Genomic DNA, 576716 nt, shown 5'->3' on the forward strand with positions numbered 1-576716 from the left:
ATTTGTGGGAAAAACACTGCTGTGAATAATTCTTGTTCTGATGTAAATGGAACAGAAATGGTTTAAGTTGGAAAGATCTTCCACAAAGAATAGTTCGGGCACAGTGGACAGCGTGTTAAAAGGGTGCTCCATTAATTTCATGTATATGGAGCACTCAAACTGAGCAGGATGCCAATGAATACTTTAGAGAAAGAAATATTCTAGCTAAGCACTGGTGTAGACCAAGTGGACAGAAAAGCCTAGATAATAAAGTGTGAGGCTGGATGAACACAGCAGGCCAAGCAGCATCTCAGGAGCACAAAAACAGAAAAGCCTGCTTGCCTTCCGTAGAAGTTCATTGTCATGGGAAAGGAAAGTATCCCTTATCTGTGCTTAATTTTGCAAACTACTTGTCTGGTGCATGTGGGAATAGTTGAAACCTGGCTGGATGCCCAGTGTAGGTCCATGAGGAGCAAATCGAACTATGTCCACATTTTGTCAGTGCTAACAAGGCATGGGTCACAAACGTCACTTTGGTTTCAATTTTCCAATCATTCGTAACAGATACGTTTTTGGTTCAAAGGAGCCTGAAGGGTGCAATTCGTCATCATAACATTCAGGTTATGAGTCTAGTGGTGGAAAGTGAGACTAGTACAAGGTGGCACGGTGGCTCAGTGGTTAGCACTGCAGCCTCACAGCACCAGGGACCCGGGTTTGATTTCAGCCTCGGGTGATTTGTCTATATGGATTTTGTACATTCTCCCCGTGCCTGCACGGGTTACCTCCAGATGCTCCGGTTTCCTTCCACAGTCCAAAGATGTGCAAATTAGGTGGATTGGCCTTGCCAAATTGTTCATTATGTCCAGGAATGTGCAAGTTAGGTAGATTCACCATACCAAATTGCCCATAGTGTCCATGTGCGTGCAGGCTAGGTGAATTAGTCATGGGAAATATTGCTAACATTTTGGCTCTGAGTTCTGAGGAAGGGTCACTGGACCTGAAACATTAGCTCTGATTTTTCCTCCACAAATGCTGCCAGACCTACTGAGCTTTTCCAGCAGCTTCGGTTTTTGTTCTCTCTTCTTTAGTGGTGTTTTTTTGGATGAGATCTTCCTTGCCATCTCTCATACACCGTGCATCTCAACAATCAGTTGCATCAGAAGCAATTCAGACTGGTTTGGAGGAGAGGGAAATGCATTATGCTAATCTAAATCAATTCTTCAGTTGAACTGCATCTAATCAGAAGCTCGAAGTGGCCTTATCACAATTCCCCGTAACTAAAACGCATTAGCAAGATACAAACTCTGGTGACTGAAGTGCCTGTCTTCCTGGTGAAAGTGTTCCTGCAGGACGGAGATTTATATTGGGACACAGAGTGAATAGCTTCCAGCTTTAAATTGTCGTCTTCCACTGGCTGATGCCCTTTCTGGCACCAAAACAGAACCATATTGATGTTGGTTGCAAATTTTCTTGGGCAAAATGGAAACAACATGAGGTTCCAAACACGAGCAGGAAAACTGAACATCAGTGCAAAGGATAGAGATTATATTCAAATCTCAGATTGTACAGCACAACTTTAACAGATTCTGTCAGGCCTTTTACAGAAATTCTCTTTACTCACACATTTAATTTACACAATTTCAGCTCAACGTCAGAAGGGATGCTCCACATTCACGCGGAGTCCAAGTATTTTCACCAAAAATTTTGAACATGAATTAAACTGCACGGATATAAATTGAATTTTGATGACATTGCTGATTATCTCTAGCTTTAGCTGTACATTTCCTAACTGGGTGATATTCTCCTCTGACGATTTTTAGTCACAACACATACAGTGATGGAAATTATCAAGGTGACAATAATGACAGTAATACCAACAATAATTAGAATTTCTGAAATGTTAATGGTAAACTGAGGTTGATTTGATTGGGAAGTTTGGGAAGTTTGGGAAGTTTGGATTGGCTGGGTTGTTTGGATTGGCTGGGTTGTGGGAGCTGGGCTAGCCAAAATGACAGCAGCTTGCGCTATATTTGATAAGTCAGAAGACTTGTTTGTTTTATCAAATGCCTGAATTGCAAAGTAGATTACAGTCCCATTTTTTAACTCGATGTTCTCAGATACTGTGAGCGATTCCTCTGAGCTCGCCACCTTCGGCTTCAGGTCTTTGGTGTTTACACTTTGAGCAGTTGAAAAATTATCCTTCAGCTGTGAGAAGTCTTTGCTGAGCCTTATTTCGTAGAAGGAAACTACAAGAAAAGAAAAACAAGTGAATATATCTTTTAATCTCTTGGCTTTATTCTCTTATGCACTACCAGATTTGCTCAAGTAGTTGAGCGAGGAAAATGGTAGAAAGGAACTAAACTGAGAGCTTAAAAAATACCAAAGCAAGAGAAGGCCATTCAGCCCAACATTTGTTTTAATCTCATTTGGGGTCTACCTTATTTAAGAGAAGAGATTATTTTATTGGAGGAAGCTCAGAGAAGGTTCACCAGATGTTCCCTGATATGGAAGGATTGCCTTATGAGCAAAGTCTGAACTGGTTGGGACTCTACTCACTGGAGTTTCGAAGAATGAAAGGTAATCTCTTTGAAATGTAAAGAATTTTTAACGGACTTGTCAGCATTAATGTTGAGAGGATGTTTTCCCTCACGGGAGAGTCTAGGACCAGAAGGCATTGTGTCAGAATAAAGGCACATCAATTTAAGACTGAGGTAAAGAGTAATTCTTCTCTCTGAGGATTGGGGGTCTTTGGATCTCCTTGCCAAAGAGAGCTATGGAGGCAGGGTTCTTGTGTTTACTGAAAGCTTGATTAGGGTTATGGAGAAAATGCAGGAAAGGTGACATGAGGAATGCCAGATTAGCCATAATCCCATTGAATGTTGCGGCATGCCCCTTGGTGACATGCTGTTCCTATTATGGTCTCCCATTGTAACACGTATTTAATATTTGAATTACACTCATCGCCATTACAACTTTGGCTCTCGAATGTCTTCAGTATTCTCCAAAATATAATGGTACTGGTCACTCCTCAGACCACTCAGAGTGTTTCATGTTCAGGAATATGCCCTTTATAATATCAAATTGTACAGTATGGTGGCTTCGGGAACTAACAAAAACACATTCTTAAAAGTTAATATCATGGCTGCGATTTCCATGCGGGGTGGGTTTGGCACATGGGACCTGAATGAGTTGAGCCACAAGCTTGTCCCCTGAAAACATAGAACATAGATAGAACATAGAACAGTACAGCACAGAACAGGCCCTTCAGCCCACAATGTTGTGCCGACCATTGATCCTCATGTATGCACCCTCAAATTTCTGTGACCATATACATGTCCAGCAGTCTCTTAAATGACCCCAATGACCTTGCTTCCACAACTGCTGCTGGCAACGCATTCCATGCTCTCACAACTCTCTGCGTAAAGAACCTGCCTCTGACATCCCCTCTATACTTTCCACCAACCAGCTTAAAACTATGACCCCTCGTGCTAGCCATTTCTGCCCTGGGAAATAGTCTCTGGCTATCAACTCTATCTATGCCTCTCATTATCTTGTATACCTCAATTAGGTAAGTATGGAGATTGGAAGGAACTTGGTTGGGATGCCTGGCCAGCACACACGTCAGTGCTCATTATCAAGCCTTGCCCACTTTTGATAGTTACAAGGGTAAGGACGCAAAAGTGTGCCACTCATGTTCAAGCAAACCTTTAACAATGATTCAGTGTCTTTTGCAAATGTATAAGGATTAGGAGGAAATAGCTGAAAAGGAAAGATTGAAGCGACTTTCACTGGAGCTGTTAAAGTCAATACAACATTGCCAGGGGACACAGTAGCTTAGTGGTATGCACCGATGCCTCACAGTTGCAGGGTTCTAGGCTCAATTCCAGCTTTGGGCAACTATCTGTGTGGAGTTTTCACAGTCACCCCATGTCAGCGTGGGTTTCCTCTGGTTTCCTCCTACAGATCAAACTGTGTAGATTACGTGGATAGGACATGCTGGACTGTGTTGTCCAAGAATGTGCAGACTGCGTGGATGAGCCATGGTAAATATGGAGTAATGGGGATAGGGTAGGGGCTGAATCTGGGTAAGATTGCACTTCAGAGGGCTGAATGGTCTCTTTCTGCACTGCAGGAATTCTATGATAACTCCTTTTGAAACAAAGATGAGGACAGTTAAAGATTTCAGATTAAAGTACAGTCATTCACTTGTAACATAATGTTTAGTAAATGCTCAACAACAGAAATACACAAATGACAAAAGTAATACCGTATTCCTAGCTAAGCAATGAAAATGACTGACCAAAGCATTGCTTGATGATTTGATGGAGGCATCTGGACTTAAGATGGACTGACAACTCAGTGATGGAGTTGCTTACAATGTATGCATTTAAATATAAATTAAATTACCAGTTCCTTGATCTAAGTCATCGCCTGGTGCTGTCCAATTCAGTTGAATTGCATGCTCAACTATCGTTGCCCGGAGATCCATTATTTTACTCGGGGGAAACACGTCCGGGAGATGTCCGCTAGGAACCCGAGTTACTATACAAGCTCCTGCTGTTTTCACTCTATTGAAGCTCCCCAATTGTATCTGAGAGTCATTTTGGTCCACTGGAGGCTTTGGTGGGTTGGGTTGAATTTGACCTACAAGAAAAGCAAAGAAAGACACATTTCAGAAATGAGTAAAACATTTGAAAGTTGATTTTTAATGTTTATCCTCAGGATGTGATTGTCACAGGTGAGGCCATTACTTGTTGCTCATCCTTAATTGTCTAGAGAAAGTGATGGCCAGCTGTCTTTTCAAACTACCCAATCCACATAATGTGGTTACACCCACAAAACTGTTAAGAAGGAGTTGTCTATTTCAATGGACCAATGATTTGAACACTGGCAATTTCAGGGTCATTACCAGAACAAAATCTTGACCAATCAGTGTGTCTGCAAGTTGAGAACAATTGAAAGACTCTAGTGTGGTAGGTTTCTTATCCTTGAAGAGTCAGATCAAATGAGTTCAAGAATCTTCCCCAACTCAATGTGTCTTGGGGAAATGATTATATTAGATGCAAAGAATTCAATTGCTCTTATGTGCTTGCAGGTTGTGATTAAGTAATATGCTTATTGCCTGAACTAACTCACATTGTTTTGTAGCCCAAGTGATATAGCAGATTGCTTCACAGGACATTGGCTATTTGCATGATAGCATTCATGAAGCAGTTTTTTTTTGTTTACAATAAGAGGTCAGTAATTTACATGGCTATTTTTTCTATATTACTCAAAAATGACAGATTAATTAGATGGTTTATCTGTTTATCCTAACAGTACTTCAAAAAGTACTTGGAGGAGGATTTGAAATATCATAGCATTCAAGGCTTGTGTGGGCAAATGCAGGTAGTAGTATATTTTTAGTGGTACAGGCTTGATGGGCCAAAGGGCCTTTTGTTTGTACTGTATGATTTAATGATTATATGATGCTTGGTGCATTGCAACCACTTTTGGGTTATTGTCTATTTTTGTAGCTGTTATGACTGCAAAATCATGTGTTTAAACAATAAAACCAGAGAAAAACTACTCCTCAAAGACATAATCAAGAAATTCATATTGAGATGAAGAAGGCAGTGTTGGATGTGATGACCAAAAGTTTGCTCAATAGGCAGTCTTTAACAAAGCACTTAGAGGAGAAATGGTTAAAGAGGGAAGTCCAGGTCTTGGGCTGTTGGTATTTAACATACAAGATTTTTGAGAATGGGGCAAATAAAGACATTAAGGTGTTCAGTTGGCCATGATCATGTTGAATGGTGGGGCAGCCTCAACAGGCTGAATGGCCTACTCCTGCTCATATATTCCTATTTGAATGTATAATCACCAATGGCAGGGCAAAGGGAGTTGGGTGGAGCATGTAAGGGGGTCAGCAATGGAAGAATCAAAAGTTTGAAAAAGTTGCTTAGATGGCTCAGATGAGTCAAGCTTCCACATGTACATCAGGTACCCACACTAGCTTTGTCCGATCCGAATCCTACATATGGTCCATTGGAGATTGGTGCCTGGCTGTTGAGATGTTGGGTTAACAACAATGTGTTTACTTGGAGGTGTGCTTCTTGCCTAAGCCTCCCTCCAGGTTTCATCGGTATCATGGAGTTGGGATTTGATGCATTGTGGCAGTATGATCTGATATCAATTAAGCATAGAATCATAGAATTCCTACAGTGTGGAAGCAGGCCCTTCAGCCCAACAAGTCCACACCGAACCTCAGGGCATCCCACCCTGCTAAAACTCACCTAACCTACACCTCCCTGAACACTGGGCAATTTAGCATGGCCAGTCCACCTAGCCTGCACATCTTTGGACTGTGAGAGGAAACTGGACTGGAAGAAACTCATGCAGACACGTGGAGAATGTGCAAACTCCACACAGACCGGTGCCTGAGGATGGAATTGAACCCGTGTCCCAGGTGTTGAGGCTGCAGTGCTAACCACTGAGCCACCATGCCGCCAAATGGGGTTAAGGGTAATGCGTGAACACAACTTCATGGTTTAGCACTTTGGAAGGACTGTAATTTTGAACTTTTTAACTTTTATTTCTTTATTTTTCTACTTTTAATCTAAGCTTTTGTACCCATGTACCTTTAGAATTAGAATTAGGTTGTGTTGTCAAATGTATGGGAATGCAAAAGTACAGGAGTACAGTGAAAGGTGTCCAATGTTGTCACACGTGACATCATCTTAGGTACAAAGTACCAAGGCACAAATCTTAGGCAATAACATAGATTAGGTACAAAAATAAAGAAATACGGAGAAAAGTGAAAAGTTTTACATTACCGTTTCTCCCTGTATAAATTAGGGAAATGGCAATGTCACACACTTTTCACTGTACTTCTGTACCTTTGTACTTGAGTAAATGTGACAACAAAATCTAATTCTAATTCTAATTTATAAAGGGATGCAGTTTTTGGGTAAGTTGATGTTCAAGATTTCTTTTATTCATTCTTGCACAGGATGTGGGCTTTATTATCTGGGCCAGTGTTTTTGCCAGTGCCTTAATGCTTGAGAAGGTAGTACTGATGTGCCATTTCATACAATTATACATTACAGAAGAGGCCCTTCGTCCCATCGAGTCTGAACCGACAAAAACTATTCTAAATCTACACTAGTCCACTTTTCGGCACTTGACCCATAATCTTGGATTTATGACATTTCAAGTGCTCATTTGAGAACTTTGTTGAAGGTTGTGAAGTTTTCTGCCTCAACTCCCTTCCCAGGCAATGCATTCCACAGGCCCGCCACCCTCTAGAGTTATAAGGTATATAGGAAATCGTCCAAGGTAGCATTGGAATTGTCATTGGGTTGGGGGTTGATGAAATTTACAACATTAAATGGGCTGACTCAGGCAATATTATAATTCAATAACAAATATGTACATTTGTCTATTAATACATTACCGTTTTGCACATATCCTGGGATGTACATGGCATGGCTTTGTTTCCTGGTTGTCAACCTTACTATTCCATCTTTTCCTTGTACAGATACTTTAATGGTGTATCTCCCATTACCACTGTATTCAGTAAAATACCGAGAATAAACTCCATCATTTTTAACAATATCAGCACCTAAAGATAAAAAGACAAATCAGTTGTGAAGTGCAGAATTGTGTTTATACAATGTTAACTAATGATAAAGTTTTACTTTGATCACAATGAACGTAACCAAATGCCAATTGGTTTCCACAACAATGGATGTATTTACCTCCACCATTGTCCAATAGTTCAAGATTAACAGTGTGGCCATCAGCCGTCTCCACTGTGGCTGTCACAGTGGCACCAACAACAGGCAAGAAGCCTTGGCTGACTTCTGCAAAAATGACCAGTGGGTTTGGAAAATGTGCTGCGTCCTGATTGAGGTGCGCGTTGACTGTCACAGGTGGAATATTCTCATCTGCTGCCCGTGATGTTACTGTGATGGTTACAGTCTCAGTGTTTCCAGCTGCATTTTTGATGCTGTATGTCCAGGCTCCTGACTGATAGGAAAACATGCCATTGTAATTGAAAAGAAGGAAGCCTAAGATAAAGCAAAGAGAAAATTTAAACACAGTCTGATCAGAACCATACTTGTGCCAGGCCAGGAATTTGAAGGCGAGCTGTAACTAAGATTGGGTCCAAGTCAAAGTCTCCATCTTCGTAAAGATCTCCGTTGGGACCATGGATGAATATTTGTGGTCTGACATTCTGCCACGTAATCACAAAGGATGTGTTCTTCCCAACTGTTTTATCAATGAAAACTGTACCATTGAGCCAATCTTTACTTTTAATGGTCTTTCCGACACTTTCAAGCTGTAAGAAATCAAAACAGTGACCTTAAAACACTGAAATGCCTGTTAGCAGAACGCAGCAAAAACTCAAAGTCGTTCTCTGAAGGATAGTCAAACCTGGATTGACTGTTGACTCATGTTACCATTTCCCGATACTAATCCAGTGAAAGCGTCAACTAATCCATTTTCATCCAAGTTATCAGTAGCTGCATACTGTAAACCTCCTGAAGATTGAACGTGAGAAATAATAAGATCAATGTAGAGCTCACAGCTGATCAGGAAAAAAAGTTTTGCACGAGTTCAGTTCACAAAACCTAACCAGGAAACTGATGATAAACAGAATCGAAAGTAAAAGTGTTGACTGATGAAGTTATTGGGGTGTTATTAAGTCGCAGATTACAAGGTGATGGATAAGGTAGCTTTGTAACTAGATCCTGGTGATTAGCTGAGATCAAAGTTGGAAAACTTCACATGAAAGAATATTACCATGGATATTGGAAATTTAAAAGAAGAACAAAGAAAACTCAAGATCAGATGGGATGCTGGGCCAAGGAGTGAGAGATGGAGTTTAATCTAGGTAATTGTGAAGTGCTGCATTTTACACAGGTAAATTGGGGCAGGACTTATACACTTAATGGTAAGGTGCTGGGGAGTGTTGCTGAACAAGGGAGGCCTTGGAGAGCAGGCTCATAGTTCCTTGAGAGGGGAGTTGCAAACAGGCCTGAAAGTAAAGAAACTGTATGGTACACTAGCCTTTATTGGTCAGTGTATAGAGTAAAGGAGTTGAGTGTTCATGTTGTGGCTGCACAAGACATTGGTTAGGACACTTTTGGAAAACTGCATTCAATCCTGGGCCTCTGGCTATAGGAAGGATGTTGTGAGACTTGAAAGGATTCATAAAAGATTTACAAGAATGTTGCCAGGGTTGGAGGGTTTGAGCTATAGGGAGAGGCTGAATAGGCTGGGGCTATTTTCCCTGGAGTGTTGGAGGCTGAGGGGTGACCATATAGAAGTTTATAAAATCATGATGGGCATGGATAGGGTAAATAACCAAAATCTTTTCCCCAGGATAGGGAAATCCAAAACTACAGGGTATAGTGAAGGGGGAAAGACTTAAATAGGATCTAAAGGACAACTTTTTCACACAGAGGATGGTGCATATATGGGATAAGCTGCTAGAGGAAGTGATGAAGGTTGGTATAGTTATAGCATTTAAAAGGCATCTGGACAGGTATATAAATATATATATAATGGGATAGAGATATAATGGGAACTGCAGATGCTGGAGAATTCCAAGATAATAAAATGTGAGGCTGGATGAACACAGCAGGCCAAGTAGCATCTCAGGAGCACAAAAGCTGACGTTTCGGGCCCGAAACGTCAGCTTTTGTGCTCCTGAGATGCTGCTTGGCCTGCTGTGTTCATCCAGCCTCACATTTTATTATCCACCAATGCATCTGTTAGCTCTGCTGCTACTTGCTTTGACACACTGAACGATAGCTCACCCATCCAGGGGATTCATCAGTCTTTAATCCAGTTAACTGTTCAAGCACTACCCCTTTAATAATACTAATTTGTTTTATTTCTTCAGTTTCGCAACTCTTGGAGATTTCCTGTGTTTTTTCTGTATATGGGCAGCATGGTGGCATAGCGGTTAGCACTGCTGCCTCACAGCACCAAGGACCTGGGTTCAATTCCAGCCTTGGGTGACTGTCTTTGTCTTTGAGGAGTTTGCACATTCTCCCCATATCTGCGTGGGTTTCCTCCCACAGTCCAAAGATGTACAAGTCAGGTGAATTGGCCTTGCTAAATTGCCCATACTGTTCAGGGATGTGTAGATTAGGTGAGTTATAGGGAGATGGGCCTGGGTGGGATGTTCTGAGGTTTGGTGTGGACTTGTTGGGCCAAAGGGCCTGTTTCCACACTGTAAGGATTCTAATCTTTATTCCTCACTGCAAAGCAGCATTCATTGCCCATCCCTAATTGCCCAGAGGGCAGTTGAGAGTCAACCACATTGCTGTTGGTTTAGAGTCACATGTAGGCCAGATCAGGTAAGGAAGTTTCCTTCCCTAAAGGACATTAGTGAACCAGAAGGTTTTTTTCAACAATTGACAATAGATTCATGATCATCATTGGACTCTTAAATCCAGATTTTTATTGAATTCGAATTCCCCCATCTGCCATGGCGGGATTCAAACCCAGGTCCCCAGAATGTTATCTGAGTCTGTGGATTAACAGTCCAGCAATAATTCCACTAGGCATCACCTCCCCATGAAGACAGAAGCAAAGTTACAGTTCAATTTCCCCTTCTGAATCACATGATTTGCCCTCTTTTGCTGTATATTACTTCCAGTCCTCAATCCTACCACATTTTCTGGCACAAACATGAGTCATTTCCTTTGAGCTAATGACATTATTAACTTCTCTCAATTACCACGTCAATTTAATCTTTATTGTGGGTGTTGAAGTATTTAATTTATTTATTTAATGTATTGTCCCAATCCACAGTGGTCAACTTGTTCTTCACACCTTCATAATTTCCTTTTTTCAGATTTAAGACCTAAGTTTAAGAATGGGCCCTATCACATTCAAATTAGTGTAAAATTATATGTTAGTATGGCCACTATTTCTCAAAGTCACTTCTACAGCTAGTTTATTAATTAGGCCTTACTGATTACACAATACCTAATCCAAGAAGCCAGATTCCTTATTAAATCCTCAAATTGCTGCTTTGGAACCTATCTCATACACATTCCTCTCTTAACCTCTACAGTGTTAGTATTAATTTAGTTAAATCAGTCTGTGTGTAACCTGCAATAGCCCATTACAATTATATTTCTCACTTTACATGTATTTTTAAGTTTCTGCCTGCAATGCTCGCAAACAAACCTTTTCACTGTACTTAGGTACACATGACAATAAATCAAATCAATCAATCAATCAATCAATCCATTCAATATATTATGCCCGATTTTACCACTCCACTTTGGTACATGGAAATAAATTCTACCAATGTTTGCTGCAAATTACTGTGTTTAGCATCAACCAAACTGGTTTCACATGTTGACCCTTCAATCTCGAATCCTTCATTACTGATGTCACAAACAGAAGTGACAAGCAGAGGGACCGATAGTGAAAATTCTGGTCCACAGTCTTAACCTCTAGTTTAGAGGAGGTAATACTTCTCAAGATTGCTGGCTTAGCATTATCCAATTTTCTACATTGCAACAATGATTATGCTTTAAGAAAGAAAAATATCTATGGCTGCAACTCACCTTGGCAGCCCCTGAATTTACAAAAAGCTCTGCATAAATGGGGCTTCTTACAATCTTTCTATTGAGGCCAGGCCTGGAACATGCTAGACAAGATTCATACTGGATTTGAAACGTTAACTGTTTTTCTCTCTCCACAGATATTTGCAGACCTGCCGAGTTTCTCCAGCTTTCCAGTGGAAGTGGTATATTTGGACTTTCAGAAGGTTTTTGACAAGGTCGCACAGAGGAAGTTCATAAGTTTCAGGGGCATTGCTGGTTTGTAAGGCTCAGGTGCTCCCTGAATCTCCAAAGAAGTTTGTAGAAATGAACATTGTAACCGAGCACCCAAAAATACTTAATATTGCCTGTTAACCTCATCCCTGTATTTCATTTGCTCCCGAAGTTTAATTCTTGATCAGCAGAACAATTTAAATGTCACTTACCTGTCATATTCGACATCTGTTCCAGCTCTTTGGCTGCACTTGGTCCTAACGCTATTGTGTGGATAACTGCACCACTTTGTTCCACCTCTGAGAAGCAATTGCTTATTCCACTGTCCTCCCCATCAGTCAGCAAAACAATTTCATCACCATTGGTAGCACCGTCATCACCACGAAGTACCTGCAAAGCCACAAATTTGTTGTCAACATGGGAAAATAGTCAAAGTGATGTGGACAATAATGAATTACGAAATGTCTCACAGTACTTACGTTGAAACCAGCGCGAACCCCTGAACAAACATCTGTTCCGCCAGTAGCTACTTTAGGTAGAAGATCTTTAAGCTGTTTCCTTGTATCCTCATTCTCAATTAATGTCAATGCTTGAATCTGAGATGCAGAATGGCTAAACTGAACAATGCCAACGTATGATTGGTCTTCAATGATCTGGAGCAAAAATATCCCAGCTGCTTGTTGGAGCCTTTGAATTCGATTTTGCTGTAAACAATAAGAACTCAAGTCAAGTCCAAACTCAACCTCCTGAGCCCATTTGCCATTTTCATATTTTATAAAAACAAATAAAACTAAAGTAAAGAGAATGCTAGGGAAATAAAATGGAACCAGAAAATCCTAGAGAAATGCAGCAGGTCTGGCAGCATCTGTGGGAACAAATCAGAATTAAAGTTTCAGGTTCAATTCTGGAAATGTTAACTCTGGTTCCTCTTCACAGATGCTGCTAGACATGCTGAGTTTTTCCAGCAATTTCTGTTTTTGATCAAGAAGACATATTCCATTTGCCAATTGTACATTCATTATATAAATTAATTAACGTCATCCCGTATTTTGTCTCAGTCCTCCTCTGTATTAGCCACAAACTTCAAGTAAGATGTCATCTGTACATTTTGAAATTGTGTTTTTGATTCCTGAGGTTGGGTCATTGATGTATTTTAAGATGAAATATTATGGTCCCAGCACTAATCCTGGTGAAACACCACTTTCACCATTTGTCATTCCCACATTGCACACAAACAGGATCGTACACACATTGAAATAAGGGTTTGAGAGTATGGAGCAGGGTTTCAGAAATGCTCTGTTTAGAGGTCATCTTGACCTCAGCTGCCAAATCTGCTGAGTATTTCAGCACTTTTTGGTTTTTTTCAAATTTCAGAATTGTAGTTTGTTCTAGTTTGGCACAAGACAAAATGAAGCCTGTGTTGGCTTTCTGAAGCAATCTGTTAGAGACCTCTGGAACAAGTGGAACTTGAGCTGAGGTCTCCTATCCCAGAGGATGCTGTCACTACACTGAAATAGCCCTACAAAAAGCAGGTCTTGGATAAAAGTAAAGACTTCTTGTCTCCTCCATGATGAACAATGATCAGCAAAGGATGTTAAGCGATGGTTTTTTAAATAACATTAGCTTGAACCAACATCATATTGTCATACCCCACCCATGCTTCCAGACGTGTCAAGAACTAAACACAGCACTCGGTCTTTGGCATGCAGCAAAGTAAACTTTGGTTCAAGTGAAGGAATATGAGCTGGAGGGTTGTTCTTAAAATCTTCTGTCTTGCTGATCACGTCCCAAGTGCTCCTCCCATCGCACATTTTGTTTTGCATATTCGGGGCTTCGCGATTGTGGGTCTTATTGTCGCAGAAGTCAACCACCTGCAAAGCGAACATAAGGTCAGACGCAACAAGTGTCAGAGCCTTAAAAAAAAACAGTCAGGTGAGAGAAACAGATGCTTTCTGGGTCAAAATGAAAGGTATGTTTTTAATCGGAAAATCCCAGGTTCAACTTTTGAGCTCACTTGGCAGTATTTGCTTTCCTCAGTGTTAGGTAGTTATGAGCTTGATTTGCCTCTCCCTATCTCTTTGATCTATAGCATTGTTAAAGCCTTGCTTCCCTATAAGGTGATGATTGATGCTGCATTTGTTAAAAAGTGGAGAAATCATTTAAATACAATACAGTCACAAAGATTATTCAGGAATCTATGACCATGAACATACAGTACATCATACAATGAACTTTTTTAAGAATCGCAAACTCTACACAGTTAAACTTTGAGAAATATGAACAATTTTCATGGCACAGAATGAGCTCATTCAGTCAATCACATCCATGCTAGCTAAAAGAAAGGGAAATTTAGTCTAATCCTACCTTTCAACTCTTGGCCTGTATACTCTAGGTTATGGCCCTCAAATGCACAGCCAAGTGTTCTTTTAAGTTCTATGAGTATTTTGACTTTGCTGCTTTCCAGGCTATGAGCTAAAGATCGCACCATCCTCGGTGTGGAAAAATTACTCCACAACTCTCTTACTTCTCTAGGAATTACTTAAAATCTATGGCTCCTAGTTTTCTCTGAAAACAAAAATATGTCTTTCCCATTCACTGTATTTAGGCACCTCATAATTTCAGATACATCAGTTAAAACTCTTGCCTTTGTACCAAAGTATACAAAGCTAAATTATCCAGGGCTTTCCTCATTGCAATCATCCTTGTAAATCTCCTGTCTCTAGTGTGATCAAGTCCTTTCTGTAATGTGTGAATCAGTACTGTTAGTAATACTCTAGCAGCGGTCTGCCTACTGTTTCATACAGTTTTAGCATAACCTCTCTGTTCTGTGCACAAAAAAATTCTTTGTTTTATGCAGATAAAGAGAGGCCAATTTCTAATTAAATTACAACCTGATTTTCTATGCTTTAATGTCAAAGCTTCCTGACTTGGCAATATGAGAGACGGGCAGCCCAATATGTTGGAGCAAGTGAAACAAGCTTGAAATCTGTTTCGTGCTGTATTTGAGTCATGATTACCGGATACAGGAAAGTCCTACCATGTATATGATAACAAAGTGTGAAGCTAGATGAACACAGCAGGCCAAGCAGCATCTCAGGAGCACAAAAGCTGACGTTTTGGGCCTAAACCCTTCATCAGAGAGCTTGGCCTGCTGTGTTCATCCAGCTTCACACTTTGTTATCTTGGATTCTCCAGCATCTGCAGTTCCCATTATCTCCTACCATGTACATCTTCACTTTTGCAATTTACTGATTTTCATTAAGTATTCTCAACACCATTTTACCCACTGGGAATCAATTACTGTACACATTTCATCCAGTGTATATTCTTCTGTAATAATAAAGTGTGAAGCTGGAGGAACACAGCAGGCCAAGCAGCATCTCAGGATCACAAAAGCTGACGTTTCGGGCCTAGACCCTTCTTTAGGCCCGAAGCATCAGCTTTTGTGCTCCTGAGATGCTGCTTAGCCTGCTGTGTTCATCCAGCTTCACACTTTATTATCTTGAGTTCTCCAGCATCTGCAGTTCCCATTATCTCTATATTCTTCTGTACTCGTTTTCACCCACTGTACACCCTTCTGCACACCATTTCACTCAGTGTAGGTCAAATTACTGTACAGCTTTCTGTGTGCCATTTCACCCAGGGTGGGTCAGAATGCTGTACACCTTTCTGTGCACCATTTCACCCAGGGTGGGTCAGGTTTCAATTACCGGCAATTTTCAGGTGCAAAAAATTGAAGAAATGTGAAGTAGGCACATATAACAGAAGAAAACTCAAAACTTAAAATGTTCGGCAAACTGGGGTCATGATGACAGAAAACAGTATTGCTAGGACTGTAAAGCTTGCACTACATGCATGTCAGCTCCCATGATGCAACTGGGCCCACAACTTTATAACAACTTGCAGTGCAGGAGGCCTTATAGCAAGGGTCTGATGAGAAATTGACTATGTTCCACATTTTATTACACTATTTCTCACGTAGATCATTACATTTATTAAAAATTGTTTTTATTGCACTTTATGTTCCACTGGATGCTGTACGTATCATTATTTTTGGATATTTGGAAACTATCCAATCCACTCCCATTAGCCTTTGTGAAGTGGCCATTTGCAATGTTTCTAAGGAATGTAAACCCCATGAACAGCAGCCCTTTGTACGTTAAACATTTGCAGAAGTAGCTGTCTATAGTTTGCAAGGGAATGCCTCTTAATAATTCCACTTACCCCTGACAATCCTGTTGTGTACATTATTGAAGCTGCTGCCGCTTGGCTCTGTTCCAGAAAGAAGTTGCAGCCACTTCCTGGGAGCCCTTGGCCATGATCACAGGCTTGACAGGAACCCCCGAGACAAGAGAATGTCAATCCTTTAATTTCCTTTGAGCACCTAGCAATGGAAATGAAACATGGCGCGTAGTTAATCATTCTGATTTCTGGAAATGTAAAGTCGTCATAGTCTAACTGGGCCATAGGGCTGCTGTCTCAGTAGACAGACAGATGGGTCACCCCCGAGGGTCACCACACTTCAAGGTGAGGAGAAAGATTGGGAAGGAGAATCCTTCAGGGTAACTTTAGCTGGTGAGGGAAGAGAACCCAAGCTGCTGGCATCCCTTTTCCATACTATTATTCACAAAGGTGGAGACAGGGTGGGGCTTGGTTTGCTCAGAGGGCTGGATTCAATTCCTATGACAGATCTGATCACCATGAAAGGTCCTGCCTTCTGAATCTCATCACGGGCTTGGGCAGAGGTGACCTGTAGGTTAAACCTAGCTACAGCTGTGTTTCTCAGTCCAATGAGCAAGTGGGACTGTGGTGAATTTACCTATGAACAAAAACAATTTAGGATCTCCATGTTCTTCTGATTTTTTTTTAACTTTATTCAGTCACGGGATGTAGGCGTCGCTGGCCTGCAGCATTTACTGCCCATCCCTAATTGTCCAAGGGCAGTTAAGTGCCAACCACATTGCTATGGGTCTACAGTCACATGTAGGGCAGACCAGGTAAGGATGGCGGTTTCCTTCCTTAAGTAGAACATAGAACACTACAGCTCAGTACAGGCCCTTTGGCCCTTGATGTTGCACCGACCTGTGAAACCAATCTGAAGTCCATCTAACCTACACTATTCCATTATCATCCATATGTTTATCCAATGACCATTTAAATCCTCGTAAAGTAGGTGAGTCTACTCCTATTGCAGGCAAGGCATTCTAAGCCCTTACTACTCTCTGAGTAAAGAACCTATCTCTGACATCTGTCCTATATCTATCATCCCTCAATTTAAAGCTATGTCCCTTCGTGCTAGCCATCTCTATCCGAGGAAGAAGGGTCTCACTGTCCACCCTATCTAATCCTCTGATCATCTTGTATGTCTGTATTAAGTCGCCTCTTAACCTTCTTCTCTCTAATGAAAACAGCCTCAAGTCCCTCAGCCTTTCCTCATGAGACCTTCCCTCTATACCAGGCAACATCCTGGTAAATCTCCTCTGTACCCTTTCTAATGCTTCCACATCCAGCAGGACATTAATGAAGCAGATGTGTTTTTCCCAACAATCGACAATGGGCTCATGATCATCATTAGATTCTTAGTTCCAAATATTTTATTGAATTCACATTCCACCATCTGCCATGGCAGGATTCAAACCCATACTCATATGTCAGCAGTGTCATGTGGTTTCTGAGATTACTGGTAACTTAAGTTTAAAACTTCCAGATGCCTGAACGAGTAATTGTTATCAGGGGCTCTCCAGTCAGGGGCACAGACAGGAGATTCTGCAGCCATGGCCAAGAATTTGTGTTGCCTCCCTGATGCCAGGGTCAAGGACTTCTCAAAGCAGTTGGAAGGATAGGAAGAATGCGAGATCAGGGATCGTGGTACAGATTAGTACGAACAACATTGTTGGAGAAAAGTTTGCAGATTAAATTTTGGAAGCTAGGTAAGATGTTAGAAAGAACTTTAAAGGTAGTAATCTCTGGATTTACTTCCAATGCTACATGCTAGTGAGAGTAGGAATAAGATCATAGGCAGATAAATCAGTCGCCAAGGAGATGGCGCAGTGGGCAAAGATTCAGCATTTTGGATCTCTTCTGGGGCAGAAAAGACCTGTTCAAAAGGGACTGGTTTCACCTGAACTGGAGGGGGACCGGTATCCTGGTGGCGAGATTTGCTGGTGCTATTCGAGACAGTTTAAAGCAGTAGGGAGGGAGGTTGGATGATCCTAACTAGCAATGAGGATACAGAGACAGATGAAGATGGTTCCGCAGTTAAAGAGAGCAAGTTAATTAGACAAGGCAAGCAAGAACAAATCAGAGAATGAGGTAACTCTGAAGAATTACACTGCAATTACTTCAATGCATGGGATCTGGCAGCAAGGTGTGTGAATTCAGCACATGTATGGAAAAATGGAACTGAGGCATTGTAGTTTTATAAAAACATGGCTGAGGAAGGGACAGGACTGGCAGCTCAATGTTCCAGGATTTAGACTCTGTGGGAAGGATAGAAAGGCCGGGGGGGGGGGGGGGGTGGGGGGGGGTGGCGCGGTGCAGAGACAAGGAGATTGGTGTTTTTAATTAGGGAAAACATCACGGCAGTACTTAGAGAGGATGCTCCTCAGGGATCATCCAGTGAAGCTATATGGGTGGAAATCAAAAGTAAGAAGGGGGGTGATCACCTTGATTAGGATTGTACGAGAGGCCCCCCAGCAGCCAGTAGGAAACTGAAGAGCAAATATGTCGAGAGATCTCAGATGTATACGTAAGACTGATAGGGTTGTAATAGGATTTTAACTTTTCAGACATAGAACCTCGAACACTACAGCACAGGAACGGGCTCTTCGACCTATGATATTGTGCCAAACATGATGCCAGATTAAACGAATCCCTTCTGCCTGGTCTTAGTCAAAACACCTTGCATATTTATGTGCTTATCTAAAAGTCCCTTAGATGTCCTTTTTGTATTGCCTGCACCATCACCCCTGGCTGCGCATTCCAGACTCCTAACCCTCTCTGTGTAAAAAACCTGCTCCTCACGCCTCCGTTGAACCTATCCCCCTCTCATCTTAAATTCATGCTCTCTATTATTAGACATTTCAACTCTGGAAAAGATTCTGACCGTCAAACCTATCTATGTGTCTCATAATTTTATAAACTTCGAACAAATCTCCCCTCAACCTCTACCGCTCCAAAGGAAACAACTTGAGTTTTTCTAGCCTCTCCTTATGGCTCCTCTACTCCAGGCAGCATCCTGGTAAACCTCTTCTGCACCCTCTCCAAAGCTTCCACATCCCCCCTGTGATGTGGTGACCAGAATTGAGAGCAATATTCTAAGCGTGTCCAAGCCAATGTCTTACAAAACTGCCACATGACATCCTGACTCTTGTACTCAATTCTCTGACCAATAAAGGCAAGCATGCCATATGTCTTCTTTACCACCCTTTCTGCCTGCTCTGGGGAGCTATGGCTTGAACTCCAAGATTCCTAAGTACATCAATGCTGTCATTAACTGTATATTTTTCATTAATATTTGATTTCCCAACGTGCAGTACCTCACACTTACCCAGATTAAACTCCATCTGCCATTTCTCCACTTATATCTGCAACTGATGTATATCCAGCTGTACCATTTGACAACCTTCTACACTATCCACAACTCCATCGATCTTTGTGTCATCTGCAAATGTACTCACCCTCCCATCTACATTTTCAGCTAAGTCATTTATGTATATCACAAATAACACAGATCCCAGTATGGATCCCTGCAGAACACCAATAGTCACAGACATTCGGCCTGAAAAGCACCCTTCCCCCATTAGCAACTGTCATTCATGGGCAAGCTAATTCTGAATCTGAATAGACTGGGGTTATACTCATTGGAATTCAGAAGAATGAGGAGAGATCTTATAGAAACATATAAGACTATGAAGGAAATAGAGAAGGTGGAGGCAGGGAGGATGTTTCCACTAGCAGATGAAACTAGGACTAGAGGGCATTGCCCCAAAATAAAGGGAAGCAGATGTAGAACTGAGGTCAAAAGGAACTTCTTCACCCAAAGGGTTGTGAATCTGTGGAATTCCCTGCCCAGTGAAGCGGTTGAAGCTATCGCGCTGAATGTTTTCAAGGCAAGGCTAGATAAATTTTTGAACTGTAAAGGAATTAAGGGATATGGCGAGTGGGTGGGTAAGTGGAGCTGAATCTCAAAAAGATCAGCCATGACCTTATTAAATGGTGGGGCAGGCTCAAGGGGCCGGATGGCCTACGCCTGCTCCTAGTTCTTATGTTCTTATGAATCCATGCGGTCAAGAAACATTGGATCACATTTATATCAATCTTCTGGATGAGCCTATCATGATGGACCTTGTCAAAAGCCTTACTAAAATCCATGTAAACAACATCCACTGCTCTGCCCTCATTGATCGAATTTCGCTACCTGCTCGAAAAATTCAATCAAGTTAGTAAGACTAGGACTGCTTTAGTGTTAAGGGATTGGATGAGGAGTAATTTGTTAAATGTGATCAAGAGTATTTTCTTCATCAATATGTAGATATGCCTATTGGGGAAGGAGCAAAACTTGACCTTGTCTTGGGAGATAATGAAAGGTGAGTTACTAAGCTGTTGGTGGGAGAGAACTTTGAGACTAGTTATCATAATTCTATTAGTTTTAAAACAGATATGGAAAAGGATTGAGATGGACCCTTTTCTGAAGAAGGGTCCAGACCTGAAATGTCAACTTTCCTGCCACACTGATGCTGCTTGGCCTGCTGTGTTCATCTAGCTCTACACCTTGTTATCTCAGACTCCAGCATCGGCAGTTCCTACTATCTCATGGAAAAGGATTAGCCTTGTATAATATTTAAAGCTCTTACATGGAGCAAGACCAATTTTGACAGTGTGAGACAGGAGCTTTCAAAAATTGAGTGGAGTAGACTGTTCACAGGTAAAGGGACAACTGGCAAATGGGAGGCTTTCTGAATTCAGACAATGAGAGTTTAGAGGTAGTAAGTTCCTATTAGAGTGAAGGGTAAGGTTGGTAGGAGTAAGGAACAATGGATGAATGAAGATTTTGAAGCTCTAGTCAAGAATAATATGTCAGGTATAGGTAATAGGGATGAACTGATTCTCTTGAGGAGTATAAGGGGGTTCAGGGCATTCTTCAGAGAGAAATCAGAAGGGCTAAAAAGAGGTATGAGGTAGAAACCGAAAGAACCGTTGGTGCTGTAAATCAGGAACAAAAACAGAAGTTGCTGGAAAAGCTCAGCAGGTCTGGCAGCATCTGTGAAAGAAAAAACGGAGTTAATGTTTCAGGTCCGGTGACCCTTCCTCAGAACTCAAGGTATGAGATAACCTTGGCAGATAAGGCTAAAGGATACTCCAAAGAGATTCTACAAGTACAGGATGAACAAAACAGCAATGGACAGAGAGTAAGGCCCCTTAAAGACCAACAAGGTCATTCATGTGTTCAACCACAGGAGATAGGAGCAGTGCGTAAATGTATATTTCATATCAGTAGTTATTGTGGAAAAAGACATGGAGGCAAGGAAACCCAGGAAAATAAATGTCGATATCGTGAAAACAGCTCACAATTCAGAGGAGGTGGTGCTGGAATTCTTAAAAAACATACAAGTGGATAAATCTCCAGGACTAAATCAAGCATATCCCAAGACATCATGGGAAACTTGGGAAGAAATTGCAGGGCCCTGAGCAGAGATATGTGTATCATCTACAGCCACAGGTGAGGTGCTGGAGAACTGGAGGGTGACCAATGTTGTGTCTTAATTTAAGAATGTCTGTAAGGAGAAGACTGGCCACTCTAGACTGGTGAGTCTAACATCGGTGGTGGATAAGTTGTTGGAGGGGATTCTCAGAGATATCATTTACACACATTTGGAGACTGAAGGACTGATCAGAGATAGCATGACCTTGTGCATGGGAAATCGTGTCTCACAAACTTGATTGAGTTTTTTAAGGATGTGACCAAAAAGATAGATGAGGGCAGAGAGGTAGATGTTGACTACAGGGACTTCAGTAAAGCCTTTGAAAAGATTCCACATGATAACTGATCAGTAAAGTTTGATCACGTGGGATTGAGGGAGAGCCTACCAATTGGACATAAAATTGGCTTGATGATAGGAGACAGAGGGTGGTGGTGGAGGATTATTTTTCAGACTGGAGGCCCGTGACCAGCAGTGTTCCACAGGGATTGGTGTTGGGTCCACTGTTGCTCGTCATTTTTATGAGCGATTTGGAAGAGAATTTAGGAGGCAAGGTCAGTAAGTTTGCGGATGACATCAAAATTAGTAGGGGACAGCAAAGAGGGTTATCTAAGATGACAAAGGGATCTTCATCATTTGGGCTAGTGGGCTGAGGAGCGGCAGGTAGAGTTGAATTTGGATAAATGTGAAGTATTGTGTTTTAGTAAGACGAACAAGGGCCAGACTTATGCAGTTAATGGTGGGGTTTGCGGTAGTGCTGAGAAGAGAGACCTGGGAGTTCAGATATACAGTTCTTTGAAAGTGGCATCTCAGTGGACAGGGTTGTTAAGAAAATATTGAATTGAATTAGCTTTCTTGATATGTATCCAAATGAGTTCAGTGAAAAGTTAACAGCAGTCACTTAGAGTGCCACTTTAGGTACAAAGATACGGAGGTACAGATATTTAAGATCAAATATATAGGAAACAAAAAGAAGTGTAGAAACAAGAGGTATTATTGGTCAAAGGAATGAATTAGAAATATGAAGAAGTAAAAAGTTCAGAATATTAGTCTGAGTTTTGTTGTGAGGTTTGTGATTTGTTAAAGTCGGCTTGTGAGGATGAAGAGTGGAATGGACAGTGTGCATGCAGCATTCAGGGAAATGATGGTGGAGATGGAGTCTGCTAAAGGCCCAGCAAAGCAAGCAGTGAGCTGTTACTGGGGAATTGTTCCGGATTTCAGGTCAGGAATTGGTGTTGTCTAGATTCTCGGAGAAGGAGAGGAGAATTGGGAGTTGTGTAGAAATGTGGTCAGTTTGGCTAACACTGAGAGGCAAAAGCATGGAAATAAGTCAGTTGCACATGATTAGTGGGGTTCAGAACTCACCACTTAAACCCGAAAGAGAAAATGCAAAATGTATTTCCCCCCCTTTATCACTGTTGCCTACTTGACTCAAAGGAACAGAAGATTTGTAGACGGCTCAGTGATTAGCACTGTTTACTCAAAGTGCCAGGGTCCTGGGTTCAATCCCAGCTTTAGGTGACTGTGTGGAGTTTGAATGTTCTCCCTGTATCTGCATGTGTTTCCTCTGGGCACTCTGGTTTCCTCCCATGGTCCAAAGTTGTGCAGGTTAGGTGAATTGACTGTGCTAAATTGCCCTGTGGTGTCCACGGATGTGTAGACTAGGTGGATTAGCCAGGGTAAATGCAAGGTTGCTAGAGATAAGGTGAGGTATTCTTCGGAGGGTCGGTACAGTGTTGATGGGCCAAATGGCAATCTATGTGCATTGTAGGGGTTTGAAAATTCTGTCCACTAATGTATTAATGTTATCCTTTGCAACAATTTTCTCTACAACAGGCAGGAAGCACAAATTGATTTTTCTACTGCAAAACTGTTCTGCCATCAGATTGAAGAATAGCCTACCTGGTTGCTTCCGAATGACCACCATCCAAATAAAAGGGTGCCAGATCACTGTATTCATCAAACACTCCCCACCGAAGGTGAGCCCATTCATGGACTAATACTCTACCTGTAAAATAGAAATATTCATTAAAACACCTATCTCCCTCAAACATAAATGGTGCGTTTGGCCTATATTGGCGCTGTAAAGTGAAAGTCAAAGCTAAGTACAGTCTCTAATGTGAAGCAGGTCAGGGGCAAATATTTTGCTAAAAATAGAGGAAATGGAAGTGGAGTGAGTAGCAGAAGAAGTGCAGGGAAGGAAATAATGAATTAATACAAAACGTTAGCCCTTGTTTCTATCTTTACATTTACTGCAGACATTGTGGTTGTTAATACTCCTGGACTTCTATCTATTTTGGTGTCCATCAAATAGTTTACAAATAAAAATGAAGTATTGAGTTGAGTTTAATATGACCACATTGCAACAAAACCAATCAGCATTTCATTTATTCCTTGGTGCACTTTCTAAGAGAGGTTCAGACATTGGCTGTTATAGTAGGCTCTAGGCTTTCACAGAACATCATCATCATCATAGTTCCTTCAAAGTGGAGTCACAGGTATACAGGGTTGTGTTGAAGGCATTTAGTGTGCTTGCCTTTATTATTCAGTTCTTTGAGTATTGGAGTTGGCGGGGGTCACATTGAGGCTTTTCAGGACATTGGTTAGGCCACTTTTGGAACACCGTGCTCAATTATGATCTCCCTGCTGTAGGAAATGTGTTGCAAAGCCTAAAAGGGTTCAGCAAACGATTTACAACACTGTGGTCAGGGTTGGAGGGTTTGAGCTATAGGGAGAGGCTGAATAGGCTGGGGCTATGTTTCCTGGAGCATTGGATGCTGAGGGGTGACGTTTTTAAAGGTTTATAAAGCTGTGAAGGGCATTGATAGGGTGAATAGCCAAAGTCTTTTCTCCAAGGTAGAGGAGTCCAAAACCCGAGGAGACAGATTTTAGGTGAGAGTGGAAAGATTTAAAAGGGGCCTAGGGGGCAACTTTTCCACGCAGAAGGTGGTACGAGTATGGAGCGTGTATGAGCTGCCAGAGGAAGTGGTGGAGGCTGGTACAATTACAACATTTAAAAGGCATCTGGATGGGTGCATGAATAGGAGGAGCAAAATGCTGGCAAATGGGACTAAATTAATTTAGAATATCTGGTTAGCATGGATGAATTGGACCTAAGGCTCTGTTTCTATGCGGTACCTGTCTATGATTCGATGAGTGTATCTCTGTAAAGCAAGACTTTGTTCAATTTCATTGATGTAGAAACAAATGCGAGTGTATTTCCTATGAAAGGGGAAAGGATTATAGCCAGCTGCACAGCCGGAAGAAATATCCTGTAAGTTGTTACCTCTTTCACCATAAACCTGGATCAGGGCATCATTTAGCATGAATTTTTCAGTGAAGTGAATATATCGTCCCTTTTCACCACATTGGCCATACTGCAGAGTGTATGGATCATCTCCATATTTAGTATGTGGGTTAGCAATGATCACATCAGCCTAGGAAAAGACAAATGGAGGATAAAACATCAGGAAATAAGATCACCGCCCAAATTACTGTTAAATATAAACAGCAAAAACATGGATATAAACACAGCAAAGCAAAAAAAAACATAAATAAGAGAAAGCTGGAAAGTGTATGTTTCTTTTGAAATTATAAAGAAACAAAATATGTTTTTATTAAATTGTCCTGCTAATCCAATGTGCATTTGTGCAGGTCAGCAACATCCAAGATAGAGCAGAAAGTGTCTTCTAAACATTGTCTTGGGCTATTTGTTTAAATGAAGTAAATAATAGCTTATTAGTGATGCAAAGAGCAGGCATGGCGTGTTAACGTATATTTAAGAGTAGGTTAGTGTGGATGATTAAATACCCATGAGATGGCAGAAGAGTAATTTAGCAATACCATTATTTCAGCTTTTACCTTTTCATAGGACTGGGTTTTTGGTCTCTGATAATTGGACTGTGGACTCCAGGTGATAGGCAATAGGATTTTCACATCTCGAAAATATGCTCGTTGTTTAGTGGCATTGTACAAGAAGATTGAAGCTGACTTCACCATTTCCTAAAAGAAACACAGTGTTGCAAAACTTTTTAATCACTGTACTCTCATGCAAAACTGGCAACAATTTCTTCAACATGTAGAATATTATCAGTTTATTTCATGGACTTTAATATTGGACTTTGGGTAGGGGAAGAATGGAAGAATCTTATATGACAACATTACAACAAGAATTTGCATTCATATCTATCTCTCACATGGCAAAATGCCACGAGGCACTCTTCAGGGGATTGAAACAAAATTTGACCACGCAATGGATGTTAACAGATAATTATAGATTAGAAAAGTGGCTCTTAACATATGTCTTGAAGGAGGGCACAAAGCTGGAAAGGCTTAGAGAGGGAATTCCAGAATTAAGACCCAGTCAGCTGAAAGGAATGATGAAATTCAGATAATGTTTGATTATTGTTCCTCTACTTAGGTTGTTTAAAGAGGCTACATAAAAGAAGTCAGAAGTTGCACAACACCGGATTACAGCCGTCGAGACATTAACCGCCTCAACCTCTCCACCCCTCTCACCCACTCCAACCTCTCCCCCGCAGAACGGGCAGCCCTCCGCTCCCTCCGCTCCAACCCCAACCTCACCATCAAACCCGCAGACAAGGGTGGCGCAGTGGTAGTATGGCGTACTGACCTCTACATCGCCGAGGCCAGACGCCAACTCTCCGACACCACCTCCTACCGCCCCCTCGATCATGACCCCACACCCGAGCACCAAACCATCATCTCCAACACCATTCACGACCTCATCACCTCAGGGGACCTCCCACCCACAGCCTCCAACCTCATTGTTCCCCAACCCCGCACGGCCCGTTTCTATCTCCTTCCCAAAATCCACAAACCTGCCTGCCCTGGTCGACCCATCGTCTCAGCCTGCTCCTGCCCCACCGAACTCATCTCCACCTATCTGGACTCCATTTTCTCCCCTTTGGTCCAGGAACTCCCCACCTATGTCCGTGACACCACCCACGCCCTCCACCTCCTCCAGGACTTCCAATTCCCTGGCCCCCAACACCTCATCTTCACCATGGACGTCCAGTCCCTGTACACCTGCATTCCGCATGGAGATGGCCTCAAGGCCCTCCGCTTCTTCCTGTCCCGCAGGCCCGACCAGGCCCCCTCCACCGACACTCTCATCCGCCTAGCGGAACTCGTCCTCACACTCAACAACTTCTCTTTTGACTCCTCCCACTTCCTACAGACTAAGGGGGTGGCCATGGGCACCCGCATGGGCCCCAGCTATGCCTGCCTCTTTGTAGGTTACGTGGAACAGTCCATCTTCCGCACCTACACAGGCCCCAAACCCCACCTCTTCCTCCGGTACATTGATGACTGTATCGGCGCCGCCTCTTGCTCCCCAGAGGAGCTCGAACAGTTCATCCACTTCACCAACACCTTCCACCCCAACCTTCAGTTCACCTGGGCCATCTCCAGCACATCCCTCACCTTCCTGGACCTCTCAGTCTCCATCTCAGGCAACCAGCTTGTAACTGATGTCCATTTCAAGCCCACCGACTCCCACAGCTACCTAGAATACACCTCCTCCCACCCACCCTCCTGCAAAAATTCCATCCCCTATTCCCAATTCCTCCGCCTCCGCCGCATCTGCTCCCACGATAAGACATTCCACTCCCGCACATCCCAGATGTCCAAGTTCTTTAAGGACCGCAACTTCCCCCCCACGGTGATTGAGAACGCCCTTGACCGCGTCTCCCGCATTTCCCGCGACACATCCCTCACACCCCGCCCCCGCCACAACCGCCCCAAGAGGATCCCCCTCGTTCTCACACACCACCCTACCAACCTCTGGATACAACGCATTATCCTCCGACACTTCCGCCATTTACAATCCGACCCCACCACCCAAGACATTTTTCCATCCCCACCCCTGTCTGCTTTCCGGAGAGACCACTCTCTCCGTGACTCCCTTGTTCGCTCCACACTGCCCTCCAACCCCACCACACCCGGCACCTTCCCCTGCAACCGCAGGAAATGCTACACTTGTCCCCACACCTCCTCCCTCACCCCCATCCCAGGCCCCAAGATGACATTCCACATTAAGCAGAGGTTCACCTGCACATCTGCCAATGTGGTATACTGCATCCACTGTACCCGGTGCGGCTTTCTCTACATTGGGGAAACCAAGCGGAGGCTTGGGGACCGCTTTGCAGAACACCTCCGCTCAGTTCGCAACAAACAACTGCACCTCCCAGTCGCAAACCATTTCCACTCCCCCTCCCATTCTCTTGATGACATGTCCATCATGGGCCTCCTGCACTGCCACAATGATGCCACCCGAAGGTTGCAGGAACAGCAACTCATATTCCGCCTGGGAACCCTGCAGCCATATGGTATCAATGTGGACTTCACCAGTTTCAAAATCTCCCCTTCCCCCACTGCATCCCTCAACCAGCCCAGTTCATCCCCTCCCCCCACTGCACCACACAACCAGCCCAGCTCTTCCCCCCCACCCACTGCATCCCAAAACCAGTCCAACCTGTCTCTGCCTCCCTAACCGGTTCTTCCTCTCACCCATCCCTTCCTCCCACCCCAAGCCGCACCCCCAGCTACCTACTAACCTCATCCCACCTCCTTGACCTGTCCGTCTTCCCTGGACTGACCTATCCCCTCCCTACCTCCCCACCTACACCCTCTCCACCTATCTTCTTTACTCTCCATCTTCGGTCCGCCTCCCCCTCTCTCCCTATTTATTCCAGTTCCCTCCCCCCATCCCCCTCTCTGATGAAGGGTCTAGGCCCGAAACGTCAGCTTTTGTGCTCCTGAGATGCTGCTTGGCCTGCTGTGTTCATCCAGCCTCACATTTTATTATCACCGGATTACAGCCAGCAGGTTTATTTAAAATCACAATCTTTCGGAGCACCGCTCCATTGTCAAGTGAAATCACTCCACCTGATAAAGCAACAACGCTCTGAAAGCTTGTGGTTTTAAATAAACCTGTTGGATTACAACCTAGTGTTGTGTAACTTCTGACTTTGTCCACCCCAGTCCAACACCGGCACCTCCACGTCATCTGTAAGTGAAAGTTACTTTTCTTTTGCCTCATACTCACAATCACAATGTAAGCCCTGAGTGAAATCGGAAGGGGAACAAAATGATCTCCTTTCCCAATTTTAAAGGGTGACCAGCACAGTAGCATCAGTAAAAATTACTTGATTGACCCTTATTCCCAGTGTGGAAATTGTGGTAGATCATAATGGTGACATTAATATAAGTGTAGTACTTTGAGCTGATTTTGATCATTCCAGTGAAAAAAAATCATTCCTTCTCTCCCTATCTCACTACCTTCCACCATAATCTGATTGACGACTCTTTCATAAAGACTTCCATTATAAGCTAACACTTCCTCATAAGGTAGAGCACTCCCCAAACCTGCTTTACTAATGTTTTCATTTCACACCTTATTGATCTGAATGTGATCCCTTCTGAGCTGTTTCCTTTAATGATTGAAGACCTCTTGTTTATTAATGCCTTATCATCTTTGCTAAAAGCAAATTGCTCACCAAGAATAGTGAAGAAGGTGTTTGGTATGTTTGCCTTTGTTGGTTAGTGCACCGAAAAACGGAGTTGGGAAGTCATGTTGCAGGGCATTGGTTAGATCACTTTTGGAGTACTGCATGTAATTCTGGTCTCCCTGCTATAGGAAGGATGTTGTGAAACTTGAAAGGGTCCAGAAAAGATTTACAAGGGTGTTGCCAGGGTTGGAGGGTTTGAGCTACTGGGAGAGGCTGAATAGGCTGGGGCTATTTTCCCTGGAGCACCGGAGGCTGAGGTCTGACCTTATAGAAGTTTATAAAATCATGGGGGCATGGATAGGGTAAATAGACAAGGTCTAGTCCCCAGGGTGGGGAAATCCACAATTGGCGGGTGTAGATTTAAGGTGAGAGGAAAAAGATTTAAAAAGGACCTAAGGAGCAATGTTTTTGTGGAGAGGATTGTGCACGTATAGAATGAGCTGCCAGAGGAAGTGGTGGAGGCTGGTATAATTATAACATTTAAAAGGCATCTGGATAGGCATATGAATAGGAAGAGTTTAGAAGGATATGGGCCAAAAGTTGGCAAATGGGACTAAGTTTATTTTGGCTGTCTGGTTGGCATGGGCAAGTTGTCCTAAAGGGTCTGTTTCCATGCTGTACATCTCTGACTCAAAGATTCTAGGACAGCCTGTCCAATTGTGGCTAGTTAAAGGGACACAGCTGTCACTGGGGAATGAAAGATTCTTTCTGCTTGGCTCATGATAAGCTGCTTTCACAATCAATGTTATGTTGGTGGCTGACCAAGCAATAACAACACTGCAGTGCTCTTCTGATTGACTTGGGCTTTTAGATTATTACATTCCAGGAGCAAAAGTAAAAAGCAAAGTTGCCTTAGCCCCAGAGGACGATAGGGCTACTCTCTCATGAGAGAGGGACGACTCATGGTGAGTTTAACCTGAGGGTGACCATGCCACAGGTGAGGGGAGAGATTGAGAAAGTTGGACCTTCATGGTAATCTCAGCCAATATAGAATTTGAACTCATGGTGCTGTCCTTGAAACAATCATGTTCACATTTAAGGCAAGTTTTGCCAAAGTGTGACTTATCTGTGAGTTTAAGAGCTATCTCTCCCAAGGGGAAGAGTGTGTAACCCAAATTGGCTACACCGAAGGTCCACCCTGTGCTACTTGGAAAACCGTCAAGAGACTATGTTCTTCCCAAGTCACACACAATTAAAGGTTTTGATAGGGCAAATTCAGAGAAATCACTTTCTCTGGTGGAAGAATCTAGAACGAGAGGGCAGAAACTTCCAGAAAATTGGGAGTAAGGTGCTCGTGGGTTGATGGCACCCCTTGGCAAAGAGGAACGCTCCCTCTCTTCAAAAAGCTATTGACGGTGAGGGTCAATTCAAACTGTTAAAGCAGAGTCTGATAGATTTTTGTTTGACCAAGGTATTAATGGCTACAGGGTGGGTAAACTATGAAACCCAGCCATAGAGTAACTGGGTTTTACGACAGCATTGAGAAAGCTGAATGTTGGGCATCTTTCTAACACACAAGCCCATTGTTAGCCACAAAATAAAGCTTAGCAAATATGAGATTGTTAAAGAATTCCTTTTCAATAGCTTTATCTACAGCATCAATGCTTTAAAACAAAATCCAAGAAAAACAATGAACTATTGCAATAAGGATTCAGTTAATGCACCTACCTTAATTTTTGTAATGAGATTTGGATCCTCTTCTATTCCAGGGTTAATAGCAATGACGACATTATCATAACCATTATTCACCAGTTTCACTTTAGAACATCTTACAACATTGACACCGAGCAAGATTACAAAGGACAGGAGAAATATCTTGACAGATTTCATGTTTGAAATCAAATCAGAGACCTTTCTTGTCCCAAATGATCTGGTTATGAAGTTGCTGCAATTTATATTGATCTGTCTCAAGGCAGTTTATGTCAGCTATGCATTAATAACTGATATCTGATCCTGTATAATAAGGAAGTTGTCTTTAGCTGTTCTGTAACTGCTTAATACATTACATATTTCTAGATGAGTGATGTCAAAGATGTGGTCGAGATCTCTCATCTTCTGGAGTTTGGGATACAGGCACAGTTGGCCATATATGTGCATGATGTTATGGCTGTAATAGAGGTTTGGTTAAAAACAGGACAGGTCTAATTGCTAAATATTTCTAGGTATATGTTTCTTAGGAAAGCTGGGGAAAGAATAATAAAAAGTACTGATTAAAGATAATATTATAGTGCAGAGAAGAATATGGTCCAGCGTGTTCATGTACATGGGCCTGGATCTTCATCCTCAAGGTGGGTAGTGGGATTTTGCAGTGTTCTTGGATTTCTAAGCCTGGCTTGGGAGACAGTGGCTGTGAAATGTTATCTCTGAAGCCAGCCAGAAATGAGGCAGCCAGAGGTGCTTTCAGGTTTGGAGGCAACTATCTCAAGGCAGACCTAACCACCAAATCTTCTTACCTGCATCATATCAGACCATGGCCTTTCATGAACTTCATGTCAAGATACAGCACATCAAGCTCATTCAAATACAATTCACTGTGTAGAAGCAATTAACCCTTTTGTGACAAAAGGATGTGTAAGAAAAGCTTTCAAAAGTAAACTTTCGTCATTGCTTTCCATGAATCAAACTGTCAATCATCCAGCTGTGTTGAAATATCAATAGCAAAAACTGCAAAGCTCAAAACATCTAAGTTTTTATAAAGAAACATTATGCAATTGACAGAAAAGATCAGTGAGCTAGTAACTGAGTTTTATGACAGCATTGAGAAAGCTGAATGTTGGGCATCTTTCTAACACACAAGCCCATTGTTAGCCACAAAATAAAGCTTAGCAAATATGAGATTGTTAAAGAATTCCTTTTCAATAGCTTTATCTACAGCATCAATTAAACAATGTTTTCCCTGGGACTCAGTTGTACCGGCACTCTAATAAACATATGGGTTCTCAAGCAGGTGTACATGTATAGTGAGACTTCTGAGCTCATCAGCTTTGCAGCATGCCCACTCCAGCAAAGAGAAAGATTTGCCACAGTCTACAAAATTATTAATATCCCCAAAGTAGTGCATGTTGTCAATATAGCCAATATCCCACTGAAAGCAACCAATGATGCGGCTGTTATATCTATCAACAAGAAATGGTTCAGCTCATGATCCTGAATGTCAGTGCAGGTCATTGAAGATGTACCCATGGACCCTTCGTCCTTGGGCACTCAGATTTACATGGCTCCATCAGGAGATCACAGATAAATTGCAAGAAGACTCACTGTTAAATCTCTGCTGATGCACCTGATCCTGGTTCACCAGCACCACATCGTCAAAGGCAGCTTGGGGTGGGCAATAAATGCTGGCCAGCCAGCAACATCTCCGTCACACAGGTAAATGAAAAAGAGGGTCCCAATAGGTTTGTCTTTTCAGCCATGATCCTATTGAATGGCAGAGCAGGTTCAAGGTGCTGAAAATGGCCTGCCCCTGTTCCGACTTCATGTGGTTTTACATTTTGACAGAATAAAGGAAGACACAGCTGTAGGACGAAGAGCAAAGAGAGAGAGAGGGGAGTCTGGGGCTCAGGAATGAGTACAGTGATGAAGGTAACAAACTGCCTCCTCCCTCCACCTTCCCAAGAAGTGACACAAAAGTGTTGGAAAGAATGATTGGGAATCAGTGAACTATTAGTGAAGAAGGAAATATTCATTGCAAAACTTTAAGCGAAACTTTATCTAAACCTTGAGGTGAAACACTCAAAATACAATTTGAGTTAACTAGCTACTCACTACTTTGGAAACAATTGTAACATTAAATGGTTGATACTAGGAGAGAGAAAAAAACAAGTTTAAAATGATTCCAGATGAAGTCTAAGTATTAACAGCAAAATCAACTATAATTCATTACAAGGAGGATGAAGAAGTCGGTTGTGGGCAAGGAATGTGAATGAAGGAAAGCAATATGCTGACTATTGCATTCTTGGATGCTCATGTAACACAGAGTCTCTAATTTCCTTTGTAACAATGGCGTAAAACACGGACTAATGCCCTACAATTTTAACTGATTTTACCATATAATTTCATCTGATTTAATTCCTGGAAATCTCATGGACTGAAATGGATTTCAAACAGGAATCAAAAATATTGAATTAGGCTGCTGAGCCCTTGGTCAGGTTTTATGAACTAAACAGTTAGCATTTTATGTTCTAATATCTATGTTGAATACCTGAAGTTAATATTTTCCCCAAGTGCAATGAAATTAGCCAGAAGGCCCAACTTGGGAAGCTTAATATCATCTAACTGTTTGCACCATCATGAGAATCTTCATATGTTAGAGATGAAACAACATCTTTGGACAGAATAAGAAAAACACTGCTACATTAAGAGGCTCTGTCTATGGTAATAATGAGAGGAGGTGAATTTTGACAGCAGAGCTGAGACAGGCTAGCAAAGACATTCCTTTTCTCTTAAGAAGAAATACCAGTGACAACATTATTGGAAACAAACAATTAGAAAGCAAGAACTTGAAAATAGACTGAAATAATTTTACTGCTGATGGTCCCACAAATGAAATAACCAAACATGGTGTCAGATTAAAGCCTTATGCTGGAAGTTCTGTAAAACGTGCATTCTTCTATCTTCCTTTCCTATCACCTTTTAACTTTTGTACCTGTACAAGTGTGTGTGAGGCCCCAAGACACTAATGAAAAACCACATGCTCGATGTATTTTTATTCCCCTCAGGTGGTGCGGGTAATAAAATTTGCTTTTTCTTTAACACAAGGAAACCTTGCAATTAGCTGCTTACTACTCCAATAAAAATTTCTTAACTATATTTCAATTGGAGAAAGATATGGCTGCATGTTAAGAAAGAACGTAAACCTTTGCCATCAACCAGGGAAGTTAAAAAGCAGGGAACCAATTCATGTTTCCTCACCTGGTCCAACATCTTTAGTGTTCAATAGTATTCTGATTTCTAATAAATCTATGTTACCTTCAAGGAGCTCTTTAAACCAAAAATTAGGCCTCAAAAACATATGGTTTTGAGCCCTGATTCCCAGATGTTGATGATGGCTGAGACTGAGCAATAGCATTGTTGTTGAATATCAATGGGAAGTGGTCATGGCCTGCAACTTATGGTATGTAACATTTGTGCTACATTTTAAGCCAAACCTTTATGTGCTCATTTCATGCTTGATCCAGACACAGATGCAGTTGTTGTAAATAGTACTAATCATGGTGCAATCATTGGCGATTATTCTATTTTCAACATTGTGAGAGCAATTAGAGCGCTGATGAAGTAGCCGAAGAAGGTAAGGTTTAGCACATTTGACGAAAGCGATGATGTTGAATGGGGTCACTGTGTTTGTATCCTTCAGATGTTGGCCCATTTGCCATATGGAAATGACATTTGAGACAGCCATTTGAGTTTATGTACATTTGCAGAAAAGTACAATAACACCCATGCTACGTTGGCTTGTACCTTGGGTCAAATGCAGTCAGCAAATCAAATGTTATGGATGTGAGTTTGCTCGCTGAGCTGGAAGGCTCATTTTCAGACGTTTCGTCACCATTCTAGGTAACATCATCAGTGAGCCTCCGACGAAGCGCTGGTGTTATATCCCGCTTTCTATTTATCTGGTTAGGTTTCCTTGGGTTGGTGATGTCATTTCCTGTTCTTTTTCTCAGGGGATGGTAGATTGGCTCCAAATCAATGTGTTTGTTGATGGAGTTCCGGTTGGAATGCCATGCTTCTAGGAATTCTTGTGCGTGTCTCTGTTTGGCTTTTCCTAGGATGGATGTGTAACATCTGGACCCCCTGACCTGGGGCACGAGCACTTGCCGCAGCCATCGTTGCAGGTTGGCTGCTCCCCTGAACCAGCGTTAGGCCGATGCCAGCATTAAGATCCACTGGTTGCAAGGGTGCACAGGCAACCTGACGTCTTCCTTTCACCTCCAACACAGCGCTCTCCTCCTCTCGGTCCACAAGAGAGTGGGTCTTTATTTTGTTCCAGATGTAAGCTGGTTCACCGAGCTTGAAGGTGTGCTCCTAGAATTCCTAGAAGCATGGCATTCCAACTGGAACTCCACCAACAAACACATTGGCTCCAAATCAATCTACCATCCCCTGAGAAAAAGAACAGGAAATGACATCACCAACACAGGAAATGACATCACCAACCCAAGGAACCCTAACCAGATAAATAGAAAGCGGGACATAACACCAGCGCTTTGTCTTAGGCTCACTGTTGATGTTACCTAGAATAGTGACGAAACATCTGGGAACACACCTTCAAGCTCAGTGAACCAGCTTACATCTGGAACAAAGTAAAGGCCCACTCTCTTGTGGACCAAGAGGAGGAGAGCGCTGTGTTGGAGGTGAAAGGAAGACGTCGGGTTGGCTGTGCACCCTTGCAACCGGTGGATCTTAATGCTGGCTTCGGCCTAACGCTGGTTCAGGGGAGCAGCCAACCTGTAACAATAGCTGCAGCGAGGGCTCGTGGTCTGGAACACCATCCGCGTTTCCGTGGAGAAGGTGAATGAACGTGCACCTGTGGACCGCACCTTCCTCGTGAAGAGGGTCCTGTTGGACTGTTGTGGGTTCGCTGCTGCGGACATTTACTGCCTGCAGGATTTCCCCGGAGGGGGTTTTTAACGATGTGACCTTCCGGAGTGCCAAGCTTTACTAGCGCTTCCTGGAGGTTTTCAAGGAGAAAGGAGGTGAGGGCCCCCTCTCTGTATTGACCGCTGTCCCGCTGTTTGTGATGCCAGCGGGGAGGAGCCGTATGGTGACTGTACATATGTACAACCCGCATGTGCCAGCAGTTGATGTCCTGACCTTCCTCGGAAGGTATGTGAAGGTGGAAGGGGACCTAACTGACATCGTGGACCCCTTGGCATCTGGACCAGTAAGAGGCAGGTCAAGGTGACGCTGAGGGTGGGCGCAGACGGGAACGTCGTACACCCACCGTCCAGTTTCGCGATCGGCGGGAGCAAGGGCTACTTGACCTATGCAGGGCAACCTAAAGTCTGCCATGCCTGTGGTAGGTCAGGTCACATGGCGGCCGACTGCAAAGCCACCATCTGCAGGAACTGCAGGGAGGAGGGACACCTTGCAAAGGATTGCCCACAAGTGAAAAGCTGCAACCTTTGCGGGGAAGCGGGCCACCTCTATAGGGCATGCCCGCAGCGGGGGACCACCTATGCCCAGGTCGCCGGCAGGGGCAATGCGGGGCCAGCCCCCCCGGAAGAGAGGAAGGCACCAGGGCCCTGCAAGGACCCCACTGATGTGCAGGAGGGCCAGGTCATGCAGGAGGACCCAGCCCCGCAGGATGGGCCCGAGGCCAGCAAAGCGCCCCTCCAAGCTCCGATCCCCCCCGACAACCCGAAGTCGATGGAGGCGGCGACAGGCGACCCAGGGGAGTGGACGACGGTCCGGAAAGAGAGGAGGAAGGTGCATCGGCGGGCCCAGGAACCGCAACCATCAGGCAGGAAGAGGCAGCTACGGGGGGCGATAAGAGCTCCTCTGACGAGGGGGATTCGGAGAGGGCCCGCCCGAAGCAGAAGTTAAAGATCTCAAGGGGGAAGGAAAGCAGCACCACACTTCCAGGTGACGGGAGGCATCCTGAGGCTCCCTCCGACACCCAGTTACGTGCCACTGGGGCACTGGAGGGCCCCCCGGAACTTCCAGGCGGGAAGGAGGAAACAGCGCATCCCCAGCCTGACTCAGAGCCGGACTCTCCTGCCTCCATACCCCCAACGGGGGGATGCCACCCGGCAGGCAGCACGGACGGTTTCCTGAGCCCGGAGAGCGTCCAGCAGTTAGTCCGGGCAATGGGCATGAAGGGACAGATAGAGGGGCTGGACCTTGGACTTGGGGAGGGTACTGCGGTCACTGCCCACATGGGGGTATGAGTTGCGAGTATTAATGTGCACAGTGTCAAGTCAACCGCGAGATGTGTGTCCACGTTGGCCTACCTGACCACCATCAAGGCAGACCTTCTGTTTCTGCAGGAGTGCGAGATACCGCACCTCAGCAGGTACGGGAAATGGTCCGGCGCCTGGACCTGTGGGTCTTCGATCTGGTCGGGGGGTAATGACTGTCGCTCCTCGGGTCTGGCTATTCTGCTGCGGGGGCGCAACTTCACCATCCCTTAAGTTCAGGAGGTGGTGGGGGCGCCCCCTAGTGGCTGACGTCACCTACAGGAACGCTCCCCTGAGGCTGATCAACGTGTATGCCCCAGCGGTACGGAGTGGGCAGTTGGCCATCCTGCAGCGGCTTCCACCCCTGCTGGCTACGTCCAGGCCGGTCATCCTAGGCGGAGACTTCAACTGCATCATTGATGCAGATGGAAGATCCGGCGTGGGTCAGCGGGTGGGGGGAGTCAACTGGACGTCACGTCCAGATTCCTGGTGGGCATGGTGAAGGACGCCAGGCTGCTCGACGTCTTCAGCACCCCTGCAGATGGAGTGCAGCGGAGGCACACCTGGTCGCGGCCAGACGGGTCTATTCGCTCAAGGATAGACTTCCTGTTTGTGTCACGGGCGTTCTCGGTCAGGTCCACTGGCGTCGAGCCGGTGTTCATCTCTGACCACTGCCTCCTGCTGGCCGACTGTCACTTACAGGACGACCAGCCGGCCGGCAAGGGGACATGGAAGCTCAACACGACTCTGTTGACCCCAGAGAACGCCGAGGAGCTTAAGAGGGAGCACGCTGGTTGGAGAACCGTGAAACCCCTCTTTGAGTCTCCGGGCGACTGGTGGGAGTCGGTGAAGGAGAACATCAAGAGGTTCTTTGTCCTCAAGGGTGTCCGGAAGGCGAGAGAGAGGCGGGGAAAGCTGTCGCGACTCCAGAAAAGGGTGCAGAACCTGCTCCTTCTGCAGTTGATGGGGGTTGATGTCACGGAGGACCTCCGTGAGGCGAGGGGCCAGCAAGCCTCGCTCTTCACCACGGAGGCCTCCAGGATAATCTTCCGGCCCAGGGTCCGCTCCATGGAGCAGGACAAGACGTGCTCGCGTTTCTTCTTTCAGAAGGTGTACATAGAGAGCTCTGTGCTTAGCCGGCAGAAGGAGGATGACAGCTCGGTGACGACGTCTCGGCCCGACATTTTGAGGATCAGCAGATCCTTCTATGCCGGACTGTACAACACGAAGCCCACGGACAGCACGGCCTCCGAGTCGTTCCTGTCGTCTATCACGGAGGTCTTAGACGACGGCACGAGGGAGTGGCTGGACCGGCCGATATCCCTGGATGAGCTGAGCAGAGCCCTCAAGTCTTTGGAGAGGAATAGGACTCCTGGGAGCGACGGCTTACCAGTCAAGCTGTATTCTGCTCTGTGGGGCCTGTTCGGCCGGGGCCTGCTGGAGGTGTACGATAGTGCACTTCGGGTAGGGGAAATGTGCAAGTCCATGAGGAAGGGCATCATCACCCTCATTTACAAGAGGAAGGGGGAGAGGGAAGAAATTAAGAATTGGTGTCCCATTTCACTATTGAACGTGGACTACAAAATCCTGGCCAAGGTCATAGCCAACCGGGTCAGGTCTGTCCTGGAGTCGGTGATTCACCCTGACCAAACCTGTGCTGTGCCGGGCAGGAAGATCGCTGAGAGCCTCGCGCTCATCAGGGATACGATCGCCTACATACAGGACAGGCGGGTGGACACCTGCCTCGTCAGCCTGGACCAGGAGAAGGCCTTCGACAGGGTCTCTCATGCTTACATGAGGGACGTCCTCTCCAAATTGGGGTTAAGGGAGGGCATCCGCAATTGGATCCGGCTGCTCTACACCAACATCGTTAGCGCAGTCTCGATCAACGGGTGGGAATTGGACAGTTTTCCCGTCAGACCTGGAGCCAGGCAGGGCTGCCCGCTCTCTCCTGCCTTGTTCATGTGCTGTGTGGAGCCCTTCACCGCATCCATCAGGAAGGATGTGAGCCTGAAGGGCGTGACTATCCCAGGCAGCGGAGGCCTTCAGGTCAAGACCTCCCTGTACATGGACGATGTCGCCGTCTTCTGCACCGATCGTCGGTCGGTGAGTAGACTGTTGGACATCTGCGGCCAGTTTGAACTGGCCTCAGGTGCCAAAGTCAATAGGGGTAAGAGCGAGGTCATGTTCTTTGGGAACTGGGATGACTGCTCCTTCATCCCCTTCACCGTCAGAACAGACTACCTGAAGGTGCTGGGTGTTTGGTTTGGCGGAGCTGGGGCGTGCACTAAAACTTGGGAGGAGCGTATCACCAAATTGAAGCAGAAGCTGGGCAGGTGGACGCTCCGGTCCCTCTCCATCGCGGGTAAGAACCTGGTTGTCAGGTGCGAGGGGCTTTCGGTACTGTTGTATGTGGCGCAGGCCTGGCCTATTCCATTGGCCTGCGCCACTGCGGTCACCCGGGCCATCTTCCACTTCATTTGGTGGTCGAGGATGGACCGGGTCCGCAGAGACACCATGTACAAAGACCTGGGAAATGGGGGAAAGGGCGTACCGAACGCCACCCTTGCCCTGACGGCTACCTTTGTGTGTGGCTGCATCAAGCTGTGCGTAGATCCTCAGTACGCAAACACCAAGTGTCACTACTTACTGAGGTTCTACCTGTCCCCGGTGTTGCGAAGGATGGGCCTGGCCTCGTTGCCGCGGAACGCTCCGAGTAGTTGGACCGTTCCGTACCACCTGTCCTTCGTGGAGAAACTTTTTAAAGGACACACCTTTGACCACAAGGCCGTCAGGCAGTGGTCAGCACGTAGTATCCTCGAGACCCTTCGGGAAAAGGGGAGGGTGGATCCCGTCGTGTGGTTCCCCACGCAGACTGCCAAAGTCGTTTGGCAGAATGCCTCATCGCCAGAACTTTCAAACAAGCACAAGGACATTGCTTGGCTGGCGGTGAGAGGGGCTCTGCCAGTGAGATCCTTTATGCATGCCCGGAATCTCTGCACCACCGCACGCTGCCCTCAAGGTGGCTGCGGGGGGGACAAGACTGTCGATCACCTCCTTCTGGAGTGTGCCTATGCGCAGGAGGTCTGGAGGGGGATGCAGTGGTATTTGTCGAGGTTCGTCCCGAGCAGCTCCGTGACGCGGGACTCCGTGCTCTATGGACTGTTTCCCGGGACGCACACCGAGACCAACATCAACTGCGCCTGGAGGACCATCAATGCGGTGAAAGATGCTCTTTGGTCTGCCCGCAACTTGCTGGTCTGCCAGCTGAAAGAACTGACCCCGACCGAGTGTTGCAGACTGGCGCACTCCAAGGTCCAGGACTACGTGCTGAGGGACGCGCTAAAGCTTGGGGCAGCCACCGCCAAGGTGCGGTGGGGAAAGACCACTGTATGAAACCCCTCGTCCAGAATAGAAACAAGGGCCCTATCTGGTAACTGGGCCCAGCTGGCGCCTTCCACAACTGGTCAGGAGGCCAACCGGGACTGTGCGGGGAGACGACTGCCAGGGTATTTTCTTTGCTTTGTTTTTTTTCTTCTTTGTTTGGTTTTTTTCCTTTAGTTGGTGTACGTACCCCCTGGGTAACCCGGAGCGGCTTGCATGACTGGGTAGGTGTATAAATGTTTTTTTTTGTACATCTTATGAATAAAGTATATTTTTTCAAATAAAAAAAAGTGACAAAACGTCTGAAAACTAACCTTCCAGCTCAGCGAGCAAACTCACATCCAGAACCTCAACCTGAGCTACAAATCTTCTCAAAACTCGCTAGCAATCAAATGTTACCCCACTGTAGTTTGTGACAATCATGGGAATCAAGCATAACCATCCTTTGATGTATGCTATAACTCTCAGAGGCTTGGAGTCTCTCCAACGTTGACACTTTTTCACTGTAAATACAGAGGGAATAATTCTTCAACATCCGTTTGTGAAATATTCTGATTAGTGGAGGGTGAGATAATGTGACTATTACTTGAAATTACACTTCTGAAGCCCGACTAAATTGCAAAGTACACTGCTGTTTGAACATACAGGTAGCCAATCACCATTGAACTTTCCCCTTTACAACATGTTGCTCAAAGCACCTCTATGTGGTGCAGGTCAGTTCTGCACATTTTCCTCCACTCCTTTTCCTAGAATTGATTGGGAGATACAAAATCTTGTGAGTAATCATCTTTAAGGAACAATATTTTAAAAAATGACTTCGTGAACAAGCTTGGAAAATACGATCACACCTACATATTGCAATGAAAATCAACTGGTTTCTATAGAAAGCAACTCAACAATTTAGATCATTGTAACAAGTTTAAGAAATGTCTTCCTCAGGATTGAGTTCAGGGATGAGCAACAAATTAAAACACATTGTGAGGGAGAGATAATGGGAACTGCAGATGCTGGAGAATTCCAAGATAGTAAAATGCGAGGCTGGATGAACACAGCAGGCCAAGCAGCATCTCAGGAGCACAAAAGCTGACGTTTCGGGCCTAGACCCTTCATCAGTGTGAGGGAGCCTTTTTTTTAAACTGGACTGTAAATTGGGAAATGGAAGTTGCACGCAGCTGTACTGCTAAAATACCAAGAGAGATTTTACAACCCAAAGGTCAAGTGGAATTTTGTGGTGCACAACAGGATTTAGTTACTTTTGCAAACAGTGAGGTGGATACTTTACGAGATAGTGTGGCACCAAGAGTCTTTGAATAGAACATAGCCAGGGCATAGAATAATTAGGTCACAGTCAGAATACTGTAAGAGTATCACAGTTAGAATACTGTGTACAGTTCTTGTTGCCACACTATTGAAAAGATGTGATTGTACTGGAGGGGGTGCAGGAGATTCACCAGGATGCCAAGGAAGGGTCACCGGACCTGAAATGTTAACTTTGATTATTTTTTCACTCCACATACACTGCCAGACCTGCTGAGTTTTTCCAGCAGCTTCTGTTCTTGTTCACCAGGATGCTGCCTAGGGTGAAACTTCTCAGTTATGACGACAGGCTGGATTTGTTTTTGTTGGACAGAGGAGGCCTGGTTGGACGGGGAGGTGGGGTGGGGGGGGGGGGGGGGGGTGAAAATCAGGGGTGTCTGAATGATGTATGCAAAATAATGAAAGGCATAGCCAGAATCTTTTTCCCCATGGCAGACTTGTCTGAGACCAGAGGGCATAAGTTTAAAGGTAAGGAGAAAGTGGTTCAGAGACAATCAAAGCAAAGAACTAAAGAATGGTCTGCTTGAGGAATTTGTGGACGAAGATACTCTCACAATATTTAAGAAGCATCTGGATGATGCCAGGGCATAGTAGGCTACAGACCAAGTGCAGAAAAATGAAATTAATGTAGTTTAGTGTTTATTGGCCAGCATCGGCAAGGTGGGCCGAACAGCTTGTTTCTGCACTATACAACTGTATAACAAAATACAACAATAGCCTTTTGGATCAGCTTAAGATAAACGACCGTGCAGAGAAGTGCACTTTAGAGACAACCAGAACCCTGCAAACAACTAGTGTCTCTCCCCGCTCTTTCTGGAACCAGAGTAAAGGAAATCCCATGGACTCTAGAGAAGGAATTTAAAAACAAAAAAAAAGACCAGCGTCCACACAATCAGCTACCAATCAAAGATCGACCACTGCACGGCAACAATATCATGTCATCATTGCTAAGAATCAAAAGAACTGAGAGAAACAACATATACTGACTTTTTGATCTGGTGATGCACTATCCTTGCCTCTGAGCCAGGAGCCTCAGGAGGTCAAGTCCCACCTGCTCCAAAGGATGTGGTAATAATATCTCTGTACAGGTTGATTACAAAGTATCTTCCTTTGCAGTTTAGGGATTGATCTACTGAATTAATATTTCAGTCAAGCTGTTTGTCTTATTGATGAACGAGTGTATGGAGTTTGCAATTTAAAAGGGATATTAGTTTAAGCTGCAAACTAGATTTTTTTGTGGTCATTTGTTAAAGAATAAGTTTGTTTGCAATAAACAGTGATCTCCTTGTTAATGATAAAACTTGCCGTTACTTACTTATGGAGTTATGCAGTCATAGAGATGTACAGCATGGAAACAGACCCTTAGGTCCAACCCGTGCATAACGACCAGACATCCTAAATTAATCTAGTCCCATTTGTGAGCATTTGACCCATATCCCACTAAATCCTTCCTATTCATGGACCCTTCCAGATGCTGTTTAAATGTTATAATTGTACCAGCTTCCACCACTTCCTCTGGCAGCTCATTTCCATACATGCACCACCCTGTCCGTGACATTCCTTTTAAACCTTTCCCCTCTCATTGTTTGCCTGTGCTTTCTAGCTTTGGATCACCTTACCCTGTGAAAAAGGTCTTAGCTATTCACCCTATCCATGCCCCTCATGATTTTATAAACTCCTACAAGGCCAACCTCAGCCTCCGATGCTCCAGGGAAAATAGCCCCAGCCTATTCAACTTCTCCCTGTTCCTCAAACCCCCTAAACCTAGCAACAGCCTTGTAAATCTTTCCTGAACCCTCTCAAATTTCACAACATCCTTACTATAGCAGGGAGACCACAATTGTGCATAGTATTCCAAAAGTGACCTAACCAATGTCCTTTACAGCCACAACACAACCTCCCAACTCCTATGCTCATTGCACTGACCAATAAAGGCAAGTGTACCAATGCCTTCTTCACTATCCTGTCTACCTGCAACTCTACTTTCAAGGAACCATAAATCTGCACTTTAGCAGGTTCTGAAGCAAATTGATAATCTTGATAAATTGATTTGGTAGTTACCTATTTATTACAGTTTGTGTAGTAGCAGGGCTTCATTAGCAGTGCATTCTGCGCAACTGAGTCATGACAATATCTCAAAAAGCACTAAAGTCATCCAACAATGCCACGAACACAAAAATAAATATACACCCAGACTTTCCAGCAGCTCTGTGACAGGCAGACCTGGTAGAATTCTCATTACAATGTCCTGCTTTGCTTGTCAGATTATCCCGCATCCACTCACAGTTACACCTGGATATGCGTGTAAAGAAAAATTCAAAACATGTATTATAAAGCAGAATTAATATGTGGGAAAGTAGGCCTGTCACAGAAAGTCTCCTGTTTACTGCAACCCGCTGTCAGGAACTGGAGGGCTAGTGCTGCTGAAAGTTGCAGAATTTAAGAGTCCCTTGCAAAGTCTCACTTAGATTCAGAGCTGGACTCTGGACAAAACAGGAAAAGATTATTCGATAGTCAAAGTAGTGCGCAATCAACACTTTTATTAACAAATTAGTAACAATAAAATGATTACTCATTTTAAAGAATAACTTTTTCTGTACATATTGTATATACAGGCATATAAGCATACCCACAAAGGATGAAAGGCAACTTAATGATAGCACAAACGGTAAACCCAAATTGATCTGTTCAACACAGCTCCCAGATAATGTTGCCCTAGATACACACATTACTAAATCTGTGAACATCCATGCACAGGGTGGATCCTCTGGTTCATCCCTCCATTGATGTCCATTCCTCTACAGTCTTCAGTGGCTGACTATCCCACTCCAGTTACTGCACCGAATGGTGGATGCAGTGTCCCTTTAAGTCCAATTTCAGGCCCCAGGGTTCACCTTCCTCAAAGCTAAGAGGGAGTGACAATCATGAGTCCCCTGTCAAACCCCTCTCGCAGGTACTGCAACATTTGCAGACTCCACAGAACTCGGGCTTTTTACACATCCCTTTGATGACATCTCCTACCCTCTAATCAATTAAACTATGGGTTAATCAAACTCCACTCCCCGGCTCTACACTGTAGTTGACCACCCTGTATGCATTCATGGCCCTGACTTGTATTTCCAGGGTCATTAAATCGAAAACAGCTTTACTCTGGGAAATCTAGCAAGATGAGCTGAAAACAAAACAATTTCAGACAAAACAACAGCCACATAACAGCCCTTGGAGGGATAAACAAGTCTGTAGTTATTAAAATCACTACTAATTAACTCATGGAATAATAGTTCAACTTTGATGAAGTAACGTCAAAAAAAAATGCAGGTTACTTTAAAATCAAGAAGAAAGTAGATGAAATGCAAAGTGTTACACTGGAAATTAGTGACTGCAGGTTTCAGCCCGACAAAGTGAATACGGGGACAGAGATAGCGTCAGAAGCAGGAAGTAAGTCCAAGAACTCTCATGATGCTGGAGATGACACCATCAAACAGCAAGTCTCTATGTTTGTACTCTAACATAGTGCCCTCACGCTAAAAGACACCACATAAGATCATCTATTTCAGTCAATAATACCACTGTGAACTACCAGGGGAATCGCTGAGAATTCTTCACTGTCATCAAATTTTGGACAAAAGGCAGGAAACACTGGTGCCTTTAGTGTACAATAAAATGTGTACAAACACCGCACTGATTCTGAATCACAAAACGCAAGAATGCCACTGTCGCAGTCCAGATAGACTCCAATGTTTTCCAGTTTGTTTTCATAGTGGAAATACATCACCTCTGTGTCGTGTTGGGCACAATAAAGGCCTCTTTCTGAGCAAGAAAATGCCCACGAGTTTTCCTCAGTTCCCAGTTTGCTCCCTGGAAGCGTGCGTGGAATACTCTGGTAGGCTATCCCCACAGCCCAGGAAGGAATGTCTTTCACGTTCACCTCCCAGTAGTGGAGTCCAGTGATGTATCCTGCGGTGGCAAGTACATTGAGAGAAGTGCTGAAGCGTTCTACATGACACCAGTTACTTTGCTTCGCTTCAACAGATTCAACTGCTGTGCCGTTCCTGCTTATTTTCAGCTGGAGATGAGCACTATTCGCATCCAATTGAATAGCCTGACCTAGAAGGTGGCAGAAATGTAAACACAGATCTGTTAAAATCACACTGAAACGAGATGTGACTCAACCTTGACCAGAACCCTCAGAATTTTCAATACCTGTATGAGACCCCCCCTCAGTTCTATTTTCCAAGGAAAACAGCTCCAGCAGAAGGACCGCATGGGCTGTTTTATCAACAAAGGTCTAGGAATAGAGTTGAGTTGAACTCTAGAATCAACAGCAGACCAGCCTAAATTTGAGGTCCTCACAGAAGGACAATTATTAAAATTAAGTAGCTGAATGTGTTTGGCCCAATGCCACAGCACAAGGAACTCCATTGTTGACAAGTGGCCTGTAATAACCACAAGCATCTTTCTTTCTGCTTGTTGGCAGGTTTTCACTTTGACACATAGTAACTAGTTTTTCTAGGATTCCATAGTGTTGTACTCAGCTGATGTCAAAGTTGGTTTCTCTATATCTACCCTGCACACAGCTCTGATGCCAATGTTTGCATCAAATTCTGGAGCCAGGATAATCTTGCAAAACCTGAATTAAGCACATGAATTATGAATGAGTAGGTGTCACTTGAATACTGAAAAATCGCTTCTTCATCATACTAACACTGAAACAACTGCTTGATTAATATTAATGCAATGATTAAGCGAGTCGAGTTTGACAAACTGGACATTAGGGAGGCCAGGAAGGTGGCAGCTGGAAAGTACAGGTTAATACATGCATGTAAGTTTTTTCTTTATAAATAACACATATATAAATGACTGAAAATAAGACTAACTCATGTATGCAGGAGCCAAGGGACCTAAGATGAAACTTTTTTCACGCATGTATGGTATGAGCTGCCAGAAAATGGTGGAGGATGGTAAAATTAAAATGTTTAAAAGGCATCTGCATGGGTAAATGAACAGGAAAGGGTTTACAGGGATATGGGCCAAATGGTGACAAATGGGACTAGATTAATTCAGAATATCTGATCAGCATGGATGAGTTGGATCAAAGTGTCTATTTCCAAGCAGTACAACTCTGACTTCATGAGTCAAGTGCAGCATTCAAAGTTCTAATATAGTACAAGCTGATTTGTTTTAATTACATTAAAGTGCCTTTATCCATGTTACAAACTGCTCTTACAACAGTCAGACTGAAATGAAATGAAACATTACACATGTAGGTCGTTGGCAGAGACTTGGCAATCTTATCTGCTCTGTTCTCTTTGAGATGGTAGTTTTCTAAGTCTGGGGTGGATGGTGAAGTAAAAATCTGTCAATTATACTTGAGACAATTAGCACACAGCAGCATGTTCACTTCTACTGACACCACTGCATTTTGCACTAATGCACATGACACTGACTTACCTGAAAACAATTCACCCAAAGATGTTAAAATTCTCCGAGTATTTATGCTCTTTGTAAAACAAGCCTCTATATTTTGTAAGTTGTTTGTCACATCCAGGAGATCTTTTAAACCAAGGTCCTGTTCCTGAATCTCAGTGCTGTGAAAGCATAAACGTACTTCTTATTAGAAAATGCACCGTGCTTTCTTTTAAATCAGCTTTAAAAGATTATGAATCGAAGAGACAGGTTTTCAAGTTTTGAAAGGTGTTCTTAAATGTTTGTTCAAACACAATCACCAAAGGCCAGCCCCTTCCAACAAATCTTAGGCAAACAGTGGTCTAGGCAGAAACAAAATGCTATTTTGCCAGCATGCAACAAATCTTTCCATATATCAGAAACCGTACAGGCTTAACTTACTTATAAGTTAATTCCTGTTGGAGTCATATAGAGCGACAGATTTTATACCACCACTATATTACTGTGTAGCCTACTATTTTTCACCCAACAAATCACTGGTGCAAAAAGAGTTAATTAAATTGACTTTTACTTGTTTCTTCAGTTCCAACAGTAACAAGGGATCAAATACACGTCATTAGTTACAAAGTGCTTTGGGATGTCCTGAAATCTTAGAAAATGCTATACATAACATAAATCTTCCTTTGAAATAGGATAGAAATTGTATTTTACTTCTTCATTAGATAGCTCTGAAAGAGCATGCCAATCGTGCAACCTCAGAAGTGCAAGTTGGCAATTTCATCAGGCATCAAAGCCAAGGGATATGCCAACAGACATCTGATCTGAGGAACAATAATCAGTGAATGTTTAACAGTCATTACATGTGACAACTCTAAAAATCAGAAGATGTGTCTGCTGATAGCATGCTCTGCATTTGTTGCCATCCCATCCCTAACAGCTCACCATTTCAGAGGATGGTGAGCTGTGGGGCTAGTGCCACATGTAGGTCAGACTGGGTAGGAATGGCTGATATCCTTCCTTAAAGGACATCTGTGAACCAGATTGATTTAACAATGATCAGTGATAGTTGACAATGGCGACTATTACTGAGACTAGCTTTATTTCAGATTTATTAACAGAATTTAAATTCCATCAGTTGTCATAACTAAGAACATTAGCTGGGCTTCTGGATTACTCATCATATAACATCAGAGACAATGGCCTAGTGGTAATATCACTGGGCTGTTCATGCAGATACAAAGGTAACATTCTGGGGTTTGAATCCTGCCACAGCAGATGGTGGAATTTGAATTCAATGGAAATCTGAACCCTGGAAGAGTCAAATGATGATTGTGAATCCATTGTTGATTGTCAGGAAAACCCAGCTAGTTCACTAATGTCCTTTAGGGAAGGAAACTGCTGTCCTTACCTGGTTGGGCCTACGTATGAGCCAGATGGCAATCACAGAACCCCAAAAGGGTGGAAGCAGGCCACTCAGCCAATCTAGTCCACACTGACAACCCCCTGTCACCCTGCATTTCCCATGGCCAATCCATCTAATCTGCACATCGCTGGACTGTGGGAAGAAACCAGTCAGTAAATGCTTGCCTAACTAACAACGCCCACACACCATGAATGGATATTAAAAAACTCTATCCTGCCCTGTCCCCAGAATAAGAGGTTGTACACATAGCGTGGAGTATAATCTGCTCTAATTTTAAATCTTTTATTTGGAAGATGAAAACAGGAAATGCACTCAACCATTTCGCTGTTTGGCTGCCTGGCCTCCTCCCTTTAGTGCAGGGCTGCTCAAAATGCAGTGGGGTCCCAAGTAGGGCGACGCAAGCTCTGAAGCAGTCATGGAGATCTGCCCAGTCCCCACTCCTCAGCCTGTTCTCACAGGTTCCCCCTCTCCCTTTCCCAGGGGGCTCTCGCGGGTTTTTCCCTCTACTCCCAGAAACCCCAACTCAGTTTTCACTGAGGGATCGCAATGCATTTCAAGCCTTGAAGTGGAGTGATGGTAGAAATACTTTGTGAAGCACTGCTTCACTCATTAGTTTAATGTAATTTTGTTTCAGAGCAAAGAAAATCAAGTGGTTGGGATGATCAAATCAGTTTCACACATTTAATGCACAGCATGGTGCCTCAGTGGATGGCATTGTTGCCTCACAGCATCAGGACCCAGGTTTGACTCCACCCTCGGGTAACTGTCTGTGCGGAGTTTGCATGTTCTCCCCGTGTTTGCGTGGGTTTCCTCCCACAGTCCAAAGATGTGCAGATTAGGTGAACTGACCATGCTAAATTGCCCATAGAGTCCAGGGATGTGCAGGCTAGGTGGATTAGCCATGGGAAATGCAGGGTTGTGGGGATTGGAGACGGATGTGTACGGGTGGGATGCTCTTTGGAGGGTCAGTGTGGACTTGATGGGCTGAATGGGCTCTACGTTCACTGTAGGGATTCTATGGTTCTTGTCTGTGAACATCTACAAAAGTGGCACGTGCTCTTATTTTAACTGTATAAAATTAATGTGACAACAATATCTTCAGATTGCTGCAGCAGGATGGCACAATTGGGATTCCAAGTCAATAAATTCACTAATAGAGCAAAATCAAAGCCACAAATAAACAACTATCCAACAGACATACAGAAATTTTATTGACCTAGCTTAAGTATATCAACTAGAGACAAGCTTACCTTTTAACACTGTCCAGAATCTAAAATTAAAAAAAGGTTACTCTCGTTATCAACAAGTTCATTGTAGAAGATACTGAAACACGATTAAGGTAACTGGTTATTTTACTCGACAGGCTAGTTGACTTAATTTTATAAAATACGAAGGGATTCAGTCCCTCATGGTACATTTAGTCCACCTACTGGTTCATAAAGGAATTACAAGTGAACAGTTGTTATTTTTATTTAACCATACAATTCATAGGAGAACTGGGGGCTCTTGCGGCACAGCGGTACCGTCCCTACCTCTGGGCCAGACGGCCCAGATACAAGTCCCACCTATACAGGTTGATCAAAGCAACATGATATCAACACGAAATGTCAACTTTTAAATCTTCTAACGATTCTAGGCCTTGCAGGAGACAGCTGAACTGATTGAGTGTCTTTGTGGCATACTTGTAGTGTCCCTGACTCTGAGCCACAAGACCCAGATACAAGTTCTCCCTGCTCCAGAGGCATGTAACAACATCTTTGAACATGTTGATTGGAAAATATTGACAATTCATTTGAATTCAGGCAGGTGATAAGAAAATATCTACTTTAATACTGGTGTACCAAACGCAGCAGCTAATAGTAAAGCACACAAGGTATACTTCACTGATCAGTAACCAAATCACAAAGGTAATGGTCTACAGCTTAAATACAAATTATTGATCAAAAACATATCCATTTTAAAACAAAAATTTACCTGCAGCAATTGCACAGGGTTGTTTACACAAATTCCAATCTGCAAAGTATCTTTAGCTTGCTGTAGTTTTGCTCGTAATTGCTTCAGTTTTGATTTCTCACAGTCAACCATCAGGTTCAGTTGGGCAGTTGCAACTGAAAATCTTTTTTTCCATGCTTGGTCCTCAATGTCAAGAAAAAGCTGGACTTTCCTGAAGAATTTCAAATGTGTCTGCTGCCGTTTTTCTAACTTGTCCTAATTAAAAGAGACATGTAAAATGCTTAATGCAAAATATTGTTAACATCGCAATCACCAGATCACATCCAGACATAGGTGACACAGAATTCACCTCTGCATAAAACAGAACATACAAATAATTTCCAAATGAATTAAATCACATTGACAGCTCCTCAGGATGTCACAATGGGTTCATAGAAGACGGAAGAATAATATTGTTACAAAGGCGGCTATTTGGCCAGCAAATGTGCACAGGTTCTATAAATGAGCAATTCCTGGAATACATTTCTCCCCATAGCCCTACAAATTTTTTCCTTTTCAGTTTACTGTATAAATCCTTCTTCTGTGTCAGTTGAACTGACCTCTACCAGCAAATACATTCAACAGCCCAACAATGAGCTGCATGAAAACGATATTCCTTGCTTTCAGCTTCTTTTACTAATTACTTTAAATTTCTGCCCTTTTGTTCTGACAAACTCATTTATTCTTACATGTTGTTATGATCCCAGACCAGGCAAAGTTTTTTGCTAAAATCTGACTAAAAACCATTAACTCTTATTGCATACTTTAACAAAATCCTTCAAAAGATCTGGGGGCCACACTAAGAGATCAAAGCCTCAAGATTCCACAAGTTTGAACAAAGATTTCCTATCCAACATCAGAACAGTAACCCAAGTTAGACTGCATGTAAGCTAAGTTCAAACACAGAATTAACATGAGATGGAAATGGTTAACAGACCATGTTCAAACATCTTGCAGTGCATATCCAACAGCAAAGGTGATTGACACAGATTCCTCCCTTGGATTTCTCATCAGTTTTTTTTCCCTATTAATTTTGTGGGATGTGGGCATCTCTGGCTGGCCAGCATTTCTTGCCCATCCCTAGTTGCCCCTTGAGATGGTGGTATTGAGCTGTCTTCTTGAACTGATGCATTCCTCCTGCTGTGGACTGACCCACAATGCTATCAGGGAGGGAATTCCAGGATTTTGACCCAGTGACAGTGAAAGAACAGTGATCTGCTTCCAAGTCAGGATGGTGAATGACTTGGAGGGGAACTTGGAGGCGATGGTGTTCTCATATATCTGCTGCCCTTGTCCTTCGAGATGGAGGTGGTTGTGGGTTTGGAAAGTGCTGTCTGAGGGTCTTTGGAGAATTTCCTCAGTGCATTTTGTAGATATTACACGCTGCTGCTACTGAGCATCGGTGGTGAAGGGAGTGGATGCTTGTGGATGTAGGGCCAATCAAGTGGGCTGCTTAGTCCTGGATGGTGTCTAGCTTCTTGAGTGTTGTTGGGGCTGCAGGCAAGTGGGGAGTAGACCATCACACTCCTGACTTGTGCCTCACAGAGATGCAAAGGGTCATCAAATCACATTACTCTTCACAAGAGATCACAATTCTTCAGTTCTGGCCTTGAAACACTGTCACAAACCATCTCAACTCCTGGGGTCTGGACCAATCACTCTGCTTTGCACTCACAATACTCATTCGCAAGAATTTTTTCTAAAGTCTAGTATTTTTCTTGAATTTAGTAATTAACTAAGTATTACTCTTCACAACATATTTTATTGTAGCTTTAAAAGTCAGGGAAATGCACGCTTGGAGAAAAGCTTGTTAATTATAGGTTAGCTTAACACAGTTATTTGAAGCTTGAGTCAATTGTTTATAGAAAGCATAAAGCCTCCCCGGAGGTGCATTGTCTAAACTGAATGCTGCTTTGGCTATTCAAAGTGCAAAGTGGAGTTTTGAGAGAGGGAGGTGCTCCTTTCTTAGAATCATAGAATTTTACAGTAGAAAAGTTGGCCATTCAACCCATCATGTCTGTACCATCACCTGAAAGAGTTACTCAGCTGGTCCCATTCTCTAGCCTCAACCCTCTAAATTCATCACTTTCAAACATACATCCAGCTCACTTTTGAAACCTTCAATGCAATTCACCCCCATCACTCTCCCAGGCAGCCCATGCTGTGCAAGCTGCACTCACTCAGGCAACTGGGGAGTATTCCATCATTGTGCTCCTGAGATGCTGCTGGGCCTGCTGTGTTCATCCAGGCTCACACTTTATTATCTAGTATTCCATCACACTCCTGTTTTGTGCTTTATGGAAGGTGGAGAGGCCACGGGGAGTTACTCATAGCAGTATCCTTAACCCTTGAGCTACTCTTTGTAAACACGAGGACAAGTATTTAAACCAAAGAATCACAGAATTCCTTCAATGCGGAAGGAGGCCAGTCAGACCATCAAGTCCACACCGACCTCTGAAGGCCGTCCCATCAGACCAACCCCATTCCTCGTAACTCTGCATCTCACGTAACTAATCTACCTGACCTGCACATCTTTGTGGGCTTGAAGGAGGAAACTGAAGGATGCATAGGAAACAAAAGAAAATGTGCAAACTCCACACAGAGAGTCACCAAGGGATCGAACCTAGGTCCCTGGGGCTGTAAGGCAGCAGTGCTAACCACTGAGAGACTGTGCCATTCCAATGACTGGTTCAGTTCAACTTCCGGTCACTGGTAACCCCAAGATGTTTATAGTCACGTGTTTGGTGCATGTCAATGGGTGATGGCTAGATTCTCTCTTGTTGGAGATGGCACTTATGTGATGTTGATGTTACCTCCACCTTGCCAGCCTAAGCCTGGATATTGACTAGGTCTTGCTGCTTTTGGGCTTTGCTGCTTCAGTGTCTGTGGAATCACAAATATTTCCGAATACTGTGCAATCAGTGAATATCCCCACTTGTGACATTACATATGGAAATGGTCATTGATGAAGCAGTTGAAGATGGTTGAACCTAGGACTCTAACCTGAAGAACTCCTGCACAGATGTCCTGGAGCTCAGATAAATGACCTCAAAAACCACAACCATCTTCCTTTCATAGAACCCTACAGTGTGGGAGCAAGCCACAAGGGTCTAGCACAGCTTTAGAGGATTACAGGCTTGCTTGGAAGGAGCTCAAAGGTGGACTGAGGACAGCCAGGAGGGGGCACGAAAAAGGCTTGGCAGGAAGGATTAGGAAGAACCCAAAGGCACTTTACTCATACGTGAGGAATACAAGAATGATCAGGGAGAAGGTAGGGCCGATCAGGGATAGCAAAGGGAACTTGTGTGTGGAGTCTGAGCAGATAGGGGGAGCACTAAATGAGGTTTTTTGCTATGGTTTTCACTAAGGAAAGGGGCCTTGTTGTGAATGAGAACTTTGAGGAGCACGAAAACAGGCTTGAACAGATCAAGATTGAGGAAGTTGATGTGCTGGAAATTTTGACAAACATTAAGACTGACAAGTCCCCAGGGCCAGACCAGATTTATCCTAGGTTGCTCCGGGAAGCGAGAAAGGAGGTTGCTATGTCGCTGGCGAAGATCTTTGCTTCCACACTCTCCACAGGAGTTGTACCGAAAGATTGGAGGGAGGCAAATGTTGTTCCTCTTTTCAAGGAAGAGAATAGGGAAATCCCTGGAAATTATAGACCAGTCAGTCTTACGTCTGTGGTCAGCAAGGTTTTGGAAAGAATTCTGAGGGATAGGATTTATGACTATTTGGAAAAGCATAGCGTGATTAAAGGGAGTCAGCATGGCTTTGAGGGGGGCAGGTCATGCCTTACAAATCTTATTGAGTTCTTTGAGGAAGTCACGAGACAGGTTGACAAGGGTCGAGCAGTGGATGTGGTGTACGTGGACTTCAGCAAAGCATTTGATAAGGTTCCCCACAGCAGGCTCATTCATAAAGTCAGGAGGTATGGGATACAGGGTGATTTGGCTGTCTGGATTCAGAATTGGTTGGCTGACAGGAGGCAGAGAGTGGTTGTAGATGGTACGTATTCTGCCTGGAGGTCAGTGCTGAGTGGTGTCCCACAGGGCTCTGTTCTTGGGCCTCTGCTCTTTGTAGTTTTTATAAATGACTTGGATGAGGAGGTTGAGGGGTGGGTTAGTATGTTTGCTGATGACACAAAGGTTGCAGGTGCCATTGATAGTATCGAGGGCTATTGCAGGCTTCAGCGAGACATTGACAGAATGCAGAGCTGGGCTGAGAAATGGCAGATGGAGTTCAACCTGGATAAATGCGAAGTGATGCATTTTGGAAGGTCAAACTTAAATGCTGAATATAGGATTAAAGGCAGGATTCTCGGCAGTGTGGAGGAACAGCGGGATCTTGGTGTTCAAGTGCATAGCTTCCTCAAAGTTGCCTCCCACGTGGATAAGGTTGTTAAGAAAGCATATGGTGTTTAGGCTTTCATTAACAGGAGGATCGAGTTTAAGAGTCACGAAGTTATGCTGCAGCTCTATAAAACCCTGGTGAGACCACACTTGGAATATCGTGTCCAGTTCTGGTCGCCCTATTACGGGAAAGATGTGGAGGCTTTGGAAAGGGTGCAAAGGAGGTTTACCAGGATGCTGCCTGGACTGGAGGGCTTGTCTTACGAGGAGAGGTTGACTGAGCTTGGACTTTTCTCTCTGGAGAGAAGGAGGAAGAGAGGTGACCTGATTGAGGTGTACAAGGTAATGAGAGGCATGGATAGAGTTGATAGCCAGAGACTTTTCCCCAGGGCAGGATTGACTGCCACGAGGGGTCATAGTTTTAAGGTGTTAGGAGGAAAGTATAGAGGAGACGTCAGAGGGAGGTTCTTCACCCAGAGGGTTGTGAGCGCATGGAATACTTTGCCAGTGGTAGTCGTGGAAGCAGAGTCATTAGTGACATTTAAGTGACTGCTGGACATGCACTTGGACAGCAGTGAATTGAGGGGAATGTAGGTTAGGTTATTTTAATTTTGGATTAGGATTATTCCACGGCACAACATCATGGGCCGAAGAAAAGTACAGCACAGTACAGGCCCTATGTTCTATGTTCTAAGCCACTTGGCCCATCAGGTCCACACTGAACCTCTGAAGAGTATCCCGCCCAGACTTACACCCTTGCCCTAAAATGCTGTATTTTCCATGGCCAATCCATCGAACCTGCACATCTTTGGATTGTGGGAGGAAACCAGAGCACCCGGAGGCAGCTCACAAAGACACAAGGACAATGTGCAAACTCCATACAGTCGCCCGAGGCTGGAATTGAACCTGGGTCTCTGGTGCTGTGAGGCAGCAGTGCTAAATGCTCAGCCACCGTGCCATCCCATTGTGCCAGGTGCAACTCCAACTCGTGGAGAGTTTTTCTCTGATTCCCAGATTCCAGTTTTGCTCGGATTCTTGATGCCACACTTGGTCAAATACAGCCTTGCTACCAAAGCCAGTCTCGCTCATTTCTTCTGTGGAGTTCAGCTCTTTTGTCTGTATGTAGACAAAGGCTGTAATGAGGACAGGAGCTGAGTGGCCCAGGCAGAATCCAAACTGGGAGTCACAGAGCAGGTTGCTGTTCAATAGGTGCTGCTTAATAATGTTGGTGATTATCCCTTCCATCACTTTACTGATGATCAACAGTCCGCTGATGGTCAGTAAGTGGCTGCTTTTTGTGTACAGGGTATACCTAGGTTGCAGTGCAACAGCTAGGCTAGGGGCAAAGCAAGTTTTGGAGCACAAGTCTCCAGTACTTTTGCTGAAATGTTATCAGAGTCCAGAGCCTTTGCCTTTCTAGTACTGTCAGCTATTTCTTGGTAATACGTGGACTGAATCGAATTAGCTGAAGACTAGCATCTGTGATGACGTGAGGAGGCTAAAATGGATCATCCACTAGACACTTCTGGTTGAAGACTGTTGCAATTGCTTCTGTCTTATCTTTTGCCCTGATGAGTTAGGTTTCCTGTCACTAGCAACACAGTTACTTGTGGAGCCTCTGGCTCCAGTTAGTTGTTTCATTGCCTACTCATAACTGGGTATGGCAGGACTGCAGAGCTTAGATCTGACTTACTTGTTGTAGGATCATTTAGGCCTATCTGTCATTTGCAGTGTGGCACACAAGCAGTCTTCTTTTACAGCTCCACCGCAGTTTCAGGTACACCTGGTGCTGCATCTGGCAGATCTCTTGTCCTGCCTTCGGCAATGATTCAGGACTGATCGCCTGGCCTGACAGCACGGGTACAGTGGGACAGATTGCCGGGCCAGAAGGTTGCAGGTCATGGTTGAATATAACTCTGCTGCTGTCAATAGCACACATCTCATGGATGCACACAGTCTTAAATGGGATAGGTCTTGAACAGATCTAACAATTTGGTCCTCCACATAGCGCAATTGTAGGGTACGCCCAATGCAAAGGTGGGGCTGTCTCCACAAAGATGATGCAGTGGTTGCTCCTATTGATACTGTCACAGACAGATGCATCTATGGCAGGTTGATCGGTGAGTGTGAAATCAAGTACATTCTTCCCTCTTGTTGTTGTATATCTGCTGCAGGCCCAGGCCAACATCTACATCCTTTAGGGCTCATCCACAATTGCAATTGTATTGTTTTATTTAGAACGGAGGAGATCAATGGGTAATAACCCAGTTATACATTGCACTGACTGAAGAAGAGAGAGGTTCAAGGGGAATGACAAAAATTACTACGTACAATAACTTTAGAGACAAATGTGATAATTGTGCTGTAAAAGCAAGGAGCGAAAAGGTAACAATTTAGATTAGATTCCCTACAATGTGGAAACAGGCCCTTCAGCCCAACAAGTCCACACCGCCCTTTGCAGACCCATCCCCCTATAACCCACACACACCCCTGAACACTACGGGCAATTTAGTATGGCCAATCCACCTAGCCTGCACATCTTTGGACTGTGGAAGGAAACCGGAGCACCCGGAGGAAACCCACGCAGACACGGGGAGAATGTGCAAACTCCGCACCAACAGTTGCCCGAGGCTGGAATCGAACCCGGGTCCCTGGCACTGTGAGGCTGCAGTGCTAACCACTGAGCGACCGTGCTACCCGTGAAATGCTTTGCACAAGAAGTTACAAAATGGTTAACTCTGTCCCTCGATATCCAGCCTCATACCTTCTCAGCAGAGGCAGCTTCCTCCAACAGACGAAGGCCATTTTCCACAGCAGCCAGATTTTGCTCAACTTTCGAAAGTTTATATTTGCAGTCATTCTGGAGAATAGTAAACATTGATAGCATTAAAAACAGTCACCAAATGAACACAATACTAAACATTCTAAAACTTATACATTATTAATTTACCCAACAATTTAGACAAGATGGTACATTATCAAAAGTGAAAATTTGCAATGTAAACTAAACATGGAAATATGTTTGGTTATTTGGTGATACAGGACATGAATATCAAATCCCCACAATACAGAATGAGGGCATTTCAGTCTGCGCCGACCCTGTGAAGAGCATGCTACCCAAACACACCCACCTGCCCTATCCCCATAACCCCTCATCTACCATGGCTAATTCACCCCGTCTGCACATCCTGTACACTACATAGCAATTTAGCATGGAAAATCCACCTAGCTTGCACATCTTTGGTCCATGGGAGGAAACCGGCAGAGACCCACACAGACATGGGGAGATTGTGCCAACTCCACAGAGTCACCCAATGTTAGGATCAAACCCATATCCCTGGCACTGTAATGCTATTGTGCTAACCACAGAGCCACCTAAATATTGCTGTGAAAAACACATTCTGCTGAAACTCTTTGTCTTGCACTTAAGGCAATTGAGTCCATCATAGCACTATGTATAAGCTATCCACTTAGTTTAAAATTCCTGTAATTTGTTCTTTTCCCTTCAATATTCTAGCTCCATTTTGAAAGTCACTGTTGAGTCTACTTCCAATGTTCTTTCAGGTATCTCACAGTGCAAGAAGTATTCTTATCATCTGGTTCTTTTGCAAGTTCTTCAGATTTACATTGTGCCTGGTTCTCTAACCACTAGAAAGTTTCTCTTTATTTACTCCATCAAGAAATCCTACAATTGTGAACATTGAGCTTTTAATTAAGTGATCTGTGCAATGAGTACAGTCCAAGGAGACCAAGGCACTCCTTGCTACTAAACCAATTTGTAACATAAAAGCAAAATACAGAAATTCTGAAATAAAAACGGAAAATGCTGGAAATGTGCAGGTCTGGCAGCATTGGAGAAACAGAAAACTCTATTCCTGTGTCCACATGGTCAGAAATCACATGACACCAGGTTATAGTCCAAAAGGTTTATTTGAAATCACAAATTTTCAGAGTGCTGTTCCTTCATCAACTGATGAAGAAGCAGCGCCACAGAAGCATGTGATTTCAAATAAACCTGCTGGACTATAACACTGAGCCCTGCCGCATCTTCACCATCCCCCCAGACCTCCCACTGACTGAGGACGAACGGTCAGTCCTTAGGAACGGGCTCACCTTTGTCCCCCTACAACCACACATCAACGAATACCAGTCACGGTTGGACACAGAGCAGTTTTTCCGCCGTCATCGCCTCCATGCCTACTTCTTCAACCGGGAGCCTAACCTCCCTCCACTGACCCCTTCACCCGCTTCCAACACAAGTCCTCCTCCTGGACACCACCCCCAGGCCTCCTACCCTCCCTCGACCTCTTCATTTCCAACTGCCGTCGAGACATTAACCGCCTCAACCTCTCCACCCCTCTCACCCACTCCAACCTCTCCCCCGCAGAACGGGCAGCCCTCCGCTCCAACCCCAACCTCACCATCAAACCCGCAGACAAGGGTGGCGCAGTGGTAGTATGGCGCACTGACCTCTACATCGCCGAGGCCAGACGCCAACTCTCCGACACCACCTCCTACCGCCCACTCGATCATGACCCCACACCCGAGCACCAAACCATCATCTCCAACACCATTCACGACCTCATCACCTCAGGGAACCTCCCACCCACAGCCTCCAACTTCATTGTTCCCCAACCCCGCACGGCCCGTTTCTATCTCCTTCCCAAAATCTACAAACCTGCCTGCCCTGGTCGACCCATCGTCTCAGCCTGCTCCTGCCCCACCGAACTCATCTCCACCTATCTGGACTCCATTTTCTCCCCTTTGGTCCAGAAACTCCCCACCTACGTCCGTGACACCACCCACGCCCTCCACCTCCTCCAGGACTTCCAATTCCCTGGCCCCCAACACCTCATATTCACCATGGACGTCCAGTCCCTATACACCTGCATTCCGCACGCAGATGGCCTCAAGGCCCTCCGCTTCTTCCTGCCCCGCAGGCCCGACCAGGCCCCCTCCACCGACACTCTCATCCGCCTAGCTGAACTCGTCCTCACACTCAACAACTTCTCTTTTGACTCCTCCCACTTCCTACAGACTAAGGGGGTGGCCATGGGAACCCCCATGGGCCCCAGCTATGCCTGCCTCTTTGTAGGTTACGTGGAACAGTCCCTCTTCCGCACCTACACAGGCCCCAAACCCCACCTCTTCCTCCGGTGCATTGATGACTGTATCGGCGCCGCCTCTTGCTCCCCAGAGGACCTCGAACAGTTCATCCACTTCACCAATACCTTCCACCCCAACCTTCAGTTCACCTGGGCCATCTCCAGCACATCCCTCACCTTCCTGGACCTCTCAGTCTTCATCTCAGGCAACCAACTTGTAACTGATGTCCATTTCAAGCCCACCGACTCCCACAGCTACCTAGAATACACCTCCTCCCACCCACCCTCCTGCAAAAATTCCATCCCCTATTCCCAATTCCTCCGCATCCGCCGCATCTGCTCCCACGATAAGACATTCCACTCCCGCACATCCCAGATGTCCAAGTTCTTCAAGGACCGCAACTTTCCCCCCACAGTGATCGAGAACGCCCTTGACCGCGTCTCCCGTATTTCCCGCAACACATCCCTCATACCCCGCCCCCGCCACAACCGCCCTAAGAGGATCCCTCTCGTTCTCACACACCAGCCTACCAACCTCCGGATACAACGCATCATCCTCCGACACTTCCGCCATCTACAATCCGACCCCACCAACCAAGATATTTTTCCATCCCCACCCCTGTCTGCTTTCCGGAGAGACCACTCTCTCTGTGACTCCCTTGTTCGCTCCACACTGCCCTCCAACCCCACCACACCCGGCACCTTCCCCTGCAACCGCAGGAAATGCTACACTTGCCCCCACACCTCCTCCCTCACCCCTATCCCAGGCCCCAAGATGACATTCCACATTAAGCAGAGGTTCACCTGCACATCTGCCAATGTGGTATACTGCATCCACTGTACCCGGTGTGGCTTCCTCTACATTGGGGAAACCAAGCGGAGGCTTGGAGACCGCTTTGCAGAACACCTCCGCTCAGTTCGCAACAAACAACTGCACCTCCCAGTCGCAAACCATTTCCAATCCCCCTCCCATTCTCTAGATGACATGTCCATCATGGGCCTCCTGCAGTGCCACAATGATGCCACCCGAAGGTTGCAGGAACAGCAACTCATATTCCGCCTGGGAACCCTGCAGCCTAATGGTATCAATGTGGACTTCACTAGTTTCAAAATCTCCCCTTCCCCCACCGCATCCCTAAACCAGCCCAGTTCTTCCCCTCCCCCCACTGCACCACACAACCAGCCCAGCTCTTCCCCCCACCCACTGCATCACAAAACCAGTCCAACCTGTCTCTGCCTCCCTAACCTGTTCTTCCTCTCATCCATCCCTTCCTCCCACCCCAAGCCGCACCCCCATCTACCTACTAACCTCATCCCACCTCCTTGACCTGTCTGTCTTCCCTGGACTGACCTATCCCCTCCCTACCTCCCCACCTATACTCTCTCCACCTATCTTCTTTACTCTCCATCTTCGGTCCGCCTCCCCCTCTCTCCCTATTTATTCCAGTTCCCTCTCCCCATCCCCCTCTCTGATGAAGGGTCTAGGCCCGAAACGTCAGCTTTTGTGCTCCTGAGATGCTGCTTGGCCTGCTGTGTTCATCCAGCCTCACATTTTATTATCTTGGACTATAACCTGCTGTCATGTGACTTCTGACCATGCCCACCCCAATCCAGCACCAGCACCAGAACCTCCACATCATTTGTCCACATGATGAAACAATTTCTCTGTATCTATGCTTTGATGCTGCGAAGAATTTTACATCTATCAGCAAGGTCTCTTCTATTCTTCTTAACTCCAATGAGTACAAGCCCAACTCATTTCACCTCTTCTCTTCAAAAAATTCCTTCATGCCTGGAAACAATGAGTTAACTTTCTCTGAATCACCCCAAATGCCAATATATCTTTTCACAGGTGATGAGACCTAACTGTCTTATAGAATTTCAAAATATGCCTTGTGTAGTTTTAGGAAGACCCACAGTCTTCCACCCTTTATTTTTATATTAAATCCCTTTGAAATATAGGCCAAGAGTCCTTTTGCCTTCCCTATCACTTGCTGAGCCTATAAATTAGTTTTTTTTTGCAGTTCATGCATAAGTATCCCCCAATCCTGACATGGTTGGAGAAACTCAGCAGGTCTGGCAGTATCTGTGGAGAGCAAACAGAGTTATATTTTAATTTTAAAATTATATTTTATTCATAAAAAAATTCTCATTTTATGTACACATTGTCACAAAAGCAGTTCGGTTCTGCACAGTTGCATATCGAGTAAACAAATAAAACATTCGACCTTGATTCTATCCAAAAAACTAAAGACCTCTCTTACACATGCAATATTAATGCTTACATATATTTGAGGCACTAAGAAGGTTCAATAACTGAATAGAGCCCCATTTACATTCAGTATGAAGACTTCAGACTGTGGTCTTTCCCCACGGTGACTTGGCAGTAGCTCCCCAAAGGTTTAGTGGGTCCATCAGCACTTAACTTGGAATGTGCCAGTCTGCAACACCCATTTGCGGTCAATTTGTTGTACTGAAAGACCAAAGAGGGCCTTTCACTGAGTTGATGGTCTTCCACGTGCGGTTGACTTTTGTGTCGATGTGCATCCTGGGGAACAGACCATAGAGCGCAGAGTCCCGCATCGTGGAGCTGCTTGGGATGAACCTCGACATAAACTATGCATCTTCCTCCAGACTTGCTTTGCAAAGGCACATTCTAGGAGGAGGTGTATGATTGTCACAACACCCCCACAGCCACTTTGAGGGCAGCATGCGGTGGTGCAGACCGACCGGGGGTACACAAGGGATCTCACATAGTGGTGCCTTTCTCACCACCAGCCAAGCAATGTCTGGGAGCTTGTTAGAAAATTCTGGTGATGAGGCATTCTGCCAAATGACTGACAGTCTGCTCGGGGAACCATGCAACAGGATCCACCCTCTCCTTTGCCTGCAGGGTCTTGAGGATGCTGTGCGCTGACCATTTCCTGACAGACTGGAGGTCAAAGATAATGGGAACTGCAGATGCTGGAGAATCCAAGATAAGTGTGGGGCTGGATGAACACAGCAGGCCAAGCAGCATCTTAGGAGCACAAAAGCTGACGTTTCGGGACTAGACCCTTCATCAGAAAAGGGGGATGGGAGAGGGTTCTGAAATAGATAGGGGGCGAGGGGAGGTGGATCAAAGATGGATAGAGGAGAAGATAGGTGGAGAGGAGACAGACAAGTTAAAGAAGTGGGGATGGTGAAGATGGATAGAGAAGATTCTCCACCTACCTTCTCTATCCATCTTCGACTGCCTCCCCCTCTCTCCCTATTTATTTCAGAACCCTCTGCTCCTCCCCCTTTTCTAATGAAGGGCCTAGGCCCGAAACGTCAGCTTTTGTGCTCCTAAGATGCTGCATGGCCTGCTGTGTTCATACAGCTCCACACATTGTTACCGTTTCAGATTGAGTGACCCTTCCGGAGAACAATATCCTTCCTTTTACAGCAACCACATTCCTTTTGGTTTCCTTTATCACCCTTATTTGCTCTGGGTGTGATTCCAGACCCTGGAGAAACACGGGTTATTTCAGAGCTGGGTAGAAAGTTACTCAAGATAACAAAGTGTGGAGCTGGATGAACACAGCAGGCCAAGCAGCATCTCAGGAGCACAAAAGCTGACGTTTCGGGCCTAGACCTTTCATCAGAGAGGGGGATGGGGAGAGGGAACTGGAATAAATAGGGAGAGAGGGGGAGGCGGACCGAAGATGGAGAGAAAACAATATAGGTAGAGAGGAGAGTATAGGTGAGGAGGTAGGGAGGGGATAGGTCAGTCCAGGGAAGATGGACAGGTCAAGGAGGTGGGATGAGGTGGTAGGTAGGAAATGGAGGTGTGGCTTGAGGTGGGAGGAAGGGATGGGTGAGAGGAAGAACAGGTTAGGGAAGTAGAGACAGGCTGGGCTGGTTTTGTGATGCATTGGGGGAAGGGGAGATTTTGAACCTTGTGAAGTCCACATTGCTTTCACAAGCTTCAAAATCTCCCCTTCCCCCACTGCATCCCAAAACCAGCCCAGCTCATGCCCTCCCCCCACTGCATATCAAAACCAGCCCAGCCTGTCTCTGCTTCCCTAACCTGTTCTCTCACCCATCCCTTCCTCCCACCTCAAGCCGCACCTCCATTTCCTACCAACCACCTCATCCCGCATCCCTGACCTGTCCATCTTCCCTGGACTGACCTATCCCCTCCCTACCTCCTCACTTATACTCTCCTCTCTACCTATCTTGTTTTCTCTCCATCTTTGGTCCGCCTCTCCTTCTCTCCCTATTTATTCCAGTTCCCTCTCTCCATCCCCCTCTCTGATGAAGAGTCTTGGCCCAAAACACCAGCTTTTGTGCTCCTGAGATGCTGCTTGGCCTGCTGTGTTCATCCAGCTCCACACTTTGTTATCTTGGATTCTCCAGCATCTGCAGTTTCCATTATCTCTGAAATAACCCAGTCAGCTCCCCAGTCTGAGTGGAATTACAGGTGTGAGCTAACAGTGTTGCGATGGAGGAACGCAGCAGGCCAGGCAACAGCAGAGCAGCAGGAAAGTTGACGTTTCGGGTTGGGACCCTTCTTTAGACCCTAAACGTCAACTCTCCTGCTCCACTGATGCTGCCTGGCCTGCTGCGCACCTCTCCGACTCCAGCATCTGCAGTCCTTACTATCTCTGGAGGCTAACAGTGATGCTCATGGAAGACCACATGGAAAGCTCACCACTCACCTTGAAAACAGGGGCAGCGTCAGTCAGTTTGAGCACCTGGTGGTCCAGGTGGGAAGCCTTGCTTGGTAACATGCAGTAGGCACACAGGGGGCATTTGTCGGTCTGGCAGTACAGCTCCAGTTCTTTGCCATGCTGTTTGCACAGGCGGCTGCTGTGGCAGGTCGGCCTGACCAGGACGTGGTGGCGGAAAGCCGGGTTCTCCCGGTGGGGCAGGAGGTGCGAGGCACAGAAAGACCCCCCACAGCTGACACAGGTCTTGGCGGCCGAGGCTCGCTTCAGGCCCTTGCACAGATCACAGCTGGGCGTGCCAGCCGAGGCCTCCCCCCGCTGCCACAGCCGCTCGGTGATGTTGTGCAGAGCCACATTCCGCCTCAGCTCCAGGCTCATGTCGCAGCTCGCCAGGCACAGGGGGCACGCGTAGCTGGGCAACCCCCGGGGCGAGCTGGCATTGCCCCCGTCAGACGCGCACGCCGAGCGCTTGAGTTGCGCCACGCAGTCGCTGCAGAAGTTGTGGCCGCACGGCAGGGTGACCGGATCCACAAAGATATCCTGGCAAACAGCACAAACCAGCTCCTCACCCAGGGCTTCCATTGCCAGCAGTCTCCTCCCAGCCTTCAATTAAAAAACTCGGCAGCGGCCACAAGCAGGGTTACTGTTTCCAGTCCCACTCTCCCGGATACAATGTATCTCCGGAAAGCGGCTATCCACTCAAACAGGCTCTCACAAACTATATACAGCGACTGTCTCACTCGTGCGACTCCAGCAGATCGGATTTAGGGGCAGTCCCGGATCCACGCTAATTGGTGCCCCCTGTAGGACCTGATCTCTTCCGGTCATAGCAGGAACTGCAGATGCTGGAGAATCCGAGATAACAAGGTGTAGAGGTGGATGAGCACAGCAGGTCAAGCAGCATCAGAGGAGCAGGAAAGCCATTTCTGAGGAAAGGTCTAGGCCCGAAACGTCAGCCTTCCTGCTCCTCTGTTGCTGCTTGGCCTGCTGTGTTCATCCAGCTCCACACCGTGTTATCTCTTCCGGTCTTAGCCCGCTCCACTTGCTCGTCGTCGGCTCCCACTCCATCTGCTCCTGATTCTACCCGTTCCCGATCCGGACTAGGATCTACTCCCACTCCACCTGCTCCAGATCGCGACCAGGATCTGTTCCCACTGCACCTGCTCCACCAGGTGCCGACCAAGATCTGCTCCCACTCCACCTGCTCCACCAGGTCCCGACCAGGATCTACTCCCACTACTCCCACTCGTGGTCCAGACTTGGATCTGTTCCTGCTGCTTCCATTCCAAATTCTCCTTAGTTATACCTGGATCTGCTCCCACTCCACTTGCTGCTGGTCCCGATCTGGAACTGGATTCGCTCCAATGCGTCTGATCCTGATTTCCCTCCAGGACACCTTGGTCCACTCCTCCTTCACTCCCAATATCCCCCCACCCCCGCCATCCATCGCCCCATGGCACTTTCCCCTGCAATCACAGAAGAATGTAACTTCTGCCCATTTACCTCCTGCCTCCCCAGAATCCAAAGGCCCAAACTGACCTTCCAGGTGAAGCAACACTTCACCGGCACTTCCAAAAATCTAGTCCACTGCATCCGCTGCTCACAATGTGCTCTCCTCTACATTTGGGGGAAACGCAGCATAAACTGGGTGACCTCTTCGCTGAACATCTACGTTCTGTCCGCAAAAAAAAAGACCCTGAGCTTCCAATAACCTGCCAGTTCAAAACATCACCTCGTTCCCTGGCTAACATCTCTGGCTTGGGCTTGTTGCAGTGCTCCAGCAAAGCTCAGTGCAAGCTGATGAACAGCACCTCATCTTCCACATTGTATCAAGTTCGACAATTTTACGGCTTGAGGGTCCTTCTCCCATGTACTTCCCCAAGTCCTACTCACCAGGCCTTGTAATCTCATCGTTAGCCGCTAACTGTGTCCAAAACCAGTATTCACCCCCGCCCCATCGTTATCCACTGCGTTGTCTGTCCAACTGTTGTCTCCCTTTGGGCTGTATCCCTACCTATCGTTTATTCCTTATCTCTCTCCCCTCCCCACCCAGACCTGCATTAAAAAAAACCCTTTTCTGAGCTTTCTGAAGGAGGGTCCCGAGCTGAAACGTCAACATTCCTGCTCCTCGGCCACCTTGTTGATCCAGCTCCACGCAGTGTTAATCTCGTTTCCCCAGCTACCCTAATGTTCCGAGGAACGGTCACGATCCTAAACGTTAACCCTGACTTCTCCCCACAGATGCTGCTAGACCTGCTCAGCTTTTCCAGCAAATTCTGTTTTTGTTCCCCCTGCTCCTGCTCCTCGGTTGCATTTCCTCTCCCTGCCCTCCAGTCCGGATCCCCAACTCATTCTTCCTGGTCCGCTCCCGATGCTCCTACTCCGGAACAAGTCCGCTCCCGTTCCAGGTTCCGCTGCTCCCGTTCCCGCTCGGGAAGAGGCAGAACCCGCCGCCAATGGCGGAAAACCGGCTTCCAAAATGTGAAAGGAGCCAATCAGCAGCGGGCCCTGGTGCCCAGCAACAGCTGCTAGAGACGCGGCTTGGCCCGGGCTCCGGACAGTGACCGTGCCCGGGGCATTGGACGCTGAATGTGACCGGAACAAGCTCGGCGGTGAGCTGGACCCCTCTTCCCAAACATGTCTGCATTTATCTAGCAGTTGGAGAGAGAGAGAGAGGTGTGTCAGATTTAACGTCTTTTTGATAAAGGGACACATGTACGGCCTGTCAGTGAAGCTGAGCCTGAGCGAAAGGAAACACACAGTTTGTGGTGAACGGTTAATTCTGCTGGGGGCGGGGGGGTAGTGGTCTGGGCCATGGCTTACTCGCTTTTCATGATCTTACGAAGTCCAGGTAAAGTTCCCCGACCATGGGGCTGCTCGCTGCCTCAAGAGAAAATATGACTGACGTGGTTTACTCTGAGGGGCACCGCACCTTCCAGGGAAAGGGGAGAGAGACTGAATAGGACAGTCCCTCATTGCCACCTTAGCAAGTGCAGAGAATGGAACCCACACTGTGAGCATCGCAAACCACTTCCATGTCCAGTTGAGCTAACCACCTCCTCTCTACCCGGTCCCAGAAAACTTGAATGTGGAAATGTGAGGATGCTTGAGATCAGCTTGATGATGACAGGCAGTTTGTTGGCTATGTGGCTGTTCAGAATTAAGGGAGACAAGTGTGAAGGGGCTGGGGGGAGCATACAGATACATTTGGGAGCAGAAATAAGAAAAAAAGGGAATGTAAAGTGAATGATACTGTTGCAAAGTGTGTTGAGAGACCTAGGCATTTGTGCATAAATTATTGAAGATGGCAGGAAGCAATTAACTTTTTTTTAAAGAGCCATAGAGATATACGGTATGGAAATAGACCCTTCAGTTCAACTTGCCCATGCTCACAGATATACTAAATTAATACAATCCTATTTGCCAGCATTTGGTCTGTACCCCTCGAAACCCTGCCTAGGCATATACCCATCTTGATGCCTTTTAAATGTTGTAATTGTACCAGCCTCCAACACCTCCTCTGGCAGCTCATTCCATTCACACATCACCCTCTGTGTGAAAAGTTATGCCTTAGGTCCCTTTTAAATCTTTCCCCTCTCACCTTAAGCCTATACCCTCTAGTCTGCCCTATCCTGGTGGCGTGACCCTTGTCTATTCACTGTATATATGCCCCTGGTGATTTTATAAACTAATTGAGGCATAATGTGCGTAGTGCTAAGTCTCTATGAAACTGGTTTGGTCTCAGTTGGAATCTTGTTCCCAATTCTGGATGTTACACTTTAGAAAGTATTGGAGGGGTTGCAGGAAAGATGTAACAGAATAGGGTGGGGCTGGGACTGTCTTCAGTTCACTGCGTAAAATGAAGTAGATAGGTTTGTTCTCTTTAGAGACATTTTGGAAGGGATTTGATAGAGATGTTCAGAGGGTCAGACATTGGACAATGGTCATGATTCAATATTAGGTGATTGGTCTAAGAACTAAAGTAGTTAGAGTCTGGAAGGCAAGATTAAACCAGTCTCCATCACAGTAATGGTTTTTCAAAAAGGAATTCAAAAAGAAAAATGAATTTTAAAAGATAAAGTAATTGTAGGACAGCAGTTTGTCTGCAATCAACTGGCTTATTCTTGCAGAGAGAGGTAGAACAGACCTGATAGTCTGAATGGCCTCTTGTTCTGTATCTGCTCAATGATTCTATATCTTACTCATGTGAGCAACTGCAAGATCTATTTCCACTTTGAAGGCAAGATAAAAATAATGTAACAACTTAGCTCAAATTGGCGTGCATATTTTGCATTTGATGAGAATCCCAATAACGCCAAGACCTAATGTGTAAATGTAAAGAATGAATTCCTGTACCTTGCATGACCTTGCAATATCCCAAACCAATTTCCAGCCAATGAGATTTTTTTTAAGTGTAATCATTGTTTTCCTGTGAGAGGTGTTGCAGCCAATTTAGATACGTCATATGGCGAACACTTCATCATGCTTACACTCCTTCTCTGGATCCCCTCCAATGCCAGCACGTCCTTCCTTAGGTACAAGGCCCAAAGAGTCTCAATGCACAAGATGATTCTGTTTTTAGTCATAACTTTGCTTCAAGGTGTAAACAAGATTTCTGGATAAATATCTTGCCTTGGATGTACTCTTAGACTTGATTGCCTTGGAAAAATTCAAACAGAAACATGTTTCAGTGTGACCTGAAACCACTAATGTTAATGAAAATTTGTAATTAGTCCAAAATGTTTAGGCAATCTGTATTTGGTTTGAAAATATTTGGAAAGGATCTTCATGAATTTTCAGTGGTGAGTGGAGTTCCACAGGGCGCTGTCCTTGGGCCTCTACTGTTTGTAATTTTTATTAATGACTTGGACGAGGGAATTGAAGGATGGGTCAGCAAGTTTGCAGACGACACAAAGGTCGGAGGTGTCGTTGACAGTGTAGAGGGCTGTTGTAGGCTGCAGCGGGACATTGACAGGATGCAGAGATGGGCTGAGAGGTGGCAGATGGAGTTCAACCTGGATAAATGCGAGGTGATGCATTTTGGAAGGTCGAATTTGAAAGCTGAGTACAGGATTAAGGATAGGATTCTTGGCAGCGTGGAGGAACAGAGGGATCTTGGTGTGCAGATACTTAGATCCCTTAAAATGGCCACCCAAGTGGACAGGGTTGTTAAGAAAGCATATGGTGTTTTGGGTTTCATTAACAGGGGGATTGAGTTTAAGAGTCGTGAGATCTTGTTGCAGCTCTATAAAACTTTGGTTAGACCGCACTTGGAATACTGCGTCCAGTTCTGGGTGCCCAATTATAGGAAAGATGTGGATGCTTTGGAGAGGGTTCAGAGGAGGTTTACCAGGATGCTGCCTGGACTGGAGGGCTTATCTTATGAAGAGAGGTTGACTGAGCTCGGTCTCTTTTCATTGGAGAAAAGGAGGAGGAGAGGGGACCTAATTGAGGTATACAAGATAATGAGAGGCATAGATAGAGTTGATAGCCAGAGACTATTTCCCAGGGCAGAAATGGCTAGCACGAGGGGTCATAGTTTCAAGCTGGTTGGTGGAAAGTATAGAGGGGATGTCAGAGGCAGGTTCTTTATGCAGAGAGTTGTGAGAGCATGGAATGCGTTGCCAGCAGCAGTTGTGGAAGCAAGGTCATTGGGGACATTTAAGAGACTGCTGGACATGTATATGGTCACAGAAATTTGAGGGTGCATACATGAGGATCAATGGTCGGTACAACATTGTGGGCTGAAGGGCCTGTTCTGTGCTGTACTGTTCTATGTTCTATGTTCTATGAATGTGTATCATTCAGATAGTCAGAAATACTGGCCTATATGATTTGGAAGCTATGACATCAAGTTGGTTAAAGTATAGATGCTGTGTGGCAGATAGAAAGGCAGAGATTGGAGAGAGCAGGTCAGCCGGCTGTATTGGAAAGTGGGATTCTCAAGTGGTGAGAAAACGCATTTAGAACTGCAGTTTCTGTTTCTTGTCACCTCTGACAGAGTGAATGCCTAGAATTTGCCATAGTGTACAAAGATGGAAGCAGATTTCTACCAGCGCAGCTAGCTGGAGCTGAGAATTTGGAAGATTCAGAGAGAAGTGCATCATAAAGAGAACATTTCCAGGGAGTATTCCTGTTTATGTGGAAGCTGATGCCTGTGAAAAGTCCAAATCCTTGTAGGATAATAACTGGAATTGTCCTTGGAAGAACTGTGTAGTTAAAATTGGAGTGGACCGCCTCTGATAGTCTCTGTTATGTCCTATTTTGTGTGTAATTTATAGCTTGCACTAATCATGACCTGTCTATTACTTTGTTTAAGAACTGAAAGAACTGTGGATGCTTAAATCAGGAACAAAAACAAAGTTGGTGGAAAAGCTCAGTAGGTCTGGCAGCATCTGTGTAGGGAAAAACAGAGTTAACGTTTCAGGATAATGAAATGTGAGGCTGGATGAACACAGCAGGCCCGGCAGCATCTCAGGAGCACAAAAGCTGACGTTTCAGGCCTAGACCCTTCATCAGGATCACCAGACCCGAAACGTTAACTCTGTTTTTTCCTTCACAGATGCTGCCAGACCTGCTGAGCTTTTCCACCAACTTTGTTTTTATTACTTTGTTTAATCCATTTTGGTTCCAACTTTTATTTCGTTACTAAAAGTTAGGAATAGTGAAATCCTGCTTGGTAATTTCTTCATTTGATAGCATTCTTAGTGATATTTTAGTTATTTTAATTCATGGATCCCCATGAGGATTTGTAACATTTGAAAATAGGAGGTACTACTATTTCGTGCATTACTTTATAAACTGAGAGGAAGATTGTATAGGACTTCAGAAGGCCATAGAAAGTGGGCGAAGAACATGGATAGGTGGCAGATGGAATTCAAGAATAAGCAGAGTGAGAAAATAGAACATAGAGCAGTAACAGTACAGGAGCAAGCCCACCACATCTGTGCCAACTATGATGCTATTCTAAACTCAACCTGCCCCGAAGCAACTTCTCCAATAATTTTCCTATCACTGATGTTAGGCACACTGGCGTTAATTTCCCGAATTATTTCTGTTGTCCTAAAAAAAGGAACAACATTTACTATTCTCCAATCTACTGGGACCTCACCTGTGGCTAAAGAGGGTACAAAGATCTCTGTCAAGAGGTAACACAACTCGTTAGGAAGAACATGATGAGATGAAACATAATGAAAAGTAGAAGTTCTAAACAGGGTACAGGAGCATGAACTCTCCCATGTCCTTGCACACAACACCACATATCAGGCCTTGTTAACTCACAATCTGCCATTATACTCTACTTATTGTTAGTCACTAACAGACCCATTAACAGCTATTCACCCTTTTAGCCAGATCATTATCCTTTGTCTATCTTTGTCAACAACAAAGGAGCAGAGGTATGATGAGAATTGACTGCCTTTAACATCAAGGCTGCATTTGACTGAGTGTGGCATCAAGAACTCTGACCAAAGCTGGAGTCAATAGGAACTGGGAAAAAAAAACTCTCCACTGATTGGAGTCACACCAGGCACATAGGAGGATGCTTGTAATTATTGTTGTCTCAGCTCCAGGGCATATCTGCAGGAGCTCTTCAGGATAGTTTTCAAGGCCCAAGCGTCTGCAGTTGCTTCATCCATGACCTCTTCCATCATGAGGTCAGTCATGGGGATATTCACTGAATACTCCACAGTGTTCAACACCATTTGTGACTCCTTAGATACTGAAGCAGCCCAGGCTCAAATGCAACAAAATCTAGACAATATCCATGTTTGGGCTGACAAATGGCATGTCAATGGTATTACTGAATCCCCACTATCAACATCTTGGTTTTTTACCATTGATCAAAAACTATGGCTGCAGACTTCGCAGAAGCTAGGAATCTCACTTCCTGATTCCCAAAGCCTGTTCAGCACCTTCAAGACATAAGTCAGAGTTGTGATGGAATACTCCTCACTTGCTTGGATGAGTGCAGCTACAACAACATTCAAGAAGCTGAATATCATCTGGGACAAAGCTTTGCTCTTGATTGGCATCACATCCACAAACAGAGCAGCATGCTGGCTCGGTACTTAGCACTGCTGCATCACAGCATCAGGGACTCAGGTTTGATTCGAACCTTGGGTGACTGTCTGTGTGGACTTTGCACATTCTCCCCATGTCTATATGGGTTTCCTCTGGGCCCTCGGGTTTTCTCCCTCTGTCCAAAGACGTATGGGTTGGGTAGATAACCATGCTAAATTACTGCATGGTGTCTAGGGATGTGCAGGCTAGGGGGATTAACCGTAGCAAATGCGGGGTTACTGGAATAAAGTGGGATGCTCTTTGGAGGGTCATTGCAGATCCGATGGGCTGAATGGATTTTTCTGCACTGTGGTGAATCCATGATTCAGGCTCTCTATCACTGATGCTCAGTAGCAGCAGTACAGTCCTTTGTTAGGATGCACTGCAGGAATTCACCAGGCTGCTCAGATGGCACCTCTGAATGACAAGACCAATAATATCCATAAGGACAAGGGCAACAGGTAAATGGGAACACTCCCTGCAAGTTCCCCACCAAGCCACTTACCATCCTGTTTTAGAAATACATCGCTGTACCTTCAGTGTCACTGAGTCAAAATCTGGAAGCTCCTCCCCTCATGGCATTATGGGTCTACCTACACTAAATGGTTCAAGAAGGCAGCCCACCACCACATTCTCAAGGGCATCTAGGGATGGGCAACAAACGCTGGGCAGCCAGTGATGCCCATATCCTGTGAGTGAATTTAAAAGAAAATACAATTTTTTCAGAATCTGAAATGTGCCTCTTCGGGGAAATAAATGTGCCATTGTATTCTTCAATGTGAATAGAATAAATCCCTCGTTTAAAAAAAAAAAAAAATTCACCAGTTTCTCACCTATCTTCCAGAATCCTCAGGTGTACCTTTGGACGTGCTTTCAGTTTATTTTAACTGGTTTTTTTAAAAATTCACTCATGGGACAAGAACATCGCTGGCTGACCAACATTTTTTATTGCCCATCATTAGTTGCCCTTGGAGAGGGTGATGGAAAATGTTATTTATGAATAACACAAATGACGGTGAAGGTTATAATGGCATATATGGGTATAATGACTGCATGCTCATTTTTTCCAAGAATCCATGGTGACTAAAGTAATTCTTTATTCCAATTTCCTATTGCACTTGACAAACTTCTTGTTTTACTCCAAAAACTAACTGAACGAGCAGCTTTAAGATGATTGGCAAAGCATCAGAGGTGGCACAAGGAAGAGTACCTTAATGTAAAGAGTTGTTAAAGTTTGGAATATGCAGCCTGGTTGATTCAATTGATTTCCATCACTCATTTTCGAATTCCTAAATGAGAGAAGGTCCTTGCTTCATGGTCAGCTGACCAGGCTTCATCCTGGACTGCTATCCTTGGTAGCTGTAGACAGTTGTTTAGCTGTTGTCTCCCTGCCTTTGGGGAGAGAGAAGAGGTCAGCCCAAAGTCAGAATGGGCAATGAACCCAGGCCATTAACATTCCTTTTGCACCACACTCACAATCTAACCAACTGACCTCTCTGGTCCCTGATGATTTAGTGGTAGCTTTCAAAAGGGACTTGGAGAAGCATTTGAAGGAGAAAAACTTGAGGGAGAAATGGGAAGAGTTTGGGAGTGGGGTGAACTGATTACTGGGGCAGATTCAATTGAACATGTAGGTTTTCTGTGTTTTACTATTCCACGTATCTGCGATGTGGTTTTTGTTTGCAATTATTGAAACAAAAGTTTTGCCTTAAAAGGTGAAAATCATTTATTCTTAATTTTCTTTCCTGTTAGAATGAAGTCAAGATCATCTTCACCTCCCAACTATGCCCATCTTAAAAAATCTGCACCTGTTCATGTTCATCTTCAAAAGCCCAAGCTGTTGCCTTCTGTTGTGGAAGTAGGTATAAATAGTTACAATTGATTAATAAAAATAATCAAAACCAGAACATTAGTAGCACAGGGTTCAGAGTTGACATGAGGAAACCATTTTGCCAATCTGACAAGTTATTGTGATCTGGAAATCACTGCCTAAAAGGATAGTGCAGATAAAAAGACCTGGATAAACACTTCACCATTGGGAAAACAGAGGAAGAGGGGAATGGGGTTAATTGGCAGTTTCTATCAAAGCCTAAACACAAGCACATTGAGTCAAATAGCCTCTTTCTGAGCTATTTAACGTTATTGTTTAATTAACGAAACAGATTTGGGAAAATTATGGTTTTTGCATTGACTTTTTAAAAAGCCTTTAACAGAGTACTGGGCAGGATAAGAATTGGATTATGGACTAGGGGAAGAAGTAGCAAATTGTATTAAAAGATCTGAAACTTTGACCATTTGGAAGAGTACTGCCTCCAAACGTGGCATTGATTGAGAGACAGGAAAAGAGGAATAGCATGTAGAAAGAGTTTGAGATTTTTTTTCAATACCCTTTCGAAAGATGTGAACATTGCTGGCAAGTCCAGTATATATTACTTGTTCCTAATTGCCCTTGAAGATATTTCAAAGGGTAGTTAAAAGTCAGCTACATTGCTTTGGATCTGGAGTCACATGTAGGTCAGACCAGTTAAGGACATCAGTTTCCTTCCCCAATGGAAATCATGAAGCAGATGTTGTTTTTTATTTGCCACAGTCATCTCATGAACATTATTAGTTTTATTTACAGATTTATAAATTGAATTTAAATTTCATTATTCACCATGGTAGGATTCGAACCCACGTTCACAGAGCTTAGGGCTTGGGTAAGTGATGGCACAGCTAGCAGTAGAAGGGCAATTAAAATTGGGCATGTTGATGAGAGAAGAATTAGTGAAGCAGATATCCTGGATGGACTGGAGTAGATCACCAAGAGAAGAGGGACCAGGCCATTGAGGGATTTGCAAACAAGGACAAGAAACTTAGATTCAAAATATTGCTTAACCACAGGCTAGTGTAGAATAGCTAGCACTTTAATAATTTGCCTGCAAAACAGTAGGTGTTTAGTAAATCTGTGATACAGAGACTAAAATTTTCCAATCATTATTCTCAAGGTATGTTTCCTTCCAGTTATCTCGCGTGCAAAAAAGAAATCGCTCAACTCCTTCAACGAGAGCAAACAGAACTGTGAAGGGGAAAGCTAAGGGTTGTAGGGAGCCCCATACTTCAACCTTTAGCCAAAGTTACAAACAAGAGGTGGGTGCATCATGTCAGAATTGTAGTATTCTCATGATCGTGGACTTGCTAAATTATTTAACTGTGTATACAGGGTGTAAAATTATTTTAAAAAAGCAAATTAAACCATTATTATTTTTGCATTGAATAAAATAAAACTTTTAAGAGCAACTTTAAATATGTATGGGAGAATTTCATTTTCCCAAAGCCTATTTGCAGTGGCCTGTATATCTTTCAGTTTGTGGAGTGCAATGCCACTGTTGGTAATGGACTTAAGCAATGGTACCAATTGTGGGCATCCAGCTTCACTTTTCTGGAATATTAATGTACACAGCTTGCTTCTGTGGGGTATTTTGCAATGAAAGGTTCTGTATAATACAGTGCAATCTTTTGTCAAATGTGGAAGCTGACATAAGGATGAGGGGGTAGTTTTAAATAGTGAGAGCATAGCTGCGACTAGAGAAATATAAGGAGGAAGTTTCAGAAAAACAAAGTGCATGCAAAGAGGCTACTAGCAATTTGTAAGCTGCATCCTGGAATGGGGGAGGAGGAGTAAGCAGTATATTGTGGTAATTGCTCAGATCAGAGTCAGAAGCCCACGCTGACTTGTCAAAAAAAATACACACACTTGCATTTTGATCAGTCCTGCCTTGAAATTTCCTGGACAAGAGCCTTCTCCTGTGAACGAGCAATTACAGGGACACTTGCAGCCACAGGCAGAATGGAAACTGAAATCCTCTTTATCAGAGATAATGGGAACTGCAGATGCTGGAGAATCCAAGATAACAAAGTGTGGAGCTGGATGAACACAGCAGGCCAAGCAGCATCTCAGGAGCACAAAAGCTGACGTTTCGGGCCTAGACCCTTCATCAGAGAGGGGGATGGGGAGAGGGAACTGGAATAAATAGGGAGAGAGGAGGAGGCGGACCGAAGATGGAGAGAAAAGAAGATAGGTAGAGAGGCGAGTATAGGTGAGGAGCTAGGGAGGGGATTGGTCAGTCCAGGGAAGATTGACTGGTCAAGGAGGCCAGATGAGGTGGTAGGTGGGAAATGGAGGTGCGGCTTGAGGTGAGAGGAAGGCATGGGTGAGAGGAAGAACAGGTTCGGGACGCAGAGACAGGCTGGGCTGGTTTTGGGATGTTCTTCCCCTCTCTCCCTACTTATTCCAGTTCCCTCTCCCCATCCCCCTCGCTGATGAAGGGTCTAGGCCCGAAACGTCATCTTTTGTGTTCCTGAGATGCTGCTTGGCCTGCTGTGTTCATCCAGCTCCACACTTTGTTATCCTCTTTATCAGCTGTGTGTTTCTTACTGTGTAACACAAATGCCCTGCAGCCACTTTGACTGTTGTTCAGGAGCAGTCAATATGTTAGGGACATGTAGGGGAAGGCTGCTGTGTAAGCTTTTTGAAAAGCCAGGGTGGGTTGAGGTGGGCCTGGGCAGAAGGAGCAGGAGCTTGTTAGGTCCAGTCTGATTTACTTGTACTGGTGACTCAGGGTTTTTAATTAGTCACAAAAACAGAAGTTGCTGGAAAAGCTCAGCAAATCTGGCAGCATCTGTAAAGGAAAAAAGCAGAGTTAATGTTTCGGGTTTGGTGACCCTTCCTCAGAACTGACAGTGGCTGGGAAAACGTCAGTTTATATGCAGAAAAAAGAGAGGGGGTGGGGTAGGGAAGGGAGTAAATGATAGGATAGAGCCCAAAGAGAGAGAAGAGCAGTTGGACAGACAAAGAATTGATAACTATCTGGCTGGGAGGGTGAATAGTTAGTTGTTAATGGGGAGTATTAGTGACTAGCAACATGCCGTTTTGACGTATTTTTGGCGCATAGTGTGTGTCGTGCCTCCCCGTTGGCCCCGCCGGTAAGCTCAGCAGTCCTGGCTGCTGGGTGACCAAACGACCAGAAAAAGTACGAGACGGCCGTGGCCTATACAGACCAACACTCAAAAAACCAGTATGAGTCTCCAGTTCCACTGGAGCAGTCTGGTTGGGAAATGTCCCGGATAAACAACCTCCCCGCAGCATTGTCCACAACCGCGAGCTGTGATAAATCATTCGGTTGTACATGCGTAACATCCGCAACAAGGTCCATCTCGGTCCAGGTCCAGATCGAGACAGCAACATAGAGACATTACCTACTACCATACATGGAGCTGAGTTCGGTCTGACAGATGCCGGTTCAGCCTGTATCGGATGACATAGATAACGTTGAAGGCGGCACCGTAAAGGCAGCCCACCCTGCGGTTGAGATAAGCAGTACCACCCAAACCTTCTACAACAAAAGTTATCGACACGCTGGGCAGTGACAAAAATAACTGAGACTGGCGAGGAAACATCTGATGCAACTGCCTTCATGGAAGAAGTTGTTATCGAGCCAGTATATGACATTAAGACTCACTCTGTCACCGACACTTGACAGCTCTCCAGTGACAAGTGTGCAAAGCCAGGGCACGGGCCCCGCTGATAATGAAGATAACAACCAGCCTCATATAACACCAGTATCATCTGGTCCTTGGTCTGTGGTGATACTAGAGAGTAGTCAAACATCGACGAGTGATGTAAAGACTCGGAATAGGCACTCCCCGGAGTGTTCCAAAGTAGTGTGTAATGGCAGGCTATTGTGGTAACAAAGCCTGATGTGTGGGGTATGGGGCTGGAACATGGGAGAGTTAATGCCCTAAAATTTTTGAACCTAAAATTATTTAATTAGTTACTGCGGAGTCGGTTTTAAAATTCTCCATCGTTTCTTGGATAACTATTGCATGCAAGTGAGTTAGAATCTTCAAAATCCAATATGTTAACTCCAAATTGGGGACTTCATTGAGGGCTCCAAATGCCAGATTATTGTCCAAGGTAATTTCGCTTTTCCACACAATTCCTGAGGAGTCAGCTTCAAAGGGATTTCTGCTTGCAAAACTCCATCTGAACTTATTCCTGCACCTATGATGCTGCTTGGCCTGCTGTGTTTATCCAGCTCTAGACCTTGTTATCTCTTATTACAGTGCCAGGTATTTTTAATGCTGCATCCCAGTTACTGGAGTAAGAACACTGTAGAGATAATAAGCAGATGGTTCACTCTGAGGGTCACCCCACCTGAGGCAAGGGGAGAAATTGAGAAGGACAGTTCTTAAGTCAGTGCAGGAATTGAACCCACACAGTTAATGTAACTCTGCAGTGCAAACCAGCCATCCAGACAATGATAATGAAATGTGAGGCTGGATGAACACAGCAGGCCCAGCAGCATCTCAGGAGCACAAAAGCTGATGCATCGGGCCTAGACCCTTCAGCAGAGAGGGGGATGGGGTGAGGGTTCTGGAATAAATAGGGAGAGAGGGGGAGGCGGACCGAAGATGGAGAGAAAAGAAGATAGGTGGAGAGGAGAGTATAGGTGGGGAGGTAGGGAGGGGATAGGTCAGTCCAGGGAAGACGGACAGGTCAAGGAGGTGGGATGAGGTTAGTAGGTAGGAGATAGAGGTGCGGCTTGGGGTGGGAGGAAGGGATGGGTGAGAGGAAGAACAGGTTAGGGAGGCAGAGACAGGTTGGACTGGTTTTGGGATGCAGTGGGTGGAGGGGAAGAGCTGGGCTGGTTGTGTGGTGCAGTGGGGGGAGGGGACGAACTGGGCTGGTTTTGGGATGCGGTGGGGGAAGGGGAGATTTTGAAGCTGGTGAAGTCCACATTGATACCATTGGGCTGCAGGGTTCCCAAGCGGAATATGAGTTGCTGTTCCTGCAACCTTCGGGTGTCAACATTGTGGCACTGCAGGAGGCCCATGATGGACATGTCATCTAAAGAATGGGAGGGGGAGTTGAAATGGTTTGCGACTGGGAGGTGCAGTTGTTTATTGCGAACCGAGCGGAGGTGTTCTGCAAAGCGGTCCTATCCCCTCCCTACCTCCCCACCTATACTCTCTCCACCTATCTTCTTTTCTCTCCATCTTCGGTCCGCCTCCCCCTCTCTCCCCATTTATTCCAGAACCCTCACCCCATCCCCCTCTCTGATGAAGGGTCTAGGCCCGAAACGTCAGCTTTTGTGCTCCTGAGATGCTGCTTGGCCTGCTGTGTTCATCCAGCCTCACATTTTGTTATCTCACATTTCATTATCTTGGATTCTCCAGCATCTGCAGTTCCCATTATCACTCATCCAGACAATGAGCTAACTGACTCCCTCTAGCTGCTGCATTAAACAATTAAATGTTCCCTTTACAGAACAGATTCACTGTATAATTACATTCAGCGTAAATGTTCTATATTGCAAAATCTGAAGAACAGGGCTTGATAAATTTATTGTGGGCTCAGTATTAAAATTGCCTCTTAGGGAGTTTAGGATAAGTATATCACAAGACAGCACTCATTTTCTGGATGCAATAAAATGACTGATGATTCCACGGGGAGGCTATCTGGGGAATGATTTAAGAGACGAGGACACTACTTTTTCTAGAATGAAGAAGGCTGAGAAATGACCTGATAGATTATCAAAGTGTTTTATAGAGCTGATGTAAAGAATATATCCCCACTTATAATAAGAGCAAGGATTAGGGGCCATAAATATGAGATAATTACTAATAAATCCAATAGGTAGTTCAGACAAGCTCAGAGCATGGTTAGACTGTCATCTGGCCTGACTACTTGTGTGGCTCACTGTCATATTTTATTTTGTGATGGTCCTGTGCAGCACCTTATGATGTTTTATTACATTACCCAGATGGCACAGTGGCTCAGTGGTTAACACTGCTGCCTCACAATGATAGTGAATTGGGTTTGATTCTAACCTCGGGTGACTGTACGTGTGGAGTTTGCATGTTGTCCCTGTGTCTGTGTGGGTTTTCTCCAAGTGCTCTGATTTCCTCTCACTGTCCAAAGATGTGCAGGCTAGGTGGATTAACCATGGGAAATGGAGGGTCATAGGGATGGTTTGGGATAGGATAGGATGGGGAGTGGGTCTGGGTGGGATACTCCTTAGAGCATTGGTGGACTCCGTAGACTAAATGCCCTGCTCCCACATTGTAGGGGTTCGTGTCATTGAATTTCAGCATGTAATGAAAAGTGTGCTATTATTTTTATCTAGAAATTCTGTAAAATTGCCTGAATGTACTTTGGAAATGGCACATAACGCCATCTCCATTTAAGCTTCTCTTGTGTATAAAAGTTTTAAATATATGTGATATGTATGTATATAGTATGAAATGTTTAATCCTTTATGATACTAGGGCTAGCACAAAGGTTCTTGATCACCATCAGTAGGGAAGAAATTACCTGTGCGGAAATCCATTAATAAGGAATGCAACATTAATCAGCAAATGAGCTGGTCTAGATATCCAATCAGCAGCTCAACAGAAGACTTGGAAAGCGTGAGAATTGAAATAAGCTGTTTTTGTTGACAATATGGTTTTTCGATAACGTGATCTTATTGATGCCAGTACTCTGAGTTACTGAGTTGCTCTTTCCACATGAGTCTTTGAGTAGGGAACAGTCTGTTGCTGGGCATATCAAATTACTGGAGGGTTGAATCACAATGCAGTGATTATGGAGGCAGCTTATATATAGTTTGTGTGAATTTGCATCCATTATATGTAGAAGATATTCAAGATTGGTTTGGTGCTTTAATTGTTCATTGTACTTTCTAGACATTTGCTCTCACAAATTGTTAATGGGAATTGTTCAGTTTTCAGGGTATGCAGCAAACATAGAGTCCAAGGAGGAGCCAAATGCATCAAATTGGATAAGTGAAGACTGTGAAACTGACGCACAAGAACTTACTCAATCAACCAACAAAAATAGGACTTCTCAGGAGAGTTTTGAAAAGTTCCAGAAAGAGCTGGACTGGATAGGGTAACTAACTAACTCCATTTGGCTGCCTTTTCATACATGTCACCAAGTCTTAAAGCACAGACAGAGACCATTCAGCCCATCGTGCCTGCACTAGCGCTTCAAATGAGCACCATTACCTACCGCCAATCTCCTGCTTTTTTCACATACCCTTGCATGTTATTTTTATTAAAATAATTCATTACCCTCTCGAATGCCTTAATTGAACCTGCCTTCACTGCACTTTCAGACTATGCATTCTCTAACTACTCATGGAGTGAACAAAAGCATTTTGTCACATCACCACTGTTTCCTTTGCAAATTACTTTAAATGTATGACCTCTTTATTTTGTTCTTGTAATATGTGACAATATTATTGAGAATGTTACAAGGCATTCATTTGAAATTATATTGCTTATTGTCTTAATTGAAGTGTTGAATGTATTTTAATGCTGCAGTAATCGGGGTCAGTTAGTTCTGTTGACTGGACAGTTGGCTTTTGATGCAGAATGATGCCAATGAACGTGGGTTCAATTCCAGCATGACTGAATCTACTATGAAGAATTGTCCTTCTTAGCCTCTCCTTTCACCCTCAGGTTAAACCACTGTCAGTCGTCCTCTCTATAACTTACCTGCCTGCTCACCATAACCCTTAATTCCTTTACCGTTCAAAAATCTATCTATCTTTGCCTTAAAAACATTCAGCAAGAGAGCCTCAACTGCTTCGCTGTGCAGGGAATTCCACAGATTCACAATCCTTTGGATGAACAAGTTCCTCCCCAGCTCAGACCTAAATCTGCTCCTCCTTATTTTGGGGCTATGCCCCCTTGTTCCAGCTTCTGGAATGCTTTCATTACATAGAATTCTGTTTTACAGACTCAGAAGTCAAAGTCCAGAAAGGACTGTTTGGCAACCGTTAGCGCAGAGAACTCCTAGTCCTTTAGAAGCCAAGTTTTTTTTAGGGAATGAAGGCAGTAAACCTAGTCTCTAATTTTCTTCAAAGCCTTCCTTGATTGTTCCTCCTAAATTACCTGACTTCTTTGAGACAGCAGGTAAGCTACAGACCACATGAAAGTGTTTGCTTTATTTCCAATAAATCACATGGTTAAAAACCTTTTTAGAACATAGAACAGTACAGCACAGAACAGGCCCTTCAGCCCACGATGTTGTGCCGACCATTGATCCTCATGTATGCACCCTCAAATTTCTGTGACCATATGCTTGTCCAGCAGTCTCTTAAATGTCCCCAATGACCTTGCTTCCACAACTGCTGCTGGCAACGCATTCCATGCTCTCACAACTCTGTGTAAAGAACCCGCCTCTGACATCCCCTCTATACTTTCCACCAACCAGCTTAAAACTATAACCCCTCGTGTTAGCCTTTTCTGCCCTGGGAAATAGTCTCTGGCTATCAACTCTATCTATGCCTCTCATTATCTTGAATACCTCAATTAGGCCCCCTCTCCTCCTCCTTTTCTTCAATGAAAAGAGTCCGAGCTCAGTCAACCTCTCTTCATAAGATAAGCCCTCCAGTCCAGGCAGCATCCTGGTAAACCTCCTCTGAACCCTCTCCAAAGCATCCACATCTTTCCTATAATGGGGCGACCAGAACTGGACACAGTATTCCAAGTGCGGTCTAACCAAAGTTTTATAGAGCTGCAACAAGATCTTACGACTCTTAAACTCAATCCCCCTGTTAATGAAAGCCAAAACACCATATGCTTTCTTAACAACCCTGTCCACTTGGGTGGCCATTTTAAGGGATTTATGTATCTGCACACCAAGATCTCTCTGTTCCTCCACGCTGCCAAGAATCCTATCCTTAATCCTGTACTCAGCTTTCAAACTTGGCCTTCCAAAATGCATCACCTCGCATTTATCCAGGTTGAACTCCATCTGCCACCTCTCAGCCCATCTCTGCATCCTGTCAATGTCCCGCTGCAGCCTACAACAGCCCTCTGTACTGTCAACGACACCTCCAACCTTCGCGTCGTCTGCAAACTTGCCGACCCCATCCTTCAATCCCCTCATCCAAGTCATTAATAAAAATTACAAACAGTAGAGGCCCAAGGACAGAGCCCTGTGGAACACCACTCTCCACTGACTTCCAGGCAGAATATTTTCCTTCTACTACCACTCACTGTCTTCTGTTGGCCAGCCAATTCTGTATCCAGACAGCTAAGTTCCCCTGTATCCCATTCCTCCTGACCTTCTGAATGAGCCTACCATGGGGAACCTTATCAAATGCCTTACTGAAGTCCATATACACCACATCCACAGCTCGACCCTCATCAACTTTTCTAGTCACGTCCTCAAAGCAGAAAAAGTCCAAATAGTTCAAAATATTCCAGTTTCTTCCAGACAGTCCTGAAATATAAAATATGTAATTCCAGCAATTACAAAGAAATGTACAAGGTGGGTGTAAACACAATGCTATGGTGCAACATATAATCCTCTGTACTGGCAGACACATATCCTTTACCCAATATCAAGCTGGTAAATTGGAAATCCATCTTGTTTGCTGTTGGTTGATCATTACTGTGTCCTGAATTGGCTCTGAGATTTTCCTACATTAATGCAGAAACAATACTACAAAAGTAATTAACTGTCAACAAAGATCTTTGAGCTAGCTGGAGGTTGTAAATAAAATAACTGTACAGAGACTAATATCCAGCTATCACGTCACTCTGTATTTGCACATGGACAGTCGTTGACCATAGTGCTGCCTCCTATAGGATCAGGCACCAGTGTGTCAGTATCCCTGATTCTCAACCCTTTTATATCAGCCAGAGCTCCCTGATTGGACCAGACTAACAGCCACAGTCAGGGAACTCATCATCTATGATGTCCAGCTGGCTGCCCTCATTACAATCACTGCAGTAAACCTCTCCAGTTGATGGCCTTCCTCTTACTGGTTTATAAATTTGATGAATATTGTCAGTAACATTAAATATAAGAGCAGTAAGCCCTTCAAGCTTGCTTCATCAGTTATTCCACATGTAACCATTTTGGGTCGGTACAGTGAGGAGCTGAAGGAACTGTCCTGATGAAGGGTCCCGACCGCAAACGTCAACTTTTCTGCCCCTCTGATATTGCCTGACCTGCTGTGTTCCTCCAGTCCGTATTGACTTTAACTTACAGCATCTGCAGTTCTCGCTATCTCCTAACCTTTTTTGGTATTGCATTGGATGCCTCATTCTTCCTGAGGTCCAGTTCATTTCAAATCCTTTTTGATTGCTTCCAGTCCCAGTAGTTTGTTGCTGCTATCATATGGAGCTTGGCCAAGTACCATGAAACTGATAACATTTCTTTCAACGGTAGCTGCAAGTTTCAGAGTGAGACAGATAGAGTGCCTTCTTTTGTTATGGTTTTGTATATTGAGAGTAATTTGTTTTATGTAAAGTTCAGTTTATCAATCTCAAATCAAGATACAGTAGTTTAGCAGGAAGTCAGACAAATAGTCTAAAGGCACTGGAATTATGTTGTGGAAAACGTATTAAAATTCCACCCTGTTTTCTTGGAGCGGAATTTAACTGCCATAGTATTTTTAAAAACCAAACCAATGTAAGTGCAGGAAGCTTGCATTGTTCGGTCTTTTGTATAATAGAAAGGGCTACACTAATAAGTTACTTGAGACATTTCCTGCCATAACTTGGGAAGTTTTGTATAAGATATGCATTAAGTGGCGATACATTTCCTTGCTGGGAGGGTAAGGGGTAAGGGGGTGTGAAGAGGGAAGAAAACACATCTAATTGTGACTTAACTGCTGAAAAGTTCTAGGACATTCTGAATTTCCATTAATTTGTGAAAACCTCAAATTGTACAGCACAAAATGGATCTTGCTATCTTGATATGATATCAATTGAGTGCTAAGATGGACCCTTCCAATCCAACAGGTCCAGGAAATTTGAACAAGTCAGTCTTGAAGACAGACAGACAGAACATAAGTGCCTTGAATCTGTGTGCCAAATTATCATAGCTGTAGTTTGTAGTTTGGATATTGCTGATAGATGATCGAATCATCAAATCATACCATACAGAAGAGACCACTTAGCCCATCAAGCCTGTAAAACCAAAAATACACTGCTACCTACACTAGTACCACTTTTCTGCTCAAGACACTGGGGCGGCACGGTGGCTCGGTGGTTAGCACTGTAGACTCACAGCACTAAGGACCCAGGTTCAATTCTAGCCTTGGGTGACTGCCTGTGTGGAGTTTGCACATTCTCCCCGTGTCTGCGTGGGTTTCCTCCGGGTGCTCCGGTTTCCTCCCACAGTCCAAAGATGTGCAGGCCAGGTGGATTGGCCATGCTAAATTGCCCGTAGTGTTCAGGGGTGTGTGGGTTATAGGGGAATGGGTCTGGGTGGTATGTTCCAAGGGCGGTGTGGACTTGTTGGGCTGAAGGGCCTGTTTCCACACTGTAGGGAATCTAATCTATTCAAATGTTCATCCAAGTACTTTTTAAAGGCTCTGAGGTTTCTAGCCCCTACAACCCTCCCAGGCTGTGTATTTGAGATTCCCACAAACCTCTGATTGACAATCTTTTCCTCAAATCACCTCTAAACTTCCTGTCTTTAACTTAAAAAGTGTGCCGTCTTGTATTTGACCATTTGATTAGGAGGTGGAGCTGCTTCCTATTCACCCTGTCCATGTCCCTCATAATCTTATACACCTATCAGGTCCCCCTCAACATTCTCTGTTCCAAAGAAAACAACACTAGCTTACTCAGCCTCTTCCCATCACTGAAATGCTCTGTCCCAGGCAATATCCTGGTGAATCTCCTCTTCAGTGCAATCGTATCCTTCTTAGACTGACATGTACTAAATGGTGATACTTGAAGTAATTTCAGTCCTGAGGCTAGTTTCATCTTAAATCTGCAGCTATAACTCTGCTCTGATGCGGCTTTTGCTGTTATTCAGGCTGGAAAAGGAAAGCCTTGCTAAGGAGAACATGTTGTTGACTGCACTTAAAGAAGCTGAAATGACATCAATATCTGCAGCTGAGCAGGTGGCAAGACTTTGGAACTCTGTTGCCGAATTAATGCAGGTATGCACAAAGCACACCAATTACATAGTGAAGCCCTCAGTGATACTTAGCAATCTCAGCATGTGGCAGTTGATCCCCTGTGGTGAATGATACATGGAGTCAAAAATATAAGATGGAAAAACAAATCTCCACATTTCCCATTTTCTGAAGTGACTGTGTAGTAAACTTGCAGCAAATATTAATTATTGTTTTGGAACTATTGCAATTTTGATTCCTGATGCCCAATAATGGCATTTCAGTTGGTGTGTGGTAGTTGATTACCATTGAAGCCCTGGAAAGCAGTAATCCATACAAATCTATGAATTAACCACAAACTAGTGCTGTGTCCAGGGCACTTTTTAAAACATTTATTCATGGGAAGTGAACACCGCTGTCTGGGCCAGTATCTATTTCCCATACTTAGTTGCCTTTGAGAAGGTGGTGGCGGGCTGCCTTCTTGAACTGCTGCAATCCATATGCTGTGGGTAGACCCACAATGCTATTAGGGAGAGAATTCCAGGATTTAGACCCGGTGACAGTGAAAGAATAACGATATATATTCCAAGTCAGGATGGTGAGTGGCTTAGAGGGGAACCTGCAGGTGGTGGTGTTCCCATGTATCTGCTGCCCTTGTCCTTCTAGATAGAAGTGGTTGTGGGTTTGGAAGGTGCTGCCTAAGAATCTTTGGTGAATTTCTGCAGTGCATCTTAAAGATAGTACATACCGCTGCTACTGAGCATCAGTTACGGGGGGAGTAGATGTTGCGGATGTGGTGCCGGTTAAGCAGGCTGCTTTGTCCTGGATGATAACATCCTAAATGTTTAGTTTTAATTTTTTGATTTTAATTTGAACCAGAACTAATGGCTTATACCAATTGGAATGGTTTCAATAGGCTTGAGGTCTTGATTCCAGAAAAGAAAATGCTGAGACCTGCCTATTTTAAGTCTCCTAAGGTTAGGCAAGTGTTTGATAGGGGATAAATAGAAAAGTTGCTTTTCTTTGGGTGGAAATACAGAAGTAGAAGCCATAAATGTTAATGAATCCAACAGAAATTTGAGAGAAATGTCCCTTGGGTTTTTTTTTATTCATTCATGAGATGAGTGATGCTGGTTAGGCCAGAATTTATTGCCCAGAGGTACTCAAGAGTCAATCACATTGCTATTGGTCTGGAGTCACATGTAGGCCAGCAGTTTCCTTCCCTAAAGAATATAAGTGGACCAAACTGTTTCTAACCCACACCTGAACAGTTGGCCCCAGTTTCGTTGTCATCCTTAGTCCAGATTTTTATTGGATTCATCTGCCACAGCGGGATTTGAACGCAGATCTCCAGAAAACCCCCTGGGTCTCTGGATTAACAGTGTAGCAATAATTCCCCTAGGTCATCCCCTCCCCTCACAGTGTGAAATTTGGTACCACAAGGAAAAAATGAGATGAATAGTCCAGAAGCTGTTGAAAAGATGCATTGTGAGATGGATAGGGGATAAAAGTAAGAAGGTGTCACTGTAGCCATAGAAGGCACTGAGTACCATGCACAGTCTTGGTCTCTAAACGGAAATGCGTCCACAGGAAGCATTTCACACGGCCGGCTCCTGGGATGAAGGGGATGAGTTTTGAGGAAAGGTTCAGTAGGTTAGGCCTGATCTCATTGGCGGTCAGAAGAATGAGAGGTGATCATACCGAAGCATATCGGTTTCCGCCAGGTCTTGACAGTAGTTGTTGGAAGGATCAGAAATTGCTGGAAAAACTTGGCTGCTCTGTGGAGAAAAAGCATGTTAACATTTCAGGCCCTGGACCCTTCTTCAGAACTACTTGAGACTGGGTGACGGTCAGTATATATGCAAAGGTTGGGTGGAGAGTTGCGGGTGGTGGGTAGGAGTAGGGAGAGAGATACACAGTTGGGGCAGATAAAGGAATGGGTAAAGTGTGGGAGAATAAATGGCTGCTAATGGGTCCATTAGTGCAGACAATGGGTTGTTTGTGGTAGCGGTCTCTATGATACTGGTATGTGGGGGTTGGAGTAAGGCCATTGGAGAAGGCGCTGAGGTCCGAAAGTTATTGAATTTGAAGTTGAGTCCTTCAGGGTCTCGAGGAAATTAGATGTTGTTCTTGTAGTTTGCGCTGAGCTTCACTAGAGCAATGTAGCAAACCCGAGACATAGATGTTGGCCAGGGATCATGATGCTGTGTTGAAATGGCAGGCAACCAAAAGCTTAGGGTCAATTCAGCAGAGGGAACATAGGTGCTCTGCAAAGCATCCATTTCTGATTTCTACCATCTGCAGTTCTTGAGTTTTGTTTGGTGATGGAAGGATGTTATGTAGAGCCTTGGTGAGGCCGCACCTTAAGTATTGCGTGCAGTTTTGGCCTTCTAGTCTGAGGAAGGATATTCTTGCTATTGAGGGAGCCCAGTGAACATTCACCAGACTGATTTCTGGGATGGCAGGATAGACATTTGAAGAAAAATTGGATCAACTTGGCTTGTACTCACTGCGATTTAGAGCAATGGGGGGACATCTCACAGAAACATATAAAATCCTTATGGGACTGGATGGGCTAGATGTGGTAAGAATGTTCCCAATATGGGGGACGTCCAGACCTAGGACTCAGTCTAAGAATAAGGGGTAAGCCATTCATAATGAGATAAGGGAGAATTTCTTCATTCAGTGAGTTGTGAGCCTGTGGAATGCTTTACCACAGAAAGCTGTTGGGGCCAGTTCATTGGATATATTCAAGAGGGAGCTGGATGTGGCCCTAGTGGCTAACGGGATTAAGGGGCATGGAGAGAGGGGGGAGTGGAATAAAGAAATTGCAGGATCAGCATGGTGGTGCAGGCTCGAAGGGCTGAATGGCCGACTCCTGCACCTGTTTTCGATGCTTCCTCTTGCGGGAGGCTGTAGAACTTATCAACACAGTATAAAATTGGGCAGCGTTTTGCTAACACTCACAACTACATGTGCGGCTAACCTGGACGTGCACAATTCCGAACCTATCAAATCATCTCCGCGATATTTCGATGGCATCCTTTGCAAAGGCTGCTCTGATTCTGTAGCCATACAGCAGTTTTTGTCTCAAAAGGCATTTAGAAAGAGCACATAATGTGTGCAGAGAAGAAGCACAAAACATTGAAACTTGGTTCAGTTGAGGAGTGTGCAGGGAGGACAGGGGGAAGAGTCAGGATGTGAGATGGTGGAATAGCATGGGAAGTTTCCCCTCCCCCTTCTTACCCTCTCCATACCTCTCTCCCCATTCCCCTCACTATTCACAGTCCCTTTCCTTGCTCGTCCCTGCCCTTTAACCCACTGTCTTCCTTGTTTGGCCTCTCTTCTCTGCCTTCCCCCATTCACAGTCATGTTGTTCCAGCCACAGTCACAGCTATATCCTGTTTAAATCCAAGATAACAAAGTGTGGGGCTGGATGAACACAGCAGGCCAAACAGCATCTCAGGAGCACAAAAGCTGACGTTTTCGGCCTGGACCCTTCATCAGAAAACGGGGATGGGGAGAGAATTCTGAAATAGATAGGGAGAGAGGGGGAGGAGGACTGAAGGTGGATAGAGGAGAAGATAGGTGCAGAGGAGAGTATAGGTGGGGAGGTAGGGAGGGGATAGGTCAGCCCATGAAGGACGGACAGGTCAAGGGGGTGGGATGAGGTTAGCAGGTAGGAGATGGAGGTGCGGCTTGAGGTGGGAGGAGGGGATAGATAGAACATTACAGCACAGTACAGGCCCTTCGGCCCTCGATGTTGTGCCAACCTGTCATACCGATCTCAAGTCCATCTAACCTACACTATTCCATGTACGTCCATATGCTTGCCCAATGATGACTTAAATGTACTTAAAGTTGGTGAATCTACTACCGTTGCAGGCAAAGCATTCCATTCCCTTACTACTCTCTGAGTAAAGAAACTACCTCTGACATCTGTCCTATATCTTTCACCCCTCAATTTAAAGCTATGCCCCCTCGTGCTCGCCGTCACCATCCGAGGAAAAAGGCTCTCCCTATCCACCCTATCTAACCCTCTGATTATTTTATATCTTTCAATTAAGTCACCTCTCAACCTTCTTCTCTCTAATGAAAACAGCCTCAAGTCCCTCAGCCTTTCCTCGTAAGACCTTCCCTCCATACCAGGCAACATCATAGTAAATCTCCTCTGCACCTTTTCCAAAGCTTCCACATCCTTCTTATAATGCGGCAACCAGAACTGTACACAATACTCCAAGTGCGGCTGCACCAGAGTTTTGTACAGCTTCACCATAAATTCTTGGTTCCAGAACTCGATCCCTCTATTAATAAAAGCTAAAACACGGTATGCCTTCTTAACAGCCCTGTCAACCTGGGTGGCAACTTTCAAGGATCTGTGTACGTGGACACCGAGATCTCTCTGCTCATCTACACTACCAAGAATCTTACCATTAGCCCAGTACTTTGCCTTCCGGTTACTCCTACCAAAGTGCATCACCTCACACTTTTCTGCATTAAACTCCATTTGCCACCTCTCAGCCCAGCTCTGCAGCTCATCTATGTCTCTCTGCAACCTACAGCATCCTTCATCACTATCCACAACTCCTCCGACCTTAGTGTCGTCTGCAAATTTACTAACTCATCCTTCTACGCCCTCATCCAGGTCATTTATAAAAATGTCAAACAGCAGTGGACCCAACACTGACCCTTGCGGTACACCACTAGTAACTGGTCTCCAGGATGAACATTTCCCATCAGCTACCACCCTCTGTCTTCTTTCAGCAAGCCAATTTCCGATCCAAACTGCTATATCTCCTACAAATCCATTCCTCCGCATTTTGTACAATAGCCTACTGTGGGGAACCTTATCGAACACCTTGCTGAAATCCATATATACCACATCAACCGGTTTACTCTCATCTACCAGTTTGGTCACCTTCTCAAAGAACTCAATAAGGTTTGTGAGGCACGACCTTCCCTTCACAAAACCGTGCTGACTATCCCTAATAAATTTATTCTGTTCTAGATGATTATAAATCCTATCCCTTATAACCTTTTCCAACACTTTACCAACAACTGAGGTAAGGCTCACTGGTCTATAATTACCAGGGTTGTCTCTACTCCCCTTCTTGAACAGGGGAACCACATTTGCTATCCTCCAGTCGTCTGGCACTATTCCTGAAGACAATGACGATTTAAAGATCAATGCCAAAGGCTTGGCAATCTCCTCCCTGGCTTCCCAGCGGATCCTAGGATAAATCCCATCCGGCCCAGGGGACTTATCTATCTTTACCCTCTGTAGGATTTCTAATACCTCTCCCTTGTGAACCTTAATCCCACCTAGTCTAGTAGCCTGTATCTCAGTATTCTCCTCGACAACATTGTCATTTCCTAGAGTGAATACTGTTGAAAAATATTCATTTAGCACTTCCCCTATCTCATCTGACTCCACACACAACTTCTCACTACTATCCTTGATTGGGCCTAATCTTACTTTCGTCATTCTTTTATTCCATAAATACCTATAGAAAGCCTTAGGGTTTATCCGCTAACAACTTCTCATGTCTCCTCCTGGCTCTTCTGAGCTCTCTTTTTAGGTCTTTCCTGGCTACCTCGTAGCCCTCAAGCGCCCTAACTGAGCCTTCACATCTCATCCTAACATAAGCCTTCTTCTTCCTCTTGACCAGAGATTCCACCTCCTTCATAAATCACGGCTCCCGTGCTCTACAACTTTCTCCCTGCCTGACAGGTACATACTTATCTAGGACACACAGGAACTTTTCCTTGAATAAGCTCCACATTTCTAATGTGCCCATCCCCTGCAGTTTCCTTCCCCATCCTATGCTCCCTAAATCTTGCCTAATCTCATCGTAATTGCTTTTCCCCCAGTTATAACTCTTGCCCAGTGGTATACACCTATCCCTATCCATCACTGAAGTAAACATAACAGAATTGTGATCGCTATCACCAAAGTGCTCACCTACTTCCAAATCTAACACCTGGCCAGGCTCATTACCCACTACCAAATCTAATGTGGCTTCGCCCCTTGTTGGCCTATCTACATACTGTGCCAGGAAGCCTTCCTGCACATACTGGACAAAAACTGACCCATCTATAATACTCGAACTATCGTGTTCCCAGTCAATATTTGGAAAGTTGAAGTCACCCATGACAACTACCCTGTCTCTCTCACTCCTATCGAGAATCATCTTTGCTACCCTTTCCTCTACATCTCTGGAACTATTCGGCGGCCTATAGAAAACTCCCAACAGGGTGACCTCTCCTTTCCTGTTTCTAACCCCAGCCGATACTACCGCAGTTGACAAGTCCCCAAACATCCTTTCTGCAACTGTAATACTGTCCTTGACCAACAATGCCACACCTCCACCCCTTTTACCATCTTCTCTGTTCTTACTGAATGTTGCTAGGGTTGGAAGAAAAGAGATAAGACGAGGAATGTAAACACCAGCACTGAATGCCTGTGTCTGTCTGTAAGTTCTATAAGAAAATAAAAATTAATTTAGCCCAGTGTTTCTTACCATCTTTGTAGGTGAATCAACTTCCAGCCTCAGGTTTTAGTGGATTTACTGAAGAAAATAACATGTTTTTGGAGAAACTGGAAAATTTCAAGATTGCAACTCAAAAGTTACAATATCTCTTAAGGGAGCAATGGAATTCTGAGGTAGGACAAACATTGTTGACACCCCCTGCCCAAAAAACATCAGTCGAATGACTTCGGATAAAGTTACATCCTTGAAGTAGCAGAATAACGGGGCGGGGGGAGATCGATTGTAAATATGAAAAATAACACTGTGTTGAGCACTTTTCAGACAAAGGGAAGTCCCACGATTGTTATGTTCTGGGTAAGTCGCTGACTGCAGATTGAGAGTTTGACAATGAAAATACGATGGAAAGGTAATAAAAATCAACACACATCATGGCAAAAACAGGGCAGGCTCTTCATCAAAAGTAGAGGAAATTCAAGCAGTGAATCAGGATTTAGCACTCGGCAAAATTGGTAAAATCTACAGCCCATTTACCCAAGTTGTTACCAGTGGAGTAGTGCCTACATGCCCATTGTGTAGAGGAACTGTTGGACCCTTGCAGGGCTCGGCCAGCTGTCCAGCTCCTCCCTGGGGCTATTTCCCTGGCCTGGCTTCATGGCAACGAGGACAAAGCCGAGAATGTCTGGTCCGGAGTCCGACAGGGGAATGTTATCTCCTACTCCTTCCTCCAAACCTTGCTTGCCCCAGCTGCCCAGAGCTGTGATGTGGAGGAACCCCCTTGGTTCCTGACAGTGGGGGGCTGGGTTTCACAGCGCCCCTCCTGGCATCCGCCATTTTCGTGTGGTGGTTGGGGTGGAGATGCTCGTCTCCTTCTCCCTGCTACCCTTGATCCCTCCTCTTCCATTGGTGGCCCTCCCTTGGTAAGTCCCCTTTGTCTGAGGAGCTGCTACTATGTCCGCTGTGCAGCTGCCCCTCCCCGTTCCGTTACTGTGGGCCTTTTGGGGACCTGGCAAAGTTATATTTTTCTCTTTCCCCTTGACCAAGGAAACTAATGACGCCATCAGATAGGAGTTGGGAAGTACAGACTGGGAGCAATTGTTCCACAGAAAGGGCACAGCAGACATGTGGAGGCTGTTTAAGGAGCAGTTGTTGTGAGTGATGTATAAATTTGTTCCCCTGAGACAGGTAAGAAAGGGTAAGATTAAGGAGCCTTGGATGACGGGTACAGAGGTGCTTCTTGTCAAAAAGAAAAAGGCATCGTATGTAAGGTGGAGGAAGCAAGGGTCTTGCACAGCTTTAGAGGATTACAGGCTTGCTCGGAAGGAGCTCTGAAGTGGACTGAGGAGGACCAGGAGGGGGCACGAAAAAGGCTTGGCAGGAAGGATCAGGGAGAATCTGAAGGCATTTTACTCATATGTGAGGAATAAGAGAATGATCAGGGAGAAGGTAGGGCCAATCAGGGATAGCATAGGGAACTTGTGCGTGGAGTCTGAGCAGATAGAGGAAGCCCTAAATGAGCTTTTTGCTTTGGTTTTCACTAAGGAAAGGGACCTTGTTGTGAATGAGAATTTTGAGAAGCAGGAAAACAGGCTTGAACAGATCAAGATTGAGGAAGTTGATGTGCTGGAAATTTTGGCAAACATTAGGATTGATAAGTCCCCAGGGCCAGACCAGATTTACCAGGTTGCTCTGGGAAGTGAGAAAGGAGGTTGCTAAGCCACTGGCGAAGATCTTTTCTTCCTCACTCTCCACGGGAGTCGTACCGGAAGATTGGAGGGAGGCAAATGTTGTTCCTCTTTTCAAGAAAGGGAATAGGGAAATCCCTGGAAATTACAGACCAGTCAGTCTTACGTCTGTGGTCAGCAAGGTTTTGGAAAGAATTCTGAGGGATAGGATTTTATGACTATTTGGAAAAGCATAGCGTGATTAAAGGGAGTCAGCATGGCTTTGTGAGGGGCAGGTCATGCTTGCAAATCTTATTGAGTTCTTTGAGGAAGTCACGAGACAGGTTGACGAGGATCGAGCAGTGGATGTGGTGTACATGGACTTCAGTAAGGCATTTAATAAGGTTTCCCACGGCAGGCTCATTCATAAAGTCAGGAGGTATGGGATACAGGGTGATTTGGCTGTCTGGATTCAGAATTGATTGGCTGCGAGGAGGCCGAGAGTGGTTGTAGATGGTAAGCATTCTGCCTGGAGGTCAGTGCTGAGTGGTGTCCCACAGGGCTCTGTTCTTGGGCCTCTGCTCTTTGTAGTTTTTATAAATGACTTGGATGAGGAGGTTGAGGGGTGGGTTAGTATGTTTGCTGATGACACAAAGATTGGAGGTGCTGTTGATAGTATCAAGGGCTATTGCAGGCTTCAGCGAGACATTGACAGAATGCCGAGCTGGGCTGAGAAATGGCGGATGGAGTTCAACCTGGATAAATGTGAAGTGATGCATTTTGGAAGGTCAAACTTAAATGCTGAATATAGGATTAAAGGCAGGATTCTCGGCAGTGTGGAGGAACAGCGGGATCTTGGTGTTCAAGTGCATAGCTTTCTCAAAGTTGCTACCCAAGTGGATAAGGTTGTTCAGAAAGCATATGGTGTTTTGGCTTTCATTAACAGGGGTATTGAGTTTAAGAGCCACAAGGTTATGCTGCAGCTCTACAAAACCCTGGTGAGACCACACTTGGAATATTGTGTCCAGTTCTGGTTGCCCTATTATGGGAAAGATGTGGAGGCTTTGGAGAGGGTGCAAAGGAGGTTTACCAGGATGCTGCCTGGACTGGAGGGCTTGTCTTACGAGGAGAGGTTGACTGAGCTCAGACTTTTCTCTCTGGAGAGAAGGAGGAAGAGCGGTGACCTGATCGAGATGTATGAGGTAATGAGAGGCATGGATAGAGTCGATAGCCAGAGACTTTTACTCAGGGCAGGATTGACTGCCACGAGGAGTCATAGTTTTAAGGTGTTAGGAGGAAGGTATAGAGGAGACATCAGAGGGAGGTTCTTCACCCAGAGAGTTGTGAGCGCATGGAATAGTTTACCAGTGGTAGTCGTGGAAGCAGAGTCATTAGTGACATTTAAGCGACTGCTGGACATGCGCATGGACAGCAGTGAATTGAGGGGAATGTAGATTAGGTTATTTTATTTTTGGATTAGGATTATTCCATGGCACAACATCATGGGTGGAAGGGCCTGTACTGTGCTGTACTTTTCAATGTTCTATGTTGACTATTTTCCACTCACCCGACTCTTTTGTCACCTCCTCCTCCATTAACTCTGATGTTGGCTTCCTGCCTCCCCTCTGCATCCCATCCCCCCTTCTGCACAGCCCTCGCTTTGTTTTTCCTGCTGGAGGGTGGTACCTTTCCGTCATTTGGTTGGGGGTGGCAGGGAGCATGTCTTGGCTCATGTTGCTACTGCTCACGATCTGAGTGTGTGTGGCCCCTTGTCTTGGGCACACCTTATACAGGTGGTTCACTTCCCCGTACAGGTAGCAGCCCTGTGCCTGTCAGCAGACCTTGGTCAGGTGCCCCTCCTCCTTACAGCGTCACCTTGCACTCCACCATCATGTACCCTGCCACCATTCATGTGCCCTGACCTCCAACAGCTTTCACGGACCCTGGTCTGCCCCCCAATTGTCAGATAATCTTGGCTCCCACCAATCGCAAAGCTGGACGGCAGTTGGACAATGTTCCCATCAGATATGCCTCAGGATTAACTTGACTTTCCATTTGCCAGTCCATATCCCAAAGGGGCCTGTCAGATCATTGCTGCTACTGCCCACTTGCATAATCCTTCCCAGGAAGATCAGTTTATTGACTGTTGGCACACAGCAGTTATACATTTGGATGGTGACCATCCAACTCTACCATGCAGCTACAATGGTACTGCATTCAGCAGAGAGAGAACCATCATTTCCTTTCTTCTCAGATACATTCAGGAAACACTCTCATTGTCTGACATTTCTAAATTGACCTGTATGCTTTCTTCCACCTTCTTCACAGTCATCCTGACTGTGCTCCAGACCCCCTGCCCTGGGGCACGGGTGCTTGCTGAGGCCATAGCTCAAGATTGGCTTTTCCCTACATTGGCATTAGGCCGAAGCCAGCATAAAGATGCACCAATAGAGGATCAGCTCAACCAACAGTCCTCTAACATCCAATCACAATCCAGCGATGATCTCAATGGGTCTGATGACTCACAAATTGATATTTGATTTTAGCCAAAAGGTCGAACACTGTAGCACACCCTTCAATATAAGGAGCCCTGCCTGAGAAATATTGGAAGGGAATTACCTCCTTCCAACACATTCCTGTAGATTGTGTAACCCAATGTTTGTTTGCCGTGTAAAACTTTTCCCCTTAATCTTTCTCCCTGTAGTCTTTCACCCAGAGTCGTGGAATATTTTCAAGATAGATTTGTTGATAATTAAAAAAACACACATTTAATTCTCTTAAGTGTGTTAATTTAAGCCAGGCAGCCAACAGGCTCATTAAGAACCTTGTAAGCAGTTGTTAACGGAACCCAGCAGGCATTTTCGAGTCAGACTTCGATTTCCTGAAATGTGGAGGGGCAGATTAACTGTCTGGAGCCCAGCATTTGGTGGAAGGCTGGGGGACAGTGTCACACAGCCTTATGAGGTCTGCCTGTTCAAGGATGGGTATAATTAAAGGTTTCTCTGTGTCATAAGAGTCTCCCAACAGCGATAGCTTTGCTGCTTTTGGTGTCGTATAATTTATTTACCAAAGAAGTGGCCAGTAAGTCACCTTCCTGTTGTAGTCCTGCCTTAGTTACTTACCTTGTATTGTAGCCATGTGCTTCTATTAATCTGAAAGGTTCCCTGGCCCACCCTTAATTTGCCAAAGCCTACCCCTCATCCTTGGACAGGAAACCTACTTCCCTGCCAACCAGGGGTGCATTCCATCCAAAAACTCAGTGAGTGAATGCTTCCAACCAGAGGCAGGTTTGGGAACCAGGAACATTCCCAGCTCCTGATTCCTGCCCCATTCCACTCCAGATGTCTCTCACACAACTTGCTATTTTGGGAATACAGTCACTATCATGTAGTCAAATGCAGTAGCTATTTTGCGGTAATAGATATTTTTGCTGCTTTTGTTGTGCCAGTTGGGCATTCAGATGGATTCTATTTGAATAAATGCTGACCTGTTTAATACTCAGTTTCATAACTCCAACTACCCTCAGCTAAAGTAGGCTGTCATAATTTTATTAAAAGGAAAAGTATCAATTTAGCAATATAATGAGATTTAATTTCTTCCATTACCCAACCTATCATCTGCACAATGTCTCACTAAGATTCCTAATAGTGCCCTATGGAATTTATAACTAGTACCTAGAGTTAATTTCATGAGAGGAGGAATTGACTCAAATTCAGAAGTAGGGGGATAATTTATGACTGCAATGATTATTTGACATGGGCTTTCCAAAGTTATTGTGGATGAGATGTAAGGATAATGGAATTTTTCGGCAGTTGCAGTTGCTATGTCTACTTCTTTGGGAATGTGAGGCCACATTCTGATCTAAGCTTATCATTCTAGCCTTGTATGGATTGTACCAACAGCCAAGTTGAAGTGTTGACACAGAAGCTGACAAGATGTGAAACTGAAAATATTGTAAGTATTTTACTTTCATCGTTCCTAAAAATAGATAAATTGTTCAAAATTGCACTAAACATTTTAAAATGGGTAATTTCACAACAGTTACTGGTTTTCGCATTGTAATAGCTTCTGACTTCAAAAAAAAATTGTTTTGCAGCATTTAAAAAGAAGGCTGCAGGATGTTGAGAAAAATGCTAAAGAAGCTTTGGAGCTTTGTCAGATGGAAAAGGTACAAGGATAACAGAATTATTCTTACTTAACCAGAATAAATTAATAATTGCTCATGGGGGTTAATTAATGCAAATTTCACTTTATTTCCAGGTTAATTTTTGCTTTGTAAAGCAACTGTCAAAGTCTGTTGAAGCAACCCAAGCTCGTCTACAAGGGCAGCTTGGAAACAAAGAAGTCAGAAACAACAGAATGTCACGTCAGATCATGGCAAGTTGTTCTGCCAAATATGGCAAATCTTGAATAAAATTTCAAGAAAATTAAATGTTACAGAATATCATCCTGTCCAGAATTATTATTACAGTTGACAAACACAGTAGAAAATTTGAGACAGTTGAGGAAAATGACTGCCTATGACTTTTTCAACTTGAAAAACTCTGTAGATAACTCCAAAGCCACTGATAGCCTCCATTAATAGTTATTCACCCTCCTAGCCAGATTGATAGTCATCTGTGCAGCTGTTCTCTCTCTTTGGGCCCTAGCCCCACCTGTCGTTTGCTCTTTACCCCCTCCCCCAACCCTATCTTCTGCAGATAAAGTGACATTTTCCCAGCTTCCATTGGTTCTGAGAAAGAGCCACCGGACCCAAAATGTTAACTCTGATTTCTCTCCACAAATGCTGCCAGACCTGCTGAGTTTATCCAGCAATTCCAGTTTTTGTTTTTGATATACAGCATCTGCAGTTCTTTGGGGCTTTATTTATTTTCTATAGATCATATATTAGTACATGAAATAAGATGATATGTAAATACGATTTGAATGTGATATCTCAACATGTGACCAATAAAAGTCTCATTCTTTGCCTGGAAATCTGATATTAAGCCAGTGACATGACACAGAAAATGAACTTGGCACTCATCAGTATACATAAAGAACTGATCTGTGTGCAATGGATTTGATAGCTCTTTAGGACATTTTACCACATTTAAAGATGTTGTGTATATGCACGTTATTGATGTGAATAATTCTGCCTTTCAAGCACCACAACTTAATAACTCTTGAAAATGACAGCACCAAAATGCTGGAAATGATCAACAAGATGTGCAGCATTTGTGGAGAGAGAACAAGGGTTAACACTTCGGAATTTGTTCATAATTTGTTCAGCCTGGTTTTGTTGAGCCTTCTCAAAAATGTTTAGGGATGGCTGATAAATTCTTGCCTTGTTGGCAATGCTAGCATCTTATGAATGAAATTGAATGATAGTAATTAGTAATGGCTTCAAGGTTTTCTGTAAAGCGGGCAGGAAAGTGAATTTGAGTCTGAGATCAGATCAGCTGATTGGACTAAATAGCAGACCAGGCTTGAGGGGCTGAATTATCTACCCCTGCTCCTATTTCTTAAGCTGTTACAGAAAAAAAAGCACAGCTAATTCCAGCACCAGAGATAACACAGTGTGGAGCTGGAGGAACACAGTGGATCAGGCAGCATCAGAGGAGCAGGAAAGTTGACGTTCTGGGCCAGGACATTTCTTCAGACCCCTGAAATGCCAACTTTCCTGTTCCTCTGATGCTGCCTGGCTTGCTGTGTTCCTCCAGCTCCACACTTTGTTATCTCTGACTCCAGCATCTGCAGTTCTTGCTATCTCTAATTCGAGCACCAGTTGTCCCAGGGAAATCCCTAGAAAAGTATAAGGCAGTAGGATTATAGTTAAGAGGGAAATCAGGAAGACAAAAAGGGACATGAAATAGATTTTGCAAATAGGGTTAAAGAGAATCCAAAGGGATTCTAAAATACATTAAGGACAAAAGAATAACTACAGAGGGAGAAGAGCCCCTTAAAAATCAACAAGACCATATATGTATGGAACTGCAGGAGGTGGGGGAGATACTAAATGAGTATTTTGTATCAGTGTTTACTGTGGAGGAGGATATGGAAGGTAGATGACATGGGGAAATAAATAGTGACATCTTGAAAAATGTCCATATTACAGACGAGGAGGTGGTGGACATCTTAAAATGCATAAAGGTGGATAAATCCCTAGAACTCTGTGGGAAGCAAGGGAAGTGATTGCTTGGCCCCTTGCTGAGATATTGTGTCTGTGATAGCCACAGGTGAGGTGCCTGAAGACTTGAGTCAGTATGGCTTTTTGCGTGGGAAAATGTATCTCATTAACTTGATTGAGTTTTTTGAAGTAGTAACGAAGTGGATTGATGAGAGCGCAGCCCTGGATGTGATCCAAATGGATTTCAGTCAGGCATTCGACAAGCTTCCTCATAGCAGACTGATTGGCGAGGTTAGAGCACATGGAATACAGGGAGAACTAGCCATTTAGATACAGAAGTGGCTTGAAGAAAGAAGACAGAGGGTGGTGGTGGAGGGTTGCTTGTCAGACTGGAGACCTGTGACCAGTGATGTTGGATCCACTGCTTCTCATCATAGGAGGTATGGCTAATAAGTTTGCCGATGACACCAAAGTTGGTGGTGTGGTGGACAGAAAAGAAGGTTACCTCAGAGTATAATGTGATCTTGGTTAGCTGGACCAAGGGACTGAGGAGTGGCAGATGGAGTTTTATTTAGATAAATATAAGGTGCTGTATTTTGGAAAGGCAAATCAGGGCATGACTTATACACTTAATGATAAGGTTGTGGGGAGTGCTGCTGAATAAATAGACCTTGGAGTGCAGGTTCATAGTTCCTTGAAAGTGGAGTTGCAGGTAGATAGGGTAGTGAAGAAGGCATTTGGTATGCTTGCCTGAATGATCAGTGCATTGAGTATGTGAGTTGGGAGGTCATGTTGAGGTTGTACAGGACATTGGTGTGGCCATTTTTCAAATACTGCGTTCAATTCTGGTCTCCCTGCTACAAGAATAATGTTGTGAACTTGAAAGGGTTCAGAAAAGATTTACAAGGATGTTACCAGGGTTGGAGGGTTTGAGCTAGAGGGAGTGGCTGAATAGGCTGGGGCTCTGTTCCCTGGGGCATCGGAGGCTGAGGCGTGACTTTATAGATGTTTATAAAATCATGAGGAGTATGAATAGGGTGAATGGCCAGGGTCTTTTCCCCAGGATAGGGGAGTCCAAAACTAGAAGGCATAGGTTTAAGGTGAAAAGGGAAAGATTTAAAAGGGACCTAAGGGGCAACTTTTTCATGCAGAAGGTGGTTTGTGTTATGAAATGAGGGAGCGGCGGAGGCTGGTACAATAACAACATTTAAAATGCATCTGGACGGGTATATAAATAAAGAAAGAACAAAGAAAATGACAGCACAGGAACAGGGCTTTCGGCCCTGCAAGCCTGTGCCAATCCAGATCCTCTTCTATCTAAACCTATTGCCTATTGTCCACGGATCTGTATCCCTTTGCTCCGTGCCCATTCAGGAAGGGTTTAGAGGGATAGGGACTAATGCTGGCAATGGGACTAGATTAATTTAGGATATCCGGTCGGCATGAATGAGTTGGATTGAAGCATCTGTTTTCCTGCGGTACAGCTTTATGACTCTGACTGTGACATAATTTGTTTGTAGTGGAGTGATTAAGCAGTGGTTAGACCTGTATTTGTATATACAGAGGGCACCAATCCCTATTTTAGAGTTATATACTGCTGGCATTTATCCTTGGAGAGGTTAGCTGTCCTCTCTCTCAATATGAGCAAACACTACATATCTATTGTGCAGCAGGCTAAATACATGGTGCTTGTTTATTGGTGTCTTTGATGTGCACATTGTCCCAACTTTAAGAACTGAAATGACACACAATCGAAGAAAGAGGAAGAACTTCTCCCAGAAAATTTGCTTTCCTTTCTTCATTCTTTGCCAAACCACAATTTGCATGTCAGCTTTTAGCCAGGGATTGCTTAATAAGCACTTCATTGCTCCTGTTGTGGAGCCAATGGTTTCCATTAGAACAGGTAATTCATATGGTAGTATTCACTACAAGTGACACTTTAGAAGCCTGTCAACTGAACTTGCAGATTCTAAACAGGTTCCGTTTAAAATGAGAGATAATGGGAACTGCAGATCCTGGGGAATCCAAGATAACAGCCCGAAACATCAGCTTTTGTGCCCCTAAGATGTTGCTTGTCCTGCTGTGTTCATCCAGCCCCACACTTTGTTATCTCAGCTTAAAATGAGGATTGCCAAGCCTAGTACAAATACAGAAACCTTGACAGAATGACTCAGATAAGGATCAAAAACCATTCAGATGGTTTGAGACACAAGAGACACAGGCTGTGCTTTGAAATCTTGAACCAACTGCAGATTATGTTTGATTGTGATTGTAATGTTGTGTGTAAACATTATTGCCCAACAATAAACCTTCTCCCTCAGAGACTAATGGCACCAATTCAAATTTCTGAAACAACCTTTGATCCCGCTAATTGGACAAACCAGACATTTCTCAACTAAATGTCAACACAAATGCACTATTATATTTAATCTTTTATCTTAATTACTTGAGAGGTTTTATAAAATTGATTGAGTATATTATAAAAGCAAGAAAATGCTATCGACACAAATTACTGTTTCATTTGATTTGTATTTTCACCTTTTCACATTATCTGCCTAATTAACATCTGGAACAGCAGATGGTCAAACAATACTCGATCATTCAGCAGGGATATAGTCATGATGGAGAGAATTGCTTATAATAATGGGAGACTGGGTTACAACCCCTAGATATGAAAAGGTTAAGGGATGTTTGTTTAAAGTAATCAGGGTGATTGGCAGAAGTAGGGTTGAGAATTTCTCTCTCAAGTAATTCTAGGGCAAGATGACATGCCAATTGCAAGATTCTGTGTTAGATCAATATAGGGGCAAATAACTTTTAAAAAGAAGCTTGTACTTAAACAACGATAACAATGTGTGGAGCTGGATGAACACAGCAGGTCAAGCAGCATCTTAGGAGCACCGAAGTTGATGTTTCGAGCCTAGAAACTTCATCAGAGGGTCTAGGCCCGAAACGTCAGCTTTTGTGCTCCTAAGATGCTGCTTGGCCTGCTGTGTTCATCCAGCTCGACACTTTGTTATCACGGATTCTCCAGCATCTGCAGTTCCCATTATCTCACTCACTTAACCAATGATATAAGATTTCACCATTTAAGAGAAGAAAGGACAAAAGTTAATGTTGCCTGGAGTTCAACCTGGAAAAATGTGAGGTGGTGCATTTTGGAAGGTCGAATTTGAAAGCTGAGTACAGGATTAAGGATAGGATTCTTGGCAGTGTGGAGGAACAGAGGGATCTTGGTGTGCAGATACATAGATCCCTTAAAATGGCCACCCAAGTGGACAGGGTTGTTAAGAAAGCATATGGTGTTTTGGCTTTCATTAACAGGGGGATTGAGTTTAAGAGTCGTGAGATCTTGTTGCAGCTCTATAAAGCTTTGGTTAGACCGCACTTGGAATACTGCGTCCAGTTCTGGTCGCCCCATTATAGGAAAGATGTGGATGCTTTGGAGAGGGTTCAGAGGAGGTTTACCAGGATGCTGCCTGGACTGGAGGGCTTATCTTATGAAGAGAGGTTGACTGAGCTTGGTCTCTTTTCATTGGAGAAAAGGAGGAGGAGAGGGGACCTAATTGAGGTATACAAGATAATGAGAGGCATAGATAGAGTTGATAGCCAGAGACTATTTCCCAGGGCAGAAATGGCTAGCACGAGGGGTCATTGTTTTAAGCTGGTTGGTGGAAAGTTTAGAGGGGATGTCAGAGGCGGGTTCTTTACACAGAGAGTTGTGAGAGCATGGAATGCGTTGCCAGCAGCAGTTGTGGAAGCAAGGTCATTGGGGTCATTTAAGAGACTGCTGGACATGCATATGGTCACAGAAATTTGAGGGTGCATACATGAGGATCAATGGTCGGCACAACATTGTGGGCTGAAGGGCCTGTTCTGTGCTGTACTGTTCTATGTTCTATGTTCTAATATTTACCTACAACTTAACTATTGCTTTACTTTTAGCACCCAGAAGAACAAACTTCACACATGTTATGTTGTCCTTTAACTAAATGGGACAGTGACTCACTGGTTAGCACTGCTGCCTCACAGCGCCAGGGACCCGGGTTCGATTCCAGCCTCGGGCGACTGTCTGTGTGCAGTTTGCACATTCTCCCCGTGTCTGCGAGGGTTTCCTCCCAGAGCCCAAAGCTGTGCAGGTTAGGTGGATTGGCCATGCTAAATTGTCAGTAGTGTCCAGGGATGTTCAGGCGAGGTGGATTAGAGGTGAAGAAATGGGAAATGCACGATCGCAGGGATAGGGTGAGTGGGTGGGTCAGGTGGGATGCTCTTCGGAAGGTCGGTATTGGCTGAATGGCCTGATTCCACACTGTGGGGATTCTATGATGATAAGTCGATGTGAAATTCACCACAAATCAGTCCTAAGAGATTCTTAGCTCCCAAGGGTTTAGTTCTGTTCTTTTTCTTTGTCACCTTGCTAATGTCTGCTCCAAGAATAATTCTTCATAGTGAGAGTATTGATGGAGAACCTCACCCTAGCTCAAACGAGGTGAATTTTCTAGCCCTATTTCAACTCATCATGGATTCAATTTTTTTTCAATTCAGTGTTCAATGCAGACAAGTGTGAAGTGATGCATTTTGGGAGATCAATTGCAAGAGGAAAGCATACAGTCAATGTCAGGCCCTTTAGGAGCACTGATATACTGAGGGGTGTTGGGTGCAAGTCCACAGCTCCCTGAAAGTGGCAACACAGTGGAAAAGGTGCTATAGGAGGTGTACGGCATTCATCAGTCGGGACATTGAATATAAAAGTTTGCAAATCATATTGCAGCTGTATTAGAGATAATGGGAACTGCAGATCTGGAGAACCTGAGATAACAAAGTGTGGAGCTGGATGAACACAGCAGGCCAAGCAGCATCTTAGGAGCCTACTGTGTTCATCCAGCTCCACACCTTGTTATCTCTTGCGGCTGTATTAGACTTTATTTAGTTTGGCCACACTTTAAGTGTAGTGTGCAGTTCTGGTTGCCACGTTATAGGAAGGATGTGAAGGCGTTAGAGATGGTGCAGAAGGGGTTTACAGGACATTGCCTGGATTGGACTGTATGAGCTGTAACGAGAGCTTGGACAAACCTGATTTGTTTGCACTAGACTGTCAAAGGCTGAGGGTCAACCTGATAGTAGTGTATAAAGTTGTGAGGGGCAGAGATAGAGTGGATAGTCAGAGTCTTTTTCCCAGGGTGGAAATGTCAAATACTAGGGACCATAGTTTTAAAGTGAGAAGGGAAGTGATGTGCGAGGCAGTATTTTCACACCTAGGGCGGTAGGTGCCCAGAACTCGTTGCCAGAAGAAGTGGTAGAATCAGACATGATAGCAAAGTTTAAGATGCATTTCGACAAACACATGAACATTCAGGAGATAGAGGGATGTAGACTGTGTGCAGGCAGCGGGGATTATCTTGGAAAAGCAGCAATGTTGGTAAAGATAACAAAGTGTGGAGCTGGATGAACACAGCAGGCCAAGCAGCATCTTAGGAGCACAAAAGCTGACGTTTCGGGCCTAGACCCTTCATCAGAGAGCCTGATGCTCCTGAAATGCTGCTGGGCCTGCTGCGTTCATCCAGCTCCACACTTTATTATCTTGGATTCTCCAGCATCTGCAGTTCCCATTATCCATGTTGGTAAAGACATGGTGGGCCAAAGGGCCTTTTCCTGTGCTGTACCTTTTCAATGTTCGTCTTATGATTGTGAGATTCTACCCACTTTTTGCAACAGTTAACTAGAAAGACTTGGACCTGTAGTTTCTCCTTCTTTCTTTTCCTCTTTCTTTCACTCTCTGTTTGATGTCTCTTTTACTGTCTTTGTCTCTGTCTCTCTATCTGTCTGTCTCTGTCTCTCTAAACACCACTATAACCCACCCAGACCCTGACTGACTAACCCAGCCGGGACTAAGGGAAGCCTGGAACCTAATCTTTACAATGGTTTACTCAGTGCCCTATCCCGTGACAACATGTACCACATAGGCCTTGTATCCAGGTGGGAACGGTAGTCAGATGTGCTTTAAACCACAGCTCTATCCTATTCTGAATTCAAATGGAAAATTCAAAGTATATCCTTTTGCAAACTGAAGTTCTTAGCACTTCCCTGGTATGGGGACACTTTCAGGATAGACACTGGCCACCTGCCTTTTCCATTGACTGCAGATGTGAACGCCATGCACTTTTATTTTCATACAGTCTAGGCTCCACATAATCTTTAGGAATCCCACTACCTAGGTAGACTAAGCCACAACTCACATGGCCTTCATATTTTCCCTCAATTTAAAGGCCATTCCAAGATACTATAATCACAGAAATGAAACTGGCTCAAACCAAGGAAGATTGTACAATTGAACACCAGACTTGGAAAATCAATTGAGATGTGTCAAAAGGAGAACAGATGAAGAGGCACAGTAGCTAAATAAAAGGTAGAGGACACTGGATGGCTCAAAGGTGTTCCATCTATGCTGATTTGTATATAAAGTAATTATTAAAATTCTTTGAAAATAGATAACAAAGTGTAGAGCTGGAGGAACACAGCAGGCCAAGCAGCATCGGACGAGCAGGAAGGCTGGCATTCCGGGTCTGGACCCTTCTTCAGAAAGGAGGGTCCAGACCCGGAATGCCAGCTTTCCTGCTCTTCTGATGCTGCTTGGCCTGCTGTGTTCATCCAGCTCTACACCTTGTTATCTCAGATTCTCCAGCATCTGCAGTTCCTGCTATCTCTATTAAAATTCTTTCACTGGATCTAATGGACAAGGTCAGCATATTTTCCCCTTGATCTGATTGGCTTACCAGATCATTTCAGAGGGCAGTTAAAAGTCAAATACATTTGTGTCAAGAGTCACCCACATAATTGGCTAAGTATGGGTAGTAGATTTCCTTCCCTTAGTGATTTTGGGTTTTTTACATAAATAATTGCTGTTTCATCATCACCATCACTTGGATTTATCTTTCAATTCCAGATGAATTGACTGAATTTCAATTCCACCAGCTGATATCATGGGATTTGAACTCATGTCCACAGAGCATTAACCCAGATCTCTGGATTACTAGACCCAGTGACATTACTGCTACACCACCCCTTACCCCCCAAAATGTATATCTACATAGCACCTTTGACATAACAAAGCTTCCTGAAGCACATCACAGGAATATTGTCACCTAAATTATGACCTGAGTCATATAAGAGAGCAGATAACGAAAAGGTTGATCACAGTAAGAAGGAGACAAAGTCAGAGAGATTTAAGGCAAGCAGTTAATGCAATTTTCTTAAAATGAAGTGTGCACTAAGGAGCCACAGATATCTAAGCGTGGAGCTGGATGAACACAGCAGGCCAAACAATACCTTTTTGTGCTCCTAAGATGCTGCTTGGCCTGCTGTGTTCATCCAGCTCCACACTTTGTTATCTCGGATTCTCCAGCATCTGCAGTTCCTATTATCTCAGCCACAGATATCTGCTTTTTTTTATGGTTTTAAACATGAGTAATGGCTATCACCTTTGGGATACAGGTGGCTCAGTGGTTAGCACTGCTGCCTCCCAGTAGCTGGGAAATGGGTTTGATTCCACCTTTTGGTGTCTGTCTGTGTGGAGTTTGTACATTCTCCCCGTGTCTGCGTAGATTTCCTCTGGTTTTCTCCCACAGTCCGAAGATGTGCAGGTCAGGAGAATTGGCCATGCTAAATTGCCCCATAGTGTCCAGAGGCGTGCAGGCTAAGTGGGTTAGTCATGAGAAATGCAGGATTAGGGGGATAGGGTAGGGGCATGGGTCTGGGTGGGATGCTCTCCTGAGGGTCAGTGTAGGCTTGATGGGCTGAATGGTCTGCTTCCACACTGCAGGGATCCTATGATTTTATAATAAAAATTCCAATTTATTACACATTCATCAGTTACAACTACAATGATTTAAAGTTTTATTGATTATTATTTGTTTATTATATTAATTGATATTTATTTATTATAAATTATTAGACATCTATATTTGTAAAACTATAATGTACGGTATTTTAATTCATTCATAGGAAATGATCACCACTGATTAGGGCAACATTTATTGGCCATGCTTAATTGTGCTTGAGAAAGAGGTGGCGAGCTGCCTACTTGAACCTCTGCAGTCCTTGGGGTGTAGCTAGACCCACTGCGCTGTTTATTTATCCTCCTGCTGTGTTTTGTATTGGGTCCTAATGTCCTGATGCCATTGAATGCCTGTATTTCTGTTTTGTGTGTGCCTGAGGACATCTTGTGGCTATTCTGTGAAATGTCGCTCTATCGTTCACAAAATTTCAGAAATTCGAGGGCACCGTAACTGGGCAGAAGTTGCAGATCACCCACCTTAAATCTCAGCTGGCAGCTCTGGAAGAGCAGCTTGCTGTGGACAAAGAAATTCTAAAGAGGGCAACACGGGCTCAGAGAAAGAGAGCAGAGAGATTTGAAACTGCTGTGGAAGACCTTAATTCCCAGGTCAAGGAAAAGGTATCTATTGAATATATTTTTGGCAATGGGAAATTTACTTTTTGCTTCTTAACGTTGCAAACACAAAATGTTTTGTCCTCTTGAGTGCTTGAAATGTGAAGTCCAAAAGGAGTGTTCCAGGGAACATCAACGCAAGTTGGAGGAACAACACCTCATTTTCCGCTTGGAGACCCTACAGCCCTCGGACTCAATATCGAATTCAATAATTTTAGGGCCTAAACTCTTCCATGTCCCAGCCTCCTACCCCACACACTGGGCCTTGTTATCACATAGCCTGCCATCACATAGCCTGTCAGTCCCATTAACAGCTATTCACTGATCTCCAGATCTCTAGTCACCAGATCTCTTTAGGCTCTAACCTATCGTTTACGCCCTACCCCATCTCCCTCCCTATTTTCTGAATATAAACTGAGGTTTGCTCAGCTACCATCAGTTCTGAGGAAGGGTCACTGGACCCAAAGCATTAACTCTGTTTTTTTCTTCACAGATGCTGCCAGACCTGCTGAACTTTTCCAGCAACTTCTGTGTTTGTTCCTGATTTGCAGCATTTGCAGTTCTTTCGGTTTTTATTCGGTTTGAGCATCAGTTTGTTCTGAATTCGATAATTGCAGTGGGTAAAGAGGGTAGTAACATTAACTTGGCTGCACCCTTAGTTACAATTTTGGCACCCCACCATCTCCAGCCCAGGACATTATGCTCACGTCACATGTGATCTCAGCAACTCCGAAAACACTGCAGACCAAACCTCTGTGTCTTCCCATCTCTTTCTGGTTAAACATCTGAACAAAATTACCTGCTCCTCTGATGCTGCTTGGCCTGCTGTGTTCATCCAGCTCTACACCTTGTTATCTCAGATTCACCAGCATCTGCAGCTCCTGCTATCTCTGAAAAAAATTACCTGGTTCCTTTTTGTGTGTCATGAAACATTTCAGGATCTGAAGCTGCTAGAGGTTCGACGGGACATTGACAGCTGGAAGAAACAATACGATTTGGCTTTTGATGAAAGGACCCAGTTGGAAACTGAAAAAATTTCTCTCTCACAGTGAGTTGACCGGATTTGTTAGAATTTATTAAATGTGGTGAATTGCAATAAATTCAGTCCTCACACTGACAACTTTCACCTTTTCTCAAATGGAATTAATTGTACTCTGATCTGTTGGATCATTTTCTTTTGCTTTATTGTCTGTTGATTAAAGTGTGCAGTTCAGATTGCCACTCAATAGGAAGGATGTGGAGGCTTTGCAAAGGAGGGTTACCAGGATGTTGCCTGGATTGGAGGGTATGAGCAGCGAGGAGAGGTTGGACAAACTTGATCTTTTTGCTGGAGCATTGGAGGTTAAGGGGATGACCTGACAGAAGTATATAAAATTACGAGGCTTAGATAAGGTGTATAATTGGGGTCTCTTTCCCAGGGTGGAAATGTCAAATACAAGAGGTTGGATTAGATTAGATTAATTTGTCGCACGTACTAAGTTTAAGAATACATAAGTACAGCTAAGAGAGCACGTAGTCACCATTTACTGGCACCCAATTGGTTACAAAGACCAGAATTAAAAGGTTAAATAGGGTCAAAAGGTGGACAAGAAACAAGATTGTTCTCAGAGTCCCAAGAGCCATCTCCACAATGGTGAAGGTGCTGCGTCAGTCACTAGGACACCCAGGAGGATGCCATCACTGCCATGCGAAAGGCCCACTCTCGCCACCGTCACCCCCTCACCAGCCCCACTGTCACCACCGAGAGAGTCGGCTTTGAGTCTGAGAGAGTGGGATAAGGATAAGAGAGAGGGGTAGGGCCTGGGAGAGTGAGGTAGGGGTCTAAGAGAGTTGGGTAGAGGGCTGAGAAAGTGGGGTGGAGTAAAAGAGTGGGATGGGGAGGCTGGGAGAGTGAGGTAGGGCACTGGGAGAGTGGAGTAAGGGGACTGAGAAAGTTGGGTAGGTGGACTGAGAGAGTGGGCTTGGGATCCAGTAGAGTGGGGCAGGGGCTGGGAGATTGAGGTCGGAGGCTCAGAGAGTGAGTAGGAGGCTGAGAGAGTGAGATAGGGGATGAAGGAGTGGGGTAGGTTTTGAGAGAGAAGAGTTGGGTAGGGGCCAGGACAGTATGGTAGGGGCTGAGAGAGTTGGAGTACAGCTGACAATATCCAATGAAAACTCTATGGCAACCTTGGAGCTGAGGATTTCAGCTCTCGGTCCCACTTGGCGTCTCACCTTGCAGTTTGTTGTATGATTGTTTGACGATGCATTTCCAAATTGCAACATAGACCAAGAGTTGTGTGCATGTAAGAAACTGCTTGCAAAATGATGCTCACTTTATGGTGGTGTTTTGCAAATGTTAAGCTTAAACAATTGGTGTGCTGGACTAATGCATTTAATCTTTTAAATAAACAGTCGGGTGGCTGGTCTCGAGGAACAGCTTCAGAGAGATACAGAAAGAAGCAGATCCACAAGTCATGAGCTTCTCGACAAATTACACAATAGCAACTTGGAAATCTCCAATCTCAAACTGGAAAATGTGCAATTAAAGGTGATGTGTTACGTGTAAACCTCTACTATCTGTGAAGAGTTAGCAGCCATTTGAATGCCTTTTGCTATTTAATTACCTTGTGAAGTTTCACTTTTAAAATTGTTATAGTAATGCAAATTGGTGTTACCTTCTTGGTGCTTGTGGTTCACTGCAAGGTTCAGAGATCTCTGTCAGTGCCTACTGTCCATTTGAAAATTTGTGCCCCACCTATTCAAAATTTGATCTCTCTCGGTCCTGTCTGTCATTCCAAACTCCTCTTGTTTCCCAGGGATCTTCTGTCTCTTCGTGATTTTTCTTCATTTGAACTGGATAAATAATCAGTAGAATCAAATGCATTCCAAAACACACAAACACTCAGAAAGTCGCTCAGCATCTGCGGAGAGTACGTATGCATTCATGTGTCACGTGCAAATCATTAGCCCTTCAGCCCAGACCACAAGCCATGCAGTCTCTGCAGCAATGTTTTGAAAAGCTTGGAAAATGGTTACTTTGTTAAGTGCTCATTCAATCCACACTGGAACTGTGGTGAATGCAGGTTCAACTTTATTAATGCATCAGATGAGGGTGTTGCTGGTGAAGTCAGCATTTATTGCTGATCCCTAATTGCCCAGAGGGTAGTTAAGAGAAAACCACATTGCCGTAGGTCTGAAGTCTTATGTAGGGATGGCAGTTTCCTCCCTTAAAGGATATTATTGAAACTGATGGGGGTTTTTTTTTACCCCTGACAATGGTCATCATTAGACTCTTCGTTCCAGGTTTTTTGTTTGATTGACTTCCTCCACCAACCGCGGTGGGATTCGAGCCCGGGTGCCCAGAACATTACCTGGGTCTCTGTACTAACAGTCCAGAGGAAATTCCGCTAGGTCATCACCTCCTCAACTGAGACAGTCAAGAAGGCGTTCTGCACAGTTTTAAATAGAGACAACGTGCAGGGTTACAGGGAAAAGGCACAAGAATAGCAAAAGTTATGACATGCATTCAGAAAGCTGGTGCTAACGTGATGGCCTCCTCGTGCACTGTAAGGGGAGGTGAAGGCCTAGCAGTATTATCAGTGGACTGTTAATCCAGAGACCCAGATAATATTCTGGGGACCTGGGTTTGAATCCCGCCGAGGCAGATGGTGGGATTTGAATTCACTAAATATCTGGAATTAAGAATCTAATGATGATCGTGAATCTGTTGTTGATTGTCAGCAAAATCCATCTGGCCAGCTAATGTCCTTTAGGGAAGGAAACTACCATCCTTACCTGGTCTGACCTACATGTGACTCCAGTCCCACAGTAATTTGGTTGACTCTTAACTGCCCTCTGGGCAATTAGAGATGGGCAATAAATGCTGCCTGGCCAACAATGCCCTTGCATCATTCATTCATGAATGAATACAGAAAAAAAAATACTTTGTGAGGCGTGTCGCTTTCATAGGCCGTAGAACACAAGTTGAAAGATTTTAACAGAATGCATCTCATAACCCCAATACTCAAAATGTACTTTGCACAAACAGAAACTACATTGAAGGCTATTGAATTTCGTGTCTATTCCATGAGTGAAGAAGGTCTATACAATTTAATCTCTGATATATTTGTTGGTGAGATAATTTTCTTCACCCTCCCTATATTATCCTGAAAACCCATTTTTTGCTAGGGTTTGATTTAGGACAAGGACGATCGGTAATTATATGAATCATGATCATTTTGTGTAAACTTTTGTTTTGGTTAATGCGGACATATTACTAAACCACGTATGGCATGAGAGCCAACCTGGTACTGTCCTGCTCAAGGCTTGCTTGGTTGAATAACTGCTCGATTCTACTGGCCATACACTGTATGATAGGAGAGGCAATGTATTGTTGTTTACAGGCCATGGTTACAGGTATGGAAGAAAATGTATCAGTGACAACAGCAGAACTTGAACAGCTCAAAGCCAAAGCTGCACAGCAGAAGGAAATTGTTATACATTACGAAACACAGGTAATGAAAATTTACACAGCTGAAAGTAGCAACATGTTTGAACATGACCCAGAGTCCAAATCAGAAATAAATTTGTAGATTTACAATTTCTGAACTGTATGAAGATGCATATCTAGCTTGAAAGAAGAGAGTCAAAGTCATTGGAGGTCAGACATCTTAGTCTCAGGCTAAAATTGTATCAGAGATAATAGATAAGTGCCCCAGTGATGCCACCCGAAGGTTGCAGGAACAGCAACTCATATTCCGCTTGAGAACCCTGCAGCCCAATGGTATCAATGTGGACTTCATCAGCTTCAAAATCTCCCCTTCCCCCACTGCATCGCAAAACCAGCCCAGTTCGTCCCCTCCCCCCACTGCATCCCAAAACCAGCCCAGTTCGTCCCCTCCCCCGACTGCATCCCAAAACCAGCCCAGCCCGTCTCTGCCTCCCTAACCTGTTCTTCCTCTCACCCATCACTTCCTCCCACCCCAAGCCGCACCTCCATTTCCTACCTACTAACCTCATCCCACCTCCTTGACCTGTCCGTCTTCCCTGGACTGACCTATCCTCTCCCTACCTCCCCACCTATACTCTCCTCTCCACCTATATTCTTTTCTCTCCATCTTCGGTCCACCTCCACCTCTCTCCCTATTTATTCCAGAACCCTCACCCCATCCCCCTCTCTGATGAAGGGTCTAGGCCCAAAACGTCAGCTTTTGTGCTCCTGAGATGCTGCTTGGCCTGCTGTGTTCATCCAGCTTCACACTTTGTTATCTTAGTCTCACGCTAGCCCTGCAGGAGTTCCTCACATTAGTGTCCTGAATCCAACCATCTTCAGCTGCTTCCTCAATGATCTTATTTCTATCGTAAGGTCAGAAGTGGAAGTGTTCACCGCTGATTGGTGCTTATATTTTGCATTCATCTCGACCCAGATACTGAAACAATCCATGTTCGTCTGCAGCAAGGCCTTGGGCTTATAAGTGGCTATTAACATTCATGATACACAATGCCAGGTGACGACTATCTCCAACAAGAGAGAATCTAACTGTTTCCCTTTGGTGTTGAGTGGTATTGCAATCACTGAATTCTCCGCTGCCAACATCCTTGGGGTTATCATTGACCAGGAAGTAACTGGACTCGCCACATAAACACAGTGACTACAAGATCAGGTCAGAGGCTAGGAATACTATGGCGAATAACTCACCTCTTGACTCCCCAAAATCTGTGCATCATTTACAAAGGACAAGACCGGAAGGTTATGGAATAGTCCCTGCTTCCATGGATGAGTGCAACTCCAACAACACTCAAGAAGCTTGACACTATCCAGGACACTATCCACTTGACTGGCACCACACAAGATCCACTCCCTGAACCATTGATGGTCAGTATCAGCAGTCTGTACTTTCCACAAGATGTACTGCAGAAATTGACCAAAAATCCTCAGGCAGCATCTTCCAAGTTCACAACCTAGAAGGACAAGGGCAGCAGATGCATGGGAACACCAGCACTTAGAAGTTCCTCCGCAAGCCACCCACCATCCTGCCGTGGAAATACATCGCAGTTTCTTTACTGTTGCTGGGTCAAAATCCTGGAGTTCCCTCCCTAATAGCATTGTGGGTCAATCCACAGCAGGTGGACTGCAGCGGTTCAAGGACGCAGCTCACCACTAACTTCCCAAGGGCAAGTCAGGATAGGCCATAAATGCTGGCCCAGCCAGTGACGCCCACATCCCACAAATAAGTAAAATGTACAGTTACAACATGACTTGCTAACTTTAATGTTCACTGCCCCGACCAATGAAGGCAAGCATACTGCGTGCCTTCTTTACCACCATATTCACATGTGGCGCCACTTTCAGGGAACTTGGACCCCGGTATCCCTCTGCACGTCAATGCTCCTAACTAGCAATTGGCTACCTGACACTCCTCATCCCTTGTTTACAGATCATTCAGTCGCTGACTATGTCTAAGCCCCTGCACAGGTCATGAAAGTTGCCCTTGATTTCTGTTTTGAGAGCCTAGCCGAAAGCTACATCCCTTGACTTGACTGGGAGCTGATGACAACCATGACAAGCTTGCTGGCTTTATGTCTGTGCTCAAAGGCGATGAAGTACTGAAGCACCGTGAGTTCAGTATCTCCAGCTGGAGGGGCAAAGCACAGAAAGGCAGAGCGATGAAGGGATACTGTGAGCATCCAGGTAGGTTCAGTGTGAGCTAGTGCTATAATAGCAAGTGAACAGGCTGGCTTTGAGCCTGACCCAGTCCATCGGCTAAGGGAAAAGCCCTGCATGCACAGTATCCTTACAGCAACACATGTTTTGTGTTAGAGATAGTAAGAACTGCCGATGCTGGCGTCTGAGATAACACAGCGTGGCACTGGAGGAACACAGCAGGCCAGGCAACATCAGAGGAGCAGGAAAGCTGATGTTTCAGGTCTCTTACATTATCTTACATGACATTACATTATCTCTTACATTACACTGTTGTTACAGTAGGTAGAAATATACCCAATATGCCACAGTGTGGCAGCAAATGTGCACTTTCTTGTGGTTTCTTTTAAACTTACGTTTGACTGGAATATAATGTGCAGTTAGTTAAAGAAAAACAATGTAAAGTTGCCATAGACCTACTGGATCACAAGGCTGATCTCTCATTAGAGAGAGACAATTGATTAGACCATTAGGAGCAGCATGGTGGCTCAGTGGTTAGCACTGCTGCCTCACAGTGCCAGGGACCCAGGTTCAATTCCACCCTCGGGCAACTGTCTGCGTGAAGTTTGCATGTTCTCCCCATGTCTGTGTGAGCTTCCTCCGGGTGCTGCGGTTTCCTCCCACAGTCCAAAGATGTGCAGGCTCGGTGGGTTGGCCATGCTAAGTTGCCCATGGTGCTCAGGTGTGTTTTATGGGATGAGTCCAGGGGATGCTGTGATGGTCAGTGTGGACTTAGTTGGGCCAAATGGCCTGTTTTCACACTGTAGGGATTCTATTCTGATGGTGGTTGAGCCCCTGTCTCAACAAGCCTTAGATGAAGGGAAAGGTTGTGACCTTCACAGTAACCTCAGTTAGAGTGAGAATTGAGCTCATGCTGTTGGCATCATTCTGTATTGCTATCCAGCCAACTGAGCTAACCTCTGTTAAAGGAAGGCGTCAGTTGGGTGGGATAGAATGATTACATGATCTTGCAATAGCACCTTCCAAACCCATGACCACTTTGATCTGGAAGGTAAAGGGCAGCAGATACATGGGAACACCAGTCCCTGCAAATTCCTTCTAAGCCACTCAGCATCATAACTTGGAAATATATCACCATTCATCTACTGTCGCTGGATCAAAACCCTGAAATTCTCTCCTAGCAACATTGTAGGGTATCTACAGTACAGGGACTGCAGTGGTTCAAGAATGCAATTCACCAGCACCTTCTCAAGGGCAACTAGGGAATGGGGTAATATATTACTTTGCCACTTATGGATAATAAGGTCAGGATATTATGGTGTGTTAATTGCATTCTCATGGTTACCTCTTTGACTTAATTTGCTCCTGTTCTGGCGAATAACCAGAATTATTCATGTATAATCTGTAATGTAACAGGAATGTATTGTTTGTAGGTTAGGGATCGTCTTTCTTACTTTGAAAAGACAACTGCTCAAATTAAACTGCTACTCCCAACAATATGTCCAGTTATTAACTTGTTGTAATCCCAGCTGAGGTTATTACCGGTCAAGTCAGATCCCAGACTGAAATCTGACGAGAGATTTTTTTTTGTATTTAACTTAGTGGTCTTCTAGTAACACAAGCATCTAATGCTGCAGATTTGGTTTGAGCATTGAAACAGAAATTTATCTCACAAAAGAAATTAAGATCAAGTAGAACATATTTATGTATAATATGATTTGAAAGATATCAAAACACATGATATAATAAAATCCTATCTACTATCAGAACCATCGCATTACAGTACTCATAGCGTCATACAGCACAGAAGCAGACCTTTCGATCCAACCCATCCATTCTGACCAAGTTTCCCATACTTAACTAGTGTCATTTGCTTGTGTTTGACACATATTGCTCTGAACCTTTCCTATTCACCTGCAGACAACAAATGAGCTCCCTTCAACATCACATCTCTGGAATTTTCAAACCAAAATCCTTTGGCTGCGATATCTTGTTTCCTAAACATTCTGAGCTACCTTCTTTCTCCAGGAGAAACTGTTCTTAATGTTTAGCGGCCCACCATGTTTTGTGCAAACTGGAACAAAAGCGTTCCACCGTATGGGTTTTCTCGAAGCAAGAACCCCTTTTTGATTCTTCTAAGCAAAAAGCAAGCTAATGTCTGTCAATGTTTGTGTTCTCAGATTGTATAAAACTCACAAAACAAACAAATTTACATTTTCATTCCAGGACAGCCCCACTCAGTTGCTGTCGTATCGTTGAGTAAAATCATTGCTCCATTAATACTAACAAGCCAATTATTAAACCCTTTCAGATACACAAACCAAAACCCACATTCCATTTGTTCAAAATCCAAACATTAAAAGGACCTTACTGTACATAAATCACACACCTTTCATCACAACAGATGGCAGCTGGTGAGTTGAATTCATTCTTTTTAAGATGAAAGAAGAAAATAATCTGATAAGCCATATGAATGACCTAGCGACACAGAAGCTTCACACATCAGCTATGGTTTCAGTTCTTTTTAATGTTATTTTTAATTTAATAAGGAAGACTTTGTATGATCTGGTTGACTGAAAATACAAGAGCCTTCTCCTGAGTGTTGCTTTGTGATCCAAAATATATTTTATTGAGTGATGTAGTAAATCAGTACAATGGGCCAACAAAAGAACTTGCATAGATTTCATTCAGCAAGTTTTTAAAACCTCAGTTGCAAAGTACTCTGGATGCTAGCAATATGAAATGAAAAACAACAAGAAGAGCTGGGAAAACTCAACAGGTCTGGCAGCATCTGTGTGGAGTGAGAAGAATAGAATGTGCGTTCTAAAGAAGAGCCAGATTGGACCGAAAACATTAATTGTTTCTTTCTCCACAAATGCTTCCAGATCTGCTGAGTTTCTGCAACACTGTCATTTGCTATCGCCTAACTGAAAGTGTTTTTCATGCGAATTTTAAAAAATTTGTTTATAGGTTGTGGGCAGCAATGGCTTGACCATCATTTAGTGCCTATCCCTAGTGGCCCTAGAAAAGGTGGTGGTGTGCAGCCATTTTGAGTTACTGCTGTTTTTGGGGTGTAAACACATTCACGGTGCTGTTAGGAAGGAAGTTCCTTGATTTTCATCCAGTAACAGGAAAGGAGTGGCAAGTGAGTTCCCAGTCAGGATTGTGCAGGGTCCTGAGGGGAATTTCTAAGTGATGGTATTCCTGTGCTTTTGCTGCCCTAGTCCTAGATCATATAAATGGAGGGTTTAGAAGAAGCTGTTGGAATATCTTTGGTGAGTTAGGCTGAGTATAGGCTGATGCCACTTTTTGTCAGCAGTGAAGGGAATGAATGTTGAAGATGCTAGATGAGGTGCCAGTCAAATGGGTTGCTTTGTCCTGGAACTTCTTGAATGTTGTTGGAGCTGCACCTATCGAGGCAAGTAGAAAGTATTCTATCACACTCCTGACTTGTGCCTTGTAGATAGTGGACAAGTGTTGGGGAAACGGGAGGTGAGTTACTTACTGCAGAGTTCCTAGCCTCTGGCCTGGCCTTGTAGCAATGGCTTCCTCTACATTGGGAAAACTAAGCAGAGGCTTGGGGACCGCTTTGCAGAACACCTCCGCTGGGTTCGCAACAAACAACTGCACCTATCAGTCTCAAACCATTTTAACTCCCCCTCCCATTCCTCCGACGACCTGTCCATCACAGGCCTCCTGCAGTGCCACAATGATGCCACCCAAAGGTTGCAAGAACAGCAACTCATATTCCGCTTGGGAACACTGCAGCCCAATGGTATCAATGTGGACTTCACAAGCTTCAAAATCTCCCCTTCCCCCACTGCATCCCAAAACCAGCCCAGCCTGTCTCCGCTTCCCTAACCTGTTCTTCCTCTCACCCATCCCTTCCTCCCACCTCAAGCCGCACCTCCATTTCCTACTTACTAACTTCATCCCACCTCCTTGACCTGTCCATCTTCCCTGGACTGACCTATCCCCTCCCTACCTCCCCACGTATACTCTCCTCTCTACCGGTCTTCTTTTCTCTCCATCTTCGGTCCGCCTCCCCCTCTCTCCCTATTTATTCCAGAACCCTCTCCCCATCCCCCTCCCTGATGAAGGGTCCAGGCCCGAAACGTCAGCTTTTGTGCTCCTGAGATGCTGCTTGGCCTGCTGTGTTCATCCAGCTTCACACTCTGTTGACACGACTAGTCCAGTATAGTTCCAGTTAATGGTAGGCCCTGGATTTTGACAGTGACGGAATCAGTGATGCTAATGCCACTGAATGTCAAGGGCAGTGCTTAGATTCTCTCTTGGCATTGCCTGGCATTTGTTTGCGAAGTTACTTGCTACTTATCTTCCCAAACTTTGATGATCTCCAGATATTGCAGTTTATTAACACAGACTGCATCACTATCTGAGGACAGGCAGACAGTGCTGAACAGTGCCCAGTCATCAGTGAACATCCCACTTCTGACCTTATGAAAAACTGGCGGAGCAATATCTGATAGTTTCAAAGTGGAATTCAATATCCAGTTAAAAACAAACATTTGCAGGGCTATGGGGAAACAGCCGGAGAATGTGATTAATTGATGCTCCTTTGTTAATTTGTGCAGAAACCAGACTTTACTTTCTTTAAGGTTTGTGAACTTTGTGTTCCAAAGTCAGTAAATTAATGGGCTTAAGTTGCTTTTCATTTAATATGACAACTTCTCAACACTTTTTCGAAAACAAAAATATGAACACCGATTCAATGAATTGCTACTCACAAAAGTCAAGGGACTCATTATTTTGTAACAACAGTGGTATTATTTAATGCATAATCCAGAAGCTCGGGCTAATGCTCTGGGGGGATGAGTCTAAATCTCACCGTAGCAGCTGTGGAACTTGAATTCAATTTAATAAAAGCTGGAATAGAATGCTAATCTCAGTCACGGGTGAGCATGATACTATCATTAATTATTGTTAAAACCCTTCTGATTTGCTAATGCTCAGTGAAACCTCCTGCCCTTACCTGGTCTGGTCTCGCAGACCCACAACAATGTGGTTGACTTTTAATTGCCCTCTGTTCTGAAGCCCAGTCTTTTCTCTGCGGGGTAGTGTTCAGATGAGGCATGCCCTGACATCAGTTAGAGGCCAGTTACTAATATTGACTGGAGTTTGTCTGTTTCAAAGTCTCTGTGAACAGTGCTCCCTCTAAGTATATTTCCCAGTGCACGAACCCCTGAGCTTAGTGCATGGCAGTGGCCTTTGGAACTGTAAATCAGTGCCAACTGGTTCACACAGGCGTTTGGAGGTAACATTACCCATGTTCCTTTGCTGAAACCGTAGAAACATAATAAGAGAAAATATGGTCCATATTGCCTACAAAGCTTGCTTCATATTCAGTAAGAACATGGCTGAACTACCACATCAACTCCATTTTCTTGATCTAACCCTCTACCCTTTGTTTATTGTCATGCCTAAAAATCTCCAGATCTCAGTCTTTAAAGTGCATCTTGTTAGAGCATTCTCAGCCCTCAAGGCCAGAGAACTGCGAAGGTTCAGGGCCCTACATCAGGAAATTGTTTATTGATCACCAAATGCTTGCCAAATCGAAGGTCCTTTGTAAATCCTGAATCTAATAGGTACATAGATGTTCACAGGGCAGAAGGAGGCCATTCAATTGACTGTGTCTGCGTGAGGTAACTAAGATCTGACTGCACCTAACCCTGTTTTGTAGTTTTGGCCCATAGCCCTGGATGCTATGGCAATGCAAGTGAATATCTAAATACTGCTCAAATCATCTGTGTTGGGAGCCACATTAATCAAGGTCAGCAGAAAGCAACTGGAAATGAGGACATTTCATGTGTATTTGACATTGACATTTACCTAATACCTGCTTCTTCACAGGATGATGTTTGTAGCTGTATCCCTTTGGAATGTTGATCAAATTAGAGCTGTCTTCACCAGTTTGACTGGGCATTTTTCATCTGCCTTCTGCCCCTTCCTTCTCCCTCTGCTGTGTGACTATTAAGTTACAGATGAAAAAAAGGCCAGGTGGGATTGTGCTTGGAAGAATTGGGTCTCATTCTGACCTACTAAACGTGGTAAACATAGGCTGAAGTGTGAGGAAAAACTCCTGTTTCAGAAAGCACTGATTGTGATTGAGGTGTTGAAACAAACAGGGAGTCTGTATTATATTTGCACGTTGCAATCACCTGCCCACCAATGCATCCTGTGCTGAGCCTTCCCAATCCACAATGTTTTACTTTACAGCTTTCTCCAGGATTCTTTTCCCATATTACTATGTAATGTTCTGCTTAGAAATATGCAAAGTTCAGAAAGCAACATGCTAGGATTTTATTTTTCTGGGCATCGAATAGTCCCTTTGTGTTTTAAAAGTGCATCAAAGATTGAAAATCTTGAGGGGCAACTTTTTCACACAGAGGGAGGTGTGTGTATGGAGCGAACTGCCAGATGAAGTTGCAGAGGCTGGTACATAAACAACATTGAAATGACATTTGGACAGGTACATGGACTGGAAAGGATTAAAGGGATATGTGCCAAACACAGGCAAATGAGACCAAATCAGTTTAGGATCAATTTGGCATGGACGAGTGGGCATGTTTCCGTGCCTGACGACTCTATGACTTCTTCCAATATTTAGATATTCACTTGCATTGCCATAGCATCCAGGGCTATGGGCCAAAACTACAAAACAGGGTTAGGTGCAGTCAGATCTTAGTTACCTCATGCAGACACAGTCAATTGAATGGCCTCCTTTCACACTGTGCTGATGTTTCCCTTGTACAGTGGTATAATACTCAGCCTTCCAATTCTGAAACAGTTTTGCTGTAGATGTCCTTGGTTAGCCTTGCTTATAAATGCTATTTGCTGTCCTCTTTATTTGATGGTAATATTGACAATCTTTTGTGTCTTTCACAAAAATGGATTTTGTAGAAGTGCTGTGATTATTGTTTCAGGCTGACGACCAAAACTTTAAATTGAAATCACCTTCGGAAATAGTGGAATCATTGAGCGAAGAGAAGCAGAAATTGCAGATGACAATAGAAGTTCTTTCTTGGTAACTATTTATTTACCCATTTCAGATCATTCAGTTTGTTGTGTTAACTCATCACTAACCAGTTCTATGTTTTGAGAGGTGACCCGATCGAGGTGTACAAGGTAATGAGAGGCATGGATAGAGTCAATAGCCAGAGACTTTTCCCCAGGGCAGGACTGACTGCCACGAGGGGTCATAGTTTTAAGGTGTTAGGAGGAAGGTATAGAGGAGACGTCAGAGGGAGGTTCTTCACCCAGAGAGTTGTGAGCGCATGGAATAGTTTACCAGTGGTAGTCATGGAAGCGGAGTCATTAGTGACATTTAAATGACTGCTGGACATGCACATGGACATCAGTGAATTGAGGGGAATGTAGGTTAGGTTATTTTACTTTTGGATTAGGATAATTCCACGGCACAATATCGTGGGCCGACGGGCCTGTACTGTGCTGAACTTTTCTATCTATCTATCTAACTGGTTTAGTGTTGCTGGTAATCGCCACTTCGTCTGCACTGACAGTACTAGCGAGTGTGTTGATGAAAACCTGGTGATATGAGGCTACATTTTCATCATTCAGATGGTGGAAGTCAAGTAATTCCCTGGCTTGTGTGCCCACCTTGAGAGTAATTGGCTCTTAAGACGAAATTGTCAGTGTTAGGTGGTAAGTAGGGGGCACATTTTGGCCAGTTGATCCCACAGAGAGTTTTGGAGACAACCAAAGAAATTATGCATGCTGCAGTGGGTGTTTTTAAAGGCCATTGAGGTGCTGTGGTACTTAATCCCAGTGTTGTTCAAACCATTCTTATAAACCTCTTCTGCATGCTGTCCAATAAGTTCAATGCCTTCGTAATGTGTGGTGCGCAGACTGTACGTAATACTTCACCTGGAGACTCTAACTAGTTTCCTTTAATGGTTTTCCATGAACCTCCAGTTCTGGACTCTATGCCCTCAGTAATGAAGCCTAATGTACTGCAGGCTTTATTAATAGCTCTCCTGCTACCTTTAAATGACTAATGCACACATTGGCCCTAGTCTCTGCTCCTGCACCCTCTTCAGCATAATATCCTTTATTATACCATCTCTTCATGTTCTTAATAACAAAGTGTATCATATCACACTTCTTCATATGCCACCTATCTGCCTACTCCACCAACCTGTCAATGTCAATTTCATGGCACAGTGCTTCAGTGGTTATCACTGCTGCCTCACAGTGCCGGGGCCCAGATTCGATTTCACCCTCGGGCAACTGTCTTTATGGGGTTTGCGCATTGTACCTGTGTCTGTGTGGGTTTCCTCTGCGTGCTCCGGTTTCCTCCCACAGTCCAAAGATGTGCAGGCCAGGTGGATTGGCCATGCTAAATTGCCCGTAGTGTTCAGGGGTGTATAGATTAAGTGGGTTATAGGGGGATGAGTCTGGGTGGGATGCTCTGAGGCTCAGTGTAGACTTGTTGGGCCAAAGGGTCTGTTTCCACACTGTAGGGATTCTATGATTATGACTTATATGAAATTCTAAATTGTCGTCCTCCCAGTTTACAATTCTTCTAAGTTTTATGCCATATACAAACTTCCAAATTGTCCCTATGCACCATGATCAAGATCATTTACATATTATAGTGGTCCTTTCCTTCAGCCAGTTTTGTACCCGTATTGTTACTGTCACTTTTATTCCAGCATCTATTACGTCTCAAAGAGGGAAGTCAACATACATCACATCAATGGCCTTGCCCTCATCAACCTTCTGTTACCCCTTCAAAACCTCAAAGTTACTTGGACACAATTTTCCCTGAACAAATCCATGCTGACTCTTCTGAATTAACCCATATTTGTCCGATTGACTATTAGTTCTATCCCAAATAGTTGTCTCTGGAAGGTTCCCCCAATCCCAAAATTAATCTGACTGGTCTGCAGATATTTTGTTAATCACTGATAAGGTCTCAGGTGGAGTATTGTGGACGGTTTTGAGCACAAGACTTCATGAAAGACTTTAGAAAGAGTTTAGATGGGGTTTAGCAGGAAGTTAGCCAGGATGGATTGGAAAGCTGGGGGTCAACAAAAATGGATTTTTTTATTCAAGAGGATGAACAGGGCTGAACAGACTAGATGCATGATTGGTATTCTGGACCCCTGGCCATGGGAAATGAGGGCCCATGAACTTGGGATAGTCTGCAGGCTGTTTTGGACTGAAATGAGGAGAAATTTCTGCAGAAGTGAGTGAACCTGCGCAAGTCTCTACCCAAGAAGGCTTAGAGGCCAAGTCACTGAATATGTTTAAGACTAAAATAAATGGATTTCTAGAACTTAATAGAGTGAAGGGACCTGTGGAGTGAGCTGAAGTATGATGGTCTTTCATGGAATGAATGCATTGCTGGCTACGACAGCATTTAAACAGTATCTCCAACTGCCCAGAGAGCAGCTTAGTGTCAATCATATTGCCTGCATGTAGGCCAAATCCAGTAGTGACAGCAGACTTTGTTCCACCAAGGGTATTAGTGAACCAGATGGGTTTTTAATGACAATTAACAATGGCTCCATGATCGCCAGTAGTCTAGTCTTTTTTGTTAAAACCCCAGATTTTTTATTGCATTTATATTCTACTGTCAGCCATGGTGGGACTTGAGCCAATGTCCTGGAATATTCGCCCAGACTCTCGATCATTAGTCCGGTGATATTACCAACACAACACCACCTCCACATTTTTTTTTACACAGAGGGTTACCAATGATCGTATTGATAGGTGGAATGGGTATGATGGGCCAAACGGCCTACTCCTATTTTCTATGTTTCTATGAGAGATTGTGACAGAGTAAATAGAGAAAGGTAATCTTTCTGGCAACTGGTTCAGTCACGAGAAATCAAGGGTTAAAAATGTACAGATAAACATCTACAGGGAAGATGAGCATTACTTTCACTTGGCTATGGAGCACTGTACAGAAGAAGCAGAGGCTGCAGACTCAGTGAACCTGGTTAAAAGGGATTGGACAGGGTTATAATGAACTAACAGGGGTGGGGAAAGGGAACTAATATAACCACTCTTTCAGAGAGCTAGGATAGACACAACAAGCCAAATGGCTTCCACCTGTGCTGTAAGATTGCTTGATTTTATTAACTCCCCTGAGTGGCAGTGAAGAAGATATATCCACACCCTATCAATTTCCCCATGTGCTAAAAATCTACTGCACTGTGTAATCTTGCTTGCAAAGTGCAGAAAGGGGCACCACTAGATTTTGGACATTGAATGGAAGACACTGAAATCCAGTTACAACATGAGGACTGTCACCCTCCCCTATCATCTAAACACATCTATGTTTTACAATGTTGGTAGTGACCTCTGCTCATCTCAGCATCCAGGCACGCATGCAGCTCTCTCCAGGGTTTGACTGTTGCAATTCCAGACAAGTAGGGTGAGACATAATATAGATGATTCTGAATAACACCTGAAGTGCAGCTATTAATTTCAAACTGCCAGGCAAATGAATCCTTGCCATGCTCCTAATATTCCATTCTTCACAGTTCACCCTATCTCTCAGTCACCTGCCAATGCGACTTTAGATAAAATAGCTTTCGTCAGCACCTCTTTAATGTTCCATTTAAATCAGCTAAAAAGAAGTGGATAAAGATAGGCTGGGCACTCCATTAAGTTCCATCATTTAGGAACTGATTATATCACAGAATATTCGTTGGCAAGTACTGACCCATAATTCTGAAGCAGTTGCCTTAATTACTACATTGTCAAATCACATAAAGACCATTGAGTTATATTATTAACCTTTATTGCATCTTCTTGCCTTTTTCTGATGCTTAAATAAAATATGCATTAACTCATTTGTATTTCTCCATCCAGATTTAACTTATGGTTATAAGATGACACAAAATGCATTGCTTTGCTTTCAGACCTTAATATTTTTTGTCCTCCTGTTCCTACCCTCCACTTTCATCTCCAGAAAAAAACATTGACTCCTGTGGGCTTGAATGTTGCTCCCGGTCCTCAACGTCAGCACTAATTTTCAATCCTGAGCCCACACTTGCCCCAGCAGTGAGACCAACATTGTGGCCCTCCTGAACGTAGATTCAGGATTGATCATCTCTCCGTTTGGTGTCCTATGGATGGCAGGAAGGCTGCTGCCAATCACAAAGGGCACCAACAGATGGAGGCAGCTTCATTGGTCTGCACTTCAATCTTCAAACACCCAACATCCAGGCTGTGCGGCAAATTGGGTTAAATGCCCACTGATCAATTAGAGATGGGCAATAAATACTGTCCTAGCCAGGAGCGTCAACATCCTGCAAACGAATAAAAGAATCCCATCTGCTAAATTGCCAATTGCTGCCTTTCAACCTACACTTTGCTGCTGGAGCTTCTGGTATTGGAGGGCTATGGGAGGTGACCTTCCCTTGAGTGGGTGGCCCCTGCACATGTTGGGAGCCGCCCTGCCATTGGCAAAATGACGGTGAGGCTGCGAGACTGCCCATGGTTGGGACTTTGCGATGTAAATTGGCCAGCCCACTTTGGGGCCTGCTCATGGGTCAATTACCCAGCATTGGCCTTGCTTTCTGGGACCTCTACTTCCAAGCTCACTACTAGTGGAGCTGGGTTAGGGGTGTGGAGTTTGTAGATGTTTCCACAGATGCAATCCAGGATTCCTCCCCAATGATCCCAATAGCAATTCAGATGGAAACTGTGGCTCACTTTCCCCCATCCAACCCAGACCCAAATTTGCCAAACTCAGTTTGCACCCTGTCTGTGGGAGGTGAGATTAATTTGGGCATTGAACCTTCAGGTTACATGGTTCAGCTACTCATCCACCTAACCTATCTATGCTGAGGGGAAGGACGTGTTAAATCCTTCCAAAACTGAGGTTTTCATGGTAACATGGTTTATAAATAAAATTTGCCAGCAATCAGCTTGCCTTTGTGAAAACAGCATCCAACTTTCTGGGTTAATCCTACCTTAGTGAGGTTCTGCAGCTAATTGTTGTCAATTTTGTTCATGGGCCAGTGTTTTTTGAGGATTAGATTAACTCTTGGACCATTATGACCAAATATGGCATCCTTATAATTGCTATGCATGAGATCAGCTAACTCAATACAATGAATAACAAAGGCAGAAATTACTAGAGAAACTCAACTGGTCCGGCCTCATCTGTGGAGAGAAAGCAAAGTTAGTATTTCGGGTCCAGTGACACCTCTTCTGAACTATCATCAACACAATGTGTATTGAACCCAAGAGCTATTACCTGTGCCACAGGTTGTGGTCAAGGCCAAAATATTGAATGCTTTCAAAAAGGTGCTAGATATAATTCTTAGGTCTAGAGGGATCAAAGGGCATAGAGAGAAAGTGGGAATAGGGAGTCAATTGTCTGCTCAGCCACAATCATATCGAATGGCAGAGCAGCCTCAAAGGGCTGAATGGCCTACTCTTATTTTCTGTCTCTCTCTGGCTCAGTCTGGTATATATGGGTACCTGGTACATAATTTTAAAAAGGCAGCCAGCTAAACTGCTCAGAATACTAACATTTAAGTAAAGCAGTCACAGAGAAAGCTGGAGGAACCCAGCTGGTCTGGCAGAGAGAGAAAACAGAGTTAACATTTTGAGATAACAAGGTGTAGAGCTGGAGGAACACAGCAGGCCAAGCAGCATCAGAGGAGCAGGAAAGCTGATGTTTCAGGTCGAGACCCTTCTTCAGAAAAGCATTAACGTTTTTACTCTTCATATTGGGCTTAAAGCATCAATTCTGCAGATTCTGCCAGACCTGCTGAGCTTCTCCAGCATTCTGTGTTTGTTTCAGATTTCCAGCATCTGCATTGTTTCGCTTTGTAAAATTTTAAAATAAATGTTTCAGACACATGATCTGGAGTAGGTCTAATATCCTGTATCACTGTTCGGTGTGATCATGGCTGATCTTTGACTTCAGCTGCACTTTCCTACCTCCTCCCCATATCTCTTGTTTCTCTGAGAGAACTGGCTGTTAACTTATGATGAACTTTCCATGGAGTGATGTTTGTGTCTTTAGCTGCCTTTAAAAGGCTCTTCTGAGATAAGTGGCCATTTTCCCTCATTGGTTTTATTTAAGGATTTTGATTATTGTTAATTGAAGGAAACTGAAGGAGGGTAACTTACACAACGAAGAACTAACAAAGACAATAGCACAACAAGAAGAAGCTTTTCTGCGAAGCAAATCTCAGCTAGAAGAGAGAACAAGGGAATCTTCTGCACTGAGCCAACAGCTGGAAGCTGCTTTACATGATGTTACTGAGAAGGTATGAATGCATTACCGCCCTGCAAAATTATTTTTGTAGCTTCCCCTGTGCTGAACAAATACAAAGTAGTTACAATAAACAAAGCCTGGTGCTGTCTGTTGTCATTCGATCTTTGCTGGCAACCTCGACACAGGCAGCAGATACCTGGAACCCCAGCAGCTTCAAGCTCCCCTCCAGGTCACCCAACAACCAGACTTCAAAAATTAAAATAAAAGTATTGCAAGTCTATCACAGCAGATGGATTGCAAAGGTTCAAGAAGTCAGCTAGCCATCACTTCCAAGGGGCAATTAGAGGATGGGCAATGAAAGCTGGCCCAACAAGCAGCAATGCCCACATCCAAAGAGCGAATAATAAAAACAATAAAAAGAGCCAGATTGCTGGTTCAAATCCCACTCCACTCAAGTGCAAAACTTGAACCGCTAGTTTACCCATGTGATGAGGGAGTTCTGCTCTGTCAGAAATGTCACCTTTCAGTTGGGATAATCCCCATCTGCCTGCTCAGATGGTTTGGAAAATTTTTAATGGCACGATTTCGAAGAGCAGACGGTTTATCTCTCAGGCGGCGCGGGGTTGGTAGAACTGCCAGGTTGGGAGGCTGTTGATGGGAGATCTCCTGAGGTTACAAGGTGTTAATGACAGTGAGACACTTTGTTTGTGTTGGTCTGAAAGTTTTGTAAAGATCTCTGTAGTGGGACTTGATTTTCAATCATAAATGACATCATCCTTGGGAGTTGAAGAGCTGAAGTCCCTAGGGATCACTTAAGTTCCATGAAATTGCACTTATAGATAAAAGCAATGGAAATTTGAGGTTATAAGCAGTGTACAGCTCAAGACTAAGGAAGTTAATGATTAGCTTCTCCATAAAAATGAAACTCACCATCCTGACTTGGAAATATATCTCTGTTCCTTCAGTGTCGAAAGGGTAAAGTCCTGGAATTCCCAGCACACAATCTGCAGCGACTCAAGAAGGCAACTCACTGCCATCTTCTCAAGGGCAACTAGGGTCAGGCAGTAAATGCTGGCTGGGTCAGCTAGCAACACTCACAGTGAAACAATTCAAAATGTGATTAGGTCACTGATAGAGTACTTTTTACCATTGAAGTGACTCATTGTAGTAAGGACTCTGAAACAATAAAGAGCACAAATTCTAAATTGCCTCAGGTAGTAATGAAGAGCGATTAAAGGCATGGAAATATTTCCAGTGAAAGCTGACTTAAGAGGTTTACTAAATTATGGAGAGTTTTTCATCAAATGATTAGAAAACATTGATTTTCTCTGGGGATTTATGATGAGAGTTCCTCAATTTAGAGTTACTAACACAATTGTGACCTACAGGGGAGCTAAATTTCTGGCAGGCGGGTTGTGATTGACATTCCTGCATTATACAATCAGGCAATATTTCATTGAAGTTGTCAACAAAATCTGGTGGATAATTAACCAGGCAAATAATTCATCTTTGGATAATAGTGACAAGTTTGTACTCTGTAGTCAGGTCTTCATTCACAAGACCGTTGTTCCAAACACTTGCATAGCTTGATAGATGTGTTTATTCCATTGTGGATTGTCATTCTTTTGGACTGTTTGTTTTGCATTTGCAGGTCAGAAAGGTGAAGGATCAGACTGAAACTCAAGAACATGCCCTTCAGAGCAAATTACATAGCCTTGGATTGGAATTAAATAGAAAGACCAAAGAACTGAAACAGCTTCAATGGAACGAGAATAATGTGAGTTTTCTGTGTCTGTGGGGAGGGCAGGACATATTTTTGTGTAGAGTCAAATGACAAATTAAAAATAAGTTGAAAGTAATAGTGACCAAAGGTAGAATTGTACAGAACTGAAAAAGGGGAAGAGGCTGCCCAAGTGAGAGAGCACAGTACAGCTAAAGTCTGCGTGTAATTAGAAATCAGGCCCAACTTGTTTACTTGTCCCTTTGACATTTCTCTCCTTTATTCAACTACTCACTGTCTAAGCGGGCTAACATATCTGAGGAACTTAACCCTACGGGTTACTGGCGTTCTCCATGACTGAATGTAAAAGAAAGAGGAAACATAGAAATAAATTATTTACGTAATGCCTTTTACAGACTAAGGACATTCCAAAGTGCTTTAAAGCCAGTGAAGTACTTTAGAAACGTAGATAATAAAATGTGAGGCTGGATGAACACAGCAGGCCAAGCAGCATCTCAGGAGCACAAAAGCTGACGTTTCGGGCCTAGACCCTTCATCAGAGAGGGGGATGGGGGGAGGGAACTGGAATAAATAGGGAGAGAGGGGGAGGCGGACCGAAGATGGAGAGTAAAGAAGATAGGTGGAGAGGGTGTAGGTGGGGAGGTAGGGAGGGGATAGGTCAGTCCAGGGAAGACGGACAGGTCAAGGAGGTGGGATGAGGTTAGTAGGTAGCTGGGGGTGCGGCTTGGGGTGGGAGGAAGGGATGGGTGAGAGGAAGAGCCGGTTAGGGAGGCAGAGACAGGTTGGACTGGTTTTGGGATGCAGTGGGTGGGGGGGAAGAGCTGGGCTGGTTGTGTGGTGCAGTGGGGGGAGGGGATGAACTGGGCTGGTTGAGGGATGCAGTGGGGGAAGGGGAGATTTTGAAACTGGTGAAGTCCACATTGATACCATATGGCTGCAGGGTTCCCAGGCGGAATATGAGTTGCTGTTCCTGCAACCTTCGGGTGGCATCATGGTGGCAGTGCAGGAGGCCCATGATGGACATGTCATCAAGAGAATGGGAGGGGGAGTGGAAATGGTTTGCGACTGGGAGGTGCAGTTGTTTGTTGCGAACTGAGCGGAGGTGTTCTGCAAAGCGGTCCCCAAGCCTCCGCTTGGTTTCCCCAATGTAGAGAAAGCCGCACCGGGTACAGTGGATGCAGTATACCACATTGGCAGATGTGCAGGTGAACCTCTGCTTAATGTGGAATGTCATCTTGGGGCCTGGGATGGGGGTGAGGGAGGAGGTGTGGGGACAAGTGTAGCATTTCCTGCGGTTGCAGGGGAAGGTGCCAGGTGTGGTGGGGTTGGAGGGCAGTGTGGAGCGAACAAGGGAGTCACGGAGAGAGTGGTCTCTCCGGAAAGCAGACAGGGGTGGGGATGGAAAAATGTCTTGGGTGGTGGGGTCGGATTGTAAATGGCGGAAGTGTCGGAGGATAATGCGTTGTATCCGGAGGTTGGTAGGGTGGTGTGTGAGAACGAGGGGGATCCTCTTGGGGCGGTTGTGGCGGGGGCGGGGTGTGAGGGATGTGTCGCGGGAAATGCGGGAGACGCGGTCAAGGGCGTTCTCAATCACCGTGGGGGGGAAGTTGCGGTCCTTAAAGAACTTGGACATCTGGGATGTGCGGGAGTGGAATGTCTTATCGTGGGAGCAGATGCGGCGGAGGCGGAGGAATTGGGAATAGGGGATGGAATTTTTGCAGGAGGGTGGGTGGGAGGAGGTGTATTCTAGGTAGCTGTGGGAGTCGGTGGGCTTGTAATGGACATCAGTTACAAGCTGGTTGCCTGAGATGGAGACTGAGAGGTCCAGGAAGGTGAGGGATGTGCTGGAGATGGCCCAGGTGAACTGAAGGTTGGGGTGGAAGGTGTTGGTGAAGTGGATGAACTGTTCGAGCTCCTCTGGGGAGCAAGAGGCGGCGCCGATACAGTCATCAATGTACCGGAGGAAGAGGTGGGGTTTGGGGCCTGTGTAGGTGCGGAAGATGGACTGTTCCACGTAACCTACAAAGAGGCAGGCATAGCTGGGGCCCATGCGGGTGCCCATGGCCACCCCCTTAGTCTGTAGGAAGTGGGACTACTTTAGAAACGTAGTCACTGTTGTAATATTGGAATTATTTTATCCAATTTGTGAAATTCACAACTGCAATGTGATGATAAGCAAATAATATTTTCCAGTAATGTTGGCTGAGCGATCGTTATTGGAGTTAATTTCCTCATTACTTATTGAAATGACACCACAGAATCCATTCCTTCCACTTGCGAGAGCTGATGAGATCCTGGTTTGAAGGCATCTCCAGGAGTGTGCACTCGCTCAGTGCTGTACTGAGTGTCGACCAGGATCTTTGAGCTAAAGCCTCTAGAGTAGGATTTGAATCCCCATCGTTTGGAAAAGTAAAACATCAGTGCTCCACACTGTGTGAAACAAATGCTGATGTAGAGACAGCATATTGGATAAATATTGGGCTGGATTTACAAGGGACCTGGGAATAAGTGTCAGTCTCAAACCAAGAACATGTTGCAGTGGGCAATGTGAACAAGCTGAGAGTCAGACTTGCACCCATTAGCAAGGCAGAGTCATACCCTCGAGAGTTGCCAAATGTTTCGATTGGCCAGTGTGTTTACTGGTCCCAGCAGTGCCATAATTGAATAGTGGGCAGTGTTGGAACTGCAAGACACCCCAGCGATGAAGAGTGCACGTTCACCAGGGAGAGTAACCCAGTGTTTCAGGTGAGAGTAGGTTCTGGAAGCCAAGAAAGTTGGAACCTCGGAGAGGCATTATTTTGGAAGCCAGTTTTGGATGAACACTGGGGGAGAGGGATAACATCTCAGATAAGGGATGCCCCCTCTGCTCACAGTGGAATGCCAAAATGATGTGTCCTCCCACAAACAGCTCCCTCCCCATTCCTTTTCCATCTTTCCAACAAAGCTGTTTAAAGTTAGTCTGTCACTTCTCAGCAATTTTTGGCAATGGAGGTAGACCGAGGCCTTTCAAAGAACAACAAAGAACAAAGAAAATTACAGCACAGGAACAGGCCCTTCGGCCCTCCAAGCCTGCGCCGATCCAGATCCTCTATCTAAACCTGTCGCCTATTTTCCAAGGATCTGTATCCCTCTGCTCCCTGCCCATCCATGTATCTGCCTAGATACATCTTAAATGACGGTATCATGCCCGCCTCTACCACCTCCTCTGGCAACGCGTTCCAGGCACCCACCACCCTCTGCGTAAAGAACTTTCCCTTAAACTTTTCCCCTCTCACCTTGAAATCATGACCCCTAGTAATTGAGCCCTCCACTCTGGGAAAAAGCTTCTTGCTATCCACCCTGTCTATACCTCTCATGGCTTGTAGACCTCAGTCAGGTCTCCCCCTCAACCTCCATCTTTCTAATGTAAATAATCCTAATCTATTCAATCTTTTTTTCATAGCTAGCCTCCTCTGCACCCTCTCCAAAGCATCCACATCCTTTCGGTAATGTGGCGACCAGAACTGTACGCAGTTCGTTGCACAATAATTGGCATCTTCAGACTGTCAATGAGCCTAAGGGTGTGTGGGCTAGTGAACATCTTCCCCATCGCACCATACTTATGGAGACTGGGTTGATAATAGGTAGGAAGTCAGTAGGCTGCAAGCCTGACATTTTATGTTCCGTTCACCCAAAACTGAAGATAAATCTGACGGTATAGACCATAAAGTCCAGTTTATTGATTAAAACACAGAAAACACAGTGTGATGGAGGTTTGTGGTGTAATTATTGTTTGAAAACTTGAATTCTAATGTGGACAGAACTATGCCTAGCTTTCAGTTGATATATGTTTCTACGCTGCATGTATTAAGAAGGGAAGGACATGTTTTTACTTTCATTTTTGGGTTCTGGAGGTGAAATGAAGTTGTCTAGATATTCGTTTACATGCATTTATATGAGGCTTTTAGAAATAACTCTCATGGTGAATAGTTCATTGCTTTGGAACACAAGGAGAGAAGAGAGGGGGCAAAAATTTGGACTGTTGCCTCTAGGCAAGGCCTCCTATGTCACCAGAAAACAGAGAGTGTGCAAGATTCTTTCTGAGGTCAGCAAGTCATTTAGAGAAAGGCATGTAAGAGCAACAATACAGTTCATCGCTCTCCTGAACAGTCTGGGGACAATTAAAGAAGATCTAACTGGTTCAGAAGGAAACGAGAGAAAAGCTCTAGAAATAAAAATCTGTGGGCTAGAGGTTTAAGGATTCCATGTTGAGTAGGTGTTGCAGTTTGTTTGTACCCACTGAATGAATTTTAAAGTTCAAATGAGGTGAACCGTCACTGGGGCTTGAGTATCTGTTAGGTTGTTGTTGAGAGGGTAACTTCAAAAGTTACACAATTCACAAAATCTCTGCTTTTTGTTGCCCCTAATCCAGGAATAATAGCTCCTAGTTAAGGGAAGTGAGTTTTTAAACTGTTGCAGAGATGGCTGTATCCCTTTAGCATTCTACGACCCCCCCCCCCCCCCCACAGTGGCTACAAGAGCAGGTCAGAGGCTAGGAATAGATGAACACTACAAGACACAAGTCAGAAATGTGATGGACTAACAACGGAATCATTGGACATTATCTGATAGAACAAAGAAAATAAAAAACATGTTTTTTCAGAGGCAGAAGCATCTGATCTCAAGGTCATTTCACACTTTGTTTCAGAAAAATACCCCAAATGAATCTCAAGAATTTATACATTAATTTCAAGCTTTACAAGTGGGGTGGGTACGGGAAGGAGGCATGAATATCTATTGAAATCCGTGACACCAAGGGATAAATAAGTGAAAAATATGATAAAATATCAGGCTCAGTCAGAGACTGAGAAGCTTGCCCAAGTCTTGTAGTTAAAGCTGATATCTACAGAAAAAAAGGTTGACTGACAGAGGTTACAGAGTTTGTTCTGAGGTTGTTGAGCAAATATAAATCAGGTACTGAACAAATATTACCTGTGAATTAACCTTTACAGCAATCAGCAAGGTAATTTGAGATGATCATTTCAGATTTCCTTTAAGCTTAAGCATTATTATTTTCTGATGACTGCAATTTTTTTGAACTGCACCATGAATTTCTGCCACGTTTTTGTATTCCATTTTCCAACGACCTGAAAAGATTAAATTCAACGCGGCAACTGGTGAGTTTGCAATTACTTTGAAGCCCTTGAAACTATGAATTAATCTTCACTGTGTTCATGATTGAATTTTCTACCAGCAAAACATTACAAATGATTTTCAAGACTTCTGAAATTACCACTTTCAAATTTTGCATTGCAATATTTCTGCGTCTTTGGCAGAATAATGCTATAAATTTGGATTAAATAAAGCACTGGGGTTAGACAGAAACAAACCCAAATCAACAGCAAGTAATTCATTTAGACAGTGAAGTCTATTGTTTCTCTCATTCATGCTTTCAAGGTTAGAATGTGCACTTCCATTGGCATGATCCGTGCTCATGGGCAGCGTATTACAGTGCTTTACCATCACCTGTGGCTATTTGGCTCTTATTGCCTGCTACCAGGCAAACTGGAAGGACTTACAGGCTGACAATTAACCTGCTCGGTTGCATTATGAACATACATTCCACGTCTGACAAATCTTAGCGTGCAATTTGGAGCTTCTTGCCCAGAGGCCGGGACAACACACTGTGCTATAAGACTTCCAGGCAGCACACCGCTCAGAAAGAAAGAACAATTTAGATCATGAGGAATAAATATTGAGGAGAACGTAAAAGAGTTGGCAAAAAAAACTCAGAATCACAAAACTATGCAGGAGGGGGCTATTCATTCCGTCGAGCCTGCACTGGTTCTATTTCCTTGTACCAACCTCCTACCTTTTCCCCATATCTCTGCACACCACTTCTACACAAATAATTATCCAATATCCTCTTGAATGCCTCCACTGAACCTGCCTGCACGACAATTCCACACCCTAACGACCCACTGTGTGAAAATGTTTCTTCCTCACATCACACCTTAGTTGCACCTCACTTTAAATTTCCACAATGATGCCACCCGAAGGTTGCAGGAACATCAACTCATATTCCGCTTGGGAACCCTGCAGCTCAATGGTAACAATGTGGACTTCACAAGCTTCAAAATCTCCCCTCCCCCCACTGTATCCCAAAACCAGCCCGGCTCATCCCCGCCTCCCTAACCTGTTCTTCCTCTCACCTATCCTCCTCCTCAAGCCACACCCCCATTTCCTACCTACTAACCTCATCCCGACCCCTTGTCCTGTCCATCCTCCCCGGACTGAACTATCCCCTCCCTTCCTCCCCACCTAACCTCTCCTCTATCCATCCTTGATCTGCCTCCCCCTCTCTCCCTATTTATTTCAGAACTCTCTCCCCATCCTCCTTTTCTGATGAAGGGCCTAGGCCCAAAATGTCAGCTTTCCTGCCCCTAAGATGTTGCTTGGCCTGCTGTGTTCAGCCAGCTCCACACTTTATTATCTCAGATTCTCCAGCATCTGCAGTTCCCATTATCTCTCTCTACTAACCCAGAGTCCTCTTCCACTTCGTTTCCAGGGGGTCGGGTGGGTGTGGGGGGGGTGGCGCGGGTGTGTGTGGATTCCCTACACCGTTAGTCCCGAACCCCACCCTCCCCTATCTAAGACCAGCCAATCTGGGTTAGAGGGTCTTGACGACCTTAGGCTGACCCCTGGTGTGAAAACGTGGTTTTGACTGATTCTTGTCCGTAGTGTCTTGCTGTAACTGTGACTCCCACAAAAGGCTGCAAGTGGAGGTAGCAATGGGACTGGTGGTGTCTGCTGATGCAGTTAGACACATGGGACCAGACCGCTGAATACCTTGGGTTTTCTTTCTTTTCTGGTACCCTTTGCAAACAGATTTGGTGTCTTGGACGGGTGGTGGATGCTGGTGGTGTTACACTGGTCAGTGTCTTGTGTTTCTGGATGCCTTTGAGTAGAGGTTCGTGGTTAGCAGCTGGTGTTCTGTGGTTGCAAGGGCTGCTCTCCGTCGTGAGAGGCGCCCGCTTTTCGCTTGGGCTCACAAATTCTCCTCGCGGAGCCCACCTCAGAGCACACACACAGAGCTGGTATCACAGGGCTGGTGTCACTCTCTTTCTCCTTCTCTCTCTCATCCTTCTCTCCTGTGCTGCTGGCCCCCTTATCTCCCAGCAGATCTGTTGAGCTATTGTTCCCCATCTCAGGGCTAAACGGGCTTCCTGAACACTGGAGTCAGTGTGAATGGTTTTTTGGTTAAGATGAATGGTTTTGATGGTTTTGGAATGTCCAGTATTTTCCTTGGATGGCTATTCAAAGATGTAATGTTGACACTAAGGCATTTTGGGATACCCTGTTATTGTGAACGTTATTCTTTATTAATTACAACCCAGTTTTTTGTTTGTAAAACACCTTGAGACATACTTCTCCGCTAAATACCACCCAAATAGTGACTTTAATGGAGGTGAAGGTGTGATTCTCAGAAGCGGATGGCACGGTGGCACGGTGGTTAGCACTGCTGCCTGTCAGTGCCAGGGATCTGGGTTTGATTCCACCCTAGGGTGGCTGTCTGTGTGGAGTTCACACATTCTCCCCATGTCTGTGTGGGTCCCCTCTGGGTGCTCCGGTTTCCTCCCACAGTCCAAAGACATGTAGGTTAGGTGTATAGGCCATGGGAAATTGCTCATAGTGTCCGGGGATGTGTAGGTTAGCTGGGCTAGCCGTGAGACATGCATGGCTACTGTGATGAGGTAGAGGGGTGGATCTGGGTCAGATGCTCTTCGGAGGGTTGGTGTGGACTTAATGGGCTGAATGACCTGCTTCCACACTGTAGTGACTCTATGATTCTATTCATTCAGGTTTGAATAGTGTTGTGAATGTCTCTACGTTAATAGGCGGAACAGATTTGCTTCTAGCACAACGATGTGGAATGTTCAGTGTTTCTGTGCCTGAGCACTGGCTGGAGAATTGCTTGGCTTTGTACCTCTATAGGCTGCAGAGGGTCTGAAGTTGTTGCATTTGTTTGTTTCGTGCAGCTTGGCTTCCATTGTTTAATGCAATGGGAGGCGATGGCCTCTTGGTATTATCACTGAACTATTAGTCCAGAGACCCAGATGACATTCCCACCACGGTAGATGGTTGAATTTGAATTCAATAAAAACCTGGAATTAAGAATCTAATGACAAATCCATTACCAATTGTTGATGGGGGGAATGCCCCCTCCGGTTCACCAATGTCCTTTAGGGAAGGAAACTGCCATCCTTACCTGGTCTGGCCTGCATGTGACTCCAGACCCACAGCAATGTGTTTGATGCTTAACTGCCCTCTGGTCAATTAGGGATGGGCAATAAATGCTGCCCTAGCCATTGATGCCCTCATCCTGTGAATGAGTAAAGGAAAAGAAAAGCTGGGGCATGAATAGGCGTGAGAGATAGTGGGAACTGCAGATGCTGGAGAATCCAAGATAATAAAATGTGAGGCTGGATGAACACAGCAGGCCAAGCAGCATCTCAGGAGCACAAAAGCTGACGTTTCGGGCCTAGACCCTTCATCAGAGAGGGGGATGGGGTGAGGGTTCTGCAATAAATAGGGAGAGAGGGGGAGGCGGACCGAAGATGGAGAGAAAAGAAGATAGGTGGAGAGAGTATAGGTGGGGAGGTAGGGAGGGGATAGGTCAGTCCAGGGAGAACGGACAGGTCAAGGAGGTGGGATGAGGTTAGTAGGTAGATGGGGGTGCGGCTTGGGGTGGGAGGAAGGGATGGGTGAGAGGAAGAACAGGTTAGGGAGGCAAAGGCAGGTTGGACTGGTTTTGGGATGCAGTGGGTGGAGGGGAAGAGCTGGGCTGGTTGTGTGGAGCAGTGGGGGGAGGGGACGAACTGGGCTGGTTTAGGGATGCAGTTGGGGAAGGGGAGATTTTGAAACTGGTGAAGTCCACATTGATACCATTAGGCTGCAGGGTTCCCAGGCGGAATATGAGTTGCTGTTCCTGCAACCTTCGGGTGGCATCATTGTGGCACTGCAGGAGGCCCGTGATGGACATGTCATCTAAAGAATGGGAGGGGGAGTGGAAATGGTTTGCGACTGGGAGGTGCAGTTGTTTGTTGCGGACTGAGCGGAGATGTTCTGCAAAGCAGTCCCCAAGCCTCCGCTTGGTTTCCCCAATGTAGAGGAAGCCACACCGGGTACAGTGGATGCAGTATACCACATTGGCAGATGTGCAGGTGAACCTCTGCTTAATGTGGAATGTCGTCTTGGGGCCTGGGATAGGGGTGAGGGAGGAGGTGTGGGGGCAAATGTAGCATTTCCTGCGGTTGCAGGGGAAGGTGCCGGGTGTGGTGGGGTTGGAGGGCAGTGTGGAGCGAACAAGGGAGCCACGGAGAGAGTGGTCTCTCCGGAAAGCAGACAGGGGTGGGGATGGAAAAATGTCTTGGGTGGTGGGGTCGGATTGTAGATGGCGGAAGTGTCGGAGGATGATGCGTTGTATCCGGAGGTTGGTGGGGTGGTGTGTGAGAACGAGGGGGATCCTCTTTTGGCGGTTGTGGCGGGGGCGGGGTGTGAGGGATGTGTTGCGGGAAATGCGGGAGACGCGGTCAAGGGCGTTCTCGATCACTGTGGGGGGAAAGTTGCGGTCCTTGAAGAACTTGGACATCTGGGATGTGCGGGAGTGGAATGTCTTGTCGTGGGAGCAGATGCGGCGGAGGCGGAGGAATTGGGAATAGGGGATGGAATTTTTGCAGGAGGGTGGGTGGGTGGAGGTGTATTCTAGGTAGCTGTGGGAGTCGGTGGGCTTGAAATGGACATCAGTTACAAGCTGGTTGCCTGAGATGGAGACTGAGAGGTCCAGGAAGGTGAGGGATGTGCTGGAGATGGCCCAGGTGAACTGAAGGTTGGTGAAGTGGATGAACTGTTCGAGCTCCTCTGGGGAGCAAGAGGCGGCGCCGATACAGTCATCAATGTACCGGAGGAAGAGGTGTGGTTTGGGGCCTGTGTAGGTGCGGAAGAGGGACTGTTCCACGTAACCTACAAAGAGGCAGGCATAGCTGGGGCCCATGCGGGTGCCCATGGCCACCCCCTTAGTCTGTAGGAAGTGACAGGAATCGAAAGAGAAGTTGTTGAGGGTGAGGACGAGTTCGGCTAGGCGGATGAGGGTGTCGGTGGAGGGGGACTGGTCGGGCCTGCGGGACAGGAAGAAGCAGAGGGCCTTGAGGCCATCTGCATGCGGAATGCAGGTGTATAGGGACTGGACGTCCATGGTGAAGATGAGCTGTTGGGGGCCAGGGAATTGGAAGTCCTGGAGGAGGTGGAGGGCGTGGGTGGTGTCACAGACGTAGGTAGGGAGTTCCTGGACCAAAGGGGAGAAAATGAATAGGCGTCTTTAGTTGTAGCTGGTTGGCTCGCCGAGCTGGTTCATTGTTTCGCAGACGTTTTGTTACCGTGCCAGGTGACATCATCAGTGCAGCCTCAGATGTAGCTTCGTCGGCTTCATCAGAGGCTGTACTGGTGATTTTACCAAGCACGGCAACAAAACGTTTGCAAAACAACTAACCAGCTCGCCGAGCCAACCAGCTACAACATCCACAACCCGAACGACACATCTACTCTGAAATCTTAGAGGCATCTTTATTTACTGCAAGCTAGCTCCTGTTCCAGACATCTGCCCCTGGGCTTGCATTTTTCCCAGTCTGTCCCAACCAACCTTTTCCTGGCTCAGTTGCAGCCCATGGTTTCTGGAGTCCCAAAAGTTTGCTGAATTTAATCCAAAGTAATTTCCACAACTTCTCCTTCAGAGGGTTTTATGTCCAGGGTATGGATATAAACTGATGGGGATTTTTTCCCCACCTTCCATCTCAGCCTTCTCTCTCCAAGGAGAACAGTTCCAACTTCTTCAGCCCACTCTTATGACTGAAGCACGATTTGTGACTCTGAAGCAGACCATGACCAAGTGCAATAAGACCTAGACAATAACCGGGCTGGGCTGAAAAGTGATGAGCAACATTCAAACCGCACAAGTGCTAGGCAATTACCATCTTCACTAAGAGACAACCTAATCACTGCCCTTTGACATAACCATCACTGAATGCCCCCACTGTCAACATCCTGGGTGTTATCATTGACCAGAGACTGCATTGGGCCCCCCAGAATAACACACTGGCCACAACGACAGGTCAGAGACTAGGAATACCTCAGTGAGTAACTCCTTTCCTGACTCCTTAAGGCATGTCCATCTCGGCTATGACCATCACCAACAGGAGACAATCTAAACACCACCCCTTGATGTTCAATGGTGTAACCATCTCTGAATCCCCCATTTATCAACATCTTGGGAGTTATCGTTCATCAGAAACTCAACTGGACTCACCTCATTAACAGAGTGGCTACAAGAGCAGGTCAGAGACTAAGAGTAGATGAAGGCTACAAGGCACAAGTCAGAAGTGTGATGGACTAAGATTATAAGATACAGTATCGGAACAGAATCGAGGCATTTGGCCCATCGGGTCTGCTCCTCCACTCACTTATGGCTGATATGTTACTCAACACCATTCTCCTGCCTTCTTCCTGTAACATTTGATCTCTTAACTAATCAAGAACTAACTAACTGTGGCAATGAGTTCCATACATTGACCTCTCCCTAGTTGAAAAAAAAACCTCTTCATCTCAGATCTAAAGGTTGTCCCTTCACTGTATCCTCAGGTCCTTGTCTCTCCTACTAGTAGAAATATCTTTTCAATGTCCATTCTATCCAGGCCTATCAGCATTCTGTAAGTTTCAATGAGATCTCTCCTCATCCTTCTCTAAACTCCATTGAGTGCATACACAGAGTTCTCAACCAGTCTTCATATGCCAAGCCTCTCATTCCTAAGATCATTCCTGTAATTTCCTCTGAACCCTCTCCAAGGCCAGCACATCCTTCCTTGGATACAGGGTCCAAAATACTCCCCACTTGCCTGGATGAGCTCCAACAGCACTCAAGAAGCTTGACACCATCCAGGACGAAGCAGCCCACTTTATTGACATCACATCCACAAACATTCAGCCACTCCAACACCAACGCTCAGTAACAGCAGTGTGTACTATCTCCAAGATGCACTTGAGAAGATCACCAAAGATCCTCAGACTGCACCTTCCAAACCCATGACCACTTCCATCTAGAAGGACAACGGCAGCGGATACATTGGAACACTAACACCTGCAAACTCCTGTCCAAGTCACTCACCATCCTGGCTTCGAAATATATCAACGCTCTTTCAGTGTCATTGGGTCCAAATCCAGGAATTCCCTCCCTAACGCCATAGTGGGTGTACCTACAGCATTAGGACCTCTCGACTTCAGAAAGGCAGCTCACCACCACCTTCTCAAGGACAGCTAAGGACAGGCTATAAATACTGGCCCAGTCACTGATTCCCACATCCAGTGAGTGAATTAAAAAAGAGTTCATCATTTCAGGAACCATTCTTGTAAAATCACTACTGCACTCTCCAAAACTAGGGAGAGTGAAAAATGTATCCTTTAAGATTTATTTAAGATTTGGAAAACAGTAGGTGCAAGATTCCAGAAGATAGATGATCATGTACTTAACAAGGGCTATTACATAGGATTGTGGTGGGAAAAGTTGGGACATGTTACTAAATTAAATAGCACTTGCAAAAAGCCAACAAAGGCTAAACTGGCCAAATGTTTATCTCCTGCACTGTAAGATTTAATGCTTATAAGAGTAGAGTGGATGAGGTACCAACTCTTAAACTGATGGGAAGTAGTGAAATTTACACTAAGCCACTAATTCTTCACTTTTTAATGAATATATGCTGTTGAATCTTTTTCTCAGGCTGAGAGGAGTCACGAAACCCATCTGCAGGAGTTGAGGCTCAGTCTTGAGCAATCAGAGAATGAAAACCAGAGCATTCAGAATTACATGCGTTTTCTCAAATTGTGCTATACAATCATGTTTGGAGACGACACCATAACAGACTTCAATGGTGAGCCAGCATTGAGATGAGTAACCTAATCATCACAGGATTTGATGGAGACTTACAATGGCCATCCATTTAACATTTGTTTTATACTTAATTATGAAATTTTAAACTTGACTTCTTTTAAGAAAATTAAGTAAAGATCATGCAAATTATTTGTGCCAGATATATTTTTCCCTGTGATTAGATGCAAATACTGCACAAAAGAAAGAACTAGTGTATTTAATGTTCTTAAACTAATATGCTTGGATATTATGTTTTTCAGCCCAATTTACATCTAATGTCAGTGTGTAAATGAATAATTTTATTTCTGTTTCAAAAACATTGTTAATTTTTTAAGGCAGTATTTTTGTGCCAATAAGTTGTGTTTTTGACATTGTTCCTTGGTAACGTTCAAATACTTTTGCTCAGTTGGTTAATTTCCACACTAAATAAAAATATGCCACTGAGAAAATAAATCGGGAACTCTTGCAATACTATCCCTTCTATGTGCTTAATGTTGCCCAGGAACAGGCGAATGCTATTTAGCACCTCAAGCCTATTCCAACATTCAATTAACTCAGGGCTGATATGCATTGTAGCTCCACTATTCACCTTTGCACCATATACTTTGGCTAATTAGATTCTGTGGATCTTAGATTTAAACTTGTTAATTGAGCTAGGATCTACTACTATTTCTGTCGGAGTGTTTCCAATTTCTTTCACCATTACCAGAAGAAGTGATTGCTCCCCTGAATAGCCAGCTCTTATTTTATGGTAATTTTCCTTTGTCCTAGATAAACTCACTCAATTCAAACATGAAATAACTATTACATTTCTTATGGAAGCAACCTGTTTCTGCATTAAATATTACTGTCCGTCATATCTCAGTTTGGTCATCTTACCTAATGCCGGTTTCTCCCATCACATTAGTTGATAAAGATGTTCCATCCTCTACTTTACTCAATAGAACATAGGAACAGGAGTAAGTCATTCAGCCCTTCGAACCTGTTCTGACATTCAACGAGGTCTTGGCTGATCTGTGGCCTAATTCCATCTACTGGCCTTTGGCCCATATCATTTAATACCTTTGCTGACCAAAAGTTTGTCTGTCTCAGATTTAAAACCAACAACTGACCCTGCATCGATTGCCATCTGAGGAAGACAGTTCCAAACAACTACAACTCTTTGGTTATTTAAATTGGAGAGGGTTTAGAAAAGATTTATCAGAATGTTGTTGGGAGTAGAGCGTTTGAGTTACAGGGAGAGGTTGGGTAGGCTGGGACTTTTCTTGACTGGAGCGTAGTAAGTTGAGGGGTGACCTTATAGAGGTTTATAGAATCATGAGGGGCATTGATGAGGTGAATAGCAAACGTCTTTTCCCGAGGATAGGGGAGTTCAAAACTAGGCTACATATTTGTAAGGTGAGAGGAGAAAGTTTTAAGGAGGACATGAGGGACAACTTCTTAATACAGAGAGTGCTTTGTATATGGAATGAACTGCCAGAGGAAGTGATGGATGCTGGTACAGTTACAATGTTTAAATTTGGCTATCTACATGAGTATGAAAGGCTTGGAGGGATGTGGACAAACGCAGACAAGTGGGACTAGTTGAGTTTAGGAACTTGGTCAGTATAGACTAGTTGGACTGAAGGCTCTGTTTCCATAATATTTGACTCTGACTAAGTGCTTCCTAACATCTGTTCTGAACAGTCTGGTCCTGGTTTTTAGAACACCAGTGATTTGTTTCAAGATAAAGATGCTTCCCTGTAATAAAACATCTGCAGTCTTTGCTCATTCCTTCAATTTCTTCAAATGCGCGACTTCCTAGGTGGAGTTTAGCCTGTACTTGCAATCCACTGGAGAGTGAAATTGCAAATTAAAGTGGCTTCACCGGATGTTTAGAGAGGCTCTGGAATACGGCTGAATAAGAACAAAGTATTGTACGTCTCCCCACCTGAGGAAAATACATATGCAAGGTGGGGGAAAATCTCATTGCTAGACCATGTTCTTACTTGCATTGTTGTATCCCTGCCTCACTCTCAAACCTTGCTAGGAGATGGCTTGTCAGGGACAATGCCCAAACTGCACAAGTTCATGAAATTGTGGATATAATTGATAATCTATGATGATACTATAAGCTTTGAATAGATCGTTTTGTGATAATGATTTTAGCAGCCATCAATTCTAAAGTATACTGAGAGTGCTGTGTTAGGTTGAACCTTGCAATTGGATCCTGCTTTCAAGTATTCACAGTATTCAAGTTCCAGGCACTACAGTAATAATGACACTTTCAGACACTGTTACTTTTGAATCCAAATGTTCGGATCTCTTGAAGGTGAAAAAACATTTTATACCTTGATTCAAGTTTAAAATATGGAGTTCTGTCAGACACTTTCAGAAGTACTTCATAACTTGAATTATTTAGAATAATTTTAGGGAAATTAGGATTTTTACAAACAAAAAGAAAAAGCTACTGCCAAGAACAGCTATTTCCAACAACTGATCTTAACACAATCCAACACCATTTCTGAAAATTCTCTCCATATTGCAGGATATGATTGCCTTATTGCATTTTTTGCTGGTCTCCTAATCTTCACTGCATGTAATTCTAAAGTATTGGAAGCTCCAACTTTTGCAATGTCCCTTATTGTCTCTGCACTCACTCACCTCAAATATATTGAACAGGGAGTAGGCCTTTCAACCCCTTGAACCTATTCCATCACTCAATCATGCCATCTCTCATCACTCATTCTCTTTCGAAGCTACACTGGCCCTATCCCGCGCCTCTTCCTCCGTTACATCAATGACTCTACTGGTGCTGCCTCATGCTCCCACGAGGAGCTCAAACTGTTCATCCACTTCACTAACACATTCCACCCAACCTTAAGTTTACCTGGACCATCTCCAACACATCCCTCACCTTCCTGGACCTCTCTGTATCCATCTCTGGCAACCACTTGAAAACCGATGTCCATTTCAAGCCTACCGATTCCCACAGCTACCTAGAATACACCTCCTCTCACCCACCTTCCTGCAAAAATGCCATCCCCTATTCCCAATTCCTTTGCCTCTACCACATCTGCTCCCAGGATGAGGCATTCCACTCCCAGACATCCCAGATGTCCTCGTTTTTCAAAGACCACAAATTACACCCACAGTGGTTGAAAACACCTCGACTATGTCTCTCGCATTTCCCACAACTCATCCCTCACACCACCACCCCGCAATGATAACCAAACTAGAATCCCCCTCGTCCTCACGTACTAGCCCGCCAACCTCTGGATCCAATGCATCATCCTCTGACACTTCCGCCATCTGCAATCTGACCCTACCACCAAAAACATTTTTCCTTCCCCATCCTTATCTGCCTTCTGGAGGGACCACTTTCTCCATGACTCCCTTGTCTGCTCCAGACTCCCCATCAGCCGCTCCACCCCCGCCATTTTTCCCTGCAACTGACCCTACACCTTCCCCCTCACCTCCATCCCAGGCCCCAAGAAGACCTTCCACATTAGCAGATGTGCAGGTGAACATCTGTTTAATGTTGTATACTGTATCCGCTGTTCCTGATGTGGCCTCCTCTACATCATGGAAACCAAGTGGAGGCTTGGTGACTGCTTTGTGAACACCTACGCTTGGTTTGCACTAAACAGCCACGCCTCCCAGTCATGAACCATTTCAACTCCTCCTCCTATTCCTTGGACAACATATCCATCCTGGACCTCCTGCAATGCCACAATGATGCCACCCGAAGGTTGCAGGAACAGCAACTCATATTCCGCTTGGGAACCCTGCAGTCCAATAGTATCAATGTGGACTTCACAAGCTTCAAAATTTCCCCTCCCCCCACTGCATCCTCAAACCATCCCAGCTTGTCCCCGCCTCCCTAACCTGTACTTCCACCCACCTCAAGCCGCACCCCCATTTCCTACCTTCTAACCTCATACTGCCCCCTTGACCTGTCTGTCCACCCTGGACTGATCTATCCCCTCCCTAACTCCCCACCTACACTCACCTTTATTTGCTCCATCCCTGTCTCTTTGACCTGTCTGTCTCCTCTCCACCTATCTTCTCTTTTATCCATCTTCTATCCACCTCCCCCCTCTCCCTATTTATTTCAGTATCCCTTTCCCGTCCCCCATTTCTGAAGAAGGGTCCAGACCCAAAATGCCAGTTTTCCTGCTTCTCTGTTGCTGCTTGGCCTGCTGTGTTCATCCAGCTCCACACCTTGTAATCCCATAATTCAACAAGCTGTTTGGTACCTTTGCTCAATAAAAATGTATCTGTATCGATTTAAAGTTAACAACTGATCCTGCATCAACTGTCATTTGTAGAAGGGAATTTCAAATATCTACCACCCTTTGTCTATCGAAGATTTTCGTAACAACTTTCCTGAATGGCCCTAATTCTCAGCCGATATCCTAGTTCTAGAATCCCCAATCAGTGGAAATATTACATCAATCTATCTTGTCTTTTCCTCTTAATATCTTGAAGACTTTGACCAGGCTACCTCTTAACCTTCTAACTTCTGGAGAAAACAGGCCTAATTTGTATAACCTCGCCTCATAACATTACCCCTGACATTCAGGTATCATTCTTGTAAGCCTACATTGTACCCCCTCCAAGGCCAATATAGCCTTCCTAAGGTGTGGTATCCAGATCTGCTCACAGTGCTCCCAGTGGGGTCTATACACGCATTGTTCCGTAATATTCCACAATTTAGCAATGCATCCTGCCTCAAGATGCAAATACCAACATTTTTCCTATTGGAACCCCCTGCTGTTTCATCCATCAGCGGTAGAGTCTTTGTTTTGAATTCCTGGAATGATACAGCAGAGAAAACAAGCATTTACTGATCCAGAGATAACAAGGTGTAGAGCTGGATGAACACAGCAGACCAAACAGCATCATAGGAGCAGGAAGGCTGATGTTTCGGGCCTAGACCCTTCTTCAGAAAAATCATTTAGTGATCCAATTAGTTCCACCCCATAGCCCTGTTATTTTCTTTCTTTCAGGTATGTGATTCAGTTCTCCCTTGCCTTATTGAACCATTGCATTCCACTTTGAAACAACTTCTGTTGTGAATAAGCTCCTCAGGTAATGAAGCAGTCCAAACCTGCATTCAGTGAGACCTAGAGACAGTTCAGGCTTTGAATAAAAACTAGCAAGTAATTTTCTTCTCAAGGACAACCCAACAATGAACCAAACTGCCAAAGGAAATAGTCACAGCCCCATCCAAGGCAATCTTCAACACCCTCTTTTAAAGTAATTCTGATAATGAAATCTTTAGCAGCAGGTTTAGTACGACTTGTATAAATGGTGGTAGAATGCAAGTACTTGCCTCTGATGCTGACTAAAGCAGAAATAATGACTTTTTTCGACAAGGAAGCATTGTAACACTTCCCCTTGATACTTAATGGCATTACCATTCCTGAATTCCCCATTGTCAAACAGATCTGAACTCGCCACATAAACATGGTGGCTACAAGAGCGAGTCAGACACTGGGATTTCTGCAGCAAATAACTCCCCACCTGATTCCCAAAACCTGTTCACCATCAACAAGGCAAAGATTACACGTGATGGAATACGCCTCCATTGCCCTGATGTGTCCTGCACCAACACCACTCAAATAGAAAACAATGTGTTTGATTAGCCCTCATCCACCACCTTGGTCATTCCACCCTCCCACAGTAATGAGCGGTCTAAATAGCACCCTTAGACAATTCACTGCAGAACTTAGCTGTGGCTCCTTTGACAATATTTTCTTAACCAGTGTCCAATACTATCCAGCACAAAGGTAATACACACATGGAAACAGCATTCCCTGCACGTTCCCCTCGATGGCATCCTGATTTACCACCGTATCACCAATCCTTCAGTGTCAATGGCCAAGCACCTGCAGCACCTTCCTAACATCATTTTAGTTGTGCCTGAACTGTCTAGATGCAATGGTTCAAGAAGATGTCTCACAACCACAGTTCAAGGGCAACTGGGGATGGACAACAACGGGTGGCCTCACCTGTGTTGTTCACATTCTATGAATGTATTAAAAAAAAGTTTACTCATGTTGGCTGCAATTTTCCTTTAACAAATTCACCTGGCTTTCAATTATTACCTGATTATTTGGTTTCTCACCATTTGTCTGATTCTTCTGGAAGAGAAAACGCTCCTGTTAAAATGTCGAATGAGATGAAGAATGAAGTGGAACTGGGTCCAGCTTCACACTTCGTTATCTTGGACCCCTCTCTAATGAAGGGTCTAGGCCCAAAATGTCAGCTTTTGTGCTCCTGAGATGCTGCTCGGCCTGCTGTGTTCATCCAGCCTCACGTTTTATTATTATGCTGCTTGGCCTGCTGTGCTCATCCAGCTTCACACTTCGTTATGTGTGAGTGATAATGGGAACTGCAGATGCTGGAGAATCCAAGATAATAAAGTGTGAAGCTGGATGAACACAGCAGGCCAAGCAGCATCTCAGGAGCACAAAAACTGACATTTCGGGCCTAGACCCTTCATCAGAGAGGGGGATGGGGTGAGGGTTCTGGAATAAATACGGAGAGAAGGAGAGGCGGACCGAAGATGGAGAGAAAAGAAGATAGGTAGAGAGGAGAGTATAGGTGGGGATGTAGGGAGGGGATAGGTCAGTCCAGGGAAGACGGACAGGTCAAGGAGGTGGGATGAGGTTAGTAGGTAGGAGATGGAGGTGCGGCTTGAGGTGGGAGGAAGGGATGGGTGAGAGGAAGAACAGGTTAGGGAAGCAGAGACAGGCTGGGCTGGTTTTGGGATGCAGTGGGGGAGGGGAAGAGCTGGGCTGGTTTTGGGATGCGGTGGGGGAAGGGGAGATTTTGGAGCTGGTGAAGTCCAGGTAATACCATTGGGATGCAGGGTTCCCAAGCGGAATATCAATTGCTGTTCCTGCAACCTTCGGGTGGCATCATTGTGGCACTGCAGGAGGCCCATGATGGACAAGTCATCTAAAGAATGGGAGGGGGAGTTGAAATGGTTCGCGACTGGGAGGTGCAGTTGTTTATTGCGAACCGAGCGGAGGTGTTCTGCAAAGCGGTCCCCAAGCCTCCACTTGGTTTCCCCAACGTAGAGGAAGCCACACCGGGTACAGTGGATGCAGTATACCACATTGGCAGATGGGCAGGTGAGCCTCTGCTTAATATGGAAAGTCATCTTGGGGCCTGGGACAGGGGTGAGGGAGGAGGTGTGGGGGCAAGTGTAGCACTTCCTGCGGTTGCAGGGGAAGGTGCCGGGTGTGGTGGGGTTGGAGGGCAGTGTGGAGCGAACAAGGGTGTCACGGAGAGAATGGTCTCACCGGAAAGCTGACAGGGGAGGGGATGGAAAAATGTCTTGGGTGGTGGGGTCGGATTGTAGATGGCAGAAGTGTCGGAGGATGATGCGTTGTATCCGGAGGTTGGTGGGGTGGTGTGTGAGAACGAGGGGGATCCTCTTAGGGCGGTTGTGGCGGGGGCGGGGTGTGAGGGATGTGTTGTGGGAAATGCAGGAGACGCGGTCAAGGGCGTTCTTGACCACTGTGGGGGGAAAGTTGCGGTCCTTGAAGAACTTGGACATCTGGGATGTGCGGGAGTGGAATGTCTTGTCGTGGGAGCAGATGCGGCGGAGGTGGAGGAATTGGGAATAGGGGATGGAATTTTTGCAGGAGGGTGGGTGGGAGGAGGTGTATTCTAGGTAGCTGTGGGAGTCGGTGGGCTTGAAATGGACATCAGTTACAAGCTGGTTGCCTGAGATGGAGACTGAGAGGTCCAGGAAGGTGAGGGATGTGCTGGAGATGGCCCAGGTGAACTGAAGGTTGGAGTGGAAGGTGTTGGTGAAGTGGATGAACTGTTCAAGCTCCTCTGGGGAGCAAGAGGCGGTGCCGATACAGTCATCAATGTAACGGAGGAAGAGGTGTGGTTTGGGGTCTGTGTAGGTGCGCTAGAGGGACGGTTCCATTGACTCTGGAACTGTGTCCAGGACAGCTTTGGGATAGTGTGAGGCTATACTAATGGAGAAAGATGTCAAGAGTGTCCATGTAGTGACTCCAGGCAGTGTGTATGGATCACAGCATGAAGTGTCATCAGCTGTCTGCACAGTGTTGTACATCACAGAGATAAGAACAAAGAAAATTACAGCACAGAAACAGGCTGTTCGACCCTCCAAGCCTGTGCTGATCAAGATCCTCTGTTTAGACCTGTCATCTATTTTCTAAGGGTCTGTATTCCTTTGCTCCCTGCCCATCCGTGTACCTGTCCAGATACATCTTAAAAGACGCTAACATGTCTGTGTCTACCACCTCCGCTGGCAACACATTCCAGGCACCCACCACCCTCTGCGTAAAGAACTTTCCATACATATCTCCCTTAGAACTCTCACTTTGAACTCATGACCCCTAGTAATTGAATCCCCCACTCTGGGGAAAAAGCTTCTTGCTATCCACCCTGTCTATACCCCTCGTGATTTTGTAGATCTCAAACAGCTCCCCCCTTAATCCTAATCTACTCAACCTTTCTTCATAGCTAGCGCCCTCCATACCAGGCAACATCCTGTTGAACCTCCTCTGCACCTTCTCCAAAACATCCACATCCTTTGGTAATGTGGCGACCAGAACTGTACGCAGTACTCCAAATATAGCCGAACGAAAGTCTTATACAACTGCAACATGACCTGCCAACTCTTGTACTCAATACCCCGTCCGATGAAGGAAAGCATGCCATATGTCTTCTTGACCACCCTATTGACCTACTTTTCCACCTTCAGGGAACAATAGACCTCTGTACATCAATTTTCAGATCTCTCAGATCTCTCTGTACATCAATTTTCCCCAGGACTTTTCCATTTACTGTATAGTTCACTCTTGAATTAGAACTTCCAAAATGCATCACCTCGCATTTGCTCGGATTGAACTCCATCTGCCATCTACCTGCCCAACTCTCCAGTCTATCAATATTCTGCTGTAATCTCTGACAGTCCCCTTCACTATCTGCTACTCCACCAATCTTCGTGTCATCAGCAAACTTGCTAATCAGACCACCCTCTAACCCTAAACATAAACGATGGAATTTCAGTTGGAATCCACAGGGAGTGGGTGGGATGGAGTCTGACCGGCCATAGGGTCATACAGCATGGAAACAGACCCTTCGGTCCAACCAGTCCATGCTGGCGATAATTCCGGACTAGTCCCACCTGCTTACACTTGGCCCATATGCCCCCAAACATTTCTTATTCATGTAGGTCACTGAAGAAGGAAATGTGGTTGTGAATGTGAGTTTTGGCAAACGTTTTGTCCAACACGAAGCGGGAAATCAAAAGCTCTGAAGGTGAAGAGGCTGAAAGATAAAAACAGAAATTCAGTTAGAGAGAAGTGCAGAACTTCTTCAAGGCAGGCAAAACTGGAAGAGATGTGATAGTGAATCACAATCTCAAATAAATGTTACAGATGCTGTGGATCTGAAAGTACAGTAGGTCTGGCAGTATCTATGGAGAGAGAAACGAGAGTTAGTAGAACATAGAACAGTACAGCACAGGACAGGCCCTTTGGCCCACGATGTTGTGCCGAAATTTTACCCTATTCCTAAGGTCTATCTAACCTCCATCCCTACCTTATACTATCATCCATATGCCTATCTAATAGCCACTTAAATGACCCTAATGGAGCTGACTCCACTACCCTCTCCGGCAATGCATTCCACGCCCCTACCACTCTCTGAGTAAAGAACCTACTTCTGATGTCTCCCCTACAACTACCTCCACTCACTTTAAAACTATGCCCCCTCATAATAGCTACCTCCACCCTAGGAAAATGTCTCTGGCTGTCCACTCTATCTATACCTCTGTTCATTTTGTGCACTTCTATCAAGTCACCTCTGATCCTTCATTGTTCTAAGGAGAAAAGTCCCAGCTCTCTCAACCTTTCCTCGTAAGACCTTCCCTCCATTCAGGCAACATCCTGGTAAATCTCCTCTGCACCTTTTCCAATGCTTCCACATCTTTCCTGTAATGAGGTGACCAAAACTGGACACAATACTCCAGATGTGGCTGAACCAGGCTTTTGTATAGCTGGAGCATAACTTCATGGCTCTTGAACTCAATCCCTTTATTAATGAAAGCTAATACACCATATGCCTTCTTAACGACTTATTCACCTGGGTGGCAGCTTTCAGGAAACTGTGGACATGAACAACAAGATCCCTCTGCTCCTCCACACTGCCAAGAACTTTCCGTTAACCCTGTATTCTGCTTTCAAGTTTGTCCTTCCAAAATGAATCACCTCACACTTTTCAGGGTTAAACTCCATCTGCCACTTCTCAGCCCAGCTTTGCATTCTATCAATGTCCCTTTGTGACCCAGATCAGCCCTCCGCACTGTCCACAATGTGACCCACCTTCGTATCATCCGCGAACTTGCTAATCCACCCTTCCACTCTTTCATCCAAATCATTTACAAAAATCACAGATAGAAGAGGACCCAGAACAGATCCTTGTGGTACACCACTCGTAACTGAACACTATGTTGAATATTTTCCATCCACTACTACCCTCTGTCTTCTAAGAGTCAGCCAATTCTGAATCCAATCTGCCACATTTCCCCTTACCCCATGCCTCCTTACCATCTGCATGAGCCTACCATGGGGAACCTTATCAAACACCTTACTAAAATCCGTTTATACCACATCCACTGCTCTACCTATGTCCTCATGTTTGGTCACCTCTTCAAAGAATTCAATAAGGTTTGTGAGCCATGATCTACCCTTCACAAATCCATGCTGACTATCATGAATCAAACTGTGCCTTTCCAAGTGATCATAAATCCTATCTCTCAGAGCCCTTTCCAATAATTTACCCACCAATGACGTAAGACTAACTGGTCTGTAATTTCTGGGGTTATCCCTGTTCCCTTTTTTGAACAAGGGAATGACGTTTACCTCTCTCCAATCTTCTGGCATTATACCCGTGGACAGGGAGGATGAAAAGATCATCGCCAAAGGCCCTGCATTCTCTTCCCTTGCTTCCCATAGAATCCTTGGGTAAATCTCATCAGCCCTGGGGACTTTTTTGCAGTACATCTTCCTTACTAATATCAACGTCCTCTAGCCTGCCAGCCTGTTTCACACTGTCTTCCTCTCCAACTAGGTCCCTCTCAGTTGTGAATACTGAAGAAAAGTATTCATTCAGGACCTCTCCTATCTCTTTAGGTTCTGTGCACAAGTTCCCTTTACAATCCTTGATTGGCCCTACCCTTCCTCTGGTCATTCTCTTATTCCTCACGTATGTGTAAAAAACCTTGGAGTTTAAATGGTTCGAGTCCAGTGATTCTTCTTCAGAACACTGTTTGACAATGTGGCTGTTTGAAAGCTTGAAAACTGAATAGAAAGGTCAAAGTTGTTAAGTATTATTAAATCAAGTCAAGTAAATGACATTAACAATACCAATTAATCATAATATACTTGAATGATAGAACAGAATTGAGGGGCTGAATGGCTTCCTCCTGTTCCTACATCAGGGCAGGCACTGGTGTAATGGTAATGTCACTGTACTGGAGTCCTGAACCATAAGCCAGTGTGTGGAGACATAGCTTGGAATCCCATTATGACAGATGGTGAAATTTGAACTCAATAAAATCTGGAATTAAATCTAGTCTAATGCTGACCATTATCATGATTGTCATAAAGCCCACATCGTTCTCTAATTTCCTTCAAGGACGGAAACCTGCTGTGGTTACCTGGTCTGTATGACTTGTGACTTCAGGCCCGCAGCAAAGTAGTTGATTCTTCACTGCCCTCTTGGGTGGAAAATCAATGCTGCCCATAACCAGTGATACTCTCATCCCATGAATGAATAAAATAAAGCTAGCTATTACCCCTACATAAATTATGGTGTTTTTAATCTTTTTAGTAGCTAAACGTGTATGTGAAGAACATGATTTTAATGTTTATTCCTGTTAAGTATGCCTTCATGCTGAATATAAATACACTCTTGTTCACTTGTGAGATTCATTTCCATATCTACAAAATGAAATACTTATTAGCTGGCACTTAACAAATTCTTTATAAGCTCAATTGACATATATTTAGAGAGCTCAATTCTGAAACTTGCTAGTGGTGCAAAAACAGCATGTGAACAGATAAAAGCAAAAATTAGGAGAAGAATTTGGCATTCTGTCCCCTAGCCTGCTCTGCCATTCAATTAGATCATGGCTGATCTAACTGTGACCTCAGTTCCTCATTCCCACCCATTCACCCCAATAACCTTTGTCTCCATTGTTAGCTGAGAATCTATCTACCTGTCCTTAGAAATATTTAATGACCATTGCTCCCTAGGGAAGAGAATGCCAAAGACCTACAGCCCTCTGAGATAACTAAACTCCTCCTCATCTCCATTCTAAATGCAAGATCCCTTATTTTCAAACCATGCCTTTACTTCTAATGGTCTAGGTTCACAAGAAAGGAGAGGCATTTTACTCTCAACGTTTCTTCTCCACACTCTTTCCTAATGCCAGCTCCTTCAATCACACAATGTGCATGTGTCCATTAATCAGCCACTGAGAAGGCATTGGAACAGGAATAGTGTCTGTGCCCTGTGCATAATTGGCACAGTTAGGAAGTGGTAGCATCTTCACCCCACACCCTCTAAACTGATTGATTGCCTCATCTTCAAAATGCCCTGTGGGAGTACATTGCACTCTGATTATAAAGTCAAGAAACCAACATGTTTTATTCAAGATAACAAGGTGTAGAGCTGGATGGACACAGCAGGTCAAGCAGCATTATTGGAGCAGGAAGGCTGACATTTCAGGCCTAGACCCTTCATCAGAAATCAGCCCTTCAACAGCCCATCCAACATCTCCTGTAAACTCCACACATTTTTGTGCACAAGTTCTGAACTTGTGACTCTTTTAAAATTGTACTACTTTAATTATTTTTGTCTGTCCCTCTATCAAGTTGCATGACTTTAAAACTTGTTAAACTGCATCTGGCAAGGAATCTGTTCAGTTTACCAGACTATTGAGGGTTTTCCTTCGGCTGGCTTTTCTTTCCAGGGCTGAGAAACTGAGGTCAGTGCTGTTCTCTGGGTATCAACTGGACCTCTGTTGGTGGGAGGATCGGTTGAAGCATTTGGATTTTCACATAGGCATGGCAACATGTTGGCTTTATGGAGGATGACACGCTAGTTCTTGAAGCTGGAGAGCAAATCTGAGCCCTACCACAAGCCAATGAGGATGAACACACCAATGATGTTGATCATCTAATGATGATGAGTGATGGCAATTCACAGCAAAACAACCAAATCATTAAACGTGTAATAGGGAACAACGCATACCCCTTCAGATGGGATTACAACACTGGGATGAGAATATTGAACCTTTCAAAACAGCACATTGAAATTTGAAATGTTAGTCTTGTAAACTCCGTTTTACTTGTTTGTTTAATTTTTGAATTGACAACATGTGCCTACATAAAGCCATATATAAGATAACAAAGTGTGAAGCTGGATGAACACAGCAGGCCAAGCAGCATCTCAGGAGCACAAAAGCTGACGTTTCGGGCCTAGACCCTTCATCAGAGAGGGGGATGGGGAGAGGGAACTGGAATAAATAGGGAGAGAGGGGGAGGCGGACCGAAAATGGAGAGAAAAGAAGATAGGTGGAGAGGAGAGTATAGGTGGGGAGGTAAGGAGGGGATAGGCCAGTCCAGGGAAGACGGACAAGTCTCCCCCTCTCTCCCTATTTATTCCAGAACCCTCACCCAATCCCCCTCTCTAATGAAGTATCTAGGCCCGAAACGTTAGCTTTTGTGCTGCTGAGATGCTGCTTGGCCTGCCAGCTTCACACTTTGTTATCTTGGATTCTCCAGCATCTGCAGTTCCCATTATCTCTAAAGCCGTATGTATCTGTTTGGGGTAAGTTTTTATTGTTGGAAAAAGGGAGATGTGTTGTATTTTATGGTCACTGCACCATTGCGTGTGACCTGAAGGTATCAAATTCTCATTCTCTTCCTTAATTGAGATGTTTAGTTGAAACATAACACGCTACTGAAAGCACTCTGCTCAATTGTAATGTAATGCCTGTGTTTAATTGCCAGCTGAATAAACATCTGTTAGATTCTTCAACACCACAATATCCACATCCAGTTTTGTGTGTTATGATGGATAAATAAGCATATTCACATCAGGTACAGTTCCCTATTGGAGGAAAATTTCCATCAGGAGGGATCCTTGTGAAAGCTGGTGTGTCGTTGCTCCTGCCCCCTAGGGCATGAGGAGCCTATAGACCTCCCGGGAGTGTTAAGACTCTCAATCCTGAACCTATTCCCACAGGTCCAGGTCACTCTGTCAGTCTCTTTCAATTGGCTTCATTTAGGCTTTTACCCAGTCTGAGTGGCTTCTAAATTTTATAGGTAGGCAGCTCTGACAAGATCGAATCCTGCCTCCATAAAAATAGCTCCAAAATTGGGTGAAGTTGCACATTACCTGATGGAGCCATTGTTACACCCAACCAATGAGGGCATTGTAAACCCCCACCCAATGGGGCAATTGTTATCCCTGCCCAATGGAGCCATTGTTAATATCCACCCAATGGGACCATTGTTAACATCCACCCATGGGGCAATTGTTATCCCCACTCAATGAGGCTATTGTTAACCCCCAACTAATGGGGCCATTGTTACCCCCATGCAATAAGACCATTGTTACCCCATCCAATGGGACTATTGTTATCTGCCACCCAATGGGACAATTGTTAACCGTACCCAATGTGCCCATTGTTAACCCTCCGCCCGATGGAGTTATTATTAACCCCACCCAATGGAACTATTGTTAGCCCTACCCAGTGGGGCCATTGTTACCCCAGTTTGCCTCCAATCCTAATTCAAAGACAGGCTGCATATTCAGTTCAGTTGCTATCCTCCACATCAGTACTACATTTCCAAGTCTTAGAATTACGCCCCTGTACCCAATATCTGGTGATTAATATAGATCTGAAAGCAAAGTGAGACAGCACCAGCCCATTGGGAAATTACTATACACTCCCCATCAATTGGCAAAGAACTACTCATGCTGTGTGTTGTCCCATTCAATCATTTATCTTCACTGCCACTAGTCCCTTTCACCCCAGGGAATTCATCAACTCCTGATGAGGACATGTTGAGTAGGTTGGGCCTGTATTCTTTGGGAAAAAAATGAGAGGTGATCTTATTGAAATATACAATACTACAAGGGGACTTTACAGAGTCAATGCAAAGAAATTGTTTCCCCTTGTGGGAAAGTCTTGGACCAAAAGATATAACCTCAGATTTAGAGGTCACACATTTAAGTCAATGATGAGGGGGAATTTCTTCTCTCAGAGGATAAGGAGGACTTTACCGCAGAAGGCAATTGAGACTGGATCATTGAAGATATTGAAAGCTGAGAGCAGCAGATTTTTAATCCAAGGGATCAAGGAAGGAAAAGAAAGGAAAGGGGAGTTGAGGATTATCAGATTAGCAATGATTCCACTGAATAGCAGAGCAGATTCAATGGGCTGAATGGCTTATTTCTGCTCCATGTCTTATGGTCTTATGTCTAAAGGGGAATCAATGTAAGTGGCGCTGAGGGGTTGGAAGTGATGTTCAACTTTATCAAATATTCCTGGAGAAATAGACTGGGGGCTGCATTCAAGACAGAAAGCAGCAGTCAGAGCATGGAAGATCACAAAGGCTTCACTGACGAAGAAGTGGTTGAAAGCTAGAAGTGAGTTGTGGATAACGATTGACTTATCCTATGTTCATCAGTTCATTGGGGTCCAGACTCAAAATGTCAGCTTTCCTGCTCCTCCGACACTGCTTGGCCTGCTGTGTTCACCCAACTCTACACCTTGTTATATAAAAATGATTGATTTCTTTTAATGATGTCATTGGCTGCCTTTGGATTAAATAGTCCAACTGTATGCATATACATACACGCACACACACACCTAACTTCCCCTTCCTAATGTTTGATCCCATTATTGTGGAAATGCCTGTCTAATAAGTTGAAGGGTAATGTAGATAGCAGAGAATGGTTTCAATCCATTGACATTTAGGTTAAAGGAGCTGTCCCACTCTGGTTACTTTGGGTGGCACGGTGGCTCAGTGGTTAGCACTGCAGCCTCACAGCACCAGGGATCTGGGTTTGATTCCCGCCTCGGGTGACTGCGTGGAGTTTGCACATTCTCCCTGTGTCTGGGTGGGTTTCCTCCGGGTGCTCTGGTTTCCTCCCACAGTCCAAAGATGTGCAGGGTAGGTGGATTGGCCATGCTAAATTGCCTGTAGTGTTCAGGGGTGTGTGGGTTATAGGGGGATAGGTCTGGGTGGGATGCTTCAAGGGACAGTGTGGACTTGTTGGGCCGAAGAACCTGTTTCCACACTGTAGGGGATCTAATCTACTGAATGCAAAATGATAACTCTGTTTTTCTCTCAGCAGTTGCTGCCACATCTGCTGTGCTTCCCCAGATCTCTGCGTATTTGTTTCAGATTTCCAGCTCCACCAGTTCTGTGTGTGTTTTTTTCATAAGTGCAAATTCCGTCCTTTATTTAGGTTCCTCTGCTGTTGTTTCTGCATCGCTGCACTCAAGTGGTTATCTACTGCCCTATTCTGGTGTCTCTCTGACAGTGAATGCACCCACACCTTTATCCCCCTCTGTTTTGGTGTCTCTCTGACAGTGAATGCACCCACACCTTTATCCCCCTCTGTTTTGGTGTCTCTCTGACAGTGAATGCACCCACACCTTTATCCCCCTCTGTTTTGGTGTCTCTCTGACAGTGAATGCACCCACACCTTTATCCCCCTCTGTTTTGGTGTCTCTCTGACAGTGAATGCACCCACACCTTTATCCCCCTCTGTTTTGGTGTCTCTCTGACAGTGAATGCACCCACACCTTTATCCCCCTCTGTTTTGGTGTCTCTCTGACAGTGAATGCACCCACACCTTTATCCCCCTCTGTTTTGGTGTCTCTCGGACACTGAATGCACCCACACCTTTATCCCCCTCTGTTTTGGTGTCTCTCGGACACTGAATGCACCCACACCTTTATCCCCCTCTGTTTAGAAGAGAGGGCAAATACTTGAGGAAGAGTGTTTGTAATATCAGGAAGAGAGGTTGGGCTGGCAGCAGGGACAGGAGGGGTGTGTCCAGAAACCATGGGGTGAGACTAACAAAAACTGCCAGCTCAGGCCAAGAGCAAAGGCCTGTCATAACACCATAAGATGTGGGTCAGAAGTAGACCATTCAGCCCATCTAGCCTATCCACTACTCAGTGGGATCATAGCTAATCTGATAATACTCAACTCCACTTTCCAGCTGTTTCGTATAACCCTTGATTCCTTTACTGATTAGAAGTCAGTCCATCTCAGCCTTGAATATACTGAATGATCCAGCCTTGACAGACCTGTGCAGTCAAGAATCCCACAGATTCATTACCTCTTTCAGGGAAAAACATTCTTCTTCACCTTTGTCTACAATGGTTGGCCCCTCACTCTCCGGCTGTACCCTCTAGTCCTAGACCAGATCCTTTGAGAAAGTGTGGTCTTTCAAGCTATGGCAAGGGAAAGAGGTCATAATTGAGAGGTTTCAGGCTTCATGATAAAGTCGTCTGAAAGATCCTTGTACTTGGTGGTGCTGAGGGTGAGAAAGATGAGAAGAGCTGTGTAGAGAAGACGGTGTTGAGGCTGGGTGGCTCACCAAGCTGGTTGTTCCGTAAATGTATCATTACCATGCTGGGTAACATCATCAGTGTAGCCTCCGATGAAGCGCCGTTGTGTTTTCCCGCCTTTTATTTAAACTCTGGAGCCTGTTGAGCTTGATGGCCTCACTTCTGGTTTTTCTTCGCAGTGGAGTGTATATGGGGTCAAGTTTTATGTGTTTGTTGATGACTTTTTTTATGGAGTACCAGCATTCCAGGGATTCCCGTACCTGTCTCTGCTTTGCTTGTCCCAGGATCTTGATATTGTTCCAGGATCTTGATATTGTCCCAGTCGAAGTCATGGTTCTCCTTGTCCATGTGGATTGAAATGAGTGAGTATTGGTCGTGTCTTTTTGTAGCCAGTTGGTGTTCATGTACTCTTGTTAGTTTCCTTCCTGTTTGTCCAATGTAGTGTTTCTCGCGGTCTCTGCAGGGGATCTTATAGATGACATTAGTCCTGTCCATACTGGGAAGTGGGTCTTTGATTCAGGGCAGCAGTTTTCACAGGGTTGATGTGAGTTTGTGTGCCACTTTGATGCCCAGCGGTCGTAGGAATCTTGTGGTTAGTTCCGATGTGTTCCTGACGTAAGGTAGTGTGTTGAGTGTGTCGGGGCGTGTAGCATCTTCCTGATGTTGTTCGTGTAGGAATATTCTGACCCAGTTTTTTGGATATCCATTATCTTGAAAACCTGGAAGTGGTACTCTTCTTCCTCTCAGCATAGTTCTGTGTTGCTGCAGTGTGTTTTAACTCATTTAAATAGGGCTCGCAGGCATCTTTGTTTTTGTGTGCTGGGATGGTAACTGTTGAAGTTCAGTATCTGGTCCGTGTGTATGGCTTTTCTGTGTACTTTTGTAAGAGAGAAGATGGTATCATTAGACAAAAGAAGTTACGTTTTAGAAGCTTTGTTTCTGCTTTGCCTGTGTCAGTGTCCGTATTTCGCCAATTATTGTGCATTCCGAGTGCAGCTGGTAATGTGAGAATAACCAGATAATCTACCTTCTGTGGTGCTGATTGAGGGTTGGGCATGGATCAGGATGCTGGCATAATTCCACTGCTCTTTGTGAAAAGTGCCACTGGATCATTTATGTCCACCAGAACTGGCGGATGTGGCCTTGGTTTAACCGAAAATGGTAGCTTCAACAGTGCAGTGGTCCCTCAGTAATGCATTGGCCTTTGCTTGTATGCATTTGAGCCCAGGTGTGAGTCTTGTGTCTCCCACGACCTTGTGGCTCAGGGGCGAGAGCATTACCAACTGAGCCACAGCTGAAGATATAGTCACCAATGGTGTGGCAATCAAAACTGGAGATGCTTAGCCGAGGACAGAGTTGGGTATACATGGAAGTGTTAGGAGGACTGATAGAAAATACACAGATATAATAGGGCAAGGCTACAGGAGCTTTTGAAAACAAAGGTAAGCTTTGTATAGATTGTAGGGATCAATTGCTGTGAGCCAATAAAAGTCAATGGGAGTATGGCAATAGGTGAACAGGACTTGATGTGAAGAAGGATACCGGAGACCAATCATCGGAACATGGGAACAGCTAAGTGGGGAGATAACAAATACATGGCAGCAGGAGAACTGAGACAGGGACTGGGTCTGTTACAGAGATAGGAAAACACAATCTTAGCAATGGTGCAGCTTTGAGGCTTGAAGGTTATCTTGGGATTCAATATATTGCTGAGAATGTGACCACACTGGTTCAACATGAGGTCAGTTACCACAAAGGGAGGGTGGAACTGATAGCTGGGGAGTGGAGTTTGTAGCAGGTATAGAAAGCAATGAGTTCCATTTTCACTGTTAGCCCTGGAGTTCCTCAGAGACTAATCTTGGCCCCCTTACACTCAACTTGACTTCAACCCTTACTGGTCGCAGCTCACCATTTGCCACAATGCTTGTCTGTCACATGGCATGATGCAGGATGATCCTCCGGTCCAGGTCTGGGAAAACTGACGCCACTGTTTACAAGAATCTGTCCCAAAGCCCCCTTCCCACACCACTGTCTCCATTCTCAACCTCAACACTGTCTGAAGTTGAAGAGTACATTCTCTCAGCTTGCCATCTTTTTTGAACCATCAGAGCCATCCTCAGGACTGTGCATCTCTATAAACCTCAGTCACCTCAGCCCCGACATCAGCTGACCAACTGCTGAAGCCCTCGTCACCCTCTTCCTTCCCTCGGAGACTTGCCTCGCTCCAATGCTTGACCAGCTGCTACTGTAAAGTGTATTCAGAGGATTTTGCTGCATGTGAAGTTCGGCACAAGGACACAGTGGGATTTAAACCAAAGGAAGCCAAAAACTAAAATGCCAAGCTGGGCTAGATACAGAGGTGAAGTTTGGGTTGGCACAATTGACTGGTGATGGGGGAACGGCAGAGTCAGAAAGAACAGACTTGGACAGATTTGCTTAATAGAGCCACAGAGAATAGGAGTGGGGGTCCATTCAGCCCTTCGAGCCTGCTCCAATATTCAATATAATCATGGCTGATCATTCAACTCAGAAACAAAAACAGAAATTGTTGGAAAAGCTCAGCAGGTCTGGCAGCACCTGTGGACAGAAGTCGGAGTTAACATTTTCAGTCCAGTGACCCTTCCTCAAACCGTTCTTCAGAATCCAACTCAGCCGCTTTCTCTTTGTGCTCTTTAGCCCTAAAAACTACATCAAATTCCTTCTGGAAAACATTCAACATTTTGGCCTCCACCTGTGTCATTTCTGTCCCTGATAACAAAGTGTGGAGCTGGATGAACACAGCAGGCCAAGCAGCATCTCAGGAGCACAAAAGCTGACGTTTCGGGCCCAGTCCCTTCATCAGAGAGCCTGATGCTCCTGAGATGCTGCTGGGCCTGCTGCGTTCATCCAGCTCCACACTTTGTTATCTCGGATTCTCCAGCCTCTGCAGTTCCCATTATGACTGATCGCATTTCTGTCCCCGAGTTTCCCAGATTTGGAAGTGTGAAGAGAATTCCTGACTAAAGCAAAGTAAAGATGGTGACAATTAGATTTCAGGCAGCAATCAGTGACGTGGTTGGGAGCTTGTACCCCAGATTCATGGAGCAACATGTGAGTCATGTGATCGAAGATGGTATTTAACCTGGATTCGAGCCAGAAGTGGGAGGGGAAGAAGCTGACTGTTTTCGGTGGAGAGGAAAGAAAAATCTCCCTGAGAGGAGTAACAGATTTCAGCTCTGTCATCTCTCCCATTACTGAGGCAGCAGGCAGTTTAACTCACAGCCTTTGCCATTTCTGGGTTGAAAGCCTACTGGAACTGTATCTGCAGGGGAGAAATATCTTTCTATCGGGTGCTGTGCAATGTCTTGCTTCGTCAAGGTAAAATCGTTCTGTCTGTGGGTCGGTTCCGCTTGAGCAGGAGGGAATCGGTTTTCTCCTCCTTCTTCCATGCAGGGAAACTGAAGCCGTTTCATTCAACTCTCGCCGTAACTTGGCTCATCGATTCTGCGCGGCTCTTTCTTCCCCTCCCTGCCGGCTTCCTCGCTCTGCCTGTCAGATACAGCTGCTGTGAGAGAGCAGAAAGGGCCATTTGCTGGCAATGCAGGGAGGCCCCAGATATCGGTCTGTTTCGCTGGGGCTGAATTCTTTCAAAAGGAATTGTTTTGTGTCTGTGTCTCTGGGGAGGGGTGGGGATGAAAGCTGCTTTGTGCTTGTACCTCGAGAGTTCGACTGTCTGCATCTGGCCGCTGTTAACTTTCATACAAACTCAAAAAAAGTGAAACTTACAAACGATTCATACAGGTCTGACTTATTTTGTACACAGTTCTTCGATATGACCAGTGTAATCGTTATCAAACATTGTGGATTTCCTGCAGGTTCAAACAAATGGTTTGATTAGCCTCAGGCTTCCGTTTGAGCTAATCTGAAAGTTTTTTTGTGCTATTTCATTCACTATGTTACTTTGTTTCCCTTTTATTGTAGTCCATAAAAGCATAAGGTATAGGAGCAGAATTAGGCCATTCAGCCCATTGAGTCTGTCCCATCATTCCGTTATGGCTGGCATGTTTTTCAACCCCATTCTCCTGCCTGCTCCCTGTAACCCTTGATCCATTCACTGATCAAGAACCTATCTATCTCTGACTAAAATATGATTGAACTTTACAAACCTCTATGGCAATAGGTACCATAGATTCACCAGCCTCTGGCTGGAGAAATTTCTTCTCCTCCTCTCCATTCTAAATGGTCATTCCATCCCTCTGTGTTGTAGTCTTCCCTACTAATGGAAATACCTTCTCCATGTCCAATCAAACCAGGCCTCTCAGTACTCAGTAAGTTTCAATCATCTGTCCAAACTCCATGGAGTACAGATCCTGAGTCCTTACCCGCTCCACCACAGTTGCCATGTTAATGCCTCTAGTCATATCATCTTAAGCAGTCCCTCAGCTGTGGGGCTGAGCTGCTTCCTCTGTTTGCCTGGTTCTGAAACACTGATAAGGATGCAGACTTTGTCAGAGGTGGGTGAGACTGTCAGGCAGTGTTTGAAAGGTTGGCTTGATGGGCTGTTTCAGGCTTGTACATCCATTTCCTGCACGCTCCCCTGAAACCTTCCTGTGCACGCTCACACTGAAATCTCTTGATGTCTCCGAAGCCTTTGGGAATGCACCTCCTCTGTTACAGTGGGTCATAAATCAGGATCGCTCCTCAGGACTGACCTATCCCCTCCCTACACTCTCCTCTCCACCTATCTTCTCCTCTATCCATCTCCAGTCCACCCCCCCCAATTTATTTCAGAACCCTCTCCCTGTCCCCCTTTTCTGATGAAGGGTCTAGGACTGAAACATCAGCTTTTGTACCCCTAAGGTGCTCTCTCTCTCCTCCCCCACCTTCCTCCTACGAGTGAGGACCATCCCGAGCAAGGTCCAGGGTCAGGTGTTTGTCTTGGTCACAGTTGTCAGACACATGTCTTACTGCATGGAGTTGATTTCTGAGCACCCCAATGCTGGGTGAGATGGCCCTGCCAAGATTGTTTTCTGTTGGCAGCATTTGGAATTTATTGCAAAGGCACTGCTAGGGCTACGTCTCCAGTTGCCTGAGATGCCTGCTGTACATGTACAAACATCTGAAATGCCAAGGAGAGAGGGGATCACTGCTGCCCAGTAAACCTCACTCTCAGGTTTGAGATTCTGACCCTGAAGTACTCTTAACCTCACTTAGTCTAAGGCTGAGCTGGCACACTGGGCACAATGATGCGTTTTCTCATCTGTGTCCGTCTCCATCAAGAGGAGGCTCCGAAGAAATGGAAAATGATCCACATTTTCTGGATCTCATTGCGGCCCTTAACTGTTTGTTTTTCTGTGGGAACTTTTGCAGCAATTGGCACAGAGGCTCAGTGGTTAGCACTGCTGCCTCTCCTCACCAGGAATCCGGGTTCGATTTCATCCTTGAGCAACTGTCTGTGTGCGGTTTGCGCATTGCCCATACCCCACTGTGTGGGATTCCTCCAGGTGCTCCAGTTTCCTCCCACAATCCAAAGATGTGCAGGCTAGGTGGATTGGCCATGCTAAATTGCCTGTAATGTGTAGGGATATTTAGGTTAGGGGGGTTAGACATGGTCTGGGTGAAATGCCCAGCGTGGGCTTCTTGGGCCAAATGGCCTGTTTCCACTCTGTAGAGATCCTATGATTCACATTTCTTCCTCTTTGCCCAGAAGCAGTGCTGGAAAAACACTTCCCTGCTTACTGCAACAGTACTTGAGACACTTTTAGCTTACTAGTTTTACCAGTAAGCTAGTGTTAGAGCTCAAATATTGGAACACTGCCTCATTAAAATATTTAAACGCAGGATTCTCCTCCTGGATGCTGCTTGGTTGACTGTCTCTGTTAAAACCAAATGGGGTTGTGGATTCAGACTGGAGATCTTCTATCCATTCTGTTCATTAGAAATAGGATTAGGAGTAGGCCCTTCTGTTCCTTCGAGGCTGCTTTAACATTCAATGTGAACACAGCTGATCTGACACTCCTCATGTTCATTTTCCTGCCTTTTCTGCAGAATCTTTGATTCCCCAGCTGCCCAAGAACTTATCTTTGCCTTAAATCTACACACAAGCACTCTGTCCCCACAGCTCGCTGTATAGCAAGGTGTTACAAAGACTCTCAACCCTCTGAGAGAAGAAATTCCTCCATCTCAGTCTTACCTTGGTGCCCCTTTTTTCTGAGATGATGCCCTGTGGTTCTAGACTCTACTAGGAAGGGAACTATCCTCTCAGCATTTATGCTGTTCAGCCCCTTATGGGTCTGATCCATTTCAATGAGATCACCACTCATTCTTCTAGATTCCAACAAAGAAGAACAAGAACAAAGAAACCTACAGCACAGGAACAGGCCCTTCGGCTCTCCAAGCCTGCGCCGATCAAGATCCTCTGTCTAACCTGTCATCTATTTTCTAAGGGTCTGTGTCCATTTGCTCCCTGCCCATCCATGTCCCTGTCCAAATATATTTAGATTCCCTACAGTGTGGAAACAGGCCCTTCGGCCCAACAAGTCCACACTGCCTCTTGGAGAATCCCACCCAAACCCATCCTCTTATAACCCAATGGGGCAATTTAGCATGGGCAATCCACCTAACCTGCACATCTTTGGACTGAGGAAACTGGAGCACCCGGACGAAACCCATGCAGACACAGGGAGAATGTGCAAGCTCAACACAGACAGTTACCGGAGGCTGGAATCGAACCTGGGTGCCTGGCGCTGTGAGGCTGCAGTGCTAACCACTGAGCCACTGTGCAGCCCTGTGCTAGGAGGCAACTTGCCAAGGACCAAGGCTCATGTCAACACCAGCTTGCCATGTCTAAACTCGCAACACTTCATAGTTTATGCAGGTCAGAGCCACCAGACGACAATCATTGAGGCACGCTGAGTGAGTTTTCTTGGGTACCAGGATTACAAAGGTTATCTTGAAGCAGGTGGGAACTTCAGATCGTAGTAAGGAGAGGTTAAAGATGTCAGTGAATACTGCCATGAGTGGGTCTGTACAGGGTCTGGGGGGCTTCACCTGAGACAGTTGCTTCCCTCGCTGTTGCAGAGTTTCACATTGAGACTCCGGTAGGTCACACTAAACTGGCTTTTCTTAGCACTTGTTAATTGCTAGAGGCTTCTGACGAGTAAAGTAGGGTCTCCTGAGCTTGAGGGGAGTGTTGGCTGTGGTGAGGAGTGCTGTCTGCATCCCTCACCGTACGTTTTTTGAAAGGAGACTTTTGCAGGGATCACTCTCCTGGGGAATATTGGGATGAGCTGGGAAAGTGGAATTGAGAGCAAAGGTTAGCTTTGAATTTACTCAATGCTGGAGCCATATGGAGGTGTTGGCATGGTGGTGTTTATCATGTAACTAATCCAGCAACCCAGGTAATGTTCCAGGGACCTGGGCTCAAATTCTAGCAAGGCAGATAGTCATTTAAAAAAATCTGGAATTGAGTCCAGTGATGACCATGAACCCATTGTCAATTGTTGGAAAAGCCCATCTGGTTCATTAATGCACTTTTAGGGAAGGAAACTACCATCCTTATCTGATCTGGCCTATGTGACTCCAGACCCACAGCAATGTGGGTGATTATTAGCTGCACTCTGCATAATTAGGGATGGGTAATAAATGCTGGCCTAGCCAGTGACATCCTCATCCCACGAATGAACAACAAATAAGCTGCATGTAGCTGGATGCCTGTGTTATTGTCAGACTGATTTGAGATGGTGTATCGCACAGGCCTCAATTTCGGGTTTATCACTATCTGTTTCAGGTTTGGATGCAATCAGTTTTTGATTTTTGGGAGGAGGTGTCTATGACCTGAGGATGAAGAAAACTGAGCAGAAACAGGCCATTCAGCCCTTCGAGCCCGTATCACCATTCAATATGAGTGGGGCTAATCATCCCCATTCTCGCTTTTTCCCCGTATCCTTTTGATCCCTTGGCTCAGTGGGGATGGTACAGTGGCACAGCAGTTAGCACTGCTATCTCTCAGCACCAGCAACCTGGGTTCAATTCCACCCTTGGGCGACTGTCTGTGTGGAGTTTGAGCAATCTCCGTGTGTCCGTGTGGGTTTCCTCTGGGTGCTCTAGTTTCCTCCCACAGCCCAAAGACGTGCAGGCCAAGATTCTTGCCCATAGTGTTCGGGGATGTGTAGATTAAGGAGATATTCTGAAGTTTGGTGTGGACTTGTTGGCCAAATGGTCTGTTTCCACACAGTTGGGATTCGATGAACTATATATACCTCCTAATGCTTTAAACTCACCTTCTTCCTGTAGCAGAGAGTTTCACAGGCTCCTCACTCTCTGGATGAGGAAATTTCTCTTCTTCATCTTAGAATCCCTACAGTGGGGGAGCAAGCCATTTGACCCATCTCGTCTGCACTGATGCTCTGAGCAACCCACCTTGCTACCCTGAACTAGTAACACTGTATTTCCCATGGCTAACCTAGCTAGCCTGCACATCCCTGGGTACTATGGGCAACACAGCATGGCCAATCCACTTGTACAGCCTACCTCAATATCCTTTTACTGTAACCCCAAGTTCTGAGTTCGCAGAATGAAAAAGTGCAATCCTGCCACTGTTGGAGGCGTAAAAAGGAAACAAAATTGAGGGAATTTGTAGGGAGAGGAGCAGATAATTTGGGAGGGAAGATGGTGTGGGGTAGGGAGGGTGTGGTAGTGGCCTGCCGAAGTGAGGGTTTCTCAATAAGACTGTCTGTATTGCCCAGGTCGGCCATTGGAGTCAGAAAGTCAGGGTAAAGAAACTAGTCTCCTAGTGCTCCCCAGTCTTCACCTGGATGGAGTTGATAGAATGCCGGAATTTTGGAAAAGTGACAGCTTCTGAGTCAAAGTTGAATGTCCTAAGGCTTTGAGCCTGCCTTTAAAGCTGGAAATGGGTGGATTGGATTGGTCACCTGATACCACTCCAATCTCCCACCTCTCCAACCTGGTGTGACCCAAAGCTGTCACTTTTGGTTGAAGTTTCCCTCTACAATATTGACCTTTTGTCAGAACTAGTAAATGTGAGCAATTAAAGGTAAAGCCATCATAGTCCCATCAGATGGGCTGGGGTAGTAGGAAGTGCAGATGCTGGAGAATGAGATAACAAGGTGTAGAGCTGGATGAACACAGCAGGCCAAGCAGCATCAGAGGAGCAGGAAAGCTGATGTTTCTTTTCTGAAGAAGGGTCTAGGCATGAAATGTCAGCTTTCCTGCTCCTTTGATGCTGCGTTCATCCAGCTCTACACCTTGTTATCTCAGATCCTCCAGGATCGGCAGGTCCTACTGTCCCTGATAGGGAAGGGTAGTGTCATTGACCAGATGAATTATTTTTGAGGCAAAAGCCATTGACTACAACTAAGGGTGAACTACTCATCCCTTTGTTGTTCCAGCCAGGTGAAAATACCTTTTAAACATATCCCTTGTATTTGCAGTTGACATTAGGACAAAAAATACACAACTTTGCGTTCACTTATCACCTCTGTATTAAGTTTGTAGGCAAATGCAAGAAATACTTTTTATTTGATCTGAGATTTATGCTTGGTCTGCTGTGTTCATCCAGCTCCACACCTTGTTAGATCATTGGGCTTCTCTCTCACTATAGGGAGAGTCTGAGGGTTCGCCACCCCTTAAGGGAGGGGAGAGGTTGAAAAGGGGAGTCCGTCACGGTAACCTCAGTTGTTGTGGGAATTAGACGAAGGCAAATTAAAGAGCGGTGGGTGGGTGGGGTGGCGGGAGTGGCAGTAGGAGAAGGAGTGAGTGGAGAGGAGTGAATTAGTAACCACAGCCACTCAGCTCCAGCAGAAAATGAGGACTACTAATAGCAGCAGAAAACAATGGGGTCCTAGAAGAAAAGTGATTGGAGAATACCCAGGAGAACAGATCAAGATTGAGAAAGTTGATGTGCTGGAACTTTTGGCAAACATTAAGATTGATAAGCCCCCAGGGCCAGACCAGATTTATCTTGGGTCGCTCCATGAAGCGAGAAAGGAGGTGGCTATGCCACTGGCGAAGATCTTTGCTTCCTCACTCTCCACGGGAGTCATACCGGAAGATTGGAGGGAGGCAAATGTTCCTCTTCACAAAGGGAATAGGGAAATCCCTGGAAATTACAGACCAGTCTTGCGTCTGTGGTCAGCAAGGTTTTGAAAGAATTCTGAGGGATAGGATTTATGATTATTTGGAAAAGCATAGCGTGATTAAAGAGAGTCAGCATGGCTTTGAGGGGCAGGTCATGCCTTACAAATCTTATTGAGTTCTTTGAGGAAGTCACGAGACAGGTTGACGAGGGTCGCGCAGTGGATGTGGTGCACATGGACTTCAGCAAGGCATTTGATAAGGTTCCCCACAGCAGGCTCATTCATAAAGTCAGGAGGTATGGGATACAGGGTGATTTGGCTGTCTGGATTCAGAATTGGTTGGCTGACAGGAGGCAGAGTGGTTGTAGATGGTAAGTATTCTGCCTGGAGGTCAGTGCTGAGTGGTGTCCCGCAGGGCTCTGTTCTTGGGCCTCTGCCCTTTGTAGTTCTTATAAATGACTTGGATGAGGAGGTTGAGGGGTGGGTTAGTGTGTTTGCTGATGACGCAAAAGTTGGAGGTGCCATTGATAGTATCGAGGGCTATTGCAGGCTTCAGCGAGACATTGACAGAATGCAGAGCTGGGCTGAGAAATGGCAGATGGAGTTCAACCTGGATAAATGTGAAGTGATGCACTTTGGAAGGTCGAACTTAAATGCTGAATATAGGATTAAAGGCAGGATTCTTGGCAGTGTGGAGGAACAGTGGGGTCTTGGTGTTCAAGTGCATAGCTTCCTCAAAGTTGCCACCCTGGTGGATAAGGTTGTTAAGGAAGCATATGGTGTTTTGGCTTTCATTAACAGGAGGATCGAGTTTAAGAACCACAAGGTTATGCTGCAGCTCTACAAAACCCTGGTGAGACCACACTTGGAATATTGTATCCATTTCTGGTTGGCCTATTATAGGAAAGATGTGGAGGCTTTGGAGAGGGTGCAAAGGAGGTTTACCAGGATGCTGCCCGGAGGGGTCATAGTTTTAAGGTGTTAGGAAGAAGGTATAGAGGAGACATCAGAGGGAGGTTCTTCACCCAGAGAGTTGTGAGCGCATGGAATACTTTGCCAGTGGTAGTCGTGGAAGCGGAGTCATTAGTGACATTTAAGCGACTGATGGACATGCACATGGACAGCAGTGAATTGAGGGCAATGTAGGTTAGGTTATTTTATTTTTGGATTAGAATTATTCCACGGCACAACATTGTGGGCTGAAGGGCCTGTACTGGGCTGTACTTTTCTATGTTCTAAAAGCCAGGGCTGAGATGGAAAGCTGTTGAACAAAAACAAGTTGCTGGAAAAGCTCAGCAGGTCTGGCAGCATCTGTGCAGGAAAAATGAGTTAACATTTCGGGTCTGATGACCCTTCCTCAGAACTGAGTTATTGAACCTGTGAAAAGACTTTGTTTGTTTTTGTCGGAATTCCTTGTTGACCAAAGCTATACTGAAAACAGCAGAGTAAATGCATGTGTGCATCATCTGTGCCAGTGCTCAGCCTGAAATATTTCGGCTCCCGTCAGGAGACTATAATCTATGGCCATGTGCCACCTATCTTGTATTTAACTGCCCCCTTAACTGATGATCTGAGTACAGCATCATGCTTCTATTCTCAAGCAATGATGTGGTGATTTTCTGTAAAGTGGGTTCTGTGATTGGGATTGCTGCCATTGGTGTTTATTAAGTCTTTGAAGGTCACAGAAATGACGTAATGTATTGTGAGTGCAATCTGACAAGCTCCACTTTGCCAAAGGAGACAGCAGGCCAGGCCTTGGCTTAACATTTCATTCCAACAATAGCACCATCCAACAATACAGCCCTCCCTTCAGTGTGGAACTGAAAGCATCAGCCAAGAATTTACAGTCAGGTCTGCACAGTGGGACTTCAACCAGAAAACGTCTGGTTCAGAGGAAACAGCAATCCCCACTGAGACACATTTGGCAAACACATGCTACCTGATAGTAAAGACTGATTCAGAATTTCCAAACTTGAGTCTTGCGCCTTGAGCTTACGATGCCAGGATACGGTGCATGTTGTTGTGGAACAGGCACTCGCATGGCAAAAGTAAAGTCAAAGGGGATGCATTATGACTGTGTGCATTAGCATGTAATTAAAATGAGAGATAATGGGAACTGCAGATGCTGGAGAATTCCAAGATAGTAAAATGTGAGGCTGGATGAACACAGCAGGCCAAGCAGCATCTCGGGAGCACAAAAGCTGACGTTTCGGGCCTAGACCCTTCATCAGATGACCCTCCCAAGGCTGCTTGGCCTGCTGTGTTCATCCAGCCTCACATTTTATTATCTTGTAATTAAAATGAGTTGGTTTACGTGTAAATTTTCCTTTTCAATACCTAAAGGAAAATATTTAGTGCTAGGGTGAATGAAAAGAATAGCAGGATTAATTTGATTACACTTTGAAAGAGCTGCTTCAGGCTTGATGTGCTGAAGGGCTATCTTCTATGCTCTATTCAAAAACAAAGTTGCTGGAAAAGCTCAGCAGGTCTGACCGCATCTGTGAAGGAAAAAAGAGTTAGCGTTTTGGGTCTGGTGAATGAAGTTTCGAGGGTCACCAGACCCGAAATGTTAACACTCTGCCTTTCCTTCACAGATGCTGCCAGACCTTCTGAGCTTTACCAGTGACTTTGTTTTTGTTCTCTTGGTTTCTATGCTGTATTATTCTTTATACTATAACTTTTGATTCACTTATTTAATGCAGAGAAGGACACACCATTGACAATTAGAACTGTAGAAGTGACGCATCAACACTCTGGGAAATCTGTTAAGAATTAGTCTCATTGAGGTGCCTTGAGCTCACCATTTGTCAATCAGCTCACGTGTATCAGGTTCCGGGAGGTATTGTTTATTCATTTGCCTCCAAACTGGAAAATTGTAGGTTTTGAGTCCAACTCCAGGACCTGACTGTGTATTTTAATTTAATCTGTTTTAGAATGCTTGGATGGTGTCTAACATGTCATCTTTATTCATTGCAATAACTTCGAAGGAGCATGAAGGGAAAATGGGATGAATTCCAATCTTAAGAACTAGCGAAACCTCAAAAGACTGTACCTTTTCAAAAAACTTGAAATTAATCTTTTTAACTGACCGGCCAGATGCAAAATCAAAGACCAAGTAATGGTTAATCTGTGTTAATACCAAGCTCAGCTGGGCCATTTATTAACATTTTCATAATTTTCATAATTGACATGGTTAGCTGTGTGCAAACCTTGACTTTAAGCTTGATTTAAGGTCAGAAGATTGATTAGCCCCTTCATCTTTTGCTCTCAGAATCTTGGCCTGCAGATGGGCATGGTTTCTCTCTGCTGTTCAATGATAAGACCAATATCACTGACTCCCTCAGATGCAGCTGTCATGGTTAAAGCCGTGTGCAAAACACAAGCGCACAAACTTCCTTGATTTTTGTTTTTAGCCAGCAGCTCCCTGAAGCAGAGATTAAGAGGGCTGTGATGTTATTGAACGTGCTTAGAAACCTTTACAGTTGGTGTCTGCAGTATATAAAATGCTGGGATTAATTATGCCAGGATCAGAAATTCATTTCCCTTCCACTTGGGTTTGAGTCAATGAGTGCTTTATGCTTGGCTCCATATTCTCAGAACTTAATTTTGGGAGAGGAGAGGTGCAGTTGAAGGGAAAGAGCATAGTGTAGAATCCTATGGGGACATTGCGTTTAAAATGTGGAAATGTTTTGACCAGGTAGATGGGAGAAAAACTACACTGAGAAGTTGATCATTTGGCTAAGACCGTAGAAGCAGGTTAAGGGGAGATTCAGTTGAAGTATTTAAAATTCATGGTTTAGAAGAAGTAAATAAGGAGAAACTGACCCACATACTGAAAGCTTTGATAACAATTACAAATTGGGTTTGAGATTTAAGATTTCTAATTACTAATATCAAGGGATATAGGGATAATGCAGGAAGATAGCATTGAAATAGATGGCCAGCCATGAGCTAGCATAGCTGAGCAGACCTGAGGGCCTGAATGGCCTACTCCTGATCCCATGTTCTTACAGATTTGCAATAGTGCCAAGATGACGTGAAAAATTTATTTGGCACGGAGTGTTTAGAATGTGCTGCCTGACTTTCGGCATTGGAAGCAAGCCAAGTCAAAGCTCCAGGAGGGAACAGGATAAAAGCTGAGAAACAGTGTGGGGATATGGGATAAGACCAGGGAAGTTATGCTAACTTGATTGCAAACTTGATGGGCTGAACGATCACCTACTGCGCTGTACTAGCTGGTGTTCCTCAGCAGGTGTCACATACTTAGCTGGAGAGAAGGGTCAAGCGGCCAGCTGATAAAATGGCAATTTGCGAATGTAATTGGCACAGAACCCAGAGATTGACAAGGAGTGAAGATGTAGGGTCAACATCTGAAAATCAACACAAAGTACTTGAGGCTATAGCTGCCTCAGACACTCGGGAAGTAAGAACTAAGCAATTATCGTTAAGTGGCTGTATTGCCAACAGCCTTAACACCAGCTTAGCAGAGCACGGCATTTGTGGCCTTCTGACTGTGCTCCCGTCACTAATTGACAGCCACTCTTGAAATGATTTTATAATTCATGTTTTATATATGCTTGAGTGAAATAGAAATGCTAAATCTGTGAATAGAAAGTATTTCATGCATTTGCCTACAAATTGTAATAGAGGTGATTAGTGAAGACGAAGTTGTGTATTTTCTTTATCCTAAATGTTAACTGCAAATACAAGGGATATTGTTTAATAAGTATTTTCACCTGATTGGAACAATATCAAAAAGGATGAGTAGTTCAGCCTTGGTTGTAGTCCATGGCTTTTGCCTCTCTCAGCAATAATTCATCTGATCAATGACACTATCCTTCCCTATCAGAGATAGTAGGAAATGCCAATGCTGGAGAATCTGAGATAACAAGATGTGGAGCTGGCTGAACACAGCAGGCCAAGCAGCATCAGAGGAGCAAGAAAGCAGATGTTTAGGGCCTAGGACCTCCTTCAGTCATGGAAGAATTGTTCTTTTCTGAAGAAGGATCCAGACCTGAAATGTCAGCTTTCCTGCTCCTCTGCTGCTTAGCCTGATGTGTTCATTCAGCTCCTCGCCTTGTTATTCTTCCCAGTTAGTCACTTCACTGGGGATGGATTGAAATATTTCTGGTCATTTGTCAAACATTTTGCTTTAAGTAGGATGGGTTCACTTACTGCAGAAATAATAGATACATTAGTTGTTATCTTCCCGAATAGATTCTGGAACGTTCTTGGCGGATTAGAGTTATGGAGTTGTACAGCGTGGAAGCAGACCATTGGGTTCAACTCATCCATGCTGAACAGATATCCTAACTATATCTAGTCCCATTTGCCCCATACCCCTCAACCGTTCCTATTCTTGTATCTATCCAGATGCCTTTTAAATGTTGTAATTGTACCAGTCTCCATCACTTTCTCTGGCAGCTCATTCCATGCATGCTCCACCCTCTACGCTTGGGTCCCTTTTAAATCTTTCCCTTCTCACCTTAAACCAATGCCCTTTAGTTTTGGACTCTCCTATCCTTGGAAAAGACCTTGTCTATTCACCCTATTTATGCACCTCATGATTTTATTAATCTCTTAAGATCACTCCTCCGCCTCCAATGCTCCAGGGAAAATAGCCCCAGCCTATTCAGCCTCTTCCCTATAGTTCTAACCCTGGCAGCATCCTTGTGAATCTTTTCTGAATGCTTTTCAAGTTTTACAACATTCTTCCTATAGCAGGGAGACCAGAATTGCACAGTATTCAAAACTGGCCTAACCAGTGTCCTGTACAGATTCAAAATGACCTCCCAACTCTCATACTCCATGCACTGACCAATAAGAACAAGCATACAAAACGCTACCCCGGTTGCCTCGGACTCCACTTTCAAGGAACTATGAACTTCAGGGTGCAAATGTAAGCCCAGAGAATTACAGACTGGTTTGACTAATATCTGTAGCAGGAGGATTTTGGAGTCGATTTGAAAAGGATGTGATTACAAGACTTTTAAAAATATCAACAGGATTACATGAAGTCCACTTGGATTTATGAAAGGGGGAAATTCAGTTTAACAAAACTGACTAGAGTTTCTTTGGTGTAAATATTCAGAGATGAGAGATGATGGTGGTGTTTTTGCATTTTCAGAAAGTTTTTGAACAAGTTCCACCTAAAAGATCGATTGTGCAAAATCGAACCACTGGTGATTGCTGGTCATAAACTCTCGCGGATTGGGAAATGTTTAAGTCAGGAAAAAAGATAGGAAAAGTAAATGGGTCATTTTCAGAGTGGAAAATGCCAATCAGGAAACACCTGCTAATCACAATACTTAACAATGATAACATAAGACATAAGTGCAGAAATTAGGCCATTTGGCCCATCGAGCCTACTCTACCATTCCATCATGGCTGATCATTTCCTCAACCCCATTCTCCTGCTTTCTCCCTGTACCTTTGACAATCAAGGACCTATCTATCTGAGTCTTAAATGTACTCAATAACATGGCCTCCACAGCCTTCTGTGGCAGTGCATTCCATAGATTCACCACTCTTCTGAGGAGTTTTCTCCTTATCTCCGTTCTAAAAGCTCTTCCCTTTACTCTAAGGCTGTGCCCTTGGGTCCTAGACTGTCCTACCAATGGAAGCATCTTCCCAACATCCAATCTGTCCAGGCCATTTTGTATTCTAAACGTTTCAATTAAATCCCCCTCCTCCTTCTAAACTCAATTGAGCATGGTCCCAGTGTCCTCAAATGCTCCTCATATCTGAGGCTTTCTATTCCTTGGACCATTCTCGTAAACCTCCTCTGAACCTGCTCAGGACCAGTGATTCCTTCCTGAGGTATGGGGCCCAAAACAGCGCACAATAGTCCAGATGTGGCCTGGCCAGAACCTTAAAGCCCTAGTAGTACATCCCTGCTTTTATAATCAAGTCCTCTCCAAGATAAATGCCAACATTGCATATGCCTTCCTGACTACTGACTCAACCTGCAAGCTTACCTTGAGAGACTCCTGGACAAGAACTCCAAGTCTTTTTGCATTTCAGTCTTCTGACTTTTCTCCCCATTTAGAAAGCAGTCCATGCTTTTATTCTTTTTACCAAAGTGCATGACCTCACACTTTCCCAAGTTGTACTCCATCTGCCACTTTTTTGCCCACTCTCCTAACCTGTCCAAATCCGTCTGAAGCCTCACCACCACCTGAATGCTACCTGTCCTTCCACCTGTCTTTGTATCATCTGCCAACTTAGCCAGAATGTCCACAGTTCCTTCATCTACATCATTAATGTACAAAGTGAAAAGTTGTGGTCTCAACACTGACCCTTGTGGCACACCACTTGTCACTGGCTGCCATCCTGAGAAAGACCCTTTTACCCCCACTCTCTTTCTGCCAGACAGCCCATCTTCTATCCATGCAAGCACCTTGCCTCTAACATCATGGGCCGGTGTCTTACTCCGCAACCTCCTGTGTGGCACCTTGTCAAAGGGCTCCTTGAAGCCCAGGTAAATAACCTCTATTGGCTCTCTTTTGTCTACCCTGCTTGTTACTGCCTCAAAGAATTCTAGCAGATTTTCAGGCTTGACCTCCCTTTGATAAAATCAGACTTTGCCTGATTTTATTATACATTCCCAATTATTCAGAAATCTCATCCTTTACAATGGACACCAAAATCATGCTCACAACCTGGACTTCAGTAAGGCATTTGATATGGACTTCAGTAAGGCATTTGATAAGGTTCCCCATGGTAGGCTCATTCAGAAGGTCAGGAGGAATGGGATACAAGGGAACTTAGCTGCTTGGATACAGAATTGGCTGGCCAACAGAAGACAGCGAGTGGTAGTAGAAGGAAAATATTCTACCTGGAAGTCAGTGGTGAGTGGGGTTCCACAGGGCTCTGTCCTTGGGCCTGTACTGTTTGTAATTTTTATTAATGACTTGGATGAGGGGATTGAAGGATGGGTCAGCAAGTTTGCAGACGACACAAAGGTCGGAGGTGTCGTTGACAGTATAGAGGGCTGTTGTAGGCTGCAGCGGGACATTGACAAGATGCAGAGATGGGCTGAGTGGTGGCAGATGGAGTTCAACCTGGATAAATGCGAGGTGATGCATTTTGGAAGGTCGAATTTGAAAGCTGAGTACAGGATTAAGGATAGGATTCTTGGCAGTGTGGAGGAACAGAGGGATCTTGGTGTGCAGATACATAGATCCCTTAAAATGGCCACCCAAGTGGACAGGGTTGTTAAGAAAGCATATGGTGTTTTGGTTTTCACTAACAGGGGGATTGAGTTTGAGTCGTGAGATCTTGTTGCAGCTCTATAAAACTTTTGGTTAGACCGCACTTGGAATACTGCGTCCAGTTCTGGTCGCCCTATTATAGGAAAGATTTGGATGCTTTGGAGAGGGTTCAGAGGAGGTTTACCAGGATGCTGCCTGGACTGGAGGGCTTATCTTATGAAGAGAGGTTGACTGAGCTTGGTCTCTTTTCATTGGAGAAAAGGAGGAGGAGAGGGGACCTAATTGAGGTATACAAGATAATGAGAGGCATAGATAGTCTCTGGCTATCGACTCTATTTCCCAGGGCAGAAATGGCTAGCACGAGAGGTCATAGTCTTAAGCTGGTTGGAGGAAGGTATAGAGGGGATGTCAGAGGCGGGTTCTTTACGCAGAGAGTTGTGAGAGCATGGAATGCGTTGCCAGCAGCAGTTGTGGAAGCAAGGTCATTGGGGTCATTTAAGAGACTGCTGGACATGCACATGGTCACAGAAATTTGAGGGTGCATACATGAGGATCAATGGTCGGCACAACATTGTGGGCTGAAGGGCCTGTTCTGTGCTGTACTGTGCTATGTTCTAACCGAGGTTAGGCTAATCGGCCTCACTCCCTTTTTAAACAGGGGTGTCACATTAGTGATTTTATTTTATTTATTTTTTCCTCCAGTTCTCTAGGCCTGAAACGCCAGCTTTTGTGCTCCTGAGATGCTGCTTGGCCTGCTGTGTTCATCCAGCTTCACACTTTGTTATCTCTATGACCTTCGCTGACTCTAGCGATTCCTGAAAGATCACCGCTATCTGTTCACGATCTCCATTAGAATTCTGGGGTGTAGTCCATCTGGTCAATCAGTTTTACTCGCACATTTTCCTCAGTGATAGCCACTAAACTCAGCTCCGCCCCTGGCTCTCGAGTTTTTGGGATATTACTCGTGTCTTCTACCGTGAAGACTGACGCGAAGTCATTATTCAATTCCCTAGCCATTTCCTTGTTCCCCACTACCATCTCTCCACCGTCATTTTCCAGTGGCCCAATGTCCACTTTTGCCCTTATATACCTAACTAAATCCTTACAGGCTTCTTTTCTCTTACTGGCTAGCTTACCCCCATGTTTAATCTTCTCCCTCCTTTTCTTTCTTTTTTTGCCTCCTATTGGTCTTTGTAAGCTTCCCAGTCCTCTGGTATCCCACTGCCCTTTGCCACATTAAATGCTTTTTCTTTAGCTTTTCTGCTATCCCTTTCTTCCTCAGGCAGCCATGGTTGCCTCATCCTCCCTGTACCATTCTTCTTTCTCCTAGGGATGAATTTTTGCTGTGCCTCCCTGAATTATTCCAAAAAACTCCTACCATTGCTGTTCCAATGTCTTTCCTGCTGGGCTCCTCTTCCAGTCAATTCTGCCCAGCTCCTCCCTCATACCTCTGTAGTTACCTCTTATTCAGCTGTAATAGTGTTACCTCTGATTCTATCATCTCCCTGTCAAACTGCGGAGTAAATTTCTAGCATCCTATGATCACTGTCTCCTAAGGGTTCCTTTACCTTAAACTTCCTATCAAGTCTGCCTCATTGCACAACTCTAAATCCAGTATTGCCTCTAAGGTTTTAGAGTAGATTTGTAGTTTGGGCTGTGGGTGTTGAGGTTGGTCGGCTCGCTGAGCTGGTTCATCGTTTCAGACATTTCATTACCACACTGGGTAACACCAGTGCAGTCTCTGATGAAGCATCAGTGTGTTTTCCCGCCTGGCTTGTAAGCTCTGGGATCCTTTTGAGGTGGATTGCCTCACTTCCGGGTTTCTGTTGTAGAGGAATGTATGAGGTAGAGTTCGATGTGTTTATTAATGGCTTGCTTTGCGGACCGCCAGGCCTCTAGGAATTCCTATGCCTGTCTCTGCTTAGCTTGTCCCAGGATTTTTGACAACTGCTCACCCGAACTAAAGACCCACTCCCTGCCATGGACAGGACCAACGTCATCTACAAGATCCCCTGCAGAGACTGAGAAATACTACATTGGACAAACAGGAAGGAAACTAACAACAAGAGAACATGAACATCAACTGGCTACGAAAAAACACGACCAATACTCACTCATATGGATAAGGAGAACCACCAATTCAACTGGGACAACACCAAAATCCTAGGATAAGCAAAGCCGAGACAGGCATGGGAATTCCTAGAAGCCTGGCACTCCATGAAGCAAGTCATTAATAAAAACATAAGTTGACCCCATATACATTCCGCTATGAAGGAAAACTGGAATGAGGCAATCCAGCTCATCGGGCTCCAGAGTCTATAAACCAGGCAGGAAAACACTGGCGCTTCACCAGAGGCTGCACTGAGGATGTTACCCAGCACGGTAATGGAACATCTGCAGAACAACAAACCAGCTCAGTGAGCCAACCAATCTCCGCACCAGTATTGCCTGTTCCCTTGTGGGCTCCACCACAAGCTGCTCCAGAAAGCCATCTCACAGACACGCCACAAACTCCTTATCTTGCAATCCACTACCAACATGATTTTCCCAGTCCACCTGCATGTTGAAATCCCCCATGATCACTGATTTCAATGAGAGAATCCAATGCAATATTCCCAAATCTTTACAAAGCCATTAGGGATGCCAAGAGGCAATAACAGACTAGATTAGACTCCCAGACTAACCACAGGAACACGCTTCAACTGTGACAAGGCTTGCAGGAGATAATGCATTACAAAGCGAATTTGAGTACAATAGCCAACAGCGCTGCATCCCTTCCCTATGAGTTCAGTGCAATCTGTGCTTGTTTTGAACAGAAGCTCAGTGAAATGATGTCACCTACTTTGACAGACTTGGGTGCACTTGTACCCCCAGCCAATGCTGCACAAGTTCGATCGGCCTTCAGAGTGAACCCACAGAACTTGACTGGCTCAGGTGGAGCCCTCAGCCATGCGCACAGGTCCAGCTGGTGGGAGTATTTGCAGGCATCTTTAACCTCTCCTTACAACGATGTGAGATTCCTACCTACTTCACGTAGACCCATTATCATTCTGGTGTTAAAGAAAAATCAGTCTACGTGCCTGAGTGATTACTGCCAGTGGTGCTGATATTTATCATTATGAAGCTCTTTGAGAGGTTCGTAATGACACACAACTCCCAGATTGCCTTGACCTGCTATAATTCGCTTACCAGCACAATAGGTCCTCAGCAGACACCATATCCCTGGCCTTGCACTCATCCCTGGAACTTCTGGACGACATGGACACCTATGTCGTTTGAAGGCAGAGCTAAAGTAAATAAATGGGGAGTCTGACCAAATTCTAACACAACTCACCTCAAAACTCCAAGACCTAGGACTCTGCTCTCCCCTCTGCAACTGGACCTTTGACTTCCTGACCCACAAACCCCACACCTCCGGATAAGCAACAATACCTCCACCATAACCCTTGTACGCTGGTGCTCTGCAAGGCTGTGCACTCAACTGTTACTGTACTCCTTGTACGCTCATGCTGTTTGGCCAAGTGCAACTCTAACTTCATTTTAAAGTTTGCTGATGACACCAACATAGTGCATCGGCTCTCAAACAACAACCAGACAGTGATAAGACAACATTCACTCTCTCGCCAGTTAAGTGAAGGAGCTGGTCATCCACTTCAGGAAGTGGAGTGGAGAACACGCCTCTCATAAGCTTCAGAAAAAGTTCATAAGGATGGTTACAGGGGTTTGAGCTATAGGGAGCCACTGGATAGACTGGAGCAATTTTTTTTCCCTTGGTGTGACGTCTGGCTGGCATGACCGAGATGGATGGAAGGCTCTAATTCAGTGCTGTACATCTCTACGACACAATGACTCTATGATTGTGTCTGTATCAAGTGTGTTGAGGTGGAGATGGGCGAGAACTTCAAGTTCCTGGGAGTAAATATCATCAACCATTTGCCCTGGTCCGTCCGTGTTGACGCCACGTGGAAAAGTACCTCGGCATCCCAGCTGCCTCCGAAGGCTAAGGAAATTTTGGCATGTCCACAATGACTCTTACCAATTACTGTAGATGCACCATGGAAAGCTTCCTATCCAGATTCATCACAATTTAGAATGGCAACTGCTCTGCCCAAGGACACAAGAAATTAGTTGTGAACACAGCCAGGCCTATCACGAAAACCAGCTTTCTTTTTATCTACACTTCTTACTGCCTCAGGAAAGCAGCCTACATAATCAAATCCCCTCCCACCCCAGTTATACTTTCTTCCACCTTCTTCTGTCAGGCAAATGTTTGAAAACCCGTACCAACAGATTCAAGAACAGCTTCTTCCATGCTGGTATTAGATTTGTGAATTGGTCTCTCCTGCACCTTCACTGTAGCTGTAACATGAGATTCCATGTGCTGTTCTATTGCCCTAATGTACCTATTTTGAGGTATTACTTGTCTGGTTAGCATGCATTACAACATGTTTTGCAATGTCTTGATACATGTGAAAATTAATAAATCAAATCAAGTTTGCCCCTGACCCACAACCTAGGTGGGAGTCTGAGTGGAGAGCAGGATGTAAAGAGCCTTCAAGATTGAGACATGTTGAGTGGGTGGACAAATACACAGCAGGTACAATATAACATGGATAAATGTGCAATTGCTGAATTCAGTGGTGGGGGGAAATAGGACTGCAAAGTGTTATTTGAATAATGATAAATTGGGAAATGTTGATGTACAAGGGACCCAGGCTGTCTGTATCCACCAGTCATTGAACATATGCATTTACTGTTTGCATGTAAAGATGGCAAATGGCACTTTTGGACTTTACTGCAAAAGAGTTTGAGCATATGAGCAAAGAAGTCTCTCTGCGACTGAACAGAGGCTTTGTGAGACAACACCTGAAGTATTGTGTGCAGTTTGGTCTCCTCACTACAATACGATGAGGCTACTACAAAATGAAAGCGACATAGGTTCACCAAACTGATTCCTGGGATGGCAGGATTGTGTTTAGGTCAGTTTGGTCCTCTAGTCACTGATGTTTTCGAAAAAGAAATGAAAGAGGAACTCCTTGTATAAAATTGTGGTCGGGATGGAGAGATGTTTCCCTGGGTAGTGTGTCCAAAACAAGGCTTCAGGATACTCCCTAAGCCATTTCATGATGTGAAGGGATTTTTATTTCACTTAGTGGATACCGGTGCCATGGATTTTGCTCACCATGTGACTGGTTACTTTGTACGCCATGGTCCTGCAACTAGCAATAAAACCAGAAGAAATAAATGCATCGAAACTACAGAATGCATTGCAGTCTGCTGAGAATAAATAGTCGGATATACAGTACAGAAACAGACCCTCCTGTCTTACTCTTCCACACTGACCAAGTATCCTGAATTAATCTAGTCCCATTTGGCCCATATCCCCCTCAACCCTTCCTATTCATGTACCCATCTGGATATCTTTTAAATGTGGTAACTTCACCAGCCTTCTCCACTTCCTCTGGCAGCTCATTCCATACATGCACCATCCTCAAATTTGCCCCTCAAGTCCCTTTTTAAATCTTTTTTCCCCCTCACCTTTAAACCTCTGTGTCTAGTTTTGAACTGCCCATCCTATCCATGCCCATCATGATTTTATAAACTTCTATAAGGTCACCCCTCAGCCTTCGACATTCCAGGGAAAGAAGGCCCAGACTCTATTCAGCCTCTCCCTCTTGTTTAGATCCTACAATTCTGGAAAACTCCTGTAAATCTTTCCTGAACCCTTTTCAAGTTTAACAACATGCTTTCTGTAGCAGGGAGACCAGAATTGAACACCATACTCTAGACGTAGCCTAACCAATAGCCTATAAAGCTGCAATATGACTTCCAAACTCCTATACTCAATGCACTAACCAATAGGGCAAGCATGCCAAACACCACCTTTACTATCCTCTCTAATGTGACTTCACTTACAAGGATCTAGGCACCACTGCCCAAGGCTCTGCCATTAACTGTATAAGCCCTGCCCTGATTTACTTTACCATATGCAACACCTCCCATTTATTTAAATTAAACTCCATCTGCCTCTCCTCCGTCCATTGGCACATCTGACCAAGGTCCCATTGGACCCTGAAATAACTTTCTTCACTGTCCACTACATCTTCAATTTTGGTGTCATCTAAAACTTACTAACCATCGTTCCCATGTTCACATCCAAATCATTTATATAAATCACGAAAAGCAGGGGACCAAGCACTGATCCTTGTGGCACACCGCTGGTCACAGGACTCCAGTTTGGAAAACAACCCTCCCCCACCACCCGCTGTCTCTTACTTCCACGCTAATGTTATATCTAATTGGCTAGCTCCCCCTGCATTCCATGCGATCTAACAATGCTAACCAGTCTGCAGAACCTTGTCAAACGCCTTGCTGAAGTCTCTATAGACAATGTTTACTATTCTGCCTTCATCAATTTTCTCTGTCACTACTTTAAAAACTCAACCAAGTTAGTCAGACACTATTTCCCACACACAGACATGTTGACTATCCCAAATCAGTCCTTGCCTTTCCAAATGCATGTAAGCCCTGCCCCTCACAATCCCCTCCAACAACATACCCACCACCAATGTCAGGCTCACCAGTCTATAATTCCGTGGCTTTTCCTTACCACCTTTCTTATATAGTGGCACCACTTTAGCCAACCTCCAGGCTTCCTGCAACTCATCTGTGGCTATCGATGAACTAAATGTCTCAGCAAAGGGCCCAATAATCTCTTCCCTAACTTCCCACTGGGACACACCTGATCAGGTCCTGTGAACTTATCCACCTTTTATGCATTTTAAGATATCCAGCACCACCTCTTCTGCAATATGGATACTTTTCAAGATATCACTATTTATTTCACAAGTTCTCTAGCTTCCATGTCCTTCTGCACAGTAAATACTGGCATGAAATACTTGTTTAGTATCTCCCCATCTCCTTTATTTTCTCACACAGACTGCCTTGTTGTTCTTTAAGGGGTCTTATTCTCTTCCTAGTTACTCTTTTTACTTAATGTACTAGTAGAATCTCTTTGGATTCTCCTTAACCCTATTTGCCAAAGGTATCTCATGTTCCCTTTTCACCCTCCCTGTTTTCCCTCCTAAGTACACTCCTAGTGCTCTTACACTCTTCTACGGATTCACTCAATTCCCAACTATCTTTACCTGATTGTATACCTAATTTCTCTAGACCAGAACCTCAACTTCTCTAATCATCCAGCAATCCCTACAACTACCATCCTTGCCCTCTGCACTTTCAGGGACATATTATGTCTGAACTCTTGTTATCTCATTTCGAAAGGTGTCCCACTTTCCAAACATCCCTCTATCTGTGAATAACCTCCCCCAAGCAAATTTTGAAAGTTCATGTGCAATATCATCAAAATTGAATCTGAAAATGAATGTTCTCCTATTTCTTCTGATAGATTAGGGTACTGGGCTTGTTGGGCCGAAGGGCCTGTTTCCACACTGTAGGTAATCTAATCTAATCTATCCCAGTGATTAGAAAACTCAGAAAACAAGGCTGATGAAAGGAAATAAATTACCATTGCTCTTTCAAAAATAGCTCAGCATCAACAAATAGGTGCTGGTTCACCAGACTGTCAAAGGGGATAATGGCAGATTGAGTCATCATTCTGTAGACAACGTTGTGTCAACATGAAAGGAATTCTGCTTGGCCAGAATTCGTCCTCCATGAGTAAAGGCAGAAGCAACAAAAAGTGGGACTCACGGAGAGTGGTTTGAATGTGTAACTCTCTGTCAGAAGGTCATAGCAAGTTTTTTTTTCAGTCCTTCAATCCTGTTCCATTAAAGTTTATGATGATCTGTGACCTAAATCCTTTGTCTTTTATCCCTGAATGCAAAGATTCCCAAAGTGCAGGCCGCACTGAGGCCATGAGCTGAATTTTTGGAGTCATGTGATCTGGGACAGTAATGGCTGCTGGGACCCTCTCATTGAGTACTGACAAGTATGAGGCTCCATTAAATCCTCACACTTATTTGGAGAATGTGGCCTACTTGGTCAAGCAGGTACAAATGTAGGTGCCTATTAGTTAAAAGCCCGATAATCTCAAAACTCCAACCCATTCCACACCATTCTCCCTTCTCCCTGCTCTCTTCCATCACTGCACTTTGCACTTTGGGACATGAGGCCTGTCATGGCTCAAAATGGGGTCAAAGTTTGGGAGAAATTTTCCTTAATAGCTTTGCCTCAAAAAAACTGATCAATCTCCGATTTAAAATTAACACTTGATCTGGCATCAATTGCCATTTCTGGAAGAGATTTTTAAACTTCTTATCTTTTGTAGCAGTGTTTCCTTTATTCTCCTTCTCCACCCACCCCCGTCCCCCCAAACAGAAGAACTCGCTCGATATTTTTAGACAATTGTCCCTGGCCCCAGACTTTCTAACTCATGAAATTTTTGTTTTTTTTCTATCCAGTCTGTAGAATATCTTTGAAAAGTTTGACCACATCATCCCAGTTCAGAAAACAGAATCCTATTTCAAGTAATTTCCCTGAGATTTAACACTTGGAGGCCTGGTATCATTGTGGTTTGTTTATAATGTGCTTAATTTAAAGGACAATATATCGTTCCCAAGGTGTGGTGTCCGGTGAGCTGCTCCCAAAACTTCAGGTGTGATCTAATCAGGGCTTTGTATAACTGAAATGTGACTTCCACCCTCTGGTGTTCTAGCCCTCTAGATATAAAGGCCTGCTTATTTGCCTTTTTGATTATTGACAAAAAGCCTTAAAATTGACATTTTAAGGATCTTGTACCTGAATCAAAAGTCCTTTTTTGACCTTTATTATTTCAAGGTTTGCAATATTTAGAAAGTAGCATTTTGCCTTTTTTAGTCCCAATGTAGCTGATTTCAAATGTTCCTATGCTGAAACCCATGAGTCGCAGTTTTCACATAATTTCTTGGTAAACTTCCTCAAAAGCTCCAATATCTCCTATCCTGTGCCATTAGAAAGGTTTTGGTTAGGTGGCCTTCCATCCCGTCTAAGTTTCTAGTGAAAACAGTAAACGGACTTCTGTGACATGCAACTGGTCATTTCCCATGATACCTGCCACTAAATTCAATTCAATGCACTTTAACCTTAGCGAACAGTCTCTTCTGAAGGGTATTATCAAATGTCTTTTGTAAAACTATACAAATAATACCTGTTGATATTTCTTTGCTCAGTACTTTAGTCATCCCTTCAATAGATTAGTATTGATGAAAACAGTTAGTCATATTCTGTTATAAGATAATAAAATGTGGGGCTGGATGAACACAGCAGGCCAAGCAGCATCTCAGGAGCACAAAAGCTGACGTTTTGGGCCTAGACCCTTCATCAGAGAGGGGGATGGGGAGAGGGAACTGGAATAAATAGGGAGAGAGGGGGAGGCGGACCGAAGATGGAGAGAAAAGAAGATAGGTGGAGAGAGTATAGGTAGGGAGGGGATAGGTCAGTCCAGGGAAGACGGACAGGTCAAGGAGGTGGGATGAGGTTAGTAGGTAGCTGGGGTTGCGGCTTGGGGTGGGAGGAAGGGATGGGTGACAGGAAGAACCGGTTAGGGAGGCAGAGACAGGTTGGACTGGTTTTGGGATGCAGTGGGTGGGGGGGGGGGGGGGGGGGGAAGGGGGGGAAGAGCTGGGCTGGTTGTGTGGTGCAGTGGGGGGAGGGGACGCACTAGGCTGGTTTAGGGATGCAGTAGGGGAAGGGGAAATTTTGAAACTGGTGAAGTCCACATTGATACCATATGGCTGCAGGGTTCCCTGGCGGAATATGAGTTGCTGTTCCTGCAACCTTCGGGGTTGCAGGAACTCCCCGAAGGTTGCAGGAACAGCAACTCATATTCCGCCTGGGAACCCTGCAGCCATATGGTATCAATGTGGACTTCACCAGTTTCAAAATCTCCCCTTCCCCTACTGCATCCCTAAACCAGCCTAGTTCGTCCCCTCCCCCCACTGCACCACACAACCAGCCCAGCTCTTTTTCCCCCCCCCCCCCCCCAACCACTGCATCCCAAAACCAGTCCAACCTGTCTCTGCCTCCCTAACCTGTTCTTCCTCTCGCCCATCCCTTCCTCCCACCCCAAGCCGCACCCCCAGCTACCTACTAACCTCATCCCACCTCCTTGACCTGTCCGTCTTCCCTGGGCTGACCTATCCCCTCCCTACCTCCCCACCTATACTCTCTCCACCTATCTTCTTTCCTCTCCATCTTCGGTCCGCCTCCCCCTCTCTCCCTATTTATTCCAGTTCCCTCTCCCCATCCCCCTCTCTGATGAAGGGTCTAGGCCCGAAACGTCAGCTTTTGTGCTCCTGAGATGCTGCTTGGCCTGCTGTGTTCATCCAGCCTCACATTTTATTATCTTGGAATTCTCCAGCATCTGCAGTTCCCATTTATCTCAGTCATATTCTGTTGAAGTTTTCATCTTTCATCAGGACATTTCACAAGAATTTCAAAGTGGGGGGGAAAATTGGCACTCCTACTGCAGGAGAGGAGAGTGCTGACTGGTAGATTTTGATAGGTAGAATAGAGAATGTACCAATTAGTAATGATTTGAGAGTCAACTGTTTGTTTTTGTTTTAAATCTTTAAATATCCTTTACTAATTCATCTTGGATCCTTCTGATCAGCAGAAAATTTCAAGATACTCAGTCACTATCTTTCTCTGTTAGACCAGTAATTCTCCAATAACCGCTGTTAAGCTAACAGATCTACCACTATACTCGTGCAATAGATGTAGAGAATCCGAATGTCACTGAAAAATAACACATTTGTTGAATTTCTATCTTTCATTTGATTACATTTTAGGCCAGGCAGGGTAAATCTGACTGTCAAGGTATTTTCCTGAGAAACCAGTATGAGAATGGTTGTTATCTATTTTGTTGAGTTGAAACAGGCACTGTTTACAAGTATTGATTTATATGTAACTTCCAGTACACAACAGTCAACCAACTTGGCTTGTTCTTTGTGATCAGTCTGCTCAGAGATACTTGTACACATTGTAGACTGTAGACTGGGTGGGAGGTAAGGTCATTAGTAATGCTCAAGGACTGTTTCAGCCTGTTTTGTTGTTTTTATGTAATTATCCAATTCATTTTTATTATTTTAGAATTCAATAATTGTTTCAACAATGGCACAAATTATGATTGCTGGTATTGTCGTCACCATTTGATGCTAGTCACCGTGACAAAAAAAATTTTCCATCAACCAGTTCTAGCTAGAGTGTGACGTGGCTCTGGGGTCAGCACTGCTACCTCACAGGACTGAGGACCTGGGTTCAATCCCAGCCTTGGGTGACTGTCTGTCTGTCTGAGTGGAGTTTGCACATCATCCCTTTATCTGTGAGTTTCCTCCCACAGTCCAAAGATGTGCAGGTTGGGTGGATAGATTGTGGTGTCCAGGGATATGCAGGCTAGATAGGTTAGTGATGGGAAATGCAGGGTCATAGGGGTGTGTCTGGGTGGGATGCTGTTCACAGGGTTAGTATAGACTTTATGGACTGAATGACCAGCATCCACACTGTAGAGATTCTGAGATTATATTTAATCTACTTGTTCAGATGTGTTCTCATGCTCATTGCAGTGCCTCTCAGTCCAGACGTAGAGACACTATCATTGTACCACAAGATCGTCAATGCATTTCGTATATAGAGCACTTTATTCTGTCTCACTTGTGTATTTATAGAAAGAAAGACACCATTGTGAATAGATTTTATTGTTCTTTTTGGGTTTTTTCTTCTATATTTGGAACACCCATGCGGCCCATTGAATACTTACAAGTCAAATCTGTAAGGGCAATGCTGACCTCAAAAATGAGACCGGGGTAGGGAGAGTAGGAAGGGGCTAAATGAAATTGGAGTCGGGTGGGGGGGGGGGAATAAAACACCGGATCCCCGGTGGTGCCTATCTCCCTCTAAGGCATTGATGGATGCTTCCTCCTCCTCCTCCTCCTCCTCCTCCTCCTCCTCCTCCTCCTCCTCCTCCTCCTCCTCCTCCTCCTTTTCCTCCTTTTCCTCCTCCTCCTTTTCCTCCTTTTCCTCCTCCTCCTCCTCCTTTTCCTCCTCCTCCTCCTCCTCCTTTTCCTCCTCCTCCTCTTCCTCCTCTTCCTCCTCCTCCTCCTCCTTTTCCTCCTCCTCCTCCTCCTCCTTTTCCTCCTCCTCCTCCTCCTCCTCCTCCTCCTCCTCCTCCTCCTCCTCCTCCTCCTCCTCCTCCTCCTCCTCCTCCTCCCTCTTTTCCTCCTCCCTCTTCTCCTCCTCCTCCTCCTCCTCCTCCTCCTCCTCCTCCTCCTCCTCCTCCTCCTCCTCCTCCTCCTCCCCCCTCTTCTTCTCCTCCTCCTCCTCCTCCTCCTCCTCCTCCTCCTCCTCCTCCTCCTCCTCCTCCTCCTCCTCCCCCCTCTTCTCCTCCTCCTCCTCCTCCCCCCTCTTCTCCTCCTCCTCCTCCTCCCCCCTCTTCTCCTCCTCCTCCTCCCCCCTCTTCTCCTCCTCCTCCTCCCCCCTCTTCTCCTCCTCCTCCCCCCTCTTTTCCTCCTCCCCCCTCTTTTCCTCCTCCCCCCTCTTTTCCTCCTCCCCCCTCTTTTCCTCCTCCCCCCTCTTTTCCTCCTCCCCCCTCTTTTCCTCCTCCCCCCCTCTTTTCCTCCTCCCCCCTCTTTTCCTCCTCCCCCCCTCTTTTCCTCCTCCCCCCTCTTTTCCTCCTCCCCCCTCTTTTCCTCCTCCCCCCTCTTTTCCTCCTCCTCCCCCCTCTTTTCCTCCTCCTCCCCCCTCTTTTCCTCCTCCTCCCCCCTCTTTTCCTCCTCCTCCCCCCCTCTTTTCCTCCCCCTCCCCCCTCTTTTCCTCCCCCTCCCCCCTCTTTTCCTCCCCCTCCCCCCCTCTTTTCCTCCCCCTCCCCCCCTCTTTTCCTCCTCCCCCTCCCCCCTCTTTTCCTCCTCCTCCTCCTCCTCTTTTCCTCCTCCTCCTCCTCCTCCTCCCCCCTCTTTTCCTCCTCTTTTCTTCCTCCTCCCCCCCCCCCCCGGCCACACACAATGAGAGCGTGGTAAGTGTATGGAATATGCTGCCAGAGGAAGTGGTGGAGGCTGGTACAATTACAACATTTAAAAGGCATGTTAATGGGTACCTGAATAGGGAGGGTTGAGAAGAATATGGGTGAAATGCTGGCAAATGGGACTAGATTAATTTAGGCTATCTGGTTGGCATGGATGAGTTGGATTGAAGGGCCTGTCTCCATGCTGTACAACTCGCTGATTTGAGGACACCCAGGCACAAACATAACCATGGAAGAGGGGCAGGGTGCTTGGTTTAAAATTTTGATTTAAATTAAAATAACGCCTGCTGGCCTTTTTCACATTTTAAACAGACATTGGCAGCTAATTATCAGTCATCATTTCATTTGATACATCCACCCAAAGCAACACCTCTACCAAACAGAATCTACTTGCCAACCAATCAGTACTCTTCTCTCATACAGTGGAAATATTGTTCTCTCTTTCCATTGGGGTTTCTTGCAAATTGCCCTGATGATAAAAATCATTGACAAATTGCACCTTTGTTCGGCAATACTCAGTTTTTAGTTCCCCATTGCCACCTTTCTTGAATAGCAGAGTAACACTCATTTTCCAAACTAAAAGAAAGCTCCTTTTATTGAGGCAATTTATACTTGAAACATCTGCAATGTTCCTACTTATTTCCTTTGGTTTCTTTATGTAGGTTTCAATCAGGTCAGCGTTGTAGTGCCACCACTCTCTCTCTCTTCTTTAATTTTATTTGCTTTTGATGACGCCATATTCCTGATTCAATATTTCTGGTCTTGGAACATCAGACATGTTGACCTTTTAAGCAATGAATAATGAAATAATCCTTCATTTTATTCTTTTATGCAGTGGCCCTCACTGAAAGGCCAGCATTTATTGCTGACTGCTACTTCCCCTTGAGGTTTCATGTTTAAAAATGTATCAGTGTTCTGTGGATGTGAGTTCAAAGCTTACCAAGGCAAATGAGGAGATATGAATCCTATATTTTTAAGAGGGTGGAATTAAAATCTAGTCTAGTAATAACCATGTGATCATAGTTGATTGTCATTAAAAATGCATCTGGTTCACTATCTTCATTTTAGGGAAGGAAATCTGCTGTCCTTACCTGGTCTGGCCTATATGTTCATCCCCAGTCCGACAGTAATGTGGTCACTCTGCTGGTCTCTGGGCACTAAGGGTTGAACAGTAACTGGTGACCGAGCCAGTGACACTCATCCGATAAATGATTACAAGAAAAGCTGGTGGTGAACTGCCTCCTTGAAGCACTGCAGCCAATTTAATGTAAACATTGCTGTTAGGGGGGATAACTCCATAGAAACTGTTCAGTTCCTCAAGCCTTCTCCACCATTCAACAGCATCATGGCTGTTCAATACTCCTTACATCTACTTTCCTGCCCTTTCCCCTTGACAAGAAGTCTTGAGCCTTTAACAAACTCCAGAAGTATTTGAGGAGGAATTATCTAATTCTAAATCTGAATGCAAAGTCATTATCAGCATCAAAAACAGAAATTGCTGGCAAGAGTGACTTTCTCTTCTTAGATGCTGCCAGACCTGCTGAGCTTTTCCAGCAATTTGTTTTTTGTTTCTGATTTTACAGCATCCGCAGTTCTTTCGGTTCATTATCCAGCATGTCAGTGATTTCTTCATTTTTCAATGACATTATCAACAGCAGCAATTTTCAAGTGCTTCACATTGACCCTGGCCACTCCTTTACAGTGAGAGAATTATAAGTTGTTTTTTTTTAATTTTCATATCTTTTGCAAGCTTCTTTCAGCTTCCCTTTTTTTTGTAGCTTTTTACTGTGTTGACACCCTTTTGTGATTCTCTGCACCTTTTCCTCGTTACCAAAATATGTGTTTTCTTTTGTGTTTATTCTTGTGCACATTTTCTTTCAGCTTGAAGTTGTCGGTTACATCCTCAGTCAGCCATGGCTGTAATATTTGGCAAGCAGTGTTGTTCTCTTTAAGGATATAGAATGGCTTTGTAACCATTATACCTTTTTTTTCTTACAGACCACCTCACCCTGACCTTCTGTTTTCCCCATTAACTGATTTGTTTAGTTTATTGTAGTTGGTATTGCATCTCCGCAAAGTCAGCCTTTTTAAAATCAATAACCTCTGTGGCAGATTCACATTTTTCCCTTTCAAGCATTACATTGAAATTGATGGTGTTGTTAATACTATTGGGAAACTGCTCATGTACCATTAGGCTGTTCACTAAATCTGGCTCATTATTAAATCTAATGTGGCATGACCTTAGTTGGTTCTGGGACAAGTCACTGACGAACATTCTCCCAGACACACTGAAGCACTTTGCTTCATGTCTAATATCTGTTAGTCAACTTAACACAATCTCTATGAAAATGTAAATTGATCAGTGTTTCCATGTTGTACAGCCGTAAAATCTTTTACAAAAATTGAAATAGCTGGAAAGGCTGAGCAGATCTGGCAGCATCCGTGCATCTCCGGGACTCGGCCCAAAGCAGACTGAGGGGTCTGATTCCCAGGACAGCAGTAGAACATAGAATATAGAACGTAGAACAATACAGTGCAGAACAGGCCCTTCGGCCCTCAGTGTTGCACTGACCTGTGACCTAATCTAAGCCCCTCCCCCTACACTATCCCATCATCATCCACACGGGCCAATTCCCAAGTGGCAGCAGAGTGGGCACAGGCCAGGTCACAAGCCGGTTCCCAGAGCAGAGTGTGCGGCCATGCCCTGAGGCAAGTACAGGAGTCACAGCAGCAAGAGAGTGTGTCCTGCACAAAGGCCAGCGCGTGGAAGTGGCTGTGTTGCCTTGTGTTCTGAAGCCAGGAGGCATGGACTCATGGAAAAGGACTGGCATTTGAGTACTTTATACTCAATTCTTAGTATCATTCTGGAGTTTTTGAACTCTCTTCCCATGCTAACCTAGATTTATTTTACACTGTAACAACACTTGAAGTGTCTGCACCTAAGATGATGCCAAGTGACGACACTACAAACTTTTCACTGCTCTCCTTCAAGCACAAGTGTCCATAAAGGCTACTCGATTTTCTCCATGGAGAGAAATCAAATAGCATGGTGGGTTCAGTGACCCTTCAGAACTGGTGGTAGCAAGGAGAATGTTGTTTTTCATGCAGAATATAGGGTAGGGAGTACAGCATTAACAATAAGTTGGGATACAGTCCAGAGAGAGAGAGAGAGAGAGAGAGAACAGTGGGACAGAGAAAGGAGTGAATAATGTAGCCGAGGAGAATGTATAGCTCTTAGTGGCTAATGATGGGCAGTGCGTTGTAGCAGACCATGTGATAACAAGGCCTGGTCTGTGGCGGTTGGGGTAAGGACATGAGAGAATGTACCTGAAGCCCCAAAATTGTTGAACTTGACATTGAGTCCAGAAGGCAGTAGAGTTCCCAAGTGGAAAAGTTAGGTGTTGTTCTTCCAGTTAGTGCTGGGCTTTGCTGGAGCACTGCAGCAAGCCTGAGACACAGATGTCGGACAGGGAACAGGGTGGTGTGTTGAAATGAACTAAGATCTTTTAGTTATTTTGACCAGCCTGTTCAGACACATTATGGCACACATCTGGAGCATTTCGGACTTGAATGAGAGCGTCCTTTTTAATAAAACCCTTTTATGGCTTGTGTTTAATTCTAACCAGATTTGTCAGTTTGTTTCTTTATTATATTCTCCCTTGCCATTGCAGTTCCACAGATTCATCCTGAATCACTAAATCTACTGCTTCCCCCTCTACCATGCCTCCTGGCTTTCGCGTAGAAATTATAAACCTGGCCTCTTCGGTTCCCAGTCCCCCAGCCATTTCTCAGCCAAATGTTATAGCCTTGAAGCTGAATTTGTATCTGGAATTGATTTGATGTTGTTCCTTACATTCTGTGTCTGTGTAAAGAGTGCTTCCTTGGGCCAAAGACCAAAAACTAGCTTTCTGCTCTTTGTAGGTCACAATGGGAGGCGACGGCTTAGTGGCATCATCGCTGGACTGTTAATCCAGAGACCCCAGATGATGATGTTCCAGGGACCGGGTTCAAATCCTGCCATGTAGATGGTGGAATTTGAATTCAATGTGAATTAAGAGTCTCGTGATGATTTCCTCCATTATTGGGGGGAGGGGGGGAGGGAACCCACCCAGTTAACTAATGTCCTTTTAGGGAAGGAAGCTGCCATCTGTACCTGGCAATATGGTTGACTCTTTCTTCCCCTCTGAGCAATAAATGCTGCCTAGCTAGTGAATATTGAAATTGTGACCCCTAGTTACTGACATAACAACTAGTGTAAATGGAATATCCTCCTTTACTCTGTCAAAATTGTTAATTTTGAACATTTCAATAAGTTGACCTCTTAAAGTTAGAATCCAGCATCGGCAGCTCTTATTGAGATAAGGTGTCAAGCTGGATGAACGCAGCAGACCAGGCAGCATCAGAGGAGCAGGAAGGCTGATGTCGGGGAACTTCTTGACTTCAGAGACGATAAGCAAAATTTCTCTAATCTTGTATCGAAAATTCCTCATTCCTGGTATCATTTTAATAAATCTCCTTTGCACACTGTTCAGGATTTTAACATCATTCCTTAAATAAGGTGCCCAGAACTGAGCATAATACTCCAAAAGTGGTCTGAGCAATGACTTGTACAGGTGTAGTATCCCTTCCTTGCTTTTATACCCTGTGTCTCTATTTATAAACCCAAGCATCCTATAAGCCATCGTAACAATGGTTTCAGCTTGCCTGGCCACCTTCAGAGAAACAAGCACATAAACCCTAAGTTCCTTGTGCTCCTGTACTCCTCTCAATGTTGTACCATTGACCCTGTATTGTTTCTGTAGTTTTTTTTAACCAAAATGCATTTCTTCACATTTCTGTGTGGAATTCATTTGGCAGGCATCTGCCCATTTGACCAATTTGGCATCGACACTGGGGTTGCTCGGCATCATACTTACAATTCACTATTTTCCCTTGCAAATCTAGAGATTTTTGCCTTCAACACCCACGTCTGAATCATTTATATAAATCAGAAAAAGCAAGGGTCCCATCACCAATCCCTGGGATCACCCATTTTGACTCGTCTCAAGTCTGAAAAATCCCCACCTATATCTCGCATCTGTTTCCCACCTTTTTAGCTAGTTTCTTGTATTTGCTGCCAAGGACCAGTGATCCCAAACATTTCTAATTTGCTAACCAGCCTGCCATGTGGCACTATTTCCAATGATTTCTGAAAGACCAAATTATACAACATCCACAGCACTACCCTCCTCGAATGCATGTGTTACCTCAATTGACTCAAGTCAAAAATAACTCAATTGGCCATAAAACAATGATGTTAAAAATAGTTCAATGAATTACTTCATTTTATAACTTTTTACTGTCTTTAAGAAGTCCAATTGCTTTGTCAGCTATCCAGATTTTTAAATTATCACTAGTAGAAACCACAAACACTTAACTTCTTGTGTAAATTAACATTGTACAACTTACAGAATTGCTCACAGAGCCAGTGTAGTTAATCAAACAATATTTTCACCAGGGCTCAGCTATTTCAACCTTTTTTATTCCATGCCTGGGCTGTCACTCAAGAATGTTTTAAGTGAGTGGAGGAGGTATAGGTGGATGAAGGATGGGGGACTATGAGGTAAGGGCTCAAGTGCCTTACTATTTTCATTAGAACCAGGACACAGTCTCTCATCGCTGAGGCATGCCTTTAAGACTGCTAGCCCCAGTACACATTGGCCCTGAGGCTGCCTCTGGTCCCTCTCCAGATACGGAACGCCTTCCCAATCCAACTGAAAACCCCGTCTTCTCAAGCTCCTCTCCCCAGGCAGGTATGCCAAAGCATCCTCACCATCCAATTCAAAGGTTAAAAATCCACCCGATTAGTCTCTCTTCCTGAGACTAGCTTTTGATTCCGTAGTTCTTAATTCATTGTATTTCTTAATCAACTGCATTTAAAGTTCACCAGAGGCCATGGTGGGATTTGAACCCCTATTGCCAGAGTCTAGCCTGGGCTTCTGAATTATTAATCTCGTGATATTACCAAGGTGACACCACATCCCCTTCTTATACCTTTTGTTTATTAGGCTACCATTAAAGTTCATAGAAATAAATGTAAATAAACATAAAACTTGTACCTGATTAGACCAGGAGAATAAAATGTCCACTAACTACTCAATCTGCTTCTTCTCATGAATTAACTTCACCTTCAGCATTTCAATTTACTCCTCTCCCTGATGCTCACATTCCACTTATCTCCACCCTCAACTTTTGTTTATAACTCTCCCACTCCTTTGTTGCTCTACTACTGAGCTCTCTTAGGCCTGAAGCTCCTGAATTCTGGTCTCTACTATTCCTCAAACAATAAATGGATGGTGTTCTGGTCAATTCTCTGCAGCCACTTCTGCCTCTCAGTTTCACATGCCATTCACTTCAGAGGCATTCTCAATCCATCATTCATGCAAATACATACCTTACGTTGGAACAGGAATTTTGTGAATAAGAGAAAGCATTTTAGGAACACACAGGCGAGCCTTTGACAAATGCTGTGATCTAACTTTGTCTAGCAGAGTCTCTCCCACATGATGACAGTTGGAACGTGTGAGCTCAGAGCAGGGAGCTCTGCTGACATCATGTCATGTGCACTCATCTAGACTTGAAATGTTAGAACATAGAACATAGAACATGCCCTTCAGCCTACGATGTTGTGCCGACCATTGATCCTCATGTATGCACCCTCAAATTTCTGTGACCAAATGCATGTCCAGCAGTCTCTTAAATGACCCCAATGACCTTGCTGCCACAACTGCTGGCAACGCATTCCATGCTCTCACAACTCTCTGTGTAAAGAACCCACCTCTGACATCCCCTCTATACTTTCCTCCAACCAGCTTAAAACTATGACCCCTCATGTTAGCCATTTCTGCCCTGGGAAATAGCCTCTGGCTATCAACTCTATCTATGCCTCTCATTATCTTGTATACTTCAATTAGGTCCCCTCTCCTCCTCCTTTTCTCCAATGAAAAAAGACCGAGCTCAGTCAACCTCTCTTCATAAGATAAGCCCTCCAGTCCAGGCAGCATCCTGGTAAACCTCCTCTGAACCCTCTCCAAAGCATCCACATCTTTCCTATAATAGGGCAACCAGAACTGGACGCAATATTCCAAGTGCGGTCTAACCAAAGTTTTATAGAGCTGCAACAAGATCTCATGACTCTTAAACTCAATCCCCCTGTTAATGAAAGCCAAAACACCATATGCTTTCTTAACAACCCTGTCCACTTGGGTGGCCATTTTAAGGGATCTATGTATCTGCACACCAAGATCCCTCTGTTCCTCCACACTGCCAAGAATCCTATCCTTAATCCTGTACTCAGCTTTCAAATTCAACCTTCCAAAATGCATCACCTCGCATTTATCCAGGTTGAACTCCATCTGCCACCTCTCAGCCCATCTCTGCATCCTGTCAATGTCCTGCTGCAGCCTACAACAGCCCTCTATACGGTCAATGACACCTCCAACCTTTGTGTCATCTGCAAACTTGCTGAGCCATCCTTCAATCCCCTCATCCAAGTCAGTAATAAAAATTACAAACAGTAGAGGCCTAAGGACGGAGCCCTGTGGAACACCACTCACCACTGACTTCCAGGCAGAATATTTTCCTTCTACTATCACTCGCTGCCTTCTGTTGGCCAGCCAATTCTGTATCCAGACAGCTAAGTTCCCCTGTATCCCATTCCTCCTGACCTTCTGAATGAGCCTACCATGGGGAACCTTATCAAATGCCTTACTGAAGTCCATACACACCACATCCACAGCTCGACCCTCATCAACTTTTCTAGTCACATCCTCCAAGATCTCTAAGGTTTGTGAGGCATGACCTGCCCCTCTCAAAGCCGTGCTGACTGCATTTGATCAAGCCATGCTCTTCCAGATAGTCATAAATCCTATCCCTCAGAATCCTTTCTAACACCTTGCAGATGACAGACGTGAGACTTACTGGTCTGTAATTGCCGGGGATTTCCCTATTTCCTTTCTTGAAGAGAGGAATTACATTTGCCTCTCTCCAGTCCTCAGGTACGACTCTAGTGGAGAGCAAGGATGCAAAGGTCCTCGCAAGTGGCGAAGCAATTGCATTTCTCGCTTCCCAAAGCAGCCGAGGACAAATCTGGTCCGGGCCTGGCGACTTGTCAATCTTAATGTTTGACAAAATTTTCAGCACATCAGCTTCCTCTATCCCTATCCATTCCAGCATGCACACCTGCTCTTCAAAGGTTTCATTCACTACAAAGCTCACTTCTTTCATAAAGACAGAAGCAAAAAACTCATGTAGGGCTTCCCCTACCTCCTCAGACTCCACACACAAGTTCCCTATGCTATCCCTGATCGGCCCTACTCTTTCTTTGGCCATTCTCTTGTTCCTCACAAGTGTAAAATGCCTTTGTGTTCTCCCTAATCCGTTCTGCCAAGCCTTTCTCGTGCCCCCTCCTGGCTCTCCTCAGACCATTTTTGAGCTCCTTCCTTGCCTGCGTGTAATCCTCTCTAGCTGAACTTGTTAGCTTGCCGTCTTTCCACAAATGCGAAACAAAAACCGAAAGAACTGCGGATGCTGTAAATCAGGAACAAAAACAGAAGTTGCTAGAAAAGCTCAGCAGGTCTGGCAGCATTTGTGAAGAAAAATATCAATTAACATTTCAGGTCTGGTGACCCTTCCTCCAAACAGAGGAATGGTTCTGAGGTAGGGTCTTCCAACCCAAAATATTAATTCTGCATTTTTTTTTCTTCACAGATGCTGCCTGACATGCTGTGATTTCCACTTTTTTTTGTTTGTTTGTTTTCAGTGTTTGAAAATACACTGGCCTGATCCTATAGGAGGAACAGGTGATCTCATGCAAAAAAAATGAAGCTGAGTGCTGCATTTTTACAGTGAAAAGGATTTGAAATGAAAGACACATTAAATGTTTGGTGGAATGGAGTGGAGGGTCGGTGGGAAAATTAGGCTGGAACGTTAGCGGGTAAGAAGGGTATCGTCAACCCCTTACAGTACAACAAGCACGAGAGAACAGCTGTGGATTGAGGGCGAGAGACTGACGTAGTGGTTAGCACTGCTGCCTCACAGCTCCAGGGACCCAGGTTCGAGTCCACTCTCGGACAACTGTCTGTGTGGAGTTTCAACATTCTCCCTTTGTCTGCGTGGGTTTCCTCCGGGTGCTCTGGTTTCCTCCCACAATCTAAAGATGTGCAGGTTAGGTGGATTGGCTATGCTAAATTGCCCATATTGTTCAGGGATGTGTGTAGATCAGGTGGAATGGGTCTGGGTGGGATGCACTGAGGGTTGGTGTGGACCTGTTGGGCCAAAGAGCCTGTTCCCACACTGTGGGATTCAATGAATGTAATATGAAAGAAACAGAGTTAACATTCCAAGTCTGGCACAGCTGATTTATAGGACACAAGACTGAGGGTCATACTGGACTCAGTGTTAACTCTGTTCCTCTCTCCACAGATGCTGTCAGGCCTGATGAGCATCTCCAGCAATCTGTTTGTTTCAGATTTCCAAAATCCACTGTACTTTTGCCTTTTGTTACCTCTAGTTGAACACATTGTGTCTCCAGTGTTCCTAACTGTCTCCCCTTTCTTGTTCCCAACCTATTTACCCAATCATATATCGCTATATCAGTTTAACTTCAATCCCTATTAAATTGCCTGCCTCCCCTGTCCTCCTTTCCCATAATCCTTTCCCACCCTTTACCTTTAAACCTCAGCTGTGTTTGACACCAAAAGCTTTGTCACTTTGAATGGCTGTCTTGCCCATCTGACAGTGTTCACTTCCCCTTGCACTTTTTTCTTCAGCTGCAGCGTTGCAGTGGGAAATATTGCGATTGACAGCGTTCACAGTAGGTGAATGAATAAGAGAACAGGAAGATGCATCTCACAGGGTTTGCAGTACTCTCTCCCAATTTTACAAGGTCCCACTCGGCTTGCGCCGGCTCTAATCAGGAGGGATGGATTGTAGTCGAACAGCATATCCCATGATTAAAGTGAAAAATTCCTCTTTTATGTTGCACCACTATCATTACTGCATTCATTTGTAGAACTTTAAAACACATGGGGACTGTTTTGAATGTGTCTTTGCTTGCTCTTTGAAAAGATATCCCTTTTTAATTCATTCATAGGATGTGGACATCACTGTCTGGGTGAGTAATTTTGTTGTCTTTAACTCAGTGCACTACTCAAACATTGCAGAAGGCACTTGAGAGCCGACTATATTGCTGTAGGTCTGGAGTCACATGTAGGCCAGACCAAGTAATTATGGCAGATTTACCCTCCCTAAAAGGGCAGGAATTAGAGGGGCAGAGCTGCATGAACACAGTGGGCCAAGCAGCGTCATAGGAACAGGAAAGCCAACGTTTGGGCTTAGACCCTTCTTCAGAAACGTTGGCTTTCCTGCTCCTCTGATGCTGCTTGGCTTGCTATGTTCATCCAGCTCGACACCTTTGTTATCTCAGATTCTCCAGTATCTGCAGTTCCTACAATCTCTGGGCAGGAATTAGGTCAGCTTTTAACAGCAATTGAGCGTAGTTTCAGTCACCTCACTGAAACCAGTGTTCAGATTCCAGATTACATTCCACCCATGTCGTAGTTGGGATTTGAACCAATCTGCCATCAGAACAATTGCCTACGATACCAGAAACTCATTAGGTGAACTTACCAGTGCTCCAAAAGCACTGGGGATGTGATGGTGCAATGGTATTATTTCCAGACTGTTATCCCAGAGATTTATAACAATGGTGGAATTTGTAATCAATAAAATTCAAGAAATTAAGTGTTTTATTAGTGTCTATGGAGTCATTGTTGGTTATCTGAGAAAATCTCATCAGGTTCACCAACGTCCTTTCAGGATGAAACTGCCTCCTTACCTAGTCTGACCTACATGTGGCTCCAGACCTGCAACAATGTGACTGATTCTTAACTACCCTCTGGGGGATGGGCAATACATGCTGCCCTAGCCAGTGATACCCACCCCCCTGTGAATGAATAAATTAACAAAAACTTCCCTCCCTAAGGACTGTGTGGGTCACCCTTCCGCAGGTGGACTGCTGTGGTTCAAGTAGGCAGCTCACCATCACCTTCTCCAGGGCAGTTAAGGACAAGCAATACATGTTAGCCAAATGGTAAAGCCCATATCCCATGCATAAACTAAAATACATTTTTTTTCCATAGCCTTGTAAATGCTTTATTTTCTGAATTGTCTTCCTTCAATAAAACTGTTACTTTTAATTATTCCTTCCCTATTTCCATACTTTGATACCTTTTTGCAACTGTGAAGTCTTCCTTTACAATATAAATACAATCACAAAGCCCATTCCTTAATGAGCAGTTGCGCAGCAGTGCTTTTCTCTTTGAACAGCCTCACTGAGGTGATCCTAACCATTCTTTTCTGGGTGACAGACTACATGTCATTTTGATAGCAATGCAAGATCTTACAACATAATAACCTCCATGGAGTTCCGATGTAGAAGTATAAGGCAATAACTGCAGCCTTCGTTTATTTGTGACCAGCCAGCTCAGAATCAGTCCCTTGAAGTGAACAGATTCTGAATCCCCTACTTATATTAGTCAGTGTAGGCCCCCTGCTTGACCCAGATTAACAACTCCAGTCAAGGATCTTGTAGTCAATGAAATCCACCTGACTCCAATCATTATCCATGCAGGACTCGAACTGTTAACTCTGTTTCTCTCTCCACAGACGCTGCCAGAGATGCTGGGTTTCTCCAACATCTAATGTTTCTAACATAGCATGGGCTCATTCCTGTGCGCAGCCACTCTCATGATGTTTAGGATGAGTAGCAGCCAATTCATGCACAGCAAGATCCCATAGAATATGGGGACTAGGTTGCTTGGCCCTTTTAAGCCTTCTCCACCAATCATGGCTCAACATCCAACTCGGTATCCTGTTCCTGCTGGCTTCCTATTTCCTTTGATCCCTTTAGCCACAAGAACTATATCGAACAACTTCTTTTTGAAAAGCAAGCAATGTTTTGGTCTCAACCACTTTCTGCAGCAAAGATTTCTATGGGCTTATCACTCCCTGGATGAAGAAATTTCCTAAATGGACTATCCTGCATCCTTAAACTCTGATCCCTGATTCTGAAATCCCCAGACATCAGGAACGTCCTTCCACAAGCAGTAATGAGATAATGGTGAGCTAATCGGATCTTCAGCAAAGTTTATCATGGACTCAACAGTGGCCAGGACACTGGGGAGATGTTCCCTGTTGTTTGTTCGAAACAGTGACCTTGATAGGTGTTGTGGCTATTTGAGCGGACAGCTGGGTTTAACTTCTCATGTCAAAGATGCACTCCGACATTGCAGCACTCACTCAGTAACATCGGTTACGATTATATATTTCTGGAGTGGGATTTGAATCCACAAAACCATGGCTCGGAGATGACAGGGTTACTAACTGAACTAAGACTTGTGCATTCAAGGACAGAGCACTGGATGAAGAGGCTGCCCTTCATTGATGGTGAAATAATAGACTTGTGTCCCTCTCTGTAAGATGCCCTGAAGATATCCTGCAAGGCTGGTACAGCACTGCCACTTTCAATAAAGCTCACTGCATCATTGATCTTGCGCTCTGTGACAGCTAAGGGCAAAAGCATCAGAAACATCAGTCATTCTTTTCACAGTTTCATAGTCTCTGAGTGAGCAATTGTTGGGTCAAGGGAACAAGAACACAAAGGTACTGACATCTAAAGTGGCAGCAGTATCATTGTGGACTGACCTTGTTTGTTGAGAATGTGCCAATGAAATTTCGCCAAGGACTGCAGTCCTGCCTGTTGCACAGAATTTGGGACACAGTAATAGAATATTCAGTCCAAATGTGTTCATAGAAATATAGAAGATAGGAGCAGGTGAGGTGGATTTGCCTTGGTAAATTGTCCTGTAGTCCAGAGTTGTACAGGCTGGTTGGATTAGCCATAGTAAATGTGGGGTTAAAGGGATAGGGTGGCGAGAGGTCTGGATGGGATGCTCTTTGGAGGGACAGTGCAGATGGGATGGGCCAAATGGCCTCTTTTTCCCCTGTAGGAATGCTAGGAGTAGGCCATTCATTCAATTCAATCATCCATTATGATCATGACTGATCATCCAACTCAATGTCCTGTTGCCATTTTCCAACCCTCAGATCCCTTTAACCCCAAGAAATATCCTATCTCAGTCCTGAAAATGTTCAATGTTTTGCTGCATTGAAGCCACGTCCACCTGCAGTACTTAGCCTGTATTAGCCCACTGATGCATACTTCTGTTTCTCTCGACCTCCAAGATGTATCATTTCACTTCATAACTGCCACCTCCAGTTGATGCCTGCAGTTCAAGTGTCTAGGCCAGAAACGTCAGCTTTTGTGCTCCTGAGATGCTGCTGGGCCTGCTGTGTTCATTCAGCCTCACATTTTATTATCTAAGAGTTTTCATCATTTTCTTTTGTGGAAGTCAAGGGACTTGAAACGTTAACTCTGCTTTCGTCCCACAAGCGTAGTCAGACCTATTGACCTTCGCCAACAATTTCTGCTTTTGTTTGCTTTGTATACAAAGCAGCCACCACTTTACTACAGCGACTGCGTTTTAAGGTGAAACTGCATGGTGATGTCCAACCATGGTGAACCACACACTGTCGGTGTAGCCCTTGTTTCTAGAATTTGTATGGGGAATGTGGAAGCTTGGAATGAAAAGGTCTCAGTTATGATATGAGAGATTTAGGGGAATGTGAAGCTATAGAACATAGAACATTCCAGCACAGTACAGGCCCTTCGGCCCTCGATGTTGTGCCAACCTGTCATACTGATCTCAAGCCCATCTAACCTACACCATTCCATGTACGTCCATATGCTTGTCCAATGACGCCTTAAATGTACCTAAAGTTGGTGAATCTACTACCGTTGCAGGCAAAGCGTTCCATTCCCTTACTACTCTCCGCGTAAAGAAACTACCTCTGACATCTGTCCTATATCTTTCACCCCTCAATTTAAAGCTATGCCCCCTCGTGCTCGCCGTCACCATCCTAGGAAAAAGGCTCTCCCTATCCACCCTATCTAACCCTCTGATTATTTTATATCTTGCAATTAAGTCACCTCTCAACCTTCTTCTCTCTAATGAAAACAGCCTCAAGTCCCTCAGCCTTTCCTCGTAAGACCTTCCCTCCATACCAGGCAACATCCTAGTAAATCTCCTGTGCACCCTTTCCAGAGCTTTCACATCCTTCTTATAATGCGGTGACCAGAACTGTACACAATACTCCAAGTTGCACAACTTCATGGAAAGTCAGAAAGTCTCTCACTGACAATGTTGCTGTTGAGGCTGGAAGCTGATGGGAAGCAGAGTGGAGCTTGCTTCTGTTTCCTGAACCAGCCAAAAGAGGGATGGCATCATTTGTTGGGATGTTCTTAGGGCCCATTTTTATTAGCCTGGCCCTAGTTTTGCCAGCAATTACTGGCAGCGAATTACCTCTAGAGAGCCCTTTGGAGGCCTATCTGTTTGAAAGAAGCATCAGGCTGCAGTAGCAGAAAGAAAACAGAGGACACAAAGTCATGGAGGAGATGCCTTCTCTCCAACAAAAGGCGATCTGTGCGGCTGAAATACCACTGTGAAGGAAGGAAGCTCTTTCCAGAGTAACCAGTGACTGCTCTTACCCCCCTGGGGTAAACAAGCTAAGGCCTTCCAGTTTGTCAGGAGCACGGGACAACCTTACCCGACCTGCCCCCGACCACTGATGGGCACCCACCCCTTTCCCGGCCCCTAAAACAATCACGTTGCCAGGGAAACCAGAAGTGAACTGGAAATTTCCACTTCTAATCTGACTTAGTGAGGCCCTCAACAAGTCTAATCAAATCACATGTCTGACATTGGGGCAAATCTTTGTTCTTATCCAGGTCACAGACCCAGCAGGGGAAGAAAATCCATCCTAGTGTTCGGTTCAAAACTCTGATCAATGTATCCCTGTTAGGTGAGAGTTACATTGAGCACAGAGAACGTAGAACATACAGCACAGTACAGGTCCTTCAGCCCATGATGTTGTGCTGGCCTACTATCCTACTAAGATCAATCTAACCTGCAGACCCTACATTTTACTATCCTCCATGTGCCTATCCAAGAGAAGCTTCATAGTATCTGACTCCACTACCACTGTCGGCAGTGCGTTCCACACCCCCACTCTCGGTATAAAGAACCTACCTCTGACATCTCCCCCTGTTCCTTCCTCCAGTCACCTTAAAATTATGCCCCCTCATAATAGCCATTTCTGCCTGGGAAAAAGTCTCTGACCATCCACTCTATTTATGCCTTATCACCTTGTGCACCTCTATCAAGTTACCTCTCATCTTTCTTCACTCCAATGAAAAGAGCCCAAGCTCCCTTAACCTTTCCTCATAAGACTTGCCCTCCAGTCCAGGTATCATCCTGGTAAATCTCCTCTGCACCCTCTGTAAAGCTTCCACATCTTTCCTATAATGAGGTGACCAGAACTGAGCACAATATTCCAAGTGTAGTCTAGCCAGGGTTTTATAGACAACCAAGAATCGAACAACATACATATAAAGAAGGAATGAGAGAAGGAATGGGTCGCTTTGCCCTTCGATACTGCGCCACAGTCCAATAAGACCGTGGTTGATCTGATCTTAAACTTAGCTCTACGATCTTACATGATCCTGATAATCTTCCATCCCTGTGGCCTCAAAGAGCTCTGCCTTAAAAATATTTAAATATTTTGTATCCACTGCCTTTGAAGGAAGGGAATTCCAAAGACCCTCAAGCTACTGAGAGGAAAAAATGCTTCATCATCTCTCTGATGACCCGTTCTTTTAAAACTGTGCTCCATAATTCGAGATTCTCCTATAAGAGGAAGCATCCTTTCCACATCCACCCGGTCAAGTCTCCTCAGGATCTTCTATGTTTCAATTAAGTCATCTCTGACTCTTCTAAGCCCCAGAGGATATGGGCTCAGCCTGTTTAGTCTTTCCTTAGACCAGACACCACTCATTCCAAGTATTATTCCAGTAAACCTTCACTGAAATTCTTTCAATGTTTTGACATCCTTGGAGTCAGAGGAGATACACATCACAGATTAAGGCCTTTTTGTTCATCACATCCATACCAGTCAAAAACAGTCATCTAACTATTCTAATAACAAAGTGTGGAGCTGGATGAACACAGCAGGCCAAGCAGCATTTTAGAGCACATCTTGTATTCCTAAGGTGCTGTTTGGCCTGCTGTGTTCATCCAGCTCCACACTTTGTTATCTCGGATTCTCCAGTATCTGCAATCCCCATTATCTCTGATACAATCTAATTATTCTAATTCCATTTTCAAGTCCATGGCCCCTAGCCTTATAGCTTTGGTAAGTACAGCGACCAGAACTCCAAATCATTGCCCTGCATAACTGAAGAGGAAGGTAAAAGGAGTTAAGAAATAGACCAGCCAAGTGCAAAATGAATGACAGAATAGTCTCAAGTGATTGGATAGCTTCATCCAGCAACCTATAGACACAGCTTCTTTTAAGTCATTTCATCCTTTTTCAGCTGCCTGTCCAGACTAACAAGTATTTTCCTGTTTCTCTCTCCCACCCACCCCTGACAGAGGAAGTTGATTCTTGTGGTGAGTTTGATTCTCGTGGTCTCGCTGTTTGTGGCGGTTTTCCATTACACACAAGACAACCCTTCACTTCTCCTCCAGCCGTACCTAGGCCAAGGTGGAATTTTCAACAGAACGAGAGTTTTCACCCATCCCAGCGAGAATCAGCAGCTCCATGACCTGCCTGGATACATCAGTGTGACAACACTACAGGTAAACAGTTACACACTGTGTGTCAGGGTGATGAAACAAATTCTGTCCCATCACTCTTCCTTGTAGAACTCGAGACAAATTCTTGCATTTACCCAAGTAACAATTACATATACATCGTCTACTATACTGTATAGAATTATTTAGCCAATATAGAACCTCCTTAGGCAAGGGATTGGGCGCTATACCGTAAGTGCAGTCCTCCCCAATATTCTATACAGTTCAAGCAAGATGTCTTTGTTCCTCAACTCGAATCCCCTCCTGATGAATGTGAACATATCACTAGCCTCTTAACTTATTTGTTGCACTTGCACACTATCTTGCAATGACTTATGAGCAAACACACAAAGACCCCTTTGCATTAAAACAACTCTTCACCTTCATTCTTTCCCCCGCAAAGTGAATAACCTCATCCCTATCTCCATTACATTCAATCTGAAAAGCACTTACCCACTCTTGGTCTGTCTAAATCCCCTTGAAGTCCTTTAGCATCCTCTTCACAACTCACAATTCCAACTTCTCAAGGCAACTAAGGATAGTCAATGACTGCTGCCCAGCCAGTAATGCCCATGTCCCACAAATGAATTAAAAAAAGAAAGTTTTCTATCAATGGTGTACTTGGAAATATTGCAATTGTCCCCCACATTCAAATCATTGATTAGATTGTGAGCAGCTAGGGCCCAAGACCTGATCCAGTAGTTCCCAACTGGTCACAGTCTTTGATCCTGAGAATAACCCATTTATTCCTGCTCTCTGCTTCCAGTCTGTTAACCTGCCTTCAATCCATTCCTGTGTATTACCCCCCAATCCTAAATACTTTAATTTTGATTACTAACTACTAGTGTGGGATAGATGTTCCATAGAAAGCATCCTTTGCAGATGCATTACAGCTTGGTATGGCAACTGCCCCACCCAGGACCACAAGAAATTATGAAGAGCTCTGAATCCAGCCCAGTCTGCCATGAAAACCAACCTTTCTTCTGTTAACTCCATTTACACTTCCCACTGCCTCGGGAAAACAGCCAAGATAATCAAAGGCCCCTCCCACCCCAGTTATACTCTCTTCCACCCTCTTCCATTGGGCAGATGATACAAAAATTTGAAAACATGTAACAACAGATTCAAGAACAGCTTCTTCCCTGCTATTATCAGACTTGTGAATATACTTCTCATATATTGAAGTTGATCTTCGTCTGTAACTGTAACATTATATTGTGTATCCTGTTCTATTACCCTGATGTAGCTATGTGAGGTATGATTTATTTGGTTAGCACACAAAACAATACTTGCATTGTATCTCAGTAAATGTGAAAATAATAAATCAAATCAAATCAAAATCTTCCACTGGCGTCCCCTGACCAGCTCTGCCAATAATATTCTCAAAAAACTCCATCAGATTTGATTTCCCCTTCATAAATCTGTGTTAATTGTGTCCAATCAGACAATTATTTTCTAAATATACAGTGATTATGTCCTTGTTATAGATTCTCGTGTATTTCCAATGACTGACATCAGGTTAACAGGTTTAGAGTTCCTTATTTCCCATCTTTCTGCAAAAGAAGACTTACATTTGCAACATTCCAATATGCAGGCACCATTGCAGAATTAACAGAATTTTGAATGATAAGCAAAACATCCATAATCTCAGTAGCTATCCCTTTCTTGAGGCTGAACATCTTCAAGTCCCAGGGATTTGTCAATTTTCAATTCATTAATTTCTCCAATGTTATATTTTATTACAGGTGATTTCTTTCATTAAGTGTCTCACTGCGCCAATAGCTCAGAATTATTTCAGAGAAATATCTTGAAAATAGACAGAAAGGCTTTATTTAATTTCTCTGCCATTTCTATTTTCGATTTTTCTGCTATTGCTTATAAAGTATAAACATTTGTCCTTGCAAATTATTTCCATTTTTCATACCTTCAGAAGCTTTTACAATCGATTTATATTGTTCTTGTTAATTTTCATTCTTATTCTGTTTTCCTTTTGTTTATCAATTTCTTGCTCTTACTCTTGGCCTGTGTAAAATGCACAAGGTTTCCTTTGTCTAGTGTAAAGGTTCAGGCATGTTAGAGCTGGGAAGGCCATGTGCTAGATTTTGTATACACCCCCACCTTCAAACATCCCTGGGAGCGGAGGAAGAGTCTAATATACAACTCCAAACATCAGTCTCGCTCTGAAAGAGAGATTTCCTGATATCAATTAAAAATGTCGCTAACCATACTGTTCATAGATGTAATGTCACACCTCTGGAACAGGTTCGACTCACCCAGGTCTCTCAGGGGCATTACCACTGCACCGTAAGAACCCTCTTGCTGGAAATCTTTTTTTTGTCCTTGTTTGCGTTACAAAGTGCAACCAACTGACTGACAGACAGAGCCACTCTGCAATGAGGGTTTGGTACCAGCCTTCTCTTTTTTATATTTTGAAGCTGTGTTGATCTTGCACTCACTCAATTTAATCTGAAGTGATTTCCTTGGTTCATCTTATTGACTCCTTGACCATCTTCAAGCCACTATAAGGCCCCACTTTAGACATTCCCATCCATGAAAGTAAAGATCTGCATTTCAGTGGCATCTTTCACAACCTCAGGATATACCAAAGCTCTTTAAAGTGAAGCAGTGTTGAAAATGTAGTCACTTGTAAAATAGGAGATGCAGCAGCGATTATAACACAGCAAGCTCCCACAAATAACCACGATATAATGGCTAGATTATGTGCAATCGGGTGTTGAGTAGGGGATAAATGCCAGAGAAGACTCTCCTGTCTTCCATTGAAATAATGTGTAGGGATGTTTATATTTATTTGGAGGCCTCTGGGCCCCTGTGTTTACACTACCAGTTCAAATGTGGTACCTCTAACAGTGTAGCTACCAGATCAATGTCACCTGAGATTATTATACCCGAGTTTCTGGAATAGGAATCATAGAACACCTCCAATGTGGAAGCAGGCCATTTCGCCTATCAAGGCTACACCGACCCTCCAATGAGCATCCCACCTAGACCCACATCCCTACCCTATAACCTTGCATTTCCTATGGATAATCCACCTAGCCTGCACATTCCTGGTCTGTAGGAGGAAACTCACATAAACACAGGGAGAAGGTGCAAACTCCATACTTGCAGTGTCCTGTGGATGGATTTGAACCTGGGTCCCTGGCACTGTAAGGCAACAGTGTTAACCACTGAGCCACGGTGCCACCCACTGGCACATGCTCACAACAATTTGGCTCCCAGTTTTAAGGGCTTAAACCTGTGCATTGGCTAAGAAATGAAGCAATATCTTAGCTGAAAGATTAATTGTCCCCAGCCACTGCAACAGCTTCCCTTGCCCCAACTCAACAATGGCCTTTAATGAATGGGCAGTTTATAATGAACAGAACAGCAATTTATGAAAAAGCAGAACTTCTCATCCCATTCTTTGATGAGTCATTTTCTTTAATAATCTTCCATTTACTAGGCATAAATCCTACAGAGCTCCACAATATCTATTGGATTGCAAAAGACGTCTATGTCGTTCTCTATTCAGATTGACTGTGGTATTTTAAAGAAAATGACGAAATCAATTCCATTCGCTGAACATCTCATGTGGGATCAAGCCTTTTTTTAATGTAACAGTGCAGCCTTTATCAGGTTGCTCTTAGCTAGCCCAGTTCAATAATTAGACAGTTTCACCAAATTATAGCCTTTACAGGCATATGTCCTTTCTGAACGTGCTCACTGCACTGATGAAACAATAAAGCTCTCCATCAAAGTGAATCATAAGTAACAGGAGCTGGCAGAGTAAATCAAGCCAATTGGGCTTTGCGCGTTAGAATTTGAAACCAGTCGATAATACAAGAAGCTAAATCTGATCTAATCAATGTTATAACTACAGAGAAAGAAATAAAGAAAAGACTTGCATTTCTGCAACCCCTTCCTACTCGCAGGATACCCCATTGTAGCCAGTGAAATATTTGCAAAATGTAATCATGGTCGCGATGCAGGAAAGGTTTTACAAATTTGTACGCAGTAAGATCTCATAAAATCGCAACGATTAGATAATCATTGGTGATGTTGATTGAGGGATAAATATGAGCCAGGAGGTCAGCATTGCAATGGGATCCCTTTAGGTATTATCTTAGAGGGCAATCAGGCCTGGGGTTCAAAAGCTCATCTGAAAGGCAGCATCTCCAAAAGTGTCAGAGCCCTGCAGTACTGCTCTGCCATGCCAGCTTGGAGCACCAATTACTGAGACATTTACATGGGAGTACCTCTCTTGCCAGCAGTTGTGGCACTATGACCAGCTATGTGAATTTGGCTTTATAATGAGTCAAGGCCAATTGGCATTTATTTAGTAACAGCCCAAAGCTTGAACAGAACCACTACAAGGCTGGTTCCTTAAGGGTACTTGGGTGCATTGGCTATAACTAGGGATTGCTAAAATACTTTCTAATCCAACTGTTCAGAGATGTTATTTCACACCTCTGGAGCAGGTGGAATTTGAACTTTGACCTTCTGGATCAGATGTGCGGACACTATTATTGCACCGCTAGGGACTGCTATGAAGTCATCCTGAATTTGTATCCTGCTGCAGCACATTCTGGGATAATTAAATTAACTAACTTAATTAAATAGTGGTCTGACCCCAGGAACATGACAATGAAGATGTTCAAAATATACATTCCTTCAGGGGATGAGGGCATTGCTGGTTAGGACAACATTTATTGCCCATTCCTAAATGCTCAGGGTTAGCTGCATTGCTGTGGGTCTGGAGTCACATGTAAGCCAGACCAGGTAAGGATGACAATTTCCTTCCCACATTAGTGAACCAGGTGGGATTTTATCAACAACCAATTCGTGGCCATCATTAGACTCTTAACTCCAGATTTCTTCTTTGGCTTATTGAATTGAAGCCACTTTAGTGGGACTTGAATCAGGGTTTCTAAAATTAACGGTTCAGTGATAATACCACTCGTCCATCACCTCCAACTGGTTCCCTAATGGTCTACAGGAAAGGGAACATGCTATTACTGGCAGATATAATGCAGCGTGGAGCTGGAGGAACACAGCAGGCCAGACAGCATTAGAGGAGCAGGAAAGTTGATGTTTCAGCAGTTCTTACTATCTCTAAGTGAGTTATAACCCTACTGTGAAGCCACTTCCAATGATGCCCATCTTGAAGAAGTTGTCCTCCTCCCTCTGGAAAGACCTCAGTGGATGTCTCTTTCACTGCAACCCTCTGGTAATCTCTTCAGCATTTTCTTAAGAAGGATCCCGACCCAAAACGTCAACTTTCCTGCTCCTCTGATGCTGCTTGGCCTGCTGTGTTCCTCCAGCTCCACACTGTGTTGTCTCTGACTCCAGCATCGGCAGTTCTTATTATCTCTGATGCTTTCCCAGACAGTCAATTGACCGTGCTACCCTCACCTGGTCTTGTCTTCAGGAAATTTAGTCAGTCCCACACAATGTAAATCATTCTCCAAAAACCTCAGAACTAACCTAACAAGCCTCTCCAGTGTAAGATTTGCTCAGGACAAACAGTTAACTCGGCATTCTAGCAGACTGAGATCTGATGCATTAGAAGCTGAAATATTGTGAAAATATTTCACAGCTATTGTTTCCTTTCCATATTTGTATCATCTCTTTAGCAATGAATGAATCAAAATGGCCCATTATCCTGATAAAATTATCTATTGTTTAGAAGATTATACTTTGTTATGATCCTAGGTGATGACATTACTGGTTAAGTCAGGTTTCAGGGATAATTAAATTAACTAACTTAATTAAATAGTGGTCTGACCCCAGGAACATGACGATGAAGATGTTTAAAATATACATTCCTTCAGGGGATGAGGGCATTGGGTTTGATAGACCGTAAGTTTTACTTTTACAATTTTTAGTGCAGTGTTGGGGTCAATAACTGAATTTATAAAATTTAATGTACTTTTAAGAAAAGTGCCTGGCTTTTATTGTAATAGACTTATGTAACAATATAGAAAGATATTATATGAACATCAAGAGGAGAACTTCAAATTTATTTTTCCCAGCAATATCCATTATAGACACTCAACCCCAGTGAAGTGTCACTTCCATCTTCACAATTTGATTACATACTCAATTGATGAAGTTGCAAACATCTCCTTTTGGTGACTTCCTACATCTTCACCAGATGTGATTCTTTCCAATGCTGTCAGGAGCACACACAGTATAACTCTGACTTTACTCACTGAACTTTATAAAGGCTCGAGGCTTCTTTCAGACCTGTCTATTTGAACTGCTAAAACTGTTGAAGACATTTTTCCAGCTCTGATGGGCTGGAAACTGCCAAAGCTAGAACAGTTCCTTTCTGCTGGCATGGATCTTTTCTTCTAAATAGAGACTGTTTCTGGCCCCTGGCCCACTTCTCTGTGGGGCACAAGGAACCTCAATTTAGGAAACACTTCAGCAATTATTTTGCTAGATAGTGCATCTAGTCACCTAACTTACATCATGTATTTTCTTTGATGTACTAAGACCAACACTCCATTTACTCTTAAACAATAAAAAGACAATTTATAATAAACTTTCATCACAATATCTTTATAAGAATGGAACTTGTAGAAGGCCCAAGAATGATTCTACCAAATGTAACCAAAGGTAGTGGTTGGCATGAAAAAAGGTCCCTTGGTTTTCTTAGAAAAGCAGGTGAAACTCCAGCTATCATTTTAGAAGAGTCTGCTATTGCTCTTTATCCTTTGCATGTTTCTCATTATTATAATTATAGGGAGGAGGATGTAGTGGTGGTAAAGGCCACTTGACTAGTAATTCAGGTGAATGCTTTAGGCTAATAAAATGTGAGGCTGGATGAACACAGCAGGCCAAGCAGCATCTCAGGAGCACAAAAGCTGATGTTTCGGGCCTAGACCCTTCATCAGAGAGGGGGATGGGGGGAGGGAACTGGAATAAATAGGGAGAGAGGGGGAGGCGGACCGAAGATGGAGAGCAAAGAAGATAGGTGGAGAGGGTGTAGGTGGGGAGGTAGGGAGGGGATAGGTCAGTCCAGGGAAGACGGACAGGTCAAGGAGGTGGGATGAGGTTAGTAGGTAGCTGGGGATGCGGCTGGGGGTGGGAGGAAGGGATGGGTGAGAGGAAGAACCGGTTAGGGAGGCAGAGACAGGTTGGACTGCTTTTGGGATGCAGTGGGTGGGGGGGAAGAGCTGGGCTGGTTGTGTGGTGCAGTGGGGGGAGGGGATGAACTGGGCTGGTTTAGGGATGCAGTGGGGGAAGGGGAGATTTTGAAACTGGTGAAGTCCACATTGATACCATATGGCTGCAGGGTTCCCAGGCGGAATATGAGTTGCTGTTCCTGCAACCTTCGGGTGGCATCATTGTGGCAGTGCAGGAGGCCCATGATGGACATGTCATCAAGAGAATGGGAGGGGGAGTGGAAATGGTTTGCAACTGGGAGGTGCAGTTGTTTGTTGCGAACTGAGCGGAGGTGTTCTGCAAAGCGGTCCCCAAGCAGTCAAACGTCAGCTTTTGTGCTCCTGAGATGCTGCTTGGCCTGCTGTGTTCATCCAGCCTCACATTTTATTATCTTGGAATCTCCAGCATCTGCAGTTCCCATTATCTCGAATGCTTTAGGCTCATGGGTTCACATTGCACAAGACAGCTGATAGAATTTAAATCCAATTAATAAATCTGGAATTTAACATTAGTCTCAGTGATGGAGACTTGTAAAAGACCAACAGCATGGGGCTTGCCATTGACCAGAAACTGGACTGGGCTGTGTCAGATCAGAGGCTGGGAATTCTAGGGTTCGCCTTTTTCACCCCTAATAGCCTGCCCACCATCTATGATACCTAAGTTGGAGAATGAAGGAATATTGTCTACTTTCCTAGAAAGGTGCAGCTTCCGCCCCTGCCACAACCGCCCAAAGAGGATCCCCCTCGTTCTCACACACCACCCCACCAACCTCCGGATAAACGCATCATCCTCCGACACTTCCGCCATCTACAATCCGACCCCACCACCCAAGACATTTTTCCATCCCCACCCCTGTCTGCTTTCCGGAGAGACCACTCTCTCCGTGACTCCCTTGTTTGCTCCACACTGCCCTCCAACCCCACCACACCCAGCACCTTCCCCTGCAACTGCAGGAAATGCTACACTTGCCCCCAAACCTCCTCCCTCACCCCTATCCCAGGCCCCAAGATGACTTTCCATATTAAGCAGAGGTTCACCTGCACATCTGCCAATGTGGTATACTGCATCCACTGTACCCGGTGTGGCTTCCTCTACATTGGGGAAACCAAGCGGAGGCTTGGGGACCGCTTTGCAGAACACCTCCGCTCGGTTCGCAATAAAAACTGCACCTCCCAGTCGCAAACCATTTCCACTCCCACTCCCATTCTTTAGACGACATGTCCATCATGGGCCTCCTGCAGTGCCACAAAGATGCCACCCGAAGGTTGCAGGAACAGCAACTCATATTCCGCTTGGGAACCCTGCAGCCCAATGGTATCAATGTGGACTTCACAAGCTTCAAAATCTCCCCTTCCCCCACTGCATGCCAAAACCAGCCCAGTTCGTCCCCTCCCCCACTGCACCACACAACCAGCGCAGCTCTTCCCCTCCACCCACTGCATCCCAAAACCAGTCCAACCTGTCTCTGCCTCCCTAACCTGTTCTTCCTCTCACCCATCCCTTCCTCCCACCCCAAGCCGCACCTCCATCTCCTACCTACTAACCTCATCCCACCTCCTTGACCTGTCCGTCTTCCCTGGACTGTCCTATCCCCTCCCTACCTCCCCACCTATACTCTCCTCCCCACCTATCTTCTTTTCTCTCCATCTTCGGTCCACCTCCCCCTCTCTCCCTATTTATTCCAGAACCCTCACCCCATCCCCCTCTCTGATGAAGGGTCTAGGCCCGAAACGTCAGCTTTTGTGCTCCTGGGATGCTGCTTGGCCTGCTGTGTTCATCCAGCCTCACATTTTGTTATCTTGAGATGACTCCTGCTGAGTCATAGAATCTCTGCAATGGGGGATAAGACCATTTGGCCCATCAAGTCTGCACCAACCCTCCAACAGTATCCCACCCAGATGCAGCCCCAGCTCTCCTTCTCCCTGGCTAATCTACCTAGCCAGCATATCCATGGATAAAATGGGGCAATTTCCTGTGGCTATTCCACCTAGCTGCCACATCTCTGGACAGTGTGCACAATGTAGCATGGCCAATCCACCTACCTTCTTACCTTTGGACTGTGGGAGGAAACCAGAGCACCTGGAGGAAACCCATGCGGACCATGGAGAGAACGTGCAAACTCTGCAAAGCCAGTTACCTAAGACTGGGATGGAGCCCAGGTCCCATGGTGCTGTGAGGCAGCAGTGCTAGCCACTGAACCAGTATCATGGACAAAGAGACTGCTTTATTGGCACCTCATCCAATATCATCAACATTCCTACCCACACCTCAGTGCACAGTGGCCACAGTATGTATCATCTACAAGATGCCCTGCAGTTACTCACTAAATAACAGCACCTGTTATGCCTGCAACCTCTACTATCCAAAAGGGCAAGGCCCACAGACTCATGGGATCATCACCACCTCTAACTCTCTCACCAACCTGACTTGGAAATTTCTTGCCTGTTGCTGGAATGTAATCCTGGAATTCCATTCCCATCAAGCAATGAGGTTGTCCCTACACATTTTCCACTTTTGGATACAAAGCTACAAGACAGGTGTGACATTTAATACTGAGCAATAAATGCTGACCTAGCTAGTGCCTCTCATGTACTGTGAGAAATAATTGAAACAAATACATCTGCTTCCCTCAGATCCTTTCAGGAAGGAAATCTGCCTTCCTTACCTGCTCTGGTCTACATATGAATCCAGACCCAGAGCAATGCGTTTAACTCCTAATTGCACTCTGAACTAAGCTGCTTGATAGACCATTTCAATGGGCAACTGGGTATTGCCAACACATACCGAGACACCCACATCCCATGAGATAATTTATAAAAGAATTTGCGGGGCATGTTCCAAAGTGGTTGAAGTCAGGAAGTGTGTACTGAGGCTAGGTAGGGTCCTGAGGTCCAAAGGGCTGTTGAAACTAAGACCAGTCAAGGGCAGATCATTTGACACATGTATGAAAGTGGGCCAGTGTTTCAGTTACCATTCAGGTAGATGAAAAAAAATTGATTAAGCTTCCTTTATCTGAACCTGAACCCTGTGACTTATGAGTTATATCAGTCCTCTTGTGTTTCTATCATAACAATTTAAAGATAACGTGTTCAGTTAATGATTTGTGGATTGATATATAGCTGAGCTTGATCCTGTAAAGCAAACTGACCCAGGTCTGAGGCAATTATCAAATATATTGACAGGTATTAAGCAAGAAAGATGTGTCTCTCGAAGCTGAGTTATACAGTCTCTGAAAGGATCATTATACCCTTTGTACTGGCTCCTGTGCGATAGTAAATACTGGCTTGTTCCTCCCAAGAAAAGGCTCAGCACAAATTGATTACCTGACATGTTTAATATAATGGATGTAAGCCAGTCTCTGCTGATGGGACCTGAACTTAAATGTTACATTCTTGGCCTGTGTACAGATGGATGCGTCTTTCTGTTAATGTTCATTGACTGAGCCGAAAATGATGAGCTTCTATTCTCACCTCAGCCAAATAGTGCTAGTGAAATATTAATCACTGCCTGTGCATATTAATATTTATAATCACAGATTGCATCCTTATTGTCATTACTGGAGGAAAATAGTCTATCCTTTTGCATAACCTTGTCCCAGAAAACTATCATGTTATTTCTAAATAGTGTCCCCGACTGCCAGAGAAAGCAAATTACTTCAACAAAAATCTGAGTTAGTGTTGAAACTGTACAAAAAAGAAAAGCTTGTACTTAAGTAACACCTGGTTCAACCTCAGGATATCCCAAAACACTGAATAGCCAATGAAGTGCTATTGATGTGTAGCTACCATTGTAATTTAGAAATACAGGAACCAATTTATGTATAAACAGCTTGGAGAAACAGAATGCGGTAAATGATCATCATCAGTACTAACAGCATAAAAATATACCATCTTTGAAAAGGGTCTTACATAAATGATATCATCCCTAAGAACAGGAGCGCTAGTTCAGCACAGCTCCCTTCTTCCATTCCACCACAATGACCATCATCATCATTGTTAAGTTCCCATTAATTCAAACAACCTAAGGGAACTCTAGAGCAAGCTAGAGATAATGGAAACTGCAGATGCTGGGGAATCCAAGATTACAAAGTGTGAAGCTGGATGAACACAGCAGGCCAAGCAGCATCTCAGGAGCACAAAAGCTTTGGCCTGCTGTGTTCAACCAGCTTCACACTTTGTTATCTAGAGCAAGCTAGATTGTTCTGGAAGAATGGATGAGAGAAGAGGACCTGGGCTTTTGGTAGGTCAGGTATCAAGGAAGACAGAGCGAATTGGAGCCGATTGCATGCTGATCCGACATAATCTTTTGGTGGAATGGACATGAGAGGGTGAATGACCTACTTCTGTTCCATGTTTCATGTAGTTGTGACCAGATAATTTCAGCCTTGAATTTCCAGGATTTGGGTCAGATAGAGGGTTAGTGTTGATTGTGTGTGTGATACAGCCTTACAGAGCCAGCCCAGTTTGAAGCCAAGTCACCTGAGGTTCTTTGACAACGGCAGATTGACAACAGAAGCAGCGCAGTTCTGACCAGTTGGCAGAAGGCTGATCTGGCCTCTATAACAGTTAAACTTCCATTTCACTGAGACTCGTACAACTTAAACTTCTGTTTATTCCAGCACCTTAACATCTATAGGCTTTTAGAGGGAGAGAATTCAGATTTCAATTTCTGGACTCTTGTGTTTTCATTTTTTTTGCAGTTGAATCATTCATAAGCTTAACAATATTGTGCCTGACAATACCATGAAGTGTAGTGAGGTGGAACGATTTTAATCTTCAGTCAGGTATGCAAAGATGGCTGCATTGGTTCAATATGAAGACGCAAGATTACAATTCCGTTCTAAGTGCAACCGTTTGCACCCGCCACGCATTGGCCGGTTACCACTGGCAGTGAAATCAGCATCAGTCCTGATTCAGTGACTAAATGAAGATTGAAGATAATGGGCTGGAGCAGGGCATCTTGTGGCTTATGCCACGTGTTGGAATTTTTTCTCCCTTCGGAAACCATTTCCTAGTGTCAGAGGAACCTTTCCCCATCAGCTGATGATGCAAGAATGATGAGACATGGAATAAAATTTGCATTTGAGAGATATGGGAGAGAATATTGTGTTACCAGCTGTGTGATTTATATTTTTTTAATATCATTTTTGTAAGTTAAGTTTTGTGTTTGAATTGGTAACAAGTACGTTTTCTGTGTTTCTGAAGTTAATAATTAACTTGTAATTATTTCTGTAGCCATGGTGATTTCTTTGAAAACAGTTTTTGACATCTGGCTTCAGAGTGAATGAGGTTCTGTGCACCACTGAGGGATTTCTGCTTATTGTAGATTGTGAGGTGCTTAGCCAGGATGAAGCTAAGCGAGACAAAGGCTGACTGCTTGAACTGGCGATTTCATTCAACTGGTATATCTTTTCAAAGTTCAGTTGTAGAGTAAGATAACCTTTAAGTCAGATAAAATAGCCTAGTTAAAAGAGCCAGCTCGCTTACAGTGGCAGTTAGCATTCAAGTACCTTTTGTTGAAATGAAGTGTTGATTACTGTAGCTAAAAAGTGGCACTGAACAGATTCATAAAAGAAAGGGATTTTTTTGGCACTACTTAGTCAGTAAAATGGTGATTTTCTTTTATAAGATCTACAATTACAGCAAAGTTATAAGGATCAAGGAGCCTGGAGTAATTAGTTTATATATTAAATCAATAAGAAGTGATGGCAGGATGGGTGATGCGTTGCTACTGTAGCACGTGGAAGTTGCTAGGCATGAAGGTCCCGGAGTGAACACACCTGTCATTTAATGTTTGCAGCTCAAGTTTAGTCATTTCCGAGTTAAGGAGCTGGAGGCTGAATTACAGACACTGCTGCACATGAGTTGGGGTGGGGGGAAGTGACCTGGACACTTTGCTCCATAAGGCTACTTCAGGCTAAGTAATTAGGAATTGGTCTATGATCATGGACAGTAGGGTGCAAATAAAAGTGAGGTAGGTATAAATTGGCCCAGGGGTTAACACTGAGGAGCCTTAGACCCTACAATTGTCCAACAAATATGAGTTTCTTGCAAGCTGTACGGACTGGAGTGGGGACTGAGGGAGATGAGCAAACTGAGCTTAGTGCAGAAAACCATTATGTGGGGGAAGGGAACAAGAATGTAATGATGGTAGGGGAGGGTACTATCAAGGGGAATAGATACTGTCTCTGGAGCTATGAACAGAAGTCTGGAAAGCTGTGTAGCCCGTCTGGTGCCAGGGTTAAACATATCTCCTCAGATAGAGAAAAAATGTCATGGAGAGAGCAACAGAGAGACGGATGGGGTCCTGTTGTCATCTGCCATGTTCATAACAATCACTTTGATAAGTCTGAAAAGGAGGTTCTTCTGAAAGACATTAAACAATTAGGAGAAAAATTAAACAGCAGAACCTCCAAGATAATAATTCCTGGGTTACTACCTGAGGTGCAGACAAACTGGCATCGGATACATAGCCATGGAGTTAAAGGCATGGCTCAAAGATTGGTTTCAGTTCATGAGTTGCTTATACCAGTAAGAGCGGTTGGAGGAAGCTGTTCTCGTGGGATGGGCTTCAATTGAACTACCCTGGGATCAATGATCTGGAAAGTTGACTAGTTAGGGCTGAAGAGAGGGCTTTGAGCTAATTAGAGGGGGGAGGCAGGGCTCAGTAGAGGCAAATGTAGGCACATAAAGCAAAAGGATACAGCAGCATTACAGGGCAACAGGAAAGAACAGAATATAGAGAAAAACAGCAATAAATAGGGTCAAAGGGGGGAATATATGTAAAAGGGAAAATTTAATGGTTGTTCACTCTTAGTATAGCATTTGTAACAAAATAAGTTAATTAGTGGCACAAAATAGAATTGAAGGGCATGATTTTCTTGCCCTTAGAGAGCAATGGTTACAATGCTTAGATCTAAATATTCAGGGGAATGCGAACATTAGAAAGGATTGGCATCAAGGGAAATGGTAGTTCTGCAGCTTTGTTAGTATGGGATGGACTAAGTGTGATGGGATGCCCTATAATCAAAAGGTGCAGAATCCATTTAGGTGGATATCAAAAAAAAATGGGAAGATGCTGCCTGATCTGTTGTGTTCCTCCAGCTCCACACTATGTTATCTCTGACTCCAGCATCATCACTCCTTACTATCTCTGAATGAGGACAGAATACAGGTGGGCTACTCTATAGGCTTCCTAATAGTGGCTAAATGGTAGGACAAAGGATAATTCAGGAGACAATGAAAGCATGTTAAAAAAAAAGACGGTGCATTGATTATGAATGAATTTAGCTTTCATGGCAATTGAGAAATTTGGCAGAGGTAGCCACAAAGAAGAATTCATAGTGTGAACACAGGGCTGTTTTCTAGAAAAATACGTTGTGTAGAACTCACCAAGCATCAAGATCCCATGGGTCGGCAATGTGTAGTGAAGTAGCTGTAATCAATGATCTGGCAGGTAGGGGCCAAACATGCCAGAATATAGCATTCAGTTTTTAGATTGAGAAGCTTGGATCAGAAATAACTAAAAGTAAACAAGTTAGAGAGGAAAGGAAGAGCTAGCTGGAATGCAATGGGAAAATCATGCCCAGCAAGTTCCCCGTCAAGGCACTCATCGCCCTGGCTTAGAAATGTATCACGGTTCGTTCATTGTCGCTGGGTCAAAATCTTAAACTCTCTCCCTAATGGCATTGTGGGTCAACCCGCTGTACATTAATGGCTAGGCAGCTCAAGGGCAACTACAGTTGGGCAATGAATACTAGTTCAGCCAACAATGCCCTCATCCCACAAGAGAATTTTAAAAATCTCCATAGTGTCATCACTGTCCCTAGTCACTAGCGGTGGTGATGTTGTGGAGAATCCTTAGATTCTGCAAAAGTACCAGAGGTCTGGAAAACTGCCAATATAGCTTATATTCAAAAGAGAAGGGGACAAAAAAAGTAACTCTAAGTCATTAGTTTAACATCTGTTATTGGGACAATGTTAGAATCTATTACAAAATATGTAATAACAGAGCATTTAGAATAGAACCAAGCAGGATCAAAATGGCTTCATGAAATGGAAATCATGCTTGACCACTTTATTGGAATCCTCTGAGGATGTTACAAGGAGGAAAAATTGAGGGCAACAGATAAATGTTATAGAGTCATCAAGATGCACAGCACAGAAACAGACCCTTTGATGCAACTCGTCCATGCCAATCAATATCCTAAATTAATTGAATCCTATTTGTCATCATTTAGCCCATATTCTTCTAAACCCTTCCTATTTATGTACCCATCCAGATGCCTTTCAAATGTTGCAACTGTACCAGCCTCCACCATCTCCTCTGGCAGCTCATTCCAGACGCACACCACCTTTTGTGTGAAAACGCTGCCCTCCTAGATTCCTTTTAAATCTTTCCTCTCTCACCTTAAACTTATGCCGTCTAGATTTTGACTTCCCCACTTCAGGGAAAAGGCCTTAGCTAATCACCCTATCCAAGCCTGTCATGATTTTAGAAACCTCTATAATGTTACCCCTCAGCCTCCAAAGCTCTGGGGAAAATAGCCCCAGCCTATTCAGCCTCTACCTATGGCTCAAATCCTACAACCCTGGCAGCATCTTTGTCAATCTTTCCTGAACCCTTTCACGTTTCGCAATATCTTTCCTCTATCAGGGAGACCGGAATTGCACGCGGTATTCCAAAAGTCATCTAACCGAAGTCCTGTATCGTCGCAACATGACCTCCCAACTGTTATACTCAAAGGGCTAACTAATAAACATTCAACTTGAGATGTAGGGAGCATCCTGGGAAGGTGAGCGAGGAAGACCAACCTTGGGTATTTGCAGTGATAAGTAAGGGTAAGTGTTTAATAAATTTTTTGGGGCAGCACAGTTGCTCAGTTGTTAGCACTGCAGCCTCATAGTGCCAGGGACCCGGGTTTGATTCCAGCCTTGAGTAACTGTCTGTGCGGAGTTTGCTGATTCTCCCCGTGTCTGCGTGGGTTTCCTCCGGGTGCTCCAGTTTCCTCCCACAGTCCAAAGATGTGCAGACTGGTTGGATTGGCCATGCTAAATTGCCCATAATGTTCAGGGGTGTGTAGGTTATCGGGGGATGGGTCTGGGTGGGATGCTGCAAGGGGCGGTGTGGACTTGGTGGGCCAAAGGGCCTGTTTCCACACTGTAGGGAATCTAATCTAATATTGTTGCTGGTTCCCATCCCCAAATCTCTATATTCTATTAGTTACCCTATCCATGTTAATGTACTGCCCCAACATCGGCAATTTGCAAAAGATACCACATATAAGGCTACCTAATACAATAAGCTAAAATGGTGTTCAGGGTAGTACATTAACAGGGGTAGAATATTGAGTGACTATAGAATACAGAGAGTTGGGGCATTTTCAAATGGCAACCTGTGACAAGTTGAGTACCATACAGATCAGTGCTGGTTTTCCAATTATTTATCATATATATTAATGGCTTGCTTGAGGAAACTGAATATACAAGATTTCTGGTGTTAGAAAAATTGGTGGGAAGGCAAGTGTAAAGAATGAGTGATATCGACAGGTTAGGACAGTAGGCAAAATGTTGGTAGATGGAATAAATTGTAGCAAAGAGTGAGGTTATGCGCTTTGGCAAGAAAAATAGACAAATTAGATATCATTCATATTGAGAAATATTTCAGAAAGTTCCAGTACAGAGAGATTTGGGAGTTCCTGTGCATTAATCACAAAAAGTTAGCATACAAGTTCAGGACATACTAGGCAAATGGAATGTTGGCCTTTATTTCAAAGAGAATTGAGTACAAAATTGGAGAAATCTTGCTAAAACTGTACAAGGCACCAGTCAGATCACAGCTGGAAGACTATGAACAGTTTGAGCCCTTAATCTAAGGAAAGACATATTGGCAATAGAGTCAACCCAGAGAAGGTTCATGAAGCTGATCCTTGACATGGATAGACTACTTCATGAGGAAAGGTTGAATTGGTTTGTCCTGTACTCATTGGAGTCTAGAAAAATAAGGGGCAACCTTATTTAAACATACAAAATTCTTAGATGTCTTTACAGAGTAAATGCAGAAAGGTTGTTTTTCTTTGTGACAGAGTTTAGGACCAGAGAGCAGAACCCCACAAGAAAGGGTGTTTGTTCACGACAGAGATGAGGGGGAATTTCTTCTCTCAGAGGACAGTGAATCTGTGGAAACCTTTACTACAAAGTGCTGCCTGGCCTGCTGTGTTCATCTGGCTCTACACCTTGTTATTCTCACATAGAGGGTGAATCATTAAGAATATTCAAGACTAAGATAGTCAGATTTCTAATCAGTAAGGGAATCAAGAGTTACCGAGAAAGCAGGAAAGTGGACTTGAGTATTATCTGATCAGCCATAACCTCGATGAAGGGCAGTGCAGACTCAATGGGTTGAATGGCCTATTTCTGCTTCTATATCTTTGCCACCCAGCACAGATAAATAATGGGGTCTCAAGGTTTATTCAAAACTTCTGGAACATATGTTTATTCAATCTTGAGGGAAACACACATATTTTACCAAGAGAGACTTTTGGTTTCACATTTACTTTGAATGGGGCAGTCTTGTGAAATCCTTGCACAGGGATCACTGTGTGGACTTTGCTCTTAAGAATGGAAAGAATAATGAACTCCATAACGTTAGAAGGAAGAGTTAGTGAGAGATAATGGGAACTGCAGATGCTGGAGAATTCCAAGATAATAAAATGTGAGGCTGGATGAACACAGCAGGCCAAGCAGCATCTCAGGAGCACAAAAGCTGACGTTTCGGGCTTAGACCCTTCATCAGAGAGGGGGATGGGGAGAGGGAACTGGAATAAATAGGGAGAGAGGGGGAGGCGGACCGAAGATGGAGAGTAAAGAAGATAGGTGGAGAGGGTGTAGGTGGGGAGGTAGGGAGGGGATAGTTCAGTCCAGGGAAGACGGACAGGTCAAGGAGGTGGGATGAGGTTAGTAGGTAGCTGGGGGTGCGGCTTGGGGTGGGAGGAAGGGATGGGTGAGAGGAAGAACCGGTTAGGGAGGCAGAGACAGGTTGGACTGGTTTTGGGATGCAGTGGGTGGAGGGGAAGAGCTGGGCTGGTTGTGTGGTGCAGTGGGGGGAGGGGACGAACTGGGCTGGAAATACGGGAGACGCGGTCAATGGCGTTCTCGATCACTGTGGGGGGAAAGTTGCGGTCCTTAAAGAACTTGGACATCTGGGATGTGCGGGAGTGGAATGTCTTATCGTGGGAGCAGATGCGGTGGAGGCGGAGGAATTGGGAATAGGGGTGGAATTTTTGCAGGAGGGTGGGTGGGAGGAGGTGTATTCTAGGTAGATGTGGGAGTCGGTGGGCTTGAAATGGACATCAGTTACAAGCTGGTTGCCTGAGATGGAGACTGAGAGGTCCAGGAAGGTGAGGGATGTGCTGGAGATGGCCCAGGTGAACTGAAGGTTGGGGTGGAAGGTGTTGGTGAAGTGGATGAACCGTTCGAGCTCCTCTGGGGAGCTTTTTCCTGCAACACATCCCTCACACCCCGCCCCCGCCACAACCGCCCCAAGAGGATCCTCCTCGTTCTCACACACCACCCTACCAACCTCCGGATACAACGCATTATCCTCCGACACTTCCGCCATTTATAATCCGACCCCACCACCCAAGACATTTTTCCATCCCCTCCCCTGTCAGCTTTCCGGAGAGACCACTCTCTCCGCGACTCCCTTGTTTGCTCCACACTGCCCTCCAACCCCACCACACCCGGCACCTTCTCCTGCAACCGCAGGAAATGCTACACCTGTCCCCACACCTCCTCCCTCACCCCCATCCCAGGCCCCAAGATGACATTCCACATTAAGCAGAGGTTCACCTGCACATCTGCCAATGTGGTGTACTGCATCCATTTTACCCGGTGCGGCTTCCTCTACATTGGGGAAACCAAGCGGAGGCTTGGGGACCGCTTTGCAGAACACCTCCGCTCAGTTCGCAACAAACAACTGCACCTCCCAGTCGCAAACCATTTCCACTCCCCCTCCCATTCTCTAGATGACATGTCCATCATGGGCCTCCTGCAGTGCCACAATGATGCCACCCGAAGGTTGCAGGAACAGCAACTCATATTCCGCCTGGGAACCCTGCAGCCATATGGTATCAATGTGGACTTCACCAGTCTCAAAATCTCCCCTTCCCCTACTGCATCCCTAAACCAGCCCAGTTCGTCCCCTCCCCCCACTGCACCACACAACCAGCCCAGCTCGTCTCCCCCACCCACTGCATCCCAAAACCAGTCCAACCTGTCTCTGCCTCCCTAACCTGTTCTTCCTCTCACCCATCCCTTCCTCCCACCCCAAGCCGCACCCCCAGCTACCTACTAACCTCATCCCACCTCCTTGATCTGTCCATCTTCCCTGGACTGACCTATCCCCTCCCTACCTCCCCACCTACACTCTCTCCACCTATTTTCTTTACTCTCCATCTTCGGTCCGCCTCCCCCTCTCTCCCTATTTATTCCAGTTCCCTCTTCCCATCCCCCTCTCTGATGAAGGGTCTAGGCCCGAAACGTCAGCTTTTGTGCTCCTGAGATGCTGCTTGGCCTGCTGTGTTCATCCAGCCTCACATTTTATTATCTCGGAAGAGTTAGTGTTAGTCCCAGACCAGAAGTGTCTGGATAAAATCTTGAAGGTTACTTAAAGCTGAGTACATTTAAGCTGATGTGTATAATAATACCAGAAAAAAACTGTCTGCAGTTCCAGTCGATAAATTGAAGTCACAAGTGATTTAATCTTACTGAGATGTTAGATACAGGGACTCTCATGGAGTGCTGCATAAGTGGTGTTTTGAGAACTACACCAGGGGTGTGTTTTACGTTATACACAAAAGCTGTTGTTTTTCCTTTAATTTAGAGACGAGTATTTTGTAATTAATTTGTTTATACTTTTACTGTGAGTTTAACAATCCTTGAAATGTGTTCTAAGTAGTTAATTTGGTTCGCCTTCTTTATCTGCATTTCCTTTGTTAATAAACTTAGGTTTTATCATTAAAACAAGGTCTGCAAACATTGTGTGCTTATATTTCACCAAGAGACCACTTAAAAAAGATGGAACAAATCAAAATATGATCTATCACGCCACATTTCAATCTGACGTCTGACTTGTCAGCTGGGATATGAAAAAGAACTCCAATACGCAGCAAGTGGCAATGAGTTAAATATGCTTAAATATGCTGCTTATGAGGGTAGTAGAAGTTGAAATGAACAATTATTAGAAAAGGAAGTTGGATGGGGACTTGAGGGAATTTGCTGAGATATGACAATAAAGCAGGCAAATGAGACTAATTAGTTTGCCCTGCAGAGACCTAGTGTGGACTCGATAGGGTGAGTGAACTCTTTTTGCATCGTAATATTTCTGACTAGAAATAAAACAAAAGAACTAGAAATTGGAAACAGAAACAGCAATTGCTGGAAAAACTCTGTAGGTCTGCACAGAGAAATCAGAGTCGGAGTGACCCTTCCTCAGAACTGGAGGTGGGATGAGCATTTTGGACCTTGTTGGGAAACCTACAGCATATTTCTCTTTAATTACTCTCAGTTTAAAAGACTGAGAAACACACAGAGCAATGACTGAGAAGTTAACAGTGAACAGAAAGCGAATTAAAACGGGGTAAAAATGATTGAATTATGAGAGACGGAGCATAAAGACAGGAAGGAAAAGCAAGCAGGGTTTTCTACAAAAACAAGTATTTTTATTTTCCTTCTGTTGATCAGAATTTATTAGGCTAGTTGTTTGGATTATCCAGTTATAAATGGTTAAGGTTTACAGCTACATACTATTACAGCCAATACAATGGGGGAGGGTGTTTGTTACTATATTAAGCTGCCGTAAAAGAGTTATTCATTCTGCACTGGACTGAAGCCAACAATTCCTTCGGGTTTCAGCTTTCTATGGAACAAGTCCTTTTTGTTATGTGTTTGTGATAGTTGTGCCTAGTTCTCTGGGTGTAATTTCTGTAATACAAGCTGTATTGACTATTCATTTAGGATAAAAACTTGGGTCTTGGTAAGCAGATAAACTATTTTTGAAGTATTACACTTTTTCTCTTTGCTTCTGGTTCTTTAATGAAAAGCCATTAACTTCTTTGAACCTGCCAAAATCGGACGAGTCCAAAAGACTTTGTACTTACATATCAACTGTAGGGATGGGAATGAGATTGGCCAGGTGGATCTCACTGAGTATGAGTTCCCTGACTGGACTGTTAATCTGAGCCAATCAGGCAGTCCTGGCTGTTAGATATAAACATGAGTCTCAGGGATTCTCGTCAGTCTAGGAACTGGTGCTGAGCTAGCAGCTCAGAGTTCTTGTAATGTGCATCTGTAAATAAAGTGACGAGACACTGGCCCACTGTAGAGATACTTCATTACTATGACAACTCCACACTCTTGCAATAGAAGGATTCACTCTGCACTCTAAGATGTGAGGCACAGCTTCTCTGCCTACAGTCCAATGCCATGAGGTTGTTGACCTGCTCGCTGAGCTGGCTTGTTCTCGTTCGGATGTTTCATCATCGTTCTTAGTGACATCATCAATGGTGCCTCCGATGAAATGATGTTATTCTACTCTGCTTGGAATTTATACTGTCCGGTCCATTATGGTGAGTAGTGTCATTTCTAATTTTGATCTGGTTAGGTTTGAATATGGGGTTCAATTCTATATGTTTGTTGATTGCGTTATGGGTTGAGAACCATGCTCCTAGGAATTCCCGTGCGTATCAATGATGGGCTTGGGCTGCTATGGTTACCCTGTCCCAGTGAAACTGATGGCCTTCACTGTCTGAATGTACAAATATTAAGGAGATTTGTCATGTCGTTTTGCTGCTAGTTGATGTTCATGTATTCTGATGCTTAGTTTCCTTCTTGCCTGTACAATATAATGTTTGTGGCAGTCGATGCATGATATTTGGTAAACTATGTTGGTTCTGCATGTTGTGGGAATGGGCTCTTTAATCCCTGTAAGTGTTTGTTGCAGAGCGGTCAATAAAGGCCATCAGTTTAACTGGGATAAGGTAACCATAATAGCCCAAGTCAAATTTATTGTGGTCAGTTGGCTCACCAAGCTGGTTTATTGTTCCACAAAGGTTTCATTACCCTGCTGGGTAACATCATCAGTGCAGCCTCTGATGAAGCACCATGGTATTTTCCCACCTGGTATTTAAACTCTGGAGTCCGTTGAGCTGGATTACCTCACTTCCAGTTTTCCTTCGCAATGGAGTGGATGTGGAGTCTAGCTCTCTGTGTTTAGTAACAGCTTTCCTAGTGGAGAACCAGGCCTCTAGGAATTCCCGTGCTTGTCTCTGTTTTGCCTGTCCCAGGATCCTGATGTTGTCTCAATCGAACTGGTGGTTTTCCTTATCCATGTGGTTGGAGATGAGTGAGTATTGATCGTGTCTTTTTGTTGCCAGTTGATGTTCGTGTACTCTTGTACTCTTTCCTTCCTGTTTGTCCGATATAGTGTTTGTTGCAGACTTTGCAGGGAATCTTGTTTATGATGTTAGTCCTGTCCATTGTGGGTAATGGGTCTTTGGTGCGGGTTAGCAGTTGGTGTAGAGTTAATGTGGGTTTGTGTGCTATTCTGATGCCCAGTGGTCATAGGAGTCTTGTGGTCAGTTCAGAGATAACGAGGTGTAGAGCTGGATGAACACAGAAAGCCAGATAGCATCAGGGATGTAGACTTGAAACATTAGCTTTCTTGCTCCTCTGATGCTGCTTGGCCTGCTGTGTTCATCCAGCCTTTCACCTTGTCATCTCAGATTCTCCAGCATCTGTGTGGTCAGTTCAGATGTGTTCCTGATGTAAGGTAGTGTGATGGGTGTATCGGGGTGTGTAGTATCTTCCTGCTGTTGTTTGTGTGATTGGCACCTTCTGACGCAGTTTCTCAGATATCTGTTGACTTTGAATACTTGAAAGAGGTACTCTTCTTCTTTCTGGAGAAGTTCTGTGCTGCTGCAGTGTGTCGTCGCTTGTTTAACAATGTTTTCACACAAAAATAAAACACAACAGCGCTTCAACAGAGGCTGCATTGATGATGTTACCCAGCAAGGTAATGAAATATCTGCGAAATGATGAACCAGCTTAGTGAGCAAACCAACCACAAACACCCACAACCCCAGCTACAAATCTACTCTAAAACCTTACAAGCCAAACATAGAAATGCACGGGAATTCCTAGAGACATGGTTCTTCAGCCGTAATGCAATCAACAAACTTATAGAATTGGATCCCATATAAAAACGCATACAGATCAAAATCGGAAATGACACTACTCACCATAATGGACCAAACAGTATAAATTCCAAGCAGAGTAGGATAACGTCTCTTCATCGGAGGCCTCACTAATGATGTCACCTAGCACGGTGACGAAACATTTGAACGAGAACAAGGCAACTCAGTGAACAAGTTAACAATCTCATCCACAACCCAAGCTACAGATCTTTGCCAAAACTTAAATTTCCAATACCACCACAGGACCATGCTGCATTTTCTTAGGAGCAAGTTCCAGCTCTTCAGATCATAACTGCACTGTTAGATGTCTGGGAGTTTAACAGCGTCCTGGCTTCCTTCCTCAAACAGAACCACCACAAATTAGCTTGGAGTAGGATTGTGGACTTGTTTTAATGCACACAATATCAGTCTGCACTTTGCGAAGTATTTCACCATATGTGAACCACTTTGAAGCATTTCTGGAAAATCAGTTTAAGTTTTTGCCTTCTTTTGACTTAGAATCAGGGATTTTTTTTTAAGGGCTCTGTAGGTTAAAAAGGGATTATTAGAAGTGCTCAAACTCCCAGGGATTTTGATATGGTTGCAAGAGATAAATGTTTTCCACTGGCAGTCAGATTGACAAGTAGAGTGCACATATCAAAGAGTGTTGCGAAATGCAACATGTAAGCCAACCTGGTGTATAAAATATTCCGTTTTACAGCCACAAAGTGGGTGGCCTGGTGGCTCAGTGGATAGCACTGCTGCTTCACAGCACCAGGGATCCATTGTTCGATCTCACCCTCAAGTGACTGTCTGTGTGGAGTTTGCACAGTCTCCCCGCGTCTGTGTGGGTTTCCTCTGAGTGCTCTGGTTTCCACCCACAGTCCAGAGATGTGCAGGATAGGTGGATTGGCCATGCTAATTTACCCAAAGTGTTTGGGGATGTGTAGATTAGGTGGATTATAGGGGGATGGATCTGCATAGGATGCTTCAAGGGTTGGTATGGACTTGCGGGGCCAAAGGTCCTGTTTCCACACTGTAGGGATTCTCTGAGCTTTCACATACTAGGTGTAGGGTTCAGAATAGATTTGCCAGGAATTGAACGTTTCAGTTATAAAGAAAGGCTAGACAGGCCAGGACATTTTTTCACTGGAATGTCGGAGGTTGACGGATGACCTTTTAGATGTTTATAAAATCATGAGGGGTATAGATAAGGTGATTGGTAGGTGTGTTTTCTCTAGAGTGGGGGATTTAAAGATTGGGGGCATGTTTTTAAGGTGAGAGGAGAAAGATTTAAAAAAGACATGAGGGCAATTTTTTTTACACAGACAGTACATGGAATGAACTTCCGGCAAAGTGACGGATATGGGTACAGTTATAACATTTAAAAGACATTTGGTAAGTACGTAAATAAGAAATGCTTGACGTGATATGGGGGAGACACAGGTAGGTAGGACTTGTTTAGTTTGGCATTATGGTTGGCATGGATTGGTTGGACCAAAGGGTCAATTTCTTGCTGTATGACACTATGAATCTGTGACTTCTCCTTTACAGCCAGGAAATGCCATATTCATATTGGTATTCATTCTCAATTTTTCACCCTGCAAATAGGGGAGGTGATGGCCTAGTGTTATTGTCATTGGATTGTTAATCCAAAGACTCAGATAGTGTTCTGGGGACCTGGGTTCAAATCCCACTGTGGTAGAATTTCAATTCAATAAACATCTGGGAATAAAGTGTTTAATGATGGCCATGAATCCAATCAGGTTCACTAATGTCCTTTAGGGGAGGGAACTGCCATCTTTACCTGGTCTGGCCTACATGTGACTCCAGACCCACAGCAATGTGGTTGGCTCTTAACTGCAGAATGGGAAATAAATCCTGCTTGGCCAGTGACGCCCTCATCCCATGAATGAATAAGGAAAAAAAAAATAGGTGGTTGACCTATCAGTGCCTAATAACTTGGTTATGACAGACCAAGTAGTTAATACCATGGAAGCTTAAGACATGTCTGGTCCTTGTGTTGTATGTCATTGACAGTTTGAAATGGTAACCATCAATACCCAAGCATGCAGTCCCCACATATACTTGGCACATATGCTTTTGGAAGGATGCTTCAAGGATTTTGTTGAAAGAACCGAAGGAAAATGTGGACAATTGTTTTTGAATGCCCCAAGGATGATGGAAGCAGATTCAATTGTAACTTGCAAAAGGAATTTGAAAAAGTCTTGGAAAAGAAAATTTCGCGGGGTTCTCGAGAGAGAGTACAAAGTGTGGGGAGTCAGACTAATTCCAAAGAGCTGGCAGAGTCATGACAAAGAACCTCTCTTTTGCTGTTGATGGGTGAGTTGGAAATTAAGAGCACTTATGCTGGGAAGTGGAAACTTTTGCGAGTTTTCATTGCTGATGTATGAAGAGAGATTGAATCAGTTCAAATTATATTCACTGGAGTTTAGAAGAATGTCAGTTTTTTTCATGGAAACCTGTAAAATTGTAACAGGACAAGACCGGATAAATATAAGAAGGATATTATCATTGACCATAGGGTTTAGAACTAGGGGTAACAGTCTAAGGATGTGGGGCAGGCCATTTAGGATTGAGATGGGAAGAAATTTCTTCATGGAGAGTGCAGCGAGCCTATGGAAATCTGCCACAGAAAGTGGTACACTACACTGTTGAACCAAGAAGCACTAATCTCTTCAGAACCTTGCTTTGATCTGACTCTCAAATTCCCCTTCTCCTGACAAGCTCACCCTGGGAAATTGACCAATTAGCTCTAATTGATGCAGGATTGTTGGAACCTACCTTGTGCATGCTGACATCCATTAAGATCTGTCTGAACCTGTTCCACTTGGGGCACTCAGTAGCTGTCAAGAAAATGACAGAACTGGCCTATTAGCCAAGCAAGATATCAGGTAGCATAATGACTTACTATATCACCTCTTGTCTCCCTATCCAAAATGTTGTGAAATCAGCTGCCAAAAAAACTCAATTGAAAATGAACTTGAAAACAATAAAATTCAAATCTTAAGAGTGAGGGGAACATTTTTCCAAAAAAGCTGATCCAGAGTATTATTGAGAAGAATGACAAGTAATATTCACTTTAATTTTTTGTGCAAAATGGGACACAGTTAAACAGATCTTCCAGCTCAAAGGTGGGCATTCATTGAACGCTGTGGGTGATCAGCAGCAGCAGAAATGTATTTAATCACAAACGGTAAACTCTTGGCCCAGCATATTTACTCCCTCCCCATCACTCTTCCATTGCCACCAACCCAGGGAGAGAACCCTGATTTGGAAAAAGTGCAGGAGCAGCGATAGGCATCCCTAAAAATGAAGCGTCAACCACGGTACCTCAATGGGCGGTGACAATATTCCAGTGATAGCATTGAAGGTTTGTGCTCCTAGCTTACCCCCACCGAACTGTTCTTGTACAGTTACAATACTCGTGCAAATCCAACCCAGCTAATTACACCCTATCAGTCTATTCTTCACCACAGGCAAAGTGATGGAAAGGATCATTGACAGTGCTGTCAAACAGGACTTGCAAAGGAGTAACATGCTCTCTAATGCTCAGTTTGGCTTCCTCTCATAATAAAGTGTAGCATTCCATTAGCCTTCTTCATTATCTGCTGTACCTATATGCTGAGTTTTTGTGACAAGTGCGCGAGAGCACCCAGACTGCCTTGCTCCTGGGATTCTGCAGTTGTTATTCATTTGGGTAATACCTTTTATTCTTCCTGCCAAAGCAAAGCTTGTCACATTTTTCCCACATCATACTCCATCTGCTAAGTTTTTGTTTTAACCCACTCACTTAACTTCTCGGTATCAATCTGCAGCCTCCTCACAACATACCGTCCGAACTAGCTTTATGTAATCACTCCTCTCCTCTCATCTAAGTCATTGGAATAAATTGTAAGCTTTTGGAACCCAAGCACAGGCCTGTGCAGGATTCTACCTGCCCCATCCTGCCAAAAAAATTACCCATTTGTGCATGTTTTGTGGCAGCCATCCAGTCTTCATCCAGTGTGTTTTATATTACCCAACTGTGCAACGGTGCCCACCCCCCACCAAACACACACACACACACACACACACACACACACACACACACACACCATTTGCACAATAACTTTTTACATGGTACCTTACCAAATGCCTTCTGGAAATCAAAGTACCAATTGTCAACAGACTCCCCTGATCCATAGCCTATGTTACTCCTTCAAAGGACTGATTTGATTTATTTTGTTATATATTATTGTCACATGCACCTAGGTACAGTGAAACATTTTGTTTTGCATGTAGTACAGGCAGATCATATCATACAAAGTGCATTAGGGTGAGAGAACAGAGCCAGGAATTCAACGTTATGGCTGCAAAAGATGTGCAAAGAGCAATATCAATGTTAGATTTGAAATCTGACAGATCAATTCAGAAGTCCAACAACAGTGGGGAAGAAGCTGTTATTGAACTTGTTGGTTCGTGTGTTTAAGCTTGTATATCTTCTAGCTGATGGAAGAGATTGGAAGAGATTATAATCAGGGTGGAAGGGATCTTTGATGTTGGCCGCCTTTCCACAGCAATGAGAAGTGTAAGTGGAATCCATGGATGGAAGGTTGGCTTCCATAATGGTCTGGGCTGTGTTCACACTCTCTGTAGTTTCCTACAGTCCTGGGCAAAGCAGTGGTATGTCCAGATCGAATGGTTTTAATGGTGCATCTGTAAAAGTTGATGAGTCTTTATGGGCGTGCAGAATTTTCTTAGCTTCCTGAGGTAACTACAGGCATTGTTGTGCCTTCTTGACCATCACACCAACGTGGGAGGTCCAGGACAGATCGCTGGTGATCGTCACTTCAAGGAACTTGACACTCTCGACCATTTGCATGTCAGCTCCATTGATGAGGATCCAGTAAATTGGTGAAATATCATTTCTGCTTCACAAGCCCATGGTCACTGTTCTTGATTACCTGGAATTTTTCTACAGTCCAGGTGTACCCTCCCTGATAATCAACCTTCATGCTTTCTCCATGACAGAGGTCAAGCTAACCAAACATCATTTCTTGAATTCTGTCTCCCAGCCCTGTTGAATCAATGGTTCAGATTTAGTCCTTGCCAGTCTAATGGAACTTTCCATAATCTAGTAAAACTTGGAAAAAGAAATCCCCACAAAGTTACACATCACCCTCACTGGGAAATATATCACCTTTTCTTCATGGTTTCAAACCTGGAACTCCATCCCTAACAGCAAGGTGGGTGTTCCAACACCCCAAGTACTGAAGCCGTTCAAGATGGGCAATATATGCATGGGCTAGCCAGTGACAACCACAAACTATGAGCAAATTTAAAAGATGAAATCCAACCAGTTTGTTTCTGACTCATTCAGCAATAAATCAAAACTCTTGCCAGGGAATGCAAATTTCATTAAAGTTACAGATCAACACAATTATAATTTTTTTAAAAAGTTTCAGTCTTCCAGCAATTGCTCTATTCAGATTTCATTTCCACTTACAGTTTAATATAGTGCAACATTTTTAATTCATCATTTCAGATTGCTTTATCATCAGTACTCCATTGATCTTTATTCAGTCAGGGATGTAGGCTAATATTTATTGCCTGCCCCTACTTGCCCTTGAGAAGGTAATGGTGAGCTGCCTTCTTGAGCCACTGCAGCGCATGTGCTGTGGGTAGGTCCACAATGCCCTTAGGGAGGGAATTCCAGGATTTTGACCCAGCGACACTGAAAGAACAGTGATATATTTCCTTCAGGATGGTGAGAGGCTTGGAGGGGAACTTGCAGGGTGTATCTACTGCCCTTGTCCTTCTGGATGGAAGTGGTTGAGTTTGGAAGCTGCTGTCTGAGGAGCCTTGGTGAATTTCTGCAGTGTAACTTGTAGATGGTGCAGAAGGTGAGTTACTCATTGCAGAATTTCTAGTCTGTGACCTTGTAGTTATAGGATTCGGGTGGCTAGTTCAGGTCGGTTTCTGGTCTGGTTTGACACCTTTTGAACCAACAGAGCGTTAACCAGTGATAAACATATTACTCCTTCAGCTCAATAACAGACTTGTTAACAGCTCAGCAGAACAGGAATTGTTTTTAACACAATAGACGTGCAATGATACTGTCTCATATTTTAGATATACCCTTTTCACACAGTAAAACTGAAGCTTGTATGAAAGCAAATCAGTCCATTGGATGAAGGGAGTGGTTCCCTTGTTTCAGAGAGTTGTACTGTTTGAGTTGATATACTTCAAATGAAACAGTGAACTGAGACTGTCAGCCTGCAGTAATGGATATGAAAGCTCAGTGGTATTGTCTGATAAAGTGCCCCATCTCCGAGCTGATATCACTTTGACAAAATGATTCTTCATTTATCACATCGATACATTTGGGACCTTATCATGCACACATTGGATGCCATCTTTCCTACATTACAACAATGACTGCATATCAGTGATGTCTTCCATTTAGATAGCAGTGTAATGCTGTAAAATATTGCAAGATGCTTCACAGAAATAGAATCAGGCAAAATAAAATTACATCGAATCAAAGGATGCGATGTTAGTATATGTAACCAAAGAGGTAGATTTAAAGCAGTGTGTTAAGGGAGGGGAGATATTGATTTAAAAAAAAACAATGACTGGAATGTTAGGGAACAGATGGTAAAACAGAAGGTCACCAGTGTTTTATGTAAAGGAAGCGATGGATCTACAAAAGGTGACTTGGAGGTAAACAGAATTCCTACGTAGTTGTGGTGCTAACTTCATTGACTGTGAAGCCTTGCTGAGGTTGTGGAAGTGGCTGTACAAATACACCAGTCTTTCAGAATGGCACCACGATTGAATGAGATTGATGGGTGTATGTGCAGCTGTGGCAGTACAAGACTGTAGGAGGTCCGAGCGCTGTCCCATTGTGTGCCAAAGGCACGTGTCAGACAGCTTCACTGCACCAGACTGAAAATGAAATCCTGTTGTCAACCAATGACAAAAGCCACTATTTATGCCACTACAATCAGCAACACAGCGGAAAAGCTTTCTCTCCCTGGATTGAGATGTACAGCAGTCACCAGTGTCAGCCCAGCACACTGAGGCAAATTTTATCTTCATATTGGAACACAATTGAAGTGGTCAGGTAAAACATGACCTTAGCTCATCCTGGAGAGTTTCATTTTCTACTCTCATTTTATACAGGTATTTACTGGGATATGTTTTGAATTGGAGAATTTAAAACGAAAGATGAGTTAAACACCAGGGAACATTGTTTCCTTTTAATTTGAATCTATTTCCCAAAACATTCTGTCAGGCTTGTGTCGGTTAGGTTTTAAAATGTACTATTAAGATGCTTGGGAAGGCTTAATGCTCCGAGTTCGTGCACTTCAGTTGCTTAAGTATAAAATCTGCATTAAATACTTATTTGTTTCCGAGATTGTAATGCTCTATTGCCTTTTGCAAAAGCACTTTCTTTTGAGATGAGTATCCTGATGCTGGAAAGCAAACAACACATTTCAATTTTGCGAAAAGACAGAAATTATATTGTTTCAATTTTTATCGGTCTTTGTCTGATTGTGTGTGTTCCCTGTCAAGAGTACTGCAAATCACTACTCTGCAAAGACAAAAAAAAATGCTTTTAGGTTGACAGCTGATCTAATCTCCATGAAATAATGGAAAACAAGAGAGAGGGAGAGACTCGGGCAATATTCCAGCTCAGGGACTGTAGCACTTCCAAGCAAATAAACATGAATCATTTCAGAATACTAAATAAGCACCAGCTTAACACTGTTCGAATGATTGCTGTGAGTGCTGTTAACATGAGCAGTCTGTTGTAATAACGGACAGTGCTGGAGAAACTCAGCAGGTCTGGCAGTATCTGTGGAGAGAAAAATGGAATTAATGTTCCAGGTTTGGTATAACTTTTGCTTCTGCATTCTTTCAGTTCTGAAGAAAAGCCATATCAGACTTGAAGCATTAACTCAGTTTTTGGGATTGGTGTAGATAGGTTGGCACAGACTGGATAGGCTGAAGTGTATCTTCTGTGCTGTTTGAATCTCTGACTGTATGTGGTTCTCCAAGACTCTGTTTTTCTCTTTTTGAGATCTCCAGCTTCAGCAGTATTTTGCTTTTATTTGAGCAGTGTGTTGAATGTGCGTTGTAGTGTGAGCAAACCAGTCTGTTCATTTCCAGCATGTTTACATTGTCACCACATGCTGAGAGTGGTGGGGCCTCGCATTTACAATGCATTTGAATAGAATCGTGTGTACTTCAGCGCAGAAAAAGGCCATTCGGTCCAAGTGAACTCTTCTGGGCTCCATACCATTCTCCCAATGTCCATATTAGATGAGGGATTGATTAAGTTTCTTATAAACCTGATCTTCTTTGACACAGACAGGAGTGCTGTCATCGGAACACATCTGAACTCAGATGATGCTGTTGGGATTCAGAGTACTAGCAGCTGTGCCTCTGAGTCAGAGGCTGAGGGTTCAAATCTCACTCCAGTACTTAAAGCAGCATACTGGACAGACCCTCTTAGATGGAGCGATGCACTCTGAGGTGCTGTCTTTCAGAGGAAACACTGAGCCAAGTCTGTCTTCCCTCAGAACGTAACTGATTGCATGCATTAATTAAGGAGGTAATGGTAGTTGAACTCAGTACAGAGAACAGCAAATGTGAAGTACTGCAGATGCTGGAAATGTAAAGTATGAATAGAAAGTACTGGAGAAGCGCAGCACATCTGTGGAAGAGTAAGCACAGTAAAAGTTTCAGGATAATAGTATAGAATTACAGAATTGTTATGATACAGAAAGAGGCCATTACATCCATTTGTTAAATGAGCACTATTACCTCATGTCAACCTCCTCCTTTTATTTTTATCCAAATAATCATCCAATAATTTCTTGGATGCTCAAGTTGAACCCGTTTCCTTTCAACTCATTTCCAGGCAGTGCATTCCACACCCAAACTATTTGCTGAGTGAAAAACACTCTCTCCTCACTAGAGATAATGGGAACTGCAGATGCGAGACAACAAAGTGTGGAGCTGGATGAACACAGCAGGCCAAGCAGCATCTTAGGAGCACAAAAGCTGACGTTTCGGGCCTAGATCCTTAATCAGAAAAGGGGCAGGGGGAGAGGGTTCTGAAATAAATAGGGAGAGAGGGGGAGGCTGATATCCCCTGAGGTTTATCCCCGGAGGGAGGAGGGTAACTTTTCAATTTTAACCTCATTGCGAAGCCTCTTCACGGGATGCCTAAACTGAAGAAGTTACCCTCCGGACAAACCTCAGCGGATCCTCTCCCTCTCTCCCTATTTATTTCCGAACTCTCCTCACTACATCCTTTGACTCATGATCAAATGGCTGTTCTTTGGATCTCAGTTTGAGTTCAACCTGGTTTCCTGGCCAACTTTCTTACTTCAACCAGCACCACTAAAAGCCAATGGCATGGTCATTATCTCATTGATATTTGCGAAAGCTCTGTATGTGTAAATTGGTTGCCACATTTCCTACAGTACAGCAATGACAACATTGCAGAGGTAAGTCATCGGCTGTAATGCCCTTGGGGGTGACCTGCAGTCATGAGATTTTTGATGGAAATACCAGTCTTTCATTCTGTCAGTGCTACACTTCTGAACTCTGAGAGGAACTTTAGAGTAGGTGTTATATACACAGGAGCTGGGGAAGTTTCAAGCAGCCAGCGAGAGGGAAAACCTGTCAAATAGGTGGACTTAACTGGTCAGGATTCACAACGTCGCTTTTGTTTCTTTTATCCATTCATAAGATGAGGGCATCATCGGCTAGTCCAGCATTTATTATTCATCCTTAATTACCCAGAGGGCAGTTAGGAGTCAACCACATTGCTGTGGGTCTGGAGTCACATGTAGGCCAGAACAGGTAAGGATGACAGTTTCCTTCCCTAAAAGACATTAGTGAACCAGATGGGATTTTCAGGCAATCAGCAATGGTTTCATGGTCATCATTAGACTCTTAATTCTGGATTTTGGTTGAATTTAAATCCCACCATCTGCTGCCCAGAACATCATCTGAATTAACAGCCCAGTGATAATGCCGCTAGGCCATTGCCTCTTGACCACATGGCAGATTCGGATTTAGTGATTGGCCCGAGGGCACATTTGTGGTCAAGTAGGCTGCCCATCATCCCAAGTTGAATGCCAGCTTGTGGCGCATCCACTCATTTAATTAAAACATTTTGTATTTGTGTCCTATCTTCAAGCTTTATTCAACAATGCATAAGAATCTCAACATACCTGCTTTAAGGGGTGTGAGATAGTGAGCATTGTGTGCGCCTGTATTTTTCCTTGTTGAACTCTGCTGGACTCTGTGACACTAAAGAAGGGATCAGGGGAGTGGCAGCTTTAAAAGACCTCCCACCCATTCTGTGGGATGAGGCCAGGGAGTTGGATTGGAAGCACGGAGCAGGAGGGAAAGAGGAATCCATAGGCAGACAAATAGTAGCTTCAAGGACTCAGAGGAGTGGAACAAAGATGGAAATTGCTGGAGAAACTCAGCAGCTCTGTGGGAAGAAAGCAGAGTTAATGTCTCGAGTCCAGAATTGTTAGTATCTGGGAAAAACTGGTATTTATGCTGAAGTTGAAGTTGGGGAGAGGGATGAGCAGATAGTTGGAGACAGAGCCCAGAGACAGAGAGAGGGATAGAGATAGGGTAAATAAGGAGAGCAAGGGTTATGGGGAGAAGGCAGGACTATGGAGTTGAGAAACATATCAACCATGATCGAATGGTGGAGCAGATTTAATGGGCCGAATGGTCTAATTTTGCTCCCGTATCTTGTGATTTCAAGGCTTGATAATGTATAGCAGGCCAGGACAGAATAAATGTTGAGTAAGAGATAATAAGCACTCACAGTCGGTGAAAATGGGTTAGCTGTATTGAATGCAACCCACATAATGTGATAATGGGCCTGGGAGTACTGGAAATGGGTGACTGTGCTAAAAGCATCCCTTGTCATAACAGAGATAATGGGAACTGTAGATGCTGGAGAATCCAAGATAATAAAATGTGAGGCTGGATGAACACAGCAGGCCAAGCAGCATCTCAGGAGCACAAAAGCTGACGTTTCGGGCCTAGACGCTTCATCAGAGAGGGCTGGGTGTGGGATGGGTAAAAAACATGGTAGAGTGGAATGAAGCTCGAAAATTATAGAGCTCAACACTGAGTTCAAGAGGCTGCAGAGTTGCCAATTGGAAAATGAGATGTTCTTTGAGCACACAATGAAGCTTGCTGGAACACTGCAACCCCGAGCCGTTGGCACGGGAACACGGTGTTGAAGTGGCAGGAAACTAGAAGCTCAGGGCCGTTTTTGCAGACAGAACATAGATGTTCTGCAAAGCAGTCACCCAGCCTGCATTTCATCTCTCCAGTTTACTGGAGACCACACTGTGAGCAGAAAATACATGAGATGAGATTGTGTGAAGTGCGGCTAAAGCGCTGCTTCACCTGGAAGGTGTGCTTGGGGCCTTGGATACTGGGGAGAAAATAAATTGGCAGGTGTTACTCCTTCTACGATTGCATGGGAAGGCTCATTGGAAGTGTGGGGAGTTTTTGGGTTCAGAGGAGAGGAGGATCAGAGTATCCTGGAGGGAATGCTGAAAGGGGAGAGGAGGGGAATATGTGTCTGATTGTGGCATCCTGCTGGAGGTGACGGAAATGGTGGGTTACAAACATTGGGGTGAGGAGGCCGGTGGGATGGTATCTTTTGCTTTGGGTGGGAGGGAAGGGAAGGAGTGAGGGTAGGGTGCAGGGGATTGGTTGGACATGACTAAGCGCCCCGTCAGCCATGATGATGGAGAATCCAGGGAAGGGGCTGGCACCCTGGCTGTGGTGAGGCCGGTGTGAATGTAACAAAATCAGGCATCTAAGGGCAGGGTCATGTTGTCCACTTAGTACATGTGGATCAGTCATAAGATGTTGACTGGCAGAATCCTCACAAGGCTTTGAGTTCACCTCCAACATTTTAGTTCTCTCCACTGAGAATGACTTCAGACACTGAAGGGAGGGCCAGCAAAATGAGCAAGTTTGACCCTGTTTCATGCAGTTAAGTATAACACTGGACATTAACATGGACAGCCTGAAGAGTGGTTGAGTCAGAAACTCTTGTAACATTGAGGCAGTATTCAGATATTCACTGGATGATGAATGAAAAGTGCTTGAAGTATTTGAAGTGAAAATTAAATTACTTATAGCACCATTGTGCTGTCAATGCATTTTATATTTATGAGGTGGAGGTGCTAGTGTTGGTCTGGGGTGGACAAAATCAGAAGTCACATGACACCAGGTTACAGCCCAGAAGGTTTATTTAAAATCACAAGCTTTTGGAGCGCTGTTCCTTTAAGTGACTATACCTGACAAAGAAGCAGTGCCTCGACAGCTTGTGATTTCAAATAAGCCTGTTAGCCTATAACCTGGCGTCATGTGACTTCTGTCTTGTGTCAATGGCAGTGGAGTTGACAGGCAGTCTGTGAGGTGAAGCCTCCCTATTTGTACAGGAAGCCCTTCCAAAGGCCACCATTGTCAACTGATGGTGGATATTGTCAAAGAGATGTTATCCTGCAACGTGTCTCCCATGCACGCTGCTAGCACAGGTTTGAGTCGCACTGGGACTAGCAAACGGTGGGTGTGACGTTCACTAGCAGTTCCACCATCTAATATGCCGTTGTTAAAGTCCATCCCCCCCACCCCTCCAACCACTCCATCCTGAAGCAGTGTGCTATGACTGTCAAGAGAAACAAAACCTGTGTTGATGCTTTACACACAAGCTCCATCAGGCTGGGTACTAGAGGCCTCACCATCTGGATTGGATTTAGTCCAAAACAATTTAGCAATTTGCTTAATTAGAAACAAAACATCAGCTAAATGAGGTTATCACTTCTTCACAAACAGCGGAAACCCTGGGAGGAGAACGAGGATCTTAAGCTAATGCTTTTGAAAGTGGCTCTAAGCCGTATTTGTGCAGTGGCTCAAGAGCTCTCTTTCCTTCTGTCTGCCTGCTCTCCTCTGTCAGCCCTGACCTTCTGCCTAATCCTGAAACCGCTGTAGCCATGACCGGGAAATGATTGAATCTTGGTTCAATCAACCTCCGGTTTCCTCCCACAGTCCAAAGAGGTGCAGGATAGGTGGATTGACCACACTAAATTGTCCGCAGTGTTCAGGGATGTGAAGTTTAGGTGGGTTACAGGGGGGATGGGTGGGGGTGGACTCGGTAGGCCAAATGGCCTGTTTCCACACTGTAGAGATTCTATGATTCTACAATTCATTCCCTACGGAATGTCATTGTCATTGTTAATCTCATTCTGATTGTATTCTGTTTTCATTATTACTGGTTTAAATGAGTAACAGTGATGTTTGGAGTCAGTTAACTGCTGTGGCTACATCTGCAAGAGTTGCAAGATTTCACAAACAACTCTGGTGAGAGAGGAGAGTTGGAGGCCAGAACCCACTGCTCCACATCAGAAAGTGCCATGGGAACTTTACTGTTCTGGGATGGGAGGACAGGTGTATGAAGAGAGACTGGACTGGTCAGCACTATATTCACTTGAGTCGAGAAGAATGAAGAGTTGGGAGGGTGGAGGGTGAGACATGGTAAACACAGGAAGGATGTTTCCAGTGAGCAGGGAGTCCAGAGCAAGTAGTCACAGTCTAAGGATATTAGGGAGGCCATTTAGGATTGAGAGGAGAAGAAATGTCTTCACTCAGAGAGAGTGGTGAGCCAGTTGAATTCTCTACCACAGACAGTGATCAGGGCCAGAACATTGAATATTTTGAAGAAGGTGTTACATATAGTTCATAGAGCTAAAGGGATTCACAGGATATGGGGAGAATTTGGGAACTAGACACTGAGTTGGATGATCAACCATGATCATGTTGAATGGCAGAGCAGGTCCAAAGGGCCGAATGGCCTATTCCTGATCCTATTTTCAATGTTTCTGTCCAGCCCATTCCAACAGGTTCCCCTCTAGCGTGTATCTTATCCAAACCTGAAGAAATCCAGTGCTCTCTCAGTACAACAGTGTCCCACCATGGTCCAGATTACTCACTCCAATCCTGCAATGACCCTTAAACCTGCAACCTCCTGGTCTACGGGCAGCTGACCTCAATGGAGAAGAAAAATGTTTCACTTTAAAAAGACTCTGTAAATATTTGAAGGCATCAAGCACTCAGCAGGGTCGGCCACGGCTCAGGGACAGCATTTCAGCTCGACATGAGCAGATTGTCAGTGTAAGGAGAACTGTCTTAGCTTTTCTCATCTCTCGACTTAACTGAGTTAGCGATGCCCTTCAGAGGCTTTGACTGCCCTTCGTGTTAAGCTCTAATAGGTCTTGCAACCTATCCAGCTGACTCCATTTCTCACCATTCTAACAGATACTCCACAGAACAGATTATTGTCAATAATAGATAATAAAATGTGAGGCTGGATGAACACAGCAGGCCAAGCAGCATCTCAGGAGCACAAAAGCTGACGTTTCGGGCCGAGACCCTTCATCAGAGAGGGGGATGGGGGGAGGGAACTGGAATAAATAGGGAGAGAGGGGGAGGCGGACCGAAGATGGAGAATAAAGAAGATAGGTGGAGAGAGTGTAGGTGGGGAGGTAAGGAGGGGATAGGTCAGTCCAGGGAAGGAGGTGGGATGAGGTTAGTAGGTAGCTGGGGGTGCGGCTTGGGGTGGGAGGAAGGGATGGGTGAGAGGAAGAACCGGTTAGGGAGGCAGAGACAGGTTGGACTGGTTTTGGGATGCAGTGGGTGGGGGGGAAGAGCTGGGCTGGTTGTGTGGTGCAGTGGGGGGAGGGGACGAACTGGGCTGGTTTAGGGATGCAGTAGGGGAAGGGGAGATTTTGAAACTGGTGAAGTCCACATTGATACCCCCAGGCCTCCTACCCTCCCTCGACCTCTTCATCTCCAACTGCCGTCGAGACATTAACCGCCTCAACCTCTCCACCCCTCTCACCCACTCCAACCTCTCCCCCGCAGAACGGGCAGCCCTCCGCTCCCTCCGCTCCAACCCCAACCTCACCATCAAACCCGCAGACAAGGGTGGCGCAGTGGTAGTATGGCGCACTGACCTCTACATCGCCGAGGCCAGACGCCAACTCTCCGACACCACCTCCTACCGCCTCCTCGATCATGACCCCACACCCGAGCACCAAACCATCATCTCCAACACCATTCACGACCTCATCACCTCAGGGGACCTCCCACCCACAGCCTCCAACCTCATTGTTCCCCAACCTCGCACGGCCCGTTTCTATCTCCTTCCCAAAATCCACACACCTGCCTGCCCTGGTCGACCCATCGTCTCAGCCTGCTCCTGCCCCACCGAACTCATCTCCACCTATCTGGACTCCATTTTCTCCCCTTTGGTCCAGGAACTCCCCACCTACGTCCGTGACACCACCCACGCCCTCCACCTCCTCCAGGACTTCCAATTCCCTGGCCCCCAACACCTCATCTTCACCATGGACGTCCAGTCCCTATACACCTGCATTCCGCATGCAGATGGCCTCAAGGCCCTCCGCTTCTTCCTACCCCGCAGGCCCGACCAGTCCCCCTCCACCGACACTCTCATCCGCCTAGCTGAACTCGTCCTCACCCTCAACAACTTCTCTTTTGACTCCTCCCACTTCCTACAGACTAAGGGGGTGGCCATGGGCACCCGCATGGGCCCCAGCTATGCCTGCCTCTTTGTAGGTTACGTGGAACAGTCCCTCTTCCGCACCTACACAGGCCCCCAAACCCCACTTCTTCCTCCGGTACATTGATGACTGTATCGGCGCCGCCTCTTGCTCCCCAGAGGAGCTCGAACAGTTCATCCACTTCACCAACACCTTCCACCCCAACCTTCAGTTCACCTGGGCCATCTCCAGCACATCCCTCACCTTCCTGGACCTCTCAGTCTCCATCTCAGGCAACCAGCTTGTAACTGATGTCCATTTCAAGCCCACCGACTCCCACAGCTACCGAGAATACACCTCCTCCCACCCACCCTCCTGCAAAAATTCCATCCCCTATTCCCAATTCCTCCGCCTCCGCCGCATCTGCTCCCACGATAAGACATTCCACTCCCGCACATCCCAGATGTCCAAGTTCTTTAAGGACCGCAACTTTCCCCCCACGGTGATCGAGAACGCCCTTGACCGCGTCTCCCGCATTTCCCGCGACACATTCCTCACACCCCGCCCCCGCCACAACCGCCCCAAGAGGATCCCCCTCGTTCTCACACACCACCCTACCAACCTCCGGATACAACGCATTATCCTCCGACACTTCCGCCATTTACAATCCGACCCCACCACCCAAGACATTTTTCCATCCCCTCCCCTGTCTGCTTTCCGGAGAGACCACTCTCTCCGTGACTCCCTTGTTCGCTCCACACTGCCCTCCAACCCCACCACACCCGGCACCTTCCCCTGCAACCACAGGAAATGCTACACTTGTCCCCACACCTCCTCCCTCACCCCCATCCCAGGCCCCAAGATGACATTCCACATTAAGCAGAGGTTCACCTGCACATCTGCCAATGTGGTATACTGCATCCACTGTACCCGGTGCGGCTTCCTCTACATTGGGGAAACCAAGCGGAGGCTTGGGGACCGCTTTGCAGAACACCTCCGCTCAGTTCGCAACAAACAACTGCACCTCCCAGTCGCAAACCATTTCCACTCCCCCTCCCATTCTCTTGATGACATGTCCATCATGGGCCTCCTGCACTGCCACAATGATGCCACCCGAAGGTTGCAGGAACAGCAACTCATATTCCGCCTGGGAACCCTGCAGCCATATGGTATCAATGTGGACTTCACCAGTTTCAAAATCTCCCCTTCCCCTACTGCATCCCTAAACCAGCCCAGTTCATCCCCTCCCCCCACTGCACCACACAACCAGCCCAGCTCTTCCCCCCCACCCACTGCATCCCAAAACCAGTCCAACCTGTCTCTGCCTCCCTAACCGGTTCTTCCTCTCACCCATCCCTTCCTCCCACCCCAAGCCGCACCCCCAGCTACCTACTAACCTCATCCCACCTCCTTGACCTGTCCGTCTTCCCTGGACTGACCTATCCCCTCCCTACCTCCCCACCTATACTCTCTCCTCCTATCTTCTTTACTCTCCATCTTCGGTCCGCCTCCCCCTCTCTCCCTATTTATTCCAGTTCCCTCCCTCCATCCCCCTCTCTGATGAAGGGTCTAGACCCGAAACGTCAGCTTTTGTGCTCCTGAGATGCTGCTTGGCTTGCTGTGTTCATCCAGCCTCACATTTTATTTTCTTGGAATCTCCAGCATCTGCAGTTCCCATTATCTCTATTGTCAATAATAGACTGGGTTTCCCTTTTCTATTAATGCCTTACATGGCAAAAAGCAAACATTAAAAACGAACCTGTATTCATTAGGTGAAGCGTTTTCAGGGGTGTTTCAACTTGATAAGACTCCATACAACAACTGTGAGAGACTTTTTCTAAAATTAAGCTATTATCAGATAATCCTCTTAGCTGACATTCACTGCTTTCGATGAGTGTAGATGAGCATTTGACAAGGCCCCTCATCGTAGCTTGGTCCAGAAGATTAAGTCAAATGATATCAAATATGAGTTGGTAAGTTGAATAGCAAAAATGCTCAATCATAAAAGATGGAGAGTAGTTGTGAAGGGGTGTTTTTCTGACTGGAAGTCTGTGACCACTGATGTTCTGCAAGGATCAGTGCTGGGATCTTTGTTGTGTGCAACATATATAGATGATTTGGGTGAAAGTCCAGGTGGTCTGATTAATAAGTTTGCAAATAAGATACATATTGGTGGAGTTATGCATGGTGAGGAAGGTCATCAAAGGATATAGCATGATATAGACTGTTTGGAAAGTTCAGCAGAAAAGTGGCAGATGGAATTTAATCCAGGAAAGTGTGAGGTGATGCATTTTGAAAGGTCCAATGCAACAGAATGCTACACAATAAATGGCAGGACCCTTAGGAGCACTGATGTACAGAGGCATCTTGGGGTACAAGTCCACAGCTCCCTGAAAGTGCCAACACAAGTGGATAAGGTGATAATGAAGGCATGCAGCATGCTTGCCTTTACCAGTCGAGGCATTGAGTATAAAAGATGCCAAGTCATGCTGCAGCTGTGTGAACTTTAGAAAGGCCTCATTTGGAGTTCTGGTCACCACACTATAGGAAGGATGTGGAGGCTTTAGAGAGGGAGCAAAACAGGTTTACCAGATGTTTCCTGGATTTGAGAGCATTAGCTATTCGAAGAGGGTGGGCACATTTGGATATTTTTCATTAGACCATCAGAGGCTGAGCTGTGACCTGATAGAAGTATATGAAATTATGAGAGGTACGGGTAGGTTAGATAGTCACAGTCTTTTTCCAAGGTTGGAAATGTCAAATACTAGAGGGCAAAGGTTTAAGATGAGAGGGGGAGGGTTAAAGGAGATGTGTGAGGGAAGTTATTTACAAAGAGTGTGGGGGTTCGGTGCCTGGAATATGCTGCTGGGGTAGGTGATAGAATCAGATACAACAGCAATGTTTAAGAGGCATTTAGACAGAGAAATGAATAGGCAGAGAATAGAGGGACTGAGATGTGGAAAACTAAGATAACAAAGTGTGGAGCTGGGTGAACACAGCAGGCCAAGCAGCATCTCAGGAGCACAAAAGCTGACGCTTCAGGCCTAGACCCTTCATCAAAGAGGGGGATGGGGAGAGGGTTCTGGAATAAATAGGGAGGGGGGGGAGGCGGACCGAAGATGGAGAGAAAAGAAGATAGGTGGAGAGGAGAGTATAGGTGGGGAGTTAGGGAGGGGATAGGTCAGTCCAGGGAAGACGGACAGGTCAAGGAGGTGGGATGAGGTTAGTAGGTAGGAAATGGAGGTGCAGCTTGAGGTGGGAGGAAGGGATGGGTGAGAGGAAGAACAGGTTAGGGAGGCAGAGACAGGCTGGTTGTGTGATGCAGTGGGGGGAGGTGGGGAGTGGTTAGTGTCTAATATGCAGGTACAGAAGGTAATGAATAGGTCAAATGGAATTTTATTATTTATTGCAAAAAGAATGGATTATAAACGTAGGGAAATGTTGTTCCAACTGCACAAGGCACTGGTGAGACTGCATCTGGAGTATTGGGTACAGCTTTGATACCTTGACATGAGGAAGAATGTTGTTATATTGGAGACAGCTCAGAGAAGGCTCACTAGATTAATTCCAGAGATGAAAAACATGAATCATGAGGAGACATTAAGCAGTTTAGGCCTACGCTGGCTCGAGTTTAGAAACAAGAGAGGAGATTTAATTGAGGTTTAAGTGATGTTAAACGGGATTGAGGAAGCAGAGGTAAAGCAGATGTTTCCTCTTGCGGGCAACCTAGAGCAAGAGGTTAAGAGGCAGCAGGTTTAAAACAAAGATGAGGAAGAATTATTTCTCTCAAAATGTCTTGAAGCTGTGGAATTCACTATCCTAGAGTGCAGTGAATGCTGGGATTTGAGTAAATTTAAAAAGGAGGTAGGTTTTTAAATAGTGATGGGTTGAAAGGTTATGGGGAGTGGGCAGGAAAGCGGAGCTTAGGCTGAGATGTGATCAGACAGAGTCTTATTGAATAGTGGAGCAGGCTGAAGGGGTGAACTGCCTCCTCCTGCTCCTAGTTCCTATGTTCAGATCAGTTTGAATTAATATTGGGTGTGCTGTGCATGATGAGATGAAACCCTGTTTGAGTCTCTGCCTAATACCAACAGCAACTGGACAGGGGATAGAGTATAAAACCAGGGAAATAGGTGCTCAGGGAAGTGAAACTGCCCCTGGAGTCTGGAACATTTTAGGAATAATGCATTTTCCATTTAAGACGCAGATGAGAACAAGTTTGTCAGAGGGTCATGAGTGTTTGAATTTTCTTCCCCAGTGAGCAGTGGAGGCTGTCTCATTAAATATATTTAACGTTGACTTGGGCAGATTTTTGAGCAAGGGGGCCAGACAGGAATGTGCGGTTAAGGCCACAATTAGATCAGCAATGGTCTTATTGAATGGCACAGCAGTCTCAATCAACCAAGTAGTCTTAGGCTGCCCCTGTTTCTCATGATCTTATGCTGTTTCCTAGCTTTTTTTCGTTAATAATAACATGAAGGCCTTGGCTATTCTTATCTGAATAGCATGTTGCCAATATTCAAGCAGTTGACTTTTGTATAAAGATTCATTGAATACAGATTTGAATATTTCTGGGCCAGTTGTTTTGCTTTTTAATGGGGAATAAAAATGGATGGTACAATTATGCCACCGACTATGTTACAATCATATATTTGATAATTCAAGACATCGGAAAAGTGCAGTGCCGCTAAAGAGGAACAATTGAAGTATAGTCACTGCTGCACATTAAAAATAATAAGGGCTATTAGGACAAGACTATGATTTTTGTAAAACAGAACCTTATAGGATGGATATAAAGGCTTCGGGGAGGGTGCCAATGGCCAGCTCCTTTGTTTTGCTGATGGTGATGGAGAGACTGTTAACTTTACACCAGCCGCTAAAAACTCAATCTTTCTGCTGTTCTCTGTCTCATCGTTGTTTGGAATCTGACCTACAACAGTGGTGTTGTCAGCGGACTTGGAAATGAAGTTGGGATGGAGTTTGGCCACACAGTCATGAGTGCGTTAGGAGCATAGTAAGGGGCTGAGTATGCAGCCTTGCGGGGCACTGGTGCTGAGGAGTTAAAGTTTGAGGGAGCTTGCTGGCTGCCATACCTTTACCATGACAACATCGCTCCATTGGCTGTAAAGTGCTTTGGGACTGTCTGAGAGGATGAATGTTGGGATCCAAATTTAATTAGACCATAAGAAATAGGAACAGGAGTGGGCCATTCGGCTCTTCGAGCCTTCTCCACCATTCAATAGGATCATAGAATCACAGAGTTACACAGCACAGAAACAGACTTTGATCCAAACTCATCCATGTCAGCCAGATATTCTAAACTGATCGAGTCCTATTTGACAGCAATTGGCCCATGTACCCATCCAGATGCCCTATAAATGTAGTAATTGTATCTGCCTCCACCGCTTCGTCTGGCAGCTCATTCTATACCTGCACTACCCTCTGCATAAAAAAGTTCTCTGTCACATCATTTTAAACCTTTCCCCTCCTACCTTAAACCCAGCTGGACTCCCCTACCCTAGGAAAAACACCTTGGCTATTCACCCTATCCTTGCCCCTAATGAATTTATAAACCTCAAAAAGGCCACCCCTCAGCCTCTGACCCTCCACAGAAAATAGTCCCAGCCTATTCAACCTCTCCTTATGGCTCAAACCCTCCTGTACCCACAAATCTTTTCTGAACCCTTTCAGGTTTAACAGCATTTTTTCTAATAAGCAGAGAGACTAGAACTGAACACAACATTCTAAAAGCGGTTGCAACATGATTTCCCAACTCCTGTACCCAATTCATTGGCCAATAAAGACAATTATACTAAACGCCTTCTTTATGACCCTGTCTACCTGCGACTTCACTTTCAAGGAAATATATACCTACACTCCTCGGCCTCTTCGTTCAATAGCACTCCCCTGGGCCCTACCATTAACTGCATAAGTTAAGAAGTTAAGGAAAGAAAGCAAACTGTATATCGGCTTTCATAGCAGGAGGTTTAGAGTACAGGAGCAGGGACATCCTGCTGCAATTGTACAGTGCATTGACAAAGTCACACATGGAAGACTGAGAACAGTCGCGGTTTCCTTATCTGAGGAAGGAAGTTCTGGTTGTAGAGGGTGTGCATCAAATGTTTCCCAGACTGAGTGCTGGAATGATAGGACTGACAGATGAGCAGAGGTCAAGTCAGTTTGGATTATGCTCACTGGAGTTTAGACTGAACACTCCCCACGTCCACTTTCCTGCCTTTTCCCCAATAAGCTGTTTCATGTCATCTTGCACAATCTCTCTATAGTTATTGAGTTCCTGTGTCACTGCCTCTCCAAACGATGATTACAATCAGGAATGTTGGATCAAGACCCTCTCTCTCCCCACATACAGAAATTCCTGGAGATTTTCATCAAGACACCAGAAGGCGCAACCACTAAGGGTTGGTCAATCTCACTTACAGTAGACCCCTAGCTTTGATGCGAAGGTGAAAGGCCTGTTGTTAGCTTCGAATGTGACACTAACATCCATTTCTCAATGGTATCAGCAGGAGAGCCTGCAGGGAACCTTAATCACTGGCATCGTGAGTGAAGTATCATTAATTACACTGATGGATGCTATCATTTAAATTTTATGGTTCCTATGACTTCAACACTGAAAGAAATCAGTAATACAGTTTAGACCGCTAATGATTCATTTGGAACAATTCCAGTCATTTGTGGGAGAATTCAGAGTTACAAAATCAAAATGTAAATTTTTGAAATGTCAGTGCCTGATGTATGGAAGTAATTAATGATAGTCTCTTTCACTCTAGCAATGACTGTGACAGGCAGGTTGATGCAAGTGTTCGCACAGGCGTTAAGTGCTTGCAAATTACCCAGAATACTGTTACCAGCCAATGAAATTCATGGGAAGGATATCCAACACACATTGTTAGTGATGAAGGACAGTTTGTGGCAACTTAATTACAGGCATATGACAATTCGTAGCATTAGATGGTTTATGGATATCATCATAGGCAGACCCATACATCAGACAAGCTGGATGCAGTTAAAATGGCTTGTTACTATAAAACAGAGCAAGACAGCTCATTATATTAATTGAGTCTAGTTTACCAATTTAACCTTCAGGGGCCACAAAAGGCAGCCAGCGCGATCAGTAAAACGTGAAACTTGTATTTATGTAGCACCCTTGCATCCCTTCAGGCTATCTCAAAGCCCTTTACATGCACTTGCTGAAGAGTTGTCTCTGTAGGAATGTCAGAAGCACAGTCAACTTCCAGCTAACTCCCATAATAACCACTGTAATAATGACGAGAGAATCTATTCCAATAATGTTAGCAGAGGAGTCACAATTGTCAGAGGCTCCAGCAATAACTGACCTGCTCCTTTTTGGAACAGCTTCACTATTTTAATTTGGAGCTGGGTTTCAGGCAAGGATTCTGTTTCTCCATTTCGTTTGGACACCTCATTTAGAACCAAAGGTTTTAATTCCTATAGCATCCTAAATTTAGTTAAATAACTCAATCATTCACAATGTGTATAATCAAATGAAAAACAAAATCAAAAACCAACACAACACAGATATCGAGGTGTAGAGCTGGATGATGAACACAGCAGACCAAGCAGCATCATAGGAGCAGGGAAGCTGACATTTCGGAGATATTCAGTAGAGGACATCGGGACAGGTGACTTAAGGAGGAGGGAGAACTAGAGAATTTTAGGGAGAAAATTCCAGGAGATTTTCATCAAGATACCAGAAGGCACAACCACCAAGCGTTGGTCAATGCAAGTGGGAGACAGCTAAAGAACTACGAATGGAGGAATACAAAATTCTAGGAGGGTTACAATACTGGAGATTGCTAAAACAGGGAAGGGATGAGACCATGGAGGTTTTTGAATGAAGGAATTTAGTTTTGAGGTGTTGGTAGATTGGGAACTCTGTTATCAGCGAGCATAGCGGTGAGAAGTGAACTGCACTTGGTGTGAATCAGGATGTGAGCAGCAGAGTTTAGAGTGATCTTGAATTCAGCAGAAACAGAAACCTCTCAAAATGAAGGGACCCCAATTTAGGATTGAGAGGAGAGACTGCTTCTGTCAGAGAGTTGAGAGTCTTTGGAACTCCTTGCCACAGAGAGCTATAGGGGCAGAGTCCTTGTGCATATTTAAGGCTGAGACAGGTAGATTCTTGATCAATAGGAGAATCAAGGGTTATGGGGAAAGGTGAGGGAGGAATGGACCTGAGGAATGTTGGATCAGGATGTTGCTATGGAATGGTGAAGGAGGTTTGAGAGGCCAATTGGCCCACTCCAGTTGCTACTTCTTGTAGTATTAAGGTCATCCTTCTGGTCACCAAAGAACCAATAAGGGCGGCACGGTGGCTCAGTGATTAGCACTGCAGTCTCACAGCGTCAGGGACCCGAGTTCATTTCCAGCCTCAGGCGACTGTCTGTGTGGAGTTGCACATTCTCCCCATGTTTGCGTGGGTTTCCTCCGGGTGCTTCAGTTTCCTCCCACAGTCCAAAGATGTGCAGGCTAGGTGGATTGGCCACGCTAAATTGCCTGTAGTGTTCAGGGGTGTGTGGGTTATAGGGGAATGGGTCTGGGTGGGATGCTTCAAGGGACGGTGTGAACTTGTTGGGCTGAAGGGCCTGTTTCCACAGTGTAGCGAATCTAATCTAATCAGAAATGTGTAAGATGGTTCCAGGAAGCAAACCTGACAGTATCATTTACTTTTGCAATGATTTAACACAACTCACTAAAGGCAGTGGTAAGAATGGTTTCTCCCCTGTCCATAGTCAAATTATCCAAGAGCAAAGCATTCATAAAGCCTGACACATATAATGGCTTTTGGCAAATTCCATTGGATAAAAACTGAAGACTCCAAGCAGCTCTCATAACTCCATTGGGAAGATTTTGCATCACTCAGTCACATTTCATTTGGCATCAGCATCAAAACTTTTCCAAAGAATACTATGAATACATGTCAAGGGCTGAGCAGAGTCATCTACTACAGGGAGAACATTTTAATCCAAGAGGAGTCACAGAAAAGTATTATCTGAGAGCAAGGGTAGTCTTGAATCATTTACAAAGAAATGTTTTGACAGTTATTCAGAAGTGAGAATTTAGGCATGGATATGTTGTCTCCAAAGTCAAGTCACATTTGATTGCCACTGCTTTCAAGATGGATTCACATTTAAAAGTTGTATACTGCGATAATGAGAAAAGTTGTCAAAAGTGTTTCAAAGGATTTTGCAACTCATTCCACATAAAGCTGTTTCTGACAATGAACCAAACTTTGCAACTGAATACTTCAAGTACTTTGCAGAAGATGGTAGGTTCAGACATGTTAAACGTTCACCAAGATAATCCCAGTCAAATGTTGAAGCCATTTTTGCGAAAGAGCCAAGATTTTGAAACAGCACTGTGAATGACAGATCTACTTCATTACAATGTGGACTAGCACCTTCCAAACTACTGATGGGAAGTTAGCTCAACTTCCTACTCAGTCTGTGGAGTTATTTCCAAAGTTACAACTCAGAGATTATCAAAGAGCTCACGGTAAAGAAAAGTCTTGCAGGAAACAAAAAGCAAATAATTATAGTACAATATCTCATACTACGAATTTATAGAAGTTTTGGGAAAGCCACCAGGTTATGAGATCAAAACCAGGAAGGTGAGAGCATTCAGAGCAACAAACCCAATAAAGACCTTACATAATGCACAGCTGAAGGCACTGCAGGATGATATAGAGGGAATTTTATTCTGATTAATCAAACACATCTAGCACTTATGTATTGGGATGATCCAGTTGATGAACCTCAAATCTGCAAAAATCAGGAAATCTTGGCCTTCCAGGAAAGCCATCCAAGTCAACGAGTAGCATATGAAAAGATAATTGTATAATAATAACTGTATAATAATAATTGGGATAAAGACTTGGAGGATATATGTATATGAGTCTGAAAGGGTTATTATTGGAATAATGTGATTCGCATGACCCACTGTGATGGTGTCACACAGAGCCAGTCTAACTTTCATCTGTAATTAGTGTCTTCTACTGTGAAGACTGGTCCTAAGGATTTATTCAACTCCTCTGCTATTTCCTAGTTCCACAATACTATTTCCTCAGCTTCACTCCCTAAATGGGCTTCTGTTCACTTTTATATATTTCGAGAAGCTCCTGCTGTCCACCTTGATATTATTTACAAGTTGACCCTCAAAGTTTATTTTGCCCCTCTAATTTTTTTTTGGTTGAAACCAACAAAAGTCAATGTGTGATATTGTTGGCATCATTCTTAGAACAGCCCACCTAAAAGTCTCAACGATCAACAGGTCATTTTGAACAGCACTTCCCATTCCAATGTTTTGTGGCAGACTGAATACTGACCATATATACAAAACCCGGAATGTAATGGTTAGTGTTGTGCGTGGATCGGCAATTAGATAGCACCTGCTGGACAATCCCAAATTTGATAAGAATTACACTAACAGCCAATTCAGTCTCACAACTTGGGTCACTTTTCCTTCTCGAAGATGCATACATTTGTAAGCAGGGTCCTGTCCTCTGGAGATGAGAGGGCCATGCCCAATGTTGTACCTAGCTCCGGCTGAGACCACAAGAAAGTATGGAGAGTTGTGAACGTAGCCCAACGCATTATGAAACCCAGCCTTCCTTCCATTGGCTCTGTTTATATTTCCTGCGGCCTCAGGAAAGCAACCAACATAATCAAAGGCCCATCCCACCACTGTTATACTGTCTTTCACCTTTTTTCATTGGGCAGAAGATACAAAAATTTGAAGTACTAATCAACAGATTCAAGAGCAGCTTCTTCCCTGCTGTTATCAAACTTATGAACAGACCTTTCATACACCAGAGTTGATCTTCCTCTGCATCTTCTCCTAAGCTGTAACACAACATTCTGTACTATTACTGAACGTGTGTATGTAAGGTCTGATATGTCTGGATAGCAATACTATTCATTGTATCTCGTTGCATGTGACAATAATAAATCAAATTAAATCAAATCAAAGCACAGGCAACAATAGTTTCCTGATGCATTTCCCCATGGCAATACCGCAACCAATCAAGAATGATTTGCCAACACATCAGCCCACTTTCCTCATACAGTAGAAATTTTAACTCACATTAAAGTTTGGCATTCATGCTTCTGTCCTGATGAATGTCAAATGAAAAGCTTCAAAAGTCTTATGTCTCTCTATTTTCTGCATTACGCAAAATAAAGTACATTCAGATTAGTAGGCATCTTCCAAAGTTGCTAAGGGAGGGCCAAGGAGTGGACTGAGTGGACATGGCACTTTGGAGTCACGCCTGAAAGAACGAATGGTTTTCCATTGAGGAGAATTGAGGTGTGACATAGTCTGGTACTGAGATACCTGTAAGTGTTCTCAGGACTGTGACGTCTTGCATTTATGTAGCAAATTTTAATGATACATGCGATGCCATAGAACATTGAAAGTTGTAGGTCTCTTGGAGGTGTAGACAGCATGTGGGAAGGTGGCAGGCAGTTTTCCAATGGCAATGTTTATAATCATAGAATCCTTACAGTGTGGAAGCAGGCCATTCAGGCAATCAAGTCCACCCAAACCCGTCAAAAGGCATCCCACCCTATCCATGTAGCCCTGTGCTGCCCATGACCAATCCACCTAACCTGCAAATTTTTGGCTGTGGAAAGAAACTCATGCAGACACAGGGAGAATGTGCAAACTCCACACAGTCTGTCACCCATTGTAAGGCAGCAGCATTAACCACTGAGCCATCAAGCTGCCCTGCGACCATGCTGTTTATTTCAAGGGGTGTTAACTGAGGGATATTGACCCTTAGAAGGGTCTTTTGCTTAGACTGTTGGCTGACCCTTAGAAGATAAAGCGGTAGTGGACGGAAAATATTCAACATGGTGCTCAGTTATGAGTGGTGTACCACAAGGATCTGTTCTGGGTCCTCTTCTATCTGTGACTTCTGTAAATGATTTGGATGAAGGAGTGGAAGGGTGGATTAGCAAGTTCGCGGATGATGCGAAGGTGGGTCACATTGTGGACAGTGCGCAGGGCTGTTCTAGGTTACAAAGGGACATTTATAGAATGCAGAGCTGGGCTGAGAAGTGGCAGATGGAGTTTAACCCTGAAAAGTGTGAGGTGATTCATTTTGGAACAACAAACTTGAAAGCAGAATACAGGGTTAACGGAAAGATTCTTGGCAGCATGGAGGAGCAGAGGGATCTTGGGGTTCATGTTTGCAGTTCCCTGAAAGCTGCCACCCAGGTGGATAGAGTTGTTAAGAAGGCGTATGGTGTGTTAGCTTTCATTAATAGAAGGATTGAGTTCAAGAGCCATGAAGGTATGCTTAAGCCTGATTTGGCCACATCTGAGTATGTGTCCAGTTCTGGTCACCTCATTACAGGAAAGTTGTGGAACCGTTAGAAAAGGTGCAGAGGAGATTTACCAGGATGTTGCCTGGAATGGAGGGAAGGTCTTATGAGGAAAGGTTGAGAGAGCCAGGGCTTTTCTCTTTAGAATGACAAAGGATGAGAGGTGACTTGATAGAGGTGTACAAAATGATCAGAGGTACAGATAGAGTAGACAGCCAGAGACTTTTTCCTAGGGTGGAGGTAGCTTTTATGAGGGGACGTAGTTTTAAAGTGAAAGGAGGTAGATATCGGGGAGATGTCAGAAGTAGGTTCTTTATTCAGAGAGTGGTCAGGGTGTGAGATGCATTGCCAGAGAGGGTAGTGGAGTTGGCCTCATTAGAGTCATTTAAGCGGCTGTTGGATAGGCATATGGATGATAGTATAAGGTAGGGTGTAGTTTAGATAGGCTTTGGGTTTAGGGTGAAAGTTCAGCACTACATCGTGGGCTGAAGGGCCTGTACTGTGCTGTACTGTTCTATGTTCTATGTTCTATGACCAAAGCTCTGGGGAGAACGTTGCTCTTTAAATTTGTGTAGAAGGTCAAATTTCTCCATTATCATGAAAACAATTTTACAGATTTTAGAATATCTTTTCTAAAATCTGTTTCTGATATTTCCATCTTGTATGTTACTCCCCATGTGTTTATCTTCCATTTGATGATAGCACTGTTGGTATCAGAGATCTATTAAAATGGAATTGATGTCAAGTTGGAGGAAAATCCATGCCAACCATCCATTGCTGGATCTTAATAAGAAATCTTCTTCAAGTTAGTAGTCATCACTTCACTGCAGCCTACAAAGTGTTGTCCAAAGTTTCCTGTTGTCAGCAACATACCACGTAAGGACATTGGAATTCCAAGAATGAAAAGGTTACCTTTATAGAGACAGTAGGAACTGCAGATGCTGGAGAATCTGAGATAACAAGGTGTAGAGCTGGATGAACACAGCAGGCCCAGCAGCATCAGAGGAGCAGGAAAGCTGACGTTTCGGGGCTACACCCTTCTTCAGAAAGGGTCTTCACTTTCTGAAGAAAAGCCTAGACCCAAAACATCAGCTTTCCTGCTCCTCTGATGCTGCTTGGCCTGCTGTGTTCATCCAGCTCTACACCTTGTTATCTTTACTTACATGGCCTTTTATGATTCATTGCTGTACAACAAATTACTGTTGAAGGTCAGCTGCTTCTGTTTTTCAAGCTCACACAGCAGGACTCCATAAATAACCACAAGATGAATGACCAGTTCATCTATATCATGGCTGAGCAAGCAATGATGACCTGACTCCGAATAGCATAATGAGATATTTAACACCGATTGAACAATGAGGTCATAAGTGATGTTAACTCCTCATTTGAAGAACACTTCACCTAAAGCTGCAGTAAACTGTTATGATCTTATGAACTCCTGGCCTGTGCAGTGTGACTGAAACCTAACCTTCTGCCTCAGAGGTAACACTATTACTGGCTCAGCTGTACTGACTGGGCATAAGTTTGTGCCCATTGAGCACCTTGATGCTATATTAAAGAAATTATTTTTCATTCACAGGTTAAAGCTGGCTAGGCCAGCATTTATTGCCTGTTGGAAAAACCCGTCAGGTTCACTAATGTCCTTTAGGGAAGGAAACTGCCATCCTTACCTGGTCTGGCCTACATGTGGCTCCAGACCCACAGCAATGTGGGTGACTCTTAACTGCCTGCTGGGTAATTAGGATGGGTAACAAATGCTGGCACAGCCTGCCATTTTGTCATCCCATGAATGATTTTAAAAAACCCACAACAGAACCTACTATCAACTAATTACCTTCTGGGCATTTTCTTGTTTATTCATTTACAGATTGAGAGTGTCACTGGCTAGGCCAGCATTTATTGCCCATTCCTTAAGTATCAACCACATTGCTGTGGGTACTGGAGTCACATGTAGGCCAGACCAGGTAAGGATGGCAGTTTCCTTCCCTAAAGGTTACTAGTGAACCAGATGGGCTTTTCCAAAAACCAACAATGGATTCATGGTCATCATTAGACTCTTCATTTTTTTTAAAAAATGAATTCAAATTCCACCATCTGGCAGCATTCAAACCAGGGTCACAGAACATTATCTGGTTCTCTCATTAACAGTCTAGTGATAATACCACTGTGCCATTGGACTACCACTAGCCACTAATGCTGGCTTCGCCATTGATGCCTCATCAGCTGAATGGATAATACAAAATATGAATATTCCTGGGTAGACCTGTACTTGTCTCCAGTCACTAATTGCTGTTGAGTAGGTGGTCTTGAGCTGCCTTATTGGACCACTGCATTAGTGGGGTACACATTCGTCCACAGGGTCATCATATTTTCTATGTTACAATGTGTCTGTTTGGATATCCTGAGATAATAAGTGGCGCTGTGTAAGTGCAAAATCTTTGCTCCTTATGTGACATACCTCTGTGGCAGGTGGAATTTCAGTCTACTGTTCCACAGTCTGTGACATTACCACTGTGTCACCAAGAGTCTGTTAATGCATTCTGACATGACATGATGCAATATACTGGACTTTTGACATAGATTTATAGATACCACCTCTCATTGTTGCAACTTTGCATTTGCGCAGTCATTTGATTAATCAAATAATTCCAGTGGACAACATGAACACTCAAACCTTAAGGTGCCCACTCCACCAAAGGAGACAGAGCCTTCATGGAAGGAAATTTCAGATACTGTATGCAGAGGTAGTGCTCATGCCAGAAGTATCTCTTGCCCCAGAAACAGGTAGGATTACCTGCCCATCCATCATCAGCTCCGGCTCTCTGAGCAAAAGCATTGGATTACACGAGGGGAAAAATATGAGAACATGCTCGCTCAATGCAGCCTCCTTCTTTAGCCCACCACTTGAGAAGATTCTGAGGGTTAAGATATACATGCATTTGAAAAGACAGGGTTTGATTAGGAGTGCTCAGCATGGCTTTGTGAGTGGGAGAGCATGCCTCAAAGATTTGTTAGCGTTCTTTGAAGTGACCAGGAAGGTTGATGAGGCCAGGGTAATAGGCATAGTCTATAGGGGTTTCAGTAAAGCCTTTGATAAGGTTACACATGGAAGATTGCTCTGGAAGGTTAAATTGCATGGAATCCCGGGACAGTTGGTAAATTGGATACACAATTGGCTTGATGGTAGGAAGCAGAGGGTAATAGTGAAAGGATGCTTGTCGGACTGGAGGCCTGTGACTAGTGGTGTGCTTCAGGGGTCAGTTCTGGGCCCATCTGTATCGATGATTTGGATGAAAATGTGCAAAGCGTGATCAGTATGCTTGCAGATGACACTAAAATAGAGGTATCATGGACAGTGAGGAAGGCTATCAGAAATTGCAGCAGGATCTTGATCAGCTGAAGAAATGGATTGAGAAAGAGCAATGGAGTTTCATACAGGTAAGTGTGAGGTGTTGCATTTTGGAACGTCGAAGCAAGTTAAAGTTCCATGGTGAATGGTAGGGCCTTAAGGAGTGCAGATAGACAAGGCAGTGAAGAAGGCTTTTGTCACACTGGCTTCATCGGTCAGGGTACTCAATACAGGAGTTGTGAAGTCATGATGCAGTTGTACATGATGTTGGTGAGGCCACGCTTGGAGTATTGTGTTCAGTTTTGTCACTTTGCTAAAGAAAGGATGTTGTTAAACTGGAAAGAGTGCAGAAGAAATTTAAAAAGATGTTTCCAGGACTCAAGGGACTTAGTTATAGGGAAAGGTTGGATAACTAGGACTTTTCTCTTTAGAGCGTAGGAGATTGAGGGGGAATCATATAGAGGTGTATAAGATCATACAGGCATGGATAGGGTGAGTGCACTCAGTCTTTTTCCCAGGGCTGGGGAATCGAGGGCTAGAGGGCATCAGTTTAAGGTAAGAGGGGAAAGAATACATGGGAACCTAAAGGGCAACTTTTTTACACAGAGGGTGATTATATATGGAACGAGCTGCCAGTGGACGTGTTTGAGGCGGGTACATTAACAACATTTAAAAGGCATTTGGACAAATACATGGATAGGAAAGGTTTCGAAGGATATGGGCCAAGTGCGGGGAAATGGGGTTAGCACGAATGGACGTTTTGGTCAGCATGGACCTGTTTGGGTCGAAGGGCCTGTCTCCATCATGTGGGACTCTATGACTCTATGACTTTGCAAACTGGGACTGTGTTTTGAAGAGTGAAGCAAGAAAATTGCTGTAAGTATCAATCTCCTCCTACCTGTTGACTCACGTGAACATATTGCCTGGGATATGCTACAAAATCTTATCAGAAGGGAGAGCCCAATCTGGGAACATAATCATCTCAGAGCATTGGCTGGTAGCTGTGCACTATAATTTAGCTGTAGCAATTTAAGTCTGGAAGTGGCTTATTAAACTGTCTTGTCTGATGCATCACAAGAGCCTAGATTGAAACAACCACAGTCCTTAAACTAAATAAAAAGATGTTCATTTCTCTGCTGTTTGTGCAGCTGTTTGAATAATTAGCATGATTTGGCCCAAATAATCTTCAGTGGAGCGTAACGCCATATAGTTTTCACAAAAAGAAACAAGTGTTGATACTTTTCTGTAAATGACAACAGTTGTACATGTTGGTAACTATTTCATGGCTATGTCTTATGTAATGTAATTATAATACCGTCCATCGGTTTGAGAATAATTAAAAACCAGGGCCTTCCTACAATCACTGAGTCTATTTATTGACTGTACAGTAGGGACTGAACTGTGGACATTTTTGCCCTATCTTTTCTATCCCGTTTATAGGTCAGTATTCTCTCAGTCTTTTTGCCATGGTTTTAGAGACAAACTGTTCTGCCATTCAGTGGCTAATTTGTGGCCTAACTGCATCATCCATGCCTTTGGGTGATGTCCCTTAATGCCCTTGCTTAATAAAAAATATGTATCTCAGAGTTAAAACAAACAACAGATCTAGCATGAATTGCTAAAAAACTTATCAATTTTTATAGACATACCACAGAAATCATCCCATCCTGACACATCACAGATTCGTACTGCAACTGCTCTACCCAAGACACAATAAATTACAGACAGTTGTGAATACAGTCCAGTCCGTCACACAAAGTCACCATAATCAAAGACTCTTCCCAATCCAGTTATACTTTCTTCCACTCTCTTCCATCAGGCTAAAGACACAACGGTTTGAAAACATGTAACAACAGATTCAAGAGCAGCTTCTTCCCCGCTATTATCAGATTTATGAACGGACCTGTCATATATTAGGGCTGATCTTTCTCTGCTCCTTCTCTGTAGCTATAACACTATATTCTGCACTCCGTTCTATTACCCTGATGTGCATGTGCAAGGAAAGATTTGTCTAGATAGCACACAAAACAATACTTTTTGCTGTATCCCGGTACATGTGACAATAATAAATCAAATCAAAGGAGTTCCAAACCTCAACTACTTATTGTATGTAACACCTGTCTATCCCTGTACTCTTTGCAGACTCCCAGCTGCAGCAGCTTCTCAGCAATAATGTTTACCCAATTAAGAAACTTAAAAGGGCAATTAACCAGAAACGTCAAATGAAAATGGAGCTGGAAATCTGAAACAAAAACAGAGAGTGTTGGAAATACTCAGCAGGCCTGGCAGCAAGTGTAAAACAACATTAAACTTGCAATTTGAATGTTAGTGTCCATCTGAAAGTTAACTGTTATCTTTCCACAGGGACTGCCAGACCTGCTGAGTATTTCCAGCATTTTTTGTTTTTAAATAGGCAACAATTGGACAGAGTTGAAACTCTGTGAGTGGTACATTGACCTCAGCCCACATCTGTTTCCAACAGCTAGGAGGAGAGAGCTCAGAATCGCCTCACAAGAACACAGAGGGGGTGCACCAAATGTTCACCAGGGTGTTTCCTGAACTGAACAGCAATGAAGAGATACTAAATAGGACAGAGTTACTTTCCTTAGAGCAGAGAATGTTGACGAAGGACCTGGTTGAGGCATACAAATTAGGAGGGGCACAGACAGGGAAGATAGGAAGAAACTTGTCCACAGAGTAGAGGATTCAATAACTACAGGGCACAGTTTTTAGGCAAATGGTAGGAGGTTTTGAGGGGAATTTGAGGATTTTTTTTAAACGCAAAAAGTGGCTCACATCTGGAAACTATTGTCGTCCATGCTTTGCTTTGACTTGATTTCATTTACAAAGAAAAGTATTGATTTGCCTGCTAGCCAGACAAATCATAACTTACATAACTACTCCAGGGTAATAGAACAGAATGCAGAATGTAGTGTTACAGTTACAGAGAAGGAGCAGAGAAAGATCAACTCTAACATATGAGAGGTCCGTTCACAAGTTTGAAAACAGTGGGGAAGAAGCTGTTCTTGAATCTGTATTTTCAAACTTTTTTTATATCTTCTAGCTCAATGGAAGAGGGTGAAGGTGAGTATAACCTGGGCGGAATGGGTCTTTGATTCTGTTGGCTGCTTTCCCAAGCTTTCTTCACTCAGGCTTGGCTTGTTCACTTGTCAGTCAAGTACCCAAAAGAATGATTACTGGGATTGTCGGTCATCCGAGTCAGGAAGAGGAAAGTTGGTGAGGGAAAGTGCTAAAGAAGAGAGAGGAACTTGTATTAGATGGCGCACAGTTTTTCATCTCTAAATTATCCAGAGAAGAAAAGAAGATAACAAAAGAAAGACTTGCATTTGTCAACTCTTGACATGACTACAGGATATTACAAAGCATTCCACAGCTCATGATGTACTCCTGATGTGTAATTATTGTTATAATGCAAAAACATGACAGTCAATTTGCATACAACAAAGAGCAATGTGAAACGATGAGATAATCTTTAATTTGATAGAGTGATAATTGTTGGCCAGGATGCCATAATATTGTTGCTTCTCCTCAGAATAGTGCTGTGGAATCGTTTATAGTCACTGGAGCAGACAGAAGGGCACTCAATTTCACATCTCATTCAAAAGAAGGCTTTGGGCTATGTGCTGGAAAATGGGATTAGAATAGTTAGGTGATTGTTATTGACCAGTATAGATATAATGGGCCAAAGGGCTTTTTCTGTGCTTTAAATTTTTATATCTCTAAGACTGCACCTCTCTTCAATAAAAACCAAAAGAAATACGGCTGTTGTAAGTCAAGAACAAAAACAGTAGTTGCTGGAAAAGCTCAGCAGTTCTGGCAGCATCCGTGAACAAAAATCACAGTTAACGTTTCGGGGCTGGTAGCATTAACTCTGATGTTTCTTCACAGATGCTGCCAGGCCTGCTGAATCTTTCTAGCAACTTCTGTTCTTAGGTCTCTTCAGTATTTCATTAGAGCATCAGTTTTGATTTTATTTTTGCTCTCCAAGCCCCAGGAAGGACATGGAATTGCTATCTTGTGACTTAAAAAGCAGGGTTTTATTTTATTTATTCAGAAGATGTTGATGTTGCTGGCTAGACCAGTATTTATTGGCCAGACGGCAGTTTAGAGTCAACCACATTTCTATGGGTGTGGAGTCATTGTAGGACAGACCATGTAAGAGCAACAGTTTCCTTCCCTAAAGGACAGTTGTGAACCAACAATAGTTTCACCATCACCATTAGACCCTTAATTCCACATTTTTATTGTGAATTCAATCTGCCATGGCAGGATTTGAACCCAGGTCCCCAAAACATTAGATGGGTCTCTCCCAACTAACAGTTCAAAGATGACACCTCTAGGCCATTACTGTACTGCATCTGCTACTAGCTGTGGTATGTCTGACACACATGAGTGACATGCAGTCATCAAATGCGACAAAAAAAAATCTATAATAAGCGTTTATATAGCATCTTCCACATACGAAAATGTCCCAAGGTAAGGGTGGCATCCGAGAAATTTTGACACCAAACCATATCAGGACTCACTGGGACAGTAGGTGTAGGTATTAAGGAGCATCTTGAGAAGAATGGCAAGGTAATGGGGCTGAGAGCCTGGGCAAGGAAATCCCACAGCTCAGGGCTTCAGTAGCTGAAGGAACGACCGGAAAAGTGAATGTGCAGGTGATTGGAATCGGAGGAACACAAAATCCTCAGAGGATTGTACGGATGAATAAGGTTACAAAGGTAGGAAAAGGCAAATCCACGGGAGTGTTTAAACACAAGGATTAAAAGAAAACACCAGCGTTCACATTCTGACGCGCGGTAGCCAGCCATTTCCTTTGCAGTGTGCTTCACCTCTGAGCTTGCCAGTTCAGAGAGTAGGTTGGCCACACTGAGTGGAACGAAAGAGGTCCCTGGCGTGTGCTTTGCGCTGTCTGGTTAGTCCACGTACCAAATGCTGTTGTGGAAAATACATCCAGTGGAGCTGAATTTCAGACTCAGGACAGACTCGGTTCAATCCTACAGTCCTTTGTTATAGACAGTATGCACTGCAAAAAGAAGACATGAGAAAGATCAGGAAAGGAAAGTTAGAAGTTTTGTTTTGTGTGAGGCATTGGATGTTGTCAGTGTGCTATAGTTTGGAGCTTTCTCTCCTCTAAGCCACAGGTCTTTAGATTCAAGTTTCATGCCAGAGACTTAAGGCGACAAAGACGAGGCTGGGTTGACACTCTAATGCAATTCTGAGGGCGATGCTGCAGAGCAGTGCTTAAAACTAGAAACAGAAATAATCAAAACTTTTTTCAAAGTGGAAACTTCACACTTTTGCAGCATTTGTAGTGTCATCAAGAGGTGTACTAACAAAACCCTGGCTGGATTACTATTTAGAGCAAAGGCTATTTGCTTCAATGAGAAAATGTATTGATTTGTGATGTCTGAAAATGTGATAGTTCTAACATTTCTAGAGAGAGATGTACTTTCCAGTTTTTTTTTATCAGTTTTGACCTTGACCAAGCCAGTAAGACCAGCCAGTTGTTGATTGAGAGATGATCTTACCTCCAGAAGTTTTTGATCATGGACCTGGGATTTTGGGTTGCCAGGAGGATTCTCTGAGACTCAACTGAGGGAATGAATGCACACGATAAAAATAACAACATTTAATTCACCAAACCTGGGCAAAATTGCAATTCCAGTCATGAATTGGTATAGCTGATGCGAACATTGCATATTGTGGAGGAGGGAGGATATGCTTCTGAGGTACTTTGAAGGCACATTGGAGGAGTACAGTCCCCATCACTTACACCTTTTCCAGTTTATGCCAGATAGGTGCTTGTATTGGTCAGACACACCCTCAGACATATGAAAACACTTGACACTTCGAAACAGAAGGGAAGTGCTGGAAATTCATAATGGATCTCTCAGAGTCATTGAATTGTACAGCATGGAAACAGATTCTTCAATCCAACTCATCCATGCCATCTCAATAGCCTAAACTTATCTAGTCCAAATTGCCAGCATTTGGCCCATATCCCTCTCAACCTTTCCTATTCTTATACCCTTCCAGATGTCTTTTAAATGTTTTAATTGTACCAGCCTCTACCACTTCCTTTGGCAGCTTATTCCATACACAGACCACACCCTACATGAAAAGGTTGCCCCTCAGGTTCCATTTAAACCTTTCCCTCTCACCTTAAACCTGTAGTTTTGGACTCCCCTACTCTGGGAAAATGCCTTGGCTATTCACCCTATCTATGCCCCCTCATGATTTTATAACACTCTTATAAGGTCACCCCTCAGACTCCGATAATCCAGGGAACAACACCTCAGCCTATTCAGCCTCCTCCTACAGCTCAAACCCCCTAATCCCAGCCTTTCTGCACCCTTTCAAGTTTAACAGCATACTTCCTATTGCGGGGAGACAGGAATTGAATGCAGAATTCTAAATCTGACAGTGTCTGTGGAGAGAGAAACAGAGCTAACATTTCAGGTTGAAATTCCAGTGGTCCATTATCCACAAATCAAGTGCTCATTCAATCATGAGTGCTCTGTGCAAAGGAACACAAACAAGAACAAAAACAGGCTATTCAGACCAGCAATTCTGCCCCACCATTCATTTGGACCCTCTCCCTCAATGCCATCTCCTGCATTATCTTGATATCCCTTGATGTCATTAGTTTCCAGAAATCTGTTGGTTTCTGCCTGGTGTGTCTTCAATGACTGAGCTTCCACAGTGCTGTGGGATAGATAATTCTAATGATCCAACACCCTCTATGTAAAGAAATTCCCCCTTCATTTCCTTCTTAAATAGCACACCCTTTAGCCTGAAATGATGTAATCCTACTTGTTAACTCACCAGTCAGGGGAAACATCTTACTTATATCTACCCTGTCACACATGAAAGGAGTTAGTCAGTTTCAGTGAGGTCCCCCCTCATTCTTCAAAGCTCCTGAGAATATAGACACAGTCTCCTCAGTCCCACATCATAAAGCAAGCCTGTCATTCCCAGGGAATCGTCTGGGGAGTTGTTGTTGTAGTCTCTCTGTGGCCATAAATCATTCCTAAGAGAACAAAATTGAACACAACACTGCAGGTGAGATCTCACCAAGCCTTGATACAGTGACAGCAAGGTATCTTTAATCCTGTATTCAAATCCGCTCGTGATGAAGGCTAATGTACCACTTTACCTTCCTAATTGCTTGCTACTAGCTTTCAGAGACTTCCCAAACTTTTGCATTTAAGAAATATTCTGCCTTTCTGTTTTTATTTGACCAAAGTGAATAACTTTACATTTATTCGTACTAATTTCCACCTGCCTCATTCGAGCCCAATTCATTTGAGCAATACACAAGAGCAGTGGGGTATTTCTACATCCCAAGATGTTGCCAGGTATGGAAGGTTTGAGATATAAAGAAAGACTGAGTAGGCTGAGACTTTTATCACTGGAGGGTAGGGGGTGGAGAGGCGACCTTACAGAGGTTAATAATATCATGAGGTGTGTAGATGGGGTGAATGTTAGCTGTCTTTTCCCTACAATGGGGAACTTCAAGACCAGGGGAATATTTTTAAGATGAGAGATGAGAGCTTTAAAAAAGACATGGGGGCAATTTTCTTACACAGTGGGTGGTTCGCATGTGGAATGAACTTCCTGAGGAAGTGTTGAATGTGGGTACAATTGCAATGTTTAAAAAGACGTTTGGATAAGTACTTGAATAGGAAAGGTTGGGAGGGATAGGGACCAGGAACAAGCAGGTGGGACTAGTTTAGTTTGGAAACCAAAAGAACTGCGGATGCTGTAAATCAGGAACAAAAACAAAGTTGCTGGAAAAGCTCAGCAGGTCTGGCAGCAGCTATGGAGGAGAAAAAGCAGTTAACGTTTTGGGTCCGGTGACCCTTCCTCAGAACTCTTCCTCAGCTCTGAGGAAGGGTCACCGGACCCGAAGCGTTAACTGTTTTTTCTCCTCCACATATGCTGCCAGACCTGCTGAGCTTTTCTAGCAACTTTGTTTTTGTTCCTAGTTTGGAGTTATGTTTGACATGGAACATAAGGATCTGTTTGTGTACTGTATGACTCTATGACTCTACCTGTGTTTTAAATCGGTGACCTCTTACTTTACACAATCACTGTCCAAGTCCTCACAAGGACAGGGCCTTGGCCCTTGGCTGCAAATGCTTCATCCCGAGCTGTTTCCATCAGTAGTGGCTTGTGGCTGCCTTCCACACTCAGATACAGGGCGAAGAGGATTGGTCCCACATGTACCTCAGCCGGATTGGAAATTAAACCCACTCTACTGCCATTAATCTGAAACATGCTAGCCATTTAAGCTAATTATGCCCTAGTGCATGTGTAAAACTCTGCAATTTTTCGCCTCTATAATTATGTGCCGTTATCACAATTGTCAATTAGGTGGCACTTAAATACCATTAACTGCATTGCCTATTTTGGGCAGTTAAAAGTAGTTCATGCAAACTCATTGTTTTAATCACACTCATAGGCTCCAGACTTGATCTTACTATTGGGTTTGAACCTTGGATGAGTTTCTGACCTCATACTGGTGCCATCACGAAGGCCACTGATTTTGACGACGATTACATTGCCCAATCTCACCCCACCTCAGCTCACCTGCTACTCAAATGCCATTCATGTCCTCAAAGCCTCTGGCCTTGACAGCTGGCTGGTCTCCCAGATTCTACCTTCAATAAACTAGAAGTAATCCAGAGCTCCGCTGTCTGTTTCTTAACTCGCAGCCAGTTCTGATTCCCGATCACCTGGAAAAGATGGTCAAAGGCTACAGCATAGAGGGACTGGGACGACTTGTGCATTAACCATGAGTTCAGTCAGCAATACGGAAGGCAAATAGACTGTTGGTCTTTATTTCAAAGGAAATGGAGTATAAGAACAGTGAAGCCTTGCTAAAATTATACAAGACTCTCATGAGACCACACTTTGAATCCTGTGAACAGTTTTGAGCCCCATATATAAGGAGAGATTTACTGGCATTGAAGGGTGTCCAGGGCAGGTTCACTGGATTGATTTCAAGTTAGGATGAACTGCCTTATGAGGAGAGGTGGAGTAGGTTGAGTGTGTACTCTTTGGGGTTAAGAAGAATGAGAGGTGACCTTATTGAAACATTTTAGATTCTTGGTAGATGCAGAATGGCTGTTTCCCCTGTAGGACCAAAGGAAATAGTCTCAGACGAAGGTATCACCTATATAAAATAGAGAAGAGGAGCAGTTTGCTCTCTCAGAGGGTAATGAATCTGTGTAATTCTGCCAAGGCTGCCTCATTACCTATATTCAAGGCTTAGACAGATTTTTAATTGATAAGGGAATAAAAGGTTATAGGAAAATGGCAGAAAAGTGGAGTTGAGGATTACCAGATCACCTGTGATCTTGAGATAGTAGGAACTGCAGATGCTGGAGAATCTGAGATAACAAGGTGTAGAGCTGGATGAACACAGCAGGCCAAGCAGCATCAGAGGAGCAGGAAAGTTGACATTTCAGGCCAAGACCTTTAATTTCTGAAGAAGGGTCTAGGCCTGAAATGTCAGCTTTCCTGCTCCTCTGATGCTGCTTGGCCTGCTGTGTTCATCCAGCTCCACACCTTGTTAATAAAATGTGAGGCTGGATGAATACAGCAGGCCAAGCAGCATCTCAGGAGCACAAAAGCTGACGTTTCGGGCCTAGACCCTTCATCAGAGAGGGGGATTGGGAGAGCGTTCTGGAATAAATAGGCAGAGAGGGGGAGGTGGACTGAAGATGGAGAGAAAAGAAGTTAGGTGGAGAGGAGAGTATAGGTGGGGAGGTAGGGAGGGGATAGGTCAGTCCAGGGAAGACGGACAGGTCAAGGAGGTGGGATGAGGTTAGTAGGTAGGAGATGGACGTGCGGCTTGGGGTGGGAGGAAAGGATGGGTGAGAGGAAGAACAGGTTAGGGAGGCAGAGACAGGTTGGACTGGTTTTGGGATGCAGTGGGTGGAGGGGAAGAGCTGGGCTGGTTGTGTGGTGCAGTGGGGGGAGGGGACGAACTGGGCTGGTTTTGGGATGCGGTGGGGGAGGGGAGATTTTGAAGCTGGTGAATTCCACATTGATACCATTAGGCTGCAGGATTCCCAAGCGGAATATGAGTTGCTGTTCCTGCAACCTTCAGGTGGCATCATTGTGGCACTGTAGGAGGCCCATGATGGACATGTCATCTAAAGAATGGGAGGGGGAGTGGAAATGGTTTGCGACTGGGAGGTGCAGTTGTTTGTTGCGAACCGAGCGGAAGTGTTCTGCAAAGCAGTCCCCAATGTAGAGGAAGCCACACCGGGTACAATGGATGCAGTATACCGAATTGGCAGATGTGCAGGTGAACCTCTGCTTAATATGGAAAGTCATCTTGGGGCCTGGGATAGGGGTGAGGGAGGATGTGTGGGGGCAGGTGTAGCATTTCCTGCAGTTGCAGGGGAAGGTGCCTGGTGTGGTGGGGTTGGAGGGCAGTGTGGAGCAAACAAGGGAGTCACGGAGCGAGTGGTCTCTCCGGAAAGCAGACAAGGGTGGGGATGGAAAAATCTCTTGGGTGGTAGGGTCGGATTGTAGATGGCGGAAGTGTCGGAGGATGATGCGTTGTATCCGGAGGTTGGTGGGGTGGTGTGTGAGAACGAGGGGGATCCTCTTTGGGCGGTTGTGGCAGGGGCGGGGTGTGAGGGATGTGTTGTGGGAAATGCAGGAGACGCGGTCAAGGGCGTTCTCGACCACTGGGGGGGGAAAGTTGCGGTCTTTGAAGTACTTGGACATCTGGGATGTGCGGGAGTGGAATGCCTCATCGTGGGAGCAAATGCGGCAGAGGCAGAGGAATTGGGAATAGGGGATGGAATTTTTGCAGGAGGGTGGGTGGGAGGAGGCGTATTCTAGGTACCTGTGGGAGTCGGTGGCTTTGAAATGGACATCAGTTACAAGCTGGTTGCCTGAGATGGAGACTGAGAGGCCCAGGAAGGTGAGGGATGTGCTGGAGATGGCCCAGGTGAACTGAAGGTTGGGGTGGAAGGTGTTGGTGAAGTGGATGAACTGTTCGAGCTCCTCTGGGGAGCAAGAGGCGGCGCCGATACAGTCATCAATGTACCGGAGGAAGAGGTGGGGTTTGGGGCCTGTATAGGTGCGGAAGAGGGACTGTTCCACGTAACCTACAAAGAGGCAGGCATACCTGGGCCCCATGCGAGTGCCCATGGCCACCCGCTTTGTCTGTAGGAAGTGGGAGGAATCGAAAGAGAAGTTGTTGAGGGTGAGGACGAGTTCGGCTAGGCGGATGAGGGTGTCGGTGGAGAGGGACTGGTCGGGCCTGCGGGACAAGAAGAAGCAGAGGGCCTTGAGGCCATCTGCATGCAGAATGCAGGTGTATAGGGACTGGACGTCCATGGTGAAGATGAGGTGTTGGGGGCCAGGGAATTGGAAGTCCTGGAGGAGGTGGAGGGCGTGGGTGGTGTCACGGACGTAGGTAGGGAGTTCCTGGGCCAAAGGGGAGAAAATGGAGTCCAGATAGGTGGAGATGAGTTTGGTGGGGCAGAAACAGGCTGACACAATGGATCGACCAGGGCAGGCAGGTTTGTGGATTTTGGGAAGGAGATAGAAATGGGCCGTGCGGGGTTGGGGAACAATGAGGTTGGAGGCTGTGGGTGGGAGGTCCCCTGAGGTGATGAGGTCATGAATGGTGTTGGAGATGATGGTTTGGTGCTCGGGTGTGGGGTCATGATCGAGGAGGCGGTAGGAGGTGGTGTTGGAGAGTTGGCGTTTGGCCTCGGTGATGTAGAGGTCAGTGCGTCATACTACCACTGCGCCACCCTTGTCTGCGGGTTTGATGGTGAGGTTGGGGATGGAGCGGAGGGAGCGGAGGGCTGCCCGTTCTGCAGGGGACGGGTTGGAGTGGGTGAGAGGGGTGGAGAGGTCCACACCTTGTTATCTCAGTTATGATCTTATTGGGCAACAGAGCAGACTTGATGGGCTGAATGACCTATGTCTGCATCTACATTTTATGGCCTTGTGATTGTTAATATCTGTGCTCACTGGTACATACTGACTCACCACTACGTAACGCTTTTATTCTAAAATTGTCCTCTTTGTCTCCAAACCCTTTCACGTTTTTGCCAATCCCTGTTTGTGTAAATTGCATTAGTTCTCTGACATATCTAACAGTGTGTGCAGCTCTGATTTTAATTACTGTGTCAGTGATGGCCATACTTTCAGTTCCCACGAGAGTATAGAACAGTACAGCACAGTATAGGTCCTTTGGCCCACCATGTTGTGCTGACCCATTATTCTACTCCCTTCACAACCTACATTTTACTATACTCCATGTGCCTATCCAAGAGATGCTGAATGACCCTAATGTATCTGACTCCACTACCACCCTTGACAGAGCATTCCACACACCCACCACTCTCTGTGTGAAGAACCTACCTCTGACATCTCCCTTATCCCTTCCTCTAAACACCTTAAAATTATGACCCCTCGTGATAGTCATTTCCGCCCTGGGAAAAAGTCTCTGATTATCCACTCTATCTATGCCTCACAATTTCTTGTACAGCTCTATCAAGTAACCTTTCATTCTTCTTCGCTCCAATGAGAAAAGCCCTAGTTCCCTCAACCTTTCCTTATACGACTGCCCTCCAGTCTAGGCAGCATCCTGGTAAATCTCCTCTACCCTCTCTCAAGCTTCCACATGCTTCTTAAATGAGATGACCAGAAGTGAACACAATATTCCAAGTGTGGTCTAACTGGGGCTTTATAGAGCTGCAGCATAACCTCACAGCTCTTGAAATCAATTCCTCTGCCAATGAAAGCCAACACACCATATGCCTTCTTAACAAACCTATCAACTTCGGTCACAACTTTGAGGGATCTAAGGATATGAACCCCAAGATCCCTCTGTTACTCAACACTGCCAAGAATCCTGCCGTTAACCCTGAATTCTGCATTCAAATTCAACCTTCCAAAATTAATCACTTCACAGTTTTCTGAGTTGAATTCCATCTGCTACTTTTTTGCCCAGCTCTGCATCCTGCCAATGTTCCGTTGTAACCTACAACAGCGCTCCACATTGTCCACAACCCCAACAACTTTCATGTCACTGGCAAACTTACTAACCCATCCTTCCATTTCCTCATCCAAGTCATTCGAAAAGATCTAAAAGAGCAGAGGCCTCAGAGCAGATCCCTGCGGAACACCACTGGTCACCGAGATCCAAGCTGAATACTTTGCATCTGCTACCACCCTTTGTCTTCTATTGGACAGCCAATTCTGTATCCATACAGCCAAATTTCCCTGAATCCCATGCCTCCTGACTTTCTGAATGAGCCTACCATGGGGAACCTTATTAAATGCCTTGCTAAAATCCATTTACACCACATCCACTGCTCTGCCTTCATCAACATGTTTTGTCACATCCTCAAAGAATTCAATAAGGCTTGTGAGATATGACCTGCCCCTCACAAAGCCATGCTGACTGTCTCTAATCAAACTGTGTTTTTCCAAATAATTATAAATACTGTCTTTCAGAATTGTCTCCAATAATTTGCCCACCACAGAAGTAAAACTCACTGGTCTGTAATTTCCTGGATTATCCCTATTCCCTTTCTTGAACAAGGAAATAATATTTGCCACCCTCCAATCATCTGGTACTATGCTAGTGAACAGTGAGGACGCAAAGATCATCCCCAAAGGGGCAGCAATCTCTTCCCTCGCTTCCCGTAGAAACCTTCGGTATATCCCATCTGGCCCAGGGGACTTATGTATCCTCATGTTTTTCAAAATTTCTAGCACATCCTCCTTCCTAACATCGAACTGTTCAAGCATATCTGGCTATTTCATGCCATCCTCACAAATGTCAAGCTCCCTCTCACCAGTGAAAGCTGAAGCAAAGTATTCATTAAGGACCTCCCCTTCCTCCTCTGACTCCACACTCAAGTTCCCTCCAGTATCTCTGATTGGCCCTACCCTCATTTTGGCCATCCTCTTGTTCCTCAGATAAGCATAGAATGCCTTTGGATTTTTCTTACTCCTACTCACCAAGGCTTTTTCATAAACCCTTCTAGCTCTCCTAAGCCTATTCTTCAGCCCCTTCCTGGCTACCTTGTAGCCCTCTACAGCCCTGTGCAATCCTTGCTTCCTCAATCTTAATTAAGCTTCCTTTTTCCTCCTGACTGGATGTTCCACATGTCTTGTGATTCGAGATTCCTTCACCTTACCATCCCTTCCTTGCCTCAGTGGGACAGACCTATCCAGTACTCACAGCAACTGCTCCCTCAACAATTTCCACATTTCTGCCGTGCATTTCCCTGAGAACATCTGTTCCCAGTTTATGTTCCACAGTACCTGCCTAATAGCACTGTAATTCCCTCTCCCCCAATTAAATACTTTCCCATATCGCCTGCTCCTATCCGTCTCCATGACGATAAAGGTCATGGAGTTGTGATCACTATCACTGAACTTCTCTCCCACTGAGAGATCTGACACTTGTCCTAATTCATTGCCAAGCACCAAATCTAATATGGCCGCCACTCTCATCAGCCTATTTGCATATTGAGTCAGAAATCCTTCCTTGACACACCTGACAAAGTCTGGTCCATCCAAACTATCTACACTTTGGAGGTTCCAGTCTATATTAGGGAAGTTGAAGTCACCCATGACAGCAACCCTATTACTTCTGCATCTTTCCAAAATCTGTCTCCCAATCCCACTAGGCCCCAATCTCTGGAATTGCCTCCCTAGATCTCTGTACCTCAGAACCTCACTGTCCTCCTGAAAGTCACCTCTGAACAACTTATCACGTCAACCAATCTCTAAACACCTCACCTTATATCGCCTTCATGTTTCAGTATCATAATTTATGCCTGGTGTTTCTGCGCACCACATTTTATTCCATTAAAGATACAATGTGAATACAAATGGTTAAAACTGCGGTTTCAGGTTTAACTTGCCAGTACCTGGATGTCCTGTACTAATGTCTTATTATGCCAACCATGACTGTCCTTTGCCTCCAGTATATTGGCAGTCAGATCTTCGAGGACCATTCCCAGCGCTGGGAGGGACATGTCTTTCATTCAACAGGAGCAAGAGGGGAACCAAAGGCTGAATTATGTGAACAAACTGTGAATGGTGCATTGTAGCTGGCTGTTAAAGACATGGCACAATGGAATGAAAATGTGTAGAGAGTTTAACATATTTTATTACAACTACAAATTGAATGAAACACTTTTAAAGAGGAAGGAGAAACAGAGAGGTTTCACAAGTGGTTGACTTGCTGGTCAATCTGGCTGGTTGTAGGTCAAACATTTCGTCACCATGCTAGGTGACATCATCATCTGTGTGGCCCCCAATGAAGCAAGGTAGTTTTACTTCACAAGAGCCTTGAAGAGGTTTCACATTCACAAATCTTTGAAGTAGGTACAAAAGGGTGACAAAACAGTTTTGAAAAGCATTTACGGAGCATAAATGGAGAACAAAAGGGAGGTCATTGTGTAGAGAAAGCACAGTGTGGGAGCTGGAGAAACACAGCAGGCCAGGCAGCATAAGAGGAGCAGGCAAGTTAATGCTTTGGGTCAGAACCCTTCTTCATTTCTGAATGGCATGTTACCTCTGACTCCAGCATCTGCAGTTCTTACTGTCACTGAGGAGGTTATTGTGTTGTGCCTTTAGAATAAACACCAGTCAAGCCTCAGTAGGAAAATTGTGTTTATCCCTTAATGTTGCACCCTCGGGCAGCCCTCGAGTGGTTCAGAAGATGTTTACTGGAATAACACCATGCCTCATGGTGGGGAGAGCAGAGAGAAACTGGAGTTGTTTTCCTTGAAGCATGGCAGGGCTGAAAGGTGATTTGACAAAGTTGTTGGAGAACTTTGGTGGAATGGCTGGGAAGAAACTCTTTGCACTGGAGGTGGGTTGGTAACTTGAGGACATGTATTTAAGAAAGTAAGAACCAGAGAGAAGACCTGGAGAGTTTTGTTTTGTGTACAGGTTGGTGTTGCATGCACAGTAGCATGATGGCTCAGTGGTTAGCACTGTAGCCTCACAGTGCCAAGGGCCTGGGTTTGATTCCAACCTCGGGTGACTGCCTGTGTGGAGCTTGCACATTCTCCCCATGTCTGTCCTCCCTCCAGGTGCTCTGGTTTCTTCCCACAGTCCAAAGATGAGCAATTGAGGTGGATTAGCCTGTTAAATTGCCCAGAGTGTCCAGGAATGTGCAGGCTGGGTGCATTAGCCATGGGAAATACAGGGTTACAGGAATAGGTTGCGGTTGTGGATCTGGGTAGGATGCTCTTTGGAGGATCAGTATGGATTCAATGGGCTGAATGGCCTGCTTCCACAATATAGAGATTTTATGAGTGGTGAAAGCAAGCTGAATAGTAACTTTACAAAGGAGATTGGATTCATACTTCTAAAGGAAAGCTTTGCAAAGTTATGGTGAAAATACAGTGACACAGGGCTAATTGGATTGTTTTTATTTTAAAGGAACTGGTACTTTCCCCTTGGGCTGAATGGCCTCCTGCTGTGCTGGAAGATTATGAGAATCTCATACAGGCGACACAGCAGTTTGTTCCAATTGATTTACAATGTCTAAATCCATCTGATACTTTTAGGTTATTATGAAGATTTTAGTAAAAATCATGCAGCAACTTCCAGTTCTGAGATGCAAATGGTTTCTAAAAGAAATATGCATTGTTCACTTGGAAAATTCTAACTGAAACCCCATGGAAATTGAAAATATGTTAAAGTACAAATTGAAATAAGGAAAAACTCAGGTTCAATTAAAACATTTGAAGAATTATCCAAGGACTATCGTGTATATGTTAATGACAAAATTTGCAGCAAGCACTATATTTAGTCTCAGCGGCAATTTAGAGAAAATTTAGGTAAAGAACCATAAAGCCTCTATGTACATGACGGAAGCTTGCTGATTAGGAGAAGTAACAAAGTGAAAGAGATTTGAACCACTCACAGTAAATCTCTAAGCTCTTTGTAAATTTGTTAATAAGGTGTAGGAATTTTGGGATTTTGAAGAATAGCAAGGGAACTCTTTGCTAAGTCTTACAAAAAAAAGTCATTTGGTTTATTAGAACTTTGTATTACTAAAAAGTGAGATGTGCTCCCAGAACATTTTATTGTCCGCCCCTCAGGACAGAATCGCAAGAATACCAAACCTGAAAGTGAACAACAATTTACACTGCATGAGAAGGCAATGCTAATTTGTTGATGAGTGAACTCTTCTTAACACTGTAAGATTTATCACGCAACATAAATTGTTGGTCCCTTTGAAATTTAGTATTCTTGCTACTCTACCCGGATGAGTAGTACTTAGAAAGTTTCAACAGTGGTTAAAGATGAGAATTAACTGTAAGTTGGTGTTTTATTTTAATCATTCTGATGTGGCATAAATACTGCGGATTCTGGGTATATATTGAAAGGCCTAGGTCACTGCTGTCAAGCCGTTTTAAAGAAAAGATGCGCCTCTGGCAATGGGAAAGCCAACTTCATACCATTCTGGTCAGAAAATTGAAGCTGTGTTCATATAAGTGTATCAGAGATAATGGGAACTGCAGATGCTGGAGAATCCAAGATAACAAAGTGTGGAGCTGGATGAACACAGCAGGCCAAGCAGCATCTCAGGAGCTCAAAAGCTGACGTTTCGGGTCTAGACCCTTCATCAGAGAGGGGGATGGGGAGCGGGAACTGGAATAAATAGGGAGAGACGGGGATGCAGACCGAAGATGGAGAGAAAAGAAGATAGGTGGAGAGGAGAGTATAGGTGAGGAGGTAGGGAGGGGATAGGTCATTCAAGGGAAGATGGACAGGTCAAGGAGGCGGGATGAGGTGGTAGATGGGAAATGGAGGTGCAGCTTGAGGTGGGAGGAAGGGATGGGTGAGAGGAAGAACAGGTTAGGGAAGCAGAGACATGCTGGGCTGGTTTTGGGATGCAGTGGGAGGAGGAGGGGAAGAACTGGGCTGGTTTAGGGATGCAGTGGGGGAAGGAGAGATTTTGAAGCTTGTGAAGTCCACATTGATACCATTGGGCTGCAGGGTTCCCAAGCAGAATATGAGTTGCTGTTCCTGCAACCTTCGGGTGGCATCATTGTGGCACTGCAGGAGGCCCATGATGGACATCTCGTCTGAGGAATGGGAGGGGGAGTGGAAATGGTTTGCAACTGGGAGGTGCAGTTGTTTGTCGCGAACCGAGCGGAGGTGTTCTGCAAAGTGGTCCCCAAGCCTCCGCTTGGTTTCCCCAATGTAGAGAAAGCTACACCGGGTGCAATGGATACAATATACCCGCATGGGCCCAAACTATGCCCGCCTCTTTGTAGGTTACGTGGAACAGTCCCTCTTCCGCACCTACACAGGCCCCAAACCCCACCTCTTCCTCCGTTACATTGGTGACTGCATCAGCACTGCCTCTTGCTCCCCAGAGGAGCTCAAACAGTTCATCCACTTTACCAACACCTTCCACCCCAACCTCAAGTTCACCTGGGCCATCTCCAACACATCCCTCACCTTCCTGGACCTCTCAGTCTCCATCTCAGATAATCAGCTAGAAACTGATGTCCGTTTCAAGCCCACTGACTCCCACAGCAACTTAGAATACACCTCCTCCCACCCACCCTCCTGCAAAAATTCCATCTCCTATTCCCACTTCCTCCACCTCTGCCACATCTGCTCCCAGGATGAGGCATTCCACTCCCGCACATCTCAGATGTCCACGTTCTTCAAGGACCGCAACTTTCCCTACACAGTGTTCGAGAATGCCCTTGACCGCGTCTCCCGCATTTCCCGCAACACATCCCTCACACCCCACCCCCGCCACAACCGCCCTAAGAGGATCTCCCTCGTTCTCACATACCACCCCACCAACCTCCGGATACAACGTATCATCCTCTGACACTTCCGCCATCTACAATCCGACCCCACTACCCAAGCTGTTTTTCCAGCCCCACCCTTGTCTGCTTTCTGGAGAGACCACACTCTCCGCGACTCCCTTGTCCGCTCCACACTCCCCTCCAACTCCACCACACCCAGCACCTTCCCCTGCAACCGCAGGAAGTGCTACACTTGCCCCCACACATCCTCCCTCACCCCCATCCCAGGCCCCAAGATGACCTTCCATATCAAGCAGATGCTCACCGGCACATCTGCCAATGTGGTATATTGTATCCATTGCACCCGGTGTGGCTTCCTCTACATTGGGGAAACCAAGCGGAGGCTTGGGGACCACTTTGCAGAACACCTCCGCTTGGTTCGCAACAAACAACTACACCTCCCAGTCGCGAACCATTTCAACTCCCCCTCCCATTCTTTAGATGACATGTCCATCATGGGCCTCCTGTAGTGCCACAATGATGCCACCTGAAGGTTGCAGGAACAGCAACTCATATTCCGCTTGGGAACCCTGCAGCCCAATGGCATCAATGTGGACTTCACAAGCTTCAAAATCTCCCCTTCCCCCACTGCATCCCCAAACCAGTCCAGCTCATTCCCTCCCCCACTGCATCCCAAAACCAGCCCAGCCTGTCTCTGCTTCCATAACCTGTTCTTCCTCCCACCTCAAGACGCACCTCCATCTCCTACCTACTAACCTCATCCCACCTCCTTGACCTGTCCGTCTTCCCTGGACTGACCTATCCCCTCCCTACCTCCTCACCTATACTCTCCTCTCTACCTATCTTGTTTTGTCTTCCTCTTCGGTCCGCCTCCCCGTCTCTCCCTATTTATTCCAGTTCCCTCTCCCAATCCCCCTCTCTGATGAAAGGTCTAGGCCTGAAACATCTGCTTTTGAGCTCCTGAGATGCTGCTTGGCCTGCTGTGTTCATCCAGACTCACATTTTATTATCTTCATACAAGTGTACCTGTTTTCTTTCTCCCTCCCTTAAATAGTGGGTGACATTTTCTATCTTTCAGTCTCCAGGAATCTTTCTGGAATCTAAAGAACTTTGGAAGATAATCACGAATGCAATGCTTTGCTCTAGAGCCACCTCCCTCAGCACTGGGATATAGACCATCAGGTTGCAGGTTTATCAACTTGTCCCCTCTATTAATTTCTCCAGAATAATCTTCATGTAAAGATAGCAAAGATGATTCTCGATAGGAGTGAGAGAGACAGGTTAGTTGTCATGGGCGTCTTCAACTTTCCAAATATTGACTGGGAACACTATAGTTCGAGTACTATAGATGGGTCAGGTTTTGTCCAGAGTGTGCAGGAGGGCTTCCTGACACAGTATGTAGATAGGCCAACAAGGGGCGAAGCCACATTAGATTTGGTACTGGGTAATGAGCCCGGCCAGGTGTTAGATTTGGAAGTAGGTGAGCACTTTGGTGATAGCGATCACAATTCTGTTATGTTTATTTTAGTGATGGAAAGGGATATGTGTATACCACTGGGCAAGAGTTATAGCTGGGGGAAAGGCAATTACGATGAGATTAGGCAAGATTTAGGGAGCATAGGATGGGGAAGGAAAATGCAGGGGATGGTCACATTAGAGATGTGGAGCCTATTCAAGGAAAAGCTCCTGTGTGTCCGAGATAAGTATGTACCTGTCGGGCAGGGAAGAAGAAGTAGAGCGCAGGAGCCGTGGTTTACGAAGGAAGTGGAATCTCTGGTCAAGAGGAAGAAGGCTTATGATCGGATGAGATGTGAAGGTTCAGTTAGGGTGCTTGAGGGCTACAAGGTAGCCAGGAAAGACCTAAAGAGAGAGCTCAGAAGAGACAGGACGAAACATGAGAAGTTGTTGGCGGATAGGATCAGGGTAAACCCTAAGGCTTTCTATAAGTATTTAAGGAATAAAAGAATGATGAAAGTAAGATTAGGGCCAATCAAGGATAGTAGTGGGAAGTTGTGTGTGGAGTCAGAGAAGATAGGGGAAGCAAGAAATGAATATTTTTTGACAGTATTCACTCTAGAAAACGACAATGTTGTCGAGGAGAATACTGAGATACAGGCTACTAGACTAGGTGGGGTTGAGGTTCACATGGGAGAGGTATTAGAAATCCTACAGAGTGTGAAGATAGATAAGTCCCCTGGGCCGGATGAGATTTTTCCTAGGATCATCTGGGAAACCAGGGAGGAGATTGCCGAGCCTTTGGCATTGATCTTTAACTCGTCATTGTCTACAGGAATAGTGCCAGACGACTGGAGGATAGCAAATGTGGTTCCCCTGTTCAAGAAGGGGAGTAGAGACAACCCTGGTAATTATAGACCAGTAAGCCTTACCTCAGTTGTTGGTAAAGTGTCGGAAAAGGTTATAAGAGATAGGATTTATAATAATCTAGAAAAGAATAAATCGACTAGGGATAGTCAACACGGTTTTGTGAAGGGAAGGTCGTGCCTCACAAACCTTATTGAGTTCTTTGAGAAGGTGACCAAACAGGCAGATGAGAGTAAACCGGTTGATGTGGTGTATGTGGATTTCAGCAAGGCGTTCGATAAGGTTCCCCACAGTAGGCTATTGTACAAAATGCGGAGGAATGGAATTGTGGGAGATATAGCAGTTAGGATCGGAAATTGGCTTGCTGAAAGAAGACAGAGGGTGGTAGTTGATGGGAAATGTTCATCCTGGAGACCAGTTATTAGTGGTGTACCGCAAGGGTCGGTGATGTGTCCACTGTTGTTCGTCATTTTTATCAATGACCTGGATGAGGGCGTAGAAGGATGGGTTAGTAAATTTGCAGACGACACATAAAGGTTGGTGGAGTTGTGGATAGTGACGAAGAATGTTGTAGGTTGCAGAGAGACATAGATAAGCCTCAGAGCTGGGCTGAGAGGTGGCAAATGGAGTTTAATGCAGACAAGTGTGAGGTGATGCACTTTGGTAGGAGTAACCGGAAGGCAAAGTACAGGGCTAATGGTAAGATTCTTAGCAGTGTAGATGAGCAGAGAGATCTCGGTGTCCATGTACACAGATCCTTGAAAGTTGCCAGCCAGGTTGACAGGGCTGTTCAGAAGGCATACAGTGTTTTAGCTTTTATTAATAGAGGGATCGAGTTCCGGAATCAAGAGGTTATGGTGAAGCTGTACAAAACTCTGGTGCGGCCGCACTTGGAGTACTGTGTACAGTTCTGGTCACCGCATTATAAGAAGGATGTGGAAGTTTTGGAAAGGGTGCAGAGGAGATTTACTAGGATGTTGCCTGGTATGGAGGGAAGGTCTTACGAGGAAAGGCTGAGGGACTTGAGGCTGTTTTCGTTAGAAAGAAGAAGTTTGAGAGGTGACTTAATTGAAACATATAAAATAATCAGGGTTAGATAAGGTGGATAGGGAGAGCCTTTTTCCTCGGATGGTGACGGCGAGCACGAGGGGGCATAGCTTTAAATTGAGGGGTGAAAGATATAGGACAGATGTCAGAGGTAGTTTCTTTACTCAGAGAGTAGTAAGGGAATGGAATGCTTTGCCTGCAACGGTAGTAGATTCGCCAACTTTAGGTACATTTAAGTCGTCATTGGATAAGCATATGGACGTACATGGAATAGTGTAGGTTAGATGGGCTTGCGATCGGTATGACAGGTCGGCACAACATCGAGGGCCTAAGGGCCTATACTGTGCTGTAATGTTCTATGTTCTGTGTTCTATGGATTGAGTTTCGGAGTCATGAGGTCATGTTGCAACTGTACAAATCTCTGGTGCGGCCGCACTTAGAGTATTGTGTACAGTTCTGGTCGCCGCATTATAGGATGGATGTGGAAGCATTGGAAAGGGTGCAGAGGAAATTTACCAGGATGTTGCCTGCTATGGAGGGAAGGTCTTATGAGAAAAGGCTGACGGACTTGAGGCTGTTTTCTTTAGCGAGAAGAAGGTTAAGAGTCGACTTAATAGAGACATACAAGATGATCAGAGGATTAGATAGGGTAGACAGTGAGAGTCTTTTTCCTTGGATGGTGATGGCTAGCATGAGGGGTCATAGCTTTAAATTGAGGGATGATAGATATAGGACAGATGTCAGAGGTAGATTCTTTACTCAGAGAGTAGTAAGGGAATGGAATGCCCTGCCTGCAACAGTAATACACTCACCAACTTTAAGGGCATTTAAATGATCATTGGATAAACATATGGATGATAATGGAATAGTGTAGGTTGGATGGGCCTCAGATTGGTTCGCAGGTCGGTGCAACATTGAGGGCTGAAGGGCCTGTACTGTGCTGAAATGTTCTATGTTCTGTGTTCTAATTTGGGTTACCAGTCAGATTCCCATTGCCCTGGCAACGTGGTTTCAACCCAACCTAAGAACATCAGCAAATCTCCCTGTGAAGATAATATTCTCAGTGTAGCCTGTTCACCGGTACATGCCCCAAAACTGTGCTCAGAAATTTGATGCCCTTCTTCCCACACCAGTTCACCACCTACATGTTTAATTGGCCAGTCTTCCTGTTCTTTTGCTCAATAGCACATGGCACTGGCTATAATCCAGAGATAACTGCTTTGGAGGTCCGCCTGTTAAATTTCCATCCTCACTTCCCAAAACCTACCTTCAGGGCCTCTTGCCTCCTCCTACCAATATCATTGGTACCAGTGTGGACAATGAGAGGAGCCAATAGCCTTGTGATATGGTCTCAGTTAATTCAGAGATCCAAGTAACAATCTGGGGACCTGGGTTTGAATCACACCACAGCAGATGGTGGAATTTGAATTCAATAAAATATCTGAAATTAAGAATCTAATGATGACCATGAATCTGCTATTGATTGTTTAAAAAAGCCCATCAGTCTCACTAATATCCTTTAGGGGAAGAAACTGCCGTCCTTACCTGGTCTGGCCTACATTGACCCATAGCAATGTGAGTGACTCTTAGCTGCACTCTGGGCAATTAGGAATGGGCATTAAATGCTGGCCCATCTAACAACACCCTCACCCTGTCAATGAAGAACAAAATAACATGTATTCTACCTGACTCCTTCTCCCTGGTGGACCCTGGCCCTAGGGAGGCAGCGCACCAAATAAAAACCGAAAGAACTGCAGATACTGTAAATCAGGAACAAAAACAGAAGTTGCTGGAAAAGCTCAGCAGGTTCAGCAGCATCTGTGAAAAAAAAGTCAGAGTTAACATTTCCGGTCTGGTGACCCTTCCTCAGAACTGTTCTGAGGAAGAGTCACCAGACCTAAAACGTTAATTCTGTTTTCTTCCTTCACAAGTGCTGCCAGATCTGCTCAGCTTTTCCAGCAACTTTCTTTTTGAGGCAGCACACCACCCTGGAGTCATGTTTATTGGCCCAGAAACATGTGACAAATCCCCTGATGATTATGTCTCTTTCTCCTTCTCATTCTCCTCTCTCTCTCTCTCTCTCTCTCCCCCCTCCCACCCCCTCAGTAGGGCTGGGTTTCCCTTGGTGCCATGGGCTTAGCTCTGGATGCAATCCGCTGTGGAACCAGCAGCCTCACCAGTTTCCAAAATGGGATTCCAATGAGCAAATGATAGAATCAGGGGGCACGTGCCCTGCCTTCCTGGTTTTCTTAGATTACCTGGTGATCACACATTCTCTCTCTGCATGTACATTTCTATCCTGGCACGTGACCAGCTCCCTCTATATGCTGCACTCTGCCTTACAGATGTACAACAGTGACTGTAGCCACTGCACAATTCCTGAAACCGGGAGCTCAAGCAGATGCAGCTGATGATATTTCCCATCGATGTGTTTGCCTGGGACCCATTGTGAAAGCTGTAGTTACCCTGGATGACAAACAAACTCGGAGAAGGCTGTCACAGCTTGGTGGCATGCTCTCCTCTTCTGGCCCTGAAGGAAGTGCACCATCCTGCCCACTAGGACCTCCAGGTCTCAGTTGGTAAAACAGGGCATTTCTCAAGACAAAGTAATTGTGTAGGGCAGATCCAAACTGACAGTGTATACAAACTGGTATACAACTGCAGTTCAAAGATAATGCCAACACCAGAAATCACACCGGTCCTGGAGATGGCAAGTACATCCACCTCTAGTGAGATGCAGGATACAACAGGCAGTGCTCCATAGAGGCGTGGTGCATAGCTATTGAGGTGTGTTTCGGAGAAAAAACAGAAAGGGCCGGAGAAATTCAGCACATCTGGTAGCATCTGTAGAGAGAAAGCAGAATTAATGTTTCAGGTACAGTGACCTTCATTCAGAATGGGAGGACTTCAGTTCAGAAAAAGGATCACCGGACTTGAAACATTAACTCTGTTTCTCTCTCTACAGATGCTGCCCGATCAGCTGATTTTCTCCAGCACTTTCAGTTTTTGTTTCAGATTTCTAGAATCCTCGGTGCTTTGTTTCATTTTTGAGGTTCAGAAACAGTGCAAGAAATCTCACTGGGGCTCGCGGAGAGAAATACTCCGTAAAAGTTGCCAAAATTGACACTTTGTTGATTTCCAGTGAACTTCGGTCCTTTGTTTATCTTTATAACATTTTCTGCCCGCAGCAGTCTTCACATTTATTGGTCAGATTGAATGCTATGGATGGAATTTACTTTCAAAATGGATTTGTTATCCATAAAATAGCAATCAGTTGATCATACCTTAATTCTGGGACACTTAATAACATTAATCAATCAATCTTTGTATTGGGTCCTAATCATCAGCAGGTTTTTGGAGGAGCATTCCATTACCCTTAGGATGAAGACGTACTTCACAGTACCACTCCGAATCATTGAGGTCTAACATTAACAAATGTCCCATTGTTCTGGAAACTAACACCTGAGTTGCTAGAGACAATTTAAACATCTCAAATAACACAATTAAACTCTTTATTCATTCACGGGATGTGGGCATCATGGCCAGGCCAGCATTTATTGCCCATCCCTAACTGCCCAGAGGGCATTGCAGAGTCAACCACATTGTTGTGAGTCTAGAGTCTCGGCCAAACCAGAGACTCACATCTAAATGTGAGTCTAGAGTCTCGGCCAAACCAGTTAAGGGTGACAGTTGCCTTCCCTAACGAACATGAGTGAACCAGATGGGTTTTTCCAACAATTGACAATGGATTTATGGTCATCATTAGATTCTTAATTCCAGATATTTATTGAATTCAAGTTCTACCATCTGCCATGATGGGATTTGAACCTCAGTCCCCAGAATATTATCTGGATTAATAGTTCAGCAATAATAGCACTGAACCATTGTCTCCCCATGATAACCCCTCAATATTCTAATCCAGGCAAGATACAAGCCATTTATAACCTATGGCTAATGGAACATATCCAAGGCAGGAATTCTGCAGCAAGTAACTCACTTCCAGTCTCCCTAAAGCACTTTCACCATCTAAAACAAACCAGCCAAGTATACGATGGAATACTGACCACTTACCTGGATGGGGGCAGCTTCAGTGATATTCAATAAACTTGACATCATCTATGAAAAATAGCCCACTTAATTGGCATCCCTCATCTTACTTCAACAGCCTATCCCTCCAGCATTGGCATTGAGTTGCAGCAGAATGCACCGTCTACTTTAATAACTTGTCAAGGTTCATTTCAAAAGTACCTACATAACCCTAGAAGAACAACTACCATCTGGAAGGACAAAGGCAGCAGTTCCAGGTAAACACCATCCCAGCTACACACTATCCTGACTATATCCCTGTTATTTCACCATCAGTGAATCAAAATCCTGGCATTCCTTCCCCCAGCCCATTGCGGGTATATTTCGAGCACATGGTTCAAGAAGGCAAATCATCACTATCTTCTCAAGAATGAGCAATAAATGGGGCCAACCCATGCTCCATTTATGCATTTTCAATCTGTTGCATCATTGGCTTCCTATGTTATTCTGCATCAATTTATCCTTCTTAAGGTGCAGCATTTAGCACTGACCACAATGCTTCAGGTGGGGGCTAGTTCGCTGAGGCAGAACATCTGGTGAACTGTCTCCTGATTACTTAGACTGAGGAAACAGTGAACTGCACCCAAAGAATAATCCACACCAGGATGTTCTTGATTATTATGCATTAAGATTTTCTCAAAAATTTGCAGCTATGTTTAAAGGAGAGAGCAAACAAATCATGTATTTTGGTCAATGCTACAGAGAGCAATTTGGTTTGTGAACTACAAAGCTGCTTCAAGTTCAACTGAGCTTCAGCTACAAGGTAATTATCTTGTCCCTTTCTTTGATTCCATGTCACGTCCAATTAGCCAAACAGTAGGGAGGTATGATTACACATCATTAGCACTGGTTTCTTGCTACTAGGAGTGGTTGCTTCATTTCTGTTGTCACCATTTAGATGTGAATTATTGCACTGAATCTTCTCATAGTCCTTTATATCACCAGTTATATTAGAAGGTGCTGTGACTGCTCTCATGCAGCTAACCAGGCAGTAGTTTCACGTGAGGTATGTTTCAGGAACAGCAGAAAGAAAGGCTTGGATTTACCGGTAGGGAGCTAAGCAGTAAAAAGGAGAGAAAGAGGTGCAAATAGATTTTGAGGGCAAGTTTCCAACCATTGTAAGCAATTGTGTGACTCTCCAACATGAAATGGGAGGTCCAGCTGGCCAAGTAATCAATGCAGGCCAGAAATAATTACCCCGCTTCCCTGCACCTTGGGCCCTGTGCTATGCCCATAGAAAATATGCATGGCCTATACTGAACTCAGCAGCAGGCAAATTCCCCTAACACTTGGGATCTTTCCTTGTTTTGGCCCCTTGACAATGCCCCATTTACTACCACTGGAATTTAAGGAACCAAAGCAAATGGGACATAAGCTCACTGTAACCGGAGATCATCCTTCAGCTTTGACTTTGTCCTGACCTCATCAGTCCCAGTGCATTCGGGGTGACTACCTCCACTCCCTCAGAGGGAAGGCCCTTGACCTTTGGTCAGAGTTGACCAGTTTGTGAGTGAGTGCTCTGAGGTTCAGGTGTTTGGGTCAGTTACCTTCTTGGTATCTCCTGTAGCTGCTGGTGTCACTGTGCCAGTGCTGGAGGGAAGTCATCTGCAGAAAATCTGATCCTGTGCAAAACTTTGTCCCTGACAATCGTTAATGAAGAGGTGACACAACTGATAATAGGACATTGATCCCTATCAGGAGCACTATCTGGTGGCATTCCTTCCTCATCAATCAGTATCTTTGTTTCAGCATGCCACACCTCCTGTCAGTGAACCCATCCCCATGGCCTGAGATCAGAGCATTTAACTGTGAAAGCTCACTGAAGGGTTTAATCCAGTCAGTGCTGTATCAACGTTATCTCAGCTGATAGCTTTCTAGTTAGCCGGATACGAGTGTAATCCCACATCAGTACAAAATCCACTCTCAGTTGCCAGTGTAATACTGAGTGAGTGCTGCACTGTCAGATGTACTGTCTTTCAAATTATTCTTTTTTATTCACTCACGGAAAGTGGGTAATTCTGGCCTGGCCAGCACTTTTTCCCATTTCTTGTTGCCCTTGGGTACGAGGTTGTGAGCTACCTTCTGGAACTGTTGCAGTCCACCTGCTAACCCACGATGCCACTGGGGAAGGAATTCCAGGATTTTAACCCAACAACTGAAAAAGGAGGTTGATATATTTCCAAGTTAGGATGGTGAGTGGCTTGGGAGAGGTGACACTGCTGTTACTGAGTGCCGGTGGTGGAATGGATACTTGTTGATGTGGTGTCAATCAAGCTTTGTCCTGGATGGTGTCAAGCTTCTTGAGTGTTGTTGGAGCTACATCCATCCAGGCAAGTGGGGAGTATTCCATCACACTCCTGACTTGTGCCTTGTAGATGATGGACAGGCTTTGAGGACTCAGGAGGTGAGCCACTTGCTTCGGTATTCCCATCTCTGACCTTTTGTAGCCACTGTGTTTACTTGATGAGCCCAGTGAGTTTCTGGCCAATGGTAACCCCCAGGATGTTGATAGTGGGGTTTCAGTGAAGGTAACACCATTGAATCTCAAGGAGTAGTGATTAAATTGTCTCTTACTGTAAGTGGTCATTGCTTGACTTTTGTGTGGCGTGAATGTTACTTGCCACTTGTCAGTCCATCCCTAGATACTAGTCAGATTTTGTTGCATATCTTTTCTATAACATTGGGCTAAAACTGTAAGCCACAGAAAGAAAATTCCTATTTCTAAATGCTATCTTTTATATCATCTGGATATCTGAATGAAATGATAATTTCCTAAAAGCCAGTTGATAGTAGTGCAACCATTCTTCATTTTGTCTCACATTTATTTACATCATTCAGACTTCATAAGCATTTATTTCCTAAATCAACTCAATCACTTTAATCTCTTTATATGCTCAAATTAAACCCCAATTAATGCCCACTGCCTGCATACAATTAAACACAAATAAGAAAGAATTAATCTGAGATGTTAAACCAAAACGCCAGCTGTTTTCAGGTGGAGTTAAATATCCCATGAAGCAATTTCAATGAAGAGGAGGGAGTTTCTCCCTGATACATTGATTAATATTTAGGTGACACCGGGTATGGAGGCGATGCATCCCAATGATTGATAGATCTCATCGATCAGCATGTCTATTCAACATTCATATGGTCAATGAGCCCATGCTTGCAAAACTCAGAACATTACGGCTGACGTTAGGTATGATTCCACAGCTGGGTTTCACTTGTTGAACAATGCTGAGTGTGCTAAGAAGTATGCAATCAAACAATTTAAGAATATCAGTTAGGATTGTGAGCTAGCTCAATTATGTTTGCAAAAAGCTACACATCTTGAAATGTGACTTAGATGAAGATGATGATAAACATATATTGAGGTGTCTTTTTGTGGGCAAGAAGGAACCTGTGCCCTTTTTTCATTCATTGGATGAGGGTGTCGCTGGCTGGACCAGCATTTAATGCCCATCTCTAATTGCCCAGAGGGCAGTTAAGAGTCAACCACATTACTGTGGGTCCGGAGTCACATGTAGACCAAACCAGGTAAGGATGGCAGTTTCCTTCCATCAAGGACATTAATGAACCAGATGGGATTTTCCTGACTAAAAGCAACGGCTTCATGGTCATCATTTGACTCTTAATTCCAGATTATTATTGAATTCAAATGCCAACATTTGCCACGACAGGCGTGGAAACCAGAGCATTACCAGGGTCTCCCGACTAATAGCCTCATGATAATACCACTCAGCCATCACCTGCCTTTTATGAAATTAAACAGAAACATGAGGAATATTAGCTCCCTGCTGCATTCTCCATGACTGCTCCTCAACCAATCAAAGCATATTTAGGAACCAATCAGCACCCTTTCCTGATACAGTACAAATTGCTGTTCCTTTTGAAATTTGACATTCTTGTGACTGTCCTGATGAGTGCCAAGTGGAAAGTTTCCACAGCCTGACTCTCAGCAATACACTAGTTCTATACAACTATGAAACTGTTATTATTTATCTCTAAACCAATGTCACTGAAATAGATCATCAAATCAGTTTCTCGTTAATGTCTGTGGGAGTTTGCTATCTGATAATTAATTGCTGCTTATCACACATGACAATAGTGATTACATTTCAAAGAACTTTACTGGTAGCAAAGCATTTTGAGATGTGTTGAGAATTATGAATGACACTATATAAATAAATGCAATCTTTCTTCCTATCATTGGTTGTTAACAATGTACCAAACTTGTTATGAACTTTATCAAGCCTGCTTCAAAACCGTAATAATGTTTACATGGCCCAGGTAAATGTATTTCCTGATCTCCCCTCCTTATTACTCCTGTAAAGTAACGTTCATTATCTTCAACAAGTACTTTTCCTCAAGCAGAATTGGGACCTGATAGAATGAGCAACTGCAGCCTCTGAACTAATTTGAAACTCTGTCCTCCTATTAACGACAACAGTCAACTGGGCTCTGTTGCTGGTATGATTGTCCCTAGGTGACCATTATCAACCAAAAGTGCTGCAGTTTCAGAGATTCCATTGTTCCTGTATGTGAGAAATTCACCTAATATCTGGCTACTGTTGCATTAGAACCAAAATAGCTTCAGAACGAGGTCAGGTCTATGTCTGGGGAGTGGGAGAGTTCAGGACAGGTACTGGGATCAGTGACAATGAGAGGGTAGCAGTGATAAGCAGTGGGAATGTAATGCAGGGTAATGGACAGTCATGAGAATATGATGTGGGGTCTAGATGTGGAATCTAATCCTTCTCCATTTTGTTCCAAGCTCAAGTAAATGAGTTGGTTTGGTGGAAAGCTACTATGATGTCCTCACAACAAGAGAATGCCTCAGGACTAGGATTGGCTCTCCGTCCATTTACTTACACAAATGTGCCATTGTCTGTATTAGACATGGGCAAAGAGGCTTATTTCATTCCTGACCAAATGTGTTTGATGTTACTGTTCCTAATGTGGGTGGAGGCTTCTGTGGAATCTTTGTAGTCTGGCTGATCGCTGCAAAATGGACCAATTCACTGACCTTCAGCTATAGGTCATAGGCCCACGGCTCACAATTGGGCCACTACATGCATTTGCAAAACCAAAATCCATTAGATCGAGGCCACAATCAGATCAGCTATGATCTAGTTGAATGGCAAAGTGGGCTTCAGGGACCATAAGGCCTACTGCTGGCTCCTAATATCTTTATTTCTATGTTTAGAGAGCCGCAGCCTACCCACCTCACTGACTCCCAGTGGTTCACTCAAGAGGTCAGTTCCAGGTGAGGAAGGCATTGAGTTTCCCAGCCAAGCTGTCTTTGCTGATACATCCCTTAGCTGGCTCATCCTCATCTGTTAGATGGTCATCAGGTTTGACACTGGTGATTTTATCCTGCACTTTTCCCATAGGCTGTACCACTTCCTCATAAGTACTGTATCTCAGTCTCTGCCTTACCTAAAAGTGCGTATTGCCTGACTCTTGCGAATTCCAGAAAACTCTTTTATGTACACTATGTGCTGGACTGGGGTGGAACACATTATTAGATATAGCACAGAGATCTCAGTAATACAGCTCTCATGTAAAGTTTACCCATGCTTTTTTTTCTCAGCATCTCAGTAACACGTGGCAGCTGATGATCATTTTACCCACCATCATGTCATTGACCTCCATGTTCTCATTCTACCACATCTTCTGACACTCACTTATTTAAGGCTGGTGCACAAATCCAAAGAGAGGCTGGAAAGAGAAGCTAAAAGCAAAGTCCCTAATGATCAATAGAACAAGGCAGAAGCTGCGTCTACAAAGAGCTACCCGCATAGGGAAGAGCAAAAGAATTATTGGGACTGGCACTAAGGTTTCACTAGTTTGAATTTTGCATTCACAACCACAGCTAGCTTTACCCTGCCAGAGTGTAATAATTGTGAAGGATTAGGGAAGGAGATAATTTGTCCCTCTTGGGTCCTATCCAAAGGCAATACCCTTTACAAACTGGATGTGTTTGTCTGTGTGTCAGGCTATGGATCTATTATCAGCACTGACTGTCAGTGAAAATCAGCTTCATCTCTGATCCTCACTCAGTGAATTGCTGATGACTCCATGTCTGAGCACTGCCTGCTCATCTGTGAAGGCACAGGAGGATTTCTTCCTGCTCTGACTCTAAGCTGTGCACAGATAATTGCTGTGGACATGCAGAAACCATTGAAGCCGGCAACATAAGGCCATTGAGATTTCTCATTGGGTCCACAGGAGGTCAGAAAGGAATCGGGTTAATCATTGCCCTAATTGCCACATAAGTTTTCATCCCTGTGTAACAGCAAGTGTTTTAAAATTGAGAAGCCATAGTTTAAGGTGTAGAAGAGGAAAAAAATTGTGATCAGAGATAATGGGAACTACAGAAGAGGAAAAGACTAGCATTTACAAAGCACCACCTTCAACCTCAGAACAACCTAAAATGCTTTACATGCAATACAACTCTCTCTGAAGCATACTATCTGTTATGATATAGGAAGCACGATCGACAGTGTTGCACACATCAAGCAGCATAGGGTCCTGGCCCAAAAGGTCAGCTTTTCTGCTCCTCTGATGCTGCCCGGCTTGCTGTGTTCATCCAGCTCTACACTGAGTTTTCTCCGGCTCCAGCATCTGCAGTTCTTGTTGTCTCTGACTGAGATGATAACCAGCCAATGCTGATGAAGACATCATTTTTGCCAGAACAACAGGGAAAACCACACTGTTCGTTTCAAAAAAAAAGAGTGCTGTAGGAACTTTAATCCTTTGGAGTTTGCATATTCTCCCCTTGCCTATAAGGCTTTCCTCCGGAACCTCTGGTCTCTTCCCACAGTCCAAACATGTGCAAGTTGGGTGGATGGCCTTGCTCAACTGCCCTGCAGTGTCCAGGGATGTGTGGGCTATGTGGATTAGTCATGGTAAATGCGGGATTATAGGGTAGAGTGGAGAGCTGGTTAGAACATAGAACATAGAAGAACATAGAACAGTACAGGCCCTTCAGCCCATGATGTTGTGCCGGCCGATTATCTGACTAAGATCAATCTAGCCTACATTTTACTATCCTCCATGTGCCTATCTAAGAGTCGCTTAAAAGTCTCTAAAGTATCTGACTCTACTACCACTGCCAGCAGGGCATTCCACGCACCCACCACTCTCTGTGTGAAGAACCTACCTCTGACATCTCCCCTATACCTTCCTCCAATCACCTTAAAATTATGCACCCTCGTAATAGTCATTTCTGCCCTGGGAAAAAGGTCTCTGACTATCCACTCTATCTATGTATCTCATCATCTTGTAAACATCTATGAGGTCAACTCTCATCCTTCTTCGCTCCAATGAGAAAAGCCATAGCTCCCTCAACCTTTCCTCACAGGAACGACCCCCCAGTCCTGGCAGCATCCTGGTAAATCTGCTCTGCACCCTCTCTAAAGCTTCCACATCTTTCCTAAAATAAGGTGACCAGAACTGAACACGATATTCCAAGTGTGGTCCAACCAGAGTTTTATAGAGCTACAGCATAATGGTGGAATGCAGGGTCACTGCAGACTCAATGGGCTGAATGGCCTCTATCTGCACTGTAGGGGTTCTATGATTCTGTGATATCTGAACAAAAATCAAACTGTGTCCATAGTTTGTATCAGAGATAATAGGAACTGCAGATGCTGAAGAAGCCGAGATTTTTCTGATGAAGGCTGTAGGCCTAAAACGTCAGCTTTCCTGCTCCTATGATGCTGCTTGGCCTGCTGTGTTCATCCAGCTCTACACCTTGCTACCCCTGTGTCCATTGTGTACCATTTTATCTGATTGATTCACTTTGTTGGTAGGTGAGTGAGAAGTGTTGGCTATTTTTGTATTATATAAGGCTAGTAATATAATTGTTGGGGGTGGTGCTTGATGACCTTGTCCACTAGTGTGAAGTCACTAAACGTATTGTGGCACTGTATCCTAGGTTCTAGAGATTTTTCTCCCAACGTTGATCACCATGGCTAATTTCTTCACCATCTTTTTTGTCACAAGGTCTTCTTTCCTTTCTCCTTTATTGGAGGTGGCCATTAACTGACAGCTGTATGGCATGACTATAACATATCACATATCAATCCATCCTAAGCATTGACCTTCTCTTGTTGCACACGGCCATGGCCTGCTTCAGAGACTGAGCAGTTTTGAATAAACAGCATACAAGCAGCAACAAACATCCCTGATATTAAACTGGACAAACAGTCTGAAACAGTTGAAGGTAGTTTAGCCTAAGACAGTTCCCTGAGGAGATCCTATAGTGATTTCCTGGAGATGGGATGATTGGCCTCTAAGACCGCAATCTTTCTTTAAGTGAGATTATGAATCCAATCAGTGGAGAGTTTAGCCCCTCCCCTAATTGTCTTCCGTTTCAATTTTAGGGCTCGTTCACATCACATTCAGTCAAATGCTGCCGACATATTATTCCTTTTGCTTCTTGAATTAAACTGTATTTTTTCCATATTTTGATCAAGGCTATCAAGGGGTCTAAATCAGATCAAGTGATGGACTCCAAACTGAATATCAGTGAGCGGATTGTTGCTGAGTACTGACTGTTGTTTGCTGCTTGAAAGTGCTGTCAATAACATTCTGCATTGGATTGCTGGTGACAGAGACTCTATTGAGTGATAATTGATTCAAATGGATTTGTCACGCTTTATGTTTTTTTTATGATGTGAAGGTGCTGGTGTTAGACTGGGGTGGACAAGGTCAGAAGTCACATGCACCAGGTTATAGCCCAACAGGTTTATTTGAAATCACAAGCTTTCGGAGCGGAGCCCCTTCGTCAGGTGAAGTGAGAGAGAAGCAGACAGACACAGAATTTATCGGAAGAGAGATCGAAAGATCATTCAAGTGGTGTGAGTGGAGTGTCGACAGGCCAATTCATGGGTCTCTGCAGGTGATCAAGAGTGTCAGACAGTGTGAGGAAATAGTGCAAACTCCACATAGACAGTCACGCAGGGCTGGAATTGAATCCAGTTCCCTGGGCTGTGAGGCAGCAGTGCTAACTACTAGGCCACGATCAACAATGCATTCATTGTCATTCAATGTTTTCAATACATAAGATACAAACGAGAGACAAAAGTAGACATTGGGCCGCTCCTAATTGGTGCTGGAAGGCTAGTGATGGGAGATAAGGAAACAGCTGAAGAATTTAATTAGCGCTTTGCGTCAGTCTTCACAGTGGAAGACATGAGTAGTATGCCAACAATTAGGGAGAGTCAGGGGCAGAGTTGAATATGGTAGACATTACAAAAGAGAAAGTGCTAGAAAAGCTAAAAGGTCTGAAAATTGATAAATCTCCTGGCCCTGATGGGCTACATCCTGGAGTTCTGAGGGAGGTGGCTGAGGAAGTAGCGGAAGCTTTGGTTGTGATCTTTCAAAGGTCACTGGAGTCAGGGAAAGTCCCAGATGATTGGAAAATTGCTGTTGTAACCCCCTTGTTTAAGAAAGGATCAAGGCAAAAGAAGGAAAATCATAGGCCGATTAGCCTAACCTCGGTTGTTGGTAAAATTCTAGAATCCATTGTTAAGGATGAGATTTCTAAATTTCTGGAAGAGCAGGGTCAGATTAGAACAAATCAGCATGGATTTAGTAAGGGGAGGTCATGCCTGACAAACCTGTTAGAATTCTTTGAAGAGGTAACAAATCTGTTAGACCAGGGAAACCCAGTGGATGTTATCTATCTAGACTTCCAAAAGGCCTTTGATACAGTGCCTCACGGGAGGCTGCTGAGCAAGGTGACGGCCCATGGTGTTCAGGGTGAGCTACTGGCTTGGATTGAGGATTGGCTGTCTGACAGAAAGCAGAGCTGGGATAAAAGGCTCTTTTTCGGAATGGCAACTGGTGACAAGTGGTATCCCACAGGGTTCAGTGTTGGGTCCGCAGCTGTTCACTTTATATATTAATGATCTGGATGAAGGGACTGGGGGCATTCTGAGGAAGTTTGCCGATAATATGAAGATAGGTGGACAGGCAGGTAGTACTGAGGAGGTGGGGAAGCTGCAGAAAGATTTAGACAGTTTAGGAGAGTGGTCCAGGAAATGGCTGATGAAATTCAACGTGAGTAAATGTGAGGTTTTGCACTTTGGAAAAAGGAATACAGGCATGGACTATTTTTTAAGCAGTGAGAAAATTCGTAAAGCAGAAGTACAAAGGGATCTGGGAGTGCTAGTCCAGGATTCTCTAAAGGTTAACTTGCAGGTAGAGTCTGTGATTAAGAAAGCGAATGTAATGTTGTCGTTTATCTCAAGAGGGTTGGAATATAAAAGCAGTGATGTGCTTCTGAGATTTTATAAGGCTCTAGTTAGGGCCCATTTAGAATACTGTGTCCAGTTTTGGGCCCCACACCTCAGGAAGGACATACTGTCCCTGGAGCGTGTCCAGCGGAGATTCACACGGATGATCCCTGGGATGGTAAGTTTAACATATGATGAACGGCTAAGGATCGTGGGATTGTATTCATTAGGGTTTAAAAGGTTGAGGGGAGATCTAATAGAAGCTTACAAGATAATGTATGGCTTAGAAAGGGTGGACACTGGGAAGTTGTTTCCGTTAGGAGGGGAGACTAGGTCCCGTGGGCACAGCCTTAGAATTAGAGGGGGTAAATTTAGAACGGAAATGAGTTGACATTTTTTCAGCCAGAGAGTGGTGGGCTTGTGGAATTCATTGCCACGGAGGGCAGCGGAGGCCAGGACGTTAAATGTCTTCAAGGCAGAGATCGACAAATTCTTGATCTCACAAGGAATCAAGGGTGACGGGGATAGTGCAGGGAAGTGGAGTTGAAATGCCCATCAGCCATGTTTTAAATGGCGGAGTGGACTTGATGGGCTGAATGGCCTTACTTCCACTCCTATGTCTTATGGTCTTATGGTCATCATTAGACTCCTAATTACAAATTTTTATCAATTTCAAATTCCACCAAATTTTTTGTCAAAATTCATTAATGGATGACGGCATTGCTGGCAAGGCAACATTTATTGCCCATCCCTAATTACCCAGAGGGTAGTTCAGAGTCAACCACATTGCTGTGGGTCTGGAATCACATGTAGGCCAGACCAGGTAAGAATGGTGTTTCCTTCCCTTAAGGTTATTAGTGAACCAGTGGGTTTTTCTGACAATTGACAATGGATTCACGGCCGCCATTAGATTCTTAATTCCAGACGTTTATTGAATTCAAATTCCACCGTCTGCTGTGGCAGGATTCGAACCTGGGTCCCCAGAACATCATCTGTTTCGCTGGATTGACAGTCCAGCGACAGGCTATTGCGTCCCGTGGTGGGCAGGACAAACCTGGGCACGTGTCTGCCAGGTGAATGTCAATATTGTGGCTGTGTTGGGACAGCCAAGTGGCTAGTTCTGTGCTACTAGACTTCAGCACTGCAGCTGGGATGTTATGTGGCCCACTGCCCTTGCGATGTCCAGTGACTTTAACCGTTTCTTGATATCACATGAAATGAGTTGAATCATTGAATGTTGACATCTGTGAAGCAGGGAATATCTGGAAGAGGCTGGGATGGATCATCCTGTGGTTTCTTCCAGCTGAAGATGTCTGTAGCTTCGCCTCCCCTACTTACGCCTTACCGTTATTGCGAGTGTAAACCAAATCCGTCATAGCTTCCAAAAGGGAAAAACTGTTTCAAGAAACATTTACAGAGGAGTGAGGCAAAGGGAAAGGAATCGAGTTCATTAGTTAGTTCTCTCAGAAAGGTTTTTTAGAAAGCTAGCATATAACAGGTAGAGTCAGGCAAATGTGGGAAGGGGCAGTTGTTTAGGACGTGACTGTGTAGTTCTTTCAGGGAACTCGGATGAGAGGCTGCATTCTGAAAACATACAATTTGTACCTTCAAAGGAAAGGTAGCTTTTTATGTTTGTGTGATTTAATGTATTTCTCAGGCACAGGTGGCAGTGCCTGTGGCGCATTTGATTCTGCAGAGAGCAGCTGTGTTCTTTCCACACTTCATTTTGAGGTGACTTTCCCAGCTCACTTTCCACTTTTTATTTTCCTGATTTATCGAGAGAGCGTTGGTGTGTTTGGAAGCAATCAGATGGCTCGGAGAATGCAGTACTCCCACAGTACCACATTAGAGTGTCAGTTTAGTGTACAGAGAGGAGAATGTAATGGGCCATTTCTGGATTATTACCCATTAGCTTACAACCAATCTATAACTCTCCATTTTCAATTCCCCTGGCTTTTCTCAGCAGAAATATAAGTGTCCCACTGAAACAATCAGTGATGTTATTGGGAAAGCAGGCAAACAAACTTGCCCTGATGGAATGGTTTATAAAGCTATCGTTACAAGCTAGATATGATATCCTTATTAAGTTTCAATCTGCTCCGGACTCTGATTGAGGCTTGGAAAATGTTTAAAGGATTCAATAGGGTAGACATTGAGAAATTATTTACTCTGGCCTGGGAATGAAGAACGAAGGAGAATAATTGCCACTTAGGAGGAAAATTAAGGAGGCAGTTTTTTTTAACAGCTCTCTGGCTCACAGTTTGCATCCTGGTCAAACAACTCCTCACTTTTAAAGTAATTATCTCTGTATTCTAATCCCCCTACTGCCTGGCCCCTTCCTATATCTGCCTTAAATACTACAGCCCTCTTGAAGTTTATGCACTGCCTCATTTCCTCCACCTTATAGCGTCATACAGCACAGAAACAGACCCTTTGGTCAGACAAGTCCACATTGATCATTTTCCCAAACGAAGGGTCTAGACCCAAAACATCAGCTTTCCTGTTCCTCGGCCTGCTGTGTTCATCCAGTTCTATACCTTGTAATCTCTCTTTCTCATACATCTAGCTTGTCCTTGGCCTGTATCGCTCCAAACTTTTCCTATTTATGAACTTATCCAAATGTCTTTTACAGATATAGAATCCCTACAGTGTGGAAACAGGCCCTTTGCCCCAACAAGTCCAAACCAAACCACAAAGCATCCCACCCAGACTCACCCCACCTAAGCTACACATCCCTGAACACTAAGGGTGATTTAGCATGGCCAATCCACCCAACCTGCTCATCTTTGGACTGTGGGAGGAAACCGGAAACCCACACAGATACAGGGAGAATGTACAAATTCCACACGGACAGTTGCCCGAGGGTGGAATTGAACCTGGGCCCCTGGAGCTGTGAGGCAGACTGCTAACCGCTGAGCCACCGCGCTGCCCTAAAACATAATTATACTCGCATCCACCACTTTCTCTGGCAGTTCATTCCACACACAAGCCACTCTCGATGTAAAAAAAATTGCTGCCCATGTCCTTCTTAAATCTTTCTCCTCTCACCTTGAAAATATGCCCCCCTAGTTTTGAGCTCCCCTGCGCTAGAGAAAAGACCCTTGCTGCTCGCCATATGATTTTATAGACCTCAATGAGGTCAGCCCTCAACCTTCTAGCTCCATTGAAAGAAATCCCAGTCGAATTTTGTATCTCAAACCCTCCATTCCCATTCTATACCCCATAATTTCTTCAGTTCCGCATCAGTGGCCATACATTCAGATGCCAAATAAACCTTGGAATTCTTTCCCTAAGCCTCTTTGCTCCTCTACACCATCTTTCTTCTTTTTAAAATGTTCCTTAAAATCCACCAATTTGATAAAACTTTTATCTTCAGTGTCCTGGCATCTCCTGTCGCAGCTAAGAGGCAAATAACACTCCTGAAAAGCAATGGTGCACTCTTAATGATGTGAAAGATGTTACTTCAGAGTAAATGGTTGTTTCCTCTGTTGGGTTTTAATAATCTCATGGGCACAGTTCAAAAAACAGTGAGGAGTTCTCTCAAGGATTTGGCCAATCGGTCCTCAAGCAATCCCATTGTGAAACAGCAAACCTTGCTCATTCCAGATAGTTCTAAACATTTATTTTTTATCTTTCAGAGATGATAAGGAATTGGAGCAGGTAGGAAGAAACTTGGTGAGATTTTAACTCATTCAAAATTCACCCACTTACAGAGTGTTGAAACACTTGATTTCATAATTAGAGAGTGTGACTTCAAATGCAGTCACAACGGTTTTAGCATTTTCTTTTAAATATTTAGAGAACTTCTCAACACACTGACATTGGCCAAAATAATTGTGAAATATTTGGATTACATTATGAACATTCCAATGTCTTTACCCAGCCTCACTTGACCAAACCTCCAGTCGCAATGTGTTGTAGCATAGAAAATGGGAGCAGGAGTAGGCTATTGGCCCCTCGGAGCCTGCTCCATCATTCAATGCAAGCATAAGACCATAAGACAAAGAAGCAGAAATTAGGCCATTTGGCCCATCGAGTCTGCTCCACCCTTCAACCATGGCTGATAAGTTCCTCAACGCCATTCTCCCACTTTCTCCCTACAACCTTTGATCCCCATTAGTCCCCTTGATAACCAAGAACCTATCTATCTCAGTCTTAAATGTACTCACTGACCTGGTTGCCACAGCCTTCTGTGGCAGTGAATTCCATAGGTTCACCATTCTCTGGCTGAAGCATGGCTGACCATTCAACTCAGTACTCTGTTCCAGCTTTTGCCACAATGAAATTGGAACTGGCTGGAAGAATAGTGGTCGTGGCAACAAACACAAAATTCGAAAGAGAAGTAGATACTTTGGGAAAATTTTGCAGGGCTATGGGGAAAGAGCAGGACTGTGTGCTTCATTGATAATGGGAACTGCAGATGCCGGAGAATCCAAGATAATAAAATGTGAGGCTAGATGAACACAGCAGGCCAAGCAGCATCTCAGGAGCACAAAAGCTGACGTTTCGGGCCTAGACCCTTCATCAGAGACAAGTGTGCTTCATTGAGTAGCTTTTCCAAAGGGCTAACACAGGGATGAGGGATTGCTTTCAGAGCTGCAAGCATTTTGAGACTCTTTGTTTCATGCACGCACATTCTTTTTGATTTTAATTGTAAATGGTCTAGTTCTATCTTTATAATTCAACTCCCTTGTTCTAAAATCCCTCATTGAGAAAATTAGACCCTTACACTTCAATACTGTGTAAGTGGATAAATTTTGAATAGGTTAAAAGCCCATTTTTTGATCCCTTTAGCCCTAAGAACTATTTCTGACTCCTTGAAACGTTCAATGTGTTAGCCTTGGATGATGCAGAGTCTAATTGGATAGAGTTATAAAACATCAAGGGAAAGAAAACATTGCTAGGAGTGGTGTACAGACCCTCAAACAGTAGCCACTCTGTAGGAAAGTCAACCTTAAGTAACAGCATTTAAAAAAATACAGAGCAGTAACTATGGGGTGACTTTAATCTTTATGTTGACTGGTTAATCAAATTGGAAGAAGTATGATGACAATGAGTTCATAGTGGTACATTAGGGGTAGTTTCCTAGAGCAATACATCATTGAGGTAACCAGAGAGTAGACTATCCTGGCCCTGGTAATGAATAATGAGGCAAGTTTCACAGCTCCCCAAGTTTCAATGACTCTAGGAAATATGATTTGTAAATTTGAGGATGACACCAAGATTGGTGATATAGTGACAGTGAAGAAGCTTCTCTGGGAATGCAGCGAGATCTTAATCAACTGGATTAGTGGGCTGAGGAATGCCAGATGGAGTTTAATTTAGATAAATATAGAGTAAAACTAGGTTTAAGATGACAGGGGAGAGACACAAGGCGGTCCAGATGGGTAATTTTGTCAGAGATAGTAGGAACTGCCGATGCTGGAGAATCCGAGATAACAAGGTGCAGAGCTAGATGATCACAGCAGGCCAAGCAGCATCTTAGGAGCACAAAAGCTGAGGTTTCAGGCCTAGACCCTTCATCAGAAATGGGGGAGGGGGAGATGGTTCTGATATAAATAGGGAGAGATTGGGAGGTGGATAGAAGATGGATAGAGGAGAAGATAGGTGGGAAGGAGACAGACAGGTCAAAGAGGCGGGGATGGAGCCAGTAAAGGTGGAGTGTAGGTGCGGAGGTAAGGAGGAGATAGGTCAGTCCAGGGAGGACAGACAGGTTACGGGGTGGGATGAGGTTGGTATGTAGGAAATGGGGGTGCGGCTTGAGGTGGGAGGAGGGGATAGGTGAGAGGAATAACAGGTTAAGGTGGCAGGGATGATCTGGGCTGGTTTTGGGATGCAGTGGGGGGAGGGAAGACTTTGAAGCTGGTGAAGTCCACATTGATACCATTGGGCTGCAGGGTTCCCAAGCGGAATGTGAGTTGCTGTTCCTGCAACCTTTGGGTGGCATCATTGTGGCACTGCAGGAGGCCCATGATGGACATGTTATCTGAGGAATGGGAGGGGGAGTGGAAATGGTTCGCAACTGGCAGGTGGAGCTGTTTAGTGTGAACTGAGTGTAGGTGTTCTGCAAAGTGGTTCCCAAGCCACTGCTTGGTTTCCTCAATGTAGAGGAGGCCACAACGGGTACAGTGGATACAATATACCACATTAGCAGATGTGCAAGTAAACCTCTGCTTGATGTAGAAAGTCTTCTTGGGGCCTGGGATGGGGGTGAGGGAGGAAGTGTGGGGACAGGTGTAGCACTTCCTGCGGTTGCAGGGGAAGGTGCCAGGTGTGGGTGTGGTGGGGCTGGCGGGGAGTGTGGAGCCGATAAGGGAGTCACGGAGAGAGTGGTCCCTCCAGAAAGCAGATAAGGGTGGGGATGGAAAAATGTCTTTGGTGGTGGGGTCAGATTGCAGATGGCGGAACTGTCGGAGGATGATGCGTTGGATCTGGAGGTTGGTGGGGTGGTATGTGAGGAGGAGGGGGATTCTCTTTTGTTTGTTATTGTGGGGAGATGGTATGAGGGATGAGTTGCAGGAAATGCGGGAGACACAGTCGAGGGCGTTCTTGACCACTGCGGGGGTGCGGGAAGTTGTGGTCCTTCAGAAACGAGGCCATCTGAGAGAGGTTGGTGAGTGTCTGGAATGGGCTGCCAGAGGCAGTGATGGGATTGAGTAAAACTTAATCATTGAAGAAACATTTAGACAGGTACATAGGTGCTATGTTCATAGCTCGTAGAATCCCTACAGTGTGGAAACAGGCCCTTTGTCCCGACAAGTCCACTCTAGCCCTCAGCATATTTCCACCCAGATCCGTCCCCCTATAACCCACCTAATCTACACATCCCTGAACACTACGGGGCAATTTAGCACAGCCAATTCACCCTAACATGCCTACCTTTGGACCGTGGGAGGAAACGGGAGCAAACCCGCACAGAGACGGGGAGAATGTGTAAACTCCACGCAGACAGGCACTTCAGGGTGGAATTGAACCTGGGCCCCTGGCACTGTGAAGCAGCAGTGTTAACCACTGAGCCACCGTGCTGCCCGTATGGAGGGATTATGAACTAATAGCAGGCAAATGGGACCAGTTTAAATTGTGAGAACCGGTCAGTGTGGGCAAGTTGGGCCTGAGGGCGTGTTTCCATGCTGTAGACCTCTACGACTCTATGACTGTCACGGAGCACCAGCTGCCCACTGCCCACTTTTTGAGGGAACATGTTCAAAATGACTGCAACATTTGCCAACTTTTCACAAACACACAGGAAATAATTATATCTGAAGCATTATGAGATGTTTTAATCATTCGTCCACCAGATGTGGGATGTGCCCATCCCCATTGCCCTTAGAATTTGGTAGCGAACCACCTTCCTAAAATGCTGCAATCCATGATTTGCTTGTTAGGAAGGAAGAATATTATAAAGTTTTCCATTTCTTGTTGTATTTATTTGCATAGTGGGAATGTTCAAAATTGAGCCAGATTATTAATCAGTAAACGAGCCTTCCCCTCCATTCCCCAGAAGAAAATTGCCTTGGGTTGGATAGCATTGGATTCTAAATTTGGCCTGTCATCTATCACCAGCATGGACTTGAATTAAACTTTCCTGCAGCTACTAAAAGATGCATTGCTCACAGCATTTACTTCCATCAGGCTTTCCATTTAACATCAAGATATTGGAGCTCACACATGAGGGATTGTGGAAGAGCTGAGGGTAAAAGGAATGATATATAGCATGTCAGACTCTGCCTGGGTCTGGTTTCCAAATAGTCAAGGGAAAATAATTTCTTACATTTGCTCAGTCTGGGGTTGATAAAAAAAGACTTGCCATAATATACAATTTCCAAGATATAATTTACAAGTAGGTTAGACTACACCCCAGGAAATTGGCAATTCTTGGTGTCAAATTTCTGGCCAGCCAGCGAGAGCTCAGTTGTAACCTAAACTCTGACTAAAGACCCTGCGTTATGCAGCACCCATATCCTTCTCATGTGTTATCCGGTAATTGCTGTGGTTTGTATTTGACCTTTGTCTTTCATCTTTCAAAGATGATGAAGGAATTTGAGTAGACAGATAGAGAGAAACTGGATGGGCTTGGGATAAAATTCACAAAAGAAGAAGAGCACAACAGCAGATTACCCATCCTGGGCATAAACAATAGGGAACTCCAGACTACGCGTATGTAGAAAGACCATACGTTCGGACCAGACACTCAATTACAATAGCAACCACCCAACGCCCGCAAATGGAGCTGCATCAGGTCACTATTTAAACAAGACACAACACATTGCAACAACCCATAACTACACAAAGGAGAACAAGAGCATTTATACAGAGTCTTCAAAAACGATGGATACCCGAAAATCCGCTATTCCCTCCACAACAGGAAGGCACAACACGACCAGACTCACTAATCACCCTACTGTACATCAGGACATTTCAGAGATGACTACAAGACTACTCAGACCCCTAGATATTAGAATAGCCCACAAACCAAAAATCACCCTACAACAGCTACTGACGAACGTAAAGGATCCCGTACCCAAAACCAGTGTAGTATACAAAATACCATGCAAGGACTGTGAGGAACACTGCATAGGCCAGACCAGAAGAAAACTGATGATACAGGTGCATGCACACCAACTAGCCACCAAGAGACATGGCCAATTCTAACTTGTCTCACCACACACGGACAATGAAGGAACACACATGCAACTGGGACAACACATCCATAATGACATGAGCCAAACAGAGACATGCCAGGGAATTCCTGGAGGCCTGGTTTCTAACTGGGAATTCCATCAACAAACACATTGAGCTGGACCCATGTACAAACCACTGAGAACCAGAACCAGAAGTGGTACCAACCACCCCAGCAAACTGAGGTGTATAAATAACAAGCGGGAGAGAACACTGACGCTTCACCAGCAGCACACTGACCATGTTACCTAGCAGGGTGACGAACATCCTCGTCTCAGTCTTAATTTGCACGCCGTTCTTCTGAGACTATGCCCTCTGGTCTTACGTTCTCCCATGAGGGAAAACATCCTGTCAGCATTTGCCCTGTCAAGCCCTGAAAGAACCGTGAAGCAAAAACAGAAATTGCTGGAGAAACTCAGCAGGTCTGGCAGCATGGAGAGAAATCAAAGTTAATATTTTGAATCCACTGACTCTTCAGTAATGATGAAGAGTCACCAGACACAGAATGTTAACTCTGCTTTCTCCTTAATGATTGATTCCATTGCTTTTCCAACAACAGATGTTACACTATTTGACCAGTAATCATCCACATTTTTCTTCCCTCTCTTTTTGAACAGGGGTGTCGCCTGAGCAATTTTCTAATCCTCTGGACTATGAGCTGCTCATAGCAAAATGCCGGCCTTTGATCTCTTTCAGTAACTACTGTATTTATATGGTTGGTCTAGTTTGTTCTGATCAATTACAATCCCCAGAATGTTGAACATTGGGAAGATTTCAATGATAGCAACACTATTGAATGTTGAAGAGGCGATGATTAGATTCATTCTTCTTTGAGATGATCCTTGTCTGGCATTTGTTTGGAGTGAATGTTACCAGATTAGTTTTTACAGCAACCAGCAGTGGTCAGCATCAGACAGACTATTAATTGTTTTTTTTGTCTGAAATCAGGTTTCAGCATCGAGCCTGGGTCTTACGATCACCAACCCATTCTCATGTTGCACCAGCTTTCCCAATGTGCATGCCCGTGTTGGAACTGTACTGAAGCAGATTGGATAGGTGCACATTGAGGTCTGGAGCACCAGCCTTCAGTATTACAGCCAGGTCCATAGACTTTGGTAATGGGTTGAAATTCCACTCTAAAGACTTGAACACATGATCCAAGTTGCCACGCCAGTGCAGTACTCAGGGAGTGTTAACCCTGTAGAAGATGTCACATTGTAGTTGAGGAGCAGTCTGAAATGAAAAAGCACAGTATTAGAAAACAGAGCAGGGAAGTTCTCTCCCATGTCGTTCCAAATATTTATGTCTCGACCAAGAACTGAGATCAGACTAGCTGGTTGTTAGTTGTTTTTGCTTTTGAGGACTAGCTCAACATAAATTGATGTGGTCACAATTCAAAATTACTTGTCTAAAATAAAGCAATGAGCTGCGGATGCTGAAAATGAAACAGGATTTGATGGGGAAACTCAAAGAAAGCAGAGTTCAGTGTATAGGGGCCATTGGAATCAAAGTATTAACTCTGTTCTCTCTCCACAGATGCTGCCTGATCTGATGAGTTTTTCCAACAATTTCTAATTTTGTTTCATGAGTACTTAATTGACTGTGAAGTGAACAGAGGTGTCCTGAGATCGTGAAAGGCGCTACAGAAATGTAACATTTTCTTTTAAAATCCCACAGCTGAGGTGAGCATTCAGCCATCCATACCTGCAACAGTTCCTTCACAGGACTGTCCAATCATTCCCGCTCTCCATAGGTCCTTTGCTTTCTCATATCACTCATATATCCGTAGAGCTACGCAGTCCATTCAACAAGTTATCGACTCACGGCTCTCGGAATGTTGACAAGGTACAATTTATTTGATGTTATGCTTCACAGTTTTCCTCAAAATGTTACAAAATGGTGCGGTATTAATAAAAGCCTTGGACCATCTGTTGTTCTGTTAGGGGAGCTTGTGTGATGGAGCTTGTACTATCTCAGGCAGGGCTGGTTTCTCATGCAGACAGAGCTCAGTCTTGACTGGCAGTAACTGCTCTCACTCATTTTATCTGTGTCTCCACATCATCTCTGTTCTTTTGAGATTTCAGAATTAGAAGCAGAGACAAAGAAAAAAAGTCTGTGTCTCTTTTTACTGGAGTTGAAGCGTTAGTCAGCAGGAAGGCCTTTAGGATTTTACAGACTGGAAGGAGAGATTCAGCCTGCTGTCCGGAATCATAGAATCTCTCCAGTGTGGAAACAGGCCCTTTGGCCCAACAAGTCCACACTGACTCAAGCCCATCCTCCTATAACCCACCTAATCTACACAGCCCTGAACACTGTGTGGGCAATTTAGCATGGCCAATTCATCTAGTCTGCACATCTTTGGACTGTGGGAGGAAACCCACACAGACATAGAGAGAATGCACAAACTCCACACAGACAGTTGCCTGAGAATGGAATTGAACCGAGGTCCCTGGTGCTGTGAGGCTGCAGTGCTGAGCCACTGTACCACCCTAATCTCATCTCCTTCCCAAAACTCATTCCTCCATTAACTTCCGCACACTCCATTTCTGACTGACCTTTTTAAATTAGAGAGTAAATATTGCTGGACTATTGCCCAATTGCGAAGAAAAGATCAGTTAACATTTTGGGTCCTCAGAACAGTACACTTTTGAGGAAGGGTCACCGGACCCGAAACGTTAACTCTGATTTTCTTCTCTACTGCCAGACCTGCTGACCTGTTCCAGCAACTTCTGTTTTTGTTCCTGATTTACAGCGTCCACAGTTCTTTTGGTTATTTTAATTTCCCAATTGTTCTGTGTCAAGGTGGAGGCACAGACTAGCGATCACTCTCAGAAGAATAAACAGTAAGTTAAAGGAAATGGCTCAGGCAGAATGCTTCGCCACAAGGGCCTATTCAAGTAAAGAGTGTAATGTTATTGCAAAGGAGAAAGGACTTCAGAAGAATTTTAATATCTGTGGGATAGTGGGATAACAGTAGACTGTTGGTGTACCAGAATTGTTGACACAGATGCAATGATTCAATGGATCCTTTCTGAGGAATTCTAGGTCTTAGAGAGCTGTGGTCATTCAGTGGCTAAGACTGAGATTGATAGAAGTAGACACATAGAATTAAGGGAAATGGGGAATTGGGTGATGGGCTTGCTGTAGGTGTTCAGTAAAGATTTTATTGAATAGAGGAATGGTCTTGAGGGACACAGCAGCCTATTCCTTTTTCTATTGATCAACACTGCTAAGGTTAAGGTTGGTTTAGCTCAGTTAGCTGGGTGGTTGGTTTACAAACCAGTGTGATGCCAACAGCATGGTTTTAATCTTCCATCACCAGCTGTGGTTGCCATGAAGGACTCTCCTCCTCAACTGTTCCCCTTGCCGGAGGTATGGTGGTTCTCAGGTTAAACCACTAACAGTCATCTCTCTTTCTCTAATGAGAGAGCAGCATTATGGTCTGGTAAGACTGGGCAACTCGTAGTCCAGATATCTTTGTCGGGGTGGCACAGTGCGAAGCTGAGTAAATTGGGTCTGTACCCTCTGGAATTTAGAAGAACAGAAAGCAATATCATTGAAACACATAGGAGCACTGTCTCAGAAGAAAAGGTTGAACATTAGAATCAAGATGAGATGAAATTTCTTCACTCCATGGTGTATCAGACAGTTACAGATTCTCCGATAGCCCATGACCAAGTTTGAAAAAAATCAATATGGTTAAGGCATGGATAGACAGATTCTTTGATCTATCAGAGACTTGAGAGATAAAGTGAATGAGCAAGAAGGTGGAGTTGAGGCAGAAGATTGTCCATGATCACATCAAACAGCACATCACACTCAATGGGATCTGTAGTCTACCTGTGTTCTTATTCCTTATGACCTTTCTGTATGACCACTGGATTTGCGTTATGATCTGACTCATGAATAGTTATGTTTTGAAAAGTTGACCAAGTATGAGATACCAGGTACGTATTAAGAGGCTAAGAGCTGCAAGTGTCCTGTGTATAGAAAAACCTATATTCTACCATCCAATTAGAAATAACAAGAGGTAAATATGGGTAACAGGAAACTGTAGTCAAACATTTCGCAGAGCATATCAAACAACAAATATAGTCAAAACAGATCCCATAGATTTCTCAACAATCTCCACATATGTTCATTTGATTTGTTGTTGTGACTAGACGCAGTGAAAAGTTTTGTTTTGCATGCAGTATATGCAGATAATACCATACAAAATGCATCAGCGTAATAGAACAGAGTGAGGAATACAATATTATGTATGCAGAGAAGGTGCACAAAGAGCAACACCAGCATTAAGTGTGAAATTTGCGAGGTCCATTCAGAAGGGAGGAAGAAGCTGTTCTTGAACTTACCTACATGTGTATACAAACTTTTATATCTACTGCCCAATGGAAGATAGGCTCTTTGATTATGTTGGTTGCTTTCCCAAGGCACTGGGGAGTACAGATGGAGTCAATAGATGAAAGGCAGATTTGTGTGATGGACTGGGCTGTGTTCACAGCTCTGCAATTTCTTGTGGTCTTGAGCAGAGCAGTTGCCATATCATGCTGCGATGTATCTAGATTGGATGCTTTTTATGGTGCACATATAAAAATTGGCAAGAGTCTTTGAGGACATGCCAAATTTCCTTAACCTCCTGAGGAAGTAGAGACGATGTTGTGTTTTCTTGACCGTCGTGTCGAAGTGGGAGGACCAGGACAGATTGTCGGTGATTGTCACCCCCAGGAACTTGTCGCTCTCGACCATCTCCACCTCAGCACCATTTATGCAGACAGGGGCGTGCCCTCCACTCCACTTCCTGAAGCCAATGACTGGCTCTTTCATTTTGTCGATGTTGATGGGAGATTGTTGTCCTTCCACCATGCTGCTAAGCACTCACTCTCCTTCCTGTGCGCTGTCTCATCGTTGTTTGAAATCCGGCCTACTACAGTGGTGTCTTCAGCAAACTTGTAAATGGAGTTGGGGCAGAATTTGGCCACACGGTTGTGAGTATAGCAGAGGGCTCAGTAACACAGCCTCATGGGGCAACGGTGTTGAGGATTATGGTGGAGGAAATGTTGATGAAGTTCTTTCATGTGTGTCGGAAGCTATCAACACCAGCTTACCACTCAGAGTCTAGTTTATTGTCAGTCTTACAGGGACATGAATTTTGCCCCTTTGCACGCACATACAAGCATTCACATATATGCACCAGGAGCTGATGACTTTTCCTCAGTTGATCAAACCTGCTCCGATGACATACATTCAGAGGAAGGATGATGGGACCCGAAATGTTAACTCTGATTTCTCTTCACAGATGTAATGTTTTGGGTCCCATCATCCTTCCTCAGAATGTTATGTTATTGGAGCAGGTCTGATCAACTGAGGAAGGGTCACCAGACCTGAAACGTTAACTCTGATTTCTCTTCACAGGTGCAGCCAGATCTGCTGAGCTTCTCCAGCAATTACTGTTGTTGTTTCAGATGATTTTTAAATATTGACTCTGAACAGAACCTCACTATGCTGAGAAGGGAGACATTTGGCAAAATCTTTTGTCTTACATTTATCAGGATGAATTCAAATTTCAAAGTCAAAACCATCAAGACCACTGAAAGAAGAGGTTGCTGAGCTGAGATATTGCTCTCGAGAAAGCAGTGGCTCCCTCACACCCATGGAATCAATAACTGCCCCAAGATTTGAACTTATTCTTTTCGTCTGCGGAGGATAGCTCCCTGGATATAAATACATTTTGCTCCTAGTGACCAGACAAACTTGATGAAACATATTAGCGACCAATTTAACATAACCAGCTGAGCTCGTAACATGGTCATCCTCACGTTCTTCAGCTTGGATTTAGATGTTGCTCATATCTAATGATGCTTGAGGTCGGCCAAGGACAGGCTTGTTTCCATGGTTCAGGCTAGGTGTCGGTGGGGGAGAGGCGGTGGAGCTGATTGTGCAATGCTGCGGGTTAGTTAGCTCAGTCCACTTGTCAGCTGGTGTTGATCAGACCCACTTTAATAACATAGGGCTGAATTTCCACCATAAAATATAAGAGCAGAGTTATGCCATTCAGTCCATCAAGGCTGCTCCGCACTCAATCATGACTGATATATTCCTCAACCTCATTCTCCTATCTTCTCCTGTAACATGTGATCTCCTTACCAATCAAGAACCGATCTATCTCTGTCTCAGATTTTGGAAAAGTGTGGACGCAGTAGGGTTGTTGTAATGGGTGACTTTAACTTTCCTAATATTGATTGGAACCTCCTTCGAGCAGAAGATTTGAATGGAGCTGTTTTTGTAAGGTGTGTTCAGGAGGGTTTCCTAACGCAGTACGTTGACAGGCCGACGAGGGGAGAGGCCATTCTAGACTTGGTGCTCGGAAACGAGCCGGGGCAGGTATCAGATCTTGTGGTGGGAGAGCATTTTGGTGATAGTGACCATAACACTCTCTCATTCTACATAGCTATGGAGAAGGAGAGGATTAGGCAGAATGGGAGGATATTTAATTGGGGAAGAGGAAACTATGATGCGATTAGACACGAGTTAGGAAGCATGGACTGGGAGCAGTTGTTCCATGGTAAGGGAACTATAGACATGTGGAGATGGTTTAAGGAACAGTTGTTGGGAGTGATGAGTAAATATGTCCCTCTGAGACAGGCAAGAAGGGGTAAGATAAAGGAACCTTGGATGACGAGAGCGGTGGAGCTTCTAGTGAAAAGGAAGAAGGTAGCTTACATAAGGTGGAGGAAGCTAGGGTCAAGTTCAGCTAGAGAGGATTACATGCAGGCAAGGAAGGAGCTCAAAAATGGTCTGAGGAGAGCCAGGAGGGGGCACGAGAAAGGCTTGGCAGAAGGAATCCGGGAAAACACAAAGGCATTTTACACTTACGTGAGGAATAAGAGAATGGTCAAAGAAAGAGTAGGGCCGATCAGGGATAGCATAGGGAACTTGTGTGTGGAGCCTGAGGAGGTAGGGGAAGCCCTAAATGAGTTTTTTGCTTCTGTCTTTACGAAAGAATCGAACTGTGTAGTGAATGAAACCTTTGAAGAGCAGGTGTGCATGCTGGAATGGATAGAGATAGAGGAAGCTGATGTACTGAAAATTTTGTCAAACATTAAGATTGACAAGTCGCCAGGCCCGGATCAGATTTGTCCTCGGCTGCTTTGGGAAGCGAGAAATGCAATTGCTTCGCCACTTGCGAAGATCTTTGCATCCTCGCTCTCCACTGGAGTCGTACCTGAGGACTGGAGAGAGGCAAATGTAATTCCTCTCTTCAAGAAAGGAAATAGGGAAATCCCCGGCAATTATAGACCGGTAAGTCTCACGTCTGTCGTCTGCAAGGTGTTAGAAAGGATTCTGAGGGATAAGATTTATGACCATCTGGAAGAGCATGGCTTGATCAAATACAGTCAACACGGCTTTGTGAGGGGTAGGTCATGCCTTACAAACCTTATCGAGTTTTTTGAGGATGTGACTAGTAAGGTTGATGAGGGTCGAGCTGTGGATGTGGTGTATATGGACTTCAGTAAGGCATTTGATAAGGTTCCCCATGGAAGGCTCATTCAGAAGGTCAGGAGGAATGGGATACAGGGGAACTTAGCTGCTTGGATACAGAATTGGCTGGCCAACAGAAGACAGCGTGTGGTAGTAGAAGGAAAATATTCTGCCTGGAAGTCAGTGGTGAGTGGGGTTCCACAGGGCTCTGTCCTTGGGCCTCTACTGTTTGTAATTTTTATTAATGACTTGGACGAGGGAATTGAAGGATGGGTCAGCAAGTTTGCAGACGACACAAAGGTCGGAGGTGTCGTTGACAGTGTAGAGGGCTGTTGTAGGCTGCAGCGGGACATTGACAGGATGCAGAGATGGGCTGAGAGGTGGCAGATGGAGTTCAACCTGGATAAATGCGAGGTGATGCATTTTGGAAGGTCGAATTTGAAAGCTGAGTACAGGATTAAGGATAGGATTCTTGGCAGCGTGGAGGAACAGAGGGATCTTGGTGTGCAGATACATAGATCCCTTAAAATGGCCACCCAAGTGGACAGGGTTGTTAAGAAAGCATATGGTGTTTTGGCTTTCATTAACAGGGGGATTGAGTTTAAGAGTCGTGAGATCTTGTTGCAGCTCTATAAAACTTTGGTTAGACCGCACTTGGAATACTGCGTCCAGTTCTGGGCGCCCTATTATAGGAAAGATGTGGATGCTTTGGAGAGGGTTCAGAGGAGGTTTACCAGGATGCTGCCTGGACTGGAGGGCTTATCTTATGAAGAGAGGTTGACTGAGCTTGGTCTCTTTTCATTGGAGAAAAGGAGGAGGAGAGGGGACCTAATTGAGGTATACAAGATAATGAGAGGCATAGATAGAGTCGATAGCCAGAGACTATTTCCCAGGGCAGAAATGGCTAGCACGAGGGGTCATAGTTTTAAGCTGGTTGGTGGAAAGTATAGAGGGGATGTCAGAGGCAGGTTCTTTACGCAGAGAGTTGTGAGAGCATGGAATGCGTTGCCAGCAGCAGTTGTGGAAGCAAGGTCATTGGGGTCATTTAAGAGACTGCTGGACATGCATATGGTCACAGAAATTTGAGGGTGCATCCATGAGGATCAATGGTCGGCACAACATTGTGGGCTGAAGGGCCTGTTCTGTGCTGTACTGTTCTATGTTCTATGTTCTATGTTCTATGTTCTAAATATACACAATGAATTTGCCTCCACAGCCTTCTTTGGCAATGAGCACCACAGAGTCACCACGCTCTGGCTGAAGAAAATTCTCTTTATCTCAGTTCTATGTCCCTTCACCCTGAGGCTCTGCCCTCAGGCCCTAATCTCTCCTACGAGTGGAAACATCTTCTCTACAACCACTCTATCCATGTCACTCAGTTCTCCAATCCTGCTGGGGTGGAATTGGGAAAGACCTGCAAAAACCAAGAAGAATATAGCAAGAGAGGAAAAGAATAGGCCATTAGCCCCTGAGTCTGCGCTGTTACTTTAAGTCCTGGTTAATCATCCACATCAATGCCAAATTCATGATGCTATCTCCACAACCCATAACCATGACATTGTCGTACCTTGATTTAAATACATGGCTGTTGGCAATGTTAATCTATTTATCTGTCTCCAGGCCAGTACTTATTTAGTATGCGTTAACATGTCATTGTCATAGGCTAACAATAGGCATTTTTAATTGACACACTATCGCTCCCTAACAACAGAACTGTTTAAATCCCACAGCCAGAAGAAGCAAATTGCAATGTGAAATGTATGTTGTAATTTGCAGCAAGAAATTTCAGTATTAATCAATGGATAATATTCACAAAGGAAAGATCTAATACTTTATCCCAGAGAAAGTGCATTTCTTTCATTGATATTCATCAGGAGGTTCGAGAGAGGCCAGCCTTATTCTTCTTAGAATAGAAAAGGCTAAGGGCAGATTTAATGAGGTGTTCAAAATTATGAAAGGTTTTGATAAATAGGAAGGAACTGTTTGTACTGGTGGGGGGTGGGGGGGTGGTGGTCAGAAACCATGGACACAGATAAAATAATTGACAAAAAAAGAGCAAAAGACAAAATGTGGTGATAAGCTATCTGAATCAGAGGCAGAAGCAGATTCAGTAATAACTTTGAGAAGAGAATGAGATATATATATATTTGAAAGAAAGAAAAATTGCAGATATATGCAGAAATGCAGGCAAGTAAAACACATCGAAACGTTCCTTCAAAGAGGAGAGCCAACATCAAGACTGAATTATGCATCACCTCTTGAAGGCCCCTGCTGTGAAGATGAGGAAACCAAGTGCACAATGTAAGAACATAAAGCAATAGGAGCAGGAGTAGGCCATTTGGCTCCTCGAGCCTGCACTGCCATTCAACAAGATCAGGGCTGATCTTTTCGTGGGTTCAGCTCCACTTAACCACCGTCTCACTATAACCCTTCATTCCTTTACCGGTCAAAAATCTATCTATCTTTGCCTTAAAAGCATTCAACAAGGTAGCCTCAACTGCTTCACTGGGCAGGGAATTCCACAGATTCACAACCCTTTGGGTGAAGAATTTCCTCCTCAATTCAGTCCTACATCTGCTTCCCTTTATTTAGAGGCTACGGCCCTCGAGTTCTAGTTACACCCACCAGTGGAAACAACCTCCGTGCTTCTATCTTAAGTCCAAAATTGCTGGAAAAGCTAGCAGGTCTGGCAGCATCTGTGGAGGAGAAAACAGAGTTTTCAGGAGTTCTGAGGAAGGGTCACTGGACCCGAAACATTAATTCTGTTTTCTCCTCCACAGATGCTGCCAGACCTGATGAGTTTTTCCAACAACTTTGTTTTTGTTCCTGATTTACAGCATCCGCAGTTCTTCCGGTTTCTATCCTATCTACTCCGCTCATAATTTTATATGTTTCGATAAGACCCACCTCATTCTTCTAAATTCCGATGAGTTTCGTACCAGTCTACTCAATCTCTCCTCATAAGCCAACCCTCTCTACTCTGAATTAACCTAGTGAACTTTCCAGTGCTAATACCTCCTTTCTCTAGTAAGGAGACCAAAACTGTGCATAGTACGTCTAACTATACAGCTGTAGCATAACCTCCCAGTTTTTAAACTGTATCCCTGTAGCAATGAAGAACAACATTCCATTTGCTTTCTTAATTACTTGCTGCAGCTGCAAACCAACTTTTTGTAATTCATGCACAAGGGCACATAGGTCCCTTTGCACAGCAGCATGCTGCAATTTTTCGCCGTTTAAACAACAGTGCATTTTTGCTGTTATTCCTATCAAAATGGATGATCTCACATTTACCTCACAAGTATCTCCCCGAAACTAACTTCCTCTTTCTGATCCGTATGGCTCTCTCATGTTGGATTACATTGTCCCCATTGGGGTGAGGGAGGTGGAATGGAAGTGTGTGATCTACTCACATTGCCACACCCTCCCCAAGCAAATCAAACATCAGATGACCAATCAGAAGCCAGTCTGGGAGGCGGCGAATTACCATTTGTCACCAGGGAGACGACGCAGTGCCCAATCCAATGGGGGAGACAGTGGCATAGTGGTAACTGCACAAGACTATTACTCCAGAACTGCAGGCCATTGTTCTGGGCACATGGGTTCAAATCTTGTCATAGCAGATGGTGAAGTTTGGAGGGGGGGATAAAAAAGGTCTAAAATGTAAAGAAGCTAGTCTCTAGATAGTTGTGAAACTTTGGAATTTTTTGTGAAAATCTGTCTGATGCACTAATTTCCTTTATTTGTAAATTGTTTTCCTTATTTGGACTGGCCTACATCTGACTCCAGACCGACAGCAGTATAGCTGACACTCTGGGCAGTTAAGGAGGTGGGATAAGTCGTCGGCGATGCCCACATCCCAAGAACAAATTTAGAGAAAATCAGGTCAGGATGAGGGATCAGGCTATTAACCTGAGTTCTGTCACAGCCACCAATTTCTATATCGCAGGCTGCCTTGCCCCCTCTATACCTGTTCTCCCATCCAGTAAAATACCGAAAGGAATCCACAACCAAACAGGGCTGTCACTTATAGTGTACTACCACGTTCAGCCATGGTCTCACCAGCAATCCTTTCAATCTGCCCTAGTGGTGAACCCACCGACCTGTCAGGAATCTCACCTGATGAACTTCCCGAACAACTAGGGGGTCATCCATTAATGACAGAGGGGAAGATGACTTTATTCTTTCAGAGGGTAGTGAAAACTGTAAAATTCTTTCTGCAGAGTCTGGGTCATTCAGTGTATTCAAGGCTGAGTTAGATTTTTAATCAGTCAGGGAATCAAGGGTCAGGGGAAGTGTGGATGAGGATGATCAGATCAGCCATGACCTCATTGAATGGCATAGCAGACTCAACGGGCTGATTGGCCTCTATTGCTACATCTCATGGACTGCAGAAAAATCAATTAGAACAAAGAACAAAACAGGAGCCCTCCAAGCCTGCACCGACACATTGTGCAGTATAAATTTATAGACAATTGCACCTACAATACAATGGATAGCTTGTTTATTTCTTAAATGGGGTGCAGGTTTCTGATTTCAATGCCCCTTCACCTTCCACATTATCAAAGAATGACACAATGAATTGGGATTACTGGTCCGACAATGTCACACCGATAATTCATGCTGAGGAACAAGGGTTGGGAACAGGTGTCATCACACCTGAGATGTTCAGCTGCAAGACCCGGTCCAGTGTGTTATGGACCGGATGAAAGCCTCTCAAAATATACTATGACGATAGCCTAAATCCTAACTTTTTCTTGTTTTAAAGGCAAGTGCCAGGTGTTGTGTTCCGGATACAATTTGATTGATCAGACTGCCGATCTTGAAGCATTATAGTCAAAAGACAACAAAAGAAAGAATTGGAATGACTTAGCTCTATTGGAAAACTTAACAGAATAACAGATCACAACTTTTCCAATATCGTAACAACCTATAAACTCACCCTTGGCAAAAGCAAATTCAGTAAAATAGATTGTCTCACAGCCAATTCTGTAGTTCTCTTGACAAAAAGTCAAGAGAAAACTCTGAATGAGGGACAGTAGGAGGGAGAGATGTACTTTAGCTTCCAAACCCAGCTTCAAGTCCCTAGCACCAACTGCTACTGAAAACCTAAAAATCCTAATTTTGTGGGAGCTTGACCCCACCCATTCGGTCAGCTTCTATTGTTCTGCTTTTTTTATTTTATTGAATTCAAATAGACAGCTCAGTGCGTCTATCTTAAAATCTCTCTTCAAAAAGAAACAAATAAAACCATAGTGTTTTCACAAAGTGCCCTGTATCACTGTGAGCAAGGATTCCTGTGTTGGAGATTAATGTCCAGGACATGGCTCTGAATAACGTGGGGAGGGAGAAAACAGATGCGTAATGAATCATCAATGCTTGGTTGTCTTTCTGTGGAAAGGCAGCACATTGTAAAGATGGAGATGTTAATGATGGATGGTGGGTGTGTGAGAAACACGTAAAATAGGAGCAGGAATAGGACATTTGGCCCTTCAAGTTAGTTCACCCTTAAATATGATTGTGACTGATCAGTCCCCTGCTCCCAATTTCTCCCATTGCCTTCAATCCCTTTAGGCCCAATAACTATGTCTAACTCCTTAGAACAAAGAACATAGAACAGCACAGCACAGTACAGGCTCTTCAGCCCATGATATTGTGCCTAATTTTTACCCTAATCCTAATCCTATCTAACCTCCACCCCTACCTTATACAATCATCCGTATGCCTATCTAATAGCCATTTAAATGCTCCGAATGAGGCTGACTGCACTACCCTCTCCAGCAATGCATTCCACACCCCGACCACTCTCTGAGTAAAGAACCTACCTCTGACGTCTCCCCTATATCTACCTCCACTCACTTTAAAACCCCCTCGTAAAAGCTACCTCCACCCTAGGAAAAAGTCTCTGGCTGCCCACTGTACCTACACCTCTGATCATTTTGTACACATCTATCAAGTCACCACTTATCCTTCATCGTTCTAAAGAGAAAAGCCCCGGCTCTCTCAACCTTTCCTCGCAAGACCTTCCCTCCATTCCAGGCAACATCCTGGTAAATCTCCTCTGCACCTTTTCCAACGCTTCACGTCTTTTCTGTAATCTTGCCTTCTTGAAAACATCCAATTTCTTGGCCCCTGTGGCGAAGAATTCCACAGCTCACCACTGTCTGGGTGAAGAAATCGCTCCTCAGGTTTGGAAGCAAGAGGGTTTTTTTAATTATTTACTCACAGCACGTCAGCATCACTAGTTTGACCAGCAGTTATTACCCTGCTTTAATTGCCCACTTTAAGTCAACCACATTGCTGTGGGTCTGGAATCACATGTAGGCCAGACCAGGCAAAGGACATGAGTGAATCAGGTGAGTTTTATGACAATATCTTCATGGTTATGATGAGACATTTATCCCTGAGTTCACATCCACCATTTTGGAAATTGAACCAGGTCTCCCTAACATTACCTGAGATTTTTGAAATAATAATCTGCCAATGATACTGTTAGGCCATCATTCTCCTCATGTTAACTTTGTTTAAGTATATTCACAGGATGTGGGTGTCCCTGACTAGACCAGTGTTTATTGCTCATCCCTAATTGCCCAGGGGGCAGCTAAGAGTCAACCCCATTCATAATTTCAGTTTTGTTTTTCGTTCTTCAATTCAAATTACCGACAGGATTCACACGGGCTAACAGCCAAGTGATAATGCCGCGAGGCCGTCACATGCTCTTGATGTCTCTCGTGTTTTATTTGGTGTGAGCGATGAGTGGAAATCTCTGACCTTTTGGCAATCTCTGTGTCCCTCAGCCTCTCCGCCTGCACTGCGACCTGTGTAGCATCGTATCGAGCTCCGGCCAGATGCTGGGTCAGCGAGCGGGTTCCGTGATTGACCGTTCGGCCTGCGTTTGGCGAATGAACAACGCACCCACAGCCGGATTCGAGGCAGATGTCGGAACCAGGACCAGCGTCAGGGTGGTATCTCACACCAGCGTGCCCCTCCTCAGGCAGAAGCAACAGCATTACTTCGGAGAGGCCAACGAGACCATCTACGTGATCTGGGGGCCCTATCGGAACATGCGAAGGGACGGGAAAGGGGCCACCTACAACGAACTGCGGCAGATGGCAAGGAACTACCCCCATGCCAAGATCTATGTGACCACCGAGGAGCGGATGAACTACTGTGACAAGGTCTTCCAGCGGGAAACGGGAAAGGACAGGTCAGTTTCTCTTCTCCTGCTTTCCTTTGTGTGCCATGTGGTTAGGGCAACACAGAGCTCTCCCATAAAACATTCAGTACTGTCAACACATTCTCAGCAGAGAAACAGGCACAACAGCTCCACCTCAGTTGGGAAGGGAGGTGATCACAGAACCAGCCTTGGCAAACAGTGATATGTTGGTGTTGCCGCAGGACTAGGATTGACACACCAGGTTACTGCTGTGGGACAGAAACAAATTGCTGGAAAAGCCGAGCAGGTCTGGCAGCATCTGTGGAGAGTTTCAGAGTTAATGTTGCAGGTCAAGTCACCCTCCCACAGAGCAGATGCTGTGGGGGTTTGGGTCAAATATGTCCCTGACAGCTGACACCCTGAAATTCAACTCAATTAAAAGCTAGTCGAATGGTGGCCACTGTTTGAAAACCCATCTGGTTCACTATATTCTTTCAGGAAGGAAACCTGCCATCTTTACCTGGTCTGGCCTACATGTCAATCTAGACCTACAACTATATGGTTGACTCTTAACTGCCCTCTGAAATGGCAAGCCACTTGAATCAAGGGACAGTTGAAGGTGGAAAAAGAATGCTGGATGGATAAATAAAATGCTAAATTTACACCGTCAGAGTCTCACGATATTGGTGCCATTTTGACTTCAATAGTTCTTTTTTACTCTAAGAGTCTCTGAATTTCTTCATGACATACAGATGCCACTGGCAAGACCAGTATTTGTTACCTAGCCCAGATTGTCATTGAACAGAGCGGCTTTTAGATTGTCTCATTGAAAAGCTAATAGGAACCACATTGCCCCAAATAGGCCAGACCAGGCAAGAATAGCAGATATCCTTCCCCTAAAAGGCATTCATAAAGCAGAGAGCTTTTTAACAACAACTTCTGATAATTTCATGGTCACCCTTAATAGGATTAGCTTTCAATTCCAGAGTTTATTAACTGAATTTTTAAATTATACCAAGCGCCATGGTGGGATTTGAATCTGTGTTTGCAGATGAGGGCACTGGGCTTCCCAAGTATTAGCCTGGTGACACAGTGGAGGCGAAACGTAACAGTATTGTGACTGGACTGGGAAATCAGAGATGGGGTAACCTGGGTTCAAATCCCACCAAACTGGGTGGTAAATTCAATAAATAGCAAATTATAACCATGGAATAATTGTATTAAAAATCCAACTGGCTCACTAATGTCCTTTAAGCAAGGTCCTTATCAAGTCAGGCCTAACCGTGAATATAGACCCATAGCTGTCTGAAAAGGTGTAGTATGTTATTCAGTTGTATCAACTGCTAAAAATTTTGTAAGGAATGAAACTAGACAGACATTGAACAACTCCCAGGAGGAGGCTCCATGAGTATCTCCATCCCCAGTAATGAAGCAGCCCAACACATCAGTGCCAAAGATAAGGCTGAAGCATTTGCAGAACTCTTCAGCTGGAAGTGCCGAGTGGATGATCCATTATGACCTGCAACAAATCTCAGGAAACTCATAAAAGCAATTTTTTAAAAAGTCATTCACTAGATGAGGGTGCTGTTGGCTGGGCCAGCATGTATTATTCATCCCAGAGGGCAGTTCAGAGTTACGAATTAGAGATGAGCAATAAATGCCAGTGACATCCACACCCCATGAATAAACAAAACAAAATTACCACTCTGTCACTGACACATCATCGCATCATCTTAACAGCTCTCTCTTTCCAGTCTCCATAACTTTCTTTCATGCCAATATCAGGGCCACACGTGTCTCTGCTATAACTCTAACTTCCATGAGGCGACTTTTCGTCTCCAATTGACCTCATACTGTCCTTTTAGAACATAGAACGTAGAAAAGTACAGCACAGTACAGGCCCTTCCGCCCACGATGTTGTGCCGTGGAATAATCCTAATCCAAAAATAAAATAACCTAACCTACATTCCCCTCAATTCACTGCTGTCCAAGTGCATGTCCAGCAGTCGCTTAAATGTCACTAATGACTCTGCTTCCACGACTACCACTGGCAAAGTATTCCATGCGCTCACAACTCTCTGGGTGAAGAACCTCCCTCTGACGTCTCCTCCATACCTTCCTCCTAACACCTTAAAACTATGATCCCTCCAGGCAGCATCCTGGTGAACCTCCTTTGCACCCTCCCCAAAGCCTCCACATCTTTCCTATAATAGGACGACCTGAACTGGACACAATATTCCAAGTGTGGTCTCACAAGGGTTTTGTAGAGCTGCAGCATAACCTCGTGGTTCTTAAACTCAATCCCCCTGTTAATGAAAGCCTAAAGAGAGAGCTCAGAAGAGCCAGGAGGAGACATGAGAAGTTTTTGGCAGATAGGATCAGGGTAAACCCTAAGGCTTTCTATAGGTATTTAAGGAATAAAAGAATGACGAAAGTAAGATTAGGGCCAATCAAGGATAGTAGTGGTAAGTTGTGTGTGGAGTCAGATGAGATAGGGGAAGCACTAAATGAATATTTTTCAACAGTATTCACTCTAGAAAACGATAATGTTGTCGAGGAGAATACTAAGGTACAGGCTACTAGACTAGGTGGGATTGAGGTTCACATGGGAGAGGTATTAGAAATCCTTCAGAAGGTGAAGATAGATAAGTCCCCTGGGCCAAATGGGATTTATCCTTGGATCCTCTGGGAAGCCAGGGAGGAGATTGCCGAGCCTTTGGCATTGATCTTTAACTCGTCATTGTCTACAGGAATAGTGCCAGATGACCGGAGGATAGCAAATGTGATTCCCCTGTTCAAGAAGGGGAGTAGAGACAACCCTGGTAATTATAGACCAGTGAGCCTTACCTCAGTTGTTGGTAAAGTGTTGGAAAAGGTTATAAGGGATAGGATTTATAATCATCTAGAAAAGAATAAATTGATTAGGGATAGTCAGCATGGTTTTGTGAAGAGAAGGTCATGCCTCACAAACCTTATTGAGTTCTTTGAGAAGGTGACCAAACAGGTAGATGAGAGTAAACCAGTTGATGTGGTGTATATGGATTTCAGCAAGGCGTTCGATAAGGTTCCCCACAATAGGCTATTGTACAAAATGCAGAGGAATGGAATTGTAGGAGATATAGCAGTTAGGATCAGAAATTGGCTTGCTGGGAGAAGACAGAGGGTGGTAGTTGATGGGAAATGTTCATCCTGGAGACCAGTTACTAGTGGTGTACCGCAAGGGTTGCTGTTGGGTCCACTGCTGTCATTTTTTTAAACGACCTGGATGAGGGCGTAGAAGGATGGGTTAGTAAATTTGCAGACGACACTAAGGTCGGTGGAGTTGTGGATAGTGACGAAGGATGCTGTAGGTTGCAGAGAGACATAGATAAGCTGCAGAGCTGGGCTGAGAGGTGGCAAATGGAGTTTAATGCAGACAAGTGTGAGGTGATGCACTTTGGTAGGAGTAACCGGAAGGCAAAGTACAGGGCTAATGGTAAGATTCTTAGCAGTGTAGATGAGCAGAGAGATCTCGGTGTCCATGTGCACAGATCCTTGAAAGTTGCCAGCCGGGTTGACAGGGCTGTTAAGAAGGCATACAGTGTTTTAGCTTTTATTAATAGAGGGATCGAGTTCCGGAATCAAGAGGTTAAGGTGAAGCTGTACAAAACTCTGGTGCGGCCACACTTGGAGTATTATGTACAGTTCTTGTCACCGCATTATAAGAAGGATGTGGAAGCTTTGGAAAGGGTGCAGAGGAGATTTACTAGGATGTTGCCTGGTATGGAGGGAAGGTCTTACGAGGAAAGGCGGAGGGACTTGAGGCTGTTTTCGTTAGAGAGAAGAAGGTTGAGAGGTGACTTAATTGAAAGATATAAAATAGTCAGAGGGTTAGATAGGGTGGATAGGGAGAGCCTTTTTCCTAGGATGGTGACAGTGAGCACGAGGAGGCATAGCTTTAAATTGACGGGTGAAAGATATAGGACAGATGTCAGATGTAGTTTCTTTACTCAGAGAGTAGTAAGGGAATGGAACGCATGGCCTGCAATGGTAGTAGATTCGCCAACTTTAGGTACATTTAAGTCGTCTTTGGACAAGCATATGGACGTACATGGAATAGTATAGGTTAGATGGGCTTGAGATCGGTATGACAGGTCGGCACAAATTCGAGGGCCGAAGGGCCTGTACTGTGCTGTAATGTTCTATGTTCTAAAACACCGTATGCTTTCTTAACAAACTTATCCACCTGGGTGGTAACTTTGAGGGAGCTATGCACTTGAACACCAAGATCCCGCTGTTCCTCCACACTGCCGAGAATCCTGCCTTTAATCCTATATTCAGCATTTAAGTTTGACCTTCCAAAGTGCATCACTTCGCATTTATCCAAGTTGAACTCCATCCGCCATTTCTCAGCCCAGCTCTGCATTCTGTCAATGTCTCGCTGAAGCCTGCAATAGCCCTCGATACTGTCAACGGCACCTCCAACCTTTGTGTCATCAGCAAACATACTAACCCACCCCTCAACCTCCTCATCCAAGTCATTTATAAAAACTACAAAGAGCAGAGGCCCAAGAACAGAGCCCTGCGGGACACCACTCAGCACTGACCTCCAGGCAGAATGCTTACCATCTACAACCACTCTCTGCCTCCTGTCAGCCAACCAATTCTGAATCCAGACAGCCAAATCGCCTTGTATCCCATACCTCCTGACTTTATGAATGAGAAAGGGAATAGATCAGTCCGGGGAGGATGGACAGGTCAAGGGGGCGGGATGAGGTTGGTAGATAGGAAATGGAGGTGCGGCTTGAGGTGGGAGGAGGGGATGGGTGAGAGGAAGAACAGGTTCGGGAGGCGGGGATGAGCTGGGCTGGTTTTGGGATGCAGTGGGGGAAGGGGAGACCTCATCCCACCTCCCCTTGACCTGTCTGTGCTCCCCGGACTGACCTATCCCGTCCCTACCTCCCCACCTATACTCTCCTCTCCACCTAATTCCCTCCCCCCTCTCCCCATTTATTTCAGAATCCTCTCCCCATCCCCCTTTTCTGATGAAGGGACTAGGCCCGAGACGTCAGCTTTTGTGCTCCTGAGATGCTGCTTGGCCTGCTGTGTTCATCCAGCTCCGTACTTTGTTACCTTTGATGCTGGGTCCATTCTTTTTGTCATTTATATAAATGATTTGGATGTGAACATAGGAGGGGTGGTTAATAAGTTTGCAGATGCCACCAAAGTTGGTGGTGCAGTGGACAATGAGCAAGGTTATTGGATAGTACAATGAGACCTTGATCTGATGAGGCAATGGGCTGAGGAGCGGCAGGTGGAATTTAATTCAGATAAATGTGAGGTGCTGCGTTTTGGAAAGGATTATTCACGTATACGCTTAATGGTAAGGTCTTGGGAAGTGTTGCTGAATAAAGAAGCCTTGGAATGCTGATTCATAGTTCTTTGAAAGTGGAGTCACAGGCAGATAGGATAGTGAAGTAGGTGTTTGGAGCATTTGTCTTTATTGGTCAGTGTATAGGAGTTGGGAGGTCATGTTGTGTCTGTACAGGACATTGGTTAGGCCATTTTTGGAGTACTGCATACAATTCTGGTCTCTCTGCCGTAGGAAGGATGTTGTGAAACTTGAAAGGGTTCAGAAAAGATTTACAAGGATGTTTCCAGGTTTGGAGAATTTGAGCTAGAGGGAAAGGGTAAATAGGCTGGGGCTATTGTTCCTGGTGATTCAGAGGCCGAGGAATGACTTTATAGAGGTTATAATATCATAAGGGACATGGATAGGGTAAATAGACAAGGTCTTTTCTCCAGGGTAGCTGATTCCAAAACTAGCCTGCATAGATTTAAGTTGAGAGTGGAAAGGTTTAAAAGGAACCTAAAGGGGCAACTTTTTCACAGAGAGGTAGATGCATCCTTGGTAATCAAGGGGAAACAAGGTCATCAGGGTATATGCAGGAATGTAGAGCTGAGGTTAAAATCAGATCAGCTATGATCTTATTGAATGGTGAAACAGGTTGGAAGGGTGGGGTGGCCTACTCCTGTTCCCAGTGTGTATGAGATTATAAAATCAATGACCATTTAGGGCCATCTGGAGGGATGCTTAATGTCATGAGAGGGAACGGAGCAGTTTGCCTCCACAGTATCAGGGTCAAGAAGCTTCAGTTGTGTGGACAATCTGAAAACTTTGGGGTAAATTCTCCTTCAAGCAGAAAATGTGAAGGGTGAGGTGTGACATTTATGAAGGGAATTACTTGAGTAAATCGAAAGAGATTTTTTCCACTGTGCAAGAGACAGAGGATACACATTTAAGTGAATTGTCCAAAGAATTGTTCAGATATTTGAGTTATTTTCACATAGACAGTTGTTATGATTTAGAATGCATGACCCAAAAGGGCTGTTGAAGCAGACTCAGTGGTAACTTTCTATAGGCAAATGGGGACAAACTTTCGAAGATGAAATCTGCTGAAAGAGTGGAACTAATTAGATTGTTCTTTCAAAAAGCCAGCACAGGTTCAGTGGGTCGAATGGCCTCCTTTTGTGCTGGATTAGTCCATGACAGTCCCTTCATAACCCTTGGGGGGCCCAATCTCATTATGGGGTTTAGTGTCACTCTATTCGATAGATTTTACTTCTGATATTCCACATTGAAGTGTCCCTTTAAGAAAACGTAATGGCAGAGTGAAACATTTCTCAGTTCACATTTTTGGAGTAAGTCACCTTCATGAAATCCTTTCTACCACTTTCAATCTTTTCTAGTCCAACCTCTGGAAGTCATCGTATTCAATTAAGGGATAAAAATAACCCCAACATAAGAAGGTAATAAAATGTGAGGCTGGATGAACACAGCAGGCCAAGCAGCATCTCAGGAGCACAAAAGCTGACGTTTCGGGCCTAGACCCTTCATCAGAGAGCTAGGCCCGAAACGTCAGCTTTTGTGCTCCTGAGATGCTGCTTGGCCTGCTGTGTTCATCCAGCCTCACATTTTATTATCTTGGAATCTCCAGCATCTGCAGTTCCCATTATCTCTCCCAACATAAGAAGGGATGTGTTATGAATGTAGCTGGGTGGTTTTTGTAATTACTGTCAAAATTAATATCAGAATCAAAATTATTAATATTCATGAAAAGATTTTCATTTGTGGAATGACTAATTACGTCTTAACTCACTTTGTACCTAATTATTTAGGCTAATGATATTGTGCAGTGCAACATGGCAGCCATTTTGCAACTGGCTTGTTCCGACAATGAATGATGAAATCCATTTTGGATGATGTACTGAGGAAATGGCCTTTCTTTAACAGCAAGGAAATTCTTAAATGCATTTTTAAAAATATTACTTTAGTGCTTATGATACTGGTGACTAGTAACAGGCTCCAATCCTATAAATGCATTTTTTTAAGCAAAAAATGCCCATATAGCCAAAATCTTTTTTAAAAATCACCTAATTAGAAGTGACTTTCTACAATGTGTTAGCTATTGCTCGTGATAACCTGCTGTCCTATTTAAGGATGTATTGTTGATAACTCATATCACCACAGTGTCACAATAGCTCATCAATTACCCATTGACATGACACATATGGTCTTCTGATAATCAGTTGCTCATCACAGATCATTTAGTTCCATGGCTTAGCTTATTTAAGGTAATGAAACACATTATAAGTTTTGAATTAGACATCATTACATTCCACTCTAATTAAAGACAAAACACTGTGGATACCGGAAATCTGAAACAAATGCAGAGAATGCTGGAGAAACTCAGCAGGTCTGGCAGCATCTGTAGAGAGAGAAACAGAGTTAACATTTCGAGTCCGCTATGACTCTTGTTCAGACTCGTCTTCACAGTAAACACAGTGGCTCCCATTGATCCAGCTTTGAGCCCATTTAGCAGGCAGAGTCACAGCATTGTGTGCAGACAGCGCCCAGAATCTTTAATCGTAAACTTTCCTGAAGGTCAGTTACAATCCAATATGACAATATGGCATCAACAAAAAATGCTGGCCTTTCCAGGAAGGAGATGTAAGTCTAGCGACAGAAAGCTTGGGAAAAGACACAAGTTTTAAGAGGAGTCGTTTATCGAAAAAAGGAGATGGAGATATGCGCAGACGTTTCCCAGATCAGGGAAAGGCCTAGTCATTGCTGGGGGCGAGATTCAGTGGCACTCAGACAGGAGTATGAATGAGATAGTGGCTTCTACCCTGGCCACATGGCTAGCCTGGTTTCAATGGTGAGAGTTCGGTGAAAATGAACCTCTTTCTCTGTTATTATTTCTCCTCATTACGTGAGGGCAAACTCTACCCTGAAAGCTGACAAACTCGATCAGCCTAGCTGTTAACACAGGCCTTCTGCTCACGAGTCAGGAGGGACTTTCATGATTAATTGATTCACTGTTCTAATCAACCAATGTTGAATAATCTATTAATTGTAATGGCACTGGGCCAAATTGAGTTGGACAGGTTCCAGCACTGTGCATGCATTTGGATTGTTGAGCAGTTCAGGCATTTCGAATGAAGGCCAGACTCTTCTGACTGAAATGTAAACCCTAAATTTTAATCCTTCCCTCAAGGGCAGGTTGAACCAGGGCGGGATAATTTAATAGGGACAATGGAATGTGATTTTCCATTTTGGATCAGGACCCTGTGTCAGGAGCAATAGATTAAATAAGATTCCCTACAGTGTGGAAACAGGCCCTTTGGCCCAACAAGTCCACGCTGCCCCTTAGAGCATCCCATCCAGACCCATTCACCGATTACCCACACACCCCTGAATGCTATGGGACAATTTAGCATGGTCGATCCACCTAACCTGCATATCTTTGGACTGTGCGAGGAAACCTGAGCACCCAGAGAAAACCCACACAGACGCAGGGAGAAAGTGAAAACGACACACAGACAGTTGCCCGAGGATCTCCCCTCATCTGAAGTCTGGTGGCCCTCAAATTAAACCACCACCAGTTGTCTTTCTTTAATTCGAGAGCAGAAGGACTAAGGCAGCTTTACCTTGCACCTGATGATGCAATAATTATGATAGCTCCCATAAGAACTAGACATAGGAATAGGCCATGTAGCCCATTGAGCCTACTGTGACATTCATTAGGATCATGGCTGATCTGTGACCTATCTCCGTATGCCTGCCTTAGGCCAATAATCCTTGATACCTTTGCTTATTAAAAAAATTGTCTCTCTCAGATGTAAATTTGACAATTGAATAAGCATCATCAACTATTTGAGGAAGGAAGCTCCAAACATCCGCCACTCTTTGTATGTAGAAGTGTTTTCTAACATCTGTCCTGAATGGCCTGGCCATAATTCTCAGACTATGCCGCTGGTTCTAGAATCTCCTATCAGAGGAAATAGTTTATCTATCCTGACATTCCCTGTTAATATCCTGAAAACCTCAATTAGATCAGCCCGTAACCTTTCTAAATTCTAGAGAATAAAGGCCTCATCTCTTCTCATAACATAACCCCTGAAGTCCAGGTATCATCCTTGTAAACCTGTGTTGAACTCCCTCCAGGACCACAGCATCCTTCTTAAGGTGTGGTACCCAGATCTGCTCATAGTGCTCCAAGTGGGGTCTAATTTGGATTTTGTACAACAGCAGTGTAATGTTTGCATCCCTATACTCTAGCCCTTTAGATATGAAAGCCAACATTAATGTAGTATTGCAGGGTTCAATAGACATTTACTACAGGCTCCAGGAATCTGCAGAGCTGCCATTTCTGTGCTACCTTTGAATAATTCGGTTATAAACTGGCAGAATCCTACCTCAGCGTATCATGCTGCAAGTGACCCCAGTAAGATGGAGCCCAAGATCGTTATACCATGTTATACAGGCGGTGATGACATTATAAGCACGTCTCTTAAAAGTATATTGCATACCAGCTGTGAGATATAGCATGACATCCCCCTTGTTCCAAAGCAAAAAAAAATCCCAAACAGATATAGATAGCTGTGCTCACGTGCTTGTAATTGATTTGATAATTATACAAACAGGTACAAACAGAGTTAACAATTTTAGCCATTCAAAGCTCTTTATATGTTTTGGAGATTTGACAACTTATCCTGCTCTGGTGATCATCTCTCCATCTGGAGAGGTGGATGTTGTTCTCAGCTGCTCTTGGCTGATAACTTGGTTGTCTTGCTGTTGTATGCTGTCTCTCACACATTCATCATTGTCAGAGTTTTCTTCCGTATTCTGCCTGCGTGACTGGCATGTTGTACATCTGTCTGAGCTGGTTTCTGTTCCCTCGTAATGTTTGGTAATGTTCTCACACTGCCTGAGCTGATTGTCCTTTGCTGGTATCCAAGTATGTGTGACTCTGACTCACACTCTTTGTCCAGAGTGTAATTTTTTACCTGCTCGCTGATGATGTATCTTTTTCATTGGAGAAGAAAATCCTGTGTTTTGGAATGGTTAGTCAATTGGTTACCAGGCAAAATCCTTTACACTTAATCTCCATTGCCTTCTCCTGAATGTATGCTCTCAACTTCCTTGGGTCAATGAATGGTGTTGCATTGTCCTTGAGATTCAATATTGCATGACCTTTAAGGTTATGTAGAATCTGTCGTGGCATAACTATTTAAGATCACCAACAGATTTAACTGCGTGTTACATGTCTACTCTACCAGACTGTACGTGGCTGTAATTTGATAAGTGATGCCTCCACCAGGATCAGTGCATACTGGCAATTCTGCCATTGCTGGATCACTGGGATCTACGAGGCCAAAGGGAAGTCAGGATTAACTTGGGTGTTGGTACTGCATTGTGACTTCACCAATGCAAGGAGTTGTTGATCTGTTGTAAGCTAGGAAAGAGTCCCTTGTGCACTGCAACATGAAGTGCCATTTGTTGAGATACATGTCTTTTAGGATACGTGGTGCACATGATGTCAGCTCATGCGTCAATTTTGGCTTTCGGGGTGAGTTGACCTGCCTTTTAGGGATATGAGATATTAATAGTGATAAAAGCTGCTGATTATCTTATACTGTTGAGATGGAGCATGAGATTGACAATAGGAAACATTTGATCATCTTCCAAAAACAATGCAGTGTGGAACTGGAGGAACACTGCAGGCCAGACATCATCAAAGGAGCAGGAAAGCTGGGGTTTCATGTCGAGACGCTTCTTCAGATACTGCCCGACCTGCTGCATTCCTCCAGTCCCACACTGTGTTGTCTCTGACTCCAACATCTGCAGTTCTTGTTATCATCTTCCAAATTTTACTTATCAGTTCGGTTGGCTGCATGCATCAAAATGTTTCCATTTATGCATATTTCTGAACACTGCTTGCTGTAGTCATGCTGTAGACTAGAATCCCTACAGTATAGAAACAGATCATTCAGACCATCGAGTTTACACCGACTCTCTGAACGGCATCCCACCTAGACCTAAGCCACCCCATTTCCATAACCCTGTACTTCCCACAGCTAACAAAGTGTGGAGCTGGATGAACACAGCAGGCCAAGCAACATCTCAGGAGCACAAAAGCTGACGTTTCGGGTCTAGACCCTAGAAGAGTCTAGGCCCGAAACGTCAGCTTTTGTGCTCCTGAGATGCTGCTTGGCCTGCTGTGTTCATTCAGCTCCACACTTTGTTATCTTGGATTCTCCAGCATCTGCAGTTCCCATTGTCACTTCCCACAGCTAATCCACCTAATTTACACTTCCCTGAACACTATGGGCAATTTAGCTTGGCTAATCCACCCAAACTGCGCATCTTTGATCTGTGGGAGGATGCCGCAGCATCTGGAGGAAACCCACGCAGACACAAGGCAAATGTGCAAACTCTATGCAGACAAATCCTTGAGGGTGCAATTGAACCTGAGTCCTGGCACTGTAAAGCAGTGGTGCTAACCACCAAGCCTCTGTGTCACCCCATCTTGCTGTACCATCTTAATGGTCAACTGTGCCTTGTTCTGGGATCTGACTTGGCTTTTGAAAGCAGGTGTTGTACATAGGTGAGCCCAATGCTTTGGTACCACATCTTTTGCCAAGTGGAAGAAACACCAGACAACTATGTCAAATCTGAGATAATGGCAACTGCAGCTGCTGGAGAATCCAAGATAACAAAGTGTGAAGCTGGATGAACACAGCAGGCCAAGCAGCATCTCAGGAGCACAAAAGCTGACGTTTCGGGCCTGGACCCTTCATCAACTCTGATGAAGGGTCTAGGCCCGAAACGTCAGCTTTTGTGCTTCTGGAATGCTGCTCGGCCTGCTGTGTTCACCCAGCTTCACACTTTGTTAACTATGTCAGATCTTGCTGGTTTTGTGGACTTTGCTGAATGTAGCAATAGTGTTGTACTGACCTAAAGCATGTACTTGATGTTAGCCTATCACCATGGTTACCATCTATAAACAAGGCGCCAATAGTACGGTTCTTTTCCTGGCCCAGAACATCTTTCTGTACCTCCTCTCTGGCCTCAACACTGAATTCTGCACTCTGTTCTGCTGCCCTCACGCACTTTGTGCAGCATGATATGCCTGTGTAGAATGCAAAACACTAGTTTTCACTGTATATCAGTTCATATGACAGCAATATATCAAACTCAAACTTTCCTGAAGACTTTGATCAGTATCAAGGCAATTGCCAATTCAATGAACTTCTGGAAATTCTTCCTCGGAGAACTCATGCCCCTTGCTGTAGCATCTTGTGATGAAGTCATCAGTTGGGCCTGAGGATTTCAGTCTGTATCACATGAGTTGATGTCTGTTAATCTAGAGGTTGTTTCATACCTTTGACTGGTCCTCAAATGTTCCTCAGATTTTTTTTATCATCCTCGGAAAGACTGCTTATATTTATTGTGGAATTTAGAAGGATTACCGGGGGATGTCATAGAAACACGTATAATCCTGATTGGACTGGACAGTCTAGATGTGGGAAGAATGTTCCCAATGTGGGTAAAGTTGAGAACTGGGGCTCACTGTCTAAGAATAAGAGGTAAGTCACTCAGGACTGAGATGAGAAAAAATTTCTTCACTCAGACAGTTGTGAACATGTGAAATTCTCTATGACAGGAAGCTGTTGGGGCCAGTTTGTAGTATATTCAAGAGGAAGCTGAACATGGCCCTTGTGGCTAAAGGGATCAAGGGGTATGGAGAGAAAATGGGAGTATGATACTGAAATTGCATTATCAGCCATGATCATATTGAATGGCAGTGCAGGCTCGGAGGACCAAATGGCCTCCTCCTGCACCTATTTTCTATATTTCTAGGTTTCTTCGAAATACCGGGACAGATAATGTTTCACATCCATCTGAAACAGTAAATAGGGTCTCAATGTATTGTTTCATCTGGGAAAAGTCATCTCTGACAATGCAACATTCTGTTAGCCCTGTGCTGGTAACATAGGCCAAGATGTTTTGCCAAGATCTCTGAAAAGAGACTTGAACTTATAGCCAGTGGGGTTAGAAAAGAGAGACACAGCTGGGGCCATGAAATGCCCACTTTCAATAGTCTTAGATGCATTGAATTCAGGCCAAATCTCTCTCTTAGAGTGAAAGTGGTACTGGTTCAACCAGTTTGATCAATGTCCTGCTCTAGTGGACCTCGCAGAATCTGATTGTACTCTTGGCTCATGAGTCGAGGAGTTTTCTCACTGTCCTGGTCAACATTCCTGTTGCAAAAGGTGGAGCCAAAGCAAAACACAGGCCATCTATCCCAAAGCAGATTGTGAGATGTGGTAGCACAGAATACCTGTCACATTTAACTGCAAATCAAAATAGAACTGCTTGGAAGTGAAGTGCATTGAGACTGTTTGGCAGTCTGATTAAGCACACACATTTCTTATTCCTTCTTTTATTATCCTGGGACCAGCTCAATATGTTGTCATCAATATTTCACACAGAATGATGACTGTTAAACCAAAGCAGAAAGTTGCATTGTCACGATGTGCAAACTTAACATGACCATACATCCAGTGAATCATTTAAGTAACTGATACAATCTACATTTTCCTGGCATCATTCTGCAAGATGCTATCAAGTTTATCTATGCTTGCTTCCACATATGATATTCAGCCCTCTGTAATGTGATGCTCTGATCTCATTTTACTGTGTAGACAGGCTGCTAAAAATAAATGAGACCCCGAATCGATCGAATAAGACCATTCTCATTTGTTTATTACCCTGGAATATCTCGCCAATTGTGGGTTTTGTTTCAATTTCTTCCATTGGAGAAACAATCTAGTTACCTTTCAGCCAATTTCAATGGTTCTGCCTGCCTGCTAGATACCATTGTTTGATTCAATGTGGACAAAAGATTTCTTCCCACTGAACTGGCTTTGGCAGAACCAGAGGACACAGTTTAAAAATAAGGGGTAGGCCATTTAGAACAGAGTTGAGGAAAAACTTCTTCACCCAGAGAGTGGTGGATATATGGAATGCTCTGCCCCAGAAGGATGTGGAGGCCAACTCCCTGGATACTTTCAAGAAAGAGATGGATAGAGCTCTTAAAGATAGTGGAATCAAGGGTTGTGGGGATAAGGCAGGAACAGGATACTGATTGCGGATGATCAGCCACGATCATAATAAATGGTGGTGCTGGCTCGAAAGGCCGAATGGCCTACTCCAGCACCTATTGTCTATTGTCTATAAATCATCCCTCAACCGACATCAGAAATAAACAGATCATCTGTTAATTAATTTAATTTTCTCTTTGTGGTCTCACATAAAGTGGCCACTGAACAATGCAACATAGAACATAGAACGTAGAACACTACAGCGCAGTGCAGGCCCTTCAGCCCTCAATGTTGCGCTGACCTGTGAAACCAATCTGAGGCCCATCTAACCTACACTATTCCATTATCATCCATATGTTTATCCAATGACCATTTAAATGCCCTTAAAGTTGGCGAGTCTACTACTGTTGCAGGCAGGGCATTCCATTCCCTTACTACTCTCTGAGGGAAGAACCTACCTCTGACAGCTGTCCTATATCAACCACCCCTCAATTTAAAGCTATGCCGCCTCGTGCTAGCCATCACCATCCAAGGAAAAAGACTCTCACTGTCCACCCTATCTAATTCTCTGATCATCTTGTATGTCTCTATTAAGTCACCTCTTAACCTTCTTCTCTCTAACGAAAACAGCCTCAAGTCCCACAGCCTTTCCTCATAAGACCTTCCCTCCATACCAGGCAACATCCTGGCAAATTTCCTCTGCACCCTTTCCAATGCTTCCACATCCTTCCTATAATGCGGCGACCAGAACTGTACACAATACTCTAAGTGCGGCCGCACCAGAGTTTTGTACAGCTGCAACATGACCTCATGGCTCCGAAACTCAATCCTTCTACCAATAAAACCTAACACACTGTATGCCTTCTTAACAGCCCTGTCAACCTGGGTGGCAACTTTCAGGGAACTACGTACATGGACACCGAGATCTCTCTGCTCATCCACACTACCAAGAATCTCACCATTAGCCCAGTACTCTGTATTCCTGTTACTCCTTCCAAAGTGAATCACTTTGCAATTTTCTGCATTAAACTCCATTTGTCACCTCTCAGCCCAGCTCTGCAGCTTATCTATGTCCCTCTGTAACCTGCAACGTCCTTCCGCACTACCCACAACTCCACTAACTTTAGTGTCATCTGAAAATTTACTAACCCATCCTTCTACACCCTCATCCAGGTCATTTATAAAAATGACAAACAGCAGGGCCCCCAAAACAGACCCTTGCAGTACACCACTAGTAACTGAACTCCAGGATGAACATTTCCCATCAACCATCACCCTCTGCCTTTTTACAGCTAGCCAATTTCAGATCCAAACTGCTAAATCACCCTCAATCCCATGCCTCCGTATTTTCTGCAATAGCCTACTGTGGGGAACCTTATTAAACGCTTTACTGAAATCCATTCTGCCAGCTAATGAAACCGTGACTGTTTTGTAACCTAATTTGATGTTGTACAAGTTGGTTGGTGAATGCATTAACCTCCAACAATCTGGTGATCGGTTGATGCCATGAGGACTTGGCATTGAGGGGATCATCTTAAGATCTTGTTCAGTGAAGACTTATATCCACATGCATCCCAATAACTTCAGTAATGTAACTTTAAGGTAACTTATATCTGATTGCTTGCCTTACTTAAAACACGACACCCTTCTTATCAACACTGACACGTGACTTACCTTCACCAGTTTAAACCAAGTCAGGTCTTAGACCCAGTCAAGGAAAGAGAGAGGTGACAGTGATCTATCCATACAGCAAGCTGGTAGAGATTGGCAATAAAGCTCATGCAATATGGTGAGCAGTGCTAGAAATGAAAAAACAACTTAGCAGCAAAGGGCATCACTGCACAATAGCACAATATAATAATGGAGGGCATTCCAGTGGACCCGTAGAAGGTATCAGATATTTGCCAGCTTTGAGTGCTATTCCACCAGAGGGTCAGTCACTATGTGACATGAACAGTCAAACAGTCTATGTATAAACACAAGGAAAGATTAAGGGGAAAACATACATATAGGAAGCTGGAGAAACTCAGCATGCTTGGCAATATCTGAGGACAGAAAAGCAGAATTAAGGTTTAGTTCTCTGTGGCAAGGAGTTCCAAAGGCTTACAAACCTCTGAGCGTAGGAAGTCCACTTCATCTCAGTTTTAAATATTCTGAGACTATGTTGTGGTCCTAGGCTGTCCCGTGAGGGGAAATATCATCTCAGCATTTACCCTGTCAAGCCGCTTAAGAATCAAACATGTTTCAATGAGATCATCTATCATTCTTCTAAACGCCAATAAGTCCAGTCCCAAACTGTTTGGTCTTTGTTTATGAGAGAGTCCCTCCATACCAGGGTCATCATAGTGAACCTCCTCTGATCTGCCTTCAATAAAATGATTTCTTTCCTTAAATAAGGGGCCTAAAACTGCTCACAATATTCCACACCTCCTCCATCACCCCTATCCCAGGCCCCAAGATGACATTCCACATTAAGCAGAGGTTCACCTGCACATTTGCCAATGTGGTACACTGCATCCAACGTACCCGGTGTGGCTTCCTCTACATTGGGGAAACCAAGCGGAGGCTTGGGGACCGCTTTGCAGAACACCTCTGCTCAGTTCGCAACAAACAACTGCACCTCCCAGTCGCAAACCACTTCCACTCCCGCTCCCATTCTTTAGATGACATGTCCATCATGGGCCTCCTGCAGTGCCACAATGATGCCACCCGAAGGTTGCAGGAACAGCAACTCATATTCCGCCTGGGAACCCTGCAGCCCAATGGTATCAATGTGGACTTCACCAGTTTCAAAATCTCCCCTTCCCCACCGCATCCCTAAACCAGCCCAATTCGTCCCCTCCCCCCACTGCACCACACAACCAGCCCAGCTCTTCCCCTCCACCCACTGCATCCCAAAACCAGTCCCACCTGTCTCTGCCTCCCTAACCGGATCTTCCTCTCACCCATCCCTTCCTCCCACCCCAAGCCGCACCCCCATCTACCTACTAACCTCATCCCACCTCCTTGACCTGTCCATCTTCCCTGGACTGACCTATCCCCTCCCTACCTCCCCACCTATACTCTCTCCACCTATCTTCTTTTCTCTCCATCTTCGGTCCGCCTCCCCCTCTCTCCCTATTTATTCCAGTTCCCTCTCCCCATCCCCCTCTCTGATGAAGGGTCTAGGCCCGAAACGTCAGCTTTTGTGCTCCTGAGATGCTGCTTGGCCTGCTGTGTTCATCCAGCCTCACATTTTATTATCTTGGATTCTCCAGCATCTGCAGTTCCCATTATCTCTCACAATATTCCAAATGTGCACTTTGTACACCACAAATGTTGGGTGTTGCTTGAAATATTCACTGCACATGGGATCCTTGATGTGGCTGCATGAGATAATGAGCCATGGATTGTTAATTGATCTTCCAGCCAATTTGCAATCTGTTCTGGATTTTTTTATTATTCATTCATGGAATGAGGGCATCACTGTCAAGGCAACATTTATTGCCTATCCCTAATTGCCCATAGGTCAGTTAAGAGTCAACCATGTTGCTGTGGGCCTGGAGTCACACGTAGGCCAGACGAGGTAAGGATGGCAGTTTCCTTCCCTAAAGGATATTAGTGAATTAGATGGATTTTTCCAACAATCAAAAACAGATTCATGATCCTCATTAGATTCGTAATTCTAGATATTTTATTGAATTCAAATTCCACCATCTGCTATGGCATGATTCAAACCCGCAGAATTTTTTAAAATCTTGGTCTCTGGATTAACAGTCCAGCGATAATACCACTAGGCCATCGCCTCCCATCGCATCCAAGCATGGAATCAGGAAACCAAGTCACTTGCTTAAAAATAAATTTGCTGACTTTTAAACAGCATTGTTAACTTGCTGGCTCAACCCACTGCAGTATGATTTATCTCCATCAGAATTGCAGATGAGGGAAAGTTGAAGACCCCACTCCCTGTCCCATCAAAGAAATTGAGTCCACAGCTAAGACGACGGAACTATAATAATGTTTGGAAATGGGAACAGTTTCACCGCAAGCAGCAAGCTGCCGATTATAATAGACTCTGCATTGTATGACAAACGTAGGCCAGTCAAAATAGGTGTTGATACTGGGCCTTAACAGGAAGGTTATGGACATTCAAGAGGCAGCAGATCAACAATTTTATATAAGATAACAATGTGTGGAGCTGGATGAACACAGCAGGCCAAGTGTTCTTATGGCTGAGAGAATTGTACGAAGGAACCGTAGGAGGGCTGAGGGAAGTGATCCGCCAATAATTTACTGCAACTAACCTAGCGAGGATGTCATGAGGAGAGTGATAATAGAGACTTCTCAGAGTCAAAAGTAGAATCAAGGTCAACCAAACGTCTAAGCCCGAAGAGAACTCATTCTGGAAGAACTGTGAAACCTCCAGGCCATCTGAATTTGTGAAGTCAGAGATTTTGGGGTCATGAGGAGCTTCTGGTAAATACGGTAGTGGGAAAAGTGGTAAATAATTCCAGGAAGGCAGCTTGGTGGGTTTGTACTGCCTGCAATGCATATAATTAGAAACGTAAAACTGTTGAGTGAGTCCGGAGCAAGAAGACATAATCTAAAAGCAAGGGCCATGTCGTTTAGAATGGAGCTTAGAAAATGCCTCGACATAAAATGGTGATGAAAGTGCGGAATGCCATCCCACAGAAAGCAATCAATGCAAACTAAATTGATCATTTTAATTTGTCTCACCAAGTTACTCAGGTGACTAGTTATTTGCCGTAACTGCATTTTCCAGGAAGTACATTCCAGAGGTAATTCTTTATTCCGGTGTTGCTTTGAGTTGTCTTCAAGAAGAGCAATGTGCTATATAAAACGCAAATTCCTTCCTCTGAAATAAAATACACCCTCAGTTGACTGACTGGCGATAACGCTGTCCAGTTTTACGAGAACAGTAGAGGGATATCGTGCAGGAGAGGAAGAAATGATGTAAAGCTCTAGGGCACCATTCTTGATTTTCCAGGACAGTTCACAGCCAGTAAATTATTTTGAAATTCACATTTAGAATCATACAGCATGGAAACAAACCCTTTAGCTCAGTTTGGTCGCGACAGTCAGACATCCCAACCTGATCTAGTCCCATTTGCCAGCATTTGGCCCATATCCCTCTAAACCCTTCCTATTCAAATACCCATCCAGACTTTTACATGTTGTAACTGTACCAGCCTCCACCACTTCCTCTGGCAGCTCATTCCATACACGCACCACTCTCTGCGTGAAAAATCTTACCCTTCAGGCCCTTTTAAAATCTTTCCTCTCTTACCTCAAATCTGTTTCCTTTAGTTTTGGATTCCCCCACCCTAGGAAAGAGACCATGGCTATTCACACTATCCGTGCCCTCATGATTTTGTCAACTTCAGCCTCCAATACTCCAGGGAACAACGCCCCAGCTTATTCAGCCTCGCCCTATGACGCAAACCCTCCAGACCCAGCAATGTCTTTTTTCTGCATCCTCTCTAGTCTAACAATATTCTTCCTGTAGCAGGGAGACCAGAACTGAATGCAGTATTCAAAAAGTGGCCTCACCAATGTCCTGTGATAATGGGAACTGCAGATGCTGGAGAATCCAAGACAACAAAATGTGAGGCTGGATGAACACAGCAGGCCCAGCAGCATCTCAGGAGTGCTCCTGAGATGCTGCTGGGCCTGCTGTGTTCATCCAGCCTCACATTTTATTATCACCAATGTCCTGTTCAGCCACAACATGATATTCCAATCCTATATTCAATGTTCTGACCAATGAAGACAAGCATGCTAAATGCCTTCTTCACCACCCTGTCTACCATTGACTCCACTTTCATAGAATTTTGGACCTGCGCCCCTAGGTGTCTTTGTTTGGCAACACTCCCCAGGGTCCCACCATTAACTGTATAGATCCTGTCCTGGTTTGCCTTTCCAAAATGCAGAACCTCACATTTATCTAAATTAAATTCCATCTGCCACTCCTTCACCCATTGGCCCATCTGATCAAGGTCCTGTTGTACTCTGAGATTGTCTTCTTCACTGTCCATTACACCATCTATTTTGATGTCATCTGCAAACCTACTAACCACACACCCTGGATTTGCATCCAAATCATTTATATAAATGATGAAAGGTAGTATACCCCAGCATCAATTTTTGCAGCACACCATTGATCACAGGTGTCCATTTTGAAAAGCATCCCTATAACATCACTGTCTGTCTCCGACTTTCATGTCAATTTTGCATCTAATTGGCTAGATCTCCCTGGATCCTATGTGATCTTACCTTGCTAACCAGTCTACCATGTGGAATCATGTCGATTGCCTTGCTGAAGCCCATATAAGCAACATCTCCCTCTCTGCCTCCATCAATCTTTTTTGTTACCTCTTCAAAACCTCGATCAAGTTAGTGAGACATGATTTCACATACGCAAAGTCATGTTGACTATCCCTAATTGGTCCTTGCCTTTCCAAATAAATGTAAATCCTGTCCCTCAGGATACCCTCCAACAACTTGCCCACCACCAGTCTGTAATTCCCTGGCTTTTCCTTCCCACCTTTTGAAAATAGTGGCATCACGTAAACCACACTCCCATCCTCAGGCACATCACCTGTGGCTATGAATAATAAAAATATCTCAGCAAGGGCCCAGCAATTTCTTCCCTAGCTTCCCCCAGACTTCTGGGAAACATCAGATCAGGCACCTCCACATAATGCCCTTAATGTCTTTATAGAATCTCTTTGGATTCTCCTTAGCTCCATTTGCCGAAGCTATCTCATGTCCCTTTTTGCCCTTCTGATGTTCCTGTTAAGAATACTCCTACTGCCCTTATACTCTTCTAGGGATTCACTCGATCCCAGTTGTCTGTACCTGATATATGCCTCCTTCTTTTTCTTGACCAGAGCCTCAGTTTTTCTCATCATCTGGCATTCCCTACACCTACCATCCTTTCAGTTCACACTAACAGGAGCATTCTGACTCTGAACTCTCATTATCTCATTCTTAAAGGCTTCCCACTTCTCATCCATCCCTTTTCCTGTGAGTAGCCTCTCCCAATCAACGTTAGAAAGTTGCTCTCCAATGCCATCAAAATTGGCCTTGCTCTAATTTAGAACTTCAACTTTTTGATCAGTTCTATCCTTTCCCTTAACTATTTTTAAAACTAACAGAATTATGATTACTTGCCCCAAATTGCTTCCCCACTGACACCTCAGTCAATTGCCCTGCCTTATTTCCCAACAGAGCGTCAAGTATTGCCCTTTCTCTAGTAGGTCCATCTAGGTGCTGTACACCCTCATTAAATTCCTTCCTGTCTAAACGCTTTAACACTATGGCAGTCCCAGTTTATGTTTGGAAAGATAAAATCCCCTACCATAACCACCCTATTATTCTTGCAGATATGTGAGATTTCCTTACATATTTGATCCTCAATTTCCTGCTAATTATTGGGCAGCCTATAATACAATGCCAAGAAGGTGATCACCCCTTTCTTACTTACCAGTTCCATGCGCTTAAAACTTCTCTGGATAGTCTCCCTGGAATCTCCTCCCTAAGCACAGCTGCAATGTAACCCCTAACCAAAAACACCAAACCCCCTCCTCTCTTGGCAACAAAGTGTGAAGCTGACATTTCGGGCCTAGAGAAGGGCCTAGGCCCGAAACGTCAGCTTTTGTGCTCCTGAGATGCTGCTTGGCCTGTTGCGTTCATCCACCTTCACACTTTGTTATCCTGGATTCTCCAGCATCTGCAGTTCCCATTATCTGTGATCACAATTTTAACCCCTCATCTGTTGCCTTTCTTTCTATCTTTCCTTTGGCATCTATACCCTGGAACATTAAGCTGCCTGTCCTGTCCGTCCTTGAGCTGTGTTTCTGTCATAGCTTTGATATCCCAGCCCCATGTTCCCAACCGTGCCCTAAGCTCACTTGCCTAACCTGTCAGGCCATGGCCCTGGTTTAGAAATATACCAGTGTTCCTTCAACATTTTTGGGTCATAAATGTGGCAGTACCACAAGGAATTGCACCACCACCATCTTCTCTGCGGCAATGAGAGATGGGCATCCAGCAGTGCCCAGATCCTGTGTAGTACAATTCTTCATTTCAAACAAACCCCATGATAAGATGGGAGATAATGGGAACTGCAGATGCTGGAGAATTCCAAGATAATAAAATGTGAGGCTGGATGAACACAGCAGGCCAAGCAGCATCTCAGGAGCACAAAAGCTGATGTTTCGGGCCTAGACCCTTCATCAGAGAGGGGGATGGGGTGAGGGTTCTGCAATAAATAGGGAGAGAGGGGGAGGCGGACCGAAGATGGAGAGAAAAGAAGATAGGTGGAGAGAGTATAGGTGGGGAGGTAGGGAGGGGATAGGTCAGTCCAGGGAAGACGGACAGGTCAAGGAGGTGGGATGAGGTTAGTAGGTAGCTGGGGGTGCGGCTTGGGGTGGGAGGAAGGGATGGGTGAGAGGAAGAACAGGTTAGGGAGGCAGAGACAGGTTGGACTGGTTTTGGGATGCAGTGGGTGGGGGGGAAGAGCTGGGCTGGTTGTGTGGTGCAGTGGGGGGAGGGGACGAACTGGGCTGGTTTAGGGATGCAGTAGGAGAAGGGGAGATTTTGAAACTGGTGAAGTCCACATTGATACCATATGGCTGCAGGGTTCCCAGGCGGAATATGAGTTGCTGTTTCTGCAACCTTCGGGTGGCATCATTGTGACACTGCAGGAGGCCCATGATGGACATGTCATCTAGAGAATGGGAGGGGGAGTGGAAATGGTTTGCGACTGGGAGGTGCAGTTGTTTGTTGCGGACTGAGCGGAGGTGTTCTGCAAAGCGGTCCCCAAGCCTCCGCTAGGTTTCCCCAATGTAGAGGAAGCCGCACCGGGTACAGTGGATGCAGTATACCACATTGGCAGATGTGCAGGTGAACCTCTGCTTAATGTGGAATGTCATCTTGGGGCCTGGGATGGGGGTGAGGGAGGAGGTGTGGGGACAAGTGTAGCATTTCCTGCGTTTGCAGGGGAAGGTGCCGGGTGTAGTGGGGTTGGAGGGCAGTGTGGAGCGAACAAGGGAGTCACGGAGAGAGTGGTCTCTCCGGAAAGCTGACAGGGGAGGGGATGGAAAAATGTCTTGGGTGGTGGGGTCGGATTGTAAATGGCGGAAGTGTCGGAGGATAATGCGTTGTATCCGGAGGTTGGTAGGGTGGTGTGTGAGAATGAGGGGGATCCTCTTGGGGCGGTTGTGGCGGGGGCGGGGTGTGAGGGATGTGTCGCGGGAAATACGGGAGACGCGGTCAAGGGCGTTCTCGATCACTGTGGGGGGAAAGTTGCGGTCCTTGAAGAACTTGGACATCTGGGATGTGCGGGAGTGGAATGTCTTATCGTGGGAGCAGATGCGGCGGAGGCGGAGGAATTGGGAATAGGGGATGGAATTTTTGCAGGAGGGTGAGTGGGAGGAGGTGTATTCCAGGTAGCTGTGGGAGTCGGTGGGCTTGAAATGGACATCAGTTACAAGCTGGTTGCCTGAGATGGAGACTGAGAGGTCCAGGAAGGTGAGGGATGTGCTGGAGATGGCCCAGGTGAACTGAAGGTTCATGATAAGATGATCAGTTTTCAATGACAGTTGAGGAATAAAATACTAAGCAGGACACTAGAAACATCCTCAGAACACTAAGTGGGGTGTTATATGTCCACTAAGAGTCAAAGAGGACCTTGTTGTAGCTTTTCACCGACAAATAGCAACGGTCCTTTCTCGGTATTGAGCAGGTTGTAGTGTAAGTGGCGTGCACAAGACTTGAGTGTAGATTAGTCGCACAATCTTCTGACTCTGAGGGACAGGGCTGTCCCCTGAAGCACCATTGTTTTGGATACAATTCTTCAAGGAACTACTAAGACAAACTATGTTGCAGGTTGGATGACATCAAGTATAGCACAAATGCTTCTCGGAGGAGGGCAAAGTTTTAAAGGTGCCAATCAAGTTTTTGTAGCATTTTCAAAATCGTTTCTTTTCCAGGAACGTTCCTGTAGTTTAGCCCTGCTTTCCATGTTTATGATGACTGACAGCTGCAGGAATGCCATTCCCCAGGAGACTGGCCTTCTCATATTACCTTGTTGAAGTATCCATCATTCTTGAGTTTTATTGTTGGGACATCAACATCACTAGCAAGACTGACTTTTCATTACCAATGCTCAGCAAAGGGACAATGGTGGGGGAGGCCCACTTCTTTGAACTACTGCCATCTGTGCAGTGAAACAGTGTTGGGAAGTACGGAGTTCCAACAATGGTGAAGGAATGGCCAATATTTGTCCAAGTCTCGAGCTTGTCTCCACTTTAATTTGCTCCTTTCCAACATTTCTTAAAAGCCTCCCGCTTTGTCCAAGCTTTGGGTCATCTATCCCTTATGTGGACTGCTATCATATTTCAGTTTATATGAAGCTCCCATGAAGTGCTTTATTTCATGTTTCAGTCTGTAGAAGGTGATGGAGAAATAGATGTTGTGTGACTTGGAGGGAGATTTGGAAGTTGTGGTCCTCCCACAAGACATTGCGATTTCTGGGGCAGCTGTTAAATAACAGCCTGTGGGAATCTGAGCAGTGACTGCTGCCAGGGCTGTTCACCTGCAACAGGCATCACAAACAAGCCTCAGCTTACAAGAACAGGTGCAGCGTGGCCGCCCAAGTGAATGCTGAGTTTGTGGACTGCTAGCTTTTCTTCGACTGCTCCAGAACAGACTGGCACGCTGATGGATGCACTCAAAATGCCACCCATTCCTCCTGCCCCATTCCAGTTGGAATTGCCACCCTGAAGATGCTTCTAAAAACCAATCTTTTTGGCCAGGCTGTTGGTCATCTATCCTGGCCTGTCCTCTGTCAGCCAGCATCAAATTCCTGTCTAACTGACTGATTCAGATCACTTCATGATATTTCACTATGTTGGAGACATGACTTAAATGGAAGGGCGTTTTTTTTTATTCAGTCATGGGGATATTGGCATCTCTAGCCAGGCCAGCATTTATTGACCAACCTGAATTGTCAAGAAAGCAGCTGAGGATCAACCATGTTGCTGTTGGCCTAGAGCCACGTGAGAGAGCTCTCTCAATTTTGGCACGAGTTCCCCGATGTTAGTAGTGGCTGACAGGGCTATTTTTGTTGTTGCCTTTTCTGGTGCTTAGGTTTATGCCAGGTGACCCATCCATTTCTTTCAGACTTTATAGCCGATGGCTACAACTGAATGGCTTGCTCGGCCATTTCAGAGGGCAATTGAAAGACAACTGCATTGCTGGAGTCATACACAGGCCAGACAAGGTGAGAATGGCAGTTCCGTCCCTGAAAGCTAGGACACTAGTGAGCCAGAGATAATGGGAACTGCAGATGCTGGAGAATCCAAGATAATAAAATGTGAGGCTGGATGAACACAGCAGGCCAAGCAGCATCTCAGGAGCACAAAAGCTGACGTTTCGGGCCTAGACCCTTCATCAGAGAGGGGGATGGGGTGAGGGTTCTGGAATAAATAGGGAGAGAGGGGGATGCGGACCGAAGATGAAGAGAAAAGAAGATAGGTGGAGAGGAGAGTGTAGCTGAGGAGGTAGGGAGGGGATAGGTCAGTCCAGGGAAGACGGACAGGTCAAGGAGGTGGGATGAGGTTAGTAGGTAGGAAATGGAGGTGCGGCTTGGGGTGGGAGGAAGGGATGGGTGAGAGGAAGAACAGGTTATGGAGGCAGAGACAGGGTGGACTGGTTTTGGGATGTAGTGGGTGGAGGGGAAGAGCTGGGCTGGTTGTGTGATGCAGTGGGGGGAGGGGACAAACTGGGCTAGTTTTGGGATGCGGTGGGGGAAGGGGAGATTTTGAAGCTGGTGAAGTCCACATTGATACCATTGGGCTGCAGGGTTCCCAAGCGGAATATGATTTGCTGTTCCTGCAACCTTCGGGTGGCATCCTTGTGGCACTGCAGGAGGCCCATGATGGACATGTCGTCATTTTTCCATCCCCGCCCTTGTCTGCCTTCCGGAGAGACCACTCTCTCCATGACTCCCTTGTTCGCTCCACACTGCCCTCCAACCCCACCACACCCGGCACCTTCCCTTGCAACCGCAGGAAATGCTACACTTGTCCCCAGACCTCTTCCCTCACCCCATCCCAGGCCCCAAGATGACTTGCCACATTAAGCAGAGGTTCACCTGTACATCTGCCAATGCGGTATACTGTATCCATTGTACCCGGTGTGGCTTCCTCTACATTGGGGAAACCAAGCGGAGGCTTGGGGACCACTTTGCAGAACACCTCCGCTCAGTTCGCAATAAACAACTGCACCTCCCAGTCGCAGACCATTTCCACTCCCCCTCCCATTCTTCAGACGACATGTCCATCATGGGCCTCCTGCAGTGCCACAATGATGCCACCCGAAGGTTGCAGGAACAGCAACTCATATTCCGCTTGGGAACCCTGCAGCCCAATGGTATCAATGTGGACTTCACCAGCTTCAAAATCTCCCCTTCCCCCACCGCATCCCAAAACCAGCCCAGTTCGTCCCCTCCCCCAGCTGCATCCCACAACCAGCCCAGCTCATCCCCCCCCACTGCATCCCAAAACCAGCCCAGTCTGTCTCTGCCTCCCTCACCTGTTCTTCCTCTCACCCATCCCTTCCTCCCACCCCAAGCCGCACCTCCATTTCCTACTTACTAACCTCATCCCACCTCCTTGACCTGTCCGTCTTCCCTGGACTGACCTATCCCCTCCCTACCTCCTCAGCTACACTCTCCTCTCCACCTATCTTCTTTTCTTTCCATCTTCGGTCCGCCTCCCCCTCTCTCCCTATTTATTCCAGTTCCCTCTCCCCATCCCACTCCCTGATGAAGGGTCTAGGCCCGAAACGTCAGCTTTTGTGCTCCTGAGATGCTGCTTGGCCTGCTGTGTTCATCCAGCTCCACACTTTGTTATCTTACATTAGTGAACCAACTGGGCTTTTCCTAACATTTGACACATGGTCATCATTGGACCCTTAATTCCATACACTTTACTGAACTCAAATTCCACCATCTGCAATGTTGGGGTTTGAACTCAGGACCCAGAGCATTAGTTGAGTTTCGGGATTAATAGTCGAGCAGTAATACCACTGAGGCTTTGTCTCACAACAGTTGTTGGTGCTAGTCCTGGTCATTGGCACAGATCAGAAAACCTATGGCTACTTCAGCTCCTTCCGGTCAGGCCCAGGCACTGTTGTACACCATAGAGCAGCTGACTAAAGGTGACATTCACATGGGGCAGCATCCAAGATATTACACTACGTTCGCCATCTATAGCTTATTCTGTCCTGCATATAGGAAATATTGTCAAAGAACACATTTAAAATTCAGTTTAATTTGTTTGCTCAGTGCGTACAAGGGATGACCACGGAGAATGGAAAGCAATGAATAATAAAAAGTCACCAATAAATAATAGATGCCATCTATTTGTTGATAAAGTGGCACACATAAATATACATATTAGCATCAAAGAAGGAATGTGCATTGTCTCATTACGTGTGTGTGTGTGTGTGTGTGTGTGTGTGTGTGTGTGTGTGTGTGTGTGTGTGTGTGTGTGTGTGTGTGTGTGTGCGCGCGCGCGTGTGTCCGTGTGTGTGTATTTGAGTGTGTGTGTGTGTGTGTGTGTGTGTGTGTGTGTGTGTGTGTGTGTGTGTGTATGAATTGGGGTAGAATTTTGTGTCATTACTGGTTTAAAGCAAAGGAGGTCTGAGAGCACAGAGACCTGATATAATCTAAGTGCAAATATTTGAGGGTGGCAAGTAAGGTTAACTCAGCCTTTAATAAAACATATCGGACCCTGATGTTTATAAGGAGAGGCAGAGAGTACAAAATGCAGAGGTAATACTAAAAGCAGCATATAGTACTCAGTCTGGTCCAATTGGAATATTGAGCAGGATTTCATCCAGGGGTCAGGGCTTGGACAGCCCCTCTTCTTGAGATTGCCTGAGTTATGCATGAACATGGTTTCTCTCTATGCAGTCCAGAAAACTTTTGAAATCAACTGGACCACCCTCTACATGGCTGTTCTCTCCCTCACAAACCCACTATCGTCCTCTGCTGCTGCTGCTGTCAGCTTTTAGTACCTCACATTGGCATTAGAACACTGAGTGCCTTCCCTCCTTAACTGAACAGTGAGCCTACCCTCTGGCTGATAGTTGGCCATCCCAGGGAAAGTCACAATAACGCACTGTTTCCCTTGTAGTACAGGCTTTGGATTCAGAAGGCCATAGGCAAGGATAGAGCTCCAGGTTTCTCAAAGGCAGTGGACCGGACACTTCTTAAAAGATATGGCACAGTAGCTTCACAACAGCAGGGACCCAGGATCGATTCCCCACCTCGGGTGACTGTCTGAGGAGTTTGCACATTCTCCTTGTGTCTGTGTGGGTTTCCTCCGGGTGCTCCAATTTCTTCTCACAGTCCAAAGCTGTGTAGGTTAGGTGGGTTAACCATTGGAAATATAGAGTGGGAGGCTGGTTCAGGGTGGGATACTCCTCAGAGGATCACTGCAGACTCAATGGGCTAAACAACCTCTTTCTGCATTATTGGGATTCTAAGCAAGTGGTTACTAAATGGATGAGGGGCCATGAATCAGGAAGGATGGACATTCAAGATGGGTAAGTGGGCAATTGGAGTGAGGGCTGGAGGGACTAGCCACTCTGCAAGAAAAGAGTTCCAGAACTGGGCCTTCTAACCAGCATGACTCAGCACACGTCTGCCAGTACCTTCAAGCACAATTCTGTCCTATATACACTCCCCTCGAGTGAAAACTCACATAGTTTGAAGCTTTTGTTTCCCCTTTATTCATTCACAGAATGACAGCGTCACTGGCCAAGCCAGCATTTATTGCCCAGAGGTCAGTTCAGAGTCAGCCACATTGCTGTGGGTCTGGAGTCAAATGTAGGCCAGACCAGATAGTTCCCTTCCCTAAAAGATATTAGTAAACGAGATGGGTTTTTCCCCAACAATCATTATCATCAGACTCTTAATTACAGGTATTTATTCGATTCAATTTCCACCATCTGCCATGGGGGGGATTTGATCCTGGGTCCTGAGAACATCACCTGGGTCTCTGGATTAACAGTTCAGTGATAATACCACTAGGCTATTGCCTCTCTGAGGGCTGGGAGTAAGAAACTTCCCCATTTGAATGAGTGAGGTTCACAGCCAAAATCCAGCTCGTGTGTATTTCTATGAGACTGGCTGCTGTAGGCCACCAACACTAAAGAGACATTCCTTACTCTTCAGTGCTCAGGGTAGTAGAGATCGCGTCACCTACCCTTGGAATCCAGTCCTTTGAGCCTCAGTATCACTCCAACTCATTTTCAAATGTCAATCTGTGCGTAAACCATGGATAGTGGGTGGGGTGCATGAAATGCTAAGGTCATTGAGTAATGGGTAAAGGGGTGTTCAAAATGGGCTGCAAATGTTGGGCTTGCCAGCTATGAAAGAAAAGCAAGAAAAGATAAACAAAGATAACAACAATAGCATTCCCAGTGAACTACTGTCATGTTAAAATATATGCAGAAATGTGATGTTCCCACCCTGTAAATAAATAAAAACAAGTTAACTTATAAAGGGTTAATACTGTCGATGTACATCTTTCAAGGACATAAAGAATAAATTCAGCAAACAGGTTCTTCTGCAGGAATTTTTAGCAGAGTTTGATTGACAGCTCACTGCATGACAATTGGGCCCAGGGGTATCAGCTGTTGTCAGGTTGTTGTCTTAACATCATGTGTGAAGCATCCTTCAACAGAATGGTAACATACTTTCCAGACACAAGTTATTTAGGACAAAATACCTTGTATGAGTTTGCTTTCTGGTTGTCAGCAGCTTGAGTAAATAACGGCAAGGAATGCCTGAGGGAGGGAGAAGGCAGAGTGTGGTGAAGAACGAGGCTGTTCTGGTGATTTTTTTTATTCGTTTGTGGGATGTGGGCATCACTGGCTGGGCCAGCATTTATTACCCATCCCTAGTTGCCCTTGAGATGATGGTGGTGAGCTGCCTTCAAGAACCACTGCAGTCCACCATTGTGGTTGACCCACAATGCTATTAGGGAGGGAGTTCCAGGATTCTGACCCAGTGACAGTGAAGGAACGGCGAAATATTTCCAAGTCAGGATGTTGAGTGACTTGGAGGGGAACTTGGAGGTGGTGGTGTTCCCAAGTATCTGCTGCCCTTGTCCTTCTAGATGGGTCGTGGGTTTGGAAGGTGTTGTCTGAGGATCTTGGGTAAATTTCTACAGCATATCTTGTAGATCGTACACACTGCTGCTACTGAGCGTTGGTGGTGGAGGGAGTGGATGCTTGTGGATGTGGTGCCAATCAAGCGGGCTGCTTTGTCCTGGGTGGTGCCAAGCTTCTTGAGTGTTGTTGGGGCTGCACCCATCCAGGCAAGTGGAGAGTATTCCATCACACTCCTGACTTGTGCCTTGTAGATGGTGGGCAGACTTTGGGGAATCAGGAGGTGAGTTACTCATCACGGTATTCCTAGCTTCTGGCCTGTGTTTGTGTGGCAAGTCCAGTTGAGTTTTTGGGCAATGGTAACCACCAGGATGTTCACAGTGGGGGATTCACTGATGGTAACACCACTTCATGTGGCAGCTTTACAAGACTTTGGTTTGGCCACACTGAGTACTGCATTCAGTTCTGGTCACCACGTTACAAGAAGGATGCAGAGGCTTTAGAGAGGGTTTTTTTTAAATCCATTAACAGGATGAGGGCATCACTGGCTAGGTAGCATTTATTGTCCGTCCCTAATTGCCCAGAGGCCTGTTCAGAGTCAACCTCATCTGGAGTCACATGTCATCCAGACCAGGTAAGGATGGGCAGTTTCCTTCCCTGAAGGACATTAGTGAACCAGATGTTTTTTTCCGGCCATCAACTCATGGCCATCATGAGCTTCTTAATTCCAGATTTTTATTGAATTCAAATTCCACCATCTACCGTAGTGAGATTCAAACTTGGGTCCCCTAAGCATTATCTGGGTCTCTGCATTAACGGTCCAGTGATAATACCACTAGGCCATCACCTTCCCTGCTGAGGAGGTTTACTCGGATGCTGCCTGGATTAGAGGGTATAAACTAGAGGGTGAGGTGAGAAAAACTCAGGTTGTTTTCCCGAGAGTGGTGGAGGTTGAGTGGAGACTTGATAGAAATCTATATAATTATGAGATTTATGGACAGGGTTGATAGTCAGAATCTTTTTCCCAGAGATGAAATGTCTAAAACTAGGGGGCATGCATTTAAGGTGAGAGGGTGAAAGTTCAAAGGAGATGTAAGGGGCAGGCTTTTTACGCAGAGTGTGGTACGCACTGCCAGGGATCATGGTGGAGGCAGATATGAAAGGAGCATTTAAGAGACTTTTAGATAAGTACATGAATGTACAAAGAATGGGGACATATGGACCAAGGGCAGCAGAAGGGATTAGTTTAATTTGGCATCTGGTTCAGCACAATGTTGTGGGCTGATGTTCTATGAACGTCAAGGGACAGTGGTTAGATTGTCTCTTATTGGTGATGGTCATAGCCTGGCATTTGTGTGGCGCAAATGTTACTTACCAGTTGTCAGCCTGATCCTGGATATTGTCCAGATGCTGTTACATTCGAACATGATCTGCTTCACTATCAGAGGAGTCACAAATGGTGCTGAACATTATGCAATCATTAGCGAACATGCTCCACTTCTGACCTTATGGTGGACAGAAGGCCATTGATGAAGCAGCTAAAGATGGTTGGGCCTAGGACCCTACCCTGAAGGACTCCCGCAGAGATGTCCTGGAGCTGAGATAAATGATCCCCAACAGCCACGACCATCTGCCTATGTGTCAGGTATGACTCCAACCATTGGAGAGTTTACCTCTGATAACCCATTGATCCCGGTTTTGCACGGTTGAATGCAGCCTTGATGTAAAGGGCTGTCATTCTCACCTCACCTTTGGAATTCAGCTGTTTTGTCCATGCTTGAACTAAGGCTGTAAAGAGATCAAGGAGCTGAGTGACCCTGGTGGAACACAAGCTGGGCGTCACTGAGCAGGTGCTCCTTGATAGTGATGTTGATGACATCTTCCATTACTTTACTGATGATTGAGAGGATACTGATAGGGCCATAATTGGCTGAGTTGGATTTGTCCTGCTTTTTATGCACAGGACATACCTGAGTAATTTTCCACATTGTCAGGTAGATGCCAGTGTTGTAACTGTACTGGAACAGCCTGGCCAGGGGAGTGGCAAGTTCTGGAGCACAACTCTTCAGTCCTATTGCCGGAATGTAATCAAGGCCCATGGCTTTTGCAGTATCCAGCGTCTCCAGCTGGGTCTTGATATCACGTGGAGTGAATTGAATTGGTCGAAGATCAATCTTTGATGCTGGGGACCACTGGAGGAGGCCGAGATGGATCATTCACTTGTCACTTCTATGTGAAGATTGCTGCGAATGCTCCAGCCTTATCAGCACTAATGTACTGGGCTCCTCCATGATTGAAGATGGGGATATTTGTGAAGTCTGCTCTGAGTGTAGCAGGACTACAAAGCTTAGATCTCATCACTTGGTTGTGGAATTGCTTAGTTCTGTCTATCATCTGCTACTTTTGCTGTTTGGCATGCAAGTAGTCCTGTTTGGTGTCTTCACCAGATTGATACCTCATTTTTAAGTATACCTGCTCCTGGCATGCCCTCCTGCACTGTCCATTGAACCGGGGTTGATCGCCTGACTTGACGATAATAGTTGAGTGGATGAAATGCTGGGCAATCAGGTTACAGATTGTGCTGGAGTACAATTCTGCTGCTGTTGGTGGACCACAGTACCTCATGGATGCTCAGCCTTGAGTTACTAGATCTGTACAAGCTCTGTCCCATTCAGCACAGTGATTGTGTCATCTAACATGATGAAGGGTAGTCTCAATGTGAACGTAGGACTTTGTCTCCACGAGGACTGTGCAGTGGTCACTCTTACGAACACTATAATGAACAGATGCCCCTGCAGCTGGAAGGTTGGTAAGTTTGAGGTCAAGTATGTTTTTCCCTCTTGTTGGTTCCCTCACCACCTGCCGTAGACCCAGTCTAGCAGCTATGTCCTTAAGGACCTGACCAGGTCAATCAGTAGAACTGCTGTCGAGCTACTGTTGGTGGTGGACATTGAAATCCCCCACCCAGAGGACATTTTGGGCCCTTGCCATCCTCAGTGCTTCCTCCAAGTGCTGTTCCACATTGAGGAGTACTGATTCATCAGCAGAGGGAGGACAATATGTGGTAATCAGCAGGAAGTTTCTTTGTCCGTGTTAACCTGAGGCCATGAGACTTCATGGGATCTGGAGTCAATGTTGAGGACTCCCAGAGGAACACCCTCCCGACTGTAGACCACAGTGCCACCAGCTCTGCTGTGTCTGTCCTGCTGGTGGGTCAGGACATATTCCAGGGATGGTGAAGTTGGTGTCTGAGACATTGCCTGTAAGGTATGATTCTGTGAGTATGACTATGTCACGCTGTTGCTTAACTCATCTGTAAGACAGCTCTCCCAGGTTTGGCAGTGCCCGCAGCTGTTAGTAATGAGAATTTTGCAGGGTGTTTCTGCCGTTGGCTTTTCTGGTGCTTAGGTCAATGCCAGGTGATCTGTCCAGTTTCATTTCTTTGAGACTTTAATTGCTACAACTGAATGGCTTGTTAGGCCAATTCAGAGGGCAGTTGAGAGTCAACCACATCGATGTGGCTCTGGTGTCATTGTCGGCTATACTAGGTAAGGATGAGAGTTTCCTTCCCTAAAGGACGTTAGTGACCCAGATGGGATTTATTGGTAATGATTTCATGATCAACAGTAGATACCCAATTCCAGATTGTTTTCCTATTGAATTAAAATTCCACCAGAACATTAGCTGAGTTTCAGATCACCATAGATCATAGAATCCTGACAGTGTGGAAACAGGCCCTTCAGCCCAACAAGTCCACACCGACCCTCAGATTATCCCACGCAGACCCATCCCTCATAACGCACCTAGTCTACACATCCCTGGACATCATGGGGCAATTTCCCACGGCCGATCCACCTAGCCTGCACATCTTTGGGCTGTGGGAGGAAACCGGAGCACCCGGAGGAAACCCACACAGACACGGGGAGAATGTGCAAACTCCGCACAGACAGTCGCCCGAGGGTGGATTTGAACCCAGGTCCCTGGCTCTGTGAGGCTGCACTGCTAACCACTGAGCCACCCCACCATCATTTCTGGATTCATTGTCTAACGATAATAGCTTGGGGCCATCGCCTGTCTGTAATCACTTTACAGAGCGGGCAATATCAGCTGAGAAGTTGGCAGTTGAGCTCGTTCCAAACTGGGTCATATTATTAATGTGCCTCACGGTCAACTCGTTTCTACTTGACTTGGCCTTGGTTGGAGGAAGCCGAACACCTTGGGTTGGATTATACCATCTGCAATTTTCATCTCTAAACTGAAATGGAGTGTGACTGCGTGATGGGGGTGCACACCATCTCCAAGATTTAAGAAGGCAAGAGCACTGGTGTGGATATCATCAGTCAGCCCCCCTCCCTTATTAACAAATGACTGAGTTTATGAAGAAAGCAGGAGATGGTGATAATGTTTGTTTTGAAGACCCAGTGCAGGATCAACGGGCTGAATGGCTTCTTTCAATACCATGTCAATTTTGTGATCATTTTTGACACTGTTTTACTGGCAGCTGTGACCAAAGGAAAATCCTATGGATGCTGGAAATCTGAAGCAAGGATGGAAAATGCGAAAGAAACTCAGCAGGTCGAGCAGCATCTGTGGAGAGGGAAAAACAGAGTTAATGTTTCAGGTTCAGTCTGATTCTTGTTCAGAACTGTGACACAGGGAAAGCACAAAGCTCATGGAAAAGATGCCGCTATCGTGCTCAGCATTGTATGTAGCATCAGGTTCTGCTGGTGATGTTGGCAGCATCTCACTAAATTATTAAGTTTTTTTCAGCTTTTAATAAAAGACTAAGAGTTGAGAGGGTAGGGGAGCCCTCAACTGTGTAGTCATGATCACTTCCTGTTCACTATATTGCCCCTCTGTCTCATGATATCGCAGGCCAGGCGCACAGATGGGCTCAAAGCCCACACCCGTACCCACATACCACCAATTGGTCACTCCCCCACCCCAAACAGCCACCAACTTTTATTCATTCATTGTATGTAGGCATCACTGGCCAGGCCAGAACTTATTACCCATCCCTAATTGCCTAGAGAGCAGTTCAGTGTCAAGCACATTACTACGGGTCTGCAGTCACATATAGGCAAGAGGCAATAAGAATGATCGTTAACTAAAAAGACATTAGTGAACCACATGCTTTTTCCCAACAATTGACAATGAATTCACAGTCATTGTAGGACTCTCAGCTCTAGGTTTTTATTGAATTCAAATTGCAGAATGGCAGGATTTGAACCTTGGTCCCAAGAACATTTCCTGGGCCTCTGGATAATAATCAAACAATAATACCACTGGGCTATCGCCATAGCCACCTGTCAGCCAACATTTCATTCACTGAGCTCAGACAGCACGGAGTGGAGGGTGAAGACTGAGCAAACTTCTCTGTTTCTGTTGTGCCTCCCACAGCCCAACGATGAATAGAAAACCAAAACCATCACCTTTTTCCTTCCTTTGACAATTACTGGATGAACGGTTGTTGGAAGTTGCTATGAAGGCTGATATTGCACCTCACAGTCTTTGAGTGGTGAATGAGTGCCATACAGTGAACTTTGTTGGGAACAGTTCTATTCTGTACACCTCCTGGGAGTCTTTAGTAATTTTGCCTGAATAGTAATGTTGGCTGTATCTACTACTACCATGCAATAACCATCTTGTTATCTAAGACCAATGTATCTGCTGTTTAGACTTTATTGAGCTAAACAGGGCTAGAGAACAGATAGACAAAGGACAATTGGTATACATCACAAAACAAATTTACAGTGCCGATGCTGGAGAATCTGAGATAACAAGGTATAGAGCTGGATGAGCACAGCAAGTCAGGCAGCATCAGAAGAGAAGGAAAGCTACATTTCAGGTCTAGACCCTTCGTCAGAAATGTTTTCTCTGCACCACAGGCTGGTGGAGGAGGCAGACACCACAATTACCATCAGTAGTGCACAGAGCAAACATCACTCTAATCACCGATATCCCATCAAATCAGCAAACATCACACTAATCACCGATATCCCATCAAATCAGCAAACATCACACTAATCACCGATATCCCATCAAATCAGCAAACATCACACTAATCACCGATATCCCATCAAATCAGCAAACATCACTCTAATCACCGATATCCCATCAAATCAGCAAACATCACTCTAATCACTGATATCCCATCAAATCAGCAAACATCACACTAATCACCGATATCCCATCAAATCAGCAAACATCACTCTAATCACCTATATCCCATCAAATCAACAAACATCACTCTAATCACCTATATCCCATCAAATCAACAAACATCACTCTAATCACCTATATCCCATCAAATCAGCAAACATCACACTAATCACCGATATCCCATCAAATCAGCAAACATCACACTAATCACCTATATCCCATCAAATCAGCAAACATCACTCTAATCACCTATATCCCATCAAATCAACAAACATCACTCTAATCACCTATATCCCATCAAATCAACAAACATCACTCTAATCACCTATATCCCATCAAATCAGCAAACATCACACTAATCACCGATATCCCATCAAATCAGCAAACATCACACTAATCACCTATATCCCATCAAATCAGCAAACATCACACTAATCACCTATATCCCATCAAATCAGCAAACATCACTCTAATCACCTATATCCCATCAAGTCAGCAAACAACACACTAATCACCTATATCCCATCAAATCAGCAAACATCACTCTACTCACCTATATCCCATCAAGTCAGCAAACATCACACTAATCACCTATATCCCATCAAATCAGCAAACATCACTCTAATCACCTATATCCCATCAAATCAGCAAACATCACACTAATCACCGATATCCCATCAAATCAGCAAACATCACACTAATCACCTATATCCCATCAAATCAGCAAACATCACTCTAATCACCTATATCCCATCAAATCAGCAAACATCACTCTAATCACCTATATCCCATCAAATCAGCAAACATCACACTAATCACCTATATCCCATCAAATCAGCAAACATCACTCTAATCACCTATATCCCATCAAATCAGCAAACATCACACTAATCACCTATATCCCATCAAATCAGCAAACATCACTCTAATCACCTATATCCCATCAAATCAGCAAACATCACTCTAATCACCTATATGCCATCAAATCAGCAAACATCACTCTAATCACCTATATCCCATCAAATCAGCAAACATCACACTAATCACCTATATCCCATCAAATCAGCAAACATCACTCTAATCACCTATATCCCATCAAATCAGCAAACATCACACTAATCACCTATATCCCATCAAATCAGCAAACATCACACTAATCACCTATATCCCATCAAATCAGCAAACATCACACTAATCACCTATATCCCATCAAATCAGCAAACATCACTCTAATCACCTATATCCCATCAAATCAGCAAACATCACACTAATCACCTATATCCCATCAAATCAGCAAACATCACACTAATCACCTATATCCCATCAAATCAGCAAACATCACTCTAATCACCTATATCCCATCAAATCAACAAACATCACACTAATCTCCTATATCCCATCAAATCAGCAAACATCACACTAATCACCTATATCCCATCAAATCAGCAAACATCACTCTAATCACCTATATCCCATCAAATCAACAAACATCACACTAATCACCTATATCCCATCAAATCAGCAAACATCACTCTAATCACCTATATACCATCAAATCAGCAAACATCACTCTAATCACCTATATCCCATCAAATCAGCAAACATCACACTAATCACCTATATCCCATCAAATCAGCAAACATCACACTAATCACCTATATCCCATCAAATCAGCAAACATCACACTAATCACCTATATCCCATCAAATCAGCAAACATCACTCTAATCACCTATATCCCATCAAATCAGCAAACATCACACTAATCACCTATATCCCATCAAATCAGCAAACATCACACTAATCACCTATATCCCATCAAATCAGCAAACATCACACTAATCTCCTATATCCCATCAAATCAGTAAAGATCACACTAATCGCCTATATCCCATCAAATCAGCAAACATCACTCTAATCACCTATATCCCATCAAATCAGCAAACATCACTCTAATCACCTATATCCCATCAAATTAGCAAACAACACACTAATCACCTATATCCCATCAAATCAGCAAACATCACTCTAATCACCTATATCCCATCAAATCAGCAAACATCACTCTAATCACCTATATCCCATCAAATCAGCAAACATCACTCTAATCACCTATATCCCATCAAATCAGCAAACAACACACTAATCACCTATATCCCATCAAATCAGCAAACATCACACTAATCACCTATATCCCATCAAATCAGCAAACATCACACTAATCACCTATATCCCATCAACTCAGCAAACATCACACTAATCACCTATATCCCATCAAATCAGCAAACATCACTCTAATCACCTATATCCCATCAAATCAGCAAACATCACACTAATCACCTATATCCCATCAAATCAGCAAAAAACACTCTAATCACCTATATCCCATCAAATCAGCAAACATCACTCTAATCACCTATATCCCATCAAATCAGCAAACATCACTCTAATCACCTATATCCCATCAAATCAGCAAACATCACACTAATCACCTATATCCCATCAAATCAGCAAACATCACTCTAATCACCTATATCCCATCAAATCAGCAAACATCACACTAATCACCTATATCCCATCAAATCAGCAAACATCACTCTAATCACCTATATCCCATCAAATCAGCAAACATCACTCTAATCACCGATATCCCATCAAATCAGCAAACATCACACTGATAATCACCTATATCCCATCAAATCAGCAAACATCACTCTAATCAGCTATATCCCATCAAATCAGCAAACATCACACTAATCACCTATATCCCATCAAATCAGCAAACATCACTCTAATCACCTATATCCCATCAAATCAGCAAACATCACTCTAATCACCTATATCCCATCAAATCAGCAAACATCACACTAATCACCTATATCCCATCAAATCAGCAAACATCACACTAATCACCTATATCCCATCAAATCAGCAAACATCACTCTAATCACCTATATCCCATCAAATCAGCAAACATTACACTAATCACCTATATCCCATCAAATCAGCAAACATCACACTAATCTCCTATATCCCATCAAATCAGTAAAGATCACACTAATCGCCTATATCCCATCAAATCAGCAAACATCACTCTAATCACCTATATCCCATCAAATCAGCAAACATCACTCTAATCACCTATATCCCATCAAATCAGCAAACATCACTCTAATCACCTATATCCCATCAAATCAGCAAACAACACACTAATCACCTATATCCCATCAAATCAGCAAACATCACACTAATCACCTATATCCCATCAAATCAGCAAACATCACACTAATCACCTATATCCCATCAAATCAGCAAACATCACACTAATCACCTATATCCCATCAAATCAGCAAACATCACTCTAATCACCTATATCCCATCAAATCAGCAAACATCACACTAATCACCTATATCCCATCAAATCAGCAAACATCACACTAATCACCTATATCCCATCAAATCAGCAAAAAACACTCTAATCACCTATATCCCATCAAATCAGCAAACATCACTCTAATCACCTATATCCCATCAAATCAGCAAACATCACTCTAATCACCTATATCCCATCAAATCAGCAAACATCACACTAATCACCTATATCCCATCAAATCAGCAAACATCACTCTAATCACCTATATCCCATCAAATCAGCAAACATCACACTAATCACCTATATCCCATCAAATCAGCAAACATCACTCTAATCACCTATATCCCATCAAATCAGCAAACATCACTCTAATCACCGATATCCCATCAAATCAGCAAACATCACTCTAATCACCTATATCCCATCAAATCAGCAAACATCACACTGATAATCACCTATATCCCATCAAATCAGCAAACATCACTCTAATCACCTATATCCCATCAAATCAGCAAACATCACACTAATCACCTATATCCCATCAAATCAGTAAACAACACTCTAATCACCTATATCCCATCAAATCAGCAAACATCACACTAATCACCTATATCCCATCAAATCAGCAAACATCACTCTAATCACCTATATCCCATCAAATCAGCAAACATCACACTAATCACCTATATCCCATCAAATCAGCAAACATCACACTAATCACCTATATCTCATCATATCAGCAAACATCACACTAATCACCTATATCACATCAAATCAGCAAACATCACACTAATCACCTATATCCCATCAAATCAGCAAACATCACACTAATCACCTATATCCCATCAAATCAGCAAACATCACACTAATCACCGATATCCCATCAAATCAGCAAACAACAATCTAATCACCTATATCCCATCAAATCATCAAACATCACTCTAATCACCTATATCCCATCAAATCAGCAAACATCACTCTAATCACCTATATCCCATCAAATCAGCAAACATCACACTAATCACCTATATCCCATCAAATCAGCAAACATCACACTAATCACCTATATCCCATCAAATCAGCAAACATCACTCTAATCACCTATATCCCATCAAATCAGCAAACATCACACTAATCACCTATATCCCATCAAATCAGCAAACATCACTCTAATCACCTATATCCCATCAAATCAGCAAACATCACTCTAATCACCTATATCCCATCAAATCAGCAAACATCACTCTAATCACCTATATCCCATCAAATCAGCAAACAACACACTAATCACCTATATCCCATCAAATCAGCAAACATCACACTAATCACCTATATCCCATCAAATCAGCAAACATCACACTAATCACCTATATCCCATCAAATCAGTAAAGATCACTCTAATCGCCTATATCCCATCAAATCAGCAAACATCACACTAATCACCTATATACCATCAAATCAGCAAACATCACTCTAATCGCCTATATCCCATCAAATCAGCGAACATCACTCTAATCACCTATATCCCATCAAATCAGCAAACATCACACTAATCACCTATATCCCATCAAATCAGCAAACAACACTCTAATCACCTATATCCCATCAAATCAGCAAACATCACTCTAATCACCTATATCCCATCAAATCAGCAAACATCACACTAATCACCTATATCCCATCAAATCAGCAAACATCACTCTAATCACCTATATCCCATCAAATCAGCAAACATCACACTAATGACCTATATCCCATCAAATCAGCAAACATCACTCTAATCACCTATATCCCGTCAAATCAGCAAACATCACTCTAATCACCTATATCCCATCAAATCAGCAAACATCACTCTAATCACCTATATCCCATCAAATCAGCAAACATCACACTGATAATCACCTATATCCCATCAAATCATCAAACATCACTCTAATCACCTATATCCCATCAAATCAGCAAACATCACTCGAATCACCTATATCCCATCAAATCAGCAAACATCACACTAATCACCTATATCCCATCAAATCAGCAAACATCACACTAATCACCTATATCCCATCAAATCAGCAAACATCACTCTAATCACCTATATCCCATCAAATCAGCAAACATCACACTAATCACCTAAATCCCATCAAATCAGCAAACATCACTCTAATCACCTATATCCCATCAAATCAGCAAACATCACTCTAATCACCTATATCCCATCAAATCAGCAAACATCACTCTAATCACCTATATCCCATCAAATCAGCAAACAACACACTAATCACCTATATCCCATCAAATCAGCAAACATCACACTAATCACCTATATCCCATCAAATCAGCAAACATCACTCTAATCACCTATATCCCATCAAATCAACAAACATCACTCTAATCACCTATATCCCATCAAATCAGCAAACATCACACTAATCACCTATATCCCATCAAATCAGCAAACATCACTCTAATCACCTATATCCCATCAAATCAGCAAACATCACACTAATCACCTATATCCCATCAAATCAGCAAACATCACTCTAATCACCTATATCCCATCAAATCAGCAAACATCACACTAATCACCTATATCCCATCAAATCAGCAAACATCACACTAATCACCTATATCCCATCAAATCAGCAAACAACACTCTAATCACCTATATCCCATCAAATCAGCAAACATCACTCTAATCACCTATATCCCATCAAATCAGCAAACATCACACTAATCACCTATATCCCATCAAATCAGCAAAAAACACTCTAATCACCTATATCCCATCAAATCAGCAAACATCACTCTAATCACCTATATCCCAACAAATCAGCAAACATCTCTCTAATCACCTATATCCCATCAAATCAGCAAACATCACTCTAATCACCTATATCCCATCAAATCAGCAAACATCACACTAATCACCTATATCCCATCAAATCAGCAAACATCACTCTAATCACCTATATCCCATCAAATCAGCAAACATCACACTAATCACCTATATCCCATGAAATCTACAAACATCACACTAATCACCTATATCACATCAAATCAGCAAACATCACACTAATCACCTATATCCCATCAAATCAGCAAACATCACACTAATCACCTATATCCCATCAAATCAGCAAACATCACACTAATCACCTATATCCCATCAAATCTGCAAACAACACTCTAATCACCTATATCCCATCAAATCATCAAACATCACTCTAATCACCTATATCCCATCAAATCAGCAAACATCACTCTAATCACCTATATCCCATCAAATCAGCAAACATCACACTAATCACCTATATCCCATCAAATCAGCAAACATCACACTAATCACCTATATCCCATCAAATCAGCAAACATCACTCTAATCACCTATATCCCATCAAATCAGCAAACATCACACTAATCACCTAAATCCCATCAAATCAGCAAACATCACTCTAATCACCTATATCCCATCAAATCAGCAAACATCACTCTAATCACCTATAACCCATCAAATCAGCAAACAACACACTAATCACCTATATCCCATCAAATCAGCAAACATCACACTAATCACCTATATCCCATCAAATCAGCAAACATCACACTAATCACCTATATCCCATCAAATCAGCAAACATCACACTAATCACCTATATCCCATCAAATCAGCAAAAATCACACTAATCACCTATATCCCATCAAATCAGCAAACATCACTCTAATCACCTATATCCCATCAAATCAGCAAACATCACACTAATCACCTATATCCCATCAAATCAGCAAACATCACACTAATCACCTATATCCCATCAAATCAGCAAACAACACTCTAATCACCTATATCCCATCAAATCAGCAAACATCACTCTAATCACCTATATCCCATCAAATCAGCAAACATCACTCTAATCACCAATATCCCATCAAATCAGCAAACATCACTCTAATCACCTATATCCCATCAAATCAGCAAACATCACACTAATCACCTATATCCCATCAAATCAGCAAACATCACTCTAATCACCTATATCCCATCAAATCAGCAAACATCACACTAATCACCTATATCCCATCAAATCAGCAAACATCACTCTAATCACCTATATCCCATCAAATCAGCAAACATCACTCTAATCACCTATATCCCATCAAATCAGCAAACATCACACTGATAATCACCTATATCCCATCAAATCAGCAAACATCACTCTAATCACCTATATCCCATCAAATCAGCAAACATCACTCTAATCACCTATATCCCATCAATCAGCAAACATCACACTAATCACCTATAACCCATCAAATCAGCAAACATCACTCTAATCACCTATATCCCATCAAATCAGCAAACATCACACTAATCACCTATATCCCATCAAATCAGCAAACATCACTCTAATCACCTATATCCCATCAAATCAGCAAACATCACTCTAATCACCTATATCCCATCAAATCAGCAAACATCACACTAATCACCTATATCCCATCAAATCAGCAAACATCACACTAATCACCTATATCCCATGAAATCAGCAAACATCACTCTAATCACCTATATCCCATCAAATCAGCAAACATCACACTAATCACCTATATCCCATCAAATCACCAAACATCACACTAATCACCTATATCCCATCAAATCAGCAAACATCACACTAATCACCTATATCCCATCAAATCAGCAAACAACACTCTAATCACCTATATCCCATCAAATCAGCAAACATCACTCTAATCACCTAAATCCCATCAAATCAGCAAACATCACTCTAATCACCTATATCCCATCAAATCAGCAAACATCACACTAATCACCTATATCCCATCAAATCAGCAAACATCACACTAATCACCTATATCCCATCAAATCAGCAAACATCACTCTAATCACCTATATCCCATCAAATCAGCAAACATCACTCTAATCACCTATATCCCATCAAATCAGCAAACATCACACTAATCACCTATATCCCATCAAATCAGCAAACATCACACTAATCACGTATATCCCATCAAATCAGCAAACAACACTCTAATCACCTATATCCCATCAAATCAGCAAACATCACTCTAATCACCTAAATCCCATCAAATCAGCAAACATCACTCTAATCACCTATATCCCATCAAATCAGCAAACATCACACTAATCACCTATATCCCATCAAATCAGCAAACATCACACTAATCACCTATATCCCATCAAATCAGCAAACATCACTCTAATCACCTCTATCCCATCAAATCAGCAAACATCACACTAATCACCTATATCCCATCAAATCAGCAAACATCACTCTAATCACCTATATCCCATCAAATCAGCAAACATCACACTAATCACCTATATCCCATCAAATCAGCAAACATCACACTAATCACCTATATCCCATCAAATCAGCAAACAACACTCTAATCACCTATATCCCATCAAATCAGCAAACATCACTCTAATCACCTATATCCCATCAAATCAGCAAACATCACTCTAATCACCTATATCCCATCAAATCAGCAAACATCACTCTAATCACCTATATCCCATCAAATCAGCAAACATCACACTAATCACCTATATCCCATCAAATCAGCAAACATCACTCTAATCACCTATATCCCATCAAATCAGCAAACATCACACTAATGACCTATATCCCATCAAATCAGCAAACATCACTCTAATCACCTATATCCCATCAAATCAGCAAACATCACTCTAATCACCTATATCCCATCAAATCAGCAAACATCACTCTAATCACCTATATCCCATCAAATCAGCAAACATCACACTGATAATCACCTATATCCCATCAAATCAGCAAATATCACTCTAATCACCTATATCCCATCAAATCAGCAAACATCACTCTAATCACCTATATCCCATCAATCAGCAAACATCACACTAATCACCTATAACCCATCAAATCAGCAAACATCACTCTAATCACCTATATCCCATCAAATCAGCAAACATCACACTAATCACCTATATCCCATCAAATCAGCAAACATCACACTAATCACCTATATCCCATCAAATCAGTAAACAACACTCTAATCACCTATATCCCATCAAATCAGCAAACATCACTCTAATCACCTATATCCCATCAAATCAGCAAACATCACACTAATCACCTATATCCCATCAAATCAGCAAACATCACACTATTCACCTATATCCCATCAAATCAGCAAACATCACACTAATCACCTATATCCCATCAAATCAGCAAACAACACTCTAATCACCTATATCCCATCAAATCAGCAAACATCACTCTAATCACCTATATCCCATCAAATCAGCAAACATCACTCTAATCACCTATATCCCATCAAATCAGGAAACATCACACTAATCACCTATATCCCATCAAATCAGCAAACATCACACTAATCACCTGTATCCCATCAAATCAGCAAACATCACTCTAATCACCTATATACCATCAAATCAGCAAGCATCACACTAATCACCTATATCCCATCAAATCAGCAAACATCACTCTAATCACCTATATCCCATCAAATCAGCAAACATCACTCTAATCACCTATATCCCATCAAATCAGCAAACAACACACTAATCACCTATATCCCATCAAATCAGCAAACATCACACTAATCACCTATATCCCATCAAATCAACGAACATCACTCTAATCACCTATATCCCATCAAATCAGCAAACATCACACTAATCACCTATATCCCATCAAATCAGCAAACAACACACTAATCACCTAAATTCCATCAAATCAGCAAACAACACTCTAATCACCTATATCCCATCAAATCAGCAAACATCACTCTAATCACCTATATCCCATCAAATCAGCAAACATCACTCTAATCACCTATATCCCATCAAATCAGCAAACATCACTCTAATCACCTATATCCCATCAAATCAGCAAACATCACACTAATCACCTATATCCCATCAAATCAGCAAACATCACACTAATCACCTACATCCCATCAAATCAGTAAACATCACTCTAATCACCTATATCCCATCAAATCAGCAAACATCACTCTAATCACCTATATCCCATCAAATCAGCAAACATCACTCCAATCACCTTTATCCCATCAAATCAGCAAACATCACACTGATAATCACCTATATCCCATCAAATCAGCAAACATCACTCTAATCACCTATATCCCATCAAATCAGCAAACATCACTCTAATCACCTATATCCCATCAAATCAGCAAACATCACTCTAATCACCTATATCCCATCAAATCAGCAAACATCACTCTAATCACCTATATCCCATCAAATCAGCAAACATCACTCTAATCACCTATATCCCATCAAATCAGCAAACATCACACTAATCACCTATATCCCATCAAATCAGCAAACATCACTCTAATCACCTATATCCCATCAAATCAGCAAACATCACACTAATGACCTATATCCCATCAAATCAGCAAACATCACTCTAATCACCTATATACCATCAAATCAGCAAACATCACTCTAATCACCTATATCCCATCAAATCAGCAAACATCACTCTAATCACCTATATCCCATCAAATCAGCAAACATCACACTGATAATCACCTATATCCCATCAAATCAGCAAATATCACTCTAATCACCTATATCCCATCAAATCAGCAAACATCACTCTAATCACCTATATCCCATCAATCAGCAAACATCACACTAATCACCTATAACCCATCAAATCAGCAAACATCACTCTAATCACCTATATCCCATCAAATCAGCAAACATCACACTAATCACCTATATCCCATCAAATCAGCAAACATCACACTAATCACCTATATCCCATCAAATCAGTAAACAACACTCTAATCACCTATATCCCATCAAATCAGCAAACATCACTCTAATCACCTATATCCCATCAAATCAGCAAACATCACACTAATCACCTATATCCCATCAAATCAGCAAACATCACACTATTCACCTATATCCCATCAAATCAGCAAACATCACACTAATCACCTATATCCCATCAAATCAGCAAACAACACTCTAATCACCTATATCCCATCAAATCAGCAAACATCACTCTAATCACCTATATCCCATCAAATCAGCAAACATCACTCTAATCACCTATATCCCATCAAATCAGGAAACATCACACTAATCACCTATATCCCATCAAATCAGCAAACATCACACTAATCACCTGTATCCCATCAAATCAGCAAACATCACTCTAATCACCTATATACCATCAAATCAGCAAGCATCACACTAATCACCTATATCCCATCAAATCAGCAAACATCACTCTAATCACCTATATCCCATCAAATCAGCAAACAACACACTAATCACCTATATCCCATCAAATCAGCAAACATCACACTAATCACCTATATCCCATCAAATCAACAAACATCACTCTAATCACCTATATCCCATCAAATCAGCAAACATCACACTAATCACCTATATCCCATCAAATCAGCAAACAACACACTAATCACCTAAATTCCATCAAATCAGCAAACAACACTCTAATCACCTATATCCCATCAAATCAGCAAACATCACTCTAATCACCTATATCCCATCAAATCAGCAAACATCACTCTAATCACCTATATCCCATCAAATCAGCAAACATCACTCTAATCACCTATATCCCATCAAATCAGCAAACATCACACTAATCACCTATATCCCATCAAATCAGCAAACATCACACTAATCACCTACATCCCATCAAATCAGTAAACATCACTCTAATCACCTATATCCCATCAAATCAGCAAACATCACTCTAATCACCTATATCCCATCAAATCAGCAAACATCACTCCAATCACCTTTATCCCATCAAATCAGCAAACATCACACTGATAATCACCTATATCCCATCAAATCAGCAAACATCACTCTAATCACCTATATCCCATCAAATCAGCAAACATCACTCTAATCACCTATATCCCATCAAATCAGCAAACATCACACTAATCACCTATATCCCATCAAATCAGCAAACATCACTCTAATCACCTATATCCCATCAAATCAGCAAACATCACACTAATCACCCATATCCCATCAAATCAGCAAACATCACACTAATCACCTATATCCCATCAAATCAGCAAACAACACTCTAATCACCTATATCTCATCAAATCAGCAAACATCACTCTAATCACCTATATCCCATCAAATCAGCAAACATCACTCTAATCATCTATATCCCATCAAATCAGCAAACATCACTCTAATCACCTATATCCCATCAAATCAGCAAACATCACTCTAATCACCTATATCCCATCAAATCAGCAAACATCACACTAATCACCAAAATCCCATCAAATCAGCAAACATCACTCTAATCACCTATATCCCATCAAATCAGCCAACATCACACTAATCACCTATATCCCATCAAATCAGCAAACATCACACTAATCACCAATATCCCATCAAATCAGCAAACAACACTCTAATCACCTATATCCCATCAAATCAGCAAACATCACTCTAATCACCTATATCCCATCAAATCAGCAAACATCACTCTAATCACCTATATCCCATCAAATCAGCAAACATCACTGTAATCACCTATATCCCATCAAATCAGCAAACATCACACTAATCACCTATATCCCATCAAATCAGCAAACATCACACTAATCACCTATATCCCATCAAATCAGCAAACATCACTCTAATCACCTATATCCCATCAAATCAGCAAACATCACACTAATCACCTATATCCCATGAAATCTACAAACATCACACTAATCACCTATATCCCATCAAATCAGCAAACATCACTCTAATCACCTATATCCCATCAAATCAGCAAACAACACACTAATCACCTATATCCCATCAAATCAGCAAACATCACACTAATCACCTATATCCCATCAAATCAGCAAACATCACTCTAATCACCTATATCCCATCAAATCAGCAAACATCACTCTAATCACCTTTATCCCATCAAATCAGCAAACAACACACTAATCACCTATATCCCATCACATCAGCAAACATGACACTAATCACCTATATACCATCAAATCAGCAAACATCACTCTAATCGCCTATATCCCATCAAATCAGCGAACATCACTCTAATCATCTATATCCCATCAATCAGCAAACATCGCGAGTGGTAGTAGAAGGAAAATATTCTGCCTGGAAGTCAGTGGTGAGTGGTGTTCCACAGTGCTCTGTCCTTGGGCCTCTACTGTTTGTAATTTTTATTAATGACTTGGATGAGGGGATTGAAGGATGGGTCAGCAAGTTTGCAGGCGACACAAAGGTCGGAGGTGTCGTTGACAGTATAGAGGGCTGTTGTAGGCTGCAGCGGGACATTGACAGGATGCAGAGATGGTCTGAGAGGTGGCAGATGGAGTTCAACCTGGATAAATGCGAGGTGATCCATTTTGGAAGGTCGAATTTGAAAGCTGAGTACAGGATTAAGGATAGGATTCTTGGCAGTGTGGAGGAACAGAGGGATCTTGGTGTGCAGATACATAGATCCCTTAAAATGGCCACCCAAGTGGACAGGGTTGTTAAGAAAGCATATGGTGTTTTGGCTTTCATTAACAGGGGGATTGAGTTTAAGAGTCGTGAGATCTTGTTGCAGCTCTATAAAGCGTTGGTTAGACCGCACTTGGAATACTGCGTCCAGTTCTGGTCGCCGTATTATAGGAAAGATGTGGATGCTTTGGACAGGGTTCACAGGAGGTTTACCAGGATGCTGCCTGGACTGGAGGGCTTATCTTATGAAGAGAGGTTGACTGAGCTTGGTCTCTTTACATTGGAGAAAAGGAGGAGGAGAGGGGACCTAATTGAGGTATACAAGATAATGAGAGGCATAGATAGAGTTGATAGCCAGAGACTATTTCCCAGGGCAGAAATGGCTAGCACGAGGGGTCATAGTTTTAAGCTGGTTGGTGGAAAGTATAGTGGGGATGTCAGAGGCGGGTTCTTTACACAGAGAGTTGTGAGAGCATGGAATGCGTTGCCAGCAGCAGTTGTGGAAGCAAGGTCATTGGGGTCATTTAAGAGACTGCTGGACATGCATATGGTCACAGAAATTTGAGGGTGCATACATAAGGATCAATGGTCGGCACAACATTGTGGGCTGAAGGGCCTGTTCTGTGCTGTACTGTTCTATGTTCTATGTTCTATGTTCTATCACACTAATCACCTATATCCCATCAAATCAGCAAACATCACTCTAATCACCTATATCCCATCAAATCAGCAAACATCAAAATAATCAACTATATACCATCAAATCAGCAAACATCACTCTAATCACCTATATCCCATCAAATCAGCTAACATCACACTAATCACCTATATCCCATCAAATCAGCAAACATCACTCTAATCACCTATATCCCATCAAATCAGCAAACAACACACTAATCACCTATATCCCATCAAATCAGCAAACATCACACTAATCACCTATATCCCATCAAATCAGCAAACATCACTCTAATCACCTATATCCCATCAAATCAGCAAACATCACTCTAATCACCTATATCCCATCAAATCAGCAAACATCACACTAATCACCTATATCCCATCAAATCAGCAAACATCACTCTAATCACCTATATCCCACCAAATCAGCAAACATCACACTAATCACCTATATCCCATCAAATCAGCAAACATCACTCTAATCACCTATATCACATCAAATCAGCAAACATCACTCTAATCACCTATATCCCATCAAATCAGCAAACAACACACTAATCACCTACATCCCATCAAATCATCAAACAACACACTAATCACCTATATCCCATCAAATCAGCAAACATCACTCTAATCACCTATATCCCATCAAATCAGCAAACAACACACTAATCACCCATATCCCATCAAATCAGCAAACATCACTCTAATCACCTATATCCCATCAAATCAGCAAACAACACATTAATCACCCATATCCCATCAAATCAGCAAACATCAATCTAATCACCTATATCCCATCAAATCAGCAAACAACACACTAATCACCTATATCCCATCAAATCAGCTAACAACACACTAATCACCTATATCCCATCAAATCAGCAAACATCACACTAATCACCTATATCCCATCAAATCAGCAAACATCACACTAATCACCTGTATCCCATCAAATCAGCAAACATCACACTAATCACCTATATCCCATCAAATCAGCAAACATCACTCTAATCACCTATATCCCATCAAATCAGCAAACATCACACTAATCACCTATATCCCGTCAAGTCAGTAAACATCACACTAATCACCTATATCCCATCAAATCAGCAAACAACACTCTAATCTCCTATATCCCATCAAATCAGCAAACATCACACTAATCACCTATATCCCATCAAATCAGCAAACATCATTGTAATCTCCTCTATCCCATCAAATCAGCAAACATCACTCTAATCACCTATATCCCATCAAATCAGCAAACAACACACTAATCACCTATATCCCATCAAATCAGCAAACAACACACTAATCACCTATATCCCATCAAATCAGCAAACAACACACTAATCACCTATATCCCATCAAATCAGCAAACAACACTCTAATCTCCTATATCCCATCAAATCAGCAAACATCACACTAATCACCTATATCCCATCAAATCAGCAAACATCACTCTAATCTCCTCTATCCCATCAAATCAGCAAACATCACTCTAATCACCTATATCCCATCAAATCAGCAAACAACACACTAATCACCTATATCCCATCAAATCAGCAAACAACACACTAATCACCTATATCCCATCAAATCAGCAAACAACACACTAATCACCTATATCCCATCAAATCAGCAAACATCACTCTAATCTCCTCTATCCCATCAAATCAGCAAACATCACTCTAATCACCTATATCCCATCAAGTCAGCAAACAACACACTAATCACCTATATCCCATCAAATCAGCAAACATCAATCTAATCACCTATATCCCATCAAATCAACAGACATCACTCTAATCACCTATATCCCATCAAATCAGCAAACATCACACTAATCTCCTATATCCCATCAAATCAGCAAATATAACTCTAATCACCTATATCCCATCAAATCAACAAACATCACTCTAATCACCTATATCCGATCAAATCAGCAAACATCACTCTAATCACCTATATCCCATCAAATCAGCAAACATCACGCTAATCTCCTTTATCCCATCAAATCAGCAAATATCACTCTAATCACCTATATCCCATCAAATCAACAAACATCACTCTAATCACCTATATCCCATCAAATCAGCAAACATCACACTAATCTCCTATATCCCATCAAATCAACAAACATCACTCTAATCACCTATGTCCCATCAAATCAACAAACATCACTCTAATCACCTATATCCCATCAAATCAGAAAACAACACACTAATCACCGATATCCCATCAAATCAGCAAACAACACACTAATCACCTATATCCCATCAAATCAGCAAACATCACTCTAATCACCTATATCCCATCAAATCAACCAACATCACTCTAATCACCTATATCCCATCAAATCTGCAAACATCACACTAATCTCCTATATCCCATCAAATCAGCAAATATCACTCTAATCACCTATATCCCATCAAATCAACAAACATCACTCTAATCACCTATATCCCATCAAATCAGCAAACATCACTCTAATCACCTATATCCCATCAAATCAGCAAACAACACACTAATCACCTATATCCCATCAAATCAGCAAACATCACTCTAATCACCTATATCCCATCAAATAACAAACATCACTCTAATCACCTATATCCCATCAAATCAACAAACATCACACTAATCACCTATATCCCATCAAATCAGCAAACATCACTCTAATCACCTATATCCCATCAAATCAACAAACATCACACTAATCACCTATATCCCATCAAATCAGCAAACATCACACTAATCACCTATATCCCATCAAATCAGCAAACATCACTCTAATCACCTATATCCCATCAAATCAGCAAACATCACTCTAATCACCTATATCCCATCAAATCAACAAACATCACACTAATCACCTATATCCCATCAAATCAGCAAACATCACACTAATCTCCTATATCCCATCAAATCAGCAAATATCACTCTAATCACCTATATCCGATCAAATCAACAAACATCACTCTAATCACCTATATCCCATCAAATCAGCAAACATCACTCTAATCACCTATATCCCATCAAATCAGCAAACAACACACTAATCACCTATATCCCATCAATCAGCAAACATCACACTAATCACCTATATCCCATCAAATCAGCAAACATCACTCTAATCACCTATATCCCATCAAATCAGCAAACATCAAACTAATCACCTATATCCCATCAAATCAGCAAACATCACTCTAATCACCTATATCCCATCAAATCAGCAAACATCACACTAATCACCTATATCCCATCAAATCAGCAAACATCACTCTAATCACCTATATCCCATCAAATCAGCAAACAACACACTAATCACCTATATCCCATCAAATCAGCAAACATCACACTAATCACCTATATCCCATCAAATCAGCAAACATCACTCTAATCACCTATATCCCATCAAATCAGCAAACATCACTCTAATCACCTATATCCCATCAAATCAGCAAACATCACACTAATCACCTATACACCATCAAATCAGCAAACATCACTCTAATCACCTATATCCCACCAAATCAGCAAACATCACACTAATCACCTATATCCCATCAAATCAGCAAACATCACTCTAATCACCTATATCACATCAAATCAGCAAACATCACTCTAATCACCTATATCCCATCAAATCAGCATACAACACACTAATCACCTACATCCCATCAAATCAGCAAACAACACACTAATCACCTATATCCCATCAAATCAGCAAACATCACTCTAATCACCTATATCCCATCAAATCAGCAAACAACACACTAATCACCCATATCCCATCAAATCAGCAAACATCACTCTAATCACCTATATCCCATCAAATCAGCAAACAACACACTAATCACCTATATCCCATCAAATCAGCAAACATCACACTAATCACCTATATCCCATCAAATCAGCAAACAACACACTAATCACCTATATCCCATCAAATCAGCAAACATCACACTAATCACCTATATCCCATCAAATCAGCAAACATCACACTAATCACCTATATCCCATCAAATCAGCAAACATCACACTAATCACCTATATCCCATCAAATCAGCAAACATCACTCTAATCACCTATATCCCATCAAATCAGCAAACATCACACTAATCACCTATATCCCGTCAAGTCAGTAAACATCACACTAATCACCTATATCCCATCAAATCAGCAAACAACACTCTAATCTCCTATATCCCATCAAATCAGCAAACATCACACTAATCACCTATATCCCATCAAATCAGCAAACATCATTGTAATCTCCTCTATCCCATCAAATCAGCAAACATCACTCTAATCACCTATATCCCATCAAATCAGCAAACAACACACTAATCACCTATATCCCATCAAATCAGCAAACAACACACTAATCACCTATATCCCATCAAATCAGCAAACAACACTCTAATCTCGTATATCCCATCAAATCAGCAAACATCACACTAATCACCTATATCCCATCAAATCAGCAAACATCACTCTAATGTCCTCTATAACATCAAATCAGCAAACATCACTCTAATCACCTATATCCCATCAAATCAGCAAACAACACACTAATCACCTATATCCCATCAAATCAGCAAACAACACACTAATCACCTATATCCCATCAAATCAGCAAACATCACTCTAATCTCCTCTCTCCCATCAAATCAGCAAACATCACTCTAATCACCTATATCCCATCAAGTCAGCAAACAACACACTAATCACCTATATCCCATCAAATCAGCAAACATCAATCTAATCACCTATATCCCATCAAATCAACAGACATCACTCTAATCACCTATATCCCATCAAATCAGCAAACATCACACTAATCTCCTTTATCCCATCAAATCAGCAAATATCACTCTAATCACCTATATCCCATCAAATCAACAAACATCACTCTAATCACCTATATCCCATCAAATCAGCAAACATCACACTAATCTCCTATATCCCATCAAATCAACAAACATCACTCTAATCACCTATGTCCCATCAAATCAACAAACATCACTCTAATCACCTATATCCCATCAAATCAGCAAACAACACACTAATCACCGATATCCCATCAAATCAGCAAACAACACACTAATCACCTATATCCCATCAAATCAGCAAACATCACTCTAATCACCTATATCCCATCAAATCAACCAACATCACTCTAATCACCTATATCCCATCAAATCTGCAAACATCACACTAATCTCCTATATCCCATCAAATCAGCAAATATCACTCTAATCACCTATATCCCATCAAATCAACAAACATCACTCTAATCACCTATATCCCATCAAATCAGCAAACATCACTCTAATCACCTATATCCCATCAAATCAGCAAACAACACACTAATCACCTATATCCCATCAAATCAGCAAACATCACTCTAATCACCTATATCCCATCAAATAACAAACATCACTCTAATCACCTATATCCCATCAAATCAACAAACATCACACTAATCACCTATATCCCATCAAATCAGCAAACATCACTCTAATCACCTATATCCCATCAAATCAACAAACATCACACTAATCACCTATATCCCATCAAATCAGCAATCATCACACTAATCACCTATATCCCATCAAATCAGCAAACATCACTCTAATCACCTATATCCCATCAAATCAGCAAACATCACTCTAATCACCTATATCCCATCAAATCAACAAACATCACACTAATCACCTATATCCCATCAAATCAGCAAACATCACACTAATCTCCTATATCCCATCAAATCAGCAAATATCACTCTAATCACCTATATCCGATCAAATCAACAAACATCACTCTAATCACCTATATCCCATCAAATCAGCAAACATCACTCTAATCACCTATATCCCATCAAATCAGCAAACAACACACTAATCACCTATATCCCATCAAATCAGCAAACATCACTCTAATCACCTATATCCCATCAAATCAGCAAACATCACTCTCATCACCTATATCCCATCAAGTCAGCAAACATCACACTTATCACCTATATCCCATCAAATCAGCAAACATCACTCTAATCACCTATATCCCATCAAATCATCAAACATCACTCTAATCACCTATATCCCATCAAATCAGCAAACATCACACTAATCACCTATATCCCATCAAATCAACAAACATCACACTAATCTCCTCTATCCCATCAAATCAGCAAACATCACACTAATCACCTATATCCCATCAAATCAGCAAACATCACTCTAATCACCTCTATCCCATAAAATCAGCAAACATCACACTGATAATCACCTATATCCCATCAAGCCAGCAAACATCACACTAATCACCTATATCCCATCAAATCAGCAAACATCACACTAATCACCTATATCCCATCAAATCAGCAAACATCACTCTAATCACCTATATCCCATCAAGTCAGCAAACATCACACTAATCACTTATATCCCATCAAATCAGCAAACATCACACAAATCACCTATATCCCATCAAATCAGCAAACATCACTCTAATCACCTATATCCCATCAAATCAGCAAACATCACTCTAATCACCTATATCCCATCAAGCCAGCGAATACAACACTAATCACCTATATCCCATCAAATCGGCAAACATCACACAAATCACCGATATCCCATCAAATCAGCAAACATCACTCTAATCACCTATATCCCATCAAATCAGCAAACATCACACTAATCACCTATATCCCATCAAATCAGCAAACATCACACTAATCACCTATATCCCATCAAGTCAGTAAACATCACTCTAATCACCTATATCCCATCAAGTCAGCAAACATCACACTAATCACCTATATCCCATCAAATCAACAAACATCACACTAATCACCTATATCCCATCAAATCAGCAAACATCACACTAATCACCTATATCCCATCAAATCAGCAAACATCACACAAATCACCTATATCCCATCAAATCAGCAAACATCACTCTAATCACCTATATCCCATCAAATCAGCAAACATCACTCTAATCACCTATATCCCATCAAGCCAGCGAATACAACACTAATCACCGATATCCCATCAAATCGGCAAACATCACACAAATCACCTATATCCCATCAAATCAGCAAACATCACACTAATCACCTATATCCCATCAAGTCAGTAAACATCACTCTAATCACCTATATCCCATCAAAACAGCAAACATCACACCAATCACCTATATCCCATCAAATCAGCAAATATCACACTAATCACCTATATCCCATCAAGTCAGTAAACATCACTCTAATCACCTATATCCCATCAAAACAGCAAACATCACACTAATCACCTATATCCCATCAAATCAGCAAATATCACAATGATCACCTAAATCCCATCAAATCAGCAAATATCACAATGATCACCTATATCCCACCAAATCAGCAAACATCACACTAATCACCTATATCCCATCAAGTCAACAAACATCACTCTAATCACCTATATCCCATCAAATCAGCAAATATCACAATAATCACCTGTATCCCAACAAGTCAGGACTTGAGAGGAGGTTGCCATTCCTGAACTGTGTATGAATTCATGATTTTTTTTTGAAGTGTTTTGAATGTGGATTTCAATGGCTAGGCCTGCAGTTATTACCCATTGCTAATTGCTTACTTTGAGTCAACCAATCTGGAGTCACATGAAGACCAGATGAGGTTAGGGATCACAGCCTGACAACACTGTCACTTTAAGAGGTTATTTTGTCCTTTTTTTGAAGTGAGTTTGTAAGGCACAGGCGTCAAGCTGGCTAGTTAAAGCCACCTGAGTAAACAGCTTGTGAGGCTTTGGTTATTTTTCATAGACTGAATGGTTGTCGCTAGCTCTCACAATGCTTGGTTTCAGCTTTTCAGTCGCATCTGAAGCTATTGGGGTCTCAACAGAGTTGGAAGCTTCAATATACATCTTTTGGCTGCTACTTTCTAGGAATTTTCTCTTGGTTTTTTTTTGCCCTCCTAAATTGGAGAACTGCTTGTGAGAATCTATATCTGAATTGCCCTTTTTATCAAGGGATGTGCTTATGGGGAGTTACTATTTTGGAACAGTTAATTAGTAATAGTTACTATATCTATTATTCTGTTAAGTATTTTTTCCAGTAGAGTTTAGTTATTCTAAATTTTCTTTCTTTTGGTTGTATTCTAACTACAGCGTTTAAATAAATTATGTTTTGTTTAACATTGCCGAGTTTGACCAGCAATGCATTGGGTGCACTTTACATTTGCCTATAAAATAAGAAAATGTTAGAGCCTAGGCAGCCTCCTTAACATATTTTGCGTGGGGCGGGGGGGGGGTGGGGGGGAGAGATCTAGTCTTGTCCATGTCAGCAGATTTCTTTCCCGAAAAAACATTAGAGAACCAGAGAGACTTTTTTACAATCAACAGTAGTTATGTGGTCAGCATTAGCCTAACTTGTTATTTCACACTTTTATTGGATTCAAATTTCACCACCTATTGTGGTAGGATTTGAACCCCTGACCCCGGCGCATTAACCCAGGGTTCTGGATTCTAGTCTAGCTTGATACAGTGGTATTTCTTTTGCCTGTTCATCTGAAGGATTGGCATTACGTCCACAAGCATTCACTCCCTCCAGCACTGATGCTCAGTGACTACTATGTATACTATCTACAAGATGCACTGTAGAAATTCACTAAAGATCCTTGAGCAGCACCTTCCAAACCCACAACCATTTCCATCTAGGAGGACAAGGGGCAGCAGATACATGCGAACACCATCACCTCCGCATTCCCCTCCGAGCCACTCACCATCCCGACTTGGAAATATATCACCTATCCTTCACTGTTGCTGGGTCAAAATCCTGGAATTCCCTCTCTCTAATAGCATCATGGGTCAACCCACAGCAGTTCAAGAAGGCAGCTCACCACCGCTTTCTCAAGGAACAACTAGGGATGGGCGAGAAATGCTGCCCAGTCAGCAATGCCCACATCCCACAAATGAATAAAAAAAGTTAATGAAGGACATGATGAGAGGCCTAGGACTCATACCGCAGTATTGTACCAGAGAATGTTTTGGTTTTGAAATAAAGATTTCGAATCAAGAATGTTGGCTCATCCTTTCTCAGCTGTATTATAATGAGCCCTTTGCAGCTTGGAAAGGGCAAGATTCTTCCTCAATTCAGCAAGTACAAATTATCTGAGACATTTCCTTCAGTCTGGGTGAAAAATGCCTGCCAATAGAAGGTTATGCCAAGGGACTGCTACACTGTCAGAGATGGCGTTTTGTTCAGTTGTTAAGCCTTTTCTGGCTTTTTAGCTGAATGCAAAAGTTCCCATTTAGCCTTTTCAAAGAAGAAAGCAGAGTTCTTCCTAATGTCCTAGTCACTATTACCTCTCTTGAACACCCAAATCAGGTCATATAGTTCATTGCTGTCTTGATTTGATCTGTTTTGATTTATTGTCGTCACATGTATCTAAGTACAGTGAGAGTTTTGTTTTCCTGCAGTACGAGCAGAGCATAGCATACAAGGACATACAGATCAGAGGGTGTTCAGACAAAGCAGGATATACAGAGTCAGGGCCGCACAGGAGGTACACAAAAACAAGATTGACATTGGATTTGAAATCTGACAGGTCCTTTCAGCCATGTAATAACAGCAGGAAGGAAGCTGTTCTTGAATCTGTTGGTACCTCTATTTAAGCATTTGTATCTTTTGCCTGATGGGAGAGATTAGCAGAGATGATCACCAAGATGGGAAAGGTCTTTTAATGATGTTGGTTGTCTTTCCATGGCAATGAGCAGTGCAGATGGAGTCCATGGATGGGAGATCGGCTTCTGTGATGGCCTGGGCTGTGCTCACAACTCTAGTTTCTTGCGGTCCTGGGCAGAGCAGTTGTCATATGAAGTCGTGATGCACCCAGATGAAATGCTTTCTATGGCGCATCTGTGAAAGTTGTTGAGGGTCTTTACGGATGTGCTGAATTTCCTTAGCCTCCTGAAGGAGAAGAGGTATCGTTGTGCTTTCTTGACTGCCGCATCTCTGTGAAATGGCTCCAGGACAGATTTTTGATGGCCGTCACCCTCAGGAACTTGATGCTGTTGACCCTCCCCGCCTCTACTCCATTGATGTTGATAGGGGGCATGTGGATGGGGGAGATTTCTGCCTGCATTTTAGCTGCCATGCTTCCTATTTAAAGGTGCTACAGTCATACAAGTTGCTGTTATCCCAAAAAACACAGCATTCCATAGCTTTAGACAAGTCATAAATTGTTCCTATTTGACCCCGGGCTGACCTGTCATTCAAACTGTAGCTGATTTATGTGGGTCATATTGATTTAAGGATTGATTATCTTTTAAATGCAACCTGCAGAAAATCTGATGCATTCGCCATAAATCATCAGAATCAGATTAAGCATTTATCGGAGTAACAGTTTATGGCTTAATTGTAACATTGGGTTGAGAACACATTACATACACACACTCCTTCCATCTAGATTGGGCCATGGAATTAATGTATACAGCTGGGCCAGGATTGCAGTTAATTCCATAAGCTATTTTTAATGCCTCACGTGCTCTTCAATTAGGATGATTTATGATGAGGGGGGTCACAATGGCAATCATTAATGTACAGGAGCCTATTTAAAATATAATTCTACAATAGAGCCTTTCACATTAAAATGATTAAATTCAAGTCAGTTAACTGCTTTACATTAGAAGTGGTTTAACTCGCTGTCTCCACATGGCACAACGCCCTTGGGGTTGCATCTCGTTTTTTGTTATATTCCCATCAGCGGTGTTTCCAAATCCAGAAATCCTAGTTGGCGTGATCTCAATGGAACTCCACTAAAATAAACCGTACCATGCATATTGCAGAGGGGGGCAGACCATTTCCATCCCACTTTGTCTTTAGGGTACTTCACTTTCACAGTGCCTTGTAGTATGGAAAGAGGCCATTCAGCCCATTGGTGGAGCTTTGGCAGGGCCTTTCAGTTCGTTTCATGTCCCTGTTTCTTCCCCATGGTCCTGAAAAATCATAGTATCCGTACAGTGCAGAAAGAGGCCATTCAGCCCAACAAGTCTCTAACAATCTTCCAAAGAGCATCCCACCCCTTCCCAACCCCTATCACATTTGCCATGGCTAATCCACTTACCCTAGACATCCCTGGACACAATTTCCCATGGCCAAATCATCTAACCTACACATCTTTGGACTGCGTGAGGAAACCGGAGCACCTGGTAGAAGCCCACAAAGCACAGGGAGACTGTGCAAGCTCCACGAAGACAGTCTCCTGAGGCCTGAATCAAACCTGGATCCGTGGTGCTGTGAGACAGCAGTGCTGACCGCTGAGCCACCATATGAGCCCAAAATGCTTTTCCTTTCCAAGTGTACATCCAAGATAACAAAGTGTGGGGCTGGATGAACACAGCAGGCCAAGCAGCATTTTAGGAGCACAAAAGCTGGTGTTTCGGGCCTAGACCCTTCATCAGAAAAGGGGAATGGGGGGAGGATTCTGAAATAAATAGGGAGAGGGGGGAGGCAGACTGAAGATGGATAGAGGAGAAGATAGGTGGAGAGGAGAGTATGGGTGGGGAGGTAGGGAGGGGATAGGTCAGTCCGGGGAGGACGGACAGGTCAAGGGGCTGGGATGAGGTTTATCTTTTTCAGACATTACTGGCGATTGTGCGGAACTCCATCTGACATTCAGGTAATTTCGATGTTGATGACTGATGATGCCATCAGCCTGAGACACTGCCAACTTGACATCCACCTGACCTTTGCTGTAACTTCACATCAATGGCCCAGCCTGAGGTGTAAACAGGTAGGAAGGCAGCAGTTTGGAGCCAGCAAGCAGAATTCCTTTTACATTTCATTCCCTTCCAAGCTTTGTTCCCAAGGGAAGGAAGTAGGGTGTAAAACACGTGCCAACATTCCGGGAAGGGGAAGAGGTGATCTTGAAAGGGGTTTTTAAATCAATCTTCTTTCAGTGACTTCCATTAGGATGAGCGCCAAGCTCTGCTCCTTAGGGGCCAAGTGGACTTTCCACAGAATGCAAGCATTTATTGTCAACCTCATGTCTGCAATGAGTTCAGAGAGAGAGCATCCGTTTACAGGAAAAAAGAACACAGAGGTCGGGAACCCAATTAAAACACCATTGTAAAGGATTAGTCATAGATTTTTCACTTTCCCATAGGAGTTTATTATCCTGTGTTTGATTGATGGCTCACATTTGCTTCTCATTTGCCCACAAGGGACCTCCATCTCTGAAAAGTGTTTAAAAAAAAAACCTCACTGTGCATTCCAAATTGAACATTAATACATTGTTGATACAACTATGGCCCGTTCCCTAGATCCGTAGTCGAAATCCCTCTCTATCTTCAGTTGCTGATCGACTTCAGTTTTCCAGGCAGTTTTCAGTTCACAACTCACATAATTCTATCGAAGAGTCATTAGATTTAAAATATTAACTCTGTCTCTCTCTTCACAGATGCTACCAGACCTGCTGGGTTTCTCCAGCCATTTCTGATTCTTTCAGATCTCCAGGATCAGCAGTTGTTTGGTTTACTTCAGTTCATGGCTTTCCTGCCCCTGCCCCTGCCCCTTCCATAGAACAGTATCATCCAACATACTACATTATTCACTGAAGTGCTTAACAAATTTGTATTTATCTAGCTGCGTTAATAAGATATAATGTCAAGCACAAATTGACACTGAGCATCAGTCATTAGCACAGTTGACCAAAGGCTGGGTCCAAGAGTTAGGTTTTCAGACACATCTTAAAGGAGAAGTGCTTCTTCCTGGAGCAAAGACCTGAACCATCCCCACCCAGCACCACCTTCCTCCGCTTGGCCAAGCTCATCCTCACCCTCAACAACTTCTCTTTCAGCTCCTCTCAATCTCTTCAGGTAAGAGGGGTTGCCATGGATACCCACATGGGTCCTACTTTCTTTGCAGGGAACATGGAACATTCCTTGTTCCAGTCCTACTCCAGTCCCCATCCACGACTCTTTCTCCGATACATTGATGATATCATTGGTGCTGCTTCCCTCCCTCATCTGGAATTGGAAAACTTCATCAGTTTTACTTCCAATTTCCACCCTGCCCTCACTTTCACCTGGTCTATCTCTGACTCCTCCCTTTCCTTCCTTGACATTCCTGTTTCCATTTCTGGGGATTGACTGGCCACTAATACTCACTACAAACCCATTGACTCCCACAGCTACCTGGCCTATACATCCTCACACCCCACTTCCTGTAAAGACTCCATCCCATTCTCTCAGTTTCTCCGTCTCTGTTGCATATGTTCAGATGAGGCCAACATCGACAAGGGAGCCTACGAAATGACAACCTGCTTCCTCAACTGAGGATTCCCCAGCTCCGTTGTCGACACGGCCCTCAACCAGGTCCGACCCATCTTCCACACTTCCACCCTCATCCCTTCTCTTCCCTCCTGCACAGCGATAGGTTTCCTCTTGTCTTTACTTATCATCCCAGCAGCATCTACGTCCACAAGATTATCAGAAGCCATTTCCGCTACCTCCAGTTAGATGCCACCACCAGACACCTATTCCCCTCCCCTCCCTTGTCCGCCTTCTGCAGGGACCGTTCCCTCCGGGACACCCTGGTCCACACTTCCTTCACCCCCAATACCTCCACACAGCCCTACGGCACCTTCCCCTATAAGCAGCGAAGGTGCAACACCTGCCCATTTACCTCCTCCCTCCCCAGTATCCAAGGCCCCAAACATACCTTCCAGGTGAAGCAACACTTCACCTGCACTTCCAAGAATCTAGTCTACTGCATTTGCTGCTCACAATATGGTCTCCTCTACATTGGGGAAACAAAGCATAGGCTTGGCAACCGCTTCACACAACATCTGCAATCTGCTCAGAAAAAAGATCTTGAACTACCTTTTGCCTGCCACTTTAATGCACCACCCTGCTCCCTGGCCAACATCTCTGTCTCTGGCTTACTGCAGTGTTCTAGTGAAGCTCAAAGCAAGCTGGAGGAACAACCCTGCAGCCCTCTGGACTCAATACTGAGTTCAGTAATTTTAGGGCCTAAACTCCCCCATGTCCCAGCCCCCTACCCCACACACAAGGCCTCGTTACCACATAGCCTGCCATTACACACCCCCCTGTTGTTAGTCACTAACAGTCCCCATTAACAACTGCTCACCCTCCCAGCCTGATCGTTAGCAACTCTTTGTCTGCCCAGCTGCTCTTCTCTCCCTTCAGGCTCTATCCTATTTTTTCGTCCCTACCCCAGCCCCCTCCCTATTTTCCACAGATAAACTGATGTTTTCCCAGCCACCGTCAGTTCTGAAGAAGGGTCACCAGACCCAAAACATTGACTCTGTTTCTTTTTCCTTCACAAATGTTGCCAGGCCTGCTGAGCTTTTCCAGCAACTTCTGTTTTTGTTCCTGATTTACAGCATTCGCAGTTCTGTCGGCTTTTACCCCGTAAAGCCGCAACTGATTTACTTGCTTACGCATTTGCTGGAGCTGTCAAGCATCAGGCTATGCTTCTAAGCACCTAAATCAGAAATCACATGACACCAGGTTAAAGTCCAACAGCTTTATTTGGAAACACAAGCTTGCGGAACCTCAGTCCTTCTTCAGGTGTTAGTGAGAGAGGTATTACCCCTCTTGTCATCTCTAGAGGTGCTATCTCTCTCACTAACACCTAAAGAAGGAGTGAAGCTCCAAAAGCTTTAGTTTCCAAATAAAGCTGTTGGACCATAACCTGGTCAGAGATAATGGGAACTGCAGATGCTGGAGAATCCGAGATAACAAAGTGTGAAGCTGGATGAACACAGCAGGCCAAGCAGCATCTCAGGAGCACAAAAGCTGACGTTTTGGGCCTAGACCCTCCGTCAGCTTTTGTGCTCCTAAGATGCTGCTTGGCCTGTTGTGTTCATCCAGCTTCACACTTTGTTAACATGGACTATAACCTGGTGTTGTGTGATTTCTGACCTGGTCCACCCCCAGTCCAACAGCAGAGTCTCCACATCATCGTAAATGTTTAAATGGCAGAACAGGGCACCGTACCACAATGTGGCATGGTTACTGCGAAAACTTTCTTTGCTGCTGGATTCATGAACTTCTGGACAGGTTTGAAACAGTGGGCCCCTGTCCTGCGATCTCCAGTGCTGAAGACATCGAGAGATGAGTGGGTAATTTTCAATCCAATTAAGGGGGGAAAATCAAGATTCTGCACCTGGCCCGTTTATGTGGGACCATGGTTATGAATACTATTCGGGACAGCTCAATGTTAGGTTTTAGTGCCTCGTGCTACAAAACCCAGGTCCGTATAACATCAAAGTGGACGCCTCGAGTTTAACCCTTTCAGACCCTTCCAACAATGGAGGCCATTCTCTATGGGAATACCTGGATAGTGACCTCTTTCCTCGATCCAAACATACATCTACAGGCTGTCCCCAGAAGTGTGGCCAAAAGAAGCTTTAAACTCCATATATCCACATGTCAGTATGCATTATTATTTTTGAAGCCGTCCATGAAAAGGGATTAAGACGTAGTTGGTATGTAATAATTCAGGCAAGTGACTGTACAGAGATAATCTGAAATGGATAATCATGGACTATGAAAATGAAATCCTCGGTGTCTGATCAGTGAGTAAATAGATCTGTTTGATAGCTAAACCATAGGTAGAACATAGTGGCATAAAGCCATTACATTTGCAGGAGATAATGAAATATGTAAAGTTATGGTCACTCTAACTATCTGCACAATGGAATCTCATGGCCCACCATGTCCCTCGCTGTCCTAGAGCCATCAAATCAGATGATTGGAGATAATGGGAACTGCAGATGCTGGAGAATTCCAAGATAATAAAATGTGAGGCTGGATGAACACAGCAGGCCAAGCAGCATCTCAGGAGCACAAACCTGACATTTCGGGCCTGGACCCTTCATGAAGCCCGAAACGTCAGCTTTTGTGCTGCTGAGATGCTGCTTGGCCTGCTGTGTTCACCCAGCCTCACATTTTATTAAATCAGATGATTGGCCCTGATTTAGTGAGGACTGTAGGAGTGAATGTTTGGAGCTCCAGTCAGTATTCCTAAAAAATCTTCAGCTCTGATGAAGAGTCGTCTAGACTCGAAATGTTAACTTGCTCCCTCTCCATGGATACTGCCTGATCCACTGTGAACCTCAGGATGTGCTGTTTTCACCTAAAAATTCACCATCAGGTTGATGAATGGAGGAGCACGATGAAATGATTAATGAGAAGGATATGTGCTCTGATGCTGAGTTTGGGTTCCACCAGGGCTACCTCGCTCCAAACATCATTCTTCTATCACCTATAGATGATATAGGCCTGTGGACCAGAGGTGAAGTGACATCTGGTTTGTGCGTGGCATCTGGGTGCCTAGGTAAAGTTGAAATCAATGGGAGTCCGAAGGAAAGTTTTCTCCATGAGTCGGAGACACGGTTGGCACAGTGGAATATGGCTGCGGCCACTGAATGGCCAATCACTTCAGCCCAAGACATTGCAGAAGGAGTTCCTCGGGGTCATGTCAAAGGCCCAACTTTCTTCAGCTGCTTCATCAATGTCCTTCCCTCCATCGTATGACCAGTATGGAAATGATTTGCTGGTGATTGTATGATGTGAAATATTGCATTGATGCTTTCTGATTATACTGAAGCACCACTTGCAACTCCTCAGATGGTGAAGCACTTGATGTCGATGTGCAGAAAGACCTGGAAACGTTCAACCTTATGACAAGTAACCACAGAAAGTTTCAGACAATACCAACAAAATGGAGTCTAATCACCTTCCCTTCATATATAGTAGCGATTATCATCACTGAATTCTGCACTAACATGCTGGGAGTTGCCATTAACTAGAAATTGAACTGGACCATACATAAATTCAAGAGCAGGTCAGTGACTGGGAATTTCATAGAATCATAGAATCCCGACAGTGTAGAAGCAGGCCATTCAATTCCACACCAGCCCTCCAAGACCATCCCACCCATACCCACCCCCTATCCTATCCGTGTAACACTGCTTTTCCCATGGCTAATCCATCTAACCTGAACATCTTTGTACTGTGGGAGGAAATTGGAACTGCCGGAGGAAGCACACACAGACCCAGAGAGAATGTGTAAAGTTCACAGTGAAAACTCCACACACATTTTAGAGACCAGTCACTTTCTTCCTTTCTCCCCAAAGCCTTGACCCTATTTACAAAGGAACGTTGATACTTGCTGGATGAGCGAAACTTCAATGACACTTTCAGAAATTGATACAATCCAGGATAAAGCATTGATTGGCACTCAGCCCATCAGCTTAAAGTATTCTAATATACCTCCTCCTACCCACTTCCTGCAAAAATGCCATCCTGTATTCCCAATTCTTTTGCCTCCGCCGCATCTACTCCCAGGATGAGGCATCCCACTCCTGAACTTCTCAGATGTCCTCATTTTTCAAGGACCGCAACTACCCCCACCCCCCCCCCCACCCCGATCAGCGGCCAAGAACGCCCTCGACCGTGTCTCCCACACTTCCCGCAACTCATTCCTCATGGCCGCTTCCCGCAATAATAACTACAAACAGAATCCCCCTCGTCCGCACACACCACCCCACCAACCTTCGGATCCAACGCATCATCCTCTGACACTGCTGCCATCTACAAACCAACCCCACCCTTATCTGCTTTCCAGAGGGACCACTCTCTCCGTGACTCCCTTGTTCACTCCACACTCCCCTCCAACCCCACCACACCCGGCACTTTCCCCTGCAACCGCAGGAAGTGCTACACCTGCCCCCACACCTCCTCCCTCACCCCCATCCCAGGCCCCAAGAAGACCTTACACTTCAAACAGATGTTCACCTTCACATCTGCCAATGTGGTATATTATATCTGCTGTACCCGTTGTAGCCTCCTCTACATTGGGCAAACCAAGCGGAGGTGTGGGGACCGCTTTGCAGAACACCTCCGCTCAGTTCGCAACAAACAACTGCACCTCCCAGTCGCAAACCATTTCAACTCCCCCTCCATTTCCTCAGACGACATGTCCGTCCGGGGCCTCCTGCAGTACCACAGTGATACCACCTGAAGTTTGCAGGAGCACCTCATGTTTCGCTTGGAAACCCTGCAGCCCAATGGTATTAATGTGGACTTCACAAGCTTCAAAATCTTCCCTCCCCAGACCGCATCCCAAAACCAATGCAGCTTCTCCCCACCACCATAACCTGTCCTTCCTCCTGCCTATCCCCTCCTCCCACCTCTAGCCCCACCCCCATCTCCTACCTTCTAACCTCATCCTGCCCCCTTGACCTGCCCATCCTCCGTGGACTGACCTATGTCCTCTGTAACTCCCCACCTACACTCACCTTTACTGGCTCCACCCCCACCTCTTTGGCCAGTCTATCTCCTCTCCACCTATCTTCTCCTTTATCCATCTTCTATCCGCCTGCCCCCTCACTATTTATTTCAGAATCCCCTTCCCCTCACCCATTTTTGAAGAAGGGTCTAGGCCAGAAACATCAGCTTTCCTGCTCCTCTGCTGCTTGGCCTGCTGTGTTCATCCAGCTCTACACCTTGTTATCTCAGATTCTCCAGCATCTGCAGTTCCTACTATCTCTGACCCAGATATTATTCTGGGGACTTGCGTTCAAATCCCGCTACAGCAGGTGGTGGAATTTGAATTCAATAAATATCTGGAAATGTCCATGAATCCATTGTCAATTATTGGAAAAACCCAGATGGCTCATAAATGTCCTTTAGGGAAGGAAGCTGCCATCCTTACCTGGTCTGGCCTGCATGTGACTCCAGACCCACAGCAATGTGGTTGACTCGTAACAGCTCTCTGGGTAATTAGGGATGGGCAATAAATAATGCCTTGCTGGTGATGCCCTCATCCCATGAATGAATTTAAAAAAACTCATCAAACATGACATGTTCCCAGGTCCATATGACTGGAATAATTGACAAATCATCTCAGGGAGTGCTTGAGGGTAGCCACAGTATTGTTTCCATGAAGGATAATGTCAATCTCAGCTCTCATCTCACAAGGTCATAGGTTCAGGTCCACGTCCAGATGTTTGTGGACTATAAGCGTTTTCTTCCCTTTGTTGGAATGGGGTCATTGATGGGAAAGACATCATTTGTTGCCCATCCCAAGTGCTCTTAAGATGAGTAATTTGCTGAGGCAATTTGAGAGGATAGTAAAGAGCCAATCACATTGCTGTGGATCATAAGTCACATTTTGGCCAAACGAGGACAGCAGATTTCATTCTCTGAAAGGTTATTAGGAACTGGATGAGACTTTACAACACTCAGTGGTAGGGCGTTTCAATATCAATGAAACAGTACTGTGGCTACCCTCAATGTCACCATTAGTGAGACTATTTTCAGTTCCAAGATAACAAAGTTTGAAGCTGGATGAACATAGCAGGCCAAGCAGCATCTCAGGAGTGCAATAGCTTTTGTGCTCCTGAGATGCTGCTTGGCCTGCTGTGTTCATCCAGCTTCACACTTTGTTATCTTGGATTCTCCAGCATCTGCAGTTCCCATTATCTCTGACACTATTTTCAGTTCCAGACTGTTTTGTATTGGAATTGAATTCTATTGGCTGTCCTGTTGGAACCTGCCCACGAAGCATGACTGCAGGCCGCTGCATTGTTAGACCATTGACTCTCCTGTATACCAGGAATGCCATCAAGTTAACACACCAGTTCAGTCTTCAGGAAGTGCTTTATGTTGGACACAATGTCTTTCAGAGAAGGAATTAAGTTGTTGCTTTGTCTGCCCTCTCAAATAGATATAAAAGAGCCCATGATAACACTTCAAAGAAGAACAGGGAAAATTTCCCAATGTATTAGCCAATATGTCCCCCTCAACAAACACCAAAGCCACATTACCTGGTAAACTGCTTCTTTGCTGTCTTTCTGACCATGTTGTATGTAAATTGGCAGCTGCATTTCCTACAAGGCAACACTGTTAGTCCTTTTAAAGTGCTCTAGGCTGTGAAGCATTTTGTGGTGTCGTATCATCGTGGAAGGCGTTAGATAAATGCATGGTCTTTCTTTGAAGCAAACCACTAAACCAAGAGCATCTTAAAAATTAATGCAAAAAGTAATTTATTGCACCATGTTCTATTTGTGTCAAGCTTGAAGCACATTAAAATGATGGACAGAAAAAGACTCCAGCACTTGTGGGTCTCTTTTTTTTTATCATTTTTCATTGCATTTGACAAACAGATAATTCTGTCTTAAGAGAACTCTGTCCAGTGCCTGCCCATTACACCAAAGTCTGTAAAGCAACACATTTTAATCAGGACATGACACATAAAATCTGTTGTTTCCTTTTCTGTCCCTGCCCCTGAAGAATAAAATGGAACCTCTCAGTATGATAAATGAGCAAGTGACAATATTGTAGACGATGTGGGACTGGAGAGTGAACACCCCATGGTCTTCCAGCCCCAACTCCCTCTGCTTCTGCCATGGCACACATCGGCACACTCATCAATTACATTTGACAGACACACTCAGATAAAAAAGGCAGCATGAGTTCCTGCAAAGGAATTAAATAATTATAGCGGTTTATAAATCAAATGAAGGTCCAAAGGCTCTGAAATATGCTCTAGATTTCTGCAGAACAGGTCACAATAATGAGACGTTAATTGGATGTAAGATCATCGGACTCTAAAATAAGTGACATAAGAACTCGGGCAGGGAATGGGCTTGGAATAATCCCAGCTCGTTACACTCAAACTAGTCCTTCATTTTTGGCAACACAATTCCATAGAAACATATGGAACTGCAGCCATTCAGCCTAGTCAGTTCTATGCTGGTGTTGATCTACCTTATTTACTTACATTATTTAAGAGTTAATTAAACGGATTTTGAAATTGACACATTTCGAGTATTGTACCTATAATTTAGGCTAAAACATTAACAAGCTGGGAAAGAAAAATTAAAAAGGTAATTCTTCAGGACTAATCTAAATTGATTCTAGTATCAAACCTTTATTTTTCACTGAATCTATTCTAGGATTGTTTGAAAGTTGAAGCTTTGAGACAAGAATCAAATTTGACTGGTCCAAAAGAATTAGATGTCTACTTAAAGGGCATTGAGAGACAATACATGATAGTGGCCTTTCCTATTGTGTTAAGACGTGAAATAAAATGAAGGTGTTGTCGTTTAAAGTCTAAATTATCTACAAACATAGTGTTGAGCTAATTTCTGAAGAAGGGTCTAGGCCCGAAACGTCAGCTTTCCTGCACCTCTGCTGCTGCTTGGCCTGCTGTGTTCATCTAGCTCTAGACTTTGTTATCTCTGTTGATATGATAGTTTTGTTTTGCCTTTTGTTACAGTAAAAGTCTTAAATTGTGCCACTTATACTTTCCATCAAACTATTAACTTGACATTCAAATTTACTTTTAGAAATCACTGGCCTACATGGAGACCATAAGAGTATACAATAAAAAATACAAATCGAAGAGACTGTAGCAACTGAAGGATCTGGAAAAATGTACCCACATTGTTGAGAAAGTACTTAAAAAGGCAAATGAGATTCTGACTTTATAAATGAGGGCAGAGAGTACAAAAATAAGTTGGTTATAGTGAACTTTAACAAAATCCTGGTTTGGCCTCAATTGGAGTATTATGTTCAATGTGGGACAGGAATGAATGATTTCAATGGTGTAGATGAACTGGGGTTGTTCGTAAGAGAAGACAGAGGAGGGATTTGATGGAGATATTCAAAATTATTAGGGGTCTGGACAGAGTAGATAAGGAGAAACTGTTCCCATTGGTGGAAGGTTCAGGGACCAGAAAGCACCAAAGGTGCACGGCCAAGAAGTGAATGCAACGTGAGAAAGAACTTTTTCACTCAGCCAGTGTTTAGGATCTGGAATTCACTGCCTGAGAGTGTGGTGGAAGCACTTTCAATAGTGGCTTTTGAAAAAGAGTAGCAGACAATGACCTGCAGAAAAATAAAATGCAAAGTTATGGAAAAGCGGCAGGAGAGTGGGACCAACTGAGTTGCTCTCGCCGAGGCAAGGTGGGAACTGTGGGCTGAATGTCCTACCCAGTGGTTAAATTGCCCATTGTGTCTGGCTAGGTGGATTAGCCATGGGAAATGCAGAGTTACGGGGATGGGGTAGGTGGGTTGGTCAGAATGGGATACTCTTCAGAGGGTCAGTGTGGACTCGATGGGCCAGATGGATAAGATAATGAGAGGCATAGATAGAGTCGATAGCCAGAGACTATTTCCCAGGGCAGAAATGGCTAGCACGAGGGGTCATAGTTTTAAGCTGGTTGGTGGAAAGTATAGAGGGGATGTCAGAGGCAGGTTCTTTACGCAGAGAGTTGTGAGAGCATGGAATGCGTTGCCAGCAGCAGTTGTGGAAGCAAGGTCATTGGGGTCATTTAAGAGACTGCTGGACATGCATATGGTCACAGAAATTTGAGGGTGCATCCATGAGGATCAATGGTCGGCACAACATTGTGGGCTGAAGGGCCTGTTCTGTGCTGTACTGTTCTATGTTCTATGTTCTATGGCCTGCTTCCACACTGTAGGGTTTCTAGGTCCAGGTATTCTGTGCTGTAAGCTTTCTATGAATTCGATACTGACGTAATATTGCCTTTTTTAGCATGAGAATCGATCTCTTCAAAATATATTGAGGGAAGGCAAGTCAGAGCAGGATTCATACTCTTAATGATAAGGTCCTGGGGAATGTTGCCAAACAAAGAGACCTTGGGTTGAAGTTTCTTAGTTTCTTGAAAGTGGAGTCACTGGTGAACAGGATAGTGAAGGAGGTGCTCGGTATGCTTGCCTTTATTGGTCAGTGCATTGAGTGTAGGAGTTGGGAGGTCATGTTGCAGCTGTACAGGACACTTTTGGAATGTTGCATTCAGTTCTGGTCCCCTGCTAAAAGATGTTGTGAAACTTGAAAGAATTCAGAAAAGATTTATAAGATGCTGTGGTTGGAGGGTTTGTGCTACAGGGACAGGTTGAATAGGCTGGGGCTATTTTCTCTGGAGCATCGGAGGCTGAGGGGGTGACCATATGAAAGTTTATAAAATAATGAGGGGCATAAATAGGGTGAATAGTCAAGATCTTTTTCCCGGGGTAGAGGAGTCCAAAACTAGAGGGCATAGGTTTAAGTTGAGAGGGGAAAGATTTAAAAGGGACTTAAGGGACAACTTTTTCATGCAGAGTGTGGTGCGAGTATGGAATCAGCTGTCAGATGAAGTGGTAGAGGCTGGCACAATTACAGCATTTAAAAGGCATCTGGATGGGTACATGAATAAGGGTTTAGAGGGATATGGGCCAAATGCTGGCAAATGGGAGTAGATTAGGATATCTGGTTGGAATGGATGAGTTAGACCAATGGGTCTGTTTCTGAGTTAATCAAATCTATGACTCTATGACATTAATGTAATCTATTTCAAGTATCATTTTAGAAGCTTTAGCTCAAAAATCTAGGCTGGCACATTAATGTAGTAACACTGAGGGAGCTCATGACTACTGTAGGAAAAAGGTTTGGAATGAAATGTTACTCTACCTTGTTCCCTCGCAGACAGATGCAAAAGATCTCAAAACACCACTTGAAAAAGACCCCGGTGTGGCTTCCTCTACATTGGGGAAACCAAGCGGAGGCTTGGGGACCGCTTTGCAGAACACCTCCGCTCGGTTCGCAATAAACAACTGCACCTCCCAGTCGCGAACCATTTCAACTCCCCCTCCCATTCTTCAGATGACATGTCCATCATGGGCCTCCTGCAGTGCCACAATGATGCCACCTGAAGGTTGCAGGAACAGCAACTCATATTCCGCGTGGGAACCCTGCAGCCCAATGGTAGCAACGTGGACTTCACCAGCTTCAAAATCTCCCCTTCCCCCACCGCATCCCAAAACCAGCCCAGCTCTTCCCCTTCCCCCACTGCATCCCAAAAGCAGCCCAGCCTAGCCTGTCTCTGCCTCCCTAACCTGTTCTTCCTCTCACCCATCCCTTCCTCCCACCGCAAGCCGCACCTCCATTTCCTACCTACTAACCTCATCCCACCTCCTTGACCTGTCCGTCTTCCCTGGACTGACCTATCCCCTCCCTACCTCCCCACCTATACTCTCCTGTCCACCTATCTCCTTTTCTCTCCATCTTCGGTCCGCCTCCCCCTCTCTCCCTATTTATTCCAGAACCCTCTCCCCATCCCCCTCTCTGGTGAAGGGTCTAGGCCCAAAACGTCAGCTTTTATGCTCCTGAGATGCTGCTTGGCCAGCTGTGTTCATCCAGCTTCACACTTTATTATCTTGGATTCTCCAGCATCTGCAGTTCCCATTATCATTGAAAAAGACCAGGTGGACTTTCATATGCCCTTGCAATGTCTTCTGTAACTCACTGTTAGCACACTCACCGCTGGATCTGTTAATGTACCATTCCTGAGATTTGAGTCCAAATCTTCCCCAGCATCCTGATCAATATACACCCTTCCATTAACATTATTAAAGCAGATTTTGGGGTCATTGCCACGTTGCTGGCTGTGGGATCTTGTTGTGTGCTATTAGGTAACTGTTGCCAACATGAGAGACATCTTAGGCTTCTTTGTCTTGTACTCATTAAGACAAATGCAAGAATGAAAAATTTCACACATATGTATTTACTCACAGGGACCTTTTCTCTGTAAGCAAAAGGAATATGTTCAACCCTTACGTATTTTTTGATTAATGCAGGAATTTCGATGGCCTATAATTCCTTATTTCTCTTCTTCCTTATTTCGCTCAACACAGCAATGCCTTCAACAGTCAGAGTCAACTTGGCAACCATTTCTCCTGAGTATAAATTATTATGATCATTTAAAATTTGGCATTCTCGCGTTGGTCCTGATGACTCAAAGATGAAAAGTTTCCACAACATGTCTCTCCTTGCAGCAATGTCTAAGTTTCCTCTAATGCCAAATGATCAATTGATGAGGCATGTTTGATGTGACTCAGACAGGACCTCGAGGGACTTCCCTCCAGCTTTTAAACTTTTTTTGATCCCTTGAGAAGGGCAGCACTGTGGAATATTTCTTTGGAGAATGTCTTCAATGTCCCTACATTCGGGGGGCACTCTGCAAAATAAACTGTTGACAATATTTAGGAGGTGATGGCCTCATGGTATTATCATTAAACTATTATATGTTCTGGCGACTTACGTTCGAATCCCACCATGGCAGATGGTGGAATTGGAATCCAACAAAATTAACTGGAATTAAGAGCCAAATGATGACCATGAATGAAAAACCCACCTGATTCACTAATGATTGTCATCCTTACTCGGTCTTGCCTATACGTTTCTCCAAACCAACAGCAATGTGGGTGACTCATATCTGCCTATGGGCAAAAAATACTCAAATCTGGGTCCCTGACGCTGTGAGCAGCAGTGCTAACCACTGAGCCACCGTGCTGCCCTTCCTCTGTTCTCCCTAACGCTACCCTCAGTTTTGCATTGCTCTCAATGCTAACTGCTGCACCAAGGTTACTCATTCATCTGAGCCTGAGCTAGTTCTGCAGAGAAGTGACCTCTCCAGTTTCAAAATCCATGACATCTTGATGCGGGGATCAGCTCAAACTGCCGAGCTTGAGCCTCTCCGCAGGCAATTTATTTAACTAGTGTAAGAACTTTAGTCAGACAGCACTCTTGTGCACAGTTATGGTATTGAAAAGTATACTCTGCAGCCGAACACCAGAATCAAAAACATGTCCAAGTTTCGCCAGGAAAAACTGAACAGATTCAGGCACTTCTTAACGAGTAAAGGGAAAGGCTAAGGTGGGGAGGGAGGGGGGAACATAAGGTGTTTAGAATTACAGTAACATTTGACAGGATATAAATACAAAACAAGATTCCACTAGTGGGAAGACCAAATCTAAAAACCATAAATAATAAAATGTGAGGCTGGATGAACACAGCAGGCCAAGCAGCATCTCAGGAGCACAAAAGCTGACGTTTCGGGCCTAGACCCTTCATCAGAGAGGGTGATGGGGTGAGGGTTCTGGAATAAATAGGGAGAGAGGGGGAGGCGGACCGAAGATGGAGAGAAAAGAAGATAGGTGGAGAGAGTATAGGTGGGGAGGTAGGGAGGGGATAGGTCAGTCCAGGGAAGACGGACAGGTCAAGGAGGTGGGATGAGGTTAGTAGGTAGATGGGGGTGACAAGAGAGTTGCAATGGGAGAGACTCTCTTGTCATCTCTCCCATTGCAACTCTCCTGTCATCTCTCCCACTGCAACTCTCCCGCCACCCCCATCCACCCACCAACCCCCAACCCGTCCATCCCCCCTGGGCCGACCCACCCCCCACCCACACTCCCTCCACCCACCCTCCCCCCCCCCTCCACCCTCGGTCCGCCTCCCCCCCTCCCCCCACCCACTCCAGAACCCTCAACCCATCCCCCTCGCCGACGAAGGGTCCAGGCCCAAAACGCCAGCCCCCGCGCTCCCGAGATGCCGCCCGGCCCGCCGTGCCCATCCAGCCCCACACCCCACTATCTTGGATTCTCCAGCATCCGCAGCCCCCATGATCTCCGATACTATTTTAACCTCACTGCGAAGCCTCTTCCAGGGATGCCTAACCTGAAGAAGTTACCCTCCTCCCTCCATCCAACCTCAGGGAATCTCTCTCCCATTGCAACTCTCTTGTCACCCCCATCTACCTACTAACCTCATCCCACCTCCTTGACCTGTCCGTCTTCCCTGGACTGACCTATCCCCTCCCTACCTCCCCACCTATACTCTCTCCACCTAGCCCCCTCTCCCTCCATCCTCGGTCCGCCTCCCCCTCTCTCCCTACCCACTCCAGAACCCTCACCCCATCCCCTTCCCCGATGAAGGGTCCAGGCCCAAAACGTCAGCCCCCGTGCTCCCGAGATGCTGCTCGGCCCGCCGCACTCATCCAGCCCCACGCTCCACCATCTTGGATTCTCCAGCATCTGCAGTTCCCATTATCGCTGATACTATTTTAACCTCACTGCGAAGCCTCTTCCAGGGATGCCTAACCTGAAGAAGTTACCCACCTCCCTCCGGACCAACCTCAGGGAATCTCTCTCCCATTGCAACTCTCTTGTCACCCCCATCTACCTACTGACCTCATCCCACCTCCTTGACCTGTCCGTCTTCTTCGGATATGTTTCCCAATACCATTTTCCCAAAACAATAGTAACTTGTCTTTTACCACACTTTTCATGCAATGGAACAATCCAAGATATTTTGTATGAGCAAACTGGCTCCAAACCACAGAAAGGAATAATGGGGAAGATGCTTAAAAAGCTTCAACAAGGAGGTAGGCTTATGAAGCATGTTAAAGAAAGGAAGAAACATTGAGAGGCAGAGAGATTTAGAGAAATAATTACAAAGTGCAGGGTTTTGTCAGCTGAAGGCACAACCACCAGTGGTAGAACTAATAAAGTTGGGAATGCTCGCTGGGAGAGGTTGTGATCATCATTGGTTTCTCATCCTTAATCGTACTTGAGAGAATGCTGGTGAGCTGATTTCTTGAACTGTTACAGTCCATGGAATGCAGGTACACCTATAGCTCTGTGAGAGAGGGAATTTGAGGACTCTGAGTCAGCAACAGTTAAGGAACAATGATTTGGTTATAAGTCAGGATGGTGTCTGACTTGCAGGGGAGCTTGCAGGTGATGTCATGTGGGGTGGGGGGAAGGGGGAGAGGCGCACCGATGGTGGAGGGGGGGGGAGGGTGGGTGGAGGGAGTGTGGGTGGGGGGGTGGGGGGGGTGGGTTGGTCCGGGGGGATGGACGGGTCGGGGGGGTGGGATGGGGTTGGTGGGTGGTTGGGGGTGGCGGGAGAGTTGCAGTGGGAGAGATGACAGGAGAGTTGCAATGGGAGAGATGACAAGACAGTCTCTCCCATTGCAACTCCCTTGTCACCCCCATCTACCTACTAACCTCATCCCACCTCCTTGACCTGTCCGTCTTCCCTGGACTGACCTATCCCCTCCCTACCTCCCCACCTATACTCTCTCCACCTATCTTCTTTTCTCTCCATCTTCAGTCCGCCTCCCCCTGTCTCCCTATTTATTCCAGAACCCTCACCCCATCCCCCTCTCTGATGAAGGGTCCAGGCCCGAAACGTCAGCTTTTGTGCTCCTGAGATGCTGCTTGGCCTGCTGTGTTCATCCAGCCTCACATTTTATTATCTTGGATTCTCCAGCATCTGCAGTACCCATGATCTCTAAAAACCATAAATATGGGATAGTCGCTAATTCAATCAAGGATTCAAGAGAGAATTCTCTGCCAAGAGAATGATTATAATTTGGAGCTTGCCACTCTAAGGAGTAGCTGAAGCAAATGGCACTTAAGGAGAAACTAATAAGTCCTCCAGGGAGTTAAGAATACACAGATATGCTGATAGGCTGAAATGAAATATACTGACAGGAGCCTCACTTGGAGTGTTGTGGACTTCTTTTATGCTGTAAGTTCGATGTAACCAGCCTTCCACACAATGGAACCCCTCTTTCAATTGGTGAGAGTTATTTGAAAAAGTTGGTAAGCCCAAAGAAGCTTTGCTGACATTACATTTACAAATCTTAGAATTCCCTATGTGTTTCACTTGAATGCAGAGTTGTCTGAAATTACCAGGAAAATGTAATTAATTCATAGCAGAAAATTCTGAAAATACGCAACATTTTCCATCACAGGAGAACAAAGGACATTTTTATTGGTATAGTTCTAGATCATATTTCCGTAACATCTCAGAAAGCTTCACAGTCAGTGAAGTACTATAAATATCGATAGCAAACAATCGCATACAAATAAAAACCAAAGGAACTGCGGATGCTGTAAATCAGGAACAAAAACAGAAAGTGCCGGAAAAGCAGGTCCGGCAGCATCTGAGAAGAAAAAAATCAGTATTAACGTTTCAGGTCCGGTGACCCTTTCTCAGGAAAATCACATGCAGATGTTTGGCTCCCCTTCCCTGACTCTACATTCCCAACTGGAATATAATGGCTATGCTTATGATCCCTGTTCTTTCTAATCAAATTCGAGTCCTCTGTGTGATACAGCTTCGATTTTAAAATTCTCAACTTTGTTTTCAGACGGGCAGCACGGTGGCTCAGTGGTTAGCGCTACAGCCTCACAGTGCCAGGGACCCGGGTTCAATTCCAGCTTCAGGTGACTGTCTGTGTGGAGTTTGCACATTCTCCCCATGTCCGGGTGGGTTTCCTCCGGGTGCTCCAGTTTCCTCCCACAGTCCAAAGATGTGCAGGCTAGGTGGATCGGCCATGCTAAATTGCCCGTAGTGTTCAGGGGTGTGTGGGTTATAGGGGGATGGGTCTGGGTGGGATGCCTCAAGTGGCAGTATGGATGTGTTGGGCTGAAGGGTCTGTTTCCACACTGTAGTGAATCTAATCTAATCTAATCTTTATTGCTTCAGCCCTCCCTGTCTCCATAATCACCTCCAGCTTTGCAATCGTCCCAGTTATCTAAACTCGTACGAATCTGGCATCTTACAGATCCATGCTTTCACTACAGCAACCGAACTGTCAACTGCCAAGCCCCCAATCTGAAATACTCTTCATTGATGTCTCCATTTCCTTATCCCCTTTGTTGTGCATCGTTAAGATTTGGAACGCATAGGCAGCAATAGAATATCGGAGGCAGACTCTATTGTAACTTTCGGAAGACAATACTTGAAGCGGAATCATTGTATGGTCTTATTACCTTCTGGAGACTCAGGATATATATGCAGAGGCCTTTTGTAAGCACTGATACTCCTACTAGTGCTTCCAAACCTAGACTAGTTAGAACAAGTACTAGCCAGTGAGTATCCTGACAGACACTATCTTCAGTCCCTGATTAATTATCACACAGCAAATTAGCAAATTGTAGCCAAATCTGGATTGATTCTGAAGCCTGCACTAAAGCATGGTGACTGCTTCATTTCGATTTTTCCGTTTGTTTTTGGAATTGGTTTAAATCAAGACAATTATGTTAATGCTGCATTCGAGGAGGAGGCAGCACAGATACTGCTCAGGTTTGAAGTCTCAGGCAGCAGTAGAAGGGCATTCAGACAGACATTCCCTCCGTACCTCCTACGATGGCAGCCAAATAGTGCAGCCAAATCTCCTGGCATGATATGGTTGAGTCGGGAGTATGCTGGGCCATGAGGTTGCAGAGTACAGTTGTGCTGGAGTACAATTCTACTGCTGTCTATGGCCCACAGCACCTCCTGGATCCCCAGTCTTGAGTTCCTAGACCTGTTTGACATCTGTCCAATTGGCACCATGATTGTGTATGTTGTTCTCAATGTGAAGGTAGGACTTCATCTCCACAAGGGCTGAGCGGTGGACACTCTTACTAATACTGTTATGGACAGATGCCCCTGCAGCTGGCAGATTAGTAAGGATGAAGTCAAGTATATTTTTCCCTCCTGTTGGTTCCCTCACCACCTGCCACAGACCCAGTCTAGCACCTATGTCCTTTAGGACCCAACCAGGTCAATCCTTTGTACTGCTGCCGAGCCACTCTTGGTGGTAGACATTGAAATCCCCCACCCAGAACATGTTTGTGCCCTTTCCATCCTCAGTGCTTCCTCTAAGTGTTGTTCAACTTGGACGAGCACTGATTCATCAACTGAGGGAGGACGATATGCTGTAGTCAGTAGGAGGTTTCCTTGCCCATATTTAACCTGAAGCCATGAAACCTCTGCTGTCACCAGCTCTGCTGGGTCTGTCCAGCCGGTGAGACATGACATATCCAGGGATGGTGTTGGTGATGGTGATGGTGGTACCTGGGACATTGTCTGTAAGGTGTGGTTCCATGAGGATGATTGTGTCAGGTATTGCTGAACTAGTTTGTGAGAGAACTCTCCCAACTTTGGAAGTAACCTCCAGATGTTCAAAAGGAGGACTTTGCAAGGCTGAGAGTGCTGTTTCTGCCCAGGTCAATGCCAGGTGGTCTGCCCAGTTTCATTTCTTTGTACCTATATGCCAGTTGATACATCAGAGGGGCTTGCCTGGCTGTTTCAGAAGTCAACCACATGGCTGTGGGTAAGGAGTCACATATGGAGCAGACCAATTATAAGCCACAGTTAACTTCCGTACAGGGCATTAGAAAAGAAGATGGAGTTTTACAATGATTGGGAATGGTTTAGAGACATCAATAGACATTTCATTTCAGATATTTTTATTGAATTCAAATCCCACTAACTGTCTTAGAACATGAGAACATTATTTTGGTCTCTGGATTGCTAATCCATCGACAACAGAGAATGGTCAAAGAAAGAGTAGGGCCGATCAGGGATAGCATAGGGAACTTGTGTGTGGAGTCTGAGGAGGTAGGGGAAGCCCTAAATGAGTTTTTTGCTTCTGTCTTTACGAAAGAAACAAACTTTGTAGTAAATGAAACCTTTGAAGAGCAGGTGTGCATGCTGGAATGGATAGAGATAGAGGAAGCTGATGTGCTGAAAATTTTGTCAAACATTAAGATTGACAAGTCGCCAGGCCCAGACCAGATTTGTCCTCGGCTGCTTTGGGAAGCGAGAAATGCAATTGCTTCACCACTTGCGAAGATCTTTGCATCCTTGCTCTCCACTGGAGTCGTATCTGAGGACTGGAGAGAGGCAAATGTAATTCCTCTCTTCAAGAAAGGAAATAGGGAAATCCCCGGCAATTACAGACCAGTAAGTCTCATGTCTGTAGTCTGCAAGGTGTTAGAAAGGATTCTGAGGGATAGGACTTATGACCATCTGGAAGAGCATGGCTTGATTAAATGTAGTCAGCACGGCTTTGTGAGGGGCAGGTCATGCCTCACAAACCTTATCGAGTTCTTTGAGGATGTGACTAGAAAAGTTGATGAGGGTCGAGCTGTGGATGTGGTGTATATGGACTTCAGCAAGGCATTTGATAAGGTTCCCCATGGTAGGCTCATTCAGAAGGTCAGGAGGAATGGGATACAGGGGAACTTAGCTGCTTGGATACAGAATTGGCTGGCCAACAGAAGACAGCGAGTGGTAGTAGAAGGAAAATATTCTGCGTGGAAGTCAGTGGTGAGTGGTGTTCCACAGGGCTCTGTCCTTGGGCCTCTACTGTTTGTAATTTTTGTTAATGACTTGGATGAGGGGATTGAAGGATGGGTCAACAAGTTTGCAGACGACACGAAGGTCGGAGGTGTCGTTGACAGTATAGAGGGCTGTTGTAGGCTGCAGCGGGACATTGACAGGATGCAGAGATGGGCTGAGAGGTGGCAGATGGAGTTCAACCCGGATAAATGCGAGGTGATGCATTTTGGAAGGTCAAATTTGAAAGCTGAGTACAGGATAAAGGATAGGATTCTTGGCAGTGTGGAGGAACAGAGGGATCTTGGTGTGCAGATACATAGATCCCTTAAAATGGCCACCCAAGTGGACAGGGTTGTAAGAAAACATATGGTGTTTTGGCTTTCATTAGCAGGGGGATTGAGTTTAAGAGTCGTGAGATCTTGTTGCAGCTCTGTAAAACTTTGGTTAGACCGCACTTGGAATACTGCGTCCAGTTCTGGTCGCCCTATTATAGGAAAGATGTGGATGCTTTGGAGAGGGTTCAGAGGAGGTTTACCAGGATGCTGCCTGGACTGGAGGGCTTATCTTATGAAGAGAGGTTGACTGAGCTGGGACTTTTTTCATTGGAGAAAAGGAGGAGGAGAGGGACCTAATTGAGGTATACAAGATAATGAGAGGCATAGATAGAGTTGATAGCCAGAGACTATTTCCCAGGGCAGAAATGGCTAACACGAGGGGTCATAGTTTTAAGCTGGTTGGAGGAAAGTATAGAGGTGATATCAGAGGCGGGTTCTTTACACAGAGTTGTGAGAGCATGGAATGCGTTGCCAGCAGCAGTTGTGGAAGCAAGGTCATTGGGGACATTTAAGAGACTGCTGGACATGCATATGGTCACAGAAATTTGAGGATGCATACATGAGGATCAATGGTCAGCACAACATCGTGGGCTGAAGGGCCTGTTCTGTGCTGTACTATGTTCTAGCACCTTTTGGCCATTACCTCCTCTCAGAAATACATATATTGTCACTGTGGCATTGCACTTGCTTTTTGGTAGTGCTCTCGTTGCTGACTCGGAATGTTTTGGATACACATGCTTGAGCACATAATCCAGGCTGACAGTTCAGTGCAGTACTGAAGGGGAGTGTTGCACTGTTGGAGGTGCCATCTCTCAGATGAGCCATGAACTCAATATAAATAGGCATGAGAAGTGCTAGATCCGCCATGATTCTGTGGAATGGTGGGGTAGGCTTGAGGGGCCAAATGGCTTACTCCTGTTCCTATTTCTTATGGCCTTAGATCCTGAAGGACTAATCTGCTCTTATTGTTGTAGCTTTTCTGGGAGCCAGTGCAGACACGATGGGTCAATTGGCCTACTTCTATACTGTAATATTCTGTGATTCTATTATTAAAACAGTCCTATGGCATTAATTTGCAGAGCAAATGAAAAATCTTGCATTTTTCTGGCCAATATTTATCCAATGCCTCAGAACACAGATGGTCCATTTTGTGGTGTTGGCAAAGCCTTCTGTGATTATTGGTCCCGTCAAGGGGACACAGAGTAAGATGCTCCAATTGGAGCTCCTCCACTCCTACAGCTCCTTTCTCTGTTGTCCCCCTTTGGTCTCTCAGTGGGCCTGGGCCCATTCTTCTGATGGCTTGTGGTGGGTCCCAGACCAGGCCTCTCGGTGTCGTGGTGGCTCTCAGGCTGGTCTCTCAGTGGTTCATGTCAGCTGCCAGCCTGAAGTCCTGGTGGCTTGAGGTGGGTCCCAGGACTGATCTCTCAGCAGCTCGTGGTCGCTCTCAGCCTGGTTCCTCGGTGTCCCTCAGTCTGGTCTCTGGGCAGTATGTTGGTCCATCTCTTAAAACATAGAACATTTCAGCACAGTACAGGCACTTCGGCCCTCGATGTTGCACCAACCTGTGAAACCAATCTGAATCTCATCTAACCTACACTATTCCTTTATCCTCCATATGTTTATCCAATGACCATTTAAATGCCCTTAAAGTTGGCGAGCCTACTACTGTTGTAGGCAAGGCATTCCACACCCTTACTACTCTGAGTAAAGAACCTACCTCTGACATCTGCCCTATATCTATCACCCCTCAAGTTAAAGCTATGTCTCCCCGTGCTAGCCATCACCATCCGAGGAAAAAGGCTCTCACTGTCCACCCTATCTAATACTCTGATCATGTATGTCTCTATTAAGTTGCCTCTTAACCTTCTTCTCTCTAACAAAAACAACCTCAAATCTCTCAGCCTTTCCTCATAAGACCTTCCCTCCATACCAGGCAACATCCTGGTAAATTCCCTCTGCACCTTTCCAATGCTTCCACATTCTTCCTATAATGCGGCGACCAGAACTGTACACAATACTCTAAGTGCGGCCGGACCAGAGTTTTCTGCAGCTGCAACATGACCTCATGGCTATGAAACTCAATCCTCTACCAATAAAACCTAACACACCGTACGCCTTCTTAACAACCCAATCAATGTGGGTGGCATCTTTCTGGGATAATTGCACATGGACACCGAGATCCCTCTGCTCGTCCACATTACAAATCTTACCATTAGCCCAGTACTCTGTATTCTTGACAGCTCATGGTGGTGCCTCAGTTTGGTGTGCAAGTGGATCCTGTCCAGGCATGTTCCCGAGGCACCAGAGGAGATTGGAGAGTCGGCAGTTTCAGCTGCTGTGACAGTATCTGTGTTGGCTGCTTCAGGAGCAGACAGATGAGGTCTTCCAGAGAGCATGATAAGTGGGGGACTCATCCAAACTGAAAGAACTGTGGATGCTGTGGAAGAAAAACAGAAGTTGCTGGGAAAGCTCAGCGGGTCAGGCGAATGAAAACAGAGTTAACGTTTTGGGTCCGGTGACCCTTCCTCAGAACTGACCCGAAACGTTAACTCTGTATTTTCCTTCACAGATGCTGCCAGACTTGCTGAGCTTTTCCAGCAACTTTGTTTTTGTTGTTGTTGTTGACTCACCAAAGGCTGTTAACTTATTCCTTTATTCTCCTAGCTTATACTACAAAAGAGTTCAATGTAAACCATAACATATTTCTTTATTTTTCAAATATTCTATGGAATAATGCTTAACATTTTAACTCTCATTTCTCTTATTACTTTGTGCCTAATGGTTTACTGTGCTTGGGTACCTTGGTACTTAAGTTGGCACCATGTGTGACCACATTATACACTTTTCACCGTACTCCTGTACGTTTGCACTTGAACACGCGCGACAGTAAAATCTAAAACCTAAATCTATTGGCTGATACATTTCCTATGTTACAACAGTGACAACAGTTCAAAGCATACTTCATTCACAGTGACTGCTATGGGACATCCTGAAGTATGAAAGGCAATACATAAGCCCAAGTCATTCCTTTCGGTTTCAAAAAAGTGAGCCAAAAACTAATAAGATGAAGTGAGCCTTGAAGCCACAGCCTTTTGACCCGGATGGGACAGCGTTACCAACTGAGTGAAGTTAAAACCTGTGACAATGAATCATCAACAGGTTTCAAGAAAGGCATGTGAGCACGGTTACACTGTTGTCCTATTTACAATATACGCCTTTACCCCAAGGAGTTAACAAAGAGATTGAGATTGAGATAAATGGGAAAACAGCAAGGAACCGCAAGTGCGTTCGGCTAATACTGCAGTTTAACCAGCCCAAACTTTGCACCTCTTACCAACTCAGAACATTGTGTGGAATATTGCGTTCAGTTCTGGTCTCCCTGCTATGGGAAAAATGTTGTGAAACTTCAGAGATAGCAAGAGCTGCAGATGCTGGAGTTAGAGACAACACAATGTGGAGCTGGAGGAACACAGCAGGCCAGGCATTGTGTTAAAAACCAAAAGAACTGGGGATGCTGTAAATCGGGAACAAAAAACAAAGTTGCTGGAAAGTATCAGCAGGTCTGGCAGCATCTGTGAAGGAAAAAACAGAGTCAGGTGACCCTTCCTCAGAACTGTGTTGCCCATAACGTAAAACTTGAAAGGCTTAAGTAAAGATTTACGAGAATGTTGCTAGGGTTGAAGGGTTCGACCTATAAGGAGAGGTTGAACAGGTTAGACCTATGTTCACTGGAACATCAGAGGCTGAGGGATGACCTTATAGAGGTTTGTATAAGTCTTTTCTCCAGGGAAGGGCAGTCCAAAATGGGAGGACATAGGTTTAAGATGAGATGAAAAACATTTAAAAGGGACCTAAGGAGCATTTCGCTCATGCAGAGAGTAGTGCATATTTGGAATGAGATGCCACAGGAATTGGTGGAGGCTGGTATAATTATAACATTTAAAAGCATCTGGATGAGTATATAAATAGGAAGGGTTTAGATGGATATGGGCCGAATGCTGGCAAATGGGACTAGGTTAATTTAGGAAAGCGGTGACCAAGAAAGTAGGTGAGGGCAGTGTGGTAGACATTGTTTATGTGGACTTGAGCAAGGCCTTTGACAAGGTGTCACATAATAGGTAGATGAGTAAGGTTAATTCTCACAGGAACTAGGGAGAACTGGCCAATTGGATGCAAAATTACCTTGATGATAGAAGACAGGGTGTGGTGGTAGAGGGTTGATTTTTTTTCAGTCTAGGGGCCTGTGACCAGCAGGGTGCCACAAGGATTAGTGCTGCATATTTTTGTCATTTATATATCTGATTTGGATGAGAATTTAGGAGGTGTGGTTAGCAGCTTCGTGGATGACACCAAGATTGGTGTTATAGCGGACAGTGAAGAAGGTTATCTGGGAATGCAGCACAATCTTGGTCATCTGGGCCAGTGGGCTTAGGAATGGCAGATGGAGTTTGATTTTGATAAGTACAAACATTGCATTTCGGTAAAGTAAACCAGTGTAGGACTTACGCAGTCAATGGTAGAACCCGGTAGGACCCACGGGTGTGTTATAGAACAAAGATATATGGGGTACAGGTTCATAGCTCCTTAAAAATGGGCTCACAGGTAGACAGCTAGCATGCTAGTTTTCATCGGTCAGAGCATTCCGTATAGGAGAGACAATAAAAACCGAAAGAACTGCAGGTGCTGTAAATCAGGAACAAAAAAAAAGTTGCTGGAGAAGCTCAGCAGGTCCGGCAGCATCTGTGAAGGATAAAACAGAGTTAATGTTTCTGGTCTGGAGGCCCTTCCTCTGAGCAAGACATGCATCTATGTAAGATGTTGCTGAGGCCCAGTTTAGAGCACTCTGTGCAGTTCCGGCCTCCCTCCACCTGCCCCCACCCCCCCCCACCCCCCCACCCCCCCCCCCCCCCCCCCCCCCCCCCCCACTATAGAAAGAATATTTTTAAATTAGAAAAAGTGAAGAGAAGATTTAGTAGGATGCTACCTGGACTAGAAGGTTTTCATTATAAGCAGAGGCTGGATAGTCTGGGACATTTTTACCTGGAGCATAGAAGACTCCTTACAGGTAACCTTACAGAGGTGTATAAAATCATGAGAGGCATAGATAAGGTCGACAGTTTTTTCCCATGGTAGGGGAGTCGAAAACTTGGGGGCATTGGTTTAAAGTGAGAGGGGAGAGATACAAAAGGGTTGAGAGGGGTAATCTTTTTTGACACAGAGGGTGGTGAGTGCCTGAAACAGGCTGCCAGAGGTAGTAGTGGAAATGAGTACAATTTTGAATTTATTAAGAAATATTTAGACAGGTACATGGATGGGATAGATATGGAGGTACATGGACCAAATGGAGGAAAATTGGACCAGTTTAAATTGTGAAAACTGGGCAGCATGGGAAAGTTGGGCTGAAGGGCCTGTTTTCATGCTGGAGACCTCCATGACTCTATGATATCTGGTCAACATGAACGAATTGGACTAAAGGGCCTGTTTCCATGCTGTATGACTCTATGACCAATCTTCTGCACTCACCCTGATCAGAATGGGATGGAGCTAGACAGCTAACAGCCCTATTATGGGGTCAAGTTGGTCAGGGCACTGACCAGCCTGGTGTCCATGTCATAACAGTAGGCCTTACATCATTCCAGAGTTAAACTGACCCTGCAAAATTCCATTTACTTCTGCCAGTTTCTGTGTGCCAACATACATCAGTCTAAGAAATCCCTGCCAAGTGCCACACCCATCCTCCAGCTGGCCAGATTTAACTGCTTGATATCATAATATGCACTCCTGGATCTGCAATATATATGATAAAATGGTTTGGCTAGAGTCAGGAGGAACTGTTTTTGCTGGCAGGCAAGTTTGACTCCAAAGGGCACAGATAAAAGATTATGAACAAAAGAGCGTGAGGGAAGATGAGAAGTATTTTTTTTTTAGCCAATGAGTGATGATGATACAGAATACACCATCAGGAAGGGCAATGGCAGAAAATTCAATCATAATTTTTGGAAGGGCATTGGATAAATATTTAAGAAGAAAACACTTGCCAATCAACAGGGAAAGTACAGGGTTGTGGGACTAATTGGTTGAAGGCTTTCACAAAGCTCGTGGGGGGAAAATGGGCTGAAAGGCCACTTTTTTGCGCTGTAAAATCATACATTTGAAAGTGACTGTGGACTCCTGATGATTTTGAATGTGATATCTAAGGCACGGCCAACAGGAAATAATTATTTTCCAAGCAATTAATCTAATAGCCACGCACTCGTTCTGACTAACTTGTTAAAAATTTAAATAATCGCAGAGCCATTGACTATGATTGCAAACTCAAAAGTTAAAGGGTAGCACAGTAATAATTAATTGGAGAAATGTAAGAACAGGTATTAAATTGGCTTCAATGAAGAAACAGTCTTGGAACTCAATGACTTGCCATAATGAGGGCTCAACCTGATTTCTACTCAAAATGTCATGTTTCAATAGGTCAATGAGTTTCACAAAGTAAACCTTAAGGCAGGCATGATATGCATGCAAGAAAAAGCTCAACCTGGAGTATATCATTGGATTGGTACCTGAGTCAATCTCCCACTTACAACTGTTTCTCTGCTTGCTGTTCAGCCTGTAATGTTTGTACTCCTTAAATCTAACGTCAGGCCTAACATCCACTGTTGACACTTGGGTGTGCCACACAGTCCCAGTGGGAATACCGCAATGTGACCTTTCTCAAAATGTGAGAAAGAACAAAGCTGCATTTTACATAGTGATAATGGGAACTGCAGATGCTGGAGAATCCAAGATAATAAAATGTGAGGCTGGATAAACACAGCAGGGCAAGCAGCATCTCAGGAGCACAAAAGCTGACGTTTCAGGCCTAGACCCTTCATCAGAGAGGGGGATGGGGTGAGGGTTCTGGAATAAATAGGGAGAGAGGGCAAGGTGGACCGAAGATGGAGAGAAAAGAAGATAGGTGGAGAGGAGAGTATAGGTGGGGAGGTAGGGAGGGGATAGGTCAGTCCAGGGAAGACGGACAGGTCAAGGAGGTGGGATGAGGTTAGTAGGTAGGAGATGGAGGTGCGGCTTGGGGTGGACTGCACCTCCCACTCGCAAACCATTTCCACTCCCCCCTCCCATTCTTTAGATGACATGTCCATCATGGGCCTCCTGCAGTGCCACAATGATGCCACCTGAAGGTTGCAGGAACAGCAACTCCTATTCCGCTTGGGAACCCTGCAGCCCAATGGTATCAATGTGGACTTCACCAGCTTCAAAATCTCCCCTTCCCCCACTGCATCCCAAAACCAGCTCAGTTCGTCCCCTCCCCCCACTGCACCACACAATCAGCCCAGCTCATCCCCTCCACCCACTGCATCCCAAAACCAGTCCAGCCTGTCTCTGCTTCCCTCACCTGTTCTTCCTCTCACCCATCCCTTCCTCCCACCTCAAGCCGCACCTTCATTTCCTACCTACTAACCTCATCCCACCTCCTTGACCTGCCCACGTTCCCTGGACTGACCTATCCCCTCCCTACCTCCCCACCTATACTGTCCTCTCCACCTATCTTCTTTTCTCTCCATCTTCAGTCCTCATCCCCCTCTCTCCCTATTTATTCCAGAATCCTCACCCCATCCCCCTCTCTGATGAAGGGTCTAAGCCCGAAACGTCAGCTTTTGTGCTCCTGAGATGCTGCTTGGCCTGCTGTGTTCATCCAGCCTCACATTTTATTATCCTGCATTTACATAGCTGCCTTTAGGATCCTAGGAAATCGTGGATGTAAAGGACATAAGAGCTTAAAACATAGGAAGAGGAGTAGGTCACTCGACTCCTGAGCTTGCTCTGCAATTCAATAGGTTTGAAATAACTCCACAGAGCAAGTATCCTGTCTCCAAGTCACCCTTTATTTACACATGGAGAGCCCTTGACATTGATCCAGCTTCCTCACAGCCAGCTCTTAGAGTGCACAGGAAGTCTGACACTCCTGTTTCTATCGGTCATCGAGGGCTCCCTGACTGGACCACATTATCAGAACCAGTCAGGGAACTCATACTCTGTAAGGTCCATCTGGTTGACCTCATTACAATCATGACAAGGATTGTGGCTGATCCCACATTTCTTATGTCAACTTTCCTGCGTTTTCCTGTCACCCTTGATTCCCAACTGATCAAGAATCTTAGATAAGAAGGTGTAGATCTGGATGAACACAGCAGGCCAAGCAGCATCAGAGCAACAGGAAAGCTGACATTTAGGGTCGAGACCCTTCTTTAGAAATGTGGGATGGGAAGCGGATAATGAAATAAATGGGGAGAGAGGGGGAGGTGGATAGAAGATGGATAAAGGAGAAGATAGCTGGAGAGGAGATAGACAGGTCAAAGAGGTGGGGTGGACCAAGTAAAGGTGAGAGTAGGTGGGGAGTTAGGGAGGAGACAGGTTGACCCAGGGAGGACGGACAGATCAAGGAGACGGGATGAGGTTAGTAGGTAGGAGATGGGGGTGGGGCTTGAGATGGGAGGAATGGTTAGGGAGGCGGGGACGAGCTGGGCTGGTTTTGGGATGCGGTCGGGGGAAGGGGAGATTTTGAAGCTTGTGAAGTCCACATTGATACCATTGGGCTGCAGGATTCCCAAGTGGAATATGAGTTGCTGTTCCTGCAACTCGGGTGGCATCGTTGTGGCACTGCAGGAGGCCCAGGATGGACATGTTGTCCAAGGAGTGAGAGGGGGAGTTGAAATGGTTCGCAACTGGGAGGTGTAGTTGTTTGTTGCGAACTAAGCGTAGGTGTTCTACAAAACGGTCCCCAAGCCTCCACCTGGTTTCCCCAATGTAGAGGTGGCCACAACAAGAACAGTGGGACCACATTAGCAGATGTGCAGGTGAACATCTGCTTGATGTGGAAAGTCTTCTTAGGGCCTGGGGCAGGGGTGAGGGAGGAGGTGTGGGGGCAGGTGTAGCATTTCCTGCAGTTGTAGGGAAAAGAGCCAAGTGTGGTGGGGTTGGAGGGGATTGTGGAGCAGACAAGGGAATCACGGAGAGAGTGGTCCCTCCGGAAAGCAGATAAGGGTAGGGAGGGAATAAAGTCTTTGGCGGTGGGATCGGATTTCAGATGGCGGAAGTGTTGGAAGATTATGCTTTGGATTCGGAGGTGGGTGGGGTGGTATGTGAGGATGAGGGGGATTCTGTTTTGGTTGTTATTGTGGGGATGGAGTGTGAGGGATGAGTTGTGGGAAATAAGAGAGACACGTTCGAGGACATTTTTCACCACTGTGGAGGGAAAGCTGCGGTTCTTGAACAACAAGGACATCTGGGATGCCCGGGAGTAGAATGTCTCATCTCTGGAGCAGATGCAATGGAGGCGAAGGAATTGGGAATAGGGAATGGCCTTTTTGCAGGAAGGTGGGTGAGAGGAAGTTTATTCCAGGTAGCTGTGGGAGTTGGTAAGCTTGAAATAGATATGGTTTCCAGGTGGATGCCAGAGATGGAGACAGAGAGGTCCAGGAGAGAGAGGTATCAGAGATGGTCCAGGTGAACTTAAGGTTGGGTTGGAAGGTGTTAGTGAAGTGGATGAACTGTTTGAGCTCCTCATGGGAGCACAAGGAGGCGCCGATACAGTCATTGATGTAACGGAAGAAGAGGTGGGGGATAGAGCCAGATCAAGAATCTATCTTGCTCAGCCTTAAGTATACACAAGGACTTTGACCCCATAACTCTCTGCAGTAACAACTTCCAAAAAACTCACAACCCCATGAGAGAAGAAATTCTTCCTTACCTCAGCCCAAAATTGGATCCCCTTTATTCTGAAACTATGCCCTATCACCTCTAGGCTAAAGAAAACTGAGCAATGACTGGGTCTAACTCCAGTTGTAACCTGAGATAACAAGGTGTGGAGCTGGATGAATACAACAGGCCAAGCAGCATCCTTGGAGCAGGAAAGCTGAGGCTACGGGTCTAGACCCTTCTTCAGAAATGCATTTCTGATGAAGGGTCTCGGCCCGAAACGTCAGCTTTCCTGCTCGTATCTTGCTGCTTGGCCTGCTGTGTTCTACACCTTGTTGTTCCAGTTGTAGCCAAGCTGATTATTATCACTTATGAAAGGGAAATCATGTTTGACAATTCTGTTTGAACTCTATAAAGATGTAACTCGTGGAGTTAGCAAAGGGCAGCCAGTCGATGTAGTACATTTGGACTTTCAGAAAGCATTTGACAAAGTGCCACATAGTCGATTATCGTGCAAAATTAAAGCAGACGGGACTAGGGGAAAGTGTATTGAGATGGATGGAAAACTGGTTGGCAGAGAGGAAACAAAAAGTAGGAATTAATGGTTCCTTTTCAAATTGGTAGGCAGTGATGAATAGGGTGCCCCAGGGATCAGTGCTGGGACCCCAGCTATTCACAATATATATTAATGATGTGGATGAGGGAACAAAATGTAACATGTCAAAGCTTGCCGATGGTTCCTAGTTGACTGAGATGGTGAACTGTGACGAGGATGCAGGGATAATTCAGCATGATCTGGACAGGTTGGGTGAGCGGGGACATCGATGGCAGATACTGTATAATTTGGAGAAATGTGAGATTATTCACTTTGGAAGCAAAATCAAGAAGACAGATTACTACCTGAGTGGCTGTAAATTGGGAGAGGCGAGTGTGCAGTGGGACCTGGGTGTTCTTGTGCACCAGTTGCCGAAGGTAAGCATGCAGGTGCAGCGGGTGTTAAAGAAGGCAAATGGTATGTTGGCCTTCATTGCAAGATGTTTCAAGTATAGGAGCAGGGATGTGTTGCTGCAGATACACAGGGTCTTGGTGAGGCCACACCTTGAATATTGAGTGCAGTTTTGGTCTCCATTTCTGAGGAAGGATGCTCTTGCTCTCGAGGGAGTGCAGCGAAGGTTTACCAGGCTGATTCCGGGGACGGCAGGACAGGTATGTGAGGAGGGATCGAATTAAGTTAGGATTGTTTTTGCTAGAGTTCTGATGAAAGAGGGAGGATATTGTAGAGATTTATAAAATTCTAACAAGACTGGACAAGGTAGATGCAGAGAGGATGCTCCTGATGGTTGGTCTGTCGAGAACCAGGGGTCACAGTATGAGGATTCAGGGTAGACTATTTAGGACGGAGATGAGGAGACATTTCTTCACCCAAAGAGTGGTAAGCCTGTGGAATCTTTACCTCAGGAAGCGGTTGATGTCAAAACATTGAATGTATTCAAGAGACGATTAGAAGTCGGACTTGGGGCAAATGGGATCAAAGGTAATGGGGAGAAAGCAGGATTAGGTTATTGAATTGGACGATCAGCCATGGTCATGAAGAATGGCAGAGCAGGCTTGAAGGGCTGGATGGCCTCCTCCTGCTCCAATCTTCTATGCTTCTATATGCTTTGCTGTTTGTGGGCGCTTGCTGTGCATGAATTGACTGCTGCATTTCAACCTCAACTGCATTTGGCAGCGCAATCAGCTGGGAAAAGTACTGAGAGCATGCTGAGAACACAGCGCCTCTGCATAAAAGAAAATGCATTGTGCTCTCCATCTCTGATGTTTTTGGCAATCATCTTTACTAACAAGAATTCCTCGACCTCTCTTGATGATTTGCTTACGAGGAGATTTGAAAACTGCCTCCAAGTATCAACATTCCCAGCAAGATTTCTTATCAGAGCTCAACGAGAAATTCAAGTTGGCAGATCGTTTTAAACCAGATGCCTGAAAGAGTGGAGGAAGGAAAAAATCAATGATAACTTTCAGAAGGAAATTAGATACACACTTGAAACATTTGCAAGGCTCAAAGGAATGAAACAAATTGTTAGCTCTTTGAAAGCATGTACAGAAACAATATAGTAGTCTCCATCTGTGCTATAAGTCTATGACATTAATAAAACCTGTAGCTCAGGTTGAGGTTCTGGATGTGAGTTTGCTCGCTGAGCTGGAAGGTTAGTTTTCAGACGTTTCGTCACCATTCTACATTTCGCCACACACTAAAACAGCAGCTAATGAACTTAAAAGACCCTATACAGACAACAAATAAAACGAACGTCATCTACAAAATACCTTGCAAGAACTGTGACAAACACTACATTGGACAAACTGGCAGAAAGCTAGCCACCAGGATACATGAACATCAACTAGCCACAAAACGACATGACCCACTATCACTCGTATCCTTACATACAGATAAGGAAGGACACCACTTTGATTGGGACAACACATCCATCCTAGGACAAGCCAAACAGAGACATGCACGAGAATTCCTAGAAGCATGGCATTCCAACCGGAACTCCATCAACAAACACATTGATTTGGAGCCCATCTACCATCCTCTGAGAAAAAGAACAGGAAATGACATCACCAAGCCAAGGAAACCTAACCAGATAAATAGAAAGCGGGACATAACACCAGCGCTTCGTCGGAGGCTCACTGATGTCACCTAGAATGGTGACAAAATGTCTGAAAACTAACCTTCCAGCTCAGCGAGCAAACTCACATCCATTAATAAAACCTTCATTAATGTCAATGAATAGCATGGTTAAGGGTGCAGAGCTGGATGAACACAGCAGGCCAATCAGCATCCTAGGAGCAGGAAAGCTGACGCTTTGGGCCTAGACCCTTTGGGTCTGGGCCCGAAACGTCAGCTTTCCTGCTCCTCTGATGCTGCTTGGCCTGCTGTGTTCAACCAGCTCCGTACCTTGTTATCTCAGATTCTCCAGCATCAGCAGTTCCTATTATCTATGGTGAAGGGTGTTAATGGTATTTATGTCATATTGCTAGGCACACAAAAGTAAAAGTCCCTGGGCCATGTATAAAGGGAGACTGCTGGAACACAGGGTTGGTAGGTAAATATTCAAGGTGCCACATCGATGAATAAACCCGATATCTAATAAAGCATTTGAGTCTAATTTCAGAGATAGTAGGAACTACCGATGCTGGAGAATCTGAGATAACAAGATGTAGAGCTGGATGAACACAGCAGGCCAAGCAGCATCAGAGGAGCAGGAACACTCTCGTTTCAGGTCGGGACCCTTCTTCAGAAATGCGGGAGGGGAAGGAGATTCTGAAATAAATAGGGAGACTATTTATTTCAGAATCCCCTTCCCCTCCCCCATTTCTGAAGTAGGACCCTGACCTGAAATATCAAGCTTTCCTGCTCCTCTGATGCTGCTTGACCCACTGTGCTCATCCAGCTTCACACTGAGTCTAATTTCACCTTGATTTGGGGCCAAAATAGGAACAGGGAGGGGCTGGGTCTACATACAGTTGCAGTTATTCTAGATGTTGCCAGAAATAAGGTGTCATACAAATGAAAGTTCTTTTTATTCTCCCTTTTTTTGCTTCATGCAAGACCCAGAATTGACTGACACCAAGTAGTTATGGTCCACGTTTTCAAATTAATAAGGAAAACGCACAATACAGCTGAACTAACTAACACATAACCATCAGGTGAACTCAGGTCTAATTTGAGAGACATTCTGAAAGGGAAATGGTTTAATCAGCCATAAATTAGAGGGGAATTTGTCTTCTGAGACATGTCTTAGCAGGTGATCACTGAAGAAGGAATTGCTGAGGCTTTCAGGAGGTTTAGATGTTTGATCCTAACTCCTCAGTGTGGTTACAAATGGGGGAGGTTGGGGGGGGTGAGCAGCATTAAAGAACAAAGAACATTACAGCACAGGAACAGGCCCTTCGGCCCTCCAAGCCTGTGCTGACACATTTTGTCCTTCCATACTAAAATTGTCTTCACTTACAGGATCCATATCCCTCTATTCCCTTCCTGTTCTTGTATTTGTCCAGGTGTTTCTTGAAAGCTGCTATTGTATCTGCTTTCACCCCCTCCTCTGGCGGCATGTTCTGGACACTCACCACCCTTTATGTAAAAAAATGTGCCTCATACACTTTTAAACTTACCCCTGCCTGCACCTTGAACCTATGTCCCCCAGTAATTGACCCCTCCATCCTGGGAAAAAGCCTCATACTTTCCACTCTATCCATGCCGTTCACAACCTGATAAACATTGTCAGGTCGTCCCCTCAATCTCCTGCCTTCCAGTGAAAACAAGCCCAGCCTATTCAACCTTTCTTCAGAGCTAAAATTCCCCATACCAGCCAACACCCTGATAAGAAGCCCTGCCTCATTTCAGAGTTGGGAGGCCATCAGTTTGTAGAGTTTTTGGGGACGTGATCTAAGCTGACATTCTAGTGCAGTACTACAGGGGGAGTGGAAAAGTGCCAGAGGTGTCAACATCTAGAAGGGATGTTAATCCAAAATCCTGTCAGCTCTCTCACACGAACTTAACAGACCTCGTCGCACTGTTTTGAAGGAGAAATTGAGAGTTTACTCCAGTTTTCTGGCCAGCAGTTGTCCCTAACCTAACATTGCAAAATGTGTCGATCAGGCCTTTATTATTCACACAATGCTCCTCATAAATGAAGAAACATGCTGAGACATCTTGAAAGACCCGATAAAGTGTGAGCAAAATGAATGCTCTTTATTTATTTTCCCCCTGGAGAGATGTGTTGTGTTCAGGCTTTTTAATGAAATTATAAATGCCAGTTCTGATTTTTTTTTTCGTTGGCTGGATATCCCAAAGGTAGAATCCACCTAAAATGCCTCGAGTCAGCTTTTTAAACATGTCCAGTCAGAAATGAAGCATTTGCATTCACTTTGCACATATTTGGCTAAAATAAAAAATAAAAATGTGTTTGAAATCCTGCGCTTTTATTGGGTTTTTGAGTGTTTTTTCTTCACTGCCTGAGGGGATGAGTTTGGTCTTTCTTAGGACTAAAATGCCAGGCTTTGTTTGAGCAGGAGTGAGTGTCATTCCTCTGACTGAGATGAACCATTAATCTGAAGGACATCTGGCTAGTGAAAAGGTAATGGAAGCAGCAATAATGAAAACCTGACACAGAATCGTTAGCAAATCAAGTGCAAAATTGCTCTTCAGGGACTGCAAAGGAGCTAACAGACCATTGAAGCTTTTAACAATGTTCGCATTTCAGTTTTATTTTAATTCATTCTGTGGACATAGGTGTCTCTGGCAAGGCCAATATTTATTGCCCATTCCCAGCTGCCCTCAGACGTTAGTGTTGAACCTTATTTCATAAATGGGATGCTGCAAATGGTTTCACATTTTTACTTTGGAAAGCCCACCTGCCATCTACAAGCCACGAGTCAGGAGGAGTGTGATGGAATGTTCTCGACTTGCCTGGATGATTGCAGTTCGAACAACAAAGAAGCCTGCTTGTTTCATTCCTAATGCACCACCTTCCACATTTAATCCCTCTGCCACTGATGGGCAGCAGCAGCCCTGTGTACGATCTACAAGATCCATCACTGGAACTTTCCAAATCCACACCTCCACCACCAAGGTCAAGGGAAACTTAGAACACCAGCAACCTGAACACCACAACCTAAAGGGGTGGAATTCCCTGCCCAGTGAAGCAGTTGAAGCTGCCTCATTGAATGTTTCTCAGGCAAAGATTGAGAGATTTTTCAACAGTAAAGGAATTACGGGTTCTGGTAAGCTGGCACCAAATTGGAGCTGAGTCCATGAAAAGGCCATGATCTTATGATGTCATAATTTTATTGAATGGCAGAGTAGGTTCAAAGGGCCAGATGGCCTACTCTGCTCCTATTTCTTACGTTCTAATGGACGTTCCTCTCTAAACCATTCACTGTCAGGCCTTGGGGCCATATCTCCACTCCTTCACCGTTGCTGGGTAACAATCCTGGAACACCATCCCTAACGGCATTATGGGTGCATCTACAACAGCAGCAGAACAAGATGGCAGCTCATCACTTCTTCCTCCAGGGCAATTGGGAATGGATACATGAATTAACCAGCATCTCCACGTTGTAAGGTCAAACAGCTCTTGTGGGCCTTCATGCCTCAAAGAAAAAGAAAAAATTTCCAGTTCTGGAGGAAGGCTCACTGGACCTGGCTCGTTAAGTCCGTTTATTCCCTTCACAGATGCTGCCAGACCGGCTGGGCCTACCCAGCAACTTCTATTTTTGTTCCATACTGTAAAGATTTCTTTTGTTTTGAAATCAAAGCAATCCATGTGGTAACTAGTTTTATTCCTGATGGCAGAGGAGCTAAGTACCTTTATCATTTGTTTTTACATTTATTTGCTGAATGTGGGTGTCACTAATGAGGCCAATATTTATTGTCCATCACTAAGTACCCAGAGGGAGTTGAAAGCCAACCCCATCACTGTGGGTCTGGGGTCACATATAAACCAGCCCAGGTGAGGGTAGTAGATTTCCCACCCTAAAGGACATAAGTGGCCAGATGAGGTTTTTTATGACTATTGACAGTGGCTATTGAGATGAGGAGAAATATTTTCACCCAGAAAGCGGTGAGATTGTGTAAGATTCTGTCTCAGAAAGTAGCTGAGACCAAAACATTGAATTTTTTTCAAGGAGGAGTTAGAAATAGTTCTTAAGGCTAAAGAGATCAAAGGTTATGGGGAGAAAGTGGGAGCAGCATATCAATTTGGATGATCAGCCATGATCATGTTGAATGGCAGAAGAGACTTGAAGGGTCGAAAGGCCTACTCCTGTTTCCTATGCTCCTGTGGTCACCCCATGCTAGCTTTAAAACAATTGGAATAATATTTTACCATCTGCCCTGGTAGGACTAGAGGCCGTGTACCCAGGACGTTAGCTTGGGGCCCTGGATTAGTAGGTTAGTGGCATTAGACAACTTTGCAGAGATGAAGGCCCCAGTATTCACACTAAGGAAAGGAGAGAATGGAGTCCTTGAAACATAGGAATTTTCAGATTGCCAAGATCAAATGATAAAGATATAATATACATTGTGGAGGATGACCTCTTAAGTTGCTTTAAATTCCAAAACAGCATACTATTTTCCATGTCTCCACAAATCTCAAAACAAGACCTTCCAAACAGAGATAATGGGAACTGCAGATGCTGGTGAATCCGAGATAAAAAAGTGTGGAGCTGGATGAACACAGCAGGCCAAGCAGCATCTTAGGAGCACAAAAGCTGATGTTTGAGGCCTAGACCCTTCATCAGAAAAGGAGGATGGGGAGAGGATTCTGAAATAAATAGGGAGAGAGGGGGAGATGGACCGAAGATGGATAGAGGAGAAGATAGTTGGAGAGGAGAGTATAGGTATGGAGGTAGGGTGGGGATAGGTCAGTCCAGGGAGGACGGACAGGTAAAGGGGGCGGGATTAGGTTAGTAGGTAGGAAATGGAGGTGCGGCTTGAGGTGGGAGGAGGGGATAGTTGAGAGGAAGAACAGGTTAGGGAGGCGGGGTCGAGCTGGGCTGGTTTTGGGATGCAGTAAGGGGAGGGGAGATTTTGAAGCTTGTGAAATCCACATTGATACCATTGGGCTGCAGGATTCCCAAGTGGAATATGAGTTGCTGTTCCTGCAACCTTCAGATGGCATCACTGTGGCACTGCAGGAGGCCCAGGTTGGACATGTCATCTAAAGAATGGGATGGGGAGTTGAAATGGTTCGCTACTGGGAGGTGCAGTTGTTTGTTGCGAACCGAGAGGAGGTGTTCAGCAAAGCCTCCGCTTGGTTTCCCCAATGTAGAGGAAGCCACACCGGATACAATGGATACAATATACCACATTGGTGGATGTGCAGGTGAACATCTGTTTGATGTGGAAAGTCATCTTGGAGCCTGGGATGGGGGTGAGGGAGGAGGTGTGGGGGCAAGTGTAGCACTTACTGTGGTTGCAGGGGAAGGTGCCGGGTGTGGTGGGATTGGAGAGGAGTGTGGAGTGGATAAGGCAGTCCAGAGAGAGTGGTCTCTCCAGAAGGCGGACAAGGGTGGGGATTGAAAAATGTCTTTAGTGGTGGGGTTGGATTGGATGTTTCTAATATCCAGAGAATGGGTCTGGGTGGGATGCTTTCAGGGTCGATGTGGACTAGTTGGGCTGAAGGGCTTGCTTCCACACTGTAGGGATTCTATGATTCTATTACGAGTGCACACTGCTTCCCCTCAATAGCCATTGAAAAGTTTGCACCTTTGGGATAATTGCATTGCTTTTTGTTTCAAGCTGTGTGAAACTGACTTCCAATTCTTAAACTTCCCTGATCGGAATTGAAGTTCTGGATCCTGATGATGATGAGGAGTGAGCTTGGATGCAGAGGTGTGCTGTAGGAGCAAGGTAACCCAGAAACAATGGGGGATGTTACCGCAGTTTCTCAATTTAAGGGCAGGAACTCTTCAGCAATTTCTTTTCTTTATTTCCCCGCTGGTCAAATTGAAGAGATTGTGCTTCAATAATGAGCAGGGGGAGGGAATGCAGGCAGGATTGGCAGGAGACGTATTATCACTGAACTATTAAGCCAGTGACCCTAGTAATGTTCCCCGGGTTACCGGGTATGAATCCTGTTGTGGAAAGTGGTGGAATTTGGATTCAATTCTTAAAAATTATTAGAAGTCTAATGATGAAACCATTTTCAATTGTCATTAAAATATAAACGGTTCATGAATGCTGTTTAGGGAAGGGAACTGCCATCCTTCTCTGGTCTGATCTACATGTAACTCCAGACCTACAGCAATGTGATCAACTCTTAACTGCCCTCTGGGCAATTAGCGATGGGCAGTAAATGCTGCCTAGCCAGTAGGGGGCTGGCAAGGAGCTGATAATAGGCTCTGGGTTGAATTGTAGGTGGCTGTGTTAAGGTATCATGGATTATAGGGAGATTGTGCAAATGGGTTTAAGAGTGTGTAGGTCTTGAGGAAGTTTGTGAGTTGATTAGAGGAGGTTGTGAGTGGAGGTAGGAGAGATTGTGGGCCTGAGGGATAACACAGAGTTGTGAAGAGATGGTGAGTCCAGCGGAGAGATTTCTAGGATGAATATTATGAATCAGAGAGATTGTGGTTGGAAAGTTTGAAGATGCTCTGGGTTTGGGGAAAATTGTTGCTGCAGGTTAATGGAGTGAAGGCTACTGGTGGGAAATCAGGAAGGGGTGTTTGGAGAGATTGTGGGGAAGGAAGCTGTTTTTCTTGATGTAGGGCGTCTTCTCTGGCCTTCAAGCAGCGCTGGGTAGTCACTGGATACAGCTATTCTTTACCTCATTCCCTTTGCTGGGTTTCCCGAAGTCATGGCAAAGTGGAAGAGAGAGCTCAGAAGAGCCAGGAGGGGACATGAGAAGTTGTTGGCGGATAGGATCAGGGTAAACCCTAAGGCTTTCTATAGGTATTTAAGGAATAAAAGAATGACGAAAGTAAGATTAGGCCCAATCAAGGATAGGAGTGGTAAGTTGTGTGTGGAGTCAGGGGAGATAGGGAAAGCGCTAAATGAAGATTTTTCGACAGTATACACTGTAGAAAATGACAATGTTGTCGAAGAGAATACTGAGATACAGGCTACGAGACTAGGTGGGGTTGAGGTTCACATGGGAGAGGTATTAGAAATCCTACAGAGTGTGAAGATAGATAAGTCCCCTGGGCCGGATGAGATTTATCCTAGGATCCTCTGGGAAGCCAGGGGGGAGATTGCCGAGCCTTTGGCATTGATCTTTAACTCGTCATTGTCTACAGGAATAGTGCCAGACGACTGGAGGATAGCAAATTTGATTCCCCTGTTCAAGAAGGGGAGTAGAGACAACCCTGGTAATTATAGACCAGTGAGCCTTACCTCAGTTGTTGGTAAAGTGTTGGAAAAGGTTATAAGAGATAGGATTTATAATCATCTCGAAAAGAATAAATTGATTAGGGATAGTCAGCACGGTTTTGTGAAGGGAAGGTCGTGCCTCACAAACCTTATTGAGTTCTTTGAGAAGGTGACCAAACAGGTAGATGAGAGTAAACCGGTTGATGTGGTATATATGGATTTCAGCAACGCGTTCGATAAGGTTCCCCACAATAGGCTATTGTACAAAATGCGGAGGAATGGAATTGTGGGAGATATAGCAGTTTGGATCGGAAATTGGCTTGCTGAAAGAAGACAGAGGGTGGTAGTTGATGGGAAATGTTCATCCTGGAGACCAGTTACTAGTGGTGTACCGCAAGGGTCGGTGTTGGGTCCACTGCTGTTTGACATTTTTATAAATGACCTGGATGAGGGCGTAGAAGGATGGGTTAGTAAATTTGCAGACGACACTAAGGTCGGTGGAGTTGTGGATAGTGACAAAGGATGCTGTAGGTTGCAGAGAGACATAGATAAGCTGTAGAGCTGGGCTGAGAAGTGGCAAATGGAGTTTAATGCAGACAAGTGTGAGGTGATGCACTTTGGTAGGAGTAACCAGAAGGCAAAGTACAGGGCTAATGGTAAGATTCTTAGCAGTGTAAATGAGCAGAGAGATCTTGGTGTCCATGTACACAGATCCTTGAAAGTTGCCAGCCAGGTTGACAGGGCTGTTAAGAAGGCATACAGTGTTTTAGCTTTTATTAATAGAGGAATCGAGTTGCGGAACCAAGAGGTTATGGTGAAGCTGTACAAAACTCTGGTGCGGCCGCACTTGGAGTATTGTGTACAGTTCTGGTCACCGCATTATAAAAAGGATGTGGAAGCTTTGGAAAGGGTGCAGAGGAGATTTACTAGGATGTTGCCTGGTATGGAGGGAAGGTCTTACGAGGAAAGGCTGAGGTACTTGAGGCTGTTTTCATGAGAGAGAAGGAGGTTGAGAGGTGACTTAATTGAAATATATAAGATAATCAGAGGGTTAGATAGGGAGAGCCTTTTTCCTCAGATGGTGACGGTGAGCACGAGGGGGCATAGCTTTAAATTGAAGGGTGAAAGATATAGGACAGATGTCAGAGGTAGTTTCTTTACTCAGATAGTAGTAAGGGAATGGAACGCTTTGCCTGCAACGGTAGTCGATTCGCCAACTTTAGGTACATTTAAGTCGTCATTGGATAAGCATATGGACGTACATGGAATAGTGTAGGTTAGATGGGCTTGAGATCGGTATGATAGGTCGGCAAAACATCAAGGGCCGAAGGGCCTGTACTGTGCTGGAATGTTCTATGTTCTATGAAACAGGTTAAGCCTCATTCACACAATCAGATCAATGACTCACATGTAGAAAGTATGCTAGTTACACCTTCATCCCTCCCATAATCTACCAACACCTATCAGGATGGGTTTAACCATCCCCACCACTTCCCATGATGCATGTGGTACCAATTAAAGTAATGAGCTGTGAGCACACAATGCTTATTATTCTTATGTGAGCCTAATTTATAAAGCAAGCTATTCAACCGTCAGAATCCAGAATTGAAGAGCTTTTACTCATGTGCTCAAATGCATAGACTCAATTTGTTAAATGGCATCTTTCTGTGCCATAATGCCTATGTAAAGCTGCATGTTTCGATATGTATATGATCTACAACACAATGTCCTCACTTAGAGTCGGGGTTGCATTTCTGTCGGTCAAGACTTTAAGATGACTCTAAGTTATAGGGGTTTACAAAATCATAATGGGCATGAATAGGGATAGCCAAGGTCTTTTCCCCAGGGTAAGGGAGTTCAAAACGAGAGGGCATAGGTTTAAGGTGAGCGGGGAATGATTTAAAAGGGACCTAATAGGGGCAACATTTTCAGAGGGTGGTGCGTGTATGGAATGAGCTTCCAGAGGAAGTGATGGAGGCTGATACAATTACAACATTTAAAAAGCATCTGGATGGGTACATGAATAAAAAGGGTTTCAAGTGATATGGGCCAAATGCTGGCAAATAGGTGTCAGTTAATTTAAGATATCTGGTCGGCATGGACGAGTTATACCAAAGGGTTTGTATCTGTGCTGTACATCTCTATGACTACATGAAATATGGTTTCCATGCTAGAACCTGAATTAAGTCCCTGTGGACAGTTTTTAATTCGGAGCAGCTAATGTAAGAAGTGAAATACCATGCCATACACACATAATTCTAACTGAGGTTTACAAAATCATGAGGGGTATAGACAGGGTGGATAGCAAAAAGCTTTTTCCCAGAGTGGGGGACTCAATTACTAGGGGTCACGAGTTCAAAGTGAGAGGAGGAAAGTTTAAGGGAGATATGCGTGGAAAGCTCTTTACACAGAGGGTGGTGGGTGCCTGGAGCGCGTTGCTAGCGGAGGTGGTAGACGCAGACACGTTAGCGTCTTTTAAGATATATCTGGACAGGTACATGGATGGGCAGGGAGCAAATGGACACAGACCCTTAGAAAATAGATGACAGGTTAGACTGAGGATCTTGATCTGCGCAGGCTTGGAGGGCTGAAGGGCCTGTTCCTGTGCTGTAGGTTTCTTTGTTCTTTGTTCTTTGAAATAACTTGCAAATTATGGCAAAGCCAACTTCAGAGAAGAAAACAAGTTTCTTTCTTGGAAAAACTTCACCAAATGTACCTGAGTCGGTAAAACATGACACAATAGAATGTAAAACCGCAAAGAATTGTTTTAAAAAAAACTCAGCCCACAGAGCAGTTTCTACTCAAGCAGGCACAGATAACAGAAAGAAACAAGCAATGATTAAAAACAAAGTTTACTTCAGTTCCTGAGCAGAGAACTGTTTAAAAACAAAACTATGACTGTAGGGTGCAAATGCAGTTCATGTTTTTTGTAAAATCTTAGAATCCCTCCACAATGGAAGCAGGCCATTCAGCCCATTAAATCCAGTCTGGTCCTTTCAAGAGCATCCCACCCAGGCCACCCACCCCTGCATTTCCCATGGCTAACCCACCTATCCCTGCACACCTGTGGGCAATTTAGCGTGGCTAAACCACCTAGCCTGCACATCTTTGGACTGCGGGGGGAAACCAGAGCACCAGGAGGAAACCCATACAGACAGTGGGAAGAATGTGCAAACTCCACACAGACAGTCGCCCGAGGATGGAAGCGAACAGGGATTCTTGGAGCTGAGATAGTAGTCCTATCCACAGAGTCACCGTGCCACCCAAAGTGGCAGCATATTCAGAGACCGCACTGATGAGGCAGTGATGCAGGCTCTGTGATGGCATAAGTTGCACAACAGTGCAGGATGCAACCAGGAAGTAAGAGATGGAAAAGTGGGAAAGGCATGCTATATGAGATAAGATAAGACTTAAAATGAGGAATACCTACAAAAGCAGACATAGTGCTTTTCATATTTTCGGGATGTCCTGAGAGTTGTATTATCAATCTTTGTGAATTTAGTTGCTACTATAAACATAGGAAGGGCAACAGACATATTGTATACAGCAAGCTCCTGCGCAAAGCTAATGGAAAGTCAACATTACTGATTGACATTAACAGCTGCTGACAAATAAGAGGCTGTAATATGCACTATTCCTCTGTATTTCAAGTCGGCATTTCGGGAGCATTAATGTATAATTTATGTACATTGCAAAATCAATATGACTTACCATTGTTCAAAGCTCCTTTCTCCAATCTGCCCACCATCACCCCCAACTACCCCCAGCCCCACTGATGTTCAAATACTGCAAAAGAAGATTGACTCATTCGTTAAGCGAATAAATCACACATTACTCTGCCCAAAGTCATTTTAGACCAAGACTGGCGTCTATTGACTTTCTGGCACAATCCAATTTATTTAAATACTGTCTGCTTTGTGTTGCAGATGCTAATGTGTCTTGGAAATCATTGGTGCCAATTTTAAATGGTGATCGGTCCACTCAATTGATCATTTCTTAGTTAAGCCTGTCAGAAGCTGGTCTCGAAGTCTTCATCCCGTGACCGCGCCAAGAAAAAGAGAATGTTGTGAAAATAAGTTGGATTGTAATTAATGGATGCATTAGTGGAGTTTACATTTCCCTAATAAGAAGGGTTTGTATTATTAATGGTAACTGTTTGGTGCCCCTGATGATTAATCTGAGTTTACAGAAACACAGGTTTGATTCTCTGGCAATCTCAGCCCAGCAACAGGAACTCCACCACAACAGCAGACTCGAGGGGCTAAATGGTCTTCTCCTGTTCCTATTTTCTATGTTAGTTGTGGCTGCGGCACTGAACTAGGGATCCAGAGGCCTGGGCAATAACGCAGCCGGAGCGCGCTTGAGCCCCTAACAGAAATTTGAGAATTTCAGGCCAGTTTAAACATAATCTGAAAAGGGTTCTCCTTGAACAGGAGTAGTGGCTTCGCCTCTGAACCATGAGGCCCAGGTTTAACTCCCAATTGCTTCAGAGGTATGTCATAATGTCTCAGAGCAAGTTGATTGAAGGTATCTGAATACAATCGATGACACTGTCCCAAAATACTAACAGAGGGGGCTATCGCACTTTTAGAAACGGAATCTATTGCCATTCCTTTACCTGATTACAGTCTGATACTAGACGCTATTAAAGCTGTAACTGCTCTCTGAAGTGAGCTGGCATGGTGGTCCAGCTGTGGTCACTCAATGTTGTCAGGGAATCTACTCAGTGCAAAAAAAGTTGCGCTTTCTCTGCTTCAAAGTGTTTGACAGGCAACTAAGTACTCATAGAATCTTAGCATTTTCCAGCACAAAAAGAGGCCATTTGACCCATTATGTCTGTGCTATCTCCCAAAAGAGCTACCCAGCTCGTCCCATTCTCTATCCCCGTCTCCACAGCCCTCTAACTTCTTCACTTTCAAATAAATATCCAGCTCTCTTTTGAAACCTCCGATAGAATCCATCTCCACCAATCTCCCAGGCAGTGTATTCCAAATACTAACAACTCTCAGAGTAAAGAGGTTTCTCCTCATCTCACTCCTGGTTCTCTTACTGACAATCTTGAAATTGTGACCCCTAGATACTGATATGCCAGCTAGTGGAAACAGAATATTGTAATCAGAGATAATGGGAACTGCAGATGCTGGAGAATCCGAGATAACAAAGTGTGGAGCTGGATGAACACAGCAGGCCAAGCAGCATCTCAGGAGCACAAAAGTTGACGTTTCGGGCCTAGACCCTTCATCAGAAAAGGGAGATGGGGAGAAGGTTCTAAAATAAATAAGGAGAGAGGGGTAGACGGACTGAAGATGGATAAAAGAGAAGATAGGTGGAGAGGACAGAGTTCCCCTGAGGTTTGTCCGGAGGGAGGAGGGTAACTTCTTCAGGTTAGGCATCCCTGGAAGAGGCTTCACAGTGAGGTTAAAATTGCGGTCAGAGATAATGGGAACTGCAGATGCTGGAGAATCCAAGATAAGAAAGTGTGAAGCTGGATGAACACAGCAGGCCCAGCAGCATCTCAGGAGCTTTGATCCGCCTCCCCCTCTCTCCCTATTTATTTCAGAACCCTCTCCCTATTCCCCCTTTTCTGATGAAGGTCTAGGCCCGAAACATCAGCTTTTGTGGTCCTAAGATGCTGCTTGGCTGGTTGTGTTCATCCAGCTCCACCCTTTGTTATCAGTGGAAACAGAATATCTTTCTTTACCCTGTCAAAATTGTTCATAATTTTGAACACCTTGAACTCATCACTTAATCTTCTTTGCTCCAAGGAGATCAAATCCAATCTCTGTCATCTTTCTTTGTATCTAAAATCCCTCATTACTGGTATCATTACAGTAGATCTCCTTTGAACTATCTCCAGTCCTTTAACGTCCTACCTTAAATAAGATGCTCAGAACCAAACACAATACTCCAAATCTTGTCTGACCAATGATTTGTAGAGGTGTAGCTTCACTTTTTTAGATTCTGTGCCTCTATTTATAAACACAAGGATCTCATAAGTCTTTTTTAACAACCGTTTCAACTTGCCTGGCCACCTTCAGAAAATCGTGTCTGTGAACGCTGAGGTCCCTCTGCTTCTGTATGTCCCTTACAGTAGTTTCATTGAGCTTGTATTATGTCTCTGCATTTCCACTGCCAAAAGCTCTTGACTTTAATATTGGAACATAAGCAGCATATTAATCAGTCTACATGTAGAAATGTAAAAGACCAACGCTCGCCATCTGACTGGTACCTCATGCTCCATCTTCAACATTCACTCCCTCTTGCTACCGAAGCACAGTTGCAGCATCTATAAGATGCACTTCAACAACTCACCATGGGTCCTTCAAAATCACCTTCGAAATCCCCAACCTCTTTCCATCTCAAAGGACATAAGCAGTGGATACATGGGAACACACCCCTCTGTGAGTTCCCCTCCAAACCACTCACCATCCTGACTTGGCATTCCTTCACTGTTGCTGGGAGAAGATCCAGGAACTCCCTTTCTAAACACACTTCCACTCATTGACTACAGTGGTTTAAGAAGAGCACACACCGACCACTTTCGGAAAACATTTAGGGATAGTTGATAAATGCTGGCTTAGCCAGCAACATCGAGATCCCCATGCTTAAATATCTTTTTAAGCGTGTCACAAACAGCAATGGAAAAAAAACAGCTAGATCATTTGTTCCAGTGACACTGATTCAGGATCACTATTTGCCAGGATACTGGGAATTACTTCTCCACTCTACTTCAAAATAGTGGAGGCGGGATCTAACATTATTTCTCCAACTGGAAGTTAAAGCGAGTCCTTTAGTTGAACATCTCATCTGAAAAGCTACAAGAAACGATACTGAGGAAGTGCCACCAATTTTCCTGACTGCAGGCCATGGGTTCCGTCAGTTTTGGAGCCAGAAACACATCAATTTGTTGCTGGAATTCTTGGGTCCAGTCCAAAGTGGCCAAATATAGGCCTGCGTTCATCTCCATAATAACCTCTGTCCCCACCTACGTCAGCTTTATCTGCTGCTGAGTGCCTTCTCACGCTCCATATGTTTCTTTGGTACCTCAAAACTCAACTATATCAAGAGATGGTAAGGACTGCAGATGCTGGAGTCTGAGATAACACAGGGTGGAGCTGGAGGGACACAGCAGGCCAGACAGCATCAGAGGAGCAGGACAGCCTCGTGAGACATCAGAGGCAACATGTTTCTGACTCAGGTGCAAGAGTGCTACCAGCTGAGCCGCAGGAATAGTTGACATTAATAAGTTTTAATACTGAATAACAGTAGATGGGTTTGAGGGTGAATTGGTCCTGGTCCCCCCTCTCCTTACCTCTGTAAAGCCACCCTGGCTAACACCCCTGGCCAGTGAAATAAACTGCAGACGTCCTTCGGGGAAGATAGAGAGAGGCCTCTGTATCTTCAACAGCAGTGACAATGAGCAAGAGCATAAAATAACAGCCCGTCAGCGCTAAGAGCCTTCTCATTCCAACAACAACTTCCATTTATATGGTGCCTCTAATGTAGCAATTGGTACTTTGCAAGAACTCAAAGCTGACAAAATGAAATCATACAACGCAAATTGGTCAAAAGAGGTAGACTTTAAGACTCTTAGAGGAAGGCTTGGGGAGTTAGAGAGGTTTGGCGATCCAATTTCAGATTTAAGGATCTGGACAGCTATAGACACAGGCATCAATGTAGGGCCATCACAAGGAGTCACAAGTCATTGGAACTGAAAAAGCACAGAACCTTTGAAGGGTTACAGGAGCCATAGAGATAGGAAAGGGGATGAAGGGAAGGATGGAAATGAAGACAAGGATGAGAATTTTAAATTCATGGTGTTTCTCAACCGATGGAGGCAGGAGATGATAGGTGACTGGGATTGAAGTGTGAGTTAGGAGTTAGGATATGGGTAATCAATTTTGGATTTGTTTAAGCTCAGATCAAATGCACAGTACATGAGTGACATTGGTATAGTTGAGACAATACAGTGTGGAGCCAGAGAAGGGTCCCAACCCAAAACATCAACTTTCCTGCTCCTCTGATGCTGCCTGGCCTGCTATGTCCGCTCCACACTGTGTTATCTCAGACTCCAGCATCTGCAGTCCTTACTATCTCTTGATATAGTTGAGTTTGAGGGTAACAAAGAAACACATGGAGTGTGAGAAGGCGTTCAACAGCAGATGGCAACAGAGGTTATTGTGGAGATGAAGGTAAGCAGAGAAGGGTCTAGGCCCGAAACGTCAGCTTTTGTGCTCCTGAGATGCTGCTTGGCCTGCTGTGTTCATCCAGCCTCACATTTTATTATCTTGGATTCTCCAGCATCTGCAGTTCCCATTATCACAAACACAGAAAGCATGTTGCCAATGACCAGGGAATCCTGAACACTGTTTAAGGATACGAGGTAGACCATTTCAGACTGAGATGAGGAGAAATGTCTTCACCCAGACAGTGGTGAGCCTGTGAAATTCTCTGCCACAGAAAGCAGTTGGGTCCAAAACTTTGAAATTTTTCGAGGAGAATGGGATATAATTCTTAAGGCTAATAGATTCCAAGGGTGTAGGGAGAAAACAAGAACGAGGGAGTGAGTTAGCTGATCAGGCATGGTGAAGCAGATTTGAAGGGCTGAATAGCCTAATCCTATTTTCCATGAAGATTGCAGAGGGTCAGGAGCTCAGTATTGGAAGGCAGTCTAGTCCAGTCCAGTCCTTGTGTGGAGGCTGCTGCTGATAGAATCATAGAATCCCTACAATGTGAAAGCAGGCCATTCAGCCTATCAAGTCCACACTAACCATCTGAAGAGCATCCTATCCACACCCACGTCACTACCATCTCCCTGTAACCCTGCATTTCCCATGGCTAATCCACCCAGATTGCACATCCCTGGACACTACAGGCAATTTAGTCTGGCCAATCCATATGATATGTGGAGATTTGGGCAGTAGGAAGAAACTGGAGCATCCAGAAGAAACCCATGCAAACGTAATGTGCAAACTGCACACAGACAGTCACCCAGTGAGGCAGCAGTGCTAGCCACTGAGTCAGTGTGTAGACCCCGATGCTCTTACACCTTCCCATAGCTTACTTAAAACAGTAGCAATGAAAACTCCACTCCACCCATTTATTTACAGGTCCTTTTTGATTCCACTCAGTTGCTTGATAATCAACAAAAGCCAGGCACATTTTATAGATTGATCATATCCTTTTTGTTAGATGGGCCAGTTAAAGAGTATATAAAGGCAAGCAGAGTCAGAAAACCAATCCAGCATGTGATAAATCACAGTGTCGTGAAATGAGTATGAAATGTATTTAGCAGGACTCGGGTAGGCTGTCACAACTGGCTGAGTTTGCATTCAACCTTCAGATTGTGTGAAAACACCATTTCATATTATTAATAAAGCTTTGGGTTTCCTGCTGGTAACTGTATCTTTGTGAAGTGTGGAGGATGAGCTTTATGAGTTTAAAATTACCCTCTAAGTCATAAATCTTGCTTCTGATGTTTATCTGGGGTTTTATCAGCTCTCTTGTGTTGCACTACAGATCACCGAGCTGTTCAGCATGATTATGTGTACTGCTTGGAGATAGATATCACTCAACCCAGCCAGCTCACTGCACCTTCTGGATCCTAGCAGGTTTTTTTTTGCAGCCAATCTGGGTGATAGATTCCTTTGCTCACCAACCTGTCCAATCATCACCTTTTTTTTCAGGGGCAAATTACTGCAGATGCTGGAATCTGTTTTGAAATTAAAAATTGCTGGAGAGCGCAGCAGGTCAGGCAGCACCCATGGAGAGAAAGCGAGCTAATATTTCTAGTCTAGATGTCTCGTCATTTTCGGAGATCTGATGAAGAGTCATCTGGACTCGAAATGTTAACTTGTTCTTTCTCGATGGATGCTGTCCGAGCTGTTGTGATCGCCAGCATTTTTTCATCATTTTTCTTTTTTATTTTGCTGCATGATTTTGGTGTATAAGAAGCAAATTTGTTTGCATTACTTGATACCAACTCCATCCCTTCCCTTCTCTGTCAGGGACTGGGACAGAGTGTTGGCAAATCTGGATCCTACCTGACCCTGAGTTGAGCTTCCAATCCCTTTATCTCTCTATCACTGACTTCTACCTCCATGACATGACCTATCTTTGTCCTGCCTCCATTACTGCTAGACCTGACCATTCCAATGTCTACTGGCTCTATAGTCCCCCAGCTCCCATCACCTCAAACTCCACCAGACTTACTCTTGTCCATCACAACAATCATCTGCTGGCTATGGAGAAAAGCGTTAATTACACCTTTACTTGAGCATAGATCATAGAATCCCTACAGTGTGGAAACAGGCCCTTTGACCCAACAAGCCCACACCGAACCTGAGAGGGTCCCACCCCGACCTGTCCCCCTGTAATCCACCTACTCAACACGTCCCTGAATACTAGGCGCAATTTACCATGGCCAATCACCTAACCTGCACTGTGGGAGGAAACCAGAGGAAATCTGCACAGACACAGGGAGAATGTGCAAACTCCCCACACACAGTCACCTGAGGGTGGAATCAAGCGCCGGCCCCTGGCGCTGTGAGGCAGCAGTGTTAACCACTGAGCCACTGTACCAGCCCTTCTGAGCAGAGAGGAACAATGTCATGGTGATATCAGATCACATGGAGCTGTAAGGTTCTACATAAAATTTCTTCTCTTACCATCCTCCACATATAGTTATTTCCAATAAAACCTACTGCTGTTCCCGATAAAAGAATGTAGCTGTCACATTACAACACTTACTGGTATTCATGGGCTACCAATCCAGCTTTGCATTAAATTAAAACTTTTCATCCGTGCTTACAAATCAACCTATGGCTTCAACCCACACCACCCAACAATTTCCAAAATCATTCTTCAGGCCTATAAGTCTTGAGATCACCGCATTCTTCTAACGCTGGCATCTTGTGTGTTCCTGATTTCTATCACATAAGATCATCCGAAATAAAAGCTGGAATAGATCTTCCTGCCATTTGAACCTGTTCCACCAGTCAACACAATCATGGCTGATCTTTGACTTTAACACCAGTTGTCTGCCCATTTCCCAGATCCATCGATTCTCTGAGGCAAAACCATCTATCTCATTCATAAATACATGCAATGTCCAGCCTCCACAACCGTTTGAGATCGAGAACTCGAAAGATTCACAATCCTTTAAATGATGGGAATTCTCATCTTGGCTCTGAATGATCAATACCTTATCCTGAAATCATTTTGTTGCTCATACCGATTGAGAACAGTGAACAGAGTACACAGGATGCTGGTGAGACCGTGCCTGAAGGACTGTGTACAGGTTTGACATGTTTTGAGAAAGGATGTAATTGTTTGGAAGAAATTCAGAGAAGGTTCATTTGTTTCATTCTTGGGATAAAAAGCTTAGCCTATGAGCAGGAGTTGAACGGGTCAGAACTTTATCTACTGGAGTCTAAAAGAACTAATGGTGATAGTATTGAAACATAACATTTTGAGGGGACTGGACAGGGTAAATACACAGAGGATGGTTCCTCCTGAGGAGGAGGAGATAAAAATTAGGGATATAGTTTAAGAATGGGGGGTCTGAATTTTAAGTATTTATTTTTCTCCCAGAGTATTAGTAGGGCATGGCAACTTCTTTCTGAGGAGACATTGGAGTCAGGATCTTTAAATTTATTCCAGGCTGAATTAGAGAGATTTTTGGGAGCCATAAGTTGCAGGAAAGTGGAGCTCAGACCTCAACCAGATCAGACATGGACTTGTTAAATGGTGGAACAGGCTCAAGAAGCTGCTTAGCTACTCCTGCTGCGACGTGCAATGTAAAGAGAGGACGTCTCCTCAGTCCCTTGGCCAGTATTTATCCCTCAACCAAACATCACTGATTAAGAGATAACACAGTGTGGAGCTGGAGGAACACAGCAGGCCAGGCAGTATCAGAGGAGCAGGAAGGCTGACGTTTCGGGTCGGGACCCTCTGATGCTGCCTGGCCTGCTGTGTTCCTCCAGCTCCACACTATGTTATCTCTGTCTCCAGCATCGGCAGTTCTTGCTGTCACTGACACTAACTATCTGGACACAATCACATTGGGAGCTTGCTGTGCTTTGTTTCTACATTACAGCAGTGATAACACCTCAGAATACTTTAAGGAGGTATTGAGAAGCAGTGAGACTGTGAAAGTCTTCCTCTTTATTATTTATTCAGCCTTGTGAACATTGTTGAGTGTTATGATTCTAGACAGGACAGCCAAATTTATACTATAGACCAGCTTTTTATTTGAAGTGGACACAGTCTGGGATCCTTGATGTTTACTAAGAGAATAAAGGCACAAAATCCACAGCTCTGAACAAACAAAATAACCTTTTCTGTACAAAGTTAGAACAGTAGAATAATCTGCAATATATGTACAAGTTATATTCTAACATCCAGAATTAACATGAAGTAAATACGGGTAGCAAACAAACTGGTCAAACACATCACAGAGCTCATCAAATAGTAGCCATGTGCAGCATAGATACCACAGATTTCTTAACAACCTCCCCAGTCATTACTGAAACTGTGGGTCATCAAATCGCAGTTAAATTTTACAAAACGTTACATTTCTTAACTTTTCCAGACCTGGCTTCAGAATTTCCTCTGAAGCCCCTTAGTCATGGATTGCTTCAGTGATTGCTCAGATGCTGATAATTCAATTTTTCACGTGGAACAGCATTCTGCTGGACTCCTGAGAGTACACTCCAACACTTACTTACCAACATAATTCAAGGCCTTTCACTGACAGCTAGCTTAAGATAGCTGGCGCTGCCCCTGGATTTCTCAGTGTTTTCAGATTTCTCAGATAAACCAAGCAAGTGCTGCTTTTAGGCTTCTTTTACCTCCATTCTAAGCTGCACCAAACTATTAATGTATCTCAGGACTGATCTCTAGCTCCGAATGCCTCAGAAATCTCTCAGGACTTTTTTGAGCCCTGAGTGCTCAGAGCTGCTATGGCAGCATTCTTTTCAGGATGCAGCCCCTTATCCAAGCTGGACACCACCTAATTCCTGAACCTATTGTGTGGTTAATGCTTCTCAGCATCCCTGCTCCTGTAGTCTTACTTTTTGGCCAGTCTCCCTTCACAGACTCCTCTTTCCCACTGGTACACTCCTAGTGACACACATCACTGGGCCTGTGAACAGCTGAAGAGAATGGATAGAGCATGTGCAGCCTGTCACTGTGTCGCTTCCACTGTGCTGGAAATGGTGGCCTACCAGGAAATAGAGTTCTTGCCGGAGCTCAACATAGGATAGAGTCATAGAGTCTTTGAGATGTACAACACGGAAAGCAGTCCCTTTTGACCAAATTGTCCTTGCTAACCAGATATCCAAAACTAATCTAATCCAGATTTTTTTTTGGCCCATATCTAAACTCTTCCTATTCACATACCCATCTTGATGCCTTTTAAATGTTGTAATTGTACCAGCCTCCACCACTTATTCTGTCAGGATATTCCACCCACTGCATGAAAAAGTTCCCCCTTAGACCCATTTTAAATCTTACCCCGTCTCACCCTTAAGCCTAGGTTTAACGTATGATGAACGGCTAAGGATCCTGGGATTGTAGTCATTGGAGTTTAGAAGGTTGAGGGGAGATCTAATAGAAGCTTACAAGATAATGTATGGTTTAGAAGGGGTGGACACTGGGAAGATGTTTCCGTTAGGCGGGGAGACTAGGACCCGTGGGCACAGCCTTAAAATTAGAGGGGGTAAATTTGAAACGGAAAAGAGACGACATTTCTTCAGCCAGGGAGTGCTGGGCCTGTGAAATTCAATGCCACGGAGCGCAGTGGAGGCCGGGACGTTAGATGTCTTCAAGGCAGAGATCGACAAATTCTTGATCTCACAAGGAATCAAGGGTTACGGGGAGAGTGCAGGGAAGTGCAGTTGAAATGCCCATCAGCCATGATTAAATGGCGTAGCGGACTTGATGGGCCAAATGGCCTTACTTCCACTCCTATGTCTTATGGGCTTATGGAACCCCTACCATGGGAAAAAGACTTTGGCTATTCACCCTATCCATGCCCCTTATGATTTTATAAACCCCTTCAACATCACCTCTCACCTTCCGATGCTCCAGGGAAAATAGCCCCAGCCTATTCAGCCTCTCCCTGTAGCTCAAACCCTCCAACCCTGGCAACATCATTGGAAACTTTTTCTGAACCCTTTCAAGTTTAACAACATCTTTCCTATAGCAGGGAGACCAGAATTGCACACTGTATTTCAAAAGTTGCCTAACGAACATCCTATTCAGCTGCAACATGACCTCCCAACTCCCAAACTCGACGCACTGACCAAGTGTGCCAAATGCCTTCTTCAATATTCAGTCTACTTGCGACTCCACTTTCGAGGAACGCTGAACCTGCACGCCAATGTCTCTTCGACAACAAAATGTGAGGCTGGATGAACATAGCAGGCCAAGCAGCATCTCAGGAGCACAAAAGCTGACGTTTCGGGCCTAGACCCTTCATCAGAGAGGGGGATGGGGTGAGGGTTCTGGAATAAATAGGGAGACAGGGGGAGGCGGACTGAAGATGGAGAGAAAAGAAGATAGGTGGAGAGAGTATAGGTGGGGAGGTAGGGAGGGGATAGGTCAGTCCAGGGAAGATGGACAGGTCAAGGAGGTGGGATGAGGTTAGTAGGTAGATGGGGGTGTGGCTTGGGGTGGGAGGAAGGGATGAGTGAGAGGAAGAACAGGTTAGGGAGGCAGAGACAGGTTGGACTGGTTTTGGGATGCAGTGGGTGGAGGGGAAGAGCTGGGCTGGTTGAGTGGTGCAGTGGGGGGAGGGGACGAACTGGGCTGGTTTAGGGATGCAGTTGGGGAAGGGGAGATTTTGAAACTGGTGAAGTCCACATTGATACCATTAGGCTGCAGGGTTCCCAGGCGGAATATGAGTTGCTGTTCCTGCAACCTTCAGGTGGCATCATTGTGGCACTGCAGGAGGCCCATGACGGACATGTCATCTAAAGAATGGGAGGGGGAGTGGAAATGGTTTGCGACTGGGAGGTGCAGTTGTTTGTTGCGAACTGGGCGGAGGTGTTCTGCAAAGCGGTCTCCAAGCCTCCGCTTGGTTTCCCCAATGTAGAGGAAGCCACACCGGGTACAGTGGATGCAGTATACCACATTGGCAGATGTGCAGGTGAACCTCTGCTTAATGTGGAATGTCATCTTGGGGCCTGGGATGGGGGTGAGGGGGGAGGTGTGGGGGCAAGTGTAGCGTTTCCTGCGGTTGCAGGGGAAGGTGCCGGGTGTGGTGGGGTTGGAGGGCAGTGTGGAGCAAACAAGGGAGTCATGGAGAGAGTGGTCTCTCCGGAAAGCAGACAGGGGTGGGGATGGAAAAATCTCTTGGGTGGTGGGATCGGATTGTAGATGGCGGAAGTGTCGGAGGATGATGCGTCGTATCCGGAGGTTGGTGGGGTGGTGTGTGAGAACGAGGGGGATCCTCTTTGGGCGGTTGTGGCGGGGGCGGGGTGTGAGGGACATGTTGCGGGAAATACGGGAGACGCGGTCGAGGGCGTTCTCGATCACTGTGGGGGGAAAGTTGCGGTCCTGGAAGAACTTGGACATCTGGGATGTGCGGGAGTGGAATGTCTTATTGTGGGAGCAGATGCGGTGGAGGCGGAGGAATTGGGAATAGGGGATGGAATTTTTGCAGGAGGGTGGGTGGGAGGAGGTGTACTCTAGGTAGCTGTGGGAGTCAGTGGGCTTGAAATGGACATCAGTTACAAGCTGGTTGCCTGAGATGGAGACTGAGAGGTCCAGGAAGGTGAGGGATGTGCTGGAGATGGCCCAGGTGAACTGAAGGTTGGGGTGAAAGGTGTTGGTGAAGTGGATGAACTGTTCGAGCTCCTCTGGGGAGCAAGAGGCGGCACCGATACAGTCATCAATGTACCGGAGGAAGAGGTGGGGTTTGGGGCCTGTGTAGGTGCGGAAGAGGGACTGTTCCACGTAACCTACAAAGAGGCAGGCATAGCTGGTGCCCATGGCCACCCCCTTAGTCTGTAGGAAGTGGGAGGAGTCAAAAGAGAAGTTGTTGAGGGTGAGGACGAGTTCGGCTAGGCGGATGAGGGTGTCGGTGGAGGGGGCCTGGTCGGGCCTGCGGGACAGGAAGAAGCGGAGGGCCTTGAGGCCATCTGCATGCGGAATGCAGGTGTATAGGGACTGGACGTCCATGGTGAAGATGAGGTGTTGGGGGCCAGGGAATTGGAAGTCCTGGAGGAGGTAGAGGGCGTGGGTGGTGTCACGGACATAGGTAGGGAGTTCCTGGACCAAAGGGGAGAAGATGGAGTCCAGATAGGTGGAGATGAGTTCAGTGGGGCAGGAGCAGGCTGAGACGATGGGTCGACCAGGGCAGGCAGGTTTGTGGATTTTGGGAAGGAGGTCTCTTCGTTCAGCAACACTCTGCAGGAATGTACCATGAAGTGTATAAGTCACATTTCATATCATAAAACAAGAAACAATTCTGCTTATTCTTTGACTATGAGCTGTGGTTTGATTAAGTATCTGTGAAAGAGAGAATACACTCAAGACATTCTAAAATGCCATCAATCTTAGTCTGTAGAGAAGCTCAGCAGCCAATCCAAGCGTGACAAGCACCCACAAGCAGCAGCAGCTGGAAGATTTGCTTTAGGCATAAGTATTGGTCATTTCTTCCCCACATAAGATTTGTCATATTTACTTGAATGGGCAGATGGGATCTTCTTACTGCAAATGATCCTGTTACCCCAGTCCTCACTGTACTGGATTACAGTCTGCCAACAGCTCAACCTCAGAATTTTCCTTCTCAAAGAAACCTGTGGACCCCCTCCCCTGCAATCAGTTTCCTGAACACAGCAACCACTTCCAACCTCTCCCTTTCTCTAAGATACTCATCAAGACCCGGCTGCTGAAATCGTAAAGTGAAAAGGAGGGATGGGAAGATGGTGGCCTCATGAGAATGGATTAGTGATCAATGCCCAGACTAAAACTCTCAAGACAGCGGTTCTTGAGAGAACCTTCTTCATTCTCTTCTTGAGCCAGAGGGTGGTAAATCTATGGAATTCACTGCCTCAGAAGGCTGTGAAGGCCAGGTGAGTGAGTACATTTAAGACTGAGATAGATGGGTTCTTAATTATGTTGGGGATCAAGGGTTATGGGGTCAAAGTGGGAGAATGGGGTTGAGGAACTTATCAGCCATGATTGAAGAGCGGAGCAGACCCAGTGGGCCGAATGGCCTAATTTCTGCTCCTATGTCTTATCGTCTTATGGTTCAAATCCCACTGTGGCAGCCGGTCGGATTTAAATTCAATCAATTAAAATAAAAACCAGTCACCATGACAACAACTATCATTAACTGTTGTTGAAAGCCCATGAGGTTCACCAATGTCCTTTAAGAAGGCAATGTGCCATCCTTACCTGGTCCAGCCAATATATCACTCCAAAACCATGGCAATGCAGTGACTCTTAACAGCCTTCTAAAATGTCTTAGCCTCAGTTCAGGGGCAACTAGGGATGGGCAACAAATGTTGGCCTTGCCAATGACACCGACATGCCGTGAGAGGATAAAGATTGGACTAATGTGACTGACCCAGCTCTTTGAAACAGCTGCCTAATTCATCCCTTTCCCTGAAGCCCTGGTGATTCACCACCTCAAATATTTATCCAATTCACATTTGAATGTCAGTAATGAGTCTGCTTTTACCATCCAGGCAGGCCATACAGCCAGACTGTAAGAATTTCTCCTCAACTCAGCTTAAATTTGTTTTAGAACATAGAACATAGAACATAGAACAGTACAGCACAGCACAGAACAGGCCCTTCAGCCCACGATGTTGTGCTGACCATTGATCCTCATGTATGCACCCTCAAATTTCTGTGACCATATGCATGTCCAGCAGTCTCTTAAATGTCCCTAATGACCTTGCTTCCACAACTGCTGCTGGCAACGCATTCCCTGCTCTCACAACTCTCTGTGTAAAGAACACGCCTCTGACATCCCTTCTATACTTTCCTCTAACCAGCTTAAAACTATGACCCCTCGTGTTAGCCATTTCTGCCCTGGGAAATAGTCTCTGGCTATCAACTCTATCTATGCCTCTCATTATCTTGTATACCTCAATTAGGTCCCCTCTCCTCCTCCTTTTCTCTAATGAAAGAAGTCTGAGCTCAGTCAACCTCTCTTCATAAGATAAGCCCTCCAGTCCAGGCAGCATCCTGGTAAACCTCCTCTGAACCCTCTCCAAAGCATCCACATCTTTCCTATAATAGGGCGACCAGAACTGGACGCAGTATTCCAAGTGCGGTCTAACGAAAGCTTTATAGAGCTGCAACAAGATCTCACGACTCTTAAACTCAATCCCCCTGTTAATGAAAGCCAAAACACCATATGCTTTCTTAACAACCCTGTCCACTTGGGTGGCCATTTTAAGGGATCTATGTATCTGCACACCAAGATCTCTCTGTTCCTCCACGCTGCCAAGAATCCTATCCTTAATCCTGTACTCAGCTTTCAAATTCGACCTTCCAAAATGCATCACCACGCATTTATAATTAATTGAAATTTTGTTACTGATCATTCTGTGACTAAAAACATTTGTCTTTATTTATTGAATTAATCAAAAGCAAAGATCATTTTGACCACCTCTATGAAATTGCGCCACAACCTTTTCAGCTTGAATGGCAAGGGCCCACATTTCTCCGGAGCCATGATGTACCAGATGTCCCTTAACCCTGGTACCATCCTGTGAAGCCCTCTGCTTTCTCACAAAGCAGTTGATATTCTTCCTAAACTATAGCGGCCAGAGTTGGCCACAGGCCTCTGGCTTGGGCCTAACCAGAAGGATAATCCAGTAAAACAGGCAAACGACACGCTCTGATCTGACACATCTTGTTTACCTCAAAATGATAGACCAGCACATTCGTTTGCAAGTATCACTAAGTTTGTTTTACTGACGTTTCACTCTGAGTAAGTGGTGATTGGATCCAGGTGGATCTTATTGACCATGAGATCCTTGATTGAAGTTGTTAACCTGGGTCAATCTAGCTGTCCAATGTAAACAGGGGATTAGTAACTTCTCAATTCAGGGGACTGACTGAGCAGGCTAGTCACAGCCAGTGTACTGTACACAAATAAATAGAGGGTGACTTGGTGACAGGATACTGGCCTCTGCGCAGCTATTTCAGGGTAACAAATGTTTTATGTAATGTTATACCTAAACCTCTTTGTTTTTTTGGCACAGAACCACAAAAGGGCTGGCACGATGAGATGAATGGCTTCCTTTTGTGCCAAAACAATTTTGGGCGGCACGGTGGCTCAGTGGTTAGCACTGCAGCTTCACAGCGCCAGGGACCCAGGTTCGATTCCAGCCTCGGGTAACTGTCTGTGTGGAGTTTGCACATTCTCCCCGTGTCTGCGTGGGTTTTCTCCAGGTGCTCCGGTTTCTTCCCACAGTCCAAAGAATTTCAGGCTAGGTGGATTGGCCATGCTAAATTGCCCGTAGTGTTCAGGGGTGTGTGGGTTATAGGGGGATGGGTCTCGGTGGGATGCTGTGGACTTGAAGGACCTGTTTCCACACTGTAGGGAATCTAATCTGATTCTGTGATAAGACTTAAAGCAGGATTAGGCCATTCGGCACTTTGAGCTTGTACTGATAGCCAAGAACTTTACAGTGATCTTTCAATCATGCTTTTCAACCTGCCCCGCCTTTCCCAGAAATTCTTTGACTCCTGTCGGTATTTTCACAGTGATGTCCTCACCCAGCTCAGTCCAAGTAATCTTTTAAATGCAAAAGCCAACTCCCACAATAAAATATATTTTTTTTTGCTGTTGTTTGTGCTTTCCTATAAAAAGCTATCAATCAGCAGAGTCCATTGATGGACCCATGAGAAAGTGTTTCCAGTGAAATAGATTACTTCAATCTTCAACATATTCTATGGCTTTTAACAAGTTATTTGTATTTATACAGTGTTTTTAATGTAATAACACATCACAGGTTGCTGCATGAGAACATTAAAAAGGAAAATATGACACTAAATCAGTCCTCAAAGTGCTTCATAAAGATGAGGATCCTATATGTCTTTTTTCTTAACATCTATCTAAGCCTGTCATTATCACTTTCAAGGCTTTGTACAGAGACAGCACAAAAATGTCTATTCTTGCAATTAAATGCAAAATGGTAAGGTGAGAGTGACTGCCCTTGATATCAAGGTACCATCAAGGAGCCCGAGCAAAACTGGAGTCATTGGGAACCAAGGGGAAATCTCTCCGGTAGTTGGAGTCATGCCAAACACAAAGCAAAATGGCGGTGCGAGTTGGAGTCATTCATCTCAGCTTCAGGACAGTTCTACAGCTCTGCAGGAGTTCCGCAGAGTAGCGTCCTTGGCCCTTTCATCTTCAAATGCTTGATGACTGGCCTTCGCTCCTTTGTAATGCGGAGAGGCTCGCTGATGATTGCACGATGTTCAGTACCATTCATGACTCCTCAGCCGCTGAAGGTGCCAATGACCATATGTAATAAAACCTGGACAATATCCAGGCTGGGCTGACAAATGGCCAGTAACTTACAAACCACACAAACACTAAGCAATGGCTGTCTCCAAAAAGACAGCTTCTATCACCCTTCGAGATTCACTGGCATTGCCATTATTACAGATTCACCCACTATCACCATCAAGGTGACAACGATTGTTCAGAAACTGAACTGAACCAGCCTTTGACCTTCTCTTGTAGTCACAGTATTTATGTTGCGAGTCTAGTTGAGTATCTCATAGATTGTAACCGTCAGGATGTTGATAGTGAGGGATTCAAAATTCCAGGACTGTGGATAGATTGTCTTTGACTGAGGTGGCCATTGCCTCACATTTATGGGGCATATGTGTTACTTGCCACATGTAATGAGGTCAGAAACTGAGTGAACCCTGGCAGAAATAAAACTGGGCAACTGTGAGCAGGTTATTGCAAAGCAATGATAACACTGTTGATGATGCCTTCCAGCACTTTACTGATGATTGACAGTAGACTGATGGGGCAGTATTTGGAGGGGCTGGATTCATCCTGAGTTTTCCTATGCAGGGCACACCTGGGCAGCTTTCCACATTAATGGTGTTGTTGCTGTACTGGAATAACTTGGTAAGTGGAGCAGCAAGTTCTGAAACATGAGTCTTCAGTATTATTGTCAGAATGTTGTCAGGGCCATTAACCTGTTAGAATACTCCCCACTTGTCTGGATGCAAAAACATAAACGAAGCTTGATACCATTCTAAAGCTGCCCATAAATATCCATTTCCTCCACCACTGATGCTCAGTAGCAGCAGCATGTACTATCTACAAGATGCACTGCAGAACGTTACCAAAGATCGTCACTTAGCACCTTCCAAACTTATGATCATTTCCATCTCGAAGGACAAGGGCAGCAGATACATAAGATTCCCACCATCTGCAAGTTCCCCTCCAAACCACTCACCATCTTGGCTTGGAAATATGTTGCTGTTCCTTGACTGTTGCTGGGTCAAAATCTTCAAACTCCCATCCTAATAGCACTCAGGCTGTTCCTGCATTCTCAGACTGCAAAGGTTCAAGAAGTCAATTCACCAACAGGCCAACCAGATATCCATGATTGAATATGAAAAAAAACACAAAGTTTATACCCTCGCTGTTGTTCCTACCAAAACCATATCATCCATCTCCTGTGTAAAATTTCTTTCCCTCCATATCCTCCTGCCCTATTGATACACTCAGTAAGGTTTACTGTACCTTTGAGTTGAGTGCAAATTATGCCTTACATGCTTAAGTTCAGATCAATATTTTATGTCCGAAAGAAGAGAATACTTCCGTAGATTTCTTCTAGTCTGAAAAAGTCCTCTTTCCCATTCATCTCTACTTTCTGTCCCTTTACCAATTCTACACACATGCTGTCATGGCCAATATAATCCTGTGGACTTTAATTTTGTCGAATGGCTTTAATCTCAATACTTTCAAAAAGGCCTTTGAAAGGCTATATGTACAGCATTGATTGAACAATCCTCATTAACTCCTTTGATAACATCAGAAAAGAAATAAACTAAGTTATCTGTACACTACTGGCTTTTAACAAATCCATAATTTCAGACATTTGGCTGAAGACTTTGCTGTTGACTCTGAGTCAATTCCTCTATTCTGAGTGAATCAAAAGCACTTTAAATCTGGAAGCTGTTATTGCTGTAATTTAGAACAGGAATGAGAGAAGGAAGGAATTCTATAGTTATGGGATTGTCAGAAATACTGGGATAGATTATGAAAGCTGACGTTTCGGGTCTGGACCCTACTTCTGAAAAGGGCCCTGACCCGAAACGTCAGCCTTCCTGCTCCTCTGATGCTGCTTGGCCTGCTGTGTTCCTCCAGCTCTACACCGTGTTATCTCAGATTCTCCGGCATCAGCAGTTCCTACTGTCGCTGGGATAGATTATTAGCTCTTAATGCTTCATGAGATTGTAGGCATCTCACTGCAGCTCCCAAAAGGGTGGAAGGGCATTTTCCATCTCCCAGTCTGTGAACAACCAGAACAAACATGAGAAATGGAAAATGACTAAACACACGCAACAAACACTTGTTTCAGTATCGGAAACCTCCTTTATGCTACAGTGTTAGTTGTCCGTTAACAAAGCCTATTAATCTTAAACAAACCGAGAGTGGGGCATTAAAATAGGATCAGAAGTTGAATCTTGGGCCGGTACCCTTCTTCAGACATTAACTTTCCTCTGATGCTGCCTGGCCTGTTGGGTTCCTCCAGCTTCACACTGTGTTATCTCTGACTTCAGCATCTGCAGCCCTTACTATCTCTCAGGAGTTGAGTCTGTTCAGTTTGATCCTGATTGATCTTCAGTCTCAACATCACCTTTCCACTTGCTCTCCATAACCCTTGATTCCCCAAGAGAGCAAAAATCTAGTGCTCTTCTATATATTGAATGATGTGAGGCCACTTTCGGAATATTACGTGTATATGACATTGATTAGGCCACATTTCGAAGACTGTGTTCAAATCTGGTCTCCCTGCTATAGGAAATTTGTTGTGAAATTTGAAAGGAGTCTGAAAAGATATACAGGGATGTTGCTGGATTTGGAGGTTTTGAAATATAGAGAAAGGCTGTTTAAATTGAATTGAATCATTTATTGTCACACATATTCAGTGTAAAAATACAGTGAAACATGTGCACCTTGGCCGTGCATTCATTGCCCTATTCACATTAACTTAGAATAAAATTGAAAAAACAATAAATTAAGAGAGTCCAACTTTCTTTACCACTGCCGCAGACCTGCCCAAGGCTTTCTGGCCCCCACCATGCTTCTGCTGAGGGGTAACCTTGTAGAGATTTATAAAATCGTCAGGGATATGGTCTTTTCTCCAGGATAGGGGAGTCCAAAACCATAGGGCATAGGTTTAAGATAAGAGGGGAAAGATTTAAAAGTTTGCAGATGACACTAAGATTGGTGGAGTAGCATTTGATGAAGGGGTCTGTTGGAGAATGTAGCAGGATATAGATAAATTGGAGAGTTGGGTGGAGAAATGGCAGATGGAGTTCAATCCAGGCAAATACGAGGTGTTGCATTTTGGAAGATCCAATTCAAGAGCGAACTATAAGGTAAATGGAAAAGCCCTGGAGAAAATTGATGCACAGAGAGATCTGGGTGTTCAGGTCCATTGTACCCTGAACGTGGCAATGCAGGTGGATAGAGTGGTCAAGAAGGCATATGGCATGCTTTCATTCATCGGACGGAGTATTGAATACAAGAGTTGGCAGGTCATGTTACAGTTGTATAGGACTTTGGTTCAATCACATTTAGAATATTGTGTACAGTTCTGGTCACCACATTACCAAAAGGATGTGGATGCTTTGGAGAGGGTGCTGAGGAGGTTCACCAGGATGTTGCCTGGTATGGAGGGTCTAGCTATGAAGAGAGGTTGAGTAGATTAGGATTATTTTCATTAAAAAGATGAAGGTTGGGGGAGCACCTGATGGAGGTCTACAAAATCATGAGGGATATAGACAAGGTGGATAGCAAGAAGCTTTTTCCCCTTTTCCAAAGGGCCTGTTCCTGTGCAGCAATTTCCTTTGTTCTTTGTTCTTTGCTCTTTGGACCTAAAGAGTGGGGGAGTCAATTACTAAGGGTCATGAGTTCAAGGTGAGAGTTCAAGGGGAAAAGTTTAAAGGAGATATGTGTGGAAAGTTCTTTATGCAGAGGGTGGTGGGTGTCTGGAACACGTTGCCAGTGAAGGTGGTAGAGGCAGGCATGATAGTATCATTTAAGATGTATCTCAACAGATACATGAATGGACAGGGAGCAGAGGGATACAGATCTTTGGAAAAAAGGTGATCAGTGATAATGGGAACTGCAGATGCTAGAGAATCCAAGATAACAAAGTGTGGAGCTGGATGAACACAGCAGGCCAAGCAGCATCTCTGGAGCACAAAAGCTGACGTTTCCGGCCTAGACCCTTCATCAGAGAGCCTCTCTGATGAAGAGTCTAGGCCCGAAACGTCAGCTTTTGTGCTTCAGAAATGCTGCTTGGCCTGCTGTGTTCATCCAGCTCCACACTTTGTTATCTTGGGGGAAAAGTGACAGGTTTAGATAGAGGATCTGGATCAGCACAGGCTTAGAGGGCCAAAGGGCCTGTTCCTGTGCAGCAATTTCCTTTGTTCTTTGTTCTTTGCTCTTTGGACCTAAAGAGGCAACTTTTTCAAGCAGAAGGTGGCGCGTGTAAGGAATGAGCTGCCAGAAGACGTTGTGGAGCCTGGTACAATTACAACATTTAAAAGGTATTTGGACGAGCACATGAATAGGAAGGTTTTAGAAGGGTATAGGCCAAATGTTGGCAAATGGGGCTGGATTAATTTAGGATATCTGATCAGCATGGATAAGTCAGACAGAAGGGTCTGTTCCCATGCTGTACATCTCTATGACTCTGGAGTAGAGTTTCAAAGATTCACAACCCTTTGAGTGAAGACACTTCACCTCATTTGTATCCAAAATAATTAACCTTATGGGGGGGAGGCAATGACCTAGTGGTATTATCACTGGAATGATAACACAGACCCAGGTAAAGTTCTGGGGATCCAGGTCTTAATCCTGCCATAGCAGATGATAGAAATTGAATTCAATAAAGATTTGGAAATAAGAGTCTGATGATGACTATGAATCCATTGTCACCTGTGTGACTCCAGTCCCATAGCAATGTAGTTGACTCTTAACTGCCCTCTGGGCAATTAGGGTGGGCAATAAATGCTGCCTGGCCAGTGATGCAGCATCCTATAATGAATAAAAGAAATAGTATAAGCACTATGTTTTCGGGTCACCAGCCCCTATGAGTGTTGAACATCTTTCAGATCTTGTTTATTTCAATGAGGCCACCTTTCCAGCCTCTGAATCCCAAACAATATTGACCCAATTTTCACAGCCTCTCACCATGAGACAAAGCTCTCACCCCAGGACACAACCTCATGAATGCGCACTATACCAATTTATATATTTACATCCTTAAGGAGATGACAAGCACATAGTACTCCAGGCGTAGTCATACCAAAGACCTATACAATGTCAAATTCAAACACCATTTAACATGAATCAGTCGCGTTACTCATTTTCTACCTTATGTCTGGCGTGATGCAATTCAGCATGTTGTATCATTTTTAAAAATAATTCAAATGTACTTGAACTCATGCATTGATTTTCCAGCCTAAAGGTGATTTAGGGCATGGTAAAAATGAGATATTCGACAGGACTTGTCAGCATCTCTGAAACATTTATGGAAATGATTTGAATTCTGCTCCCTGGGTGTAAAACAGGATTTCTTGCTGAAGCAAGCTTTGAGGGTGATAATAGTAACTCCTGACATGAAACTGGTGGTTTACACTCTGAAGGGTGCTGGTAGTTCTCATCGATAGCTACAAAATGTCACTGAATCCCAAGAGTATCACTCAGCACAAATTCCTTTGTTTAAAGGAAAGAAATGCCCCTTTCCCATGCGTTGGCTATTCCATGTTCCTTCACAGGTATAGAATCAGAATTTCCACAGTGCGGAAACAGGCCATTCGGCCCATTGAGTTCACACTGGCCATCTGAGGAGCATCCCATACAGATCCAACTCCTACCCTACCCCTGTAACCCTACCTAACCCACACATTATTGGCCCCTATGGGGCAATTTAGCTGCGCTGAGGATGTTACTGAACACGTAACAAAACGTCTGCAGAACAACAAACCAACTCAACACCCACAACGCGAGCTACAGATCTACTCCAAAACCTAGGAGACTTCTTTCTGTGTCTTGTTCCCAGCTCTAAGCTGGTCAGTTCCCAGTCACACAGTTATTGGCAGGGAAAAGGCTTTAGTCATGGATAAGTCATCACTAATCCATAGACCTCAGCTGCATCTGTACACAGTACCTCTTAGATCATATCTGTCTGCAGCCACTTCAATTTCTGTTCATTCCAACCAGCAGTTTACACAATGCTTGCCACAAGTGTGAGGTTACTTGCTTTTCAAAGCCTACACAAATCCTTTTATAGAGTCATTAAAGCATGAAGTCATGCAGCATGGAAACAGACCCTTCAGTCCAACTTGTCCATACTGACCAAGTTTCCCAAACTAAACTAGTACCATTTCCCTGTGTTTGGCCCATATTCCTCTAAATCTTCCCTATTCATGCACTTATCTAAAGGCCTTTTAAATGCCGTAACTGTACCTGCATCCAGCGCTTCCTCTGGCAGCTCATTCTACATTTGAACCATACTCTGTGTCAACAAATTGCCCCTTTTCTATGTTACCATACGAGGTATTGAAAAGCTGAACCAGGGCCGAGGAGCCAGATCGCCTACTCTCACTCCTATTTCTTATGTTCTTTTGTTCTAGGTACTATGGTAATGTCTATCTCTGGGCCAGGAGGCCTAGGGTCAAGTCTCAGATCAGACTGAAAGGGCTCCTGTGTTCTGAGTCATATTTGCTCCGTGAGGTTGTCATAATATATTTGAAAATTTGATTAAAGATATCAGCCATTGTCTGGATACTCTCGACAGAGATAATATTATGGTCCCATCTAGAGATATTATGATGGCAGTGTCTAGTTTATTAATGTCTCAATTAGATCAACCCTTAAGTTGAAGTCAAGGGAATAGAAATCTGCTGAATGCAGCCTGTGTTCAGCCTGGAGACTAGTCTAGTTTGGGTCCAGTGCTGCTTGGTTGTAAAAAGACTAGTGTATCCTTGCTGAGGTGAAATGCCCAGAGCTGGGCGTAGCATAGGGGATGGGTTCAAACCCGATCTCTGCACAGCTATAAGAGACTTCCACAGCTCTGAGGCCGTGTGTGTGTGTGTGTGTGTGTGTGTGTGTGTGTGTGTGTGTGTGTGTGTGTGTGTGTGTGTGTGTGTGTGTGTGTGTTTGTGTGTGTGTGTGTGTGTGTGTGTGTGTGTGTTTCTTAAACATTATCCTGAGTGCACTGCAGCCTGTAAACTGACAGATGCTGTAAACTCAAGATAAATAATTCAAACAGCTTGACAAAAGCTGTGACATTTTCTGTCGCCCACCTGAGAGTACTTTGTGAAGTGAGTTGAAGATATGCTAACACTCGATCATTTTAAAATGTTCTGTCCTGTTCTTGCTCTGACAGGGCACAGTCAGGTACGTACCTGAGCACTGGCTGGTTCACACTCCTTCTTGCCATGGATGTCTGCCATAAAATCCATATCTTTGGGATGATTAATGATACCTACTGCAGGTAAGATGAGTCGGGGGAGGGGGAGCAGGGGGCAGACACAGGTCCTTCGGTTCAACTCATCCATGCTGACCAAGTTTCCCCAAACTAAACTAGTCCTACATGTCTGTGTTTGTTTCATATCTCTCTAAACATTTCCTATCCCTATACCTGTCCAAATGTCATATATCCCAAAACAAAAACCAAAAGAACTGCAGATGTTGTCAATCAGAGACAAAAATAGAAGTTACTGGAAAAGCTCAGCAGTTGTGGCAGTATCTGTGGAAAGAAATCAGAGTTAACGTTTCATGCCCAGTGACCCTTCCTCAGAACTGTTCCAGCGCAATGTTCAGGGAATGCTGCTCTGTCAGAGGTACCATCTTCCCAGCCCAATGGTAAAACCAAGTGCCTCCTTGAGGTAGCTTAGAGATTTCTTGGCCCAATTGTGAAAGCAGAATGACATCTATCCCTCAATCAATATTTTAAGAGATTAAAATGAAAACAAAGAACTGCACCTGTTGGAAATCTGAAACAAGAACAGAAATTTCTGGAGAAACTCAGTGGGTCTGGCACCATCTGTAGAGAGCGAAATAGTTGTTGTGTTTGGTTGGCTCGCCGAGCTGGTTCATTGTTTTTCCACAGACGTTTCATTACCTGCTGGGTAACATCATCAGTGCTGCCTCCCATGAAGTGCCGTTGTGTTTTCCCACCAGGTATTAAAACTCTGGAGTTCGTTGACTGGATTACCTCATTTCTGGCTTTCCTTCGCAGGGGAGTGTATGTGGAGTATAGCTGTATGTGTTTAACAATGGCTTTCTTAGTGGAGAACCAGGCTTCTAGGAATTCCCATGCCTGTCGCTGCTTTGCATGTCCCAGGATCTTGGTGTGGTCCCAGCCAGATTGATGGTTCTCCTTATCCATGTGGATAGAGATGAGTGAGTAATGGTCATGTCTTTTTGCAGCCAATTGATGTCTGTATACACTTGTCGTCAATTCCCTTCTTGTTTGTCCAATGGAGTGTTTATCACGGTGTCTGCAGGGAATCTTATAGATGATATTGGTCCTGTCCATAGTGGGTAGTGGGTCTTTGGTTCGGGTGAGCATTTGTTGTAGGGTTGATGTGGGTTTGTGTGCAACTCTGATGCCCAGTGGTTGGAGGAGTCTTGTGGTCAGCCCATGTGTGTTCCTGATATAAGGTAGCGTGATGAGTGTGTTGGGGCGTGTAGTATCTTCCTGGTGTCGCGCATGTACTGGGCATCTTCTGACCCAGTTTTTCGGATATCCATTATCCTTGAGCACCTGGAAGGGGTACTCTTCTTCCTCTCAGTGTAGCTCTGTGCTGCTGCAGTGTGTTGTTGCCTGTTTAAATAATGTTCTCACGCAACTTCACTTGTGCGTGTTTGGATGGCTGCTGACCAATATGCTGTAGACCCTTTGCTTACTAAGATCTGCCTGTACCACTCGTAAACAAAGCTTTTCAGTGTATTTCAGTACATGTAACAATCAATCAATAAACAAGATCATCCGTGCCGGGAGGGCAGGGGTTGGAGTAGGAGACGCCCATAGTGATTATACTGGCTTTGAGTCAATCTGGATCTAGATGTAATGATGAAAATGATATGCATGGCACCCTTTCTGACCTGAGGATGTCCCAGCCTATTCAACATCGGTAAAGTGAAGCCACTCTGACTGGGTGTGTGGGAGCCAATTGACAGCGTAACAAAATTGACAAAATTCTAACAGGACTAGACAGGGTAAAAATGCAGGAGGGAGGAGACCAACGCCAGATATCACAGTTTAAGGATACAGGGATGGCCAATTAGGATTGAGAGGGGATATTTCTTCAGCCAAAGAGTGGTGAGCCAATGGAGTTTGTTACCACAGGAAGCGGCTAAGGTAAACACATTGAAGATTTTCACAAAGCAGTTTGATCTGGTTCTTCGCGCTAAAGGGATGAAAGGGTATGTGGAGAAAGTAGGAACTGGGGACTGAGTTAGATGGTCAGCCATGATTATATTGAATGGTGAAGCAGGCTCAAAGGGCTGAATGGCCTACACCTACTCCAACTTTCTATTGCTCGGTGATGTGCAACAAGTTATTAGCAACAGCAGTATTTTAACTGCCGATTTTTGTGAGATTGGAGAGGGATAAATATAGGCCCAAGCATTGGAGCAACATGCCCTTGCTCTTCTTCAGGAAAAAAATACCCATGGAATATTTAACTGGGTGGGATATCAGGGCATTGCTTCAATGTTACAGACAATAACTTCTGAATGAGACATTACAGAGGATTTTACTATCCTTGTTGTCAAATCCAAGGCATCACCCCTCCCTGTCTTTGTGACTCGCTCCACTCTAAAATTACACAAGATCCTCTAATTCTAGATATTTTCCCAATCAACCTGCTCAGGGATGTTGTTACACGCTACTGGGGCAGGTGGGCCTTGAACCCCAACATTGTCAGCCGTGCCTTCAGCTGGCTCAGGCCTAATCTCTCGTCTTCCCATCCTGATTTCTTCGCCTCCCATCTATCCCCCTCTAAGATGCTCCCTAATGCTAACTGAGGTTACCATGAATTCTCCTTCTCAACCTTGCCCCTTGGCATAGTGGTGTTGTCACTAGACTGTTAATCCTAAAGCTCAGCTAATTCTCTGGGGATCTGAGTTCAAATCCCACCAGGGCAGATGGTGAAATGTGAACACTATAACAAGTCTGGAATTGTGGATCTCCTAAAGATCGGGGCTCAGTGGTTAGCACAGCTGCCTCACAGCATCAGGGACACAGGTTTGATTCCACCCTTGGGCAACTGTCTGTGTTTTCACATTCTCCCTGTGTCCATGTGAGTTTCCTCTGGGTACTCTAGTTTCCTCCCACAGTCTGAAGATGTGCAGGTTAGGTGGATTGGCCATGCTGAATCTCCTGTAGTGTTCAGGGATATGTAGCTTAGGTGGGTTATAGGGGGATGGATTTGGGTGGGATGCTCCAAGGGTTGGTGTGGACTTTTGAGCTAAATGGCCTGACTCCACACTGTAGGGATTCTATGATTTTATTATCTATGACCATGGTCGACTGTTGGAAAAACCCATCTTGTTGGGATAGCATGGTGGCTCAGTGATTGGCACTGCTGCCTCAGAGCTCCAGGGACCCGGATTCAATTCCAACCTTGGGTGGCTTCTGTGTGGAGTTTGCACAGTCTCCCTGTGTCTGTGTGGGTTTCCTCCGAGTGCTCTGGTTTCCTCCCACAGTCCAGCAATGTGCAGATTAGATGGACTGGCCGTAATAAAACACCCATTGTGTCCAGGGATGTGTAGCCTGGGTGGATTAGCCATTTGAAATGCAGGGTTACAGGAATAGATGGGGGGGGGGTGAGTCTGGGTGGGATGCTCTATGGAGAGTCACTATGGACTTGTTGGGCCAAATGACCTGTTTCTACACTGTAGAGATTGTGTGATTCTTGCCTGAGGTTAAGCCCTCTTTTAAGACAACAGCCCTATGCTCCTCTGAGATAATGGAAACGTTACCTTTAATATCTAACTCTTGCCAGTCTTTCAGGACATTTGTCTCAATGCTTCGTTATATGACTCCATGTCAAATTTAGGCTAACCCTCTGAAGCACTGTTTTAAAAGCACTATTTAAATGCAAGTTGTTGCTCCTACTAGCATGAGTGGAAAATGTTGCAATTACAGCAATTGTTGGAAAAAAGTCTGGCCTGAAAAGACACGCTTGCTGGAAATGCAGGCGTACAGGAACTGAAGCATCATAATTAAACATCAGCACCCATTATGATCAATTTTAGAAATGACACGGATATTGCCAGTGAACTGTATGGTGTCCTGATATTGCAGATTATTATATGCCAAATGAAATGATAACAAGCACATTTATTTGTTCTCAAGATCAGTATTAAGGTGCTGGGTTATTTGAACATTTTGCTCACTTCCTTTAAGCACGTAAACAATGAAAAAGAACATGAATTACTTGAGAACAGGAAGACCTGCATTTATGCAATGCCTCTCTCAGCTTCCAGGTGTTTGTGGCTTTTCCAGCCAATGCATTATTCAGCTGGAATGGAGATCCTGTTGTAATGTAAGAAATGTGGCAGCCAATGTGGGCACAGGAGATCCCACAAATAGCAATGTGATAAAGTCCAAATAATCTGTTTTAATGCTGTTGATTGAGGGATAAATCCAGGCCAGGAAGGATAATCATGCTCTTTTTTGAGAAAGTCATTGGATCATTATCTGTAAGGACATGAAAATTTTCAGTTTTAACACCTCACTTGAGAGACAGCATCCAACTTTGCAGCACTCCCTCAACACAACCTATAGTTTGCACTCAGATCCTTAGAATGAGGCTTGAGCTGGCAACCTTCTGACTGAGCATTCTACTGAAAGAGCCAAAAGCTAGACAGACTTCCACCCTAGATAACAAAGTGTGGAGCTGGATGAACACAGCAGGCCAAGCAGCATCTTAGGAGCAAGATGCTGCTTGGCCAGCTGTGTTCATCCAGCTCCACACTTTGTTATCTCGGATTCTCCAGCATCTGCAGTTCCCATTATCTCACACTTCCACCCTAGCCAGATTTGTATTTTTGAGCAGGTTTAATTCAGATGAGGATTGTTTTATGACTAATTCCCTTTCTCTGCCAATATTTCTCTCTTGTTTTATGAAGGTTTTAACTCCTTCTCGGAGATTTTTAAATCTCTCGCGGGACACGGCTGGTCCACCATTATTACCCATCCTTAGTTGGCCCTTGACAAGGAGATAGTGAGCTGCCTCCTTGAACTGCCGCAGTCTATATGCTGTTGGTAGACCCACAATGCCATTAGGAAAGGAATTCCAAAGTTTTGACCCAGCGTCAGTGGGTCAGGATGACGACTCTTTGCTCCAAGTCAGGATGATGTGTATTTTCTTAAATTCACTCACAGGATGTAGGAGCCACTGGCTAGGCCAACATTTAATGCCTATTCCTAATTGACCAGAGGGCTGTTAAGTGTCAACTTGGTTCTGGAGTCACATGTAAACCAGACCAGATAAGGATGGCAGATTTCCTTCCCTAAAGGATGACAGTGAACCAAATGGGTTTTCCTGACAATCCGCGTTGATTTTGTTGACCTCATTATATCCATAAGTCTGGATTTTTTAATTGAATTCAGATTTCACCATCTGCCAGGGCAGGATTTGAACCCAGAACATCAGTAATACCATTAGGTCTTCTCCCTCCCCAAAGTGCATCTCCTAACTCTTGTTCCACAGTCACAATTTATTAGCAGACAAGAGATACCCTAATGCTGATAATGAAGAGAGACTGAGGAAACCATCACTTTTACTATGCCTGAGTAATGGTTCTGAAATATACAAACCACTGCTGAATGTTTGAGTAACAGTGCATTGCAATAGCGCTGACTGTCCTAACTCACAGCCACATTCACACTTGTTCATTTGGTGCCAATGGAAATGTTTTCAGGAGCAGGAACACTGCTCACTCTGGGATCACAAGCCACTACCATCACCTTGTCTGAGACCTTGAAAGCCTCTTGCTCTGTGAGCCATTGGCTTGACCTACTGCTGCACTGAGAGACACCTAAAGAACAACAAGCAAAGGTTTAGTGATATTATCGCTGACCTGTTAATCCTGAGACCGAGATAACGTTCTGCAAACCTGGGCTCGAATCCTGCCATGGTAGATGATGGAATTTGAATGCAATTAAAGAATACAGAGTTCAGGAGTCTAATGTTGACCATGAATCCATGACTGATTTTTGGGGGGAAACCCCATCTGGTTCATTAAAGGAAGGGAAGGAAACTGCCATCCTTACCTGATCTGTCTAGCATATGTCACAAGACCCACAGCAATGTGGTTCACTCTTAACTGCCCTCTGGGTAATTAAGGATGGGCAATAAATGCTGGCCCAGTCAGTGATATCCTCATCCTACGAATGAACGAAAAATAAAGCATGAGTGGAGTACCACTGGAGTAGTGCTGTATGCCCCTGGAGTGAGTCAGGAGACATGTTATTGTTTGAGTTTTGCACCTTTACAACTACTTACATCAAATATTATGAGCATTAAGCTCGGAGTTAAAATGCATCAGTCAGCCTTTATTCCTTTCGTTAAAGATTCCCTTGTTAAAGTTTAGCTGATGGTGGTTGTACGGGGATTTGCTTCCGGTGTCTTCAATCTTGAGTCAGGAGAGACTGAGCTCAACACAGTCCCTCACATCCCCACCCTCCCCCTCCCCCAGGGGTCTACGAGTCTCGCACAGTGCTGTGAGATCGCCCAGTTGAGCAAGGTGCTCTCCTTTAGATAGGAGGCTACACTGAGGGTGAGAAAAGAATGTAATTTCTTGCTGATTGTGGGCAGTACAGTGCCCATGAAATGCCCTCTCTTGGTTTGCTACCCTGTGAAGCTGTTTAAGGTTGTTTCTGTCCTTGTGGAGTTTGTTATTCTAACTCTCTTTCTGAGAGGTCTGATAATGCACGATGTTGGGGATAGAATTGCTTATGAGATAAATGTTTGTGAGACTCATCTCCCAGTCTACAAGCCTGAGCACAAAATGCAGGTTCGCATTCCAATGCAATATTGAGGGGACAGGACACTGGTAGACATTCCATCTTTCACAACATGCATTAAAGTAAGATACATGAAAATAAGGCACCATCTGCCCTTTAAGATGGATGTAAGTGATCTAATGACACTGTAGTTTGAAGAAAAGCAAGAGAGAAGAGTTAGAAGGAATGGTCACTGGACCCGAAATGTTAATTCCACGGATTCTGCCAGATCTGACGAGCTTTTCCAACAAATTCTGTTTTTGTTTCTGATTTACAGCATCTGCAGTTCTTTCAGGTATTTTTTTATTAGCAGAAGAATGCCCTCTGACCAATACTTATCAGTCAACCAACCCACTAGAGGACGTGATGGCCAAGTGGTAGTGTTTCTGGATTGTTAACCTAGAAATTCAGGTAACTTTCTGGTGACAAGTTCAAATCCCATTCCAGCAGATGGTGGCATTTGAATTCAATAAATATATGGAATTAAGAATCTACTGATGACCAGGAATTAATTGTCAGGAAAACCATCTGGCTCACTAATGTCCTTTAGGGAGGGAAGCTGCCAACTTTACCTGGTCTGGCCTACCTGTGACTCCAGACCCACAGCAATGTGGTTGACTCTTAACAGCCCTCTGGTCAATTAGAAATGGGCAATAAATGCTGCCTGGCCAGCAACATCCTGTGCATAAGTTTCTTTAAAAAAACTAAAGGATATTACCTTGTCATATATCTCAATGGTCAATGTGGGATCTTGCTGTGAGCAGAGTAGATACTGTGTTTCCAATATTTCAACAATGCCTACTCTTCAGATGTAGTTCACTGGCCGTGAAGCATTTTTAGATATTCTTTAAGGCATACAAAATGTTGCTTTTCCAGTGATCAGAAACTCTAGAAGCATTTATAGCCAACAACAAGATTTTCAGTACTGCTGAAAAACCTTTGCTGCATCTTTTCATCTGCCACTCATCAGGACACTCTGTAAGAAATAATAATGCAAAGGAAACCAACATTTCACTACAATAGGAGAGCTGTCAGTCTTAGTCTAACATTCTCCATGATGACACTGCCACCAGTCGGAGTCCACTTATCAACAAACCAGCACTCTTCCCTTATACTGTCAAAATGTTGCTTTCCTTTGGCATTGGTATTCTTGCAAACTGTCCTGATGAGTACATGATGAAAAGTTTCAACAACAATATCTTTTTCTCAGCAATACTCAAATGCTACATGACCTAAAAATTAGTGAAAGGTCTAGATGTCCCCTTAAAGGCCAGTTTTGTTTCTGAGTTGAAAGCTGCTGATAATGAAATAAAGCTGCACTGGAAAATAATGATGATTTGTTTCTCAGTTTTCACAGAGCTGAAGGGCGCAAAAAAGTTCCTTATCATTACTACGAAGCTGGAAGTCGAGATGAATGCGCGGAGTATGCCATTCACGAAAATGCCCTCTATGGAGGTCATCGGTTTATTACTGAGAAAACTGTCTTTGCGAAGTGGGCCAAGAATCACAACATAATCTTCTCACACCCAGCCAGCATCTATCCAGAATCAGGCTCTTAGAGCCTGAGCAAAAACTGACCACACCAGCGGCACAGAGAGAACAAAAAGGTCTTTGTCGCTCCATTATATTCACCGTGGAATCATTTCTCCTGTTGTCCGTGCAAGAACTGCATAAGATTTTGCACATGCCTGAACAAACCCTTTACAGCTGTCATGAAAATAAAAGGAACGGAAATCTGCAACCATTTGAAGTATTAATATTTCACTGCTGTGGTACTGTATATTAAAGAGAAGCACTTTAAGCATTGTCATCAGAGCATCAGACAAGGTAAATTACATTCTGAGTTTAAAATGTGATACAGATGATCAATATGTTAGAGGACTGGGACAGACATGAGCCTTTTAAGCTTGACACCTCAGCTCTGAGCCAGCTCAGGAAGATGGAGGTTTCCTCGCTGTAATGGTGCTATGTGAATCGAATTACAATGTATTGGAATAGAGTTCTACAGAGCACTTAAACTACACATTGAAAAAGGAAGCGCTCTTTAATTGATCATCATATCAGTGTGACAGGCCACAAGCTGGATATTCTGTGATATACCTCTGTAATTCTCCAGAAGCCTGTCTCCCATTAACAAAGTACAAGTCAGGAGTTTGAAGGAATGTTCCCCACTTCTTGGATAAGTGCAACTCCAACAACACTCAAGCTTGACAAAATCCGAGACAAAGTAGCCTGTTTGATTCAAGCCCTGCCCACCAACTTAAATGTTCACTCTCTTCACCACCAATGCTCAGTATTTTCATCTGCAAGGTACTTTGCAACAACTTGTCAAGACTTTTGTTTTGGTAGCCTCATGTCCTGTAATATCTAGAAAGACAATGACAGTGGATGCATTAGCCATTGCTTACAAGTTCCTCTCCAACTCACACACCATCCTGACTTGGAAATGTAATTGCTACTCACTGTCAATGTATCAAAGTTCTGCAACTCCCTTCCCAACAGCATTGTGGCCCCACCGACCCCAGAAAAGCTGCAGTGGTTTTAGAAGGCATCATATTAGTTTTCAGATGGTGCAAGGTGAGGTGGCAAATTGAAGGGACAGTGAAGCGTAAAGAGAAATGGATGGGGAAGTAGACAATATGTTGGCCAGGAAGAATACCTTACATTCTTAACCTGTTGCATTATATACAGTTATGGATGCAATAGATTCATAGAGGTCTAGCACACATAAAAAGGCCCTTCAGTCCATCGAGTTTGCATCAGTCAACAACAACCACCTAACGTTTCAAATCTCATTTTCCAGCACTTTGGCCCATTGCTTATTTGCCCTGATATTTCAAGTGTTGTCAAAAGTCTAATTAACTTTTCTATGAGAAGGAATGTTAAAATGAATCATTCTGCTCGAAATAAATGGATATTCCTAATGACCAGTGACGTTCCCAGCTAATCGTAAGCCTTTGACTTAGACTTTCTTCTGACTTTACATGAGCAGTAGTCATCCCATTTGTGGTCTGTACATCATACACCAGGAATGTGCCCATTTTCTATACAAAGGATACAGTAACCAAGGGGGCAATGATGGCATCCCGGTTTGATCTAAAATAGAGGTTCATTGCACATACTCCAATGTACACCTCTGCATACCAATACAATGCCCAATAAATGGGAAGACATAGTCTAGTGGCATTGTCATGAGACTAATAAGTTGGAATCCTGTATAATGTCCTGGGAACCTGAGATCCAATCCTGTCATTGTAGATGGTGGACTTTGAATTAGGCAAAAATCTGGAATTAAGAGTGTAATAAACACCATGAAACCATTGCCAGCTGTTGGGTTTGGCAAAATGCCCATTTGGTTCACTGATGCCCCTTTAGACTAGGGGGAGTTGCCATCCTTACCTGGTCGAGCCTACATGTGACTTCAGATCCATAGCAGGATAATTGACTCTTTACTGCCTTCTGCGTGGTTAGGGATAGGTGATAAATACTGGCCTGACTAGCTGCACTCATATTCTGAAAATGAATTTTTTAAACTCTCTGTATGGTTTATGCTGTTTTCATGCACAAAACGCAACTGAACATCTTGTGAAGAGCAGATGTGATAGAACATGCTTAATCTTACTGTACAAAGTGACTGAGGATCATATAAATAGGAGCGGACCATTCAGTCTGTCAGTAAATCCTCTGCTATTGCATTTGATTGTGGCTGATCAAACGCTTCAAAGTCTTTTAACTGCACCATTCAAAATAGCCATGTATATCATCGATAATCAAACATTTATCACCATCTATTTTAAAGACTGAGCTTCCATAACGCTCTGGGGCTGACTTTCAACAGGTTCATCACTCTCTGAGTAAAAAAAATTGTCCTCATCTCAGCCCTTAATGGAATATCCTTATTTTATAATCCCTTGGTTTCTAGATTCCCTGACCAGGGGACGCCATATACCTATTTCTGCCCTGTCCATCCTTTTAAGCTTGTAAATTTCAGTGAGATTACTTCTTATTATTGGAATTTCTAGAGAGAGTACAGACCCAGTGTGCCCAATCTCTCTTTATAAAACAGTCTTGCCATCCCAGGAACAAGTCTGGTGATCCTTAGGGGCAGTATAGTGGCTTCATGGTTAGCACTGCTGCCCTACAGCACCAGGACTGGGTTCGACTCCAGCCTCAGGCAACTGTCTGTTTACAGTTTTCACATTCTCTCCTGTGCCTGTGTCTGTCTCCAGCTTCCACCAACAGTCCAAAGATGTGCAGGTTAGATAGACTGGCCATGGGAAATGCAGCATTACGTATTAGGGGTGGATCTGAGTGTACTGCGCTTTGGAGGGTTCGTGTGCATTCAATGGGCTGAATGGCATGCTTCCACAATGTAGAGATTCTACGATTTATTGACAATAGTCTCTTTCCTGAGATAAAGAGACCAAAACTGCATATAAACTTTAGGTGTGGTCTAGCTAAGGCCCTGAATAATTGAAACAAGGCTTCACCACTCCTGTGCTTTGTGAAACAGTACAAAATAAAGAACACCTATTCCATCAGATTGTTTCACTGACATTAATAAAATAATTTTAACACTTCTCTCCAGGATTAGGGGTGCACACTGGCTCAGCACTGCTGCCTCTCAGCATCAGGGACCTGGGTTTGATTTCAGCCTCGGGCAACTGTCTGTGTGGAGTTTGCACTTTCTTCCCCCATGTCTATGTGGGTCCCCTCTAGGTGCTCCGGTTTCCTCCCACAGTCCAAAGATGTGCAGGCTAGGTGGATTGGCCATGCTAAATTGCCCATAGTGTTCAGGGATGTTTAGGTTAGATAGGTTAGTCATGGGGAAATACAGGGATAGGGGAATGAGCCAGGGTGGGATGCTCTTCAGAGGGTTAGTATGGACTTGTTGGTCTGAATGGCCTGTTTCCACACTTTAGGGATTCTATGATTTCTTACCCCCAGTCCTGCTTCAAGGTGTAGAGGCTTGGGTGGAGAAGATGCTGTAAAAGAGGCCATGGTAAGTTGTTAGAGTGCATCATGTAGATGGCACACGCTCCTACCATGTTGTGCTGGTGACAATGTGAGTGGTTTCAGTGGAAGGTGCATTCAAGTGGGCCACTTTGTCCTGGACTGCACTGACCTTCTAATGTGGCAGAAGCCACACAAAACCAGCCCAGTGGAGAATATTTCATCGTACGCCTGAACTGTGTCTTAAAGAAGGCACAGGATTTATATCCTTTGACCTGCTCTTGTAGCTATGAGACTTATGTGCCTAGCCCAGTTAACTTTCTGATCAATAACCCCAGAGGGTTAGTGGTGGGGATTCAGTGATGGTAGTGGTGTTGAATGTCAAGGACAGATGGTTAGATTTGCCTTTTGTTGGAGAAGGTCATGTGTGGTGCAAAAATACATCACCATTTATCAGCCCCAAGTCTGCAACACTGTCTAGGTCTTGTTGCACATGTTGCACAGATTGTTTCTGCCGCTGAAGAATTGCAAGTTGTGTTGAACATTGTGCATTTATCAGAGAAATTCCAGACTATGATGAGAGGGAAGTTGAAACCACTGAAGACGTTTGGGCCACACCATCAACCTAAGGCACTGTTGCAGAGTTTTGACTCTGCTAAAACCCGGCATATCTTCTGATGTGCTGAACACTTCTCCTGTTAGTGTGATTGGTATGTCTGTGGCACTGTTCAAATCTCCCATTCAGTGTGGTATTCTGAAGAGAATTCAAATAAAACTAAAATGTTGATGACAAAGTGTGGATTCTCCAGCATCTACAGTTCCCGTTATCACTAAAATGTTGATGATGTGTCTTTTACAGGAAAATAGGATAGAAAATCGAGATGAAAATGCTTGCAGTATTCAATCTTTTAGTCTTTTTTATTCCTGCAAGGAACATGGTAAATGGGTGTCATTGGCTGGCCCCACATTTATTACCCATCCCTAATTGCCCTTGAGAGGTTGGAGGTGAGCTGCTGTCTTGAACCGCTGCATTCTACCTGCTGTGGGTTGACCCACAATGCTATTAGGGAGGGAGTTCCAGGATTTTGACCCAGCAACGGTGAAGGAACGGCGATATATTTCCGAGTCAGGATGGTGAATGGCTTGGACGGGTGCTTGAAGGTTGTGGTGTTTCAATGTATCTGCTGTTCTTGTCCTTCTAGATGGTGGTTGTCGTGGGTTTGGAAGATGCGAATCGCTGTAGCACGTCTTGTAGGTTGTGCACCATCTTGCTGCTGAGTGTCAGTGGTGGAGGGAATGGATGGTTACAGATGTGGTCCCAATCAAGTGGGCTACTTTGTCCTGGATAGTGTCAGTCATCTTCAATGTTGTTGGAGCTGCACCTATTCAGGCAAGTGGGGAGTATTCCATCACACTCCTGACTTGTGCCTTGTAGAGAGGCTTTAGGGAGTCAGGAAGTGAGTTCATAGCTGCTATATTCCTAGCCTCTGACCTGTTCTTGTAGCTACTGTATTTATGTGGTGAGTCCAGTTGAGTTTCTGGTCAATGACAACCCATTGGATGTTGATTGTGGTGGGGGGTTTAGATCCCTAGATAATTGAGGGTCTTTCAGATTAGTTTGTTATATTAAAGTATCTATTCATTAATCAACTCCTACACATAACTGTGGTCCTCCATCCTACATGCATTGAGTCAAAATCCCTAAACTGCCTTCCTAAACTCTCTCTATCTATACAAGGAAAGCCATTTAGGACTGAAATGAGGAGAAATTTCTTTACTGAGAGAGTGATGAGCCTGTGGAATTCTCTGTTACAGGAAGTGGGTGAGGCTAAAACACTGAATGTTTTCAATGAGTTAGATCCAATTTTTATGGCTAAAGGGATCAAAGCCAGTGAGGAGAAAGCAGGAACGGGGTACAGAGTTGGATGGCGATCATACTGAATGGTGGAGAAGGTTTGAAGAACTAAATGGCCTCTTTCTGCTCCTATTTTCTGTGCTTGTATGTTTCACCCCCTATATCCCATCTCCCCACACCCAAGTGCACACCCAAACTAAATGTTTTGCCACCTTTATGAAGCTGGGTCGGCAGCAGCTTTTCTGATGTAACTGGAGATACGCAAGAAATGCTGACCTTGCCAGCAGCACCTGTGAATTTCCAAAATCTGTGTCACATTGGCTGTACACAATCCTCTTATCAATCAGCTCTTCAAAAGCCCCTCAAAAGGTGACAGTTTCTATTTCCAGAAAAGCCTTGCTGTCTGAAATAGTTTGAGCAGTGTGGACTGAGCATCTGAAAAATGCTTGAAAACAGATAAATCAAGCCCCTCAGTAAATGGGGGATCCTGGTTATTTGCCTGGATCTACAATGAAGTGTGGAGAAACAGCGCTTGATGTGAACTATGATTGCTAATTGCTGATGTAAAATACAGTGCGTTCTTTGTTTATCTGGGTGACCTTTGAGATAGGATGTCTTTTTCTTTAGAAGCAATTTGTTTTTCGTATTGGCATTTTACAAATATCTGCTAAACAGCCTGGAACCTAAATAATGTGTGCAATACATGAAATATGTCTTATGTTATGTTGAGGAGGAATGAAAATGCATAATCTGGTATGTCAAAGTACTCTCCACACAGAAACCATTTCACTTTCTCTTCTGAGTCAGCAAGTTGCCTGTCATCAGTGTAAAATTCTGGGCGATCCTTATACAGCCAGTGTAGTACAGAGGGAGTGCTGTCCTGTCACAGGTCCTGAGTTTGAGATGGCCTGTTAAATAAACACCCACTCTGTTCTCTCAGGTTGATGCAAAGATTCCTTGGCTCTGTTCAAAGAAAGCAGAGAAATTTTGAATTGACAATTTGCTCTCACCCAGCACCACAAGAACAAATGACCCGCTCAGTAGGTACGTTTGCCAGTCATAACAGAGTTCTCATGAGAGAAAAAAGAACAGAAGTTGCTGGAAAAGCTCAGCGGCGTCTGTGAAGGTAAAAAGTCGGAGTTAACATTTCAGGCCTGGCTCTGAGGACCCAAAACGTTAACTCTGACTTTTTCCTTCACAGATACTGCCAGACCTGCTGAGCTTTTCCAGCAACTTCTGTTTTTGTTCCTGATTGACAGCATCCATGCAGTTATTTCAGTTCTCATGAGAGAAGACCAGGGGTGGTTTAACCTGAGAATCTCTACACCTCAGGTGAGGAGGGAGGGTGAGAAGGAGATGATAACCTCAGCCAGAAGTAGGAGTTAAACCCATGCTGAGAGGAGGGGATGTCCTAGTGGTATTATCACTGGACTGTTAATCCAATAGGCCCAGGTAATTCTCTAGGGACCTGAGTTTGAATCTCACCATGGTGAATGGTGAAATTTGAATTCAGTTAAACAAAGTCTGGAATTAAGAATCTAATTGTGATTTTGAATCCATTGCCAATTGTTGGGAAAACTCATCTGGTTCACTAATGTACTTTTGGGAAGGAAACTGCCATCCTCACCTGGTCAGGCCGACACGTGGCTCCAGACCCACAGCAATGTTGCTGACTCTTAAGTGCCCTCTGGTCAATTAGGGATGGGCAATAAATGCTGACTGGCCAGCGATGCCCTCATACCGTTAATGAATAAAGGCTCATTCAGCATCACAAGCCAAGTGAGCTAACCAACCTCCTTAATGTCAAAGTTGCCTTGGTGCCAGAGGACCATAGGGCTGCTCTCTCATTAGAGAAAGAGATGTCATTGCTGGATGTAGGGGTTTGCTGTATGCAAAGTGGCTGCCACATTTCCTATAAAATGTGAACAAAGATTACCAATCACGCAAGTCGCTCTTTTGTCATATCGGACTTGGAATTGTTACATCTCCACAGACGCTGCTGAGCTTCCCAGCACTTTCTGATTTTATTAACTCTTTGTTTTCTTATCTGATTGATAAACACAATGTCGTTCTCCACAGCGTGTGAGATTAGAGTGTGAGTTTTAGCAGGCGATTCCTGTAACCCCCAAAGGGACAGGAATCCAGGACAAAGGGGCAATAAGACGTTAAGAGTTTGAGCTTAAAGGCAAATCTAGGGAACCATTGCATGCAGACATTTGGCAGGATTTGGAAGGAAGTTCCTCAAGTAGCATTTAGGTGCAAAGTCAACAGAGCCATCTAAAAAGTTAACAAGGGGCGGTGAGATTTTCAGAATATAAGAACAATTAGCAGGAGTAGGCCCTGAAGCCTGCTCCACCATTTGATATGGTCATGCTGATCTCATCTTGGCCTCAACTCCATTTTCCTGCCTGATCTCCATAACGCTTTATGCCATATCTAATTAAAAATCTGTCCATCTCCTTAAATTTACTCAATGTCACAGCATCCTCCAGACTCTGGGGTAGTGAATGCCAAAGATTCACAACCATTTGAGAGAAATTATTCTTTCTCATTTCTGTTCATCAACCTCTAGGCCTAAAACTACAGCATCTTATCCTCTCTATGTCTACTTTGTAAATCACATTGAGCACCTTTATGCTTCAATTAGATCTGCTTCCATCCTTCTAAGCTGCAGAGAGAATACACCTAAACTGCTAAATTTCTCTTTAAAAGACAAGTCCCTCATCTCTGGAATCAGTCGAGCGAAGAATGGAGGAAGAGCAGATTAAGAAGATTGAGGCTTGCCACAAGTGGTGAAATAGCCACGATGGGCTGAAGGGCCTGTAATTGCAAATGCAGAATGTGAGTTTTACCAGAGACACATTCTCCTTGAATGTCTGTGGTCTAAGCAATGACCCTTGCAGGTACTTCCTGGCTAATATCCCTCCCCGACCTGCTAAATCACAGGTCACCCGATTGGGTCTGGCAGCAGCTGTGGAGGGAAATTGGAGTTAATGTTTCAGGTTGAGACACCCTTGCTCAGAACTCAACCTCAGAACTTTCTGAGGAAGGGTCACCCGACTCACAGCATTAATTCTGATTTCTCTCCACTGATGCTGCCAGGCCGGCTGCACTTTTCCAGCAATTTCTGTTTTTATCTCTGATTTCCATCGTCCGCAGTCCTTTCGGGTTTTTATTAAGAAACACCTCATGCTTATTTGTGGGATCTTACCATGCACAGGGCAACTGCCAGATTTGACTGTTTTGCAACAGTGACAGTATTCCGAATAATCGTTTCCAGAATGCACTGCAAAAACGCAAAGCTGGTAAGCACTTCGCAAATTCTAGCATGTCGTTAATGTAAATTTTAATTGTTTGTAACTTCTTGATAAATTATCCAGATTACTCCACCTGGCAATTCTCTGCAACCTTAAATTGTTACAGCAATTCTTTTCTAGATTTGCCAAGTGATAAGTGTTAGATATTAAATTTAATAAAGCAGCCTTCAAGATGATATATTATTAATTTTTTCTAATTGAGCACTGTACATCATCTGATTTTTCTGTCATGTTTTGCTAATCCTGTGTCACTTTCCCATTCCACTGCTGTTTAACAATTTTTCTCTTTGTGTGTGTTAATCCCGGCAATTTTTATATAAGCAATAAAAGAATGGTGAAAAGGAATATTGTTTTCGAATGTGGTTTCGTGCGTACAGCTTTTGCTGTCTGAATTTCAAGCATCACATTTCATAGGATATACCAGCCACTTTTCGGTGTGCCATCACTCCTGTTTTGTGAGAAAGGTAATATCACTTTTCATGCAACAGGCCCCTACTGCACAGGAATGGAACAAGTTCAAAGCTGGCTCTCAGCTAAAGAACATGAGCATGGCTGAAAAAGGATGCATTTCATTAAAGCATTATGTCTTGTACCCATTAATAGAGCTCACAAGAACACTAAAATTAAGGGGAAACAATATTTTATATTGAATGACAAAACGATGTTGATTGGTTGAGAAGTGGACTCTGCTTGTCAGACATCTTGCCAAGGAAAATGTATGGCAATTGACAGTTAACTGCCAAGCATTGTTTAAATTTAAGGCAGGCAGGTGGGCTCTGATTGGCCCTGAGGAATTCCCCAGGAAATGATCAAGATCCATTTTGTTAAATTGAAACAGGTGACAGCCGTTCTGGGCAGCGCAGTGGTGTAGTGGTTAGCACTGCTGCCTCACATTGCTAGGGAACTGTATTCAATTCCACCCATGGGTGACTGTCTGGGCAGAATTCGTACATTCTCGCCATGGCTTTATGGGTTTCCTCTTGGTGCTCTGGTTTCCTCCCATGCTCCAAAGATGTGCAGCTCAGGTAGATTGGTCATGCTATATTGCCCACAGTGTCCGAGATATGGAGACTGGATGGATTAGCCATGGAACTTGCAGGGTTACAGGGATAGAGATGAGGGGGTGGGTCTGAGTTGGAAGCGCTTCTGTGTGGACCTGACAGGCTGACGGCCTGCTTCCACCCTGGAGAGATTCTATGGATTCGCTCATTCATTCCTCAATGCATACTTCAGCCAATCAGCATCCTCACCTCATACATTTTAAAATATTGTTTCTCCTTACCTCAGGTGTTCTAGCAAATCGTGTGATGCCAGCAAGTTGAAAATCTTTAGAAAACTTGTGTCTTTTAATAGCATACTCCTTACCAAAGCACTCTGTTCAAGCACCATAGACTATGCGCTATTGTGAACAGGCTAGTGCTTCCCAAATTCACCCCTGGAAATACTGTGTCTAACTTTTAAACAACTTCCCCCAGCCCGACACTCCCTAATCATCAGAAATGGTTCATCACCATCTACCCTACCAGTTCCCTTTAGTATTTTAAAAATTTCAGAACTTGTTTATCTTCCAGATGCAGCTAAATTCTATGCCGACCCTAATTTGTGTAATCTCTCGAGGCAATAGAATCGAATAAGTCCACTTAACAGTTTGTGAATCTACATTGACACATAGAAACATAGAAGGCAGGAGCAGAAGTAGGTCATTCAGCCCTTCAAGCCTGCTTTTCCATTCATGGCTGATGATCCAATCTTGTTTTTACTTTTGTCTCAAATCTTTTGATATCTTTAGCCCGAAGAACTATTTCTAACTCCTTCTTGAAAACAATCAATGTTTTGGTCTCAGAGATAATGGGAACTGCAGATGCTGGAGATTCCAAGATAATAAAATGTGAGGCTGGATGAACACAGCAGGCCAAGCAGCATCTCAGGAGCACAAAAGCTGACGTTTCGGGCCTAGACCCTTCATCAGAGAGGAGGATGGGGGGAGGGAACTGGAATAAATAGGGAGAGAGGGGGAGGCGGACCGAAGATGGAGAGTAAAGAAGATAGGTGGAGAGAGTGTAGGTGGGGAGGTAGGGAGGGGATAGGTCAGTCCAGGGAAGACGGACAGGTCAAGGAGGTGGGATGAGGTTAGTAGGTAGCGGGGGGTGCGGCTTGGGGTGGGAGGAAGGGATGGGTGAGAGGAAGAACCGGTTAGGGAGGCAGAGACAGGTTGGACTGGTTTTGGGATGCAGTGGGTGGGGGGGAAGAGCTGGGCTGGTTGTTGGTCTCAGCTGCTCTGTGGTAGACAATTCCACAGGCACACCACTTTTTGGGTGAAGATATTTCTGCTCACCGCAATCCTAACTGGCCTGCTCCATATCAAAGTACAAAGAACAAAGAAAATTACAGCACAGGAACAGGCCCTTCGGCCCTCCAAGCCTGCGCCAATCGAGATCCTCTGCCTAACCTATCATCTATTTTCTAAGGGCCTGTGCCCATTTGTTCCCTGCCCATGCATGTACCTGTCCAGATATATCTTAAAAGACGCTAATGTGTCTGCGTCTACCACCTCTGCTGGCAACGCATTCCAGGCGCCCACCACCCTCTGCGTAAAGAACTTTCCATGCATATCTCCCTTAAACTTTCCTTCTCTCACTTTGAACTCATGACCCCTAGTAATTGAGTCCCTCACTCTGGGAAAAAGCTTGTTGCTATCCACCCTGTCTATACCCCTCATGATTTTGTAGACCTCAATCAGGGCCCCCCTCAATCTCCATTTTTCTAATGAAAATAATCCTAATCTGCTCAACCTCTCTTCATAGCTTCCTCTCTATAGTGTAGTTCCCAGAACCATTCACAGCATTCCACGCGATCTAACGACAGTTTTACATATCTGAAACATGACTTCTTCCCCTTTACACTGCACTTCTCTCAATACATGGCTTTCACACTTTTCTAGTCAAAATATATTTCAAATGGATTTAATAACCACTGACTTCCATCCCCATCATCAGACTGCCTCTCCTAATAGAGCTGCAAGGAGAGCATTTTAGCTGTGCTTTCAAGAAAGCAGATATTTACCACAAATATCCATTAAATGTGAAATTAGCCAGACTGTATAAAGCAGATGTGGGTGACCACTTTGAAGATGGTGACCATAGTCAGATTTAGCATCATTATGGTAGAAGAGAAAGAACGGGAGTTTGAAATTGGAATACGACAGATTTTCGGAAGCTGAGAAGTAATCTAGTAAATTGGATACAGTTGCTTGAAGTTAATTCAATATGAGGCACTTTTACAGTCACAGAGCTGTGCAGCATGGAAACAGACCCTTTGGTCCAACTCATCCATGTTGACCAGGTATCCTATATAAATCTAGTCCTATTTGCCAGCATTTGGCCCATATCCCTCCAAACCCTTCCAATTCATATGCCCATCCAAATGCCTTTTAAATATTGTAACTGTATCAGCCTCCACCACTTCCTCTGGCAGCTCATTCAGTGCATGCACTACCCTCTGTGTGGAAAAGTTACCCCTGAGGTCCCTAATATATCTTTCCCCTCTCACCTTCAACCTCTGTCCTCTAGTTTTGGGCTTCCCTGCCCTGGGGAAAAAGACCTTGGATATTCACCCTATTCATGCCCTTCGTGATTTTATAAACCTCTATAAGGTCATCCCTAAAGTGTCCAACACTCCAAAGAAAATAGCCCCGGCCCATTCAGCCTCTCCCTATAGCTCAAACCATCCAACTCTGGCAACATCCTTGTGTACATTTTCTGAGCTTTCTCATGTTTAATAGCAAATACAAAGATGGCAGCTGAGTAGCAGCTTGGCATTTGGGCTGTTGGGCTCAGGCTTTGTGTGCTTCTGTCTGCTTTTCTTTGTTTCTTCTTTCTTTATCCTTTTCACTCTTCTACTTTAGTTCTTCTTTTTATTTTATTCTTTTCTTTGAAGCATTTTGCGGTGGTTTTGTTGGCGGCAGCATCAGGCATAGCACGAGTTCCAGGCGCTAACTGATGGTTCTGGGGAAGGGAGGCTTACTTATCTTATGGAGATAAGACTTTGAGATCGGGACGTTTCCCTTTCGTTTTGGCTCTCTCTCGCTTGTATTTCTGTTTTTGTTTACTTTTTATTTCTGTTTGGTATCTAAGATGGTTGTTTCTGTTAATTCTGGTTTCTTTGTGCCTAAGGTGACACTGAAGAATGGCAACATTGTAAACTTTTCACTGTACTCCTGTATCCCTGTACTTGAGTACACATGACAATAAAAGCTTAATTCTAATTCTAATTCTACATCTTTCCTATAGTACAGAGACCAGAATTGTCCGCAATATTCCAAATGTGGCCTCATCAATATCCTGTATAGCCTCAACATGATGTCCCATCTCCTATACTCAATGCACTGACCACTGAAGGCAAGCATGCCAAACACTTTCTTTACCACACTGTCTACCTGTGCCTCTACTTTCAAGGAACTATGTACCTGCATCCTTAAGTCTCTTCGTTTGGCAACACTCCCCAGGGCTTTACTATTAACTGTGTAAGTCCTGCCCTGGTTCGCCTTTCCAAAATGCAACATCTCACATTTATCTAAATTAAACTCCATCTGCCACTCCTCGGCCCATTGGTTTACCTAATCAAGTTGTCATTGTACTCTGAGATAACATTCCTCAATACCCACTAAACCAAAATTTTGGTGTCATTTGCAAACCTCCAATATCCACATCCAAATCATTTATATAAATAATGAAAAGCAGTGGTCCCAGCACTGATCCTTGCAACACACTGCTGGTCACAGGCCTCCAGTCTGAAAAACAAACATCTATCACCACCCGCTGTCTCCCACCGTCAAGCCAGATTTGCATGCAATTGGCTAGCTTGCCCAGACCCCATGTGATCTAACCTTGCTAACCAGTCTTCAATGTGAAACCTTGTCAACGGCCTTGCTGAAGTCCATACAGACAACGTCTACCATTCTGTCTTCATCAATCTTCTTTCTCACCTCTTCAGAAAACTCAATGAAGTTAGTGAGACATGATTTCCCATGCACAAAGCCATGTTGACTCTCCCTAATCAGTCCTTGCTTTTCCAAAAGCGTGTAAATATTGTCCCTCAGAAATCCCCTCCAACAACTTATCCACCACGGACATCAGGCTCACCGTCCTGACAGTTCCTACTATCTCTGAGGCTCACCAGTCTGTAGGCTTTACCTTACTTCTGTTTTAAAATAGTGGTACCACATTAGCTAACCTCCAGTCTTCCACCCATGGTTGTCAATAATACAAACATTGCAGCAGGGGGTCCAGCAATCTCTTCCCTAGTTTCCCACAAAGTTCTGGGTATACATGATGAGGTCCCTGGGGTTGATCTACCTTTGTGGTTTTTCAGACCTCTAGCACCTCCTTTTCTGGAAAATGGGCACTTTTGAAAGCATCGTTATTTATTTTGCCAAGTTCCCCCCCCCACCACTTCCGTGCCCTTCTCCACATGTAGGCATGTCCCCATGAAGAGATAATAGCCAAGAGCTGTTGCCAAATTGACAGTCGCTCGGTTTTGCAGAAGCAGACAGGGTCAGACAGAGCAGAAATACCAAGAAAGCTTTTGACGGGCGCAAAAAATAGTTAATACTGTGGACAGCCAAGAGATTTGTAGGAAGTGCGCAAGTGAAATAAAAAAGGAAATTAGGAAAGCATAGAAAGAGGATATTGAGAAAATGCTGGCAGGCAAGGCCCCGGAAAACCCCCAAGTAATCTGCCAGTAGAGTCAGAGCAAGAGGATAGCTAAGGAAAGGGGGGTAGCACCGTAACAGTGATGTACAAAGTAACTTCTGCATTGATGCAGAAGGTGTGGGCGGTGTTCTTAATGATCTCCTTGTCTCCGAATTCCCGAAGTGGAGAAATGGTGCAGACAATCGAGTTGAGGAGGGTGAGGGTGAAATATTAGATACAACGAGTATAATGTCTGTGGAAGTACATGAGGAATGGGCCTCTTTGGAGGTGGATAATTAACTAAGGCAGGCTGTTCAAGAAAGCCTTTGAGAAATTAAGAACGCAGGAATGAGAAGGAGGAATAGACATTTCTGCTCCTCGAACTGCTCCATCATTAGATATGGCCCAGGCTGATCTCATCTCAGCCTCATTTCCACTTTTCTGCCTACTCCCCATAAACCTTTGACCCGTTACTAATCAGAATTCTGTCTACCTCCTCCTTAAATTTATTTAGTTTCCCAGTATCCAGCTACTCTGGGGTCATTAATTCTGTAGATTCATGACTCTTTGAGAGGAATAATTCCTCCTCATCTCTATTTTAAATCTTATGACCTCAAGTTCCAGATTTCCCCCACATGAGGAAACATCCTCTCTACATTTACTTTCTCAACACACTTTAGCATCTTACAGGCCTCAATTAGATCTCCTCTCATCCTCCTGAACTCTAGTCAGTATGGGCCTAAACCGTTCAATTTCTCCTCTCAAGATAAGCGTTTCACCTCTAGAACTTATCACGTGAACCTTCCATAAGACCATAAGACCATGAGACATAGGAGTGGAAGTAAGGCCATTCGGCCCATCAAGTCCACTCCACCATTTAAATCATGGCTGATGGGCATTTCAACACCACTTCCCTGCACTGTCCCCATAGCCCTTGATTCCTTTTGAGATCAAGAATTTGTCGATCTCTGCCTTGAAGGCATCCAACGTCCCGGCCTCCACTGCACTCTGTGGCAATGAATTCCACAAGCCCACCACTCTCTGGCTGAAGAAATGTTGTCTCATTTCAGTTTTAAATTTACCCCCTCTAATTTTAAGGCTGTGCCCACGGGTCCTAGTCTCCCCGCCTAATGGAAACAACTTCCTAGCATCCACCTCTTCTAAACCATACATTATCTTGTAAGTTTCTATTAGATCCCCCCTCAACCTTCTAAACTCTACTGAGTACAATCCCAGGATCCTTAGCCCTTCATCATACGTTAAACCTGCAATGCAGTTCCATCCTTTCCCAAGCGAGGGGACTAAAGCTATGCATAGTACAGTTAATAGGTCCTCTGAAGATCATTTCTCCAATATTCACTTGATACAACAAGGTCTGAGAGGATAAAACTTCAATGAATCATAGAATCCCTACAGTGTATTTCAAGGCCATTTGGTCCATTCAGTCTGCACCAACCCTCTGAAGATATGATGCGTTTACTTTATGCACTTCTTCCATCTGTCGATTGTAAGGGTGAGTGCAAAGTTATTTACATGAATAATGAACATTAAGGCTACAGTAGGAAAATAAAGAATTGTAAAAGGGTGAGTTGTCATAGTTCTACCAGACCAGCTGCTCTCTCGTTAAAGAGAGAGTGAGATGACTGTTGGTTTAACCTGAAGGTCACCATGTCTCTGGTGACAAAAGAGATTGAGAAGGAACCAAACTCATGTTGCTGGCATCATTCTGCATTACAAGCAAGTCATCCAGTCAACTGAGCTAACCAACCCCTTGCAAAGCGTTGCTGTTCAGTACATTGGTCACACTAAAGTAGACTGCAGATAAAATTGGAATTGCTTTGGAAAGATAGTGAGTTCTAAAGTATGATGGAGCATTTAAACTTCAGAGGTCTAACATTCAAATGGTCTGGAATCATACCTAACGTGGAAATTATGTATCTCCTAAGACAGGAGAGTTAGCTTTTCCAAAAATGTTTTATGTTTTCAGTCAGGAAAAGCGGTTAATTAGTGTTACACTGAAGATGTAACTATTCTCTAGACGCTCTATTCAACAAACAACAATGAAGGAAACAAAGACTTATGTATGATGAATGAAGAGGTTGCATTATTTATGTCAGTACAAATGGACTTTTGAATCACTATTAGTTCTGAACAAGACATCCAATTTGGATAAAGGACAGCTCAGGAAAGTTGTAAATTGCAGGATTATAAATTGTGTTCTGAAAGTGCTGTAGTTGAGTAAGGATTATAGATTCCAGTCTTTACACAACATTTCTCTTCATATGTTTGAAGAGAGCAGCTGGGTGTCTGTGAGGGGAGATAAAGTCTGGATAGACTCGAATTATGTAAGATTGAGAGAGAGGGTGATCTGTCTGCAGTAGGCATGTTGGAAATGTTGTTAGCTTTTTTTTTAATGATAGTTTTATGTATGTCAATTTCTAAGATCCACAATGGACAGTTCATCTAAGGTGCTTTTTGGGTGTAAGCTCTGGGTGATCAGTTTGTTAAAGATTATATAAAACAAAGAACAAAAAAAAGTACAGCACAGAAACAGGTTCTTCAGGCAACCCAGACTGCACCTACACGTGGCAGCTTTCTAAACCAAAAACCATTTTCCTCTACACCATCTACCCTTCCATTCCTGCATCGAGATGCCTTTTAAGAGTTGATTTTGTATCTGTTTCTACCACCTCCTCTGGCAGTGCATTCTGTGCATTTAACACCCTCCATGTCAAAAAACAACCTAGTAACTACGCTCCTGCCCTGGGAAAAAGGGTCCTACTATCCATGTCTCTCATAACTTTGTAAACTTCTACCTGGTCAGAGTAAGGAAACGTCTGCAGAACAACAAACCAGCTCAGCGATACAACCAACCACAACACTCACAACCCGAGCTACAGATCTACTCCAAAACCTTACAGAACTCAGTTGGCCTTTAATAGATTCCTAAATTAAAGATACGGATTTATCCCCATACAGCTGGTATATGGGTTTATAATTTTTAAGGAAGTGTTTGAAGTGTATAAGAATAATTAAAATCATAATAAAACAGCCTTGTCTGTTTAAAATAAAAATTTACCTCCAGGGGTGTGCCTGAATCATTAAAGAGATATGGCTTTCCCAGGACAGATACTGGATTTCCTGGAGAAACTCAGCAAATCTGTGAGCACTTGAGGAGAGAGAAATTGAGTTATTGACTCTGATATCCCTCAGTGCTGCAGAGGGTGTCACAGAATTCCTGCAATGTGGAAGCAGACCATTCGGCCTATCGAGTCCATACTGACCATATCCTATCCCTGTAACCCTGCATAACTATGGCTAACCAACCTAATCTACACATTTCTGGACACCATGAGCAATTCAGCGCGGCCAATCCGTCTATCTTGCACATCTTTGGTCTGTGGTAGGAAACCGGACCACTCAAGGAAACCCACACGGACACTGGGAGAACGTGCAAACTCCATACAGACAGTCCCAAGGATGGAATCGAACCTGGGTCCCTGGTGCTGTGAGCCATGTGTTACCCTCATCAGACCAGGTTTTTTTGAGCATATGTCTCCAGTTAGGGACATAACCCATACTGAGGTGACAATATTGCATCCTAAGCCACACTGTAGACACAGAAAGGTTACTTCTTTTGTGGCAGAGTCTGGGACTAGCGGTATCATCTCAGATCAAGGGACAGAAATGAGGAGATATTTCTTCTCTGTAAGGGTAATGAATCTGTTGAATTATTTACTGCAGATGGCTGTTGAGGTTGGGTTGTTCAAGGCTGAGAGAGGCAGATTATAGGAAAAAAGGGAGGAAAGTGGAGTCGAAGATCATCAGGCCAGCCATAATCTCATTGAATGGTGGAGCAGACCCAATGGGCTAAATGGCCTACTCTGCTCCTGTGTCTTACCTCTTGGACGACAATATGCCAAAGTGTTTCACAGGAGCATTTTATGAAATACAAGTTGTCACCGAAGTAGATGAGGGGATATTGGGGCAGTTGACCAAGGAAGTGGTTTATGGGATGAGAGGAGGTGAGGAGGCAGACAGACAATTGCTCAACGTGAAAGATACAGCCTCTGGTAGTGAGGTGAAGACATTCAGGAATAGACAGGTGGCCAGAATTTCAGGAATGCGGAGTTCCGACAGGGTTGCAGACTTGACCAGAGCACACAGTGACAGAGAGGGCCGAGGCTACTGTAGAGCCATGGAGATACACAGCGCGGAATCAGGCCCTTTTCATGCCAACTCAGGTATCATAAATCAAATTAAATCCAATTGCCTACATTCAGGCCATATCCCTCTAAATCTTTCCTATCTTTGTACAAATCCAAATGTCTTTTAAATGTTGTAATTGTATCAGTCTCTACCACTTCCTCTGGCAGCTCCTTCCATACACACACTGCCCTCTGTGTGAAAAATTTGTCCCTCAGGTCCATTTTAAATCTTTCCCCTCTCACCTTAAATCTATGCCCTCTAGCTTTGGACTCCCCTAGTCTCGGGAAAAGATCTTGGTTAGTCACCCTATCCATGCCTTTCACGTTTTTATAAACCTCTATAGGGTCACCCCTCAGCATCTGTCACTGCAGGGAACAAATTCCCAGCCTTTTCAGGCAGTCGTTATAGAAACCAAACCCTCCAGTCTCAGCAACATCCTTGTAAACCTACTTTTCAACTTTTCCAGTTTAACGGAATATTAGTGCAATGAATTAATTCATGGATTGAAGTTCAAATTAAAAGTTCATTGCTTTCTTGGACCAACCTGTTGAGTCACATTTTCTGCAATAATTCAGTGCCAACATTAAATTGGAATCAGAATTAGGTCTGAATTTGTTGCTGTGAAAGGTGGGAATTTGTTTCCCAATATTTAAAAACTGCAGGTTGTTGGAATTCGAAGCCAGGGAATAGATTAGATTTCATATTATCTGCAATCTCTGTGGTTTAATTGCTATCTTGGCAGCAACATATGGGTGACAGGCCACACCAGGGGACAAATAAATAAAAGCAGCTCCTGGCCTCTCGCTTCGGTAGATTCTGGATGGTACCATTTATCTATGATGATACCGTTTATCTCGATGATAAAGCATTTCAAACAAAACGTTGATAGGATAGGGACAATTTTGTTTGCAGTTGCAATCAGACTTGAACCAACCTGTTACCAGGCAGAGTGTATTAAATTATGGCCTTTCCATTTATGGAGCATCTATCAACCACCATTCCCATTACAGAGCGACTACTGCACAGCTTTCCCTACTTTACACAACATAGCCAAGCACCATTCCCATTACAGAGCGACTACTGCACAGCTTTCCCTCCTTTACACAACATAGCCAAGCACCATTCCCATTACAGAGCGACTACTGCACAGCTTTCCCTACTTTACAGAACATCGCCAAGCACCATTCCCATTACAGAGCGACTACTGCACAGCTTTCCCTACTTTACACAACATAGCCAAGCACCATTCCCATTACAGAGCGACTACTGCACAGCTTTCCCTACCTTACAGAACATCGCCAAGCACCATTCCCATTACAGAGCGACTACTGCACAGCTTTCCCTACCTTACAGAACATCGCCAAGCACCATTCCCATTACAGAGTGACTACTGCACAGCTTTCCCTACTTTACAGAACATAGCCAAGCACCATTCCCATTACAGAGCGACTACTGCACAGCTTTCCCTATCTTACAGAACATAGCCAACCACCATTCCCATTACAGAGCGACTACTGCACAGCTTTCCCTACTTTACCGAACATAGCCAAGCACCATTCCCATTACAGAGTGACTACTGCACAGCTTTCCCTACTTTACAGAACATAGCCAAGCACCATTCCCATTACAGAGCGACTACTGCACAGCTTTCCCTATCTTACAGAACATAGCCAACCACCATTCCCATTACAGAGCGACTACTGCACAGCTTTCCCTATTTTACCGAACATAGCCAAGCACCATTCCCATTACAGAGTGACTACTGCACAGCTTTCCCTACCTTACAGAACGTGGCCAAGCACCATTTCCATTACAGAGCGACTACTGCACAGCTTTCCCTACTTTACAGAACATAGTCAAGCACCATTCCCATTACAGAGTGACTACTGCACAGCTTTCCCTACTTTACAGAACATAGTCAAGCACCATTCCCATTACAGAGTGACTACTGCACAGCTTTCCCTACTTTACAGAACATAGCCAAGCACCATTCCCATTACAGAGCGACTACCGCACAGCTTTCCCTACTTTACAGAACATAGTCAACCACCATTCCCATTACAGAGTGACTACTGCACAGCTTTCCCTACTTTACCGAACCTAGCCAAGCACTTTTGCCACCACTGGTTGCAATTTCCCAAGAAACCTTGAACCAAGGATATAGAGAGATTTAAATTGTTAACTTTTCAGGCATTATGGATTAATCCCCCAACTTAGTACAATAATGGGTGGCATGTTTGCTCAGTGTTTAGCACTGTTGCCTCACAGCAGCAGGGATCTGGGTTCAATTCCAGCCTTGGGCAAGTGTCTGTGTGGAGTTTGCACATTTTACCTGTGTCTGTGTGGGTTTCCACTATATTCCTCCCACAGTCCAAAGATGTACATGCTAAGAGGATTGGACATGGGAAATGCAGGGTTAAGGGACAGAGCAGATCTGGATGCAACGTTCTTCAGAAGATTGGTGTGGACTTGATGGGCTGAATGGCCTGCTTCCACACTGTAGGAACTCTATGAATAAAGCTGTGAGCAACACAGCAGAATTAAAGTGGGGCATTTAAAAACAAATCGGGGCTGAGTTGTACCAGAAATTTTCAAAATATCATTTTTGCCAAGATGCATGGAGGTCTCTCTCATGAGAGGGATTTCCTGCATGATTGTCACAAACTCACTTCATTAACCATGCCCTATCTCATCCCTTTCACCTGATGCTAACCTGATTTCCGACTTACTGTAGGTGACAGTACCTGCTACTGCAAGAGGGCATAGTCTCAGAACAAAGGGATTCCAATCCAAGATTGTGATGAGAGGGGCTTTCTTCTCTCAGGGAGTTTTGAGTCTTTGAAACTCCTTGCTACAGAGAGCTGTGGGGGCAGAGCCGTAGAGATGTACAGCACAGAAACAGATCCTTTGGTCCAACTCATCCACGACAACCAGATATTCTAAATAAATCTGGTCCTATCTGCCAGCATTTGGCCCGTATCCCTCTAAACCCTTCTTATTCATGTACGCACCCAGATGCCTTTTAAATGCTGTAATTGTACCAGGCTCCACCACTTCCCCTGGCGTCACATTTCACACACACACCACCCTCTGTGTGAAAAGGTTACCCCTTAGGTCCCTTATAAATCTACTCCCTCCCATCTTTAACCTATGCCTTCCAGTTTTGGACTCCCAGACACTGGAGAAAAGACCCTGGCTATTCACCATATCTATGCCCCTCAAAATTGTATAGACCTCTGTAAGGTCACTACTCAGCCTTCAATGCTCCAAGGAAAATAGCCTCAGCCCATTCAGCCTCACCTTATACTTCAGCTCTTCCAACCCTGGTAACATCCCTTGTAAATCTTTTCCGAACCCTTTCATTTTAACAACACCTTTCCTATAGCAGGGAGACCAGAATTGAATGCTGTATTCCACAAGTGTCCTCTACAGTCACAATATGACATCCTAACTCCTATACTCAATGCACTGACCAATAAAGGCCACTGTACCAAGCACAGCCTTACTATCCTGGTTATGTGTGACTTGTGCTCCAGAACTTGCCATTCCCTCCGTAAAGCACTACCAGTACCATTACAACGCTGGCATCTGCCTGACAATGTGGAAGCACGCCCAGGTATGCCCTGTGCCTAAAAAGGGGAACAAATCTAATGCGGCTGGTTACCATCCCATCAGTCTGCTCAGTGCCACCCAGTTTGGATTCCACATTGGCCACTCAGCTCCTGATCTCATTACGGCTTCGTTCCAACATGGGCAAAAGAGGTGAGGTGAGAGTGACAGCTCTTGATATCAAGGCTGCATTCAACCGAGTGTGGCATCAAGGAGCCTTAGTAAAGCTCTGTTTATCATTAAGCTAGATAGATTATTGATCAGCCAGTTAGCTAAGACTTATAGGGAATGGGAAGGAAATCGGATGCAATGAACGTCGGATCAACCGCAATCCTATTGAATGGCAGAATAGGTTCAAATGGCTGAATGGCCTACCCCTGCTCCTAATTCCTATGGTCTTATGCTGGCACATGCCAGGATGACTGGTGCTGTTTGACCCCCAGCTGTGGACGCAGTCAAGCTTTGGCAGTCTGGATCTGCCTTTCACCATCAATATAAAGGCACTGCAGCCACTCCAATGTCAATACCTCCCAAGCTGCTCAGCTGGCACAGCTGACTCTTCATTGTACATACAACTGCACATTTACCCACCCTAATCACTGTTTAAGCATGTAGCCGCAGATTTGCCTGTTCTTAGCCATATCCCCTTGTACAACCCTCTCTAAAACACTGCTACATTTTTGCATGTTGAGCACCAACAATTTCACAATCAATGAATGATCACTGCCCCCAACTCCCACTGGCAGGAACAGGGTGTCCATTGAACTCTCTCCAGTTCGGAGTAGCTCAAACCACCGTGTTCTATTGTGCAGAAGATGATCTTCCTCCTGCTCAATGTCTCTGCCTTCCTCCTCGCAAGACTGATCCTGCTTTCTGAGCTCATCAGCCTCCATCATGCCACCCCTTTGTCTGCTCCAGCTTAACGGAGCACAGTGTGCAAGGATTACATGACGCACTCTATGGGGAATGTACTGACAGGCCCACCACATCCGAACTGTGGGACCTCATCTTCAGGAGGCCTATTGACAGCTCCAACAAAACTCTGGCTAAAGAATAGGCTGCGTTGTATCTACACTCCACTTCAGTCAGGCGCTGAGTAATGGAGCCATTAGCCTGGATCATAGAGGTAGCCTTACCCCCATATCTATTATTGATAGGCACCTTGACCCTCAAATACCCTCCTAGCAAGAATGTGAGGAATACAGACATCATGCTGCACCCAGGGTACCTGGTGCAAATTTCTCAGAAGTAACATTGATCATCACAAGACTCCTGCATATTGATTGGATAGAATCATTTTCTATTCATGAATTCAATGCTTATGGTGGTTTCTATTTCTGTGAAAGCACTTCTTTTTTTTCCAAATATTATCACTTAGGTAATGATAAAAATTCAGCTCCTGAGTAGGTATAATTTGTAACTGTTGCAATTTCAAATCCATTGTCACTGTTCCTTTAAGGAAGACGAACTAAACATATTAGGCTTGTTTTTGTTGCCTTCACTTTTTCAGTTAAATTTACTTAAAATGCATCTGGTAACTGAATTTGCAAACTACATCCCTACTTCAAGTTATCCATTTCTTCCTGTCTCATTTTATAACCCCAAGATGCAGTCACAACCTGCTCAGTAAAACATAGATGTTTCTCTTGCAAGATTTCAGGCATTTGGTCCACCACACTTGGTAAGGCCAATGTTTTTATACCTGTCAAACCATTTCCAAAAATGTCACTTCCTTTGAAAAGGATACTTAGATCCCTTAAATTGGCCACCCAAGTGGACAGGGTTGTTAAGAAAGCATATGGTGTTTTGGCTTTCATTAGCAGGGGGATTGAGTTTAAGAGTCGTGAGATCTTGTTGCAGCTCTATATAGCTTTGGTTAGACCGCACTTGGAATACTGCGTCCAGTTCTGGTCGCCCTATTATAGGAAAGATGTGGATGCTTTGGAGAGGGTTCAGAGGAGGTTTACCAGGATGCTGCCTGGACTGGAGGGCTTATCTTATGAAGAAAGGTTGACTGAACTTGGTCTCTCTTCATTGGAGAAAAGGAGGAGGAGAGGGGACCTAATTGAGGTATACAAGATAATGAGAGGCATAGATAGAGTCGATAGCCAGAGACTATTTCCCAGGGCAGAAATGGCTAACACAAGGGGTCATAGTTTTAAGCTGGTTGGAGGAAAGTATAGAGGGGATGTCAGAGGCGGGTTCTTTACACAGAGAGTTGTGAGAGCATGGAATGCGTTGCCAGCAGCAGTTGTGGAAGCAAGGTCATTGGGGACATTTAAGAGACTGCTGGACATGCATATGGTCACAGAAATTTGAGGGTGCATACATGAGGATCAATGGTCGGCACAACATCGTGGGCTGAAGGGCCTGTTCTATGTTCTACGTTTTACTCCCTCTATAACTTCTCCATTTACCAAGTCATTGTCTAATCCAACTCTGTACAATGAGAGTGCTTCACAGTCTCCACACGTCATTCCAATTAACATTTTCTCCTTCAAGAACCTCCCTGTGAAACAAATACTGTCATCAGCCAACGCCCTGTACTTGCGCAGTGTTCCTCAATACCTTTTGTTGTTTTCCCCTTAATGTGAAGTGGAAGGAAACCCCTTCCCCCTCCTCCATGAAATAAAATATTCAGAGCCCCCTGTGGTCTGATTCTCCTTATCAATGTTTTAAAAAGGAACTTCATATCTGTCCTGAGCCATCTGTCCCTTCTTAGTGCATTCTTAGGAAATATGTAAGGCCACTTTTGGAATACTGCGTTCAATTCTGGTCTCCTTGCTATACTAAAGATGTTGTTAAACCTGAATGAGTTCAGAAAAGATTTATAAGGATGTTGCCAGAGTTGGCTGGTTTGAGATACAGGGAGAGGCTGAATAGGCTGGGGCTATTTATCTGGAGCTTCAGAGGCTGAGGAGTGGCCTTACAGAGGTTTATAAAATCGCCCGGGCATGGATAGATTCAAGTCTTTTCCCTAGAGCAGTGGAGTCCAAAACTAGAGGGCATAGGTTTAAAGTGAGAGGAGAAAGATTTAAAAGGGACTTAAGGGGCAGAGGGTGGTGCATGTATGGGATGAGCTGCCAGAGGAAGTGGTGGAGGCTGGTACAATTAAAATATTTAAAATATTTTTGGATGGGTATATGAATAGGAAGGATTTAGCTGGATGTGGGCCAAATGCTGGCAAATGAAACTATATTAATTTAGGACGTCTGGTCAGCATGGATGTGTTGGACTGATGGGTCGGTTTCCATGTTGTACATTTCTATGACTCTATGACTATGTTCTGTTTATATTACAGCTTCAGTTTTAAGAACTAATTAATTCCTTTTCTGCTGCCCCTTTTTCGTAGTTTCTCCTACTATAATCAGTCTCCCATTTAACTTCCAGCAATTGACTTTGGTTTATCCAGTCTCATTACAATGGAAGTATATTACTTTCTACACACCACTTTTTGATTCTAACCTTTCGCCTTTATTTTTGACATTTTTCTGTCTGTTCTCTTAAACTAGTACCTCCCCCATCTGCAAGTGTTCTATTCTTAGAATTTGCCCGTGGTTTCAATGTGACCATTTCCCACCTGTAGCTGTCTATGCAAGATGTTATTGACATCTGACAGAACTGCTGCTTCCCTGATTTTCAATACTTGATTCTCATCTAAATGCATTTTTAAATTTTGTAGGAATGCTATGCCTGAATCCTTCCATGAATTCCCGAAATTCTTCTCTACTTTAAGCGATCTGAACTACCAATCCCACTGTATTTCACTCTCCCTTGCAAATTCTGCAAATGTCTGATGGGTCTTTCCTGTCGTCCCAAATTTTAGCTGATAAGCTTCCGGCACAAGTATATTTTTCTTCTGCCATGGCTATAATGGGACCAGTCAAAATATTCTGTATTATTAAGATGCACATGTCTTTTAATCACCTATCTGCTCAGCCATCTTCTCCTTGGAGGTAAAATATCATTCGATTCTTTCCTCAGTAAATGTCAGCACTTAGCATAGATTTTTAGTTAAATTGAATCTCTCAATGGAATCAAAATCATACTCCTAGCTATTATTTCCTCCTTCCTTCTTTACTCAAAGCTGTCCTTTGACCAATCCACATTGTCTAAGTTCTCTATCCAGTTGGTCTTTGCATTTTATTAATTCTACTTCTTGTTTGTTTCGCTTCACTTTCCACCTTTCCCTGCTTTCCCTAACCTTCCGCTCTCCTCTATTTTTTAACTCCCATTCCATTTCAAGCTTTTTTAACTCCAGGTCCATTTTTCATTATCTTCTTCTTTTCTCTCTTCTCTAATGCAAGTCTTTTCATTTTTCACTGTAGCTTAGCTAAACTTCAGCTGCGACAGTACAATTTCAGGCATCCTCTTCCAATTCTATAAGTTTGGTAATTACTTAAAACATCTTATCCTTACAAGATCTCATATTTGCTTCTATTTTCAATTCAACTGCTCCCTCTCTCAAATTTGCTTCAGCCAACTATTTCAAATAGTCCATTATTGTGTCTTCCATTTCTCGACAGCTGTAAGCTGCAGTCAAAGCTGTCTTGCAATAAATTTCACCACAACACAGTCATTTTACATCAAGAATCACCACACAAATACATTATTTTAAAAAGAAAGACGCAGATCCCTGTTAAATCCAATGAATTAAAATCCTCCAATTGCCCTCATTACTTATGATCCTACATCATGTTATTATTTAAAAACTGAAAGAACTGTTGTTGCTGTAAATCAGGAACAAAAACAAAGTTGCTGAAAAAGCTCAGCAGGTCTGGCAGCATCTGTGAAGAAAAAATCAGAATTAACGTTTCAGGTCACCCCGGTCACCCTTCCTCAGATCTGAATTTGACAGGTCAAGTGTCAGAATAAAATTTGGCTTGATAAGTCAGGTTCCATTTTGTTTTTATTTAAAGAAATGGTCCTTCACGGAAACATGAGTACAGGATACCAAAGATTTGGTTTTAACAATAAAACAGAAGTTTACTACACAAAATAAATTAAGATAAAATAAAATTAACCAAGTTATTTACGTACAGCACAATATGAAATATTTCAAAATACATAGTAAAAATTCAACCCCATCTATCCCATCACCATCACTTTCAAGTACTCAAATATTAGATAATGCTCCCTTCTCTATCACAGATATAGATTTAACTGAATTGTTTCTTCCAATTTCCAGTCTTAACATTTTAATAGTTTTATTTTGCTGAGTCACACGACTGAGTTTCATTTTTCTTAGTTTCAAATGACTCCTCAGTGTTCCATCCAAACACTTCTTGTCTGGAGTTTTCAAACTAGAACCATGGCACTGAGATAAATTTTTTCCTAACTTTTCTGAACTGCTTTCTCCAGGAGAAACCATTTCTTACATTTAACTTCAACCAGGATCTCTGCACATTGAAACCAAATGCTTTCCAACTGAGATTTTTTCCCTGCAAAAAAATTCCTCATTCTTCTAAAGCAACATCAAGTTAATTTATTCTGTCCAGTCATAAAACTAACTGTGCAAAAAAATTCCCATTGGCATTCCTCTCTCTCTGTCTCTTATAATGATTTAAAAGAAGGCCCCCGAAATACGAGCAAGTTTTAACACCCTTCAGACACCCGGTCTGAAAGCTACATGCCACTTTGGCTCAGTGATCAGTGCTGCTGCCTCAAAGCGCCAGGGACCCAGGTTTGATTCGGACTCGGGTAACTGTCTGTGTGCAGTTTGCACGTTCTCCCCACTTCTGCATGGGTTTCTTCCGAGTGCTCTGGATTTCTGCCACAGACCAAAGATGTGCAGGTGAGGTGGATTAGCCAGGCTAAATTACCCATAGTGCTCAGGGATGTGTCGGTTAGGTGTGTTAGCCACGGAAAGTGCGGGGTCGCAGGGACAGGGTGAGGGATGGTTCTGGGTGGGGTGCTCTTTGGAAGGTTGGTGTGAACTTGTTGGGCTAAATGGCCTGTCGCCACACTGTGGGGAATCAATTCTACTGCAAAATCCAAATTCTAAAATCAATAATATTAATAAATATTATATATATTTACATTTTTTCTCATGCATTTTCACCACAACTCTAGAGCAGGGGTGTTTAGTTGGAATGTTACATATTATTGAAAGATTGAGAAAGTGTGAATTCTCCATTGTGTGAGTGATTGAGGTAAAAAGCTCCAGGATCCGGATGAAGAAAAGTCTGTTAACATACTGATTTGAACGGAAAAGAATGTTTCTCAAGATTGATGAGCAGGTGGGATACTATTTAGCTGAATGTTTAAAATCTTTTAAACTCTAATTTATTTAGCTTGATTTGCATTATTTTCTTTCTATTTCTCCTATGAATTAATATTCTGTTTCCTTGTTCAAAACAAATCTGTTATACGCATCTTTATATTTCAGTGAAAAATTACAAAGCGGAAGTAAAAGAGAAACAAAGGATGTTCTAGCAAGCCAGATCCCAGCCTGGGATCTAACTTGCGTAGTAGTAACATCAGCTGGGATCATAAGATCAGTGAAATGAAAATCTCACTAGTAAACCGCAGGAAATTTGTTTCCATGAATTTGCATCTCATTATGAGCTAATCCAACTTCAATCCTTTGCAATTCATAGTTCTGCCAGGAACTTGTGAGGAATGAGATGGGGATAATTCCCAATTTAAAATAGAGTGGTTACGTGGCCAATGGAGCTCTCTGGGCCTCCATGATCCAATCCGTTCATCAACATCCCATGGCACATTGAATGGTAGTGACTACACTTTGTTCACAGGACAAGGGCATCTTGCTGCATTTAAACAGGGGATTGGTGAGGGCACACCTGGAACATGTTTTATTCCCCTTTATTCATTCATTCACAGGATGAGGGTCTTGCTGCTTAGGTTGGCATTTATTGCCCATTCCTAATTGCCCAGAAGACAGTTAAGAGTCAACCACATTGCTGTGGGCCTGGAGTCACGTGTAGGCCAGACCGCAGGGGTAAATGTTGGGACCGCGACTATCCATGTCACACAATAACAGTCTGGAAGAAGGAACTGAGGCATTGTTGCTATGTTAGCAGATGACACAAAGATGGGTCATGCTGAGGAGGTAGGAAGGCTGCAGAAGGATTTGGTTAGGCTAGGAGAGTGGGCAAATAAGTGGCAGATGGAATGCAATATGGGAAATTGTGGGGTTATGCACTTTGGCAGGAAGAATAGAGGCATTGTCTATATTCTAAATGGGGAAAGGCTTTGGAGATCTGAAGCACAAAGAGATTAGGGAGTCTTGTTTAAATTTTTCTGAATGTTAACATTCAGGATCAGTTGCCAGTTAGGAATTTCAAGAGGGCTGGAAAACAAGAGTAGGGATGTCAAGTCAAGTCAAGTCACCACAGTAACACCAGACCATGAGGCTGTTCTCTCATTAAAAAGAGAGGACTGGTGGTGGTGGTTCAAACTGAGGGTGACCATACATCAGGTGAGGGGAGAAGTCAAGAAGGAAAGTCCTTTGGGGTAACATCTGCAGGCGACGGGAACTGAACCCATGCTATTAGAGTCACACTGATTTGTAAATCAACCATCCATCCAGCCAACTGAGCTGAGCCGACCCCCACATACTGCTGATGCTGCATGTGACTGTGGTCAGACCACCTTTGGAATATTGCGAGCAGTTTTGGGCTCTGTATGTAAAGGCCAGAACTCTGCTCAATTTGTCTCTCCACAGAGACGTTTTCCTAGGGTGGAGGTAGCTACAACGAAGGGGCATAGTTTTAAAGTGAGCGGCAGTAGATATAGGGAAAACGTCAGAGGTAGGTTCTTTACTCAGAGAGTGGTCAGTGCATGAATGCATTGCCGGAGAGGATAGTGGAGTCGGCCTCATTCAAGGCATTTACGGAACTATTAGATAGGTATATGGATAATAGCATAAGTTAGGGGTGGAGGTTAGAAGTAGGGTAAAAGTTCAGCACAACATCGTGGGCTGAAGGGCCTGTAACGTCTGTATTGTTCTATGTTCTAGATGCTGCCAGGTGCGCTGTGTTTCTCCAGCAATTTCTGTTTTTGTGTCTTTCTGTATCTGAATACTCCTAAAAGTTGCTAATGAATCTGTGTTCCCCATCCTGACCAGTAACGCATGTCAGATTGTGAAACTTGCTGTATAAATGAAGTTGCCTCTACTTCTCCCTCTGACTTGCCTTACCAATAATCTTAAATAAAATGTTGACTAGCTCCCTTGCCAGTGGAAACAGTTTCTCTCTAGCTATTGCCACAAAACAGCCAACATCATTCTCAAATGTTCCCACAACTTTCTCTGCTCTGAGTAGAACAAACATATAACTTCCAATGTCTGTCCCTATAACATGCCCTTCCATCTTTGGTGCATTCCTGGAAACATCCTCCAGTCCAGATATTCTTCAGGAATTCCAATCTCGGAACACTGTGAGTTGTTCCTCAGTCAGCAATTTATAGCTTCAATGTCCTGGCAAACAAAAAAATTTGAGTCAAGGAGGTATGACCTAAAGCTCGTAAGAACTGCAGATGCTGGAGTCACAGATAACACAGTGTGGAGCTGGATGAACACAGCAGGCCAGGCAGCACAGAGGAGCAGGAAGGCCAACGTTTTGGGTCGGGACCCTTCTTGCGCCTACCGTATTCAATGACACTGCAACCACAGGATCGATCCTTCGAAAACAGGAGACTGAAAATGGCAATGTGCTGCCAGCAAATGAGACTCACTGACTGCAGCATATATTCAGCGCATTAATAGAGAAGGGTCATGACCTGAAACATCAGCTTTCCTGCTCCTCTGACGCTGCCTGGCCTGCTGTGTTCCTCCAGTTCCACACTGTGTTATTTCATGATTTAAAGCTAAATGTTTGCTAAGTGAACAAGGGAGTCAACAGGAGATTTTTCCATACCATGTTCTACCAGAATAAAAAAATTCTCTTGCTACTGGATAATCACTTTGATTAGATTAGATTCCCTACAGTGTGGAAACAGGCCCTTTGCCCCAACAAGTCCACACCGCCCCTTTGAAACATTCCACCCAGACCCATCCCCCTATAACCCACACACCCCTGAACACTATGGGCAATTTAGCATGGCCAATCCACCTAGCCTGCACACCTTTGGACAGTGGGAGGAAACCGGAGCACCCGGAGGAAACCCACGCAGACACGGGGAGAATGTGCAAACTCCACACAGACAGTTGTCCGAGGCTGGAATCAAACCCGGGTCCCTGGTGCTGTGAGGTTCAAGTGTTAACCACTGAGCCACTGTGCCGCCCCAAAAGATGATAAAAGGATGTGGAGAGAAATACAAACAACATTCGGAAAATTTGAGAGGCAACACACTCGTATAAAGTAAAAGGAACCTAATTTAGAAATGAGTGTCCAGGACCATATGTAAATAACAAGGTCCTGGCCATGATTCTGATTCTCTCTTAATCGATATATTAACTCTTAAGGTAGCCTTAGTAAAGGATCTGTTCCATAATTCCTTTCCAATAGTCAGTACCAGGAAAACCCCTGCTATCTGATCCCAGCATCCAGAATTTAGATTAGCACAGTGGCTCAGTGCAGAGACCTGGGTTCACTTCCACCCTCGGGTGACTGTCTTTGTGGAGTTGGCACATTCTCCCTGTCTGCATGGGTTTCCTGTGGGTACTCTGGTTTCCTCCCAAAGTCCAAAGACGTACAGGTTAGGTGGATTCCCCATAGTGTCCGGGGATGAGTAGGCTTGGTGGATTAGCCATGGGAAATGCAGGGTTACAGGGATAAGGTAGGTTGGGCGGGGATGCTCTTCAGAGGGTTGGTGTGAACTAGATGGGCCAAATGGTCTGCTTCCACACTGTCGGGATTCTATGATTTCCTGTTTTGGAAGTTGCATGAGAATTCCAGACACTTAGGATCCATGTAGCAAATACTTAGCAAGTGCAAATCCCTCTTGGACATTGCTAATGAATATGCTTCTACCATTAATACATGCCAGATCATGAAACTCACCGCAAGCAAGCACCCTCGTCAATTGCTAAACTTTCTGTTTAAGAGTTAAGATTCCATGTAATTTGTATTCCATTTGAAAGTGTTCAAATAACCTTTATATCACTTTACACTTCATGCTAAGACAATGAGTCATTCATAAGGCATTGCCTTCAGGCTGTAGCGCTCAATTATCAAACAATATTTTCAGAAAAGCATTAAATATTTATATATATATATATATATATATACAGTATGCGATAGATTGTTTAATATTTGTTCTGAGTAACAATCATGTTTGCGGAATCTACTTTATAATTAATTCATTTATTTTTTCTGTGTTCAACACATTTGTTACCTCTGAAGGCATTGTTCAAATTGTTGATTATGGTAAGTTAATTATAAAGGACTTAGACATAGGCTTTTAAATGAGTTGCCAAAATATAGAAGAAGGGTGACTGGATTGTAGATACACCAAGGTTAATGGTGCAAAATCATTTCCCTATTTTCCTATATTTTTGATTATGAACTGAAGTGGGGAAAAAGAGTGGTTTAAAAGCCAAGGATTGTTGAAAACAGTTGTTGCACTTTTTAAAAGCACGTTCGCTAGTATTCATTGTCAGTCCTGCTGATACTTCCATTTGTTCAAACAATGGGGTAAGCCAAATTTCTGACAAGCCAGAGCCAAGGGCAGTGTACGGAGGGTCACTCGGCCAGCAACAAGTGGCTGATTTGTCTGTGGGATGGCGACCAGTTGTCAATGACATAAGCCTATTACTGCCGATAATAATGTGATTGGCCCTCAGATAGCTGAATTGCTAATAGGTGTGAATGTTTGAGGGAGAAGTCGCTACTCCACTGAAAGGGAAGGAAGCATCTTCTTTGTTAAACCCACTTCAAGTCCTGAGGATATCTGATTTATATTTTTCACCAACAGTTGCTGTAGGGTATGGTTTTTAACACGTAAGTCAGAGATTTTTCAAGTTCTGAACCAGTTTTATGCTGTGCCTCCTGTAAGCAAGAGAAAGGACCTGGAGAGGGGAGACCAAGGGGAAGCATCCTGACAATCCAAAAGAATCTTTGCAGTGAACCCTGAGGATAGGATGATTGAACTTCCTTTTCTGTCTTTCCCGCCATCCAAAGCACCAATGCTTTTCCCCCTCTCCATGTTTGTCTGTATGTGTGCGCAGGGGAAATTTTATAAGATGCTTAGAGACTTAACTGGTAGATTTATATGCTGCCAATTCATAACTGTTTATCTGTAGTCAGAATCACTTTATTTGTAATAAGCAATAATTCTTGTTAAGTACTGAAAACTGGTCCATGCTTTCTGACAACCTGGGTCTAAAAGCCAGGAAAATTGAGGAATTTTGCCTACTTATATACAATCTTTAAACTATGTCACCCTTTTGATATTTCCATCCTGGGAAAAAGACTCTGACTATCCACCCTATCCACATTTGCATGATTTTATATACTCCTATCAGGTCACTCCTCAGCCTCCAATGGCCTAACAAAAACAATCCAAGTTTGTCTAACCTCTCCTCGTTGCTGATTCACTCCAATCCAGGCAACATCCTCATAAACCAAATTTTGCATCCTCTCCAAAGCTTCTACACCCTTCCCATAGTGTGGCAAGAACATAGAACATAGAACATTACAGCGCTGTACAGGCCCTTCGGCCCTCGATGTTACGCTAACCTGTGAAGCCAATCTGAAGCCCCTCTAAGCTACACTATTCTATTATCATCCACATGTTTATTCAATGACCATTTAAATGCCCTTAAAGTTGGTGAATCTACTACTGTTGCAGGCAGGGCATTCCACGCCCTTACTATTCTCTGAGTAAAGAACCTACCTCTGACAGCTTTCCTATATCTATCACCCCTCAATTTAAAGCTATGCCCCCTCGTGCTAGCCATCACCATCTGAGGAAAAAGGCTCTCACTGTCCACCCTATCTAATTCTCTGATCATCTTGTATGTCTCTATTAAGTCACCTCTTAACCTGATTCTCTCTAATGAAAACAGCCTCAAGTCCCTCAGCCTTTCCTCATAAGACCTTCCCTCCATACCAGGCAACATCCTGATAAATCTCCTCTGCACCCTTTCCAATGCTTCCACATCCTTGCTATAATGCGGCGACCAGAACAGCACACATTATCCAAATGAGGCCTAACTAAAATTTTATATAGCTGCAGGATGGCTTGCCAAAATTTATGCTCAATATCCAAAACGGTGATGGCAAGCACGCCGTATGCCTTCTTTACCACCTTTCCACTTGTGTCACCACTTTCAGGAGAAATGGACTTGCACCCCAAAATTCCTCTGAATATCAATGTTCTTAATGGCCCTTCCATTTACTGTATACTTGTATTTGACCTTCAAGAATGCATCACCTCATTCTTAAGTACATTTAAAGTCTAGTCACTGTTATAAAGTAGACCACAGACCCAATTTCTGCACAGCAAGGTCCCACAAAGAGCTATGTGACAATGACTTGTTTTTGTGATATGTGGTATTAACTGAGATGCAAATACATGGGAATCAGCTTGTTGCTGCTCGATTGCAAGATTCTGAATGCATCATCTAAGTCCCGAGGCATACAACCAAACAGTCTTTTCCTCGGTACAGGGGATTTGATTTTTTTTTACTGGCCATTATTCATATCACAACTGGAGGAGTCGTGCACCTGAATGTCAACACACAGGTGCAAGGCAGGATGGCGAGACTCCACTGAGACTACACTGAAATATCAGCTAGGGTTCTACTTAGCCTGGGCTGGGCTTGGATATACGCTCACAAAGTTCTGAGTCAGGCCTGATTGTTTCCAACAGCATTGAATGAACATAGAACATAGACCATAGAACATCACAGCACAGTACAGGCCCTTCGGCCCTTGATGTTGTGCCAACCTGTCATACCGATCTCAAGCCCATCTAACCTACACTATTCCATGTGCATCCATACGCTTGTCCAATGACGACTTAAATGTACCTAAAGTTGGCGAATCTGCTACCGTTGCAGGCAAAGCGTTCCATTCCCTTACTATTCTCTGAGTCAAGAAACTACCTCTGACATCTGTCCTATATCTTTCACCCTTCAATTTAAAGCTATGCCGCCTCATGCTCGCCGTCACCATCCTAGGAAAAAGGCTCTCCCTATCCACCCTATCTAACCCTCTGATTCTTTTATGTCTTTCAATTAAGTCACCTCTCAACCTTCTTCTCTCTCATGAAAACAGCCTCAAGTACCTCAGCCTTTCCTCGTAAGACCTTCCCTCCATACCAGGCAACATCCTAGTAAATCTCCACTGCACCCTTTCCAAAGCTTCCACATCCTTCTTATAATGCGGTGACCAGAACGGTATACAATACTCCAAGTGCGGCCGCACCAGAGTTTTGTACAGCTGCAACATAACCTCTTGGTTCAGGAGCTCAATCCTTCTATTAATAAAAGCTAAAACACTGTATGCCTTCTTAACAGCCCTGTCAACCTGGGTGGCAACTTTCAAGGATCTGTGTACATGGACACCGAGATCTCTCTGCTCATCTACACTGCTAAGAATCTTACCTTTAGCTCAGTACTTTGCCTTCCGGCTACTCCTACCAGAGTGCATCACCTCACACTTGTCTGCATTAAACTCCATTTGCCACCTCTCAGCCCAGCTCTGCAGCTTATCTATGTCTCTCTGCAACCTACAGCATCCTTCGTCACCATCCACAACTCCAGTGACCTCCGTGTCGTCTGCAAATTTACTAACCCATCCTTCTACGCCCTCATCCAGGTCATTTATAAAAATGAAAAACAGCAGTGGATCCAACACTGACCCTTGCGGTACACCACTAGGGTCTCCAGGATGAACATTTCCCATCAACTACCACCCTCTGTCTTCTTTCAGCAAGCCAATTTCCGATCCAAACTGCTATATCTCCCACAATTCCATTCCTCCGCATTTTGTACAATAGCCTATTGTGGGGAACCTTATCGAACGCCTTGCTGAAATCCACATACACCACATCAACCGGTTTACTCTCATCTGCCTGTTTGATCACCTTCTCAAAGAACTCAATAAGGTTTGTGAGGCACGACCTTCCCTTCACAAAACCGTGCTGACTATCGCTAATCAATTTATTCTTTTCTAGATGATTATAAATCCTATCTCTTATAACCTTTTCCAACACTTTACCAACAACTGAGGTAAGGCTCACTGGTCAATAATTACCAGGGTTGTCTATACTCCCCTTCTTGAACAGGGAACCACATTTGCTATCCTGCAGTCGTTTGGCACCATTCCTGTCGACAATGACGAGTTAAAGATCAATGCCAAAGGCTTGGCAATCTGCTCCCTGGCTTCCCAGAGGATCCTAGGATAAATCCCATCCGGCCCAGGGGACCTATCTATCTTCACGCTCTGTAGGATTTCTAATACCTCTTCCTTGTGAACCTCAATCCCACCTAGTCTAGTAGCCTGTATCTCAGTATTCTCCTCGACAACATTGTCACTTCCTAGAATGAATACTGTTGAAAAATATTCATTTAGTGAGTGAATACTTTTGAAAAATATTCAATGAACTATCACACGACTTGGCAATTCAACTGAGGGGCCATCACAAGATAGTATCTTTGAAAACATCCTTTAATCCATTTCTGCTCAGTTCCTATGAAAAGTTATACTGGACTCAAAACATTAATTGGGTTTTTCTCTGCAAAGATGCTGCCAGACATGCTGAGGTTTTCCAAGATGTTCTGTTTCCATTTCCTTCAATTCATTATTTTAAGCCTATGACTTTCTCTGTACCTGATGTACGAACAGGATTTCTACTTTCTGCAAAGTACTATGGCATTAAGAGGTGTATTTTGTCAGTTTCTTCAGAAGAGAGGCTTAAAGGCAGAGGCAATGATCTGTTGATTTGATTCCAATAAAGTAAACAGCTTGTGAGGATTTGCTTTTCTTTTAAAGTTGGAACAATAGAAGCAATCTGAATGGGTGCAGCAAGATCGCACAGAACCAGTTTTAGTTTTTCCAGCTCCTGCTGGAGACTTGAAGCTGGACATGGAAGCGATTTTTCTGCTCTCAGTTGCAACTAAAAACTGCAGGCTTCTTTTCCCGCTGCTGGAGTTGTATGTGAGACAAGCTATTTTACTGAATTTGCCATTGGTGAGGGTGTGTTTATGAAATGTTACAATATTGCAAGTTACTATTTAGACAATAGACAAGAGGTGCAGGAGTAGGCTATTCGGCCCTTCAAGCCAGCACCACCATTCATTATGATCATGGCTGATCATCCACAATCAGTATCCTGTTCCTGCCTTATCCCCATAACCCTTGATTCCACTATCTTTAAGAGCTCTATCCATCTCTTTCTTGAAACTATCCAGAGAGTTGGCCTCCACTGCCTTCTGGGGCAGAGCATTCCATATATCCACCACTCTCTGGGTGAAGAAGTTTCTCCTCAACTCTGTTTTAAATGGCTACCTCTTATTTTTAAACTGTGTCCTCTGGTTCTGGACTTCCCCAACAACGGAAACATACTTGCTGCCTCCAAATTGTCCAATCCCTTAATAATTTTATACGTCTCAATCGGATCCCCTCTCATGCTCCTAAACTCAAGTGTATTCAGCCCAGTCGCTCCAACCTTTCAAAATATGACAGTCCCGCCATTCCAGGAATTGACGTCGTGAACCTATGCTGCACTCCCTCAATAGCAAGAATGTCCTTCCTCAAATTTGGAGGCCAAAACTGCACACAATACTCCAGGTGCGGTCTCACCAGGGCCCTGTACAGCTGCAGAAGGACCTCTTTGCTCCTATACACAATTCCTCTTATTATGAAGGCCAAAATGCTATTAGCTTTCTTCACTGCCTGCTGTAGCTGCATGCTTGCTTTCATTGACTGATGTACAAGTACACCCAGATCTCGTTGAACTTCCCCTTTACCTAACTTGACTCAATTTAGATAGTAATCTGCCTTCCTGTTCTTGCCACCAAAGCGGATAACCACACATTTATCCACATTAAACTGCATCTGCCATGCATCCGTCCACTCACCTAGCCTGTCCAAGTCACCCTGTATTCTCATAACATCCTCCTCACATTTCACACTGCCATCCAGCTTTGTGCCATCAGCAAATTTGCTAATATTACTTTTAATGCCTTCATCTATATCATTAATGTATATTGTAAATAGCTGCAGTCCCAGCACCGAACCTTGTGGAACCCCAATGGCCACTGCCTGCCATTCCGAAAGGGAGCCGTTTATCACTACTCTTTGCTTCCTGTCAGCCAGCCAATTTTCAATCCAACTCAGTATTTTGCCCCCAATGCCATGTGCCCTAATTTTGCTCACCAATCTCCTATGCGGGACTTTATCAAAGGCTTTCTGAAAGTCCAGGTACACTACATCCACTGGTTCTCCCTTATCCATCTTCATAGATACATCCTCAAAAAATTCCAGAAGATTAGTCAAGCACGATTTCCCCTTCGTAAATCCATGCTGACTCTGCCCTATCCTGTTACTGCTATCCAAATGAGTCGTAATTTCATATTTTATAATTGACTCCAGCATCTTTCCCACCACTGACGTCAGGCTAACCGGTCTATAATTCCCTGTTTTCTCTCTCCCTCCTTTCTTGAAAAGTGGGACAACATTAGCCACCCTCCAATCCGCAGGAACTGATCCTGAATCTATAGAACTTTGGAAAATAATTACCAATGCGTCCATGATTTCTAGAGCTGCCTCCTTAAGTACCCTGGGATGCGGACCATCAGGTCCCGGGGACTTATCAGCCTTCAGACCTAACAATCTGTTCAACACTATTTCCTGCCTAATGTAAATTCCCTTCAGTTCATCCATTACCCTAGATCCTTCAGCCACTATAACATCTGGGAGATTGCTTGTGTCTTCCCTAGTGAAGACAGATTCAAAGTACCTATTCAACTCTTCTGCCATTTCCTTGTTCCCCATAATAAATTCACCCGTTTCTGTCTTCAAGAGCCGAATTTTAGTCTTAACCATTTTTTTTCTTTTCACATACTAGTAAAATAATCTATTACTCTGTAGTTTCCAGTTATTATTCTAATTTCTTCTTTCTTTTGTTGCATTTAACTACAATTTAAGAAAAAAGCATGTTTTGCTTCAAATATGGTGGCTTGTCCAATCGAATTACATTCAGAATACAATGCCTGGTACTTACCTTTAAAATAAGAAAAAGCTAAGGGCTAGGCTATCTTCTGAATATTTTGCAGGGATTTGGTCTGCTCCGTAGCAGTACTAATGAAATTTACAATGAACCGTGGCAGCGCTGTTTCCTTTCCATGTGACTGGGGCATGGGAAGGTGCTTACCACATGTGCTCCTGTCTCACTGTCACTGAGCTACCCTTGAAGGAAGAGCTTTCAGCCAACTCCACAGCCCTGCTTGCTTCAACTTTAAGAACTCTCTTTAAGAGCACCAATGCTCATTATGCTTCTTGACATTTCTTTTATGTCCCTCTGTTCTTCGCTTGGCAATTGACTTCCGTGATACTTCCTTGTGATGTTCCTGCACATTTCAAGGTGCTACATTAAGGCAAGATGGGATTCATCAAGCAGATTGGCTCAAAGATTTATTTGCATGTGGGATGTATCACTGGCTGGACCAACATTTATTGCTCATACTTAATTACACTTGAGAAGGTGGTGGTAAGTCAGTGTGTTGAACTGCTGTGGTCCATCTGGTGTAGGTTACACACATTGCGCTGTTACGGAGAGTGTTCCATGATTTTGACCGAGAGACAGTGAAGGAACAGCAATGCAAGCGCAAGTCAGAATTGTATGCAGCTTGAGGTGGAGCTTGATGTGCTGGTTTTCCAGTGCTCACACTACCTTTCTTCTAAGCAATTGAGGTCATTGATTGGAAGGTGCTTTTGAAGAAGTCTTGCTGTGATGCTGCAGTGCAGTTTGTAAATATACACACATTGCTGGCACTAATCATCAGTGATAAAGGGAGTGAATGTGATGGATTGGGCACCAATCATGTGAGTTACTTATTCATGATTGCTTTGAGTTCTTTGCATCTTGTTGGAGCTACTATTATCCAGGAAAGTGAAGAATATTCCATTAAACCCTTGACTTGTGCCTTTAGATGTTATGCAGGCTTTTGAGGGTCAGTACAGCACAGAATCCCCTGTGCTATTCCTATTGCTAGAGTAGTTATATAGCTAGTGCAATTAACTGTCTGCTCAACGGCAGTCTCCAGGTTGTTAATGATGGAGGATTCAGTGTTGGGAATATTATTGAATGTCAAAAAGAGGTGGTTAGGTATTTCCTAATTGATGATTACCATTGTTTGGCAATTGGCCTGTGAATATTATTTGCCCACTTACCTGTCAAAATCTGAGTGTTGCCAATATCTTGATGAAATGATTATATGAGGAGTTATGAATTGAACTGAACATTGAACAATGGTCAGCAAACATCACCGTTTCTGGCTTCAGTTTAAGGGCAGGTCATTGATGAAGCAAGTGAAGATAATTGGGCCCCTCACAAAATACTACAGCAATTTCCATGGATTAATTCCAACATTTGTCTTCTAACAAATGATTCACATGTTGACTTCAGAAATGATTGACGTTCCGCTGATTCATTTTATTCCGCAAGTAAATTAAAAAAAAACAACATTAATCTGACAATGACGTGCTTGCTGGTTCTAAAATTAAGTTACTGCAGTTTTATATTGGCAGTGCAGGCTCCAAGTTAATAACATATTGCAAGGGAAACATTACTCTCTTTCAAATGTAACTGAAGTAATAAGATTTGGCCACAGAGTTCTTGTCAAGAACCATCTACCAGGGACGTGCATCCTATAACAAATAGAACTGAGCCAGAGTGAATGGGCGGGCACGTCATTGCATTATGTTAATTTGTTTAAGAGTCAGCATTTGTTTCTTCTGCTGTGGGATGTGGGTATCGCTGGCAAATCCATCATTTATTGGCCATCTGCAGGGAGAGAGTTATGGATTTTTGACCCAGCAACACCAAAGCAACTCTGATATGGTTTCAAATCAGACTGGTTTGTGACTTGCAGAGAAATTTGCATGCGGTGGCTGTTGCATTTGTCCTTTGCAGCAAAGAAGATCATGGGAGTGACTGCCAAAGGAAGCTTGGTGAGTTGCACCTTGGCAGGATTCAAACCCAGGTCCCAGGGATATTAGAGATAACAGAAAATTCTAAAGAAGGGTTTCGACCCGAAACATCAACTTTCCTGCTCCTCTGATGCTCCTTGGCCTGCTGTGTTCATCCAGCTTCACACCGTGTTATCTCAGATTCTCCAGCATCGGCAGTTCCCATTATCTCTGTAACAATTTTAACCCCACTGCAAAACCTCTTCTAAGGATGCCCATTTTCTGAAGAAGGGTCTCAACCCGAAACGTCAACCTTCCTGTTCCTCTGATGCTCCTTGGCCTGTTGCGTTCATCCAGCTCTACAACTTGTTATCCCAGATTCTCCAGCATCTGCAGTTCCTACTGCCTCTCCCCAGAATATTAGTTGGGTTTCTGGATTAACAGCCCAGCAATAATACTATTAGGCCGCTGCCTCCCACTCTCACAGACTGTGGAGGTGCAGGTGTTGGACTGGGGTGGACAAAATTAGAAGTCACATGATACCAGGTAATAGTCCAAAAGGTGACCTGACAAAGGAGCAGCGCTCCGAAAGCTTGCGATTTCAAGTAAACCTGTTAGATTATATGACTTGTTGTATGACTTCTGAATCTGACAGAAAGTCAGTATCAGATCTGCTGATGTAGACGTACTATTTATACGTCAGGTCCAGTTCAATTTCTAATCAATGGTAACTTCCAGAATGTTGATAGTGAGAGATTCAGGTGAAGGTTGAGGACTGGTGATTAGATTCTCTGTTGTTGGAGGTAGCCATTGCCTGGCATTCGAGAGGTCTGAATGCTTGAATGTTGTCCAGGTCAAGGAGTGTTTTTGCTTTATTGCCTACATAGATGAATAGATGCAAACACCATTCAAACATCAGGAAAACATCCCTACTTCAGACCTTAGAAGAAACAATGTAAGATGGCCGGCCAAAGGACAGTGCCCTCAGAAGCCTGTCTGTGATGTCCTGAGTTCAGATTATTGGTTTCCTATAACTGCAGCCATCAACTAGCTTGGGAGGCATGATGCCAACTATTGCAGAAGATTCACCCTGATTCTCACCGTCTTCTCATCAATTCCACTTTGGCTTAAATGCCACCTTCATATCAAGGACAGTCACTCCCATCTCATTTCTTGACTTCAACTCATTTGTCCACGTTTGGATCAAGGCTGTCATGAGGTCAAAAGCTGAGTAACTTTGGCAGACCCCAAACTGTGTGTTGGAGGTGGTTGCTGAGTAAGTGCTGTTTGATAACTTCCCAAACACTTTGTTGATGATCAGGAGTAGACTGGAGGAGAAGTAATTGGCTGTCTTGGAAGAATGTTATTTAGGCAATTCCACATTTAGCTCTATCGCAGACTTACCTCTCTGATATTTTGGAGGGTCAGAGTGTTGCAGCTTTAACTTCCATTCCAGAGACTTAAGTGCAAAATCTCAACAGCCAGTCTACTACAGCGACTGAAAGGGTGCTGCGTTGTCAGGGAGGCAGTATCTCAAGGCCCAGTTTTCCCTTGCGAATCGATGCGAAAGCAGGATTTGACAAACAGTAGTGAAGTTCTTCCCTACGCACTGAATGCAACTCCTGAAACAAAAACTGCAAATCACAGCATTTAAATCAAACTCTGAAACCTCTGAAAAAAATGCTCTAAAAACAGGGAAAGTAGGAACGGCCGATGATGGAGAATCTGAGATAACACAGTATAGAGCTGGATGAACACAACAGGCCAGGCAGCATCAGAGGGGCTGGAAAGCTGATGTTTTGGGTGGAAACCCTTCTGGTCTTGACTCGAAATGTCAGCTTTCCTGCTCCTCTGACGCTGCTTGGCCCGTTGTGTTCATCCAGTTCTACGCCATGTTATCTCTAAAAACAGGGCTTGTGATAAATGCAAAATATAAAATATTGTTAAACTTGAAAGGGTGCAGAAAAGATTTACAAGGTTTTTGGTGGAGTTGGAGGGTTTGAGCTATAGGGGGAGGGTGAGTAGGCTGGGGATATTTTTCCCAGAGCGTCGGAAGTTGAGGCGTGACCTTATAGAGGTTTACAAAATCATGAGGGGCATGGACAAGTTGAATAGCCAAGGTCTTTTCCCTATAGAGGGCTTAGTTTTAAGGTGAGTGGGGAAAGACTTAAAAGAGATCTAAGGGATAACTTTTCATGCAGAGGGTGGCACGGGTATGGAACGAGCTACCAGAGGAAGTGGTCGAGGCTGGTACAATTACAACATTTAAAAAACATCTGGATGGGTACGTGAACAGGAAGGGTTTAGAGGGATATGGGCCAAATGCGGGATAAAGGGACTCGATTAATTTAGGATATTGATCGGCATGGATGCTTTGGGCTGAAGAATTATTTCCGTCCTGTATGGCTCTATGATTGTATAAAACATACACTGCCAGTGTGAGTGCGGGCGGTCACCAATTTGAAATGTGAGTGCGAAAAGCTCTGGTTGTTCATATTAACTTAATGCAGCTTGTTGAATGAATAAATTGTACCTTTAACCACAATCAAAGCATTTCATAACCTTTAAATATATTACAAGCAGAGAAAATAGAAGCAGAATAGCAGAAAAACATCTCAGAAGCATTCAGACATCCACGCACTGACACTTGCATTTAGATAACATGTTTAACTCAGTGAAACCTCTCATTGGAGCGTGTGTGAAGATGGAGGATGGAATTAAAGACAGAAATGTCAGTAAGTAGGAGCAGGATTAGGCCATTCAGGCTTTCGGGCCTGTTCTATCACTCAATATGATCATGGCTGATCATCCAACTTGTTATCCTATTCCTGCTTTCTCCCTATACCCTTTGATTCCTTTATCCCAAAGAACAATATCTAACTCCTGCTTGAAAACATTCAATGTTTTGGCTTCAACCACTTTCTGCGGCAGATAATTCCAGAGACGTCCCATTCTAAGGGTGAAGACATTTGTCTTCATCCCAGTCCTAAATGGCCTACCCCATATCATGAGACAATGACCCTTTTGTCTTTCTGTACTGTTTTGTCATTCAACACAGAGTGCAACGAGTTCACTCTGAGTCACTTTGGTAGGACCATTATCATAAGGGTTCCACATTGAAGTAGATGCAGCACTTGCTCTGTGAGAACCATCCCTCCCTATTAACCTGATGATATTTGCCACACTTATAACATCCAATGATTTGATGACAAAAACATGCATTGGGACAACGCAGATATTTCTACTATTTCGAGTCAGTGTCAGTGAGTATGAAAACAGACCCTTTGGTCCAACTCGCCCATGCCAACTAGATATCTTAAATTAATCTAGTCCAATTTGCCAGCATTTGGCCCATATCCCTATAAACTATTCCTATTCATGTACCCATCCAGATGCCTTTTAAATGTTGTAATTGTACCAGCCTCCATCACATCCTCTGGAAGCTCATTCCTTACACACACCACCCTCTGTGTGAAAAAGTTGCCTCTTAGGTCCCTTTTAAATTGTTCCCCTCTCACCACAAACCTACGCCCTCTAGTTTTAGACTTCCCTCCCCTGGGGAAAAGACCTTGGCTATACACCCTTTCCATGCCCCTAACGGCTTTATAAACCTCTATAAGGTCACCCCTCAGCCTCCAAGACTCCAGGGAAAACTGCCCCAGCCTATCCAGCCTCTCCCTGCGGCTAACTTCAACCCTGGCAACATCCTTGTGAACCTTTTCTGAACCCTTTCTAGTTTCACAACATCTTTCATATAGCGGGGAGACTCTTCCTTTTGATAAAAATATAATCCTTGAATAGGTTGTTGAGGCTTGAATTAAAAATATTAAATATGGACATTTTCAGAGGCATGTTTTGATCTCAAATGGGTCTCAACATGTGCCATTCTAAAAAATTTTATTCTTTACGTAGACCACCACCAAGTCAGCTATTCTTCACATAAAACGATCTATAGCCTCACTCTGCCTTCATTCATCCAACTCTTGTCATGGATAGGCACAAAACCCCTGCGGGCAGCCTGATGTTCAACATGTTTTTATGTTTGAAAATTACCGCTGAATTTAATTTCATTTGGTAACCACACAGTTTTAATATGACCTTGAATCTTGTCTGTTGAGGTCTGCTGGTTAGGGCCTATGTGTTTATTTATGTGTTGATGATGATGGTGATGATCGACCAGTGGGAACTGGTAATCAAGATCTTTATGCAGATTCTGAGCAATCTTAGTCTTCCGGCACTACAATAAACATTAGTTCTTTAAAGCAACAATACAAACTAGCTATTGCTCTGAAATTGTTTGTTGGACTTGGGATGTGATTTGACCAATTTGAACACATTTCTGGTGACAATGTAACTATTCCAATTATTTTCGAGGGCCCATTCCCATACTTACTTCCCAAGATCAAGCCAGCAACTAGGAAAGGAAACTTCCTTCCTTACCTGGTCTGGCCTACGTGTGACTCCAGACCCACAGGAAAGTGGTTGACACTAGGAATTGGCAATTAATGCTGTCCTAGCCAGTTATGAATTTTGTTTCTTTTAAAAAAGGGCAGTGGAGGCCTCGTCAATGAATAAATGGGAGAAAGAGATGTTTTTTCTTAAATTTTAAAGACATTAAAAGGTATGGGAGAAAGCAGGAATGTAGTATTGAGATGGAAGATCAGGCATGATTATACTGAATGGGGAAATCAGTTTCAAAGGGCTGAACGGCCTACTCATACTCATCGTTTCTATGTGTCTGTATGATGACTCTGAGACGAGCGAGGTTTGATTTCCAATGCACTACTCCAGCAAGGTGTAACAGGGCAGCCTTACAAGGTGATGGTTTTTTGCCACAATGGGCGACTCTGCAAGAAGCATTCTCTGCTGTGGCTCAGGATCCCCACTCTGTTGTTACAGTCTCTGTGCTTATAATACAAAATGCAATCGGGCAGAGAATGTGCAAGATTCACTTTGTTTTCCCTGGGTCTCTTTCGGCCAGCTGACCCTTTCGTCTATGTCTGCCTTTTGCAAAGCCCTTCTAAATAGTTGGTGTCCAAAGTTAACAGACCAGTTACCAATGGGATATCTTCAAACCTCACTTGTGTGGATGCCAGGAGGCTATAGCCAAATTCACCGTATAGAATATCGTTAGTTAAATAGCTATCATTCACCGAGAGATAAAGCACAGAGAGTGCTGGAGGAATTCAGCGGGCCTGGCAGCGTCTGTGTAGAGAGAAATTGAGTCAATATTTCAGAGATAGTAGGGCCTAGACCCGAAACATCAGCTTTCCTGCTCCACTGATGCTGCTTGGCCTGCTGTGTTCATCCAGCTCCACACCTTGTTGAGTCAATGTTTCGAGTTTGATTTGTCACTGCTTCAGAACTCAGTTATTCTTTTTCCAGAGATGCTGCCAGACATGTTAAGCTTCTCCAGCACTTTCTGCTTGAATTTAGTTTGCCTGCATCAACAGCATCTGACTATTTTTTCCGAAGTGAGTAATCTTGCTCTCCCAAGAGATGCTAAGGACAAGTGTGAGATAATGAAGGTGGAAAGTCTGAGTATTTCTTCCTGATGAGAATAAATTGTCCAGATCACAACAAGCAATGCACTGATGATGTGGGTTTGGGAGACTCAGTCAAGTTTCTGACATTCCACATTGTTATGGACCAGACCAAACTCTCTATGTATGTACTTATCCAAATCCACATGCGAACCACCCTCTGTGTAAAAATCTTGCCCTCATGTCTTTTTTAAATCTCTCCTCTCACCTTGAAAATGTGCTCCCTAGTCCTGAATTCCCCATCCTAGGGAAAAGACAATTTTCCTTAACTCTACCTGTGCCTCTCACTATTTTATAAACTTCTATCAGATCATCTCTCAATACCCTATGGCCCAGTGGACAAAGTCCCATCCTATCCAGCCTTTCTCTATAACTCAAACCTTCCATACCAAGCATCATCCTAGTAAAACTCTTCTGCACCCTCTCCAGTTTAATATCCTTCCTATAACTGGGCAACCAAAGCTGCACACAGCACTCCAGAAGAGGCCTCACCAGTGTCCTATACAACCTCAACATGACCTCCCAACTCCTACAGTCAAAGGACTGAGAAGTGAAGGTAAGTGTGCCAAATGCCTTTTTAACTATCCCGTTTACATGTGACGCAAACTTCAAAGAATTATGTACCCATATCCCTAGGTCCCTCTGTACTACAACACCACCCAAGGCCCTGGGTTAACAGTCTAGTGATAATACCACTAGGCCATTGCCTCCCCATTCCCTCACAGCAGTTATTTGGTGAGTTAGCAAATGTTGCAGCATTTAGCTTGAAAGCAGCTCATTTTCATTTATTTTGCTCATTGGCTTTAATCAATCTACATTCATTGGGTGGTCTGATCTGTGTCTTAAACTCCCATGTATCGTCTTTACAACATATTCACTTGTTTGTAACAAACACTAGTTCTTGTCAGTATAGAAACCTGGTCAGTGTTCCCTGTTAACTTGGTTCATCACACAAGTAACTTGGACACTTTGTGAATTTTGATTACATATTAAGTCGTATAGTGACCCTGGGGCAAGTGGGGATTGAGAATCAATGTACTGTCCCACGTGAGTCATAGTAAAAGAGAAATTTGAATTTCCAATTATTAGCTGAAAGGATGATACATTGCGATTTCATATTTTACGCAAACTTTTACTATTACAATGAGTAACATTTGACGCTATAATGTTTGCAACAAACTTGACATCTAAGATGAGGAGGAATTTCTTCTGTCAGAAAGTTTTGAGTCTTTGAAACTCCTCACTACAGGGAACTGCTAGGATAGGGTTTTTGTGCATATTTAAGGCTGAGATAGATTGAATCACGTAAGAATCATCATAGGATTGGGTCATTCAGCTCATCAGGTCTACACTAATCTTCCAAAGAGCATCCACCCAGTCATGGAGTCATGGAGATATACACCATGGACACAGACCTTTCAGTCCAACCAAATATCCTAAATTAATCTTGTCCCATTTGCCAGCATTTTGCCCATATCCCTCTAAACCCTTCCTATTCACATAGTCATTCAGATGCCTTTTAAATGTTGTAATTGTACCAGCCTCCACCACTTCCTCTGGCAGCTCTTTCCATACCTGTACCACCTTCTGTGTGAACTAGCTGCCCCTTAGGTCCCTTTTAAATCTTTCCCCTCTTACCTTAAACCCACGCCCACTAGTTTTAGGCTCCCCTACCCTGGGGAAAGGGCCTTGTCTACTTATGTTATCTATATCACTCATGATTTTATAAAACTCTATAAGGTCACCCCTCAGCCGCTGACACTCCAGGGAAGATACACCAGCCTATTCAACCTCGCCCTGTAGCTCAACCCCACCCAGGTACGAATTTGTAAAGCTACCAAAGTACTCCCTCTGAGTCCAATGTATCTGCCTACTTTATGCTACCCCACTGAACTTCAGTTTTGTCTGACCGGGATTTTCTACAGCTGTAGCATAATGGGTATTTGTTCTATTCCTTCAGATATAAAGACCGTGAAAATGTCAAAACAAGAGCAAGATGATGAAGGGTCTAGGCCCGAAACGTCAGCTTTTGTGCTCCTGAGATGCTGCTGGGCCTGCTGTGTTCATCCAGCCTCACATTTTATTATCTCGCAAGATTAGGTCATTCAGCCCTTTGAGCTATTCAATATGATCATGGCTGATCCTCCATCTCAATACTATATCCTTGCTTTCTCCCTATACCCCTTGCATTTAGAATCTAAAATTTATTTATCTCTTTATTCAGACCTTCTTCCAAAGTAAAGTTATATTGGACCCAATATTGGATTTGTTACGTATTTCCTTTCGCAGATGCTGCCAGAGCTGCTGAGCTCCTCCAGCAGTTTCTGTTTTATTTCAGAACTGCAGAATCCGCAGTGCATTACTTTTCATAACCCATGTACCTTGGTCTCTAAATCTCTCAGGGCTCAAATCATTTGTTGATAACCCACAGAATCTCTTCATTACACTCTCTCAATGTCTATTAGGACCTCCCAAAACAACTCTGAGACAGACAAAATGCATTCAAAGAGTGGTCAGTGTTGTACTTTGGGGAGGTGATGGCTTAATGTCATCATTGCTGGACTATTAATCCAGAAATTCAACGGTGTTCTGGGGTCCCGGTTCAAATTTGAACTCAACTAGAATTAAGAATCTGATGATGGCCATGAAACCATTGCTGATTGCCAGAAAAAAGTCCATTTGGCTCGTTAATGTCCTTTGTGGAAGGAAATCTGCCATCCTTACTTGGTCTGGCCTACCTATGACTCCAGACACACAGCAATGTAGTCGACTCTCAACTGCCCTCTGAAATGGCTGACCAAGCCACTCAGTTCAAGGGCAACTAGGAACGGGTAATAAATGCTGACCAACATGCGGCACCAGTGTCCCACAAGTGAATATAAAAAAAAGTTACGAAATGCAGCGAGCAACATCTCTCTCAAGCATCAGTAATAATCAATGGTGTATAAGACAGCCTGTATTTTTTGCTCCATTAATCATGTTTTTGCAAATGCTTAACAGATAAATCAACTTTCTTTCCAGCTACAAAATGCTGTCCTCACATTAGTAGTCAGCATCAATTTCTCACCCTAGAATATGCAAGTATAACTAACCTTATGTTGTAAATTGACATGTAGGATCAAACAAGAACTATTGTGTGTTACAAATAAGTAAAATCTCATCACAGCTGTGACCTGAGAAGATATGGCTGTACTCATTAAAACTCTACCATCCTTTTAAAACCCCGAAACACACACACACACACACACACACACACACAGACACACACACACACAGACACACACACACACACAAATACACACACACACACACACACACACAAAAACACATACACACACACACACACACACACAAAAACACACACACACAAAAACACACACACACATAAACACACACACACACAAATACACACACACACACACACACACACACACACACACACACACACACACACACAAAAACACACACACACATAAACACACAAACACATACATAGGCGCAGACACACAGACAAGCAACAAAAAGATAGACTTGGTAAGTGGAGGGAAAAAGAAACTGGGAACCACTGTTCAATAGTACCATTCCTCAGAACTCCCTGAGATGGTCCTTATGGTTTGCCATACCTTCTGTCCTATAACGTCTTAATTTTGGATTCCTTCATTCCTTTGTAGGAGACATAGGGTGATTAGTACAACTAACTGCAATGTCTCTTAGTTAAGGGCAGTAACAATACTTGGGTGAAACTAACTGACTTTCTTCAGGCTTCAGCTGTTTGGTTTTACCACAGAGAGAGACTCCCTACTGCCCTTCCTGCACCCTGAAAGCCCTCTCCCTGCATCGTTTGCACCCACCAGCGAGTTCAGCGAGCAACAATCAGAATGTTGTCATCAGGCAGCTGGTTGTTGTATTCCACAACTGGTCACAACTGCACAAACCAATCAGCTTCCTGTTTCTGGCCAAATATCACTCTGGTGCTGACCTGCCAATAACAAGCTTCCCCTTACTACTGTTTACAATATACATTAATGATATAGATGAAGGCGTTAAAAGTAATATTAGCAAATTTGCTGATGACACAAAGCTGGGTGGCAGTGTGAAATGTGAGGAGGATGTTATGAGAATACAGGGTGACTTGGACAGGCTAGGTGAGTGGACGGATGCATGGCAGATGCAGTTTAATGTGGATAAATGTGTGGTTATCCACTTTGGTGGCAACAACGGGAAGGCAGATTACTTTCTCAATGGAGTCAAGTTAGGGGAGGTACAACGAGACCTAGGTGTTCTTGTACATCAGTCAATGAAAGCAAGCATGCAGGTACAGCAGGTAGTGAAGAAAGCTAATAGCATGCTGACCTTCATAACTAACGGAATTGAGTATAGGAGCAAAGAGGTACAGAGCCCTGGTGAGACCGCACCTAGAGCATTGTGTGAAGTTTTGGTCTCCAAATTTGAGGAAGGGCATTCTTGCTATTGAGGGAGTGCAGCGAAGGTTCACAAGGTCAATTCCCGGAATGGCAGGCCTATCATATGTTGAAAGATTGGAGCAACTGAGCTCATATACACTTAAGTTTAGAAGGATGAGAGGGGATCTGATTGATATGTATAAGATTATTAAGGGATTGGACACTCTGGAGGCAGGAAGCATGTTTCCGCTGATGGATGGGTCCAGAACCAGAGGACACAGTTTAAAAATAAGGGGTAGGCCATTTAGAACAGAGTTGAGGAAACACTTCTTCACCCAGAGAGTGGTGGATATATGGAATGCTCTGCCCCAGAAGGCAGTGGAGGCAAACTCTCTGGATACTTTCAAGAAAGAGATAGATAGAGCTCTTAAAGATTGTAGAATCAAGGGTTATGGGGATAAGGCAGGAACAGGATACTCATTGTGGATGATCAGCCATGATCATAATGAATGGTGGTGCTGGCTCGAAGGGCTGAATGGCCTACTCCAGCACCTGTTGTCTGTTAAAAAAAGCAGTGGTGTAAACACCACACACAATAAGTTTCAATAACTTTTTTTCAAATTGCAGTAACTCCTTCCTTCATCCATCACTTTTAGAACAGCTCTTTTCCCTTTTCAGGTTGCAATCAAAACTACAATAAAACAAAATGATAGGGGTCTGCAGATGCTGGAGAATCCAAGATAACAAAATGTGGAGCTGGATGAACACAGCAGGCCCAGCAGCATCTCAGGAGCACAAAAGCTGACGTTTCAGGCCTAGATCCTTCATCAGAGAGGAGGAGGGGGAGAGGGTTCTGAAATAAAGAGGGAGAGAGCGGGAGGCGGATCGAAGATGGATAGAGGAGAAGATAGGTGGAGAGGAGACAGACAAGTTAAAGAGGCAGGGATGGAGCCTGTAGAGGTGAGTATAGGTGGGGAGGTAGGGAGGGGATAGGTCAGTCCGGGGAGGATGAACAGGTCAAGGGGGCGGAAAGAGGTTAGTAAGTAGGAAATGGGGGTGGGGCTTGAGGTGGGAGGAGGGGATAGGTGGGAGGAAGAACAGGTTAGGGAGGCGGAGACGAGCTGGGCTAGTTTTGGGATGCAGTGGGGGGAGGGGAGATTTTGAAGCTTGTGAAATCCATATTGATACCATTGGGCTGCAGGGTTCCCAAGCGGAATATGAGTTGCTGTTCCTGCAACCTTCGGGTGGCATCATTGTGGCACTGCAGGAGGCCCATGATGGACATGTCATCTAAAGAATGGGAGGGGGAGTTGAAATGGTTCGTGACTGGGAGGTGCAGTTGTTTATTGCGAACTGAGTGTAGGTGTTCTACAAAGCGGTCCCCAAGCCTGCGCTTGGTTTTCCTGATGTAGAGGAGGCTACAACGGATACAGCGGATGCAGTATCCACATTGGCAGCTGTGCAAGTGAACATGTGCTTGATGTGGAAAGTCATCTTGGGGCCTGGGACGGGGGTGAGTGAGGAGGTGTGGGGGCAAGTGTAGCACTTCTGCGGCTTGGCCTGCTGTGTTCACCCAGCTCCACACTTTGTTATCTATGATATGGGTCTTTACTGTTTAAGACTGTCTTCATGGAAACCCAAGTCATCTTGCCCTGCAGAGCAGTGTTTGTCAAAGGATCAAACTCTGAGAAGTTAATTTTAAAAAATGACAGTTAGGTTAAAGGAATGGACAAGGAAATCGCAGCCTGGGCTTACTGTATAGGATTAGTATCGCAACAGCACGCTGAGCAGAGTAAAACAAAACTGTCTTGTAATGTTACAATTTGATTCCTAATGTGAAGAAGCTAGAAGTGTTTAATAACATTGCAGATGCAATGTTGAAATGGCTCAATTTCCTGTGTTTCAAAGAGTTTCTGTAATGAGGCCCTTTGGGAGATACATCACATCAGCTGATATCTAAGGTCAGCAATAATGCAAACGTGAATATTGTAGGCAGTTGGAGATCATGTTTACTCTCTTAGTTCCTTTTTGTAAGATGCTGTTTAAAGAGTTTCCTTTCCAAGGAAAAATATTTAATTCTAAGTTGATTTAACTAATTTAGACCAAATTCATAGGCTCACAGATTCCCTACAGTATGGCAACAGGCTCTTTGGCCAAATAAGTTCACACCAACCCTTGGAGTATCCGACCCAGACCCATTCCCCTATAACTCACCTAATCTACCCACCCCCGAACACTACGGGCAATTTACCAAGGCCAATCCACCTGGCCCGCACATCTTTGGACTGTGGGAGGAAACCGGAGCACCCGGAGGAAACCCACACAGACACGGGGACAATGTACAAACACCACACAGACAGCCCCCCAAGAGTAGAATCGAACCTGGGTCCCTGGCGCTGTGAGGCAGCAGTGCTAACCAGGACTCATTGTTCTCAAAAATGATTCAGAAATAGTAGGAACTGCAGATGCTGGAGAATCTGAGATAACAAGGCGTAGACTGGATGAACACAGCAGGCCAAGCAGCATCAGAGGAGCAGGAAAGCTGATGTTTCGGGCCTAGACCCTCCTTGGGTCTAGGCCTGAAACATCAGCCTTCTTGCTCCTCTGATGCTGCTTGGCCTGCTGCGTTCTCAAAAATGGTCTGTCTAATAAAAATTTCATTGCCATGGGTTGTCAAAACAAAGTTGGTCATGGTGAGTGAGGTAAATAAGGCATACTTTCAACCATTCTTTGGTTCACAATTTGATTCTAAATGTAAGTACATTTTAGTTGGATTAACAATACAATTATTGACATAAAAGTCAGATCACTTTAACTTGGGTAATATTTGAATGAGGTAACGATATCCATCTAAACGTCAGGAAGTATAAAGTTCAGTAGGATTTTGTTAGAATCTCCATAGAACGTTACCAAGTAATCACATTACATGAATGGTGTGGAAAGATTTCACTTTTACAGACATTTACTGTAAGAAGCAAGCCAAAAGCAACATTAACTAAACATTGCAACAAAGGACAACAAATACGCTAAACTACAGAAGCAACATGTGAACAAATGATATATACTTTTTGATTCAGAGAAATTGTACAAACAACATAACATCCTCTTACCAATAGCACCATCAATCATCAAACCATTCCCCCTAATATTCCCGGCAACAACAACCGATTAAGAACAAATGTGTCCAGCAGATTATCAGGATGTCCTTTTGAAAATATAACAATTCAAAGCATGTGTTGCCAATGGTGAGATAGCCACAGCTTGCACATGAGCAGATGGGTTTTATTCTATTCACTTGTGGGACATGTGTGTCGCTGGCTGGGTCAGCATTTCTTGCCCATCCCTAGTTGCCCTTGCAAAGTTGGTGCTGAGCTGCCATTTTGAATCACTGCAGTCCACCGGCTGCAGGTGGACCCATAAATGCCCCTTAGGGAGAGAATTCCAAGATTTTGGCACAGTGGCAGTGAAGGAGCAGTGGTATATTTCCAAGTCAGGATGGTGAGTGACTTGGAGGGGAACTTGAAGGTGGTGGTGTTCCCATGTATCTGATGCCCCCATCCTTCAAGATGGAAGTGGTCGTGGCTTTGGAAGCTGCTGTCTGAAGATCTTTGGCTGTTTTCTACAGTGCATCTTTGCAGATAGTAGACACTGCTCCTACTGAGCATTAGTGGTGGAGGGATTGGATGCTTGTGGATGTGGTGCTAATCATTTGGACATCTATTGCTTCATTACCTGAGGAGTCACAAATGGTGCTGAATATTATGCAAACATCAGCAAGCATCCCCACTTCTGACTGTATGACTGAGGGAAGTTGGGAGGGAATAGTGCTGATATCATCAGAGCTGTGACAGAGACTTCTTCACCAGGATGTGTTTGAGCATGTGCAGGTAAAAACAATGAAGAAAATGTAAGCTCCCCATGACCCTTAGCAATTCAGAAAAGTGAAAGGCTTGAACTTAATGTCTTCTTTGTGGAAGCCAGAGATAATGGGAACTGCAGATGCTGGAGAATCTGAGATAACAAGGTGTGGAGCTGGATGAACACAGCAGGCCAAGCAGCATCTTTGGCGGAGGAAAGCTGACGTTTCGGGCCTAGACCCTTCATCAGAAATGTAGAAGCCAGCTCTCTGCGCAAACATATGTCTCTTCCAGAAAACGTAAATTATCATATTAGGAGCACGATCTGACCATTTTAAAGTGTATATAAAGTTATTGTAGTTATTAGTGACTCATGTTTGTTGGTAGTTTTCTTTGGTTTTCCTTAGCAAAGCTTACAGCTTGTCAGATCTCTTAGTCCTCTTTGTTTGAAAGAAAACTGTTCTGGTTTCTCTCGTCTAATGAAAGCCCCTGAATCTTTGTGAGTTTGTATTTTCCATTGTCCCGTTAAATTGAAGTGAACGTTGAAGCCTACAACTGCATCCCTTTCGTGGCATATAACCTGAAATGGAACTGGGATGTGCTGAAAGGCTGTGGGCATCTCTTCTTTCCAAACCTAATGGAATCTGACTAGAACCTGCCTTCAGGGTTTAGTTCGCTCTTTTGCATTGGTGCGCTCACCAAATGGAGATTGGCCGGTGAATCCCTCCATCTCGAAATTTCTGCATCAACTACAGCAATGAAAAGTGATTTAGAAGATTATGACAGTGAGAATTCTCACATCAGGTTCTAAGCCTGCCTCCATAACACACTAAGGTCATAACATTATAAGAAATAGGTGAGTGAATTAGACCATTCAGCCCCTCATGCCTGGTCTGCCATGCAATGAAGTCATGGCTCATCTGTTCGGTGTTGTAATTCCACTTTCCTGCCTGCCCATCCCATGATTCCTAACTTCCTTAGAATCCCTACAGTTTGGAAACAGACCCTTCGGTCCAAACAAGCCCACACCGAATCTCAGAGCATCCTACCCAGACCTGTCCCCCTGTAATCCACCTAATCTACACATCCCTGGACACTTTGGGAAATTTAGCATGGCCAATCCACCTAGCCTGCTCATCTTTGGACTGTGGGAGGAAACCGGAGCACCCAGCGGAAACCCACGCAGACACGGGGAGAATGTGCAAACTCCACACAGACAGTCGCCCGACCCTGGAATTGAACCTGGGTCCCTGGTGCTGTGAGGGTGCAGTGCGAAGCACTGAGCCACCGTGCTGCCCTCATGCCTGTAGATCAGTCCTGAGTAAATTCAGTGATCCAACCTCCAATCCTGTCTATGGAGAAGAACTGCAAAGTCTAACAACTGTCCAAGAGAAGGAAGCCTCCCTCATCTGTATCTTCATCTATAACTTTCAAACGGTATCCCCTATTTTTAGATTCCCCAACAAGGGGTAATATCCTCTTGGCACCCACCCTGCCCAGACCCCTCAGGAAGCTTTGATGTTTCGACGAGATCAGTCTCATTCATGTTCCCCTTTCTCTCTGGCTGCAGGACTTCCAAGATGAATGGATGGCAGTGACTTTGAAAACCAGGGGGTCGATGCCACGGATGGGCATGCAGGAACCGATTGCTGTGTGGGCAACCTTGGAGCAACTGCCCACATTTGCAGCCAAGAGACAATATTGCTCTAGTTATTCTAAAGGCTAATGAGTATCAACCAAACCAGTTCAAGAAGTTCAAGGCTGTCCCTAGTTAGTGGTAAAACTCTGTTTTGTTTAACTTCTGTGCAGCCTGGGCCTAACAGTTAAAAATGTGTCTCTTCATTCTCCCTCGATGAAGGTTGCTGCTTGCAATCCTGCGTTTCTAAGGTTGAAAATATCAACACTGAGGAGGGCATCGCTAGTGAACAGTTTACACTAGCCTGAGATGTAACTTGGGTCCAGAAGATACAGGGACACAGATTTGGATTAAGTAGGGCACAAGGCTTCCAGATCTGGTTCAATCACTTTCATCAATTAGCTGGAAGCAGCTGGAGCACAAGCAGAAAGAAGCCACTAATCAGTGATAACAAAGTGTGGAGCTGGATGAACACAGCAGGCCCTTCATGAAGGGTCTAGGCCCGAAACGTCAGCTTTTCTGCCCCGAGATGCTGCTTGGCCTGTTGCGTTCATCCAGCTCCACAGTTTGTTATCTCGGATTTTCCAGCGTCTTCAGTTCCTATTATCACTAACTCAGTGAAGTGAGTTTCAAGCCCATACTATTCCATGTAGTCATACTTCGAAAAATTCCACAAACCACTTGAAATGTGGCCCAACCATCTCAAATTGCATAGTTTACAAATTGGTCTGAGCTGCCGTGGTTTGATAAAATCATGCTTTCACAGTCTGTGTTAGGTTTATGAATATTTTTTGAGGTGTGATCATCACTGGTTAGACCAGTATTTAGATTAGAATCCCTACAGTGTGGAAACAGGCCCTTCGGCCCAACAAGTCCACACCACCCCTTGAAGCATCCCACCCAGACCCATCCTCCCCCATAACCCACACACCCCTGAACACTATGGCTGTGCTAAATTGCCTAATCCACCTAGCCTGCCTATCTTTGGACTGTGGGAGGAAACTGGAGCTCCCGAAGGAAATCCACGCAGACACGGGGAGAATGTACAAATTCCGCACAGTCGCCCGAGGCGGGAATCGAACCCAGGTCCCTAGCGCTGTGAGGTTGCAGTGCTAACCACTGAGCCACCGTGCCGCCCTAATTATTGCCAAAGAACGTAGAACATTACAACGCATTACAGGCCCTTCGGCCCTCAGTGTTGCGCCGACCTGTGAAACCAATCTGAAGTCCATCTAACCTATACTATTCCGTTATCACCCACATGTTTATCCAATGACCATTTACATGCCCTTAAAGTTGGCGAGTCTACTACTGTTGCAGGCGGGGCATTCCATGCCCTTACTGCTCTCTGAGTAAAGAGCCCACCTCTGACTTCTGTCCTATATCTATGCCCATCCTAAATTACCCAGAGGAAAGTTAAGAATCAGGCACATTGCTGTGGGTCTAGAGACAAGTGTAGGCCAGACCAGGCAAGAATAGCAGATTCCCTTCCCAAAAGGACATAGTCAACTGGACAGGTTTTTACAATAATTTATAGTGGATCATATAGTTTCCATTAGGATCCAAATTTTTACTGAATTCAGCAATTTTATTAAACATTAAATTACACTGTCTGCCAAGGTGGGATTTGAACCAAGTTCCCAAAACAATGGCTTGAGGCTCGGGATTGCTAGGCCCCTTCATTCCCGTGTATGGGGTATTCGGAAATGTTGTTACCACTCAAAGGGCCAACTAAAATTGAGAATTTCCTTCAGAAATTGGAGGCAGAGGAGAAACAGGAACATAGCCCCACTTACACTGCCCATCAGGGTTACTACATGGTCAACTTTGTTAGCTCAACTTGCCATCAAGAAACACTCCTATGCGCACAATTACCATGGATCTACGCTATGTTTAGAAACCGTAAATAGTAGTTAAAAATGAACAAATCCAAGCACACATTAAAAATACAAGATAAGGAAAGGTTGCAGATCTGCCGGCTAGTGCAAGAGGTATTCCATGGGAAAATGAGCCACAGAAGTCCAGTTGCTCCTCAACCTGGGGATTGGCCAATGGGTTGAAGAGTGGGACATCAACTTGTGTCCTTCTGACTTAGAGGTGGTGTCTGTTGATAACGAAGCCGAGGCTGGAACGTACACGCATGCTCAACCTTCTGTGCATCGCATCCAAATGGCAATTCTACATCAACTGTACGATGTCAGCAGTGTTTGAAACAATTCCAAACACAGACATGGATATTTAAATAGAATGGGGGTTGATTAGTGCAGTTGGCTTGACAGCTGATTTGAGGCAGGGTGATGTCAACAGCATGGGTTTGGTTTCTGTACTGGCCAAAGATCCCACCTTCTCAGCTTTGTTCCTTCCCTGTGTTGTAGCCCTCAGGTTAACTCACCACCCGTGTTCGCACTCGAGTAGGAGAGCTGGACTGTGATGACAGCTCTTTTTTTAAATTTGAATAGAATATTCATAAACTGACAGGAAGCAGGAGCTAGACTAAGCATTTGGTCTATCTTGCAAAATTCAACCTAACGTCAAACCCATTCCATCTGGCATTCTGTCTGATTGATAATCTGATTCAGCCAAGTTTAGAAACTGAATCTGACGCTTAACAGTGGTCTGTTATAGAGCCATAGACTCATATAGCATGGAAACAGACCGAAGTAAGTCAATGCCGCCCATGTTCCCAAACTAAACTAGTCCCAACTGCCTGCTCTTGGCCCATATCTCTCCAAACTTTTCCCATTCATGTACTTATCCAAATGAAGTTCATTCCTCACACCAACCACAAATTTGCCCCCATATCTTTTATAAATCTCTCAACTTAAAATATGCCCCCTAGTCTTGAAATCGCCCATCCTAGGGAAAAGACAACTACTATTTGTTTAAAATTACTTTTACCTATTAACGGGATGAAGCTGGCAGACAGGAAAAAGCAGTCATTGATTATAAATGGAGATATCCGTGTAATAAGTTGCAGGTAATTCTATGTCGATGTATCGAGTTTTGAGAAGATTTGTAGTTCAGGTTGAGTTTCTGGATGTGAGTTTGCTCGCTGAGCTGGAAGGTTCGTTTTCAGACATTTTATTTTATTCGAAAAAATATACTTTATTCATAGAATATACAAAAAATAAAACATTTATACACCTACCCAGTCATGCAAGCTGCTCCGGGTTACCCGGGGGTATGTACACCAACTAAAGGGAAAAATCAAAACAAAGAAGAAAAAAAAACAAAGCAAAGAAAATACCCCGGCAGTCGTCTCCCCGCACAGTCCCCGTTGGCCCCCTGACCAGTTGTGGAAGGCGCCAGCTGGGCCCAGTTACCAGATAGGGCCCTTGTTTCTATTCTGGACAAGGGGTTTCATACGGTGGTCTTTCCCCACTGCGCCTTGGCGGCGGCTGCCCCAAGCTTTAGCGCGTCCCTCAGCACGTAGTCCTGCACCTTGGTGTGCGCCAGTCTGCAACACTCGGTCGGGGTCAGTTCTTTCAGCTGGCAGACCAGCAAGTTGCGGGCAGACCAAAGAGCATCTTTCACCGCATTGATGGTCCTCCAGGCGCAGTTGATGTTGGTCTCGGTGTGCGTCCCGGGAAACAGCCCGTAGAGCACGGAGTCCCGCGTCACGGAGCTGCTCGGGACGAACCTCGACAAATACCACTGCATCCCCCTCCAGACCTCCTGCGCATAGGCACACTCCAGAAGGAGGTGATCAACAGTCTCGTGTCCCCCACAGCTGCCTCGAGGGCAGCGTGCGGTGGCGCAGAGATTCCGGGCATGCATAAAGGATCTCACTGGCAGAGCCCCTCTCACTGCCAGCCTAGCAATGTCCTTGTGCTTGTTTGAAAGTTCTGGCGATGAGGCATTCTGCCAAACGACTTTAGCAATCTGCGTGGGGAACCACCCAACGGGATCCACCCTCTCCTTTTCCCGAAGGGTCCCGAGGATACTACGTGCTGACCACTGCCTGACGGCCTTGTGGTCAAAGATGTTTCCTTTCAAAAATTCCTCCACGAAGGACAGATGGTATGGGACGGTCCAACTACTCAGAGTGTTCCGCGGCAACGAGGCCAGGCCCATCCTTCGCAACACCGGGGACAGGTAGAACCTCAGGAAGTAGTGACACTTGGTGTTTGCGTACTGAGGATCTACGCACAGGTTGATGCAGCCGCACACAAAGGAGGCCGTCAGGGCAAGGGTGGCATTCGGTACGCCCTTTCCCCCGTTTTCCAGGTCTTTGTACATGGTGTCCCTGCGGACCCGGTCCATCCTCGACCCCCAAATGAAGTGGAAGATGGCCTGGATGACCGCAGTGGCGCAGGTCCATGGAATAGGCCAGGCCTGCGCCACATACAACAGTACCGAAAGCCTCTCGCACCTGACAACCAGGTTCTTACCCGCGATGGAGAGGGACCGGAGCGTCCACCTGCCCAGTTTCTGCTTCAATTTGGTGATACGCTCCTCCCAAGTCTTAGTGCACGCCCCAGCTCCGCCAAACCAAACACCCAGCACCTTCAGGTAGTCTGTCCTGACGGTGAAGGGGATGAAGGAGCAGTCGTCCCAGTTCCCGAAGAACATGACCTCGCTCTTACCCCATTGACTTTGGCACTCGAGGCCAGTTCAAACTGGCCACAGATGTCCAACAGTCTACTCGCCGACCGACGATCGGTGCAGAAGACAGGGAGGTCGTCCATGTACAGGGAGGTCTTGACCTGAAGGCCTCCGCTGCCTGGGATAGTTACGCCCTTCAGGCTCACGTCCTTCCTGATGGATGCGGCGAAGGGCTCAATACAGCACACGAACAAGGCAGGAGAGAGCAGGCAGCCCTGCCTGGCTCCAGGTCTGACGGGAAAACTGTCCGATTCCCACCCGTTGATCGAGACTGCACTAACGATGTTGGTGTGGAGCAGTCGGATCCAATTGCGGATGCCCTCCCCGAACCCCAATTTGGAGAGGACGTCCCTCATGTAAGCATGAGAGACCCTGTCGAAGGCCTTCTCCTGGTCCAGGCTGACGAGGCAGGTGTCCACCCGCCTGTCCTGTACATAGGCGATCGTATCCCTGATGAGCGCGAGGCTCTCAGTGATCTTCCTGCCCGGCACAGCACAGGTTTGGTCAGGGTGAATCACCGACTCCAGGACAGACCTGACCCGGTTGGCAATGACCTTGGCCAGGATTTTGTAGTCCACGTTCAATAGTGAAATGGGACACCAATTCTTAATTTCTTCCCTCTCCCCCTTCCACTTGTAAATGAGGGTGATGATGCCCTTCCTCATGGACTTGCACATTTCCCCTGCCCGAAGAGCACTATTGTACACCTCCAGCAGGTCCTGGCCGACCAGGTCCCACAGAGCGGAATACAGCTCGACCGGTAAGCCGTCGCTCCTGGGAGTCTTATTCCTCTTCAAGGACTTGAGGGCTCTGGTCAGCTCATCCAGGGATATCGGCCAGTCCAGCCACTCCCTCGTGCCGTCGTCTAAGACCTCCGTGATAGATGACAGGAACGACTCGGAGGTCGTGCTGTCCGTGGACTTCACATCGTACAGTCCAGCATAGAAGGATCTGCTGATCCTCAAATTGTTGGGCCGAGACGACATCACTGAGCCATCATCCTCCTTCAGCCGGCTAAGCACAGAGCTCTCTTTGAGCACCTTCTGAAAGAAGAAACACGAGCACGTCTCATCCAGCTGGACGGAGCTGACCCTGGACCGAAAGATTATCCTGGAGGCCTCCGCGGCAAAGAGCGAGGCTTGCTGGCCCCTCACCTAGCGGAGGTCCTCCGTGATATTGACCCCCATCGACTCCAGAAGGAGCAGGTTCTGCATCCTTTTCTGGAGTCGCGACAGATTTCCCCGCCTCTCTCTCGCCTTCCAAACACCCTTGAGGACAAAGAACCTCTTGATGTTCTCCTTCACTGTCTCCCACCAGTTGCCCGGAGACTCAAAGAGGGGTTTCACGGTCCTCCAACCGGCGTACTCCCTCTTAAGCTCCTCGACGTTCTCTGGGGTCAACAGAGTCGTGTTGAGCTTCCACGTCCCCTTGCCGGCTGGCTGGTCGTCCTGTAAATGACAGTCGGCCAGCAGGAGGCAGTGGTCAGAAAAGAACATCGGCTCGACGCCAGTGGACCTGACCGAGAACGCCCGTGACACAAACAGGAAGTCTATCCTTGAGCAGATAGACCCGTCTGGCCGCGACCAGGTGTATCTCCGCTGCGCTCTGTCTGTAGTAGTGCTGAAGATGTCGAGCAACTTGGCGTCCTTCACCGTGCCCATCAGGAATCTGGACGTGACGTCCAGTTGACTCCCCCCACCCGCCGTCCCCACGCCGGATCTTCCATCTGCATTGATGATGCAATTGAAGTCTCCGCCTCCGATGACTGGCCTGGACGTAGCCAGCAGGGGTGGAAGCTGCTGCAGGACGGCCAACCGCTCACTCCGTACCACTGGGGCATACAGCCTCAGGGGAGTGTTCCTGTAGGTGGCATCAGCCACTAGGAGGTGCCACCCCCACCACCTCCTGAACTTGAGAGATGCTGAAGTTGCGCCCCTGCAGCAGAATAGCCAGACCCGAGGAGCGACAGTCGTTACCCCCCGACCAGATCGAAGGCCCACAGGTCCAGGCGCCGGACCATTTCCCGTACCTGCCGAGGTGCGGTATCTCGCACTCCTGCAGAAACAGGAGGTCTGCCTTGATGGTGGTCAGGTAGGCCAACGTGGACACACATCTTGCGGTGGACTTGACGCTGTGCACATTAATGCTCGCAACCTGTACCCCCATTGTGGGCAGTGACCGCAGTACCCTCCCCAAGGTCCAAGGTCCAAGCCCTCCATCTGTCCCTTCATGCCCGTTGCCGGGCTAACTGCTGGACGCTCTCCACACTCAGGAAACCGTCCGTACTGCCTTCTGGGTGGCATCCCCACCCCGTAGGGGGTACGGAGGCAAGAGAGTCCGGCTCTGGGTCAGGCTGGGAACGCGCTGTTTCCTGCTTCCCGCCTGAAGGTTCCGAGGGGCCCTCCAGGGCCCCAGCGGTGCGTGGCTGGGTGTCGGAGGGAGCCTCAGGACGCCTCCCGTCACCTGGAAGCGGGGTGCTGCTTTCCTTCTTCCTTGAGATCTTTAGCTTCTGCTTTGGGCGGGCCTCCTCCGAATCTCCCTCGTCAGAGGTGCTCTTATAGCCCCCCCGTAGCTGCCTCTTCCCGCCTGATAGTTGCAGTGCCGGGGCCCGCCTTCCTCCTCGCTTTCCGGACCGTCGTCCACTCCCCTGGGTCACCTGTTGCCTCCTCCATCGACTCCGGGTTGTTGGGGGGGAGCGGAGCCTGCAGGGGCGCTTTGCTGGCCTTGCGTCCGTCCTGCGGGGCTGGGCCCTCCTGCACAACCTGGCCCTCCTGCACACTAGGGGGTCTTTGCAGGGGCCTGGTGCCTTCCTCTCCTCCAGGGGGGCTTGCCCCACATTGCCCCTGCCAGCGACCTGGGTGTACACGTTGATCAGCCTCAGGGGAGCGTTCCTGTAGGTGACATCAGCCACTAGGAGGTGCCACCCCCACCAGGTGGTCCCCCGCTGCAGGCATGCCCTATAGAGGTGGCCCGCTTCCCCGCAAAGGTTGCAGCTTCTTTCTCGTGGGCAATCCTTTGCAAGGTGTCCCTCGTCCCTGCAGATGGTGGCTTTGCAGTCGGCCGCCATGTGACCTGACCTACCACAGGCATGGCAGACTTTTGGTTGCCCTGCGTAGGTCAGGTAGCCCTTGCTCCCTCTGATCACGAAGCTGGATGGTGGGTGTACGATGTTCCCGTCCGCGCCCATCCTCAGCGTCACCCTGACCTGCCTCTTACTGGTCCAGATCCCGAAGGAGTCCATGATGTCAGTTAGGCCTCCTTCCACCTTCACGTACCTTCCAAGGAAGGTCAGGACATCAACTGCTGGCACATGCGGGTTGTACATATGTACAGTCACCATACGGCTCCTCTGTGCTGGCATCACAAACAGCGGGACAGCGGTCAATACAGAGAGGGGGCCCTCACCTCCTTTCTCCTTGAAAACCTCCAGGAAGCGCTCGCAAAGCTTGGCACTCCGGAAGGTCACATCGTAAAAACCCCCTCTGGGGAAATCCTGCAGGCAGTAAATGTCCGCAGCAGTGAACCCACAACAGTCCAACAGGACCCTCTTCACTAGGAAGGTGCGGTCCACAGGTGCACCTTCATCCACCTTCTCCACGAAAACGCGGATGGTGTTCCGGACCCCCTGACCCGGGGCACGAGCGCTCGCCGCAGCCGTCGTTGCAGGTTGGCTGCTCCCCTGAACCAGCGTTAGGCCGAAGCCAGCATTAAGATCCACCGGTTGCAAGGGTGCACAGCCAACCCAATGTCTTCCTTCCACCTCCAACACAGCGCTCTCCTCTTCTCGGTCCACAAAAGAATGGGTCTTTATTTTGTTCCGGATGTGAGCTGGTTCACTGAGCTGGATGGTTCGTTCCCAGACAATCCGTCACCATTCTAGGTAACATCAACAGTGAGCCTCCGACGAAGCGCTGGTGTTATGTTCCACTTTCTATTTATCTGGTTAGGTTTCCTTGGGTTGGTGATGTCATTTCCTGTGTTGGTGATGTCATTTCCTGTTCTTTTTCTCAGGGGATGGTAGATTGGCTCCAAATCAATGTGTTTGTTGATGGAGTTCCGGTTGGAATGCCATGCTTCTAGGAATTCTCGTGCGTGTCTCTGTTTGGCTTGTCCTAGGATGGATGTGTTGTCCCAATCAAAGTGGTGTCCTTCCTCATCTGTATGTAAGGATACGAGTGATAGTGGATCGTGTCTTTTTGTCGATATATCTCAGGAACCTCCTCACTCTTTTCCTTCCCTCCTCACTTCATCCTTTCTCCTATTCTGGGAACATGGGAACAGAAGTAGGCCATTCAGCCCTTTGAGCCTGTCCCTTCATTCAACACGATCATGGCTGATCAGACATTACAGTGCCATTACGCATCCTATCTCCATGATGCTGTCCACCATTGATACTCAGAAAAATTTTTCAATTTCTATTTTAAACACACTCCAAGATTGAGCCTCCCCCACCGTTCAAAGAGCTCGCACAGGTCAGGCATGATGGGCAGAAAAATCTTCTTCAGTGCTGTTTGAATCAGTGATTTGATGAAATCTACTTCCTTTCCTTTGTCTCCCAAATAAGCAATCAGCCGATTAACTCTGTTGTGGAAGTGTGTCTCGAATGTTGATGGTCGGCGGACGGAGGCAAAGATGAAAGCTGTTCTGCATCCCACTGTCAAGCAGAGAGGGAAACATTTCCAAATGGTGTCACTGAGTTCCCCGGGCTCTGGTCAAAAAGGATAGCTCGCCTCACGGTGGCAGACACCTGGAAGCGCAGCCAGAGAATGGCATGCGACACAATTTGAATAAAGGGACAAAGTATCATTAAGTAGACTGCAGAGAACTAAAAAGTTGTGTTTCTATTAAACTTCACAACATTTCTCCAACATCTCAAAGAACTTCACCACTAATGAATTATTAGACAGTGCAATGATTTTGGAAACAAATATGTGAAGCATTTTGTGTACAGCAAGGACATAAAAATGAGATTAATAATCATAATCTGATTGCATATGGTGTTGGCTCCATTCCACTTTTCAATGATCGGGAGTAGACTGTCTCGAAGGTTGTTGGAAATAGTTAATAGGAAACTCAGTGCATACTTGCAAATGAAATATTTCCAGGCTATACAACATCCAAAACTGCTTTACAGGAACGTTATCAGATGTAGTTTTGACATCAAAGCTCATAAAGAGGGTATTAGGATGAATGACTAAAAGCATGGATCAAGAGTTTGAATTTAAGGGGTGATTTAAGAGGCGAGAGAGGTAGGGAGGCAGAGAGGGTGAGGGAGGGAATTCCAAGACTTCAGAAAGAGAAAGTTAACGCACAACTCTGACATTGTCCATCTGACCAGCATAATGCAGTGGAACAAACATCCTGTGAATTCAAACTCTATAGCACAGAAAAAGGCCCTTCAGCCCATCACATCAGTACTGGGCAAAAGCAACCACCTAACCATTCTAATCCCATTCTCCCGACATGAATAGCTGGGGCTGTCTTGCCTGGAGCATCAAGGGGCTGAGGCGTGGCCTTATAGAGGTTTGGAAGGTCACAAAGGTGTCATGGACAGGGTGTATAGCCAAGTCTTCTAACCAAGGCAGGGGAATCCAAAGCTAGAGGCCAGAGGTCTAAGGGTGAAATGGGAAAGAATTAAAAGGGACCCAAGGGGCATGCAGACATTGGTGCGTGCACGGAATGAGCTGCCAGAGAAAGTGGTGGACTCTGGTACAATAACAGCGTTTAAAAGGCATCGGGATGGGTACATGAATAAGGCCTGGAAGGGATATGGGCCAATTGTTTCTAGATTAATTTTAGATATCAGGTAGACATGGACGGATTGGACTGAAGGGTCTGTTTCCGTGCTGTACAACTCTATGATTCTGTGTCCCTTCTGAATCTCCTAAGGAAAACAATTCCAGTCTGTCCAATCTCCCTTCATAACTGAAACTATCTAGCACAGGCAACATCCTTGGAAATCTAAACAAAAGACAAAAGAACTACAGATGCTGTAAATCGGAAGCTAAAACAGAAATTGCTAAGAAAGCTCAGCAGGACCGGCAGCATCTGTGTACAGAAACCAGGGTCGACACGTTGGATTAAGTGAACTTGGTAAATCTCCTCTGTACCCTCTCCCGTCTGTCACAAACCTCCTATAATGTGGATTTCAGAAGCGCACTCAATAGCCTAGCTATGGTCTGACCAATGTTTTGTACAGCTCCAGCATAACCTCCCTGTTCTTAAACTCTATGCCCCAGTTAATGAAAGCAAGTATCCCGTATTCCTTTCCATATCCACATGTCTTTATCCTTTAAGGGCATGGTGTACCTGCTCACCAAGGTCCCTCTGATCCTCAATGTTTCCCAGATCCATCGTGTATTCCTTTGCCTTCTTTCTCTTGCTCAAATGCATCACCTCACACCTATCAGGATTGAATTGTGATTTAATTCATCATCTGATTCTAAAGGTGTCCCCTCCCACTGTACAGCCTTCCCTCAGCATGTCTGCTTGTATTATATGCTCAGGCCTCTGAAGTTGTGTACGAACTCTGTATGTGGAGTATAATAAGATTTATGTAAATTATGATAGTATAACTAATGCTAAGACAATGACCACAGTAAAGACCAGTCAAGAATGAGCATGTGAAGAGAGAGGTATTGGATACTGCACTAGGGAACCTATATTTGAGAACCTAATACACACAAATGCAAATAAAGCAGCAAAAACAGAAATTGCTGGTAAAAATAATCAGAAAAAAAACTTCATGGATGACACGCAGGTTGGTGTTATAGTGAACAGTGAAGAAGGTTATCTAAGTTTACAAAGAGATCTTGATCAATTGAGTCAATGGCAGATGGGAGTTTATTCTGGATAAATGCAAGGAATTGCATTTTGGTAAAACAGACAAGGGCAGGATTTATACAATTAAAAGTAGGGCCTTGCCTAGTGTTCGGAACAGAGGGACCTGGGGATTCAGGTACATAATTCTTTGCAGTTTGCATCACATATAGACAGGGTGCTTAAGAAGGTGTTTGGCACGCTTGCCTTCATTGCTCAGTGCTTTGAGTGTAGGAGTTGGGACATTACGTTGAGGTTGTACAAGACTTTGGTGGGGCCTCTTCTGGTGTATTTTGTGCAGTTCTGGTTGACCTTTATATGAAGAATATTATTAAGCTGGACAGGGTTCAGAAGAGTTTTAGCAGGCTGTTGCAGGGAACAGAGGTTTTGAGCGAGAGGGAGAGGAATTCACTGGGACTTTTTTTCTCTGGAGCATTGGAATTTGAGGGGTGTCACCTTATAGAGGCTTATAAAAACCATGAGGGTATAGATAAGGGACACGCCTTTTCTCTAGGATAGGGGAAATCAAGTCTTTTGGTATATTTTTAAGCTGAGAGGAGAAAGATTTTAAAAAGATATAAGAGGCAAATTTTTACACAGACATTGGCTTGAGTATAGAATGAACTTCCAGCATAAGTGGTAGATGTGAGTACAGTCACAACGTTTTAAAAACATTTAGATAAATACAGGAAAAGGAAATGTATGGAGAGATTTGGGCCAAGCCCAGGAAGGTGGATGCAGTTTAGTTTGTGATTCATAAAATCCAAACATTGTGGAAACAGGCCCTTCAGTCCAACAAGTCCATGCTGACCCTCAGAGCAGCCCACCCAGACCCATGCCCAAACACTTGGGGTTAATTAGCATGGCCAATCCAGCTAGCCTGCACATCTTTGGACTGTGGGAGAAAGCCCAGAGCACTCAGAGGAAACCCGCACAGACGCAGTGAGAATGTATAAACTCCACACAGGCAGTCACCCAAGGGTGGAATTGAACCTGAGTCCCTGGTGTTGTGAAGCAGCAGTGCTAACCACTGAGCCATCATGCTACCCTGGCTTGACTGAAAGATCTGTTTCTGTGCTGAGTGTGGTGAACACTGGTACTTTGAGCAAATTTAAGGAGGAAAGAAACAGATTTTTAATTTGTAATGGGTTGAAGAGTTATGAGAAGTGGATGAGAAGATGGAGGATGAAGCAAGGTTAGCCATTGTCCTATCAAATGGTGGAGCAGGCTCAAAGGGCTCCTAATTTCGATATGTTTATCACATTTGATGGTATACCACCTGTCAACAAGAGTTGGACAAAATGGGTAACAAGCAGGTATTTCACAAACTGAATACCCACAGTGTGTTCCCATAGATACCCTTAGGCTAAGAGTCAAATTTGCTGACCACACTTATCATAACACTCAGTAGATATTGCTTCGACTAACTACTTATTGTTTAAGGTTTCTTCCAAAGAACAAAGTTTAGAATCTGAGACAGAAAGCAGGGAACAATTTTCCGTATGGATGCTGCCCTAGTGTATGTTATAATAAAGAAGGAACACAACCAGTGGGTCAGAGATGTACTAAAGAAACTACACTACTCACACTTTACACCAAATGAGAAATTGCTGTTCTCAAAACAGCAATTATATTTTGAGCGCATACTATCTGAGAACGAGGCGTCACAGTGTACCCAAGGAAGACAAAGGCCATCAGTGAATATCTTGCAGCTGAATGTGATTACGATGCCCAGAATTTCTTAGCCATAGTGAATCAACGAAGCTAATTGCCAATGTAGCTGGTCTCACTTCACAGCCCATCCAACAGAGGCAACTCTCAGCTCGGTTTAGGGAAGATAGACTTAACAGACCAGCTCGGCAAGTGAACCAACCACACCGTAGACCACACAGTCTGCTGAGCAAAAATTCACTCATAGGAGGGCTTTTGAAGAGAGGCCAGCAGTGTTCTTAGACTCAGAAACATATTGCTGTACGCTGTAAGGGGGTAAAGCACAAAAAGGCAAAGCAAAGCAGATGTGCTGTGGGTTTCCGAACAAGCACAATGTGAGAGAGCATTAAGAGAGAAACTGACATGAGCTGGGTGCATAAAGTTGATTGACAAAAGCAGGTCAGTAGATATTGTTAAGGGCCTTGCTAAAGTCCATATAAACAAGGTCCTGCATGGCAGGCTGATACAAAGGTGAAGACACATGGAATCCGCGGTGAGCTGATAAGACAGATGCAGAATTGAATTATTGACAGAAGACGGGGAGGAGCTGTCGAAGGGCATTTTTCTAACTGGAAGTCTGTGGCGATTGGTGCTCCACAAGAATCAATCCCTGTAGCATGAAATATATATATATGAATGATTTGGAGGAGAACATAGGTGCCCTGATGGGTAAGTTTGTGGCCAACACAAAGATTGAAGGAGCTGTGGAAGGTGAGGAGGATTTCCAGAGAGGATATAGAGACTTGGGTGGAGAAACTGCAGATGGGATTTAATCCAGATAAATACGAGGTGATGCATTTTGGGAGATTTAATGCAGGAAGGTGGTATGCAGAAAATGGCAAAACCACTAATTGCATCAACATACAGACAATTTCCAGGGATAAAGGCCACAGTTCTCTGACAGTGGCAACACAAACGGATCAGGTAGTTAAGATGTCATGCTGAGCATAAGAACTGGCAAGTCATTTTGTAGCTGTATCGAGCTTTAGTTAGGCCACCTTTGGAATTTTACATACAGTTCTAGTTACTGCACTACCAGAAGAATGTGGAGGCTTAGGAGACTGTACAGGGGAGGCAATGGGCCAGTGGTATTATCACTGAACTGTTAATCCGGAGACCTAGGTAATGCTCTGGGGACCTGAGTTCAAATCCTGATACAGCAGACGATAGCATTTGGATTCAATAAAAATTTGGGATTTAAAAAAAAACTAATGATGACTGTGAATTGATTGTCAGTTAAAACCCATCTCATTCACAGCTGTCCTTTAGGGAAGGAAACTGTCATCCTTATCAGGTCTGGCCTGTACATGTCTCCAAACCCACAGCAATGTGGTTGATTCTCAATTAGGGATGAGCAGTGCAGGTTTGGCCTAACTAAGTGACATCTAGAATGTTAACACAGTGTGGAGCTAAATGAACGCAGCATCAGAGGAGCAGGGAAGCTGACATTCCCAGTCGGGACCCGTCCATTTTCTGAAGGATGTTCCCGACTCAAAGCATTAGCTTTCCTGGTCTTCTAATGCTGCTTGGCCTGCTGTGTTCATCCAGCTCTACACATTGTTATCTCTGACTCCAGCATCAGCAGTTCTTACTATCTCTCATACCTAGAATGTTACCTGGTTTGGACAGTATTAGATATGGGGAGCAATTAGAGAAACTTGGTTTATTTTCACTTGAATGTCAGAGGCTGAGGGGCAATCTGATAGATATTTACAAAATTATATGAGGAATAGATAGTCAGACATTTTACCCTAGGGTAGTAGAAACATCAATTAATCGGGTACATGGGTTTTAAGGAACAAGTGGGATAGTTTAAAGGCGATGTGAGAGGCAAGTTTTAGTTTTTACACAGAGGGTGGGAATTATTTGGAATGAGCTGCCAGAGGAGGTGGTGGAGACAGATGCAACAGCAACATTTAAGAGAAATCTTGACAGATACATGAATAAGCAGGCTATAGAGGGATATGGACTGTGCAGAAGGAAAAGATTTTTAGATTAAAAAGATGTAATGTGTTGGTGCGTCTCGGTGGACCAAAGGACCTGTTTCTGTACTGTTCTTTGTTAGTTTGCTGTTTCACAGATTTGGAAGGCTCCACCAAATTTAAAAATGCCCAGGCTGAATGAGAAATCACTGAAGGCCAATATTGAGTGCAACAATAACCCTATTGGAATACTCTGGATTTCATGAGGCACAGCACACCAGAAAATGATCATTCATCCCTTCGAACCCGTTCCAGCACTTAATTGGATTGTGACTGTTTTACATCTCAGCTTCACTTACCCTATGTTCCTAAACACTCACATGGAACTAAAAAAATCAAGCTTGTTACAACCATAAATGGGGAGTGCATTGTCTCTCTAGTCCTGCCATCTCACTGGTCACAACATAAATTCAGATGCTTCACTGAATTACAGGGGAAGGTGCCATAGGGGTCTGGGGGAGTGTTGCCAGTGAAGGAGGACCAGGGTGTATAAATACAAGAGATAGCAGGAACTGCCGATGCTGGGGAATCTGAGATAACACAGTGTAGAGCTGGATGAACACAGCAGGCCAGGCAGCATCAGAGGAGCAGGAAAGCTGACGTTTCGGGTCTGGACTCTTCTTCATAAATGAGGGAGGGGAAGGGGGCTCTGAAATAAATAGAGTGATAGAAATATAAATACAAGTTATTGTTGTTAAATCTACAAATTTCTAAGGGTAGAGCACTGGAATGCAGAACTCAGGGACAAAATTCAGAATCTCGGGTGGGACTCAGATACACAATGCCCTGTGAAAGGTGAGTGAGGCCACTGCAAGTTGAATAGAGCAGCCAAGAGGTGAGGTCCAGCACATCCAGCAGAGGTAACTCATAGCTCGGGTTAGGGAAGATAGACCACACAGTCTGCTGAGTAAAGTCTAATTTCCAACTCGTTGAAGCACCATCAGCCATTTCGTATTCATCTCTCATTCTGCTTTACATGACATTACAAGCTTCACTGCTGATGGCATTTGTGACTAACATACAAAATACTTTGATTCAATGTATTGTGTTAAATTGGACAGAATTGTAGAGAAATCAATTAGTGATGTTAGGATAAATACCATCACTGAGCCATTTTAATATTTCCTGTGATCTGTAAGAGAGATTCCCGGATTTAACGTAATGGTGATTAGATATCAGACATTCTTATACGGTTTGAGACTAACCTTGGGCAATATTGCTACCTCAGCCACAGTTTAGCTTTGATGTCAAGAAGTTCTGCATTTACTAGGATTTGAACATTTCACTGCAGCACTGAGGCAGTCACAGTGTCCTGCCTGCTCTCTCAGACGGATGCAAAAGATTGCTTGACATGAACTCGAAACATTGGGTTATTACCCCTGCCCTTGTCATGGCCAATATTTATCTCTCCATCAACTTCACAAAATCAAAATCCGATCATTCTCCCACTGCTGTGTGTAGGAGCTATTCAGAGGATAGTATGCGTGAGCTGTTAAAAGCAAGCTCATTGGCCAACCAAGGAATTGGAATCATAAAATCCCTACAATTCAGACAGTGGCCATTCAGCCCATCAAGGCTTCACCAACTATCCCACCCAATCTCCCCATTTCCCAAGGCCAATTCACCTAAACTGCATATCTCTGGACTGTGTGAGGAAAGCAGAGCACCCAGTGGAAAACTACATGGGCACTGAGACAGTCACCTGAGGCTAGAATTGGGCCCAAGTCCCTGGCACCACGAGCCAGTGATGCTATCCACTGAGCTACCCAAGCTGGTCACAAAGTCTTTTAGAAACACAAACCTGTTTGCCTTCTTTTTCAGAAGATTGCGGATTCATGCCTCACCAGAAAGGCTTGACCTCAAAAACCTAGGTTTATATGCCAATGTAGTACTGAGTGGGCACTGCAATGTTGTGAATGCTGTCCTTCAAAGGAGATGTAAATCCAAGACTCCATCTGCCATCTCAGTCACATGAAGAGGATCCCTCATCACCATTTGAAAGGGAGGCAAGAGAATTCCTCTTGATGCCATGGTCTATGATAATAACCCTAAAGCAGAGCCTCACTTACAGGTTCTTGAAGCATTTACAGCTGGTGGGGGTTTATTGTACACAAAGTGACTGCTGTGCTTCCTTCACGACAACAGTAACAGGCTCCAAAGATTTGAAATGGCTTTAAGGTATTTTCAATCATGGGAGGTTAGTGTTATTTGTTAGGTCAGCATTTATTGCCGATCCTGTTTGCCTTGATGAATATGATGTTGAGCTGCAATCTGAACCACTGCAGTCCTTGGTGTGTAGATTCACCACAGTGCCGTTAGGGAAGGAGTGACAGGATTTTAACCCAGCTACATGGAAGGAATAGCAATGCATTTCCAAGTCAGGATGGTGAGTAGTTTGGAGAGGAACTTGTAGGCTACGGTGCCTTTATCCATTTAGATGGTAGTGGTTGTGAGTTTGTACGATGTTGTCCTAAGACCTTTGATTAATTATTACAGAGCATCTTTTGGATGGTAAACACTGCTGTCAATGTGTCTCCCCTCCCCAGTGCCTCCTGGCAAATGTCCAAGCCATTGAAAACAAGGTGGATGACCTTAAAGCTGGACTCACTTCCTAAAGAGACTTGAGATACTGCTGTGTGTTGTGTTTCACAGAGACATGGCTCAGTCCTGCTACACCTGACTGTGCCTCACAACCTGAGGGTTTCTCAGTTCACCAAATGGACTGCTTTGCGTCCTTGGGCAAGGCAATGGGCAGTGGAGTCAACACCTCTTGGTGCTCAGATGTAGTGACCCTGGCAAGTTACTGCTCCCCAGACCTAGAATATTTTACAGTAAAGTGCTGACAGTAATACCTGACGTGTGAGTTCACCTCCGCTGTCCTGCTAGCAGTTTACATCCAACACAGTGCGGAAGTGAAGAGTACACTTGACAAAGTATACAACGCAGCCTTGAGATGGAATACCCTGGGGACTTGTTCATTGTAGACAGTGACTTCAACAAGGCCAACCTCTAGATGGAGCTATCAATACCATCAACACATCTCCTGTCCTACCAGAGATGTGAACATCCTTAACCATTTCTATACATCCATCAAAGATGCCTACTGCTTCATCCCCCATCCACGTTTTGGAAAATCAGATCACAATGCTGTGCTAACAAGCAGAAGTTGAATTATGAGGGCCCGGTACAGAAAGTATTTCAGTGTTGGTCTGAGGCAACAGAAGGTCTTATACAGGACTGCTTAGAATCAGTGGACTCGTCCATATTCAAGAAACTTAGTGGCCAACCTAAATGAGTATGCCACTATCCGACTTCATTAGTGAATGTATTAAAGACTCTGTGCCAACAAAGTTAATCCAAATGTTCTCCAACCAGAAACCATGGATGAACCAGGAGACCCACTCTATATTGAGTCCAGGTCTGAGGCATTCAAGTTGGGCGACCATGACAGCAAATCCAGGTACGACTTTCACAAGGCCATCAGAAGAACCAAGAGACAATGCCAAACTAAGTGTGAGACCCAGACCAAACACACAGACACCTGTCATTTGTGGCAAGTCTTAAACAACAAAGGCTGAAACAAAATGAAGTCAAACAGAATCGCAGGCAACTGTACATCCCTACCCAAAGAGCTCAATGCATTCTATCCTGTCTTTGAACTGAAGGTCAATGCAACATTATCACCTCTCATTACAGCCTCAGATGCGCCTGCACCTATTGTCACCATTGCAGAAGCTAGACTAGCCCCCTTGAGAGTGAACCCCAGAAAGAAACTGGCCCTGATGGTGTCCCCGGTTGTGCACTCAGACTGTGTGTGGACCAGCTGGCAGGAGTATTTGCAGATATTTTTCACCTCTCCTTACCACAATCTGTAGTTGCCACCTGCTTCAAGGAGACCATCAACCCAGTGCTAAAGAAAACTCATGCAGTGTGTCTCAATGACTACCGCCCAGTGGCTCTGACCTCCTTCATTATGAAGTGCTTCAAGAGGTTTGTCATGAATCACATCAAACCCAGTGTCCCAGATTACCTTGATGATTTGCAAATCGCCTACCATCACAAGAGGCCCACAGGGGACACCATCTCCATGGCCCTACTCATCCCTGGAACATCTGGATAACAAAGATACCTACCTCAGGCTCCTAATTATTGGCAACTCTGCCTTCAACACCATAATCCCAAACAAACTCATCACTGAGCTCTTAGACCTAGGTCTCTGCTCCACTCTGTGCAACTGGATCCTGATCCATCGACCACATTGAGTAACAATTGGCGACAATGCCTCCTGCATGATATTCCTCAACACCAGAGCCCTGTAAGGCTGCATGCTCAGGCCTTTACTGTACTCCTTGTACATTCACAACTGTGAGGCCAAATCTTGCTCAACTCCTCTTACAAGTTTGCTAATGACACTACTATTGTAAATCAGATCTCAAACAACAATGAGACAGAGTGCAGGAAAGACAGCGAGCACCTAAAAGCATGGCATAAAGACAACAGTGTCTCCATCAGTGTCAGTAAAACAAAGGAGCGGGTCATTAACTTCAGGAAGTGGAGTGGAGGGCACGCCCCTGTCTACATCAATGGTGCTGAGGTAGAGTTGGTTGAGGACATCAAGTTTTTGCAAGTGATGATCAACAACAATCTGTCCTGGTCAACTCGACTGTCAAAAAAGCACAACAACCCCTCTACTTCCTCAGAAGGTGAAGGAAGCTTGGCGTGTCCTCAAAGACTTTTACCAGCTTTGATAGATGCACCATAGAAAGCATCCTACCAAACACATCACACCATGATATGGAAACTGCTCTTCCAAAGACCTCAAGAAACTACAGAGTGTTGTAAGCACACCCCAGTCCATCATGTAAACCAGCCTTCCATCCATAAACTCCATACTTCCCATTGTCTCAGGAAAGCAGCCAACAGATTCAAAGATCCCTCCTACCGCAATTGTACTCTCTTCCACCCTCTTCCATCAAGCAAAAGATATAAAAGTTTAAATGCATGTACAAATAGATTCAAGAACAGCTTTTGTTACAGACTTTTGAACGGACCTGTCAAACATCAGTGTTGGTCTTTCTTGCTGCACCTCGGCTATAACACTGCATTCTGCACTCTTGTTCTGCTTTCCTGATGCACCTGAGAACATAGATAGAACATAGAAAAGTACAGCACGGTACAGGCCCTTTGGCCCACGATGTTGTGCCGTGGAATAATCCTAATCCAAAAATAAAATAACCTAACCTACATTGCCCTCAATTCACTGCTGTCCATGTGCATGTCCAGCAGTCGCTTAAATGTCACTAATGACTCTGCTTCCACGACTTCCACTGGCAAAGTATTCCATGCGCTCACAGCTCTCTGGGTGAAGAACCTCCCTCTGACGTCTCCTCTATACCTTCCTCCTAACACCTTAAAACTATGACCCCTCGTGGCAGTCAATCCTGCCCTGGGGAAAAGTCTCTGGCTATTGACTCTATCCATGCCTCTCATCACCTTGTACATCTCGATCAGGTCACCTCTCTTCCTCCTTCTCTCCAGAGAGAAAAGTCCGAGCTCAGTCAACCTCTCCTCGTAAGACAAGCCCTCCAGTCCAGGCAGCATCCTGGTAAACCTCCTTTGCACCCTCTCCAAAGCCTCCACATCTTTCCTATAATAGGGCGACCAGAACTGGACACAATATTCCAAGTGTGGTCTCACCAGGGTTTTGTAGAGCTGCAGCATAACCTCGCGGCTCTTAAACTCGATGCCCCTGTTAATGAAACCCAAAACACCATATGCTTTCTTAACAACCTTATCCACCAGGGAGGCAACTTTGAGGAAGCTATGCACTTGAACACCAAGATCCCGCTGTTCCTCCACACTGCCGAGAATCCTGCCTTTAATCCTATATTCAGCATTTAAGTTTGACCTTCCAAAATGCATCACTTCGCATGTATCTAGATTGAACTCCATCTGCCATTTCTCAGCCCAGCTCTGCATTTTGTCGATGCCTCGCTGAAGCCTGCAATAGCCCTCGATACCATCAACGGCACCTCCAACCTTTGTGTCATCAGCAAACGTACTAACCCACCCCTCAACCTCCTCATCCAAGTCATTTATAAAAACTACAAAGAGCAGAGGCCCAAGAACAGAGCCCTGCGGGACACCACTCAGCACTGACCTCCAGGCAGAATACTTACCATCTACAACCACTCTCTGCCTCCTGTCAGCCAACCAATTCTGAATCCAGACAGCCAAATCACCCTGTATCCCATACCTCCTGACTTTATGAATGAGCCTCCCATGTGGAACCTTATCAAATGCCTTGCTGAAGTCCATGTACACCACATCCACTGCTCGACCCTCGTCAACCTGTCTCGTGACTTCCTCAAAGAACTCAATAAGATTTGTAAGGCGTGACCTGCCTCTCACAAAGCCATGCTGACTCCCTTTAATCACGCTATGCTTTTCCAAATAGTCATAAAATCCTATCCCTCAGAATTCTTTCCAAAACCTTGCTGACCATAGATGTAAGACTGACTGGTCTGTAATTTCCAGGGATTTCCCTATTCCCTTTCTTGAAAAGAGGAACAGCATTTGCCTCCCTCCAATCTTCTGGTACGACTCCCGTGGAGAGTGAGGAAGCAAAGATCTTCACCAATGGCTTAGCAACCTCCTTTCTCGCTTCCCGGAGCAACCTAGGATAAATCTGGTCTGGCCCTGGGGATTTATCAATCTTAATGTTTGCCAAAATTTCCAGCACATCAACTTCCTCAATCTTGATCTGTTCAAGCCTGTTTTTCTGCTCCTCAAAGTTCTCATTCACAACAAGGTCCCTTTCCTTAGTGAAAACCAAAGCAAAAAACTCATTTAGGGCTTCCCCTATCTGCTCAGACTCCACGCACAAGTTCCCTACGCTATCCCTGATTGGCCCTACCTTCTCCCTGATCATTCTCTTATTCCTCACGTATGAATAAAATGCCTTCGGGTTCTCCCTAATCCTTCCTGCCAAGACTTTCTCGTGCCCCCTCCTGGCCCTCCTCAGTCCACTTCAGAGCTCCTTCCGAGCAAGCCTGTAATCCTCTAAAGCTGTGATAGACCCTTGCTTCCTCCACCTTACGTACGCTGCCTTTTTCTTTTTGACAAGAAGCACCACTGAACCCATCATCCAAGGCTCCTTAATCTTACCCCTTCTTACCTGTCTCAGAGGAACAAATTTATACATCACTCACAACAACTGCTCCTTAAACAGCCTCCACATGTCTGCTGTGCCCTTTCTGTGGAACAATTGCTCCCAATCTGTACTTCCCAACTCCTGTCTGATAGCGTCATAGTCTCCTTTACCCCAGTTAAATATTTTCCCTTGGTAACTGCTCCTTTCCCTCTCCATGGCTATGGTAAATGTGAGGCTGTTGTGGTCACTGTCGCCAAAGTGTTCTCCCACCATGAGATCTGACACCTGTCCTGGCTCATTGCCGAGCACCAAATCCAAAATGGCCTCCCCCCTCGTCGGCCTGTCCACATACTGAGTAAGGAAACCCTCCTGAATACACCTGACAAAAACGGCTCCATCCAAACCATCTGCACGAAGGAGGTTCCAATCTACATTGGGAAAGTTGAAGTCACCCATAACAACAACCCTGCTACGTTTGCACTTTTCAACAATCTGCCGGCCAATGAGTTCTTCGATCTCCCTACTGCTATTTGGGGGTCTGTAGAAAACCCCCAGTGAGGTGACTGCTCCCTTGCTGTTCCGAACTTCCACCCATACTGACTCAGTCGACAAACCTTCCTCGGCAACCTCAGCCCATACCACCTCAGTAGACGTGTCCTCATCAAAAGCTCTTTCAGCCACCATTATACTGTCCTTGACCAACAAAGCCACACCTCCCCCTCTTTTACCACCTTCCCTGACTTTGTATGGAATGATCTGCCTCTAGAGCCCACAAATCAACATTTTTCACTGTATCTCAGTACACAGGGCAAGAATAAATCAAATCACATCAAATCATTTGTGAACGGAATGAACGTTGAAGGTGCGCATGGTGCCAATCAAGAAGGTGGCTTTGTCCTGGATGGTGTTCAGCTTCTTGAGTGTTGTTGAAGTTGCACCCATCGAGGCAAGTGGGGAGCATTCCATCACACTCCTGGCTTGATGCTTTGTAGATGATGGACAGACTTTGGGGAGCAAGAAAATGATTTACTCACTAATGAATTCCTCGCTTCTGGCCTGCTCTTGCAGCCATTGCTGCGGTGTTCCAGCGAAGTCCGACGCAAGTTGGAGGAACAACACCTCATTTCCCACTTGGGGACCCTGCAGCCCTCCAGACTCAATATTGAGGTCAATAATTTTAGGCCTAAACTCCCTCATGTCCCAGCCCCCCTACCCCACACACCAGGCCTTGTTACCACACAGCCTGCCATTACATACCCCCTGTTAGTCACTAACAGCCCCCATTAACAACTATTCACCCTCCCAGCCTGATCGTTAGCAACTCCTTTGTCTGTCCAGCTGTCTTTCTGTCTCTTTGGGCTCTATCCTATTGTTTACTCCCTACGCCACCCACCTCCCTATTTTCTGCACATAAACTGACATTTCCCCCGCCACCATCAGTTCTGAGGAAGGGTCACCGGACCCTGTTTTGTCCTTCACAGATGCTGCTAGGCCTGCTGGGCTTTTCCAACAACTTTGTTTTTGTTCATTTTGGCCATTGTATTGATTTAGCTAGTCCAGATCAGTTTCTGGTAACACCCCACCAAGATGTTTATATTGGTGACCCAGCATGGTAATGTTATTGATTATCAGAATCCATATAGTGCAGGGAGAGGCCATTTGACTCATCATGTCTGCACTGATCCTCCAAAGAGCGTACCACCCAGACTCACTTAGCCCCCCACCCTATCCCTGTAACTCCTCATTCACAATGACTAGTCACCTAACCTTCACATCTCTGGACTCTATAGTGCAATTTAGCATGGCCAATCCATCTAACCTGCACATCTTTGGACTGTGGGAGGTACATGCAAACCCCATATAGATGGTCACCCAAGGCTGAAATCAAACATGTGCCCCTGCTGCTGTGAGGCACAATACTGCCTGGGCACATATCTAGGGGCGATAGTTAGATTCGATCTTGTTGAAGATGGTCATTGCTTGGTCACTTGTGTAATGTGAATGTTACTTGCTTACCTGGTTTAAGTCCCCACCTGCTTCAGAGGTATGTAATTCCATCTCTGAACACATTTGGGGTGACACGGTGGCTCAGTGGTCAGCACTGCATCCACACAGCGCCAGGGGCCCATGTTCGATTCCAGCCTTGCGTAACTGTCTGTGTGGAGTTTGCACATTCTCCACATGTCTGCGTGGGTTTCCTCCGGGTGCTCCAGTTTCCTCCCACAGTCCAAAAATGTGCAGGCTAGGTGGATCGGCCATGCTAAATTGCCTGTAGTGCTCAGGGGTGTGAGGGTTATAGGGGGATGGATCTGGGTGGGATGCTCCAAGGGGCGGTGTGGACTTGTTGGACCGACGGGCCTGTTTCCACACTGTAGGGAATCTAATCTAAAAACGCATTGAGAAGAAAATATCTCCAGGGCACTCTCGTGATGCAGTGGTAGCGTCCCTACCTCTTAGGCAGGGGACGTGCATTCAAGTTCCACCCTACTCCAAAGGTGCGTAACAACATTTCTGAATAAGCAGATTAAAACAATCAACACTCAGGAGCTGCTGCAGAGATAACCTGGAGATGTGATGACTGGTATGATAATTATATTTAATTACATGCTAGCGTTAGGTATTCCATGGGATTGAGGTTTTGGCATTTATTTGTGCTGCTATCTGTAGGAACATATTGAAACAGTGGGAGTTTAAATGAGAAGAGAGCTGTTTGTGATGTGTATCTCTGTAAATAAAGCTGATTAAAGTGTGGAAAGATTAGCTTCAGTTCTATCATCCACCTGGCTTCCTGGAATAAAAATGTGGGTTAAGAAAGGTATTGCACAAAAAGCAATATTTTCTTTCTTCCAATACAACTAACATCAAACAGTAAGGCATTGCAGCAGCTCCTAGAGCAGGAGCCAAAGCTGTTGTACTTTCTAGTGGAGACTCTGTCAAACAACCCGTGTTTTAGTCTGGGCAGCAGCATATTAAAGGGAGACAATTGGCACAAAGTCAAAACCTTAAACTAGCCACCAGTAAAGTAGTTGCCTTAGAGCCAGCACTGAAGGGGAGCTTCCTGGGTGGATTGATTGAGTGATCACTCTGGAAATAGCAGAAGGATCACTTTCAAAAAACAATGTCCCATTCTTTTAAAATCTTGAGTGGGGTAATTCACCCCTGGGGTTACTATGACCCAGTGGGCTTCCACTCCTGTCTCTGCCTCTGATGGCAGTGGGTTCAGATCGCACTCTGAAGACGTGAACACAACACTCAGGGCACTACTCCAGCAACATACAAAGGGAGTATTGCACTGTCAGCTGAGGAGTTAGGCTGAAGATTAAACTAACCCCATAGGCAGGAATGGAAAATCCCATGGCGCTAACCAGCCAAGAGAGAGAAAGAGAGGAGATCTCCCCTGGGAAGTGTCAAATATTTCTAGTTATACTGTGCTTTGCGAAATCCTGAGAAGGTGACAGGAGCCAATAACATGGAGTCATTTTTCCCATTTAAGCTAGAAAAGATTATATATATTGTGAGAACTGATGCTCATCTCTTAGACATGATAGGAAAGCAGCAGGTAGTCAGCCCAGAAGTAAATCGTCTCGAAATGAAAGCATTTTTCTTCCTTTAGCTAAACAGAACCTGGCTAATCATTTCTCATTGGAACCACTTCCCATTGTGAACCAGGCTCTCCTCATCAACAGGGCCATAGAGGTTGAACTTGTGTGTGAGCTGAATGGAAGCTCTCATTCTGACTCCAACCTTAAAACAAAACCTTGACAGAAAACGTTGGAAATATGCAGTGGATCAGGGGCCATCTATGGGAAAGGGAAATTTTATTAGAGTCATAGAATCGTTACGACATAGAAACCTCAGAGTTAAGATTGGGCCTGTCCCAGGTCTTCAGAATTTGGAAATCTGACAGATGCAATAGGCTTTTAAGAGACAGGAGAAGAGGGCAGGATTGAACAAAAGGTATGGCCTTCACTAGGGTGGGAAGTATTTTATCTGCAGTCAAACCAACTCCATACGTCATCGTGGATCAGGTTTGCTATGCCATCCTCTTTAACAGTTGACAGGGCCTGCTTGGTCTAGTACCACGCTGGGAAGGTCCTGACAAACTGAAATACCTGCACAAAGGCCAGTAACCCATCACTATGCTACCTTTTATATACAGGTGCAAGGTACATGGGCTCTGACCAGCCAGCACAAACCCAGCCCCTAGACTGAGGAGGTCTTCTGAATCTGAGCACACCTGTCAGCCAGGGCTCCCTGATTGACCCAATCAGGTTAACAGACCCACTCAGAGAGCTCATAGTCAATGAGATCTATGTGGCTCTGGTTCCAATCACTACACAAACTTCATGACAAGAATCTGTTTACTACATATTAGCAACTAGCTTGGGTCAAAATTCTGAAATTCCCTCCCTAACCACACAGTGGTTCAAGAAGGCAACTCAATGTCACCTTCTCAATGGCAATTGTGGGTGGGAAATGAAATAACTGCACAGAGGCCAGCATCCCTTCATCAAGTCACCCTTTATTTGCATATGCACTGTACACTGTCTGTGCCCAGCTAGTACCTCAAATCAGGACACTCTCTGAATCCCCAGTTTTTTTGTCCCCCAGGTTTTTTTTTAATCACCTACACTACTGCCGTACAACGGTGGAGCTTATTTTCCTCAGTATCCATGCTGTGTGCATGAGCAGATGTGAGACACCCATTAAAAAAATGCACCAGATGTGCAAATAATTTATGATCACCTGGTTGCATTTTTTTTCTTTTTTACAGTACTCTGGCTTTGGCCAGCCATCTCAGAATCAGTGCCTAAGTCAGGAGACTCTCTGAATCCCCTGTTTATATCCGTCAGCCAGGGCTCCCTTATTGGCACAGGTTAACAACCCCAATCCATTGTCAATGGATCCATCTGGTTCCAACCACATTAAAAACTAAATTTTAAAAAAAGCTGAAAAACTGGAACTTAAAACTCTCATCCTGTTCATAAAACCATATTGATTGCTATAAAAACTATCTAATTCATTAATATCTTTTATGGAAAGATATCTGCTCTCCTTACCTAGTCTTGCCTACATAGAGTCGTACAGCATGCAAATTGATCCATCCATCCAACTCATCCATGCAGACCAGATTTCCTCAACTGAACTAGTCCCCATTTGCCAGCATTTGGCCCATATCCCTCTAAACCTTTCCTATTCATGTACCTGTCCAAATGCCTTTTAAATGTTGTAACTGTACCTGCTTCTGCTGCTTCCTCTGGCAACTCATTCCATACATGTACCACTCTCTGTGTGAAAATGTTTCCCCTTGAGTCCCTTTTAAATCATTCCCCTCTCAAAACTCTATGCCCTCTAGTTTTGGTCTCCCCTACCCTCAGAAAAAGGCCTTGACTATTCACCTTATCTGCACACCTTATGATTTTGCAAACCTCTGTAAGGCCACCCTTCAGCCTCTGATATTCAAGGGAAATTATTCCCAGCCTATCTAAGCTCTCCTTACCATCACCATAACATCCTTGAAAATCTTTCTTACCCACTTTCCACTTTAAAATATCCATCCTATAGCAGAATTGTATGCAGTACTCCATTTGTGTTCTTACCAATGTCTTATACAGCTGTCATGTACATGTGACTGCAGACCTACAGCAGTGTGGTTGACTCTTAACTGCCTTCTGAAAAGGCTCAACATGTCGCTGAACTGTATCCATCAGTTACAAAGTCTGAACAAAGGAGTGAAATTGGATGGACCAGCTGGCATCAACTGAGGTCCCAGAAATGTCAAAATCTGCCTACTCGCACTGCCAAGTTTTCCTTCTCTCTAACGGCTGGGGCATGGTGCCAAAACTGGGAAAGCTGCCCACAGACCTGTCTGTTTCAAATCTCCTCTCAGATTCATACCTTACACACAATGGTCAGGATGGAACCATCAGCATCCATGGGTATTTCCTGTCCCAGTGGCAAAGATGTGCTAGCACTGTGTTATATGGTCAGGAGTAAGATGCCCTGGTCATTCTCAGCATTGATTTGGACCTCATAAAGTCTCATGGTATCAAGTCAATCACGGCCAAGGAAGCCTCTTACTGATTACCACTTATCACCACCAACACTTATCACGTCTCAATAGATCCCCCCACCTTGGATCTGTACACCTCCGCGTTCAACATTTGGAAGAAGCACAGAAGGTGGGATAAAAGCAGAATGTACTCCAGCTGGGAGACTGCAATGTCCATCATCAAGACTAGCTTGGTATCTCTCTACAGAGCATGTTGGTTCTCAAGGAGAGGGGTAGGTGAGATGGGGACCCTGTGACAGTCTGCATCACTGAGAGGACCAGGTGAGGTCGGGTCTTTTGTAGAGAAACACACAGGCGGGGTCAAATCTGAGTAGAATTTGTGACATAAACAAGGATAAGATTTTTTGAGGTTATTCTTCAAGCTGACCCAGGATAAAATAAAAGTAAGGGTTCCCATCCCACACTTCCACCCTCACCCACTCTCTTCCCTCCCGCAACACCAATAAGGTTCCCCTTGTCCTTACCGACCATCCCACCAGCATCCACATCCAGAAGATCATCACTCACCATTTCCGCCACCTCCAGTGTGATGCCACCACTAGACACATAGTCCCCTCCCCTCCGTTGTCCGCCTTCCACAGGGGCCATTCCCTCTGGGAAACCGTGGTCTACTCATCCTTCATTCTGAAAACCCCATGCAGCTCCATATCACCTTCCCCTGCAACTGCCCAGGGTATAATGCCTGTCCTTTTACCTCCTCCCTCCTCAGTATCCAAGGGCCCAAACAAAGCTTCCAGGTGAAGCAGCACTTAACCCGCACTTCCCAGAATCTAGTCTACTGCATTCGCTGCCAATCGTATGGTCTTCTCGACATTGGCAAAACAAAGTATAGACTTGGCTACCCCTTCGCAGAACATCTACGTTTTGCCAGAAAAAATAACCCTGAGCCTCCGCTTCTTCCTGTCCCGCAGGCCCGACCAGGCCCCCTCCACCGACACTCTCATCCGCCTAGCGGAACTCGTCCTCACACTCAACAACTTCTCTTTTGACTCCTCCCACTTCCTACAGACTAAGGGGGTGGCCATGGGCACCCGCATGGGCCCCAGCTATGCCTGCCTCTTTGTAGGTTACGTGGAACAGTCCATCTTCCGCACCTACACAGGCCCCAAACCCCACCTCTTCCTCCGGTACATTGATGACTGTATCGGCGCCGCCTCTTGCTCCCCAGAGGAGCTCGAACAGTTCATCCACTTCACCAACACCTTCCACCCCAACCTTCAGTTCACCTGGGCCATCTCCAGCACATCCCTCACCTTCCTGGACCTCTCAGTCTCCATCTCAGGCAACCAGCTTGTAACTGATGTCCATTTCAAGCCCACCGACTCCCACAGCTACCTAGAATACACCTCCTCCCACCCACCCTCCTGCAAAAACTCCATCCCCTATTCCCAATTCCTCCGCCTCCGCCGCATCTGCTCCCACGATAAGACATTCCACTCCCGCACATCCCAGATGTCCAAGTTCTTTAAGGACCGCAACTTCCCCCCCACGGTGATTGAGAACGCCCTTGACCGCGTCTCCCGCATTTCCCGCGACACATCCCTCACACCCCGCCCCCGCCACAACCGCCCCAAGAGGATCCCCCTCGTTCTCACACACCACCCTACCAACCTCCGGATACAACGCATTATCCTCCGACACTTCCGCCATTTACAATCCGACCCCACCACCCAAGACATTTTTCCATCCCCACCCCTGTCTGCTTTCCGGAGAGACCACTCTCTCCGTAACTCCCTTGTTCGCTCCACACTGCCCTCCAACCCCACCACACCCGGCACCTTCCCCTGCAACCGCAGGAAATGCTACACTTGTCCCCACACCTCCTCCCTCACCCCCATCCCAGGCCCCAAGATGACATTCCACATTAAGCAGAGGTTCACCTGCACATCTGCCAATGTGGTATACTGCATCCACTGTACCCGGTGCGGCTTTCTCTACATTGGGGAAACCAAGCGGAGGCTTGGGGACCGCTTTGCAGAACACCTCCGCTCAGTTCGCAACAAACAACTGCACCTCCCAGTCGCAAACCATTTCCACTCCCCCTCCCATTCTCTTGATGACATGTCCATCATGGGCCTCCTGCACTGCCACAATGATGCCACCCGAAGGTTGCAGGAACAGCAACTCATATTCCGCCTGGGAACCCTGCAGCCATATGGTATCAATGTGGACTTCACCAGTTTCAAAATCTCCCCTTCCCCCACTGCATCCCTAAACCAGCCCAGTTCATCCCCTCCCCCCACTGCACCACACAACCAGCCCAGCTCTTCCCCCCCACCCACTGCATCCCAAAACCAGTCCAACCTGTCTCTGCCTCCCTAACCGGTTCTTCCTCTCACCCATCCCTTCCTCCCACCCCCAGCCGCACCCCCAGCTACCTACTAACCTCATCCCACCTCCTTGACCTGTCCGTCTTCCCTGGACTGACCTATCCCCTCCCTACCTCCCCACCTACACCCTCTCCACCTATCTTCTTTGCTCTCCATCTTCGGTCCGCCTCCCCCTCTCTCCCTATTTATTCCAGTTCCCTCCCCCCATCCCCCTCTCTGATGAAGGGTCTAGGCCCGAAACGTCAGCTTTTGTGCTCCTGAGATGCTGCTTGGCCTGCTGTGTTCATCCAGCCTCACATTTTATTATCTTGGAATCTCCAGCATCTGCAGTTCCCATTAACCCTGAGCTTCCTGTTGCCTGCCACTTCAATGCACCACCCTGCTCCCTGGCCAACACCTCTGTCTCTGGCTTGCTGCGGTGTTCCAGTGAAGCCCAGCACAAGCTGGAGGAACAACACCTCATTTTCCGCTTGGAGAGCTTACAGCCCTCTGGACTCAATATTGCGTTCAGTAATTTTAGGGCCTAAACTCTCCCATGTCCCAGCCCCCTACACCACACACCAGGCCTTGTTATCACATAGCCTGCCATTACACACCCCCATGTTGTTAGTCACTAACAGTCCCCATTAACAACTACTCACCCTCCCAGCCTGATCGTTAGCAACTCCTTTGTCTGTTCAACTGTCTTTCTTTGGGCTCTATCCTATTGTTTACTCCCTACCCATTCCCCTCCCTATTTTCTGCATATAAACCAACATTTTCCCAGTTACTATCAGTTCTGAGGAAGGGTCACTGGACCCAAAACATTAACTCTGACCTTTTATTCACAGATGCTGCCAGACCTGCTGAGCTTTTCCAGCAACTTTTGATTTTTTACACACTACCTATTGTTAGCCACTAACAGTCTCCATTAACAGCTATTCACCCTCCTAGCGTGATCATTTTCAATTCCTTTATCTGTCAACTGTTCTTCTCTCTCTCTTTGGTCTCTGTGCCCAATTATCCTTTACTCCTTAACCCCTCCCCCACCCTGTCTTCTGCACATAATCCCACATTATCCTAACTACCATCAGTTGAGTGACTGGACCTGAAATGAAAACTCTGATTTCTCTCCACTGATCCTGCCCGACCTGCTGAGCTTTTCCAGCAACTTCTGTATTTTTTTGTTGATTTACAGCATCTGCAGTTCTTTTGGTTTTCACTTAGTACTTAACTCACTGCTGCATCCCTTCCAGACATGCCCACCTAGAAGCTCTGCTCCTCTGTCCAGCAGATTTCTATTCCAATCTTTCTCCACGATATTAATTTCACTGTCACTCCTGGTGTTTCTCCAGGTATTCACTAAAACTCCATTCCTCAGTGACTGCCTCCCGCTCAGATTCACCCCACGTGGATTCCAAATCAAGTTTCATCCCTCATATTTGGAATCACACCAGGGTCACAGATATCTCCGTGATGCTCAATGTCCCACAAACAGCTGCTCTTGCCACATTCTGCGATCCACACTCAGTGCAATGCAGTGTCGCATGCACACTTTCCACCTTTCTCTCACAACACACTGGCTCAGGCTGCACCCCTCCACAGTTCCACTTCATTCTTCAGCCCCTTCACTGAGCTAACAAGAAACATTTTCTTTTCAATCATGCATCAAGGCTCACAAGATGCAACAACTCAGAGATGTCCATGGGCCTCTGGAACCTTCCTCCCCTCCGCTTCCCTCTACTTCCACCCCCTCTCCCATTCAGATATATGTAAGATGCTGCATTTTGGAAAGGCAAATCAGGGCAGGATTGATACACTCAATGGAAAGGTCCTGGGGACTGTTGCTGAACAATGAGGCCTTGCAGTGCAGGCTCATGGTTCCTTGAAAGTGGAGTCACAAGTACACGGGATAGTGAAGGAGTTTCTTATGCTTGCCTTTATTGGAAGTGCATTGAGTATAGGAGTTGAGAGGTCATGTTGCAGCTGTATAGGACATCGGTTAGGCCCAGTTTTGGAACACCAAATGCAATTCTGGTCTTCCTGCTGCAGGAAGGATGTTGTGAAACTTGAAAGAGTTCAGAAAAGATTTACAAGGATGTTGCCAGGGTTTGAGGGTTTGAGCTATAGGGAGAGGCTGAATAGGCTGGGGCTATTTTCCCTGGAGCATTGGAGACTGAAGGGTGACCTTATCGAGGTTTATAAAATCACGAGGGGCATGGATAGGGTAAATAGACAAGGTCTTTCCTCCAGGGTGGGGAGTCCAAAACTGGAGAGCAGAGGTTTAAGGTGAGAGGGGAAGGATTTAAAAGGGACCTAATGGGCAACATTTTCTCACAGAGGGTGGCACGTGTGTGGAATGAGCTGCCAGAGGAAGTGGTGGAGACTGGTACAATTACAACATTTAAAAGGCATCTGGATCGGTATATGAACAGGGAGGGTTTAGAGGGATATGGGCTAAATGCTGGAAAATGGGACTAGATTTATAAAGGATATCTGGTCAGCATGGACGAGTTGGACCAAAGGGCCTGTTTCCACAATATACATTCCTATGACTCAATGACTCTTAACTTGCCCCTGGGAAATTAGGGATGGGTAATAAATACTGGCTAGCCACAGATGCCCACATCTTGTAAATGGATAAAAATAAAAGAAAATCTACAGCACAGGCACAGGCCCTTCAACCCTCCATATCTGTGTTGGCCATGATGCTATTCTGAAGTAATCCCATCTGTAGCTGGCTTTGTTACATTCACTGCGATTACCTTTAAACGTTCCGTCTCTCACCTTAAACCTACGCCTCCTATTATTTGACATTTCCACCCTGGGAAAGTGACTCTGACTCTCCATTCTATTTGCGTCCCTCATAATTTGATATATTTCTATCAGCCCGCCCCTCAGCCTCTGAGGCTGTGATGAAAATGACCTGAGTTTGTCCAATTCGCATCACATTCCCTCAGTCTTCCATTAAGTTAAAACACAGAATAAACTTGTGAGCTGAAGGATTTGGAGACAGGTCTGACTAGCAGCACACGCCATGAGAGAGCCCAATCCAGTATGATCCAGCCCATTAACAGGAAGATAAGCAAGTGAGCAATGCATAAGTGACTAATTAAAGAATACAGTTTTGCACATAGCAGACCTCGCTTGCTTTTCCAGCTTGTCACTAGGAAGGAGTGCAGTGTTAATGAACAAGACGAACCATGGTTGTATTGAATAGTTCTATTTCTTCTAGCGTCTTCTATCATAGAACATAGAACATAGAGCGTTACAGCACAGTACAGGCCCTTCGGCCCTCGATGTTGTGCCGACCTGTCATACCGATCTCAAGCCCATCTAACCTACACTATTCCATGTACGTCCATATGCTTATCCAATGACGACTTAAATGTACTTAAAGTTGGCGAATCTACTACTGTTGCAGGCAAAGCGTTCCATTCCCTTACTACTCTCTGAGTAAAGAAACTACCTCTGACATCTGTCCTGTATTTTTCACCCCTCAATTTTAAAGCTATGCCCCCTCGTGCTCGCCGTCACCATCCTAGGAAAAAGGCTCTCCCTATCCACCCCATCTAACCCTCTGATTCTTTTATATGTTTCAATTAAGTCACCTCTCAACCTTCTTCTCTCTAACGAAAACAGCCTCAAGTCCCTCAGCCTTTCCTCGTAAGACCTTCCCTCCGTACCAGGCAACATCCTAGTAAATCTGCCCTGCACCCTTTCCAAAGCTTCCAGGTCCTTCTTATAATGTCGTGACCAGAACTGTACGCAATACTCCAACTGCAGCTGCACCAGAGTTTTGTACAGCTGCAGCATAACCTCTTGGTTCCGGAACTCGATCTCTCTATTAATAAAAGCTAAAACACTGTATGCCTTCTTAACAGCCCTGTCAACCTGAGTGGCAACTTTCAAGGATCTGTGTACATGGACACCGAGATCTCTCTGCTCATCTACACTACTAAGAATCTTCCCATTAGCCAGTACTTTGCATTCCGGTTACTCCTACCAAAGTGCATCACCTCACACTTGTCTGCATTAAACTCTATTTGTCACCTCTCAGCCCAGCTCTGCAGCTTATCTATGTCTCTCTGCAACCTGCAGCATCCTTCACTATCCACAACTCCACTGACCTTAGTGTCATCTGCAAATTTACTAACCCATCCTTCTACGCCCTCATCCAGGTCATTTATAAAAATGACAAACAGCAGTAGACCCAACACCGACCCTTGCGGTACACCACTAGTAACTAGTCTCCAGGATGAACATTTCCCATCAACTACCACCCTCTGTCTTCTTTCAGCAAGCCAATTTCCGATCCAAACTGCTATATCTCCCACAATCCCATTCCTCCGCATTTTGTACAATAGCCTTCTGTGGGGAACCTTAGTGAATGCCTTGCTGAAATCCATATACACCACATCAACCGGTTTACTCTCATCTACCTGTTTGGTCACCTTCTCAAAGAACTGAATAAAGTTTGTGAGGCACGACTTTCCCTTCACAAAACCATGCTGACTATTGCAGTTATGATACTTCCACAGACCATAGGTAAATAAAACAATTTGATGAAGAGTCATGGGACTTGAAAAGTTAACTCCATCTTCTGCCACAGATGCTGCCAGGCCTGTTGAGTTTCACCAGGTTTTTCTTCTGGGTTAACTTTGTGTTTGTTCAAACAGCCCCAGTCTTTGGCTAAACAGTTTTCTCTGACACTTTATCCTGGTTCTGTCCTACATTTGTCTGATCTCTGTCCCACATCTATCTAATTGTCCCATGTCTGTCCCATGCACACAGAAAGTCATCAACCATTAGACATATATATTGTTTATATTTCATTCTTATACAATATACAGTATTCGATCCTAGGTCTTTCTCGTATCCTGTCTATAGGAATCTGTTGATACTCTCCAGGCTGCTCTAGAGGCTGATGCTGGGCTTAGAGTGTATAATATTCCACTCCACTCATTTCTCTTGATGTAGACCCTCCAGGGTTCATGCCTGGTACGATGTGCATTTCAGCTTTTAAGGTGAGGTCTTACTCCTGTTGTAACCCCGATTGTAAAATTTCACTTCATTCCCAACATACCATACTTACTCAGAGTTACAGTTCCCAATATAGACCCAAAAAAGCTCAGTGATTTTTGAAGAACTAATACAACTGAGAGCCCACAAGTGATGCGGGCAACTCTGAACTTGTTGACAACCAACATTCCCTCTGCGCTGTGCAGGCCGCTCCAAGGTTCCTCCAAAATCCCACACATGCTGATTGCCATGGTGACAACTTGGTTTCAAAGGTCAATGCTGAGCACAGCCCTGAGGTCCCAGCAACAAAAAGAAACTTAGAGGGAGCATTACCATCAACCACTATGTCAGTAACACACAGGGCTTTTCAGCAGATTTGAAGAAATGAACTCTCAGGCTGTGGGCATCACTGGCAAGGCTGGCATTAATTGTTCACCCCCACCCCCCCATCCCATCTTTGATACAGCTCAGTGACTTCAGCAGCAGGTTCAACCAGAGGATAAACCCTGCAGACAAATAATTATGAGTAATTGTTCTCCCAAGGAACATAGTGTATGTCAAAAGCTGTAAACTCAAAGTTTTACACTTCCTTTTCCTGATCCACACATGCTCTTCTCAAATCTTATATCTAAAGAAGAGCTGTTGGAGGGCAAAGTCTGCTGGGGGTTAAATAGCAGAGAGAGAGTCGTCTGGCAATAGGTCCACAGCCTGAAAAGTTAACTCTCTCTCTCTGCAGATTCCATCTGAGATAGTTTCTCCAGCATTTTGCTCTCAGAATATGATGTCGCCGCACTAGAAGTCCCCAGGCCCTGGACTAATAATCCACTGGATGGGAATTCAAATCGCTCTGGCACATTGACAACTTTAATTCACTTTGAAAAGCGGAAGACGTGAGAAAAAAGATGGTATCAGTGGAAGTGCAATGAAGCTGTCAGATTGTCATAAAACCCCAACTGTTCACTTGATGTCCTTCAGCGAACGACATCAGCTGTCGACTCGGCTTCTGTGTACCATAGAGCCTGGTTGAGTTTTAACTCAGGGTCACTCAGCTGTGTCAGCAACTGAGTGAGTTGTTGGGGCATGGTGGTGGGTACATTGGGCAGTAAAGTGATTCCAGCGATGCCCTCATCCTGAGAATTCATTTGCCTCAGTCTGAGACACATTGGCAAATGACTGGCTTAGATCAAGCAGCTGGGCCATTCAGTTTGGCTGAGACTATACCAATGCTCAGGTAAACCTATACTTGTGGCTTCTCAGGACTTTTGCTTCCATAGAGTCATTGAGTCGTACAGCACGGAAACAGAACCTTCAGTCCAACCAGTCCATGCCGACCACAATCCCAAACTAAAGTAGTCGCACCTGCCTGGGCTTGGCCCATATCCCTCCAAATATTTCTTATTCATGTACTTACTTAAATGCCTTTTAAACTGTACACACATCCACCGCTTCCTCTGGAAGTTCATTCCACATACAAACCACTCTCCGTTTATAAAAAAAATTGCCCTCATGTCTCTCTTAAATCTTTCTCCTTTTACCTTAAACATATGCCCCCTAAGCTTGAAATCCCCTATCATAGGGAAAACACAACTGCTATTCACCCTAATAATAAAATGTGAGGCTGGATGAACACAGCAGGCCAAGCAGCATCTTAGGAGCACAAAAGCTGATGTTTCGGGCCTAGACCCTTCATCAGAAAGCTGCATCTGCAGTTCCCATTATCTCTGCCATTCACCCTATCCATGTCCATGATGATTTATAAATCTCCATACGGTCAGCTTTCGATCGCCTGTGCTGCCCTAACTTATCCAGCTTCACTTTATAATTCAAAGCCTTCACTCCCGACAAGATCATGGTAACTCTTTACTGATACCACTCTAGCTTAATCATTTCATAGGACATAGAGAACATAGAACAGTACAGCACATTACAGGCTCTTCGGCCCACAATGTTGTGCCAACCTATTATCCTACTTATGATCAAACCACCCATCAAACCTTACTTTTACTATCATCCGTGTGCCTATCCAAGACTTGCTTAAACGTCCCTAACACCACTGTCCCTCCGCTACCACAACTGGCAGCACATTCCATGCGCTCACCATTCTCTGTGTGAAGAACCTATCTCTGACATCTCCCCTATACCTTCCTCCAATCTCCTTAAAATGATCATAATTGTCTTTTCTGCCCTGGGAAAAAGTCTCTGACTATTCACTCTATCGATGTCTCTCATCATCTTGTACACCTCAATCAAGTCACCGCTCATTCTTCTTTACTCCAATGAGTAAAGCCCGAGCTCCCTCAACCTTTCTTCAAAAGACCTGCCCTTACTCTTTCATGAGATGTGAGCATCGCCGCAAGTCACTGCCTACTCCTAACTGCCCTGGAACTGAGTGGCATGCTTGTCTATTTCACAGGGCAATTAGATGCCAATCACTTCATAGTGGGTCTGGAGTCCCAAATAGGCCAGATTGGGTCAGAACTGCAGATTTCCTCCCCTAAACCTTTAGAGCCTGTGTTTTCACAAATGTCAATGACAGTTTTGAGGTCATCTTTCCTGATGCCAGCCCAAGATTCCAGATTAATGAATTGACTTTAAAATCCATCAGTTGTCACGGTGGGATATGAAGCTCATTTATTGACACAGATTAGTTATTCGGATTTCACATGACTGTAGCCCTCACCAAAATCACAATTCTAAGTAAATACGGAAACTAACATGAGAAACAAAAGCAGGAGTGGGCTAACCGGTTACTCAAACCTCCTATACTATTCAGTCAAGATCATGATTAGATTTCTACATCAACTCTACAATCCTGTGCAAATTACTCGACTCCTTTAATATTCACAAATGTCTTGACCTCTGTCTTGAATACACTGGATGGTTGCGCTTCCACAACTCTCTGGGTTGGGGATTCTGAATGTTCTGAGTGAAAAGATTGCTCTTCAGCCTGCTGTGAACTGGGAACGTTAACTGTGTTTGTCTCTCCACAGAAGCTGTTGACCTGTTGGTTTTTGCCTGTTGAGGCATGTTCAGGACCGTGGAATAACGTTCCAATGATTTCACAGAGCTGCACATCTCTGAGCACAAATAACACAACACAAGCTGCGTTAGAACACTCTAGGATTTGAGAAAGTCTTGAAAACACAAGAGCATGAGCACACAAACAAGATAGATTGGTCTTTACATAATGTAAGTATAAGTCCAAGCCTGGTATATCTATGATTACCATCTACAGCAGTATTTGGTATTAATGAATAATAAATAGTGTTACTTTGAAGTCTAAGCCTGAACATAATTTTTGCCTTTCCCTTCACTTCAACCAATTTTGTTTTGAACCCAAACTAATCGTGTGGCATCAAGTCTCATGACAGAAGTTGTTATAAGCAGTAATGATCCTAAAAAGATTCATTTGTGATCCTCACTGAGCTCTCGCCTACGTGATGACCTCACAAAACCTCTAAGTGGAGAGTCTGTTCGAATCCAGTATTATCTCCTAATAGAGATACAAATCTATTCACTACCACTTGTTAGTAAGAGTTAATATTCCTGACAGTTAATGTAACCTGTATACAGTTGCTGAGATGTAATAAATTACATCCTGTCATAGAATCATTCAGTACAGATCAGCTCTTCAGTCCATCAAGTCTGTATTGCCAAAAGTTACTACTAGCTACAATAGACACACTTTCCAGCTAGAGGCACATAGCCTTGGAAGTTATGACACTTCAGATGCTCATCCAAATAATTTTTAAAGATTGTGAGTTTTCCCACCTCAACTACCCTCACAGGCAGTGCCTTCCAGACCCCCACCATCCTCTGGGTGAAATGGGTTTCCCTTGAATCTCTTCTAAACTTCCTATCTTCCAGTTTAAAATGCTGCCCTCTTGCTATTGGCCCTTCGACTAAGGGGAGCAGTTGCTTCCTATTTACCCCATCCATGCCCCTCATAATGTCATGCACTTCTGTCAGGTCGCCCTCAACCTGTGTGCTCTGAGCAAAGTGACCAGAGCCTATCCAGTCTCTCCTCATCACTGGAATGCTCTATCCCAGGCAACTTCCCGGTGAATAAAGTGTGAAGCTGGATGAACACAGCAGGCCAAGCAGCATCAAGGGTCTAGGCCCGAAACGTCAGCTTTTGAGCTCCTGAGATGCTGCTTGGCCTGCTGTGTTCATCCAGCTTCGCACTTTGTTATCTCGGATTCTCCAGCATCTGCCGTTCCCGTTATCTCTGATACAACGTCCCGGTGAATCTCCTTTGTGCCATCTGAGGTAAGATTCACTTCTGCTCTGATATTTGTTGGTGATCTCTCCTCCATTGCTGACTGGTGAGGAGTCCCTTAGACTGGCATCGCAAGGGAGAATTGAAGGCAACACTCAGATCCAACCACAAGCCCCAGAGGTTGGTACGCAGTGCCTTACTTATTGCAAAATGGTGTCAGTAGTGGATGTTTCTGCCGAACACCATCTTATCCAGTATAATAAAATGTGAGGCTGGATGAACACAGCAGGCCAAGCAGCATCTCAGGAGCACAAAAGCTGACATTTCGGGCCTAGACCCTTCATCAGAGAGGCTCGCTGATGAAGGGTCTAGGCCCGAAATGTCAGCTTTTGTGCTCCTGAGATGCTGCTTGGCCTGCTATGTTCATCCAGCCTCATATTTTATAATACTGGAATTCTCCAACATCTGCAGTTCCCATTATCTCTGATACTATTTTAACCATTTTATCCAGTGATTTCTGTTCCTGATATCAGATTACCTGTTTTCAGGGTACTGTGTTTTGTCCATCATTAAAAATGTGGGATAGTAAGATCTTCTGGTTAATTATTTGCACAAATTCTTTGGCAACATAAACATCCTTAGGTAAGATACTGAAGTAAAATTGGAAGACGATTCTAAGACTGGAGCTGATTATTTTGTGGCACAAACATAAGATACAAGAACAGAATTACGCCATTCAGCCCATCAACTCTGCTCTGCCATTCAATCATGGCTGATATTAGAACATAGAACATAGAACATAGAACATTACAGCACAGTACAGGCCCTTCGGCCCTCGATGTTGTGCCGACCTGTCATACCGATCTCAAGCCCATCTAACCTACATTATTCCATGTACGTCCATATGCTTAAAGACGACTTAAATGTACCTAAAGTTGGCGAATCTACTACCGTTGCAGGCAAAGCGTTCCATTCCCTTACTACTCTCTGAGTAAAGAAACTACCTCTGACATCTGTCCTATATCTTTCGCCCCTCAATTTAAAGCTGTGCCCCCTCATGCTCGCCGTCACCATCCTAGGAAAAAGGCTCTCCCTATCCACCCTATCTAACCCTCTGATTATTTTATATGTTTCAATTAAGTCACCTCTCAACCTTCTTCTCTCTAACGAAAACAGCCTCAAGACCCTCAGCCTTTCCTCTTAAGACCTTCCTTCCATGCCAGGCAACATCCTAGTAAATCTCCTCTGCATCCTTTCCAAAGCTTCCACATCCTTCTTATAATGCGGTGACCAGAACTGTAGACAATACTCCAAGTGCGGCCGCACCAGAATTTTGTACAGCTTCACCATAACCTCTTGGTTCCGGAACTCGATCCCTCTATTAATAAAAGCTAAAACACTGTATGCCTTCTTAACAGCCCTGTCAACCTGGGTGGCAACTTTCAAGGATCTGTGTACATGGACACCGAGATCTCTCTGCTCATCTACACTACTAAGAATCTTACCATTAGCCCAGTACTTTGCCTTCCGGTTACTCCTACCAAAGTGCATCACCTCACACTTGTCTGCATTAAACTCCATTTGCCACCTCTCAGCCCAGCTCTGCAGCTTATCTATGTCTCTCTGCAATCTACAGCATCTTTCATCACTATCCACAACTCCATCGACCTTAATGTCGTCTGCAAATTTACTAACCCATCCTTCTACGCCCTCATCCAGGTCATTTACAAAAATGACAAACATCAGTGGACACAACACTGACCCTTGCGGTACACCACTAGTTACTGGTCTCCAGGATGAACATTTCCCATCAATTACCACCCTCTGTCTTCTTTCAGCACGCCAATTTCCGATCCAAACTGCTATATCTCCCACAATTCCATTCCTCGGCATTTTGTACAATAGCCTATTGTGGGGAACCTTATCGAACGCCTTGCTGAAATCCATATACACTACATCAACTGGTTTACTCTCATCTACCTGTTTGGTCACCTTCTCAAAGAACTCAATGAGGTTTGTGAGGCGCGACCTTCCCTTCACAAAACCGTGCTGACGATCCCTAATCAATTTATTCTTTTCTAGATGATTATAAATCCTATCCCTTATAATCTTTTCCAACACTTTACCAACAACTGAGGTAAGGCTCACTGGTCTATACTTACCAGGGTTGTCTCTACTCCCCTTCTTGAACAGGGGAACCACATTTGCTATCCTCCAGTCGTCTGGCACTATTCCTGTAGACAATGATGAGTTAAAGATCAATGCCAAAGGCTCGGCAGTCTCCTCCCTGGCCTCCCAGAGGATAAATCTCATCCGGCCCAGGGGACTTATCTATCTTCACCCTCTGAAGGATTTCTAATACCTCTTCCTTGTGAACCTCAATCCCACCTAGTCTAGTAGCCTGTATCTCAGTATTCTCCTCGACAACATTGTCGTTTTCTAGAGTGAATACTGTTGAAAAGTATTCATTTAGCGCTTCCCCTATCTCATCTGACTCCATACACAACGTACCACTACTATCCTTGATTGGCCCTAATCTTACTTTCGTCATTCTTTTATTCCTTAAATACCTATAGAAAGCCTTCGGGTTTACCCTGATCCTATCCACCAACAACTTCTCATGTCTCCTCCTGGCTCTTCTGAGCTCTCTCTTTAGGTCTTTCCTGGCTACCTCGTAGCCCTCAAGTGCCCTAACTGAGCCTTCACATCTCATCCTAACATAACATAAGCCTTCTTCTTCCTCTTGACCAGAGATTCCACCTCCTTCGTAAACCATGGCTCACGCGCTCTACAGCTTCCTCCCTGCCTGACAGGTACATACTTATCTAGGACACACAGGAGCTTTTCCTTGAATAAGCTCCACATTTCTAATGTGCCCATCCCCTGCAGTTTCCTTCCCCATCCTATGCTCCCTAGATCTTGCCTAATCTCATTGTAATTGCCTTTCCCCCAGCTATAACACTTGCCCAGTGGTATACACCTATCCCTCTCCATCACTAAAATAAACATAACAGAATTGTGATCGCTATCACCAAAGTGCTCACCTACTTCCAAATCTAACACCTGGCCGGGCTCATTACCCAGTACCAAATCTAATGTGGCTTCACCCATTGTTGGCTTATCTACATACTGTGTCAGGAAGCCCTCCTGCACGCTCTGGGCAAAAACTGACCCATCTATAGTACTCGAACTATAGTGTTCCCAGTCAATATCTGGAAAGTTGAAGTCCCCCATGACAACTACCCTGTCTCTCTCACTCCTGTCAAGAATCATCTTTGCTATCCTTGCCTCTACATCTCTGGAACTATTCGGAGGCCTATAGAAAACTCCCAACAGGGTGACCTCTCCTTTCCTGTTTCTAGCCTCAGCCCATACTACCTCAGTTGATGAGTCCCCAAACATCCTTTCTGCAACTGTAATACTGTCCTTGACCAATAATGCCACACCTCCACCCCTTTCACCATCTTCTCTGTTCTTACTGAAACATCTAAATCCCAGAACCTGCAACAACCATTCCTGTCCCTGCTCTATCCATGTCTCCGAAATGGCCACAACATCAAAGTCCCACGTACTAACCCATGCTGTAAGTTCACCCACCTTATTCCGGACGCTCCTGGCATTGAAGTAGACGCACTTCAATCCAACTTCTTGCTTGCCGGTGCCATTTTGCTTCCCTGAAACTTTATTTCGGATCACCCTACTCTCAACCTTTTCTGTACTCGAACTACAATTTTGGTGCCCATCCCCCGCTGAATTAGTTTAAACCCACCCGAACAGCTTTAGCAAATTTCCCCCCAGGATATCTGTACCCCTCTGGTTCAGGTGAAGACCTACTTGCTTGTAGAGGTCCCACCTACCCCAGAAAGAGCCCCAATTATCCAAGAATCCAAAACCCTCCCCCCTGCACCATCCCTGTAGCCACGTGTTCAACTCCTCTCTCTCCCTATTCCACACCTCACGAGCACGTGGTACGGGCAACAAACCAGAGACAACAACTCTGTTCGTCCTTGCTTTCAGCTTCCATCCTATCTCCCTGAATTTCTGCCTTAAATCCCCATCTCTCTTCCTACCTATGTCGTTGGTGCCAATGTGGACCACGTCTTGGGGCTGCTCCCCCTCCTGCTTAAGGATCCCAAAAACACGATCAGACACATCACGCACCCTGGCACCTGGGGGGCAACACACCAACCGTGAATGTCTCTCGTCCCCACAGAACCTCCTTTCTGTCCCCCTAACTATGGAGTCCCCACTGACTAATGCTCTGCTCCTCTTCCCCCTTCCCTTCTGAGCAGCAGGGACAGACTCTGTGCCAGAGACCTGTGCCCCACTGCTTTCCCCTGGTAAGTCATCCCCCCCAACAGTATCCAAAATGGTATACTTATTGTTGAGGGGAATGGCCACAGGGGAACCCTGCACTGCCTGTCGGCTCCCTTTCCGTCCCCTGACCGTAACCCATCTGCCTTTTTCCTGTACCTGAAGAGTGACTACCTCCCTGTAACTCCTCTCAATAACCCCCTCTGCCTCCTGAATGAGCCAAAGTTCAGCCAGCTCCAGCTCCAGTTCCCTAATGCGGTTTTCAAGGAGCTGGAGTTGGGTGCACTTCCCGCAGATGTAGTCAGCAGGGACACTCATGGTGACCCTTACCTCCCACATTCTGCAGGAGGAACATTCAACTGCCCTGACCTCCGTTCCCATTATTCTAAATTCCCAAGACTTAAAAAAAATAAAAAATAAACTTGTTACCTTACCAATCAGGCACAGAGAACCTTTTTTTTTGGTTAGAGGAGGAGGATGAGTGGGAGACACTACCCGGTTAGTGTTTCGGGTAACGCAACCGCACAAATGTATTACCTCACTCACTCACCAGTCCCGTGTCGGCTCCTGCTCAGCGTACCTCCGCCTATTCACTAGGTAAGCTTTTTGAAGATTCAAAAACAGTGACTCACCGGCTTCCCGACAGGCTCCTGCTCCAAGCTCCCGCTCGCGCTGCTGCTGCAACCAGAAATATTCTCTTGCCTTCTCCCCATAACCCGTGATCTCCTTACCAATCAAGATCATATCTATCTCTGTCTTAAATGCACTGAATGACTTGGCCTCTACAGCCTTCTGCAGCAATAAATTCCACATATTAACTACCTTCTGGATGAAGAAATTCAACCAATGCAATATATTTCTTATCTAGGATCTCAACTCAATGCAACCCAAACTGAGGATATGGTTTGGTTTGACTTATTGTAGTCACATCTACCTAAGTATAGTGAAAAGCTTTGTTTGCAAACAGTACTGGCAGATCATAGCAATGTAGGACATGCAGATCATAGTGTTTCAGAGATAGTAGGAAATGCAAATGCTGGAGAATCTGAGATGACAAGGTGTAGAGCTGGATGAACACAGCAGGCCAAGCAGCATCAGAGGAGCACGAAGGATAACGTTTCGGGCCAAACCCTTAGGCCCGAAACATCAGCCTTCCTGTTCCTCTGATACTGCTTGGCCTGCTGTGTTCATCCAGCTCTACACCTTGTCATCTCAGATCATAGTGTGCTTGGTCAGAGTAATGCATGCAAGGTTACACTGCACAGAAGGTATGCAAAGCAAGATCAACATTATTAAAGATAATGGGAACTGCAGATGCTGGAGAATTCCAAGATAATAAAATATGAGGCTGGATGAACACAGCAGGCCAAGCAGCATCTCAGGAGCACAAAAGCTGACGTTTCGGGCCTAGACCTCTGATGAAGGGTCTAGGCCCGAAACGTCAGCTTTTGTGCTCCTGAGATGCTGCTTGGCCTGCTGTGTTCATCCAGCCTCACATTTTATTATCTCAACATTATTAAAGTTTGAGAGGGATCTGTGATGATGGTCACCGTGACAACAGGTAGCTGTCAGTGGTCTGTTAGACCAGACACATTCTGTCTTTAATGAACACAGGTCCACAGCATAAAACTGTCCCGAGTCACTTCAGTCAAGTGATGAGACAAGAGAAACTGGGATTATTCCCCTCAGAGTAGAAATGTCCAAATTGACTGAGCCTTTTGATACAGTAAATAAGAAGTAAGTGTTTCCATTTGTAGGAGCATTAGCATCCAGATGACATAGATCTATAGTAATTAGCTGCAAAGCTAGAGGGGAGCTATTTTTTAGGCTGTGTTTGCTGACAGGAGCATGTGAAGGAGCAGTGAAATCACAAAGATAAATTGAAACAACGAATTACAAAAAAAACAATTTTTTTAAGGTAGATAAAAAACTGCTAAATAAAGTAGATTTTAAGTTTCGCTTTTAAAAATAAACTTCTATAATGCATGTGCGCATTTAAAAGAAATCAGAGGTGAACACGCAGTCAGAATTTATCATCAGGTGTATGCTGTTGGCAGACACTTTCAACTTTTTACATAGTACATTGTCATGCCTGAAACGATGCCTGGAGATTCAGCAGTAACTCTCAAAAGAGAATTGGATAAATGCTAGGAGGAGAAAATTGTACAGAACTGTGTGAAAAGAGGCAGGGGGTGTGGGACTAACTCTCTCAAAGATCCAACGCTGGATATGTGGGTTGTGGAACGCTATGCTTTATTAATAGGGACATAGCATTCAAGAACAAGGAGATCATTTTGAATTTGTTTCGCCTTAACTAGAATACTCTATCCATTCTGACATCAGGCAGAGACTCATTTATGTATGCACTCTGTTCTCTGCCAGCCAATCTTTAATCTGTCTAATATGGATGCAGGCACAGTTTCAAAGTTTAAAAGACACTTAGATAAGTACAAGAATAAGAAAGATTTATACCGGACACGAGGGACTAGTTTAGTTTGTGATTATGTTTGGCATGGACTAGTCGGATCAAAGTGTCTGTTTCCTTGCTGTGTGACTCTGTGACTCTACGTTACACTCTACACTTCTAATCTTTCACTACAACCTTTGATGTACCGCCTTATCAAATGCCATCAGAAAATCTATGTGCAGTATATCTACAGGCTTCCCTTTATTTGCTGCATTTGTTACTCTTTGAAAGAACTCCAATAAATTGGTTAAACGTGATTTTCCATTCACAAACCCATGTTAACTCTTCCCAATTATTTTGATTTTGATTAAGTGCACAGCTATGAACTCTTGTGTATATCATGAGTTTAAGATATGGGTTGCATGAGTGAGAGTTTTAAAAAGTTAAAATCATTTGACAGGATAAATCGAGACAAATTATTTCCCCTGGTGAAGAAGCTAACAAGTGAAAGGGTACCACCCTGGGACTTAAGCTCAGCCATTCAGGAGTGAAACCAGGAACCGCTTTATCAGACTAAAGGCAGCAGAAAGTCTGGAACTTTCTGACCAAAAGTGCCATTAACGCTGACAGTTGACTGAGAGCTTTCAGCATTGACCAGATCAGTCTTTGTGAGATGAAGAGCAGAAAAGTTCAGAAACACTCAATAGGCCATGTGACACCTTTAAATGTGTAACAAAGTTCATGCTTCATCACCGATGTCAACCTCATTCCTCTCTTCACACTACTGCCTGACCAGTTGAATCTTTCCAAATACTTTTGTCTTTGTCTTATATCATATTTACAGCACGCACAGGATTCTGCTTTTGTACAGTTCAAATCCTTTAATTGTCAAAATCAAGAGAGCATCAAATCCTCCTGAAATCACTGGCATTGCCTGGTCTCCGTCTGCAGTCGAATTATCGCTACAGGGGGTCAGTTAGCTCAGTTAGCTGGATGGCTGGTTTGCAATGCAGAGTGATGCCAAAGGTGCGGATTCAATTCAGACAGTAGCAGGTCTTACCACGCAGGACTCTTCCCCTCGACCTCTCTCCTCACCTGAGGAGTTGGAACCCTCAGCCATCAGCAGTGGTCTCTCTTTCTCTCTAATGTCTCAGCTGGAGTTCTTGTACAGGCTGACTGGCTTTCCAACTTGGTGAAATTGGCGCCAGACACCCTAATCCAGAGGTCCTGCACCCAACCCAGGCCTCCATCATTTTTGCGAGAGATGGGGTAACTTGGCTGGTTTTTAATTTGTACATCTGTGGTTCATGGAGGTGAGTGAGCATGCTAAAGGACGGCTGCCTTCAGTCAAGTCTGATATTCACTAGTGTGATGTCCAAAGTGTGAAATATGCACTTTAGACCCTGTAGGAGATTGTTGAAATGCAGTTGAGTGCTTTGCAGAGATAAGACACACTTTTAGATATGGTCTCAGGATACCTTTAGGAAAGGTAAGGTGCCATTTGGAAGAGGTGGGTTTCCCTTTGGGGGTGGCCCTGTATATTTTGGGATTGTTAAAAATAGACATGAATGATTGTAACTCATTGGAACTGTCAAAAGGAGCTATCAAAGGAAGTTGTCAGGGCATTTAAACCTTCTGCCCTTGAAAGACTGAAAACTGAGTCTGCAGTGTTTTTAAAAAACAATCCTTGCTATTTCACTCTATCCCTTCATATAAGCCTATGAATTTCTGTTACTGACTGATTTCACAATCTGTTGTTATCACAATGGGGTGACTATCTGTTTATAGGTTGATTAACAATGCCATGTGTTTATAAAATCTTTGAAGTAGCATTATTGATTTCACTGTTTCTTTTTATAAGGGATTAAAGGAAGTTAGTTAGTTATAAAAAACTTACTAATCGATATGTGTGTTAGTTTTTAAATTTTGACTGAATCGTAAATAGACCCTCAACCACTTTATGCTATAGAATAATTTTTTTTCAAAGAATCCCTACTGTGTGGAAGCAGGCTATTCAGCCCATTTGTCCACCCTGACCCCCAAAAGAGCATTCCACCCAGACCCATCCTCTACTCTATCTCTGTATTTCCCATGGCTAACCCACCTAGCCTGCACATTCCTGGACACTATGGGCGATGTAACATGGCCAATCCACCCAACCTGCATATCTTCAATACGTGAGAGGAAACTGGGCCACCTGGAGGAAACCTACACAGACAGTCACCCAAGACTGGGATTGAACCTGTGTCCCTGGTGCGGCAGCACTAACCACTCAGCCACCATACTACCCTATTCATTCTTAACGTAGGCCCTTGGTAAATATCAGGTGAGTTGGAATTGAGGGTGTATGGGCAAAGGGTGGGGGGTGGTGGGCATAAGTTGATACTGAGTTGTCATTGGGGGTATAAAGGGTATGTGTTCATCAGCTTATATGGGTGGTATGAGGGAAAGTCTATGTGACCTGAGGTGGTATAGGTTGGCATATTAAGAGGGTGTGTAAAGTGTGAGAGGGATGCAGATTGCTAGTTGGAGCACTGTTTCACACTGGAGTTTGTTTCATTTTGTTTTCACAGCAACAACACAGTGCCAAAGTGTGGTGGCTGGTCTTTCAACCAGGCTACCTCCACAACTGACTGCTCCCATAATCTTTCGGGGGGTGGCAGTCACTACAGGGACACTGCTCCTTTCGAATGAACTCCATGGACACCATCTCCATGAGTGGGTTTGCAGATCTGGGAACTATCCTGAATCTTCCTGGTGCAAAAACTCAAGGCCCCCTATCTGAGAGGAAGGCAGATGGGAGATCTTATCCTGGAATTGTTGTATTGAGAAAGTTGTAAAGTGCCTAATTGAATGGTGAGGGGCTGTTCCTTCAGATTATGTGGCACATCTTTCAAACATTGCAGGGAGTGGAGGGGAAGGAGGTCTTCTGATAGGTCACTATCCTGAAACCATTAACAGTGTTCCACTCTTCATTGACTGCCTCAACTGCTGAGCACTTGCAATTACTTTACTTTCATTTCAGGTTTTCAGCATCCACAGTGTTCTCCTTTTATATTACATTTTGTCAGGATGGAAAGACATGGAATAAAGGCAGGATAATGGTGTTGAGGAGTGGTTAAGCTGGGACCTAATTGAATAACAGAAATGGCCGGAGGAGTTGAATGACTTCCTTCTGTATCGAACTTACTGTGTGAGGTGATCCTTGTCAACACACTCTCAAGACTCCTGCTCAAAGCAAACAGAGGCATTTATCAAAGACGAGGTTTGAAAGGATTGCCACATAGTGATGGTGGTAAGATTCAATGGGTTGACTCATGCCTGACTTCTCCAGCATTATCGAAGCTTAATAATAGAAGCAGCTAGTACTTGGCTCTGCATGGGTAGTTCAAATTCACATTAGTGCCCAGCAGAAGGGATATTTTATAAATTATATTTGGCCTTTTCTTTCTGCAAGACATTGTTATCCTGCTACTAGCTTTAATTGTTTGCTCTGATTTCATTATGTGTAATGAAAAGGCAATTTGCAAATCTTGCCCCTGCCCCAACCTTTTTGGAATGTATCAAAGTCCATACTAAGGATGGTGTGGAAACAGTGAAGAAATTGTAGGCAGACAATGCATGTGGTAGCCTCATTGTGCATAGCATAACCTCACCCAACTGTGTTTTTGGGTTAATTAATTTATGACAATCACCACACTCCAAAGGAAATTCATTGCAAGAAGAGCAGTAAGATGTAATAGAATCAGTACAGAGAGGGGAATGGAATACATGTCTCAATGTAAAGTCTACACGACATTCTCTGCAACCATCAGGGAGCACTTTGAGATGTAAGGTGTGTTGGTTGAACTGCACAGGCAGACAATGCTCACACTCAGTCACACACACAATGCCATGTTGATTGGTAAATTCATCTGTTTTGACAGCAATGCCAAGTTTCACTGAGCTTGAGTTAGCCGACCTTGCATTGGCTTCCAGTCCAGCAACACGTCAAATTTATAAATCCTCTGTTTTCAAGTGCCTCAGGAATTCAATTCCCCTGACTTCTGTTACCTCCTCTAGCCCTGCAAACCTCCAAGATTCCTATACTTTCCCAATCCCGGCCTCTGATATATCTATTCCTAATTCCCATTGCTCCAACAATGGGGTCAATGCCATCCATTTGATGGGTTCTAAGTTCAGAATATCCTCCCTAAACCCCTCTATTCTCCATCCTCCTTAAAGTCACTCCTTACAACCTAACCATTGGATCAAGCCTTTGTCCTAATATGTGGCTCAAAATCAAATTTATCTTCTGAATTTGCTCCTGAGTAGTGCTGTGAGATTTTTCTATGTTACAGATTCCATGGTTTGATTATAAAGGTGTTATGGTGTGAGCTTGCAGGGAGGTGGTGGGCTAATGGTATTCTTGCTTGGCTATTAATCCAAAGACCCTGGTAATATTCTGGAGACCTGGGTTCAAATCCTGCTACGGCAGATGATAGAACTTGTATGTGGTTGACAATAATGGATGGGCAATAAATGTTGGCCTGACCAGTGACAGCCACATCCTGTGAATGAATTTAGAAAAAAAATGATGACAGGACAAGAGATAGTAGGAACTGCCGATGCTGGAGAATCTGAGATAACAGGATGACAGGACATCAGAGACGTATAGAGACAGAGAAATAGAGATAGAGACTGCTAATGCTGCAGAATCTGAGGTAACAAAGATGTGGAGATGGATGAACACAGCAGAACAGACAGCATCAGATGAGCGGGAAAGCTAACGTTTCAGGTCTCGACCCTTCTTCAGAGACAACTAGGTCCCTCATTGTGCTGGGCTTACTGTTCTGGAGACACTTTCCAGAAAATGCACATGAGGTGGGTAAATTGATGCCTGCAGAATTCTCAAGTGTATCTTCGCAGTGAAAGTGTTACAGGGCCAACAACCTGAAGGTGGTCAGTACACAGAACTCTAGGTTGGTCTAAGAAACATGCCTTATAAACATTGGCATAGCAGAGCCCCTCTTTTGGGGAAACTCTGCAGCCAGCTGGCCATATGGAGGGCGTCACTAGGGGCGGCTGGAGTTGGGGATGTTTCTGAGGGAGGTTATCTCATTTGCTACCACTTGACAGTTACTACCACTTGTTGATCATCGGCAGATGGCAGCGGTTCAGGAAGGTAGCTCACCACCAGCTTCTCTGGGGCAACTAGGAATGGGACAATGAAATGCTAGCCCAACCAGTGTTACCAAAGTCCCATGAGTGAATAATAAAAAAAAGACACTTCACAGAAAAGCATTGTATTGGGATAACACACTTTGAAGCATCTGGAGTCATAAAAGGCACTATATAAATGCACACCGTAGCTACTTATGTCCATCTTCTTGAGAGCAGTTAGGGACATGCAACAATTGTTGGCCATTCCAGTGGTGCCCACATCTCATGACAGATTCCTCTCTTTGAAAAATTGTCTTTCTTTCTTTCTATTATTTGAATTGATGCTTGTCTAACTGAGCAGAACTGGCACTGCACTGCACTGCACTGAAGTATCACTGAGATGATTCATTCAGGCCCTGAACTGAGGTTTGAATGCACAACGTTCTTGACTCAGAGCCAAGCTGATTCATACAGGAAACAAGAACTACAAATTGTTTCATCTCAGGGAAGAAAGCTGCGAGAGATTTTGTGAAGCAGCAAACAGAATAGAAAGGTAGGATAGCATAAATGTCCTCTAATGCCTTGGGTGAAGCAGGTAGAGTCAGGTTATTTTCATCTCTGCCACAACATCAAGCCCAGTCCCTCGTTGATGAAGCCCCATGCTAAGTACAGATGGTGTTTTCATTCATTCATTCAGTATGAAATAACTGGTCCACGTTCACACAATGTTACACAATTACATAACAAAGGAAATTGAAGCTCTGTAGCAGATTACAGGCCAGAAACTAAATAGCCACCATCTCTATCATTAGTCAATGTTTGACCTTTTTGCCTGATGGTGGGAACAGCATATTGCAGGCAGTGACAGATTACAGAATTAATGAGGCTGTGTGCATTAGCACGTTGACCACTCTCTCAGACAGCCTTGTGTATACATCCTGCTTTATAGATCGGAGCTCATAATGCAGTCTGAACCCTCACTGCAGTCATCATCATCAGCACTACCTTGCAGATAAGGATGACTCTCCCACTCTGAGGGTGAGTCTATAGGTTGCTGTATAGACCACACTGTTACCACAGGCTCTGTTACACTTGGGGCAGGTGGTGGTCACAGGAAGGTGTGGATGGGGCTTTGGTGTGACAGCGCACACCTTTCGCTATATCCGCCAGGTTTCCACTTTTTCCTGATGGTGCTCGACGCCTTCCCGGATGCTCCTCCTCCATTTCAGGGCCAGTGATTCCCAGGAGCCTGTGGGAATGCTGCATTTCCCCAGTGGGGCCTTGAGGGTATCTCTGAAGTGCTTCCACTGTCCGCCTGGGGATAGCCTGCTGTTTCAGTGCTGGGAGTAGAGCACCTGCTTGGGGGGTCTCGTGCTGGTCATGTGGACGACGTACCCAGTCCATCGCAGCTAATCCGAGATGATCAGTGTGTCAGTGGTAGGGATGTTGACCTGGTCAAAGACGCTGCTGATGGGTGGAAAAGATCCCATTAAGAAGAGCTGGCGAGTTCTCCTTGGCATCTTGGTCAATATTTATCCAACAATCAACAATGCGATGGCGGAAGAACTGTTTCTTTTATCACATTGCTGCTTTAGAGAGTTGGCTGTGTATAAATTGGTTGTCCTGTTTTCTACATGGCAACAGTGACTTCAAAAGTATTCCTTTAGTTGTATTCAAAACATTCAGGGATGTTATAAAGTTTTGAAAGATACTCTATCAAGTCATACAATTCGTTTTATTTATTTGGAGGAGTTTATTCAAAATGACAGACAAATATTATTGACACACTCAAACTTTACAATGCAATTGCGCCTTAATAGCTTTCAAATTTACACAGTAACTATTATTTTTTAGCTCATCCATGGGATGTGGGCATCAATAGCTAGGGCAACATTTATTGTCCACCCTTAACTGCCCAGGGGGAAGTTGAGAATATACCACATTGCTGTGGGTCTGGAGTCACGTGCAGACCACACCAGGTAAGGGTGGAAGATTCGTTCCCCCCCAAAGGATATTAGTGAACCAGAGAAGTTTTTACTGGCAATCAGCAAGTTTCATGGTCATCATTAGACTCTTAATTGTTCAATTCGAAAGTCCATATCTGTCACAAATGTGGGCCCCCAGAGCTTCCCTGGAATGTGATTATTTATAGTCTAGTGTTAAATATGTCATTGCCTCCCATTATGCTTCAATGCAGAGGATAACTAGAGTCATAGAGTCATACAGCACACAGGCAGACCCTTTGGTCCAACCAGTCTGTACTGAACATGATCCCAAACTAAATTAATCCCACCTGCCTATGCTTGGCCCATATCCCTCCAAACCTTTCTTATGCGCGTACTTACCCAAATGTCTTTTAAATATTGTAACTGTACCTGCATCTACCATTTTCACTGTATATTCATTCTGCACATAAAGCACTCTCTATATAAAAAAGTTGCCTCTCATGTCCTTTTCAAATCTTTCTCCCTTCATCTTAAAAATATGCCCCATAGTCTTAAAATCCCCCATTCTCTGGAAAAGACACCCACCATTCAGGTTTTAGCAAAGATCTGTAGCTCGGGTTGTGGGTGAGGTTGTTGACTTGCTCACCAAGCTGGCTTGTTCTCATTCAGACGTTTCATCACCGTGCTAGGTAACATCATCAGTGGACCCTCAATGAAGCAATGTTGTTGTACTCCTCTTGGAATTGATACTGTCTGGTCTGTTATGGTGAGTACTGTCATTTCCAGTTTTGTTCTGTTTGGTTTTGAATATGGGATCCAATTCTATATGTTTGTTGATTGCATTATGGGTGGAGAGCCACGCTTCTAGGAATTCCTGTGCGTGTCAATGATGGGCTTGGGCTGCTATCATTACCCTGTCCCAGTGAAACTGATGGCCTCCATTGTCTGAGTGCGTTGTGACATTTTGCTGCTAGCTGATGTTTGTGTATTCTGATGGCTAGCTTCCTTCCTGTCTGTCCGATGTAATGTTTGTAGAAATCTTTGCATGGTATTTTGTAAACCACATTTGTTCTGCATGTCGTGGGAATGGGCTGTTTAATCCTTGTGAGCGTTTGTCGTGGAGCGGCTGTGGGCTTGTGTGCCACCATGATTCCTATCGATCGTAGGAGTCTCATTGCCATTCACTACATCTATGTCCCTCATGATTTTACAAAATTGTTTAAAGTGACCCTTCAACCTCCTACAGCGAAAAAAGTCCCAGCCTATCCAGCCCCTCCCTGTAACTCACACTTTCCATTCCTGCAACAGCCTGGTAAATCTCTTCTGCACCCTCTCCAACTTGATAATCTCCTTCCTGTAACAGGGAGATCGGAACTGGACGCAGTATTCCAGAATAGGTCTCACCTATGTCCTGTTTGAATAGGCTGTCGGACGCATATTTGAACTTGTATATGTGTGCATTTAAATATTCCCATTGTGTTTCCCTGTTTAACTGAAACAATAAACTGATGCCAATCCCCTCACTACACTCTCATGTAATGATAAACTCCATCAAGTACAGTATAGAGATTGTAAGAACTGCCGAAGCTGGAATCAGAGACAAACAGTGTGGGGCTGGAGAAACACTCCAGGCAGCATTAGAGAAGCAGAAAGCTGGCGTTTTGGGTCAGGACCCTTCTTCCGAAATGTCAGCTTTCCTGCTCCTCTGATGCTGCCTGGCCTGCTGTGTTCCTCCAGCTCCACACTGTTATCAAGGGTAGTATATCCTATTTTCACATCATCACAAGTGGTCTTGCATTTCTCAATGACTAGATGCCGATAAATTAAATATGCCATTGCAGTACACGGTCTAATAATGATTTCCACTCTTGAAACTCGAGAGCGCTATATTATCAGCACCATCTAGGAACATGTCTAATTGTTGTGGGGAGAAATACAGTCTAAGTTACACATGTTGTGAGACAATCAAATTGGCTGTAAAGCTGAGTCAGAGATAATGGGAACTGCAGACACTGGAGAATCCGCGATAACAAAGTGTGGAGCTGGATGGACACAGCAGGCCAAGCAGCATCTCAGGAGCACGAAAACTGACGTTTCGGGCCTAGACCCTTCATCAGAAAAGGGGGATGGGGACAGGGTTCTGGAATAAATAGGGAGAGAGGGGGAGGCAGATCAAAGGTGGAGAGAGGAGAAGATAGGTAGAGAGGAGACAGACAAGGTAATGGGGTGGGGATGGAGCCTGTAAAGGATTGTATAGGTGGGGAGGTAGGGAGGAGATAGGTCAGTCCAGGGAGATTGGACAGGTCAAGGGGGCAGAAAGAGGTTTGGAGGTAGGGAATGGAGGTGCAGCTTGAGGTGGGAGGAGGGGATAGGTGAGGGGAAGAACAGGTTAGGGAGGCGGGGACAAGCTGGGCTGGTTTTGGGATATAGTGGGGGAAGGGGAGATTTTGAAACTGGTGAAGTCCACATTGATACCATTGGGCTGCAGGGTTCCCAAGCGGAATATGAGTTGCTGTTCCTGCAACCTTCGGGTGGCATCATTGTGGCACTGCAGGAGGCCCAGGATGGACATGTCTTCTAAGGAATGGGAGGGGGAGTTGAAATGGTTCGCGACTGTACAACATAAAAGATATGTAAACTATAGAATTAAAAATAAAGTATATGCATAACATAATGTGAACAATAAAATTAAAAGTATAATATATAATGAAAATAATGTCTCTGAGGCATCCAAAGGCACACTGCAATCACTTAAGAACTTCACATTGTGTCATTATTATATTAATGCGGTTTGGTAGGTGCCAATTTGCAGGCAGGAAGTTCCAGCAATTTGATATGTGATCAGATCATCGATTTTCAGTGATGTTGCTATAGAGACAAATATTGCGAAGGGAGGAGTACCCTGATCTTCCATGAATTGTAGCACAGATTTTCTTATATTGAGAGACGGTCGCACGGTGCTAATATCGCCGACGAGCAATTCTGAGGCTGAGTCTAATACTTTAGGGATGCAGTCAGCAGCCAGTACAATTTATATTCATTCCGTAAAAAAATGGGATTCAAAACTATTTTCAGTAACGGTGTCAGGAGACTGTCATTGATATAAAAAACAATCCCATCTGGTTCACTCATCCCTTTGCCTGGTCTGGCCTATATGTGGCTCCAGACC

The 576716-nt window shown here is 44.4% G+C and overlaps 4 protein-coding genes across 10 annotated transcripts; 2 read left to right on the plus strand and 2 right to left on the minus strand.

The window, feature by feature from the left end:
* Nucleotides 1-1575: 1575 nt before the first annotated feature.
* Nucleotides 1576-30895, minus strand: LOC125456487 (calcium-activated chloride channel regulator 1-like). Its single transcript, XM_048539631.2, has 14 exons — nt 30667-30895; nt 25328-25468; nt 24753-24903; nt 23369-23474; nt 15990-16149; nt 13415-13636; nt 12245-12469; nt 11978-12155; nt 8398-8504; nt 8081-8302; nt 7719-7989; nt 7415-7582; nt 4387-4623; nt 1576-2225 (listed from the first exon to the last, which is right to left on the minus strand). The coding sequence occupies exons 1-14, from the start codon at nt 30826-30828 to the stop codon at nt 1765-1767; spliced, it is 2811 nt and encodes a 936-aa protein (XP_048395588.2). The 5' UTR covers nt 30829-30895; the 3' UTR covers nt 1576-1764.
* A 13255-nt stretch (nt 30896-44150) lies between these two features.
* On the minus strand, nt 44151-65984 carry LOC125456357 (E3 ubiquitin-protein ligase Midline-1-like). Its single transcript, XM_059648117.1, has 6 exons — nt 64558-65984; nt 57535-57630; nt 50401-50634; nt 49677-49696; nt 47049-47185; nt 44151-45704 (listed from the first exon to the last, which is right to left on the minus strand). Exons 1-6 carry the CDS (start codon nt 65146-65148, stop codon nt 45151-45153), a joined length of 1632 nt encoding a protein of 543 aa, XP_059504100.1. The 5' UTR covers nt 65149-65984; the 3' UTR covers nt 44151-45150.
* A 689-nt stretch (nt 65985-66673) lies between these two features.
* Nucleotides 66674-145350, plus strand: LOC125456515 (protein BCAP-like). 5 transcript variants are annotated; one of them, XM_059648113.1, is made up of 17 exons: nt 66674-67242; nt 74380-74485; nt 75615-75756; nt 81393-81559; nt 86456-86582; nt 93070-93201; nt 98569-98643; nt 98786-98857; nt 98950-99066; nt 109065-109250; nt 110183-110292; nt 111636-111771; nt 113627-113737; nt 122832-122932; nt 129005-129167; nt 130767-130892; nt 143662-145350. In XM_059648113.1, exons 2-17 carry the CDS (start codon nt 74412-74414, stop codon nt 143830-143832), a joined length of 2010 nt encoding a protein of 669 aa, XP_059504096.1. In that variant the 5' UTR covers nt 66674-67242; nt 74380-74411; the 3' UTR covers nt 143833-145350. The 5 variants fall into 5 exon arrangements, with proteins under 5 accessions (XP_059504096.1, XP_059504097.1, XP_059504094.1 ...); XM_059648114.1 differs by having other exon boundaries at nt 66674-67178; XM_059648111.1 differs by having other exon boundaries at nt 66676-67242; nt 75631-75756.
* A 19259-nt stretch (nt 145351-164609) lies between these two features.
* On the plus strand, nt 164610-472173 carry st6galnac3 (ST6 (alpha-N-acetyl-neuraminyl-2,3-beta-galactosyl-1,3)-N-acetylgalactosaminide alpha-2,6-sialyltransferase 3). Of its 3 annotated transcripts, XM_048538730.2 has the most exons (5): nt 164610-164809; nt 209349-209555; nt 323793-324202; nt 455096-455203; nt 463080-472173. In XM_048538730.2, exons 1-5 carry the CDS (start codon nt 164792-164794, stop codon nt 463288-463290), a joined length of 954 nt encoding a protein of 317 aa, XP_048394687.1. In that variant the 5' UTR covers nt 164610-164791; the 3' UTR covers nt 463291-472173. The 3 variants fall into 3 exon arrangements, with proteins under 3 accessions (XP_048394687.1, XP_059504101.1, XP_048394688.1); XM_059648118.1 differs by lacking the exon at nt 455096-455203; XM_048538731.2 differs by lacking the exons at nt 164610-164809; nt 209349-209555 and adding an exon at nt 239999-240079.
* Nucleotides 472174-576716: the final 104543 nt, after the last annotated feature.

The sequence above is a fragment of the Stegostoma tigrinum genome, chromosome 8 (genome assembly GCF_030684315.1).
Source record: "Stegostoma tigrinum isolate sSteTig4 chromosome 8, sSteTig4.hap1, whole genome shotgun sequence".
Lineage (NCBI taxonomy): Eukaryota > Metazoa > Chordata > Chondrichthyes > Orectolobiformes > Stegostomatidae > Stegostoma > Stegostoma tigrinum.

What these genes read in the sequence shown, in the direction of transcription:
- LOC125456487 (XM_048539631.2), bottom strand. Translation starts at nt 30,828, where the DNA reads ATGAAATCTGTCAAGATATTTCTCCTGTCCTTTGTAATCTTGCTCGGT. An exon ending in TGAGTCAACAGTCAATCCAG is followed by an intron (nt 8,303 to 8,397) that starts GTTTGACTATCC and finishes GATTTCTTACAG; the next exon opens with CTTGAAAGTGTCGGAAAGAC. An exon ending in ACTATTGGACAATGGTGGAG is followed by an intron (nt 7,583 to 7,718) that starts GTAAATACATCC and finishes TTTTATCTTTAG; the next exon opens with GTGCTGATATTGTTAAAAAT.
- LOC125456357 (XM_059648117.1), bottom strand. Translation starts at nt 65,148, where the DNA reads ATGGAAGCCCTGGGTGAGGAGCTGGTTTGTGCTGTTTGCCAGGATATC. An exon ending in AAGCTGCCTCTGCTGAGAAG is followed by an intron (nt 50,635 to 57,534) that starts GTATGAGGCTGG and finishes TCTTTTAATTAG; the next exon opens with GACAAGTTAGAAAAACGGCA. An exon ending in TTTGGGTGAATTGTTTTCAG is followed by an intron (nt 45,705 to 47,048) that starts GTAAGTCAGTGT and finishes GCCACCTTCTAG; the next exon opens with GTCAGGCTATTCAATTGGAT.
- LOC125456515 (XM_059648111.1), top strand. Translation starts at nt 74,381, where the DNA reads ATGAAGTCAAGATCATCTTCACCTCCCAACTATGCCCATCTTAAAAAA. An exon ending in GGGAGCAATGGAATTCTGAG is followed by an intron (nt 93,202 to 98,568) that starts GTAGGACAAACA and finishes TTATCATTCTAG; the next exon opens with CCTTGTATGGATTGTACCAA. An exon ending in TTATACATTACGAAACACAG is followed by an intron (nt 113,738 to 122,831) that starts GTAATGAAAATT and finishes TTATTGTTTCAG; the next exon opens with GCTGACGACCAAAACTTTAA.
- st6galnac3 (XM_048538730.2), top strand. An exon ending in TCAGTGTGACAACACTACAG is followed by an intron (nt 209,556 to 323,792) that starts GTAAACAGTTAC and finishes TGTGTCCCTCAG; the next exon opens with CCTCTCCGCCTGCACTGCGA. An exon ending in ATTAATGATACCTACTGCAG is followed by an intron (nt 455,204 to 463,079) that starts GTAAGATGAGTC and finishes TTTGTTTCTCAG; the next exon opens with TTTTCACAGAGCTGAAGGGC.